At 42.4% G+C, this 545,895-nt stretch overlaps 13 protein-coding genes and 1 long non-coding RNA gene across 23 annotated transcripts in view; 9 read left to right on the plus strand and 5 right to left on the minus strand.

Annotated features, from left to right (window-relative positions):
• The first annotated feature begins 759 nt into the window (after positions 1-759).
• serpine2 (serpin peptidase inhibitor, clade E (nexin, plasminogen activator inhibitor type 1), member 2) lies at positions 760-5,787 on the plus strand. The gene is made up of 9 exons (XM_079556798.1): positions 760-939; positions 2,044-2,311; positions 2,708-2,935; positions 3,183-3,380; positions 3,942-4,140; positions 4,336-4,433; positions 5,078-5,164; positions 5,254-5,337; positions 5,594-5,787. The coding sequence occupies exons 2-9, from the start codon at positions 2,050-2,052 to the stop codon at positions 5,629-5,631; spliced, it is 1,194 nt and encodes a 397-aa protein (XP_079412924.1). The 5' UTR covers positions 760-939; positions 2,044-2,049; the 3' UTR covers positions 5,632-5,787.
• A 186-nt stretch (positions 5,788-5,973) lies between these two features.
• On the minus strand, positions 5,974-8,306 carry LOC306963287. Its single transcript, XR_013792899.1, has 5 exons — positions 7,623-8,306; positions 7,257-7,559; positions 6,785-7,113; positions 6,400-6,705; positions 5,974-6,309 (listed from the first exon to the last, which is right to left on the minus strand). It is a non-coding gene; the product is annotated as an uncharacterized lncRNA (long non-coding RNA).
• Positions 8,307-13,646: 5,340 nt separating this feature from the next.
• Positions 13,647-34,723, minus strand: ngef (neuronal guanine nucleotide exchange factor). Its single transcript, XM_079564205.1, has 15 exons — positions 34,492-34,723; positions 30,739-30,823; positions 27,206-27,499; positions 26,125-26,180; positions 23,466-23,713; positions 23,098-23,258; positions 22,128-22,280; positions 16,568-16,697; positions 16,334-16,408; positions 16,176-16,265; positions 15,854-16,017; positions 15,599-15,757; positions 15,375-15,454; positions 15,188-15,292; positions 13,647-14,361 (listed from the first exon to the last, which is right to left on the minus strand). The coding sequence occupies exons 1-15, from the start codon at positions 34,706-34,708 to the stop codon at positions 14,102-14,104; spliced, it is 2,277 nt and encodes a 758-aa protein (XP_079420331.1). The 5' UTR covers positions 34,709-34,723; the 3' UTR covers positions 13,647-14,101.
• A 6,042-nt stretch (positions 34,724-40,765) lies between these two features.
• Positions 40,766-42,939, plus strand: mrps23 (mitochondrial ribosomal protein S23). Of its 2 annotated transcripts, none has more exons than XM_079564451.1 (5): positions 40,766-40,844; positions 41,294-41,473; positions 41,625-41,702; positions 42,166-42,289; positions 42,442-42,939. In XM_079564451.1, the coding sequence occupies exons 1-5, from the start codon at positions 40,801-40,803 to the stop codon at positions 42,568-42,570; spliced, it is 555 nt and encodes a 184-aa protein (XP_079420577.1). In that variant the 5' UTR covers positions 40,766-40,800; the 3' UTR covers positions 42,571-42,939. The 2 variants fall into 2 exon arrangements, with proteins under 2 accessions (XP_079420577.1, XP_079420576.1); XM_079564450.1 differs by having other exon boundaries at positions 42,439-42,937.
• A 182-nt stretch (positions 42,940-43,121) lies between these two features.
• On the minus strand, positions 43,122-45,124 carry LOC306970241 (gap junction delta-2 protein; the record flags this gene model as incomplete). Its single annotated transcript, XM_079566128.1, has 2 exons — positions 44,603-45,124; positions 43,122-43,682 (listed from the first exon to the last, which is right to left on the minus strand). The coding sequence occupies exons 1-2, from the start codon at positions 45,110-45,112 to the stop codon at positions 43,122-43,124; spliced, it is 1,071 nt and encodes a 356-aa protein (XP_079422254.1). The 5' UTR covers positions 45,113-45,124.
• A 22,486-nt stretch (positions 45,125-67,610) lies between these two features.
• Positions 67,611-83,568, plus strand: gal3st2 (galactose-3-O-sulfotransferase 2). Its single transcript, XM_079558366.1, has 4 exons — positions 67,611-68,233; positions 79,125-79,229; positions 80,803-81,334; positions 82,584-83,568. The coding sequence occupies exons 1-4, from the start codon at positions 68,178-68,180 to the stop codon at positions 83,511-83,513; spliced, it is 1,623 nt and encodes a 540-aa protein (XP_079414492.1). The 5' UTR covers positions 67,611-68,177; the 3' UTR covers positions 83,514-83,568.
• Positions 83,569-242,711: 159,143 nt separating this feature from the next.
• fat3a (FAT atypical cadherin 3a) lies at positions 242,712-430,294 on the plus strand. 7 transcript variants are annotated; one of them, XM_079558052.1, is made up of 35 exons: positions 242,712-242,887; positions 308,357-308,467; positions 343,367-346,681; positions 361,343-361,666; positions 373,887-373,948; positions 380,330-380,644; positions 381,325-381,535; positions 385,078-385,146; positions 387,496-387,635; positions 389,202-389,477; positions 389,877-390,087; positions 391,271-393,999; positions 394,403-395,768; positions 397,278-397,474; positions 397,778-397,931; positions 398,274-398,507; positions 398,593-398,985; positions 400,457-400,671; positions 401,678-401,815; positions 409,907-410,050; positions 410,144-410,341; positions 411,168-411,617; positions 412,728-413,079; positions 413,347-413,481; positions 413,565-413,719; positions 414,342-414,575; positions 414,675-414,921; positions 415,024-415,177; positions 417,125-417,465; positions 418,437-418,595; positions 418,676-418,888; positions 418,985-419,098; positions 421,545-421,688; positions 424,368-424,403; positions 429,690-430,294. In XM_079558052.1, exons 3-35 carry the CDS (start codon positions 343,384-343,386, stop codon positions 430,268-430,270), a joined length of 13,989 nt encoding a protein of 4,662 aa, XP_079414178.1. In that variant the 5' UTR covers positions 242,712-242,887; positions 308,357-308,467; positions 343,367-343,383; the 3' UTR covers positions 430,271-430,294. The 7 variants fall into 7 exon arrangements, with proteins under 7 accessions (XP_079414178.1, XP_079414180.1, XP_079414181.1 ...); XM_079558054.1 differs by having other exon boundaries at positions 421,545-421,604; positions 424,365-424,403; XM_079558055.1 differs by having other exon boundaries at positions 421,545-421,604.
• Positions 430,295-445,217: 14,923 nt separating this feature from the next.
• LOC306964444 (melatonin receptor type 1B-like) lies at positions 445,218-485,774 on the plus strand. Its single transcript, XM_079558434.1, has 3 exons — positions 445,218-446,832; positions 483,606-483,724; positions 483,960-485,774. Exons 1-3 carry the CDS (start codon positions 446,643-446,645, stop codon positions 484,704-484,706), a joined length of 1,056 nt encoding a protein of 351 aa, XP_079414560.1. The 5' UTR covers positions 445,218-446,642; the 3' UTR covers positions 484,707-485,774.
• LOC306964515 (uncharacterized protein) lies at positions 456,238-456,540 on the plus strand (the record flags this gene model as incomplete). The annotated part of the gene is given in 3 exon segments (XM_079558539.1): positions 456,238-456,417; positions 456,421-456,522; positions 456,526-456,540. Coding segments are annotated over 3 exon segments (297 nt in total).
• Positions 485,775-497,377: 11,603 nt separating the features above from the next.
• Positions 497,378-505,907, minus strand: vezf1b (vascular endothelial zinc finger 1b). Of its 3 annotated transcripts, XM_079558377.1 has the most exons (8): positions 505,767-505,907; positions 503,016-503,442; positions 502,394-502,766; positions 502,093-502,162; positions 501,802-501,985; positions 500,951-500,992; positions 500,383-500,448; positions 497,378-500,269 (listed from the first exon to the last, which is right to left on the minus strand). In XM_079558377.1, exons 1-8 carry the CDS (start codon positions 505,797-505,799, stop codon positions 499,899-499,901), a joined length of 1,566 nt encoding a protein of 521 aa, XP_079414503.1. In that variant the 5' UTR covers positions 505,800-505,907; the 3' UTR covers positions 497,378-499,898. The 3 variants fall into 3 exon arrangements, with proteins under 3 accessions (XP_079414503.1, XP_079414504.1, XP_079414505.1); XM_079558378.1 differs by lacking the exon at positions 500,383-500,448; XM_079558379.1 differs by lacking the exons at positions 500,383-500,448; positions 500,951-500,992.
• On the plus strand, positions 505,802-513,825 carry kcnj13 (potassium inwardly rectifying channel subfamily J member 13). Its single transcript, XM_079558425.1, has 4 exons — positions 505,802-505,917; positions 507,177-507,463; positions 511,608-512,128; positions 513,081-513,825. Exons 3-4 carry the CDS (start codon positions 511,639-511,641, stop codon positions 513,647-513,649), a joined length of 1,059 nt encoding a protein of 352 aa, XP_079414551.1. The 5' UTR covers positions 505,802-505,917; positions 507,177-507,463; positions 511,608-511,638; the 3' UTR covers positions 513,650-513,825.
• A 3,556-nt stretch (positions 513,826-517,381) lies between these two features.
• efhd1 (EF-hand domain family, member D1) lies at positions 517,382-530,384 on the minus strand. The gene is made up of 4 exons (XM_079558470.1): positions 529,913-530,384; positions 519,392-519,539; positions 519,071-519,205; positions 517,382-517,541 (listed from the first exon to the last, which is right to left on the minus strand). Exons 1-4 carry the CDS (start codon positions 530,296-530,298, stop codon positions 517,407-517,409), a joined length of 804 nt encoding a protein of 267 aa, XP_079414596.1. The 5' UTR covers positions 530,299-530,384; the 3' UTR covers positions 517,382-517,406.
• A 982-nt stretch (positions 530,385-531,366) lies between these two features.
• On the plus strand, positions 531,367-540,679 carry nlrx1 (NLR family member X1). Its single transcript, XM_079558881.1, has 13 exons — positions 531,367-531,557; positions 532,362-532,404; positions 533,560-533,675; positions 535,222-535,618; positions 535,822-536,053; positions 536,889-537,631; positions 537,698-538,122; positions 538,195-538,378; positions 539,077-539,172; positions 539,428-539,514; positions 539,688-539,939; positions 540,198-540,399; positions 540,490-540,679. The coding sequence occupies exons 2-13, from the start codon at positions 532,388-532,390 to the stop codon at positions 540,652-540,654; spliced, it is 2,916 nt and encodes a 971-aa protein (XP_079415007.1). The 5' UTR covers positions 531,367-531,557; positions 532,362-532,387; the 3' UTR covers positions 540,655-540,679.
• A 3,288-nt stretch (positions 540,680-543,967) lies between these two features.
• Positions 543,968-545,895, plus strand: part of LOC306964892 (Na(+)/H(+) exchange regulatory cofactor NHE-RF3-like) — a gene marked incomplete at its 3' end in the record, with an annotated part of 11,289 nt that continues 9,361 nt past the window's right edge. The window contains exons 1-4 of the mRNA XM_079559059.1: positions 543,968-544,067; positions 544,857-544,884; positions 545,256-545,317; positions 545,412-545,626. Of these exons, the coding sequence (XP_079415185.1) occupies positions 544,052-544,067; positions 544,857-544,884; positions 545,256-545,317; positions 545,412-545,626 (321 nt within the window). The 5' untranslated portion in view covers positions 543,968-544,051. The remainder of the gene's footprint in view (positions 544,068-544,856; positions 544,885-545,255; positions 545,318-545,411; positions 545,627-545,895) is intronic.

Consider the following 545,895-nt stretch of genomic DNA (forward strand, 5'->3'; position numbering starts at 1 on the left):
AAGTGGTTGTAATGTGCAGTACACAGTTGTTGTGAGATCAAGTACTGCTCTGTCTGGATTTGTCTCTGCCCCTTCACCCCTGTTCAGATAGATAGATAGATAGATAGAAATAGCTTATACTGTCCAGTCCAATAAAGCCAACTAGCCAAAAAAGACAAAGAAAAGAAAGAAAATAGATACAAATGCCGGTCAAATTAATTCGACAAATATTTGTTCACTTAGAACACATAAGTTTAAGCCTCTGTCAACAGGAGGCTACTGTGTGAATGCTGTGGTCTGTGCATGTGTCTGATTTGTAGATGATCATATCACGCTGTTGTGTAATTGACACTTACAACTTCTCAACTCACAACTGTGTTTTTGGTTCAGCTGCTAAATGATGTTTGTGGTGAAAAGGATCCATATTAAACATTTCTTTGGTCAGGCTCAGAGCTTGGGAATTTGTCGACTATTCTATTGCCTAATTTGAAATAAATAAGGGTTACTTCTTGGAGCTGTTGTGCTTTGACAAATGAACATACAATACATCCAGACATGTCCACAGAGTCAAGTAGGCAGACTGGAAATAATGTGTACAAAATTAATTTATTTTAAGATCCCTGTCTGTAATGATTTCAACATTTTTCAGTTTGCTGATTTATTCAGAAATTATATTATATAGAAGAAGAAAAGGAAGACAACACATGTTTTTGAACTTTTATTTTCTTAGTGAAAGCCTTTATTTTGAAGGCTAGTCGGAAGTGTTGCTTCCCCAACGACAGCGCTAGAGAGGCGGAGTTCAAATGAATAAAGTCCTGGCTAAGACCACAGCTGGGTCAGTGGTGTTTGCAACAAGTTGAGAGCTGTGTGGCTTCCTATGTGGAAGATTTATGAACTGCGCTTTTGGGCAAAACTGATCAAACGACATTGATAACCATTTCACCTGTGGAAGAACCGACGGTAAGTGACAGCCTGTTATCCGCTAACTAGCTTTAATAATGTAAACATCACGCAGGCGTGAGTCTTACTCATATCCACCGAGTAAACATTTACTGTAAGTCCAACAAACAGAGACAAAGGCAGCGTTTCTATTTTTTTATGTATTTTTTTCTCAGCGCATTTTGCCGGATTCCTTTCCCCCCATAATGAAAATAAAAATAAATCTTTGCGCAGAGCATGTGGGCAGGGCGGATCTAGATGGGTGGCACGGGGTGGCAGCTGCCACCCCCAGTAAAGGTCTTGCCACCCCAGCTGCCACCCCATTGATGTCAGCCAGGTTTTGTCCTAAATTGTAGTGTAATCATCAACCTGGCACTTAATACATGCATCGTTTCAAGGACTAGTTGCAATCCAGATCTTCAAAGCCTGATTCAGTTAATAGTTTTTTTGGTCTGTATTAATGTGATGTGAATTAAAAATGGCCTTGCAATCAAGCAAAACTTGCGTACCCCCTTATAAACATTCGATATTGTAAAATGTGTTGCCACCCCAGAAAGTATCCCTGACCCTGCTTGCCACCCCGTGATTGTTTTTCTAGATCCGCCCCTGCATGTGGCCTCTTTGTTTTTCACAAAGTTTTATCAATAAACACATAGGGTTTAAAATTATTGAGTACTGTGGGGAATTGCTTCAAAACATCTTGTTATTTTGAAGTCAATGAAATATGACATTTACTACTGTACTACTGATGATTTAGCCAATGATCAATTTACTGCATACAAAAGGATATTGACTCATCTTTACAGTTCACTGGAGGGTGATATTGACATGGTGAATCACTGTAATCGTCAGCCTGTGTAATAAGTTATCATCATGCAGGCTTTTTTTAATTTACAGTAAACTGAGATGAATCTCTTGACTGCATAGATGTACCTCTTTATTTTGAAACACTCTAGACAAACTCAAATTCAAAAGGAGAACTCTACTGCTTTTGTAAATTTATGTTTACTTTTGTCTATCCTGTCTAGTTAATCTTGTACTGCCTCAGTGCATTCTGTTTCATTACATTTTATCACTAGATTAATCTTTAACTCACCCATTCTCTTTCTCTTTGTGTCTCTCCAGGTTGAAATGAGGCAGATATCGCTATTGTTCCTCTCTGCCGCAGTGGCCTTGTGTGGCCTGAACATTGTGCTGTGCCAGGCCCCTTCATACGGAGAGCGCGGGTCTGATTTGGGCATTCAGGTTTTCCAGGAGGTTGCCAGCTCTAAGCCCGAAGACAACGTGGTGCTCTCTCCCCATGGAGTGGCCTCGATCCTGGGCATGCTGCTGAGCGGCGCCCACGGCAACACACGAAAACAAATGATTACTGCTCTGCGCTACAAGAAAAATGGTGACAACTTATTTTATGCATTGTACTACTATTGTCATTGATTGAGCCCAAAATGGTGAAAATATACAGTTTCTATTTAATGTGAAATATAAAGATTGGAAGAGAAGTGTGTCATTTCATTTCAATCTGTTTATTGATTTCATTATAACTTTTTGAAGGTCGGAGATGAATTGTAAGTTTATGTCTCTTTCCTAAACACTTCTTTTTAAAGCTTCAGCAACCTGCACATTTTGAATTGATCAGGAGAAAAAGTATTAAGAATACATTGGTTAATATAGAACTGAGTACAGGAGTTTTGTTGTAAATTGCAGCCAAAGATTTGAATAAAAGGATAAGTGTCTCCAATTGAAATCTTTAATTACCTAAATTCAGCGCTTATAATGCTTTCCCTTTCAGGTCCTTATAAGATGTTGAAGAAGCTCCACAAATCCTTGACAGCAAAGTCAAACCAGGATGCTGTGATCATTGCCAATGCCATGTTCACTCAGGAGGGGTTTCCACTGGAGGAGGACTTTGTGGAGACCAACAGAATCAACTTTCAGTGTCTGACCAGCAGCCTGGACTTCAATGACCCCCAGGGGGCAGCAGAGAAAATAAATGAGTGGGTCAGCAATAGCACACAAGGTAAGTTACCACACACAATAATGCAAAATTGAGACGATGAAACAAAGTCCCCAGTGTTTACCATAAGCTTTACCTTACATTGTGATGTAATTTAGTTTTTTGATGCTGACTTTGACTTTGACATTGTTTCTGCCAAACTTAACTTCTCGTTTTATTGAGCATGTATCTCATGGTCCAACCTCTCCACCTTCCTGTTGTGAAACCGTGTGACATGGTGGTTTTGATCTCCCTTTTGATTTTTGTCCAGGTCACATCCCCAGTCTGATCAAAGCAGACATGTTGAACTCTGCTCTGACTCGGCTCGTAGTGGTCAACTCCATCTACTTCAAAGGAATGTGGAAATCCCGCTTCCAGCCCGAGAACACCAAGATGAGGCCATTCAACGCGGGCAACGGCAATATCTATAAAGTGCCAATGATGTCCCAACTTTCTGTCTTCAACATGGGTGAGAACGCACGGCAAGTCATGGCACAAGCAATTGACCAAATTTTGTGTAGGTCAGGTAGCATTGTTTCATAAAAGTGTGCAACAAACGGTAAAACACAGTACATTATTTTATTGTTTGGTTGATTTCTGTGGATCATAACATTACCATACCATGCCACAATTTATGAAACACTGTATACAACTCGAACTTGCGGTCAATAAAAGTGCTGCACACAACAATGGACTAGGATAGTTATAATTTGATTGGGCGACAGTGGCGCAGATGGTAGAGTGGGTCGTCTCATGATCGGAAGGTCGGGGGTTCGAATCCCACCTCCTGAAGGTGCACACTGTCCTTGTGTCCTTGGGCAAGACACGTCACCCACATTGCCCCCAGTGTCTGCGTACATTGGTGTATGAATGGGTGAGTGGGTGAGTGGAATTGCTTTGAGTGCCTAATGTAGGTGGAAAAGCGCTATATAAGTTGAGACCATTTACCATTGCTGTGGCACACACTGATATGGAATTGGATGGAAAAACAAGTTAAGAGTTGTCTAATATTTTTTAAACCGATCTCCAGCCACAGCCAGCACACCTCAGGGGCTGAAGTATAAGGTGATTGAGCTGCCGTACCATGGGAACACTGTGAGCATGTCCATCATCCTGCCCAGCGAAGAGGACACGCCCCTTTCCCGAATCCTGCCCCACATCAGCACAACCACGGTCCACAGCTGGGACAAACTCCTCCATCCCAGGAAGTTTCGCCTCCTCATTCCCAAGTAAGACATACTCAACACTTTGTGGTTCTCAATTTGAGGTACATGTATGATCCGTTGCTTCCTGTTTTTTTTTGGTTATAGTTAAAGGCTTTGATTTAGTTTAAATAATCTTGGCATTTGGCCATTTTAAACAAAAATCCTATATATAGAAACATGTCACAGATGACTGGAATGTGTGATTTTCTATTATTGTAGGTTTACAGCTGATGCAGAGGTGGACCTGGAAGCTTCTCTGATGGCACTCGGGGTTAGAGATATGTTTAGTCAGGAAAAAGCTGACTTCCGTCACATCAGTAAGTAAGAACATGCATTTATTTGTATGAGACACATCCAACATGTAGTGCTCTAGCACCATCATGTGGCAGGATTAAAAAAGTCCTACTCAGATGACACTGAACACATGTGAGCTCAGGTCGGTCTGGCTGAAACAATGACTATATGTGTGTGTATCAGTCTAATTTGATTGGGGCCGAGCATGTTGATGTCATAGACTGTAAAATTAAGAATGGACTGAGGGAGCGAGGCTTCCCCCATAGCGTTCAGCACAGGCTAGCTGAAGCTCATTCATGCTAGCAATTTCACCGTTTTTTTGGAGCCGACTCCATTATTTAGAAAAGGGCAAAAATAAAAATAGTGTAAGAATAAACTTAGGCCGATGTTGCGTATGTTAAGACATACGTGGAGGTAAGAATCACGAGCCTGTTTTCAATACTGACTTACAAAAGGGTTTAAAAGTTTCAAAGGAAAGTCCGTAGGAGCCAGGAACATTCAGAGCCACCATTTCCTTCTGGTTGCAGGAAGATGTAGGCTACAATAAGTCCATTCTTAATTGTACAGTCTATAGTTGATGTACATGACAATTACAAAGACTAATTTACATCAGCCTTCTGTTCAGCCATAAGTATTTTATCAAACTATTCTTCTTGGTTTTTTTCAGGTTCTGAACCAGTGTATGTGTCTAAAGCTCTGCAGAAAGCTAAAGTCATTGTGAATGAAGACGGCACAAAAGCATCAGCAGCAACGAGTGAGTCTCTTCTGCTGCTCAATTAAAAACAAATCCTCATCTACACCGGGTGAAGTGTTTATTTCTTGTGTTTTGATTTGTTTCTGTAGCGGCCATATTGATGGCTCGATCCTCTCCTCCATGGGTCACTGTTGACCGACCTTTCCTCTTCCTCATTCGACATAAACCTACAGGTAACCTTTCTCTATAATTGGATTAAATATAATATCAGGATTTATGTAATATTTTAAACCGTTTTGGCATCTCTCACTTGTTTCCTCGAGTATAAAAACAATCATTGCATATCACTTAAATATCATGTCAGAGTGGCCAAATTGATAAGACAATTATAAATGTAGGACTCTTTAGACTAACACTGTCAAGTATTTTACTCCCAAGCTTTCTGTTTAATACATCATTTTGTTTTTGTTTGTTTGTTTTTCCTCACAGGTACAATACTCTTCATGGGTCAGATCAACCAGCCTTGAGCTCCACCGCTAAAACGTTGGTACAGCACAGAAATGCTTGCGCACACCACAGGGACGTTCTTTCTTCTGTGCAATAAGTAATCTTTGTTTGAAATACTGCTTTATGTGGTCTTTTTTTTATTTTTATGCATGACAAGCCTTGTGAAATGTAGCGCTGGCTAAACAGGCAATCTATTGTTTTTGTTTCTATTTTGTATATGAACAGCTTTTTTCATTTTTACATAAATTGAATGTGTTGTGTATTTTTGGAACCTGTGGTAGTAAAATAATCCGATTATTTATAGTTTTTTGGGGGGCTGAAAATGACTCATGCCATGTCACTCTTGTCCCTTGAGTTTCCTCTGTCAGTCGTCTTGTCTGGGGGATATTCTGTTTTCACACTCTTTTTCTCAAATAAATACACATATTTGTAAATTGCGGATTTGTTTAGATTAACGATTTAATTTAGAAAGTTCCTGAAAAACATTTATTGAAAGGAGAAGATGCAGAATATGACCATGCTTTCATCCACAGTGAGGCTATGCTGCAGTTGACCACCAGAGGGCGCTGTCATATAGGGTCCTGCTATTGTGGCGGACATAGCTCTTCATAGACGGGGTCCATTGTTTCAGGACAGAGGCTTTGGTAAATGGATTCCACAGGCACTTGCTCCAGACCCACGTTCTCATACAGCGCCACCTGAAAACAAATGATGATAAAAAATATTAAGAATATTATTTATGATATGTATGTGTATGGATTTTGCCAGAGACCTACATTTACCCCTACATTTGCTCCTAAATTCTTGCCTCTTTTTTGAGATGAGAAACAGAAACATAAGAATATTTCACATAAGAATCTGTGCGAAACCAAAGAGTTGAACACATAATTGCCAACGCAAAATGTGGTTAATTCCTATTTCACAAGGTCATTGTTTTGTAACATGGGGCTGACTGGCACTACCTTCTCATGTCAAAAGTGTGTGTGTTTTCTCACCGTTTTTCCTCTTTCTACAGAGGATCAGTACAAACAGAACTACAACAGTGAGCACGCCAGAGGGGATTAGCAACAGGATATAACTGTGACCTTTTTCTTCTATAAAATAAAAGACAAAAAATTGATTTGGTAGTTTAAGACATTTAACTGTTAACATTAGAAATCTAAATAGTCTTACCCCAGAGACTGATCTGGAGAGTGTGGCTCTGAGACGAGAACTTATGGGAGAACACCTGCAGGTGGTAAACACAGGTGTAGCCTCCTTTGTGAGCAGGACCAGCATCAGAGAACAGAAACAGGGCCGAGTGATTGACAGCTGGCAGGATGTGGCTCTGTACAGTGTCCACAGAGGGAGAGAGGAGCTGGAAGAAGCCTCCTGATATTGAGGATCAATGGAGCATCTGACGGTGAAGGGTGAGACCAGCAGCACATAAAGCCCCTGCAGCGTTGCCTGGAAGACTCCACCAGCAGAATCTGACACGGAAATATCTGGCTGGAGCAGTAAATCTGAAAAGACAAAATGGATTTGATGATGCACCCAGCTCAAAATGTTGAGCACAAGATGATACAGCAGCAAATTAGCTGTAATGTATTTAATTTGAAGTTATTTACTTTGAAGATCTTTTGGCATATACTTAAACATTTTTCACCTGAGCACACAATATCCCAGACTCGAGTGCTTCGAATGTTGATTCCCATTTCCATACACTCTCTGAGTGCGTAGGCAGACTCCATGCACCGAGAGGACACAGGCCACACAAGGGAATCATGTTTGTCTTGTAATTTTTCAGAAACAGCTGAGCCACAGTTCAGTTGCTGACAGACTGTAGCTGTAGTGTTTTCTGTAAAAGGTTCAAACTCAGTATCCTCATTTACTGGTCTCCACTTTCCCAGATGTCTCACTTCCACAGTCCCAGCACATTGGCTGGGCTGTCCCACCAACCGGACTGGCTCTGGACAAAGAAAGAAATATGTTTATGATTTTTACCTGAAGAGGTGAATTTTGTCCCTTTTACCTGAACAGGTGAGCTGTACAGCTGTTCCAGATGTGCAGGTGTCCGTGCTAGACCTGGAACAGTTCATCAGAGCAGACTCGCGGCCCTCACAATGGAAGGTCTGCCCCAGAGGAACCCACCCCTCTCCAGAGAGCACCCCCTGGAGGAGATGAGGAGTGCCACAGCCCAGCTCGCTACAGACCACCTCAGCATCACGCAGGTCGAGGCCTCCTTCACACACTGACGTCCAGGACTGGTTCCATTGGAGCTGCAATGTTCCTGAGCACAGACTGGGCCCCTGTACCAGCCTCACTGACTCTGGGACAGGGAGGGTTCATAAAAAATGAGTAGGCCTACACTCATTTATTAACTCTGGAGCAGAGAGAAAAATGTCTGATGATTTTGCTCCTACCAGAACAGGTCAGCTTCAGACCAGATGAAATAAACAGCGATACATCAAAACACCTGCACTCCTCAGACTCCTCACACTCGGTCCTGACGGCCCATAACTGTCTCTGTGAGCCTATCCTTTTACTCAGAGAAAGAGCCGAACCACAGTCGAGCTGCAAACACACCACTGCTGCTATCTGCAGATTGAAGTCATGTCCAGCCACTGGAGCCCAGCCCAGATCAGGGATTTGCACATCCAGGTGTCCCTCACATCGCCCGGCGCCTTCCACCAAACGAAATTCATACGTCTCTACAAAAGGGTACAGACTTTCAAGCTGAGATGCTATTATAGACCTGAAACATGTCCAGTCCACAACTGTGACTTTAACGGAACATTTGTGTGATATGGCCTACAACTAACAAAGTCCAATGTGAAAATACACAACAAACCAACTTAATGCGAAGTTGACCTTTTTTGACCCAATGGCTTTATGGGTGGTGAGCAATGTCACCTTTACCTTCCATCAGTGGCCTATGATGCTTCAGGATCAATTGTTCTTTTTTGGTTTTCTTGTGTCAGTCGTGAAAACCTGAATCAGAGTCAAAGTCAGGCCAATGATGTAAAGTAAAGGCGCCATGCTAATCATCCATACAGCATCATCCCAATCACATAATGCACCTTTAAAACCCTTTAGTTACATGAATGCAAAATGGTGCAATTTTCAAATAGGAGGAAACTTGTTATCAGCAACCTTGGTTGCACATCCGGCTCGCTTGTCTGATCTGATCTTTCTACTTCAACATGTTTCTCTATTTCGGCTCATTATGCCTGCATATTTCATTATCTATTTCGTTTTTTTAATTTATGTATAAATTAAAACAGTCCCTCCACTGGTGAGCCTGGATTTAGAAACGCACACAGGACCCAATGTTGTTTAATAACTAGATGTTATTAGAAATGTGTTTTGGCTTTTGGTAAGTTAGTATTGGAATCTCGAGTATTTATCGAGGTAATTATGCACTGAAAAGTAAACACACCTCTGGATACAAATTAAAATCAAATGAATATTTGACCTACCGCAGCTGTGGAGGGACAAAAAGAGCAGTAGGAGCAGCTCTCTGTGGGTCATGTTGATGTGCGCAGTAAAGGAACAGGAAGATACTTCAGAAAGTCTGTTGTCGGTTCATCAATGAAATGCAGCCTTTATTCACGTGACCTTCTCAAGAGCAAGAGGAGGGCAGCTAAGAATGCTATGGCAGAATTCATCTCGTATAAACCATCAACATGTAGCCTACTTTATGATTTTAGATACTAGACCTATCTACATGAGCTAAAAACTGAAAGAAAAACATCATCCCAATTCACACAAATAAAATGGTCTGTTTAGGTTTTCACTTCAGGAGAAAAGCAGATGGCAAGATTCAATCAAACAGGCGTGACTGTCCATTGAAGATTAGGGAATTCAAAACCGTGAACACCTTTACCACAACTTCTGTAGACAAACCATTTTAGTCCCCTTACACTAAACATAATACTAATTCCTCTAGCCTCCTGGTGTTTTGCTGTTTTTACACAAACTCGAAAAACGATTCCAACCCACCATCAAAATGACTCAATCTGAAGGTGTTTTTTAGATCGCAACAATCAAATCTACAATTCTAATCTGCTGAAAGCACAGCATAGACCAGCAAGGAAATCTGGTTGTTTTAGCAGGTCTGTATTAAAATGATGCACCAGCAGTGTTAAGAGAGCAAAATAACACTGCCACATTTAAATGTCAGTGTTAAATATTTTACATTATTTACAATCATTTTACATATATAGTACATATTATACATAATAGACATTTCATTTTGATTTTGAATTATGATTTACCAACGAGAAAAGGATAGGCAAAGACAAACAAAACAAAACAAAACAGTACACAGACGACACCAAAGCCAAAAATAGGTTGCATCCACGTGACATCACAATACTCCTTAGATCTTTGATCATTATCTCAGTCATTACTGGGATTACCCACACGAGGCAAAAGCTGTCCCAACGTCCATTGTTCCCTCTGCCAGCACACACAGACCAGTGTCCAAAGGATTTTCTCTGACAGGCGTCCAGAAGTGAAGACCCTACTCCAAAACATACATTCGGTGATGTGTCATACTTCACCCTGGAGATTTCTTACAAAAGCTGCAACGTTAGAGCCGCATTAGCCTCCCCTTTATTACCCCACACCACAACATTCTATGAACACAACCTAAGACATTAGTTCTTCGTATATGTTACAGAGGTGTATTGCTTTTTTGTCTTTAATTGAGTCCATGTAGATCTTTATTTCGATCAAAAGTACTTTGTAAATTTTGCTTTGTGGATTTGATATTTTCCATATAAAATGAAAAGGTTAACATCTTTTTCTATTTTTCAAACAGATGATATATTTTGGTTGAAAAGTACTGTGGTGGATAGTTTTTGTGATGAGTAAGTTGCAACTTCTTTCGTTGTTAGTTATGGAGCATGTAAAGAATAGGTTACTCGGATAATATTTATGGAGAATTGCGTTTCTCTTATTTTGTTATTTATACAGTTTTGGAATGATAAAGTTTTTTATTTTTTTTCAGTTTATATTATAGCAAACTGCATTCCAGTAAGCTTTGCATCTTGGTTTAGTAAGTTTAGGATTTTGAATTGATCTCTTTTTATTTTATTATTACATTTGTGATCCAGATATTGAACACTGTTAATACAGAACTTGTCGATGGTTCGATTAGGTCCTATGTGGTGACCTTTCATTAGGTGCAACAAACCTGTTGGAATACATCGAACGACTAACCTGAACTCCTTGTAAGTGATGAGAAATTGGTATTTACGTGAAAAGATTTCATATTTCATAATTTCGCCATTATTATCCACCAGATTTTTCAAGGAACAGGTCAAATGACCCGCAAAATAACCAAAGATGTTGTTAGCATTTGGCCTCTCCCAATGTATTCCTATAGCTCCAAACGGGGGTGAAGTTGGAAGCGACCACGCTCTTCCACGGGCACACACAAAGACAAGACAGGTACGTATGGAAAAATGGTGGCCTATTCCTTTATCCAATTCTGTAAAAATAATGATTGATTTCTTCTTAAAATGCAGCAAGTGATACATTTATGTGGAGAAAAGTTGTGTTGTAGCAGAGTTTCCATGCATTGAGAGCTTGTTTGTAGAAATTGGATAAATGAACTGATAGTTTCGAAACATTATAGTTACATTTCATTAAGAAATTCAAACCTCCTATTTTTTCTAAAATGTTGGTTGGGATAAAATACCACAGTGACTTTGTTTTTTTGTAAACATTCCTGAAGCCATTTTACTTTAAAGGTATTGTTCAGATCAAAAAAAGTCCAGCATTTCGATTCCTCCTTCAAACTTCGGTCCAATAAGAACGTTCTTCTTCAGTTGATGCGGCTTATTTTTCCAAACAAAGTTGATAAGTCGATTATGTCTTTGGCTGCAGAATCCTTGACAAAAAGAGACAGAGCTGGGAACACAAGGCGTGAAAGGAGTGAAATATCTTGTTGTAACCACCAAAAATTTGTTGAGTTTGGGTTCACATTTTTGTTGGTGACGTTTACATAAATGGATACCAAGATATTTCACCTTTTTTTTTTTTTTTTTTTTACAGTTATGTCACATGTCTGGCGTTTAATGAAGGCATAATATTTCACATTTTGATTGATTTAAACTTAATCCAGAAGCGTTGGAGAATTGATCAACCAAGGAAATTGCAGCATTGACTTGGCTTTCATCCCTTAGGAAGAGAGCCATATCGTCTGCCAACTGAGTAATTCGATTTTCTTTCTGAAATATACAAATTCCCTCGGCAGGACTATATGTAATGCTAATGTTTCTACCGAGAACAAGAACACGAATGGTGCTAGGGGGGGCACCGTTGCATGGGGAACACAAGTGTAGCCTCCTCTTTGAGCAGGGCCAGCACCAGAGAACAGGGAGAGGGTGGAGTGATAGACAAAATTTTAGCCCAACAACACACTGATTCCCTGTGGCTGGGCCTGGAACACATCACCAGCCTTTGTTAACAGGGGGAGACGTTTAGCTAAAAAAAAAAGTAAACCTGTGTCGACCTCCACGCCATGTTTAGCAATAAAAAAACAAATGACCATAGTTTACATGAGGAAGCTCTGATTGTTTATTTTATTACTAATAATTTATATCTTACAAAATTAACTTCAACATCATCGTTTGACACAGATTTGCGAGACCGTTCACATGCAGTATTTGGAGACAATGAACTTCATGCTGCGCTTCATATAAGGTTTACATCTGAGTATATGTATGAGTCAGTCAGGTTTGTTAGTTAGTCAGGTCAGTAAAACGCATCTTGAAAGATATTTTTCTACAAAAAAGTACATTCACTGCAGTACATTGAAGGCTGAAGGCGAATAAAAGCTGTACAGTGTAAAACCTTGTGTGTCGACCTGAGTTGAAGTTCCAAGTTTATTTTTGTTCGTAAAGGTTAAGTCTGTGTCCGATTTGGTCTGGCTTTAGTCCCGTTGTCCTCTTTTGGTCAAAGATAAGTTCAGGGAGCAGGATTGTTTCTAGTTCAGTGGTGGCCCTTTGCAAAAACACTTTAACTTTATCGTAATTGTACAACTGAACTCGCTTTCTTTTGGCTTTTGTGGACAAAGTAGGACAAGTGACTCTCGATTGTCCACAACAACCACAAAATGTGGGAAAAATACATAAATAAGTGCAAACCTGTTCCTGACAAAGCCAAAATTGAAGGGTTCAGTTCTCAAATTGATTTGGGTCGAGGTATTGTTTGGTTTGGCCTGCTGGTCCAACACCTATGTGCCGTGTATGTGTATATTCATCTGTCATGCTCTCAACCAAAATGAACAATTTGTTTGCACACACCAAGTAAAAGACGGCATGTATTTTTGCCCCTCCAGATTCAACACCAGAGAACAAAATGACTATAACTGTTTACAAGTACCTCAGAGGCCAATCTATTAGTGCAAGCTATAATTTCAGCATTCATTCAAGATAACATTTTAAAGAATCACTTGCTTCCAAGAAGTGGTTATATTATTTCACGTCAACTTGAACAGAGATGTTTCCATGCAGCAGATGTTTACAGTACATTAAAAAAAGCTTCGGTCAATCCTCGTTTCGCAAATGTTCAGAGCCAAACCGAGTCTCACAAATATTACATCCATGTGCAAAGCCTTCGGAAAAAACAAGTCTCACTAGTCACATTATTAGGAAGTTGTGAAGTGAGGGCATATGTGGTCTTTCTATTATCTTGAAGCATTTTGCCTATATACATTTAGGAAGACATTTTTGCCAACAGCGACTCTCTGGAATTTATGTTTTATACAAACCCAAAGACATAATGGCAGCATACAATGGAGAGTGGGGATTCAAGCAGTTAAAGCAGTACTAAGTAACTTGTTTACCTTAATAAATCCTTTTCGTAGTCCCTCAAGTCCCTCAAGTGTTATTGGGATGGTGTCTCCGGCCAGAAAACCACAATTACAACTTCGCTGCCACTGGGTCGGAGGCCCCAATACACGCTAATAGAATCACAAAGAAGAAGCTAACAGGCTATCTGCGGGCTAGCACCACTTAAACAGTATTTATAGCCATGTTCTCCCTTTGTCTTTTCTGTCAGCGTAGTATTTACTCTCACGGACAATTAATGAGTAAAAAACCATAGCATGCTCCGACACCTGCAGTGGCGCTTATGGCCTCTAGGGTCATGAGTTACTTAGTACTGCTTTAACTCATTAGTTACACTGTTGTATGGCAATTATACTTTGCTCCAAAAGTTCAGTGCATTAGCACATCTACGTACGTGCCAAACCATTAGACCAGTTGTACCTAATAATGTGGCCGGTGACTATTTGCTTTATTCCATGTAAAACCAAGTTTGCTTCAAAGAAAACAATATGAAAAAAACAACAACAAAATAAGTGAAACTTACCAAATTATTTTTGGTCTGTTCAACCGCAAAGCTCAATGTAAAGTATTCATTCATTTTCATTTTACAAACGGAAATATATTAACGGCTGGATCATAATTACAAGTCCATGTTTGACGTCTTTGACTTTTATGGCTTCTCGTCTCGACTTTGGCCCATCTGATCGCTCCACGTGTTGGAGAAGTTCTTGTTTGGGGGGCGGCGTGTGGCTCGTGGCCCAGTCCTGGCTCCTCCTGTCTGGGGGCAGCCCACTCCCTCCTGGGCCTGGTGGATCCGTAAGGCCTCGCGCAGGTTCTGGATCCGCACCTCTTTGCTTTGGATCTCCTCCACAACTCGACTGGGGAACCAGCCCCGCTCGCTGTCATGAAGCCGCTCACCCATCATCCAGCCTGCAAGACAACGCTCAGGGTTTAGCGTCGAGACGAATCAAGGCTAACCAAGGCCAGCAAAATAACAGTATTAAACCCCTAAAGTGCATATGACAGTTTTTAAGGCTTTTTAAAATATGACTTATCTAGATGGATAACACGTGTTGTAAGTAATACTTATCATATTATTTCAGTAAAGCAGCGGTTTTAATGAACAAATTTGGGCAGAAAAGTTTCACATAAATAGATGTACATTTCCAGAGCAGTTTGACTAATTTCCCATTGACATAACATGGTCGGCATGGCAACAGTTTAAAATTGTTTTCCTCTATCTATGTCACTTCCTGTCAGTGTCCAAAAAGGAAATTAAACTATAAACATAAAAAGAAATGGTCAAACTAAAGAAAGCTGGGTAAAATGTTAAAGCTGAACTAAGTAACTCATGCCCCTAGAGGCCATAAGTGTAACTGCAGGTGTTGTGGCATGTTGCATTCTTTTACTCATGAATTGTCCGTAAAAGTAAATACAGAGTAAATAAAAGACAAAAGGAGTACATTTTTGTCAATCAAACTTGGCTGTAAATACTGCTAAAGTGGCGCTAGCCCACATTTAGCTTTGCCCATTAGCCTGTTAGCTTCTTGTGATTGTGAATCCATTAGTGTGTATTGGGGCTGCAACATCTTGTACATTTTGATAAAACAGATTTTTTTTTTATGTTGTCAAAACGTAAAACTCAGCTGTGACATCTCAAAGTTGTAAAACATGCAAACTCATGAAGAATCTCGATGTGCGAAAACATTTGTTGAGGCGACCCCTGACTACTTAAATTAAACTTTTTTAAACTTACCATCGTCTGTCCGCTCTAGCAGATTCAACACATCGGCCATTTCTATGGACAACTCGTCAGGTTCTTGCGAGGAGTACGATTGAATGCACTGGACCTGAGGGGAGTCTGCAACACAACAGCACGCTCCAGTTTTTAAACAGTTTGATAACTCAATCGATCATATTTTGTTTTTATGTCCGCATGTTACCTGATTGATGAGTAGTCGTTGACATGAAACGTGTGCGCCGGCTTGGGGTCAGAGTGCACATCCACCGAAGTTTTTCGCTCCTGTAAAGGGAGGGAAAAATATGGATAAATATGTATTGCAAATAGTATAGCATCAGACCATTCAAAAATATTTGAAAATCTGTACTACAATGGACGGCTGGATGACTGAGAGCCTACACACATATGCCAGATGTTGATACTCACATGCTGCCGGTCTTGAGCATGTAGTTTGCGGTCCGCTCCTCTTGGTTCTCCAGTAGTTTCAGATTGAAGACATTGGCCAAGAGCTGTCCCTGGTCTTCGAGATCGTCGGTCCTCAACATGGCTCTGGTGCAAGAATCAAGCACCTGGAACTTATCTCCACTGAAAACACACAGCAGGCGTTAAAGTTGGAACATGAATCACACAAAAAAATGGTACATTCTGATGAAAATGATGGCTTTCTATTGTATCTTTTACCTGGAGCTGCGTTTAGTGATGAGCAGCAGGTTGTTGAACAGGAACAGGTAAACCGGCTGGTACAGTTTCTTGCCCTTTGAGGTTCTGGTGCTCTTGGGCCCCGACATGAGCAGAACTTCTCCTTTCTTCAGGAGCCATCGCGAGTGAGAAATGATGGGGATGGACTGGGCAAAGGAGGAAGAGATTAACATGTGTGTTTCTGGGGGCAAATCATCACAGTGCTTCCCATTTACAGAGAAGAGAACATGAATGTGGTAGCAAAAAGCCTGCTCTTTCTTATAAGGAACACTACTACTATATATGTATTTGCAATTCGACTAACCTTTGATTTGAATTCCAGTGTTTTCTCAATGCTGATGAGCTCTTCAGTGCGGCCCATTTTACGCACGCCTTCATTGCAGTCTTTTACAATCTGCAAAACACAATGTTAGTCTATGCTAGATAAACATTATTTGTAAGTGTAACCTTGGATGACCTCACCTGTTCAAGTCGCTGATGTGCTTTTATGGCGTTGGCTTCTCGTTCAGAGCCTTCTTCAGCTTTTTTCAGGATATTCTGTGGGAACAAGCGTGAGTCAGCAGCACATCACGTGGTGAGTCAGTGGTTTACTGTCTGTTTATATGGTTTGCTAAAAAGATTTAGAGTGTTTCAGTTCAGTGTAACTATGAAAGACAGGTCTACTGCTGTGGTTAGTCAGTTAGGTTAAATTCAGACCTGCACGAGGAGTTTGAGCCTGGTGATCCTCTGAAATGGCAGGATCAGAAACGAGGTGAACGTAAGGCCTCGGACTCTGGGATGTTTCTCTAGAGTCTCCATCACGTCTCGAAACGCCTGGTTCCCCTCTCTGCACATAAACATAGACACAGAAACATTAGTTACTGTGGCTCAGCAGCAGCAACTGCAATTAGCAAAATGACAAAATCAAAAAAGCATCAACATGAAAAAGATACTTTAAGATACATTAGGCTATTGGTTAAATCTTATATGTGGTTTAACTACTCTGATATCCACATTTTACTTTGTATATTCTGCAGAGGGAGACGTCACATCAAATATCTTAAGGCAGGTGCATAGGACGAGGGAGCAGCCCATGGTTCATAGATTGGGATCCTGCACACTGCCAAAATATATTATATGTTATATGAAGATCTTAATGTCATCTTAATGTTCTTATAAAATAAAATATATTTTTGCAGGTTTTAGCAGTGTGCAGGATTTTTCCTGACTTTTTTTAATTCTAAAATACTTAGAAAAAGAGTTTATGATCAAAATAAAATGTCATGTTGTCACAACAAATAATAGCATAATTTGCTTTGACTTGAGGATTTTTTTACATTTCCGACCATAATGACAAAGTGGATCTTTGCAGTTGGTATCATTAAAAGCAGTGATGGTAGTTGGAGGGGTTTAGTTTAGTTCATTTGTTTATTTGAGCAGTACACATTCTGCTCAAAAGGAGTGGGCAGAAGCAAGAAGCTTATCGGCACACCCCCCCAAATTCAGTGAAATAAAAAAGTACATTTCACAATGGTACAAAAGGAACAAAACATCAACAAGGAAACAAAAGGACACAACAGCAAAAACATGGATTATACGCACTCTGATCTGATCATAATAGAATGACCAATTACAAGTTTCACTACAGCAGCAGTAAAACTTCTGCATAAAGTGCATTAAAATAAACAAAGGTTACTGATGACATTGTCGTCACAGACAATACTGCATCAGCAAACAAAACTAAAAACTGTGACGACTTTGTAACCTTAAATAGCCATTACATTTTCACCTCAGTAACTCGATACAGCACTTACTGTCATTACTGTCGGTGGCCGCTTTTTAATGAAATACTCCAACCAGTTTGCTTTGTTGGCATTTCCACAGTAATCCGAAACCAAACCAAAGACTCACAACTAAACAAGACCAAACTGAACCAGGAACAAACTTAGTTCAACCAAAGCTGAGAGGCACATCATGAGCTGGTATGGTGTTTGCCAGAGAGAAACAGAAATACAATTTTGGTGCTAAAATCCATGCTCCTGTATAGATCCCCAAACTGCTATGGAGTCATCACAAATGGAGAACTGATCATTAAATACTTTCAAAAACACTTCTCATAAGGCTATGCAAATAGAGACTGTAAAATTTGAATAAATTGCTTTTTCTGTGGTTTGCGTTTCTAAAAAGTGGGCCGCACTAAATTCCAATGACGTCAGTGGAAGCGTAATTAGACTGAAGAAAGCGTCTGGAGGCTTACTGTCGGAGCCCTGATCCGAACAAAACCGTGTGAATGTGCCTTTGTCAAGAGAGGACCAATTACTGGATGATGAGTTTAGAGGAGATTGCATCACAAAAAGTAGGTTATGGCATGCTTTTATTTACAGCATACCAATAAGCTGTTTTTGAATTTGGATTTTAAAACAGATATTACAAATCTAATCACAATACTTGCAACTAGATATTGTCCAGAAATTGAGTAAGTATCACAAAAGGATAACCGTGAACCCTTAAATTTGATATTGTGGCTTTTGATAACACTGCATAATAATGTAGCAAATCTGGGGTGTGTGTTATACTGTTTAGTCGGTCACAACGGCATATACAGTAGGTTAGTTAAATCATAGTCGTAGCTAATGGCCTGAATCTCATGAAAGAAATCTGTATATGTAAGACAGCAGACTAACTGTATACAATAGGGCCTCAGTAAAACCAACAGTGTTCAGTGAATGTAAGAAAGAATGTCAAACTGGAGCAGCTAATCGTCTTTTCTTTACAATTCTCAAAGTAATCCTTCCTGGAATGAACCGCTCTCAAAGGCTTTTTTTTTTCACCACTTAGGGCACACTGCCCTCGACTGTAAATGTTTAGAAAGAGTTTTAACAAATCTACATGGCCGACTTTTGTTCTCCTAACATTGCCCCTGGACAAGACACGTCACATAAGATTACTGCTTATGAATGTGCTGTGTTTTTTCCACTGATAAGACCAGGAACATCTCAATCTGCCCGCAAGAATAATAGGCCTACGCGACATATTGAAATAACTTGTCAGAGATTTGCGCAGTGAAATGAGAGTAAATGAGGTCCTTGAAAGTGCCGACACAATCATCGGGGTGTGGCCTGAGCCATGTTAAACAGGCTGGCAGACGGCGTGTCTATTGTTTAGCTGTCAATCAAAACTCACAAAACACGCAATTACACTCAATAAAAGCAGTGCGACGCGGCCTCCTGTTGAACTCAACCGATAACCTCTTCATTTTTGTGCTTTAAATGCTTCAATATGTTATAAATTAACGCTGTGTATCGGATAAAGCAAAGACTAAGACAGGATTTATTCTTGAACATTGTCTATAGCATAACGGCTGCTGGACACTGCTTCTAAACCAGAGCTTATTCACTCTACATAGGGGAAAAAGTGATTTAAAAATGGCGGCTGCTGGTGTGTGTGCGTGTGTGTGTGTGTGTGTGTGTGTGTGTTTGGTCTGGTGCATTTCAGTCATGTGTCCAAACTTGAAACACTCTCTGACAGACAGCTGAACAGGTTCTGAATGAAGAGGAGAGCTCCAAAAACCAAAACAAAGGCAGAACCTGACTGCAAAGAACACAAAGAACAGAGTACGCAGAGTCCTGTAAGCCTTGTTCAACACCGACAACAGCAGAGACAGGACTCATAGTGGGGACACAAGTCTAATTAAAAGAAGTACAACAAACAAACAAACAATAAAAAGGCAGGCATTGTCCATGCTAGTAGAACAAAAAGTCAAATAAAAGAGCAGTGGATAACCCTGTTCACTGCTGATGCATAAATCTCACACAGTTGTGGTGTCAGAAAACTCACTTGTGTGAACGCTAACACCTTAAAATGTGTTTAGGTTTGACTATTACATTAACATGAAATTCTTCAAATTGTCTCTCTGGGCAGCATCAGAGGACACGCATCTTGGGCCTCATGCCGGTCAGGGTTGATGGGGTTAACTGGAGGTTTCTGACTGTATTGGTGACCCTTATCATTTCCCTGTGAACTCTGTCATTTCCTATTTCAGTTGTTGTCGTGTCGTCCTTCCATTAGAATGTGACAATTCTGAAAGGCGCCCGTAAATAAAATGCACAACACAAGAACAACTCCTTTTCTAAGGTTTTAATGTAAACCATATATCAATCGTGCTGCCCAAAATATATGCGGCCAAGCAAATTTCATAATTGTATTAAAATAGGCAAGACAAAGACCACCATTAGTCTAAAAAAAAGCTTTTAAGTATTTTTTTCAGGCCGCTATTACTGTCATTATCACGCCGAGAAAATTATTTTCTAGCTATTAATAAATACAGACAACCAACGCGTGAAAATTACTGTGCGACACAAAAATAGCTCCTGCTTATGTCAAAAAGGGACAAGCACAGATTTTTTTTTTTTGCATTAGATAACACTACATGACTAATATGACACTGTATATGGATATGCTGTCGCAAACCGGAAACTACATGAAGATTATACATTTCCAAAAAGTGAAAATGATGTGGCCATACACACTGTAGAAATAATTATATAAATCTCTTGAAGAAAGCTAAAATAGGGGCAAGACAACTTAAAGGGACTATACGGAGTTTAAAAATGTAAAAATGATGTATTTTCCTTTCCTACACGTTCCAGCAATGTCCTAATGTGCAGCATGAGCTCAGACCTGTTCACCACAACTGCTTCTAAAATCCTGCACTGTCACTCAAAAAAGGTGTTAATTCGGGTCTGAAGTGCCGTCATGCTTAACATAAAAGGTGCAGTTACAAATATGACCAGTGGTGGCAGTAGTGAGAATAAAATGGCCAACTTGCATCTAGCCCCTTTAAAGAAGAGGCTTTTTTGTTTTCAGTGGTGTTTCTTCCTTATCAGTTCTAATGTTTGTGCATGTTGTATATTGCCTGTAGTTATAACTGTTCCCCACGAAACCCTTTCCTTTTTAAGATTTGTGTTGCCAACTTGCCATATAGTGTATGTTTCGAAAAAAACTGTAATCCGCCGTTATAGTCTCAGACCATCGTGCTCTGGCATTACATAACGCTTTATCCAGGTAAAAACATTATAGTCGTAATGGCACACATGACTCAGTAATTTATGTCTCTTTGTTCAGACATGGGCTGTTTCTGACAGGCTTTGTCCTCTGCACCCCCTCTGCTGTCAAGCCACGCCTTCTGCAAACACCATTTGAATTTCAAGAGAATTAAACGCAGACATTTCAGCCTTGCGCCACTGTGTCTGCATCTGTCTATGATGTTCAAACAACCAAATCAATAAACACCTCTTCCTCTTCCACATGTGGATTTATTTTTTACAGTTTAATTTGCTTGAATAAATATGCTTGATGGCCAGATCCTCTGATAATCCATGAACATGAATAGCATTTCTCACATTTCTTGCCTCCAATAATGTCTTTACTAATTGCCCTGTAGGTTTTGACAGCGTGTTGGTTTTGAAAGCTCGTGGGAACTACTGCGAGGTATGCACCGAGCATCCAAAAAGCAACAATATGAGGCAGCCACTCCCTGAACATCACTTTTGTCATGGATTCAACCAAACCTGTTTCGAATTCAATAGACTCCAATCACACACACGAACCAGGAAGTGGAGACAAACCCCATTCTTCCAAGAGCTGTGATCGGCGCCATTATCAAAAGGAATGACATTGTAATAGAGCCATGGCCGGATATTCCTCTGTATCTCTGTAAGTGTCAAGCTAAAATGATTCATGGATTAAGATGATCTTTGACTGACTGACACAATTCCCCCAAATCTTCCCTTCAGTCTCAGACGATCAGAAATCCAATAAAATCAGCGAAATAACATTTACCATTCACACAAATGAACAAATGTTGCTGATAAATACGCTCATTTAATTTCATGCCACCAGTGCAACCAGTACACAAAAAAAGCTGATTTATCTCAAAAGATGAACCGCTTAATTACTAGTGAACCCTTTGATGATTGAAGTTTGTTTCAAGCTTTTTCAGCATTTCGGCAGTATTTTTGCAAACCTCTTTCTATAATTACCCACAAAAACAAACCACAACATCAAATAAATTAGTTGTGCGCGCTGTTTCCATGAAATTACTATAATTACTGTTAATGATACACTTTTATTTACAAGAAATTTTCCACCCTGTTACGTAAGGGATAAAGTAAAGTGCAGCCGACTAAACATTTGCGTCCAGAATATTTTCGATCATTTAAATTCAAAGCCAGTTTCGCCCTGTGCTCCAAGCATCTCCAGCCTTAGTTGTACTCACAGTATGCGCCGGTAGTTCTTCTCCTGGTAGTTCTGGTTGATGACGTAGGTGATGAAGACGTTGAAGTGATCCACAGCGTGATGGTACACGATGTCACACACGTCTGAGATCTGGATGTTCTCCTCGATGCGGTGCTCCAGGTCCATCAAGAACCTGCATGTCACCACATTCATGGTTAGGACTCTACTTCCAATGGTTGATAAATGAATTGGCATTAAAGGGATATTTCAGGATTTTTGACATAGGGCCTCATTTCCTAGTTATCCAGAGTGTTGCTTATTTCTGGAGAGATTTTTTTTTGTAATTCAAGCAGTTTTTAGATTTGAAGAGTCGAGTGGCGCTAGGGTACTGCAAGGCTAGCGCATTTCTACAATATCAGCTCGCCTGCATTAAAAACAGTCTGACCCGCTCCACAGTGCACCTGAGGCAAATCACTTATAACGCCAGACTAACCATGTAAATGTCTGTGTCGATATATAATAATTTGAACCATTTTGCATTTAAACGACCTTATATTTGAGCAGCATCAGCTTCGTGGTTGTATAAGCAACGCAGCAGCGGAGTGATCTGCTAGAAAATAGTTCCTCAAAATGCGATCATTCATGTGATGCAAGGTCAGTTATATTCCAAAAATTATTCTATCGACACAGACATTTATATGGTTAGTCTGGTGTTATAAGTGATTTGCCTCAGGTGCACTGTGGAGCGGACTGTCGTCACACTAATTTTAATGCAGGCTAGCTGATACCATAGAAATGTGCTAGCCTTGCACTAGCCTAGCGCCACGAAACTCTTCAAATATAAGAACTGCATGAATAACAAAGAAAATATCTCCAGAAATCAGCAACACTCTGGAAAACTAGGAAATGAGGCCCTATGTCAAAAATCCTGAAATATCCCTTTAAATGAAAACGGAGACGCAGACAACACTACACTTTTTTTTTTTACATCTTTTAAAACAGTTCCGTACCGTTCGCTCGCCTTCATGACGCCCTCAATGTTGGAGAACAGGAAGTGCATGTCTGATTGGCTGAGTGTGTTGATAAGGGTGGGGTTTCGCAGGAAGTGGGTCTCTAAAATCTCTAGACTCTTGTAGTAGGAGGCTTCAGAGGTCACCAACTCAAACATGGCCTGAAGAAAGCAACATACATAATGAATATGTTTATTTACAACAGGTTTTTTACACCTGTATAATATGTGACAATATGATAAAGGACTAGATGATCATGGCTGAATCTGCATTATTCAGAAACTGAAAAATAGAGAACTTAAACTGGCATAATCACAGCAAAAGATGATATGTAGTTTGTCAGTATGAACACGCGACTCATGACCCACCTCCTGCATGATAACCTCCCTCTGGGTCAGCTCTTCCAGGAGTCCACTGTTTTGCACCACCTCCAGGGTCTGCCACAGACTGAGGGAGTGTGTGGTGTTTCGGAGCTGCAGCTGGAGGGAAGGGGGGGGCACGGCGCTGGAGTCTGACCCACTGCGCCTCACCTCACACGGGGACAGAGACTCGGCCTGCCGCCTCTGCTCAATCTCTTGCTGTTTCGAGCTGTCCCGGTACTCCTGGTACAAGAACGCTAAACGGGGGAGAGACAATGTAGAGATTCAGGACTCAAGTATCAAAAGTGTCTTTGTAAAAGATGTTTAAACTCAAAGCTGAGGAGGCAACACGTGGCTGCGAATTCAAAGTTTTCCTATTTCTTTATTTCTTTGTCAGGAATCTGAAGTGGATAGGGCTTCTTTGGCTTCAATGTCAACACCTCAACATCTCCGCAGTTTTTAACAGATAGCCAATTGTTTTCATAACGGCGCTCGAAGTTATCGATGCATTCGTAGGCACCGAAGTTTGCGCGAGGGGGGCGGAGGTGGGTTGAAAGTTTTCCCGTTAAAGCGCTTTTTGAAGGAAGCCTGCTTTGAGTGGCGAGGAAGGTGACTTTGAAGAGAGAGAGAGGCGGTTGTGTAACACACCTCGATCCGACACGAGAGGCAGATTGGTTTGTGGGCGTCTGCTGAAGCGCGAGTTACATAAGGAAGACAGGAGCAGCACACTGCGTCCAAGAAGCACAGTGATACCCGATATAACTGCATCTAACAGCATATCTCTGCAGCTGTAGGCAGGAGGCAAAGTCCATGTTACTGGCATAGACCAGGTTTTGACCTGGGATAGCACTCAGATTTGCTTGGTAAAGCAAAGATGAAGTTTAGATGCTCTTCGACTGCTGTATGTATACATTTGGTTAAAAGACAGCAAATAAAATGTCTGTGTAGGCTCTCAGTCGCACAGGAGTTGTCCATCTTCAATGAAGGTAGTTGAAGTGTTGAATGTTTGGCCTCTCATCCAAAAGGCTTTGTCAGCTCAGCCCGCAGCCCAGATAAATACCACAGGGAGATGTTTAGCTTGCCTCAGTCCATCCTCTCTATTAACAGCCACTCTCACCTGTAGGCAAACACCTTTGTAGTAATAAGTCTTTGTAATTATAAGTCCTAATGTTCTAACTCACACCTGAGTTTCAGTCTCAACGGCCCTTCTCTTAGCTGATCACCGCTAATTACCTGCCTATTTATCTGTCCTAGGCTGAGTTTCAGCCTCATTAGCATGACAGAGCTCCCCAAGCCTGGGGCGCAGGAGAGTCTTTTGGATGAGAGGTGAAACATTCCATACTTCTACAAACTAATGAACTACGGAGTCCAAAAGATGTCTCAAGAACCTTCATTGAAGACTGCAAATAAAAGTAATTATCTGCGGCTATAGGCAAGCGGCAAAGTTCACAGTAGTGTTTTAATCCTGGTTAAGACAGGCTTGATCTTTAGAAGAATAAGTATGAAATGGTTAAAAAAAATCCATAGTATCCATAGAACTATGTCCAAGTATCTCTAAACTCATTTTTTTTCACCGGCATCAACATTGCTTTTAAGTATTTTGTTTTTCCCTCTCTCAGTCGAGTTTGAAATGTGAGCATTGTAGCAATAACACTATCCCTGGTTTGAATCTGGTTTAGACTAGAACTAAGCAAGATTTCATCAGGGTACATGTTCAGATTTTGGTTATCATCTTAGTTCTTGGATGAGGCAGAATCCACAAAACAAGTTTACAAGTCATTTAGAGCTGGTTTAGACTTGTCAAGGCCCTGCACCGTGGTGGCACCGTAAGAAGGTTATGGCTTTGATCCCGGGCCGAACGGGGCCTTTCAGTGTGTTCACCCCATGTCTGGGTTTCCTTCGGGTGCTCTGGTTTCCCCTACCACTATAAACATGCTGTTCAGGTTGGTCCAATGAAAATCTTCACAGTATCTTTAATCAGGTTCAGTAATAATCTTATTTTAGGTATTTTTATTTATCTATTTATTCATTTATGGGAACAGTGCATGTTAATGAACACACATGAATTACATGCATGTAAACATGCCGGATTGTAGCCAATGGAAAATTTCCATTTATGGGCTAGGGTCACACAAGGGTCACAATACACTGCAGCATAAAATTAATTACTTCCATTTCAAGTAGGCCTGGTTTAGTCTTATTAATTATGTTTATTGCTAAATCCTGCTTTACTCTTCTGCAACTTGGGATCGAACATGATACTTTGTTTAGTTATTTCTCTATGTCTTGTTTTTATCCGTTATGTAAATGCTTTAGGCCTGTTTCATTTTATGGTTGAGTTTGAACATGATGCATTTGGCAGAGGTTAGTCTCGGAAAAGACATGTTCAGACTTTTTCAGCTCTCCTCTAAGTTGTTACAATATTTATTGCATGAACCCATGTCTACTTTTAGAGGCAGTTATCGTAGTAGCAGCAGAACTGATGAAAACAATTCATTTAAATAATGGAATATAATACAGTATATCAGTTTAAAGCAGAGGAGCAGGAATGACGAAGAATGCATACAAACAAAAAACTGTAAGTATGCAAATCATTTATGGGAAATGGACACATGTGTTACTCTACTTTATTTCATGGCCAAGTCCTCATGTCGTATTATTTACTCACCAATGTTTTTGATAATGTTGAGACCCACTGTGTTGCTCTCTCCATTGCTCTGCCGCCTGGGAACACAAACAAAGACAAACTCAGTCGGGCTCAGACTCGGACGCAGACCCTGGTGCGCAACTATTTCCTCATCACAGTCACAGCTTGGCGACAGACGCAACACCTCCCTGTGTTACCGACTAATAATAGTTCTTAAATACCATATGACCCTCCTCAGTGGTTCCCAAATGTCTTTTCACTGGCGATATAAGCAACAACCAGTTCGGTGGTAAGGTGTTTCTTCTGCAAAAACATGTCACACACACACACAAAAAATCTTCTCACCATTACTGTTGCTGTTTATTTTTTTGCCACAGCAGATGTACAGTAACATAATGTGTACGCTTTAGAGAAATAACCGTAGCTGAGAATGTTGAAGTGCCGGAACCAGCGCCTTGCACAATGACCTGTTACTAGTTAGATATTAACAAGTAGGACTGACACCTAGAGACTCATTATTATTCATGGGACATTTGTTATTAAGACACACATTTCCTCTCACTTGTTTTTTGATTGTAGGAGGAGGCGGGAGAGAAGCAACATCATCAACAACAACAAAACACCACAACAATGATGGAAGGACAAGCGTGCATCGATTTACACCTACCTATCTTTACAAGTTCAATATTCATTAGGGGGCTTTGATTACGCAATCGCTTATTAGTGTTTTTTTTGTTTTTCAATACCCTTGAAATCAGAACTGGATGGATCCGCTGTTGATGATCATTTCACTGTTGCATAATTAAGGCACAGGTGTTGCACATTCAGTTTGAGAGTTAATATGAGGATCAAAAGCTTGTTTTTTTTTCCTAGAATAAGAAAAACAATACATTTAAATACAAATAGAGTTAAATACAACAGCAGGTTTACTCCTGATCGTTTCCTCCGATAATTCTATTGTTACATGTTAAGCACATTTGATTTGTGTTTATATGTTTTGTCAAGAATTCAAGTATTTAATTAAATAGATTTAATGAAAATGTACATATTATTCTTGGGCATTAAAAAACACCCACACACACACACTCAAATTTGCACTGACCTGTTGTTATTGTAGCTGCCCCTCATGTTTTCTAATCTCTGGGACACCTGGATGGTCTGAATGGGGCTGATGGTATTTTGGGGGGTGGTCCGGGTGCCGCTGGGGGGGTCGTGGCTCCTCCAGTGGGTTGTCGGCGACGGCTGCTCCTGCTGTTGCTGCTGCGGCTGGCTGGTGTTGGGGCTGACGAGGCAGTGAGTGCGGTAGGCGATCATGTTCTGGTGGTCTGGGCTCGGGAGCTGCTCTCTTCCACCCACTCTGTGTCTGCTGTCACCAGGCAACGAAGGAGGCTGCATGCTGACAGCACTGGGGGAGAAAAAAGAAAAATACATTTAAGATTCATGGGCTGCAGAGAAACGGGACATTTAAGACTAAAAGCAGGTAGAAAAACAAAGGGACGAGATGCGGAAATGGAGCAATGAATCAACTGAGCGCGATAGAGTTTAAATCACAGCCAAACTAGAGCTAAGCCAGGTTCAAACAAGGACAATCTTGAGCTAACATAAAGTAGTTTAGGATTCAGTGCGCCTCAGAAAGGACAAATAAGACAAATATATTGGAGTAAGCAGGAATTAAATTAAATGTTGGAAGCAACCCAAAAGCAAGGACCGGACCAATCTCAAACAAGGACAGTCTTTATTGACAAACGGAGATGAACGGTTTCAAGTTTCCTGGAAGATACATCTAAACTAAACAAGTGGTTCAACGAATAGAGACCATTTCCCAGAGTTTGGTGGTTCAGTTCCTGCTCCTGGTATCCGTGCTGCCATTATGTCCTTGAGCAAGATGCTGGTGTGTGGATGTGTGGGGGCATACTAAGTGTAATCGGCTCCTGCAGTGTATGTTTAGTTCTTGCAGTGCCCAATGGAAGTAGAAAAGTACTGTATGCACAACGATTTGAAAAAAATAAACCAATTGCAAACAAGCCGGGATCACAGTTAATACTCTTATGATTAAATACACTGCAGAAAGACATCGCAGGGATATAACTGGGATGAACATGGGATTAAGGTACAGGGACTGGAGTAGGGCTAATTTAGGGTTAAACTGGGGTTGGACTCTGTGACTTCAAAATGCTATAGTACCCAAGCCACGACACACACAAAAGTAAAATAATAATAATAAACAAAGCTAACGCAGGGTTTTCAGAGCATGACGAAGACCATGTGGTATAGGCTTTATACTGTACATTAACAGATATGAACAATGCTATTTTAGGCCTTCAACTGTCCAACACAGTTTGGCAAGATATAGTAGTTGGAAAATATGCATTGATTCTGGACAATCTGCCCTAATGCCTAAGTGTTTTATGAGTAGCTACTGGGGTGGGCCCTGTCATATCGCATATCGTTATTGTGATATAATTTTTTGATATCGCTGTAATTTTTTATATCATTGTGGACACGATATAATTTATGTTATGCTCAGTTCCATCAGAGCAGCATAAACACTTTCTGTAGAACACGGGGGGCTTGAGTAGATCATATTTGCGAGGAAATTTGTATGCCGTTAAAAAATGAAAATAAAAAATATCACTGAATTAATCTTCCCAATAGGCTGGGATTTTGAAGTAATTTGTCCACTTTCAATTATATGTGATATATGTGATATAGATTTTAGGCCGTATCGCCCTGCCCTTGTAGCTACAGTAGATCAATGAAAGCTGCTTGTCCAATGCTAACTGGACGAACAGTGACAAACGCTGTGATCACTTAAGTTCAACATTAAAAACAAAAACTCGTACACTACCTTCCCGCAGATATGGCCAAAAGTAAATGATTAATCCGAAAACACCAAAGAAGAGAGCTAAAGTTACATGTTCAGAACTAATCCCTCACTGTAGCCTTACGTTCCCAGAGAGAGATCGAGAACACAGCTCTCGCCTGCCTCCAATGACCTTTGTCACATGAACGATAAGTAACAATGTGCTGACCAAGGACCAAAGTTTCTCTTTCTCAACAACTACAATCATAATAGTTTATAATTCTCTCTCAATAACTACAATCATAATAGTTTATAATTAAATAGAAAAAGGTAATATACATTATCAGAACTTAACTAAATCCAACTCAACGTTTACCTGGGGGGTAAACCAGTAACTGCAGTGGAAACAACAACAACAACTACAACAGCAGCAGCAGCAGCTGTGTTCACTTCTGTTCCCTCCCTGGACCTTTTATGATCATTGTAATAGCTGCAAGCAATTAGCAAGACATGCTTTGTTGGGTGCTGAAATTTTCAGACCAATTTAAATATTTTAAAAATATAGGGGAATATTTCCCAGAAGGGAACCACCTCATGACATCAACAAAGCGTCGAGACGGAACTGGAAGGTTAGATAAATATGCAGGATTACTCAGACATGTTTAAAAGATTTTAAGGAAGGAAGATGAGCATAATACAGGCAGTTAAATGCTTCAAACACATTGGTTTGAGGACAGGATGCTCCCTCGCTGACTAATACAGGTGCTATGATGACTGAGAGCTAGTTTAACTCCCTTCCCCTTCAGCTATCATAGGCTCTGCTTGATCAGTGCACTTTTTAGATACAAGGAGATGGCAATCTGACTTTCACTTGGCCGTGGCATTGAGTTTAAGTGTTTATACACCAGGGCGTGTCCACATTGGCTGAAGGCAGAAAGGTGGAGACCTGAACACTCCTGTTTCATACAAAGATGAATGCACGTCTCAGTGTCACAGCGTTCACAAGTGCACCTTGGACAGGCTTGGCACTGTTTTGAATACTTAGTTTTAATTCAACCGTAGCTGCTTCATCTATACATATATAAATATGAAAAAAAAAAACACATTAAAAACACATTATATTCATGCTATGTGACCAAATCATTTAACCATCATTAGGGTTAAGTCACCAGTCGCCATGACAAAATAACATAAACAGAAGTTCAATAGCTCAGATCAAGCCGCCCTACAATTATACTTGCCTAATAAAAAGTCTGGGAAATTGTCATTATTATGAACCAGTTTTATCTGACGCCAACCAGCAGCCAATGGCAGCCTGCCATTTAACTTCTTAACCCCCGCCTTCACCCAGTGAATTTTCTCCAGTTCAGCTTTACCCAAATCTTAAGGTTACAGGCTCTAGGCCAGTGTTCTAAGACCGACCTGCGTTTTTGTCACACGTTTTTGTCATGTTATCATTACTTTTTTGGCATGTTATTTTTGCTATTTGTTGCATTTTCATCCTTGTTTTTGTCTCATTTCTGTTGCTGTTTTGATGCTTTTTTCAAGGAGCTTTTAGATTTAGGTAAAGTCAAACTGGAGAAAATGTGCGACAAACTGTTAATTTTTTATTTACCACAAACTATTTTCAAAATGACTAATTACTGGTTAAAAAGTTGCATATGTGCAGTCTTTCTAACGTTTTTGTATTATTCTACCTGTTAAATACATAAAGTCTATTTGCAAATATTAGCATACAATGTTAGCATTCACTTGTAATATCAGAGAAAAACTTATGATGGAGCTCATTTGCTTGAATACAGTAGAATTCGACACAATGGAGATAGACTCACCGACGAGGCCGCAGAGGGGATTTCGAGGGTAACCCATTGCTTGTGGAGGAGCCTGGTCTGGTCGGGCTGTGATCCAACCGCTGAACTAGTGAACGAAGCAAGAAAAACAACAGGATACATTAACACACATATAACCTTCCACAAGTTAGAAATGCAGACCTCACATAATTATTGCTTCCTGTCATGCTTGATTGTTTATTGTTTAAACCATCAACATTTTTGTATATATATTTTCAATATTCTTATAATCTATGCTGTCTGTTTTTGAGTATGTTAATTGAACTTAACGTACCCAGTAAGAGAGACCATGAGAAACCCATTATTATTATGATAGTCATTGTTATCATGATTATTGTTTTTAGTAGTAATAGTAAAAATGTATCTAAGCTGCATTAGGCCGACCATGATGCATTGTGAGGTAAAAGTCAACATGAACATGGACATAATATCTCACACTTGTAATGCACTTTACAAATCTGACAAGCTTAGGAAGTTAAGTTAAGTGTCTTGCCTAAAGACAAAATGGCAGTCTTAATTTGTGGGAGTGTAATTAAATGTGTAGGCTGAAAACAAAATCATATTGTCCGGCAGAAATATAAATTCGGTGTGATCATTAAAACGCAGGTGGGATGTCTTTGTAAAAATGTATTATTCAAGTGTGGTGCGTAGAGTTGAAGTCAATTTCAAAGGTCGTACATATGGTAAATGGTCTTCATTTTATATAGCACTTTTCCACCTATAGGCACTCTAAAAAGCTCTACACCTCATGGATGGTCAATTACTGCAGTTCTACAGTTCCAGAGAGTGCACGCTGCACATACCGTATACTATTAAGATCTTCGTGCTAGAATTGCATATTGAGGTTATGACCCTGACCACACGGCCTCGCCTTCACTTTTGCTATCTTGTTCCAGTCACTTTTATGGTTTTATTCATGAATACTTGCCTTGTGTAAATATAACTTGCTAATACCCGGACGCTGTTGGAGATTGTGAACTTTCTCACTGTTATTGCTGCTTTACACACTGTAAGTAATAAAAAACACATGGCAATAAGTCTTAAATGATAGTTTAAACACCCGCCTTTGTTAAACTTCCTTTTTTAGGAAATAGCCGAGTGAAGAATAATTGAACTTCTGTGTGGAGGTTTCCCCATCATCCCAAAACATGCACAATAGACTAATTTCTCCTAGGACGGTACAACTTACCAGGATCCTACTACTACTAAAAAAACAACAACAAGATCTTAAGATGCAATCGACAAAACATGAAATAGTTTTTAAAGCTTGAATTATATGTTATATGTGTATAGAAAAATGAATGGTTTAACAAGTGTGGAAATTACTTAAAATTATGTTGTTTCTGGCAGCGGTCGAGTGTAATAGTAGGAATCAATAGTAGGAATCTACAGGACAAGAATAAATACCAGTCATCGTATCTAAACAAAACAATACTGTAACACATTATGTCTCAATAAGTGGAGCATTTATAAACAAATACAGTATGTGAGTGTCCTCTGATCTGATACCACAGACTGAAGCTGATATTAGATAAGTCAAAGACCGTCTGCAGTTTCTCTGTTGAAATCAATGATAAATTAGGAAAAACGAGGAAGTACCTCATAAAATACTCTATCATTCATACAACAAGGAAATAAATGGCCTGTCGCATTGAGGCCAGTAATGTTGCTCCAATTACAGGAAAAGCTCCAACAATGCCAACGGTTAAAATAAATTCAAGATTTTACTTTTACTGATCGGAAAAAGCCATGTGAATGCACCAGATCATTAAAAGAACAATAATGTCCCATGATTATGATCACTGATGCTTCTCAGTATATTTGCTGTATTCATCCTTTATTCTCAGAAATATCTCACCTGATCTCACTATTACTGCCCAGGCCAAACAAACCTGCATCTATGTCACAAACCACGTTTTGGTTTGTGTGGTGAATTCCCGATAGTGACAGAGCTACAGAAACAATTTTCTATTTCTGTATTGACAAACTGTATCAGGTAGATTACTCTAATTCCAAATGATTATAGTGATATTTGAGACAAACAAACAAAAAAAGCCACAGCTTGGAAAGGGCTGTGTGGAAAAAAACAAACATCAATAAAATAATTTTGATTTCATTATGACTTTTAAAAGGGAACTGCTCTGTCTGCTCTGATCCAAACAGCTGCCACTCAGAGCAATGACTGAGGCTGGAAAGTAGTGTGGAAGTTTGAGCCCTGAATCCTTCTATATTGATCTCTAGAAGCGCCTCATGATTTGATAAATGCTAATAACACTTTGAAATGCCAATAGAAACATTCCTTATTCTGAAATACACCATGTCTGAGCACATGGGATTCTAAATAATTCTTGATGGGTTGTAATATTACATTTGTAGCCCTTGTTCACAGTTACGCACAAGTACACCATGTGCACTGCTCCTATAAAAAGCCACTCCAAAGGCCACAAAGCGCTGGACCTTTACACTGGGGCTGGCCTCGACAGCGGTAAAAACAGAGTAATAAATGATGAGGCGACTGATAAGAAGACGTCTGAGCAGGATTTAGTCATTAGACCAGAGGTTCAGGAGAGGCAGGGTGTGAGGGAGGGAGGAGCAACGACGCAGACTTCTGAATAACAAGAATATAAAACAAGACTAAAAAGATAGCGGTGGTCTCCCCTTTGAGCCTCGACTAAAAATAGCCCTGTCTAATCTTGACGACGTTGAAACCGGAGCGAGTGTGACGTGCTGTGGTTGTTTTGTTGACGTTGTATCATGATGCAGACACTGATGATGACGTGAAACAGGCAGCTCTTACTCACAAACCCAGTGGACTGAACCAGTTGATCAGGTTCAAATCAGTTGTGTTTTCGCTCCACACCTTGGTTCTGCGCGCAGTCATATTTTATAACCTACATTTACCAAAAGCCAACGCAATACTGACACATTGACGATAAATGTGGAATAAACACATATTATTGAAGTGTAGACACGGGCTAGCAACTGTGTGAAAGTTAGTGGAGATAAAAAGTTGACAAGTTCTATTTCAATATGTAAACCGTACATTTTTAAGAAGCAAATGAAATGCTCTATTGTAAATTATGGAAATTTGATTGCTTCTTTCATTCATTTCTGGATAGACTGCCAGATGTTACGTTTTCGTTAGAGTGCTTAATGATATTCAAAACCAGGCCTGGACTAGACCTGGATTTCCCCACAACTCACCGCAAAACTATGCATTATTGTTTTCACTTGAGACAAAAACAAAGCTACAAACTGTCTATGGTTTGAATGAACTCAGGTAATAAATTCATGACCGTACTAGTCCCACATGACCTCACATTTACCCCGATCACATGTATTTATACTCAGCTATAAATATGAAATATCCAGCGAACAGAAAAACGTCAAGAAAGACACAACCTCATCCTCCTCGTAATTGCATCTTATTTGACATCCATGTTGACCTTTTTTTCTTACCATAAAGAGCCAAATTTAAAAGCTTTCATTTATTATTTTGCCCATAACTAATGGTTTGTGGGATTATTCTTGTTCAATAAAGGAAAAATCAAAGTCTCTCTATACCAAGTAAAATATAGTCTTCATGAGTACTTTAAACAGTCTCTAAAGTCTATAAACGTGTTGAAGCAGGTCCAAACTGAAGATTTGAATTGCAGAGGAGGCTAAGTATGTACCATGAGAAGGAGCCCACCATTTAACTTTAGGTTAAATTTGAATGTTCAGTTTCACACTTACTGTCTGTCCGCTGCTGTAGCTCGGACAGAGGCTGCTTCTTCTTCCTCATGGATTTTCGGACCCAGGACTTGCGGAGGTTGGCGTCACGGGTGAACTCGGCCCGGGACTCGTTGTCATCCTCATCGTAGTCGTTCACAGGCGGGATGGGGGTAGTGTGCTTCTCAGGGTGACTGTCCTGGGACCTCAGCCCCCGGAAGAACAGCGTGATCAAAGACATCCAGCTCTGGTGACGTTCACTTCGAAAAGAGATGAAAAGCTGTGGACAGAAAGAATCATTAGAGGGTTTTTCACAGGGTCCTGGGGAAATAAACAAGCACATGGTAATGCTGAATGTTGGATCCAAAAATGCGGGCCCTCATTTTACAATCATCACAGGGCTTGACATTATAGTAATGCTCCAACAATTACTCTGATGATACTAAGAATCAATGACAATTTAGTAATTAATAAATATTTTTGTATATATATATATGTATATAATATTTCCACAAAAGGAAAAAAACACTTTGTGATTTTAATTATACATAATGCTAGTCTGGTGGTTGTCAGTCTGGACAATTCTTGCACTAATAAGGATAAGATGAGACAAAAAACCTTAAACACGCACAATAATGGCTTGGATAAGTGATTTGCTTCGGCAACTGTCAAATATGCTACATTATTTTAATTATTTTATAATAGGCTTACACACCTTTGCTTTGTTTTTAACACTTTATATTATGATTTCAAATAAACCTAGTGTAAAATTAGGATAAAGTAACACAGCATCCATTTCTGAACATGCAATACGCCTGATCCTCAATGTACAAAAAGGGAGTTCAATCTGTTTACAAAAGACATGCTTTGTCTTGGCTTGTGGTTCTGTAATTATTATCAATGATAAGTTAAACGCCAGAAACAAACAAGAGCACAAGGTTCAAAAATGATAATTTTTCTATTGATTTTTTTGGTCGCGACAGTACATGTTAATGAACATACATGGGTCTCATGCAAGTAAACAAGCCACACCGGATTGTAGCCATAGGCGAATTTCCATCCGTCGTCCCCCAGGCGCACTCTCAAACTCTGGTCTATTGTACATGTTTTTAGTGGTAGAGGAAACCGGAGTACCCAGAGGAAACCTACGCAGACACGGGGAGAACATGCAACCTCCACACAGAAAGGCCCCGTCCAGGTGGAAATCTAACCCGGGACCTTCTAGCTGTGAAATATGAGCTCTAACTTCTGTGCCACCGTGCCGTCCGAATCTTAAGTGAAACATTTTTCTCCGATTTTTATGTGGTTATTCAGTTGCAGTGACATGAATAAAAAGTACAGAATTAATAATAGTTCTTTGTCGTGTTTGAGACGATCGCTCCAAACCAGCACGTATGGGGAATGACCTCATTGTCATCAGTCGTACGTACTGGTTTGGGGAGATAGTCTCTCCACTCAGAGAACCAGGGTTACAACGTAACCAGAGCGCTTTGTTGTGTATGTTTTACAAAGACTTCTGCACCATTGTAAGAAAAGGACCAAAGATGACCACAATGTGACACAATGTGAACAAATATCAGTATAAGGAGGAGTTTTATTGGATTCTTTTATTGGCGTCACAATCTGGGCTGTATATCTCACCAACTGTTAGATTGTGAAACTGCCTTGGCGGGCTGGAAAAACATATAATACATTACATATAATACATTCATTTGACAATCAATGAGTGAATGGGAAAAAAAGCAAAATAGTTATGGGAATCTATATATGGCCCAAATGAAAAGAGTAATATATCTATAAATCTGTAAAGTCAGTGTTTTTGGTTTACTTGGCTCATGGTATCTGTCACTCTACGGTTTGGGATTTAGATGTTGGTAATAAGTCTAGTTTATACAAGTGTTTGAAGTTGAGATACCAAACAGGATCAAAGCAAGACCAGGTCAGTATCTATGTAAGTGAGCGCCACAGGAGCAGTTATCTAAGTTAGCTGACACGGTTTAAACATTAATCACCCGAGGCTGCTACTTTTGGGTATGGTATAGAAACGCTTACATTTCAGAACAATCGTTTAGTTGAAAATTAGTTGAAAAAGAAAGCGCGAGGCTCTAAAATTTGCAGACACACAGTTTGCCAGTTTTGCAACGTTTGGTGGCTGATGCTAATTCCTTGGTAGTGCAGTAGAAACACTGTGGTCATGATTAGCTCAGACAAAGGCTAATGCATTGTTGCAAACACAAAGCAGTTTAAAAGGACGATCTGTGGACACAATGTCAAGGCAAAGCAAACAGCCTCTGTACACGACAAAAGGTTACGTACAAAGAAAGCTGCCAGTAAGATATGAAGCGCCTCAAACTAAATTGTTTTTTGTTTCGGTTTTTTATTCGTCATATATTTTGCATCTGTACCAAAGCGCCACAAAACTAGGAGAGCGACAAAGAACAGAAAGTGGACACAAAATAAAATTACTATCTTGACGGATCTTCAAATACACCCTGTGCATAATTTGATCTAGAGTTTGGGGGAAGGCATTTTAACATCTTTCTGTTTTTCAGAGTAAAGGATCTGGAAACTATTTTGGAGGATCCGGCAAAGATTTGAGGTGATGTAATGGTGTTTAATGAGAGTGTTCCGGTTACTGTTTTGGCCTGTTCCTAAATCATCACATCAATCCCAAAGTGTTCCTGAAATTACTGCAGTATTTAACAAATGAAGCACTGAAAACAACTAATAATTTATACATTTGCGCACTCACAAACTTCCTTGAGAGCCGAGTAGATTCTGTCCAAAGTTTCTCATAATTAACTAATAACTATAATAACAAATCAGGCAGGCTCACATCAAGTAATATTATTTACATTTTGCTTGTATTTAATGGTTATACTGTATGTGACAAATTATTGTGAAGTGCGTCCTAACCATTTAGAAATCTTATCCAAATGCAATATACCACACACTGTAGCAAGACTGTTAAGTCTTAGTCATACCTCTTTTCCAATACAACTTCAGGGCTTTGAGTTACCGGACGACAGTGTTATTATTCCAAATATTGTGACTCATGTATTCTATTCTGTTATATTACAAATTAATTTGAAAACAGTTTTTCTACTTTCTCAGTTTTCTTATCACCTGACACACAGCACATTACTTTTATGTAGCGCTTTTCATGATGCTCAAAGATGCTTAATCTATTGGATGTTATTGGATAAGCAGTAATAAAATTACTTGGAGATGAATTAAAAACACAACATATAGCATTGGAATATTTCTTTAGAAAGGTGAGGAAAATTTGCTAAAGCTTTAGTTTATCCCAAATTAGGGTGGTTTTAGTCCGCGTTACTTAGTTTGAGGTTGCCATTTTATAAAAAAGTTTTTTTTTTTAATTCGATTTTAAGTTTAAACCAAATATGTAATCCAACATTATGAATACATGCTCATGTATTTCATTAACATAGTTCTCTTATTCTTATAACTTGTGTAGCCCTATTTAGTCCCACTTCAGCACATGTTTATAACGCAAAGATTTTTGCACCAATAGTTTTTCAAAGTTGTGTAAATGTCCCCAGTCCCACTCACCTTAAATCACTGTGCAATATAATCCACTTTAGCCAGAATCCAACAGCAAATCCATTGTTAGAAATGATCCGTCAAATCCAAAATGAAAACGGAAAGTTTCCCAAAAATATATCAATAAATACTTGCAGGAATCACGGCTGGGATCCTTGTGTTGTTAGCGACCAGATAGTAGTAGCTACAGAAGTGTAATAGAAGCAGAGCTAGCAAGCAGGAGTGCCTTGTGACTGCCTAAGCCCTAATTATGTTCTGTTTATGACTCTCCCTCTCAGAGCGCTCTGCACTTTGGCCCTACCTCCTCGGTACATACCTCAATAGAGCTGGACTTACCAGACCAAAACTCACCTGGGGAGCAGGGGAACCGGAAAGTTCACTTCAACAGCGGCTAAATCTCTGCTTCTACAAGACAAAGCAGTGAGAAATACTGTCAGCAAAGGGCTTATCTGAGATGTAATATTATGATTCTGAAAGTATGATGGCAAAGCAGGTGCATGGACCTGGACTGAAGATGCTTTATTCTACAGTAAAATGTATTACAAATTAAGACTTCTGTTGTTTCAGCTTTTCTCCTCTTAGTTCTGGTTCTGTCCCGGTTTAGTGGTATTCTTGCATTTCAGTGCTAGATGGTACAGCAGGAGCATGACCTTGCATAAACAGTGGAGTAGTTCTCAGTGTGTTATGGTTTAGTACACCTCAGCACAAATTTACTGCTAGAATCCTGGTTTATCCTTGTTGTTTTCACATGACGGTGCCAGAAAATGGTAATTTGCTCAAGAACGAATTTTGTTTTTCATAGTAATAGTAGTAGTAGTGGTAAAAGTTAGTGAAATAAATGAGGCACTACTGAGGTTAACTCTTTATAGAGTAATTTTTGTAATTTCCGCACACTTTACAAATGGCCTCCCTGCTGCACATCAGTAAGGTAAAGAAGCATGTGGTCCTCACTTTGCCAATCAGAAGAGATCACCCTACATCACAGATCCAAGACTGGTCGCGCTCTCAACTTCCTGTTTTCTGTCTGAAAAAGACCCAAGTCTGGCTGAATTCATGGTACATTTCTTTACATAACATAAAAACTAACCATGGTTTATGAAACTCACACATTTCATTGGTGAATAATTGTGCTAAGTGATGATATATTGCATGTGTTGGTTTTGAAGGACGTACTGAAATAAGTGAAAGTACAGCATAAAAAAGGCAGGCACCATATTTGACTATGCTGTTCACTTAACCCTAAAGTTTATTCGTTTTGTCCAGATTTGGACATGCCTGTTGCACCTTCCAGCATTTTCTTGACAAAAGAACCAATATACCTTAGGACTATGTTTTTGCCAAAGGTTATTTTTAGTAAATCTTTCAATCAAATTATACCAGTGGTGCCTGACCAGACCACTCCCACTGCACATAAAGCAGGTAAATCACAATCACATTACAAAAGCTCTTGCCTATGACAGGTGTGATCGCTCAAACATCAATATCACAAAACACAATGCCTCCTGAATACCAGCAGCCCTGACCAGACCAGCAAGTAGTTTTTGCATATTTTATTTATAAACCTTCTGTATTTTTTTACCACTTAAGGGCAATGAACTAAATATGGTAACTTCACTCACATTCATTTTCTGTATGATATTGGAAAATATGTGCATTTTTTATGATTTGCTGCTTGCAACAATCAAAATTACAGAGTATAACTCTGCCTCAGGACACATAACATTACATTATAGGGCAAAAGCAGTTTCATTGCGAACACACATGTACCTCTTTTCAGCAGCTGATGCTTTTACTCATAAAATCTCCCTTGTACCTGTGGGTTAATCTACTTATACTTTTACCTCCTGGTAAAATTCCGTCTTATTCCAAGGCTTTCTGTGTTTGCCCATACCCTCTATATATTACATATTTTTACTATAGTATACTATAGTTTTACTATCTCTGCTTGCACCTTTCTGTCCATAAATAGTGATGTACTTCATGTTAGTTCCTGTCAGCTGATTCAGGTAAAAGTTCACTTTCTCTCTAGTAAAACATGTCTACAGTGCAGACAGTGTGTGGTGCAATACTTAACTGCCTTCGTTTTACAACCTCTCATACAGCGAACCACTGCTATAAAGTTTGTTCTTTATAGCAGTGGTTCTCAACCTTAAGTCGACTCGAGGATGCCAAAGAGCATTATTTTCCCATTGAAACTTCATTTTGATGCGGCATATCCCAACTGTGGTACACGGCCATCTTCAATTTTAAACTAAAATATATCTACATATTTTTTTTAACATATTTATTTTATTATTTACACATTCACAATTTAGATCGATTTTGTACCAGGTTAAAACCTGATTTGATCTAATTCCAGGCCATACTGACAGTAAGTTAATGTCAAATGCATTTTACAAGGTTTGATGTGAGAGAGCAGTCAAGACAGCTGTTGCCTTTTAATAAATTCCACCTGCCTTCAAAACAATGGAACTTTTGGACGTGATGATCTGCCTTACAGTCAGTGTATGCTGAATTAGTAGCTAACTTTTTCTTACCTTTACCTTGCCCTATATTTTGCATGGATGTTTTTTCCAATGGACGCTTTTGTTTTTCCACAAAGCGCCACGTTTCCCTCCACGTTTTAGCGAATCATTTGACTTTTGACAGTGTGACACGTGCGACTCCGCTGCACGAGGTGGCGCACTTTGCACCTTGAACAGTACAAGTTGAACCCGGAAGTAAATTTCTTTTATTTATTTTTTTCCTATTTACCCTTCGTTAGGAAACATGGCAGGCAGCAGGTTAGAGAAAGTCGGGACTGTGTTTACCAGGTAACATCTCTCTTTTGTACATATTTCCTCATATTTTGTCCTGTTTAGAGGATTGTAAAAGTGACCATTGTCTCATTTCTGTAGCGCGGCGTTAACTTAGTCCGCATTGGCTGTAAATGAGTGTCTGTGTCTGCATGGACATAGGCACTGTAACGCTAGCTTCTGAAACAGGACTATGCACGATTAAAAACATATATATATATATATATTTTAAAAAATGCGTTTGATAATAAGACTATAAATCCATCGCATGAGTGTGAGCAAAGATGTTACAGACACCAAAATGGAGCTCCACGCATTCCTCACCGTGACTATATTTCTGTCAGTTATCCCCTGTTTATTGCTTTAAGGATACAATAAACCTTGTTCCTCGTAAGTTTTATGACGAAATATACTTGTTAGTTATTGTTATGAGTGGATTGTGATTTATTCGTCACATTTTGTTGCAGAGTCCGTGACCTGATGCACTCCGGTGTGATAAAGCCTCATAAAAAGCCCGTTTGGTATGATGTTTATGCAGCATTTCCTCCCAAAAGAAACCCTCTGTATGTGAAACCTCACACACGAGCCGTACCAAAAAGACCAGAAACTGTGCCTGACATCTACTACGCTGAAGACCTCATCAGAGCGTGAGTGCAGCTGAATCTGTTCAATATCTGCAGTTTTTAGGAATTATATTGACAGTGATAGTTTCCTGTCCTAGGTTGACCGTGATTTGAAGGTATGAAACATCGACAAGAATGAAATAATGTGTCTTTGTTTTGTCATTGTGCTTTGCAGAAAGTTTTACAAAGTCTATGGGGTTGGACCTCGAGCTCTGGATCTGTCCAAGTCTACCTTTGTATCCGTCTGTCAAAGGTACATATTGAAAAGACTATGCTTGGATTTGTAAATGAGTCAATAATTTGCTAGATTAATGTATGACAAGCTTTATTAAACTGACGTTAGAATAAATATGAAGTTGCGCACATTGTGATTGTGGTTAGATTTGCTTTATGTTTTAAAATCAAGATTGAGTTCACGGTGCACATTCACACACATTCAAGAGCATTAACGTCTGTTAGATAACTGAATATGAACTGTAACAATAATTGCATATATTTCAGAATGTTTGTAGAGGCAGGTTGTATATAAAACAACCCATTGGCGACAGGATATTCTGTTGTTTGCAAAAGAATATTGCACTGGCTCAATAGTTGCAGTCATTATGATGTGCTAAATCCGACCATTCAAATAGATTTTTATTCAATTATTTTTCATCTTGTGCAAACTGATGTAGTACTTAAAAAGACTAAACCTGACATGTGCTTGCAAATTGCAGGTTTGTTGAGCAATATGAGGAGCTACAGAAGAGCACAGACCTGGACGAAGACGCCATATTTGAAGAAACTGGAAAAAGATTACTGGCCAATGGCATCACCCTGAGACGGAGAGGACCCTCAGCTGTAAGAAACTTCGTGCCAGCTTTAATCCTAATAGACAAGTCCTTTTCTCAAATGGATTTACTATATTATTATAGTAATGTGTAATGTGTATGTGCTTTGACTTTCGAGAGAGAAAATTCTCACCATCTTTTGTGTTTGGTTTTGTCCAGCAGGTGGCACCAGAGAACAGTGAGTCAGTAATGGACCTGAAGTTGAAGGACATGTTGGCTGAGCAGCAACCAATTATCACAGAAGAAGAAGAAGCTACGTCGGCAAATCCACCTCTACAAACCACAGTATGACTTCAACAATAGACTTTCATGAACTGTTCAACCAAGTATTTAAAATGATTGCGTTGTAATTGTCATAAATACAATAAAATCAAGAAAATTACATCAGCTAATATATGGTTATCCCTACATCATGATCAAAGCTCTCACAAATGATCAAAACAACACATTGACACTAGATTAGATCAGATTAGTTATTTTACAGAAATGTTACCTATGTTGTAAGCGCTTGGCCATCTTTCTCCAACATAATAGTGCTACATTAATTCTAGGTGTAGTTTCAAAGTGTCACATTGTAAACTACAGAGAATATTTCAGTGCATTTATATCATTGATGAATGCCCCTACTGGACAATGTTAAACTTTTTATGGACCTGTGTGAAATAAAGGAGATGTATATTTGAAACAATGGGATTTCATGTAAAGTACATTTTCTAATAGTAGTTTAACAACACAGACACTGTTGAATACTGGACTGCAGAGCTGTGAGACCAGCATCACCTTCTGTATTAGGCCAATAGCAATATTAGAGAGAACACATTATTTCGTATTGTTTGTTAATTCTAAAGCCATGATTTCTTTGTCCGTCCCATGCGGGCTACATTTGACAGCTTCATTTTAACCCTATCGCGCCTCTCTGGGCTCCTTTTGGAAGTGCACTCCACTGTCGAGTCCGTCTGGAAGGAGATGGCCGGGGCGTGGGTGAGCAAGCTCTTATCTGGGACCAGCGCTGGCGTTTGGAGCACTAGCTGACCTCTTAGCGAATGCTTTAGCTGCAGCGTGAGCGGGTTGTGTCGGGCGTAAATGTGCACTTCATCCCGTTCTTGGCAGCAGCAGGTGGAGCAGGCGGAACAAAGCACCCTAAAAATGTAAACCCATCCTAAGTAGTGCAACTCTGCTACATTTAGAACAAAGCAGCCGAGGCTGATGCTGAACATGAAGTTGAGGAAGATGGTTTTCTCGGTGGCGCGGGACACAAAGCAGTCGGTTCGAGTGGGACAGGGGTAAGTCTCACAGCGGAAGAGATGGGGCACCTCAAAACCAAAGAGAAAGTACTGTCCGATTAGGAACGTGATCTCCATAACCGAGCGCAGGAGGACGTGGAGGATGTAGATGAGTAGGACCTGCAAAGAAAAAGAGGTGGTCTCAAAATAGTTCCTTTTTTTCCTTTTGTAAATGTGGTATTAAAATAAGTTAAAGGTCATTTGGTTTCGTATTTTTCTACAATTTTTAGCCACCATCAGCAACTGTCTCAAATTCACAAGTGCGATGCCATAGCCAATGTATTCAGATATATTTTCAAAACTCTCAGTGGCCACTTCCCACATTTCTTAAAACAGTTCAGTAAATTGTACATGTTTTAATCCTTGAACATATTTTATTCTTTCAGTAAGTTAAAACTTTACTCTGGCTTTGAATTTTACAAAGTGTGAGACGGAGGCAACGTGGTCTAAAAGTTTAAAAATCTCTAAACCAGGGTTCTCCAACTGGGGCCAAATCCCGCCTGCGAGATGTTTCCATCCGGCCCCTGACTTGTAAGAGACTTTAGCCCATTCCTGTATGGAGTTATGATTTTTTCAGAATGCTCACACCAGCCACTAGGGGGCATTTCACATAAAGAAAGAAGGAATTTGAGCAGAGGGCACTGACATAATAAATCAGGATATAAACAACACATTATAGCCACGTGGTAAATGGAAAGTCTGCCTCTGGGCAGCTGTGGCTACAATAGTGGCTTATCACTACCAAGTGCTGAGAGAATGAATAATGAAATACAGTAGAGCAGAGACTTGTGACACAGGCTTGTTAAGTGCAATATAAGTGTCAGCTGTTTTTATGAGGCTACAGTCCTCTCAGGCCCATTATTATTCAATTATTGAAAAACGTTTCCTCAATAGTATATTTTCCCAATCAAAACATATTTATGGACCCTGGCAATACACTCCCGATATATTTTGCCCCCCAGCGAAATTTCCTTGGAGACCCCTGCTCTAGACAAATATAATAACAAGTTTCAGGATGTCCTATGCTAATTTTGCCTGACCTGGTTGGACTGCTGCGTGGGGTCCTCTCCCAGTTCCCCATAATCCTCTTCTGCATACTTCTGCTCCTCTCTCTCTCTTGCCTCCCAGTCTTCATTAAAACCCGGATAATACGGCGGTAACCCCACTCTCTCCACCTGCCCGCACCCCTGAGCCTCCACCCTCTGCGCTGGAACATGCGCCCTGCGCCCATTCAGCTTCTCATCTTTGGCGATCTTATGCAGCACGTAAACAATGTAGAAAATGGACGGAGTGGACACCAAGACGATTTGGAAAACCCAGAACCTCAGATGGGACACGGGGGCGAAGGTGTCGTAGCAGACGTTGTTGCAGCCCGGCTGTTGCGTGTTGCAGGTGAACTTGGACTGCTCGTCGCTGTAAACGGCGTCGCCCACTAGCGCCACCAGCAGGATGCGAAAGATCAGCAGCATGGTGAGCCAGATTTTACCGATGACCGTGGAGTGGTTCTGGACCTCGGACAGAAAGCGGCCCAAGATCGACCAATCGCCCATTGCACCACCTGAGATAAGCAACACATGTTCAGAGGCTTTGCCCAGGCTGGAGACTGTTAGGGGTCAGTAATGACTGTAGTTAAATCTTGGCCTAGCTCTTAACCCCCGCCTGAACCAAGTGCATTTTCTCCAGTTTGGCTTTACCCAAATCTAAAAGGTTACTGCCTATAGGCCAGTGTAATGCTTTATTTGAAAGCTAAGACCCACAAAACTCATCTAAATGGATCTTTTTCCTTGCATTGCTGTCGTCAGTGTTTTTCCGTCGCTTTCTTGTTGCGTTTTCATCACGTTTTTGCCACATTTTTATGGCTTTTTGTCACTTTGTAATTTTTCCTCTCTGTGATACCATGTATAGAATAATATTAGATTTAGAAGCAGACTCTAAAGCTCTAATAAAGTCATAACCAAGACTTAAGCTCTTAAACCAGTTGTGTGGTCCATACATTTCTAGTTATTGCAATTGAATATTAGGGCTGGAATAATGTGTTTGAAATACATTGAAATATGTTATTGCTGTAATACCAAGTAATACTTTCCATTCCTTTAAAATAAACTTAACAATTCAATACATTTTTTCTTCTGAAAAAAAAAATAAAAAAATCCTAATGTAAATTCAGTACACAATACTTACTGCATCGCAACACTTATCAGTTTAGTATTGTACTGAATCATGACAAAAGCGTCTCATCCCAGCCCAGCTTAATAAATAAATAACATTGCCACTAGACATTTCTTATGCCTTATCATAAACTTGCCCGTGTGTGTTCTGTACCGTTCTCTATATCCATCTGTCTCTTTAATCACATCTCATGTCGTCATCTAAAAGACTACTCTACCTTGTTCAAGTTTTGTGGTAACTGCTGCAGAAATAAGCAGTATTTGGCTGATATAGTAAAGTTTTTAGCAGTTGTATGACAGAAGTATTACTCTAGTGAACATTACACCAATTACAATTCCCTGACTACGTTCACTTCACTATTGACTGTGTACAACAGTGATTATTACATAACGAGCCTTACCTTGTTATAACCTTGATCTTGCTGGAGAACTGCTCAGAACTCGGCCATAGTTTTTGCATTTCAACCTAGTCTCACTTAAACTTTCACATCAGCCACAAGCTACATTTGATCTAAATCCAAGGTTTATCCCGTGGTGTTTGAGGTGAGAACCGGCTGGCAGCTCGTATCAGCAGCTCTGAGTGGGCCACAAGGGCAGTGAATGTACAGTCAGAAAAGACACAAGCACAAAGGACTCTTCCCTGTTCTGAACGAGCGCGAACAATCACACAAAAACATTAGAACGAGCTGGAAACCAACACAATACAGGCCCATACACTCGCTGGTCCACTGACTCTGTAGGATAAGTGAAGCCACGCTTACAGTGAGCTGCAAGTTGAACTAATATCAGTGTAAATACGGTTTATACAGTATATATACTATGACAATATGAAGTTCTGGGTTACACACAACTTTCAGTGGAACTCATTTTGATCTATATTGATCTAGTGACTAAATAATAACAATTTCCCGTAGGGTGCACCATTTTTCCAAATCAAATTCTCATGAACTTGTGCTGAGCTTAAAAAATCAAATGTCCCACAAAACTCAAAATATGAAATACAGAAAATACTGATAAAATACATATTTAGTTACTTGGATGCTCTGACAGGGGTCTTTGAACCTTTCAGGCAGCGACCCCCAAAACATCGACGCAAACATGTGGGGAGCCCCAGAGTGAAATGTTATCAGCACTTGAGGGCTTCTATAATCGTTTTTAATCATATTTAGTTTATATTACGACATGATTCAATGTACATTGGAAACCCCTTTGGCTCAAGAGTTTAGGCTGCAGCACATATGCCGGTTACTTTGTCTTCATCCATGTCTTATACAGAAAATTAAGTTTCTCTACCTGCTGTTTACCCGCATTCACACCAAACCTCCTCGTCTAATAAAACCTACAGTGCAAAACAATGTCGTGTTTTTACTGTTTTTTGTTTGTTTCATTTTGTTGTTTGTCGTCGTTTTTTTATTTTACCACATAACCTGCCAAACCTCAAACTATACATTTTTCCGCAGATACAAAAAAACGTGTTGATACTGGCGCTCATGAAGGAATGTCTGGCCGGTGTTTCCCACTGCTGCGTTCGAGATCAGCTTTATTAAAGTCAGGAGGGGTCACCGGGGTCACGGCTCTGGACCAAACCAACCTCAAATCCAGCCTTAAGCCCCAGCTCTGCTCCCAAAGCCAAGAATGCACCTCATATGGACTCCACACGTAAGAGGCTCTCACGTCGACACACGCAACGACACACTCGCAGCATCAAACCAGCTGAAACCACTTTGATATCGCACGCCTTACAATCGTTACGTTTTAAAACATAGGGTGTTGAACATACTGCACAGTATTGAGGAAAAAGAACAACAGAATCATAATGGTAAATGTTTCGATACGATACGCGATACATGGCTCACGATAATGATAATCTCACGATACGCCGATGCTGTGATAATCGATATATTGCATAAAAATAATAAACCATACATCCTGATTTTTTGAAACATGCAATTATTAGCCTTTATTTTAACAGACTACATATAATTCATCATATACATTTGTTTCCATGTGCTTTGTACCCCTTTTTCTTAAAAAATTAAATGAATAAATGATCCGTGACTTACTTACTGGGTCTATTGATCGCGTCATTTACATTTAAATGTAGAAGAAATCACAGTCCTATTTCAAAAGGAATAAATCAAACCGAAATTAATCCCATTTACAATAATAAAATCATTAGATCATTAAAAGTAATATATTTGTGTGACAGAGTTTGGTCAAAGTGCTTAAAAGTGTAGCGCTGCCCTCTACTGCTCTGACTGAATTCTTTATCATTGTTGACCTCTATTGACTGAAATTAGTAGAGCCCTGCTACCTCATTAATATGCATGAGGTCCTTCATTAATATACATGACGTCATCAAAAGTATCGATATCGGAATATCAAGTATCGGTATCGTATCGTCCTGCAAAATATCGCGACGTATATTGGAAAATCAATATATTGTCACACTCCTGTTCTCAACACCCACATAAGCATCATTATTTTACGCTCCCTGTGAATTACTGCGATTTGTAATAGTTGATTTAATAGTTATTAGATTTTGATTGCGGCCGAAAAGAAGTGTCTGAATGGCCTTGCTGAAAGTTTTCAAAATTGCACTATCCTTCTAAAATGTTATTACTGGTGTAGAATAAAGTGCGACTGCCTCATTAACCTAAGTGGCCCCATCAGATTGTATTGCGTTGGAACAGGTCTAGACTGTGGTCAGCACTGGCAGCTCTCATCAGCAAATCAATACAACTTTTTTTTTTTAAACTCGCTTTTCCACCAATCAATGCAGCAGCTCCGGAGAGAGACAGTGGTCCGGAGCACATCAAACTGTTTTATAATGAATCGAGCCACTGCTGGGAATAAGTGGGGAGTTAGCGCGTTTGACTTGCAGCGTTAACTTGTGTGACTTCTGACCTGAATGTGCTAAAAGCTGTAAAAAAAAAAAGAAAAAAAGAAAAAAGCAGATATTCTCTGTGCTGGGAATGGGATACTATTGAAGGTAAGCTAGACACATATTTCAAACAATTCATTCAATTTATTCAAATCAAAAAGTTATCTATCAAAGGTTTTCTTTCCTCCAGATGTGTTGTCTGGAGACGTAGTACTCGGCGTCCTTCTTCAGATACAATCGCTCCCTGTTCTCAGAAAAAAAAAAAAAAAACATCTCAGTCTGGCCCCTGTGACTTTTCTTCAAAACGTTCTGTAGGAGCTGTCCTCTTGTCACTTAACATCTCCTGCTCTGCAACCTCCAGCTCCGTCTGAAAGGGTCAAAGCGAATCTATAGAGGCTTCAGAGGGTCAGGAAAATACCTTGCGGCAACCAGAGAAGCTTCAAAGTCAAAATCCAGCAAAGTATAGCCGCCTCAAAAGGCTCCGGTGTCACTGTCTTTGTAGTGACACTTTTGCTTGGTCAGCCGGATTTCCTCTTTTTAAGAAGTAGTTTCTATCTTTACAAAGGGCGTGATTGACAGACGGATTCATCAGGCACAGAAACAAATGGCCTAGAAGACTGAGAAACAGTGCTATGTTAACACGAAACAATTGTCCCTTCTCAGTTCCTCATTAGGGAAGAGTAACTAAATATTCTACTCAACAAGGGTGCTTCAAAAGTAATGTTACTCAAGTATTGGTAAAAAGTACTGTTTAGTGGTAGTTTAGTGGAAGTACAGTTTATTCATAAAACTTGCTCAAGTACATGTTGAGTCAATATATTAACTGTTCCGCTCACCTCTGGTCAAAACCCAGTTCTGCTCATGGTTGATTGACATGTTTTGAATTCAGACTCCAATACCCACAATGCCTTAGGCCGTTCCAAGAAGTTGGCATTTGCGTCAGAGCTGTGTCCTCAGTGAAGCCCGCGGCATCAACAATAACTGCCAGAGTCTTTTGGTCACTGTTGTTATTACAAAGAGAAGCTTTGTAGGGCTCTACTTCAGTGTGGTGCTTCTTCAGGTTTTGCATGCAGTGCCAACATCACTATAGGAAACATTTAGTATAATCCAGTGTTCCACAATCAGGAGACGGGGACCCCTGTGGGTAGGCAGGGGGGTACTTTATTTAGATATGCATACAGTAAAAGAATCTTTTAGAATATAAAGTGTGAGTTTTTTAACTGTATTTTAAACACAACACATTGTCTTTTACTTATAAGCATTAAAAAATATATTATATAGCATGTAACATATAATTTATTTTCAATATGATTTTTATTATAAAGGCAGGCCTGTGTTATTTACCTGCCCAGCTGGTTTCCCCGTCAGCTTATTATATATCACAATGCACGTAAGTGCATGCGCCCTCCCCATGTTTTTTGTTTAAAATTAAACCTATGTGATTTGTGCAACTAAGAAAAACTGTCTATGTCCTATTTTTGTTTCTGTTTTGCCTGATTAAGTGCTGGTTTAAGCACCAACTTGATAATAACATTGTAAAATAATCACAGCATCCCTAAATATTTGGTTTGCTAACTACTTACACTGAGTGAGAGTATTACAAGTATATGTGTCTTTAAGTAAATATGGAAAGTATTAAATAGTCTTAATAAAAAGTGACCGAACATAAACTGCCCTATTGATTATATTATTCTAGTTTCTACTAGTGAAGTTGTCGAGCAATTTAATTAAAGTACTTTGTAAATATAGGCCCCAAGCTCGCAGAGAAAATCATCTCTGAACAAAATGCTGCCAATACAAATAAAAACTCATTCAGAAGAGAAAAGAATTATTAAACACTGTGTCTTACTAATGTGATCGTATGCATATAGACATTATTGTAGTCATGCTCTACTAATGAATTGTATCAATGAAATGAATGTCAACAGCTATGGTTTGTTAATGTATAAGGGGGTAGGCATTTATAAGTTGTCTTTTGCCTTCTCCCTTTGGGGATATTGTTGATACAAATATAATGACTCCATCTGTGACTTTGCAGCCCAAATAAACCAAATAATGATACTAAGTGGATGTGCTGCCATAGTCTCTCTGCTCTGTGCGCGCTCCACACTCGCCCCACCTGCCACACCCCAAAAATAGAATCAAAACAAAAACTGTTGGAAACCACTAATCCATTATTTCAATACATTGTTTTACTTTAGTGCTTTAAAGCTTGGGACGACAGTGATGCAATGGCTCAGTGGCCAAAGGTTTGAGGTTGTCATCCGGACATTGTCAAGATTCACAGCACACGACGTAAAACAAATGCAAATTAGCCCATTTAATCTCGCATCAAGCCTCATGCCCTGTCCCAAACAAATAAGGAAACAAACAATATAAACAAATAACACTTATAAACCTCGTGGGCTCATTTCCATTCCTTTCAATTATCTTTCTTGTTATAGTTTTTGTCTCCACAAAGTCCTTGGTAGTCATTGTGTATAAGATGTCACTATTTACTATTTAATTGTTTTTTCGTCACATTTCCTGCCTATTTACACACCCTGAGTGTTTCTAAATTTCTCCATTGTGAGATCAATAAAGGCTATCTTATCTGATCTGATCTTATCTTTCCTCCAGCTTGACCTTCTTTTAGCACAATTTAAAACAAACCTCCCTACAGTGCATGTGTTTGAAATTGATTTTTTCATTTATAAAGAGTAGTAGAATTGGAGGAGTAGTTCAGGCAGACTATTTACAGTTCCTACACACTGTCCCATAAGCCACAGTCTACGCTATTGCATTAGCTCCAGGTTTTACATCCTGCCCTCGCTGGTCTCTTAAGCTCACAGAGGTCAGGTGAGGACACGCTTGCTCCCTAGCCTAAAACCGTCTTGTCCCGCACTAAAAGTTTTATAAAGGAGCTTCTGAAATGTATTCGTGGCCAGTGAGTCACCCTCTTTTCATGTGGTTACTAAAAAAGCAAATGTATGTTTCCCCGAGAAGGTTTTTCAGCACTTTCTGGGTCCGCAGCAAAGGCCACAGGGAGGAGAGAGTGCGCGTTTAAAATGAAAGGGATGATGAAAAATGTAGCAACCATATCCCTTCTGCTGCATGGGTCTTAGTGAACACACACATGCACCGACTGCAAAAATATTGTCCGATTTGTACTGGGTTCAGGCTGAGTGCCGATATCAAACTGCTGAATTATGAATGTGTTGAAAACGACAAAACCGTAATGTGGGTGCTTTTTTGATTTTATTTAACAGCATAGTACTGATAAAAAAAAGTGGCAATGGTATCTAAAAGTCTGACAAGAGCAATGCATTATTTAAGATTCCACTGACGGGAGCTGAACCAATAATCATCTATTTAAGAATCCTGTTTTCTTACTCCACTACTTGGACATTTCTGTATTCAAGTAGCATTGATTTGAGCATGAAGAACAGAATGTGACTCTACACAAAACTCGGCCCACAGTCGCGGTCCAAAACGATGAGCTCGCCTGGAGCAGAGGGGAGGAACAGGGGGTGCTCTGTCTTTGCCACGAGGACCAGCGAGTACAGCATCACAGATAAATACATGAACGTTTCAAGCCATGGTTGTGGCGCGGCTAGACTGGTATTGTTTGGATTCATTGCTCCCACTTCCGACTCCTCCCGGTGTGTGGTCAGAGCCTGGGTATGAAGGAGCCAGTGTGGAGTCGCTGTGGAGTCATGGCAGAGTTATTACTGTATGTGTAACTATGATGCATGTGTAGAAACTGTTGATATGGATTGACTTGTAGCAAATGATGGTCACAATAAAAGACAGAAAAAAATAATTAAAGAGAGAAAGAATGAATAAATGAATAATTAAGTAGCAAGCGCCTCCTGGGTTTGTCCCTGTTTCAGAGCGTGGTGTCCTGCACTGGTCAGCTCCTCCACTTCCACCACATTGGAACAGATTGGCGAGCTCTGACGGCCACATTGTGATTGGCCTTTCGAACTCAGTGCAATGTGAACCAATAGGCATTAGAACTGACACATTCCCAGTGCATGTCACCATCCACTGTCCAAACTGCTCAGACGCCGCGAACGGGACGACAGTTTTAACCGATCTGCACAGACGTCTTCACCGGTTAAAAAGCTGAAACACAAACAGCTGTGAAGATACTGCAATACATTATCAAACCATTGTTCAGGGGCACCTGCTGGCTCATTTTCACAAATTCAACATTAACACAAACTAAACGCAGTACTTGCTTTTCCCTCCATGTTCACAATGCTAACTTGCTAAGGACGCCACTTGGAATCAGACCCCACTCTCCCATGTGCTGGTGCGTCACGTTACCTATGCACCAGCCTGTATCTGACTGACATTAGGTGTGTTTGAGATGAGCCAGACGGACGCAGTTTTGACAGCCGACTGCAGACGCACGGTGCATGCCGGTTAGATTTCTGTCCGACTTGCTCCAGACGGGCTCTGATGTCATGGGCACGTGGGGCACTGAAAGATCGTGAGACCCCAACGAGAGCAGCCGACTTGATCAGCCGCTGCATCTCTCCAGAGGCAACTGCAGCGGCTCCACGGCGCCGTGCATGATGGGAAAACGCCCACCTGTCCGCGGCTCACGCTCAGGTGATTGGATACGAGTCTGCTGTGATCAGAAACGTGCTCCTCGCCCCCTCCCCTCTCCTCTTTAGATCTGAACAAATAAACTATGACTGAAACTATTAAAGTTATGCATCACCCCCTAAAATAGAGCTCATGTTTGATGCTCTTACAGAACAAACTAATGATTTAAAAGGACGTGTTTTATCGCCGATCATCCAGGCGAGCCGCATGGCATCTTAAACACACCTTATGTTTAACCTCATTGTTGCACCTGACTTCTACTCCCTTTTCTAAATATTGCAGTTACTGTATATGTCCACTAGAGGGGGCTAGAGACCATAGATACCATTGCTGGAACGATCAATCATCTCCACCTGTAGCACCAGGTGGAATTGATTGTTGGTGATTGCTCCTCCATATGTGGATTTGGAGTCAAAGGGCTGTGGCGCTTTTCGTCATGAGCTCAATACGAGCAATCGCGATGTTGTCACATCCATTGGCCGTGGTAGGCATTTTACATTTTCGTTTTTGATTTAAAAAAAAATTAAATCCTATGATCGGCAAAAGCAATGTCCATAAACAGGGCATTGCTTCTCTTGTGCTGTAACAGATCGATCATTTTATAAAACCGAGTTAGAGGCCTGGATGATTCAGCTGTTGCCGACCATTCATCAAAACATCCGGCGAAAATTGCAGAAGTAAACAATAACAGCGATCACTCGTATGGCTTAGTAAGAAATAGCACATGACAAAAAACTAAAAGGCCCAGAGTTCAATCCAACATGACAGCAGCAGACACGATGCCATCTTTCGATCAAGCTTTAGACTGTGTTCTAAATAGTTTCGCTTGAAGGTTAACAGTGGGTCATACGTCATCTGATACAATGATACCATTGGCTATGGCTATTGGCCTATATATTATGTCTGCACATGGCTATGTGCAGACATAATATGTCTCATATTATGTTGTAACTAACCCTTGTATTGTAGCGCCCAATAAACGGCTATGGACAATCGTAAACCACACCTCTACTACGAGAAAATGAATTGGTCGTCCCCAGACTAAATATCACTTGTGATTTTAGTCCAGCGTTAGCCAGTCTATTAATTTGCTATTGCTATGTTATTATCTAAAACTTTCCATACATACTACTCAATCACCAACTAATTCACCAACTCAATCACGAAATCATTGCATAAGTTCTTTAAGAATACTTTAAGATCTTGTTTTATCCTTAGGCTACTAACATTGGATCTCTAACTCCAATCCCCTGGATGAGTTGAAGAGAAACCACATTAAATCAAATCCATACTAAGTTTGCATAATGCTTTTTGTTTCAGATAGAAAAGTGAAATCATCCCTACATTTGGCAAACAGAACGTCCTTCATCTCTGCATACTTCAAACAGATGAGCTCAAGATCGATGGCTGTTTCCTGGCACTGATTGAGATACTTCACACAAACAAATCTTTGCTCCAAGAGAGGAAAACAATCTAAAAAATTTCACCAGACCGAAGCCAATTGGACTCAGCACCAGGCACTGAGAGAAACCAGGGTTATTATATCTGTAGATGAGCAAAAAAACAAAAAGGCACTTTGGATTTCATCTGCAACTTTCTGAAAACATGAAAGGAGAATTTAATAATGGGTGTTTTTATTGGTGACACATTTCTCTCATAACTCACATAAAAATAAACATCGTGTTTGGATAATGAAACATTAGGGGCAGTTTAGTTTAAATATCCATGTGACGTTGTGACCTACAACCTGGAATGTTCTGCAGTGTGGCTTTAGGTAAAAGTACTGGGAGTCACGGGAGAGGAAGGGTTTGTTTCAGCTCAGAGTACTGTGTCTATGCTGGAAAAAATAGGAAAATTAAACAATAATGATCTTAATATTGAGCTGACTTTTCATTATGAAGTGAAGAGAAACTCAATTCCTGGTGCACATTATGATGAGTTTAATGTGGTCTGTGGATTTGGAACTTCTAAATGCGACTTGGATTACTTTCTGCAGATATATAACAAAGTCATTTGTGATAGGTGGATGCCAAATTGGTCTTTTATTGTATTGTGGTCACGCCCAAACAAGCATCATATTGTCTGTAAAAGTGTGTGGCGCATATGCGGTCGCACCATTTGTCTGGACTTCACCACAAGTGGCAACACCAAACAATGACGTCTACATTTAACATTTGTTGGTCTATAGACTCTTGGTTTTGAGGCGAGGTCCTGCTATAAATATAACCGTGTTCAGCGGTTCCTGGTTCATGTGCCGTTTGTTCACAGCTGTCATCGGTATTTCAGACCGAGGTGACAGAATGCATTTGCAGCCGTCAGAGTGGTCCTAAAGGTACAGAAGAAAAACATGTCACAGTGCTCTCGTGAGATCTTAGTTTGCATGTGGACTTGTGGTTTGGAACAACTCATTCTCGTGTTACTGTGGGGACTCTGGTGGACTTACATTGTACAAAAGTCATGTATTTTCTTTGGTGCAAAGCAACTAAGTAAAAGTCCAAATTCAAGGTAGTGTAACTTTACTTAAAGGGACTGTACGGAGTTTAAAAATGTTAAAATTATGTATTTTCCTCCCCCTACATGTTCCAGACATGTCCTAGTGTGTAGAATGAGCTTAATATAGAAGGTGCGGTTACACGTATGACCTGAGGTGTCAGTAGTGAGTTTAAAATGGCCAACTTGCATCTAACCTCTTTAAGTACATTTTTACAATGGATTTTTTTTTTTTACTTCACTTACTGATCAGAAACATCCCAATATAAAAAAAAAGTCTGAAAACAGCAGACACATTCAGTTCATTCTGTTTCACAAGAGCACAATTCTTCATAAAAATAACGCATGTTTACCCTTTCAACAGTTTTCAAAATCTGTGTTGATTACTTGGACTATTTTACTTTAAGTGCATTGACATTTTTACAGTAGAACTTAAATCTGATTCCTCTGCTTTTTATGCTAATTCTTTGCTCCTGTATCTGTACTTTCATTTATAAACAAATTGTATTTGCATTTTTTGCTTGATACAGGGTTATAGGAGCTAAACAACTATAAAATGTATTGAAAGATCTTATGTTTCATTTGATATGAAATAAATGCTCCTCTTTGAATGAGTTGTGATAAGTGTTCTTTTCACACACAAACAACTATGTGCCTTATTATGGTGCTGATTGCATTGATAATATCAAGCCTACAACCTGGCGGTTACTCCATCCCTTACCAAATGCCCAAAGTTACAGGAAACATACAAGGAGTCGGAGTAAGTAAGATCATGAGTTTTGCATACCAGAACATAAGCTCTTAAGCCATTACAGTTTTTAAATGATGTGAAAACATTGACTTTTTGCTTACAGAGAACATCTTTTGAATCCAGACGTCTCTAAGTTACAAGAATGAACAATATATTGAGGATAAAAACAATAAGTGGCAGCTGAGATATGTGGTCAAAGTGTTGGTTTCTGCTCTAAACTCAGCTCTCTCTGTCTGTCTGTCTGTCTCTCTCTCTCTCTGTCTCTCTCTCTCTGTCTCTGTGTGAGTGTTGTGTGCATACAGTGGGCTAAGGTTTCCAGCTCTATAAAACCCTGATTGTTTGGGGGAAAGCGGAGAGGGCAGTGACAGTGCAGCTTGACCTCTTCCTGGCCCCATGTAAACCTGGAAACCCCACTCACTTCACACTCACTCACACAGACACACACACACACTCTCAGATGTTTTGCTGAAGGCCTGCTGAAGATTCACTTTTACCAGGGACTTTTACAGGAGACTTCCCCTTTTTCCCCACATACATCCATGACTTTCACAAACTGAAAATCTGCAATAAGGCAAAACACCATACAGATCTTGAGGCAGCGTCTTGCAAAGTTGTTGTACTTTTTATTTGCAAATCGACTTCTATACTCCTTCACAAATTTTAATCTTACAGAATTTTCCCACCTGCCTGAACTTGCGGCCATAGCTACACCGGGGGCCACGCCAGTGAACAGGGATGAATTTAGCGAGAGTTCAAACACAGAGGAGACAGCTGTGTTGTAAAAGGTATTTATGACCTCTCATTTGGAAGTAAGTGACAGGACTTAAGCCTGTGAGGGGGAAAGAAAACCCCAACAGGTGAATGACGAAACGCTTGCTTTTACACTACCTCACGTTACTTCAGGTGTTTTCTGGCCTCCCACATAGCCGACCCGAACACCCTGGCACGGACTTTACTGTAGTGTAGCGTCGCTTGTATTCATTTCAAACATTTAAAGTTTGATTGAATAATTGCTTGGATAGTTTATTTTACTTAGGGCTTGACCTAGTTGATGACCTTCAACAAACAAATAGAAAAGAGTGAGTTTGAGCTGAGGCACATCGGCCCAAAAGTCCCCCCTCGACCCATGGGATAAAATCACAGTACGCTCTCAGCTCTGGTTTGGAGACTGTTGAGTTTTGGTGCCATTAGCGCGCTCAGGAAACACTGCATCATAATGAGTCTGAATCCTGTTTTCACACAAACTTCCCGCAGCTGCACCGGAGTTCAACGCGCACATGTCAGACACAGCTCATTAGGACGCCACATCCCTCCACCGTTCAGCCGCAATAATTGTCCTCAGTCCAGTTACCAAAGACGGAAACATGGACAAAATGCTTTATTCAGCACCTTCCAGTACATTTCAGCTCATCAATACTTTCCTTCATTATTATTAATTCTTATTATTTATTTATTCACCAGTTTGTTCAGCGAGGTGCATAGTAGTGCCACTCACTCAGTCACTCAGTCAGTCAGCCACTCGACCCAAAACTCTTGAAGCACTTAAGAGGCAGGACGGATGTCAAGGCTCACTCCTTTTAAACGCTGTCCGACAGGTGGTGTTGGCAGCGACTCTCAGCGGTGCATTCAGGGACCCGGATTTTTACCGCGTACACAGGAGAGCGCGGCTGGTAAAGGTCAGGGTTTTTCAGTGGGAGAACATGACACGGCTGGCTTTGTGCGTAAAGGCCTGTAACGCAGACACAAGAGAAAGCCTCATCCCGGACAATGACCCCACTGTTTCGGCCCCCATTCACTCAGACTGGACTCACCTTTTCTCCAGCGGGACCTTGCCTACACCCAATTTTTCAATCCGGACTAAATTTAGACCGTGCCTTTTCATTCATTACTTTTTTTGAAGTGTCGAATGTCCTTAAGCACTCTTCTCTGCTTTTCTCTTTATTTCACAAAGCTCGCTCCCACGTCAACCCCCTCCTGTCCTTCCCCAGCTCTGAGCAAGGAGACATCTTCTTTTCTTTTATTAAAGCACATCATTATATTACAGTATAGTGTATTAACTCAACAAGATACAGTGTGAATGAACGGACAAATCCAGTTCCTGCACCTTGTAAACTGTGTGCTTATATTTGGGTTTAAAACGTTCACGCTTTATAGAGATACACATGTTTAAGTTATATCCACTCTCTCCCACACAGCAAGAAGGTCCAAGGTTGTATTCTTGTGCCGAGTGGAGCCTTCCTGTGTGTTTACCTGTAAATGATCAAATAAATGGAGAACTACAGACCAAGCGCTGTTGTTGTATGTAGTGCCTGTGCATATGGGCTTCGAAAACCAAATCCCAGCCACTGACTTTTGGCTACTTCTGCTTTGCCGTATTTCTGTTAGTTCCAAATCCCTCTGTCCTGACAGGAGCTGATCCATTTTCCACAGCGCTGTATTTTCCTGTGGTTTGTCAAACGCTCACCACTTTCGAATGGAAACTCATCACATGTGCAGAGGGCGCTTCAGCCACAAAGAGCTTTCGCCAACTCGCACTGGGAAAAATAACTGTGGCCAATAAAATGATGATACACATCAATGTTATTGAAGGGCTCTGGCAAAAAATCTTTATGCAGGGATATTTCCCTCGAGGACCAGTTTTGAACCAGAAAAGGTGTCACAGTGGCGCAGTTGGTTGAGCGGGTCGTCTCATGATCTGAGGGTGTTCAAATTGCACCTTCTAAATTTGCACTGTTGTTGTGTCCTTGGGCAAGACACTTCACCTATCTTGCGTCCTGAGAGTGTGAGTGGTTCCTTGCTGTAAAGTGCTTTGGGCCTAATGAAGGTTAAAAAAAGCGCTTTACACAGTGGGAGGAAAATGCATGTGAACGCTTTAGAATTTTTCATATTTCTGCCTAAATTGGTCATAAATGTGGTCTGATCTTCATCGAAATCATAAGAATGAATAAACAGTGTCTGCTTAAACTAATTCCACCCACACATTTGATCATATTTTCAATTGCCATAACATGTAAACATTCACAGGAAAAAGTAAGTTTTGTGAATGTTTTTCTGCAAAATATCTTGATAAACTTTTTCTATTGATTATAGCACGTTGTCAAGGCCCTGAGGCAAAAACAAAACAGCCCCACACCATGATTCTCCTGCACCGTACTTCACAGTGGGGATAGGGTTTTGTTTTTCATTCATTCATTCATTTCATTTATTTAACATCAGCTCAACACTCACAAAACACACTGGTGTCTGTCACTGGTGGTCACAAACGATAGCCGTCAGCCAGATGTTTCACCGCAGTCTTTTAAAAGGTCCAGGTGACTGTATGGTTCTATGGTCAGAAGGATCCTGTTCCAGGCCTGGTGAGCTCATAGAAAAAATAATTGTGTTGGGTTATTCAGTATATTTTGCCAGTAGTGCAGTGGAGCATCCAAGTGCTCTTTCGCAAACCAAAGTTGAATTGTGTACCAGTGATATATCAATAAACCCAATATTCTGCAGCATCTCCAAATCCTCCACATCTCTTCAGGACAGCGTCTTGGATCACGTTGCGCGGCCCCCAGCCGAGTGCAGACAAGGCCAGGCCCATTGTGGGGCACAGACACTGGCCCTCGCCCACCCCCTGTCAGACCCCCGCTGATACATATTCATCATGAACCCGGTGCTGCTCCTCTGAGGAGTCTCCAAACTCCGACTCAGTCCATTAGAGACATAGAAACCAGAGCGTAATGACAGGAATAGACCCTAAAGTGGAGCATTTATCTAAAGGACAAATGGCCACAGGGACATAAGGGAGAAATCTCAGGCCTAATTCATTCTGTAGCCACTTAAAGATGCCGGTATTCTGTGTTACTTGGTCATAATACAGTCATTTTAACCCATTACGTTGGTCCCAAATGAGAGCACGGCGCCCACGGAGTAAAAGTGGCTTTGTATTCTGATAAAACAAGACTCCATTAGGGTAAAACGCTCAACGACCCAAACGACCCAAACGACCTAAACGACATTGCATTTTTCCAGTGCCTTTTCAAATGTCATAAAAAGCTGCCTGGTTTTTCGGAGTCAAGAAAGTTGCCCTGAACTGGAGAAGACGGCCGAGGAACCAGCAGATTTGACAACTTTTTGAAAAAAGCTTTGCAAGTACAGAAAACCCCTGGGTGACTTTGTTGATGTTGCTTGTTTAGGTTTTGTTTAGTCCTAATCTTGGTCTCCCTCAGTGCTTGTGGGGTGGACTCCGCTGCGTTCATTCCGTGATGATGATTAACCTCTTAAAGGAATAGGCCACCGTTTTTACATACTAAGATATGTTCTTAGCTCACTTTAGTCGAGTTAATATATCCCCGTCTGGTCTTTGTCCGTGCGCTCTGCCAGGCAAACGGAGCACATACGCAGCCTCTCCCAAATGTCACATAGCTCCGAAAAAGCTCACGATAGAAGCTACCAAGCTCTTCCACGTGTTCCCTATTTAAATAAAGTTACGTGAAGTGTTTTCATGCGAAGTATATTTACCCAGAAATGTAGCATGTCGATTTTATAAGCAAATAAAAAGGGGGACTATATTGTGAGGCGTAATGATACGAGGAGCACAGCGTCCGCGTAGTAACTCCTAAAGACTTCCCCCGCTCACTTCCGTCAATAACCTTTAGGAGTTACTGCGCGGACGTTTTACTCCTCGTATCATTACGCCTCACAATATAGTCCCCCTTTTTATTTGCTTATAAAATCGACATGCTACATTTCTGGGTAAATATACTTTGCATGAAAACACTTCACGTAACTTTATTTAAATAGGGAACACGTGGAAGAGCTTGGTAGCTTCTATCGTGAGCTTTTTTGGAGCTATGTGACATGTGGGAGAGGCTGCGTATGTGCTCCGTTTGCCTGGCAGAGCGCACGGACAAAGACCAGACGGGGACATATTAACACGTCTAAAGTGAGGTAAGAACATATCTTAGTATGTAAAAACGGTGGCCTATTCCTTTAAACCTTAACGGAGCACATTTTCCCTAGTTCGACTTCACCCAAACAGGGGACAAAAAAATAATGAAAAAGCACCAAAAATTTGACTACAAAGTGATAACAACACGAGGAAGATGCTAGATCAGTTTTGTAGGTCTCAGCTTTCAAATTGGGCATCACACTGACCTACACTGAGCTCCAATCGAGAAGATTTTAGATTTGGAAAAAGCGAAAGAGCAGAAAATGTGCTTGATTAAGACGGGGGTTACAGAGGTTAAGCCTGTGTGGGCCAAAACAAAAACAAGGAATTCTTAATGACTTGTTTTCACCTCCATCTTCAAAGCTTTACATTCCCTGAAACAGTATGATCCAGTTTCCACACAGTGTCGATCTGTGATCTCCCTCCTACACGGTGCCCTGGTGTCGGCGGCTTTTGTGTCGGTCACTGAACACCGCACAGGCCTCCTCAAACCCGGGCCGCTCCACAATGCCATGTTCACTGCCTCCCGCGTCTCTCTTTACCTCTGTTTAAAGCGGACAAAGGGGCTCATTGTGAGAACCAGCGCACCCCCACAGTCTCTCCACCTCCGGCCCTTCAATCAACACCAGCCGCTGGACTCAGAAAACCCCCCAACCAGGCTCCAACCTGCTCTGAAGTCTGGACAGGAGAGGAAGCAAGTCAGGATAATGAAATATACTTCTCTGCCGGGCTGCTGGGAGGAAGCCTTGGTGTTGCACTGTTTCAGGCCTATTTTAATTCAAGATCAAGTTTATTTAATCGGGGTTTAGATTAGGGCTGCACAATATAGCGCAGAAAATATCTATTCGCGGTATTAGGTGATGCAATGTCCATATCGCGAGAAGCCACAATATATTGCAACATCACTTTTTGTTTTGTTTTTGCAAACTCAGCCAAAAACAAACTTATAAATGTGTGGAAGTTCAATTTTCGTGGAGATGAAAGACCCCCCAATCATCCCATCAACACTTGTATTACTCCCAGAGGGACTACAAAAAGGACTTATTAAGGTAAAACAAGTTACTTAGTACTGCTTTTATTAGAATGGAACATATCGTGTAGAAAAGGTTTTAGTGATATATCGCAATAATATCGTTATCGCGATATTGCACAGCGGTATCGCATATCGAAAGTTGCTTCAATATCATTCAGCCTAACTTTGGATGAATATATGAATATGAATATATTATACACAAATTCCCATTGATTACATTCGAATTCCTAGGCCCATTTTCTGCAGACTCGTAATTGAGAGTTTGCATAAAAGGGTCATTTTGCGAAAGTCAAACAAGTATCTTCACGTCACACAGGCGTCACACTGATCCCGGAAACCCCGTTCACTCCGCAGCTGTCCAATTATAAAAATTATACACCGAGCTGAGCACAATCAGCGTGTCAACAGCCTGCGCAGCTAAATGACTTCTGAAACCACAACGAATCTTGTAAAAGTGATGGATATCAAACCAAAATAGACATCTTTTTCAAAGTTCAAGCCGCTTAGAAAACAGCCCGAGGGTTCCAGCACAATCAATACTTAATCGTCATTTTCATAATAAATGAACGGGGGATTTTGTTTTGAGCAATGGCGTAATGTGCAATATATAAAATGAATTGATTTCTCTTTCTCCACATCCTCAGTTGCTCTTCCGTGGCCTGATATCACCTGTTTACATCTGTTTGCCCATGGCCTGATCTGCTCGGAAGCTTCTCCACCAGCTTGATTCGATATATTTTTCTTAAGCCTTTGTTGATGAAAAACAGCATACGTTGAGTCTCAGCGTTGGGAAGGTCGATGACAGACCTCACTTCACCGCGGATCTGTCTGGTCCAGATTTTTATAAATGAAACATCTCAATGCGGATGTCCCAAAGGCTACAATAAAGCCGTTGCACGCGCTTCCTGTTAAAAATAAAAGAGGGTCAGGCCATATGCGCGAGGAGAGAGCCCCGTGTCTGATTCCAGTTATTAGTCACCACCACCAAACAAATAAAAGGCTATTTCAGGAGAATGAGCCCTGGGGGAGAGGGCTATTTGCTGAATGAGTTCAGCAGAGCAGCTTGTCTGAAAAATCCATCCTGGCGGCGCAGTCTGGCTCGACATTTTCAGTTTGACAATTTTACAGGGTCTGGGTTTCCTGGTTTAGACAGGCTTTACTGCGTTAGACTGTTGTTTTGTGATTTAATAGGTGCAACAGTTTGGCCCGTGGCAAGTTCACAGCGTGCGGAGAGACAGAGCAAAAGGCATCAACAGAACACTTTGCTCTTATAGTTGACACGTTAGAAGCAGAAGGGGGACAAAAAAAGACTGCAGCTCATGTGTGTTAAAAGTTATTCAAAGGCGTAACAATGAACCAGCAACAGGTAATGCATGCTGAGAGTGAAGTTAGTTCAGGATGGGAGGTTATAATTATAATCCGATCAAATGGTCCTAGATGTGCCCAGTGCAAACAGTGGGGCGATCGTTCGTTTACGTCTACGTTCTTTCTTTTCACCCGTGCATACGACAACTGAACGTATTTTATCTGCACTCTTGCTTTTTACTGTAATCAATTCATGTTATGTTGATGTTTTAATGGTTTGATTTGATCTGCTTTCTTGGAATTGTATGCAACTGTGAAGCACTTTGAATTGCCTTGTGTATGAATTGTGCTCCACAAATAAACTTAAACCTAAAGATTAGAGACTTATCTTTACTGGCTCTTAAAGCTGCCTTAAGTGATGACTTTTTAAAAAAAAAATTTCGCCAGTAGGTGGAGTATAGAACCCTACTCTGCTCCACCACCACAACCACGCCCCTCCCCTCACCTGGCTTTCCCCCGTCGCCCCTCACTCCCCTCCACATAATTAGCCTTATTCCGGAAGTTTGCGAATTGTGCCCGCCCCTTTTTGTCTGATCAGTTAACATAGGACTGGAGAAGTCAAGATAAAATCAGTTACTACAAAAAAAAAAAGCCGATTTCAGGCCGTGCAGAGAAACGGTGCAGTGTTGACATGTTGGTGCAAATGAACATCGGACATTTTACACAAATCAATCTACTAAGCATCAGATGTTAGCGGCAATGACAGCTCCCTGTAGATATTGGATTAATAAACAAACGGACATTTCATGAGGATTTCAGCTGCATCAGAGCAGGTCGGTCTTCTGCTTCAAACATTTGCTATCTCTTGTTTATGTGTTTGCTTTTACATGGTGCGGGGGGGGGCGTCCGTCTCCTTCTGCTGTCAACGAGTGTGGCGCACATGGTGGCGCATCTAGCGGCCCTTGATGGGAATGCAACGGTGCCGGACTGGCAGAACGGGATTGCTTAGAGTGGCTTTTATCATTAAAAATTGCTATTTTAGGGGTTACTAGCAAACAAAGTAGACTAACATTGCTAAAAGTAAGAGAAAAGTACTGAGGAACAGCTCCACTATAGCTGCAGTCACTAGTAGTAAATGGATCTAACACACTGTAGTGTCCAAATGCTTTTATGTAAACAAAGTGGCCTGCTTTACTGAACGGTTTTCTGTTTAGTAAGTAGTAAACTTATACACATGACGGGTTCAAATCACAGTACTGTCTTGATATCAAATTGAATACCAAATTATCGGCCAGTAGACAGGACAAGGTGAAACGTGAGACAGGAGCAAGGAAAAGACATCCAGAAAATTGGATGGACAGGACAGTGTTCTCCTATACTTTAGACCTGGTTTACTCCACTTTCCCCCCCCTCTCCCTGCAAAACTCATTACAGTGTTATATTCCCGGCCCCAGTTGTTGTTAATGGGCCCATAAATGCCATATGCCTAATATCCAGCACATACACACGTCTCTCTTTACCGTATAGCCCCGTACGTAGAACGAGCAGCAGTCGGACTCGGAGGTAGTTAAACTCACTCGGAGCAGCTGTAAATCCACTCAGACGTCCAGACCACAGTCCAGATGAAAGAGCCTGACACTTTTATGAATGAAATATGAGGCAAAATATAGCTACGACTTCAAAGTACTGCTGGTTATTATGGTCATGTTAAAAGAATTGGGCTGAAACAGAAGAAGGAAACGACTGTATTATCATCCCAACCTCAAAGGATCACAGGCGCGCGAGTAAATGATCTCTTTAGGCTGCTCCCAAGCCTGGTTAATGGCACATGGTTGCATCCAGAAGGGAGCTTTGAGCGGAAAAGGATATTGTTAGAGCTCTATTCGCATTTATTCGCAGTTATATGCAAATAAGCTTTTTTTTTTTTATCCACTTTGTAACGTCCTGCTTTTTACTTTGCAAGCTAGAAACGCATGCCAAGCTGTCTCTTTGTCTAAACGGTGGATTTCACAAGTTTGAGTGAGATTTTGCACGGCGCGAAAACCATTTCAGTCCAGCAAAACTATCCTCGCTTTGCAGCAAAGTTAGATTTCGAACCGTAGTCGCGGTTTCGTGATGGGAAGCGACTCCAGCGTAAACATCTGCCAAATCACCAGCGGAGCGATTTAACGCTGCAAAGTCTTGATGGAGATGGGGGCGAGGAATTAAGGAGAGAAAAAAAAAAATACCTCAAATCTTCTTGCATCTATGACCTCGGAAAGATAGTCTCTACTCAAATAACTCCCATCTCTAAGAATCTATTTGCCCCCCCCTCCCCAACACTAAAAATAAATGAGCGCTTGGAGGGAGATGGGAGTTTTGGGGGAAAATGTGACAGAGCTGCAGCTGAATGTGTCGAAGCATGTTGTGGTTTCGGGGAAATGAGACAGAATGCTCCGAAGGCTCTGCTGCTGTTTGCGATAGACTCACAGTAAATGATGATCCAATCAAAATAATTTACTCAGATAATGTGGTCGGTGAAATGATCAATGTCAATACATTGGAGATAGAAGATAGGACGTTTATTGCTGTTGTTCCTATAGTTACAAAGAAGTCTTTATAACTAGCTGACTTCTGAGAGAGAGAAGAAGAAGCAAAGTCCCAACCTCCTTTGGCAGTTCTTTTTTGCGCTCCTCTGCACAGAGAGGGTGACTGCCGACCAATGAGTCAGTTGTTTGTGGCTATGTGTTTGTACTTTTATTTGCATGTCACGTTATGTGCATAGTGGGTTAGTAGCGGTTAGTGCTCTCGCTTCACAGCTAGAAGGTCCGGGTTCGGTTCCCACGAGAACGGGGCCTTTCTGTGTGGAGTTTGCATGTTCTCCCCGTCTGCGTAGGTTTCCTCTGGTTTCCCCTACCACTAAAAACATGTACAATAGGCCAGGATGAATGATGTGTGTGAGTGAATGTATGGTGGGACCGTTGTCGCGACAGTGCTTCTGTCAGTCTCCCCCAGGGGAAACTGAAGCTACAAACATAGTTTACCACCACCGAGTATGGAGTGAATGTACAACTGTCTCATGTAAAGCGCGTTGTGACTATGTCTGTGAAAGGCGCTATATAAGTAAAGATCTTCTTCTTCTTCTTCTAGTGACTATGGTGTTGACCATCGTCTTTCAGCTGATCTCTCACTGACACGGTCTTCATGTTCTGTAGTGTGCAAAGCTTTGAGACAGAAACTTGTTCACATTTAGTCCAATCCGGCTATGGATGTCGTTTTGATGACAATGGAAAGACTTGCAAAAAGTCAATGTAAATAGCGGAGTTCAGTTTGTACATATTGTTTGCATCTGTGGCCATACTTTCCAAAATGATGGTTCCAGCTATTGCAAGGCGGACATGCAGATATAATGTACTTTGTTACGAATAAAGTAACCGAACCTAACTTTTGAAGGTTTTACACAGCCATGCTTTTACACAATGTGCCACTAACTGTTTGAACTCACCTCAAAAACTGGACTCTTTTGGCAAAACCTTGAGCACAATTCATGGTTTGCCCCTAGACTACTCTGCAAATGCGTTTTTGACCTCGTGAATTTGCTCCTAATAAAGAACATAGTGTGCTGTATCCAACATGATAGATATCGGGTCAATGATTGGCCTAATTAACTGGTTTGTTTATGGAAAACCTTTGGGCTCATTGTAGTGTCTCCTAGGTCATGTTGTTGCTGTCCGCTGCAGCAGCATCTAGAACTGGCGTCCTAATTGAACCCTGCAGTGACCCACCTGTGGCCCGTGCGCCAGAGTTTGGAATGAGTGACCCGAGGCATGTGCGCCCAGCCCAGCCCTGCCCACGGAGGCAGCTGCGGAGCGCGTAACAAACCCCCTCCAGTGACTTTAGCGTTGCTCCAACCACACGCTAACTGCGCTCCTGCTGGCTCCAGTGATGGTCCAACAGCGGGCCAGGGCAGAGAGGCACACATATCTCTACCCGGGGAGAGCGATACGAGACGGGACGAGACGGACGGCTCTCTGGGCATGACATCGGAGGGAGTTTTCTTCACGCTGGGGGGTTCAGGTTGTTGTGGAGAAGAGCGCGCAGACAAGCCGTAACTTGTAGGGGGACGCAGCTGAGGTTGTACCCCGCGGAGACGCACCGCGAGCCGGGTAGAGTGAGGCAGTCTCGTCGGCACCAGCCAGCGGGAACAAGCTCCGAGCGAAAGGACACCGAGACACGGACTGAACCACTTCAAACGAAGGGAAATTAGGTTTTTCTTCCCCCCCTCTATCTCCAAGAGCTCGCGGAGAAAGACTCTTAACTTTCCTAGAAGGAGCGACTGAACGCGGTGCAAAGACGCGCAGAGTGTTGAGGCTGGGCACAAAAGCAGTCGCTCCAAGGACCGGGAGAGGAGAGGAACTCATTCTCTCTCAGTTGTTCTGAAGCGCTGACCGTGGAAGCGACTTTTCGTCGGGGGAGATGCTGTCCCCTTCGAAGAGATGGAGAAAGGAGCAGCCTCTCAACTCTTTCACGTCGTGAGTAATATTTGAGCATTTTCTTCTCTTGGATTTGAGTCAGAGCAAGAAACAAAGAAGCGCAGCCTTTTTTTTGACTCGATGTGGTCGATAGTTGATTGACGGGTTAGTTTTACGCACGCACTCAGCGAAATGAACCTATTGGACACACTTATTAGCATACTGAGGAAGATTGAGCCTCTCTTTCACTGACCTGTATTGAATTTGTCATCATTAAGTCATTTACAGCCTGACTGGACACAACTGGCTCATGGACAATCAGGGTATATCACTAGGATGTACCATGTCAATGTACAAATCACTCTTGTGTTAAGCTTATTTCAAATCTTTCTGCATTCCTGCGGATGATGAGTTTCTTATCAAAGTAAAGTATTCACATTAGGGAGGAGTGCATGCCCTCACTCTGCCCAGTGCTGTTTTACACTGAAGGACTTTTCCTGATGCTTTTATCACTGGTGTGCTGTGTCTTTGAGAAAAGTGTGGTCTGTACCATCTGGTGTGAACTAGGTTTTGTTTAAAAAGAAAAGGCCACACTTTAGTTGGCGTTATCGTACAGTCGCCTATCGCTCACCACGACAGTCAGATAGAGGGCCTGTGAAACTTTTGTGTTTACAGTTTTGGGAAGCAAACAGAAGCAAAACCATGCAGGGATGAGCCTTAGTAGCTACTATAAAAGGACTTCCCTTCCCACTTGGTTCTGTTTTGACTACTTTAAATAGGACGCCTGCATATTGAGAAGTTGTTGCTTCTTTTGTTTTTCAAGGCACCACAAGTGCACCAGCCTGGCTTGCTTTGGTTTGTTTTGGCAGCAGCGAAAAGATGATGGATGTGATCATTGTCTGCAATGTCTGGGGATACAAATCTAGCTTTCTGACAGATGAATGCGGCTTTCAAATGGGCAGAGTGCGTTGAAGAAAGATGTACAGGGTTCCAATCTATGGCTATGGAAATGATGAACTCTGTCCATTCGTTGCTTCACTTTTTTTCTGTTGACTTATTTATTTTTAGTAGAGGTTTAATCATTACTTCTCTTTTTTAACATGTCTGGTCTGCTGACTGCATGGGACACATTCACACCGGCCTCCTTTGGCCCCTTAAAGCCTGGTGCAAGCCTGGGAAAGACGACTTTGTTTTGTGCAGCTCGACGGAAGGTTTGAGTCCTTGAAACCAACAAGTGTGAACGCTGCCATGGTTGTGTAACAGTGTCCTTCCACTGGCTCCAACTAAATGGGTTTGTTTCGGACTTGGATCCCAGTCCGCTTCAAACACGGTACCTTCACCTCACACAGCCAGAAAGGACCTGGGTTCAATTCCCGGAACCGTGTGAGGGTAAGATCTGGAGAGAGTCGATGGGTGATGGGGTCAAAAATCTTAACTAGGGCAATCCTGACCCCAAAATGACCTTCTCACTCTGGAAAATACTCAAGGGTTGCCCCGTGAATTCACTTTTCTTTTTTTTTTTCCTTTTTAAAGAATCACACCAACAGGGTCAGACATGTTCAGAGCGGCCTAATCTGAGGAGATGAATAATGTGACCTCCAGCTCAATGTGAAAAAAAAAAACACGAGAGAGCTATGATGAGTTGTGAAACGGCGCCTCATAACATTTAGGCAACACGGGCTGATTATTTTAATTGGGTCACGTCACGTTGAAAGATGACAGAATGTGCAAAAATCTCGCCTTTTCCGGACAACATTTTTTTGAAACATGATTTATTCATCGCAGACCGAGCCGAAATCCCATAGTTAATGCATGCCAACTGGAAGATGTGACCTTGGGCGGTGATGGGCCCCGAGGCTAGTTTTGGACACATCCTTAAACAGCGCTTTTGATAATGTTAACACCAAATCTTAAGCTCGGTTATGATCAAATCATACTTATTTGGTGACCGTCTGTACTGGAGCATTTTGTTTTTGCCTTTGGATCTCAGCAGACAGTGTGAATTTGTCATGTTAAGTGACAGCAGGCAGCAGCATATTAGGGATTACGCCATAAAACAGAGAGGAGTGGTGAAACAAGTCTTGTTCAGGTCAGTTTTTTTTATGATACAGTTGTTTTATTTTATGGGAATGCCACAACTCCAGAATATGCAACATAACTTCTCCCTTGTTTTACTGGCTGCTCTCCTGCAAACAAGTCATAGAATTCTTTGAGGTATGACGACACGTTTCCGATCTTTATAATCGTCTTGAATTGCCTTCAGGCACTTGAGGAAACTGTCAGAGGTGGAACGTATGCTTCAGTGCTTCAAAGCCCGGTTTGCCCCACACTGTATAGGCCCACAGTGTAAAGCAAAGCATGGTTTACTGCTCTTGTAACGCCACCTAATGTAAGAAGACGTATTTAACAGGGGCATACTCGTAACAGCACCAATCACAGGTTGAATTTGTACTATAAAGCTTGATCCTCGATCCTTTTTATATTGACCAGAGCATCCCAGAAGGAGAGCTATACTGTATGCAACACGGTTCGTTTGCACATTCACAGTTTATTCATCGACATGTGAGCTCCTTGTGATTCAACAACAGACAGGCATCAGCTGAGTCAAACTCCCCCCCCAGGCCCTGAAACAAAAATGACATACTAATAATCAGGTCACTGCTGGATGTCATGGACAAGGATGCCTTTAATAGAAGAGATGACCATGACAAAGAAGTGACTGTAAAACAATGTCTGAGATGCACAGAAAAGCCTCGAGTTTATTGATCTGAATATCAACAGATCATTCCTCATAATGTTGATGTTTTCATGCCTGGTTTTTTGCCTTGGTTGAGCCAGAGTGACCTTGGTTCGAATCTAAACCACGGCGGATTTTGGTTACAGACCTCAGCTCCAATCAGCTCGGTGTAAAGTAACGCTGAGACTCTCCTGTTTCACTGGCCTTCTCCATTCCTGTCCTCTCACATCCCGCTCTGGACGCCACACGCAGATTTGGGCTCAGATTTCTGCTCTCCTACAGTGGTTCTGTTTTTAGAAAGTAATACCTGGCAAAGGTCAGTTTGACCAAAATATTGCTGCAGAAACATATTAATAAGAAGGGACAGTGTGTGACAGTTTCTTTTATTTCATGACTCAAGTAGACGCACAAGGTAGTGACCCAAGTAAGCCCTTGGAAAAGAATGCTTCTTAAGCACACTGAGTAACTGAGTGTAAACGTTTGATTTAAAGAATCTGCAATTTCTAGATTTATTCACGGTGAGGAGAGGCTATTCTTGTATTAAAGCTCACAGTACGTTGTACGTCTCATGAGCCGGAGAGCATGTATCTGTGTGCTAAACGCTGCGCAGAAACAGCGTGTTAAATCCAACCTAAAACACATGAAGTCAGCGACATTGTGCAGTAAGCAAATCTGATCCAATTTAACATAACATTGCCAAAGGAAGAGTCCCAAAAGAACCATTTGCAGCTGTGTTTGTTATGTCGCGGTTAAAAACAAGTCAAACTGTGCGAGTGCATGAAAATCAGCTGACAGGTTCATTCTATTCTATTCGTTCTTTTGTAATTATAATGAATACATGAGGAAACAGATCAGAGGAAGATCTTCTTATAGAAGAGTTTTTTTTTAAACATTAGCTTCATTTAGATATGGTTCATAATAATATTCTGTTGCCGATTGGTTACTAAGTTTTCAATTAAAACAGCCCTTAAATAATTATCAAAATGTACATGCCTTGTTTCTTTCTTTTAACAGTACTGTAATGGTTTGGGGAAATTCACAGTATTTTGTTCCCTAATTTTGACGTGAATAATCATAAATTGCAGCATTTTTCTTCAGAATAATTGTGGCTCTAAAATTTGGAATCGTGACATCCCCTGGTGGCAATGACATTTTACAAGGCTGATTCATGATTTTGATTTACTCTGAACACACAGAAATAATTAGGTCTCCATGGGGTTTTATCAAGTGTAAAAACCTGCAAACCCTGTAGTTTTAGACATTACAGTCTTGTTCTAAAATGTATGTGTCTCTTCTATTGGTTTACCTGTGTTTGCCAAGTACAAATACACCTGAATACAATTCTGGCTATAAGACTCTTTAATATAAATACAATTAGAAGACCTGTTGAACCAGATCTGTTGAAACTTTGCATGCTACTTTAAAACTATACAAGGACAAGTAAAGGAAGAAACATTGTCCATCTGTTACCCAGTGAATGTGGCAATTATTAGACTCGGGGCTGGGTGGTTTTCAGCTCCACATGATGCCAGATACTGGCACTAAAAATATCTCCAGCAGAAAGCGGTTTAGATAAGAACTGTGATAAGAAACGGCAAATATCCCTTAAGGCAACACACAGGACGCACGGTGTGAAGGGATTTGGCCCCAAAAGAATCCAATAGTCTGCCTGTAAATGGAAAATGCTACTGGTACAGTATGTCACATTTCTTATCGTTTGGAAAAATAAATGAGTCCATGCACTGCGTCTGTGTCGCCCAGGTCATTGTCATCAGTCTAGAGCCCTAAGAAACAAACCATACAAGGCTATACATTTTCTTTTGCCATGCAAACCGATGAAGTGTATCCTACAAAAAACCAAAAGCCTCTAATGTGTCTGAATTGTGTACTTTTGACCACACACATGACCTGAAAGACTAAACATTTGTATTAACTACAGGGGTCTCCAACCGTTTACGTGATGAGCTACTTTTATGTAAAAGCAACAGAGAGCTACTTAGCTTCAGAGACACTTGTCCAATTATGCTACTTGAACATGTGTACCCAAAATGTTGAGCCCTCAAAGAAAATATATCTCTCTGTGACTTATGAAGCGCGTGTAGAAATGTTGAAAGCCTTGGGCGAGTGACCAAAAAAGGGCTGTAGAGCGACTGGGTGGAGATCCCTGTTATGAGCTGTTGGGCTTTTCCCATAGAATTATGAAATTGTGAATATTTGGGTAATGAAATGTGAGTAAATGTGTTATATTTGAGTTTTTTTTATGTTGGCAAAGGATTGATAATGAATATAATTATTAAAGAAAAATTAACAGCGATTAATTGAATTTCTCAGGTTTGATTAATGTGATTAAAAAAAAAATAATTGACAGCATTTGTTCTATTGTTTTATTGAAGATCTGGCTAAAGTGCACTGTCTGCATTGATCTTGGCCAATATGAAGTGCATCAGTCCGCCACAGAACAATGAGCTTCCTTGGTTTGAAACGTGTTCTGGGAATGGAGAAACTACTTTGATTGTGGCGTTGTTGCGGGTCTGGCAGTGGCTCAGGTGGTACAGTGGTTGTCCTATAACTGGAAGGTAAACAGCTCCAACCTCGCCCCAACCAATGCTGACTGAAGATGTGTCCTTGAATAAGCTCCAACATGGCCAAGTCTGAATGTGGTGTGTGTACATTGAGCGATTGGTGGTGGGCAGGGAGTCCATTGTGTGTCCAAAAAAAAAAAAAGCCAACAATATAATACAATAGCTGTCTGACAAGGATACGGGCGTCATTCAGGAAATCCTATGGAAGAAAACAGCGGCCGGATAAGATGTGTAATATTATGTTGGATGAACATAATATTACACATCCCTCGTTTCTCTTTTGCAGATACAACATAAAATAATAAACAACAGCGTTCCGGGATGAACAATGATTATTACAACCAAACAATTGTATTTTTTCAACACAGTCTTCCAACTTTAGAAGGGAAATTTCGACAAGTCTGATCTTGTTTTTTTTTGTGTTTTTTTTTTAAAGGAACAGGCCACCATTTTTCCATACTGAGATATGTTCTTACCTGAGCTTAGACGAGTTGATGCGTGGCTGTCTGGTCTTTGTGCGTGCCCTCAGTCTCGCAAAAAGACCAAAGACGTTGCTAGCATTTAGCCTCTCCCAGCATATTCCTATGGACCCAAACGGGGATGAAGTTAGAAGCGACCAAGCTCTTCCTCGTTTTCCCTATTTAAATATGGCTACGCTTGTAGTCACATGATCCAAGTATAGTTACACAAAATGTAAAGGACTGTGGCCTTATGAATAATAACATCTTACACTTATAGCGCTTTATCAGCCTGTGTCACATGTTTCTCAAAGTGCTACATAAAGTCATTTTTCATCCACTCCACATTCGATGGCAGTAAGTTACTATTGTAGCCACAGCCGCCCAGGGGCAGACTGACCATTTACCACGTGGCTATAATATGCTGTTTATATCCTGATCTCTTATTATGTCAGTGCCCTCTGCTGGACACGTGTGGAATTATTTCCTTTTTTAAATTTAAGCTGCCCCCTAGTGGCTGGAGTGAGCAAATTGGTTATTTCTTTAAAGTAATTGGCCACCGTTTTTACATACTGAGATATGTTCTTACCTTAGCTTTGAGGAAATCCGCGCAGTAATCTTCACTTTACTGCGCGGATGCCAAACTACTCCTGGTATTATTACACCTTACAATATAGTCCCCCTTTTATCCGCTTAGAAAATCCACATTGTTTAATTTTGTGTAATTATACTTTGTAGTGGAACACTTCACGTAACCATATTTAAATAGGGAAAACGTGGAAGAGCTTGGTAGCTTCTATCTTGACCTGTTTTGGAGCTATAGAGGAGAGAGGGAGAGGCTAAATGCTAACGCCGTCTGCGCTGTGCTTACGTGATTGAAGGCACGGGGGAAGACCAGACAGGTCCTAAAGAACTCCTCAAAGCTAAGGTAAGAACATATCTCAGTATGTAAAAACGGTGGCCTATTCCTTGAAAAATCCATAACTCCGCACAGGAATGGGCTAGAGACTTACTTTTTTTTCTTTTCTTTTTTGACATGCTCGACCTTGACACATGTGTTCTAAGCGGATTAAAAGGGGCACTATAATGTAAGGCGTAATAGCACCTTAGGAGCACTTCGACGTCCGTGCAGTAACATCTTCACCATATTTAAATTTGCAAAACGTGCAAGAGTTTGGTCGCTTCTAACTTCTAACACTCCCATTTGGCCCCATACAGGAGAGGCAGAGAGGCCAAATGCTAACAACACCTTTGGTCTTTTTTGCGTGACAGAGGGCACGCACAAAGATCAGACAGGTACACATCAACTTGTCTAAGCTCAGGTAAGAACATGTCTCAGTATGGAAAAACGGTGGCCTATTCCTTTAAACTATAGAAATGTTCACTATTTTCCTTATATGTTACTCAACTGCTCACTAAATACGCTCCACAGTTGTCTCTACTTCGTTGACTGCGAACAGATGGCCATGAAATTACACTGTAGTTTTATGCATTGCCTGTTGTTGTAGACTCAGTCCTGCCTGTTTGTCACTGAACTACTCCTTCTGCATTGTGCATCCATGCATTACTCAGAGCCCCCATTGTTTAGCATGTTTAAATCCGGCTTCCTCCTCCACTTCCTTCGTTGATATTTACAGCGGCAGCTCTTGAGACAGTGAGAGACGCGCGTTCGACAAGTCCCGGCAAAGTGTTAACATGAAGCAGTGCGTAAAGGTGTTAGGCAGGTGTAAAAACGCTGCTAAATTAAGATGATTTAATGAGTGCAGAATTTTGTTCTGTAAGAGGAGGTATTCAGCTCACCTTATTGCGTTTTACTTGATTTGATGGATTCAGGCATATTAGTTCAGGCATATTTTCTCCACCCAAGACAAAAGGTTATCTGTATGTTTAATAAATAGACATAGTGGTACATTTTTTCATCATCCTGGGAGATATTCCTACACAGCAAACACTGAAAATGCCCTGTATCCATTGCTGACTGTTTGACTTCAACCAACAACTTTTAAAATTTAAACAAGCTATGTTCAATTTTAAATCAACTCTGCAGCGAGCGCCTGGCGGAAAACGTTCGTCTATTTGCTGAGTTAAGGATCCAGGAGACTCCGAGGCAAGTAACAGTATCGCTTTCTTATCCAACTCTTAGCATATCTTTGCAGAATAGAACAAAATTACGCAGGAGGTTTGGGACAATTTTCCTGAAAACCGATCCAGAAATCGCAGCGAGTGAGGTTGGAGTCCAGCGCTCTGTGTACTTACTGTCCAGTGCGTGATAAATATGAATGAGAGAGACACAAAGGCATAGTCTCGGGACATGAGAGAGCGTATTATCCCCCACAGAGCAGACCATTTATCAAAACAAGGTCCACAGTGTTGGCCCGTGATGACGCAGAGAGCACCATTAAAGCACACTCACTTCCACATCAAATAAGGATATACAGGAGTAGTTCAACAGCTACATTCTTTTCAGTTTTTCTTTTTTCTAAATATTTTTTTGGGGTAAAAAAGGTGATTGTTTTCTTTTCAGGAACCTCTGTGCTCAGACGCTGTCGCGATCTCTGTTTACAACATTAGAAAGTGTTGTTATCTTAGTCTTCGTATTCTGTGGAAAAGAACTGTATATGCTCTACATTATTGATGATATCTCGCGTTACTAGACGTTGTTGCACTAATGGACAATTGTCCCTGGGGGTGACACTGTTGGAAGGTGTTCCAGTGGAGCGGATCAGATATAATTTTACTACAGGAGTGGCTACAGCGCTGCAAACTCGAGTCTTTGTGTTCACTATTGACTAACAGTTATTATATACTTTTCTTGATGTTGATAGAACCATTTGTCCACTTTTGTCATGGCTGGGTTTTAAGTTGGTGGCAAAGTAGTTAGTGTTGCCCATAGACATAGAAACAACAGTATTATCCTCACTCGTCCCCCTTTACATTTATTGCAGACATTCGAGAGACAATCCATGATGGCTGCTCTATCTCCTCCTAAAGAGCAAGGCGCCCCCTTGAGGCGGACTGAGCAGCAACGAGCCTCTACAGCGGTCCAGAGCCTTTCAATCAAAGCTTCAGGCGTTTTTTTAGAAAAAAAGAAAGTCTTTTGAGCCAGGCTTTTAATCAGTGTTTGTTAGGTGAAAAGTGTCCATTGGAAAATATTTCATTAAGTGTCTTATGGAGTCGCCCCTGGCCACCAGGGCAGCAATATCAGCCCCCCACCACGAGGACCAAAGAGAAGCGCTTTCCTCGCCCATTGGTGTTGCCAGCCCATTTACTGCACATTGCTTTTGCACAACATTTTCTTTTTATTATTAGTGTTTGGACATGGTTCACTGTACATAGCACTGCCTTTTATGAAAGTATTTTATTCAAGTGACCTGTCGCAGCTGCCACAGCTTTAGAGAGGCTTTTGGCCTCATTATACAAAATGTGGTGCAGTTGTCAGGCTGTGGCCTAAGCTTCACCTGCACAACCTGTCATTTTTATCTGTTTGTGCATTTGTAGTCTTAATCCTAAAACCACTAAATCAAACTTAGCCTATTTGTTCACAGGGGACCTCTTTGTAGAGCTCTGATCAACTTTGAAAAGACATCTGACTCTCACTGGTCATTTCAAGAGGGCAACATTAGCCTCTTATCTCACAGCAAGACGATACCTGCAATTTCTTTCTTTCCTTGGCAGCATTTTCTCATATCCTGCTTCCTTAGTTCAAATTAGTTCAAACATGTGTGGAGTGTGTTGTTTTTTTTTCTTTACACATCCCGTGAGCCAAATATTTTCTGCAATAAAAACATTTGAGTCATACGGTGCCACGTAGGCTATTGCTGTATATTTTATGCACCCTTGGTCCAAACTCGAATGCAGACTGTGATTTAGAAGGTTTTGTTTGCATACACTTACGTAATAAAAGCAAAGTCAAATATCGTCCACACTAGCACTTTTGGAACACATTAAGACCTCGAATTGCAAGCCCCTCCCGAGGACTTTTGAGCAACAGCAGGTCCCGGCGCGAAGATGCCTGGGATTCCTTTAGGCAGAGCAAATACCTGGGTCGGCCCCGTACCTCTTAGTGAGAGAGAGAACGCGCCGCTGCGGGTGAAGAGTTCATGTTTGCGGAGAGGAGCAGAACCATGTGTCAGGACTCCTCCACTGTTATAAACTACAGCCCACTCTGAACGAAGGATAATAACAGAGCACCGCAGGCATTACACGTGGACGGGCTTTGAAGAGGGGGGCGAAGACGTCGGCGCTTGTTTTTGAAGTGTGTCATGATAATTGCTCCAGGCCTGGGTCATACATGTGTTTGTTGACGGGAAGTTGTTTGTATCAGAGCAGTAAAAAAGATACAAGGCCTGGAAACACTTTATAATGGTGGAATTCATCTTTATCTTCCCATTGATTCAGAAAAGAAGTCAATATCTTTCTGTTATATGTTAATTCGTCTTCTGTGGGTGTGCGAGATGTAATAAGAGCATTATTTGGCGCAGACAGTGGAGTATTTTGAATGAGTTTTCCATCGGAGTTTGCGGCGCAGACGGGCCCCGCGTACATTTGCCTCTCTGCCACATGCTCAGATTAGATTACCTGTAACGGCAGCTCTGAACCAGGATTTACTCACTGGGTTTCGCAGATTTATGGTAGAGGATTTAGAGAGACTTCAGGACCAAGAGAGACATTTTTGAACTGACACACAGTAATCGGATACTGATTTCAGTATCTGTACAGATTTAGGAATGGGAAACTGTTTGTTCGTTGTAGTTGGGATTTAAAGACATCATGTTGACCTGACTGATATTTGCGTAGGCTTTCAGTCGTCCAAGAATTTGGTTAAATAAGAAGCATGTTTTCACTGATCCCCACACGTCCATAAAAAAAACATCAAGACTTATGTGATGACGGCTTCAGTCGGCTGCTCCAAACTGGGAGTGTGCTGACAATGCTGAAGTTACCTACTCCCAAATATCTCTGAGATGAAATCATGCTTTTTCACATTTGGTTTAAGCAGAGAACATGGCTGATCCTATAGAAGGATAACTTTCGCCTGGGTCCTGCATGATTGATTCAAAAGCACAATGCTTCAGTTGCCTTTTGTTTCTCTTTTATTTGTTGGTTATTCAGTGTCTCTATGCTCACATGAATGCATCACAATGACAGTGTTGTTGTTTGTGTGCTTGTTGCAGATGTGTGCGCAGGGTTCTGTGCAGCAGACGACACTCCCTCGGGATCCTCCTGGTCCTGGTCCTGGTCTGCATCGCCTTCCAGACTTTTGTCGCTCGTCAGGCCAGGTACTTTCACTCATTGTACTGCTATCTCATTTCCATGTGGTCCTCAAATCGATGAAACCAGCTAACCCTGCAGTTTGACTTCTACAATTGTGCTCTGAAATGTATGTCATTCTTGATATTTCAGTGTTCTCTCAAGGGTGAATGCAGTACATGCTGCTACCTTACAACGTAAAACTAGTTGCAATGCCATACAAAACGTAGGCATCGATACTAGTTTCAAGTGTTTATTTGAGAACACATTTTATGTCTTTATTTAAATGGGAAAGATGAGTGCTTCAGTGAAGAAGTATGCTATAATATGGTGCTCTACAGGATTGAAAGTGTCCATGAAATAAAGAGAAAAGAGATTAGATTCCCTCCAAAATATAATTAAAAGCCCTTTATCAAATGGGACATGCTGTAAAGCAGAGGTGTGCTGCTTAATATGTAAAGATCCAGTCTCATGATGCAGTCACGCTGCCTCTCGGCAGTGACAGCCCCAGGCTATGACAAACAATACACCAATAGGTATATTGTTTATCATAGCGCAGCTGTTATGCTCCTGTGAAGGTCGCATGCGACCGAAACGGTAGCATGTCCTGTTAAATTAAAGACTTTTAAAGCTGCATTATGGTACTTTTTATATGGAAAACAAAACTTTTTATGATTGCGTATTTGACCTAACCCAGCGGCTGTATGGGTGTTAGCACTGCGCCTTTACTTTCTATCACGGTGGCTTCAGGATCAGTTGTTTTTAAATTTTTGATTTCTGACTCTCACCACAAAACCTACAAAACAATTGATCCTGGGGGCGTTGTAGAGGCCATCGTGATTGAAAGAAAAGGTGCAATGGGTCACAAAAAGGTCAATTACTCACAAATTACTCACAAATATCAAGGTTTTTTCCCCCGCATAAAAAGTTCCATAATGCACCTTTAAGTATATTTTGAAGTGCCTGTATATGTATTTGTATTATACTTATATGAACAACAATTGACTTTAAACTGAGCTAGAGATCAATGAAGTAAGTAAGTATGAATGAAGTTAGTCAACAAAAGATAAAGTTTTGCTGTTGTGTGTGTGATACTGGCTTGTTCTTGTGTGCCTCACGCCGCCTCGGTGTAAACACGTATCACATTGCGTCTCTCAGATCCATAGTTTTTCTATGAAATATTGATCCGGGCGGCTCATATTTCTGGGTCAGGACCGTGTCTAGACAAAGGCTGATTAAAACAAAGGCCAGGGCTTGAACACACGTCTGCAGAGTGCGGATGGGACACATGAAGGAAATGACCAGTGGGAGGGCTCTGTAATTGCTATGAAAATTCATTTTTAGTAAATGGGTCAGTGACGATACTAACTCCATGTAGGATTGGGTGATATGGACATTTTTTTACCTCGAGATCATTATCTTAGTCATATTTTATGGCTTGGTGGAATCAGGAAGTGCATAGTAGGATAGAATATTCATGTTCCTAATACAAAGCATAGTTTCTCCTGTTCATCAGCTTTTCTTAAGATGCAACATACTGACTTACTTAACGTTAATATTCATGTGAAGAGTTGAAACGGTTTTCTTGTCTCTCTTTTTCAGAAATGACAAAGGGAACGGAGTGCCTCAGCTCCACTTCACCGTGAACAAGCCGCAGTCTTTTTCTCTGGACTCAATATTGGGAAACTTTTGGTCCAACTCTGCACTAACCGTTAGTCCTGGACTTTCATCATCTCTGCACAGTGAGGAGGAAGCAGACTCGCATCTTCAAAATGAGGACTTTGCAAAAACATCTAACCGTTTCTCCACCAAACGGAGCTCTAAAACTACAGTCGCAAAGTTCAGACACTTTTCATCCAGCAAGTTCCGACCATCTTCATCCGTTCCTGGGAAATGCAAGGAAAAGACTCACATTGTTTTCCTGAAGACGCACAAAACGGCGAGCAGCACCATCTTGAATATTTTGTACCGATTCGGAGAGAGCAGAAACTTGACTTTTGCGCTGCCGTTGAATAAAAACAGTCAGTTGTTTTATCCATTTTACTTCGCGCCTCATTTTGTGGAAGGAGTGACCAGCCACCGCATCAGCGAGTTTCACATTATGTGCAACCACATGAGGTTCAAGAAGTCTGAGGTGAGTCTTGGATTGTGTCGCTGAATGAGGTCTAAACCAGAACTAAATCTTTGTTTTTAAGGAGTAACCTTTTTATTTTCATGTAAGCAAAAAAAAATCTAAGAAAGAAGAGCTATAGATATGAGAACTGGCAATAGAAGAGTGAAACAAATACATAGAAGAAACCATAGCAAAAGTATAATACAGAGTTGTCGATTTGTTGTTTTTGTTTTTTTAAGCCGAGCGATGTGTCTTGCTGATACAAAGACTGCTGTTTCTCATGCATATAACACTGGGGGACATGTGTGGTCCATATGCTGTGCTTATTAAGATCACTAACAGATGGGAGGGACTGGACGAGATAAATGAGCTCGATAAACTGTATTTATGGAGTGTAAACACAAGCCCACAGCGCTGCAGACTGGGCGGAGGCGGTCCCAGAGCCCCAGAGGTAGTGAGGCAAAAGAAAAGACTGAGAGCTGAAGTGGTGTCAAGCTGTTTTTTTGTTATTGTAAGACTTCCAATGGTAAAGGACATTTTTTGATCTCACTGAATTTCTGATAGTGAGTTTTGATGCGCCAACTGGAAGGCCACTGTAGTGGGGTGGATCTGTTTAAAGGAACAGGCCACCGTTTTTCCATACTGTGATATGGTCTTACCTGAGCTTAGACGAGTTCATACGTACCTGTCTGGTCTTTGTGCGTGCCTGTGGAAGAGCGTGGTAGCTTCCAACTTTACCCCCGTTTGGAGCTATCGGAATATGCTGGGAGAGGCCAAATGCTAACGACATCTTTGGTCATTTTGCACAACTAAGGGGAACAAAGACCGGACAGGTACGTATCAACTCGTCTAAGCTCATAAGAACATATCTCAGTATTGATATCGCCTGTTCATTTGAGAAAAGAACATCGCATTCAAGGTCTTTGAGCAATCTATTGTAGGATAAGGGCTGCTGCTATCTATCATATTTGCCATTGCTTATGAACTGACATAACTTCGAAACCCAATTCATCATGACAAGTTGCTGTTTTTACGCTCAGATTTCCGTTGATTCAACCAAACACAACAGAGACTTTCAAAAACTATGAAGTCTATTATTTGATCAGTTTTGTACAAAGCCTGTGACCCCACTTTGGGCCCCAACCTTAGTTTTCAAGTTCATGTAAAGTCGCACTAAACTCAATCGATCAGTCACTTCCTCTGTGTGATTTGGTCACTTTCTGTAAAACAATTATCTGAGCTCATGATGTCATTTCCTGTCTGTGCACAGGTCGCCAAGGTGATGCCCCGAGACACCTTCTACTTCTCCATTTTGCGAAACCCCGTCTCGATGATGGAGTCCATATTCATCTACTACAAAAGCATCCCGGCTTTCCACGGCAAGCGCACGCTGGACGACTTCTTCAACTCCAGCAAAACGCACTACAACGGCTCGATTGTCAACAACCACTACGCGCACAACATCCTCGCCTTCGACTTCGGCTTGAACAACAACGCCACTTTCGACTCCCCGGACCTCGAGAAGCAAGTTTCCGACGCCGTCCTTGCCATTGAGCGTGACTTCGGACTCGTTCTCATTTCCGAATATTTCGAGGAATCCATGGTTTTGCTTAGGCGCTCCCTCTGCTGGTCGCTAGAGGATGTGGCGTCCTTCAAACTGAACAGCCGCAGTGACCGCACTCGCCATAAACTTTCCCCAGAGACGGCCGACAAAATCAAAAAGTGGAACGCTCTGGACTGGCGGATCTACTTGCATTTCAACGCTACCTTTTGGCACAAGTTGGACACTGTGATCGGACGGGAGCAGCTTGAAAAAGAGGTTTCTGAACTGAGAGTGCTGCAGGCTGAACTCGCGGGCGTTTGTCTCAAAGACGGTGGCGCCGTGGAGCCTTCCAAAATAAAAGACGCTGGTCTGAAGCCTTTCCAATACGGAGCGGCTGTGATACAAGGGTACAACTTGAACGCCGACATGGACAACCGGACCAGAGAAAGGTGTGAGCGGTTGATCTTACCCGAGCTGCAGTACACGGAGAGGGTGTACGTGCAGCAGTTTCCCGAGAAGGCCCAGTGGCACAAGCAGGCCCTGAACACGGGACAGGCCTGGCCCAGGGACCACAGACACTTTGTAAAACGCAGGTTCACACATTTCAAAATGCCACAAAGTGCTCTTAGTCCACACAACAAATCCACTGCACCCTGAGCAAAGGCGACAAAATACCGTACTGGGAGCAGCCAAAACATTATGACCACGACTATGAATCTACAGTGGTGGACCAGTAAAATCAGTCCATTCAGTTTTGTTGAGGAAGACCACTACTTGAACATCCTCACCGAGTGTTTGTTTCACCACTCCCACTTGCACATGTACAACCTTTTGCCATTCCCGTTCAGTAAAAAAAACACAAGGCGGTCATAATGTATTGGCTGATCAATGCAAAACTGCTGTGTAAAGTGTCTGTTCAAAGACATGTGCTGAGTGAAAACATTGTGTAGTCTTTTGTCAAGACGCTGGATATGTTCTTTTTTTTTGGGAGGAGGGGGGGGGGTTCTATTCTACATGGCACTTGAAGGAAAAAAGCTCTGACTTTTCATGGCAGCTCTGAGCTAAACTCTTTGTTTTGTTGTTGTTGTCATAAATTACTGTCACCAAAAGAAGGACGAGAGACCAAGCTAACTGTAACTCATCGCTTCAAACCCAAAGATCACCCACCGTCTCTTCTGCTCCACATTACCTCTCGTGGCTTAAACCTGTCTGAGTGTCCATCTGACCGCTTTGGGATTTTCCTTGTTTGTTGTCTACCAACTTAACCTAGAGTATACAGCATTTTATTTTGTGGCGTTTGATCAAATCCAAGCTACTGTTCAGTGAATAAATTATTTTGACAATTTCGTATTTTTTATTTTTTTAGATTCATGTATAATCATCAACTGCAACATTTAGATCGCACTATAGAAACACATTGTGCATGAGGTGAAGGTGGCTGAACGAACAGTGACATCTTGTGTTGTAAAGATGGAAGTGCAAAGTCTAACAGTCCATAGTGAAATGAAGAGAGACAGAAGATGGACAAAAAGGAAAAAGATGAACGAAAAACGTTAAAAACCATGAACCTGGTCAAAAAATCTGCTTGATAAGTGACCGCTACGTGGCACGGCCTGTCCGCCAGCTCAGTGTCAGGAGGACAGGCCGTAAAATGGGCTTTACAGAGTCATTTTAACTACTGTCAGAATTCAGATCACAGCAATGTCGGGGGTCTTTAAATCTAACTACAGTTTGAACAACTCGCACTTTTCCAATCTCCGCCAATTATAGCTGTAGCGCCGCAGATGATTTCCTGAAAGCTATAAAAGACGGGATGGGGGAAACCGAGGCTCCTGTTGGGAGGATAACCACCCCCTGCTGGGCCCATGCCGTCTGTTTCGGCTGGTTACAGAGACAGAAAGACACAAACATTCACTGTGGAGAATCTGAAAAGGCAACGTTTGTGCAAAGTCGCCAATGGCTCCCATAAAAGCAGCGATTGTACATGCATTTTAAATTGTTACTTTGATTAGAATATGATCAAACTGAGCGCTGTCATTTCAGTTTGTGCAATTTAAAGTGATGTATTAAAGAAATGCAACAAACATCTCCAAAAAAATCTAAAATAGTCAAAATCAGAAGGGGAAGACTTATAAAAGACATATAAAAAGTCCTCAGATATGAAACACATAATAAACTGCATTGTAATAACCAACTGCTGTGCTTTGAGGTCGACACAAACACAGCATGAAAGTAAAAACAGAGAAAACACTTATAAATGTAAGAACTTAAACAGATGCTTGACAATGTCGTCCACACTTCAGGCCAAGTGAAAGTATTAGGTCACTTTATATCATCATTCCACCGCTACATAACAGAATGTTTCAAAACAACTGAGAAAACCTATCAGGAGCAGTATGCCATCCGCTGTGCCGCTAAACTGGAGACCCGTTTGTTCAGGGGTAAATGCATCTGCTTTTTGCTTTTTCCTGCAGAAGCTGAGTCCGCATACCTCCACCTCTGCCCGTCGCTGAGTTTGTAAAGGTCTGTTTGTATGATATGGATGGGCAAGTGGAGGGGGCAGTGAACTGAAGAGTTTTATCTGGGCACAGAGTAAACAGAGTTGTATCTCACTGCGGCAGGACACGGCTCAGACCACTGGACCATCACTGGATACCACACACAAAAATATAATACGCACACGACACAGATATACTATAAGTAACATACTGGAGCGGTATCTTTTTGGTTCACTCTTTGGTCCTCTGTATAAACTTACTTGCAGCAACTTCCAACACTGAGATATGCAGTACATTTGGGGATATGCTTTTGACGGGTGTATAGCGTGTTTTTGAGTTTGAGTTATTTTTTTGTACTCATTTATTGCATCTCAAAGCCGTTTTGGCAATTTAAGCCAACACATGGTTACTTTCTCCATGTTGTTTTTTCAAACTTGTTAGGGCGGTAATCAGTCAACACCATCGACTGTATTATATCAATGGACTAAGTAAGAGTTCAATAGAGTTCAGCTAACTGAAGCCTGCTCATGCTAGCAATATGGTTGGGTTTTTGGAGCCAGATCCTATATGGATAATAAGGGCAAAAATAAGAAATAACAAAAGGAAAAAAATAGGATGATGTTGTGTGTGTGAAGCAGTGATAATTTCGTAAATATTTAGTCTTAATTTTAGTCAGTTATATTTTTGATGACAAAAATTGGACTAAATTAAAAGTTCTTCATGAGACTAAAACGATGACTAAAATGTCCAGATATTTTAGTCGACTAAATAAAAATGAAAAGGAGAGACTAAAATCATCCAAACTTCTATTGACAGTCTGAAAGAGCCTCAGATCATGTAAATTCTCTGCCAAATGAACAGCTCTGAGCTTTGTTCATGTGGGAGAATCTCCATGAAGCAGAGGACCAAGATTAAATATGATTATAATGAATTATATGACATTTTAGTCAAAAGACTAAGACTTAAAACTAAATTAAAATATGTTGTCAAAATTAACACTGGTGTTAAGATACGTGGAGGTCAAATAGTATTTAGATGGAAAGTCCACTAAGCTTGCAACTTCCGGAGCCTTACCCCATTTCTTATGAGCAGCTAGTGATGTTACGTCCATGTTTTACAGTCTATGATCAAGACAATGAAAATCAATCAATCAATCAATAGTTTTGTATAGCCCAATATCACAACAGGAGTTGCCTCACAGGGCTGCACCGAACAAAATCACTGGCAGAAAAGCCCATATGCTTTAAAGTGATATCTTTTAATGTCTCTTAAAGGTCCCAGTTAAAGTAGTTTTGTATATTTGTTTGGATATAGCAATCTTTTGACATTGGTCAATGCTCACAACAAGGCAAGGCAACTTTATTTGTATCGCACATTTGATTCATAACACATTTCCCAAACTCTTTATGGACTGACTGCTGTCCACGTATGACCTCTCCAAAGTTTGCCTGCTTGGACAGGCAGGCTCATAAACCGAGGCAGAGGCAATGCTTAATTGAATGTTGCACCCCAAGCATTTTTGCTTTGATTACATCTACAACAAAAATAACAGAGGAACTGAACCAATTCTCATTCACAGCCTCCTCCGCTGCTCCCTGTGCGTTGGGAGTTATTCCTGCGCTCAAATTAGAGTGAGCTTCAGCTGTTTGTGTAACCGCTACTTGTGATGCTGGAAGTGTTTTGGAAGGGAGATGAAGAAAAATAACAAAAATAGAGTTGGTGCTTTAGTTGAATGAAAGGGAGAAGGAGGATAATAAAGCCACCACACAGGGCCAAGAATACAAAATGAGAAAAAAATGGTAAAAAAATAAATAAAAAAATCCACCGCATTCTAACTCGAAGCACTGGCAAAGTCTCCATATATCAGGGTGGATTTTTATCTTTGCTGTGAGAAAATATTTCTGCTTCCAATAGTGGCAACCAAGGAGCTTTTGAACAGACTGCGGCGCCCAGACACTCCTATTGCATGTATATTGATGAGGTCGTAAACCAACATGTAGACCCCCAGACAGAATCCCACTGACAGATCCAAGTATGTGATCCTTCTTACGCTGTGAGGTTAGATTTCCAACCACTATGCCACCAGGGCTCCCAAGATTGTTCTGGGATTTCAACAGGAGGGGCCGCCGATAGGAAATGCTCTCTGCTATAAGAGCAAAATTATTATAAACAATAAACATATGACATTTCAGCCTAAGAGAGTTCTTTGTCTTTTGGGCCAACCCTTTGTGTTTTAATTTTATGGTAATATACTTTCATCTAATATCAGGACAATGGAACAGATGGATTCACACACATCACACTTAAAATTCCTGTTTTACTAATGCGTGAATAAATTAATTGATAATTGAAATGGCTGATAACTATTTTTCATAATTGGTTCATCCTTTTCTGGACTCAAAAAGAGCAATTTAGTATCTTTATTGCCTATTACTTGCCGCCCCCACTGATCAGGAGGCTAGGGTTAGGTTTGGGGTTAAGGTCAGGGATTAAGGTTACAGCAAATGTGATGTACTGTTGTGTTTTACTCACACAGATCTCACACACATATATATATATTTTTTTAAACTAGAAGGTCTTAGCTTTCAAATGAGGCATCACACTGGCATATAGGCTGTAAGATCTCCTGTCAATACGCATTGAGATTTGCATATGCATAATTGCTAACCCTAAACCTAAACCCAACCCTCAGATGGCGAGTAAGATCAATTTCATCATCTATCGTCTCGGGACAATTATCCAATCACAGAGCAGAATTAGCTCCACTCTCATTGTTGCCGGATCTAATAGTTTAAACCAGTTTGGAAATAAACCTAAAGTTCCTCAATTCCAACTCCTGTCCCTGATAAAGTCCCAATCAGAGCCAGTGCTGCCATTCGTTAAAGCGTAGGTGGCTGAAGTAGGGAGGTTCTTAGCTTTCAAATGAGGAAAAACCTGTTACAGAAACTTGTGCTTGTGTTTATGTGCAGCTAAGAGCCTCAAATACCTTTCACAGCCAAGCGATTAATCTATTATAAGAATATATACAAATTTGAAGATAAATCGATTACCAAAATAATTGTTAGTTGCAGCCCTAGAACCAAAAACTCATAAAAATTGCTTTCAGAATCACCCATCCATGAGCTATCCTATTCTCAACACTCCCACTGCAGTTCCCCCAGTCTCCATCAGGGGGCACTGTGTCCCTTTGTGGCGGTGCAGGACTTTGCGGTGTAATTTCTCTCCCTTGTAGATTTATAGCAGTATGTTTGGGGGCGAGGACCAAGAGCAGATCTGAATATCAAACAGGGAACAGCAGCCAAAATATGCTGGATGGCCCGGCACGACCCAGTGACATCACTACAGTCCGGTGTGGTCCTGTCGTCCAAGGCTCCTCTCCTCCATTAGGTCTCTCTGGTATACGTTTTGTATAAGGCTGTTCTGATTTTGTCATTTGTAGCGTGTGTTCTTCTTCAGTGGTGGGCCAGCTGTACTAAATCTGGCACACACATTTGCATCTAAACAAATCCATTTATTTAATCAACGGATTCTTCTAATTGAGAAATAGGGGAAACAAACATCTTGATAAATACAGCCGCAGCTCTACAGCAGGCATTTCTAAAGCGGGGGTCGGGACCCAGTGGAGGGCGCAAGGCACTCAGTGAGGGTTTCAAGTTAATAATTGACACTATTTTGAATAGCTTTTTATTTAAAAGGACTAGATGCAAGTTGTCATTTTAATACTCACTACTGCCACCCCAGGTCTTACGTGTAATTGCAGTTTCTATATTTAGCGCATGCATGACGGTACTTGAGTGACAGTGCAGGATTTTAGCGGCAGTTGTGGTCTGGGCTCATTCTACAAATTAGGACATTGCTGGAACATGTGTGGGGAGGAAAATAAATAATTTTAAAGAGGGGGTATTATGCTTTTTTTCAGTCACATAGCACCAGTCTATATCACACTACAATGATGACAAAACTTTCTGTTGGTCTGTAAATGCAGTAAATTAGAATAACTGCCTTGTATAAAATTGCTCTCTCAAAATGGCTGTAGCAAATGTCTTGAAATAGGCCTCTGTCTCTTTAAGAACCTCTGACCCTTTCAGACACGCTGTCTGTGGCATCAGTGGGGAGGGGGCTCTGCTGAGGAGCAGTGGTTGGTTACTCGGCTGGTGACGAAAGCTCGGAGGCGTCTCCAGGAGGTGGGGGCGTTCCTAGGAGGACTCAGGCAAACATATCCCTAAAATGGCTGCCTCCAGAGTTTTTACAGATTACTCAAAAATACGTGAATGTGCCAAGGCAACACTTCAGGCATGTTTTTAATGAGGGAGTGACATAATAACATGATGTAAAGCTTGAAAAAGTCGATTTTGCACAATACAACTACACTATAACATTTTTAAACTCCGTCTAGCCCCTACAGACATTTCACCCTCCTTGCCTCCAGTGTCTGCGTACATTTGTGTGTGAATGAGAGCGTGAAAGGGTGACTGGTTCCTTGCTGTAAAGTGCTTTGAGTGCCCAATGTAGGTGGAAAAGCGCTATATAAGTTGTGGTAACCAATGGCCGCTTGTAGCAGAGATTCACAACGTCGACGCTAGGGGCCGACATTGGCCACCATTGCTGCAGTAGCTAGTTTTACATTGCATAGCATTGGACTTTAGACACGTTCTACACAACTGTAAAGCCTGGTGCCTATTTTTTAACGCTGGGTTAGGCACAATTAAAGGGACCAGGCTGGTTTTCATGAGAAAACATTTAGAAATCTTGTATACTAATGAGGGCCAGACTGTTGGCATTGGGGTTTCGCGGCTATGACTGAACTACACGTCACACAAAGGAGTTTACAGTGAAGATCCCGACCTTATGCTCTTTTTAGGAAAAGGCTTCATCAGAGCTAAGGAGGAGTCTGTAAAGCCGCCATGATTTCACCCGTAGTTATTTTGGGGGGGAGTGAGTAATGATGGTCTATTAATAATATGTCTATGGTATGAACCCCATAGGCCCATGAGATACGCTGGCTCAGATCTGATGTTAGCCCCACAGTATATGGTCTAAATATGGTGCCGCTTAATATGCCCTCTAGGCTTCCTAATTAAAGAACTCGCAACCTGAAAATCTTCATCTTGAGACCTTTGTTGTTGTTTGCTTTTTTAAAAGTCCAAATGAAAGACTCTTTCTTAAAATATTCAGAGGTCAGTATCAAACGAAAAATGGTTAAAGAACAACTAACACCCAAATCAACCTTTTTTTGGTTGATAAACTGTAGAAATGGGTGGGTAATTTTGAGCCTAAAACAGTCTGTGTAGCGCCTTCTACTGGTTACAAAATATACCTTGTTTGAATTTTGAATTATTGCCTCCCCCTTAGCTCCTTCGGGAGCTAAGGGTTCAATATTGAATGTGGGCGGAGTCAAGCTCTAGTACGGGAGAGTTGTTCTTCTAAGGGACTAGATGTAAGTTGTCATTTTTATACTCGCTACTGCCACCTCAGGACTTGCGCAAAACTGCAGTTTCCAACTTTTTGAGTGACAGTGCAGGATTTCAGAGGCAGTTGTAGTGAATAGGTCTGGGCTCATTCTACACATTAGGACATGGCTGGAGCAAGTAGGGGGGAGAAAATACATAAATGTAACATTTATAAACCACGCCTAGTCCCTTTAAAGCAACAGGTGATGTGCATGGAGTGAGGATTATGATTAGATCCTTGTTGTTGATCTAATCCTCCTACTACCATGACCTGAGCTCAAGATCTGCCAAGTTTTACTGCATCTTTTTGCAATTTTTAGGAGCTCAGTAATGTTTGTTTATAGTTATTTGCACATGGGGCTCAATTTTATTAGTATTAATGTTTTGCCTCAACCAAATCCATCTGCTGAGTTTTCGTTTGTAAGACTTTGGGACATCCTTACACCATCCCTAACCCATGGCCTTTTTCTGTACCCCCCCCCCCCCCACACACACACACACCCACCCCGCCTGTTCCTATTTACTCCCAAAGTAATCCGAGCTTGTCCGCCTTTAGTCCCATCTTGTCATGACAAATCGATGTTCGCTGATACAATCCTGGCAAAAGTGTCTGAAAATGATCTCTCCAAAAGCCGCTGTTTACGCACCGGCGGTGTCCATTCAGGAGCTCAATCAACCCCGAGGTCCGTTTCAAATCCAATCGACCTCCGCGCGGGACACAAAGGCCCGGGACAGGGAGCAGATAAGTGCGGCGCGAGGTGACAGCTTTCTGAGAGATGGGTGTCACGGCGACGGTCACAGCCAACAGAGAAACCATATCTTAAAAACTCCGATAAAAAAAAAAGAGCAGAGACAGACCGAGCGGAGGATATGAAAGAGCAGGACACATGGAGATAACACGCAGTGAATAATGGCGGTCTTATCGCAGTTAAGGACATGCAGAAAATACAGAAATATGAGGAAAAAGAATGGACATGGGTCGGAGAAGTGCTTAAGTGAAGATAACTGTCGGGTCTGAATGTTCCAGACTGATAGTGCATTGTAAATATAGCACTTAAAAATGTGACCCGTTTGTTTTACTAATGAACAGTTTTCCTGACTCTTAAATCTTTCGACACCAGTTGCTGATACTGATGGGGTTACTTGATAAAGTGTTTTAATTGTCCTCCTTATGACCAATGCTTGGAACAACAGTGAGGAAACAATGTATTTGGATATCAATGGGGCAAACCTGCAAATAGTTTTTAATATAAGTTGAATTTAATATTTTTATGCTGTCATGGTGCTAAAATATCCATCCATCCATTTTCTTCCACTTTATTCCAGTTGCTTCACACTCAGCTGCAAACCGCCCCAGTGCACGCTCAAGGTCCTGATTTGATGGAGCCAACAGAACATCATCTGCAAACAGCAGAGATGAGATCCTGAGGTTTCCAAACCGGGAACCCTCCGGCCCATGGCTGCCCCTAGAAATTCTGCCCATAAAAGTGATACACAGAGCCGGTGACAATGGGCACCCCTGGCGTACACCAACATGCACCGGGAACAGGTCTGACCTACTGCCAGCAATGGAACCGAGCTCCTGCTGCGGTCATACAGGGAACGGACAGCCCTCCAGATCCACAAAGCACATGCGACTGGTTGGGTCCCATGAACCCTCAAGCACCCGATGGAGGGACAAAAACCGGGACGAAAACCACGGTGTTCCTCCTGAATCCGAGTTTCGACCATCGGTCAGATTCTCCATGTTGTAATAACTTAATAATAAAATGCTCACAGCTGATGCCTGCTCTGATTCCTGGACCTTTCTGTGTTCAGTTTGCAACCACAGATTAAATCACCTTCTTACAGTTTAGGCATGGATAAACTCCTCATTTACAATAATGATAAATATTTATTTTGACCCAACCCATACATCCTTTGCAATGTTTACACTTCACAACTTTGCTCATCATAAGTTCGTTAGGCTTTAATGTCCGGCGGTGTCACCTATAAAAATGTTTCCACAGGTTTTAATAAAGTCAGTGGGTTGGTTTGCGGTCGCGGAGGAGAGGAGTGCGGTTCATTAATGCTGTGAGTAGTATCCCGTGAGCTCTCAGTGTCATTAAAGAAAATCACTCGGCAGAATGTGGGTCTCACTGGGCCAGATACTGGTCTTTAATAAACACTGACAGCGCTTTTTACACGGCTCTGAGGACAGTGTGGGATTATGGGTATTGTCCAACAAGTAACCATTAAAGACAATGACTAATAAAGCTGGAATGATCAACCTGTGGGAAGCCTACATTACCATGTGCATGTGCCCCTTGTCCAGAGCGTTCCTCCGAAGCATTAACTAAGCACTAAAGAAATAAAATGCACTCTCTCTCCACTTCTTAATTGCAAACACCAGTTTATTTGTTAAATTTTAAACTGTACCTAACTTTGTTATTAACATGTGTGAGATGAAATTATTATTAGGTCTTTTTAAGTCTGATGAAGGGTGAGCATATACAGTTGTGCGGATCTCCTTTCCATTTTTTCCACTGTATTGTTTTTTGGATCCAGCACACAGGTTGAGAACTGTGGATGTGTGTGTCTATCCTCCAAAACTCTTCAAATTATGAATCCAATGGAGATACACTGGTTACGTTTCACTGAGTCCTCTATGAAAGTAGTTCTCAAACTTTTCACTTACACACCACCTCATAAAACACTTCCAAGTAGGCACCAAGCCTAGGTCAAGATCAAATAAGGACTAAACAGGGTCTAAATAGATCTACACTGGACTAAATCATGTCTAAACTGCCCAACAAATGACCCCTCCTTGAACCGCCGCATGATCCAAGGAGCTATGTTGTCATGGGCCCCGTGTCCCTGGCAGGGTCTCCCATGGTTAACAGACAAAGAGCGATTCAAAAGGCCCGCATGATGAGAGACCAACAAGGTGGATTATGTGACCCGGGGGCCACGCCTGGTGCTTAGCCTGAAGCAGCGTCTTGAGGCTGCCCTCTCATGGACCCAACACCTTAAAGGACGGGTACACTGTGATCTGGACAGCTTGGACCGCTGCCCCCCACAATGGATAAGCAGAAGATGATAAATGACCCTGAGTAGCACAAGACGCCCTTGTACCGTCAGTTTGAGAAACACTGCCCTGTGGATTTAAACATGGAAATGTTTTGTCCACATTTAAAGGCAACCAGATTGATTTCTTTCTTACTATAAAGTGGAAAATAGAATGAAATAGTGTGAGAAGCTTGCCTGCAGGTTTGTGTACATGCTCATTTGATCACAATTGCTTTAGTTTGTCCATATAATAAGAAGGCAAATGGAATTGTGAGTGAGGAGGCGCATGAGTTTTTGTTTCTTGGTCCCGACTGGCAGAGTTCCCCTGTGGCCGTACCTTGACATTTGATGAGGTACAGTCATTACAGAACTGACAGAGCGGAGGGGGTCCCAACAGTGTTTCCGACCGCGACCTAATTCTTCTAACAACGCCGATCAAATGCTGTACTTGCTTTCATAATTAAAGCCTTTCTGCATCGTAATTGGAAAAAAGAAATGGCAGTTTTCATGTAGCGATTAGCGTAGCTTTTAACACGGAATCAGATCTCCGAGCCTGGGGATAATTATGGGGAGGTTGTAAATAAACAGCTACAGCTAGTTTCTGGGTGATGCGTTGGACGAGCGATCAATCCAAAGGTATCACATCAGCCAATATTAGCACTTTTTTATGCACGGTTGTACAAATGATGTTCAAATAATCAGTTTTGAGACCAGATGATGTTCTGTACACTCATAACTTATCCTATTCCTATCACTTCTATGTTCTCGGTTGTACTGCAGGAGAAAGAGAAACAGGTCAAGTTCAAGTTCTCCTCACGGCCCTGAACGCCAAAGGGGCACAGCTGGAGCAACATCTGGAGCAGGAAAGCAAGTAGTCGCACTCAGCTTGACCAACATCACTTTGGCCCTGGGGAGGAAGGAAGTTGCAGTATGTAGGATTTTGTGTTGTTGTTGCTGGTGCCTAACTACACATTCAAGTATTGGTTCCAAATATGCGGCCCCATGTCCCCAATCAAATCTTGGTGCTCTAGTGCAAGACTCAGCAGTTAAAGTTCAGTGCACATACAGTACATACCCACTGAGTCATATTCAAGAAGATTTTGAATTTGATGAGTTCATTTGCAAAAACAGATAAGTGCCATTGAAAAAACTGAATGTATGCTTGCGATTTTCTGGCAGAATCTGTGATTTTTTTGACTACTTTTCAGAGATAATGAATGATAACACAACACCTTTTTTCACTCATAGTGGTTGTGTGAAGCCATTTATGGTCAAACAACTGAGTTTTTAAACCATAATGACCCTGATCAAAAGTTTACATACCCTGGTGATCTTGGCCTGATAATATACATGTAAGGTGACACAAACGGGTTTGAATGGCTACTAAAGGTCAGCATCCTCACCTGTGACCTGTGTTTGTAATTATTGTGTGTGTATAAACGGTCAGTGAGTTTTTGGGCTCCTGACTGACCGTTGCATCTGTCATCCAGTGCTGCACTGATGTTTCTGCTTTGTGAGTCATGAGAAAAGCAACAGAATGGTCAGAAGATCTGCAAGAAAGGGTTGTTGAACTTTATAAAATGGGAAAGGGTTATAGAAAAGATATGCTGTGTAAGTACTGAGAGTGTTAATCATCATTTGTTGAAACCAAGTTCTGGTCAGGTCGACCAGCAAGAATTTCAGCAACAACTGGCAGGAAAGAAAGTGGATGCAAAGAAAAACCTAGCCTGGGAATGCCCATGCTGCTTTGCGCGCTTGAATCATTTCAAACTGCTCAGCAGTCTGGAGACCAAGGCTGAAATCTTCGCATGAATTTGGGGACCAATCATAGAACGGGGAGGGACGGCAAGACGATGATGCACGATTCGACAGACAGACGCTTGTTTGTTTACGGATCCAACATGAGAGCAGCAGATGCCAAGCCATCGAGCTTTAATCGTTTAGCTCGACCGTTTATTTTAAAAGAAGAGCAATGGGTACGTCATACGTCATCTTGTAGTTGATACGACTGGCTATGGCTACGTGCAGACGCATGATAGACATTCGTAGCGCCCAATAAACGGCCATGGACAATCGTAAAGCACACCCTCCTACGAGAAAATGAACGGGTGGTTCCCAGACTAAATATCACAAACTGAAAAACAGGACTCCCTGATGAAAGTGCTGTATCAGTTTCGAGATGCACAATAAGGAGGCACTTGGTGAAAAATGGGCTGCTTGGCCAAGTCGCCATGGAAGAAAGCCATTTCTTCACAAATGCCACAAAGTATCCGCTTACAATATGCCAAACAGCACAATTTTCACATTCTGATTATTTCTGAGCTGAAAATGTCTCCACTGCAAATCTTTTTCTGCTAACAACCAGGAATTTTATGTATTTAGTTTTCTAAGTCATGAATAAATCTGTAGGAAACGTCAGAACCTTTTCAGATAGAAAGTATGGTCCTAAAGCAACAGAAAGTTAATTCCTTCTATCTCATTTTTGCTGTACGTGCACATCTTTAGACCCAGAAATATTTTTCAAATAGATGAACTGAAGCTTCTGTGTGTTCCGGTTCTTTTCCTCATAAACAAACTAGACCTCTGAGTTTCACTTGACTTTGAAGCCCCTTTAATACTGCGCGTTTGCTTGACGTTTATAGTTGCGAGCAGCGGACCCAGAGGCCGGCCCCGCCTCAGCGCGGGCGCTTTACCATTTCAAAGACCGACCGGACAGAGGTGGAATTAGTGCTGATTAGATTTCTGATCCAATTAACACTGCAATAAAGCAATTACCCACTGAACCGCGCTGCCCAGGCTTCCACCACAATCCCTGGGGGCGGAGCACGGGCCACACCCCCCCATAGCACCCCGTCTGAGAAGTGATGAAAACAAGAGCCCACACGCAAACGATAAACCTCTGCATTCATTAAGGCGGGCAGTATTTAGAAGAAAGGTTATGCTAATAGATTTTTTATCCTGGAGGGCTTGGATATTCTCTCACGTTAAGATTCTATGTGCTAGGGCTGCAAACGAATCAGAACTATTTCATGACAGACCTGGAGAAACTTTCAAAAATAGAATCAATCTGGAAAGCCAATTCATCCAACATTCAAATTCATTCCATTCCAGTCTCGGCCTCCTGCTTGTTTCCCAGTCTGCGGTTGCCTCAGAACACAGGAAATAATCAATGTTTCCTCAGGTTTAAGGAGATGAACGCGTGCCGTAATGGATCCCCGGGTGAAACGGTTGCCGTAGTGCAAAACTAGGACGAACAACCGCAGGAGCTCTCGAAAAGGAGGAGCGCGGTGAAAATGTGGGACGTCTCGGAACCGGAGAGGCTTTGAATCTCGGTTCGTGCTTGAATTTTCATCCACGTTTTGCCCTCTTAACGCCGGCCCAAGTCGATCCCAGACCATTGCCGAATCCCAATCTCCAATCGCTCTCTAATTCCTCTCATGTGTCTATTATTACATCCACATCTGTTGCAAGTTTACCAGTAGCTGAGTCAGGCTTTTTCTTGGACTCAACTGCTTCAATCCAAATGTTTGTTTCTTGGCTACGCTTTCGCACTTTCTTTAACTAGCAGCTTGTTTGTTAGCTGGGCAATGGAGATGACTGGTTGCGTGGCCAATGATTGTTTTTTTGTAATTAAAAGCCACTGTGTTGAATTTGCCAGGTCATATATCTAGCTAAAAACAGACAAAAGCAACTCCCGCGCCAGTCTTTTCTAACTGGTCTAAGCGGAAAGGAGCACTGGTGTGTTACTAAAATGTACCCTCTTCCTCCAGGTGAAAGCTGAAGCTGAACGCGGAGCTGAGGGTAATGTTGAAGTGTGGCGCTGCAGAGAGATGTGACAGCTTCAGAGCAGTTTTCTCACAGAAGCAAATAAAACCAAGTCATTGAGGAGCAGAGTGTGCCGAAGTTAAAAGAAAAAGCACACACGCAGCAAAACCTCCACTTCACGGCACGAACCCGGCCAAACTTTTGCCGCTGGCTCCTCACTCACACTATATGTTTATTCACTTCTCCAAACAATCACTCTGCTTTGCTGTATATTTGCACTTTCTTTATCGGCAGCGATCTTTGAGAAAGATTATGATCAGGACACAACCAGCTTAGAGTTGGGTTTACAGAGACAGGATCCTGAAGTCCAAGGCTAGGGATCTACAGTGTTATGCAGAAATATGGGCCCCCCTTTAACTTTTTGACATTTTGCCATTCTATGGACTATAAACATCAATATATTTTATTGAAATTTTATGTGAAAGACAAACACTAAGTGACACACAATCGGGAAGTGAAAGGAAATGTATACATGATTTAGATTTTTTTTAAAATAAATATAAAGTGAAAAGTGTGATGTGCAAAAGTATAGGCCCCCTTTCATTTTAGTGCAACCAAATGCCTTCAGAAGTTGCTGATCACATGTTGCCCCCATGACTAAAAAGAGTCGACCTGTGTGTAATCTAATGTCAGTTCAAATACAGCTGCTCTGTGATGGTCTCAGGGGTCTGCATCATGAAGTCTAAAAACACACCAGACAGGTTCGGGATAAAGTTGTTGAAAAGTATAAAGCTGGGTTAGGTTATATAAAGATTTCCAAAGCTTTGAACGTCTCTCAAAGTACAGTTAAATTCACCATTCAGAAATGAAAAGAGTATGGCGTCACTGCAAACCTACCAAGACCCGACCGTCCTCCTAAACTTACTTTTGCACATCCCACTTTCCAGTTTTTTATTTATTAAAAAAAATCGAAATCATGTATAAATTTTATATCACATCATGATTGTGTGCCACTTAGTGTGTGTCTTTCACATAAAATTCTAATTAAATATATTTATGTTTATGGTCCATAGTATAGCTAAATGTCAAAAAGTTAAAGGGGGGCTCATACTTATGCATGTAAATGTGACAGTTATTCAGCTGGAAGTGTTTTTTCCCTGAAGTTGACCCCTGCGGTTGATCGCTGCTGTGACCAATGTATATACAGTATATAGCTGTTGCTTAAAGGGAAGCACATCCAGATTATGGTTATGCAAATGTGAAAAATGTGGTACTGACTGATTTACTCAGTTACTAGTGTTGGATGGTTTATACCTTATGGGCTGCAGGCACATAATTACTTCTACTGATATAGGGTTACAATCATGGAGATTTCTACAAATTCTGCCTATTTTACTACTACTTCTACAATCCACTACCACATGATCTCCCTTTGCTCTGCCCCTGTTTGTGCTTCCAGGTCGCAGGTTGTCTCTGGTTAAGTACTGTTTCTGTGTCATTGTCCCACACTTGGCCCTGAACTCTGCCTCCGTGAGTGAACAGATGGAGCGCAGCTGCCTGGGACGGCTCACGGCGGGACAGAGCACACCTGCAGCAGGTAGCACTACTCTGCCACATCATCCATTTCAACACAGTTGAACTAATGAGGCCACATGTGCAACAATCCAGGTTGGTCCTTTGTTTTCATCAGCCACAAGTAATAATTCCACCTAATGCCCCAATTATACATCATTTATGAATCAGGGTCATCCATCCATCGATTGTTGATTCATTATTGTGATAGTTTTTAGCAGTCTGCTTGATGATCAATGCTTGAATCAACAGATCTCTCCTCTGGTTTTGCCGATGCTCTTCTGTGCTGTGCTCATGTATCGATCCATGTACTTTGCTCTTATCTTAGCCGCTGACATGAGCTTCCACGTTGTTTTGGAGAGACAGGTTATTGGCCGATAGTTGGTTCGGATCGTTCCCTTTGAGGCATCCGTCAGGTTTTAATTGTTGTTTTTGTTGTTGAATGTTATAATGAATTTGTAAAACTTTTCAAACAGGTCTCTCTTGCAAATAAGACATTGCATCTCAAGAGAACACCTGTATAAACAAAGGATGAGAATAATAATTGTACACTCTTTGGTTAGCCAAAGACTTTTGTCCTATCCCAAAAAGGTTTTGAGTAGTTCTGAGATATTTAGGTTTAAAGCTTTGATCGATCATAGAACAAAATGAATATGGGCAATGTGTTTTTGCTCATAAAACTAAAAAATGCGTAAAAATTCTACAAAACGTCCATATCGTATATGAATATCTCAAATTCAACAAAAATGTCAGATAGAACCTTAGAATTCACCACAGGTTACTTGTATTTGTAAATGACTTTGCATCTCTGAACTCAGAAGTCTGGAAAACTGTTTGTTTTACATTGATCTGTTTTGGTCTAGTTTGTATACTTTTCTTATAGCATCTCTGAGAAGACCCAATTTCAAGTAGTAGTGAATGCAATACATAGTAATTCGGGAAACAGGAAAGATAGTACTGTTGGATGACATGAAAAACAAACAAATTGCAGTACAACTTTTTAAAATTAATTATACATTAAATAACATGAAAATGATGCCAAAAAGTAGACAAGAAACTTAAATGATTATTTTCACAGGTTGACAAGAATAAATGGGGGATAGTGTTGTCAGCTGTGCGGTGTGAAGCATTGCAGTAAATCCAGAGACCTTTTTGTGGCGCTAATAATGACGTGTTTCTGAGCTGTCAGCGTTTCTCCCTCTGGAGCCGTGAGCTCCTATGGAATAATGAAAAGAAAAGCTGCTGCCTCATTCACATTAATTATCCCCAAACCTTATCAGGGTCAAATTACAGTTCATGGGTCAAGCTGCAGAAACTGCCTCCATTTCACTAAAACTCACTCACTGTTTACCTGCATAAACTGCCTGTCTATACAAAATTCAAACTTGTACAGAAAGCATTTTCTTTTTAATAATTTTGTCCCTATTTGATTGCTGTCTTAGGATTTTTTGCTCAAATGAATTGACACCTGCCAGTTGGACAGCCTAGAATAGACACAGTCGTGATGCTGTATCGTGGAGACAGCAGTCAAAGTTGAATATGCTCATTTAAAGTATATCGAGTGCTTTTCTTTTGGGAGACAATTTCAAACTCCTAAGCTTAATTTATAATGAATCTGTACAAACTCTGCAAGTTGGCTCTCTCTCTCTCTCTCTTTCTCTCTCCAGTTAGATAGCTTAACCTCTCAACCCTCGCCTTAACCAAGTGTGTTTCACCCAAATGTAAAAGACCAGGGTAACACCTCATTTGAAAGCTCAGACCTACAATACCAGGGCTGGCCCTAGCAAATTTGGCGTCGCCCCACCCCCCCCCCCCCCAAAAAAAAAAAAAATCATTAATAATATTAATTATTAATTTCCATTTGTATTTATGTGTGTATCTCAAAAAGCCACAAAGCCTTTTTTTTTACTCGACCCAAATAACATTCTGTAGTTTTTATTTATTTATTTTTTTAATGTGTTTTTCTATCCCTTATCTTTTGGACACACTTTGGATATGGAAAATTGTATTCTGATTATCTATTAATTTAAAAAAAATCATTAAAGATTGCGGATACAAGCAGCCGAAACGAGCTTCCTTTGCAGGGTGGCCCTTCGAGATCGGGTGAGGAGCTCAGTTACCCGGGAGGAGCTCGGAGTAGAGTCGCTGCTCCTTCACGTCGAAAGGAGCCAGCTGAGGTGGCTCGGGCATCTGTTCCGGATGCCTCCTGGTCGCCTCCCTCGGGAGGTGCTTCAGGCATGTCCTATTGGGAGGAGGCCCAGGACACGCTGGTGGGACTATGTCTCGAGCTGGCCTAGTGTCGCCTCAGGGTCCCCTCAGAACAGCTGGAGGAGGTGTGTGTTGATCGGGAAGTCTGGGCATCTCTGCTCAGACTGCTGCCCCCGCGACCCGGCCCCGGATAAAGTGGAAGAAAATGGATGGATGGATGGATGGATGGATGGATGGATAGAACATTAAAAATCAGAACATGGGCATTCATGAAACGTGCACAACAGTTTTATTGGAGGAACCTGTACTTCTGAAGTAAAGCTACAAATATTCCCTGCATTGTTACACTTCTCACCAGAGGCGTAGCAGGACTGGGAGGGGTCGTTTGAAAGCTTGAAATGTCTAGTTTAATGACACATAAGACCACAAGTCTCTGTCACTTTCTGTTCCAAAGTTATGTCCGAAAATCGTAATTGTAATTGCCAGGAGCATGGACCTCATGGGGTTCAAAAATTAAAGCGCAATTCAACGCCCCCTCCAGCAGATGGTGCCCTAGGCGGCTGCCTGGGTTGCCTATGCCCCTGTACAAAACTCATCTAAACTGATCTTTTTCCTTGCGTTGTTCACTTTTTTGCTTAAAGGGGCTAGATGCAAGTTGGCCATTTTATACTCACTACTACACATTAGGACATGGCTGGAACATGTAGGGGGAGGAAAATACTTAATTTTAACATTTTTAAACTCCCTATAGTCCCTTTAAAGGTTAGGGTCATGTCATGGTTGCTTTTTATTGTTGTGTTTTAATCACATTTTCCCCCCACATTTTCATCGCTTTGTGTCACTTTCCTGTTGCTGTTTTGTGTTGTTTTTTCTTCACACATTTTTGTCAGTTTTTGTTACATTTTTGTTACTTTTTTGGTCCGGGTCTGAAGTGCAGTCGTGCACAAGCTAATATAGAGACTGCAGTTACACGTACGACCTGAGGTGGCAGTAGTGAGTATAAACATGACCAACTTGCATCTAGTCCCTTTAATTGCCTCTGTCGGTTGGTAGTGGTAGGTTTGGCACTATCTCTTAATGGTGTGGTATGAATCCTTTGAAAAAGCAAAACACCAGCACATGAACAATGCTACAATATCGCATTGTATGGTCTGATATCCAGGTGTGCATTGTGTTGTAACTATCTTTAAACCTCATTTGAAGGTATAACAATAGAAAAGAAAAATAATGATTGTTGCTGTAATATCTTGAAACAGCGGCTCAGCTAAACTCCAGGAGAAAATCTTTCATTAGTAGAAGACGCCGCTGGAGGCTGCACTGCTCAGCTGAATACGAGTCTCATTTAAAAAATAGCCCTGGCGCTGGTGCCATAATGAAAGGTAATTGGTTAAAGGGGGGTTAGAGGAGAAGGGGGGGTCTGGCACTTTGTGTGTTTGTAATAACTCAATGCAAAATAATGGGACTTTTCACATATTAAAGGCCCTATAGGCTGTAACAGTGATGAATATGGATGTGTCTGAGGCCTGGTACAGTGGGCAGGGAGGCGCACCTTCTGTCACCGCGCAGTAACAGAGCTTTTGTGTGGAGAGACATTAGACACAGACAAGAAAGGGTAATGGGTCCGAAGGAACCCCCACTGAGCTTTAAGTGTCAGTTTGTGGCAATTACACAAGCCTTTGTTCATTTGATTAGCTTTGTGACGGTAAATACTTTTCAGGACAGTGTCCATCTTGGTGTATGGACAGGATTCATCCCAACTTCTTTCTTACAGAACTAGATTTTAATTGTTCGGTGCCTGGGCCGGGACATGTTCAGTTCAACAGGGTCTCCCCTGAAAAAAACATTCTGAATCTCACTAGGATTATCCTGCTTCAATAAATGCAAAAAAAAAAGTAAACAAAAAAACTCACTTACCTACCTGTTGCAGAATTATTTTTTGGGTCATTTCAGATACCGACCATTGTTGGTCAGAAACTCCCCATAAGAGTTGCAGTTTTGGATATTTTTCCTTTTTTTTTAAAATTTAACAAGGTAAACCGATGAGAACCAATTCTCATTTACAATGGCAACCTGGCAAAGAAGCGGCGCCAGGAACAACAGGTGTGTTTGAGATGACGTGCGCCTCGCCTGGATAGCCGGTGAGACCAGGCGGTGGCAGCTTTGCTAAAGAGTTGGTGAATAAATGTATTTTAAAAGATGGTGATCGCATATCTGTTTCTCCCAAACACCACAGACACACCTCATCACCAGAGCAAGGAACTGACTACTGCTCTTCTTCACTTCATTTCCCATCATCCCTTTGGCCTTTGTAGTTTGGCAGTGAGATGCAACTTCGGGGCACGACTGGGCCCGCCTGGCTCATCTTAAACTTACCTAACATTAGAAGCTGACACTCAAACGAACAAACAAATCCCACTAAGCCATTAGCGGTGCTGCTGGAAGCCGCCATATTGAGTGCAAGTCATGTGACGCCTATCGACACCCCATCAACACAGTGAAACAGCATGGCACGGTTACTCCCACATACAAGGCCGGGGTGGTTTGTGCTTTGCAGGCAATATTATTAAATAGGTAATAAGCACAGAAAAAGCATTTTTAGTGGAAATCTTCCCTCTGCACGGTGCTTCTTGGACACACCTGTGTTCTCCAATCAGCATCAATCAGATTCATCTGCTGCTGGTGTTACAGGTGGAACTGATCAATCGTTACGGCGAAGACTCTGGCTCCCTCTCCTGGACACACACCGTGACTGCAATGTTTAGGGGCAGGAGAGAGTGACACTGGGAACGGAGTAAAGTGAGTTTGATTCCCCGAAGGTTTATCATTGTCAGAGACACTGAAGTCGTTGGAGAAATGTAATTGTTTAACAGTGAAACAGTGGGACTAAATAAGGTGGAATCATTGGTAATCATGAAATAACAGGCGGTTCGAGAATTTCTTTTTACTTCCGTAACAACTTCCAGTAATTGGAAGTAGACCAACAAACAACCTCCTATATTAGAGGCTAAATGTTTCCTTACTACGCTATTTTGTCTCAATTAATATTGATTTAATTAAAGCTGGACATGTAAGGAGAACAAAGAACAGTTGTATTTCAATTCAAGTCTATATCATTTTTAGATGCCATAAGCAATACAACTAAGCTACATTATTAAGCACAACTCTCTTTTCCTCGTCAGCCAAAAAAAAACTGCATTTACAGTGTTTGTCCACTAGATGGCGCCAGAGACCACCATATATCCTCAATCAGTCAGTTGCAGCACCAGGTGGAACTGATCAATGGATCTGGAGTCAAAGGCGCTACTTCTCGTGTGCTCAGTGGGAAGGGGTAATCAATGTTATACTTGACCAATTGCTGGACAAAGCTCCTTTCAATCACTCCACTGAACGTTCCCAACTAACAAATGTGGAAAGTCATTTTTGAGGTCCTGCCCTGAAGTGACCCACAGTGACCTGCAGGAGTCTGAGAGAGCATTGTTGTGTGCTGTCCTGTGAGAGTGGATCAGCCTGTCCTGTTCTTGTCCCGTCATCTGAGTCCTGAGTGGTGTCTTTGAGTGCAGAGCGTTGGGAGAACAGAGTCAGTCCATCTGCCGCTGCCACAAACCATCACACTCAGACAACTTCAAACACAACGGAGCCTCTCGTCCAACTTAGCTACTTGTGTGCAAAATATTTCTATACAGTAGCATGAGTTCAAAGGTAACAATATAGAGGAGATATAAAGGTTTGGTAATAGTAACATCCAAATATGTTATTCTTTTTCAAATATGTTATTCTTCACAAGCATTTATTAGGGCTTGATCTGGAAAAAGACACTGGAATTGTGGTTGTTTTTCTATTTCGTGTTTTCATGGAAAGCACTTTGGTCTGCCAAGGTTTAGTTGTAAAGTGCTTGGAAAATTCGACCAGGATCAAACGTTTTGTCCGAGTTGAAACGTTCCAGTTGTCCAGGTCGGAAACATTGGACATAACTTGAAGGTTACTTTTTAATATGCAATATTCAGGCTGTATGAACTGCTTTTCAGGCGTCTTATAATTGGCATTTCAGCCATTTCAACCTAAACTTCATTAGCTGAGGAACAAGTGTTGAGAGCTTTGAAAAGAAGTACGACTGAATATGTGAACTCCTGATAACTTTAAAGTCGATTAGATTTTTTAAGCAATTACTATTACGTAAAGCTTTAAAAAAGGTATCATTCCTGCACTTCTCATGGGTTCTCTTTCTAAAGCCCCTGCTGCCCTGACCAGACAGACTTGGCCACACTTGGATACACACAATCTCTTCAACCATCGCCAAACCAGCGAAGTGTTGCCGGAGACACTGGAGACTGGAGTTGGGTGAAGTCGTCTCATCATAATCCACAATGGACGAAGTAACTGAATGAAAAATACATTGAATTGACATAGTCTATAAACAGTCTTGTTTTCTAAAACATATGTGCAGCAGCTTTGACAACTACACTATCCGGCTGCACTTTAAGGAACTATTAAAAAAAAAATATATATATTATTTAACCTTTTTTTAACCATGCAGGTTAGTCCCATTTTACAGGAGAGACCTAGCCAAGATGGGCAGAAACACACGGTTTCCATATATTTAATAAACATACACAGACTTAGTTAAAACATTCACACACAGATGATCTGGACTGGATTGACATCACAAGAGACTTGAAACTATTTAAAGAAATGAGGTCTATGGTTTTTAAGTCCTTTTGCAGTAAGTTCCATGAAAATGGAGCCGAATAACTGAAAGAAGTCTTTCCCAATTCAGTCCGCACCTTATCAACGTACTACGAGGAGTCATAAAAACGAAGACTACGCTGATTCTGCTTCACTTTTAAAAGACAAGACAAATAAGGCAGCCTTCCAAGAAGCACCTTCTATAAAAACATACCAATGAAAGAGTCGACGAGCCTGAGGCCCAACCCAATTTACTTTAGAGTGTAACAAAGAGAGATGAGTAAGAGGCCGACTGTTGGTTATGAATTGCAGAGCCCCATGATACACAATGTCCAACAACACAAGTCACTGTACAGGAGCATTCATATACAACACATCTCCATAGTCAACAACAGGCAGGAATGTAGATTCCACCAACCTCTTCTTTACAGAAAAAAAATTGTAAAATCCTAGTAAAACTCTCAATATTTTGATTAAACTTGCAATTTACAATTTATCATCAATTATAAAACTGAAATACTTAAAACTCGATACAAATTCAATTTTCTGGCCAGATTTAGTGTAGATTGACTCAGACAAACTCTTTCAAACTTTCTCTTTCAACAAGTAGAAAAACATCAGTTTTGTTTTTTCTGCATTCAAAATAAGTGGTGGGTGGCACAACTGATCCTGCACTTGATCAAAAGTTGATTGAAGATACTCAAAGGCCTTTGCAGGGCCGGGATATTAGACAGGTCATTTTTGAACCATTCAACTGCCCGGTCTGAAAAACCACACGCTGACCGTCTTTGAGCCAAAACAATGTGGTCAACAGTATCAAACGCTTTTGTAAAATCAATAAAAAGTGCTGCCCTGCATTGTTTATTATCAAGAGCTTCAGTTATATCATTGAAAACCTTCATACTAGCTGTAGTTGTACTGTGCTTTTTACAAAATCCTGATTGAAACTCTGACAAAGTAAAGGAAGAAGCAACATGATTATTATCAAGGATTCAGAAATGTTTGAAATAATATAATTATTACAGCTGCTTGCATCTCCGCCTTTTTGAAAGTGGCAACACATTTCCCGATTTCCAATCTTCGGGAACTCGATTTGTTTCCAAAGTGCCTTGTCCCCATCCATTCACCCGGTGAGCAGTGCAGTAGTAGAGTTTAAGTATTATGTGCAGAGACAGTACCTCGGTGTGAGCGAGTGTATAGGAAGTGCAGGGAAGGAGAGGAGCTGCAGTGACTCAGGCCTGGGCTCAGACTGAGATCAAACTGCATCATTTATCTCCAAAAAAACCCACGCTCTCTCTCGCCTTCCCCATTGCTCTCTCTCACTGCACCTTACATACTCTTCAGACTCGCCCGAGTGGAGCAAGCGAGCAACTAGGAGCAGACCACCAACTCACAGGGAGGAAACTTTTGGCTTCGAGAAACTGACAGTAAGGCAGCCCAAAAATAATCCTACACAGGTCTTTGATTCATGAATGATTATGAAAATTGGATCAGCACCCAACTCAAACTTACTGATGATTTAACTTTTTGAAGAACTGCAATGGATGATTTTTTTTTTTTCTTTTTTTTTTCCCACAGGCAGATCCGTTTTTTGGTAATGCGACTTCATCCCTTATCCAAAGACACTAATTATTCACTAATTATTTTTTGATAATGGCAGCTGTTCATTTCTGGATCACTTCCCTCTGTGCCGTGCAAAGGATGAGTCCAAGCGTTTTGTATGCACAGAAATGAGAGATGAGATTAGGATGGGCTCCAGGAAAACTAGTCGTGCTCACAGCTAATCTACATGAATTCAAATTAATTCCTTTACCGTAATTTTACCCAAATACCTCAAAGTGATGGCGGCCAAGAAAACACTGAAATACCTGAATTGTCTGTTTAACATAAAATTCAACATTTCTTCACAGATCTCTATGTTGTCGCACCACAGAGCGACGGCCAAATTTTTTTAAGCGTTTTTTTTTTTTTTTTTTTTTTTGTCTCGACTAAAGCTTGTCTTGTTCTCGGGCAAGCGCATAATAAATGTTTGACTTATCTGAAAAGCAAGCATTGTGTTTTGTAACAGCGGCGGCTTTCTGTTTCAGATTCCGTTGTCATTGCGCTGGTGGTGTTTCATAAATTATGCATGTGGCGTCTACGCTGCATGAAACGCTGGGATAATGTGACAATAAAGAGAAAGAATCAAAAAACAAAGCAAACTGGGATGTGCTCTCTCTCTTTTTTTGTTGTTAGTGTTGTTGTGTGCAAAACATTCGGTTAGAAAACAGCAATGCAGCCACTTCGGCCCTGGGTCTCTATAGCCTGTCCGTCCATGGGAGTGGATCTCTCCTTCTGTGGTTCTCCCCAAGGTTTCTCTTTTGTCCTGCCGGGTTTTTGAGTTTTTCCTTGCCGTACTGGAGAGTCTAAGGACGGGGGACGCCCACGCCGCTCATCGCTACCTTTGGACATTATATTTGCCTGGATTCACCTGAACTTTTAATTGTCATATTTATTGCTGTGTTTTATTGCCTTGATGTTTGTTGCAGCCCTTTGAGGCGACTTCTGTTGTGATATTGGGCTATACAAAACCATTAAACTTGAAACTTGAAACTAAGATGAAATATTATGACCACCGACAAGTGAAGTAAATGCCTGTTATGCCTCTTTTGTGAACGGGATACACAAGGTTGACAAGATAAAAGCTAAGTTTAATTAGCATGTTAGCATGAAGGGGCAAATCATGGTTAAATACCATTATTATTGACGTAGCTTGTCCCATTTTAGAAAGCTAGCATTGACACTCATTACGTTGCTAGGCTGTTGCCATGCTGTGACGTGATCTGCATAATCTTTACAAAGCCTGTAGCGGGTGCAGAGTGCAATGTCCTCAAAATTGAAGATAAAAGAAAGGAGTAAGATCAAAAAACGAAATATTAGACATCTTCTTTTTCATGACCATTACTCCTAGATCTTTGCATAAGTCAAGAGTTCTCCAATTATCCCTCACACAGTCTCCACTCCGCCGTGCGTTACATGTCTCTGGGTTAAGGCGGGTTTGACTGTGAAATGCAGCGAATAATTGAAGGTCAGGCCTGGAAACATGAGGTGACGCGCCGCCATCTTTTTCATATGTTTCATCAAACAAGGGGGGGGGGGGGGGGGGGTGGAATCAAACGGATGAATATGTGAGTGAAGTGGATCCGCGTACGGAGAAGGGAGCTGTGCGCAAATGTTAAGAGAGTGATGGAAATGTAGCTTCACTGATGATTTATTCTGTTGAAATGGTACCTTTTTTGTTTGCCGAAGCAGCCGTGTCACCATAGAGAAGACTGGCTACTTATTTCACGATGTTCTATATTTGGATAAGGGTGATGTTGCTCTGGTGCCATATTGAGTCATGTTAACCATACAAAAACATGCATAATATGTGAATATAAATGTGCAGTTGTTAGATTTAAAGAAGTTTTCATCTCTTGCTAGTTCCACTGAGAAAAAAAGATTATTAAAAGAATTATGTTAATGTTTAATTATAACAGCGCAGAAGGTCACTGATTCACTCTTTGCATGAAGCACATGCACTATTAACAACAACATATCTTATTCATAGTAAGCTCACTTCATAAGTATAGTTCAGGCAAACTGTGTTCAATAATGGAGCTGAGCAATCCCACGAAAGTTGACTCCGCTCTGACGTTAAGCCCAGTATAGAAAATAAATAATAAATAACGGGGGATGACAGTGGCTATACAGCTATGCGGCGTATCACCGTAATGTGAAATGAAAAAAGAAAGAAATAAATGCTTGAAATGACAGTAAAACGGTTTCACAAATGTTAGTGGGTGTTTTATACACACAAGTGATCTCATCAGATTTGCTTCCATTGTTCTTTCAAACTCATTAGAATAAAGTATTTTCTGGAAGTTTGGGAACACAGAGAATTTTACTTTTGGAAAGATTGGATTGTTGATCGGCATAGTAACAGTACATGGAATAAAGACAGACACAGATTAAAGGTGCACTATGCAACTTTGTATGCAAAAACAAGTTGATATGTGTGTGTGATTGACCTTGTAGTGACCTATCGGCTGCATGAGTGGTCAGCATGGCACCTTTGCTTTCCACCACAGCGGTCTCTACAACGGGTCTGTCCTAGAAACAACTGTGACTGGGAAGCAACACGCCACGCTGACCTCACCGCCGGGCCAAATACGCACAAGTATTAACTTTTTCTTTGCATAAAAAGTTGCATGATGCACCTTTAAAGGAAAAGATTTGGTGAATACAGACGAAGGATATCTGACTGAAAACTCTACCAAAAAAACAATGCAACTGGCGTGAATACATGCCGACACGTTATCTGTTGAATAAATATATCATCAGCTACCTGAGTGTGCAATGCTTTTTTGAATTGCAAAAACATCAACAAAACATATCGAGGTGTATGACTTTACAATGATGCGAATACAGATGAGGAAATGGTCCAATCCAACGATGAATCAACTGGATGTGCTTTTCTTACTCACACCACAATGTCGTGCGGCGAAGTTTTCCTGCGTTATCATTATCTCAGCCACACAGACTCGCGCACGCATAACTCTCTCGCTGTCTATTGTCCAATCTGTGTAAATGTGATTAAATGCGTATTCTTGTCTAATACGGGGCCGTCTTTAATGAACACATAAATTGCAGATCCCCGGCGTTTTCACCCAACATTAAACTTGATGGTGTTCGGTGGTGACCTCTGCGGTGGGGAATGACAAACCAATTACACAGCAATCAGCCCGCACCGCTAAAGACCAGTGCACTGTCTCTAATAAAGCAAAGAGGAGCACTGCCTAAAGTACTCTCTGTCCTGCACTCCGCTGTCTGAAGTCAAAGTAGAAAGACATCCAGAGGTCAGAACAGGACAGACACGTAAAGGGTCTAAGCTCTGGTGTTGATATTTGGGGCAGCATTGTAGAATGTGCCATATTATCTTTGTCACTGGGAGGAAGACGAGGCCTACAATGACGTGCATTCTGCAGCAACACAAACATACTCATGCTCATTACGAATGCTCATCATGTTTGCAGCTTTATGACCCCAAAGCTAACATTATTCCATTGTAATTCTCTCTCTCCGTCCTCCATATTGGCCAGTATATAGAATCAGTATTCCGCTCACTGTGGTTTGGTTACTGCCTGGTGCCAGACATTCCCCAGAACAGGAGCGGGGACGGGCAGAGCGGAGCTGCCAGGAACAAGGCTCACTTTCACGCCTCGTAAACCCAGACCAACTGCACCTTTTTAATGGGAACAGGTTACACACTCAACCATGGAGATGTGCTGGGGCTGGAGATAGCGAGCCCAAATCACCCATATGTTTACATGTGCAGATCAGCTGTAGTCACTGACAGAGTTAAGCCGTCTAACTGGAGTTCTAACATGTCACGTTCGAGAAACCGCTTCGCTCGAACCAACGCCGTCCACATGTTGCGCTTCCTTTTAATCTTTATTCATGTGATCATGTTTTAATTATGGAATAGAGTGTGTGTTTTTGGAGCATGTTTAGAACACCTCTGTAACTACATTTAAACAGCTACTTAAAGCTGCATTATGCAACTTTGTATGTGGATATTTTTAATTTTTGATATTTCTGCATATTTTACCTCGTTGTGACCCAGCGGCTGCAGGAGTCAGTGTGGCACATTTACTTTCGATCATGGTGGTCTCTACAACCTCCAGGATGAACTGTTTTGTGGGTTTCTGGTGGGAGGCTCCGTCAGCAGTGAAAACCTTTCGAACAGTTGATCCTGGAGCGACTAGAGACCACTGTGATGGGAAGAAAAAGGCGCCACACTAACTGCTCATACAGCCGCTGGGTCACTGCGAGGTCAAACATGCACAAATATCAACTTTCTTTTCCACATAAAAAGTTGCGTAATGCACCTTTAATTTAAGGTTCAGTATAGATACAGACGGCATCTCTGGAATCGCCCGCATATGTCATGTTTGAAAACAGTTGTGGGGGAAAACAAATTTGAGAAAAATATAAGCTTTCTCTAATTATTAAAAAACTACTTTAAAGAGACAAGATGCAAGTTGGTCATTTTTATACTCACTACTGCCACCTCAGGTATTGTGCGTGGCTGCAGCTTCTATATTAAGCGATTAAGTGACAGTGCAGGATTTTAGAGGCAGCACATTCTACACATTAGGACATGGCTGGAACATGTAGGGGGAGGAAAATACTTAATTTTAACATTTTTTAAACCATTTAACAAATGCTGAATTATGAATAGCCTATAGTTTTCTACTAAATAAAGATACAAAGACATGGAGAGGAGCAAAGTGGTTCAACAGCCCATAAATACTATCAAGCTCAGCACAGAAGACCCAAATGCGTTGCTCACAGAAAAGAACTTAACCAACACCAGACATGACAAAATACATAAATAACAGAGAATGCTATATGATGCTACATGTTAGCGTCGTGCTAATGCTAACGCTAGGTACGACTGCCGTTTTTTCGCTTCTACTGAACAATCTACACTTCCGGTTTGAACAAAATCTGTACCGATTGTAGCGCTTCAGCAGTAGAAGAAATGAGCAAAGTCAACATAATTACCTCAGCCGCTGTGAATGAGGCAAAATACTCGTCTTGATGTTTTTTGTAAGTAGTTAAAAAAAAAAGCTAAAAATCCTTAGCCAGCTATAACCTATTTTGATATGAAATGTACAAAAACAGGTTCAAACCACAAGTTGCTTTTGTTAAACTGAAATTAACATATTTGATTTGGGTCACGGCTTGTGGTATATTAAAGGCGGCCGTGAAGTCGCATCAGCTGAGGATCACTGCTTTAAACCACATTGTCATCTATTAGCAAAACAATGCTTTATTTATAGAACCTGCATCGTGCTCTTCTTGTAACCTGCAGAGATCGTCTCGCTCCTCCGTCTTGCACCTCGGAGGAAAACACTCCTCTTCTATAAAACATAATTCTCGACTTTTGCTGTCACTTGCGTCATTGTGATGTTCCCGGCACACAAATCCCTCCTCCGCTTGCGCTTCAGTCTGATGAGGTCAAAGCTCACTCTCCCAGTGTTAGTCTGTCGCCGTGTCACAGGTTTCCCTTATGAAACCTGTCAGCGCTCAGAAAAATGACAGGAACATTCCTGGCACAAAGGCACGGAGGAGGAAAGAGGCTGCGACTGCACGGGCTTGTGTTTGACAGAAACCAATCAAGCCTCATATGAAAATAACAACAGAAAAAAAAATACTACACACTTTATTTTCACAATGACCCATGGTGAGAATAAACCTCATCCCACCAGTCTTTTTCTTATCATGGATTATTGCAACAGCATCCAGTTTTCCACATAGCCTCAGTCTATTAACTCGAGCCGCACAAGATGGACTGAAACTCCGAGTTGTTTCAAACATTTGGTCTCTCCTCGGGACATTGTCGAGCGGTTGTCGTACGACTGTGGGAAGCAGCCTGCAGCTCGGTACGTTTGGAGGGGGAGCGATGGAGCAGATCTGTGAGGTTTTATGGCCCATCTGTGGTGGTGTAGGAGGCAGGTGGCAGCGGGAGCTCTGGGGACACGTACCTCCACATCCCAGCCTCTCCGTCTGGGCCGCTCCGACGCCGCGGACACGAGACACCCATCAATTTAACGCTGTCTGCTCCGGGGGTGGATACAGCTGACTGCAAAAGACTGACACGCTGGGATCACTCGTGGACCTGCTAAATGACCCAGTGTGATGCCAGTGCGTTAATTTATGTATGTTGATGTTGTCATAGAAGTCACATCAATCAAATCTCGGTATTTACAGAATCGAGCAGATGAGAAAAAACAAAATAATAATACCACCTTGCGCAAGCACAGTGTCATGTCTGTCAGAATGCAGTTGGGCGACACCTGCTCTTGCTATAGACCTTTTTTTTCAGGCTTACAAGATTGACAATCAATTATTCATTCACTCCATACACTCGGTGGAGGTAAAGCTACTACTGAAACCACAACTGCCCTGACTGCTGTCAATCTGTGCCATTTGCCCATCTGATCACCGCTTTCAACCCAAAGACACACCAATACGCACCCTTTGAAACCCGGATTTAAAGTGCTGACATTGGATCTGTGAACAAATGTGTCATCCAACCTATTCACTGTTGCCTGAGTGACTTTTAAAACCACTAAAGACAAGGTGACTCCATAAAGAGACTCAATGAAGAGGCACCTGTCAGTGGTCATAATGTTCTGCACGATGATGGATTCCATGAGTCAGACTATTTCTGTCACGTTAAAACAATCAGGTTCAAGCTTCCACTACGACAAAACCAACAGTTTCTTCAAGGACAGTAACATGACAGCTAGGCTAGCAAGACTTGGGGCTAATGATTCTCTGAGAAACTGAAGGCTTGCATTCAGAGCTGTGTATTAGTATTGTCAGGCACAGCCAGCTGTCCTCACGCAGAGGGCAAGAATGAATAGCTATTCTTTTCGCCTTTATTCGGTCAGAAGTCTCCTCTATCATTGCTTGACTATTCCATCCACCACTTTGGGAAGTTTCCTCCTTGTTGACAGGCAATTACCAAAATGGATCCATATTATTGAAAATGAGAAATGTATGCAGAGTACGTTTCCACACAGTTTGCACAAGATTGGTGTTCAGCATATTGACTTTCTCTCTCAGGTGATCATAGAAGAACCCAATATTTCCAAGCTACTGCATGTGCATTGTACCACTGCCCACAAACCCCGATATCATCCATAAGAGGAAATGCATATGCAGCATTAGTATTCAGCCAGAGCCTCCATCCCTGCCTCTGCACATCTCCATGGGCACACTGTGCAGGAAAAACACAGCGCACACTGAGATATGGGAATACATATGAGGAAGCACAGAATCCATGGGTTGCAAAAATCTATGCAAATGTTAGTAGTTTAGTGTGAATTATGCATGTTATCAGTTCATATAATTCAAAGCGCTCTTTGGTAAGTAATGTGATTTTGAAGTTGTCTCGTGCCACAGTCATTAAAACGTATCTTTTGTATCTTTAGATTACGATGCATGTCTTTACAAGTTGGCAAAATCTTAATTACAGATCTATTTGACACATGCCGCCTGCTTCCTTGACCCGCCTACTCTGAGTGAGGGACAGCTGCATCTAACCAATCAGAGTGAAGCCTTTGAAGAAGCAGATAGTTTTAGTTACAGCTATAAAATAAAGCCAGGGAAGGCTGCGAGGTGAGCACTGTATTGAGTTTATAAAATTAATCAAAAGAACAGAAGCAGAGAACTGTAGCGGACAGGAGGAGCTAAAAGACACACTATGAAGGTATATACCAGCTTTGGCAGATGTCATCAGACTGTAAAACTCACCTCTTATGAGTGCCCTTCACGGTGTAATATTGAATAGTTTGGACTAGGATTCAAATGGCTCTTCCTTGGCAGATCAAAGGCCAGCAGTCTGTTCATGTTACGTTAGGAAGCAATGGGCTCAGGCACCAGGCTGGCAGCAAAACCAAAATGCTACAAACAGGGAGTAGATGTGCACCGTTCCGTGAAAAATAAGTGAACCTTGAGAAAAGCAAGATATTCGTATTTTTTCCTTGCAATCTCACTCACCCAAAAGCACTGAAGTACCCCAAAACAATCCCTCAACGTGGCGGGTCTGGATACCAAACCTCATTAACCCCAACTTGGCTTGTAGGCGTTACTTCCCAACTCTTCTTTTTTTTCTTCTTCTTCTTGTTATTAAAACGCTGTGTCTTGGGTGTGAATGTGTCGTTATGTAACTGACACGGATCCGGCAGCAGCCCCTCTTCTCCTCCTCTTCACTGCGCTGCATAATTAACCAGAGCTTCTGAAATGTGCCACTTCACAGCTCTCTCCAAACGCACAAAAGACACTGCCATCGCTTCATGTGACGCCAACTCTCGCTCTATCCATCCACCGCTGTCTGAGGTGAGGCTCAAATGCAGCGGCTGACGGCGAATGCGAGATTTTTCACACGGAAGTTGTAGTGATGGGGGGGGGGGGGGAGAAAAAGGAAATCTCGTCAAGAGAGACCGGACCTGGACAAATCTGTTATGGTTCGATGATGGAAGAGAGAGGTGTTGGATTTGATCATGAAATTGTCGGCTACAAGAGCTGAGGAGGCCGACTGTTCTGCTGCTGCCATGATCGGGAGGAAGGGCCTTTCTACACCTGCATTCTCCAGTGTTTCCCTGAATGCGTGAACTTTTATTCGGGTTGTCGAGTTAGTAAGTGCAAGAAGTAGGTCAGAAATGAAAATGACAACAGTCTTTGATGAAAAGAATGCTCCACAGGCTCTTCAGTGTCAACGTTCAAACACCCTCAGTCTTGTTCTCTTCCTCTCCCGCTCACTCGTCTTTCTCTGCGCTCGGAAGTCGACGCTCCCGATTACAAACGCGATTAGACACCGCCCCGCGATGACAAATTAAAAACCTAACAAGCCGCGTCCGTTGCGCCGCGACTGTAAACGCCAGACGTTTTCAAAAAAAGAAAAAAAGAAGTGCCTCCTCCTCGTCATCAACGCCACCAGCAGCATCCCGTTCTGCAAAAGGAATAATAATAATAATGAAAAAAAACAGCACTGTGCAATCAGCCACAAACTAGACACACATCGCAATATGCTTTTCTTCACACCGACCCGCTTCAAATTATAGACGCAACGGAGCAAATCTCTCCATTAGAGTCCCCAATTTTCCCCGGGATGTCGGCGCTCGCCTGACCTGCAATCATGTCTTCAGCTCCGCGCGATGTAATTGGCCCTTTTCTAAATGTGGGAATGCATGGGGCCGACTGCTGAGAGCCGACTGCCTCACGCCTCGCCCTGCGATTGTCAAGAGTTTATTATATTATGAGCCAGTGTGTTATTCCTTTACCGCCGAAATGGACTGAGCTTTAAGGGAAAGGTATAGTGTGGAGTGGTATCTACTTTCTTTTCATTTAGTGACAGACGACACTGGGGGTTGTCGTCAGACTTCCGTTCAGTTTCCAATATGTGGTTCATGCATGTCCAATATTGGGATTATTAACCTGTTCAGTCCTAGGTTTCATTGTTTTAGTCTTAGAGCTTGGATCTTGGCGATGGTCACATTTGAGCCCAACCCACTCTGAGTCAGTATTTATTGGTTGCAGAGTTACACAGTGAGTGACAGTAACATTACGCTAAATAGTGAGCCGTTTATTTTCTGTACAAAGGCTGAGGCCGCATTGCTGTTCATTCACAGACTGAGAAGTGAGGATTTTAGAATGTGATAAAAAATAATAGCTTAATACTAATATTTTAATTATATACAGGATTTTCACATTGTTTTCTTTTTGTACCTGTAAACATGATTTTCCATATATTATTCCATATATTATATATTATATATATATGTTTTTACTAGATATTTGAGTTTCAGAATATGATATAACTCTTATATCCAGCAGAAGTCTGCAGTTCTGTCTAAAGCAGAATCTCCATGACTTCCTTCTTCACTTCTCAGTTTGACTGAAGAGCAATGAGGCCTCAGCCTTTTTTCTGGAAACAAATAGCACACTGTATTTAGCGTCATGTTACTGTCACTCATTGTGTGGGAACTAAAGTCATACTCTGAAGAAAGTAAATTCACATTTACATTGAGACGGTTGGAAGGGCGCCCCCTTTGTGTCCAAGTGCGTCCAACTGCCTGGACCAAAACTGCCCCCTGATCAGGGGCCTCTAGGGTTTAAGAAGTGAACTATTAACCCAAAATAAAGTTTGTCCTCCTCTGTACAAGTAAATGTTCACTGCCTCTACTGTTTGTAGGGAAAGGACTCTGTAAAAATAAATCAATTGGGCAGCCACTAAAACACAGTATTAAAAGAATCAAAAGAAGACGCTATCGTTATCTGATTCCTGCACCTCGCTAATTGCCTCTCTGAAGGTAATTCAATATGACGCCATGATAAGTGAGTGAAAAAGCATTTTGTTGACTACACTGTCATTGCATTAGTCTTGATTCTTGTCGCTTCAGGCTTTGTTACAACGGTGGTCTCAGCAGTTTCTTCCTCCAGAAACACGCACTGTAAACCGAAGTCTATATGTGATCTACAGTCTATCCATCAGGAGACAGTAGCTTTAGAGTAGAGCTTGGTCGCTTCTAACTAAGCTCAGGTAAGCACATATCTCAGTATGGAAAAACGGTGGCTTGTTCCTTCAAAAAAGCCTATACATGATTTTAACATGATTCTTAAAACGCCCTCAATAGTGGGAATGACATGTTATACCACATATTACATTTGTTATATGTGTTATATAACACATATAACCATGTTATATGTTATATGTGCTATATAACACAATATGTGTAAACATGTGTAATATAATATAAGCTTTCACTTTCAGCCAACAGCATGAGAGCAAATTCATGGCGACCTGATAAACACACTTTGATCATGACATGATGAGAACTTTTTTGTGCACGCTGATGAAGAAAAATACTGCTTCAGGTGTGTTTTTAAGCACGGCTAAAAAGTTTATGTGTTTCCTTTAGTGTCGGTCTTATTTCATACAGCACAGGACAATACTAACTGCCCATGTTTATCAGCGGAGAATGATGATAGTAGAAAGATCTGATACTTAACCCAGCTGATGTTCCCTGTGTCCTCTCACTGTCATTATGCCTCTGATCCCGTCCCCAATCCTAACCCTCATCCCAAACCTCAGCCCTCGCTCTAAATCCGAAGAGAGGAGAGAAGTGCAATGCAGATAGTGCAAACAAAACAAACATACCCCGATGCTTTCAGTTGTGCTTTTTTTTGACAGCCTATAGCCTCGAGTTTGAAATAATTCTTGTGTAATTGATGTGTTTACATTTCTTCCTGCCCAAGCGCACCACGTTAAGCCCCCGTACCATGACGTACACAGCAGCAACGTCCCCTTCGGCGCATGTTGTGATGTGCAGACCCGGTATAAAGTCAACTCGTGTCTGTCTTAGTGTGATTCCCATTAGGTTAATTGAAGCTGGCTGCAGTAGCACATGCGGCAGAGGTGAGTTATGGGGCTTTTGCTGAATAAACATTGTGAAATCACCTCTCGGATCAGCACTCGTCGAAATATAAAATATCTAATCATGCCATTTACAAGGGCAGCTCGGACGGTGGCTGAAATTATGGCGGGAAAGTGCTAATTTGTTCATTTGTGTAAAAAAACAAAAAAATAACGAGGCGAGACGTCCAGCAATGGTTTCAAAAGCTGTTTTCTTTCTGGTTTGTGATCATGATTTATTTGAACTGCAAATATGCATGAAATGCGCCATTTTGTTTGAATTGCAAGGTTTTGATTCCTGCAGCTTCTAAAGATGTGTCCATTTATGAACCATAAACGAACAGCAAATCACTTTCCACTGTTTGTTTATAGAAAATAGCATGTCCCCGCTGGGCCAATCACTTTTCTCCACAAAAACAAAAACCTACCAACTCATTCCTTTCTGTTCCTTTTTCAAATGTAAAAGAAAATCAATTTATATGTGAGAAAGCTCGGGTTTGGGCTCGACTCCGCTCTCGTTTCTGCACTTGTCACTATTTTCATCTAATTGGAGGAGCAGCCAGTGGCGTCACTTCCACAGAAATGCACTGTTTTTCCCCCCTCTTCAATGTTTTCAGTTTGTCAGGAGCTATTAGCATCCAGGCCTCCGTTCTCTGAGCACTTCCTGGGCTTTGAAGGCTGCTTTATCACCACATCCCACAGTTTTTTCGCTGCGTTTTTTCGCTCCTGGATGTTGTTTTTCTTTTCCCTCAGAAAGCAGCGGATCGGAGGAACAGGAAGTTAATGCGGACTGACTGGAGTGGGTCAGGTAGCTCCAGCGCTCAGCTCTCAGCATTATTACACCGTGTAATTAAAGTCAGAAATGAAAGAGTTTCCAGAAGTATCATTTTCAGTACATTACATTTAAGAGGGCCTGATTTACTAAGCCAGGTAAGCGTGTGTTGCACCTGATTTACCATTAGAGAAAGTGTATATCGTGAGTTCCAAAAATATATATGTAAATGAGTTTACTGTGTAGGAAGAGGATGTGCACATCTGCTGCTGCTGCTCTTAAGCTCAGGTATCTTTGAGAGAACAACCACATATTAAAGTCAACATGGAGAAATGACAGCGGACAGACTTTATAACACCGAACAGCATCAAAACAACATGATCATTATTTTATCTTCGGGAATGATTCAAATGCGTTCACTCAAGCATTTTCAAGGACGCATTGGTGCATTATTCTGACATGCACAAATGTTTATACCTTTTTACCTGCTGCTCAAACGTGCACATTTTTGGCGCAGCTTTACTTCTCGTCATAAACACATCAGCATCCACACCAGACCTGGGCAAAAAGTATGTAAAAAAAGAAAAGAAAAGTAAGTCTCTGTCTAGCCCATTCCTTTTTTTTTTTTTTTTTTTTTTAAGAAATTACCAGAATGCTCTCTCCAGCCACTAGGGGGCAGTTTAAATAAAAATAAAAAGAAAGAATTCCACAGGTGTCCAGCAGAGGGCACTGACATGAATAACATTATAGTCAAGTGGCAATATTGACTACAATGTAGAAGAGACTTGTGACGCAGGCTTGTAAAGTGCAACAAGTGTAAGCCGTTTTTATGAGGCTACAGTCCTGTACAGTCCTACAGTCATTATTATTCATTTATTGAAAAAAAGGTTTCCTCAAAAGTATTTTCCCAATCAAAACAATTCAATTATTTTGGAGCTTGTGTTTAGGACCCGCCGTTACACTCCCGATATATTTTGGACTCCATTTCACGTCTGCAAACGCTTAGCAATGTGCAGTCAGTTAGTTCTGTCTTGCTGGAACAAATACTTCCCATAGCGCAATAGCCCAATATTTTGAAAGTAATGCGAATGACTGAGTGATAGCCATGTTGGCTATTGTATAGTTATTTGAGTATGCCTGGAGGATATATGACTCAAAATAAAAAAAAAATGCCGTTGCAGGCAGCTGGGCGGGACATCTCCAGCTTGTACCCCTGAAGATGCGGCTTTGATTCGACGATAGGTGACCATCCATACAGTTTGATTGAAAATATAGCATTTTGAATTAAATTGTCTTACGAGCAAAGCTGTACGTTTTTGAATACATGTGGTCTGAGACGTTATCTTTGCGAGTTCTGAATCAGAGAGCAATACACAACAACATTGTCCAATATCATTCCAGTACTTCCGGGACTTTCTGTCCTATATATAAACCTATACTGTGCCGTGTTTGATTAGCTTCCAGCCGAGACACCAGATCCTGCTGTGTGCCTTTGTCAGGCACAATAAGTCCATTTCCTCCATGTTCTTTCTATTAGTCTCCTCTCAGACGGCTCATGTGAAGATGAAAAGCCTCTAAAACCACTATCACTGAAGGTTCAGTTCATGTCAGAGAAGCCACAGTCCAAAACAAGACCCTTCTACTCCCAATGACTCTCTAATCATGTTTAATGAGGCCAAGGCAGTCGTCATAGAGGAAATATTTTGTGGAGGATGCTCGGGTTGTGCTGCAGAGGTTTGCAGAAAAGAAAATAGGATGTTGTAGTCAAGCCTTTCGTGTCTTTAAGTGGGTCATCTTATTTTGGCTCATGTTTTCTGACATAATCAATGTTTGGGAATCCCTTTTGAATCACTTTACATGTGAATGCATTTATTTAAAAGTGTGGTGCACTTCTCTATAGCAATCAATAATCACTGTTGATGGAACCTAAACCAGTATCAGACACAGAATCTCTCTTCCCCGCTGTACAAGTATCTCCTCATAGGCTCTCTATATTTCTAGAAGCTTGAAGAGTCAAATTTGATTAATATCCTGGAAAAAACAATTCATGTAACAAGTTGCATTTGTAGACGCATGCAACCTCGGAGCACAGAATGATTCAGTTATGAACAGAAAGTGCACAGTTCAATGTAGTAACGGTTAGAGCATAAAACACACCAGCCAAAATATGCCTAATGAAGAATAAAACAACAGACTGAATAGGCGTACGGTTTGCTAACGTAACACATTGATGGCTAGCTACATGAAGCATAAACAATGAACATAAATGGGTGTCTGGTATGTTAACATCACATAAACAGTTCAGATAGCTATAGCATAAAGAACAAACCAATCTCTCACTCTCATCACTAAATCACTCTCATCATCAAATCACTAAATCCATTGAACTCTTCATCCTCTGTGTCACTTCTGCACAATCGCCTTGGCAACAACCTGGGCATGGAGGCATAACTGCACCATTGACAAGCCTATCCCGGCAGCACGTTTTTCAAGCTCTCATTTGCGAAAACTCGTTCCTCTAGCTGTGGCCATCGAGCTTAAAGCCCGTGATTAGCTTGGTTTTGTAACCTCCACGGTAGCACAGCGGTTAGTGCTCGTGCTTCACAGCTAGAAGGGTTCGATTCCCACCAAGGACGGGGCCTTTCTGTGTGGAGTTTGCATGTTCTCCCCATGTCTGCGTAGGTTTCCTCCGGGTACTCCGGTTTCCCCTACCACTAAAAACATGTACAATAGGCCAGGATGTATGAGAGTGTGTTTGAGAGTGCGCATGGGGGACGACGGATGAAAATTAGCCTAAGGCTACAATCCGGTGTGGCTTATTCATTAACTTGCACTGTCCCTACCAAATAAACCATAAACCACTTCTTGCTCACTCCCCACTTTCTATCTGCTCCTCGATTAGCCCGCAGTGACCTCTAGCGGCATGTGGAATTATATATTTGAATTAAAAAAAGAAAAAAAAAATCCCATATTAGTCGCTCCTGCCAAACTATGAAAAACAGTGCGACTTATAGTAGGAATATAGAAAAATATGGTACTTACTCACTCATGTGCTCAGTGGCTCAATGGGTAATGGACTTGACTAAGAACCTTTTTGGTCAAATTAAACTCGTTCCTCAAATGGAACCTATGTGTCGTCCGAGGAGTACAGTATCAGTTTTCGCATTTGTTAGTAATTGCAGCCTCTTTTTCTAGTTTGTAGATTGCATTGCTTTGTACAAGTGATTTCCCCATTTAGCCATTCTTGATACGGTGTAATGGTGGATGGAGATTTTAGTCCATGCCTCAGAATTGAACCGCCGACCTTCAAAGACTGAGGAGCCATTGACTTAAAACTGTCATTAAGTCCATGCGCCCCTTCACAGTTTCTGCGCAGATTCCACATTTGTTGAAAACAGCAGCCCATCCATCATTAGCGACTTTCTACAGTTCTGTTCGCCTCTCTAAGTGAAGCCAAGAAAATCCATTCATTACAGAAATCCATGTGTGAGAGAAAAATATATTTGGATGTGGCCAGCAGGAATAAGTGCCTCTGGACATTCAGAGCCCAGAAATGTGAAGAAAATAAAAATCAATGTGCAAATGAAGATCTTCCTCTGACTCTTTACAATGACAACATACTATTCCAAACATATATGCATGTTCTGAGGAATAAGGTTAATCACTTTTTTAGTAAACTTTAAAAAAAGATAAGGAAGGGAATCTTTACTAACGCTTATTAGTCTGCATTAGAAAATGTCTGTTTAAAAATGCAGTGTATCTATCATTAGTGACATTCTGGCTAGTTATTGCAGTTCTGCTCTGCTTCCCTCATCAAACGAAGCCAAGAAAATTGCCGATATCTGGTGCAGGGAGAAACTATCCTGGAGCAAAATATCTTCGAATGCAGCCCACAGACGGATTGTGCCCATGGACTGGGGACTAAGCGTGCTTTTGGACGAGACTCAGAGCGAGGCGTGTGAATGGTGATGGAATGGTGGCTCTCTTTGAACTGGGTATAATCAGAACAAATGACGGCGGATCCACAAAGTTCAGTTCTGCCATTCACTTAGTTTTAGGCTCACATGCACAGGCAAAACTTAGACTGCCACAGGATCTGGCAAGCCATCATGGATTTGTGAGTAAATCCAAGATTTGATGTGTTTATGCAACACTCTTCACTCTCTCTTCGCCGTCTTGCTTAAAAGGACATGATTTGTTTTATGGCTCTTTCCTTGGAGCCTTTGTTTAGATGCTGACCACTGCAGACCGGGAACACTCCACAAGAGCTGTGGTTTTGGAGATGCTCTGGCACAACTGATGGGATCAAATGCCAAAACAAAAAAAATACACACTATGGGCAAAAAGAAAGTTTAAAGAAAGCATGTAGTATTCTCCATAGATAGATAAATAGATAATTGAATGTCAGATCTGAAATGTGTTTTACAAAACTCAGCAGCTACAGATACAACGGAATTATAAAGATTTCACAAAGACATGAAAAACAATTGTCCGCCACTACTCACTTTGATTTAATGAGTTCAGCTCATCATTTAATTTCAAGATAGACTAAGGAAACAACAATCTTGACTATAGTGACTATGCTACAGAAAATGCATCTAACACTCAAACAGTCTTTTGTTCACACATATCAGATTCAAAAGGAAGTGAAACTGAAGACTATAATATAAAATAAAACAGCATTTTCCATTGTAAAATCTTCATTGACTTACAATTACACTGCGAGTTTGCTGCAGCTTGATGATACTGTCCCATTCTCTATCATTCTGTTATCCACAATTGTGTCCTTGAACTTGCACAAATTGCTCGCTCATTTTTTAAAGTAGGTTTAAACGCATTAGTCTCGCAAAGCATTTCCAGACAATCCAATGATGGACAGTGGTGAAATTACGACAGCCAATCTGCGCCACTCCGACCACTACCAGTCTCACAGTGTTCGATCCTTCACTCAGAGGGTGGAGTGTCTCACCTAAGAAAACAACAACAGCTAAACCTTACATCCTGCATTTTTAGTCAAGGATAACTTGCCCCACAGCTAACAGGGCTCATCTCACTCGCCGACGCCTGATTAAAAATGTCTTTGGAGCGGAGAGCGTTGGAGCAGAGCACGTCCTTTGCCTGACTGCCTTCATCTGAATAACAAAGAACTGCGTCACTCTCATCTCCAAACCTGGCAGCTCCTCCACAGCCCCATCCGCCACACACCGAGAGAACAGGCCAATTAACAGCGGACACTGGTGAAAATGAGGACCCCGAGGCTAGCACGTCTTTAAAGGCTTGGCTGGGAATCAGTGTGTTCCTTTGGTGAAACAGGCTGTCCAATAGTGAGGCCAGAGAGAGACCAGCAGTCATCAAAGGTGGGTGTGCAATTACCCAAATTGTCTTGATATAGAATATGGAGTTTTCGGCTCCCATTGGCGTAGACATAAATCAGGGCAGGATATGATGAACACCATTTTGTGGTAATGTCTGCTATCACTCGGTATGCCCACCCTTTAACTTTGCGTTTATATCATGCAGTAGTGTACAGTGGGTTACGTGTCGCGATTATTTGCTCAAGACAAACTTACAAACTGCATGGGGATCAACCGGTCACAGATTGTACACACGTTCATTTGTCATGTGTTTGTCATTGTGCAACCGTGCAACAAAATAGTGTTCAGGTGCTAGTCCTGAGCCACTGCGACTGAGCTGCGCCACCACTGTGGGCCAACCTGACCAGCATGTATATGAAGGTCGGGGAAACCGTAGCACCCGGAGGAAACCTGGCCAGCCTCCTTCAGTCCTCCGCTGATCCTCTGAAACGATGCACCACCTCCTGGGTTTGTCCCCGTTTCAGAGCGTGGTGTCCTGCACTGGGGGTCAGCCCTCTGTTCCCCGGTATCTATGTTCCCCCATCAATAAAGATGGAGGAACATAGACGTATTAGGCAGCAGCCCACTATCCTTAAGGTTAGTGGCTAGGGTAGCGTCAGGGTTCAGCTGATTGATATATGTATGACGTTTCACTCTCTCTCATGCGATCGGCTCATGTACCAACTCACCTAGGAGAAAAATATCGCACCCAGGGAACATAGGTACGCACCCCCTGTACTGGTCAGCTTCACCTCCTCTTGTGCAGCTCCCTCCGAGCGTAGCAGTTAATTTGTTTTATTATCCAGTGAACGTTCCCTAGCCAGAACACTTGTAGGGCTAGAAGACATGTGTGGCTGAGCTGTGAGTCTTGCCCGGATACCTCCTTGTAGAAGAAATTTGTAGATCTCAAATGCTTTAGCTCCTACGCTAGCCATTTGTTTACTTTTAAACAGCTGTTTTCTTCAGGACCATAATGGACCCTCTGCAGTAACAAAAAAAATCCATGAACCTCCACAAAAAAAAACGTACAAAAGCGTCCAGTAAAACAGTGTGGAACACAGAAACAACAAATGCAGTTTGTCAGAAAAAGACAAAAAATGCAGCTGTACCAAGAGAGAGGGAGTTTGCTGCTTGTTTACACGCCACCATGAGACAATGTAATATCACAGTGGACTTGAAAGTCAGCAAAGTTTGGGGCAGAGAAGAAAGAGAATATTATTGGAATAGAATACACTCAACTAAAGCACTTCACGAGAGACAGTTATTCATTTACTTCATACTTGATGGTGAGCTACAGTGAGGAAAAAAGTATTTGGCCAAAATCCAATAGAATGTCTATGTGAAACTGACCAAATACTTTTTTTCCCCACTGTATGTGTGCAGTTATAGCTACTCTTATAAGTAGACATGGATCAACAGACGGGCCTGAACCTACTGACTCTGCGACCATCACCAAGCACTTTCTCACCGACCGCTCACCATTCACCAGCAACAGGTTGGTTGGAATTGGCTCTAAATCAAAGAAAGAAAATTCTCTTTTGTTGCTAGTGTAAGCCCTGCCAACTGTTTACCGAATGTTTGGGTGATAAAATATTTTGGAGCAAACAGTGGCCCACAACAAACACTTGACAGACTTGAACCAAACTGTACTTGCATATAAACGGCCCTTTTTCGGCTTTGTGCCTCTGCACCCCGTCCTGCCGAGTGGATCTGTTACTCCGAGTTTGAGAGAGGATGACCTTGTATTTATTCCGTTTGAAGTCTGCAGCCTTTCGCGCTAACATTAAATCTACAGGCAGCTTTCTCACATCAAACGCACCCTCGGCCCATAAACGACCAAATTTATTCATATAGCTCCCACATCCAGCAGCAGCAGTGGAGAGGAATATTAAAGACTGCAGTTTGAGCCGAAATCTGCGGAAAATACACACAGGGCGAGGTTAGGATAGTTTGCTTTTCATTATTGAACGTTAGCTTTAGAGCACAAGAGCGGCTGATGGGAGTTTTCTAAAGCATAAAGTTTACATTTTCATATCGGAGTTTTGCGATCTGTTTACTGCTTTCGTTCTCGACCAAGCAGCAGCAAGGGTCCATTAGTCCAACTTTGTAACTTTTTTTTTCTTTTGACAGCTCACAAACATGGCATAAAATAAAGTAAGTACATAAATTAAGTTGGTCCGAAGATACGAGCTAGAAGAATGACATAACATGCTCTGTGCCAGGTTAAAGAAGCAAACTAGCATTTTCCTAATTAAAGGCACACTGCGGAGCATTCTAGGCTATGTGTTGCTAAACTGTCTGCTTGATAATGCTATTTCTGAAGCCGACTATCAAAAAAGAAAAAATGCTTTAGCAACAGTGGTTCATGTGGTGGAGTGGGTTGTGGTTCGAATCCCAGGTCCAGCAGGTGTAGACTGTTGTTGTTTCCTTGAGCAAGACACTTCACTCCCCAAGGAAGTGAAGTGCAGTGGGCAAAGGTGGCATGGATCGGGCGATACAGAAGCAAAGCAGGTAGGGCCTGGTTGGTACTTGGACGCAGCGTTAAATTAATCATATGTATTTTTTTTTTTTTTTTTGCGGACTGTTAGACTAAAACAATTCAAGTTGACTAAAATGCCCAGATATTTTAGTCAACTAAAATCTGACCAAATAAAAATGAAAAGAAGAGACTCAAATCATGCAAACTTTCAATGGCAGTTTGAAAGAGCCTCATATTAAGAACAGCTCTGTGCTTTGTCCATGTGGGAGAAGAAACGTGGAACAGAAAACCTTGATTAAAAATTATTATAATAAGTTTTATAAATAAAGGTTCATTAAATGAGTCGACTAAATTTACCTGCAATTTTAAAACTAGACTAAAATTGAAGAGAATTCTTTGACTAAATCTGGACTAAAACTAAATGACATTATAGTCAAAAGACGGAGACTAAAAATAAATCCAAATATGTTGTCAAAATGAATACTGCTTGGATGGGAGACTGGGTGAATGTAGTGAGTGGTGATGGTTAGGGGGGCCGATGGCGCGTACTCATTTCAGTCAGTCTACTCCAGGGCAGATAGCCATAACTAAAACCAAAAAGGACTGAATGAATAATGCAAAGTTAAGTGTCTTTGAGTGTCCACAAAAGCGCTATATACAGGTGCTCGTCATATAATTAGAATATCATGAAAAAGTGCACATACTTCTAGCCTGGCCTTAGCCAGCCGTAAACTCCGGTCAATTATAATTTCCCTATATGTACATCTGGGTTTGATCTCAGTGGCCGTGTTGCATCTGTGGAATTTCAACTTGCCATATTCAGCGAGCGGGGGAGGCGGGTGTTGTAGGTGAAGTCAAGCATTTGCGCCGCATTTGTTGGTTGTAGTTTGGCAATGGCAGCGGATACGAAAGTAAAGGAAGCTCTTCAATCCGTCCTGGCTCGGGTCCCTAATATACAGAAATAAAAAATGAAGCCTTGGAATGCTCAAGGAATGCCCCCAAGAGTTATGATAGAGTTATGATAGAGTGTTGATAGCTGCTTCACTCACTCGGGCGCATTACATACGTCTCTACCAAACGCTAGCGAAAATCAGATCCAATCGTTTCAAAGGAGCTGATAACGGAGCTCAATTGTGAAGGCCCAGACCCTTGTACACAATGCAATGAGTTCGAGGGTATGGTAAAACCAGGCTAACATACTTCTGTTAATGAACTTAAAATGTGAAACTAATATATGATATAGACTCATTACACATTTTCTCAAAAGCACTTTTATATAGAGCTATGAAAGGATGGAGCGTCTTGCCACTAAACCTGGTTCAATAGACACAAATCTGTTTTTAAAGATCAATTGAAGAACTATATTGGTGTTGATTATCTTTGAGGATGCAGACTGATGTCAAGATTACATTGTACTTGTTGTATTTCCTTTTTATAATGTATTTTCTGTCTGTTGTCTGTCATATTGACAATATTTTTGTATATGTATGCTTTTAACAAGGACCCCAGGAAGACTAGCTGGATCTAAAGCACAGCTAATGGGGATCCTAATAATAACTAAACTAAACTAAACATGCAAAGTGACATATGTCAAGCCAAATTTGTTTTAATTTTGATGATTATGGCTTAGTCTATTTTTAAAATCTAATTTCATGAGATTTTTATTTTGGGGTTTGTACAAGCTGAACCATATAATCAAAATGATAACAAATAAAGACTGCAATATCTCACTTTGCATGTAACGAGTCTCTCATATATTAGTTTCACAGTTTAAGTTGAATAACAGAAGTAAACGCACTTTTTCATGATATTCTATTATATGATGAACACCAGTAAAACAAATGAAAACCTTTCATTCCTTACGGCTTCGTAGATTGACCGTAAACACTACACATGACAGATAAAACCAGCGCTGATAAGAAGTCCAACTGTGTTTCTATTGTGCGCATACTCTAGCCATGCAACACATTAGCATGATCATGAGGACGCCAAACTGAACATGAAGCCAGGAAAACAGATTACCATCGAGAAATTATTTTGCAACAATTTCCATAACAATAGGCGGGTCATGTTGCCCCACCGCCGTCTTTCACTCACCAGAACACCCCGATCTAAAGTGACAGTTTCTGCAGTCGCTTGTGCTTGAAGCTTCCCTGTATGACATGAATAATAAAAAAGCTCTTAGCCCGAATCAGATCATTAGCTTGATCCTGATTAACTCTTTTCCTGCAGAGTTTTCATTTAAATCCAATTAACGCAGCTTGAGTACAGTCATAATACTCCTCTACTGTATCCGCTCACATCTCCACAACTGCCTGTCTCGCTTATTTTTATGGACTATTTACTTTTAATTTGTTATGATTAGGCCCTAATGGATTTATTTGACTGTTACGGAGTGATTTCTGAAAATGATATTTGGTTTTATACGAAGGCAGTTAGATGATGATTGTGCCCTTCTGAAATGTCAGTAAAAAAACAAAACATTAATTTCTGTTGCGCTCGTGAGTTTGCAAAAACCTCCTCTCAAAATGTCTCGATAAGCAACAATTAAAAGAAGTATAGACAATGAAATGTTTTCGCTTAATTATTCCAACGCTGAGGCCACTTGCAAAAGCCTGTCACGTTTAGCAAAAAAAGAATAATCTAAAAAGAACTGATGGTACCCAAGACTTTGTTGGACTCTTCTAAAGGAATCTCGGAAAAGGGCTTTCCGATAGATGTCACAATACAAATAAATGAGCTCTGTGAACCTGGAATACAGTAGCTCTCACTAGAAGCATTCATGAGGAGGATACATGTGTTACTGCTGATTGGCTGGAAACCTTGATCAACAAAAAGCACAAAAACTGTACAATAACAACAATTATAGAGTTTTGTGAATGTGTTGCAGCTTACCTTTGTTTTTTCTGTTTTTTTGTTGTCGATATCAAGTTGTTGTGAAAACCTGGTTCAAACCACCAGGGGTACGAGCTGTGAACAAATCCACCATGAAGCGCAAGGATGTTTTTATAAACTTGATTTTACATTTATAAAAAAAAACTGCTTTGGTTACAATGGTTACAGCACTCATTTTGATTTTGTATTTTAAAGCAGAACTAAGTAACTTTTTTTTATCTGAATAAATCCTTTTTGTAGTCCCTCTGAGGGTAATACACTTTCCCTGCCTCCAAGCCGGCAGCCCCAATACACACTAATGGAAAACATCTCCCTCGCTGTTGTCAGTTGTTTACAAAATCCCTTTTGGCTCACCTTTCTGAGGTTTATTACATAGTGGACAGGTCAGTCCTGACTGTATTCTGTCTACAGCTTTTGGCTTGTTGATGAACATTTTGCAAATAGTTATTTGGTTTATCACGATCAGAAGAAGCTAACAGGCTAACGGGCAAAGTAAACTGGGGCTAACGCCACTTTAGCTGTATTTACAGCCAGGTTTGAGCAGAAAAAATATCTCCAATGTACAGTATAATTGGGTTCTGGCACAATATACAATATCCCTCTTTCCCTTTGTCTTTTCTCAGCGTAGAATTTACTCTTAGGGTCAATTAATGAGTAAGAAGAAAAAAAACACAACATGCCACTGTTAGAGAAGTAAAAATGGTGTTCGAGAGGATAGATGAATGACAGGCAGCAGTCTGGATGTCTTATGCAGGAGAAGTTTATTTACCATCGGTGCGGGACCCGGAGACATGAACTCGAGACATTGCGCTAGTCCTACCATTCAAGTCTGTCTGTGCTTCCACAGAAGAGGGATAAATACCCTCTCAGAGCGTCATACTGATACGCAAGCATTCAGTGGCAGAGAGTGGGCGCCTGAGCAGCACAGTCAAGGCTATGACAGAGATAGTACGACTGTACAGCCTGACCCAGTATGATAAATAGCGATTTAATGTTATCCTCTAACACTCCTCCCTTTCAAAACTACAGCCTTCTAGTGGTTTTGACTAAGTGAAAAAAATCAAAATTAAACGGCAGCATAAAAATAAACCTGAATCAACTTCCTAAGTTTCAATTTAATCCAAAACCAAGATTTTAGAATAAAATCAAAATTCAAATGGTTTATCTATGCCCTAAGTGGAAGCATGCACAGAATTGACATTTCAAAACAACATTCAACACTTCATGTAAAGTACCACAGTACATAGTTATACGGGTCATTGTGATGGAATTAAATGACCCCCCTCCCAGTGACCCCAAAGTACTGAGACATGTGCATCATTAGATTCACTAATCACCCAATCGGGGCAAATACTGCTACCAATAAAAACACATGCATCAAGTACTAAAGGCGTGTAAAAGGGGGTACCATGACCAAACCTCAAATCCCCGACCTGATCGCCAATTATCAGGGATAAGTAAAAGATCATGGCCGCCAATCAGTTTCTCCTGCAAATGATATATTATTGGTCCAAGTCAGGAAATGTACATACAATAAAATACAAACTCAACACAATATTCAAAGATATGAATCAATCAATTCTCATGAAAATCATATTCACATATTAAGAGAATGCTCATAGCAAACTATTAATCATGAAACAATCTTCATACCGGATGGTTAATTTCAACACAACACTTGTGGGGCCCGTCAAAACACCTCCAGGTGCTCCAGATCTATACGGATCACCTCTTGGTGTGTCTTTGGGATTATTCTGCCCACACACACCAAGAGTTCCCTATTGTCTTCCAAGTCTTCAGGTTGAAATAGAATGGCGTGGAGAATTGGCAGCGTCCATTGAGAAGGGTGCAAGCTCATTCACTCGTGCACAATGAATTTTCCTTAAAATTCAAATCTAACGAGATCGTAAGTCTTATTATTTGTTATCCCTTGCTTCCAATGTTTTAATCAAGATTAAAAATAATGTTACTGAAAACTGCTAAGCAAGAAACCATCATTCAGGACAAAATATATTAAATCCTCTTATACTTCAGGCGTAATGGCCTCTGAAATAGAGCTTAAAACCCTTCCTTTTTGACCTAAACATACCTGCAATGAGTAACACACACAAAACATAACATGAAAGAACCTCACCACAAGATAACCAAGTATTGAATACCTGCCCTTTTATCTTGTGAATCTGTACCTGCAAAGTTATGAATTGAAATAAAATGAAATTGGTAAGTTGAATAACTAAGCCATAAAGAATAAGCACCAAAGATTAAAAAATATAAATGCAAAATCAAAATATAAGCTGAAAACTGACTGGACCAAAATGAGTAATAATATATAGAAAGAATAAACTAGAAAAATAAAAAATGTAAATATAAAATGAAAGCACTTATAAATATATAAATGAAAATAATAATGAAATGTGAAGTAAATGTAAAAACAATGGGAGTGTGTAAGATGAATCTTTCCATTTAAACTTTATTCAAACTCCAATGGATGTGTGTTTGCCTTCCTGCCAGATCCAACCTGTCTCTCAGGTTGCCTGTGGAAAGAATGTTATACCTTGCAAACATCAACACATCAGTATAATTTCTACAAACTTACCGATTAAGTATGACCTTTCACCAGAGTCAGCTTCAGCCATCATGACATGAATATTAATCATTACTATCATTTGCAAGTTAAAATATTTGATGATGTTAATTTCCCACAGAGACAGGGAATTTACAGGAGGAATTCTGATGCAGGAGGGTCTGATTCAGGACGGGAGCTGATGAGCCGAGAACAATAATACCAATGGCATGATAAAATATGGCCTTATGCAGGCCGGAGTGTGCTTCTTTATTGTTGCAGGAGGCAACGTGGAAGAAGAAAATGTCGGTTTGTTCTGGATGTCTGGAGGTCGTGCCTGAGCATCAGTATCCTTTGTGTATCTATTTTGTGATTCCAAGCAAGAGAAAGAAACACTTATTAACTCATCAAATATTTTAACTTGCAAATGATAGTAATGATTAATATTCATGTCATGATGGCTGAAGCTGACTCTGGTGAAAGGTCATACTTAATCGGTAAGTTTGCTTATTCTTTATGGCTTAGTTATTCAACTTACCAATTTCATTTTATTTCAATTCATAACTTTGCAGGTACAGATTCACAAGATAAAAGGGCAGGTATTCAATACTTGGTTATCTTGTGGTGAGGTTCTTTCATGTTATGTTTTGTGTGTGTTACTCATTGCAGGTATGTTTAGGTCAAAAAGGAAGGGTTTTAAGCTCTATTTCAGAGGCCATTACGCCTGAAGTATAAGAGGATTTAATATATTTTGTCCTGAATGATGGTTTCTTGCTTAGCAGTTTTCAGTAACATTATTTTTAATCTTGATTAAAACATTGGAAGCAAGGGATAACAAATAATAAGACTTACGATCTCGTTAGATTTGAATTTTAAGGAAAATTCATTGTGCACGAGTGAATGAGCTTGCACCCTTCTCAATGGACGCTGCCAATTCTCCACGCCATTCTATTTCAACCTGAAGACTTGGAAGACAATAGGGAACTCTTGGTGTGTGTGGGCAGAATAATCCCAAAGACACACCAAGAGGTGTTACGGCACGATAGTCTACTCGTGATCCGTATAGATCTGGAGCACCTGGAGGTGTTTTGACGGGCCTCACAAGTGTTGTGTTGAAATTAACCATCCGGTATGAAGATTGTTTCATGATTAATAGTTTGCTATGAGCATTCTCTTAATATGTGAATATGATTTTCATGAGAATTGATTGATTCATATCTTTGAATATTGTGTTGAGTTTGTATTTTATTGTATGTACATTTCCTGACTTGGACCAATAATATATCATTTGCAGGAGAAACTGATTGGCGGCCATGATCTTTTACTTATCCCTGATAATTGGCGATCAGGTCGGGGATTTGAGGTTTGGTCATGGTACCCCCTTTTACACGCCTTTAGTACTTGATGCATGTGTTTTTATTGGTAGCAGTATTTGCCCCGATTGGGTGATTAGTGAATCTAATGATGCACATGTCTCAGTACTTTGGGGTCACTGGGAGGGGGGTCATTTAATTCCATCACAATGACCCGTATAACTATGTAATGTGGTACTTTACATGAAGTGTTGAATGTTGTTTTGAAATGTCAATTCTGTGTATGCTTCCACTTAGGGCATAGATAAACCATTTGAATTTTGATTTTACTCTAAAATCTTGGTTTTGGATTAAATTGAAACTTAGGTAGTTGATTCAGGTTTATTTTACGCTGGCGTTTAATTTTGATTTTTTTCACTTAGTCAAAACCACTAGAAAACTGTAGTTTTGAAAGGGAGGAGTGTTAGAGGATAACATTAAATCGCTATTTATCATACTGGGTCAGGCTGTACAGTCGTACTATCTCTGTCATAGCCTTGACTGTGGTGCTCAGGCGCCCACTCTCTGCCACTGAATGCTTGCGTATCAGTATGACGCTCTGAGAGGGTATTTATCCCTCTTCTGTGGAAGCACAGACAGACTTGAATGGTAGGACTAGCGCAATGTCTCGAGTTCATGTCTCCGGGTCCCGCACCGATGGTAAATAAACTTCTCCTGCATAAGACATCCAGACTGCTGCCTGTCATTCATCTATCCTCTCGAACACCATTGTTATTTCTCTAACAGCCACTGCAGTGTTGCTTGTGGCCTCTAGGGGCGAAAGTTACTTAGTTCTGCTTTAAACATGCATTATTACCTTGAGTGCGAGTGTGCGATTAGACCTTGGCCGTTTGGTGCAGACAGGGGTGGTAATGGGCGCTGGCTGAGGGCTAGAACAGTTTTCATTGACTCTAATTAAACAGCATTGATCCGATGCTCAGATGAGACATGAATGGATTCAATTAAAACTCAAGTTCACCTCAGTGATCATCAGCAACAAGCAACAGGACACACAATCCAGAAGTAACACTGTACACACTCAATGAGGCTTTACGGCGTTTGCCTGTTCAACTGACTTGCTCCAAAAAGGTATTTTTATCAATCAAAATATGTTGCAACATGTTTTTCTTTGAATGTCTTTGGGTGTCACATTCGCTGAATCGTTAGAGTTTACCCTACACTTCAACATATAACAACTCCACTGCTCACAGAAGAAACGGCCCTAATTCATCTCCAGCCATTCTTACGCTTTCCATTAATACCAGTGTTTATTTCCCACTGTAATCCAGTTAAAGGTCGTACTCCGTGAGGTCAGACAGGACGTCCCGCTGCAGCCGGGGGAGTATCCTGTGAAGGAGGGGGATTAAGTTGCCCAAGTCCGAGTGAATATTCATGAGTTTCTATCGACTGGTGTCTGGATACAGGCTGCTCCAATCTAAAAGGATCTGAACGTGTTCCTGAAGCCGCTCGAAGACAAGGGCAAACAGGACTCGCTCTGAACCTCCACCACGATGACGTCTGAGAAGGTTTCAATGGATTTCAGAGGGCGCCAGAAGTCATGACCTCCTCTTACTGCTATGCATGCGCTACAATTCCTACAAACCAAGGAATTCATTAAACACCATTTGCGAGAAACTACCAAGTCTGCTGCCATACGAGACTACAGCACGACTACCGCTCCTGCTAAACCCATTTGTCGGTAAGTCCTCCCATATCGAATGTCCCAGAGACGTTGGTAGCTCCTCGACCCCATGATCTCTCTGTTCTGTTTCGTCCCGTTCCTGAAATAAGCACACGTTCGGTGATAGCGCATTGTGATAAATGGAGGGTAGGTTTTCGGGCTGCGGCTCACAGTCCGTCCCAAGTCACGATCACGTTTCCCGTCGAGGTCTCTGGTCAATGATTTCACTCTGTAGTGAGTCAGCGGATGCCTTCTTTTTCTTTTTGACTCATTCTGCAAAAATCTGTGCCGTAGATACAGTAGAAGGTGACTAATAAAGATATATTAGGTATGATGAAGCTACAGATTGAATTACCGCGTGTGGGAGTTGCAGGGTCCTAACATGCATCGCTGTCGATCTTCGGCCGGACAATTGCTTTCCCAGTTTTTCTTGAGGCAGGGCTTCCAAGGAGAGAAGTTTACAAAGCAGAAAGGATCCGTACGGCCAATGGAATCAAACCCAAAACCATCCTGTTTAATTTCACAACAACCAATTCAGATCATACTAAATCTAAACCAAGTCTGAAGGCCAAGTCGTGACTAAACCGACACCTAGATCTCTCCACATCTTTACATAAAAATCACACATTTCTGATCTCTCCGTCTAGTACATTTTCTGCTCCAGTCACTCTCTTTCACCCCTATTCCCCATTTATTCTTCTTCGCTGTTCGCACCAAACTGTCAGGCAAATCTCCTCACGTCTCACTGACATCCCTCGCACTTCAGAGCAGTGACCGAGACAAAGAAACCCAGAGTCCTGCCTTTGGGCTCCCGACGTTCTTTTAAAGAATCGGATTTTGTCCTCTCAACAGCAGTGGGGAGCTCACGATGACGGGCTTCAAGGAGAAATTTCATGATAAATACTGGTTTTAATATTTGTCGTAGCATGACGACAGCAGTTGTAGTACTAGCAGCGTATATGTATATCGTTCCTTTTGTATATTTATTCATATAAGGCCCGTGAAATTTTCCTCCCTTTGGTATGATTGCGTTTCTATCGGCGGTCGCTAATTTCCGCCCGAGCAGAAACAAACAAACTGTAATGGTTTTGTTGAGCGCTGACATAAATTACGCTCAGAGACGAAAGTACGAATTGGATGAAAGAGTGGCCTAAATTACTTGAAGAAAGGCAGCCAACAGACAGCATGTATTGAAGTTTGCCATAAGTGTTTGTGGAAAGTATAGACCGTCTGATGCCTTGGAACATAAAAGAGAATTAAACACGACGGGATAATGTGGCAGATGCAGCAGCTGGATCAGAAAATGTGTGTAGTCAATAAATCATTATTATACGGCGCTGTTGTATAAGTTCTAACGCACTTTGAAGTAACTCCGGGAAGAAAAGAGGGGGAGCACGAAACTATGTGGAAGACAACGGTATGGCCTTTGCAGAGTCCGTCCTCAATATGAACTAACTCAACAAATATCTAATTCACTCACTGTTTGGCAGCATTATTGACTAAAACAAGATAGACCCATGATGTCAAAGGGAAAAAAAGATGCTTATACTTGCAAATGTGTATTTTCAACCACTCTGTCATATGTCACAGACTTCAAACGTTGTAAGATAAGAACGAAAATGGAGCTTAAGGAAGAGATCAGATGAGATCGCCCTGTAAGATTCGGGTTCATTCCATCGACTCAAGTGTTTCATTGTAATTTTTGTCAAAGTACTGTTTTTGCCGTCTAAAATGAGACTAAAATTTTATTCAAAATAGTGAATGACACTATGGACCTGTCCACAAGAAGTCAAGCTCAGGACTTAAATGCACAAAATAATTTATCAATCCAGCGTATCATCCATATGAAACCGGCGTTTTAGAAGTCTGTAAACATTTTCCAAACTTGGTCCCAGAGTGGAACATTTTGAAAATGGCATTTATCTTTTTACGGCGCCTCCGCAACTCTTCCCAAAACAATGACTTAATCCACTGACCTTATAATGAGTTTTGCTGGACAGGCCTCTGCTACTCTGCTCCACGTGGGTCACAAGTGACACGGAAAGTCTGGGCCAGATCTTCAGTGTCATACCTTGTGCAAAAAGTGGGCAGGACAGGAGGAGGGGACAGACTCGCCCTGGGGGCGGCACCACACGTAACATGCATGATGCAGCGCGCAATGTTTAATAAAGATTAAAGAAATCAAACTGTCCCTCCGCTTCTGCAGCCACTCGCTGCAGATAAAGATGAGAGGGTGAGAAAAGAGAGGCAGCAGCCTCGCGTTGGACACCGTTCGAATGCGCAAAGTTATAAAACTGAAAAGGATTTAATTGATCAGAAACTGTCATATTGGCTGTAGAGGAGTTGCAGAGTTATGCAGTAGTTGCAAGAAAACTGTAGCTTATTGGAACATTTGCGCCACAGCTGCAGGATTCTTCGAGTGGCTGAATTGAAAAAAAAAAAAAAGTTGCTATGTGTCCTGTAAAATGCGCTTCTTTCTTTTGGACTGAGCTGTGGCTACACAAGGAGCATCATCAGGAGGTAAAGACTGACCCACGATGTAAATGTCACCTTAAAACGCAGATTATAATGCCCTCTTCCTAGTGACGCAGCCTTGAGCGCAAAACCTGCGCCACATGCAAGATCGCACGTGTACCACGTTGCGTTTAGAGTTTAGAGTGGCCCTCTGTGTTTTTGGACTGACAGTGAAAGTCCTCTTACTGACAGTTTTTCTGCTTTAGTCCCGTCACGTCTGATGAATAAATTCACCTCCTCGTCTCTTCTGTAGACCGTAAATCCATTGGCGGATGTATCGTGGCGTTTTCACAGACCTGAGTCAGTCCATGTGGACCCACATATTTACTGAGCTGCCTCCGTTTTTACAGATTAAGTTTCTGAAATTATAAGTGTCTTGTCTTCGCGTATAGCCTAAAACTTTTATTAAAATCTCCAGATGTTTTTGCTGGTTAATGGAAAATAAATAAAAATGAAGAGAAGGGACTAAAACATTTGAACTTCCAGTGACAAAGTTTGAAAAAAAGCCTCATATCCTTTAGATTGTATCCCCAAGGAGGTCTGAGCTTTGTTTGAGTGCGAGAAGCTCCGAGAAACAGTGCAATAGGACTGAATTTGATTGAATACAACAATGAATGTAAAGTTGAGTAAATTATTTTTCAATTTAACTTTCCAGTCAACTAAATTTATATTGAATTTCCATCGACTTAGACTGAAACTAAAACAAATCGTATAAATGACATTTTTGACAAAAGACAGTGACTAAAACAAAAAAAATGAAAATGACGTTGTAACAGTGCTATAAAGCCATTGACAATGTATCATTTGTTTGTATTTGGATCTTTTGTCTTTAGATAGTTTCCATGACAGGAAATTGGAAACTGACTGATGTGCTCGGTTTTGTGTCTGCTACTCCCTGCGTGTTTAAGTCATTCATATTCTTTCTACGGCCCTGCGTGTGATTGTAGGTTAGGACAAACGAGAGCTGAATTATAAAGAAGTGTCTGTGTCAGTTCAAAGCTCGTCTTGTAACAGTTTTCTTTCTTGTGCAAGTTAGAACAAAGTGTTCCGGGGGCGTGTGGTTTTTGACCTCGAATATAACTGTAACCGCGCGGAGCATGAGACTGGCTTCATCTCTCTTCGCTTCAACACTAAACCCTCACTCAGACAGAAGACAGAGACGGAGGGATGAAGACAGGCAGCAGTTACCGACGAAGAGAACTCGCAGAAGTGGAAAAGTGCTCAAAATCCATCATGACGTGAAGTTAAGTACAGAGGCTGTGCTATCAAGATCTTCAGGAACAGACTTTGGACCTTGGGTGAGACAGATTGTTGAAATTTGTTTGTTTATTTGGAAGGGACAGTGCATGTTAATGAACATACATGGAAATATGCATGTAATAATAATACTAGCTGCGGTAATAAGTCTACCACAGATGCCCTGGGGTAGACTGACGGAAGTGAGGCAACCAGTCTGCACCATGGGCCCCTCCAACCATCACCAACCACTCACTCACAACATTCACCCAGGCTTCCTGGTGTGTCCTAAACGGTCTCCCATCCCAGCTTCCGAGGTCTGACGGGATCGAGCAGAGCAAAGGGGGTATGGCCATATAAACACACCTCGCTAGATTGTAGCATGTAGGCTAATTTGCATCCATTGACCTTACGGCTGGAATGGAATAGGTCACCGTTTTTCCATACTGTGATATGTTCTTACCTGAGCTTAGACGAGCTGATGCGTACCTGTCTGGTCTTTGTGCCCGTGGAAGAGCTTGATCGCTTCTAACTTCAAAAACCGTTTGGAGCTATAGGAATATACTGGGAGAGGCCAAATGCTAACAACATCTTTGGTCTTTTGCGTGACTGAGGGCTCACAGTTCTTCCATACTGTGATATGTTCTTACCTGAGCTCAGACGAGTTGATACATACCTGTCTGGTCTTTGTGCGTGCCCGTGGAAGAGCGTGGTAGCTTCCTACTTCACCCCCATTTGGAGCTATAGGAAAACATTGGGAGAGGCCAAATGCTAACAACATCTTTGGTCAAGTATATCTTCATCATGGATCATGGAGTGCATGCGATATTGAACACTTCATATGGCTTCTTGTGTGCATGAACCAGCATTTGGCTCATCAGCAGGAGCACGTTTTCTGTTCGTCTGATGGATTTGAAGTCCAGAGCACATTTGGACGGATTGGGTTTCACTGGAGTCCGCTTATGCTGGGTTTGATGGCAATGTTGCCTTTGAGAGATGTAGGTCTCAACACGTTCTTTCTATCAGTGAAAAATAAAATCATTAGTGTGTCCAATATCCATTCCTTTCCACCACAGTCTCTCCAGCTTGGTTTTCCTTTCGGCATTTTCCTAATGTCACACACATCAATTCCAAACACTACATGATGTCTATACTGCATATGTTTACTTTATTCTGTGCAGGAGGCTATGGTAGAGCTATACTTTCTAACCATCCATTCCATACTCTGCTCTTGTTAGCGTCTCCTGAATACGCTCTTGAGATCAGATGCACTTTGATCGCCGCGTTACGTGATAAGCATCGTACTTCACTCTTAGACCTGGGTAACGATCCCGGGCTAATTGGACCGCGTGTCTCAAAATGCGTCGCTGAAGTCAATTAGAGCATTTTCGCCACAGTCCTCTTCAGATCCTTTTCATAGAGTGGGCTGACATGACCTGTACCTCCAAAAACCTGTTCCAGAAGACACTACGCTGTCAAAAATGTACGACTTGTTTCGTTCCTTTTTGGAGTCCGGTTTGTGCGTGGACTTTGCCTGTTCGCCGGATGTTCCGTTCCTAAAATAACTCCTGTGATGTAAATGCGTCGTGTCCTTCTGTCCTCACAGAGACAGTAAAACAAGTGTGTGTCAGAGAAAGGCCACCGCAGTAGAATAACATGTACCTTTACCCTTCAGACTTAATACTCAGGGAACAAGTCTCTCGGACACATCTTATATAAAAGGGCTTCCAAAGTGCATTTCGGTTCAGTTCAGATAAGCTTTACTATTAATTTCCGACAGAGTAAAGCACCTTCAGATCATCACACATTACTCTTCAGATAATCACACATTACTCTCAAATAACAATGTTTTTTTTTTTAAATCCACTGAGAAAGAGCCTAGTTCATCTAGGATCTGGCTAATGGACTATGAACGTCCATTAGCCAGAACAATAGAAGAATTAAAGATTTGTGCGGCTTATCAGATACCTCCTTATTTGTCCCTTTATGTTTCCTATAGCACCTTTTGTGACGCTTCCACTGTGCTGCAGGTGGCTCTACAGTGTTTCAGAAGAAGACATTTCTAGGTCTCAAATGTCAGTGAGACCTACTAATGTGTATGTGCAGCAGAGCAAACTTGCAGGGCCTACATGGCGGAGCCTACCACTCAATTATTTTACTTCTTATTACCAACAACGGCATTATGCATGTAAAGTTAGATTTAACCTGCTGTGAAAAAGGCAGACAAGGGGTGGTTGCTCTGACAGGACCCTAACAATGGGAAATCTACATTAGCACAAGTTTGCAGAAGATACGTTGGTCGGTTGTAGCAACGAGACCGTTGGCATACCAGGGTGACGATGCATGGCACTCCCCAAATGACCCGTACCAAGACCCCAAACACGTTACTTGTCCAGCCTTTGGCCAACGCGCCATTATGCTAAAAACACAATAGCATTGTAGCATAAGGGCTAGTGAGCCTATTGTCAGCTGCATGAATTTACAACTGGTCAACACTCTTACCAGCGATACGGTCGTGCGTACATCTAGTTGCTGGCTTGATGTCTTGAGCTGCTGGCTTGACATGATTCCTCCTGAAAGACAATAATAACTCACAACTTCACAAACTTTCACACTGTGCCCCGCTACAACAGCAGCGTGTGACGTCAGAGGGAGGAGAGGTCAGGCGAGGTGCATCAGATTGGCTCAATATAAGGGCTACCCCATCACATACTGTATGGCTAGTCTTGTTTTCACTAATGGTCTCTGCAGTAACTCTGCCTGTCGTCCCACTGCCCCTCAGCAACTAACATTTTGGACAAACCTTCACTTCAATCAAAGGCAGGAAGAAACTGTCGATGCTGGATTTGGCAGCATAGCAACATAGACTCTCGCTGAACTGCCCGGTGGAGTAACAGCAGATACTGTACACGCTTCAGGTACAGGGTGTCTTTGCATGGGTAATTTTAACTCTTTATGACACAACTTAATGACTTGCCTGTTTGGCCTCATTCATCCTTTCATTGTTAGTCTCTTTCTGTGCTGAGTGTCCTCTCCAGACAGCTGCCTTTGTTCTCTAGATGAGATCATAGACTCTCAAGGGCACGATTCCGACGAGGGAGGAGAGAGAGCGAGAGTAAGAAAGAAAGAAAGAACGAGAGAAAGAAAGGGGGGGGATGGGGGTTTGAGAGGGAGGAAAAGAAATAGAAGTGACAGTGATAGTTATGATAAGGGTCTGAAGTGAGCCGAACAGACAGGTACAGAGCAACAGCCGGCACTAAAGGTGGCACACATCAAGACGGGGATAAAAATAGACGCGACGCACTGACACAGAAAGAACAAAATCAAAGAGACATTGCATCTGAGAGGGAGGGAGGGAGGAGTCTGACTGGACAAAGGAGATAAGGCACAGCTAATTATGAAAATACTGCTCAACAGGACGGCAAGGATCACTCCAGTGTGTTCTCACTCTTTTCATTCAAAATCACTAGTTTAACTCGCCCTTTCAGGGAGCAATAACAACTCCTACACGCTTGTTCACAATCAAATGAAAGGCTTTATATTTGATGGCCGGCGCACAAAGGTCTTTCCTCACAATAGTCTGCTGATGGTGAAGGACAAGATAAACGTCCTTCCACCATATTGCCCTCTTAATGCTGCGGAGCTGAGGAGAGTCGAACACTTATGAAGCCGCTCGATGGAAAGAGAAGGTCCCTAATGTAGCCATCTGTTTCCCTCGTCTGTTGAAATTAGCCCTTGTTGTTGGTATCTCTTATATTAAACTGTTAATGACTCCGGCCCAAACAGAGACACTGCACAAATCACTTCATTAAAACGTCCTGCTGCAGATCGATATAACATTCATTAAAGATTTACCATTAGCCGAAGTTGGGGCGCATAAGTTTCCCATTGTGAGTCCTATACTTTTTTTGGCAAGTGTATTCAACATTGTTCACTGTAACGTCGTACTACTGTTGATCGGTGAAACAGTTTTCTGCCAGGCCTTGTTTACAGATTGACCAAAATATCACATCACAATAGCCTATATATTGCCTACAGTTAGCCAGTGTAGCAATTAGTCTATTTTTTTTACACTATACAAGAGATGAAAGGCTTGTTAGAGAAACACACACAAGGAAAACACGTACTGTACAAAAAGGTGGCCTGAAGATGTAGCGTCTGACTTCACAAGGTATCGTTAATACATGAACATAAGACGAATTTGGATTGCGGCTAGTGTTTGGTTTTAAAAGCGCAGATTCGACGTCGAGATGTTGCCCAAGCAGAAGACGTGATGTTATCAGCGCCTGTTGGGTGTTATCAGTCATCAGTTCATTTAATGCTCGGATCGATCGGAGCGGGACTCACACTGTGGTCAATAAAGGAGACGCCGCCAAAGAAACACGGAGTCCACAACAAGGATCAGCTCTTAATGATATAGATATGCAAAGTCTATTAAACATCATATATGTTTTAAGTGATGGAACTAGATCATTTGCGTCTATATTTGGTGGCTAGCCGGGTTTGTGTTTTTGTTCTGTGAAAGCTCTGCGCTGAGCCGGTTGTTGTGTCCGATGCTCAGGGCTAATTTATGAAGCAAGAAAAGATGAATATTTAATGCGAAGTTATTGCTGACTGGAGGAGCAGCAGACAGTATCAGTCACAGCTCTTATTAGATTGAGACAAACCGCTCTGTTATAACCACTGACAAACTGCTTCGTAAAGGTCAGTGGAAGACAGACAACAAAGTTCCAAATGGTCAACGGTGTGGCGACAGTAAAAATCTGAAATGATGTGCTTATCTCTCTCGGAGGGTGACCGGGCGGGGGAGCCAGTGGTCCAAACAAAAACTGAATTTGACCTAAATCAAAAGGCAATTACCGCATCGCCATCGTCTGAACAATGGCCTACGAGACGGTCAGTTTACATGTAGTTTAAATAACTATGATTTGCTAAATAATCCCAAACAGTACGTGACAGCGACTCTTTAATATGGCATGGGCCAAGATTAGTTCATTTTTTGTTAAAGGGATATTTCAGGATTTTTGACATAGGGCCTCATTTCCTAATTATCCAGAGTGTTGTTGATTTTGTTGGCAGATTGTCGGCGTGTTCGTTTATTGGAGAAAAGAGGACAATATTCAATCAATTAATCAAGAAAGGTTTATTCCCTATACAATTACAATTCTAATACAAAATTACCTGAGCGCTTGTCTTTCCCTGTCAACAATACGTGCACGGGACTTCGTCGTCCGCATTTCCCTGCGCTCATATATTTATACAATGATAATATTGAATATGCATGAAGAGGCGGTGCAGGGGGTCCTTCCTCCTTGGTACTCTTCCATCACGTATATCTGACTCCTTGACCTCGCACACTTGATTTTGCTTTGTTCACACCTTGCAGGCTTTCTCTGAATGGCAGGAAGTTCACCGTCTACATTGGTTCCTGTTTTTCTTCAACATGGTTACAAGAAAAGGCATAGAGCAAGTGTTTGCAGGTTGTTGCATGTGTGTGCAGTTTCTAAACCTCCCAAGTGTCTGCAATATTAAGCATAATCATTAATGCATTTAAAACATTGGTTAAGCACATTTTATGGTTACATTTCTCAACAATTTCTGGAGATATATATATATATATTTAATTCATGCAATTCAGTTTATTGGTGCTAGGCTAGTGCTAGGGTAGTGCATGTCTATGGTAACTTGTAAGCAAGCAGATCACTCTGCCGCTGTGTAGCTTACAACCAGGAAGCTGATGCTGCTCAAATACAAGTTCTTTTATATGCAAAATGGTTATATTTCAAATATTATTCAGTCAACACAGACATGTATATCGGTAGTTTGGTGTTATAAGTGATTTGCCTCAGGTGCACTGTGCTTGGGTCTGTTTTTAATGCTACTAAGGCTACTAGTTACCATAGACATGCACTAGCCTAGCAATACTAAACTCTTAAAATATAAGGACTGCATGGGTTTAAAAAATCTCCAGAAATCAAAAACACTCTGGATAGGAAATTAGGTCCTATGTCAAATATCCTGAAATATTCCTTTAACCTAAGCACTCTCACTTGAGTACCAAGACTCTGAAGGAGAAGTCCCCAGAGTCATTTTTATTTAATTCTTTTCAAAACGATAACCCCAACATTATCAACCCTGGGTCAGGGCTTGATGCCTTCAGGTTTTAGTGCACCGAATCGTATTGTTAATCCAAAGTGACCTGTGCTACTTTAGAGGTGAGGGGATGAAGAAGAGGACGAGCATGTGAAAGTGGCCAGTCCACACCACTATATTCTGCTTGAATCAGCTGTGTAAGATACTGTACAGGTATATGCTTTCTCTTATGAATTTGAAATGTGCACAACATGTCCTACAGACTCTCTGTCGACAGGTGCTCAAGCACTGTAGTCACCTTCTCTTCCTTACCTAACTCAAGGGCTGGATACCGTTACATTCTTTTCGATACCGGCACTTTAACGATACTTGGTAACAATACCTATCTGAACGATACTTTTTCGATACCTATCCTTTAAGGTTTGTCATCTAGAACCAGAAAACAGTCGAATAATGTTTATCTATTCCATAAAAGTTTATTATTTATTTGAGCTGAAATAAGAAAGTAACTTCTTTAATGCCTGCCCTGGACCCAATAGGCATAAAAACTTGGTCTCTAAATTAGATATAATATTTATTTTTGGTACCTGCATTTGATACTTTTATTTTTTCAATACCAGTACAACCTAAACATGTTTTATTATACCATACTGGTTTAACAGTACCGAGCCCTACGTACCTCAAACGTACAAAGTCATGTTTTAGATCTCAAATTCAAATACGTTTTTAAAATGGATCACAAAAAAACAACAACATCACAGCAATTGCGGATGGCAGAGTGCACTATTTGAATCAATCATCATAAGGTATGATATCATTTTCCACACAGCGGGGCACGTTGTAGATGTTGATCCCTGCTGTTTTTTATTAGTTGCTCTTTTAGTTTGAAGTTATAGTGAACTCCAGAGCTTTGCAAAGTCAGCAGTGAGACCTGTCAGCCCCGAAACAAAGAAAATAAATAAGCTTTGAAGTGACAATCACCTTCTGAAGAAACCGCTTCAGGAAGACACCCTTTAATGTGCAGAGTGCGCGCCCTAAACAAACAAACTCTGAACTTTAGATGTGAACTCATCTAAACTTCGAAACGGATCCTTTCCTCCTAAAGAGTCCCATTCTCTCAATAACATAACCTGCAGACAAATCCACAATGAAGATGCGTTTTAATAAAGTGCGCTCTGATGAAACCATAACTCACATAATCTAGGGTAATCTTTTGTCTTCCACTGTAGTTCCCATTTCAGCAAAACCTCACTCTGGACTGAAGAGTAAAATGGCGGACATATTAACGACATGACTTCAGCGTAATGACTAAACCCATTTGGAGCTTAAAATTCCCAGCCCACACCCCTTCATTCCCTGCTGGTCTCTTTGTCTCAGTGATATTCAATCAGCCCCATCACGCGGCGCCTCATACATGGCCAGAATATTACGCTGCAACCAGAGTGGAGCTTCATAATGGACTTCATTTGTCATTGAAGAAGGTGAAGCATCGCAGCAGTTTGTCCGGGCTAAAAGCATGTCATGTACTGTATATTTCATTGCATTACAAGTACCATAAAAAGTCCATAGTTAAATTCATTTATTATCATATTTTCACCAGGGGTCGTGTGTCCTATATATGATTACATTCAGAATATTCAGCCAATCTTTAATTCAAGCAAGAACACTGAGCACTTGACTGGATATTTTGCCAAACACACTTGCCTTCTGTTCTCTTTGTGGCACAGAGCAATAGAAATCCATCAAGTGTATTTCCACATCTCTGTCCTATGACCCTTGAACTTTGACCCTGTGTAATCTGCGGGTCGATAAATGGTGGATAGCAGCGCAGGGACAGGAGACTGGAGAGGAGGCAGCAAGATTCAGTGTAGATAAGTTACCAGGCTGCAGTGGGGGATTGTAAATGTGCACTTTACCAAATCATTTAAATGTTGTGTGTCCCTCGATTGTGAATATAAATAATTCAGATTCAGAAAGTGAGATTGCATAAAGCGGGGTAGGCAGGATTGCGTCGTGGAGGGACAATTTTCTTCATTGCCCAAACACTGAGGGCCAAACGTGAAGCACCTTTTTCTAAGAATATCAGTTTTGTACATCACATTTTCCAAATTTTTAGAATACTTTATCGCATACTTGGTCTCTGATTTGTGTAAGAATATTTCAAAAAATCATCTTGGGGGCTAGAGGTTTCCATTTTAATGCTTGTAACCCGCAAGTTCCATGTGTAGGAGTAGGTAACAAGATGTACAGATATTACATATTAAAGAGCAAGATTTAACAAAGGTGTATTAAGCGTAATAAAGGTGTACAACATGTAGGTGTACGTGTAACAAAGGGGTTACAAAGTGTAATACAGAGGTAGGGTCTCTCTTTAGATTTTGATGGCTCGCACATCCCTTGAGTCGTTCATTTATACTACGAGTACTCCCTTCCTCAATATTATATTGCCAATATTATTACATAGTGACCGACTAAACTAATATTATTCATTTTTTCTTTTTTAATCTGAAATAACTCCAAGTATGCTCTGTGCTCAAGTACTCCCGTACCCCTGGTTGGGAAACACTGCTTTAGATTACAGCTTGAGCTCATTAGTTACACATTAGTTTTGCAGTAATTTTCACCAATTTATGAAACTATAATGGTATTTATTAAAGTTGGCACATGTGTGCCTGCAACTAACACATACACCTTTGTACACCTTTGTTACATGTTGTACATTTTGTTACACTTCGTGCACTTTTGTTACATGTTGTACATTTTGTTACACTTCGTGCACTTTTGTTACATGTTGTACATTTTGTTACACGTTGTACACATTGTTACACTTTGTACACCTTTGTTACACGTTGTACATTTTGTTACACGTTGTACACATTGTTACACTTTGTACACCTTTGTTACACGTTGTACATTTTGTTACACGTTGTACACATTGTTACACGTTGTACACCTTTGTTACATGTTGTACATTTTGTTACACTTTGTACATTTTCTTACATGTTGTACACCTTTGTTACACTTTGTACATTTTCTTACATTTTGTACACCTTTGTTACATGCTATGTGCGGCACGGTAGCGCAGCAGGTAGCACCTCCGCTTCACAGCGAGAAGGTCCCGGGTTTGATTCCCACCAGGACGGGGCCTTTCTGTTTGCATGTTCTCCCCGTGTCTCCGGGTACTCCGGTTTCCCCTACCACTAAAAACATGTGCAATAGGTGAATCCTCCAGCCAGGTGATTCTGACCATCAGCCTGGCTCCACATCATGGCGATGGGTCCCCGGGCGCAGCACTGCCGTCGACCACTGCTCCTTACGGGTTGCCCCAGTGGCATCGAAGGATGGGTTAAATGCAGAGGACAAATTTCCCTACGGGGACAATAAAGTATACAAACATCTTTGTAACACTTTGTACACCTTTGTTACATGTTGTACATTTTGTTACACTTTGTACACCTTTATTAAATCTTGCACTGTAATGTGAAATTACCTGTACTTACATAATTACTTTTGTTCCGTGTACTTACATGGAACTTGCGAGCTGTAATCTATTAGAACGGATGCAATAAGCAAATTCAAAGGCTGATATTTTAAGGTCATGTGATATCCTTTGTAAAGAAAACTAAATATTCGAATTGCATCTTCAACACTGTAAGTCAGTCACTCCATGCTTTCTGCACGTGTCAGAGCCATCCGTTTCCTCCACAGCCAGCTCCAGCGAGGCCTTGTATTTTCCTCATTAATTGCGAGGGGGACATGCCTCTTCCATGTATTTCATAAATGCCAATGAGATGTGCCCGAGATTGTGTGCGGGAGGCGGGCGACGGAGCATGCAGCACGTTCCCCTGAATGTAATCTGGAGCTGATCTGGATTCAGGACCGTCCCGTGATGGATTATTTCTTGTGGGGCGGCGCAGAGGGTCGCCCCGTTCCTGTGATCATGACTCCAATGCTGCAGGTACACATGGGATAATAATGCATTCATCAAAAGGCAATGAGAAACACCCCCGGGACACAAGAAACCAATGTGTGCAGGGGTCGTGAGGTTCACACTGCAATATACTATGTAAAGGATGCATTATCTTTGGAATCAACTCATGGTATTACTGTTTGATATTTTGATCATGATTTTAATAAGAAGCCACACAAAACACTCAAAATAAATTATTAAAAGCCAATGCAATAATATATGAAACAACTTCAAATAAAGACAGTTTATTTATTAACTCTTTATAAAAACCCCACTTGATTATTGTAAAGAAAATTGATTCTAGATCCTTAAACATGCACAGGTTTTATATCTTACAAATCAGTATGTAAATGACAATACCTTTTTGACGACTGCCATTAGCTGGTGGTTCAGAGTGCTACATTTGAAAATACAAGAATAAGAATGAAACTTTGAAATTAAAATCTTTGGGAATCTGTCACAGTGAGTGGCGGGGTTCAGAGAGGCAAATTGGTAGTCACTTCGCTCAGCTACTAAAGTGCTGAGTATGACTAAGGAGTGGATGAGACAAAGAAATGGCACAATGTGTTATGAATCCAAAGCATCACTATTATTTCTAAGAGGCAGGTGATAGCTGCGCTGAATCTGGGAGTCAAGGGTCAAATAAAGCTAAAGGTGAATTCAAAGGAAAGAATAAGAATTCCACCCAGTCTATACTATCTGTGATTTAATAGTATGCATGTGTGCATGTGCTGTTCACACATGCACATGAGATGAAAACCAGTCTTGGGTTTCAATGGCTTTATAGCATGACATGCCGTTGAAAACACACATGTACAGTAAATATATATGAACACTCCTGCTTTAGTTTTGGCTTCAGAAACACAGTGGAAAAAAAAAAGAATGCTCATTTGTCTTTGTTGTAATAACCTCATGCAGAGTATTCCATCACATAGTACTTCAAACAGTCTGCTATCTAAAGGGTGTATCTCACCGGCCTGGAGACTAATTGGAGACTAGGGTTGCTGCTGGTTACGGAGCTACGTGATACTGAAGATGCTAATTAAATAAATATATAACTAGGGAGCTGATTATTTGCCCATGGGTTGACGAGGGATTGCAGAGATGTCTCTGTAACTTCTCTGCGACGTCACCTTTACGTCTCTCCTTGGTATCCGACAGGCCCCGGAGATATTTCAGGGATGCAACAGAAGCATCTCACATGTTAAGAACAACAAATAGTATTCGCAACATTGCCACAACTGCTTGAAACTGCATAGACCCCTCGGAGATCATGCAGAGACCACACACAGACTTGAAACTTGAAAAGGTCTCTGTGTAGTCTCTGCTGAAATCGAACCTGTTCATTTTTACCGAGACTACATGGAGACTGGCCTCATCTCCAGGGCATGTCTCTGAGACGTTTCTGCGGAAACTCGAGTCTCCAGCTAGTCTCCAACTACGGTTGGGCGATGTTCCCTTAATTGGCCGTTGACGATGTTTACAGTAAACCATCGTGATGGACGATGATATCGTCCATTTCTCATTATAAGCATTTTTAAAGACATTTACATAGCCTATATATATGCTGCATATTACTATGTATGTTAGGAAAATGTGAGATTGCAGGATAAATGGATCTAAACTTAACATGATTTGAACAGAGTCACGTGTAACGCTTTATGACTAGAACGGTTGACTGTGCCAGAAGAAGATTCGGCCACGGAGCCAGAGTGTGTGAATAAAACACATATACTATTTTACATAGAATACAACTATTTAACAGCTAAATAGTTTTACAATTTAGGTTTCATTACATTAGAAAACCATTTCACAAATCAAGTGCACTTCAAGGTTTCAACATACTCAAGATATCCAAGAATAAAGTATATTACTTGAGTAGGGATTAAAATACTCAAGCAGATTCTCATAAAGTTGCGCAACAATAGGAAAAAAACACGTAGCTACGTCAAAAGTCAAAAAGTAAATAAAGCGGAAACTCATAGCCGCTTTAATGCCATAATTAGAAATCTCAAGCGCGCACAAAACCGGTGCAAAAGCGCAAAACCAAGGGTCGCTTCTAGTAAAAGAAACTGTTCCGTGCCATTCGGCTTAAATATTAAGTTAAATAATGTCACGGATTAAGCGCTAGAAGCGGTGCTTTGCGCGCTAGCACAGCACATAAACAAACGTAAACAATCAAAGAGGCTCAAAGGAGCTTGGAACGGGAGCGGTAGCGAGGCTTGGATCACGTAATCAAAACCGCAAAATGTAACTTAAAATCACTCGCTATAAACGTAAATAATAAACCGAGTTTGTGCCGGAAACTCACCGTTGAAGACTATCTAAGATACTCGGGTAGAAGTGGTCCCAGCCCGAGAGGTTTGAAGGTGTGGGGCTCGAACGGTCATCACAAGCGTGATGCTGTTAAACAATGTATTTGTAAACATCACGCCATCATTCATAAACCGCTTCGAACTTTAAAACTCACCCATTATAGGAGTGTCAATCTGAGCGTATTGAGCGTATGAGCGTAGATCAGGGTGGAATCGGCGCTAGTAGTAGCCTTAGCTCCCAAAACCACACGCCACCAGCCACAGTCACAGGGAGTAGTGGGGAGGAGGAAGTGACCTGGGATTAACCCCACAGGTATAAGGAAACGGGGCTGTGGCTGTACGGGAAGCAGACCCGCAAAATTAAAACTGCTTCAGGAAATGCGGGTTACACGTTCCCCCCCTGAACTCATGTACGGCCCTGTACATGCAGCTGGCTGACAGCAGACGGTTTGGTCACTGGCAAGGACACGTGGGGCCTCGTCGAGCTCAAAGGCGTAATTGAAAGCTGTACTTAGTCCATGGAACAGAGACTGGATGCTGTGCAGCAGAGGATGACCGAGTTTGGAATATTGTAAGCGGTCAGGAGCACGGCGTGTTCGGGTTGGACGACGGATTGGTGGGTCAGTGTCTGGACTGGACAGGTCAGGATCAGTAGACGAGTCAGAGTCAGGGTTGAAAGGCTCTGGAGATTCCGGATCAGAGAAAGTATTTTCCACAGGCTCGAGGTTTTCGGCAGGTTCAGGACCAAGGTGAGTATTTACAGGTTCTGGCTCAGGTAGGTCTTGTTCAGGCAAGTCATCGCGGTCCGAAGATCCACGTGATTCAGTTTCAGGTTCCACTGCTATTGGAACGTCCTCATCCGGAACAAACTGTGGTTGCTGGCCAGGCTGGACCACAGGTGATTCGGCTAAACGAGCAGGAGAAGCTGGAAGTGAAGGAGTGGGTATCTCGACCACGGATGTGAATCTTGCTGGTTCCAAGATGGAGTGAGGCACATCAGGACACAATTCGTCTTCTGACAGGCCGTCATCACCATCTTCAGGGGGTTCTGGAGGTACTTGAATTCCCGAAGGCAAGGAGTGGTTCGCTTTTGGCTGTAATTGCTTTGCTGGAGCTGAGAGATAGCCACAAGGCAATAGAAGGTCCCGGTGTAGTGTCCGGACAGGACGGTCTTTGTTCTCCGGCTTCACAGTGTAGACTGGAAATGGACCGGCTTTCTCAATGACAGTGTACACCTCCTGCTCCCACCGATCAGCAATCTTGTGCTTTCCTCTTATCCGCACATTCTTCACCAGCACTCGATCGCCCAGAGACAGCTCCGAAGCAAGGATATTCTTGTCAAAACGTGTTTTGTTTCTGAGCATCAGCTTCTCTGAGTTCTCAACAGCGATTTTGTAGCTCTCCTCAAGGTGGCTTTTGAGCTGGTCGACGTACTGGGAGTGAGAGGTGTGTGCTTTCTTCCCCACTGGCAATCCAAAGGCAAGGTCTATTGGAAGACGAGGCTGGCGCCCGAACATAAGCTGACATCACTCCGGGTACAGTTGTATGCATGTACCAATGGTTTCACAAAGTCTTTCCAGTGTGTCTTGTGATGATTGTCCAAAGTTCCCAGCATGTTCAGAAGGGTGCGATTAAACCGCTCTACTGGGTTACCCCTAGGGTGGTATGGGGTGGTTCGAATCTTGCTGATTTCAGCCATCGCACAAAGTTCTTTGATGGTACGGCTCTCGAAATCAGGTCCCTGGTCACTATGGAGCTTTTCAGGAATCCCATAATGCACCAGGAAGTTGTCCCACAAGCACTTAGCCACGGTCTTAGCTTTTTGGTTAGGCGTGGGAACAGCGACCGCATACTTGGTGAAGTGGTCGGTTATCACAAGTATGTCTTTTGTCTTGCTTCGATCAGGTTCCAGCGACAGAAAATCCATGCATACGAGTTCCAAAGGCCTTGAAGTCTTAATGTTGACCAGTGGCGCTGCTTTGTCAGGTTGCGCTTTCCGTTTGACGCATGTTACAACCTCTTTGGTCTAGGGAACAAAAGGACGGAACACAATAGATTTAAAACTAAAACTGCGTATTTTATTCTTACAGAAATAAAGGAAAAAGGGAACAAAAGGAGACCCAACGGGTAAAACAAAAATAGCTCAAACGAAAACCAAAAGATGAAAACGAACAAAACAAAAACTACTTAGAAAATGTACCAAACAAAGATTCTAACGAATATGCAAATTAGTTACCAACACAAACAACACAACTGAAGGAACTAATACTAACAAAGCGTCTGAATGAAAACAAACATGTCACTAAATGTCAGCTAGCCATAGTGACCGAACAGAATGACGCTAGGGCGAACTGAGTTTCTCAACCCCCAGCCGCCTCGAACAAGGCAAAAGTCCATGGCTTTATTGGGGAGTGGCCTTCCAGGTGCTGCTTCTGATTGGCGAGCCTGATCCGTGGATTGGTCCGCCGTGGTGTCGGTTGTCCAATCCTCGGCCAGCCGGCGGAACAGGTGCGGACCAATTATACTGCGGGCCTCGCCAAGCGGTTTCGCATATTAAACAAAACAGAAATTATAAGCAGAAATAACGGGAGTGCACAGGAAAATCCCCATCCGTAACACTCTCCCCCTTGAGTGGAAACTACCAGTTTTCTAAACAATTCAAAAATGTCAAAAATAATTTGATACGGGGGAACGCTAGAGAGAAAAAAAAAAAAAAAAAACTCACATCCTGGACAGTGCATCAGCCATGACATTGTCGGACCCTTTCTTATGGCGAATCTGGATATTAAAATCCTGCACCATCAGAGCCCAGCGCATTAACCGCTGATTGTGGTTGTACATACGGGACAGAAAAACAATCGGGTTATGGTCAGTAAAGACAACGACAGGCAGAGAGCTGGACCCAAGATACACTTCGAAGTGCTGGAGTGCGAGCAACAGCGACAATGTCTCCTTTTCAATTGTGGAGTAGGCCAATTGGTGTTTATTGAACTTACGGGAGAAATAGCTGACTGGGTGGTCAACCCCACTGACATCCTCCTGCAAAAGAACCGCACCCGCACCGACGGCACTCGCATCAACTTCCAATTTAAAAGGACGAGAGCAGTCTGGAGCGGCTAAAACAGGTGCGTGGCTCAACAATGATTTTACGCACTCGAATGCATGTTGACACACAGCGGCCCACTCAAAATCGACCTTTGGGCTCAACAAATTAGTCAAGGGCAAAGCGATGGACGAGAAGTTGCGACAAAAGCTACGGTAATAACCTGCCATACCTAGAAAACGACGAAGTGCGCGCCGCGTTGCTGGAGGCGGACACGCAGTTATGGCAGCGACCTTCGCTTCTACAGGGCGCACCTGACCCTGTCCCACCTCTCTACCAAGGTAAACCACGGTGGCCTTTCCGAATTCACATTTGGCCAAATTTAAAGTGAGGGAAGCCTGAGCAAGACGAGCGAAAACTTGAGTCAACGCAGCGATGTGTTCCTCCCAAGTGGACGAATACACAATTAAATCATCTAAATAGGCATTGCAGCGTGGCACCCCTTTCAAAACAGAATTAACGAGACGCTGGAAAGTAGCAGGGGCATTACACATGCCAAATGCCATCACAGTATATTGTAGGAAATAGTCAGGGGTGACAAACGCGGAAATTTCAGATGCCCGCTCAGTGAGCGGCACCTGCCAGTACCCCTTAAGCAAGTCAAGTTTCGAGACAAATTTAGCAGTACCGAGGTTGTCCACGCAATCCTCCATACGCGGCATAGGGTAGGCATCGAGAACTGTTACAGCATTCACTTTGCGATAGTCAGTGATAAACCGAGGGGAACCATCAGGTTTACCTTCCACTAAACATGGGGAGCTCCAGGCACTCGAGCTGTGCTTTGCCAAACCATGTTCTAACAAATATTCCGCTTCCTGCTTCATAAGCGCACGCTTTACTGGATTTACCCGATATGGATGTTGACGCACAGGCTTTGAGTCTTTAACATCTATGTCATGAACCAACACGGATGTTCTGGTAGGGACGTCATTAAATAAACTCGCGGATCAATTTAATCAAATCGTCGCGTTGAGCCTTAGGCAAATGGACAAGATGCGTGTGTAACGCTTTCAACATTTGGGAATTTGGTAAACGCACGCCATGTGGTTGGGGCAACACGACATCACTCTCGCCTGCAGGAGAAATATCCGAATCCACCACAATAAGCGCAGAGGCGCGCGGGGGCTTGTCACCCTCTAGCGACGGTTCGGCCGCGCGCACATGATACGCTTTTATCATATTTACGTGGCAAACCCGAGATTTACGTTTTCGGTCAGGAGTACTTATGATATAGTTCGTGTCATTCAGCCGCTCTTTGACGTCGTAAGGGCCTGTGAATTTAGCAGAGAGCGCGGTGCCCGAAAGAGGTAGCAAAACCAAAACTTTATCCCCAGCAGAGAAACTACGGTTAACGGCTTTTTTGTCAAAATGTCGCTTCATATTTCGTTGCGCATTACTGAGGGAAGCTTTTGCAAGTTTATTGGCCGTTAAAAGTCGCTCTCGAAAATTAGAAACATAATCCAAGACATTAGTAGGAGACGTTGAAGACGCGAGAAACTTCTCCTTCAGTGCCTTTAACGGACCACGAGGAGAATGTGCAAAAACAAGATCTGCGGGACTAAAACCGAGAGATTCTTGAACCGCATCTCTGGCAGCAAATAAGACAAAAGGAACACCTTCGTCCCAACCTTTTCCTGTTTCCAAGCAATATTTGCGCAGCATGGATTTTAACGTCTGATGCCAGCGTTCGAGTGCGCCCTGGGATTCTGGATGATACGCACTCGAAACAACATGTTGTGCACCCAGAGTCTGGATCACTTGGTTGAACAATTTTGATTGAAAATTCGTACCCTGATCAGTCTGGATCACACGTGGAAGACCGAAGACTGAAAAGAAATGTGTCAGCGCTTTAATCACCGAACGTGAAGTTATTTTTCTCAACGGAATAGCTTCGGGAAACCGGGTAGCAGCGCACATAATAGTAAGCAAATACTCGTGCCCGCTTTGAGTTCTGGGTAGCGGCCCCACGCAATCAACAAGCACCCGATCGAAAGGTTGGTCTAGTGCAGGTATAGGATGCAGCGGAGCTTGTGGAATCGCCTGATTTGGTTTCCCAACAATTTGACAAGTGTGACAGGTTCGGCAGAACGCAGCCACGTCCTTCTTCAAGCCTGGCCAGAAGAATTGTTTTAGAATATGTTGGTACGTTTTGGTAACCCCCAAATGTCCAGACCACTGGCTCTCGTGCGCCACCGCCAAAATAGGATTACGGTAGCAGGTGGGCACTACAATTTGGTAGACAGCGTCAAGATTACAGTCAGTTGAGGCGTAAGGAGACCATTTACGTATGAGTAAATCATTATCAAGGAAATAGCATGTATGTGCATTGTCGCGCTGCTCGTCACTCACCACACTGGAAAACAAGGAGCGCAGCGTTGGGTCCGCCCTCTGCTCTGCGTTCATTCGGTCGCGCGTGCAGGGCAACGGCACGCCCTCCACCTTTGGAGAGGCAGCCTGCTTCACGATATATTTAACATCAGCCTGGGTCTCAGACTTAGGCTCAGGCACCTCTGAAAAAGTAGAAGCAAAAATGCTGTCAGACAAGTCTATATCGGGGGTTTTTCGTAATTGCGCGCGCGTAATGGCGCACACGGGGTACAGCTCAGTAGAGCACCCACCTGGGTCGCTGTGCTGCGGGGAATCAACTACTTCTAAAGCAGGAGTAACTTTGCCTCCCGCTATGTCGTTCCCTAGTAACATGTCTACCCCTTGAATAGGAAGTTCTGGGCAAACAGCGACAGGAAAAATGCCTGTGATAAGTTTAGACTGAACATGTACAAAATGAACTGGCCTAGGGCTGTAACCCATTTCAATTCCCCGTAGTACAGATCCATACCCACACGAAGACTGACAAGAAAAGGGAAGAGCACTGGCTAAAATTACCGACTGAGACCCGCCAGTGTCTCTTAAAATGCGGACTGGGCGCTGATCGGTGGATTCGCCAGATAAAGAGACCAAGCCTTCAAATATGAACGGCTCCGTAACAACGCATCTTTCACAGTTTTTGATTTTATTGTGAATGTCTGCAGACATGCGAGGCCAGTAGAACCGGGATCTTGCAAGGTCGAGTGTTCTCTCAATGCCTAAATGGCCCATTTGGTCATGCAGCTGGTAAAGGGCTTCAGACCGGCATTCTTCAGGCAACACGAGCTGGTAGGAGATCTCTCTGCCGATTTGCCTCCTCCTCACAAGAACGTTGTTGTGGAGCTCCAATTTTGTAAGTTCTCGCAGGAGTAAAGGTAAATCTGGGAGTTCTTCTCTCACAGAAGGGGGTGGACTTTCCCCTCTTGCCAGCTGTGCAACAACATGCTGCAGCATGGGATCAGCGTGTTGTTTGGCTGAGAGTTCATCAGAAGTGAAGGCAGGTATGACAGGCGAGGCGAACTGAGAGTCATCGACGAAACTATCTGGCAGACTGTTTGGGTCTGTGGAAAGAGTCTGGACAAGAGCAACAACATGGTTTTCATCAGTGGAACTGTACACAAGCTGTCGATCACAGATAGCATGGACTGTGTGCTGGTCGATGGAGACTGAGGAGGGGTCTTCAAGGTGTTGGTGGGTGAACCTTAAGATCCTCTCACGCTCCTTTTGTGTCAAGTGGTCATCAGGCAACATGTCATGTGGTCGACGCGAGAGACCATCCGCATCAGTATTTTGTTTCCCTGCTCTGTAAACGATCTTGAAGGAGTAGGTGGAAAGGGCAGAGAGCCACCGGTAGCTCGTCGCGTCAAGTCTTGCAGAGGTCAGGAGGTAGGTTAAAGGGTTGCTGTCTGTGACCACAGTAAAATGAGTGCCATATAGATAATCGTTGAGCTTCTCAGTTACTGCCCACTTGAGTGCCAGGAATTCCAGTTTGTGTGCAGAGTATCTGGCTTCGCTCCGGGATAAGCCCCTGCTGGCATAGGCGACCACTCTGTTCCTGCCCTCGTACTCTTGATACAAAACTGCTCCAAGACCTGTACAGCTAGCGTCTGTATGTAGTGTGTACGGCTTTCTGGGGTCAGCAAAGGCAAGAACAGGAGCAGAAGTTAGCTTCTGGATAATCGTCTCAAAGGCGGTTTGGCACGCAGCAGACCAACGGCCACCGAATGGCTCTTTTGGATTTAGGTAGGTCTGGAGTTTTACCGACTGTCTCAGCTTTTTCTGGCTTGGTGGATAACCCGAGGTCAGCTCATTCAATGGCCTGACGATCGACGAATAGTCCTTCACGAACCGTCGGTAGTACCCAGCGAATCCGAGGAATGAGCGAAGTTCTTTCAGGTTCAGCGGTACTGGCCAAGATGTCAGAGTGGCGATCTTAGCTGGGTCTGTCTCAACTCCATCCCGTGACACCACATGCCCCAGATACCGCACTGATGGCTGGAAAAAGATGCATTTCTCCACAGACAACTTCAGGCCGAACTCCTTTAGCCGCTGCAGGACTTTCATCAGCCTCTCTTCGTGCTCTTCGAGAGTAGGAGCAAACACGATGACGTCGTCGATGAAGACGAGTGCCTCTTTAAGGTTCAGGTCACCCATGCACTTCTCCATCAATCGCTGGAAGGTTGAGGGCGCATTTGTGACCCCTTGCGGCATGCGGTTCAACTCCCAGAACCCCACCGGACATACGAAGGCAGTCTTGGATTTGTCTGATTCCTCCATCTCAATTTGATAGTAGCCAGACTTCAAATCTAGGACTGAAAACCATTTCGATCCGGACAGTGCTGTGAAGGTGTCCTCAAGCTTCGGCAGGGGGTATGCGTCTTTGATGGTTTGTGTGTTCAGTTTCCGATAGTCGATACAGAGTCTCACGCTTCCGTTCTTTTTACGCACCACTACAATGGGCGAAGCAAATGGAGAGTCCGATTCACGTATTACGCCCGAGTCCAGCAGCTCTTGCAGGTGTTGTTTGACAGCATCCAAATCTTGCGGGTGGATGGGCCTGGGTCTTTGCTTGAAAGGTGTTGGGTCAGCAAGCTTGATCTGGTGCTTAACTTTGTCGGTGCAGCCAAAATCAAGGTCGTGCTTGGCAAAGACTTCAGGGATACTGTCGAGCTTGCCGACGATACGTTCCTTCCACTCGGGTGATATGGGTGAATCGGTGAAGTTGTAGTTCAGTGTAGACTCTGTTGACTCGGGTATCTGCTCCGGTAAACGCACACTGTGCTCTTAATGGAGGATTGTCCCAAAAGCACACAGCTCTGCAATTGCGGCACGGGCTGGAAGGATGACATCATGGTCGGATTCATTTGTGATGATTACAGGTAGGTGGCACGGATGTTGTGGAGGTAGATCAATCAGGCACGATTTGACCATGAGACCACCAGGCAAGGAGAAGGAAGTCGGGTGTTGGATAATGACAGCCTTTTCACCTTGCAGGGCTGGAGCAATGGCTAATGCGTCCAGGACAACAGTTTCCCCAGCTGTGATGGTCTGTGGACTGCTGGTCTGCATCTTCAAGATGCCATGGTGGTCGTCAGTTGTTAGCTTGTGTCTGAGCTCCAGGATCTTCATCACTGCTCTGTACCCATACGGCACTGGATGGAATTCTGAGTCTTTGGTGCCAAAATGCTTTGCATACACCACATCCAGCGTGTTGGTTCTGATGAGAACAGATGGCTGTGAGGATCGGAGGTCCGGTACCACCAGCGCCAGAGTGTCCACATCCACTGACTGTCCCAGGAACGCAGCAGGAAACGTGACATCCAACTCCACATATCCCACGTAGGGCACTGCTTGTCCGTTAGCGCCTTCCACCTCCAGAAGGTTGTGCAGCGGTTTGATTTCATGGTTGGACAAATATGTGTTGTAAAAGGAGTGGGTGACAGTGGTAACCTGAGATCCGGTATCAAACAAGCAGTGAAAATCCGATCCTTTAATCCTGACCTGTCCTGTACTTTTTGTTCCGATGAGTCCTTTGGGAATCGGAAGTTGTGGTTTCGAATGTCTATTTTGGGGACACAGATGTGAAGCAGCTTCCGCTTGTCCCTCCGAAGAAGCTGCATTTAGTTTGACTGGTTGGCATTCTTGGCGTCCCATGCCTGCTGTTTTTTCCTCAGTTGTTGGCGTTTCTGTTCCACCAGGCTGGAGTTAGCAGAGTTTGTGCAAGAAGGTACGATGTGCCCATCTTCGCCACACCTGAAGCAAAACCAAGGCTTTGGCTTGTTTGAGCCATTGGCTTTTGACTTTGGCTTGGTCTGCTGATGATCTGAGGTGGAGGCAGCCGTTTTCTTGGCCAACAGGGCAGACATCTGACTCTGCAGTTTTTGCATTTGCTGCTTCAGTTCATCAATGGCGCTTGTATCTGTATGACCACAGGAACATGAGGATGCATCGTGAGACTGTAGACTGGCACGTTGTTTTGAGGATGTGATATGCTTCTTCATCAAAGAGTCTTTGGCCAACTGCCTATCCTCTTCCGTCCGGAGCAGGAACAATAGCTCAGAGAAGGTATGTGGATTGTCCCTTCTCTGCTCTAGCTGTAGCTTAGCAATAACAGCATTGTCCCAACATCCTCTGCAAAACTGCTTTAATAGATGTTTGTCAGTGTCCCTTGCCGCGATCCCACCGCGCTTCACTACTGTGTTCAATGTCAACTGCAGCCTTTGCAGGTAAGAGGACGGTCGCTCTCCGTGATCCTGGAGGGTATTCAGGAATTGTGCAAAGAGCTCTTCTCCATCCTGGACAGTGGCAAACGCTGAGTCGAGCACTTGGACGAACATGGTGGGCAGCGAGTTAGGTCCCAAGCCTTTAACGAGATCAGCAGCAGGAGGGAGCAGACTGTCCATGATGCGTCTTGCAACGTGCAGCTGCGACAAGCTGGGATCAGTGCGCAAAAGTTCAATATGGGCTCGCCATGAGTCGTAATCCGCTTCATTGTTCGGTTTAGGTACCTTCCCAGAAAACGTACGGAGGCGTAGTGGAGACATGGATTGAACACTCAGGTCGTCCTTCCTCACAATGTGTTCCACGACTACTCTCTGTATTTCTGGGGGGTTCAAATCGTGTCCAGAGAGAGAGAACCTCTGTCCCCCGCTGATTGAAGCGTTGGGTTGTTGAGAAGAAGCTGCCGGCTGGCCAGTGGAGGAACGACCTGGCAGTTGGGTGGATGCTGTGGAGGCCGCCATCGACTGTCCAGTAACGAGCGCGTCCACTGTGGTCTCCTCTTCTTCCAGCCCTACGTCTTCAACATCGTCACCATCACCTCCTCCAACTTCGTCCAGATGTAAACTTAGCTGGTTCATAACTCCCTTCATGACTTCTTCGAGAGGTATTCCACTTCGCTGAGCTATGTGTTTGAGCTCGTGCAGGTAGTCGATGGAAGTGGTAATGGGAGGATCGGGGAAGGCGATTGCGCCACCCCCTGTGACTGTGGCCTGAAATTCTTCCGCAAGTGGCTTAATTTTACATACGTAATCTGCGTTCTTTTTGGATTTGTATGTATATGGCAGAAGTGGCTTTAATTTCTTTAAAGCTACGAGGTTTCTATATTCAACAATCAGGTTTTTATAAAAAGAACTTTCGGGTTCGGTAACCGTAAACGCCATTTTTATGTCGCCAAAGCTACGCAAATAATCAACCAATTCATCATCTGCTTGAGTGTTCGTTACACCCGCAACATAAACACAATGGGCAACATCCGCTCCCATTTCCTCAAGAAAATCCATTGCAATACCTTTCCAACTCACTTTCAGGTGAAAAAAAAAAATGTGTTAGAATTTTTTTTTTTTTTTCTTTTTCAGTTACGTATTGAAAACTAATAACAAATATTCACACAATTAGGCTCCTGGCTAGCTCGCCAAATGTAACGCTTTATGACTAGAACGGTTGACTGTGCCAGAAGAAGATTCGGCCACGGAGCCAGAGTGTGTGAATAAAACACATATACAGGAGGAACGTTTCAAAAAAAATGTATTGAATATGTATAGTTTTCAATATAAAAGTGTATTCAATATATATATATATGTATACGGTATATAATAATAAATATAGGTTATGAAAGTGTATATATATATTATTGATAGGTCAGATATGATTACAAAACAATACACACAGATACAAAACAAAACAATGTGGTGCAGAAAGCACTTCAAAGAGTTTGTTTTTCTTTGAGTTTTCAGTTCAGTTCGGTTCGATTATTCCTACCACTTTGGCAGGTCAATAGCTCGCCAAATGTAACGCTTTGTGACTAGAAGGGTTGACTGTGCCAGAAGAAGATTCGGCCACGGAGCCAGAGTGTGTGAATAAAACACATATACAGGAGGAACGTTTCAAAAAAATGTATTGAATATGTATAGCTTTCAATATAATAGTGTATTCAATATATATATGTATACGGTATATAATAATAAATATAGGAGGTTATGAAAGTGTATATATATATTATTGATAGGTCAGATATGATTACAAAACAATACACACAAATACAAAACAAAAACAATGTGGTGCAGAATGCACTTCAAAGAGGTTGTTTTTCTTTGAGTTTTCAGTTCAGGTTCGATTATTCCTACCACTTTGGTAGGTCAATAGCTCGCCATCAAGAGGAGAAAGTTGAAAGGTTGCGATTCGAAAAGGGTGGATTGGTTGGTTCAGTCCTTTACAAAAAACCCGACCTGGAAAGGTCGAAATGAAACAAATAAGCATATGTATCATTAAGCTAAATTATCTACATTTACCTCTGTAGATTTCACAGATATTTTACATAGAATACAACTATTTAACAGCTAAATAGTTTTACAATTTAGGTTTCATTACATTAGAAAACCATTTCACAAATCAAGTGCACTTCAAAGTTTCAACATACTCAAGATATCCAAGAATAAAGTATATTACTTGAGTAGGGATTAAAATACTCAAGCAGATTCTCATAAAGTTGCGCAACAATAGGAAAAAAACACGTAGCTACGTCAAAAGTCAAAAAGTAAATAAAGCGGAAACTCATAGCCGCTTTAATGCTATAATTAGAAATCTCAAGCGCGCACAAAACCGGTGCAAAAGCGCAAAACCAAGGGTCGCTTCTAGTAAAAGAAACGGATTAAGCGCTAGAAGCGGTGCTTTGCGCGCTAGCACAGCACATAAACAAACGTAAACAATCAAAGAGGCTCAAAGGAGCTTGGAACGGGAGCGGTAGCGAGGCTTGGATCACGTAATCAAAACCGCAAAATGTAACTTAAAATCACTCGCTATAAACGTAAATAATAAACCGAGTTTGTGTCGGAAACTCACCGTTGAAGACTATCTAAGATACTCGGGTAGAAGTGGTCCCAGCCCGAGAGGTTTGAAGGTGTGGGGCTCGAACGGTCATCACAAGCGTGATGCTGTTAAACAATGTATTTGTAAACATCACGCCATCATTCATAAACCGCTTCGAACTTTAAAACTCACCCATTATAGGAGTGTCAATCTGAGCGTATTGAGCGTATGAGCGTAGATCAGGGTGGAATCGGCGCTAGTAGTAGCCTTAGCTCCCAAAACCACACGCCACCAGCCACAGTCACAGGGAGTAGTGGGGAGGAGGAAGTGACCTGGGATTAACCCCACAGGTATAAGGAAACGGGGCTGTGGCTGTACGGGAAGCAGACCCGCAAAATTAAAACTGCTTCAGGAAATGCGGGTTACACACGGAACATGAATTTTGCAACAGAAATGTGTTAAAACTCGTGCGTAAAGTCTGAGAGGAGAATGACTTATTCAGAGCGTCTGCTCCTCAATACCAAGACTCTTATCACACTAATACAAATGTAAATCGGAGCTTATTGTTTGCATTTGCTCAAACAGTGGGTGAATATTTAGACGTTTGCGTTGTAGCTTACGTTTTTGAAGCTGCTCCACGCGCCGCCCGGTCCGTGAGCTCGTAACCTCGTACCTCCTGCACCGCCTCTTCCTCTCCTCTCTCTTTCGTAAGAATGATCCAAACCCATGCGCGCTCAGCTAGCTCCGATGTGAGAGCCATATCGTCATTTTAAAACGGTTTAAGTTTCCGTACGTAGCAAAGCAAAACAAAACCACGCGCTGTTAAACTCTGAGCTGCAGAGAGAGAGAGCTCCGTGCGTCAGAAACAGCAGCGCTGCGTCTTTACTTTAATAATTACGGCTAACATATCATGGCTTCTGGCAGGCTACTGACACTAGCACGCATATTAGTTACATCCGTGATTGAATTTACAGTGCAATCCGTGCAAAGTTTGTAGGTTTGCAAGGCCTACAGAAGACCAGTGCGTATTTCTGACAGGAGGGAGCGTGGCATCACGATGGTGGCTCTCCATCGTGAGACAATGGATGATGATATCGTCCATATATGTTCTTATATGTTCTTACCTGAGCATAGACGAGTTGATACGTACCTGTCTGGTCTTTGCGCGTGCCCGTGGAAGAGCGTGGTAGCTTCCTACTTCACCCCGTTTGGTGCTATAGGAATACATTGGGAGAGGCCAAATGCTAATAACTTCTTTGGTCTTTTTGTGTGACTGAGGGCACGTACAAAGACCAGACAGGTACGCATCAACTCGTCTAAGCTCAGGTAAGAACATATCTCAATATGAAAAAACGGTGGCCTGTTCCCTTGAGATCTGAAGAAGCCTGCACTGCGGTCATCCCTTGCTCCTGCGAGGTTTTGAAAGATGGGTCAAATGCATTTGTTGTGTTTACGTTCAGCAAACACAACAAATGCTGCGCTGACGGGAGGACAGACCTCGCCATGTGCGGCTTCAAATGCTGGCTATGCGCTGAACAGCGGGTGGGAAAATGAAAGTGGTCTCTAAACTCGGGCGTAAATGAGTTTGTGTTTTTGAGAGGAAGCACAGATGGAAAGTGTCAAAGCAGCAAATCACAGGCTTAAAATAATCACACATGAGTCATGCACAGCAAACAGCCAGACGTCAGGAAACTCTCTCACTCCCCCCGCGATAAATGCGCCCGTCCAAAGCGCGGCGGCGGCTGCTGCTTGTTTGAAAAGGAAATTGAGTGGAATCAAATGAACAGAGCCACAGCTGGAGCATACATTTAGATTCACAGAGATAAGTTGCCTTTCACGCCAATCATGCAGCTCTCTTTAACACAGTCCTGCCTCAGCTTCGGCTTTCGAGCAACTGTTGTCCTCAAGCGAAGTCTATTCAGCGCTGTTCAAAGGTGAGGTTCGCAGGGAAAAGGCGCCGCATCTACTACTGAACATGGAGCTTGTTTCATCAATCGTCTTATTATACTGTACATACCCTCCCTGGAACTTGAGATGACTTGACATTTTGGCAATTTCTTTCCACTGATGGGAGCTAACCACTTCACCACTACGCCCATTTCCAAACATAAGCATGATTGTTTGCATGGATTCATAAACACTCGATTATCCTTTACAGCTTTTCTATGTGCCGGGTAATATCAATAAAACCCCGCTCTTCGCTCCCAGTTTTGCGCCGTTTGTCTTTCCCATTTTCATTTTTTTTTTTTTTTGCAGAGAGCTACTCATGTATCTCGCATTTCCATATCGCATCCGAAACGCATGGCCCGGTGATCGTACAAGTGCTGATAATTAGATTTGAGGGTAGCCTCCGTTACAGACTGTGGAGTGCATCTAATCGCGGCCAACGCTTCCACACTCTCCCCAGACTCCCTCCTCTCTCTACTTCCCCCCCACACTTTTTTTTTTTTTTTTTTTTGGGTTTAGTTTATTTCTCTTGTGTTCTGCAGCCCGCTCCATTTTTCGGACTCTTTTGAAGGCCACGGCGCAACTGGAGCTGAAGAGGTCCGCAGCTCAACATTTCCCTCGGCGAAAATAGCCCAGACTTCAGAGAAATGGGAGGAAAAAAAGGAAAGAAGAAAAAAAAAAAAGCACATAAAATGCAGCCGTGCCTCCCACACCGAGGGAGCCGGCGACAGAGCGGAGGGACGGATGGCTTTGTGAATAGGAGAACGAAGGGCTTTGGAGAGAAGAAGAAGTCAATCACATGTCTGTGGAAAAGGCCGGAGTTGTTTACATGTGCTGAAAAAGAGGGGACGGAGACGGCGGCGAGAAATATGGTTCAATAGAGGGCGCGTTTATGCAGAGCTGAGGGAGCAGCCGCTGGAGGCTATGAGAGTTACTGGATGAATAGGGCTTTGCTGGGCCTACAACATGAAGGAACCATCACTTATTGACATGTTTACGTGAGACAGTCAGTCCCGAACCAGGGCATTTCTTTCAAAATCTTCCACAAAGGTTAAATGTTGGGATCTCGATAAAAAAAAAAGAAGAAAGAAAAAAAAAACATGCACAACCCTATCCATGCAGTGTGCTGGATCAAAAACTGCCAATAGATGCAATAAAAAAGAGGCAGCACAACATACAGGTGAAACTCGGAAAATCACATTCATTTCTGTTATTCAACTTAAACTGTGAGGCTGATATATGATCAACTCAGTACATGCAAAGTGACATATGTATAGCCTTTATTTGTTATCATTTTGGTTATTGTGGCTCAGCTTGTAAAAAAAAAACCTAAACTAAAAACCTCATAAAAGGAAAATATTTTGAACAGTGAGCCACAATCATCAAAATTATAACAAACAAATGCTTGACATTGATCACTTTGCATGTAATGAGTCTATATCATATTAGTTTCACATTTTGCGTTGTATTTGGTGAGATAAGAGTGAGATAATCTTGCATCTGAAACTGAAGCCTCGAGTGTCATATCGTAATCACATGAAGGATTGCATTACGAACGGGTTAAGGCGACACGCTGCTGGTGAATAGGGAACATTTTCAAATTCAGAGGCATCATTTTGAAACCTCTGCTGTAGATTGCTGACATGAATATGAGGAAAAAATGTATTGCAAGTTTTTTGTCATGTTCTGTTTTCATGTAAAAATTGCACACTTCAAAATGACAAAATCTAAATATTGCATCGAGCCAAGTTTGAATTTGTGGTTTGATTTCGTTGACATATTCACTAAAAAGACTCTTTCTTAGAGGAGTTTGGATATCTTAGTTTAGTTTTAATATAAGCTGTTTTATAACAACAATCTGTAAGAAGTTAAATTTCGACTTGTTTTTTTAATTAAAAAGTCAATAAATCAGGCTAGGAATAAGATATTAAAAAGTCCCTCTGGGAAAAAAAAAAAAAAAACTTCAAAATATTGATATAATATATGTGGGTCTGTAGGAGGGACTGACGTGGAGATACTGTCGCCACAATGTGAGAAAAATGTATTTTGAGAAAATGGCCCTTGAAATTTTCCCATAAAAATCAATGGAGGAACACTGAGTCAGTGCAATAATTAAACATGTTATTGTAAAGATTGAGACTGTCCTCCAATAGAAAATGACACAAGTGGTCGTTCTGACCATCAGCCTGGCTCCACATCTGGAGATGGGTCCCCAGATGCTACACGTTCCTGCCCACTGCTCCTGGCGGGTCGCCCCAGTCGAAGGAGGGACCAAATGCAGAGGACACATTTTGTAATGACACATAAATGATCTTAACCTTTAATCTGCACTCATGTGTTTAGCCCATTATGTCATGCATAGAAACACATATGGGTAGAATGACTATTATGACCAAGACATTTATTTTGAATAGAAAAATAATAAAATGTGTAACATTGTCCCTATAAATCACAGGAATCAGAAGAAATGCTCTACAGCAGTTTATTTCAGTTTATTTATGATATAATGATGATTAGACAAACTACTGGATATGACATTATGACGTAGCTGACCTTTCAGCCAATCAGAGGCGCAGGCTCACCTTCCCAAACGCCCTCGAGCTGATTCACGTGTTTTCATTGGACGGAGCGAGTGTTCGTCAAATCTAGTTCAAAAACCCTCGAGCTAAACACAGCTGTAATGTTTTATATTTTTATCCTTAAATGACGAAACTGCGGAGAAATGAACGATCATGATACTGAATGAATCAGTTTCATCAGGACATTTGGCAGCACGTTCTCCAGAGGAACTCTGACAGAGACGCAGGACTTTGTGGAGAACAGCAGCGGAGCCGAGGCCCGACTTTGCCGGGATGAAGAGAGGAGTTTACCCGCATCATGTGCACTGGAACCCGGCGCGGATCCGAGTCTCGCCGCGGTCACCGGACAACCGGACGTACGGGAGACACGGAGTTTGAGACACGAGGTATCATCTTATCTTATCTTATCTTGAGGACAGAGATAGAAGCGGACAGGAGAGCTTATGGAGTTGGCAGTGACGCATATGGAGGAAGGACTCACAAAGACATCAATGGTAAGTAATGCTTTGGTGTCGCTGTTGTTGTTAGTAAAATGGCGATAACCTACCCATATAATATAATATAACATGAGAGCGGTAAATTGTGGCTGCTGCTGTGGTTGGGGAGGTGTGATGCGTAATGGCGCAGAGCGCACTTGGAGAGCCTTTGGCACAGCTGGACGTTCAGTTCCTCCACAGGTGTGGCAGGGCTGAAGACCGGGGACTGCTATTTGCCCTAACATATATTGCAATTGGGGCTCATTTTGCAAGTTTGTGATTCATTTCTTTGCGTTTGAGTTTTGGAATCGTCGTCAACGTTGGTCAGATACACTACGTAAAATGAAGTCGTTTCTGAATTGGCTGAATTGAACTTGCCTCAGTGTAATCAGTCCCCATGTGGACTGAGTGAGGAAAACGTACAGTTCTATTGCATTATTAAACAAATTGAATGTGTATTCATTTTGTGTGGAAACATTTTCATTTGGGAGCACTGAGGCTGCCTCTCTCCTCCCTCTCAGCCCGTAGACTTCATCAAATACTGGAGACGCACCGACTGAGAAATCGATGGAGCCGCACACTGTTCCAGAGCCGGCTCACACTTGAGTTCAATTCAAGTCAATACCATTTATTCAAAAATACAATGCTAACTTTCTTAGGATTGGCAACTAAGGAGTCCACAAGCAAATCTGCAATGTCGCGCTTCGCCAAGCCCACTCAGTGTTTTTTACAGGACACATTATTGAGTTTTCCTTTTAAAGCGCGTGTAGACCCTGAGTTAGCCGGTCGACATGGCAAACCGTGTTACTGGACAGGCTGGAGCTCAGTACCTCACACATTTGGTAGTTTGGGACAGTCATTGTGTTCTTGGTCACGATCATCAAATGTGAGAATGAATTCAAATAGATTTAGCCTGCCTTCATTATGCTGCGTTTCGAATGCCATTTTTCCATCAATATGCCAGTCAACGGCAGCTGGAGATGGCCAGCACCAGAAATGAAAGCACGTAGGTTTGTTGTTGATTTAATAGATTACAGAGGCAGGCAAGATTTATACTAAAGTCTTCCATTTATTTCACATTCTTTAGTTGAATCATGTGTTGACCGTAGCTCAAGTCACAGTTCTCTAGTCATTTGTTTGTTTTGTGAGCACCAGTTACCACAGTTTATCCTTAGTTATGTTGCGCACACGCAGGCGAGGCTCCATGACAGGGAAATAATTACAAAAACAGGGTGAAATAAAAGTGTCACTACCAAGGGTACTGCTTACTATTATTATTAATGAATGGGCAACCAACCTGGGCTCGGGGCTTTGACAGCGAGGTCCGAGTCAACACAGCCGAACCGCTGAGTGACTAGCATGGCCATATACAGGAGAACGCCGGCCCATGGCTGCACCGCGGCAAACTAAACATTAACAGGAACTATTTAAAAGAGCAACAACCACCAAACAGAAGACCGGGTGTACAGGAAGCCAGAGGACAAATGATACACAGGACAGGAAGTACTATTTAACAGGTGACGGCTGTGCAGGCATACTGCCACAATGACATCCGTAACATTACTTGTGCATCTTAATAGGGTTCTTCAAAGAGCGCATTGGTTTTTGACATTAGTAAAAAATGTTTTTGGCAGCCAAAAAATCTTTCACGAATGTCACGAGTCACTCTCCTTCGCATGGTCACTCAGGTCAGCAGGAGGCCAACAAGGGTTAGCAGCAGGTCTCATGACTTTGTAAACGATAACTATTTTTTCATTTTAAGGTTATCAAACTGCATGAACAAGAAGACATATATTTGCACAAGCGTGCAGCAGCTGTGTAGTGTGGAACCAAACCAAAAGGCTGATTAGTCAGTCACTTTTAAAGAATTTGGTTTGCATTGAGAAAAAAGGCGGCAGTTACCTTTAGGAGAAGTGACACTCTGAGAGCTTAAAAGGCACAGAAGCTCTGGAGCAGACGGTGCTTGGCTCACTTCCTGCCAGCGGCACTGGAAGCATTTAGAAATGCCTATTTATGTTTGGAAATGTTAATTTATGAAGATTGACATAGCCTAAAATACAATATACCTGGAGGACAAAGTAGCCTCCACAAAGGACCAAAGCGACTTTGCCATGAGGAGTCAATGAGAATGGGAGCACTTTTATTGGTATTTATAGGTACCACATTCTTAACAGATTCCTGACAGAACAAGATGGTCCTGGAGCAGCAGCGCGGACCTGCGATCAATCGTAACACGTGGTAACAAGTCGCAACAGTTTGTGACCGCACGTCTGTGTTATGGACGTTAGATATGGCAACTTTGTGTCTCGGAAAGCACCATAATGGATTACTATGTTTATTATTGAATGTGAATCTTAGGTTTCATTGCAGCTGAAAGGAAATGGCACAATGCAGCCATAATGGCAGGTTCATTTGTCTATAAAGCTTTAACTTCGAGGCACAATCTCGAAGCTTGATATACGTACTTGAAGGGAACGGGTGAATAAAAGCACTCAATCCCTGCCGTTGTTGTTGTAACAAACGCGGGTCAAGAGCATGAGGAGGCGTGCTGCATCTTTAAGCAACGGCCTCGTAAACGCATACACTCCAGAACATCCTTGACTCTTGATGGTCTCTTTCTCCACGACGTGTGTGCACATAGAACCTGCCTCCAGGCGTGTCCCGCTGCTGTATAGGTCGACCGAATACCAGCTCCTTACAGTGCGGGATATAAACTGTGTTTGGATTGGAGCTGAGCATATGGGGCGCAGTAGCATCCATGCACAGAGGCCTGCTGGTGTCATCTCCTCCATAAATCATCATTACTCTGTGTGTGCACGCATATCGTTTGTCCACATTAGAACAAAGAGCCTGACAACTGTCTCCGGAGTTTACTGTGCCGAGGCTGCACACAATCAACACGCAATTCCCACGTATAGAAGCGTGTGCCGTGTTTGATGTGACCGCAGTGGACTGATGACATGACGAAGATTCTTGCCTTTCAAAGTACTTTATTCTTTGTCACTTTTATTTATGGAGATGTTCCTAGTAAATGTTTATAACTAACAAATGAACTCCTAACTGATGCTTTATAGAGTGTGGTCATTACAAAGTATCACCATCCTCTTTTTAGTCACATTTCCAGAGCACGACATGTCTGAAAGTCTATCCCGTCTTTCATACCAAACACTTGTACTGTATGTTTTTTCTTCTGTGAAGTGTCTGGTGTGAGTGAGACAGATGGGGGCTGCAGCGGCTCATGTGCAGAGCCTGTGGAGACGCTCTCAGAGAGAGATGAAGATGAAGTGAGCGCTCTCCGTCAGCACAAAGAGCAAAACTAAAACACACGTCTGCTCAGCGCGACGTTCAACATGTCTCCGGCAGACAGCACGGACAGGCCTGGGCCGCCGCTGTCTGTAAAGGCCTTTCTGGGATTTGTCTACAGGGAAATAGATGTCCAGGCACAGGGTAAGATGAGAGAAGGTGCAAAAGTGACAGAGTAGAGAATATTGCCAGGACTAATAGGATGTCAAGGCCAAAAAGAAAAGAGAAAACCCTGCGGAACCAAAACCAGAATGAGCAAGTCTAGACTAAACCTAACAATACAACAAATGAGGGAAACATTGCAGACTCTGTATTTATTAGAAGTGAGAGAAAATATGCTGGGAGAAAGCCAGAGGTTTTGTATTTGTCCACAGCATTTCTAAAAGCTAGAAGTTCAAGTGTGTGCCATTGGAGACGCTATTCACTTCAAGGATAGTTGGAGAAGCAGAACAAATGTGAACTTATTACGTTGACCATTGATGTTGTGATTTCTCTGTTGTTGGCCTCATAGCATAATTGCAGGTATGATGTCATTTTTCAGGTTTCAGGAAACAGAAGCCTCATAAAGATACTAAAGGTGCATTCAGAGCTAACGCAGCTCCCGCGGGTGATTTTTGTGCATTGTTAATGTCAAAAGTCTGCTTTATTAACACACTGAGTGCCGCACTGTTTTGGGGATTTAGCTGCTGAGTGTCAACAATCCAGTCCATTTTTCATGATATTTGTAGCACCACAGCGTATTCTGTGTTATAGCCATGGACACATGCTATGGCTCGTTTTAAAGACAAGAATCTAAGCTCTCTGTAGGTGACTTTAATTCTACGTCCCTGAGAATTCTCAGCTAAACAGAGGCTAATTTTGATCATAATCACAGATTTTTTTCTAGATTCTGAGATAATTATTGTTGTATGCAACTTTCCTTTCTGATTTAACTCATCTCCTCCTCTCCTCTTCTCCTCCTCCTCTCCTCCTCTCTGGACAGACACTAACGTTATGGGAAGAGGCAAATGCCTAAATATATTTGTCGTCCTTCCTTCCGATTTTGACCATTTAAAAACTCAGAGAAATGTTAAATCTCAACTGTTCCGATCTTTCCAAGGGAAAACGCTCTGCTTTGTCAAATGTGCTCCAGAGAGCGAGAGAGAAGTTTACACCACGCCCCCTCGGACAAAAAAAAAGAAAAGAAGCAAAGAATGTTTTACAACGTTTATAACAGGAAATGTGCAAACAATTCAATTGTAAATAGAGGTATCTTATGTACAATGGCTACAAAAGCATCAGGGGGCAAAAAGTGTAGACAATAAATAAAAAATAAAATAATTAAATGATAAAAAATGTCAGTGTTAGCAATGCAGGTTTACAGTCATAGTGCAAGTGGTTGATAAAGTGACACAGATACAGAGATTATTGCACGGAGGTTATTGCACATGTTACTTTACAGTAGTGTTGTGCAGTCCGACAGCAGTGGGGATGAAGGATGATGGTTCATTACTGCGTGTGGCGGCCGGGGCGGCGTGGACAGTGCACTGTGCACGTCAGCTGTTTAGAGCGGGTGAACGTGGTGTTAGGAGGAAGTGAGGGAGTCCAACACACACATTCAGGAAAAAGGACACAGAAGGTCATCTGGCATCACCTCTGCATCATCATAGCGACTGACTGCAAACGTTTCAAGCGACTAAATAGAAGCGGTAACATGATTCATCCGGTTAGGACGATAGATTATTATATTTTTTTTTTTAAATACTATGCCCTTTAAATTGAGAGAGTGCAGCGAAACAAAAATCTCAATCTGGCCAAAATGTAATGTATCATCCCCCAAACAAACACATTGATCCAGACACACTAAGTCAGTCATTTGTCTATTTTAATCCTGCGCAGCAACATTGCTTTGTGGGGCTTTAATATCGGCACATTTGTTTCAAGCTTTTTATCTTTTTTCCGTTCCAAGCTGGAGCCCGTCGTCAGATTTCAAAGTGCCAGCGAGCCGTGAGTCCAACAGTTAATCAGAGTTTCTGCTTAAAAAAAGATTTCCAAGGTCCGGGCTGTTTGTCGAAGCCCCCGGCAGTGTTTACCCAAACAAATCACCATGAGTCAGATGGTTAGCTTGACGGAATACAAAACAACTCTGACCCAGAAATAAATACGGGGCAAAACCAGCTGCACCAAAACAAATTATACCAAGTCCACCAGCAACTAACAGGAAAAAACAAAACAGCAGGAAACCATGAATCTCCTTGTGATAGTCCAAACGATAGCACTCGGCTAACATGATTACTGCTGGTGAAACGGGAGATGTGAAGCAATGCTGATGGAGAGCACAGAGTTAAAAGCCGCTCTCATGTAACATACAGAGACATACAGCGGCACACACTGCTGAAGGGAATGTGCGTCTGTCCACTTCCTGTGAGTTGGACTTGATCAGATCATAGACAACATGAGGTCTGGACTTGGGACTCTGGCTATGGTCAATCCAACCCACAGGCGCATGAAATGTAAGGAATTGATAGATGGATTTGGTGCCATTGGACATTTATTATGATGTACGGGTGACCGCCGTGATCACCGCCAGGCCTGTTTCGGATGTACAGTCCAACCACGCAGGCCCACTGTCTGTCACAATCACTTATGTCCTCCTCAATTGTGACCGGTGAATAGGATAGGAATGTGAAATGTACATGAAAGATGATGTAATTGTGGGAAGCCTGGTTCACACAGGAAGGTTTTGAAATTGACGGCAGATTTGACCAAATGTGAGACAATCCTGAGAGATTAAAACAAAAAACTAAATATAATATTTTTGGTTGTAGCGTTTGCGGTGCAGCCACAAGATCAACACGTCACACACGAACCAATTTCACTCACAAAAATTCCCAGGTCAGACGGGAAATCTCGCAAAACCTGTCGAGATCAAACGTGACCTCAGGGTAAACAAACATTTCGGACAAAGAAGAGGCAGTGGTGATCGTTTGTTGTTAAAGGTGCATTACGCAACTTTTTTTCTGGTGAGAGGCTCCGTCAGCAGAGAAAACCTTCTAAACAAGTGATCCTGGAGTGACTAGAGACCAATGTGACCATGCAGACCACTCATACAGCCGCTGGGTCACCCGGCGCTTCCTCGCTGCCTCATCACCTCGCTTTCTGATTGGCTACACGTCACAGTCGACAGGCTGTAGCTTGTTTGTCCTCGGGGCTCACCACACACCATGAGATATCGGGCCAGCCCAACATGTTGAATATCCCAGATTTCACATCCTTCCAAGCAGACGAGCGCCGCCTTAACACACTGCACACAGCAGGAATATCTGATAAGATCACCCTGCGATAATCAGAGCGTCCTTATGACTGTCGAAAGGGGAGAATCGGGGCTATTATTGGCATAATTATCCTGCTGGGTGAACCAGGCTTTAGTTGGGGATAAACAGCAAATTAAAAGGATGATGAAAGAGATAAAGCTAAAGACACATAAGCTACACATTTGAAACTTTCTTAAGTTCATTCCTCTATGATCGCTGAGTTGGTCACACTTTGACTATTTTAGTAATCACCCGCTGTTGGTTTGAATGGGAATGACTTGAAAGAATTGTTGAAAAGTTACAAGCATACGCAGTAGTGATGCACGGGTCGACCCGATATCTGCGGTAAAGCCAGCGGAGTCGGTCTGGTACCCCAAATACATGGCAAACTTCGGGTGTGGGTGGGTCGGGTTAGAAAGTGCACTTTTTTTTTCCCATTACATTGTTGGATTGCACCATACAGTGTATTCTCATCCATGAATGCCACACAAAGTAGGCTGTGTTTTGTTGATTTTCCAGTTTTATGGGGTAAACGCATCATTAGCATGTTTTGTTTTCTCATAGCGCCGAGTTTAGATGTCGCCTGTAGCTCTTGTATGACTTTGAACTCTGCTCCACAAATGAGCACAACGGCAGTGCTCAGTAACATGCACGACAGGCACATGTGATGAAAGAAGCACGGTAAAACTGAAATAACAATTACTGACCTGAGGAGAGAAACTTCTTACAGCGTCAGTTAAACTGCTCCACTTCAGTCCAAACTAGTTTGACAGAAAGAGTTGTCCATGACGTGGTAAAGCGTCATGATAGCCTCTGCTGCTCGTTTCCTGATAAGTCTAAAAGCGATTTCAAAGGTGTCCTCAGTGGCGAAGTAGCAAAACAAAACAACAAGCACCATTTCTTCACTGTAAACTTGTCTTTCACTCCGGTTTGAGTGAAAGACAACATGAAGAGCGGCTCCTGCAGCAACTTTTGAATGTGTGTGGGTTCGGGTCAGGTTGGCAAATTAAGACTCACGTTTTTCAAGTCGGGTGGGTCGGGTATGATCGGGTTGGGTTGGGGCGGGTCAGAAAAGAAGCCGACCCGCGCATCCCTACACAGTATAATAGTAGCATGTTTGTATGTTTCCCTACAACCACAATAAAAGCTTTCCTCATGTCATGCTGAAGGTTCTAGAAGTATGAACTTCTCCCGCAGAAGAATAGACGTCACCAGATTATGTTCCCATTGAATTCCTTTTGCATTCCAGCTAATTACCTTACTCCGAACAAGAGCAAATCCCCTCCTTTCTGTTTGAATGGAAATGAATGGTCTCTGTTTATGTGTCTGCACTAAAGACTTGAATGGATGCAGACATCATCATTTGCGCTGCGAAGGTTTGATGAAGAGGGACTGTCGGCGTTCGGCAACTGCCAAGTCAACCCAGCGCTCCTCAGACAACCGGCCAAAGCAGGATTGATTACTCCACGTACTGTTCTCTGTAACAGGCTGCTTTCATGCAATATATGCTTCACTGTCGGCAAAACGCAAGACGGATTGTGTTCAGTTGAATGACAGTAAGGATGCAAATGACGCAAGAGAGAAGTGAGCTATAGCCTCAGCGTCACTCAGACAGGCTGCTGAATGTCTCTCCTCTTCAGTCCTTTTCCCCATCCCAAACTGTCCTGAACGAATAAAGTGTTGGAGTATATTGTCATGCATGCCTGAGACCGTTGAGTGTGTACTGTATACACTGCGTTCCAAATTATTATGCAAATGACATTTTTCTAAGATTTTCTAAACTGTCAACTCAAATGAGAGTCAGCATAATTTTCAAGTCTTTAACTGGTAGAGGATCATTTGAATGTGGTTGAAAAAATCTCCCAGTGATAATATAGTAAAAACCTCAAAATCTACTGTTCCGAATTGTTATGCAACTCATCGTTTCAATACATTTTAAAGCTTGTAATTAACTGAAAATGGTCATTTGTTGAATATTCAGCATTAGGAGGATATTTACTGAAATCAAAAGCTATTTCAATAAAAAAAAATCTTAACAGGTCAAGTTATATTTTACCATAGGAGCCCTTGTGTGATAGCAGCTTCAAAATTCTTAAATCCATTAAACTTGTGAGTTTTTGGAGAGTTTTTGCTTGGATTTCTTTGCAGGATGTAAGAATAGCCTCCCAGAGCTGCCGTTTGGATGAAAACTGCCTCCCACCCTCATAGAAGTTGTTTTTGTTGTGGCTTCAAAGGTTCTCAATAGGGTTGAGGTCAGGGGAGGTGGGGGTCCACATCATGAGTTTCTCTCCTTTTCTGCCCATAGCAGCCAGTGATGCAGACGTATTCTTTACAGCAGGACATGGTGCGTTGTCATGATGAAGATGATTTTGTTAGGGAAAGCACGGCTCTTCTTTTTGTACCATAGAAGAAAGTGGTCAGTCAGAAACTCCACATATTATTCAGTAGTTTTTCCCTTAACTGGGCTTAACCTGAAAACTAATCATCCCAAATCTCTGAGATTAATGTCAGTGATTCAAAGAGCCCTGAGACACAATACCATCCATGAGTTTCATTGAAAAAAAAGTTTTACCTTTTTGACACAATAATACAATTTGCATAATAATTTGGAGTGTAGAAGGTAACAAGTCAGCACTTTATTAGGAAGCTGGAAATGAGCCAGTTGAAGGGGTCATATTGGTTACAGCCAACTGCGCCAGAGCCTTTCCAAAACTGCTGCTCATGTGTGATGTGCCCTCTCTGCAGTGGGCAGTATCTATAAAAAAACTGGATGGGATTAGGACTGAGTGCATCACTGGGGCTGCTCGTTTCAGATGTTTCGGAGATAAAGCCGGAGTGGCCAGACTGAGATAGCTTGGAGGAGGGATAGTGAAGATATGGATTGAACGATTCTGAGGTGAGCTGCCAGATTGGACACCCGGAGGAAGATCTAAGAAGAAACGTATATTATGCGGTATGAGGCAAGCGCAGAAAGCAGGCATTTGGCTTTCAGAGCCATGCAGGCAATACTTGAATGAACTTTCTCCCTTAGTGCAGTGGACGTATATGCAGAATTATTTGATTGATATATTTTACATTTGAAAGGTTGAAAGATGTCAAAAAGGAGTGAGAAACTAGGCTGTTCAAGATTTTGAATTGGTTTGGAGCATCCTCTGCATGCAGTAATGAGTGTTATAAAACAGCTAACTGCATGCTAGAAAATCAATGTAGGGAAAATGTAGGGAACAGGTTTCTATTACCTTTGTAATGCAATAACAATAGGAAAAATACAGATCAGAGTGCTTCAGTGGTTGAAGAAGAACTATAATAAACAGGAAAACATTTTGCCAATGAAGCAATAATATGTTTTTAAAAGGGAAAATACATAATGAAATGGTTAAAAGCTTGAAAAATAACTCCCGGATCATATTGATTTCAAATCCATTCATCCCCTAATCATTTCCCACCATCACCCATACCATTCAGGTCAGACTCAACCGCCGTGAGCGAAAATCTCATGCGCTCAATTGTTTTTCACTGGTTATAGCGGCAGTTTAACCAGAGGCAGATAAAATTGACAGAATTGACTGCGACTATGACACATTTGCATGGCCATTTATTGCAGTACATTTGGTTTCGGAGCTGTACTGTGCGCTTGAAGAGAGGCGTCATGCTGGGAGGGAAATCACTGCTGTGCTCCGTGTCTGAAGCGTTTAGCGGAGGTTTAATAGGTCCGTATTGATCCAGTGGAAGTGTGCGGCTCTCACGCGGAGCAGCTCTGCACTGGAGACTGCAGAGAGAGGCTATGAGGGTGCATTAGGAGTAAATAACACAGGAAGGAGGAAAAAAGCAGAGTTTCTGTAGAGATATGATATGAGGTCTGGCCTTTTCAGCAAGATTGACAGGAGGGGTTTAAGGTGCTGGTTTTTGCTTGTTTGGGAAGCTAAAGATGCACTTAAAAGAAAAAGGGACCTCCTTTGGTGCTGTTATTCTAGATATATATGTGTTCAGAAGCAATGGCAACCTACAGTGACAGTAAAAGAGTTGCAAAAAAGGATATTTTACATTAGTATTTCTGTTTTAGGCTTAAACATTATTGTGTGAATAGTACAACAGCCTGTGTATTGAATTACGCAGTTTAAATGGCCATTTAAAAAACAAGAGGGAACAACCCTTGACTGCACAGGCCTCATCAGTGAAATGAAGCAGACATATGCCTTCTGTTAGCCTAAACGCCGTAGCCGTCCTGTGCGTGAGGTCGACATGGCAACTGGTATGACCTACGCCCCCCACAACACCACCCATCTGACCCCAACAGGTGAGCCGCTGATCCCGACACCTGCCGCAGACCTGGGTCAGACCTGACGGGGGCGGCGTGGTGTGTCGCGCCGTGTGTTCCTCATTGGATTGCGTTGATTTTGTCGAACTGTGCCTCTGACAAGGTTCACTTGTATGTTCCTGTGCAGGACTTTCAAAGCACAGTACATCCTGTTTTCCCTGACTCTCTTTGTAAACACACTTTTTATTCGGCCTAACTTTTGCAGCAAACACAGCCACAGTGAGCACACAACTAATCCACTTCTATAAAATTGTAATGGTTTCTTTTGACTTGATCCAGCAATTATTTTATTTTCCGGACTATAAGTCGCTCCGGAGTATAAGTTGCACCAGCCAAATAATGCATAATGAAGAAGAAAAAAACATATATAAATCGCTCCGGAGTATAAGTCGCACCAACCATGGCAACTATCTGGGCATGGAGGCGCAACTGCACCATTTACAAGCCTCTCCCGGCAGCATGTTGTTCAAGCTCTCATTTGTAACTCGTTCTCTCTTGCTGTGCCCATCCCGCGATCAGCTTTTTTTGTTTTCTTCATCGCAGTAAGAGTGGTAGCTACAGTAAGTAAGTAAATGTCATTATACAACCGGATACTGATGCGCAAACCACAAGCGGCTGTCAGTGTGAAAATAAAAATGTTGACATATAAGTTGCACCTGAGTATAAGTGGCACCCCCAGCCAAACTATGAAAAAAGTGCGACTTAGAGTCCAGAAAATATGGTGTTTGACATTGTTTCCGCTGGGATTAAATGACTTACCTCCTCCTCTAACTTTCATATTTTCCTCTTTGTTTACCCACATCACGTATAGTACAAACGCTACAAAAAGAGAAAAATCCTTTTCCCACTATTTTATTGGCAATAACACCACAGACATGGCTGTTTTTTTCTTCCATATGTTCTTCGGGCAATTTTCTCCGCATTGGTTTTGTTAAAGGGGCCATTTTAAAACCGTTACCAATTACAGCCTCATGTATAACCCTTACACACGGTTCACAGCCTCGTCGTTATCAGCGGTTATTGCTATCTCCATTATCGAGTGTCATTATGTTCTGACGAGGAGATGATCACTGACTCTGCCTCATTAAAAATGTATGGCGTTTCTGTCTCATCGCTCTCCCTTTTCCTCCATTATCACTGCTTTCATACGAAAACTCATATGGATAAACCACATCGAGAACACTAACTAAAGGCCGTTTTTGTGCCGTTCTGATTTCCTTTATCAATGTATTTTTTGTGATGTTCACACAGAGAGATCCAAGAATCAAACCCACGAAGACCTTTGTGCTGTGAGGCAAGAGGCACTGCTCACATCTACACTGAGTTTATGCAAAGAAACACTGACAAATATTTCATTGGACTGCACAGGTTGAAAGGGGGTGACGGTGGCACATATGGTAGAGCGGGTCGTCTCGTGATCGGAAAGTCGGGGGTTTGAATTCCTCCTCCTGAAAGTGCACACTGTCGTTGTGTCCTTGGGCAAGACACTTCACCCACATTGCCCCCAGTGTCTGCGTGCATTGGTGTATGAATGAGAGTATGAATGGGTGAGTGGATCCTTGCTGTAAAGTGCTTTGAGTGAGTTGAGACCATTTACCATTAGTAATGACTTCAACCCCTTAACCCCCACCTTCACCAAGCACATTTTCTTCAGTTTTACCCAAAAATAAATATCCAAAAAGCTTCTCAGCTGGAGCTGACAGGCTGGATCCAAATTTGCTGAGGTACACACTGTACGAGCATTTTCTCCTGGGAGTTTACCTGGGTGCGGTGGCGTATAAGTGCACCATTGACAAGCCTCTCCCGGCAGCATGTTGTTCAAGCTCTCATTTGTGAACTCGTTCCTCTCGCTGTGCACATCTAGCTTTCAGCCCGCGATTCGCTTTTTTGTTTTCTTCATTGCAGTTTACCGCTTTTATACGTAAACTTTCTTCAACTTATCATTTTCACATGTGCTGTTCTATATGTTTTTGTGCTGTTCTGATGACCTTTATAGGCCAGTGTAACACCTCTTTTGAAAGCTAAGACCTAGAAAACTCATCTAAGTTTCTTCCTTGTCTTTTTTATCACATTATAGTAGTTTTTGTTGCATTTTTAATCATTTTGTTGCTTTTTGGTCGTATTTTTGTCCGATTTTCATTGTTTTTTGTCACATATTTGTCACGTTTTCATTGCTTTTTTGTGTAGCATTTAGGCCGCATTTTGTTTGTTAATGTAACTGGTTAAGCCACATAAATGTGAAGAAAACATGTCAAAGAAGCAACAAAAACATGACACAACCAAAAAGGACGAAAGCTTGACAATCATAACGCGGAAGAAACTTAGATGGGTTTTGTAGGTCTTAGCTTTCAAATGAGACGTCACGCTGGCCTATAGTCTGTAAGCTCCAGTTGAGAAGCTTTTGCATTCGGGAGAAGCCGAACGCGAGAAAATGCACTCAGTTAAGGCGGGGGTTAAGAAAGTGAAAACTACCAATGGCTTTCACTGGCACTGATTATTAAGTGAGTATTTCTTTAGGCGTCGGCACTTTAAGATTCTTTGGCCAAGTCCTCACAATCAGGCCACCCCCTCCTTGGGCTATACCGATCTAGAAGCCTGTGCCCACATGTCCACCATCTATAACACAGGGAAAGCAACAGCAGCCTGGAGTCAGCCACAAGGCAGAGCTTTTATCCCCCTCATCAGAATACTCTCGGGCTGTTCCTTGGCTGCATTCAAATACAATCTCAGGCGACGCACGAATTTACATTTCACAAATAAGGCCAGGGCAAAAATAACAAGGTGTTTCTTCCTCCAAAATAAATGTGTCTCTGTGGAGGGATGACTGAAGTGTGAGTAACTGTAAGACGAGATGAGGAGGTGACAATAGAAACGACAGTGAGTCAGTCAGTCAATGTGTTTTTATGAGCTCATGTCTAAAGGCTGTAATGATCCACAGGAAAAGAGTATGGCAAAATGACGGTAATGCTGAAATTTGATACTTTGAAAAGAGTTGGTGGGAAGGGATTATTAATCTTGCAATTTTACGACAAAATACAAAAAAACCAACTCAGCCCTTCCCCCTGTAGGGGCTGGTTCGGAGTTTGTGACCAACGTTGTTATGTTGAGTTTTTGTCAGCGGGGCCTCTTGTGCAGGACACAGTGAGAGGAGGCTGTAATGGTGACTGCAGCGGGTCAGCCTCAGGTGAAAAAGTTCCTCTGGTGTTGCATAACTTTTGTGTGCACAAACTGTATGCACACAGTGTACACAATCAACATTAGTTTTATATGCGGTGTGCATCATCTAAATAATGGCCAAAATATCATCCAGCAAAACCCAAAATGGTCAACTAATCAAATAAAGTGCTATGTTATGTTAAGTTTCAATTCCTCACTTCCGAAATACGGGCTAAGTGCTGGAAGTTGGGTCATAAACATCAGTGTAAATGTGCCTGAACTGGAGAAATATATTTGTGGGACGGGGAAATCACAGTCGAAGAGCATTGTAAAGTCGAATGGAAAAACCTAGTAGGAAAAGAGAAAAACTGGGCTTGAGCATTCGGAACACTCCCTCAAAACGGAGAAGAAAAAGCGATGGCTTTGACTGGCTGTATCACTCAGTCACCTGGTCACTAATTTGATTCACTTTTTCTCACACTGAATCAAAATCAGAATAGTTTTTATTGCAATTGTTGGTGAACATGTTCACAAAGTAGGATTTTTTTTTCTCTCGGTACAATAGTGCAACATAAAACATATAACACATAGACTTAGATAAATAATAAACTATATAAAACACTTTAAAACTACAAGACTATGAGGGCATGCATAAGAAGATTAAATAAACTATGATAAACAACGATTTGACGTAGTGCAACAGTGTGAGCGTATTGACAGATGTGCAGGTGCATTAAGTGTTAGCAGCAGATATGAGTGTGGCCATACCACATAGTGCAGGGGTCTCCAAGTAAATTTCCCTGGGGGCCAAAATATACCAGAAGTACATTGCTGGGGTCCATAAACAAAAGCTCCAGTAAAACATGTTTTAATTGGGAATATACTATGGAGGAAACTTTGAATGAATGAATAAAAATGAGCCAGGACTGTAACCTTGGGTTACACTTGTGTTGCAGTTAACAAGTCTGTGTCACAAGTCTCTGCTACACTGTTGTTATAATTCATTCAATCAGCACTGGTGGTAAGCTACTATTGTAGCCACAGCCGCCCAGGGGCAGACTGTCCATTTACCACATGATTATAATGTGTTTTTTATATCCTGATCTCTTCTTATGTCAGTTCCCTCTGCTGGAGTGTTATTCTTTCCTTTCTTTTTTTAAGCTGCCCCCTAGTGGCTCATTTACTTTTTTTTTTAATATACTCGGGGCTTTGTTCTCTACAAGTCAGGGGCTGGATTGAATCATCCCGTGGGCCGGATTTGGCCCGCGGGCCGCCTGTTGGAGACCCATGACATAGTGCAATAGAGCAGTGCAAATGGCTGGAACAGGTTATTCCATTCATGAGTCTGATGCAGAGTTATTGGGTCTTGTACGGCCAGACCATCTCTCAGTACAGCCACAAGTTAAGATTGTTTCCATAACAACTAATTAAGCTAATGCTAATGCTAATGCGGCGAGTGCTAATGTCCACAGCAACATATACTGAGGAGGCACTGCAAACAACACATGACTGTCACAGTGAGAGCTCTAGGCATCTGCGGTCGCTTACTGTGCTGTTTGAAGGGACTTCAAATGTTGGGAAATACTTCCATGTTTTTGTCCCAACTTCCTGTCCTGCGTGGGAAGCACATCTTTCGGACGTGGGTAATGCCAAACTGCATCTAAACCATAGCATTATTTATACATTTTATTCATCCAGTTGGAGTACATACATGATTGAGTGCCATGTATCATGACTTTCAAAAGGTCCTATATTGTGCAGAGCTATGGTAAAAAAAAAAGTGCCCTCCACCAGCCTGGATAAACTGCATGCAAAGGGTTGCATCAGAACGAGCACCTGGCCCCAAAACCTCCAACAAATGATACAAAGTAGGAAAGAGTTCTTTTGAGTAAATCTATGCATAAGCAATGATCTCGGGATGACTTTGGATTCGAATACCACTGACTTTGGTGCATGTTTTTGTGACCTGAGCTTCATTAGGCAGTCTGTGTATAATGAGCCGGTTTGGGGCAGTGCCAAACATGAACACACAGAAGGTTAGGCACCAAGGGCATCGAGGCATCACTCAACATCAGCCGCTGCTATAGCAAAGGCAAATCCATTCATGAATTCATCAAACCTGGCAACCCGCTGCGCGCTTTCCTCAGAGGCGTATTTACGGTGCGACTGTGGGGTCTGAACAGCGGGAGGTGGAGGTGAGAGAAAAGTGAAAATTATACCAAAAGTGTGTGCGACAAAAATAACAAATCTCAATGTGGGATCACTCACGGGTTCCTGATTATTGTTATCAAAGTTTCAACATTTTTAAAGGTTGTTATGATTAGGTCTATACTTAAATCAACCTCTTGTTAAACATCATGTTGCATCAGAGTGGGTGAGAGGTTGGGTCAGAGATGGTCTTTGCATGACGTGAAGATAGAAGCCCATGAACATGTTTAAATAAAGTAAGTTAAGTTAGGCTTTCTGTTGTATTTTGCGGTAGCATTCTTGTAAAACGCTTACAGTCTTCAACATAAATAAAAAAATACTACATGAATTGTCCAGGCTGTAACAGTGTTGAACCAAAGCCTCTATTTATGGGATCAATCTTTTTTCTCACCTCCACCTCCCGCTGTTCAGAAGCCACAGTCACACAGTAAATACGCCTCTGCGGAAAGCGCACAGTGGGTTGCCAGGTTTGATGAATTCATGAATGGTTTTGCCTTTGCTATAGCAGCAGATAAGAGAGGCTGATGTTGAGTGATGCCTTTATGCCCTTGGTGCATAACCCTCTGTGTGTTCACGTATGGCACTGCCCCAAACCGGCTCATTATACACAGACTGCCTAATGAAGCTCGGGTCACAAGCACAAAAACATGGACCAAAGTCAAAGCAGCATTTTAGCAATGTCATTCTCTTTAAATCAATTATTCAGTGCTGGAGAGGTGGGCAGTAGCACTTTGACTTTTCAAGTGATGACTGAAAATTGAATGCGGTGAATGGATATGAATATGTTTATATCAGTGGGTTTCTAAGGGGAATAACAAAGTGTAAGCATTTAGCCTCTCCAGAAAGTGTTTTCTGGAGGTATTCAAACCCGGAAGACACAACGCTTCGATTCAGTTGACTCCGCCCCCTCTCTCCGCACATACTTTACCGTTATATAAATAAACAGCAATAAGTGAAGTTACTTCACAATGCAGTTATAAGGAGTTGACATCTGCAACACAGCTTCATAAATGGCTAACACACACAAGCTAATACACGTTTGGATTGACTCACCACTCTGGTCCATCGATGTTTACATTATGGGACTCGCGTTGGTTATAAAAGTTAATCCACTATGATTCTGGCGAAGGTTCACCAAACATCCATCAGTGACAGTCACAGAAAAACAATATTTTGGTGATAGTTGCTGAATCCCGGAGAAAAAAACAACTTCTGACGGGAGTGGCCTCTTCTTTAGGAAGGTTGAATCATAGACTGTATATACTCCTGTCCACGTAGCCAAACGCGCTTCTTTTTCTCCGTGACATTATTGTTAGGTAGGATGAAGAACAGGTGTGTCCAGAGTAGGTTATAATGAGCTCCATCTTCACAGCTGCAGCGCAAACATGACGTCTGTTCAGACACTCAGGGTGTGTGTTTGTTTTGGCCACAGCTGACCTGGAAGCACCTAGGGCACATCCTTTCTTTTTCTTTTTTTCCTTTTCCTTTATTTATTTATTTCTTACAACAGAAATAATGAAAAGGGTGGTTTACAAATTAAAATCAGGCCGTAAGCATAGAATTAAGACATTACATTACAGACGTCGAGCACTTCCGTTCCGCTGTTACGACACAACTGAACACTCAGTCGTTCACCAGGAGAGGGAGGAGCAGCTGCTCAGAGAGCAGGATTCAGGAGGATTGCTGAGAGCTGCGTGAATGAAGCCACAAACCACTCTGGGGGTGTTTTTGATAAGGAAATAGCATAACAACATGGCTAAAAGCTCCAAAAAGTCGATTTTGCATGATATAGGACCTTTAACAAGAGGCATTAGTCCCCTAATGTGTCCTCTTTGACCCAGTCCACAATCCCACTGGGGCAGCCTGTTAAGGGTAGTGGGCAGCCACAGTGCACTGTCCGAGGCCGGGGCCCATCTCATAATCCAGTATTAATTGGATCATGAGCCCATTCTGCATGTTACAGGTGTGAAAGGAGGAAAGTCACTCAGACACAGGAAGAACATGAAAACTCCACACAAGAAGGCCCACATGGTCCAGGAATGGTGCCTGGGACATTCTTAGCGTAAGTCAAGTGCACTAACCACCAAACTGTGCAGTTTGCCGAACCTCTTGTTTCCGGTTTTCAGGGTTGGGGAAAAATGTTGTCACTCATGTCTTCAGTGATTGACTAAAATGAGGTTAGAGTGGGTTGTCTGAAAGGTCCCATGCCACTGATCCAGAAGGGGATGGTTCCTCCTGGCAGTTCAGTAGAAAGTAGTTCTATATTGACTTCTTGTCCCTGTAGGAAAATCTTAGATTCAAGGTCTCCAAAACAAAATCACAAAGTTACGAGAGTAGATGATCACTCATATAAGAGGGGCCAATATCTGTGGAGGGCACAGCTCCCTCCCCTGCCCACTTCATCATAATCCCTCGCCCACCCGACCAAAGAAAGACAGATGATTTGCTGCATTTATATGACAGTCAGTATCCCAAAGAGCAGAGCCTTTGACTCATCACAGCTTATAGTGAAAGATTCTTTTAATCTCATAGACTTCAAAACACGTTTAATAATCCTTTTATGAGTGAGACAAGCCCTTTTCATCTAAATAAGTGCACTGTGATACTTGTGGGTGAGAGGTTAAACCAACGACACACTTCATTCATACAGTTTCCACTGAAGCCTGTCTTTGAAATGAGACAGCTATGGACTCTGATGAGGTGCCACTAAAACCAAGATGGAAGGCACAAAACACTCAGAAAGAGGAACCATGAGTCAGTTTTTAATACCAATGTTGTATAGTTGGTGGTTGAAGTTGGTACAGTGTTTTGGATGAACAGAAGGTGAAAATGGAAAATTTGTGCCGGTAAGTGGTGTGCTGTTTGGATTTTTTGTCAATGGTAAAAGTAAAAACAACACCTTCTCATTCAGTACATCAGAGGAACACGGTTTTGAGGGTATGGAAAGTGTCATAAACAGAATACAACACCTGTGCACCGCCAGATTCAGAGTCAACAGTGCCCAGGCATGACTGGGACTGCATTTACTTCAGTCTACAGATGCATCCAAGACGCAGATAGGCACATGCCTTCATCCGACGGCTGTGCGGATCTTTTATTCACTTTCATTTGTAAAATACTTTCCTTGCACTTTTCCCTGAAAATAAACAATGCTAGCAAGCAGTGCTAGCCTCCTCCCCAGAGCTTGGAACTTCGTCTGACACACTTTGATCGCAGCTACGATTCAATCTCCATCGCACAGCGGAGACGGTTGCAGATGAATAAATGTCGTGCAGTGTACACCAAGCTCAAGGCATGGTCTAAACTTTAAAAATTTTACACACCACGCCATAACTTTTGGAGGAGACGGGCGGGAAGGGAGAGGGAGACGGATTTGTGCTCATGATTGACAAGAAACTACAACCGAGGAAAAAGCTTGGAAAGAAGCCAGGGCTCTGATCCAACAAAAATTCAAGAGAAAACCAGTCCGATCAATGAATATTTAAGCCTTGTAGCAATGAGCGACCGGTGCAGAGCGGTGGAGGCAGTCGGAGGAGGAGGCGTGTGGACGGAGGAGGCTGAGGGAGCAGACATGTCTGCTGTGTGCTGGAGATGTGTGAACGAGAGGTGGGCGTTGCACTGTGGCAGGTGGTAATGGACACCAGAAGGACTCTCCGTGCTCGGCTCAAGGACAAAGCACAGATGACGCTACGCACGTACAGTACTGCAGTGCACATGTGTCCGTAAAGAAATCTTAAAATGGAACATGGATCTGTCCCCACAATTTCTTTCCTTTTTACATGGCAAAACCTAACTCCGGGTTGCCTCGGCTGATTCAGCTAAACTCCGCTCTACGGCTGTAATTAAATTGCGCGACTTAGTTTCAGACAGTGATTTTAATGGAAACGTCTACAGTACGTTTAATGAGTGTCACACAGTCGATTAGAGCCGAGTGTTAGTGATTTTTGAACCAAAAAAACCCCAACAAAAAACCCCACAATGCGCTCAAAGGCAGCGTTGGCAGTAAACATCTGTGGCCCTGCAGGGAACAGGCAGGTCTGTGGACGTAAGCTACAGTCAGCCGAGTGAGGAAACAGATGCCACCAGGAAAACAAGCTGTACGTCCAATCACGGCGAGCGCTAAGTGGATCGTGTCTCAGCATACATTTGCAGAGGTAGTAAGTTTGTGATACAGATGTGTGGAAAAGAACGCCGATATCTCGAGCTCAGGTATAGTTCTGGTACGGATACGATGCAAAACCCATCCAAAGCCAGGCAACAACATCCCAAAAAGCTTCATGGAGGTTTGTTTTCAAAGGGAGGAAGGACAAACCTGGAAGATACAGGTTGAGGAACTTTCAATCATCCGATCAAAAATGTGTTTTCTGACCAACGAAAGTGATCGAGATGTTTTGGAAGTTGTTACAGCCACTTGGAATGCAGGTTGCTCTACCTTTTTTCTGGCCCTGATTAATTCTTAAGGGATATTAGCCGAGTTTCTCTTCAATAAAAACGTGTTAAACGATTTGAGCAGCTGGATATGATAACAAATTTTAAAACGTAGGATACTACTTCCTCAAGGCATGTGTTTGCTTTAAAGCCAGTCGCTCATGTATTCTGAGTGGACAAATGCGTAGTAAAAAAGGTTAAAAGTAATGGTAATTGGTTGATTGTCTAAAGCCGTGGGCTGACGTGTAAGAGGATGAGTCTCACCTGAGCGGCTGCAATAATTGGAGTTATTACGTGGAAGTCCACCGAGTCCAGACCGAGCACAGAAGCACAGCCTGCTTTTGAAGACTGTGACACACTCGGCCCCTCGCGCATTTACCAAACACTTCCTCCAGTCGCCCAGATCAGTACCGCCTGTTCTACATCTAATGCGGTCACGTCTTTTACCCCTTTTACTTCAACCAGTCAGGGACCCGGACAGACGAAATGACATCATCCTGCTTTTAAAACCCACATACCAACACCAAAAATAATCAAAATTCAAGAAGTGAATCCTAGATAAAGAAGGCATGTAGAGCCGCATTTTTGCATTAAAGGAACAGACCAGTGTTTCTTCATACTGAGATATGTTCTTCCTTGAGCTTAGACGAGCTGATACATACCTGTCTGGTCTTTTTGTGTGCCCGTGGAAGACCTTGGTCGCTTCTACCTTCACCCCGTTTGGAGCTGTAGGAATAGACTGGGAGAGGCCAAATGCTAATAACATCTTTGGTCTTTTTGCATGACTGAGGGCACACAGTTCTTCCATACTGAGATATGTTCTTACCTGAGCTTAGACGAGTTGATACATACCTGTCTGGTCTTTGTGCGTGCCCGTGAAAGAGGGTGGTAGCTTCCAACTTCACCCCCGTTTGGAGCTATAGGAATATGCTGGGGGAGGCCAAATGCTAACAATATCTTTGGTCGTTGTACGTGACTGAGGGCACACTCAAAGACCAGACAGGTACGTATCAACTCGTCTAAGCTCAGGTAAGAACATATCTCTGTATGTAAAAACAGTGGCCTGTTCCTTTAACATTGGATTATAACAGTTCAAAATGTGATACGATTTTCTCTACGAACTGGTTTATAGTGCGTGGTGACCAAAGTCATCACAGAATGGATTGACAGTTCATAACACAGCAACGCGGCACAACATGGCAGCACTACAGTACATTACGTTCGGAGATCTCCGCTGAGGCATGAGTGACTGTTTTTGAACTAGCTTCGGCAGTGGAGCAGCGTTTTTACGCCAACGCCACTTGACTGAAAACACGGCCCGTGTTTTTGAAACGTCGGACAGCTCGGGGTGCGGCGCCACACAAACTCTGAGTGGCGTCTCCCTGAAGTAAGTGATTCAATTTCAGCTGCGTGTCAGGCTCAAGCAGGAACATCCATCACTGACAACCAAACTCACCGCTTTTAATGTCAAGGCGGGTTCACGAGACACTGGGAACAGAGGGAGGGAGAGAGGGAGACGGTTAATCCAAGCATGAATATGGACACCTGTTATCACCGCTCACGAAACAGGGAAATAGAACTGGGGGGGGAAAAGCACTGTCAGATGTTAAGACCTTGATAGGGGTAAATATTGTTAAATCCTTTTTTTCCCCCATGATCCCATAAAACAAGTGCACTCATCCTACACATTGTTTGCCATTCTCTGACGACATGTGAAAGGAACACCTCTGGCGATGTGTCTAGCGTCTTCATAGATATAATAAAACCCATCAGGGAGCGGGTGAGACGGCACTTGGGTCGGTCCGTCAGAGAAGCCCAGTATCGATTATCTTTCACGGGCAGAATAAACTCCAGCCTCCCACTGTTTCTCGGGAGCTGCTGTCAGTCGTCACGTCTACATTTTCCGCCCGGGGCATCTCTTTCTCTTTCTCTCTTCTTTCCTCTTCCTCCTACAAAGGGTTGGTGAAAAGTCCAGGTATAGCAGGTATAGGCCAGTATGTTGATAACAAGCCCACAGCAACACAAGCAGACGGATCACTCCTGTACTGATGCATAAACATGGAAGAGAAAACTGTAAACCAAGAATTAGTCAGTACCTATTTTGAGACCCAACCATTATTGGATTAGTTCACAAATATCTACTGGCACATGACGCCATAGATTAAAGATATACAAAGAAAACCAAGCAAACGGGGAGAACTTCTTCAAAGGCATCTGGCAGCTAAACATTCACAAAGAAAAAAAGTTAGACAGAAACTTTGTACCACTTACCACTACTTTACTGCTACTGCTGAACCTGTGTAGTTCCAAAGATCTCCCAAAGCACTCCACTTTGGCACTGGTTTTCAGCTCCGGGTCTGGCTCTGTTAAGTGCGTTGCTCCCTCAGCTTTCTGAATTCGATCGGGTCTGCGTGCGCGCGTGCATCGGCATTCCTCTGGTATTTTGACATGTCACACTGATGTGCTCCGGGGAGTACAGACTGAGGCGAGCCGAGAGTGTCTGCGGAGGGGCCGTTTGAATGTAAATGCCCCCATACTTTCATCATTCAGATTCATCACTGGACACACGGCTCACGCCAGACCAGACGGGCCCCAGAGACGGGACATAGACATGACCGGGATACTGAGTCAGGGGAGAATCACATGCATTGTGTTCAAATTTTCACTGAGGAGGCGACTTTTGGATTCTATTTTAAATTCCTGAAAACATTTCCGTATTTACACCGAATCCGTCATGCATCTGCTTTGACTTCCATCTTGAATTAGTCATGTATTGCCTTAGGCTTTCATTCACATTCAAGGAGGTAATGCCAGCTAACTTTCTTAGTTAAAGCTTAATCCCATTTCCAAGATTTCTGTGACATGAGCACACATACATTAGGCCCTCTTCCAAATGCTGCATTATGATGACTCTCTACAAAAATAACATTGCCTGTAGTCGCTGAGTATTAGCTGCAGTTTTGGTTTCACCGGTACGTTAAATTCTCTTTTGAAGCAGCAACATATTACCTGGAAAGTTCCGCAGTTTGGCAACTTTCCTGCCTCCGGGTCGGAGCCACCAATACACACTAATGGAGTCACGAAGAAGAAACTAACAGGAAAAGCTAACTGCCGGCTAGCACCACTTAAACAGTATTTACAGCCAAGTTCGAGTAAAAAAAAAGATCTCCATTGTGTAATTGGATGTACAATATCCCTCTCTCCCTTTGTCTTTTCTGTCAGCGTAGTATTTACTCTCACGGGCAATTAATGAGTAAAAAGACGCAACATGCTACGACACCTGCAGTGGCGCTTATGGCCTCCAGGGGCATGAGTTACTTAGTTCTGCTTTAATGAACTGGTCCTATCATTTCAGTGAACCACTTTACATATGAAAGAGCCCCGTGGCCGAGGCTCAGGGCTGACGTAACTCATTCAGAGTTTTCTCTAAAACCGGAATAGAGAAGCAGGAAGTGGTCCGTGAGCGGGTGAAAGCAGGAGCTCAACTGTAGAGCTTAATTGGGGCGTGAGTGTCGTTTTGTTCATTGAAACTTGTCCTGTGGCTGCGCTCCTGCTGGGCCTGTGTGCCTCTCCCCTCTCCAGCATATGTTACAGCAATGACTCATGGAAAAAAGGCTTTAGATATGAAGTGATTAGACAAGGATAAAACCAAGGATATGCTCAGCTTCTCAATGGGTGGGTTAAGGCAAAAAAGGAATGATCTAAGTGTTCAACTTTTAAAACCCCAATCAGTTTAGTGTCTGAGGTGGGAAAAACGGAAAATGCAATCTACCGCAGCCGGTGACTTGTGCAACGTACTCCACAACAATTGCTGGGCGAGCCAGGTGCTCCCAGTTTCTGTTAAAAGCAGTGCTGTTTGGGGGTCTGCTCACAGCCAATCATTACCCGTTATGTTGTTGTTATCGCTGTTTAGTCCACTGTCAACTCTATATATGTCAAAGTTAGTTTACTTAGTTTGACATGCTCTTACTCCAAAAAGACATATCATCAGCTACAACGATCAGCTGTTAGCTGAACTCATTCCCAAAACAATGGACATCCAGCATCAGCCCTGTCAATTCGGTGACACGCACATGCACCTTGATGTTACACCGTGGTCATTTCTCTCTCTCTCTCATGGTTGAATACAGTGAGACTCATACTTGAGACCGAGGAGGAATGTGCTTTACACAAAGCTTTACTATGCAGCAGCAGAGAAGACACATACAGTTTTTTAAGTTTATACATTTTAAATGAAATGTTTCTTGGTAAAGGCTTGCGAAACACTTTTGGATCCCGACCCACCGGTTGGTAACCGCTGGTCTAGTGGATGAGGCTGATGCCATGAACACAGGTCTGTTCTGCCAGTGAAGTCTATGGGCCAAAATGTTTACAGGTATAAACCTGCTTCTGGCACCTCAGCATTGATATTCTATGTTTTATAATTTCTCTAAAAACAAGTCCTTGATAGCAAAGGATACTTTTTTTTGGTTTTCGCACACCTCTCAAGGCAGCTGTGAGGATTGTCCAGTTAAATCTGAGAATCCAAGCTTTGATTTTTAGCTAATGGCATGTCACAAATGGACAGACGGTGCCGGAATACATGCAGTTTGGGAGTTTGAGCGCAGAACTATGCACTCAAACCTACTGTATAATAATGCAAACAATATGAATGATACTTATCCAGTTGCCATGTGGTGACTTCTGAGTGTTTAGGAACAATGAAAGGAAAACACTAGAACAAACCAACACATACTTTTACAAAAGCAAAGAATGTATTCTAATACCTTTCACAAATCCATATGAAAGATTTCTCGCTTGCTCGGGTCAAACTCCCAGTGCCCCAGTCCGTGAAGTCATTTATATTCCGTGCAACAGGCATTTGCGTCACTTCGCTAACTCCAGTTCTGTCGACTGGTGTGAGGGGAATTGACATGTCTATACCATAAGAGACATCAGACAAAGGCGACGTGGCAGTAAAATGTGTTTGAGCTGCCTTTGTAAAAGACACACTGTGGCCTCAGGGAGGGAGTGTATGGATTAATAAAGTCTGTAAGTATGTACGTGTAAAGTGTTTAAGACAGGGACATTGGGTTTGAACGCGGATCGGAGCTGGCAGTTTCCCCCCGGTGTGTTTCTTATTTATGAGCGCAGTTATTCATTTATGAGGAAGGCGGAAGGTGAGGCGTGGGACGGAGCTGTTCGGGACAGGGTAAAGGCCGAGAACTGTTGACATGGCTGGATCCAAGTCTAAAGTTTGCTGAGGTACAAGAGTCAAACGTAGTGATTGACCAAGGGATATTACCAGTTTGTGTATTTTCCCTTATTTAATCAGGATCAGAATCTCTCTTTCAGCCGTGTCCAGGCTCCAGAAATTAACCAATTGTTCATGTTTTTGGTGGTGGGGAAACAGTGCTTAATGTGTTTCAGGAACCCCTTTGGATTGATGTGATGAATTCGAGGAAATGAACAGGTCCCAAAGACTCGGCTCCCAGTAAAGAGCCGTAAATCCCAGCACTATAGAATCTAGAGACTCTGTTGCCCCAGTGAAGGCTTTACACCAATGACACCGCCTCTCTGCCCTTTTCAACTCGCTCATCCATCATGGAATGTCTCTCAACTCCTAGTTATGTAAATGGGGAGGAATGATGAATAGCGGTCTATCTTTAATATGAGTGCGAGACGTTGTAGCGCACCAGTAGTGGGTCGCATCAAGACGGTTCAACTCCTGAACCGAATGGGGCTTTTCTCATGTTCTCCCTGCGTCTGCATAAGTTTCCTTCCTGCATGAACACTCTTGATCGTAAGTACTTTTCCCCCAAGTCTGGACAATTTATAAAACCAGTATATGCAGTTAAACGTCCTCTTCTCAACATGGAACAATACATTTGCCACTTTTATGAATAAATCGATGTTGGAGAAAGCCAATGAAAATATTAAGTCTCAAATCCCTATTAAAATACTTATTACTTACCCTTTAATGCGCTGTAATGCTGTTGTCTTTGGCGCTGCGACTGCAAATGATGTACTGCCTTTATAGTGCCTGCTCTTGGTTCATTTGAGAAGAAAGGCTTATTGTACAGTGAGACAGTGGCATCAATAACGCTAACTTTAATGGCTGCAGCAGATGTTGAAGGTAATTCTTGGAGGATGAAGTCAATGTTTCAGAAGTGACCGGCAGAACAAAAAGAGGTGACTCCGCTCTGGCCTGATCCCCGTGCTGCATTTGGGTTACACGTCTTTCGGAGTCATAAAAATGTCACTGCAAGGTCATCTTTTCAAGTTTTGCCTGAGAGCGACTCGACGTATAGTTAAGATAAACTCTGTGGTACATATTATATACTTTTGTAACATCTAAGCATGATGAAAAATGATCAATGCCAATCTTTTCTTTGGTTCGGCTGCTTTTATTTTGTAAAAGCAGCTCAGGGGGGGGAAAGGTTTGAGGCCTTTTGGCCAGGCACCAGAAAACTCTAACCCAGGGTCTTGAATTCAATTTCACTGTGGTCCAACTTGAAAAAAAAAGATCATGCCAAGGTCCAGAAGATACCGGGCTAATTCATGGTTATAAGGAGATTTTAAAGCCTTTATTGCTTCGAAAATACAGCAATTCATTGAGTCCTGTTATTGTTTGATTGTTTTTACTTGAAAAATCCATTTTGGCTCCTAAATGTCAGAATGCATATAGCCTGTGTATTATGTGCCAATGCAGTGCTGCGATTCTGCTCTTTGTTCAACACACGGGAGCCCTTTTTAGACCTGGCTTAGTCCGGGTTTAGTCCAGGTTTAGTCCAGGTTTAGTCCTAGTTTGTTCCGGGTTTAGTACAGGTTTAGTCCAGGTTTAGTCCTGGTTTGTTCCGGGTTTAGTCCAGGTTTAGTCCAGGTTTAGTACTGGTTTAGTCCGGGTTTAGTCCTGGCTTAGTCCGGGTTAGTCCAGGTTTAGTCCAGGTTTAGTCCTGGTTTGTTCCGGGTTTAGTACAGGTTTAGTCCAGGTTTAGTCCTGGTTTGTTCCGGGTTTAGTACAGGTTTAGTCCAGGTTTAGTCCAGGTTTAGTACTGGTTTAGTCCGGGTTTAGTCCTGGCTTAGTCCGGGTTAGTCCAGGTTTAGTCCAGGTTTAGTCCTGGTTTGTTCCGGGTTTAGTACAGGTTTAGTCCAGGTTTAGTACTGGTTTTGTCCTGGTTTATTCCGGGTTTAGTCTTGGTTTATTCTGGGTTTAGTACAGGTTTAGTCCAGGTTTAGTACTGGTTTTGTCCTGGTTTATTCCGGGTTTAGTCTTGGTTTATTCCGGGTTTAGTATGGGTTTAGTCCTCGTTTAGTCCAGGCTTAGTCCTGGTTTAGTCCAAGTTCAGACCTGCTTTTTTCCTCCTTATCAGCCGTGCTCAGTACATTAACTTGTACATACAGTATGTAATGAGGGTGTTCTCAGTTTTAAAACTTTAGCTGTAGTTCGGTCATTCCACGGCTGTTCTTAAAAAAATGTCATCTGAGGACACTCACGACTGGGTCCAAAGTTCAGGTCCAGATCCGGACCGAGGTCCGCCATTTATTGACCTCTGATCTAACCCAAGTATCCTTTGATTTTGATTTTTCAGTGTATTGCAGTTGATTGTGAATAACACGCTTATGAGACAACACGCCTTTTCCCCCGTATTTTATTCAACCAGGAAAGTCCCACCGAGGTTTGGAATCTCTTTTTCAGGTGAGTCCTGGTCCCTATTGTGCACGTTTTTAGTGGTTGGGATTGCAGTATGTGACTATAATTAGAAATGCTGACGTCTTAGATTGCTCTTTTTCTTGTTGGGTTTGAAACATTGAAAAGTCAATTAAATCTCCTCTGCATTAGACTCAATCCAGGTGTGTCCCGGCTAATTGCGGCCATTAAGCCCGCCTCTGTTCCCCGTGTAAACCATAATTGTGTAAAACCAGCTACAGTAAGTTCTGACATTACCGCCAACCAACCGTGAAGACGCTGCTCCCTGTGATTTTAGCGTCTCAGAAGGGAAGGCCGGCAGCTGTGGCAGTGATTCCAGATTCTGGTGCGGCAGCGGCGCGGGCCGACCCTCAACGCTGCGTGGTAATTAGCACCTCTAGCTAACATCACACGCTATGTTTTAATAACTCCGCAATTACAGGCAGAGAAAGGAGCCCCCGCCGCCGGGCCGTGGGTAAAGTGTTCCCATAAAACAGCGCAGTGCCCACCTCGGGGGCTTTGACAATATAGAGCGCACGTATGAAGAGAGCTGGGCTTCGACTCTGGAGGATCGTTTCAAGTGCCTTTGATTTAGAAGGGTTTTCTCAAACACCATGTTGATACCTGAAGGTTACATCTCACATGAATCATCATATTGCAATTGTTTAGCTGCAGCACAGTCTTTCTTTATACCAACTGTTCTTTCTTTTGGTGTTTAGCAAAGTATCAAGCACCTTTTTAACTGTATAATATTTTAAATTTGTTTCATAATATAGTGTCTACGATGCCGTCGGACGGTTTCTGGCTGTTTCGTCCTCACATGTGTTGAATGGGCCACTGAGATCTGTTCTTACCTGAGCTTAGACAAGTTGATGCGTAACTGTCTGGTCTTTGTGCGTGCGCTCAGTCACGCTAATAGACCAAAGACGTTGTTAGCATTTAGCCTCTCCCAGCATATTCCTATAGCTCCAAAGTGGGGGGAAGTTAGAAGCAACCACGCTCTTCCACGTTTTCCCTATTTAGATGCAGTTACAGCGGATAAAAAGGGGTACTATATTGTAAGGCGTAATAATACCTTAGGAGCACTTCGACGTCCGCGCAGTAAAGTCGAAGTGAATGAGGGCAGGTGTAAAGACCAGACAGGTACGCATCAACTCGTCTAAGCTCAGGTAAGAGCATATCTCAGTATGTAAAAACGGTGGCCTGCTCCTTTAAGTTCAGAAACAGGAAAACAATGACGGTTAGTTGTGAAGAAAGATTTCCATTTATTTTGTATTTATATGAACATTTGTGATAATTCTGTTAAGAAGTTCTGAACATACATCCCATTCTATTCTATTCTACGCAGTTCGGAACTGAATGTCATGAATTGAACATAGAAACCCACCATTTTAGGAGGAACTAGCAAACATTTTCCATAGACTCATAAAATCCCCACTGGCTTATTATCATGGAATGTGCCAGTAATAGCTGTTTTGACGACACTATCCCCTGTTGGGTGGTGGTAAGTCAGGCACAGCTGTCCTGGGTCAAATTGAGGGATGACAGCCGGTCTTACTGCGTCGCAAACAACAACTCCAGCCTGCAATCCTCAAAATATTTGTTCGTGCTGTTGTGTACTTACAATTCACCCAAACTGCCATAGGTTCCTGCCTCTAGTAAAACAAATCACTGCCTATAGTCATGTAGAGGAAGAAGCAAAATGAAAAGTGTCATGTGTTTTATTAACGTGCCCCGTCTAAGCTATGCCTTGCGTCCTCATCCCTGATCACATTTACCTGTCCCCTCTGCATCTGTCCGCTCCATGAAACCTTAGCTGTTACACTGAAGGCTGCCGTGTCAGTGCAGGCCTCCGACCTCGAGCTGCGACGCTGTTTATTTCCCCCGGCGGCTAATAAAGCAGCCTGGAAAGGGCCATAAAACGGACACTTTGTTGTTATATGAGGCTTGGAGGTGGCGCTCTGTCACGGCCTCCCGGGGGGCCCTTCCGATTGTGTCGCCGCGGTGACTCTTACCCACAAATCCGCGGGCTAGCGGTTTTGGGGATATACCTCTGTTTCCGTGGATTTATTTGTTAAGGCGGGCGGGTGATGGGCATGTGCGCTGTTTATAGGAGCAGATTTATGCTCCTGCCTGCAGATGTTGTCGTGAGCTGCCAAAAGCGTAGCCGGAGGAGAGCGCTACACAGTCAGCTACCTGGATTCAGAAAACACACGTGAACAGGAGGTGAGATGATAAGAATGCTCAGGCAGGGAAAATGTTCGATTCACAGAACAAGTCCACAAAGTCAAATTCTAAAATGGGCAGAGTGCGGTTTAATGTTTTTTCCCACATTGTGAAAGTCGTTGTTCAGTTATTCAGGAAGGTTTTTAGACCCAGGACACATGGAGGGACCATGTCTCCGAACTGGCCTGGTGTCACCTCTGGACATCTCTGCTCAGACTGCTGCCTATAGTGGAGAAATAAAAGATAAAAGAAAATGGATGGATGGATGGATGGATGGATGGATGGATCCCCTTCTTTTAAACCAAATTCCCAAAGCACCAAACTCACGGCTTTGACAGCAGAGTCATGATTTTCCGAAGCACGGTAACTTCAATAAGTTGGTGGTGCAGTCCACGACTTGTCAATCAAGAAAAACAGCCCTTTTGAGTTTCTTTTCTCCCCTGTCTTTTCATGTCAAGATCTTAGACTTGCTCTGTTATGAAAAAAAAATAAAAAATGTCTCGCTCCCCCACAGGATCACAGCAAAGCACCGGTTTCGTAATCTTTTTTAAACTTCAAATTGATCCAATTCAGAGTAATAACTACTTCTTATGCGCTGAGCGTTAAGAAAAAGACAAGATACCGCTGCAGTCTTTTGAAGCCAAAGGTTCTTTTCTTCATGCAGGGTTTGTCTTCATTGGTTACTGGTCTTAACAGGAATATCCTTAATCAATTTTGAATGTTGGAAACAGCCTTGCAAATAAATCAATGTGTAAAAATTGGTTTATATGAGCCTTTTCCATGCATGAATCTGTTCAGCTATTTATAGTATTTTCTTTCATACGATATATGTCTAAGGTTTCATAGGAGTTTGGCGAAAGAAACCTTATCCTTTGTCAAACTTGACAAGGATACCGGCCTCAGGAGACCGGGCCAATAGCAAAACAACAGAAATCTTCCCCTTTGGACAAATGTAATGTTATTATACACTTTAACCACTTTCTAATAACCATTAAGCTTTGTTTCACTCATTGCTTTTGCTCTAATTTGATCCCCTCGGCTGTCTGTGTCTTTTCATTTCTTTCAGACAAACCTCCTCTCGCCTCAAGTCCTATATAAAAAACAGCAATAAAACAAAAGCCGGGAGTCGAATTTAATGAGCGCCCAGTCGAGAGAGGCTCCCGATCTCATAACACGTCCCCACGGCGGGTAAATAACGGACGGCTTTAGCTCCGCAACAGCCCCCGAAGTGGCCCCTGGATGTGGCCTATATCACTCCTGAATAATGATGATGTGTTTAAGCTCGGTAGGAAATCCAGACAGCGTTCAATGAGGCGTGCAGACTTGGAGGACTGTTTTGGGGGCGCGTACAAAAGGGCCGCGCGTTTCCCAGCATGCTTCGGTGTTTCAGCTGGGAGATGGAGTTGATGGAAGGTGTGAGTAATCGCCGCGGGCTCAGACGCACCATCGATCCAAGAGTCTGAACCTGGAGCAGTGTCTGACCTTGGACATGAGTTTATCCCGGAAGCTGCAGCCAGTGAAGACCACTGTCCGCCACAGACAAACAGTACATATGCTGCAGATACAGAAGACAAAGAAACGTAGGCTGTTCGGTGATGGTCAATCTGCTTGTCCAGGGAGTGGATTCTTCAAAAACATTTTCTGTGGGTTTTGAGCAAAGGCTTGTCTCAGATCTCGGATCTCTGCCAGGCGAAACAAAGCATAACATCAGCACACACTGCATTGCCAGAATCACAACACAACAGGACCAACCCTGCACTTTTCCGTGCTAGTATGCGGATCCTGGGCAGGAGTTATTTCACTTTTACGCTGTTTAACCTGAAGGTAGCTAGCTAGCTACCTGAAGCTCAACTGTTTATAAAAGCAGCTGCAGTGGAGTCGCTTATACCTGGGTCCACGAACTGAAACTTTTATGTTTGACTTTACTAATCCAGCCAAATATGCTTAAGTGCAGGGATCATTTTATATAGGTCTGAAAATAATGAATAGTGCCTTAACCGTTTAAGAGAAATGTAAAGCTCATATTTTATCAACAGTAGGGTACAAACACACAAAACATTTAAATAAATTACAAACAAAAAAGCAATTGAAATATGGAAAGTATTATAGCAAATATGGCAGACATAGGCGAACCATTGAATAAACCATGAATAGACGTCTCCTGCTCACTCCTCCCCGTTTACCACAATGACTACGCTCGAGGAGGAAATCATGGCAGGTTTACAGACTCCCCCTCCCCAGCTCTGATGAAGCATGTGCCTAAAAAGGGCACAAGGGCGGGATCTTCACTGTAGACTCAGCCCTTGCGTGACGCTCACGCTGCTCCAATGCTAACAGTCCGGCCCTCATTAGTACGAGATTTTAAATTTTTTCTTATGAAAACCAGCCTGGTCTCCTTATTTGTAACTAACCCAGCGTTTTCATTGGAGGAATATCTAACTGTAGAAAGTTTTAAAAAATTAGGGACCAGGCTCTAAAGTTGTTTTTCACGTGTCGAAAGTCCAATGCATTTCAATGGGGGACTAGTGGCTATATGGAGGTACTACAGCAATGGTGGCCCCTAGTGTTGAGGCTAAAAAATTATCAGCCTATTTGATGATCTAATTAAGCCTATTCAAAAACAGCCTGCTCATTCTCCATTTCATCATCCAAAGTTTTGTTTTGAGCAAAAATGTTGAAATTAACAACAAAATCCACCTCATTGGTTCCTGTCAGTCACTCGTCGAGTCAGCCGAATGTGTCGCCTAACACTAGCTAATTAAGCGTTTATCTTATTCAGCTGTGTAATGCGTTGCTTGGCAACACCCGCACCGGAGTGATGTCCCGGTGATTTAACTACCGGACTGCGGTTATACGAATATAATGCACACTTGTTAGCCTTGTAATTCTCACTGACCGTGGTGTAAATCCACTTCATTTTGCCTTGTTCGGACATTTCTCCATTTTGTTTATCCAGTTCAGTTGAGCCTGCACTTCTGACTGGCTGCCCATGCGCCGTGAGCAGTTTTTATAAGTGAGGAAATTGTCATGTACGTCCAATTTTGATTGGCTGATAATTCTGTCCGTCATGCCAGCTGCCACTCATGTGTGTGGGTCATGGGTGTGGCTTTACAGCGAGTACCTGGATCTGTAGAGCAGGCGCAAAAGAGGAGCGGTTCACCTGGAGGCACTTCAGTCACATTTTAAATTTTACGCCTCAACAACACCAACTCAACTGTACATTATGCAAATAAATTACAAACAAAATTTACTATTAAGACATTTTGGAAGCAGAGAAAGCCCATTCGAAAACATTACCCTCAAGCAACTCTCCCAATTTACTAAGACGTTAACAAAGTTCTACATTCAGTGCCAACTTATCTTTGGACCAGTTTTAGATTTTAGTTTCCTCATTCCTCAGTCCAAAAAAAAAAACATTCCTCCAGGTTATCTTTATTCCGGGTTCAGAATAGTTTTTTCGAGTTTCCTCAAATCCCTAAAATATGACTTAACCGGTTACATGGGGTTTGGGTTAGGGTTATGATTGGGTTCAGGGACGGCCAGTGTGATGCAAGCTGTGTTTCACTCACACAGATCTTACACACAGATTTAGAAACTGGAAGGTCATGACTTTCAAATGAGGCATCACACTGGATATGCATAATTGCTTACCCTAACTTCAACCCTAAGATGGCAGGTACCAGGTTAAGCAGTGGATTCTTACATTTTGTGAACAGATTGTTTCTTTTTTAAAGTGTGGCAGGGATAGTAATTAGCCTCTTTCCAGTCCACCACAAAAATAATCTATATTTCATGAGTGCATGTATCAATGTCGCCTGTTTAACATGAACATATAAAAGTGAATCCCTGACTGATTCCCTTTACACCCTTCCTATTTTCATCCATGGTAATGCACCGGTTGCTCTTGAGACCTTCATTTTCAGATTGCTAGATTATGCTAATAGCTAATTACAATTCCACTTGAATACAAAACCAATATAATTAAGCCATTTCCTGCTAACCGCTACAAAGAGCGCGCATTCCTCATAGGCATGCTCCACCACTGTGATATTAAAGGCTGCGTTGAAACAAAGGGATGGAGCTCGGACACAAATCCTGGCGGGAAGAGGCAGAGGTGGATTTACGAGGAACAGCGGACCAAGGTCAATGTGAACCCCTCCCTGGAGACAGTGCTGCTGCTGCTGCTGCTGGTTAGAGGGGCCAACAGGCTGAGCTACGACTCCCACGAGGCTAACGCGCGCAGGCTAACACGTGCACGCCAACCAGCGCAGGCCAATCGAGGGGGGGGGGGTGCTGCGCGTTGTCAGCTCAAAGGAAGCGCGACCAGCGTGGATTTCAGGGCCAGTTAACCCCTTCAAATCTGCTTTATGGAGACGACTGGAGATGAAATGTTGCACCTGCAAGACTGAAGGCTTGAACGGTGAGTTTGTGGTTGAGTAGAAAATGATGAGGGCTATAGCGACTGACTTTGTTTGTATCGGTCTTCTGAACAGTGGAATGGAAGTATAGCCTATCGAATTACAATGAAAGGGTTCTCAAGGAGGCAGTAGAAAAAGTGTGTAAGCCCTCAGTCAACCAGACATTTTCTTTCACGATTCTCCAGTCACTCCAGTAACAAAAAAAAACCCTTGATTGAACCTTGAAGAAATCTTGACTGAGTTGAGGATGCTTCGCTTCTCAGGAGTGGGCCCACGAATCTTACTTTTGACTACAAGAGCCTAGCGTAGTTGTCTGTCGGTTACTGAACTGGCTGTAGCTGGGAAGTGGAGTTGCTGCAGCTCAACGCAGACAAATATGAGCTGCCGCGAAAGGCTAGCCAACCTCCATTGTTTAACAACGCCTTCTATGCTTCACAAACACTCACCCCATCCATATTTGATGTACGGTTGGCGCTGTTATTTGACATTTCTATCCATTCTATGTTTTCACCACTCCACCCCCATGGCATTTCCACACCACCTCGATTTGGCCTCTCTGAATTGACCTTGAGCACATTTGATACACTCCTCAACATCGTAATTACCCCTAAAGAGAACCTCAGCTTCTCCCGCTCTGTCTTTCCCCGAGCATGCCTCCGTCTCTCAAAAGCATTCACTACATTCATAGGAGCCACTGAACCAATGAGAATACCACTTCACACTGGAGCTGCAAAAGGTCATAGAGCGTCAAGTGAGCATTTCCATCAGAGAATAGCTGTCATGTCTCTGAGTGCCTTTTGAAAAACGGATTCTTTTTTACGCGCACGTGTCACAGAGCTGTAGAGGATGGGAGCGTCCTGCCCGCGGCTGCAAACATGACTCACACAAGTCAATAAATATTAATGACGTTGAATGAATTCCGCTCATCGAGTCCATTGTCAGAGAGTTTGGACGGTTTAGAGCGCAGAGCCTCACGAACCACAAAGAAAACGACCAAACAAACAAAAACACATGTGAAAGTTGAAAAATGACTTGCTGTGGAGATGTGTAGAAGCAGCCAAAGAAAAAGTCAAAGAAAAAGTCAAAGAAAAATCCGAGGCACTTCCGGGTACAAAAATTAAAAGTCCTTTATCTGGACAGCCGAAGAGCACCCGTGGATCACAGTCTCGAACCTGCTTAGTGGATCTGATGCGCTCACACGTTGGCTGGGACGTTGGGTGCTGTACTGTCAGCAGGGGGTCGGTCCAAAAGCAATTTCTCCAGTTCAGCTTTACCGAAATCTTAAAGGTTAAAGGGCAGAGAAACGCCTCATTGGAAAGCTACTGATGGTAACTTTTTTGTTGTGTTGTCACAGAATTGAACAATTTTGAAGCATTTTGTCCTGGTTGTCTCTTTTTTCTTCTCTCTTTTTTTGTCTCCTTTTTTGTCGTGTTATGGTAATTTTTTTTTGTTGCTTTTTATCTTTTTTGGGGGGCTTTTTTAGCGCTTTTTTGTCAGGTTTATGTTTGTTGTGTTTTTGTCGCTTATTTTAATTGTTTAATTTAATTGCTTTTCCGGCACGTTTTTGAGGCTCTTCTGTTGTGTTTTCATCCTCAGATTTGTTTCCATTTTGACACTTTTTTCAAGAAGCTTTTAGATTTGGGTAAAGCCAACATACAGAGTTTAAAAATTTAGTTTAAAGTATTTTCCTCCTCCGACATGTTCCAGCCATGTCCTAACGTGTAGAATGAGCTCAGACCTGTTCACCACAACTGCCTCTAAAATCCTGCACAGTCACTCAAAAAGGTGTCACTTCGGGTCCGAACTGCCGTCATATAGAGACTGCAGTTACGAGTAAGACCTGAGGTGGCAGTAGTGAGCATAAAATGACCAACTTGCATCTACTCTCTTTAACAACATTTTTTTTATAACATTGTACATGTTATGGATGGATGGATGGATGGATACATGTTTCCTGTGAATTTGTTGGTGTTTACATGACATTTCCAGTAACAGTGGCTTAACCCCGCCTTACCCCGGGCACATTTTCTCTATCTAAATCTTATCTAAAAGCTTCTTGATGACAAAAACGCAACAAAACAGGCGATGAAAATTCAGCAAAACTGGTGGCAAGTAAGTGATAAAAAAGCAACAAAGACGTGACAAAAACGCAGCAAAAAAGGCAACAAAACAGTTACAGAAACATGACCAAAAAAAAGCACAAAAAATACAAAGCTAGTCCTTAGCTTTCGAATGAGGCCTTAAACTGGTCTAGAGGCTGTAAGCTCCAGTCGAGAAGCTTTTAGATTTGTTGAAAGCCGAATTGGAGAAAATGTGCTCGGTTAAAGTGGGGGTTAATGGATCACCCTTTGTATATGGTTGTGTCCTTGGGCAAGACACTTCACCCACATTGATGACACAATACATACGGCATGGAAAAACTTCAATTCATCTGCAAGTGCAAAAAGCATTCATTCATTCATTCATTCATCGCCACTCAAGACCTCCACGCTCAATGTTGATCGGCTTCTTTGGCTTCTTCTTCATTGGTTCAATCCTCACTTCAGGATTGGATTGTCGGAGCGTCCTCCTGTATCCCTCCACCCGAATCATTCCAAACCAGTAAAGCTCCAATACACCAGTTACCTCGTCTCCCGCTCAGCCCCGTCTGTGCAGTCGTGGCATTTCTGACGCTGTGTTGAAACGCGTTGCCAGGCGCTGATGACGGATCGAGCGTAGGATTTTAATTAGTGCGACAATTAGCTTCCTTTTACACAAGCAGCGTGTGGCTAATCCCAGCGCGCGCCGAGCATCCATATTGTTTTGGTGAGGAGACAGAGCCGTGCTGAGCTGTTCCCGGCGAGCACTTCCTCCATCAGAACTACCCAGAGCTTTAATAATAGATCTGGTTAATGAAGCGTGGGATGGCTCAGGTGCCACTGTGGCTTCTGACGGCTGGGAGCTGGGTAAACAGGTGGCCAGGTCAAAGGCACAAAATAACATTGGTTGCAACGTGTTAATGAAACCTTAACGTGAGGTCCTATGCATCCATTACTGTGAATGCTGTCGGATGCTTACCCTCATTGTTAAGGCTAAAAACAGAACATGCACAGTGTTGATCCTCCTCATTATTCACGGAAATGTCACAGATTCACAGATCATTCAGTTGCTTCATGATATTTGCAGACTATTCCATTAACTTTAGTTTGACACAGTTTAAGAATCAAAATAGACTTGCGGAAAAAACATTTATGTCTTAATTGTGACTTGAAATAAAACAAAATGTTTTGATTAGGGCTGAACAATATTGAAGTAACTTTCGCTGAACCCTTTCAACACGATGTTCCATTCTAATTAAACACAAATTGTAGGTTGCTAGTTTTCCAAAGAATTGTGTCAGAACAAAACAAACACTACATCATCGGAACCAAAACAAGACTAAAACTGAACTAAAAGGACATTTTTTTAACTAAAGCTGAACTTCCACACATTTATAAGTTCAATGTGCTGTTTGTTTTTGGCTGACTTTGGAAAACAATGTGTCGATCTCAGTCAGATGAAGAGTTTAGTGATGTATTGTGCCTGGGGATAACACAATGTATTCAAACCAAAATGAATAAAGACATGTAATCTGATTGGTCAGTGTAAAGAACAGGAGCTGAAACTGTTTCCAGCAAAGTAATATTAACGTTGTTTTGATCAAATTAAGTCACTATGAAAATGATTCACAATAGAATTATGGGCTGGATAAGGGGCACTTCCCAACACAGTAAAAATGAATAGCACACACATAAGCTATTCTACATGAAGTGAGCAGTATCATAATAGTAAAATATGACATTTAATCTGCAGTGGGAGCTGAATGCACTCTCCGCAGGTCCCCATGTTGTAGCCCTAAATCTCCATAGAAAGTCGGAGTGGTTCGCAAAGCCGTATTTTTTAGCTTTAATAGAATACAGGCACGGCTGTAAATCCCTGATGTGTGGGAGTGCTATTGACAGAGCATTAAGGCGGCATCTCCACAGCCCTAAGTGAAAGTGAATGAGAGGGGGGAGGAGAGGAGGGGGAGCATCCAGAGGAGAGCCCAAGGTAAAGCCGCTCACAGCCCTGGAAGAAGAGCTCGTTTTTGGGATGCGAAGGCCCACAGGCCGCCCGCATGGGGGAACCTCGGTGTTCACTGGCTCCTGATTGGATGAGAGGAAGAGAGGGCGGGGTAATTGAGCACGCCGCACAGTGAGGAGCGGGCATACATTAAAGCCAAACAAAGCAAGGTCATTTTTAAGACAGTCTGTAATGTCTGGGCTATTGCGCCAGACTGATATCCTCTAAACACACGTTTCACTTTAACTGCATGCTGAAAAGTCTTTGTCTTTCTCCTTCTCAAGATTTCAAAATACCTGCCCTTGTCGCAGCCGAGGCTTTACTTAGATCAATATTTGGTTCATCTAATAATTAATAAAAAAACACCTTGGATTCTGGACCCAAGGAACTACAAATATTTGTTTCTCCTACGATTTAAAAGGTCACAGGTTCGATAGGATTATGAAAGTGGACTGACAAAGCAAAAAGATGGTATATAAAGTTTGAATTTATTTAGTCTTAACAAATGTACTTATTCTATGTTAAAATCTCCCCTCCTAGAACCGCCACCTTAGCGTGGTGGAGGGGTTTGAGCACCCAAATGATCCTGGGAGCTCTGTTGTCGGGGGCGTCGTGCCCCTGGTAGGGTCTTCCATGGCAAACAGGTCCTGGGTGACGGGTCAGACAAAGAGTGGTTCAGAAACCCCTTATGAGAGACCAACAGGCCCGGTTAGAACCATGAGGCCGTCCTTCTGTGGACCCACCACCTGCAGGAGGAGCCATAAGGGGCTGGTGCAATGTGATTTGGGCATCTCCAACAGCTGCCCCCACGACCCGGCAACGGAAAAGTGGAAGAAAATGGATGGATGGATGGATGGATGGATGGATGGATGTAAAAATCTAGGTTCACACTCTCCTACAGGATAAACTGTGCAATATAAAGCTTGTAGGGGCAAAGCTCCACTAAATGATCACAAATGCTTACAGCGGCCGTTGCGTATATAGGGCCACGCTGAGGGCCGACAGTCTTGTTACCTTGTCTGTGGAGGGTTTCGTTTGTGAGACCAGCGAGGATGCAGAAACCCTCGAGCCCTGGTCAGTTTAGTTCAGTTCACTTCAGTTCGTACGAGCTTTAAACCTGTGTGCCGGGTTCTCGCTTGCTTTTAGCCAAACGACCAGCAGATTGAAGCAACCACAAACGTAGATGGAAAGAAGAGGAGGTACGAACAGGACCTGTCGATTGAAGCACTCGCACACGAATCACCAGGTCCGCTGCTTGGCACAGCTTTACGCACAGCGAGGAAAACCCCCACGCCACATCCCACGGGGACGGAAGGTAGAGCACGCGCACGGCAGAGGCGGGAACTCGAGGAGGACGCATTCGGAGAGGCGGATCTGGTGGTGATTGGTTAACCAGCGGAAGTGCGTCCCACCACACCCTCACCTGCTGATGTCACGTGATATGAGGATGTTTCTAACATTCTCATCATTAAAGTAAACCTCTTCATCCCGTCTGTGCCAGCAGATGGGCTGTGTTACTTTTCCCCACGCACACACACGTTATTTTAAGTCATAAATGTGAAGCATTGGTGTCGAGTCTAAAACTAGTTTCAAAAGGCTGAACAAAGCATAGTCTTTTTAATGCTCACCCTTTTCTATTCTGGAATGTAATTTAACACCAACAGGAGGTTCTTTCAAATCACATTTCCAAAGAGCCTCAGGGGTTTGCTTTCATTCTTTTTTTTTTTTTTTGCCACATGAAATTTCAAGTAAAAATTCCTCAAGGGTGATATGAAATCTCATGTTGTATTATCTACAGTAGCACATGAAAACACTCCCTTCTGAAGACGCCCGGATATGATGTGAAGAGGGTTCAAAGTGCATCCCTTGAAGGAGACAGACTCAAGTTGAAAACGCTTCGTTGATATAACAAAGCCTCATCACACTCTCGACGGCTCGAAAAGGCAACTTCATGAGGTGAAATGATTGGTCTGTGCTGACTTTGGACATCACAAACAGCAACATAGCAGATTGCTACACAGCGGGATGAAGTCGCATATAGTCTTCCCATAGACATCAGCCGTGTACAGCTCTTTCTCCGTTTTTTTCGCGCTCAGACACTCTTGGCTTCGCCCGCGTTTCATTCATTTGCGGAGCCCGCCACAAAGCCGGCACCTGTTCACATTGTTGCCTGCATTGTGCCTCCATTGTTGCGGCCATGTTCAGGTGCTGCCAGCTCTGCCGATGCGCCGTCCTTCCACCCCGTCTGCGAGGAATGAATGGGGAGATAGAGACTGGAGGAGACCCATTTTGATTCCGTGCCACTGATGTGTGCGTTCGCGGGCGCTTTTGTTGTGGCCGTGCAGCTGTTTGTTGGTTTTTTTGTGGGTGGGGCGGGGGTGGGTGGTAGTGTCTCAGAGCCAAAATGGGACATAATGAGGAGTAAATCTCAGCGGAGGAGTCATAGAAGGGAGACTTTTGTGCGGCAGAAGAAAGGAAGAACATGCTTTTTTTCCCTCCTTTTTTTTGTTGTATTCTGCGGGACAGTGGCGGCCATTTTCCCTTCCGTTGTTTCCCTTTTCAGAACTCGCTCGCCGCGTCTCAAATTGCAGCGCCGTCGTGGCATTCTTTTCTTTTTTTCGCCGAGCCCCGTCGCACCGCCCACGACGGGTGTGTGAAATTGAAGCTACCTGTACACAAAAGGAAAAATGGCACTGACTGACAGGGGAGAAAGTGCATCGATTTTCCTTTTTTTTTTTTTTTTTTATTCGGGGAGAAATGTCCACCGGATAGCGCTGTGATGTTGGGACGGGAATTGTTTTTTCGGTCTTGTTGGTCATTCATGTTCTCAAGTAAGACTATGCAAAAGAATGAGGAAAATGAGCGAGGATTTATCAGGCGCTTTGGTTGTCATGTGAGAAGATTCCTTTTCTTATTTCGAGAAATGTGTTGAAAGTCGACACACAGTCTGAAACTGTAATACAAGATACTTTTTTTTTTAATCCCCTCTTTAAAGCATTTGTCCTGTTTATCCATTCATTATAACTGCAAAGATAGCATTGTCCTTTGTCCTTCGCCGCATCTTCATTTACAGATAATGCCTCCACTATAGCTCTTTCTTTCTTTCTTTCCTTCTTTTCTTTTTTTTTTTTAAAGATTCATTTTGCCGCTTATCTCCCGGCGCCCCTCTCCGCTCATTACCGGGTTCACATAAAAACGACCGTCTTTTTGCCAACCCAGCTTTTTTTTTTTTTGCGAAACCTCCCCCACGCTGCAGCATAGACAACTGGAATTACGACCAAATATTAATTAAAAAAACACAGTCTGCAATTACAGATTTGAATGGCGGTAATGGCTTCACCCATCACTTGCCAGCCCAGTCTCGGCCATAAATCTCCTCCTGCAGGGGATGAAATCTTTATTACAGTGTGAGTACAACCCAACCCGGGGCTAATAGCTGAAGTGTTTGAAATGAGAACAGTAGCTAGCACGTGGCTAATCTTTTTCTCCCACAAAATGGTGCTAGAAAGGAGAAGAGATAGATTTGATTGACATGAGGAAGTTCTGTTGTTGTTTTTTAAGGGTCTGAAGTGTACATGTGTCGTTCTGTTGTCATTGTGCTTAGAGTTGTGGAGTTTTTGTGTAAGAGGCTTCACTGCTGGAGGCAATGCCGGCCTTCGTTTTTGTTCACTCTCCTTTGTGCCTCGGATGTCATTATTTTTGAGGTTTGTTTGAAGTTTGATTCAAGACTGTGATGTACGATTGATGTCCACAGAAATGTGCTTTGTACCAGCCGGCTTCTCATGGGGTTTTTGATGATGTCGGTGTTTGTCACGCATTTACATTGTTCATGCGCAATGTATGTGTCGGTGTAAGGACGTTGGTGTTTTGTTCTTTGTGTATTTCTAGTGCAGGTAGCACATTAAGGCATCCTCTTTAGGACTTGTGAAAGGCCTCATGAAGTTTGGAGGTCACAGTGTTTGACTCTGCAGAAAGGTGATCAACCCTGCACAATATGGATGCACAAATAAGTTACTTTGTCAAACAAGTGTGAAAGTACTGTCATTTCTGGACTATAAACCGCTATTTTATTCCCACGCTTTGAACCTTGTGGCTTATAGAACAGTGTGCCTAATTTATAGATTTTTATGGTAATATTGAATATTGTGTAATGTTATCAATATCAATGCACCTGCATTTAATACGAGTGGGTCCAAAAACACTTTGGAAAAATGCTATTTCTCGTAAAAGACGTGAGAAATCCAATCATAAAGTTGTGGAGACAATGGAGACTCTCACACGGTTCCTTTCGGACACGCCCCACTCGTCTGCACAATAACTTGGACAGGTGCAAACCCTATAGATACAGGCAGCCCATATATGGTCATGTTTGAAAAACAATTTGGAAAAAAATCTTAACTTTCTCTAATTATTCAAAAACGACTTTAACAAATGCTAAATTATGAATATAGTTTTCTACTAAATAAAGATTCAAAGGCATGGAGAGGAACAAAGTGGTTCAACAGTCCATAAATACATAAATAACGGAGAATGATGATGGAGAACATGATGCTTCATGTTAGCATCGGGCTAATGCAAATGCTAGCTAGCTCCAGCTACGACTGCCGTTTTTTGGGTTTTTTTTTCCGCTTCTGCTGAACAATCTGCTGTGTTTAAACATCCATATGGACCCGATTTAGACTTGACTTTATTTGTGTTTGATAAAGAAGTTATATCTGGCCAGAAAATGGCTAAAAGCAGTGATCATTTGTGTTTTCTAGGGATGGGCGGATCGATACCAAAGTATCGATATATCGATATCAAACGGCTATTTTTAAAGTATCGATATTGGGTAAAAAGTATTGATACTAATTTGCATATGTAAAAAGAAGGCGGGGCAGCAATTGTCAACTCAAAAAGATGATTTATTTCTTTGTTCTGAGTCAAAACAGTCCACAACAGGAAAGGATTGAACTGAGCCAGTCATATCATTCTGGTTTAGGTTCTGTTTGTCATTTAAGTATAATTTAAAATTGTGTTTATGTATTCAATTTCACATTAGTATTGTTTAATTAACCAGTTAAAGTAATACAATTTTAATTGACCAGTTAATTATATGAAATAACCAATTTTAGAAATGAATATTGATTGAAATACATTCACCCATATGAAATGACCAGTACCGGTATCGGTATCGGTATCGGTATCGGTATCGACTAAATGACCCTAAAAGTATCGGTATCGTACCGATTCCAAAAAATGTGGTATCGCCCATCCCTAGTGTTTTCCCCCTCGGCAAGACCACGCCCCCTTCTATGACGCGATGCTGTCTGTGTCCATCACGGTCTTCCTCTACCTCTGTCCGCGTCGTTTACAGCACACTGGTGCAGGAACAGCAGAGACTTCGGCTGCAAAATAAATGCGATTAATTCTCTCACCGCTGAAACAATATCAAGCGAATGGCAGGTTGCATTCACGATGAACACCAGGAAACTCCCGGGGGCCGGGACCATGTGCACATGCATCCTGAGGAGGGCGGCTCTAAACAAGGACACTCTCCCAAGGAGGAGTCGCTGTGTCGGCAGAGCGTTGGTTTGACTAAACATACGGGTTTAAAATATAATATAATCAAGCTTGTACACTTAACATACTTTTATAAAAGTAAATGTACCTGCTGTTCTCTTGAAATATTTGACCACGCATAAAGTCCACTCTGAACAGCCCGGACACCTGCGGGTTATAGATTTATATATTATATTGAGGTGCGCTCAATAGTCTGGAATTTACGGTATCAATTATTTTTGTTACATTAAAAAAGCTCACACAAAAGGTTATTTTTTAAATCTTTTTTTATGGATCTGATTCTTTGTATTGGCACATTCCTAATTTCACATAGTTAAGTACATTTGTGCTTGTGGTCATATGAGTTTGAAGCTGACGGTTGAACAAATTGATGTAGAATCTTTAAATAGGAAAGCAATAAGAGAGATAAGGAGAGAGCGAGAGAGATTCAAGAGTAGAAACAAAGCATTGCAGTCTATGGCTGGTATAGATGGTTTGAGGGAGGGGAGGATTGTGATCATTTCATTTCATTCAGATTATCCAAAGAGCTTAAAATTATAGTACTTGCATTATTTATTACTGCCAATCTTCTAATGTTTGCCAACATTACCATTTCAGACCCGGTGCATGGATTTCCTCAAATCCTAAGGTCATACCCGTTTGTACTTAACATGTAGTGTGCTAGAATGTGATATTTCGTTGCTGTCTGAATAAATTATGGACTAAAATGAATCAATAAACGCAATATCCTTTCATACATTTCCGCACTAACCATTAAATCTTGCTCATTACGTCCCCACACTCCCCCGTTGGCACTGCTCGTATGTAAATGCATGTAAAATGGCGACAGATTGTGGAGATTTGCTCGGGGCAGCATTTTTTTTTGGCGTGTATCCGATTCATATCAGTGTTCATTTAGACCGCGCGACCGTCTCATAAATCTTAGACACACCTCGTCGTGCGGTGATGAATCCGAGCCGTAAATCAAAACAACCATCTCTCGACAAGACCCGGGTTCAACGGATTCGAATACGGCTGATTCGTGAAAACAAGGCGACGCTAATTCGTTTAAACTGTAAAGTATGAAAATATGGAGGTGAGATTGTTTTCTATGATACGTCGTCGTGGATGTAGTGAAATAGAAGTGCTCCGTCCTACAAATGTGTCCACCCATCCATCCAGATCTCGCTGCATTGTCTTCACAAAAATGTTTATTGAGCGATGGAAAATTTGAAAAAGAAAACATCAGCTTTGAAATGTAACCTTTTCATGGAATTCTGTCCTGGTTTCAACCGCCGTATAGATACAGACGGCATCGCGTCATAGAAGGGGGCGTGGCCTTGCCAAGGAGGAAAAAACACAATCTTTCACTCTTTTTAGCCATTTCCTGATGATATATAAACCCATTTATCACACACTAATAAAGTCAAGTATAAATCGGGTCCATATCCATACAATCCAGCAGATTGTTCAGTAGAAGCTGGAAGCTAGCGTTAGCACTAACATTCATGGTAAATGGTAAATGGTCTCAACTTATATAGCGCTTTTCCACCTACATTAGGCACTCAAAGCGCTTTACAGCAAGGATCCACTCACCCATTCGTACTCTCATTCACACACCAATGTACGCAGACACTGGGGGCAATGTGGGTGAAGTGTCTTGCCCAAGGACACAACGACAATGTGCACTTTCAGGAGGTGGGATTCGAACCCCCGACCTTCCGATCATGGGACGACCCGCTCTACCATCTGTGCCACTGTCGCCCAGTGACACACAGTTAGCCTGCCCGCGCCAGGGCCCCCCTCCCTCTCGTCGCCTTACTGTCTCCTTAGTTCTGATAAAACAGTCTCATGCTAACATTCTCCGTTATTTATGTATTTATGGGCTGTTGAACCACTTTTCTCCTCTCCATGTCTTTGCATCTTTATTTAGTTAAAAACTATATCAATAATTTAGCATTTGTTAAAGGGACTATACAGAGTTTAAAAATGTTAAAATTAAGTATTTTCCTCCCCCTACATGTTCTAGCAATGTCCTAATGTGTAGAATGAGCCCAGACCTATTCACCAACTGCCTCTAAAATCCTGCACTGTCTCTCAAAAAGTTGTTACTTTGAGTCCGAAGTGCCGTCATGCACGAGCTTAATATAGAACCTGCAGTCCTATTGGCCTATTCCCCCTTAAAGGAATAGGCCACTGTTTTTTACATACTGAGATATGTTCTTACCTTAGCTTAGACGAGTTAATTTGTACCTGTCTGGTCTTCACACGTGCAAACACAGCGCAGATGGCGTTAGCACTTAGCCTCTCCTCCTCTCCTTTATAGCTCCAAACGAGGTGAAGATAGAAGCTACCAAGCTCTATCCATTAAAGCGTGTTTTTCAACCACTGGGCCGTGGCACACTAGTGTGCCGTGAGATATTGTCTGGTGTGCCTTGGGAAGTTATGCAATTTCACATAGTTTTTTTTTGTAATAAATTCATTATTATCCGCAAATAATGTACAGTTTTCAAATGTCTGTGCCCTCTAGTGTTTCGGCAGAGTAACCATGTAATACTCTTCCATATCAGTAAGTGGCCGCAGGTAGCTCATTTGTGATGATCAATGGCATTGTGTCTAGCGAGACTATACGGTGTTCCTACTGAATATAGGCTACAGAGTTCCTTTTTTTTTTTTTTTTTCTGCTGGGAGTGTGCCTCGTGATTTTTTCAATGAAAAATATGTGCCTTGGCTCAAAAAAGGTTGAAAAACACTGCATTAAAGTATAGTTACACAAAATTAAAAACAAAGTGGATTTTCTAAGCGGATAAAAAGGGGAACTATATTGTAAGGCGTAATAATACTAGGAGTAGTTCGGTAGTAATGACTGCGCGAATGCCGAACTACTCCTGGTATTATTACGCCTTACAACATAGATTCATTTTGTGTAATTATACATTTGTCTTGTAGCACTTCACGTAACCATAAATAAATAGTGAAAACGTGGAAGAGCTTGGTAGCTTCTTGACCTCGTTTGGAGCTATAGAAGAGAGAGGGAGACGCTAAATGCTAACGCCGTCTGCGCTGTGTTTACGTGACTGAAGGCTCGCATGAAGACCAGACAGGTACAAAAGAACCCGTCTAAGCTAAGGTAAGAACATATCTCAGTATGTAAAAATGGTGGCCTGTTCCTTTAGCTGTTTTCAAAGATGACCATACTGTATATGGGCGATTCCAGAGATGCCGTCTGTATCTATCTATGCCTTTATTTTATTTCCTGGTAAAAGCTAAGGCAAAAGAGTAAACACTATCATTTTAGTGTTTTCCTCAGCTTTGAAATAGTGAAACCTTGGGGAAAACAAAGGCCTCTACTCTACTCAATCAACCGAGGCCAGTTGATATTTGACAATTCACTCAGAAAGCGGTGTGTCTTGTCAAAACAAACCCTTCCCCAGAATTCGCTGACACAATTAATCATTTTATTTCAATAAACTTTCATCAGAAACCAGTGTACTAGCATAAACTATTTGAGCCCATTTGTTTTCTGCAGTTTGTTGATAAAACACATGCAAATGAGGCTGATGGTAAATGTAATGCAGGGGCACTTTCTACATTACAGGAAGTATTCGATAATACAGTATAGCGGTGAATAAAACATCAATCCTCTGTACCACCTGGGAGTTTGCACCGGTGAGAAAGCTGTCTGTCAAACACAAATGAATGTGTTTCATCTGCATATGCTAATGCTAACGAGCCGCGCAGATAATTAGCCCCGTGTTAGCTGTCAGCAAACATCACCGCGACTCAACGCCCAGATTTCCAAGCAATGAACAAGTACACGGAACAGACATGTGTCAAAGTGTCTTAGGTGAACTGTAGAAGGAGTTCAAGGCAGCTTTTCATGTTGTAACGGGAAAATCTCTTCTTTTCTTTTACATTCATGAATATATAGCTAGCGACCTTCCCCTGCAGTACAAACAACATGAGCAATAGTTTCCCGATGGGGTCTGAACTCTGCAGGAAATGAGACTGTTCATCTCAGTGGTTAAATAAAGGTCAACTTTGAAATGATTTGGCTCCCTGGCTTGTTTTACTGAGGTATAAACCTTTTTCATTCTGGATTTACATTTCAAATTTACATTGCGCTTGATATATTATTTGTGATTTGTTATGTCCAAAAGGAAAATAATGTTGCAAAGACCAAAACCACATCAGTGACCTATAATATATTGTTTTTCTCGATTGATACGCCAATTAGCAACCAATTGCTTGACAGTTTTCATGTCGTAGTCATTTGTTTACATCAGACAAATGAGGAATCGCACATTCCTCACCAATTCGTCTAGTATTAAAGAAGGCAAAACAGTAACAAGCCATCAAGTGATCTCTTGTTTGCAAATGCAGTTTCATGTGCGTCTCCTCCGTGTATGCAGGTTTGATGTAAATGTTCATGTGCATTTTTGATGCTCTTGGTAGATTTGGTCCCATAATAAGGAAAATAATGTGACGTGTTCAGGGAAATACATAGGGGTTCAAAAGTTTAGAATAGCAAAATTATATCCAAAACACATGATGTTGCAGATGAGACGATCCCATTTCAACCTGGATAGACTCAGAGACAAAAGCTACAATTAGAAAGATTTACTGACATAAATATGTTGGCGCTCAGACCCCAGCAGTAGACATCAATATACTGATTATATTTAGTATAGATGGGTGGTTTGAGTTACGGATGTCTTCCCCCAGAGCCTGGACACTGGGAGATCAGTGAAGGATGTAGCAGGCCACGGACAGAAGAGGTGGAGGTAGGTCGCAGCACAGCTGGGAAGCTGACTAGTCATGAACAGAACTTAAACGTAGGACTGCGACAAAGGTGTGGCTCTGCGCTGATAGGCTGAGGTGAAGGTGTGAGCCTTGCAGACGCAACTGGAGGTAAGTGATATTGAACTTAGTCTTTTAGGCTGAATTTACGCCTTGACTTCACAACATTTCCCCCCAAAAAATAAGGTTTATCTCCATCTTTTTACATTTTCATCATAACTGTAATGTTAAAAAAAAAGCAAACGTTTGGGCTCCCTGCAAAGTTAATGCCTGGTAGATCCTCAAATATGGCAACTATCACATCTTTAAAGGCTTCTCTCGGCAGCCAAGAGCCGTTTGATTCAAGCTTGAGGGATTTTTACCCTTTCTTCCTCACAAAAGACTTCCTGAACTAGGATATTTCTGGGCAGTCTTGCATACACAGCTCTTTGGAGGTCAATCCACAGATCTTCAATCATGTTCAGGTCAGTAGACAGTGAGGACCATGGAGATCGTTACAGACATTTTAATCTGGGGTGCCTAAACTTTTGCACCACACTGGAGGCGCTATGTGTCGCAAGTGTCCCATCAATTGAGAAAAACTGCATGTGTGTCAAACAAAGTCGAATTTAAAGCCTAGTGGAAGCCTCCGGACTGGTTCATTTCATACATTATTAAAACCGCTATTATCTTTTATTATTCTAAGATGTACAAACTGCATTCACTGCACATATCAATCCTGAGTGTTTATGGCAACCGTGCAATCAGGCCTCAATAGGAAGCCTTCCAGGCCTATGTAAATATAAGCAGCCACTTTGTCACTTTGCCCATATTGAAGCGTGTTTTATTGCAGGGAGAGAGGAAACAAACTGATTGAGTTCGATCATTGTAAACTTCTATCCAGATGTTGAAGAGGTCAAGCAGCAAACAGCCCCATTACGCGGCGGGGCCTCAGATAAAAGAGAAGACAATTTATGCTGCAATTATTTAACCAAGGCAGCAATGTGAACTAATTGTTGTTTTGCTTTTTGTGAGATTTAGTTAGAGACGGAATTCTAATTTGTCATCTGTTCAAAAATGAACCCTTTTCAGCTCATTATTTTCTTTTTCTTTTTTTCTTTTTTTACAGAGTTCTATCTCCCAGAGGCGTTTTTGAGTCTTTCTATTTCCTCTCAATTGTGTCTGAAAGTTTTGGAGGTGTTTTTGTAGATCTGTCTTACTAAACGACATCTTTAAGTAAATGAGGTGGCCGACGAAAGGTTATGAGGATACTACAATCCATATAGCAGAACAGTAGAGACTCTTCCCAGACTCCACTAAACCACACAAATGGCCTGTCCCTGTACTTGCAGAGACCATCGTATGCTCTTTGGAGATCAAGCTGGATTGTGGCCTCAAGAGCTCAACAATGATCTGGACAGGGCCCGCTCAGGCAGCTTTCTTGAGGGTTCTCTGAGAGGTCGATATCGCGTTTGTGCCCGAACTAAACTGAACTGTTTCCGTCGAGATCTCGCCCTCAATCAACAATTTTTCTTTACTCCTCAACCTGTTGAATTAGTTGTTATGTGTCCGTGTTTTACGCTTGCCTTCACACTGTCCTCACACATGACAATACATGTGCCTGCTTGCTTCTGGAAGGGCATATGTCATAAAAAAATCTGCCCCATTCCCCCCAGTCAACTATGGGATAAGAATCTATGGAGGATGAAGGAACACAGTTGTCCAAATAGTTAAAAAAAAATCTATAGTGTGTGCAGAAAACATATGGACGTGTTGTGGGGCGACGGGGAGTAAACTATAAACACGAGTCCAGATGCGAAGGGGTCACACTCGAAACAAGTCCCTCACTGACTGCGGATCAACAAACAACAGAGACGCTTTGTAAAAACATTAACTATTTAGCCCTTACAGGAATCACAACGGAAATAAACACAGCAAGCACGCGACACGAGCTTCAGCTAAAGACACGTCAAGAACCTGCTTGATGTGCTCTGGCAGGCTTTGTTTTTAAGCTTCAATTCATGTGGAAGAGGGCTAGCTTAGCATTGTACATTCCCCACACACCATTCAAGAATTAATCGGGTCCAAACTGAGTCAGGTATCGCCAATGAAGCTCGAACAGAGAGAAAGAGAGAGCAAATTCCACTTGTTCTTCAACTCCTTATACAATGGCACCCCGTGATTTTATACCGCTATTCGGTCTATTTGCTCGGACAAAAGCTCTTGACATATTTCATTGAAGCACTTCCCTCAGTGTTTGAGAAGACCTGGAGTGAGCATCTGCCTTTTGACCAAGGCTGTGAATAAACGTAGAAGTAATGACTTGTTAAGAGTATCTCACTGACGGTGCTTCACAGAGGAGGCAGAGTATTCAACAAAAAAAAAGTCAAGGACGCACATTCAGAGACTATTCTTTACTCACTTTCCCACAGAGAGAGAAATGCGCAAATCATGGATAAGTACAGCAATAATGTGAGATGATTACGTTTGCCACTGCTCTTATTGGTGCTTTTTAAAGACATGGCTCTTAAGTTCTTCGAGTGGTCCGCGGGCTTTTTCTGGATCGATGAAATAGTGCGTTTAATCTATTGGAGAAAAAAGCTCTAAACATCAGCTTCACAAACACAAACTGAATGTCTTAGTGTGAAGTGTCGATGGGGCGATAAGAGCGACAAAAGCTGGAGTCCCACGTCCCCAGAAACTCTCTTGACGGTGTAGCTCTGAACCGGTCCTGAGCGTGGAGGAGGGGCAGATAACAGCGGAGTCAATGGGAGCGTAGCCTACAGAGATAACCGTCGTCGTACCGAACAAAAGCCCCAACCGTTAGCATCAGGGGCTAACCGCGTCCGCCCACTGCGCTCTCCTGGGCACGAACACAACACCGCGGGTTACAATGGGACGACACCTGAGACACGCCGAGGTTATAGGGACATAATGGAAATGTGACGTCAGGACGAGGGGAGAGCAGGTGCAATTCACTAGAGGTCTAAGCTTTACTCTTTACGCTTATGGAATAAAATGTATATAGATATAAATAAGCACTTTCATACAAACTTATCAGAAACACTGGGGAAAAAGTATCCTGGTAAGAATGATATCCCTCTGTGCTTTCTATTCACTGGGGCATCAGTCTGGCCACCACGTTCCTCGTTCACTGCTCAAGCCTAACTCAAACAGACTCACGCAATGGGATTTATTTATCCGCGCTCACCTGTTGTTTGCGAGTAATGTCAGTCTTGGTGCGCGGAAGTCGTCTCAATAACAATCCACAGATGCTGCATGGGACGTCGTTTTTTTTTTTCAATCCAATTCAGGTTTTATGTGACCAGAAATACATCGACAGTGGGTGAGCTTAGTGATTTATAACCCCCTTGGCCCGCCCTTGGCTTATTCTGCTTCCTGTTGCTCGCATATGCTCTGCCCTAGAAATTTTGTTGACCAGACACAATTGCTGGTACAGCGGTGGATTTTTCCAGCCAAGGGAAAACACATGAGCTGTGCGGCTTCACATTGCAGTGCTTGACAAACGCATTGCAAATTCTTGATAATGTGTTTGGCCAGAGACGGCAATGGTTATTTCGTCATATTGTGAAGTTGTGTTATGAAGTATGAGTATGAATTCAACATTTGTTAACCCCTAAACCCTCACCTTAAAGGGACTAGAAGGAATTTAAAAATGTTAAAGTTATGTATTTTCCTTCTCCAGCATTCTCCAGCAATAGTGAATTCGGGTCTGAAGTGCCGTAATGCATGAGCTTAATATAAAAGCTGCAGTTACACGTAAGACATGAGGTGGCAGTAGTGAGAAAAAAGTCCCTTTAACTGAGCACATTTTCTACAGCTTTATCTAAAAGCTTCTCGACTGGAGCTTATAGCTTAAAGGCCTCAATTGAAAGCTAAGACCTACAAAACTCATCTTAGCTCCTTTTGATTTGTTTTTTGTCACATTTTTTTGTCATGTTTTTATTGCTATTTTGCCACATTTTTGTTGCATTTTCGTAGCTTTTTTAGTCCTGTTGTTTGTCCCATTTTATACATTTTTTGGTCACGTTTTTTTTTTTACTGTAATGCAACTGCGATCAAGCCACAAAAATATGACCAAAACATGTCAAAAAACGAACAAAAATGTGACGTAAACACAAGCAAAAACTACAAAAACGTGACAATCATAATGAGGAAGAAGCTTAGATGAGTTTTGTAGTTCTTAGCTTTCAAATGAGACTTTTAGATTCAAGCTTTTAGATTTGGGTAAAGTCGAACTGGAAAAAAATGTGCTCTGTTAAGGAGTTTAAAAATGTTAAAACTATGTATTTTCCTCCCCCAACATGTTTCAGCAATGTCCTAATGTGTAGAATGAGCCCAGACCTGTTCACCACAACTGCCTCTAAAATCCTGCACTGTCACTCAGAAAGGTGCTACTTTGGGTCCGCATTTTTCCGTCATGCACAAGCTTAAAGGGATATTTCAGGATTTTTGACATAGGGCCTCATTTCCTAGTGATCCAGAGTGTTGCTGGTACCTGGAGATATTTTTTTTGTGATTCATGCAGTTCTTATGTTTCGTGGCGCTAGGCTAATGCAAGGCTAGCGCATTTCTACAGTATCAGCTAGCCTGCATTAATAACAGTCTGACCCGCTCCACAGAGCACCGGAGGCAAATCACTTTTAACGCCAGACTAACCATGTAAATGTCTGTGTCGGTATATAATAATTTTAACCATTTTGCATTGAAAATACCTTGTATTTGAGCAGCATCAGTTTCGTGGTTGTAAGCTATGCAGCGGCGGAGTGATCTGCTAGAAAATAGTTCCTCAAAATGCGATCATTCATGTGATGCAAGGTCAGTTATATTCCAAAAATTATTCTATCGACACAGACATTTATATGGTTAGTCTGGCGTTATGAGTGATTTGCCTCAGGTGCTCTGTGGAGCGGACTGTCTGTTTTTAATGCAGTGTGGCTGATACCGTAGAAATGCGCTAGTCTTGCATTAGCCTAGCGCCACAAAACTCTTCAAACATAAGAACTGCATAAATTACAAAAAAAATATCCCCAGAAATCAGCAACACTCTGGATAAGTAGGAAATGAGGCCTATGTCAAAAATCCTGAAATATCCCTTTAATATAGAAGCTGCAGTTACACGTTTGACCTGAAGTGGCAGTAGTGAGTATAAAATGGCCAACTTGCATCTAGCCCCTTTAATTGACAATGAAAAATAAGTTGGAATCCATAGTTAAGTGAAAAGATACACTTTGGTGACCAGCAGGTACAGTAGACAATGATGCAAAAATATATATATATTTTTTTAATCTACTGCCAATGCCTTTATGGATAAGAGTCAACAAGGTGTGATGCGGCTGATAGCAACCGAGGTAACAAGAGGTAGAATAAACTCAAGAGACGGCTGAAAAACAGGGGGTTTGTTGCTGTATCTTATGGCTGTCATCATGCCGACTGTGTGGACAGCTCCCCAGACGCGGCGCTCATCTCAGGTGGGAGTTAAAGTCTCCTCAGTGTGGCTGGGTGCCCCCTTGACGTCTCGACTCGGCTCTGCGTTTGTGCCGCCTCTGACACTCCCCTCACATTCTGCCTCCGTGACTCGCCTCGACATATGTCCGCTGCTCTCCAAGTCTTTAGGGGGGCGATGTCCTGTGATGCATCGCAGACGAGGAGTATTAAAACCTGGTGTTGGGGCCGGCGCCTGGGGCCACGTTCACCTCTGACAGCCCGGACCACTGCCACGAATGTTGGGCCGACTGTATGAACGTATTGGACAACATCTGAGGCTGTTTGAACGCGTTCAACTGTATATTTACATTGTAAACTCAACTTCCCGTTGATGGATGGCCCATGAATGCTCTTTTGTTATAGAACCAGCCTTTTGAAGCATCTGTTATTGTTTGTGACATGCATACACTGAGACCGGATTAGGGAATGTGTTTTGCTTACGGACACAACACCAAACAAACACACTAGATCAATCAGAAGTGGCCAACCATCGGAACCTCCTGCCACATGGTCGCTCCTACTGCTACGTTTCCTCAAAGGACGCATGGTGGAAATGACTGTAATACGTCTACAAGCCCGGCTAATGGAGCTGTGCTGTATTTTTCATCAAACATCGCATTGGTGAATCCACAGACCCTTTGAGATTTTTCTTTACCCTTCCTTTACCTCTTAATCCCCTCCTGGCTTTACCCAAATCTAAAAGCTTCTTGAAAGAAAGTCAAAATAGCGGCGAAAACGTGACAAGGATGAAAACGCAACCTAGGGCGGCATAGTAGTACAGCAGTTAGTGCTCGTACTCCTACCACTAAAGACATATACAATAGGCTAGGATGAATGAGAGTGTGTTTGAGAGTGCACATGGGGGATGACAAATGCTAATTAGCCCAGTGGGTTGTTCTTTAAAGGAATAGGCCACCATTTTTCCATTGTGAGATATGTTCTTACCTGAGCTTAGAAGTTGATACAAACCTGTCTGGTCTTCGAACTTCACCTCGTTTGAAGATATTGGAATATACTGGGAGAGACCAAATGCTAACAACATCTTTGGTCTTTTTGCGTGACTGAGAGCACACAATTCTTCCATACTGAGATATGTTCTTACCTGAGCTTAGACGAGTTGATGCGTACCTGTCTGGTCTTTGTGCGTGCCCGTGGGAGAGCGTGGTGGCTTCCAACTTCATCCCTGTTTGGAGCTATAGGAATACAATGGGAGAGGCTAAATGCTAAAAACATCTTTGGTCGTTTTGCGTGACTGAGGGCACGCACAAAGACCAGACATGTGCACATCAACCCGTCTAAGCTCAGGTAAGAACAAAACGGTGGCCTGTTCCTTTAACATGCACTGTCCCTACCAAATAAACCAGCAAACAAACAAAAACATGACACAAAAGCGACAAAAAAGTTATAAACACACAACAAAAACGTGACAAAAATGCAACAGAGAAGCTTAAAAAATTGCAAAAATGCAACAAAAAAGCGACAAAAAAAGTAATGCCAACATGGCAACAACGCAAGGAAAAAAACCTAGTTATTTAGGACTTTGCTTTTAAATGAAGCGTTACCCTGGCCTTTACGCTGTGAGCTCTCCAATCGAGAAGTTTTTGGATAGATGGGTAGAGCAGAACTGAAGAAAATGTGTTAAAGCCGGATGGAACCAATCCAAGATCTGGATACTTTTCGCACAACTTTTGCTTTGTCCTTTTGTTTCCTATAGTCTAAAAGCCTCAAGTGTAAAACGCTACATATACTCTGGGTAACATTAGTATGCTAGTGTAGCAGCAGGCCATGACTTTCCAAACACGGTGCACAGGCATCACAAACCCTGCTCCCGGTTGTGGTATAACCAGCCCTGCTTACTCCTTCTGTGGGTGTGAGTGTCTGATGGAAAGATGGTCACAGCACGCCATGAAGGACAGGGAGGAAAAATGAATAGACAGGCGTCTCATGAATTTGCATTTCTGTCTGACTGTTCTGCAAAAACCTGTCAGTGTACCATTCTGCAGGGAGCGGGGAAAATCATCAAGAAATATACGTGAAGGTAGTTGACATTGAAAACAGATCTTCAGAAGACAACGAACAAACAATTGTATGCAATCTTAAGACAATGAGCCGATGAAAAGTGAATAAATCTGGAAATCTGGAAGGGAAAGTCTTCTCTGGCTTTGTTGACAGGATGGGTCATGACAGAAATGATGAGGAGAGTGGGAAGAGACATCTTTCAAACTAGGCTAGACCTCAAATTCACCATGTCAAGGATAGAAATAAAAAGGAGAGGCAGTCTTGGCTGGCTGCACCCACTGCAACAAATGTGCACACATGGGATATGTCAACTATTTGTGTCATTAAACGTTCCATCCAGATTCTCTCCACTTACAAGTGATGAACCAAACACCTGATTTACATTATATCTCTGTATTCAACATGTTAAAAGAGCATCAAACTTGACCTCATGCTATGCCACTTCTACACGCTAATTATGCTACAAAACAATAAAAACAAAGTTGAACAGCAGCTTGCAATGTGCTCTCCCACCGGTTTAAATTAACAGGTCTAGAATCACTTCGTGGCTTTGTTTTCTCCAGCTTCACCAACTCCCCCCAGTGCAGACCTGTTACCGACATAAACACAACATAGGGCTCAGAAATCACTTAAATATTGATCATTGTAGCTCGTGCTTCACTTTCCGACCCGTTTCCATGGCAATGAGGCATCTCCCAGTGCATAGGCTGCCTCGACCCAACACTTTTTAGTCGCTCTCACATTATAACCATTTTAATATATGTGTGGAGTACCAGTGGCGGTTTACGAGGAAAAACATTTTGACCACTTTATAAAAAAACAGAGGCGAATCCTCCAAGAAAAGCCTAAACTGCAGTGTTGTGCGGTGCCTTAGTCTACACCGGTCAGTATGATGTTTGCACCTCCTGCATCACAGGAAAAGGGTCCTGAGTTCAAAGCTTTGTTACAAGTACAGATGATATTTAGAAACCTAACGGGGAATAAACACAGTTCCAATTGAAATAGATTTTTTTGCATTTGTTGTATTATGCAGGTAGTGGATGTTTTCCTTTCAGTTGTACAGTACTTGTTGAGTGTGGTGGGAGATTTTGTGCGACGTGAGGTCAGACGGTCCTGGTCTGATCCAAAAGTGAGTCAGTGACCCTGGACCCTGTTTGGTCTGCAGTCAGACACGGCTGGTTTAACACAAAAGACTCTGAGCTGCTGCAGTTCAGTTAGTGGACTGGATACTGGGAAACGACTGAGCTGCAGTATAGAGAGACTTTGTACAGTTCCAAATGCCACGATTTTGATATAATTACGCAAACAGTTACGGTAATATTTTCAAAAGAATGGGTGAAGCGTCTCAAATTAAGTACCAAGTTGGACAAAGCTTGAACAGAACCGGGGCTTGCACCATTATAGTTCCCAATTTTGATTCAATTACTTCATGGCTGTGAATGTTTTGATCAAGGATAGTATATAGCCCAATGTGACTTCAAAAACAAATCTCATACAAAAGCTTCACATGTGACAAAATAACATACTTCCTAATAACAGCCTGTCAGTGTCAGTGAAACTTGAAAAGAAAATTGATGTAATTTCGAACGCGCCTTCATTGTATGCGCTGAACGCTCTCTCTACACTGTGTCTCGCCCATAGGTTTAGTGAACGGTGCTGAGATAAGGTCCGACACGGTTCCCCACGCAGGGCTTGGAGGTGGATCCTGATTTATTAGCCACAGCCGACTCCTGTCATGCACACGAGCCCTTAGTCAAATTCAACCTAATTAATTGCACTTTCAGGGTGCATAATCTTCAATTAATTTGAGGGTAATCAAATTAGCGCTCTGCAAACCTGCGCCCGACACTGTACGCACTCACAGCACTGTTCACTTCATGCTATGGAGGGCAAAATGGATTCAGGCGTAAAAACAATAGTCAACATGTTGTATTTGGATAACGTCTACTTGTATAATTTGCCCTTCTTTGTTTTGCGATTTCTAATGCACTACTTTAACTAAATACATCACTGCAGTGGCCATGTTGTCACATTTTACAAACTCCATTCAACTGTTGTTAAAGAACTCGGCGTGAATCCCAAACGTCTCTTGGTTTTGAGGACACAATCCCCCGCGGACATCGCCGTGAGCAGTAAAGGATGTCCTCAGGGGACGGTCCTCCCTCCCATCTTATTCACTCTGTTAACAACTGACTTCAGACACAGCTCGCAGTCCTGCCACCGACAAAAGTTCTCTGACAACTGTGCCATTGTCGGATGTACCAGCAGAGGAAGGGGAGGTGGTGGATGATTTTGTTGGAGTTGTGTGGACTAAACTACAACTGACTGTCTCAAAGACAAATGGCGAGGAAGATGGCATCTCATCTCTTCCATTTAAACAAGAAATTAACATGTTTCACGTGGATAGACCCAATAATTACAGTGATATTGACCATTAACCAGGTCAACACATCTGCATTTTTAACTCTTAAAGGGCAATTTCCTTCCTCCATCTCAGTGTTAAACGATAGGCTCTTGAGAATGTAATGAAGAACAACTTATTTGGCGACACATTGTTAATGGCATTTTTATACTATATTTTATTGTTATAGCAAACTAGAAATGACCACAAAACCTGACGCGTATACAAGTGTATGCTGAATAAGCTGTTTCTGTGTATGGAAATGACAAAGCTTGGTCAGCAGTAGGAGTATAATTTTAAACCATGCTTGTGTGTCATTTTAAATTAGAGCTGCTGCCTCGAATCCAAGGCAACTAAACACACAATTCAAGCTGTCAATAGACTAATGTGGAACTGAATTTGTTTCTCTGTTGATAGTGAGTGAAGCCATGTCTACCCACAATGTATTTGTACTTCCTCACAATTGAATGATCCTAATACAAAGTGGTTTTGATTGGTAATTCCATTTCATTTTCCAATCCGATTTGGCCACAGTTACACAATAAATACGGTCTCGCTATGCGCAACACTGTGTCTGCCCCGCTCCTGGTCGCCCATCACTATTGATGGATGGGTCCAAAGCAAATTTCTTAACAGGGACAATATGCACAGTTTCCCCACATAACGTCTCCCTGGACAAAAAGCCAGACACTGTACTTCCTGTCGCCGATCGTTTACATTCACAATCAGCAGGGTCCCACACAAATAAAAAGATAGCTCAGGATTTGGTTAGCTGAGTTACTGATGGACAGTCACTGCAGGTGACTGTCCATCAGTAACTCGTTGGTTTTGCTGTCCAGCCGGAAATCTTGTGGGGTCACGGTGCATATAGCCCCTAAGTATAAAAGGGACATAAAATGCAAAATACATTTACTGAGCATTTAACCACATCATAATATTGTTCCCTACCAGAAATATACCTGAATCATGCCGGTTTGAATAATCCAGTTTGGAATAGTCTTCTGCTGCAGATGCATGACAATGATTTTGTTGTGTAATACAGGGGAAAGTGACGGTTCAATCAATTTTCAATTTTAAAACAACAATGAAATTACCCAGAAATGTCTGCTTCGAGCATTTTTCATTTCATAAAATGAAACAAAATCATTGAAGGTCAGAATGACACGTATTTTAAAATTTCAATATGATACTAAAACGGAAAAATGAAAATTGAAATCACAGGCTCAGTATCACATTGAAATTTGAAAAAAAAAAAAAGGGCCGTTCTGAGTGATTTTGTTTCATTTTATGAAATTAAAAATGCTCAAATCAGACGTTTCTGGGCAATTTCATTGTTGTTTTCAAATTGAAAATTGATTGAACGAACGATACACGGACCGTCATTTTCCACTGTATTACACAACACACTGCAGGAAATCATTGTCATGCATCTGCAGCAGAAGAAGAAAATTCCAATCTGGATTATTCAGACCGGCATAATTCAGGTATATTTCTGACAGACGTTTCTGGGTAATTTCATTGTTTTCAAATTGAAAATTGATTGAACGAAGGATGCACGGACCAATGACCTCAGCATTTTAAAAATTTTTTTTTTTTTTTTTTAAGAGTTCCTTGCTCAAAATGCTTTACAGTGCCATTTATTTGTGAGCGTGGCATTGGCTTAAAAAGGTTGCTTGAATGATTCATTCCCTCGTTTCGACAGATCGTGCTACAAGCCTCATAGGAGATGCTTAAAAGAGCTGCAGTCCTTACTCATCAGTTTCCTTTACCAGACACACGCACACCATGCTTAAATGATAAAGTGTAAAATATTAATGCTGAGGTGCCAAAAGCAGGTTTATAAGCCACAATTATGTATGATACTCGCTTTTGAAAACCTGTTGTTATATTACTGTGGACTGCAGTGGATTTTTGCTGCCATACTCTCTTCCTCTTGCTTCACTGCTGGACCTCCTGTTGAGAGTAGCAGTAGCAGCTGCATATACTAGTGGTTAGTGCTCATAGTTGCTGCAAGAAATGAATGTTTAAAAGCCATTGTTCTCCACTCATACATCAAACACATTAGTTGATAAAACCGTACAGCGGTGCGATGTTGTATGGTTAACCCAGCATCTCTCTCTATTTTGCTCTCTCTTGCCGTGGAAACTGTTCATCAGGACGTCCCCGCTCTCCCACCGCGTCGCCATGGAAACGGGCTCACACCGATCACATGTACGATTGGCTTCTTGGCAGTCGGCGGCAGACAATGCTTTTAACGGCTTAGCTTTTCAATTTACAACTTATTCTTCCTCTTTTTCCAGCGCCAGTGCCTTTCCCTGGCAGACACACAGCCAACGGCAAGAGGCTGCTTTCAGTGTAAACAAGTAAAGAGGGGTGTAACAGAAACTGCTGCTGTTCTTAGATGTAAAACAGTGGTGGGAATGAACGGCGGGTGAAGAATCCAATCCCGTTGTGTTGTGCTTTGGCTCTTCAATGACCTGGGCAGGACCTGTTCGTTATTGCTCTGTCTCTAAGCGCAGATTTTAAGGCATAAACTAACTGAAACCTACAAAATAAGACCTCTCTTCAGTTTTGTTTAAATAAAATAGAGAAAAAAATATATATTTCCACATTATTGTCTGAAAGCCTGCCTGCAATTGATGCAGTATCTCATGTCATTCCTCGCAGAGAATGGGCAGACTTCAGACAGAGGGTATAAATCTCCTCTTACATACGATATAATGGAGCCCACTTTATTTGATTCAGCCTCTCAGGTTGCTTTAATATCCCACTTTCTGCACTTTAATAAAGACTGTAGTGTTGGTTTGGTTTGGTCAGGTGGAAATGCCCTGGACATATGATATATTAATGCCAATAAAAGATGGTGGGTGCACTGGACTGAAAAATGCAGAATTAGAAACATATTGCACATGTTAAGGTTTTGCCAGTATCAAGGATTTTAAACTGAGGTATCGTTACAATATCTTAATAATGAGAGCCAGGAACAAACTAAGGCCAGAAATATCATAATTTCAATGCGGTTCGTAGTGGATAGTGGTGCGAGAAATGCAATTTTTATGCCGTGAATGTTATCAGAAAGAGCAATAGAGACGTAGACGGCAAAGACTTGTATTGGAGCCAAACTACAGCAGTCAAAATCGGCAATAATATGGGTGACTATGTTGAAATTAAAAAAGGAGTACCTCAAGGATGTGCCTTCTCGCCAGACCTTTTCAACCTACGAGGATGAGCAATTTACTTTGCAATCTCAAAATTACAATGAAGACAAGACTCCTTGAGCGTTTCGTCACGCCAGTGTTAAAACACGGATGTGTGTGGACCGACGACAAGCAACAGAAATGTGGTTCCGACGGCGCATGATGAGAATCCACTGGACAGGCCACACAACCATTGATACAGTATTACAGGGAGACAGATTCTGAAACAACTAGACTTTCTGCGACACTTTAAACTTGATGTGTTGGTGGTCAGAGAGAGACGATTGAGCGAACACTGGTCCCTTGTGGAGCGCATTGTGACAGTCTGTGAAATGCGGCATACAAACAAATCCCCCTCCTTCCCCTTTCAAGCTTGACAAGCTTCTCAAAGCGCCACAGCATCATAATTACTTTCCATGGCTGCCCTGGGGCTGGCTCATGGAAATGTGGCTGCTATTATGCGGCAATCACCTTTTCCGCTGCCCATTAGCCTACTTGCAATGTTAGGTGAAATGTCATCAGTAATGGAATTCTTCAGTCTTGATCCCTACATCAGGAAGAAGGTTTGCATCCACTGCCAGTGTACGACTTGCTAAATCAATATCTTAATCACTGCACTCCGTGATGCAGATGATTTTTGATTTGCAGTTACTAGAAGGGGAGAAGCTAAAGTAAGATTATGCAAGACTGGTGCAATAGTCATTCTGTATTAGAAGTTCACAGTTCTTGCTCCAAACTTTTGTTCTCTGTACAAAGAGCTTTCACGCTGACACGAATGAGCATGCTGTTGGTCTGTCTACATCGGTGTTTTATTTATGTGTCTCCTTTAAAATGCCCAACAACAAAAGCTTATGGTTATCTAAGTCAGGCCTGGATTCCCTCAGATGATTATTATCCCAATCTCTTTTTCCCAACATGGATTTATGCATCAGCGTCACAAGCATAGACAGTGGCAGTCTGGGTCTTAAAATAGCCACCGGAAGGAAGAAAGAAAAAAAACAAACAAAGAGTGCAGAATGAAGTGACCTCTGAATCATATTTGGCCCGGTGCTATGTCATTATTTTGGGTAAATGGTGCAGAAAGCCGTGCGTTTCTTAGCGGAGTTTGTCATAGCTGGTTGTGCGCTCGCGGAGCCGAGGCAACGGGGGCAAGCGCTTCACAAGATGATACGGCTCGCTTCCATTTTTAACTCCCGACATGACAAGCACTGACGCCTCTCACTCCAAACGCTGTCTTCATTCAACCACATTTTTTTATTTCACATTTTTTCCTTTTTTCTTTTTTTTTTTTCTGCCACTGCCGCCTGACCTCATTTTTCTACAATCCTGCTGACACTCCAAGAACATTGAGTCAATGGAGTTGTGTTGAAGCGTGTTACTGATCCTACGAGGGATTTTACAGCCTAGTGGTTCCTAAAGTGGGATGTTGGATGTCAGTGCTACTTTATGCACATTTTGAGTTTAAGGGGCTAACGAACGTTGAACATTGAATTTAACATTGAGATGGTTTGCTGCTTTGGGGTGTCTAAGCATTATTATAGTAACATAAGAGCAACCAAAAAGCTAATACTCATGCTGCTGTGTGCGCTCGAATCATTTTGAAGCCTGGGCCATGGCCGAAATCTTTGCACGGATTTGGGGACCAATCACAGAACGAAGAGGGACGGCAAGACGATGATGCACTAGTATATTTGACATACGGAAGCTTATACTTTGTTTTTCGGATATATAAAACGTTTATTTACGGATCCAACATGACAGCAGCAGACACGACGCCATCTTTCGATCAAGCTTTAGACCGTGTTCTAAATAGTTTAGTTAGCAGTGACCTCCCTCTCTCCTGATGCAGCTGAATTGTTTGCCGTTTTCAGTGAATTGTTTGCCTTTTTCAGTGAACCACGTTGTTTTTCTGGATACTTTTGTACGTCTTTACCGTGTTTTTGTGGAGGTTTGGTGGATTTGTTTACTTTGAGAGTCCAAAATGGTCCTGAAGAAAGCAGCTTTTTGAAGGTAAACAAACTGCTAGCTTATCAGCTAAATCCATTTGAGATCTACAAACATCTTCTTCTGAGACACTGAACAGTGAAGAGGCACCAAGAGCCCCCACACCTGCAGCACGGAGGAGGCGTCACAAGAGGAGCTACAGGAAACAACAAAAGGGACCAACGAGGAGATGGTGATAGACTGTGGAGGGAGCTGTGCAGGAGGAAGAGGAAGGACGAGGTGGAGCTGACCAGTGCAGGACACCACGCTCTGAGACGGGGACAAGCCCAGGAGGCGGTGCACCGTTTCAGATGATCAGAGGAGACAGAGGGCAGCTACAGTTTCTCCATCCTCCAAGGTCATGCGGGTGGAGTGGCTGAAGGACAACGAGATCATCGACCCGGCCGAGGACAGGAACTTCTACATCACCGTGGACACAACCTGATCATCAAGCAGGCGCGTCTGTCCGACACGGCCAACTACACCTGTGTGGCCAAGAACATCGTGGCCAAGCGCAAGAGCTCCACCGCCGTGGTCATCGTCTACGGATTTCCCATCAACCAGTGCTCCTCCTGTGACCAAAACAGTGAAGATGGCGGCCGCGACACAACGATCTTTCACCAAAGAAAAAAAAAGAGTGGTGCGCACTGAATGGGTGCTGCTGCCGGATGCTCTCTCATCGAATGCAATTTCTCCATCTGTGAGATCAATAAAGTATCATCTTATCTTATCTTATCTTTAGTTCGAAAAGTTTACAGTAGGTACATCAACGGATGCAATATGATTGGCTATCGCTAAAAAAAGCAGCAAACATGTGACAAAAAGCCACAAAAGAGCAGCAACAAAGTAAAATAAAAAGCAATGAAAGTGCAGCAAAAAAGTGGCAAAAACCTCAACAAAAAAGATGAAAAAGAACTGCAAAAAAGTGACGACAACATAGCAAGGAGGAAGATTCCTTAAAGGAACAGGCCACCTTTTTTCCATTCTGAGATATGTTCATCCCTGAGCTTAGACGAGTTGATACGTACCCGTCTGGTCTGGTGCCTGTGGAAGAGCGTGGTAGCTTTCAATTTCATCCCCGTTTGGAGCTATAGGAAGAGGCTAAATGCAAACAACATCTTTAGTCGTTTTACGTGACTGAGGGCACACACAAAGACCAGGCAGGTACTCATCTAAGCTCAAGTAACAACATATCTCAGTATGTAAAAATGGTGGCCTGTTCCTTTAAGATCAGTTTTGTGGGTCTTTCAAATGTTACACCAGCCTATAGCCTGTAAGCTGCAGTCCAGAAGCTTATAGATTTGGGTAAAGCCAAAATGGAGAAAATGCACTTGGGGGCGGATGGTAAATGTCTGTGTAAGGAGATGACTGAGACACAAGGACCAGGGCTCGTCAGGATTTCGCCTGGAACTCCCTCTGCAGTTCTCAGTGGGAATGACACAAGGAAAACAGTTTCAGAACGCCATGTGATAATAACTCCAGGGTGCAAAATGAACACTCTTTGAACACAGAACAGCTCAGGGCGGGTCTGGTGATGAATAGCGGACTTTAAATACCACTCCAGGTATGTTTTGACGAGGGAATGGCGTTATGATATGGTTGTTTTCCTCCTTTAAGATAACAGACAAAAGCATTCATCGCAAAACTTCACACCACATTCACAGATTCTAGACGGGCTTAAATGTTTGTGGCAATCCTTGACCAAACACCAACCAAAAGCCTGAAATGGACAGGTGTTAACAGTTTTGAAAACTCTTAGAAAATGTCCCAGTGACACCCAAATGTAGCCTAAAATGGCCAAATCTATAATTTAATGGCCTGACTCATGTAAACCAAGAGCGTCGGTGTCTTGTCCCTCCGATTTCCACAGTTGACGGAGCTGATGCTAAGTGCCAAATGATTACTGCTTTTGAGCGGTTACATAACATTAAGCTCCCGTTTTAATAAATCTATCGTAAATGATGGAGAAGGCTGTTTATTCCCATTGGACTGAGGGATGAATGGGCTGAATCCGGAGCCCGCCTGCCCACTGTAATGACTTGGTTCATATTAATGCACCTGGATGATAAGAGAAGTCATTTCCCTGCACTATTTCATTGGTCGGAGGCTCTCTCTCACACCGGGGCCGGGCTGAGGAGGGCTCCAGTGAAGATAAGCTGAAAGGCAGTCTCATTACTGACAGTGTAATAATACAAGCCTATTGTGCAGCGCTTCTGTGGGGTCAAAGGCAACTGGCAGTGTTGTCGTTATTGTCATATAAACATAACGGAATAAAGAAAGGCGTGAGGTTTCATAAAGTGGGGGGTATTATGCTTTTTACAGGTATTTGGTAATAATCTCAAACATGTCTTTATCACTACCCCGTACACTTTGTTGGTTAGATAGAAAATACAGTATTGGTCTAAAACAGCCGTAGTTTCACCCGCTCCCCTTCGCAAAAGAGGAAAAAAGAAAAAAGAAATCAGTGCGGCTCGTGTTGCTGTAGTAAACTGTAGCTGTTGGAGAAAAAGAGGAAGATTTTGAAGAGAGGATTCAAAGATTATACTCAAAGTAAAAGCTCTAAAAAAAAGTCGATTTAGAATATTAGCCCCCTTTTGAACACGCTTTCTTGTCTTTTCTGTCCTGATACCAATTCTTGAGTTAAGCACCGCTCAACCGATACACTTAAAATGAAGTTAACGTATCACGGAAACCAGTGTTAATTTCATTGCCTAAAATATTTCGCCATCATTTTAGTCAAAGCGATTTTTTTGTGCTGACCAAATTGGACTCAAACTAAAAGTTGTTTATGAGACTAAAACTAGTAAAATGTCCAGATATTTTTGTCGACTAAAAAATGACGAAATGAAAATGAAAAGAAGAGACTAAATTCATCCAAAACTTCCAATGACAGTTTGATAGAGGACAGAGGAAGAGCTCTGAGATGAAACATGAAGCAGAGGACCTTGTTTAAAGCCACACTGCGTAGAATTTTACCCACTTAATGAAATTGAAATACATGCATTTATTATATGACAGATATTTTCATCATTGAAAAATATCTCATAAGTGTAAATGTTCTTTTGCTGTGAGCGGCTCAGCTCTCCTAAGACATGACTGAAACTCGTCTCCATGGAGATTTGACTAAAGTCAGTAGAATTTGAACTTTACAGGTTAGATCCTCATCCAAATCCATTCGTTGATTACCCACTGCAGTGAGAGCATGTTCTGTGTCGAGTTGGTCATTAGGAACATGTTTTTACTGATGGCAACAGTACAGTATAGTCCAAAATGGTACACAGCGTGCCTTTAAATATGATCATAACAAATATTATAAATTCAAAGTTGATACAATTTTTGTCGACTAAAACTAGACTAAAATTAAAGAGAATTATTTGACTAAATCTCAACTAAAATTAAATGTATTTTTTGTTACAAGACTAAAACTAAATTCAAATATGTTGTCAAAATTCACACTCCACAGACGAAGTCGAAACTTGCTATGATTTTTAATGCTAATTATTGAGATGATTTAATGTGGCCCTTTGAGGAGCATGAATTCTTGAGCATGAAAAAAAAAAAAAGTCTGTCTCTAGCCCATTCCTGTGCGGAATTATGGATTTTTAAAGAAATAACCCGCTTGCTCCAGCCACAAGGGGGCAGCTTAAATTAAAAAAAGGAAAGAATTCCACACGTGTCCAGCAGGGGACGCTGACATAATAAGAGATCAGGATATAAACAGCATATTATAGCCACGTGGTAAATGGTCAGTCTCATACATTGATTGGCAAAAATGTGGAGAAAAGACAAATGGACAAAAAGTACATGTCACAGCTCATCAAGCCAGTTGTAAGTTTGAATCTCACCAAGTCATGGCAAGACACTGTGAGATGGATCATGACGTTGAACGGATCACGCTCCATTGGGCACTCAAAGCACTTAACATCCGAGAGTCAGTAATCCAACTGCCCCATAAAGCAGCACACATATCGGAAAGGGATTTCATTTCACTTAGCAAAGCAGCAGAGAACTAAACTGAAAGCATCCAATGTGTTTTGTCTGTGAAACGGAGGCCTGTAGTTCACCTCCAGTCTGTTTCCCCATCGATGAGTCGGTCGTGTCACTCAAGAGGCCCCCCGGCCCGATCCGTTTCAGAGACATGGGCCCCGGAGCCCTCGCCGGTCAATGCAGGGCGCCATAATTAAACACGACTGGACTCAATTATTAATTTGACAATATTTGAGGCTGAGTGTCCACTTTCAGTCAATAACCATTAGGCCGTAATGGACGCCGGTGCTCACCTCCCCATACTGCAGGGGAAAGTGTGCGTATTGAGCTGTTATGGCCTGTTAAGTGTCTAAGTGGACACATCTGCTTGTTTATAACGTGTGTGATAACGTCTTGTCTGTTTATTGGGAATCTTGCAAGCTTTTGGCATTATTAGCTTAATGCTTGGGTTGCATTTCACCTGTCAATCTACTTTTCTAATCCCACCATATTTTACCAACGTCCCGGTATAATCTTACCTTGTCAGATCCCTTATCTCCTCTGTGTGTTGTATTCCAGTTGTTGGCACAGCTTTCAGTCAGCCTCCTCTGGTTCAAAGCCAATTCCAACCTGACACCCCCCCCCCACACCACACCACACCACCAACCAACCGACCCGCCGCTGCCCCGTTTAATGAGTTTACCGTGGAAAACACAAGCACTTTTTCTCCAGTCGCAACGGCACAGGCACCAGTGGATTCCTGGCAGTCGGTGGGCGCCTGTCTGCACCTCTTTGGCAGCAGCGCCGTGTTCTCTCAGAGTTCAGTGACGGTGAATGGGACTGTGGGGAGATACAGGGCTGTCTGATGCCGGCGCCGCTCACAGTTTCAGCGGCAAAAATCAAATCGAAATCAGAAAAGGTGTAACGCAATCGCAACAAAAACATTACAAAAAAAGTATCGGATACGGAATAATACAAGGCAGCTTTAAAGGTGCTTTGCAAAACTGGCATGGTTGAGTTTTGAACCAAGTATCTATAGTTTCTTACGATAAGATTTAAGGTATGTCCAATTTAGCATTTGATTGGTTGGTCTGAATTAAACAAAAACAATCAATGGATTTTTTTGTTTGTGCGTTTTGTTTTTATTAAAGAAAATCGAGAGGCTGGCAGAGCGTTTGTGGCTAAAGGTGAGTCAGCATGCTAAATGAAATTCCTACAAATAATACATCAAAGATCACCTAAACTCACAGAATAAACAGGCTTGGATCTGTAACTCATTGCACTTTGAGTTGCTCTGAAATCATTTAATCTCAGATTTGTTAAAAAGGTCAGAGTGAGGTCAGTGAGCTCGGTCTGGTTCATATTGTCTCATGTACAGGTGACATTGCTAAACTCACAGGCTAGTGCATACAGAAGTGAAAAGGCTTTTTGAATGCTGACTGTTCAAACAAAGCCCATACAGGAGAAATAGAGCGTATTCTCTAATCGTGTCTGTTGGCTTTCCCTTCAAAAAGGTAATTGTTTTCTTTGGTCAATGTGTTCCACCCACTCAAAATCATCGGCTAAAATATTGTGCAAACGCTTTCATGAAATGCACATTATCTGTTTTATTATGCACTATTTTTGAATGGATAATTTGAAGCAGTGTTTTCTTATTGCTTGTTTATTCAAAGGAACTGTATCGGCCTTCATGACTTTGTTGCGTTGGCTGTCGTCTTGCATTTGTGCCAGAGTATTCAAATCGTAATCGACGCATTTCAAATTTGAGAATAAAAACAAGAAACTTGCGATCAGAATACATTAAAAATTATGAAATAAATAAAAAGAGTTGATCTTGGAAAAACATCCCAACCTTGAAGTACAATAGTGTGTATCATTCCGCATGGAGAGAAAACTTTTCTTTTACATCTGGTAATGTGTTATGTGTCCTTCCCAATATTCATGTTTTATTCATTCCTTAACAACAAACAAATACAAGTGGATTGGTAAAAAGCCTGAGAAATAGGACAATACATGCAGTTTAGACAACATTAATATTCAGTATGTGGGGCTATACAGAGGTGGTAAAAACTGAGTGAAGTAAGTCCAAGTTTATTGCAGAAAAGGTTTTCCACCTGCTGAATGCTTTCTGAATACAGCAAGTGTAATAAGACGAGGCCAGTCTCCTCAAATCAAATGGGGCTCAGGCTCAAGTCCAATTAAGTTTGGAGCCATGGGTGCTCCAGTCCAAATCCAGTCCCAAATCTTAGCTCATTTGATACAGAGAAGTCAAAGCTGTGGAGGCAGCAGGTTCAGTCCCTGCCAACACTTTTTTCTTTGGATTTTACCAGTGTGTGGTGTTGTACATAGCTCACTTTGCATCTCTTGCTGTCGCTGTTAACTTAATCTTTTGATCTGGTATCAGTGGCCAGTCGTGCCCACAGGACCAAGGCCTTCAGTCACTGACACATTTACTGCAAAACGACCTTGGACACACCTGCCAACTGTTACTCTGCTCGTACTGACAATCTCAGCGCACAAATGCACTTACAAACTGGTTTGTAAGTGCACAAATGCACTTACAAACTGGTTTGTGCATAACCTGGCTAACACCAGACTGCTGTGTGCGCTCGAATCATTGCGAACTGCACAGCAGCCTGGGGACCATGGCCGAAATTTTCACATGGATTTGGGATCCAATCATAGAACGAGGAGGGACGGCAAGATGATGACGAGTTATTCGATATATGGAAGCTTGTAGTTTATTCACGGATAAAAAAAATAAAAAAGTTTATTTATGGATCAAACATGACAGCAGCAGACACAACGCTATTTTTCGATCAAGGTTTAGGCCGTGTTCTAAATAGTTTAGCTCGAATGTTTACAGCGCGTACGTCATACGTCACCAGATGAGATGATACGATTGGCTGTGGCTACGTGCAGGTGTAAACCACACCTCTCCTATGAGAAAATGAATTGGTGGTCCCCAGATTAAATATCACTTGTGATTTTAGTCTGGCGTTAGCCAGGCTAGTTTGTGCATTGGATTCAAGTGAAAAGCATCACTCCAAACTAGCCTGGGAAGGGTTAGGGTTAGGGTTAGGGTTAGGGTTAGGGTTAGGCTACCCAGGCTGCTGAGAAGCTCAAATCATTTTGAGCTTCTCAGAAGCCTGGGGACCATAGCCATAATTTTCACATGGATTTGGGGACCAATCACAGAACGAGGAGGGACGGCAAGACGATGACGCGCTATTTGACATACGGAAGCTTGTAGTTTGTTTACGGATAAAAAGAAAAGTTTATTTACGGCTCCAACATGACGGCAGCAGACGCAACGCCATATTTCGATCAAGCTTTAGATCAAGCCGTGTTCTAATAGTTTAGCTCGAAAGTTTACAGCAGGTACGTCATATATCATCTGATACGATTGGCTATGGCTACGTCCAGACACATGATAGACATTTGTAGCGCCCAATAAATGGCTATGGACGATCGTAAACCACACCTCTCTTACGAGAAAATGAATTGGTGGCTAACTCCAAACCACATGTAATGGACTTTCCAGACTGGCTCCTAGTGCCCTTTAGTACAGTAGGCATATGTTGTGATGTTCCTGCTTTAGCAAACCTGGCTTTGGTGTCTCACTAAACAGAGAAATTCTCCAGAAATATTTTGTCTCCTCAGTATGGTGTGGCTGTACAGGAGCTGCTAGCATGGAGTTGTGGAGAACCATGTGGACTGCTTGTGGGGATGGACTAGACCTTTCTGTTGGAGGAGCAGACCATGTGCAGCCGAGGGTCGCTGATATTCCGCAGCGCCAGACCCGGACTCTACATGTGCCGGGGCACCCGCTTCCAGCAGAGACCCAGATCCTCATGCAACGGGGTGCCCACTGTTGAAGCTGTGTGGTGGCATGCCGCGCACTGCCTGGGACAATCCTCGAACTCCTTTGCTTTATCATTCTATAATGTTTCTGTTTTATTCATCGTTATTGTTTTGCTTTTCTCATTGACACTGTTGGTTGTTATATCCGTATGAAGAAATGAGGACATTTCTTATATGAAACGGTAAGGGACTTTCCAGACAGGGCACAGGTTTTAGTGTTCTCGCTTTAGCAAACCTGGCTTTTCATTAAATGGAGAGATTCTCTAAAGATATTTTGTATCCTCACTTACCTGCTCGGTCTCCTACACATGCAGGCCTTTTCACATTGCACTGGGCTCTTCAACATCAGTCCCACTGAGTCAGAAAGCCCACAACAAAAAGCGCTTCATCACCCTCATCATTGTGCTTATATTGGTTACTGAACAGTAAGCTCAATATGTGTCTGAACGTTACAGCAATAAGGGAATAAGGTGAGGGGGGGAAAGTTCTCACAAATGAGCATCTCTCTCTGAAATAAAGACCATAGGCCGACAGCACATGTTCACCGAATACAAGTGAGCCCTTGTGCGCAGTTTGAACCGTCAGTGACTTTAATAACCCGCCGCAAACGACTGGTTCCCAATATCGTATGGCCAAACTGTCTCCTCTCCAAACGAAACAAATCGCATCCAAGTCTTTACGCAGCGCCCTGTAGGCTGCGCTGTGCCCGCGCATTTCTGCACGCTCCCCGCCGTCGTGAGCGCGCTCCGGCAGCAGTAGCAGCGGCGGCGGCGAGGAGAGGGGAGAGAAAGCGAGGGAGAGAGTGTGTGCGAGCTGAGGAGCCCTGCACACAGCCACCGAGAGCCACGTTCAGTCTCCGCGCTTTGCTTTCTCCGCGCTGTGTGGATGTTACACCGGACTAGCACGCACTTTCTCCCCGGGAATCGGAGCCTCGTGGACGGGTGAGTTCGCGCGCGGCGAGTCGAGTTTTTTCCAGTTCAAACTTTGAAGATGTGCGGCGGTGCAACGGGGCTTGAAAAGGCGAACCGATGCGGGGGTTTTTCGGGGGCACAGCTGTTCACGTGCATGGGGAATGTATACCGCTCCTGTTTGAATGGCCAATGTGGGGGTCTGGTTTTAAATTGTGCGTGTTGCGCGTAAAAAAAAAAAAAAAGCAAAGCAAAAGGAAAGCCGATTGAATGGCCGTGCTTGGGGGTCTATCGGCTGCACGGGACATCTCAGGGTCCGGTCTCTTGGTGCAATCTCTGCGTGCACCCCCGCTCCCACTTGTCATTGCGCTCTCCTTGGTTTCCAAACGGGACTTGGGACGCTGCTTTCTCCCCCCTCTCCTGCACAACTCCGCATTGTACCCCTATTTTACGCATGCATTTTTTTTTGCAGCCTGCGCACATTGGAGCTCGAAAACGCCGCTGACACGGGCCTATACCCTGCTAGTTTATGTTAATTACCCCCCCCCCCCTCCCCGTGCACCACCACCACCACACACCAACACGCTGGAGTCTGGAGGCTGTCACATGCGCTACACTGGCACGGAAAGCGAAGGCGAGCGTAATTGGGTGCGCGGGAGCAAGTGTCCCGTTGGGAAAGATTTTTTTTTTTTTTTTTTTTTTTTTTTTGAAGACGCACGGGGGTTGCGTCTTGAAGGTGAGGGTGTAGCCGCTGTCATCGTAAAGGGAGGTGTCTGCGAAAAGGCGATCGGGATGCAGGAGAGGCGTCCGGATCGGAAGAGGGGGGAGTGGGGGGGACGTGATTGGGTAGTGGAGAGATGGATAGCCTCGCTTCATATATTACATTACTGTCCTGCGAGGAGGCTTTTCATTACAGTGGTTTTTTGCATAATGCGTTGAAAAATGGATTGATGGATTGAGCCACTTGTAATTTCATTTTTTTTTTGGGATATTCCACATTGCTTCGTCTAATGGCTTTGTGCTAATAGATTTACGGCTGTTAAAGAAGGAAGTGTCCCAGGGTGTACGAGCTGGTTTCATCTGGTTTGTTATTGGAATTGTGTGGAAAAAATGTGTCTGTCCTCAACATTTCAGAAGATGTCAAGCCATTTTGATGTTTTCTCGATGATGTCAATGTTTTATTTGTTGTTGTTTTGAAGGGTCTTTTTGAAAGACAGGCCGCACTATTTGAGCTAGACCGGGAGGGAGGAAAATCTGGAAGTAGCCGAGCAGAGAATACTGAGATTTCATATCATTTTTAGAAGATGTTGAGCCATTTCATGTTCTCTATCCGCAGGTTGGGGCCCAAAAGTGGGTTTCGCCGCCATTTTCAGAGGGTCGCTGGCCTTCGCTATGACTGTCTGTCTTTAAATAATCAGCCTCAGTGATGGAATAAACAGAACTCTTTGAGAAAATAGTCATTAATTTGAGTCATTTTAGACATTGTTTGCGCCCAATACACGTCAAGTTTGGACCCAGTTTAGTCCTGTTTGGTCTCGGGTCTGGACCCCGTGGTGCTTGGAAGGTCAAATAAAATATCTCATGAGGTGGTGCTTGGTGTGAAAAGTTTGAGGACCACTCTCCAATGCTGAAGTTTTTTTGTATGCCTGGACTTTTTTGAGGTTCTCTTTGGGAGCAACAAGGAGGGACAGGATTATTTGAGACTGAATTCAGAGGCGCGAATCGTGTCAGATGTTTTTGGAGAGAGAGTCCCATCAGAGATATTTTGGAGGAAAAGCCTTGAGGATTTATGATGGTAGCTTTTAAAGAGAACATGTTAGCTTTTATGGGTGGAGTGGATACAGACTTCTGGTTGTTTGATTGTCTTGCAGCAGTGCACATTGATGCTCTTTTTAGTTACACTATTTCATGTTATCTTATAGAGCTTTTAACGCACAAGCCAGAGCTATAGCACAGTCAGGTATAGCTCATTTTATCTGTCTCCCTCAAATACTTGCCTGTTTTTTGTTTTCTTTTGCAATGTATGTTTGGTCTAAGCATTATTTATGGCTGTGGAGTGACCCCACACTGAGGGATTGCACCCGTGACCTCCTGGACTAAAACCAGCAGCCGACCACCATGAGGGGAGCTGACCACAGGGACAGACTAACCGACTGACTGGAGCTTATTGATGGGGTTTCAAATGACATCTCTACATGATATAGGCCCATGCTGTTATCTGAGAGGGCGACGGGCCACTATTCTATCCTGCCAGTAAAAGCGGTGTGGTTTGGTAAATCCTCTAATAAAAATGATCTGTTTCAACTCCTCATTATACCATCCATGAGTTTATAGTGGGAACACAAGAAGGCAATAAACAGCTCATTGTTAGTTCTTTTCAATGGCCAAAACTCTTTAAAATAGCATCTATAACAGTGGAAAATGTGACTTAGGCTGCAACTAATTCTTCTTTTAGTATTCACTGATTACTTTTATTGCACAAATGACCTTTTCTAAGTACAATTTGACCACATCTTAAATAGGCTGACTGAGGAGATCTCAGCATCTGTATACAGAACAAATGAGCATAAATGAGTTAAATATTTGTACATGACTTTTAGCCTCTTAACCGCCAAGTGCACTGCATTTTCTCCAGTTCGGCATTACCCAAATCTAAAAGCTCATTTGAAAGCTAGGACGCACAAAACTGATCTAAACTTTTTATCACGTTGTCACCTTGTTTATTGTGTTATTGCTGCTTCTTTTGTCGAATATCTTTGACCAGGTTTCTGTTGCATATGAATTGTTTTTTTTTGCCACCTTCTCATTATGTTTCGTCCCGTTTTTGTTTACAGTGCAGCGCCTCATTTCAACCTGAAGAGACTCACTGAGACAGACTGCATTAGAAAGTTTTATTGAACGCAAATCATGATTGGGGCTCAGACCCCGGTGGAAGATTGCAGTAGTGATATGGAATGCATGGCGTTGATAGATTATGGCCAGAATCTTCCCCCGGAGCCTGGACACTGTTGGTGGTAGGACGAGCCCCGCACGGCCGGTTGATGCGATGAGCAGAGCCTGAGGAGAGGCCATGTGGAGGACGGGCGGAGGAGGGTCGCATCACAGCTGGGAAAGCTTAAGCAGGGGATCCTGGGCGATGGATGGCTGAAGCGGAATAAGCGCCTGCGATGATTGGCTGACGTGAAGGTGCGGTTTGCGCTGGGGCCGTGATTGGGTGATTAGAGAAGGCTGCCGTTGTTGAGGTGATGAATGAAGGCCACAGGTACGTCTTCCAGGTTGAATTTGCGCTGAAGGCTTCATTTGAAAGCTAAGACCTTGCTGTGTCTGAAAATATGCGAGTAAAAGCCAACTCACAGGTTACTAGTCTAGCAATGATTATGTAGCCTTGCATGCGACTGGTGGCTGGTGTATTCGAGAGGAAAGCCTTCCCACCGTCATCCGTGCATCCCCCGCTCCACGGCTCCATAAGAGCAACAGTACAGACCGACCCGCCGTGTCCCGCGCCTGCTTTTTCACTGACTGCACTCCATCACAGAGCTGTTGGTGTGAGAGGTGTAGCCGTATTTCTTGTGTTGTGTGTGTGTCTTCGGGTTTCAGCGGCAGGCAGGAGTCCAGCGCCACACAGCTGTCTCTCACTGCTCAATGTTCACTGCACACCTCCTCAGCTTACACCTATACTGCAACACCCCCTCGCCCCCCCCCTCTCCCTCCTTTTCTGTCTTCTCTCCTCTCCTCTCTGCCAGCCTCAGGACAAAACCAGTGCTGAGGTTACACACTCGCGCAGAGGAGAGGAGGGCCGGACACGCCGGGGCCTGACACTCTCATTATGACTGCCACACGGACACATCGTTTGGCTCGGGTGATGAATCCTCCCGCTTTAGTCGCGTCTAAGCTGCGCGTTGTGTGGGGAAGATGTAGGGGGGAATGTGTCTGTCACCAATATGATGCCCCAAATAAATGCTCATGCACTAAAAAGTGGCTGATGATGATTTAGCAGTGTGATGGTGGACAAAAAAAACCCACACTATATCACTCACTGTGTCAGAATGTTCCGATTATTCCTTGTTGTACGGTGGTTATAGTGTCTGAATGACCAGCACTCACAATTTCTGCAAATGCACCTTGAAAAGCAGTGAGCGTCGATGCTCACTTTAACGGGTCGATATAAATCACGGCGCATCGCGTGAGTCCGAGAAGAGCGTTTGACAGTGACAGGTTTTTGAACCGAACACAACAGGACTGAATGGAGCTTGGCAGAAATGCTAGTTTTATGGGTTTTTGCTTTGTGAGTATAAATAAACCACTGTTTATGAGCTGTTACAGTGAGAGCTATCGATAGCGAAAAGCTTGCTAGCCAAAGAGTTGTAATGATGCAGTCTGCTTTCTTCGTTTACGTAGACGTGTTACATTTCTGAGAAGTATTTATCTATACGTGTACTGAATCCTTGCTTGGTCTTTATCGCAGAAATCCATTTTGCTCTTATGCGGCTTCGTAATTATGGTAAATGCCACTTACCGAGTAGAAAATTGCACATGAATGCCACATCATGTCATATTTTCCACTGGGAAACTGGGAGATAATGTTGATGCCCGAGTTCCCGAGATGAGGTAACCTTTCACCTTTCATCACAACAGAGGGCGTTGGTAATGCCTTTTCATGTCTGTTAGCTGATTGCAGCGGTGGATGATGGCAGGGTGGCGACCGGTCATGTGATGGTTGTGGCTGGTCCTACCATTAAATTGATACGTTGCCATGTGAAGGAAAACTGAAGGAACATTAAAATGATTGGCACACTTGGTTGGAAGATGCAAATTCAAGTATTGTACCTGTAATTGGGTGAATACTACAAGCCAATGTGCATTACGGGAATAATGTTACAAAGAAAGAACTTGGCAAATTGTATTTGTGGTCGCACTGACTGAACGTGGTGTCCTGTCGCTTGTTTGAGGGAGATTTGTGCTTCACTGCCTGCTGCTGCTGAGATTGGCTGGGATCATTGTGCTCTATTTAAGTTAACTTCCTCCCACTCCTTTTCGAGTTTATGTACAGTATTATGTATATATGAAAGCATTTTAACATCGTCATGTGTATAATGTTGAACTCGGAATAAACAATCAATTGTTTTGAAGCCGACACTAGTATGCACTTAGCTACTCAATTTTATCATCGTCTCTTTTTCCACTTATCGATACATATACATTTGTTTACTGTTTTACTTCACAGCTACGGCACTCAAGCACTCGTAATTTCCACTTCACAAATGGAAAGGATCATCTTTGCCAGAGTACTTGAAGGCAGCATTAGACAAACTTCTCTTTTTTACCAGTCATGTGATCTGCAGTGAAGGGAAAGTGGTGTGCCACAGTTGTCTGAATCACCAACAGAATGAGTGCACTTTATCGCCCGCACTTTGTAGTAATTGAGGGGTGAACCTTGCGGACACAGCCGTATATTTGTGCAGGGATCTAATGTGATTAAAAGAAGGACCATTGCCATAGATCGTTGCAAATTCAAACTAAATATGTAGCTTTCTTTTGAATGTTTTGTTGTGTAATTGGTGTCCATAATAGGCAAAAGTGATGTGATTGAAAGCCTGCTGCTCTAAGTGTTGATTGTCAAGGAAAAATATGTCTTGATGATGAGTTGCCGCTGGCGCTTGTCTTTCCAGACGCTACTCCTCATACAGAATGCAACTGCCTCGAGTCATGTTTGAGAGTGAAGTGCACACACTTGCAACTAACACCCGTCCCTGGTGTGGACTCTCTGGTAATACAAATGAACAAATGCAAATAGATGCAGTAAATTAAAAAAAAAACATATATAAAAGTGATGTGGGAAGTTAAAATATATTATTATTATCTACTACTTTTGGGTTGAACTTGGACAGGAGGTATTTTTTCCCCAAACCCCTCTGTAATAAACCTCCATGTCTCCCGCACAGGTATAAGTGTGTGTAGACCGTGACAGTAGGAGCCCTGTTGGAGCTGCAGTAATTCTCTGGTTGCAGTTTGCGGCTGACTCCTGGTTGCATCACTCTCAAACCAAAGAAGCGTCTGCCCCAGTGACAGACCTGAGGCTGTCCTCTCAGAACATGGATGTGTCTGATCTCTGCAGCAGCGAGCAGGGAGGCTGTAAAAGTAGACTTTTTTTTTTCTCTAATGCTTTCAAGAATGGGGAAAAACACTTTTATTTGTACTTTGGTAGAGTTGCTAGCTCTATTTTCTCGCACATTACTGTTTCGTAGCCTTCCTGAGTCAAAATTAAACATTACCTAATTTCAGAAATACAATACAATACAATTCAACAGAGACAAAAGCAGCGACTAGAAAAATGTATTGACATATTTATTTTTGCCGATCAGATCCCGGCAGGCAGTAGACATCGATGTATGGCTTAAAGTTAGTATGAATGGGTAGGTTGGCGTCAAGGATGCCTTCCCCCGGAGCCTGGACAATGGTATGGGAGAACGGTGAAGGATGTAGTAGGGTGAAGCCGTGGATAGAAGAGGAAGGGAAGGGGTGGAGGTGGGTCACAGCACATCTGGGAAGCGGATGAGCTATGCCGCTGGAGGCTTTAAACACGAGACCGAGGGCGATGATTGGCTGCGACGAAGGTGTACCTCTGCGCTGAGGGGTTGACCAATCAGAAATCGCATTGTCTGTCCAACTAAATATAACCAGAAAAACTGCACTGACAAATATCGCACACCTGATCAAGACTCAGTTGAGATGAGTGATTTTGGTTAAATTTCGATTATTTGCACAGCCCTAATACACAGTAAAGAAGCAGTAAAGAAAACCTACAGAAAATACTCATATCGTGCCAGGAACACTAACCACTCTGCCACGCTTCACCAGCCTTTTCAAGTGAATCTCTATTCCTGCCACAAACCACTGTACAGCTCACATAACAGGGCACGATAAATGTATGAAAGGCCGGGTATTTTCTTAACACAATATTGCACAGTGATTTAGCATGGCTCCCCGGCACCGTCCCGATCTAATCTCTCCAGTACATTTGAATGGTAAAAAGCAGAAAATGAGCATCAATTCACACTTGCCTCTGAAGAGATACTCGCATCAAACAGTGTTCAGCCGAGCAGTGCTTATCATTGCATTAAAGAGGCCACATTTTCACCAATGACCTTATACGCGGCTCATTTTTTCCCCTGAATCAAGCGCTCTTTCAGTTTCAATATAAAAGACCACGGACACTCACTCGCATTAGTTTGAGCCTCCATCTAAGAATAATGGCCAATGGATCATGCAACAGAGTTGAGGAGAGGTGAGAGAGTGACAGCCCTGTAATCAGCCATGCTGGTGTTATTGTAATTTGTCATTGGCTGATTAGAATAAGCAGGCATTTGTGTTGTCGTGTTTGACTTGTTGTCTTACGAAGAAAAAAGCCTAGGTTATGACTGTATTATTATCTGGGGTTGTCATATACGTACGCTGCCTTTTGAATACACTTGACATTCTAGAAATCACATGTTAGCACTTGATTTACAGCGATGAGTAGCCCCATGTTAAAAAGGTTTTTACATAAACTGAACCACTTGACCAGCTTAGAGCTTACATTCACAGCCATCTTTCAGCATTGTTCTATCTGAAATGTCTTGCATCCATTGGTTCCTACATAATCCCATCATCATAGTTTAATGTCTTTGATGAGAACCATACAATGCAAAGAGTGTTGAAAAAAAGAAAAGCCAATAAATAAAAACTGTTTCCAAACTTTTGACCGATACAGATAGACAAACTTTCATTCCAAGATTTACCTGCGATCCATAGTTTAATGCATTGTGTCCATAGCAACAAAGGGGGAACATGCAACGCCCTATCCACTCTGCCACTGCCACATATACTGTGTGCTGTATCAATGTGCAGTCCTATTACTCCAATCGACTTTGCCACTGAATTAACTGAGATGTCTTCCTCCGTATTGCTGTCTTTATCGAAATTGAAAAACTATGTTCCCTAATATTTCTATATTATCCATTGATGTATGGCTCTGCGGGACGTCTCCAAACCGCTCGTGCGTTAGCTACCGATCTATCTCCCCATGTCAAACCCCTCCATTCCACCACTCTCACCCCAGTGGTTCTGACATCTGTGGGAAGACTTTCGCTATTAAACTCTGCTGTCTGCGGCTTGGACCAGCGCTCCAAATCGCAGCGTGAGTGGCCACTTGAATCATCGGACCGTTCCCACTGCACTCTTCCAGGGTGCTTGGAGTGGTCCGAGATTCCCGCGGTTTTCCGGACTGCGGAGCTAAAACCACAAGCTACTGCTGCCATTGTCTTGATTGTAAAGAGCTGGACAAGATACGGGAAATTGAGCTCTCAAAAGTGCCACTGCCTCTGACCAAATGTTATTTTGGGCTGAGTGATACTTTCTGGGCAGGGAGACAGTTGTAGTAGACAGCAAGATGAATGCCTTTCTTTTTTTATTTAATGTGGTCGTTGTGTTGCTTGTGTAACTTGTAATCTTGTTTGTTGTGGTTGATTGATAGAATGGAAATAACAATTGTCTTGGAAAACTGTATTGCAAAGGCGGGCTTTGAGGAAATGGCTAGTTCCACAGATCTTATTGTTGTAGGAGGCAAAGAGTTTCACAGTTTGTTTTGGTCTGGTTATACCAAAAGAATCATGTAAGGAAGGGCACCTGTTTGAAACGTACAGAATGATAGACTAAGGCAGGTGTTCCAGTGAGCTGTTGCAACTTTGGTTCGCGCCTTCCAACACTCAAGTTTGTTCTCCCAGCAGAAGTGCTTGTTGCTGTAGTTTCTCGATTATTTCCACTTCCAAACCAAGACTACCGAAGTACCATTCCACCTTTTCTTTGGCCGTTGCCTTCAACATTTAAATCAAGACACACTGCACTAGATCACACCAGTCCAACAGTCTATCTGCTCAATCTCCTCCTCTGCCCTTCACCCTTCACCGATCCAGCAGCTCCTCAGATCTCCCCCCCCTCTGCAGTCCCCCCTGACCTCTCCGTGGCTCGGAGCAGGTCCTGGACTTTCTTTTTGGGTGTTTTTTGGGGGGGGTTCTCTTGTCGGGATAGAGGGGAGGGGGTTGACTGGGTTTTGTTCTTGTATAGCTCCACAGTTTGCTTCTGGAAATGCCATCTCTGTCCCATCCCCCCACACCTCCCCATCTCTCTCTCTCTGTGTCTACCCCTTCATGTGCCGGTCCCAGGGGCTTTGTGAGCGGCTGTTCATGCCAAATGCCAGCACTCTTCCCCCCCACCTCTTGCGCCTCTGTGCTCTCCCCTCTCGCTATCTGTAGCCCCCCCAGTGGACCGTATAGACCCGGCTTGGACCGGTTTGCAAAAAGATGGGGGTTTGCGCTGGTGGTGCTGGTGTTTTGCGAAGTTGGTGGATGGATTGTGTCATCTTGATTGGGATGTTTTTCAAAGCGCTTTCTTGACGACTTGTGGCCTGGGATTCTCGGAGTTAAATGGAGCTGACTGGAGGTTAATGAGAAGTGCTCCCGTCGCTGCTCATTATGGATTAATATTAGCGCTTTGGCCCCTGCTGCAAGTGGGTTGCACAGTTTGATGTTGACAAAAGCACACTCGGACAACAGACATGAATGTTAAAATACTTCCAAAAATCTCTACAACGGCAATATACAGTTAAAGAAACACAAAACTGTTGATCGGAATGTTTAACACCGCTCAATCCAGACATTTTCCCCACACACTCAAATACGATATAAAGATAAAAAACTCAACTCATGACCCTCTGATTTTTTTTGTCACCCACCCCTAATAGATTGTAGATAAATATATGGTATAAAAAGCCAATAGAAATATTTCAAAACTGGGTCATCGACACAGTGGATAATCTTACAGACTGTATACAATGCGACGACACTGCTTCCAACTTTTAAGACATTTGTCAAACCTGTTTCAGAGTGAGCTGTCCAATCCAGTTGCTTGACCAATGAACTCTCAGGAATCTTAATGATCTTCCTCTCATTCTTTAAACCCGACTCAAGCAGCACGGTTTTGTCCTGGGCCATTTTGCACTTTATTAAAACAGTGAGCAACCTGCCAATCATCATCATTTCACTCTCAAAAGTAAAGCCTGCAAGTCTCAGTACAGGGCAAACGCAAGTCAGAGTAAAATCTGGTGTAACTGGGCCAATGACCTTCCGGTTTCAGCATGTGTCTGTCCAAAAACTGCAGGTGGCTTGCAATTTTAAGGCACTCATTAGCGTAAAATGAGGGCACTGTTTTATCAGGTATACAGGTGTTAAAGTAGTTCAAAATGGAAAGCACAGAACTGTGGAACGCCGACAATTAACGATTATGCATTTACGCATTTCTAACGAGTTCCTTGTCTTCGCCGTGGCGGGACTTTGCGAATCCATTATGTCCTCTCTTGTGCGAGAGTGGAACAGTTATTGCTGCGTGTTGTGGAGGAACAGAGCCTTTGTTCCGCAGCCACATCGATGCCCCCAGTATTGTCTGTCTTTGTCATTTTCGTCAGAGTACAGCGTGTTTTGTGCCTCTTCCCACGAGTTTGACAGGCCACATTCACTGTTTCACTGTCACTGCGGCATACGTCGGCAGAGGGGAAAAGAGAGGGGAGGGGACAGAGAGGGAGAGGAGAGTGGGCGGCATCTGGAAGACTAATAAAGTGAATTAATAATGTATGGGTACAAGCGGGCACAAGACACCTGGAGATAGTTACAGAGTCGCCAAGTTAAAAAAAAAGTTCAGTAAGTTCATAAATTAATGCTTGGGCCAAAATCAAAAAATTTGCTGGGTGATTTATGAAGAGGAGGATTGATTATGTGAAAAAACTTCATAGTCAAGATAGTTTTTTTTAATTTTGTTCAGATGATTAGTTTGAGATCTAATGGGAAGGCAGCCGCCCCAACAGATGCAGTGGTAGGATGATAAGTACGTCAACTTTGAACAAACTAGGATAAAACAGTGCTAGGACTACAACATTGCTTGCTTGTGCTTGTTTTGCTTCATTCACACTGGTTTGGATAATAATACTTACTTTTGTCTGTTTTGTTTTTTCATGACACTATAGATGGTATCCAAAAAGAGTCCATTTTCAAAGCCAACCAACATCGGAGCCGTCCTGCGCTCCAAACTCCATTTGGACAGCGCCATCGATTGTTTAGCTTGCCGTTGACTAACAAACCAACACGGCCTTTCTGATTTCAAATGTATTCTTAAAATCATCAACTGTTTCAATGTTGTGATGTGTAACGCAATCAGAATCCAGTTTTGCCATCAACAAGTCTATCAAACATGTAAATCTTCAACGTAATGCTTAACAAACATCCAAAGCCTTTGTGTTTCCCCGACTTTGTTATTTAGCATCTGGCAACGTGAGCGATTGTCAAACGGTGCTGAACTTTCCCTGAGATTGTGTTGCCTGTTTTGCACTTCCATGTTTTGCAGCCTCTCTCTGATCTGCCATCTTGACGATCTGTCTTGGAGTAAGTGGGCCGCCGCCGCTGCTGTAACAGACGCTGGCAACATTATTAAAACAATGATCTCATCCAATGGTTCAGAAAGAGCCGACATGATTTAGTGACGGAAAACTGATACGCAGACTTGAATTGTCTCACCGAGCGGCCGGGGTTCATGCTATGGCTTTCCCAGATGCTTCCCACACGTCTTCAACAGGATGTGTGTGTGTGTGTGTGTCTGCGAGTGTGTGGTTCCCGAGCAGTGACGGGATGTGTGGCTCTCAGATTGGGAGCCGAATCTTTAGATTTACATTTGAAAACTAATCTCTTAGAGGCACAAGTCCTAAAGGTGGCCACCTGTGTTGCCAGGTTTCTGCGTTACCCTGGTACTCCTGTTGGTTCGGTTCTATCTTTGTAAGATTGCAGATTACAGTTTGGTTCAAACAATTCACGTAAAACGGTCCTTTATTGTGCTGTATTCACTACTACTACTTTAGACACTTTGGTGTTTTTTGTACTATTTGTAGTGATTTGAAATAATGTGTCTAGAAAATACCCATGTTTCAAGACGTTGTACAACAAGCCAGATCCAAGAATCTTCCTCTTGTGTCCAGGATGATTAGTGCACTGACGAATCATCCTGGAAAATGTGGTGAAGGCATGGAAATCTGTATGTGATGTATCCCGGAGTGTGGGCAGGCATTTTACTGAAAGGAAACAACACCTTAGGAATGTTTCTTCCCTTTAAACAGTTGTTTCAATTCATATCACTATTCCCACGTCTGTTTTGCACACCATTTTCAAGACCATTGACCAGATATGATCTGAAACCTAATGAAAACGACATTATCTTGAACATTTGAACATTAAAGTAAAGTACAGATGAATAGAAACATTGCCCACTTAGATTTTCCTACTGACGTGAAGAGGGTCATGCTCCCTTTCAAGCCATCTTCCGGTAAGATCAATCCTTCCTTCCAATCATAGCTGTTTATTTGAAATGGGGCGGGTTCATTGGTGTCCTTTGATTCCCCTGATTGGTACATTTACGTCCCGAGCGGCTTTGATGTAGAGGCAGCTTATTATTTTCGCCCTATGAGGCGACGGTTTGCTGTTTTAGACACACAGACGGTATACAGTAAGTCAAAAAGCTAGATGGTCAGACACAGATGACATTTTCAAGGATAGTTAGTAACTTGAATCGAGGAAAGGTTCAAGCGTTGCTCAGCCGGCCAACACTTGTCGAAAATGTTACGTGCAAAAAGTGATGGACCATTTATCTTGACAGTTTTTCGAACAGAGCCAGCGTTGTTTCCTGACAGTCTGGTGGGACTGGACCACACATGATAGCTTAGACTCTTAGAGGTGTCGCCGGGTCAGCAGCGTTCATTCCTCGGACCGCTTTATGACAGCTACAGACACACCCACCGTAAGTGCTGGGCTCAACCCGGACTAAACCATGCCTAAAGGCAACTCCGGGATCACAGCGGCTTCAATATTGGAGACGCTCTGACCCAGTTATCTTGCCAACTCAATTTGGTGTTTGATGGCATCAGTGAAAGCCTCGGACTTGCCATTTTTCATATCACATCTACTTGATCATCTCAACAGGAAAGAAGCCAGCATTTTATACCTCTCATTTGGATCACATGACATCAATAGTTTGCATATTGACGGCACAAGTAAAGATATTCATCCTAGTGGGATTTTTCTGATTGCGATTAATTCTGCAAGTGATGATTTCAAGTAAAGAGTCAGCTGACAATGTTAAGAGAAGAAAGAAGGCTTTTTATGATCCTACCTAAGTCTTAGCAGTCTTGCGATTTCCTTTTTGTTCCCATTTTAACTTACAACGTTACGAGTAATCACTAATCGTGGGCAAAAGTTCTGAAGCTATCATCTGATCTGGAGGTTTTGTCAGCTTTTGGGTAGCAGGGTAAATATACAAATCTACTTAGGAGGGGTTTACCTTGTTTTCAGTACACCCAATACCCACCCCATTAACAGTCTAGTTATCTATACCGATACTCTACAGCGAGTTGAGATGAACTTTAAAGAACAAAGGTGGGTGGAACCAAGGACCTTCTGACTAAAGATCATTAGTTGCTATGGATAGAGGCGATACGTCCTCCGTGATGACTAACTCCAGCACGACTGAGACCCTGCACAAACAATCTCTGTAATCACACATTTGGATCAAATTGCTCGTCTAAAAGCCGTCACACCTTCCTTTGTCCATCACGGCAAACACACGACAAGCGGCTCCTTTGAGACATGACTCCCCTCGGTCTCACTCCGTCTGACAGGCGACATTTAGAGACTCGCATTTAAATTTCAATGGTGGCATTTGCTTTGCTTTGTGAGAAATTGCCGCTTCAACCTTTTACGATCCGATCCTATGTGGACCATTCACCAGTCGCGCCCCGGGCCTCGCAAAGGTCTGACACGCAACCGGTGACAAATGATTACAAAATGGGCTCTTGTCAAACAAAACCCGACAAGTAAACACCGCTGTTTATGCAGGCCGTCAGGAAACCGGCATTGTGTATGTCACGAAGGACTTTTGGACTTGAGGAATTTGATTGTTTATCTATGGACTGTTGGCGCGCCGATGTTCTTCCCTTGGACCACTCTTGACTGATTCTGACCACTCAATGACTCGTCACTCCGCACTAGAACTCTCAATTCTCAGTTCCCATCCCTGATTATCCCTTAACATGGAGTTCAGTGCATCTTCATGGCCGCTCCTGTTTATGATCCTGTGGCGGTTCACTTTGCAGAGTCCTCTTCTGCAGCACGCAGCCCCCCCAGCTCCTCTCCTTCGTTATTTATGGAGCGACGCTTGGCTTGTTTTTACTTAATTTGTTTAGCTCTCCCTAATGTCAGCGGTGAGAATGAGTAAAGAGCTTGTCCCAACACATCATTGACCGAAATGTAATTACTTTTTTCATAACTCTTTGCTGTTGTTTAGTGTCAGATTGTGTTAATTACATATAGAATTACGACTGTATTTTCTCTCGATTTGAAAAACATGATGCAGTGTGTCAAATTAATTGCCAATCTTTACTTTTTACTTACTTAAAAGCAGTTAGTCAAGTATGGATTCTTACCGCTACGATCATTCCGGCTGCTCCTGACAGCCTCAAGCTTCTGGATGTACTATGGAAGAAAACAATAGAGCTGAACCATTTTGCAAAGTCTAATTGTAAATATGGTTGCAATTCATTGTGTGTTTATGCTGTTGTTTGAGCAATAAGCATTAAGTTCACAGTGCAGCCTTTGTAGATGTCTCAATTATATGGGGTTGGCAGAGGATACTCAATAAAACAGTATCCCTGAAATAATTTCCGCTGGTACGATTTGATAACTGTGACCATTGAAAGTGCACTTTTCATTTAATTTTCAATCATTTTACAGCAATGTTTAAAAAACATGCTGGATTGAGCTGAACACCCATGGCCATGAAAATTCATCGTAGCTAATGAAGGATCATAGGGATATTGGATTTCTTGAAATAGTGCTACTCCGATGTCATTCGAAAGTGCAAATGTAGAAATTGCACGTTCCCAAACCATCATGAAATCAATGGCTATGGTTTGTTCTGGAGGGGGAGTTAAAAATGCAAAGCAAAAGCAACTCAGAAGAATCGACAGTAATGGAACAGCATCAGGCATTGCACTTTGAAACAAAGAAAAGTGACAGAACCGAATGTGTTAGAATGTTCCCTCTGCTGTAGCTATAAGTGCGGCTATATTTAAACCACATATATAACACCGGGTTGTCTTGTTCTTGAAGCATTAACGGTGCGGTACAGCTGCTGAGGAGGTGTAATTTGACACGACGTTCAATATGGCTCAAATGAAGGAACAGGCTCGCATAACAGCACAACAAAAGCAAGTCTCTGTACGGCAGAGACGAGTGAACGGAGCATGTCAACGCCACGGAAACCTATGACAATAATTGCCATGAAGCGCGCTCACATGTTACGACATACTTTGACTTCTTTGACAGCAAACAGGCACATTTCATAACTGTCGCCGTGCAACCATACTGTACCGAAAGGCCTTTAGTTCTTTGCTGTACATGAAGGTGCAAAGATTTGACTAAACCTGCAAATGTTTTTGAATTCTATCGATCTCAATTTCCAACAAAAGTCAATCCTTCTGCTTAGGCCCTTCGCCTTCGGTGCCTTTTCTTTTCTATGTCCCCACTCCTCATCCAACAGACCGTTTCCCCAATGTCCTCCGTGCCAGATGAATCACTGCAGCTTAGCCGTCGGTGCCAGTCTATAAGCGTTCATAATCCATACGACGTCCATAGCTCCAAATATCTTTGCTAATAAAGTTATGGGGATCTGATGAGATAATCCGTGTAAATCATTTTCATCTGAGCTGGAATTCGTTTTGGGAGGAAAAAGAGAAAACTAATTATGTTCTTCCAAATCCAGAGATGTGTTTCCTTTCACAGCCATTTCATTTGATTTAATCTCTCTGGGATAAACACAGTGCTAATCTAATTACAGCTGTTGTTCATGGAGCTTTTGAGACTGGGTGAAGTGGCCTCGCATTGGTGATCGCTGGGAATCTAGGAGTCGATTTTTCTCTATTTAGAAGTTGAGATTTTAAGGTTTGTGTACCGTGTCATTGTAAATATGAATACGTTTTCATAGTAAGAGTATACATCGGTTGATAAGTGCGTAATGTTTCTTCCGTTGGAGACTTTCTTGCTCCTGTTGGGAACTTTGTCCTTTGCATTTCCTTCACCCAGTGCCTCAGAGCGATCCGTCGGGAGCTGTGCAGGGACCCATCTTCAGATCTGACTAAACAAATAAATAAGGAAAAAGGCTCTCAATAGAAAATAATTTAGCCCGCTTGCGTGCCCGACTATTGTGAAATTGGAATAACACGGCATTGTATCGCGCCACTCGACTTGAAGAGCTCGTAGCGCGCTCGAGTCCGTCCTGAAAACGGTTGAACGCGGTGTTTAATGCGAGCCCTGCCATAAAGGACCAATTAGAAGCGGGATTTTCGCCACTTCACACCCAAAGCAGTGGGAGAGGCTCCACGGAGCAAGTGGTGGAAAATAATGAGCGCCTGCCAACAGAACGTGTGAACCACTGAGAGCGCGAGTTTGGAAACAGACGCAGAGAAAACAACTTGTTTTTAGAATAACATTATATTCACAGAGGGATGGAAAAAAATAATAATTATACATCCTGGATATAGCAGCGGATTTATGCCAAACATACTTATTTCTGAATCGGTGAAGATAAGTGAGGGATATACTGTATTGTGTGAATTGAGAATGTTAAAGTCATGAACTGCTTCAGAATGAGATGCGTTGTATGACTTAAACTTTGGGCTTTTGTCAAGATTTTGTCATGGATTCTTACATATCTTTCCCCTAAAATTGTTCAGAACAAAATGTGAAGGTTCTACGGGGTAAAACCTCTCTGCAAACAAACCATCGAATGTGCATGAAAAAAGCGCGTTCGGGCTCAGTCTTGTCGGAGGCTCATTCTCGGTGTTCGCGTTCTCCAACAGGAAGCGATTGCCCTGACGACGGGAGTGATAAAACCGACCGTGATTCGAAATTCACACCACGACGCGTTCAGGTGCGACCTCGGAAAGGGGGTGGGGGGGGGAGGAAAGGCGATGTTTTCTCGCGTGTTCTGACGAATACGGCGCCAATTACCGAGGCAGCCAATTTCACAGCTCCGTATGCGAGGCGACGAAAGCGTATCTGGCAACGAGTCAAGACGAGCTGATGCACCGACTGCTGTTGCAAAGTAGGCTTTAACAGTGCGTGAAACCCAAAAAAAAAAAAAAAAAACGTTTGGGACTTGACAGTTATCATCAGAAACCATAGCTTTGGGATTCTCCAGATATCAAGGCTCGGCAGGTGGACCTGGCTTTGTGTTTGTCGATTGGTGGAACCAATCCAAGTTTGAAAACTGTCCCGGAAACCAATCTGTAGACCGTCTTACTACTGTTTCCTCTTTAAGGTCCTGTATCGTGCAAAGTTGACTTTTTGGAGCTTTTAACCATGTAGTTATGCTATTTCCTTATCAAAACACCCCCAGTTCTCAGCAGTGACACTCTGATGTTTTTTACGTCATAGTGTCAAACAGGAAGAGCCCGACGTCTGTAATGTAATGCCTTACGGCCTGAACAAGCCTCTGAGCGTCCGAACGTAAATTATTTCTGCCCCGAAGTTGTGAAGAAGGGACTCCTTTCTAACCTACTCTGGACACGCCTTTTTTCTTACCTAACAATAATGTTATTCAACCTTCCTAAAGAAGAGTCCACTCGCCACAAGTCGGAACTTCTCTCCGGGATTAAGCGACTCTCAAATATCATATGTTTGTCACTTTACCGATGGATGCTTGGTGAACCGCGGCCAGAATCGAAGTGGATTAACCGGCGCGAGTCCCACAGTAAAACCCCCGATGGAGAGGCCAGAGGCAGAGCAGTGAGCCAATCAAAATGTGTGTTAGCCATTTATGAAGCTGTGTTGCAGATGTCAACGCCATATAACTGCATTGGGAAATAACTTCACTTATGGCTGCGATATTAATATTTCCACTACATGAGCATCAACTCGGATAACTGATTCGAAGAGTCTTGTCTTCCAGGTTGGAAAAATACCCCCAGAAAATACTGATATTTCTCACATAAAGGAGTACTCCATAGTGGTAGAGGTACAACATATCACATAAATGCCTATACTTTACTTATGAATGGCTAAAATAGCATGATACAGATCCTTTAAGTTTATCTTTCAAAATGTACCACAGGATCAATTTCGCGTAGCATGCCAGCAACATCACGTTTGCCTAAGGCTTGACGGGACTGTCACTGTATCTTATCAAAATGAACCCCTCCCCAGTCCATTGGTCCATGATCTCTCTCGTGCCCACTTCCACCTTTTCGCATTACGGCCCTTTTGATGTTCTTTTGCCCCGGACTCCTTCGCTTTTCCCGCTTCTGCTCCGCACATTCCTCCGAGTGGTGCCAGCAACTACCGTCTAATTATGAGCGGCGAGGCACAATTACTCACTCTTAATGATTTGTGTCGGCGCTCGCGGTAGCTTTGGGGCCGAAAACGCCGAGCTAATTGATGTTTTTTGTGCGAACGGTGGCAGGAGTTCACGTCTCTTCCCTGTGAGTTACGGACACACGCACACACACAAAAAATAAATAAATAGGAAAACACAAAGTCGGCAGCGGTCATCTTGGTCTCAGCGCAGTGCCGGGCATGGAAATGAATAGTGCCGGACGTGATTTAACATGACAAAAAGGGCCCACGGTGGAGTATTGTGTCGCTCGATTTCGACGGGGAGAGAGGGTGAAGGCGGAATTAATTTCAACCTGCTGGATTTATGCGCTCATTTCCGGGGTCTGAGCTGCAGCTGAGAGTCGGTGGTGGTGCTACACGGTCGCGGTCGGGTCCGAGCCAAAGCAGGGTCCAGCCCCGTGTGCGCATGCAGCTGCAGACAGGGAAAGCAATAAACTCAGCTAAAGGCCATTTTAACACCTCCACTGTTATTGCCGGGGAGACGAAAATATGAAGTGCGACACGACGGAGCTTTGATAATAATGTACAGCGCGATGTATCCAGAGCGGCGGGGCGGAGAGAGACTTTAAAAATGTATTTGGCAGACGCAGCTGGCCTAATTATTTCTCTGTTAAATATAATGGATCATCGGGTCCGTGTGGATTTAAATTATAGAGGGCTGTACCAACTTACGCGGAGCAATGGAATCATGTAAGCACTGACGAGAGGTGCAGTTATTGAATTGTGAAAGCGATTACAATTCTGGCGCCAAATGATTATGAAAAGTGTATAATTAATAAGCCAAAAAAAAAAAAGAAGAAAGAAAAAGACTAAGCTGGGTTAATGTTCTCTTGCCGTCATTTGTACTGGAATTTCCACTTCACGCCCACAGGCTTTGTCAGCAACTAACGATGTTTGGGAAGCAGACTGTATTCATACTGATCTAGTGAGGGGGGTTTACAAAAAACACAGCGGTAAAAAGACGACAACGCGACAAAAAAGTTAGAATCAGGATACTTTCAAATGACGCTGTTGCTCTGTTACACTGTTGCTCTCTAGTCTGGGTTAAGGCGGGGGGTAAGAGGTCAACTTGTAAATGTGCGTACTTACAGAAGCAACTGAAACAACTCATCGGTTATTGAAATAGTTGACAACTTTTTTAGTAATTGATATATCGTTTTCTGGTAAACACGGACTCAAATAGAGTAAAAATTATATGAACATTTAGGTATTTTTAAATGGTACACATTGTAATTTCCATAAATCAAATCAAATCAAAAAGCAGAATAAGCACTCCTGCAAACATACAAACATTGGGGGCGGGGCAGTGGTTAGCGCTCGGGCTTCACAGCAAGAAGATCCTGGGTTCGATTCCCATCCTGGACGGCGCCTTTCTGTGTGTCTGTTTACACCATCAACATGTCCGTAAGGTGCGTTTCACTCTATGTGGTAAAAGGTTTGAAAGAATACAGTTTTCATACACCTTTCACAGCCAAGCGATTAAAGCAGTACTACGTAACTTGTATACTTTAATAAATCCTTTCCGTAGTCCCTGTGGGGGTAATAGAAGTGTTAATGGGATGATTGGGGGGTCTTTCATCCCCCCCGGTGTCTCTGGCCAGAAAACCGCAATTTCAACTTGACTGCCACCGGACCGGAGCACCAATACACACTAATAGAATCACAAAGAAGAAGCCAACAGGCTAACGGACAAAGCTAACTGTGGACTAGTGCCACTTTTAACAGTATTTACTGCCAAGTTTGAGTGAAAAAAAAAAACTCCATTGTGTAGTAATTGTATGTACAATATCCCTCTGTCCCTTCGCCTTTTCTGTCAGCGTAGTATTTACTGTCATGGACAATTAATAAGTTAAAAAATTGCAACATGCTACGACACCTGCAGTTGCGCTTGTGGCCTCTAGGGGCAAGAGTTACTTAGTACTGCTTTAATCTAAAAATAATCTTTAGATTAATCAACTACCAAAAATCGTACCTAAACTCTGTACTTGATAGATACAGCCTGCTGTTAAAAAGACTGTTAGTTGTTGACGAAGCCACTGGTGCGAGTTGAAGCATCCTAGATATGGATAAGTGTTTGCAAGTGTAACAGACCCAGGTTTTGGGCCTGTTGAGCAGATTATATTTGTTCCTGGAAAACAGGAAAATTAATGAGACAGGAGACGAGTGAAGTTTCTCAATGCCTCGCTTCTGCCATTTTTTATTAATACATTCACATGTATAATAAACTGTTTCACAACAACTGTATGCACAAAAAATATGCAATAAAACTGTCTTTCATGTACAGTACTTTTAAATTACTTTCAACACAATGACATTTTTACCTTTTTACTGTTCACAATATATGAATTACTGTTTTTACCTTTTAGCTATTTATCTGTCTTATCTATTCCTTTTTTTTAACCAAAATAGTTTTAATATTCGCAGCTGGACTGCTTTTTAACATATTGTTAGCTTTGCTATCTTCTAGCTGAACTCCGTCTAGCACGGCTCATGAATTACATGGTAGGCATGTATGCCGGCAGGCTTAGCTTTAACTTCGAACTTTCAATATGCTTTTTCAACTAACATCTATCTGCCAACGGCATTACAACACATTACACATTGTCAGGATACCAACAGGAGCTTATTTGATCCAAATAGAGAGCTTTAAAATAAAATAAAATAAAATGTACGCACACAAAATGGCGCCGGCGGCATCGCCTTGACTTAGCTTTTTCACGTCTTTTCACATACGCAAAACTTAACAAAAATGCAGTGTTTACCGACTGATTTATAAAGTTACATTTAGCTATTTTCCTTATAATTACTTTCCGACCCATTCGATGTGGTTTATACTGTTACTAACCTGGAAAACAGGAAAATTAATGAGACAGGAGACGAGTGAAGTTTCTCAATGCCTCGCTTCTGCCATTTTGACGAAGGAGGGCCTATGACCTCTCAATACCGTCTCACGAAGTAATGCGCCACCTTCTGGCGTGGATGTGTAACTACAACTAAAACAAAGTTATTACACAAAATCAGCGTCCTAAAACTAAACAAATAATAATGTGTATACACATTAGTGTGTCACACGCTCCCTGACAATTAAAAATGGCTCCTGACATTCAAAAATACCAAAGTTCACAAACTTTACCAAAAAATGAAATATTCAACAAGGCATATGTGTAGGGTAACTGTATGGCATAACAGGGTAAGGCATATAAGGCGCAAACCCTGGACCATATGGGATGAAAGGTGTGTGTACCCATGGCGGATATTGCATATATGGTGTGGCTAGTGTGGATACCATAGCCAGTGGCTGTAGCGAAGGTTCACCTAGTGACTCATAGGTTAACATTTGTCTAGGTCTCCTTTCTCGGTTTGACCTTCTCAACTCAGTCCCTGGGTCAACTACTGGTATCTGAGGAGGCGGGTCAAGTCCTTGAGGAGTGAGCACTTCACCCCTTTCACTTTCTTCTTCAGAATGGGTAGGCGATGCCTGTACCACAGGAGTAGGAGGCATCTGTGGCACAGGATGATTGTCTCTGTCAGTCTGGTTATGTCGACTCTGCACATTAACCCTTGCATTGTCTCTAGCAGGCAACAGGAAGTGGTCACTTGTATCCCCAGGGACCTGGCTTGTCTGGGGTATGTCAGGTTGACTATAGTCAGTGTCCCTCCCCACTTGTCCAGTCTCTCTGGGGAACCTAAACCAGTACCCTCCTGTATTTTCATCAGAGTCTGAGTCACTTGAGTCACTTTTCTGTCTGTTTTGATCACTTAACCGAGCCCTTCTCAGTCTCTTGGGTGCTTGCTCAGGTCTGGGAGGTGGAGCTTCAACTGGGAGATCATTAACCAGTAGTAAGAGATTACGGTGTAAAACCCTAGTCTTACTCCCGTCACTGTTCTCTGGGTAAACTGCATAAACTGGATTACCGCCTACTTGCTCTTTAACCAGATAGATGTTTTTTTCCCAGTAAGAACGTAGCTTCCCTGGTCCCCCACGTTCACTCAAGTTTCTTACGAGGACCCTATCTCCGGGCTGCAAAACTACACCCTTAAGCTTTCTGTCATAGTAGGACTTGCCTCTTGCACTGGACAACCTACTTTTCTCACTTGCTATCTTGTACGCTTCTGTCATCCTTTTTGCCCACTTGTCTGCATAGCTTTTGTGTGACACTGTCTGTTTCTCCCCAACTAAACCAAATAAGATGTCTACAGGAAGTCGCGGGTGGTGTCCAAACAGTAAAAAGTAGGGGGAATACCCTGTGGACTCATGACGCGTACAATTGTAAGCATGAATTATGTGCGGCAAGTAATCTTTCCAGTGTTCTTTTTCTTTCTCCCCTAGCGTTCTTAGCATCTGCAAAAGTGTCCTATTGAACCTCTCAGCGGGATTACCTTGAGGATGATACGGCGACGTTCTCGAATGTCCCGTACCTGACTTCTCTCTCAAGGTCTTGAAAAGCTCATTTTCAAATTCGCGACCTTGATCGTGATGAAGTCGTGCTGGGTATCCGAAGCGTGGGATGAACTCTCCGTAGATCCGGTCAGCTGCAGTCTTTCCAGATTTGTTTTTGGTCGGATACGCCTGGGCAAACCTGGTGAAGTGGTCTACGACGACGAGGATGTACTCATATCCCCCTCTGCTGGGCTCCAGATGAAGGTAGTCGATGCAGACCAGGTCCAACGGCGAACTGGATGTGATGGCGCCCATAGGAGCACGTACATGGGTTGTCGGTTTCTTGTTGATTATGCATGGGCATTTTCTGGTAACATAGTCCTCTACGTCCTTTTTCATGTACGGCCAGTAAAACCTCTCCCTCACCAGCGCAAGTACTCTCTCTGTGCCAACATGTCCCATGTTGTCATGTAGATGTTTTAACACAGTCTCTTTGTATTTGGCCGGGAGGACAAGCTGTTTTCTGTCATTTGTTTGCCTGTACATGAGTCCATTTTCAAAATGCAGTTTGTTCCATTCCTGCAACATCTTTCTTGTCGTCTTACTCACTGTGTTTCTGATGTCATTTGTTAAGACAGTCGTTTTCTCTTTTAGTCTTATTATTTCACCCACAGTTTTGTCCTCTTTTTGTGCTTTCGCGAGCTCATCTTGGTTTATCGCAGGAACAAGGGACGGTGGTTCTTGAGTTGCATTTGCGGCAAGGGCTAGGGCAGCAACCCATGCAACATCACCTTCTTGGGCTGCTCTAGCACCATTCCATGTCGCTTGAATCACTTCAGGTGATAGTTCCTCAGTGCACTCGTTGACATACTTGTCGATATTGAGGGGCAGCCGTGAAAGTGTATCGGCGTCAACATTTGTCTTGCCGGGCCGGTACTTGATCTCAAAGCGAAAGTCTGACAGTTCCCCGACCCAGCGATGCCCCACAGCATTGAGCTTGGCGGTACTCATTACATAAGTTAACGGGTTGTTGTCAGTATAGATGGTGAAGTATGGTGCGTAATACAGGTAGTCTCTAAAACGCTCGCACACTGCCCATTTGAGTGCAAGAAATTCCAACTTGCCACTGTGGAGACGATAATTCCTTTCGGCTGGTGACAGTGTCCTTGAGCCATACCCCAGCACCCTTAGCTTCCCGTCCTGGCGCTGATAAAGAACAGCACCAAGGCCTTGCTCTGAGGCGTCTGTGTGGAGGCAGAATGGTGAGTTGAAATCCGGGTAGGCCAAAATAGGAGGGCTTGTGAGCTTGTCAATAAGCTGTTCTAGTACTTGCTGGTGTTCATTAGTCCACTCGACAGGGGCCCTGGAAGACAACTGGGGACCTTTGTTCTTTTGCTGCCGGGACGGCTGGATTGACATGCCTGGTTTGACTTTCAACAGTTCATAAACAGGCTTTGCAATACGCGAAAAGTCCTGTATGTAGCTCCTATAATAACTCAAGAAGCCAAGTAGACGCCTTACATCGCCGACTGTCTGGGGTGTCTTTGCCTTTAGAGATTGCACCGCGTCCAAGTCTTTTGGGTCGATTCTCACACCCTCAGCAGATACAAGGCGGCCTACATACCTTACTTCGCTGCGAAACAGTTCACATTTTTCAGGCCTCAGTTTAACACCATGTCTTTTTAGTGCTCTCAAAACTTGTCTAACACCTTCAACGTGCTCTTCAAATGTTGGAGCGTAGCACAAAATGTCGTCTAAATATGGGATACAGCAATTGTCTCTGAGTGAACTTAACATCTCCTCCATACTTCTTTGAAAGGCAGCAGGCGCGTTTGAAAGGCCAAAGGGTATCCGTACCCACTCGTAGAGCCCCCAGGGAGTGACGAAGGCTGTGAGGTGACGTGAGCCTTCAGCCATGAATCCCTGGTGGTACGCCTTGCCCTGATCGAGAATACTGAACCATGAGTGCCCCCCCAGAGTGTCGGTCAGGTCTTGGATCCGAGGGAGAGGGTGCTTATCTGGGACAGTCTTTTGATTCAGCAGACGGTAGTCTATACAAAGGCGTAACGAGCCGTCCTTTTTGCGGACGCAGACAACAGGAGCAGCATACGGTGATTTTGATTTAACAATCCACCCTTTTGCAAAGAGGTCTTGTATGTACTCTTTCACTTCAGAAAACAACGGCTTTGGGACAGAGGAGTAAGCTTTCTGTACAGGGATGTCATCTTTGAGGTTAAGTGACATTTGCAAGCTAGGAATGCAGCCAATATCATTAGCGTCCTTTGCAAAAGCTGCTGACTCCTCATACAGCATTTTCTCCACAGTCTCTTGTTGCTGTTTCTCCAGATGGCTTAGGTCTACGGGTGGCAGCCACAAGTTTTGTGTAGGGTCTGCCTCAGCCTGAGCAACAGTAACAGCCTCTGTTTTAGTGTCTATTTCAAAGGATGAATCCGTCTCTATCACTTTCTTAATTGCCTGTATGCTACCAATAGCAGTCTTTCTGGTCAAAACAATGTCATGTTTAGTGTGGTTTTCTAGTGGCACAGTTACGTAAGGCACTTTACCGGGCTGGATTTCGAGGAGTCCTTCCCCAAGTCCTAGCTGTTTTACTGTGTCAACTTTTGTTTTTTGATCTACAGTCTCTTTCTTTGTCGGTTTTGCTTTTCCCTCGTCTGCTTGGGCGACATGGACACTGGCTTGTTTTCCTCGTTGTGTTGAGCCTAGTCTACGATGTCGCTCAGATTCTTCACTGGTCACTTTCATTACATGTTTCAAGATTGTTTCATCTGTAACTGACTGATCTGCAAGCAAAGGCTTAAGTTCTCTTCTAATGTCATTGTCCTTGTGTCCTATCCCCTGATAAACTGTATGCAGGAAGACACCTTGAACTGTTTCTGGTGTATACTTAATCTCAGATTCAGACCTTTTGGACTCGAAAAGGATTCTTTGTTTCAAGCCAATCACACGGTAGAGGAACTTTTGTGTTGTCTCATTGTCTTTCTGTTTTGCGCAGATCAATTCCTGGAACAACTCGGTGCTATTTCTCTCTCCCAGATGTGACTGTAAGAGTCCCTTTAATTCTGAAACTGTCATGTCATCTTTGTTAACTAACATATCCTTGAAATCTCCCGGTTTGATAATCTTCAGCACACCCCGAACAATCTCAGTCTCTGTGAAATTGTCCTTTATGCCTTCCTCTATCTGTCTGCACACACTGTTGTAACTGATATCAGATGAGTGATCCCCCACTTGGCCTCCCTGAACCTTAAACTCACGTCTTGGGAGGTAAGGCAGGTCTTTGAGGGAAACAACAGGGCTAGGAGGAGTTCTGCGATCATTGTGTGGTATTTGGAGTACTTGAGCTTGTTGCATTGTGGAAGTTTTCAAAAAATCTTGCAATGTCTTACTAACCCTCTCGTAGTCTGAAATCATTTTGCGAACTTCTTCTTGCGAAATGTTCGGGCTAGTGTTACTAATGTCCATAGGCGTTTTAACTGCATTGGACAGGCTTGTCTCTGAGGAAGGAGGTTGGGCATAGGCTAGTGTCGACATTTCCACATTCATTTCCCCAACATCTGTCGGCTTGTTGACGGAGGGTAGCAACTCATCTACTATGTCCTTTAGTGCCAACAACTCTCCCATCCCACTGTCCTCAGCTTCCAACATCGCTTCACTGTACATGAAGGAGTTGATGTACTCGAAGCTTCCTTCTGCGTCCCCACTTGACAGCATTGAAGGATCCTTGCTTGGTACTGGACCCACATTTGAAGCAACCTCGAAGAGTTGATCATGCGTCAAGGCAAGCAGGCTCTTCCTGATGTCCCACACCAGGCTCTTCCTCTCGCTGTCGGCCATGATGCTCTCTTGGTTGTTCTGCGATGGGTGATTCTCAGCTAGATCTCTTCCGGCGGTGGGTGGCAACTGCTCCGTTTTACATCATCTCTCCTTGGACAATCAGCTCCGCAGCAGGTTTTAAAGATGAGTGAGGATCAGCTCCATTGGCGATGTGGAACCAATCCCCGTACGGGCCACCAAGAATCTGTAACAGACCCAGGTTTTGGGCCTGTTGAGCAGATTATATTTGTTCCTGGAAAACAGGAAAATTAATGAGACAGGAGACGAGTGAAGTTTCTCAATGCCTCGCTTCTGCCATTTTTTATTAATACATTCACATGTATAATAAACTGTTTCACAACAACTGTATGCACAAAAAATATGCAATAAAACTGTCTTTCATGTACAGTACTTTTAAATTACTTTCAACACAATGACATTTTTACCTTTTTACTGTTCACAATATATGAATTACTGTTTTTACCTTTTAGCTATTTATCTGTCTTATCTATTCCTTTTTTTTAACCAAAATAGTTTTAATATTCGCAGCTGGACTGCTTTTTAACATATTGTTAGCTTTGCTATCTTCTAGCTGAACTCCGTCTAGCACGGCTCATGAATTACATGGTAGGCATGTATGCCGGCAGGCTTAGCTTTAACTTCGAACTTTCAATATGCTTTTTCAACTAACATCTATCTGCCAACGGCATTACAACACATTACACATTGTCAGGATACCAACAGGAGCTTATTTGATCCAAATAGAGAGCTTTAAAATAAAATAAAATAAAATGTACGCACACAAAATGGCGCCGGCGGCATCGCCTTGACTTAGCTTTTTCACGTCTTTTCACATACGCAAAACTTAACAAAAATGCAGTGTTTACCGACTGATTTATAAAGTTACATTTAGCTATTTTCCTTATAATTACTTTCCGACCCATTCGATGTGGTTTATACTGTTACTAACCTGGAAAACAGGAAAATTAATGAGACAGGAGACGAGTGAAGTTTCTCAATGCCTCGCTTCTGCCATTTTGACGAAGGAGGGCCTATGACCTCTCAATACCGTCTCACGAAGTAATGCGCCACCTTCTGGCGTGGATGTGTAACTACAACTAAAACAAAGTTATTACACAAAATCAGCGTCCTAAAACTAAACAAATAATAATGTGTATACACATTAGTGTGTCACACAAGCAAGTAATAGGTCAAAACTAGCTGCTGTACTTCCTCAACTACAGCCGAAATGAATCTAATGTCCTGAGATCCCCTTCCTGCTGTACACTATTAAGCGCTTAAACGCAGAGGTCTTCCCACAAGTATTTTTCTTTTCCTGCCCATTTAAAAAAAGCGAGTGGGAGGAGTAAATGAAGTCTTTCAGATGAGTGCGCAGTGCCGGTCATTACGAGCCCTGTGCCCGCGCATACAAAGCAAGAGTGAAGCTAAGCGATCATGTAACACGGCCCGGAGCTGTGTGTAATAGGGCTGAAAATCTCGCTCCCAGTCAAGACCAGTGAGAACCGCTACAACCGCGCTAACAACCGCTAACAGTCGCTAACGCGCACCACCCGCACAGGCAAGCGGGGGTCAACTGTCAAGTGCCCCATATGTTTACACACTTATCCGCTGTCTTTTTTTTTTTTTTTTTGTGGACTTCCCGGCCATTAAACAACACTTAGCCACTTATGTCTCACTTCCAGTCAGTGCGCGACGCTCGGATCGCTCCATTTGACGGTGTTTTTCTTCCAAATCCTCGGGCCCATTATTGGAGCTCATCTGTGGTAACGTTAGACGATGCGGGAGTGCTTGCAGATGGAGGGGCGAGGGCGTGCTGCTTCTTGTCTCGCTTGTTTCATGTCAAAATGCGCTGAGAGGTGGGGTGGGAAAATGTGTAGAGTGTGAAGTAGCCATAATTATTCTATTATTTTGATAGGTGTCCATTTTTTGGGGAATCTACAAATGTCAACAGCGTTTAAAGGTTTTAGCGTTGGCCAGTCATCACATAGGCCTATTAAACATTTTCTTTTCTTCATGGCGCCTGCATTGTATATTGAGTATCTAGGCCACCAACGTTTGCAGCATTTGCTCAGGTGCCACTACAGGGAAGGTTGTTAGTTCAACTCCCGCTCCCACCGTTGAAAGACACTCAAAGCTGCCCTTGGGGTACGTTAATGAACGAGCGTGTTTGTGATAGGCAAATAAACCCCCGGATGTAAAGTGCTTTGATGCCTATTGAAGCAGGACACCGACCGTTTACCATTCACTGTTTCGACCTCTCAATGAAAGCATTTCAAGCACTAGACCCACATGATCTAACGGATTAATGCTGCGTGCCATGGAATCGCCTATTGGTCCATTGGTAAAGTCGGAACAGCATCGCCCGGAGGGAACACCGCGACTCGATATTATATGAATCAATCCTCTTAGTTGCGAGCAGTTCTAAACCATTACCAATGTCCTGGAGTGACCCGAGTGTAGCCGAGGTGTAGCAGAGGGGGCAGATACCTGATAAGCCGCGCGCTCACTGTTTGGACTTGTCACTGGAACTCGGCTTCACCTAATGTTATTCATGAAACAAGGATCTCTTTGTTCAAAACGGCCCTGAGAATGTTTACATATTATCGCGTGCCCGACGCTGATTGGGAAGTACCACGGATGGAAAGTGCAATTGGAACAATGATACTGCATGAATTTGCTCATGGTATGTTATTGTAATGTAATCAAAAGATAATAAGTGTCAATGCCTCGCAGGTTCTCTAATGAAAGTCTAAGTGACAGACACAAACCGTGATTAGGTAAAGGAAGATAATTTTATTCAAAATATTACCACCCAGGTCTGATGCCATAGTGAAGGTAGTTCACTGTCGATGCGCCTTTGGGCATATTATTAGTATGATACAAGCTTATTATTCAGGGATGCAAAGACGTTTTTGTTTTTTTCCTTGATTGTAGTGAGGTCACGTTTTGATGCTGCTGGTTCAAGGAACTATACGGAGCTTAAAAATGTTTCAATTATGTATCTTACTCCCCCTACATGTTCCAGTCATGTCCTGAGGTGTAGAATGAGCTCAGACCTGTTCACCACAACTGCCTCTTAAATCCTGCACTGTCACTCAAAAAGCTGTTCATTCGGGTCTTAAGTGCCGTCATGCACGAGCTTAATATAGAACCTGCAGTTACGTGTAAGACCTGAGGTGGCAGAAGTGAGTATAAAATGACCAACTTGAATCTAGCCCCTTTAAGGGAAGTAGCTTGGTTCAGCTCAAATAAGGGTCAAATGAACATTATTGTTCAGTTTTATGGTTCTATATGACAAATTGTTTTAGTACAGGTATTCGTTCAGGTGTCAGTATCGGAAACCAAGTATCGTTAAAGTTCATGTGAATAAAACTGAGAGTTATCCAGCCCTATACAAGGGGAAACCCAATTTTTGGAAAAAATATTTGTAATTTGCTAACAGTGTGCAATAAAATGACACCTCCAGTTTGTTTACAAAATGCCGCTCTGTTATTATTCAGGATTTACTTACTGTGCTTTATTCTGCATGGAAGTACATGTTCAAATCGCATCCACCCCAGTTTTTAAAGGTGCATTACAAAAATATTAATATTTGCGTGCATTAAACCTTTTAATGACTCGGTGGCGTTATGGGTGCAGCATGGCACCTTTTTCTCCCCTCACAGTGGCCTCTTTGACGCTCCAGGATCAATTGTTGTAGGTATTCGTACCAGAAACGGGCCAGAAACACAAAAACAATTGATTCTGGAGCATGATAAAGGCCACTGTGAGGGAACGCAAAGATGCCATGCTTTTTAGTTAATTCTAAGTATTCCTCTGCCAAATACCTCCAGAGGTCCCCGTACCCAGTTAGTTAGTTAGTTAGTTTTTTCACAGTAGTATACAGGCAGGAAAGCACCAGGACACACACAACTATATAACATATACTGGACGTATTGATAGAGCACGCCTCAGCATCACCTCAGCATCACCTCTCCAGGTCTTTAGGTCTTTTATTTTTTTATGTAGAGCTTTGTACGCTCACCAAAAGGTGTAATTTTAGCCTTTTTCTTTTTTTAAACTGCTGACCGATCCATTGCAGTGTGTGGCCGCCGTGTGATGTACCGCATTCCAAACTGCTTGTGACTTTCCTCCTTTTCTCCAGCTCAGGGCCGTTTGTCAGCAACACACCTCTCAATCAATGCGTCCGCTCTGTAAAAGGTGCCGAGTTTGGGCTTTGATAGATGTGTAAAGCGCAGCGGGATCACTCCAGCAGGAAACGGGGAGAGAGCGCCGGTTTGAAAGCGGTGAACAGAGGCCATTTGCAGATCGATAGCTCATTAGGACCGGAGTCTGACGAGGTTTAAAGGAAGAGGATCACACTGGAGGATGTTGACGACTGGGCTTATGAATTAGACAAATACAAGGAGCACGAGCATACAGTGTGTTCTGAAAACGTTCCACTGAGGGAAATTTGACACTCATTAGCCAACAGTAAAGCATGAAAAATAGAAATTCTTGAAGAAAAACAGAGATTTCATGTTGAGTAAGTATTCAGAGCTAATTCAACTTCATTCATAATTACGACTGCCTATGACAAAGAAAGCCTTTTTACAAGCCTGTCTAGAGTTTCACTTACATGAATAAGGAGAATACTTCCAGAACCCATTTCTGTGGTATACCATAGCATTTCAGGTCATACTACTGACCTTTGGGTGCAACCTTCCCCACCGGGCTGGGATTAAGATGATGCACAATGAAGCTATGAAGTTATTGAGCAAACAGAGAGAGAGACTTATCCATGTGTTTGTCTCCAGCAGGTTAGACTACTGCTCACTTGCCTCTCTAAACGAGCTGAGTGTGTCCAAAACGCTGCTGCTTGAGTCCTGACCCGAACCAGGAAATACGACCATATTAGTCCAGTACTTCGGTCTCTGCACTGGCTTCCTGTCGCTCAGAGAATAGAGTTTAAAACAGCCTTGCTTGTGTACAAGTCTTTTCACGGTTTAGAACCGAAGTACATCTCTGACATGTTAAAGTGAACCATCTCGGACCCTGAGAACCTCAGGGAGGGGTCTCCTGGTGATTCCCAGACTCAGGACTAAACACGGCGAGGCTGTGTTTCAGTTTTATGCAGCTAAAATCTAGAACAGTCTTCATGAGGATGTGAGACAGGCCTCAACTCTGATAATGTTCAAATCCAGCCTGAAAACACTTTACACCCGTGCATTTGACAACTGGAAGTATTTTTTCTGCACTCTTGGTTTTAACTGTAAGTAATACATTTTTATGTTGATGTTTTATGGATTGATTTGATCTTCTTTCTTGTAATTTTATGCAACTGTGAAGCACTTTGAATTGCAAAATTGGATTATCCTCCAATTTTATTCTTGTCTATGAATCTACTTCTGCCGTTTGCCCGTTTATGAATGTAAGGGTTGGTCAAACCTGTAGTGGACAAGCTGACATCCTCTGCCATTTGGCTGTTCCGGCAACAATGGGGAGAGTGCTGGTCAGTTGGTGGTTAGTGGCATTACAACATGCTTCTGAATATGTTGATCTTATTTTCATATTGTGGGATTAAGAAAAGTTTGTAATCACATTGTAGCCTTCAGCCAATCAACAGAATATAATTTATACAAAGCTGCCTGCTTTTGTTTTGTTTGAACTCACGCCAAGGTTTAGCATAGCTTTAAGTGATCGTCTACCGACATTGAAAAACGATAGTATCACAGAGTTGGACGCCTTAGTTGCCAACTCTGCCAAAAAAACAGCCTTAACCCCGAGACAAACTGAAGCATTACGTGACTTGTTGGTCTTGATCCGTTACAAATTGACAGAAATCTCACAGAAAAGACAATCCGCATCGATCTGTGCGAAGCGTGGCGTTCGCAGACAGCGGCAGTGATAATTGGAGGGACTCGGTGCAGCAGTAGTGGAGTGTAATAGTGTTTGTGTGTGGAGCTGAGAGGGTCCCCGAAGGCACCGCGGAGGACAAACAGCTGAGTAAGGCCCTCTCAGCCCGGAGTGGAGTTAACTAGGCCCTGATAGAGCGCAGCACACAGCCGCCTCCGGGTCACCTCCCAACGCTCCGTGTCTGTGAGCCCGGCTGTGTTCAAGCGAATCAATATCACCATTAACTTCAACATCGCAAAACAACAACATGAAATGCACAAGCTTTTGGGGGTCTAACAGTGAAATCCGCTGATTTCTTTTTTTTTGGTATGTTCTTTTTCAAAGTTGCCAATCACACCAAGTTTTAAAAGGCGGTGTATAAAGTGAAATCAACCATGCTATAACTTTGTCATCATAAACATACCTGGAGTAGTTTTTCATTTCATTCAAGTGGCTTTGGTCAAACCTTCTACATTTGGGACATCCCGATCTGCTTTTTTGACACAGCATGCTGGCCGATACCGATATGATACAGTCTTTTTGTATTATTAAATCCGATAATACACATCATTATATTATATTAAGAATATATTTTATATATTTGTCTATTACAGGCCTTTATATCCATCCATCCATCCATCCATCCATCCATCCATTTTCTTCCACTTGTCCATTGCCGGGTCGTGGGATCACATTGCACCAGCCCCTATGGCTCCTCCTGCAGTAGTGGAGGAGCCATAGGGTGGTGGTTTCACAGAAGGACGGCCTCACGATTCTAACTGGGCCTGTTGGTCTCTCATAAGAGGCTTCTCAACCGCTCTCTGTCTGACCCGTCACCTAGGACCTGTTTGCCATGGGAGACCCTACAAGGGACACGAAGCACCCGGCAACAGAGCCCTCAGGATCATTTGGGTGCTCAAACTCCTCCACCACGTTAAGGTGGTGGTTCCAGGAGGGGAGGCCTTTATATAAATATGCAAAAGGCTAAAATGGGCATTTTACATAAAACAAACACCCCTTTCACAAACCCCTTCACAAAACAACAGCAGAACAGACAGTAGATAATATTGTTTCAGCTCTATCTGCTTCAAAAGGCCATTCAAGTCTATTGCTTTATGTTTTAGACCTCTTAAAGACATAAACACTAGTAGGACCACATGGCTAATTATTATGCATAGAACTTCGGGTGTTAGTGGCTGTTAGCAATAGTAGCCTAGCTTAGCGATAGATTTGTGGCTAAGGTCTTGAAACTGAGGCAGCTCTGGCCTGCAGGTTCACCGCAGCGCTGTGGTGCTACTGCAGATTCAAGACTGCAGATTCCCTGCCTTGTTTTTGATTAATGGACCCGATACAGTCGTAATTTACTGATTGGGACGTCCCTAAATTTCATCACCAAACACATTTTAAGCCTTTCAGCACTTGGTGTATTCATCGGGGTGCCATTTGTTAGCATGCTGTTGACAAAAGTAAAGTAAGCTTGTAATAATTACTCCCACTCTTCCCTGATGAGGTTGCTCCAGGCCAATTCCAATTGTGTTTCAGGCTTAAATATCTATTTGAGAGAAGACTGAAATATGAAAAACTAGAATCGCATGCTTTGGTTGTCCAGAATTATTCATAATGAAGACCTACAGGAGACAGGACACAACACAATTACAGTATATCGTGACAGCATTTTCCATAATGTTACTACTGTTTTGCCAGTGCATTTTTGAAACTCACACTGACCAACTTAGTCACTTTTACGCTCCAAAAAATCAACCACATTCAGTTTCCATGTGACTGACATGGCAGTTAACAAGGAGCTCCACGCAGTTTGAACGTTTTTCTCAGACCGCAGGCGGCAAACCACTTATTTTTCTTTGATGTAACAAAAGGCCGGTCTAAATTTAGCTGTCATTATAAGCCCAAGAAGTAAATGTGAGCCCTTGACTCATTGTTACCCAGGGTTTAGTCATGGGCAGTGTATTTTTCATTCAGTTTTATGGTCCAATCCTTTGAGCGCGACCCTTTAAGATGAGCATGTTGGTGGCACAGCCCTAAAACAGCCACTGAACTCAGCACTTTTCTGAATTTCATTACTGGAGACCTGCACGTACTGTACTGTACGCCGCGCTGTTCTATAGGGGTTCCCATTTTTCTTGCGTCTATAAAAAATGGCACGGACGGTGACACGGGCAGTCAATATCAAAGACAGGCGGAGAAATCGAAATACAATCAGAAAACTCGGAACAATAACCGAGATACAAGTCCGCTGATAAAATGTCACAAGATTTTTCTTTTTATTTCTGTGCCATAAAACGGTAGATGGAAAGCGAGTTTATGTTGTTGTCTTATATTAATAAACCAACCAGCGAGATTGGATTGTGTGGGGTTATGGCTTCTGATATAAAATATATATTCAAGAAAATGATGGAGTATACAGAAATCATATTAAAATGAGGAATTGTTGAGGTGGCAGCTGGTTTGTGTTGTCTGGCCAATCCATCCATTTAATGCCACACTAGTACATATTAAAAATAAACAACAACAACTTTCCTATCAAACATTGGCACTATTGTTAGCGTTGTAGTTCCTAATTCAGGAGACACATTTCTTCTCTGTTTCTTGTTTGTTTTGTTCTCCCCCAGTAGGCTGCATTATAAACTCAGACATCTGTTTCAAACTGTGCATCTAATTATAAAGCATTTGTATTCCTTTCCTGATCTTGGAGGTGAGTTTTAAGTAAGTAAGTGCTTTATTTGTCATTGTACAACCGCACAACGAAATTGTGTTCAGGTGTTAGTCCTGAGCCGCGCTGTGGGTCAACCTGACCAGCATGTTTATGGAGGAAGAGAAAACCGTATCACCTGCTGGCTGGCTGCCTTCAGTGCTCCTCTGATCCTCTGAAACGGCGCAGCGCCTCTTGGGTTTGTCACTGTTTCAGAGCGTGGCGTCCTGCACTGATCAGCTCCACCTTCTCTGTCCTCTTCCTTCTGTGCAGCTCCCTCCGCTCCACAACAGTCTTTCACCATCTTCTGGAAGGATCCTAGCAGTTAAAGTGTTTTATTCTCTAGTGGACGTCCATTAGACAGAACACTAGTATGGATAGAAGACATGTGTGGCAGGGCTGTGAATCTTGCCCGGATACCTCCTCGTTTGTGGTGGGCAGCTCTTAGTGCCTCTTCAGCGTTTCAGGAGAAGAAATTTGTAGGTCTCAAATGTCTTTAGCTCCTAAGCTAGCTGTTTGTTTACTTTTAAAAAGCTGCTTTCTTCAGGATCATTAGGGACTCTCTGCAGTAAAAACAAATCCACCGAAAGCATTAGTAAAACAATGTGAAACACAGAAACAAAAACAACTCAGCTGTGCCAAGAGAGAGGGAAGTTGCTGCTTGTTTACAAGTCGCCATATATGGCAAGCATTTATGTGACAGTGACCCAGAAAAGTGACCCTGCAAGTTGTGAAAAGTGCCTATATGAACTCTTCCCTATGAAGAATTGGGATGCTACAAATATGTTAGGAAAGTTAGGAATGAGTTTAGACCACAGCCAGCTTTTTAATATGGTGGCTTCTTCTTTCAGTGTTTGTAATAAAAAATAAATAATTAAATAAATTAGGTATAAGGCCTTTAATCATACCGTAGTTTTTTGTTTTTCATCTTTGAGTCGACTAACAGAATAGTTAGTTACACTGAAAAACGATGGTGTCACGGGCTCAGCTCTGAGACAAATTGAAGCATTATGTGACTTGTTGGTCTTGATGCGTTACAAATTGACAGAAATCTCACAGAAAACATAAACAAAACTTCCTGGTTGGGTCCACTTGTTTCTTCCTCTCATTGAAATGAGCAAAGACAAAAGAAGTGCTGTGTTTCCTTGAATGACTTACTGCCAATTATCTCAACCGTCGAATTGTTAGGAATAAAGCAGTTTGTTGACAAAGATTATAAAGGGATATTTCTGATAACACACAGAATCTGTCAACAATACCATATTCAATTGTAGAGACAACAAGCACACCCAATTAAACTGATGCTCCACACTTGTTATTTTTAGCAAATGCCCTATAGCCATGTTTAAATTTGCCGTATAATATTACCCACTCCTTCCCTGTACCATCTCCTTCTCCTCTCCCCTCACACTTTCTAAAGGTTAATTGTAATCTCAAGTTTCTGTCGCTCCCGGACACGTCTTTCTCTTTGACCTGCGCCGACTTGAAAATCCTGGGATGTTTTTTTTTTTTTTTTGCTGGAAGTCACGTGACCGGCTGGGAGGACTGTTTCGGCATGATTGAAGGGAAGACCGCGTCGCTTGCGGACACTGGTGTGATAAGGTTTTTGAAGGACTTGATGTGCGCCCACATGACCTGATGGAGTGGTTATTGAGGCCGAGCGGGGAGTTTGTAGGGAGACTTGTGGAGCAGAGTAGTGTATAGCCCCCGGAGCCTGGAGTGTCCTTTCCCCCGCGATGGGACGTGATCGGTTGGGACAGCAGCTGCTCCAGACCCAGAGGTTGTTGGTTACATTCCCAAGGTCTGCCATTCTCGCTCTCTTTCCCTCTCTCTCTCAGCATTCAAATAGACGCCTGGCCCCGAAATAGGTACAGTGTTATTTAGGAAGAATAGAACAGTCTAGACGTGTGGCTATTTTAATTCAAGCCCCATCTCAGAATTAATGGAAAAAAGTCATAGAGCTCTACTCAACTACTAAATCACTGCTAATCTTTGGAGAGTGATGATGCTTTAGAATGAAGCAGATGGACTGAATTTCTTTTAACTTTGTATTATTATTCCCAAACTATCTTTTATCTATTTGTCTGCTTTCTTCTTCAAATAAAATAAATTAGATAGAGTATGGTGCGCTTATTATGCGAACCCCACATTTTTCAAAACAAGATGAGGGACATTTTTGTTACTTCCACCCCCCTTGTGTTTTAGTCACACAAATCTTAGATGTATTTATTAAAAAAACTACAAAGTCTTAGCTTTCAAATGAGGCATTGCACTGGCTGACAAAAACATGATTAAAAAGGGACAAAAAAACATGAACATGTTGAAAAATTCAACAAAAATGTGACAAAAATGACAACGAAAACATGAAACAAAAAAGCAACAAAAACGTGTCAAAAATGCGACAAAAACGTGACAACGCAACTAAAGAGTTTAGGTCAGTTTTAGGCTGTAAGCTCACCAGTCAAGATGTTTGGGTAATGCCGAATTGGGGAAAATGCGCTCGGTTAATGGAACAGACCACTGTTTTTACATACTGAGAAATATTCTTACCTGAGCTTAGACGAGTTGATGCGTACCTGTCTGGTCTTTGTGCGTGCCCTCAGTCACGCAAAACGACCAAAGATGTTGTTAGCATTTGGCCTCTCCCAATGTATTCCTATAGCTCCAAACGGGGTGAAGTTAGATGCGATCAAGCTCTTCCACGGACACAAAGATCAGACAGGTACGTATCAACACGTCTAGTCCAGTGGTTCTCAACCTGGGGGTCGGGACCCCCAAGGGGGTCGCGAGACAAATATGGGGGGTCGCCAGATCATATAGATAAAATATACATATTTTCATTTTCATAATCTACTGTTTTATTGTAGCATGTGTTTGCTATATTACCAGATTGCCATTATTTGTTCATAGTTTGATGAATTTTATTTCCGCCATTTGTTTGTGAATTATGTAGGCTAATGTTCCTATTTCTCACAATGTGACCCGGGCGGGGGGTCACGAACCCCATTACCTGTTATATTGGGGGTCGCGGCTCCAAAAGGTTGAGAACCACTGGTCTAAGCTCAGGTAAGAACATATCTCAGTATGGAAAAATGGTGGCCTATTCCTTTAAGGTGGGGGTCAAGAGGCTAACTGAGAAAATTGAGGTCATGACTGATGACCTATCTATTTTCTGAATGATCAAAGCTCTTCTGGTCAAGAAAACATCATGTGACTGAAATCCATGACTATTAGTCTGCATTGCCACTTCCACGTCTCTGTAGCGCCATATACCAGTGCGCATCCTGTATACAGGGTAAATTTGTTAGTAAAGCCGTAAATTGCCCGGCCGAGAACAGCCCAACACAGTGCGGCTGGTGTCAGTAGTTTTAAATCCGTTCAAATTACAAATTCATTGCTGTGACAGTCGGTGTGAAGCAATTACAGCTCTTTCATATGAAAGTGTGCGAGACTGCGTTTGAGGTGAAAAATGAAATACGGCCCGGCAGAAGCGATCCAGAGGCAGCCATGAGAGAGCCGAGCGTCGCAGGAAGAGAGTCCATCCACAAAAGGTAATTACTGTTATCAAGTAGAGGCCAGAGTTGGAGGCATAGCCAGGGACCCTATAGTGATTTAAACAGTCCATGGAACCAACAGACTTCTGACACATACACTAGACATTAAGCACAGGAGGTACAAAGAACCACAGGAGAGAGTTATTTAATCCATCTGGATTGCAAGATAAGTCACAAATCATCAAATCACATTGAATAGCAGCTCTGAAACTTTAAAGGAATAGGCCATCGTTTTTCCATACTGAGATATGTTCTTACCTGAGCTTAGACGACTTGATTACGTACCTGTCTGGTCTTTGTGCGTGCCCGTGGAAGAGCGTGGTAGCTTCCAACTTCACCCCCGTTTGGAGCTATGGGAATACATTGGGAGAGGCTAAATGCTAACAACATCTTTGGTCGTTTTGCGTGACTGAGCGCACGTACAACTAATCTAAGCTCAGGTAAGAACCTATTGAGATATGTTCTTACCTGAGCTTAGATTAGTTGTATGGAAAAACGGTGGTCTGTTCCTTTTAATGACACCACAAACCCTTGTGTTTATCGTTGCTTAGGTTTTCAAATACCATCTACTGGACTGAGTTGATTGAATTGAGGACGTGTCTGTCTTCAGAAGCTTCTAATCGGTCGACAACCAAGGATTTATCTTTTCTTATCTTATCATCTCAGGGAGTCTCATTGACCGTAGCAATTGCAAGAATCAGAAAAGGTAGAACACACTAATCTTAGAATTCCTCCAGCGAAAGGAGCCAGCGTGTCCTGAGCTTTAAAACTTCCTGACTGTGGGACAAAAGAACAAAAACTGAACTTTTCGGGGGACATGCCGCATACAGAGTGGTCCATCCGGTGTCTTTGAAGCGCACTAATAACCCGGTGTCCCTGTGGTCTCCAGCGACCGACGCTGATCGATGTCTGTAAATGTAGCTGTCAAACTCGGATCGATCAGAACTGTGCCGCGACATCGACAGGTCGGTCTCTGTGGGCTCTTTGTGCTCACTCATTAGCACAGACATGCATATTACTTTTATCTTTAGATACTCATACCATTTTTAGAATGAAGTAGAAGTATGACAAACTGGGTTTTAAGTGTTTACATTCTAACAAAGTCGACCTAAGAGCATGTAGATATATTGTACTATTCTATTTAAGCCCACTGAGACTCTGAATGTGGGGACTCCGGAAGGGACCCTATTATGCATGTTTTTAGTCGTAGGGGAAACCAGAACAGCTGGAGGAAACCATGCCAGCATAATATGGGGAAACATTTGAAGTTCTCCCCACTTTAATTTTGCATTTCATACTTGGCTATGGAATACGACACATTGCTTAAAGATGAGTATGTTACTTTGTATGGAAGTCTACCAAACATTCTGCCCAAAATGATTGCACCCTTATGTTAATCAGACCACCAGCTGCATTAAGGATTTGACTCTGCCGTTCGCCCGCGGGCTGTTGTTCTCAGAGCGGGCCATGTTACAGTCATTTTTACCCCTCGCCACGCACGCTTTACTGGGGCCCAAACCCACCTGATTTCCCCTGTGTCTGCGGCGGGACAGGAGGAGGGGGTGCGCAGCAGCTCAATAAAAAGCGCAGGGGAGTGGACTGATCAAATGTCAAGCGGAGACGCTGAAATGATTGGGGAAACCACAGGGAAAATGAACATTTAATGACGTGGATTTGTCTTATTCTCGGTGGAGGGACAGTGTTCTGTTTTTTTCAGATTGGTTATCGCACTCCGTCCTGGGGCTGTGGATGCCTGTATTAAAACTGGGAACATCGGTCAAATCAGAGCTACTTGATTTTGGATACAGCCTGACCGAGGCCTGTGGGACCAACAGAAAGAGTAAAGGTTTAGGTCATGCAGTATTAGGGCTGGGTACTGTTAAACAATACCAGTCTGGTATCGGAAAAAAGCTTAGGTTCTGCAAGTATCCAAAAAAATGAAAGTATCAAAAGCAGGTACCAAAAAAAAAGATCTTGCATCTTTATATCCAAGTTTTGATGCTGTTGGTCCAAGGACAGCATTAAAGGATGTGACTTGGTAGTTTCAGCTAGTTTTTCCCATTTTTTCCCTGTCATTTGTGTTACTTTTTATTCACTAATATTTTCCCCCCATTTTTTCCATTTTTTCCCAACTTTTCCGCAATTTATTTCCCATTTTTTCCCCCTATTATTGCTGTCCTTTTTCGAAAATTATTTTTATACACAAGTTTCACTTATTTTTGCCACAATGTCTCCCAATTTCCCCCCATTTTTCCCAAATGATTCCCCATTTTCTTACATAATTCTTGACCTTGGAGATGAACAGATGAATATTGTAAATTTGCAGACCTTCCACACATTATTGTTCTTTTCTGGTTCTATTTTTCATTAAGGTATCGAAGACCACGTATCGTTCAACCAAGTATTGTTCAGGTATCAGTATCGAAAACCAAGTATCGTTCAGGTATCGGCATCAGAAACCAAGTATGGTTCAGGTATCAGTATTAAAAAACAAGTATCGTTCAGGTATCAGTATTAAAAAACAAGTATCGTTCAGGTATCAGTATTAAAAAACAAGTATCGTTCAGGTATCAGTATTAAGAAACAAGTATCGTTCAGGTATCAGTATTAAGAAACCAAGTATCGTTCAGGTATCAGTATTAAAAAACAAGTATCGTTCAGGTATCAGTATTAAAAAACAAGTATCGTTCAGGTATCAGTATTAAAAAACAAGTATCGTTCAGGTATCAGTATTAAAAAACAAGTATCGTTCAGGTATCAGTATTAAGAAACAAAGTATCGTTCGGGTATCAGTATTAAAAAACAAGTATCGTTCAGGTATCAGTATTAAAAAACAAGTATCGTTCAGGTATCAGTAATAAGAAACAAGTATCGTTCAGGTATCAGTATTAAGAAACAAGTATCGTTCGGGTATCAGTATTAAAAAACAAGTATTGTTCGGGTATCGGTATCAGAAACCAAGTACTGTTCAGGTATCGGTATCGAAAACCAAGTATCGTTCAAGTATCATTTTGACAACCAAGTAGCTTTCAGGTATCGGTATCGAAAACCAAGTATCGTTCAGGTATCTGTGTTGAACACCAAGTATCATCCAGGTATCGGTATCGTAAACCAAGTATCGTTCAGGTATCGGTGTTGAACACCAAGTATCGGTATCGTAAATCAAGTATCGTTCAGGTATCGGTGTTGTAAATAAAGTATCATCCAAGTATCGGTATCGTAAATCAAGTATCATCCAGGTATCGGTATCGTAAATCAAGTATCGTTCGGGTATCGGTATTGAAAACCAAGTGTCATTAAAGTACCGGTATAGAAAAGAATGTAAGGGTACCCAGCCCTAATTTATGTAGTATCGAAAGGATCGTTGGCCAATGGAAAGACGGTCTCCCATTTCCTTAGAATAATTCACTAAAATCTCTCTACTATCTCTGCTATCTAATTTTACTGCAGCGGTGGATTGTTTCACAAGATTTTGCGGCTGAAGAATATTCCCCCTGTCACATTCTTCTAGTTTGGACAATGCACTCTCTTCACACTGACATGTGTATTCTTGCTTGTTAGTTGGTAAGTTGATAAAGTTTTTCGCGGGCTATCTCTACTGTCCAATTTCAGAACTTTGATCCCCCCCCCCACTCTTATGCTTGAAAATGTGGTTGATTTCATAGATACGACCCCCAGACACGGCGCCGCAGGTTTTTGACTTCAATCTGGAAGTCGCAAATGGACAGTAAGTTGTTGACATCCGAAACCAGGCCGCGCTGCGAGATACTTTTCACCAAACAGCTTATCACGCCGTTTTTCAGCCTGTGTTTTCAGCCATGGCCCGGCGACTGAGGTATTAAACTGTGTGCAGAGAGCGAAGACTATGTTATCTTTAAGAGAGAGAGAGAAGAGGGGAGCGGTGAATCTGTAAAACGCGGCTAAACCCTGACAGGTCTAAAAGCAGTGGGTGCGCGGTTCGAAGTTACCCAAAAAAAAAAACTCTTATCGCGCGGTATTTACTTTCATTTTTCTTTTAGCGCCGAAGTGATAATGCCTTCCTTGGGAAGCTTTGTTGTCGCAATCCGGGGCAAAACACAAAAAAATACCAGTAAAAAGAGGCAGTGTGGAGAAATTCAAAAGTCACACAGCTAAAGGGGAGACGTAGGATGCAAGTGAACTGAGGAGAATAGTTTTGTTAATGCGGTTATGGTTGCGTAATGGAGATTATGAGCAAGTTGTTACACCAGGATATGTGCTTGAATTCAGATAGGCCTTGACCTTTACTCTGTGTTGTTAAGGTTGACCCAGCAGACAAGGTTGTCCAAAAGTCTCAAAACCTGTGGACGTACGACACAGCAGTGACGTCCAATGTCTTAGTGCCTCCTCCCTCTGAAGATTGTTTTATGTTCTTACCAGATTGTGGTTATAATCAGGCCGTGCAACGGAACGATCTGATGACTGGTACAAAGTACAATCTCCAGTCATATTTTGGACATAGCGAGTGGCAAAGTTGACACAATAACTGCTGTAATGTTCACATCCGGAATCAACCATGCCTCCCGTCTGTTGGAATCAACCGATCATTTCGTGAAACCGTTAACCCAAACATCCCGATGGTTTCCCGGAACGAGCGCCGTCCCCCCCCCCCCCCCCCCCCGTGACTGGATATCTGGGTCACACGGCGCTCCTTTTGTGATGGCTTGAACCCGGTTTGCGAAGTTGTGTCAACAGCTGATTAGTCCGCGCCGTCACCGCAAGCAAATGAGGACTCGGCGTGAACCCCCTCTCGGCCCGAGCCTTCAAAGCAGGAGAGTTCCAGTAAAAAAAAAAAGAAAAAAAAAAAAAGAGTGAAAGTGGCCTATTGTCCGAAGGGGCCCTAAACGCATCCACCCACTCACTCTATTCTGGACCCTTCGCGGTGACTCATCAACGGGCATTTGTTCACTGCTAACAACTGGCTGGGAATTGTCTCGACTTATCGGTAATTCAAAGAAAGCCTGCTGACTGTATGTGGAGTCAAGTTAATTGCAAGCAAAGGAACGTGACATTTTTTACAAATTGTGGTCTTCTGAAGATCAGCACCTTCTTGCCCAAGGTTTCTGACAATCCCTCGTATCACCCATTTGAGAAGCACCGACTGGGAGCTCTTCATTGTCCTTTTCAGTCGCTTTACCGCTTACTGTATTGTATCTTGGCGGTATTTGTTATGTAAATTTCCTATTTGTGTTCCCACTGGGAGACCGCTGCTGAGCATTGATTCGACTTTAAATGTTGTATGTCTTTCTTCGCCACTCCATCTTCAGTTGCGTTTCAAACTGCACCGTTAAGGCTAGAGAGTCTACTGAGATGGTTATTGTAAACAGCTTGTTGGACACTGCGACGACGATGCTTCATACTGTTGGTGTGGACTGTAGAGTATGTCTTTCTTCCTTACGCATTCCTTTTTTCACCCCCCCCTGCCAAAGGATTAGTGACTGTGTTGAAATAGTTAATGTAAAGTGCAGGGGCGTCCGTTACCCCCTCGGTCACACTGTCCCGTTTCGTGTGAGCGATGTCGGGGCAAGGGAGCAGAGGAAAGGGGGGGGTCCAGGACGTTTTTTTTTTTTTTTTTTTTTTTTTAGGGGGGTGTGAGCTGAGATGTTAATGAGGTGAGCGGAGGAGCACAAGCGGCCCGCAGTCTGATGGATCGCTTCAGACAAAGAGCCAGTCTCCGCTCAGCTCCGGGGGTCAAACCGTCCCATCTGAATATGAAAGAGGAGCCGAGCAGCGCTAATTCAAACCGCAGCTTCCATCACAGCGGCGCGGGCTGCGGACACTTGAGGAACGGATGTGCTTTGTCATCACAAACCGCTCTCAGTGAAAACCGACGCGGCGGTATACAGGGCTTTGTTGGGGAATAACAAGGGAAAGTGAATAGGAAAGTGGGTAAACTGCAGAACAGAGCAGACTGTAAATACATGGAGATTTTGATTAAGAAACAAAACTGAACTGCTGGCGACCATTGTTTGACTGGTATAAAATGTCATAGTAATGCAGTGGAGTGTAATGGGTAGAGTGTAGAAACCTTATAATAATGGCTTACACTTGTATTGCGCTTTACAAGCCTGCGCCGTCGTCATTATTCATTCACTCCGAGTAAGCTGCCTCGGGGGGGTAGACTGACAGAAGCGAGGCGACCAGTCTGTGCCATCGGCCCCTCCGACCACCACCAACCACTCACTCACTCACTGCATTCACTCAGTCTTCCTGGTGTTCCCAAACGGTCTCCCATCCAAGTACCGACCAGGCCCTTCCCTGCTTAGCTTCCAAAATGTGACGGGATCGGGCAGAGCAATGGCGGTATGGTAAGGAAACCATTGCACGGAAGTTCTCCAGAATCCAGCTGAAAAGGATGAGCTCAGCAACAGTTTGGGATAGAATATTATAAACTGAATGACACCACGGAAACCCAACATTTTAGAGGATTTACGCAAACCTTGTCCATAAAATAACTTTAGCCATAAACACTATGATTACGTAAGTAGAGAAAAGACCCGATTGTAGTCACTAGATGCTTTTAGCTGAACTCCAACTCTAGTATTTTACATTTTAATTTATTATAATGGAATTCAAGACATCTTAGTGGTTTTGACAATATAATTCCAAGGTCTATTCTCAATTTGAATATAGCTTAAGGCTGTAGAGATATGTGCAGGAAGTGGTGCATAACAGAGTTCCCCCACTAGGCCACCCTGGAGAAGAATATCTGAACATGCCCCTACTTATTGGCAACCAACCACAACAGTCAGTGCACACAACACAACATATTGTCAGATAGGGAGTGTTTATTGTTAATGTCCTCGCTTTTACTTACTTTGGGAGTGAGCTGAGGGTGATTCAAGCAATAAGCCTATTCTTACAAACATGTATCTCGAGAAGCACATAGGTCATGAGAAGCTGTCTAAACTAAATGCATCTGTTCATGTGCATCTCTCCCTTTTCAGGCTTTAAACATAAACATTTCGTCCTGTTTTCCCCATTTCGACTTCATTTTATAAATCATTTCCCCAAAGTGGACTTCAAAGTGTGCGTGAGTAAGTCGTCCTCTTGTTCCGCTCCCGGTTCGGCTCCCCCCGCTTCCCCGCCGTATCCATCATTTTGCCGAGAAGCGACAGCCTAAATCTGAAAATCCAATTCTCCCCCCAAAAAACGGCGCCTCCTCTTGAGACGCCTCGCGCTCCGCTCGCATCGCCTCTCCATTATCCCCACATGTTACTCCCTCTCATCTGTGAACCATTTTGAATCCCGACCAAGAAATTGCCAATTTGGCCAATTCATAAAGTCCAGACTCGACTTTGACCTGCTCCTGTTACCTCACCCCCCCCTCCCCTCCCTCTCTCTCCAAAGTCTCAATCACTTCTGGTCCCGGAGCTCACACAGCAGCGGCTCTTAACAAGGTTGTCCAAATGAAATCAGTCATATATTCCGCCGCTGGACCTGTCAGAAGTGTTTAGCAATGATGTTATCGAACTGGAATACACCTGCTGCAGCTAAACGAGGCTCAGGGCGCAGCAGGAGGTGGGCCAGTCCCGATGGTTTCCTTCAAACTGTGAGGAAGCCGGGTACACTTGAACTTTCGGCGTGTTTCTGGTCAATTTGAAGCTGCAATGAATCCTTCAAGAGTTGCAAGCTCAATCACAATGGGTTTTCAACAGCAAGTCTGATCGCAAAAGTTGTAATTATGTAGGTTCAGGGTTTTCCACACTTTTCAGACCCCCCGAAATCACCATGGAAACAATCGACCTCCACAGTAAAGCGGTAATTGGTTCTTTTGACAATACCAAGGAGAAACACATTCAAAAAGTGGTTTAATAATATGCGTTTATTAAAATACTCAGTAATCAATGAGCTAGAATGAACTCTACAGCTTTAGTTTTCACCAATTCCACAGATTTTCACCAGGATGTGCTCAACCGTACTCAATCTTTTGCCGTTGCCCAGTGGCGTGTGTCGCGCAGTAATGCATGAACCAAATGCACAAAGAATTCCGCCCTCCTGTTGAGATTTACTGGTGGGTCCCGGTAGTTTCTTATCTCGATGAAATATAGAAGCGTTTTCAGGTTTTTTGGCACAGTTCGGGACATTTTGCTGTACGTGTTGACATCTGAAGTAATGGCTTAAAGCTGCACTGCGGTATGTCGGGGGGGAAAAGTCACCAAAACGTCTCCCAGGCGTTGTATAAATATCTGTCTTTCCCCTACCTAAGGCATTATTGATCACTGACCTTCAGCATAGCCTTAACACGAGCCTTGAGTCCCTCATACTGACCCCCCACACAGTACATTTTTACATAATTGCTCTTTATGCGATGCTAACTTATTGTCGTTTGCACCAGTGGGTTGAGAGTAATGCGATTGCTTTCTTTATGTTAACCCCCGCCTTAACCCAGCACATTTTCTCCAGTTCGGTTAGGGTTAGGGGGTGGGGTTTTCGTCTCTTTTTTGTCGTGTTTTGGTTTAGGGCGGGGTTGAGGGTTAGGGTAGCTGGATAAAATGTGCTTGAACCTGTTAAAGACCACCTATTTTGATGTACTCTCGCCTGGTTAAACTAAACAGTAACCTCTCCATATTAAAATTACTGTAAAAACAACATACTTTGTCCAAATTGCTTATGTGAACCATCATAGGAATCAGGACAAAAAGTAGCTTCTTTGTAAATTTAGAAGGACATTGTGACAAAAACATCCAAAAAGGTTCTGCTGTTGAAAAATGTATAAAAATATAGCTTTTTTATATATCGAAAATTACACATAAACTGAAATATCTTTCCTGAAAATATACTTCATAGCACACACTCCAAATTTCGTACAGTTGTAACCTTACTGGTGCTCAGAATGTGTGCAAAATTTCAGAAGTCTAGGTCCAAGTATGTTGGATTTGTAAACTTTTTAGTGTTTTGGTGCTATATCTCATTAGCATTGTGCACAAACCGCTCCAAAGTGCCAAATGTTATAAAAGCAAAAATATTTTCACAAATTTGTCAAACAAAGTGCAGCAGTAACAACAAACCTCCGAAAAAATGACTAAATCAAAGCAAAATGAAGTGGGTAATTTCTTTTCCATATTTATCTCAGTGCACAAAGGTGCGTCAGTCACACCCTTCCCCCAAAACAAAATGGCCACCAGAAAAGAGCCTTTACACGTCTTCATTCACTGTTGATATGGACTGTGGCATATTGTTGGACAGAGACAATGGACCTCTACACAGATGTACCACTGTCCACTGTGAAATCAATGGCCCTGTGGACATTTTAGACAAGTTTGTGCCTAAATGCTAATGTGGCTAACATGTGGCTAACATGTGCTTCTGGCACCCACTGAGCACTGCCAGCACAAATATCAATGGATTTCTTTGGGAAATGGCTCATTTTGAAGAGACTAGTCATAAGGAATAAGGGAACAGAACTGGAATTGCCTAAAAGTTTGTTTACAAGAAGATTTTCTCATTTGTGGAGTAATTTTAGGTAATTTCTGACCATGAAAATTGAAAATAATGAGCCAATTTTTTTTTTTTACTTAAGTATTTTGGACCCAAAAAATCCAGTCAACCTATGTTTGGACCACAAATAATTTAATATGGATAAGAAATGCTTAATTTTAATTTCAATTTTTTTCATTTTTCATTTTCATATTTATTTTATTTTTTTGTCCTTAATTAATGTTTTGATTTATGTGATGGTGTTCCATGACTGGAATAGATGTTTTGGGGAGAATTACCTGTTTAAAAATCTGTGCCACATGTCTATATTGGTCGAAATATAATTTGCCTAAATACTGTACGCAAGTAAATGGAACTGGAATCAGTCCCTGAGCAGGGACGGCGGTCTTGAACAGGTTAAGGTGAGGGTTAAGAGATTAAAATTGCATATATTGGTGCTAATGTTCTACACCGCTCACATAGCTTATTGTTGCCATATACAAATGTGCTAATACATACATACATACTGTACCTCTGAAAATATACAGAAAACCCCAAACTCCAAACTAAGTGACAGAGGTAATGTTTTTTGTAATTTCCCGTCGGCCCAATGTTTGCCCCTGTCAGTGAGTCCGCTGGAGGCTGCAGTCCCAGTAAACACACTGTGCCGTACATTAGCGTGGTGTTTGTTATCATTAGTAGAGGCCTCTTCGGTCACAATAAGCCCCTGTCCAGCCATAATGTATATAAGCACTGTGCTTTCAGACACTGTTTACCATTTACACATGTACAGCCTTTTAAAACGTCGTTCGGAAAGTAAGTGTTAACAAACAGAGAGCACCTCAACTGACCCTGAGCTGAGTTTAAACAGAGGATTGAACCAAAGCTGGGGAGAAAAAAATAGTGGAGTTTGTTTGAATTTGTATGTTTTATTAGTGTTGGACATTTCGGTTTCATAACAGCATGACTCAAAATGTAAATATGACATTTCTGGGACCGCAAGTGGATGCTGCTGTTGATTTATTGAATTCTGAGCGGATTGAGAAGGTTAAACCGAGAAAAGAGTGTAGAATGCAATCCTTGGTAATGGACTAACCTTTATTTAATGTACGGAAAAGTGACCCTAAAAGAGACAAATCGTACAAAAGCGGCTTTTTTTTTTACCTTCATAAATCCTTTTTGTAGTCCCTCTGGGGGTAATGCAAGTGTTAATGGGTCAGAGCCACCAATACAAACTAATAGAATCACGAAGGAGAAGCTAACAGGCTAACGGGCAAAGCTATCTGCGGGCTAGCGCCACTTAAACAGTATTTACAGCCAAGTTGAGGGGGGAAAAATGATCTCCATTGTGTAATTGGATGTACAATATCCCTCTCTCCCTTTGTCTTTTCTGTCAGAGTAGTATTTACTCTCATGGACAATTAATGAGTAAAAAACCGCAACATGATATGAGTTACTTAGAACTGCTTTAACCATGTTGTGATATTTTTTCTTCGTCAAAAACATCTCTGGATGTGCAGAAGTAGTATAGTTAAAGCTGCGGCTCTCGGACAGGATTTATTACAGCGCCATTTATTTGTTAGCATGCAGTTAGGTAAAAAGGACTGCTTGTGTTACAATTACCAAATTCTCAGTGAGATAAAGACGAAGGCTGTCTTTGCTGATGAATTGTCTTTTCCACACGTTCTAATTTAGCAAATATATTTCCACTTTCAAATACTGCTTTTGGACACATCTATAGATACAAACCGCTTAAAAATATACAAACCTTTGTTATTTATCAAAGACGTATCAGTGCAACTTTAATTCACAGCCAAACTGGAGAATATCTGCGTTGCTGACAAGGATTTCTGCTTTCATTGCCAACCCTCAGTAGACTCGGTGTCCATTTTAACCTCGCTTGGTTTGGACACCTGCGTGTTGCTTTCAGGCAACCGCAGCAGACTTTATGGACTTTCTCGGCTCCTCCACGGCTCGGTGTGGGGCATCGGTTTTCCTTGTGGCGGAATCACTCAGCTATAATCAAACATGAACTCATTCTAAAAACAGTATCCAGCTCCTTCTAGCGACAGACTCAGCGGATTAATGATATTTAGATAAGGCCAACGGCGCAGGACCACACACTTTTGAAACCACACACAACTCGCAAAAACTCACTGCAAAATAAACAGTGAGGTTGATCTCCAGTCGATATTAATGCGACCAGAGGTTAACATAAGAAAAAGTAGAGAGTGGAAATGATTTATGACATTTTAGGCATTCTTTTATCCAAAAAGGTTAACCAGAAACACCATTGAAATCCCCCATTAGAACAGATACTCAGTTTATCCACATAGCAAAACATGAATGCACCACAATTTAACAAGTTATGAATTCAGAATCTTCTCGTTGATGCTAACTTATCCATTCAAAGGGGCTTGCAGGGTTAAATGTGTGCAGCAAATTAGACCATAGCCTAGAATTGTCTTTAAACTGTGATTCAGAGTCTGACCTTGGTTTGAACTTTCAGTGGGAGAAGTGCCTCAAGCCGAGTCCAAATCAGACAGCAACAAGTCCAGGTCAGAGAGTCAGGTGCCCTCAGGACAGAGGGGGAAGTGGAAAGAAAGCAAAACAATATTTAGATTTACAACTACATCCTGCTCCAGTGTCTGTGTGGGCAGGATTTGGTTTATTTTTGGAGTGGCACAGGTCAAGTTTCAAGGATTACTCCAATATAGACCTTGTTTATGTTGAGTTTTTTTTATATAGTTCACTCTTCTAAGTCAACTTGTGGGATACGTCCTTGTTAGTTGGTTATTTGCTCTCTTTATTCCAGGAGTTGCCTCAATTGGTCATTTGTGGGGATTTGATGTAAGAGACACGACAGTAACTGAGTGGCAAGAAGAATGTCCAAAGCACAGTTAGGGTAATCCTCCACCAAGGGTAATCCAGACGAATCTTTACTCAAAATCTGGAATTAGATTTCGACGACTTGGAAACCCCTTCCTTTGTGTTTATGTCTTATCATATGCTGTTTACGTGCAGTGGTCTGTCTTCCTCCCACCGCCCTGCTGTCTCCCGTCTCTCAGCGGTTTATTAGACAAACTAAGCACGCTGCTCTCGTATCTGCCAGACTCCACTTCATTATTGTGTCCATGCTTCTCTATCACACTTTATTCTCACCGCGCACTCCGAGGGCGAGAAACACCAAAACTTCTGCCCGGACTTGACTTGAACGCCGGGGCCACGTACAGCGGGGCTGTCACTCAATTATAACACCACATGCTGGATGACAGGAGTTGTAGGATGCTTGTGCTGACCTGCCACAGCAAGAGTATTTCTGAAATCAGACTATTACTATTACTGTATATACTGCAGAAAGATATCCCCCCTTTAGAGGCATAATGGGAAATTAAACCACACCATCACTGCTATTGTTTGACTTACACCTACAACTTTCACAATGGTCGGATTTTGCGTCGGATATTGTGCATTTTTGCGTTTCCTACATTCGGAATCCTTTAGGTGTGTAAAAGGAGACTTTGTTGGAGTTTATCACAGCTCCAGCCCTGCAGTAGCCAAGCTGATCGGTAGTAATCGATCACGCTCTAATGGTCGAATTAGGTCTGCAGTGCACATGCTCCCTAGGTTGCAAACAAGAAAGTAACGCAGGAGAAACAAATGTATACGGTGTAGGTGGGATATTTTCTATGCAGTCTGAATGTAAAATGTGTTAAATGGGTTCCGATTGCCTGTGGTTTCAATTCAAGTCTCCTGAAGGTTCTAAAACCCAGGAGGACCTGTCCTTTCAGGCTGTTGCCCTCAGACTCTGAAACGGGCTACCCCTGGCCTCGTTCAAAACGCAGCTCAAAACACTGTATGTTAGGAAAGCTTTTTAGTGTCGGAGTTCTTGTTTGGATTCAGGTCACTTTATTCGTTTGGCATTTGCTATTCGTATCTGCCGTATAAAAAAAGCCGACTTACTCCTGTGCCTGTACTTACTTCTCATGAGTGCTAGATGTCTGACCCGTATGAATATAGTATCTCATAGTATCCACCGGGTTGGGTCTTTGCTGTCACCTGCCCAGCCTGGCTCCGTTGAGCTCTGATCCGTTTCTACAGCCGCAGTGCATTTGAGTGTGAGCTAAAGGGTTTAAACGAGAGGTGGCCTCCCTGTTATCTACGGCCTCTCAGCACGGCGCCCCGTACTGCGCTCACAGCCGTTCGCTCCAAATGACTTCCTTAAGAAACATGGAAAATCGTAAACCAATGGTTGACAAACAGCCGGCGGTGGGCCCTGGATTCACTTCAGAGGGTCGGGAGAGAGAAAGGGAGAGGCAGGGAGAGAGTCTGCAGACCGGGAGATAAGGCACACTTTGACCCCAGCTGCTTCTCTGATGTGGACCGAGCTAATGAGATTTTACTGTTTGTGTGAAGCCGGTGCCGTTTTTTGTGCCGTCGCATGAAAGAAGTGGAGGCAGGAGTCACTCAAGTGTAACAGAGACGCCCGAAAGAAGGAAATGTGACCAGGTTATGAGCCACACCGAACGTACAAAGTGCCTTTTTTTTGTCTGTAATCTGCAGCATTTAAAGTGATGTCCAGGTTTCTTTACATTTTGACTCCCTCCTCTTGCCAAAGATGCATGTATCGGGTGATTCAGATGTGCTCCGTATGGATAAACGGGAGGGCAGATACTTGGCTGACAGTGTGTCTTTGTGTTGAAATGCAATGAGGTTGTGGGTTCAATTCAGTTCTTTTATCGGGGGCCGGGGTGCCAGGTCTCAGCGGCCAAACCAACCCAAAAGTATCCGAAAAACCGTCCAAAGCTCACGGACATTTGGTAAGGCTGGAATTTCCAATGTTTTTTTTTTACTCGTTTACAGAGCCATTGTGCTCCTCCGATGATTACGATCCGCTCCTTTTCTCCCTCTCCCATTGAAAGAGCAGCTCTGAAAGCCTTGGATTGGAGATTTTGTCTCCCGAAATAGTGTTTTTTATCAACAAAAATCAGCTAAATATAACCTGTTTTACATAGAAAACAGAACGGCCAAAAAAAAAGACACAGACAGCTTTTTTCCACCCACAGAAAGAATTTAAAGCCGTCCAATTCTGCAAACCTGGCAGCCCTGATCGGGGGGCATACATTAAGCCTTGGTCTTTCTGTGTTTCTTTGAAGTTCCACTATAGCTGGCCACTGAAGGCTCTAAGTCACAGGGACAGGTTTAGATCGACCCGGTTTCGATTAGCCTTGAATCATCATCATCATCATCACTACCAGGACAGTCACATCACGACTTGACTAACCGGTTAGTGGAAGTGGGTGGCTGTTCCTCCAGATCTTTTCCCACGATCTTGGTCATCATCAGGAGCTCCGGCTGGGTGGATTGGCCTTTCACAAGAAGCCACAATATCACCACATCACTCAGCTCTTCCATTTGACTAAGATTTACAGTTGTTACACATGGTTTTTTCTTATTGCGTTTTGGTCCTGATTTAGTCTTTTTTTTAAAGTCTTGTTTGAACACAATTCCATGAACATGTCTGATTGCATTTGTGTTGAAATGGTTTCGTAAAATATCGCAGTCACATCGATGCGGCAACATTTCAAGATGATCGCAAACCGCACTATTTGAGAGATAAAAAACGGTGCATCATTGCAAGCCTTTTGTGTTGAGTGTTTGGCGGATGGTGTCCGTGAGCGTGCCTCTCTGCCCTCTCCTCTCCAGGCCCTCTCTGTTTACCCACTGTGTAAAATGTCAGCTTACTCAGTGCGGCGTGAATATTGACACGGAGGATGTTAAAACAGACACTTAGCGACCGCGGCTAACGACAGCGGACAACTGACAGACAGAGCCCCCTTCGCTTTCGATCTCAAACCCCCCCCCCCACCCCGGCCCCGGTCCCTCCTCACGCTTTTCACACTGGCATATAAGTCACAAACGGGGGGCCGTAATGCGAGTCCAAACACTTAGCGATAGTCTCTTCTCTCCTGGAGTGCAAACAGAAAGGCTTTTATGAAAATAGGTCAGTTTCCATTGTCAAAACAGGGCCTAAAGAGTAGCCATTAGAGTCATCTTAAGCTCTCTTTTCGGGTTTTTTTTTGCTCCCATCACGGAGACATGGTTTTAAAAAAAAAGTTGGGGCGAAACACGGCAGCGGGCCAAAAATAGGAAGCTAAACGAAAATCCCAAAGCGTTTTAGCATGAACAGATTTGTGAGTGGATAGAACGGGTCCCTAAATAGTGCATTATGTTTCAGGGCTATTGCAAAAACAGACATGGGGTTATATGGCTGCTTTGTTACAGCTGTCTGCGGAGCGACTGGAAATCGCGACAGATGGTAAAGATCTCTGACATGTTTATAGCCACAAGTGACTCATTTGGCTTTGGACATTTACGGCTTGATTAAGACATCAAACTGGATTTCTATGTTTTGCGTTGCATCCTGGAAAAAGCAAAAAAAATCGGATTAAATTCAGTTAGACCTTTTCTGTGTGGTGTTCATGAGGAATATTCATGTTAGCGCCATAGGGATGCACCGATCCGGATATCGGAGCTGATATCGGGTATCGGCTACAAATATCCGATACTGGACCGATACCTGTTTTAGCTCTCACCGCTTTAAACTTTCACCAGCTAAATCTGAGTGAATATGGACATGCTGTACCTCATTTTGAAGCTCAGGACCTGGGGAATTCAATCGCAATCTGCAAATGTATTTTTGATTGCCGGACAAAATGCCGTAGCTAGCAACAGCATGCTAAAGCTAGCAACTAATCAGAAACTACTGGCTAGTTATAGTAATAGAACTATTTTAGGTCATGAAATGCTGTTAAAGAAAAACAGATCTGACATTTTTTTAATGATCAGATCATTTTATATGTGTTGCTTTTATGGATGTAAACTAAATAGCATGTAGGCTAACCAAGAATATTGTCGAAAATCCAGTGATCCATTCGTTTATTAATAGATATAATCGATAACTGATCGGCAACATCATGACAAGAAAATATAAGACTTTATTGATCTTAAAATGGCGATAAGTGGACCATTCACTTTTTCACTCAGAAAGTCTCTTGGCATCGGTTAATATTGGATATTGTCAGATACTCAAACCCCTTGTGTCGGTATCTGAAGCAGATAACGGCCCTGGATGTGTTTGAATAGTCATCTGCAGTTTGATTTGAGGATGTAAATTGCAAATGTAGTCGCAACATGTTTTAGGAAAATCATCCCACCATCTTTCCGAAATCCCCTTGCATCATCGCCGTGCGGGTCGCGAGTGTCGAGGCAGAGAGCAGACACATGTGTCCAAGATGGCGGTCGTGCTAACAATGGCCTGCAGCTGGAGGAAGGTGACCCACGGTTCATGAGCTCGGAGTCAATGGACACATCCAGAGCGGGGGCATTAGTATTCAGAGCCAGGCCCGAGCATCAGCAGCACACAGCTCCACAGCACAGAGAGAGGAGCCACTTCAAAGGCTGCTGCATCAACACGCTCCCCTCGGCGCGGACACTGCAGCCACCAGCACCGGGTATAGAGGCTCTGCCCATGGAGAGACCTACAGTTTGGACTTTGGATCTTATATCCACTTGCTGAATGCACTCCAGCCTAAAAACATGCACAATGGGCTGAATCCCCCTGCAAGTTAGTCCTGAACAAACTGCTACATAGAGTATACGACACGTACGAGGAAGTCTCCCTACATTTGACAGTTAAATTATATTGCGTTTTTGATGAGCTGAAGACATGAGCCCACACACCTGCAGCGCAGTGGAGGCGTCACAAGAGGCGCTACAGGAAACAAAAAAGGGACAAACGAGGAGGTATCCGGGCAAGACTTGCAGCTAAGCCACAGAAATCTTCTATCCCAACTATTGTTCTGGCTAATGTTCGTTCACTGGAGAATTAAATGGATTATTTTTGGCTGCTACGCTCTTCCCAGAAGATGCTGAAAGACTGTTGTGGAGCGGAGGGAGCTGCGCAGGAGGAAGAGGAAGGAGGTGGTGGAGGGGCTGACCAGTGCAGGACACCACGCTCTGAAACAGGGACAAACCTAGGAGGTGCTGCACCGCTTCAGAGGATCACTGAAGGCAGTACTCCAGTTTCCCCTACCTCCAAAAACATGCTGGTCAGGTCGACCCACAATGGCGCTGCGGCTCAGTTGCAGTGGCTCAGGACTAACACCTGCAATGTACGATGACAAATAAAGCACTACACAAAAAATGAGTAAAAATGAGTAAATCCCAGTCCAAAGAAAGACCTCCGTGCGATAGATACGATATTCACCGGATAATCTGATAAAAATTTAGCTGTATATTGTGCAGCCGTGTTCATAACAACCAAGACCAGACAAGCTGTGTTGTCATGAGGAGGATTATATTCTCTTTACCCTGGGGCGTTTTTAATCATAAGAACATATCAATGTAGTAATATGATATCAACTCCAAGCTACTGCATAGCGACTAAAACTCACATTTTCAGCAACATGGCAACCAATCTAATTTTAATTAGGGGAAAAACAGGGAAAATAAAACAATTTGTTTGGTTTGAGGAGTTTCACCCCGTAATGAGCCATCACCAGTGCTGCAAAACAATTCTGCTGTGGACACTAGCCATGCAGAAAAGTAATGAGAGCGCCCGTCCAACGCTCACCAAGGAACTAATGCTAGTATATCACCATATTATTGTTATTTTCATATTAGTCGACGCGACACCCATATTGGAAGATGCCACAATGTATCGTTAAATCAGTGCGGTCTTCCATCTGACTGAGATTTAGACATTTTTGCCAACACAGTCTGGATAATGGCTTAGTTTTAGTCACGATTTTCCATTTTCACTTCCATTTTAGCCTGGTTTTTGGTTCTGATTTGGTGTTTTTCAAGTCTTTGTTTTGACACGGTTTGATTTAAAAACGCACGTTGCCGAAATGGTGGAGTAATACATCGTAACAATGTCAGAACATGACTATGGCGACACTATTTTGCCCAACAAAAGTTTTAAAAAGATTATTTGTCCATTGCGCCCAGAGATCTTATGCCTTTTTTTCTATTAGCCCAGCAAGATTCTTTGTGACTTCGTGAAGAAAAATACGTGTAAAAGTTGACAGTGTTCTGCTCGCTGTAGCGCTGGCTAAAAACTTTGTGTGGACAGTGTGCAGACTTCAGAGAGTAACGCTTACCCCATCCCGCGGTCCCCTGTGGTGAGTCCCAGTCTCTCCTCGTTCTGACAGTAGAGCTGCTCCATGTTATCTGCACACTCAGGCCGACGCCGGCTCGTTTGATGTGTTTCCCAGACGTTTCGGGGGTCCGCGGAGAGCCACGGCAGCACATTCGAACGCGTCCCATCAGAGACTCCTGCGCCGCTAAAAAACCCTGTGTCTACAATACCCGCTGTGTGTGAAGTCAGCTCTTTGTGTCCAAGGCCGTTCGCTGAGCATAACTCATACTGCGCAAACCTAGCACGAACAGGAGCAAGTTTGGAGACGAAAACCCCCTGTTTTACCCCTTTGCAGCACTATTTCACATTGTGTAACTAAATAATGTATGAAATGTGTGGGAATATCTTTTGGGATTTCACGGAAAGAGCACTTGGGCGTTGTAGGACGTGGTAGGGCTTGGGATTGGTGGTTGTCAAAACCGCTAACATTTGTGGAATTCTTGGCGGATTCCATAATAATAAACGATTGGGAAGTTTAAAGAGTATGTCGTTCTGAAGCATTTCAACACTACAGTTTGTAAGACGTTAAAGGTTTGTTCCAAGGCTCTTGTGTCTTGTCGTAGGTGCCGATTTATGTTCATCCCATTGGGTGCTCGGTCAAACCAGCCGGACCAAACTCCTGCTTATAAATTGCGAGGTGTCTCATAAGGAAATGAAAATGCATTGAGGGCGTGATGAGTGGAACATCGTGCTGTCGGCGGGCCTATATTAACATAATGAAGTGACCAGTACTCGCATGTGAGAAGTGATTTACTTATTTACTTATAATATTTCACAGCACTGTAACAAAAGATAATATAATGCCATGCTCAGAATAAGACCAGGGTTGCTATTTGAGTTTCATAAGAACGCAAGGAGCACTTCCTGGTCAAAGTACATCCGTGTTCAAAAGGTGAAAAATTCAAAGCTACATAGTAACACTCATTAATATTTGCCTTTTGCTTTTCTTTTCAAGTCTTACATCGTACGTTGTGCTGTGTGGCCAAGGCCATTCACAGCTCAAATGCCGACAAATGCGCGCACAAACGCCCACATACTGAGCATAGCCGAGTCCCTAGTCGGCATTCATCCTGTAGTATCACATGACCAAACACAAACGTACGTACAGTCAATGAGTCTTGTTGGAGCGGCTGTTAAGAGCCGGTGTCAAAAGCTAATGTATGACTAATGAAGTACTCTATACAGTACAATAAGACAGCTTAATGCACACTGTAATCGCTGCCCATTCATTATCATGGGGAATGAATGCAAAGCAAGTCACTCGGGGAAATCGTTTAAGCTTTTAATTACGTGTTTTTAATAATATTAGTCTGTGAAAAGGAAGATAAACAAAGGCAAGACAGGGGAGCTTCCTACTCGCTGACATCGCAGTGATGTCACATAGCAACAGCCCGGCAACAGAAGCCAAATGAGTGTCAAGTGCGCATTGTTGTAATGTGTTTTGATAGAGCGTTTCGGCCTTCAATGGGCACTTGAAGCACTTTTCCCATGATCATAAACTGGAGTGCGCTGACACTGGAGTAAAGGCGGGTTAAGTGTCTTGCCCAAGGACACAATGAGAATGAATGTTTGAGTTTGTGATCCAATGGCTCTACCAGCTTGTTTTACTGGATGCTTTTGTCGTGCTTTTGTGAGGTTCAGCTGATTGTGCACCTACCTTATGAACCCACACCTGCAGCACAGTGGACGTGTCACTAGAGGAGCTACAGGAATAAAAGTAGAAGGGGCAAATGAGTAGGTATAGGCTGGAGAGTTCACTGGCGAATAAAACAGATTAGCTGCTCCACTCTCCAGAAGATGATGAAAGACTGTTGTGGAGTAGAGGGAGCGGCACAGGAGGAAGAGGAAGGAGGTGGAAGAGATGACCAGTGCAGGACACCACGCTTTGAAACAGGGACAAACCCTGGAGGCGCTGCACTCTTTCACAGGAGCAATGAAGGCAGCCAGCCAGGTTGCCTCCGGGTGCCGCGGTTTCCCCGACCTCCAAAAACATGCTGGTCAGGTTGACCCACCGTGGCGGCGTGGCTCAGTCGAAGCGGCTCAGGACTAACACCTGAACACAATTTCGTTGTACACTTATACGAGGACAAATGACGCACTTACTTCATTATGTTTGTGATCAAAATGGCTCTACTGACTGAGCTACTTCTGATCTTTAAATGTCTTTTTTCTTTTCTCTGCTTAAGGCGCCTCCGACAGAACAGGTGACATTTACAACAAAGTGTTTTAGTCAAATGTAAAGTAAACAACAATGAGACAGATTTCAAACAGACTGGATTTTTCGGTCTGTGCCTCATCCTCACAGAAAATGATTGGCTTTTAAAGTATTTCTGCTGCAGCAAAATCAGTGCTACAAGCTCCGCACGAAAGTACAGGACTGTGCGATGGTGAGAGGGGCATCTGAGGTAACCATGCGGGTACTGGATCGGCTCTGGAGAGGAATAAAAGCACTTTGGCCGTGTTTCCTTCAGTAACTCTACCAAAGTGAATTCACCTCAGCGACACTCGCCGCAGACGTGTGTTTTGACGTCCCGTCCCGCACACCTCGGGCGGCCCGCGGGGGTGTGTGTGCGTTTGAAGTGAAAGTGTCGCGTCCCGGTGTGGTCGACCTGCGCCGGCCCCTCACGTCACTCCATAAACACCGCGTCCAGACCAGTGCCAGACACAAACCAGGTCCGGGAGGTCCTGCCTGACACATGACAGACAGGTGCTGCTGCGGATCAACTCGCTGCCTTCAAACACGCTCGGGGTAATGGAGAAAACAGGTCCGTGCCATCGCCTCTCACTTTACAGGACGTACTTCACCGGAGAAACATCGCAATTAAGAGTGGAATGTGAAGCTGCAATTATCAAATCGCTTTTTTTTTTTTTACCCCTTAGGTAAAAAGCCATCTGTTAGTTTGAATGTTTCTCTGTGAATTAATATTCCAGTGCTTTTTATCTCTAGTTTTTTTTGTATAGTTTTTGTAAATTTTATATTCGAGAAAATTAGCAGCAGAAACATAAGCGCTAGATGTCATTCACCAAACCCTCCCCTCTCACATATACAGAACAGTGGTCTGGAGGAAGTGAGTGGACAAGTCCAGCAGTTGTGTCCCAGACAGACTCGTGTTTGGACACCTGCTTTAGTCACTCACTCCCACAAATCGAAGCAGAGAAACACAATACAGGGACTTTAAAAGGGATTAGGCTGACTGCAGAATTAGCCTCGGATATCTGTCCACGTAATGACAAAACAACAGTGGGACAATAACTCTGCTGGTTTTCTCCGAGCGCAATGGATTGGAGTCTGGTGGCTGGATTTTTAACCCATCCGTCAATAGTTCACTTAAGAGGTCATTTGCAAAACTGGGCGAACAAAATGATAGCGTGCAAGACGGAACGCAAGAACCATAGCGGTTTCTCATGTTGTTAATCTCTTCACCCCCCGCCTGAACCGAGCACATTTTCTGCAGTGTGGCATTACCCAAATCTAAAAGGCTTCTTGAGAAATACAACAAAAGAGCGACAAAAGCACGAGTAATGGGTGATGAAAAAGCACGCAAAAGAGCAACAAAAACGTGCCGGAGAAGCAGCAATAACACAATAAACAAGTGACAAAAACGCAATAAACAAGTGACCAAAAAAACGACAAAAAAGCAGCAAAACAAAGCGCTACCAGAGGGAAAAAAAATATAAATATAAATAAATAGCCATTTAATGTTATCACAAATTAACACAAATGAGGCGTTGCATTGGCCTATAGGCAGTGAGCGTTCCAGTCGAGACGTTTTTAGATTTGGGTAAAGCCGAACTGGAGAAAATGCGGTCGGCAAGAGGTTTACAGTTTGAAATGTAGACTTTAAAGGCACTATACCTCTTTTTTTTTTTCTAGTGGTGGAATGACGTTTGTTTTGTCCTCCTTTAGTATTTTATAAACTCACATTTGTGGGAAAGACAATGTGCTAATGTTTAATTATAAAGCATTTGTATATAGAGAGTGACTGTGAAAAGTGACCCTGCAAGTTGTGAATTGTGCCTTACTGTATAAAATGTTCCCTGTGAAGAATTCGGATGCTACAGGTTAGAAAAGTTATTGATGAGTTCGGGAAAAAAGTAGGTATAGGACCTTTAACTCAACTAAACTGCGGCTGAGACAATGAAGAGCAACGTTTGATTGTTTGAAGTGGAAATGTGGTAAATATATTAGTCAGAATCCTTTCACGAAACCAAAATAATTACGGCTAAACTATCCCTCCGTGATGAAACCAGGCCCATCATACGTTGGTGCTTTTGTCGGCTGCTAATTGGTTCTATCTCAGCCTGGAGTCAGTGGAAGCGAGAGAGACGGAGAGACGCGGCGGTGATGTCATGGCGTAACGGTTAGCTTGGTGAAAACGCGCTCAGGTCCTTTTGTCCGGTGCGTCTCTAAGTGCCGCCGGTGGAAGTGTTGGTTGCAGTTGGCAGGGTCCAGGAATGCCCCGCCCCCCCCCTTTCCTCTCTCTCCAATCCCCTCCCTACGTGCCCCGCAGTTTTAACCGTCACACCTCATTTATATACAGTAGACTGAAGGCAGCAGAGTTACTGTCCTGGGAAAGTCAGGCCCAGGTTGAGAGAATTCGGGGACATCCAGGAGCAAAACAAAGTTTGGGTAAAGTCATTAGTCACTTTTGCAGCATTTATGGCACTGCCTTATTAGTTTCTGTTATTGCAAATGTTTCATTTCCTTCAAGAGGCAGAAGGTTGCCTCTCCTTCAGGTGCTTGAGTCGTATTCTTGAATTAATGAGTGCTTGAATTATATCGCCTGCATAATGTTTTTGCCTCCCATTTTAATAATAAAACATCAGTCACTTAAAAAATAGCTTTTGGTGGTGGCCGCTGCTGCCGGGAAGCAAATTCAGAGACACCGCTGATATAGTGCCAGTTTGCAGTTTAGTACTAGTAACTTTTTGTACACACTAACTTGTTTGTTCTGTAACTTGTCAGTGTAAATACACAAACAACTTCTCGGCTTGTGAAATGGACAATGACATGGACATGACAGGCAGATAAAGACTATACGAAGATTATTGGTGATGCAGGAGTACTCAAACCCTTTACTTTCATATCAAAGTTGGGCAGTAACATAACTTTCCCCGAAGTGCAACGACGTAACAAGTAACTTAAAAGCAGGGTTTATGCAGGCAGAAGCAAGTCAAATGTAAGGCTTTTTGATGCCATTGTTAATGCCCAAATACTATATTTTACTGCCCAACGCGCAGAAATAAATCGCTGCATATTACATGTCTTACGTTTCATAAAACAGAAGAAAGAAACTGGACAGAACGGGATACTTTTGAGCAAAAAAGAAAAATACATTTCAGCCCAAACTGAAATTGACTACAATCATTTTTGAATTTAGTTATACAGTTAAAATTGTTGAGCGATGTCATCATTTTCTCATGCATTTAGATGTAATGCCAGTTTGAAACCCCAATTTAACACTTTTGATGGCATTTAAGGCCCAGATTTTGGCAACGGAAACCCTGAATAGTATCGCATATTATAGAAACAAAGTCATTGGGAATGAGGAGATGAAGAATCCAACCGACACCCACACAATTAAAGCTGATTTTGCTTGATTTTGGACTGAATTACATTTTTTTCATAATAAAAATGAATACATGTAGCTGATTCATGAACTTAGACAAACTCCAAGACTCGGTGCTCCGACGATAAACTTGTAATCTCATAATGGAAACGTCTTCATCCACTCTGACGGTGCCCTGTGCAAAGCGTGGGAACTCCTGACTAAGGCTGAGGGACAGGCTGAGCGACCGATGGCGACAGTGAGGTGAATTAAGGCCTGTGTCTTGGCCCGAGTGGGATCTGTGTGTGTGTGTGTCCAGCCTTAAATCTCGCCGCGCTCCTTTTTCCCCCACTCTCTCAACTGCTATTAATCCTGGATGTTTGCCTGTTTGTCTATAACGGATTATAAGGCGCTGGAACTAATGAGGTTTGGGCCTGAACCGGGAGCCAAGACCAGACAAAGGCTGCAGGCCCAAAGAGGAGAGGGTGTCTCCGGTGCATCCCCGAGTACGACATAGACAGATCAGGCAACAAAAAGAAACATAGTGCAGTGGGTTGCTTTAGTGCTGAGGACGCTCTCACCGGACAGACTTTATAGATAAATATGCGCAACTCGACTCAACATTGACCTTGTACGTATTTCGGAAGTGAAGAAGTAGATGTGCTGAAGCAAGGCATGTTTAAATTGTGACTAACCTGGGGTCAACAGTAGACTGGCAAATGAATACAGGAATCACACGCATTTCAGAACATGTTTAAAGAGAGTCTGTGACTCATGGACACAATACTGCATGGAGTCCGGGCGTTTTGTTGCTTGCAAACAAAACAGCACTGCTAAAATAACGGCATCTCGGTTCAGTTGAGCGATTCATTGTGCAGTAGCGTTCTCATCGGCTATACTCTCGTTACTCTCATCTCATTCAAGCCCTCTCTGATAGATCAATGTACCGTAAATTCTGGACTATTGAGCGCACCTGAATATAAGCTTCACCAACTGAATTTGAAAAGAGGACGGAAAAAGTACATACGGTATAAAGGCCACACATGAAGCCTAGGCGTTAATTCAACCTGGGAGACTAATTTCAGCATCCCGAGAGGGCCACACCTCCACCTCAGCCATCAGCGTAAGAGCCACACCTCTGCAGCAGCCAATCATTGCCCTCGGTCCCGCTTTTAAGCCCCAGCAATCATGGTTTGTTCGCTTCCCAGCTGCACTGCGACCCGCCTCCACCCCATCTCCACCTCTTCCGTCCACGGCTTCTGCCTGCTGCATCTTCATGGGTCTTCCATACCACCACCAGTGTCCAGGCTCCGGGGAAGACATCCCTAACTACAAGCTGTTTATCTATACTGACTTTCATACATCGATGTCTTCCTAAACTTCCTGCTTTTGTCTGTTTGAGTCTATCCAGGTTGAATTGTCTATAAGCCGCAGGTGTCTGCCCCATGTCTTCCATACTTTCATAAAGAGCCTAAAGCAATGGTCTTGGTGAAGCACTGGTAACAAAGCGCTCGCCTCGCCATGCTTTAGAAACGTGACCTACACTCAGCACGTGTACTCCCCCCTCTCCCGCCGCAGTCTGGTAGCGGTCCGAAGTAGGAGAAATGGCTGAACTGCAGGACAAATCCTCCATATGGTATCTTGGCCCGAATTTCTGGTATTGCTCAGGCATAAGATCTAAACGCAGCGCTGTTAGCGCGTCACCATGTGTAAATTAGCCACATCGTGTTTTATAGGCCACATGGTTTGGAGCGTGTGAAAGAAGTAGCGGCTTATAATGCGGAAATTACGGCATATTGTTCGCCTGCTGCCAAAAGAACGTTACTGTTGACGAAGCCTGTTGAGGTGAGAAATGTATGTCTCTGATGGAAGACTTCTCAAACCCTACACAAACATAATCTGCCATAGATATTCAACTGCTGAGTTGCAGACTTCAAAAATCACCCACCGACCGGGAAGTAGCTCAAATTTTCGAGTGCCTTTGTCCAAGTGCTGCTTTTCACTGTAGTTGTTATAATTCTTTGCCAAAGCATTCTCTTTTTTGCTCGCCACAAAAGTCTGTCCCATAGTGAGTTGTTCCTACGAATGTAATATTCGCAAAACTGTCACCTCGTCACAAATCTGAAATTTCTTATCAAAATGTCCTGGTTTTCTGGTCTTGAAATGTTATCCTAATGAAATAACCTTTGCATATGGCCTTGTATAGCTAGCATTGTGTAACGATTATTGAGTATATGTTTTTATTCTATTCTCCAACTAAATCCAGGTCCAAGAGTCTGATTCATTTATGATTTGGATGCTCGACTCTCCTCTTTTGTGACTGAGCTAAAATGTCATACTGCTCCGACCTCGGACACATGAGTGCTCTTGAAAAAGTCCTCTAAGTTCCCCTAAACTTTGCGTTCTGTTTACTTCTTGCAGAGAGGAGGCGAGCTGAGGCGGGGGATGGGACTAAAACCCAGCATTTGGCCACTGGAGATCGGCGGTCCCAAAGTCAAGTTCACGCTTGATCCTGAAGTGGTTAAGGCTGAGGTAAGGACTATAGTGTTGTCCGTTGCGGTTTCCCGGTTCATTCATTTTGACAAGGGAGAAAACTGATTGAATCTAGACCACAAATCTGACTGATTTTTGTGGACATTGTGGGACAAATAGACTTACGAATAACAACAAACAGATATGGTGGTCAGCGCCTTTCGTGACGTTAATTGAATGAAAAATGGTTTGATGTTTTTTGATGGATGGACTACCCACTATGTAGGAGTGAAGAGCTATCCTGGTCCTTAGAAAATGTTTTTGAAGTGTAAACAATGCATTCGCGGCCTTGTTTCCAGAGCTGGTGTTTGCAAATTGAATTCAACAATAAATATTGGATCCTCACTGCTGGCTCGTCCGCTTGTCCGATATTAAGATTCAGATTAATGTCATGAGTCACGGCTGAGCGGCTGCGCACTGATTGTGGCTGGAGGCTGTTTTGGACGAAGCAAAGGTCAGATTTGAGAGGAGCCTCTTTCTGTGATGACTTATTACGGAGCCGCCGTGAAGGGTTTGGGCACAAGCAGACAGTGCGGTTCGCTTTAGGCTTCTCGAAACAAAGGGGCCGCTAAAGAAAGACCAGCTGAAAGGAGAGCGTGGAGTGAATTCAATGCATGCTGAATGAGTCTTTTCTTTTTTCTTCTTTCGACTAACTCTCATCTGAGGTACAGCTACAGTGAAACAGCTCCTGATGTTCTTCCTGTTGTAATCTGCCATGTTACTGTAACTGGAGCGGGTTATGGGGTAGAAGAGCCATGTCGATATATCAAGCCGATATTTGGGGTTCATATAATATTTTTAAAAATCTAGCGTCGATAAAAGCCAATATCTTGAAAGTGATAGAGACCTCCCGGAAAGAGTTAAGTCGGAGCTTTAAAATGAGTCCCCCCAAAACTTCCTAGGCCGCCGGGGAACTGAGAAGCATCGCAATGAAAATGTATTAGCTACGTCTGTCATACACAAGTTTCACCAGCTAAATCTAAGTGAATATGGACATGCTGAGTTAGTTTTAAAGGAATAGTTCACCATTTTTCCAGACTGAGATATGTTCTTACCTGAGCTTAGACGAGTTGTGCCCGTGGAAGAGCGTGGTAGCTTCCACCTTCACCCCCGTTTGAAGCTATAGGAATACATTGGGAGAGGCCAAATGCTATCAACTTCTTTGGTCGTTTTGCGTGACTGAGGGCACGCACAAAGACCAGACAGGTACGCATCAACTCGTCTAAGCTCAGGTAAGAACATATCTCAGTATGGAAAAACGGTGAACTATTCCTTTAAACTCTGAAATTGTATTTTTGATTGGCGTGCAAAATTAGCAAAAACTAGCAACAGTATGCTAATGCTAACGGCAGCTAATCAAAGCTGGGACAGAAACTATGATTGTTTCACCTAAAGTAATTAAAGACTAAACATTTAGAAAAATCGGCTAAAAGTATCGGCCAATAGAAATCCGCAAAAATTGGCATCTGCCTTAGAAGAACCCATATTGGTCGACCTGTAAGAGACTCGATTTGCTTTGTCATTGTAGATTGACATTATTGCCCATTGATTTAAAACCCGAAAGTTGCATTGTTAGCAGGCTGTAGCTGTTGTTGTCATTACCGTGCCGGTGCAGCTCTGCTTTGCTCCCTGAAAATTGCGAGACGTGCTTAGAAAGATGATGTTGGGAAAGTGACAGGAAAGTTATAGGAAGTAGTTTGAACCATCGCAAACAGTGTAAACTTAAGTCAACGTTTCAAAACAGGGACAAATTGCACGTAGGGCCTTGAGATGCTTCATTCCTTAATCCTTAATTCTTGAGCATTTTCTTACGCCCTTTTACTGGACACTGTTTGGGAAAGAGTCATGTTGGAACCAAAAACTCTCTTAATGTCTTCCTAATACGATGCCTTCTGATGCCAAGAACCACAGTTGTTGGACATTTTCAAATTTTCAATTGTTTAGTTTCATTTGACGTTTAAATAAATACAATGCTGCCTTTCCTCCCCCCAGAAAGACCCGCATCGGACGCTGCCAGGGAGACCTCATAATCGTGGCTGTCAATGTTGCACTGTGCATGTGTTTAAAGCTAAAGCCTGACAGAGCGTAGCCCGAGGAGTCTGTGGCCTGAGTCTTGAATTAGGCCTAACACATTAACCCCCTTAGCATTGAAGTGCGCCGTTGATTGGCGTTTAACCTCTGCTTCAGCCCGTGCCAGGTTTTAGTCTGTTCTCAGCTCAAGGCGAGGACTCGTAACGCTCCAATGAAAGCAAATACATCGGTAGCGGACGGTAAGCGTTGTATATATATGCACAAAGACGCCCGGGCCATTTCCATTCGTGACACATTGAGTTGAAGGCTGTAACAGACTTTAGCATATGGGCTGCTGTTTAATTACATTGGGGAGAAAGGGGATTGGCGGACGAGGGTGAAAAGGACAGCGCAGAATGTTTATGGCCCTGTGTTTAAATTGAGGGTGTGATATAGATTCTCTGGCATGAAGTCGCTGTCTGTCGGAAAGATAGGGGTGCCATATGGTCACTTTTTTTTTTTTTTTTTTACCGCAAACTGACTTGTCATCTTAATGAGGCTGCTGATCCACGCGAGACAAAAGCAACGGTCTGGTTCTTGTTGACGTGAGATTTGTAACTTAAAAATTAGGCCACGGATTTTCTTGAACGGCCTATACCATGCTATCTTTCCCCCGAATCTTTGAAGTTTCTCTGAATTTGTAGTCTAGACACCTTCAGCAAACTTGTTCTGAAACAGGACATGATCAAAATGTCAATTCCCCTGTGGAGATTAGCACGTTTTCCGCTTTCTTTCATTGCAAATTCAGTTTGAATGCTTTCTGTTTCACTCATAGATATAAGAGATAACCGGTTCTCCATTCAGCCCCATTCATAGTAATAATCCCCAGTGGTCTGTGAAATTAACATGGCTCCACAATCTCCTCCTACGAAGCCTGTCCCTTAAAAGGCTCGTAGCCGGTCCACCTGGGACGTCCCGCCTTTTTGCCTCCACAGTGCTCCAGAGCCTGTCAATCATAGACTTAGGCTTCAGCTTTATATTTCTAATATACAAAATCCAGAGTGGTTAAAAATATGACTCCTAGCCCAGCGTTGTCACATGGGTCATAGCAATTTTTAGAAAAAGAAAAAACTCTTTGGAGCCAGGCTTTTAAACTGTGTGAGCGAGGTCAAAGTCTTCATAGGAACCCTGTTTACCAGGTGTCTTTTGGAGTCGCCCCTGACCACAAGAGGGTGGTATTACAGCAATGTCAGCTCCCCGCCATGAGGACCAAAGGGAAGGGCGTTCCAATGGGTGACATTGGTTTCACTGCAGGAGTGGAATGGGCGGCCTCGGGTGGCGCTATGTATAAGTACATTTGATAACAGCAGAATAATTGTGGTATTTATGTTCAACCCTAAGGACATTTTCTAAAATAAAAGCCAGGATCCCAAACCAAAGAAATAGGCTATTCCTTATTGTCTTCAAATATAGTATAACAGATTAATACCATATTATTAGTGACATATTATCCCAGTGGCTCGCTCAGATGGCCCGGGCCTATGATCTGGAGTCGGTTAAAGGCCTTGTTGCAGATTGGAACATGAAAAAGGTGGGGAGAAACCTGGGGCACTTTAGAGTTTTCGATGCCGTCCAGATGCTGCGCTCAGAAGTCCACATCTGTGCGGAGCCAAAACATCTGCGGAGTTAAGAAGTGTGAACAGCTCCGGGCTCCAGCGTTAGCCTACTGTTAGCGGCACCCCGGGTCACCCCGCATTGCACAGACGTTTTCCATAAACACGGCAGATCCGAGAGTTTAATCAAGAATAACGCTCATTAGTCCAGCAGTGTTTCATGATTAGAGGTGTGATGCATAGTTACCTTATGGCTGCCGCGGGTAATAGTCAGCGAGGCTATTTGGAGTTGCAGACAGGAGCGGGGAGACTCTGTAATCTATGGCTGCTAATGAGATCTTTACATCTACTCTTTCTTTCAGGATCAGTCAAGTGTCTAATCTCATCTACACTTGGTGAGAAATTAACACGAATAAAGCAGGTTTTTCCCTGACTGAAGCAGAAGCTACTGAAGCTACGAGTCCAACTTGACCACAGTTTTTTCAACAGTTTCACCCACATAAGTGACTATATTAAGTATTGAATTCCAGGGAGGCAGTGAAAAATGAAACTTACAATAAAGATACTGTCATCAGGCAAATCAATGTGGGAACGAGAGCTTGGCCATGGACTGGATTTGACGGAAAAACCTTAAACATCCTCGAGCTTCTGGTGTGCATCTAACTGTGTGACGTACTCCAGAGCATGGGCAGGCATTTTGGGTGCGGAAGAAGGAGACGGACTGAATGACTGTCCTCATAAATGTCTCCAGCATTTTGTAATCCTCAATGCTGGATTACTGAAACATGCGTACTGAGCTGGGCACTGTTACATTTTTAACAATACAGGTACTTCAACGATACTTGGTTTACGATACTGATACCCTAACGATACTTTTTATTGATACCTAAATATTTGTCATCTAGAACCAGAAAACAGAACAATAATAGAAGACGAATTGACAATATCGGGTTCATCTCCAATGTCAAGAAACTGTGTGGTAAATGGGGAAGAACACTGAAAAAAAAAAACGGGGGAAAAAAAAGGAAGAATTACTGCAAAAATAAGGAAACAAATAATAAAAATTGGGGCAAAAATAAGGAAAAGATCTGTAAAAGAAAAATGTGAAAAACAAACATTAAGGAGAAAAAAAAAAGGGCTGATAAATAGTCATTTATTTCAGCTGAACCAACAAAGTCACTTCTTCTAATGCTGTCCCATGGACCTACGGCATCAAAACTGTATTTTCCTTTTCCTGGTACTTTTTCGATACCAGTCGTACCTAAAATTTTCTTTCAATACCACACCAGTATTGTTTAATGGCATCAAGCCCTAAACATGCCTGAGTGAAACAAAACACTACAAAACAAAACACCACTCTAGGTATGTTTTTGATGAGGACTGATCATTACAGCATGGTTAAACGCTCGAAAAAATAGTATGAATGGGCAACTAATTCCAGAATTGTAACCATTAATCAATCATTTCCCAAACACCAAAGCAGATATAGATATTTAATATATGGCATAGTACATGTCAATCACATGGGAATAACAACACATTTCAGATAAACATACACTTATGGAGCACTGGTGACATGTGGCAGGATGATGGAGTGTCTTTAGTGGATTAGCAGTTGTTTTCCTGGTTAATATTGACCACATCAGAGCGCAGGAGAAACTTCATAGGCCCATTATGGTTTGAGGCTGCTGTTGTTCATTGATTAGAAGCAGGCTGAGCAGGATCTGGTTCCAGCGCAGGTCTCTGTGGCCCCTACCGCTCCATCCATCTCCTGCCTGCAGCTGTCAGGAAGCCCCTCTCTCGATGCATTCGTCCAGTCACACGTCCACGCTCTCCGGGCCACAGGCCAGCCATGTTTGGGCCGAGCATTAAGCACATAAATAAGCAAATACTAAGGAGGCGCATGCGATGTGTGTGGCTAAGATTTCAATCGCGTCTGTGCTCCGAGCTCTGTTGTTTGAATTTTGACCATGGGTTTTGAGTTACTGACGGTTGGGAAGTGTTTGTGCTTGCGATGAAGTGCTAGCTATGGGGACGTCTCAAGGGAGTAATACGGTAAGATATTTGTTTTAGTCACACGCACACAGAACAAAGTGGTTGTTGTTAATGTTTGATTAGCTAAATCTGCAATCTCACTTCCAGGAAAGTGCAGTCATCCATCCTGAGCTGAGGCGAGACCCTGGGTTTTAGCTCAGTTCAGGGCAATAGACAGTTAAATGAGCCAAAGCAACAGTTTGGAGTAGCTCTAACTCCTTCACTCGAGGGTAGTGCATAAATCAAGTTTCCAAGCCAGGGGTTGATCACTGGTTCCAGGTTCTAGGACGAGAGGCAGAGCGTCTTCAAAATTCCAGCTTCAGATTAAACTACTTTTTGAAGAGCTTTTGCCACAAAACTCATTGCATTTGGCACCGGGAATGAATAAAGTACTTTGCAGGGGCTTTGAGACAATGGGATCAGAGTGGTTGGCCATATTATGCAGTGGAACAGACAAAAGCCCTGACTGCGCTTTAAATCCAAAGTAAAACTATTGATCAATCTTGACAACAATACAAGATTGATCCTAAACATTTTTACTGGGAATTTTGGCCTGTAGGGGAGAGCGGGTATGGTTGTCACATGGGGAGAGTTGTAACACCACCAGTTCCACCACTCAGGGATAAGATAGGAGTCAAATGAACATGTCAGTGTTTACCCACTTCATCCCTGATCCCATATGGTGATTGTCAAGGTTATAAACAGGTTCATTCAGATTCTATAGAGGAAAAAAAAGGATTTTGTGGTAAGAAAGTACATTTTTTGACCAAGATTATTGTTTAGTGCCTTATACTATTGCACCTGAAACCATATGACTTAGATAAGATTAAATTGTTGTGTCTCAGGAAAAATGTGATGCCCATTTCCTCTGCTAATTTCAAACCATTATGCTAATACAGCTTGCTAAAAATGGCTGACATACATCCTCTTACATACAACTAATGACGCTTTCTTGATTTTAATACTTTTACAGAATACATAGGCAGTGGGAAAGAAAGACTAACAGAGGTGCTTTCAAATGTTTGTAACACTTTATAATAATGGTACATGAGTTCATGCATGATTTTCATGAACTTCTGCATGAATTAATGTATGATTTCATGATACATTCATGCATTACTAAATCATGACTTCTCTGAAACAAACATGATCACATGTTGGTTCATGGTTGACTTCATCCCTGAATTAAACGTCTAACTACTCTAATGAATGTACATGAAAATCTTAATGATTCATCATGATCATGAGGTTCACAAAAGAATACCATGAATTCACTAAAACAGCAATGAAATGACAATAAAATAATCAACAAATCATCCATCCATCCATCCATCCATTTTCTTCCGCTTTATCCGGGGCCGGGTCGCGGGGGCAGCAGTCTCAGCAGAGATGCCCAAACTTCCCGATCCACACACACCTCCTCCAGCTGTTCTGGGGGGACCCCGAGGCGACACCAGGCCAGCTCGGAGACATAGTCCCACCACCGTGTCCTGGGTCTTCCACGAGGCCTTGTCCCACTAGGACATGCCTGGAACACCTCCCGCAGGAGGCGACCAGGAGGCATCCGAAACAGATGCCCGAGCCACCTCAGCTGCTCCTTTCGACGTGAAGGAGCAGCGACTCTACTCCGAGCTCCTCCCGGGTAACTGAGCTCCTCACCCGATCTCGAAAGGTGCGCCCAGCCACCCTGCGATGGAAACTCATTTCGGCCGCTTGTATTCGCGATCTTGTCCTTTCAACAAATCATGATCATGAAAATCATGCATGAACTCATGTACCATTATAATACAGTGTTACCAAATGTTTTTAAAAAAAAGCATCTGATGAGGTCAGACAGAAGGGCAAATCAATCAGATCAGTTGAGAAATCATATGGGATCTGCCACATAACACTGGGCAAATAGCCTACTACAAAACACTGCAGAAGATGAGAGACCAGGGTCCACTGATCTTCCCAGTGGAGGTTACTGGAGCAGCAACAGAGTTTTCTCTGAGGTGCAGGAGGAAGTGTTGGCGGACTATTTGTCTCAGATTTTAGAGCTGTATTATGGACTGACTCTAACATGAGGCAAGCATATGACATTCTGCATTGTTCTTTTATTTAAATCATTTAAAACATCTCTTTTGCTACAACTTACCCCATCATGTGTTAGTAATGGGGTTGGTTGTAACAAAGGACCACCATGCATTTGACATCAACTTACGAGGTCTGTGATATTCTTGCAGTGCCATCTGTAGTTAATAAATGTGGGTACTTTGTATGAAAGTTTGAGAACTCTAGCTCAAAAGTTCCGTAAGTTACAGGTACTGAAGTGTAAAAGTGTTACAACCATACCCGGCCTCCCCTACTTGTAATTCCATGTGTGAAAATGATCTCCCACGCCCCACCTTTAATCCAAGTAAGAACTCAGTGAAATCTAAATCGTGATTTCTCTTGTCCTTCTTTGTATCGGACAGCGATCTCAAACAGAGAAAATAGTCATGGACAGTAGAGCCTCTCTGTTTCCTGCCGCATGCCCATCACCTCCCCCATAGCTCTCCTGTATTACCCCTTACCCATGATTCGATTTGACGACTCCGATCTTCGCCTGCTGCGAGTTTACTGCCGCTGTGAACTTTATGGCGCCCCATTTGAGTTCCTGGTTTTCCGTCACTTTGACAGGCCCACGCTTCGGGCAACACACCACCGGCTTATAAATAAATCAACTTGGCCAGTGTTCACGCCGCAATCACGGTCCCAACGTAGCTGTTAGCATGCTAATCTGCCTCCACTCCCCATTTATATTCATGCTCTCTTCATTCCCACGCCTGAGTGAGAGCCAGAGCGAGACATGGATCTATTTTAAGATTAAATAATAAAATAAAAAAAACATGCCGCGGCGTGCTCCCCCCTTTGTGGCGGGCGTTGTTTGGAGCGTGGAGCCTCTGTTGCCTAAATTGATATCCCCACTATTAGCGCTTGTGTGTGCTAACAGTAGAGAGCCGATGCATTATTCATGGCATTAGATAAACATGCAAATCAGAGTCAGTGTGCAAATGAATGCGAGGCGGTGCTTGTCTTAGTTACATTAGTCACTGTTGCATTATCTGAGTCCAAACTCGGACAGAAGTTTTGAAGACACAAGTGAAATATGTGTGTGCGTGCAGAGTTTGAAAAGCCTTCATTTTGGCTTCTGGAAGTTGATGAGTCGACCGAGCTGGTTCAAAAGTATATTGCTATACAGCAGAGTGAACCTATTCAGATTTACTCCATTTATATCATTAGTCAGCCCTTCAAAAAGTCCACTGGACTCAAGATTAGGTTTGTGTTCCACGAAATAGCCACTATAGTTGCCCCTGTGGACTCCAAACTTCCCAGTCTTGGACTTAACAACAATTTGAAAGATTTTTTCAGAGAGATTTTTTTTCTAGTTCCCAGCCTGATTTATTGAGCTTTGAAACCAGAAAAACAAGGCACACATTTGAGTTTTTACAGATTTTTTCACTTATGATATACCTCATTAAAAAACTAAACAAGATCCAAATTCTAAGGCCTATCCATTATTTACATTTTGTCGCTGAAAATATAGGCAGTTTTTAGGCACAAAATATTTTTATTTTATTTTGAGCGGGACAAAGCTTGGGAAAGTGTAGTCTCCAAAGTTTCCAACAATGTGTAACACATGATGATATTTGGAGAAGATGTGGCAAGTTGAATTTAGGAACTGGAAATATGTCAAAGAGAGGAATCGGCTTCTCTGTTGCTGCTTTGCTATCGAGGCTCTTCATGAGGAAGCGGCGCCACATAATCCGTGATTAATAAATCCACTTTGCAGAAGTACTTCCAACATGTTTGTTGTAACGTCCACGGTTCAGCTCGTCTGATACAATCTTTGTGGCGTCCATCCAACAGTATGTAAAGTCACGCCCCTACTGCATGCTCTGAAATCTCCCCAAACAAGCCGGTTTGAACCTAAAAGTTTATGCTTTTACATATACCAATACTGCTATGCATGGAGAGGCTTCTTCGTGGCTTCAACTGAACGATTCTGCAAACAAGCAAAAATCACCAACTAAAAAAACTTCTCGAAACTTGGGCTGCCCACTCGTGTCCCTGGTTCTAGTGACTTACATCAGTAATGTTCAGCAAAAGTTGACATTTTTTCCCCTCTTCACCTGCAGCGTCTCACCTCTTGTTGCTTTTGCCAATGCCTATTGTTTCCTGTGAGACGTTGTTATATTTATCCAGCCGAACAACGTACAAGATCAAAGATTGCAATCTGTAGTGCTAATTGTTCCTATATAAAACTGTTGTAATATCAAGGAGGTTGTTGTTGTTGTTGCACAAAGCCCTGTTGTTATTTTTTTCCCTTTACACTCATTATGCCATGTATCTAATAGGTTTTCCGCTTGCAACTAAAGTCAATACTGTTCTAGGCCCGAGAAAGTCTTATGTGTGCCATTAATTAAAAGTGTGAGACCCACTCATTTATATTGTAAGAACCGACTGTAATTAATCTAAATAGCTTCCAGTTTTGTTGCATGGACAATGTCACCCTCCGTATTAGCCAGACCTCCTGCTTCGAGCCCCGCAGTGATCGTCAAGGTTGAGAGTGTTTTTTTCCCACTCTCCCCTTATTATACCCCACTCCCTGTTATTGCTAATACTTCTGATTGTTGCGTTGATGTATAGATCCATTGATTGGCGACGCAGCGCTGGAAGCCGTGCGCGTGGGCTCCGATCCGGGCCCATGCATCACCCGGCAGATGTTTTTAATCACAATCAGCTCGTGATTACTATTACAATCTGTCTCCCGCTCTTTTCCGAAGCCGACGAGAAACAGACGACGGCTTTTAAATGAATGCCGTACATTATATTAGAATACATTAAGTCTCCCTCAACGCATCAATATTAATGGATTATATCAGTGACTCAGACCAGCTCTGTGGGATTATTCTTTTTCTGAGTTCACTGCGAGTTTAGAGATCATCAAATACCCAGGTATGAATCGATACAAAACAAAGGAGTTCACCTGATCTCAATGAGCTTTATTGGGAGAAAGTCGATGAAATTAGTCAAAGAGACAGGAGTTTTTTTTCTTTCACAAAGGAGCTTTCCCATAGAGTTTAAAAGGTGATATATTACAGTAGTGAAAGCAATTATAGTCAGTCTGAGAAGTGCTTAATAATATGAGCTTTTTTGGTGAGTAGCATATTCTCACATCGTGGCACAAAAAGGTCCTGGGTTTGAATCCCAGATGTTTCGCAGTTCTCCCGGTTTTATAGCTGGGCGCTGGACAAGCAGTGGACAAATGTGTCTCTGGCATTCCCAAAGTCCAGCCCGTTGTGGCCCCTCGAATAGTTCCAAAGCTCCTACGAAGCCCTACAATAATACAAATTCCAATGTTTATATAAGTGTTCCTCATATGTTTTCATCATTTACAAAAAATAGCAATTACACTCAGTACTGATTATAATTGAACAGATACGCATAAAGTCAAATTCAAATCCAGCTTATTTTTATGTGAATGATGTATGGACTTGAATTGGGTCTACAATCATTTCTATTCAAGGGTTTCTACATGAAGGCGGACCGCTTTAAAGTGATGGTCTGTAAGTTTGCAAAGTGAGGAGAAAAATTTGAAAGTAAACAATCAAATTCCTCCCGCTCTTTAACCAGAAAGCCCTTCTTAGTTTACAAAATGAGGAGAGCAGGAACAGAATTTTCAAAAGTAAACCATCAAGCTCCTCCCCCCCCCGCCTGATTGGACCTGACAAGCCGGTTCACAGGATAAGCTCATCTCATTGGTCGACGCAGGAGGATGTGAGACTCTGATTAGTTGCAGAGATCCGGGAATGAGGAACTTTACACAAAATATATTACTTACTCTACATAAAAGTGGAGGAACTGGCACATTTTTAAAAATTTGTAAAACATTAAGACTTCCAGCCTATCACTTTAAAGGTCGTATAGGTCAGATTATTATCAACAGACTACACAGTTTACTATTAAAGCCCTGTTTATGGCTTGTGACAAACAAAACAACTTGGAGCCCTTACACCGGCGCACTCTGAATATAAACCCATTATGTCTGAATAGCACTTACTTTGAAATTCACATGACTAACCAGCCTCTAATATCAGCCGCTAACAACATGCTTTCTTCTCTCCCGCTGAGAAAACCCAACAGTGGCCATCTTGGGACAACAAACCATAAAAGCATTAGCGTGTAGTGTAATCATAAAATTTGAATGTTCAATTTTGTAGTAAACGAACCCTGGGAGTTTCCTACTGATTGTGAATAAAAGACACCACTTTGTGTTTCGGGCTTTTTGTCCCGAGACTGGGAAAAAAGCAATGTGAAAACACCACTTTGACTTTGATGTTTCTAAAGCTGAAATCTCTAAAAAATGGGGTTTTGTTTTGTAGATAAGGACGTCTCTCTGTTGGTAAGCACAACATGCTCACTGGCATCAAAAGGGAAAATCCATTACCTCGTTTTGTTGACACCACAAATTTGAAGCAGGAAAAATGAGCAAGAGTACGGATTTGACAAAGTTTGACTAGAATCATTTTGATTGCAGGACTGCTAGTGAGAGCTTCTCCAAAATCGCAGCTCTTGCATGTTGCTCCTGGTCTTTACGAGTCCGTAGAGCTCTCCAAAGTGGTCCAAGGAGGGTACTGTTGTGAAGCAAAAGCAAAAGCTGGTAACAATGTGTCACTTGTCGATGATCAAGTATCTGCATTTCTAGTACTTGGTTTTGGTAACTCTGTGTTGTTGTCAAGTGTTTTCTACATGCACTGATTGTTTAACTGAAAGAAGAAAGAGATGAAAGATGACACACATTGTTGAAACCCCAAAGGATTAGGTCAATGTTAGTTCTCACATGGACATCGCAGTATGTTGCATGGCACCCAGGGCTGGACTGGCAGAAAACAATCGGCAGAAAACAATTATAAAAAAACAGAGAGGCCTGAGGTTCTGTGTGTCCTGCAGGGTGTTACAATAACCTCTTATAATGGCAAATATGATGTGAGGGGCAGGAGTAATGTTATATCCGACGAAGCCCATTGCTCATGTACATACGAGATTATCTGGGAACCATAACATAAAGAAAGCATGCCAACGCCGGGGTATAAAAAGCGTCAGATACCCCTAGTGGATATATCATGAAATTGGGACCTCTCATCAGGTCAGACCGGCCCAAAGTACGTTGGCCCACCAGGAAAACTCCCAGTACTCCCGATGGCCAGTCCAGCCCTGATGGCGCCTGAAAAGTTAGTTTGCCCCAAAGAAAGAATGTCCAGGGTTCGATGCCTAAAGCGCGTGAGCCTTTCAGTGCAGAGCTTGCATGTTCTCCCCATATCGTGTTTGGATTGCTCCGGGTGCTCCGTCTTCCCCTATCAACCAAAAACATGCTTAGTATCCTCCAGTTTAAAGCTCCACATGAAACTGCTAAGATCTGGGACTGCACTCATTGTTGCCAGGTGGTCATCACGTTATGCTGACCTGTTTTACTTCACCGTTTCCCCTCTTTCTGTAAATACCGAGTGTAAGGAGGCGCGGCATTGCTCTGAACCATATTGAATGTAGTTGGTGGTGCGCTGGTCTCTGGTTTTGACAGATTACAGATTAAAAGTGGGCTACACGTCGCTCCCTTGCGCTTTTTCCCCAGGCCAATAAACAAGAGCTGATCCATTATTCATGCGTTCTGCTGCTACGTCTCATTCTGTCACCACGAGCGAGTGCTGCTGCACTGTGGACTTAACATGGCTATTATCCACTGGAAAAGATATGGATTTATGCTCAATGTTAGTTTATTAGTATTAGATGACGGCAAACGCATTCAGTTCCATACGTTCTGTTGGAATGTAAAGGAAAATGTACTATAAAAACAGGGCTGCACATTGGCGTTGCTGTTGGCACTCAAGCCTTATAGTAACAAGGTCCCGGGTTCAACTCCTCAACCGGCTTTGTCAGAAAAGAAAAGCCCCGTTGCTGTTTTTTGTTAATAGAATTTTAATGATTGCATTTGCTGCAATTATGGTAATTTTAACCAATCTGTTCCTGATTTTTCTATATACGCAGTTGTCTGCCAATGGGAAAATTACAGTAGCCAGCGCATTCACAGTTTAAGCTCATCATTATAATAATATAAGAAATAAGAAGAAAATATGTACTGTTGAAACGATTAGCATGACTACATAAGAATCAGTCACACCTTGAATTTAAGCCATTTCTTCATCATAAAAAGTAGGGATGCATCTGATACTGGTATTGGATATCGGAGCCAATACCAGAAAAAATACAATATCGGGTATCGGCACTGAACCGATACTAGTTTTGGCTCTCACCGCTTTAAAAACACAACTTTCACCAACTAAATCTAAGTGAATGTGGGCATGCTGTAAGTCATTTTGAAGCTAAGGACCTGGAGTGTTCTGAGTTAGATTTAACCTTTGCAAATGTGTTTTTGATCGCTGCGCAAAATGCGAACAACAGCACGTTAAAGCATGCGCCAGTATGCTAATGCTAGCCTCAACTAATCAAGGCTGAGACAGAAATCCATCACCGAAAGTAGTCCAATAAAATAAAATCGGCCGCTGCAGTCAGTGGCCATGTGTCTGTATTTAGTTTGTGAAAAGCTGTTAAAGAATAACTGATCGGACATATTAGTTATGCACAATTTGTAGTGATCAGATCACTTTAGGTGAGTTGTTCATGTTAATGTATCCTTAAGAGCAGGTCATATATTTGGAGTAGAAAGTCCAGTTATTCACTCACAGCAACTACTTTTAAGAAACTCTCTTAGTATCGGTTAATATCGGATATCGGCAGACACTCAAACCTGCACCGGCATCGAAAGCAAAAAATGTTGGATCAGTGCATCTCTAATAAAAAGTACAATATCGTCATACAAATTTCCATCGTATATCATTGGAGACTCCACTGCAGCACCATATTGCTCTGTTCCGTCTAATCTCATATTTGCGTATCTATTTAGAGCTCGTACATGTGGTAAAGCTTTGGCTTTCAGTAATGCGCATGATTAGGTCGTTTATCTTACCACTGACCGTCAGTATCACGGCATCAGAGCTGGGATTTTCAGCCCTAAACTTTAATCACAGGACGGAGAATCAAAGCGCTCTATTTACTCAAACGACCAGTCTGCCTGTCCATTAGTTTTGAGCTTTGAAGATGGAAGATCGGTGATTGCCTGGTCTGACGTCTTGGCTCTGAAAACAACTTAGAGCAGGGTTATAGTGTCCAATACTACAGTACATTAGAACAAAGCGGTCTCATTTTTCCTCTGCTGTCGTGACGCTTCGAGCCATTGCCAGGGTTTTATCCTCTTAAGTTCATCTGAGGTAGCATCTTTCCTTTCATGCGGTGTTGCCTGCACACAGTTTTTTGTTAAGCTACTTTGGGGCTTTTTTTCTGACAAACAAATGCACAATACCGGCTTTGTTTGAGCCTTAATGTCTCCGCAGGGAAAAACCTGTTGGGAGCTTGTTTTAAAATTGTGACTAGTGAGAAAAGAAACTGCCTATTTCTTTTTTTTTTTTTTTTGGCGCTTGCTACCATTTAATAATGTGGTTCCATCGTCAAGAGTTGTGCTTTGAGTCATTCATAGGCCTGATGCAATAACAAAACAAAAAGGTTTGATAGATTGAGGCTGCGATAAATGATATTATTGAAAACCTTCTAATTTATTGAGTAATTATTACTAAACAACATACTCCGTTTTAGTCACAAAACCTCTGTACCTCAATATGATAATGAGTCCACTGGGGGGAACTAAGGCTATATCCACACAAAGACAAAACCCTTATATTTTCAGAAACTTTCTTTGTACGCTCGAAGCCAGCTTAGTAAAGGTGTGCATCCACATTGGTCGACTCAGGTCTGTGAAAGCGGCGCAATTCATCTGCCAGGCCTGTGTGAGGCGCTGTGACGCTAACACAGATAATAGAACAAGATGTAAAGGGGGGAGGAACTGTAATATTTTTGTGGAATGTAAACAGTGAAAATGAAACTGATTCAAGAATTTACGATCTACAGAACAGATGAGGGCACGAGTTTATTCTTCAGACTTAACGGGACTAAAGCAGAAAAACCTGTCAGTGACTTTTACTGTCAGTCCAAAAACACAGACTGACTGGCCATGTTTTTCTACTTGTGTTTTTCTACCCGTGGCTTGTGGACTGCAGTGAATAAAACTCATTATAAGGTCAGTAGATTATGGATAACAGACACCAGTCTGGTGCTGTGATGTCATCGTTTTAGTAAAAACTGCGGAGACGTAACAACTCTGCCACGTAAACGGCCTTTTGAGATCTTTCCACTCTGGGAGCTATTCGGAAAATGTTCGTTTACAGACCCTCAAACCGTCGGGCTCGTATGGACGATACACTGGACTGATAAAATATCTTTGCGTTTGGTCCTCAGCTTGACTTCGTATGGACAGGGCCTAAGCGAACCATTTTTCTTAGACTCACTTTAACATCTCAACATTGATCGGGACCCATTTCAGGACTAAATGATTGAACAGATTTTTTTGTCATTTGCCTTCAACAGACCTACGTCTTTGCTTTTCTTTACCCAACACAATCCCACCATTGTCTTCTTCAGCCCTTGAAACATCAGCTGCTGCTCATCTAACTGTTGCTCCTCCCTCTGTCCACTTTGTTTGTGCAAAAGCCCTCATTGACTCCTCTGCCATTTTGCTTCCAAGCCTTTCTAAATTACCCACCGCCGCCAATGATTTCCCTGCTATCAAACAAACATAATGACATTTCAAAGCTTCCACCGTGTTTAGAAACTTCGCTGTTACGTCAGCTTCTACCGGTGGCTCGTCGGGGGCCGCGGCGGTAATTTAATAAGTTTGCTGCCATTTTGGAATGTCAGCAGGAAGAATTTACTGCTAATTAGTTTGGAGAGGAACTTGCGACCTCTTGCATTTGTGCGGTGGGTTTGTGTGTGTGTGTGTGTGTGTGTGTGTGTGTGTGTGTGTGTGTGTGTGTGTGGGTAGTCCAAATGTCAGCGATAATGTTGAGGAGAGCAGGGGAAGAGTCTGTTTGCGGGAGAAAAGGCACGGCTCACTGGCTCTCACTGTGGTGGTGGCGGATGCTGCTGTGGAGTGGTGCCTCCAGCCCGAGCTGAGGAGAGAGACGACTGGATCTGTTACACTTGACACAACACACAGACTGACACCGGGAGCGGTCTCTGACTGATGCCAAAGAGTTAAAAGAGTTGAGACCCCGTAAACTGGCACAGTGCATCTGTGGTAGTTTGTTGGTACAGGCGTGATAGCTTCCATTTCGACACACTGACCCTCGCTACATTGTGTTCTTTGGCAAGACACTGAATGGAGCCGTCCTGTGTATATGTGAATGGAGGGATTTTGTGATTGGCAGAGGTTGGGAAAAGCCTGGCAAGCCATTCAAGTCCACTCTCTTCCCCCGAAATATCTGGAGTCCTCCTTTGAGCAAATCATTTATATCGTCCCATTTTACGATCCAATCACAGTTGTTTATTTGTGGCGCATCCCTCAAACGCGGAAGACATTTCCTCTCAAATAACCTCATATCATTCAAAGCGAACTTTATAGCTTCTCTCTTTTGCTGTTCCAAGTCTACTGTGGTTTTTTTTATTGGTTATTTTTCACTCGTGTAAGTCATCATTTTTCGACATGAGTGGACCATTCGATGTTCTGATTGGTAAACCTGCAGGTCAAACCCAACCATGAGGACTCTTTGCGTAGAATAATAAACGAGTGAAATCTGGTTTGGCTTGTTCGGAAAGGCTGTTGTTTCCAGTCGTGTCTCCATTCGTCTGCTCCAGGGCAACAGTGTCACACAATGACCGGTGTCTGAGAAATGAATAAGTTATGAAAAAGGAGACCTAGATGCAGCTTTGTCCAATTCTAGATGATAGCTCAGAAGAAAGAGCAGTGCTGGCCTGTGATCCACTCAGCTTGAGACAAAGAAGCAAAACAAAAACAACACATACTTCTTTGGCAACATTCTAGACCTGCGTATCAAGCAAAAGTTCAATAAAGTAATAAGAAAACCAGAGCTGTAGCGGACAAACGACCTTTGTGTAATATTCTATCTCCAGCACTAATATTGAATAAAGCCTCATTCATAGTTTGTTAAAGCACAGAATTTCATTTTGTTGCATCAGCTTGAAGGAGAATCTGGTTTGCAATTTCTCTTGTCCGAAGCGATTTAACGCTTGCTTTTTTCAAATAGGTAAAAAAAAGAAAGAAAGAGATTTGACTAAATGCAACGGTTTCTAACAAAAGCAAATGATGCAACTTTGTAGAAATTCAGCAGGAAACAATATGAACATTTTCGACTATTAGTCAGCGTGTCAGAGGGAGAAGAGATGGACATTATGAGCACCATTGTGTTCTGGCCAATACCCATCCAAGGAACTGAGAGGAACTATTGTCAAGTAATGCACGTCATTGATAGTGTGAGGTATGGGCAGGGTCTTCAATTAGTAGCCCAGGAACACTCTATCTTTGAAGCATAAGTAGCTGTCGGCCATTTTTGTTATGGGTAAAAAGGTTGCATTGTGGTGTGTCTCTTTCGGCACAACCCACCTTAACCCACTTTGCGTGTTAAATTAAAAGCATGATTGCGAGACTGGTGGAGATCAGGGAGTGTGTTATAGCAGATTGGAAATTACATTTCTATCAGATAGTAATAAATAAATGTGATTTAAGCGCCTGGTTTACAATGCACAGTCATGAAATACTGTTTTATTTCATTTGTGGAGGAAATATTGGGAAACAGATGTTCAGTATGAAGTCACAAATAACTTAACTCTTTGAACTGCACTTAGTTTGTACTTTATATTTTATTGTCAGGTATCTAAAGCTTCTTCAGAGAGCTCACACTTTGCTGTGATTGGTTAAATCCGCCTGTCACACACTCTGACCAATCAGAGGAGCGGATGTCTAAGAGTAGCTCGGTCTTCCTTTTTACACTTTGAAAAGGTTAGAAAACATGTCGTCGAGAGCGTCCCGTGTGGCTCCACTCTTTTATATCCTGTTTTTCTCATCTCCTCCCTTCACATTTTGGCTCCGCTCCTCAGTTCTTGTTACACTTGTCTCGGGGGAAGCCTCCGGGACACAGGGGCAGATAGCGTTACACAGCAGGCTTCGAAAAAAAACCAAAAACGGACGGCGAAATAACACAAACTGAACTCTCCTCCTACGCCTGAATGTACGTGCGCGAAGGGATCACAGCTCGCGGCAGAACAAATGAGGCCCAGAGCGATGGGCCGCCGAGGCGAGGGGTGGTCTGGACACACGAGCCAGACCCCAAAATCACACTCAAGGACATACAGAACATTACAGAGGCTATGGATAATCCAGATACTTCTGTGTGAAAATTGTATTTGAGGGTAAGACTTTCCATCCCTATCACAAAGAGCCCTATAAATAGAATGGTGGACAACATTTTGAACTGGCTTAATTCCAGGTTTGGTGCAAAATCTTGGAAAATTGCACACAATGAGGCGTACTATTGTATTTGGCAGGAGCTGTTGAGCGCACTGTATTTTCAAATAATAACCATCTATCATTTCAAGCTGTTTGGAGGCGCGTTGGAAATTTGTGTTTACAATTCTGTTGAGACCTTAAACACAGAGCGCAAGCCTTGAGTACTCGCACAATGTCGCGGTTACAATGAGGCGAACGGTTAAAATGAGTTTTTGTGCAAAAGGAGAACAGACTGTGGCCTTGCAGTCTTTCTCAGCCTCTGGAGTGTTAAAGTCTGTCTTATGCAATTATTTCTGCTTCTCTGCAATGCACCCACTGGGTTCCTTTATTCGCTGCACTGTACGGCAACTTCTTTTTCTCCTGACAAAAGACAGGCATTCGGAAAGCGTGGAGTAAGGGATCAATGGCCCACCGGGAAACTTTGGATTTGTCCCCAAAAGAAGTCTACCTCTTGATGTTTTTTTTATGTGTCAGCAGCCAAAGACACCTCCTTTGCGCCTACACCAAATACTTTCAATTTCAGTTGTCAATCTTCTCTTTAGTTTCCCTCTGTTTGGTTGCTCTCTCTTTTTGCTGCTCAGAGTCCATAATGGTCCTGCAGAAAGCAGCTTGCTTAAAGCTAGCTTCTGAGCTAAAGGCAATTGAGACCTACACATTTTGTCACAAGGCGTCGCAAGGGGTGCTGCAGGAAACAACAAAGGGACAAACGAGGAGGTATCCGGGCAAGACTCACAGCTAAGCCACACATGCCTTCTATTTTTGCGGCTAATGGATGTTCACTGGAGAATAAAACAGACTAACTGCTACGCTAGACAGTTGTGGAGCGGAGGGAGCTGCGCAAGAGGAAGGAAGAGGTGGAGCGGACCAGTGCAGGACACCATGCTCTGAAACAGGGACAAACCCAGGAGGCGCTGCACCGTTTCAGGATCAGGGGAAACTGAAGGCGATTTTCTCTACCTCCAAAATCATTAGGTTGGCCCACAGTGGCGGGGCTCAGTCGCTGTGGCTCAGGACTAACACCTGAACACGATTTTGACAAATAAAGCACTTATTTACTTTCTTTATAGGAGATGACCTTGTGCTTGCTTGCTGTGAGCTTGTATTAAAGTTAAATAAGCCAATTGTTTTTGAGTGTCAGTATTTTAACTTTGTCATTGAATTTATTCTTTAGCTTTAGGAGGGAAAAAACACAGAAGTCTTCTCCAGTGAAAGTGATCATTTGTGGGCTGTGTGTTGTGGTGTTATATTTATTTCAGCAATAAATAGCTCGCATAGGAATAAGGGCAGGAAATAGTTATGAGCACAGGAAGCTGGACATAACTGGCATGATGTTGCCGTGCAGGATTCTATTGATAGATACTGACCACTGCATGCCTCAAATACCCCACATGAGCTACGAAGATGGTCTTAAGTCTAAACTAGTCTTCCATTGATCACAATCTGTACTTCCCAGTCTTAACCTGCTTTTCATTTAAGGAGAAATGTTCACTTGCTTCTTGTATCAGAAATCTGACAAAGTGCTGCATGTCCAGTGTGGCAAATGCAAGACAAAGCCAGGGTCAATATAAGACTGACACAAACCTTATTTAAATTAAACTTTAGTAATCCACCAGGGAAATTACTTTTTATCTCAATTGTAGCCTTCGAAATGAACTTTTTTTTCTCCATTTTTTGCAAAAAGTTACCTTCTCTTACCCCCTGAGATCCAACATTGATGGGTAAAGTTTAATTAGAAATATGCATGGGTTTGTCTCAGTATGAAGAGATGATTGTGAGGGGACAAATCAAAACCACACTCAGACATGGAAAACAGAATCTACAGGTTGATGGGTTGGAAAAATGAGGTGACGATTCATCCACGATTGGACCATTCAAAAACAGCTTGACAAGATTTGTTGCGAGGAGGGTTCCAGAACGTTTCCAGACGCTCCTGCAGTCGAAGTTAGAACAACTAAACTAGACACATAATGAGAATATGACCTCGCCAATATTCAAACACACAACCACATGTTATGGTTTGATAAAAGGCTACAGTATCTCCCGCATCGCACTTTGTTCCTTTTGGTGAAATTAGCGCTCAGAGAACACCGCCGCGCCGTGTGCATTAAAATGTATGAGTGTTGGGATCAGAAGCCTGCAGACGGGCGCAGATAGGGCTTCCTCCGGCGTCTTCAAGGTCGAGCGGTGAGTATTTTATCCCTGAGCGCAGAGAGCAGAGGAGAGAGATAGGAGCACCCTCTCTAATGTTGAAGTGGTTCGTAAGAGACTAGGTGTGTGAGCATAAACAGGGCCAAGGGAAAGCCCTTTACCGCTTTGGAATGAAGACAGAGGTGAGGAGAGGAAGTCATTAAGAAGCGCAGAATGTTGGAAACAGTTTAGCAGCTTTTAGTGCAGATAACAGTCAAATATAGGGAATATATATATTGCAAAATCAACTTACATCATTACATCTGCATCGAAAACATACCTGAGTGGTGTTTTGATTCATTCATCATATCAGATGTGGCTTATTTAGTCTGTCTCCCTCTTATGCACATATTAATAATGGAATTTGTTTCCTTTCTTTGAGTTTTAAAGTCATCACCAAACTTGCTCTGATCCGGTTTAACAATGTCCAAAGTGTAATATTCTGCTCTTCTGCTCTGGTAACTGGAGCAACAGAGGAAGAAGTGTAACCCTTGCTCGTGTTATACTATATGTCTGTATAACTAGTGGTATTTTATGTTAACTTATACAGAAAAGCACAGATGCTAAGATGTGTAGCAAGCTAAATCCTGAATTAAGCATAAGTTAGGAGCTTGTGGCATTGTAAATACTGTGACACAGCAAAAATAACACATTTGAAGTGTATTTTAACTGGGTTGTTCAGAAGTTGATCGTCTGGTCTGAGGAAGCTCCCCGGACCGGATGGATACTTTTTCAAACCTTAGCTTCGATGTAAAACTACAGGGCACTTCAGAATGTTCATAGAAAGTGTGGCAAAGTGTTTTATTACACAGAAGATAAATGTATTGCACAGAAAAAATTGTATTTTCTCTAATAAATATCGTTGGAACACATCTAGCTTCATCATTCGCTATGGCATCGTCTCAATAAGTTTCTACAATATCAAAAGAGGGATTTCCATCCAGTGTTGCATTTATTATTCCCCAAAATCCAGCACTGAAGATGGGAGAGTGTGAAAAGCCTTCTCCTGGGGTCAAGATCTGGACTATTTTGCCAATCCGTGTGTGGAACCGATGTCTCACGCTCCCTGAACCACTCTTTCACAATGCCGGGATTCTTCGGGCTCACATTCACTTTCACAAATGCGTCTAGGAATATGCCTGCGCCATCAGGGAAGAAGACACTTGAAGAAGACCATTGATGGAATAACCTGGTCTTTCAGGATGTTCAGGTCATCAGCTGATCTTATTCTTTGGGCACAGAGTGTTTCTGATCCTCGACCTCACCAACTCAGCGACCCAGATCAGAACAGATAGTTAAATCCTGGTGACAGTGTCGGCTCTGCAGTGTATAAACTAATACAGTATTCCAACAGTGCACTACTAGTACTCTTGCTTTCACTACTAGTACTCTTGCTTTCCCTACTAGTACTCTTGCTTTCACTACTAGTACTCTTGCTTTCAAACCAATGCACTTCTGAAGTTTGTCTTGATCAAGACCAGAGAGATCTCAGTTGAAAGACCTATTTTACCTATTTTAATTTTAATTGAGAAGCAAGCTGAGCTATTCCCTGTAGAGAACCACACCCTTTTGCGAAGTTGCTCTTGTCTAACTGTTCAGATTGTTTTTAAAGATGAAGCAGTTGCGATTTTCCCACATGCATGTCATGTACGGTGATAGAAAACTGGAGAGACCACTTGGGATACGCATATTCCTCTCAGAGAAACAAGGATCAATCCCACTCCTCCTCCGCTCTGCCACCTTGCACAACCTTGGACTATTGCGCAGATATCAATGAACAAGACAAAAGACAAAGCCCGAACATTGCGTTTTCCGATGGACCAACTGGCTGTATCGTGAACACTTCACCCCCTGATGTTCGTGCGCAAAGCTCTATTCCCCACTTCCCTGTAACCACTTAGACATTTGTTAACTCGCTCTTTCTAAATAATTCAAAGCCAAAAACCTGCAAAAGTCATCATCGCTGCCGTACCATTCACTCACTTCTCCTGTAATTGTTTGCAGCTGCTGCTCTGCCATGTCTTTATTACAAAATCAGACTCTCACCCCCCCCATTCCCAACACTGGATCTGGGCCTAGGAACATGAGCTCGGTATCCGACTTGCATTTAGCTCGTTACAAACCCAATTTTAACAATGGCACAAACAGCTGCTTAACAAGACTTTAGCGCGATGGGTTAAAAAGCATGAAAGCTTCGGAGGGCATTGCGGCTTCTACGTAAATTCGATAAACGTCACTCAAAAGGGTCTTAAATTGCGGGACGTACCGAGCGAACCGTGTCACGGGGTCGCGGGGCTCAAACCGGAGCGACCACATCAAGGCGGACGGTAATAGTTGGCGAAGTAGCTGCCAGGTTGGATAATGATTTGGGGGCTTAATAAAGTCCTTGTGGGCGCAGCAAACGGTAGAAATACGACCTAAAGTAGTCGACCAAGGTGTGTAGGAAGTAATTGTCTTAATTTAAAAATGCCATGCTATAAATTTGCGGGATGTGGCATTGAATTTTATGGCAACTTCTGGTGGGAAAAGTGCAAAGTCTGGAACCAAACTTCTTACAGCCCGGGAGAGCTAGCTTTGAGAGGGTATTGGGGTATTTAGATGAGACTGGTCATCTTTGTCTGAAGAGATACGACTAAAATTGTGACTGGAAGAGCAAGTCAATCAATCAAAACTTTATTTATAAAGTGCTTTTCATACAAGGTTGAAACACAAACTGCTTTACAGATTAAAAGCAGTTCCCCCACCCAACCACCCACTCTTCCAAGGGATGCAGGACTGAAATGACTGCACACTAGAAGACGCAATGTGTGGACTTCTGAGATGAAGAAGTTTTACAAATTAAAAAAAAAACTATCTTGTCTCCATACAGGACAATTTCGTTTGTCCAATATCGATTTGTGTCGCCTAAGCTCAACTGTAGCTTTTTCTTCATGTTTAAGGTGAGCTCTAAAGTTTGACCCCGTGTTGAGTCCATCCAGTTTTCTTAAAGGAAATATCAGGAAGCGTGCGGGCTACAGGAGGGGGCGCAGGAACATTCTTGTCGGGGCACCTATAATCAACTCTGCATTATTCTATATTTTACCGCAAGTGCAGAACACGACCACAAGTCCCCCGGTGCGTCGGAGATTAGAAAGTCCACTGCCGGGCGTTGCATGTTCCTCCATTAACAACGCCGCGAAGAGATCTGTTTGCTTTCTCCCGGCGCGAGATGAATAGTCGCTCCCGGTCACAAATCATTCCCATTCGGAGTAAAAACACAGGAGTTGAATTCGTTGGTAACTGTATCCCGCCGCACCCTCTCAACCCCCCCCCCCCCCCCCCCCCCCTCTGCCCTCCTGCCCCCCCACCTCCTCCTTCCCCCTGCTCCGAGAGGCAGGTAAGTGCTTTAGCAGATGTAGGGAAACTAAGCACCGCTATTGTCTGTTTAAAGACCAGATTCACACACGGGCTTGGATACATGGAAAAACAGAGTGGAAGGTGGGAGACGTGTAAAAGATGTGGTGGTGTTGCGGAAAATGTGGGGCGATAAGAAAGGAATTTCTGTGCTTTCTGGTGTTGCGCTGATTTATCTAGAGCTAGTGTTTCGTTTTTCTTTGCATTTAAGTCACAAGCACTGCTGCCTATAGGTTGCTGGTTTCATCCCCAAAATGTGTTGTTTGAAGTGCTAGCTGAACAAGGTCTATCCACACTGTGCTGCGACCAAGGTCTATTTAGTGTGGAACATGGCACTTTGGCTCCTGTGCTCCTGATGGGTTGCTCCAAGGCCTGGAATGAAGTATTGGTCAAAGGACAAGTTTCTCTATATGGACAAAATAAAAGTCTCCAATAATGGCTTGCACACATTTGGGATAAAGCGGCAGAAAATGGATGGATGGCGATTTGAACCAAGACGAGTGAAGGTGTTGTGACCAGTGAAAAGACCATTTCTATGATTTTCTAAGTTCCATGGCTAAATGTTGAAATGCTGTCAGTGACAAAGAGCCAATTGAAGGTAATGTCACAGGATGGCAACTAGAGGTCGACATTTGAGTATTGAACAATATCGGCTATCAGCTGATGTAACGTCGATAAAAGCCGATATCTCCTGGACTGAAGACGATAGAGACTTCCTGCATAAGAAAGAGCTAAGTCACCATTTCCTAGGCCCTCGGGGGAACAGAGAAACAAGTTTCACCAACTAAACCTCAATCATTATGGACATTTTAAGTCACAGAACCTGGAGAATTCAATCGCTGAGCTAGTTTTAACCTCACTTGTATTTTGATCGCTGCGCAAAACAGTATGCTAATGCTAGCAACAGTGTGCTAATGGTAACGGCCGCTAATCTAAGCTTGGACAGAAACTATGATTGAATCCCGTAAAGTAATAAAATAAAATAGTCTACTGCTGGACTGGCCAAGTATTTGTGTCCTCACAGGATTATAGACTTTGGAAACAGACATTTGGAAAAATCGTCCAAAAGTATTGGCCGTGTTTATCGGCATCGGTCAATAAAAATCCCACAAAATTGGCGTCGGCCTTAGAAAAACCCAGATCGGTCGACCTCTGGCAACAGAAGCCAGAGTGTGTCTATATGTTTAGATAGGTTGGTTTTCTTTGTTAGAAATGTCAGATTCTGCCAGGTTAGCATACAGAAGCAACATGATGAAGTAACTGATCACAATCTTTGCAAGTGAATGGCCCACAGAAAGGTGAAAGCGCCCCTTTGTTTGTGCCCATTCTGTAGCTGTGTGTAAGGCTTTCAGTCGTCCATGCGTGTTCCATAGTGTTCCATAGCAACAAAGGTTTCAAATCCATTTAAGTTCACTGCTTTCTGGTCTTCCTCACGCCCTCGACCCGGCCTGGTTTGGTTCTCTGATAGTGTGTCTCTATTTTAAACTCCTCCACTTTGTTCCTTTTATGCTGAGTCCATCTCCATGACCCTCCCTTCTTCTTCACACTCCGCTGCAGTCTCTGTCTTGTCTCAGCAGTTTCTTTTTTTTTTTTTTTTTTGGGAATCCCCATTTGCCGCACTAAAGTGGTCAGGCCTTAGTGCTGCCTCAGCCCGAAAGCGAATTTAAAAATGGCCATCGGTTCTGGGCTACTCTTCCTGTTTGGTTTGGCTGATGCGGTCTAAGGATGATGATACGTGTTGAATATAGAAAACGGCGGCCTGGGCAGTGGACTGTAGCGGGATTTGAATCACGTTTGAGTGGACCATCCCAGAAGTCCTGCCCCGCTATGGCTTTCGTGCTAAACCTGTCAGACCTCACTACGGCGTCCGTCAATCTGCAGGGCTCTACAATGATGTTGAGTGTACACACAGGAAAACAATAAAGAGAGGACAAGGAAATACCAGCAGTGTGTTTGAGGTGGCTTTATATCAGGGGTCTGATAGTTTCCTCTTCATTCTTCATTTTATTTACCTAAATGTCTGCTGATTGTGCAGTTTCAAACCGAAAGTCATGGGTTTTGATCCACAGCGATGCAGAAACAAGTGTGTCGTGTTAATGGGCTGGGTCAATATTGCATTTTCAAAAGCGTCTGAAGTGGTTCAGCCTCTTGCCCTGTTCCCTGTTGGTGGTTTGCTTTGACTGAGTGAATGGGACGGTGAATAGAAGGCGGCTCCGGTTTCTCTATGCCTTTCAAACCAACCCTTCCTGGTCGCTTTTACTATTCGCCTGACAGTAAAAGTCCGATTTAGCATTTTGCACTTTGCTCATATTGAATTCAGTCTTTGTTCATGATTTATTAGGACTATATAAGGTGTAGTTATTGTAAAGAGTTACTGAATATAGATTTTTACTGTTCTGTCATTATGTTTTTAACCTCTTAACCCCTAACTGAGCACATTTGATCCAGTTTGGCTTTACCCAAATCTATAACCTTCTTGAAAAAACAAGTGACAAAAATGAGATGAAAACGAGGATGAAAACTCTTACATTATATCCAGAAGAATATTGTTTTTTATGCTTGGTCTGAAAAGGGCCACTGATAATTAAAAATGATTAGCTCCTTTCACAAGACTGGACTTCCACTGTAACTACCTTGAGGACAATTCCTTCCATTATTAAAATTATATCTCACGCTATTAGAAACCCTGAATAGACCCACCACATAGAGATTAAAAAAAAAAAAAAGAAGGAATTGACCTGGTTCTGCAGATGAGAAAAGGCATTGTCGCTGCAAATGGAGGTGGGAGTGAGAGCACAAAGGCCCCTGAACAAAGATGACAATACACCAATGAGTCCACTTCAGTCTGAGCGGAGGCCGATGGCGGCCTCGGATTGGTCAAGAGGAGCTCCGGGTTGACACGCTGAGCCCCGATTGGTCGGGAGTCCGGCCTCTTGTTGCTCTCACTTTTCAAATGGTTTCAGACAGACCTCTGTGATGATCGGGGTCAAATGTGACAGGTGGACGGGGCAGTAAGTCAGTCTTCTTGTTTAGTCCTTGTTTAGTTCTGTCGCAGTCCTTGTTTTCATCTAGTTTTTCGTTAAAGTCTTGATAGAATGGGCTTAACTTGTCATACTAGTTCAGACACTTGGGTTTCACTGTATCAAGTGTTCCAATTTGGACAGATTTGTTCAGATTTGATCAGTGTTTAATGACAGAGTCAGTGGTGGTACTGCAATGCGACTTCTGTCTGAATGCCCAGGTTGCATTTATCCAAGCGTCAAATCATCGATGCGCTACAAATACCATCATTTTGGGCTAAAGTGGATGGGAGCCGATTGGAAAAGCATGAGTGAAGCCACTACTGTGCACCGTTCAGACAGGAGATCACATACTGGCTGCATTTAAAAGTAATATGAACAACCTTGCGAAAGAGTCGGATTATTTCAACCATCTGAATTGAGCATTAGCACCGGCAGTCTGAACGTAGCCTAAAAAGAAGCTCATATTGTCGGCCACCTGATAATGGCGATACAATTTTTAAAGCCCATAATCCATTGCCAGACGGTTCCTGGCGCAGCCGATTTGCTAACTTGCTGTTTATTTATTGTTATTCCAGTTACTGCCTGCAGAGGGCACCAATTCAAAATCCTAACCAGCCCAGTCTCTCACTTCTTAATGTTTGCTTTCTATTTAAACACTTTGTTTAAATCCCTAAAGTCCTCCTTGATTGCAGATGTATTTGTCCTGATGGACTCGTGATTTAGCATGCACCTCCTTTTCTCACATGTTGCCCTGTTCCTTGGCCCGTGTCATCAGTGGGCTCTCCTCTTGAGTCCAAATGGTGTTTTGTCAGTCCACGAGGCTCTTGTGCCAAAATCCCACTGAGCGGCACAGGAGACCGACTCTGTTTAGAGTCCTGCTGAGATAATCACAGGCTGAGAGCTGGGGGAGAAAAGTGTAGGAGAGAGAGGAGGAGGAGCTGGGCTGAAGAGGTGCTCAAACAACACTTTGAGAACACAGTGAGAGGAGAGATACAGGCAACCAAAACACAACACGATTTCTTATGTTCTAAGTTTGAACGGGTTGAGCAAATGTTTTTTGAGATGCTTTGATCCTAAACCACACATGGATAGTCTTTTATAAAGCGTCAGATTGAATACAGTCAAATTGATTGGGAAGATGTAAAGAATACCACTCAAGCCCGGAGTAGCTTACTGAACATCAATGCAAAACTGTGCCTCATAAAGCTCACATACGTTTCAAAACTTCAAACGTCTGTGTGTGGAAAGAGATCCCCAAGGAATTGGTGGGATCTGTGTCTGAATGTAGTTTGAGTACAGAAATACTCAGACTAGGTGAAGGACACCTCTGTAGGTGTGTCTATTATGCATAAATCCACAGGATACAGATTGGAGCAAGAAAAGGAACTAATAACTCAATGGCAGAGGGTTATTTGGAAGCAGTACTTTGCTGATTTGAACATGTGTTGCTTGATCATGATCTACTATTGGTTATTACAAGAGAAGTAAAACATTTACTTCCATTTCAATGCAAATCAAATGTTCACAAATCAAAAAGGTTCCTGATTTAATGTCCACTTCCAGTTCCGTGGTTCTGATCTAAACCAACCCTGCTCATGGTCATAGGATGTATGTCCAGGCTGCTGTGTGCTCCACAACTCAAGGCCAATTAGGGCTTAATGAAAAGCTAATGAGACACAGTTTAGGGCTGACAGTGAGCGGAGCTGCTCACAGCAAAATGATAGTGTTTCTTTTACTCAGTGTCCCTGTGTGTGTGGATGAATGAAAAGAGAAAGCAAGAGACAGAATAGGGAATGAGAGAGCACGAGATAGAGGGGCGTGTGTTTTCCTTCAAGATACAACATGGTAATTATGCAATTGAAGGAGAGTAGAGTCACGTTCTGTTGCTTCACTAAGTGTTGGCTGCGTTTAGTCGCACCATTTAACAATCTGTGTTTGCACAAACAGACATGTTTTTGGTGAAGCATGCACTCACAATCTAAATGCTTTCATGTTGCGGCTCACTCGGAAATAGTGTTCCCTAGTGCTACGGAAAGTAACTTTAAAATGCTTTATCCTGTTAGATGTTCTTTATAATCCAGAGCCACATTTACTCCTAGATTTAGAAATGAGAAATAGCTATAACTGTAGAAATATAATATTAAGTGCAATATTTAAACAAATACATACATTTAATTTAAAAATCCATTTCTTTTCATGTGTTGGATGTACAGACGAACACTGGAAGTCCTGTGTAGTGACCATTAGGGCCCCTAGTGGGCTCTAAATCATTTGTAAACCTTTGGCTGTATTGACTTGCAATTAAAGGAACATATTACATTTTACTGTTTAAAGATTGTGTAATCAATTCATGCTAATTTCTATAGATGGACTTTGTAAATTCAGTATTTGTGAGGGAATAAAACAAACTGGATGCGTTGGAAGTTTCAAATTTGGACTGTCATCTGGAAGTGCCACAAATAACAATACTAATGTGTGAGCCAACTGCACCAAAGCTGTGGAGGGAAAAAACTGCTTTCAAAGTGCTATTGAACAACACTGTTTCCCGTGGAGCACGTTGAGTCTGGGGAGTTGTTAACATATGAGCACTAAGTAGCTGAAACTTCCTCGGCTTTCAGTGGCTGTTTTTCTAAAGCCAGACAAATACAAAGCACTGTATGGCACTATGTTTTACAGCACACAGCTTGAAGGCGTCCTCCCAGACGGCTCTGAATGTGGGTCAGTCCTACGCTCGATATTCTCCAAAGCACAGATTGCGTTGCTCGAGCAGCAGCTGTTTTAGCAAATGACTGCTCTAAGGGAATCAAAGGGGAGTTTGGTGGAGCTTGTGCGCGGGGTTATTTTCAGTGGGACGCAGTGGGCAGGACTCGGAACCACAAACCAAAGGGAAGTCTTGGAGTTAGCACATAGAAAAAAAACTATCATCATCGAATATGTCGGCTCTAAACGGCTTTGGCCACGGACCCTAAGGTCAATGGTTCAAATCCTGTCCTTATAGATGTTGTGTCCTCGGGCAAGACACTTTACCTGCCCAGCCTATGAATCTGTGCGGTGCATGATGGAGTGAGTGCTTGATGGAGGTCGAAGGGGTCAGAGGCACAAATTGACAGACAATACTTTAACAAGCCGTTATTATAATCATCGAGCAACTTTCTTTCCAGGCAAACGCTTTTGATTTCCTAAAGTGATCAAACTCATGTAAACATCTCATCATCTAATTAAAAAGACTGTGATTGAATCTGCGCCTAATCACAATAACACATTTAGATAATTGGATTAGTAATTGTTTGATTGTGGCTTGTGGGTATTCAGCTCTCTCTCAAATAAGTAAGTAGGTAAGTGCCTTATTTGTCATTGTGCAACCGTACACTGAAATTGTGTTCAAGTGTTAGTCCTGAGTCACTGTGGGCCAACCTGACCTGAAACCGGGCTGCCTGGCTGCCTTCAGTGCTCTTCTGATCCTCTGAAACGGTGCACTGTTTCAAAGCGTGGTGTCCCGCACTGGTCAGCTCCTTAACCTCCTTCTTCCTCTCCTGCGCAGCTCCCTCTGCTCCACCACAGTCTTTCACCATCTTCTCCTTTGTCCCTTCCTTGTTTCCTGTAGGGCCTCTTGTGACGCCCCACTGCTGCAGGTGCCTCTTCAGTGTTTCAGAAGAAGACATTTGTAGGTCTCAGATGTCTTTAGCTCACAAGCTAGCGTTGTTTTACTAGCTAGTTTGCTTACTTTTAAGAAGCTGCTTTCTTCAGGACCATTATTGGTGCATTCATGTGCTCGTTTTCCCGAGATGTCATGTCATTGTCCTCAGTTGGTTTGTGTCTACGTGGTTTTGATGTGGGAAAGTGGGGATTTTGATCTCATCAAATAAAAACGGTCTTTTATCATTGATTAGCGTTTAGCTGAGGTTATCATTCCAATGTGTTAGCATCTCAAAAGCTAAACGTTTAAAAAAATCACGTATATGTACTTTTTGCAAACATTGATGTCAGGCATTTCATTCGCAATTTTGTTACTACGAGGATGACGACAACTAACTCTAAACTCAAAAAAGCTGCAGTATTTAACTAAAAAGTTCACATCAGACGATAAAAGAACAAATCCGCTGATTTCCGCAGTCAGGTGTGGAAGTCGGGCGTTCATGTGGTCCAAATGAACACCACACAAAACATGGCAAACAGGTACAAAAATATCCAGCAAAATAGTGCAGCTGTACTGAGACAGAGGGAGGTTGCTGCTTGTTTACGTGTCGTCATGACAGAAGTTTGATTTTATTATTACATATCGGCCAATGTAACTCTCTTACCACTAATGTTTCTTCCTAAATTTGCCACTTTTTTGGAGTAAAAAAACATGCTTAGTAATTGGCACAAGTATTATCCCATTGAACAAAAGTAAGAAAAAAAAACATGCACAGAGGGACAAACCCTTTGAAGAGTCCTCTAACCACTGACTGAATAAAAATCTGGCCATCTGAAGGAGAATTCATGCGCAGACAGTACCACAGTCCCCGTGCGGTCCGCCGATCAGATAGAGCTCAAACGAGTGTGTTCTTTAATAAAACATGATTTGGAGCATGTTTGGCCCCGGGGCGGGACACGGCGCCGCAGATGGAGGTCGTCCCGTGAACACTCGGATTTGTGCAGCGTCATGTGAACATTTGCAAAAATCTGCTCAACATCAGAACCCACTACTCAAAGCCGGCCCCAGGCAAAACCCACCGAAACCACAAGAATAATGTCAAAAATACAAGCCACAGTTTTTCCTCGCATCCATCCAGGCATGTCTTAGATTCACTTTTGGTTGTCAAAATTCAGCGGTTATTTTTCAGTAGCCAAACCATCCATGCATATTCTTTTTCTGCTTGGTTAAACGCCTCGGGTTTCTACAGTGCCCTCTTGTACAGACACTTGGGAATAAAATTGTGCTACGGTAAACAGGTAGCTGTCAAAGTCTGAAATCAGTTCAAATAGCGAATGAGAACTTTTCTTATTTGCAAAGATTATTGTACAGCTTATGTAACTGCAGTTTTAATCACAATCACTCAAAGTGCAATTTCAATTTGATTGGGATTACTTGCACTGGATACCTGAAGTATTCAATAGTTCCATTACTTGTTTTTCCAAAGCCTGCAAGTGAAAAGTGGTAGTAGTTAAGTGTGTGAACCTGATTTTATGCCTGTCACTCTTTCAAGGACAAACTGCATCTCTATTACACTCCATGTGTATTTATATACATAATTTCAGCGTGCATTCCCATAGTGTACATCTGCCACTGGCCTCAAACCAACCCTCGGGGCTAAACTGCGCATGAGACGCACCAACAACGCCACAGAAATGCGAGTGAGCCGACATGCCGCACCACAAATACTGAGTGTATCAGGGAGCAAGGCTCTCCACGAGGGGCTGCCTGGGGCTATTGTGGCTTTCGGCCTGTGTTACTACCGCGGTGACAGGAGCACGGCCTAATGAGCTCCTAAGCCCAGCATTTGTCCAGCCAGCGATACAACTATAAACACTATTAGGGACTACACGCGCTGACAGGCAGAGGTTTGGTGTTGTGGTTCGAAATGGACTTTTTGTATCTATTTCTAGAACTGGCAAGTAGCATTAGATTGTGTCTCAACTAAAGGGAAGGGCACCGGATGAAAAACAAATATCTTCAGAACGATGCTAAATCATTGCAAAGGAAGTATTACCAAATATTGGTGCTTGTACTTTCCCTATTTACTGAACTCTCGGACTGCTGAGACAAATCCATGCTCAACACCCTGTCACAGCGCACCCCTTCCTTGGTCAGAGGATTTCTCTAAATTGCATTGACTGCACTTAACGTATCGCAGCATTTGGCCTTCCTCTTTTGTACACGCAGTCTTCAGATTAGTCCGCATTGTCTATGGCGGTTTGTCAAGGCCGCGCCGTTGCCTCCAACTTCTCCACGACACTGTGCACTTTTCAATATACGCGAATGTAACAGAGCACCGTGTTATTACCGCTGACTTTAGGCCGAGTTTTACCCCCGTCTCGGCGTCCGCTGTGGTCAAAAAGTGCCGAGTCACTTCAAAATTCAGCCTTCTGTGGCACGGTCCTCACCACAACATGGCATTTATCAGATCAGGCGCCGTCCCAAACCCAACAGCGGCAGCATTTTTGTGGCCGCCTGCTTTCAGAGCAACTCGGGGATGGGGGGGGGGGGGGAAGCCACCCCAATGCGAACGTAGCCGTTGCCGAGCCCATATCTGGTTAACATCCCGGAGTTCGGTGTATTTTAGGAATAGGGTTATGATAGGGTCAAAGCAGCGAGGCCAGTCATTTTCTCCAGCACAGTTATTTTCTTTGGGGATCTTACTCTTCGGCCGCTTCAGAGCTGTACAATTATTTTGTTCCTTCTCTAACCATCCTCGGTTTTTCTAAGACTGGCAATAGTCAGTGTCCCGAGACCGCACTGGGATGATGTAAGCCCATGTTTAATCTGCCATAAACTGCTGATTTGTCAGTTTGTTTTGTCACTAATTATGTTGAATTCAATGGTTTAGTGGTGTGTAAAATCCAATCACATACAATATCTTGAGGAGGCAATGGGAGGCCCTAAGGCACCCATGTCCAAAGTGCGGTCCAAGGGCCAATGTTGGTACATGAAATGGATTTCAATAGTCATCACCTATTGAAACACAACATTGCTAAGATTTTCCCTATTTATTCCTGTATTTTACACAATGAGCATGTAAATGTGTATCTTTCTCAAGTGTGGTGCTTTTCTTCAATGGATTCAATTCAAAGAAGTCCTTTTTTTCTTTGTATTTTATTTTATTTTGTCCTTTGTTTCAATATTGGGAACAAGCATGGATGTCCAAATCTGTACTGACCATTAAAAATGGCAAATTAGGGGCCACGTGTGTTTAATGTCAGAATCCATGAGCAGAGAAGGAAACATGCCAAAAATCACTGAATTCCGGTGCAATAGGAAAATGTTATAATGACCATGGCAAACCACAACATTGACTTTCACAGACTGTGCACTATTATTTGAAAGGCAATTTGGAAAAACCTCATCCACGAACTGGTCATACAACAATTTATTTGACTTGAACAGAAAAAGAAGTGGAAAAAGTCTCAATCACTAACGTTTCTTTTGTCGCTCTTCTTGTTGCAGGATGGAGTGACGATGTGATGGAGGTGACTATGGGCCAGTGGGCAGGATTTCGAGCCCCTCTTCTGCACCAGGCCCTGACACTTTTGCTGCTGCTGCTTTTGGAGTCCTGCCTCGGCCAAACCACGCCTCAGGATGGACCTCGTTTCTCCTTCACGCAGCCCGTCTACCACGCCACGGTCTACGAAAACTCCGCAGCACGCACCTACGCCAACAGTAAAGTTAAAATGGGCATCCACCTGGCTCAGCGCTCCTGGGACATCCGCTATAGGATTACTTCCGGAGACGATGAGGGGTTTTTCAAAGCGGAGGAGTACGTTTTGGGGGACTTCTGCTTTTTGCGGATAAGGACTAAAGGCGGGAACGCGGCCATTTTGAATCGGGAGATCCAGGATAACTACGTACTGACGGTGAAAGCTTCGGTAAAAGGCGAGGCTTTGCTGGAAACGTGGACAAAAGTTAGCATCCAAGTTTTGGATATGAACGATTTGCGTCCGCTGTTCTCGCCAACAACTTACTCAGTCACGATATCGGAAAGCACTCCTCTCAGGACTAGCATAGCACAAGTTACAGCCACAGATGCAGATATCGGCTCCAATGGTGAATTTTATTATTTTTTCAAAGATAAAATGGAGCTGTTTGCAGTTCACCCGACTAGCGGTGTAGTGTCACTTAGCGGAAAACTCAACATCGACGAACAAAGCCGTTATGACTTAGAAATCTTAGCTGTAGATCGCGGTATGAAACTATACGGAAACAACGGAGTTAGCAGCACAGCTAAGCTTTTTGTCCATGTAGAAAGAGTCAACGAACATGCACCAACTTTGAATGTCGTCACTCATACACCGTCATTGCTGGAGAAAAACCCTGTTTACGCAATTGTCACGGTGGAAGACTTGGATGAAGCTTTGAATGGAGAAATAGACACATTAGCTATTGTAGGAGGGGACCCATCTGAGCATTTCTTTGTGGAGCAAACCGATGATCACGAGTTTGCAATAAAGGGATCTGAGCCAGTCAACTGGGAGACTTACCCTTTTGGTTGCAATCTAACGTTGCAAGCGCGAGACCGGGGAACTCCAATAAAATTCTCAGATGCCAAACTTGTCCACCTTACAATCCGGAAAAAAGAACCAAAGGATGTCAAATTTGAGAAAGAGGTTTACGAAGCCAGCTTAAATGAAATCTCCCCACCTGGCACCATTGTTGTAGCTGTGAAAATTAATCCGGAGCCCGATGATGCTGAATATATTCTCACCCCGTCTGCCGACTCAGCATTTTTTAGGATCAACACAATGACAGGTGTGATCTCCACTTCTCGCTGGTTCACGAAAGTCTCCCAAGATGTCTTCAATCTGGAGGTGTTAGAGGTAGACAGCGAGCTAAAGGTCAAAATCCGTGTTAGCATCGATGACGCTAACGACAACACGCCGACATTCGCACAATCCTCATATGAGGTTTTTGTCAATGAAAGCGTTCCTGTTGGGACCAACGTGCTCACCGTATCGGCCGTAGACCACGACAAAGGTGAAAATGGCTATATAACCTACAGCATTTCAAGCCTGCAGCCTGTGCCGTTCAAAATCAATCAGTTTTCGGGAATAATTAACACAATTAAAGAGTTAGACTTTGAATCCTCATCTGAGAGTTTTGTCTTTGTGGTTAGAGCGTCCGATTGGGGTTCCCCTTATAGACGAGAGAGCGAAGTGAACGTAACAATTCATGTGGAAAATGTGAACGATAATCAGCCACTGTTTGAAAAAGTCGCCTGCCAGGGAGCAATTTCAAAGGACTTTCCTGTTGACGAAATTATCACCACAATGTCCGCCATCGATGTTGACGAATTAGAGCTGGTCAAATACAAAATTATTTCCGGCAATGAATTTGGCTACTTCGACCTAAATCCAGATTCAGGGGTGCTCACTTTGCGACGTTCCCTTACCACAGCTACTCCTAAAAATGGCGTTTTCACCCTCAAGATCACCGCCACAGACGGGGAGAACTATTCCGATCCAATTTTTGTCAACATCACGATCGTACAGGGCAAAACGTCCCCCAAAAGTTTCAACTGCAAAGAGACCAGAGTGGCACAAAAGTTAGCAGAGAAGCTACTCAAGAAATCCAAAGCCGGCTCAAAACCCAAAATAGAAGAAGGCTTTATTGACCTATTTTCTGTCAATCGTCAAATTCCACAGTTCGATAAAGCATTTCCAACAGATATCAAAATTCGAGAAGACCTCAAAATCGGCACTGGTGTTTTACAAGTAAATGCCTATGATGGCGACACTGGCTTCAATGGCCAAATTGTCTATGCCATTTCGGATGGGAACACCGATAGTTGCTTTACAATTGACATGCACACAGGACTCATTAGCGTTTTTCTTCCAATGGACCGGGAAAAGAGAGATCGCTACCTGCTAAATCTAACAATATATGATCTTGGACAGCCGCAGAAAAGCTCTTGGAGACTTCTCACTGTTTTCATTGACGATGCCAACGATAACGCCCCACAGTTTTTGCAAGAAGCTGGCTACAAAATCGTCATTCCTGAAAACACGGCAATTGGAACGGACGTCATCCAAGTTGAAGCCACAGATAAAGACCTTGGTTCCAATGGAGAGATCGCCTATTCTATTCTTACCAGCGCTACACAATTCGCCATCAACTCATCTACTGGAATTGTTTACGTGGCCGGACAACTTGACCGCGAGTTCGTTCCGAGTTTTAACCTGAAAATCGAAGCCAGGGACAAAGCGGAGAAGGGCAGCCAAAAGTTTTCCGTCACAACTTTGAAAATCAGCTTGGAAGACGTCAACGACTGCCCGCCGCTGTTCATACCTAGCGTTTACAAAGCCAGAGCGTTGGAGGACCTTCCTGTTGGGACCGTCGTGGCTTGGCTGGAGACTCAAGACCCAGATTTAGGATTAGGAGGCCAGGTACGATATTCCCTGGCCAACGACTACCACGGATGGTTTGATGTGGACAAAGCGAGCGGGGCTATCCGGTTGACCAAGGAGCTGGACTACGAAACGCAGCAATTCTACAACCTCACCGTTCGAGCCAAAGATAAGGGGCGCCCCGTTTCTCTTTTATCCGTGACTTTCGTGGAGATTGAAGTGGTCGACGTGAACGAAAACCTCTATGCACCGTATTTCAACCAATTTGCTTTAACTGGATTAATTAAAGAAAACTCGCGCATTGGAACTACGCTTCTTCAAGTCACGGCCAACGACGAGGATGACGGTCGCGATGGGGAGATACAGTACTCCATTCGAGACGGCAGTGGCCTGGGACGCTTCGCCATCGATGAGGAGTCAGGTTAGTTACTTTCTTTTTTGCTTTTCATCATATTTTCTGAACTGCAGCACTGTTTTTTTTGTTTTTTTTCAAATGTTTGTCTGTAAAACTGAAAATCCAAATGTACTTGCTGTTGGTGATTGAAGAGACGTTTTAGGGTTGCTTTCTCTTTTGAATTATGGACCCTGCAAATCATCTATCCCTTGTTTAATATTTTTTGTTGCATTTCCATAATGATTTGTTGCAGTTTGTAATGAATGCCTCTTTGATCTGGGCTTGAGTTTGACATAAAGAGCCTGTCATGATTTATATTTGTTTTCAATGATTTCTATTCTGCTATACAATGCAGGATTATCATTTAGTATCATGATCATCAACAATGTTCATCCAAGGTACACATCTGTGGGAACCTCCTCGCTTAATCCATCCCCACTTGGACGAAATGCCAAGAATTTAGACCACCAAAATGGAAAATGAATGCCTAAAACGTTGCCACTACCAGACTATATTTTCTCACTCTAGCTTCCACTCCCCACAGTATCTCTTCACCTGTCCAGGTTATTAATCCCCTCAGTTGTCCTGCCCTCCCATCTTTCCCAACCTGACGCTATTTGGGTGAATTTACCGCGGGCTCTGGGTGCAGAGATGGCTGCTCTGACGCGCTGTTTGTGTCCGTATTGGCCGCTGTAATTCTCTTTAACTTGTAATTGTGTTTGTAGTGTTTCTTGCGGCTCGGGGCTGATTTATGGAGCTTGCCAAGGCTTCGCTAACAAGGGTCATAAATCCTGCTGCGCCCGCTGCTGTTAATCACTAAGGGACCTGCACTGGGCTCAGCTCAGACCAGGAGCAGCAGGAGCATGGATGGGCACATATTTGATGGTCTAAGGACTTTTCTAGTTTAAGTTTGGGCTGAGACATGTGGAGAGCTCAAAGTATTTTTCTCTTTTTTATTCATTTATTTAGCACTAGGCTTTCTCTTGGTCCTGTTCTTTTAGAGCTAAACTGGTTGTGCCTGTGCTTCTGTAACTTCAAGAGACTTAATGAATCAATATGAGCAATGTCCAAGAGCATGCATTTATTAAATCCACTTCAAGGCATTCGTACTTCTCGTGGCTTGGATTTAAATTGTGCTTTACAAGCTTGAGAAGTGTGACACTAGGCCATCATTCCTTTACTCTCCACACTTAGTGGTGGTAAACTACTTCTTTTTTTCTCTCTCAAGGATTTTTGGCCAGTAGGCTTTATTAGACAGAACAGCACAGGGTGAAATGGGATTGAGAAATAGCAAATCAGTAAATTGTGCAAACTGGGACTCAAACCCAAGACATCAGGCACACACACTCACCACATTCACACAAATTCAGTGTATGAATTAGAGAAGACATTTCCTTTCAATATACATTTCCCCATGTATCATTACAAAACATGTGTTCAAATATAGAAAATATGTATTAGCTCTTAACAATGATGCTTCATATAATCCGGGATAATCCATGTTCTTTCCTGTGATTTCGAAACCCATATGAATCTCCCGTATGTCAAAAGCACTGGCACCAGAGCGTGGGCGTCTTTTTTTTCTGTTTCCGCAGCTAATGAAGTGGTAGGCGTTTGGTTAAAGCAGAGAGGGATCTGTAGAGCTGCTGTAGTGTGCTTTACCTGCACTGTCTGGGCCTCAGCGTTAGACCTCATTTGACCCTTAAATCATAGACATGTGCTACGGATTGAAACCACCCATTATTCAGAATGTACTACAATAGAGCTTTATCCTGCCTAGTAAATGGTGTCAATTCCGTAACATGACACATCACTTTTTTTTAAGTAACTGCTGTACCTTCAAAGTGTTGAAATTTACCAAATCATATCAAGTAATACCTGCAAAAAGCATAAAACCTCTATAAAATCATGATATTTTTAACCCTGCATCTCATTCCATGTGATCTCTGACAAAACCCCTGTGTCAAAACAGTAAAGAAGCAGGTCAAAACTAGCAGCTGGTCGAGAGCACATTTTGACAGTAGCCACATTTTGTCCATTTATGAAAACACGACTAATTCCCCCGTCATATGCTCCCCACTGTTTCTCTCATTTGTCAGTGCAGCGTATAGCCGTCTGAGCTGCAGCTGTGACTGAGCTTTCCCACTCGGTCGGCTCCTGGACACACACTGCCGTCCCCCGACACAAAGCTGGTTTTGTGGGGGGACACAATGGCCCTCCTCCCCGGCCCCTTCAGATCCATCAGCGCAGAGTTCAGTGGTTCCCAGGCACAAGTGACAGTCTGATTAAGAGCCTACTCACTGTGGGCAAGCTGCGCCGTGCCATGGACCTCCACTGCCTCCACTGTGGCTCGGCGAGGCGCCCTGTGCTGCGCAGGTTAAAAAGGGTTGGAAAAGTCAAACATCAAAGGTTTATCTAAAGTAATTGTTTGAATTGCCAAACAAATACAAGAATCATGTCCATTACAGAACATGTTGACAGTGTCATAACATACAGATGATAATTGCAACAATTGAAATTAGGGCTGAATGATATTGAAGTAACTTGCGATATGGGATACGGCTGTGCACTAAACCATTTGTACTCAATGGGCCCGATCTTGTGTTTCTAAACGCACACTGAACTATAGCATAACTTTTTGTGCTTAGTAGGAGCACACGTTGCGATCTTGCAGCTCCTAGACTTAGCACATTTAACACCCAGGGCCAATGGCGATGTTATGTACAACAGCCTTTTTCTTCCAACCAGACTCTGCGGCGAGGGGGAGGGAGTGGAGTTATGCGGGAGTCGGTGAACATGTGCTTTTGTTTTGGTCTCGTTAACACAGTTACAGCCAAGCGAGTGCCGACCCGCACCACAGCGGGACCGGCTGTAGGCGACATCTCTTTCTCTCGGGACACAAGCATTGTTTAGCTCACGATGGGGTTAATGAAGTTTTTAGTTTGACCTGTGAGAGCCAATAATGCTTAAAGGAATAGGCCCCCGTTTTTGCATACTAAGATATGTTCTGACCTGAGCTTAGACGAGTTGATGTGTACCTGTTTGGTCTTTGTGCGCGCGCTCAGTCTCACAAAAACACCGAACACGTTGTTAGCATTTAGCCCCTCCTCCTCTCCTCATGGACCCAAGCGAGGGTGAAGTTAGAAGTGATCAAGCTCTTCCACGTTTTCCCTATTTAAAGGATCTATATCATGCTATTTTAGCCATTCCAAAGTTAAGTATTGGCATTTATATGATATATTGTACCTCTACCATTATGGAGCACTTTTTTTTGTGATAAATATAAGTGTTTTCTGGAGGTATTTTTCAAACCCGGAAGACAAAACGCTTCGATTCAGTTAACTCCGCCCCCTCTCTCCGCACATACTTTACCGTAATATAAATAAACAACAATAAGTGAAGTTACTTCACGATGCAGTTATACGGAATTGACATCTGCAACACAGTTTCATAAATGGCTAACACACATGCTAATATGCTAACACACAAGCTAACCCGCGTTTGGACTGACTCACCGCTCTGCTCCATCGCTGTTTACATTATGGGACTCGCGTTGGTTATAAAAGTTAATCCACTTTGATTCTGGCAAAGGTTCACCAAACATCCATCAGAGACAGTCACAGAAAAACACCATTTTGGTGATAGTCGCTGAATCCCAGAGAAAAAAACAACTTCTGAGAGAGTGGCCTCTTCTTGAAAAAGGTTGAATAAACTCCTCGTAGCCAAACGCACTTCTTTTTCTCAGTCCGTGTCATTATCGTTAGGTAAGAATAAAGAACAGGTGTGTCCAGAATAAATAGCAACGAGCTCCATCTTCACAGCTGCAGCGCAAACATGACTGATCTGTTCAGACGCGATGTGTTTGTTTTGGCCTCAGCTGACCTGGAAGCACCTCGGGCACATCCTTTTTTATTTTTATTTTTCCTTCACTTTTTTTTCTCTTTGTTTCTCTCTTACAACAGAAATAATTAAAAAGCTGTTTTACAAATTAAAATCCGTCCGTAAGCATAGAATTAAGACATTACATTACAGACGTCGAGCACTTCCGTTCCGCTGTTACGACACAACTGAACACTCAGTCGTTCACCAGGAGAGGGAGGAGCAGCTGCTCAGAGAGCACGATTCAGGAGGATTACTGAGAGCTGCGTGAATGAAGCCACAAACCACTCTGGGGGTGTTTTTGATAAGGAAATAGCATAACAACATGGCTAAAAGCTCCAAAAAGTTGATTTTGCATGATATAGGACCTTTAAATACGGTTATGTGAGTGTTTGCACGATCCAAGTATAGTCACACAAAATTAAACATGTACATTTTCTAAGTGGATAAAAAGGGGTCCTATATTATATTGTGAGGCGTAATAATCCCTTAGGAGCACTTCGACGTCCCCGCAGTAAAGTCGAAGTGCTCCTAAGGTATCCTTAAAGGCCTATTCATTTAAGGAAAAACACAAGGCAGTGGAAATGAATGTGAGGCTGCTATCAGAGCACCGTTCTCAGTGCTGCTTGTAATAAACCACGACTCAGTCGACCTCCTCTCTTTGTATGAGCGACGCCGTCTCACCAGTGGCGCAATACTAGATCAGGAAAGTAAATGTAGTAAATGTTTAACCAAAATTAAGCTTTTTCACATTTATAAGTTCAATGCATTGTTTGTTTGTTTTTGGCTGAATTGGCCAAAAAATGTGTCAATCTCAGTCCGACGGAAACTTTAGTGATGTTGTGATATACTGGCGTCTTGCGATATATGGATATAGCATCACCTAATATCACGATGCAATTTTTTTAGCGATATATTGTGTTTCCCTAATTGAAATTTCTATTATGTTAAGAGTTAGTGACACATTTGGCTTTTTCTTGCTCATGATGGTAATTGCCGATGATGAGGATGTGCCCTGAAACATTATAATGTGGGCTTTTATGCTTTATTTTAATACTGTTGATGCGAATTCAGATGGAAATGAGTCAAACTTGCATCTTCCATCCATTTTTTTAACAGCCTCCCTTGGCTTGTAAAGCCTAAAACGTTTGGATCACACCAAGAACACATTGCTTTTGACTTCAAGTGCATAAGTTACTGGCTGTATATTTATCTAAACGGTTGATGGCTGGCTTTGTCGTCTAATTAAAAACAACTTCTTTTCCTGTCTGTCCTGGCCTTATTCTCTAACCATTTAGAGAATTTGCTTCTCCTGAAAGCATTCACTCCAGTACTCCTCCACCTCTCTTCTTCATAATGAACTCTTTGTAATTAAGTGTCATGTTTTGAAGGCGTTTCAGGCATTATCTAACCGTGTTTACCCTCTCAGTTTGTAAACCTCGTCTACCCTTAACCTGCGAAGCCTGTGACCGTCAGCTCCGGCTAATAACACCCCACAGTGCTTTTATCCTGGGCATTAGTAAATTAATGAGCGCATTTATCATAATTACACTGCGCTGTAGCCGCGTGGAGACTGGATCAGGCATAACCCACCGTGTCGCCCAGTGTCATCTCCAAAAAGACACAGGACGGTTCAGATAATTATAGCTCCAGCGCTCATTTTTACTTTTAAGGATAGCCTGTATAAAAGTACCGCCATGTTGAATGGGTGTTGCTGTGTTAAAAGGATGCTTAATTTGAGTCATTGAGACGTCTTCTTGTGAAACTAACTGGATTTTTCCATTGTGATTCTGCCCTTGTTTCATTCCGTGTATCCGGCTGCACGTCATGCCCATTCCCCTGTTTCCTGTCAGGGCACTTCCAACTTTTTTTATTCGGAAAATGTCAAAAATAAGTGTCATATTTTGTAGTCCTTTTAAACCTGGGAGCGAGTGGTGCATTAAAAATGAATGGGGAGCAGCCGTCACTGTCTGAATGCTGCCGTCCTGGTTTGACACCGCCTTTCTCCGAGCTCTCATTAGCAGCAGATCAGATTGTGTTCAGTTTTGACAATGACATCCAAGCGATTTCCCAAATAATAATAAAGAAAAGGCGATAATAAAATACAAAAATGAAGGACAGCCAACAAGCCAAAACTTGATTTTTCCAGCTCCTTTACTCTCTCTACCGTCATTGCTGTTTTTTACTTTATTACTAGCATATATAGAACACAAATAAAGTTCTGCGAAGACCTCGGTATTTGTACCTGCCCCAAAAAACGTGTAAATAGGGTGTCATACCCCTGGCCGTGATCTTTTTGTTTCCCTTTGTCAGTCTTATAGTTACAGTTTGTAATATTGTTATTTAAACACCCACATTATTAAAGCAGCACTAGGTAACTTGTTTACCTTAATAAGTCCTTTCCGTAGTCCCTCTGGGGGTAATACAAGTGTTGATGGCATGACTGGAGGGTCTTTCATCTCCCCCTGGTGTCTCTGGCCAGAAAACCACACTTGTAACTTGACTGCCACCGGACCGGAGCAACCAATACACACTAATAGAATCATGAAGAAGAAGCTAACAGGCTATTGGGCAAAGCTAACTGTGGGCTAGCTCCACTTAAACAGAATTTACAAGTTTGAGTGAAAAAAATAATAATTCCATTCTGTAATTGGATGTACAATATCCCTCTCTCCCATCACCTTTTCTGTCAGCGTAGTATTTACTCTCACGGACAATTAAATTTAAAAATTGCAACTTGCTACGACACCTGCAGTTGCGCTTATGGCCTCTAGGAGCACGAGTTACTTGGTTCTGCTTTAATACTAAAAAAAAGAAATCTTAATGTAAATTGATTTGACTTACCAACTCGATTTTCACTTAAAATCAATCTTTTTGCCCAGCCCACTTTATACCACATGTGAATTATGAGATTTGAATTGAAATATCTTAGATCTGAGATGTTGAGGATGAGAATTAGATTGCATTATTGCATGTGGTGTTTTTATATTTTCATACATTAAACATTCTATGGGCAAAAAAAGGGGAAAACATTACCACTGGAAAAGAGTATTTGTGCCGATGATGTCACTTATATCTATATATCACCAACAAAAAAACTAGAACAACCTAACATTTGGGGGGGTCATTATCTTTATTTCAGCTTGTGTGCTACTTTGCCAAAGTGTCATTATGTGTTCTTAATTAGTTTTTTTCCTTTATTTTTCACAGAATCATGTAGGCTAATGTCCTTGTTTCCCACCGTGGGAATAAATAAGCTACATGCATACAGACGGGGGTCATGAGCCCCATGGATTGTTATAATGGGGGTCGCGGCTCCAAAAGGTTGAGGACCCCTGCGATAGAGGATGAGGAGGGGATGTCCTGTTCCCAGCAAAGTAACAATTCAGCTCTGAAGAGAGGCGAGCTTTCTCACTGTAAAGATTTTTGATGTTTTTTTTCCACCAAAGAAAACACCTCCAGTGATGACAAAACTGCACTTTATTATATTAGATACAATGTTACACAGTATGGCTTTAAATGCAGCTAATAAAAACACTAAAAGTGTCCGTTAAACTTTGAAAAAGACTAGTGTCCAGTGAGAAACCATCTTCACCCCATTGTGGTTCGACGTTATGAGCAGCGCGAGTGGTCTGGCACAAAAACAACATGGCGGCTGTGTTGCATGACGGACAGCTCGCGCGGTTGTCATGGAAACCTTATCATCGGCCGCTGTAGGCTGGGGGGGTTTGTGTATGCATGGGCTTTGGGCCAAATCTGTGCGGCTGGTTCGAGTGAATTGAGGCCAGAGATAGTGATGGACGTTAGATTGTGTGGGGATTTTTTTTATGATGCGTCGGGCTATACAGGAAACGTGGTTAGGGTAGCAAGTACCGGAGTGCAGACCTTACCCGCGGTGTGGAAGGATTCAAGCCCAAAGCATCTACCACCAAAACAATGAGGTCATGTTTGTAGGAGTGGCTTTTAGTGGTCTAAAAAAGGCACTAAAACTGTACTTGTATGTAGGTTGCCTTAAGTCACTGATGCACATGTCATTTCTCATTTGAAAACTAAGAACCTCCAGAGTTCAGTGTCTGAGCTTTAACTACTGGAGGCCTGCGCTAGCACTAATTAGGACTTCATTAGGGACGCGTGCTCATTTCAGGCGGGTTTTAGCCATAGGACTTGGCAACCCTATTGGGCTTGTTCTGCTTTCTGCTTAGATTATAGAATGACAATCGTTATGAGTCAGTTGATTTCAACGTTAGCCTGTTATTTGCCATGCTAGGGTCAGGTTTAGGGTTAGCAATTATGTATATCCAAATGTCAACAGCCTATGCCAGTCTGATACCCCATTTCAAAGCCAAGACCTTCTAGTTTTTAAATATATGTGCAAGATCTGTGAGAGTGAAACACAACTTACATCATGTTTGCCGATCATAACCCTAATCACAACCCTGACTTCTGAAAATCCTGGAATTGCACATCTATGGTCATGTTTGAAGCAGATGAGGGGGAAAACAAAGAGGAGAAAATCGAAACTTTCTATAATTACTCCACAACTACTTTAACGAATGCTGAATTATCAATATAGTTTTCTACTCTATAAAGATACAAAGACATGGGGAAGAGCAAAGTGGTTCAACAGCCCATAATTACATAAATAACGGAGAATGCTACATGCTAACGCTAGCTATGACTGCCGTTTTTCGCTTCTACTGAAAAATCTGCTGTGAAAAAACATCCATGTGAGCCCGATTTAGACTTGTGTTTATTTGTGTGTGATAAATAAGGTCGTAGTCCGCTCAAAAACGGCAAAAAAAAAAAAGGGGAAAATGGTGTTTCCCAAAAGACACCTCGGCGAAGCCACGCCCCCTAGTATGGGGCGATGCCGTCAGTATCTATGTGTTGTACTGCATAGACCGAAAGAAATCGAACTTTATTTGTGTGCCCTGTTGAAACCGTGCATATTTTCCTTAAACCACTGGGCCATATTTTCGCTGGTAGACACATTCTGCGCCATGTCCGGCATCTTTCGCTGCTTCGCAAATGTTAAAAATAATGCATTTTTGTTAAGTCTGGGCCAGAAGTAGGTCGGCGCAGACATAACAGTGGTTTCACCGTCGCGGCCTGTTGTTTGTTTGTGTCTTTTATGAAGAAAACATGTCAGTCTCCAAACGCCCCAGTGGGTTTGGAATAATAACCCTGACCTCCATTTACTGCCAAACGCACCAAACCAGGACCAAAAGTCTGGGGCTGGACGGTCGGGCACAAAACTCCCCCCCCAGAAAGAACCAAAGAGGAAAAAATATTCTTTTTTTTTAATTCATTTTGTATATTAAAGGGACTAGACGCAAGTTTGTGATTTTGTACTCCCTACTGCCATCTCAGGCCTTATGCGTAACTGCAGCTTCTATATTAGGCTCGTGCATGACGGCACTTCAGACCCGAATTAACACCTTTTTGAGTGACAGTGCAGGATTTTAGAGGCAGTAGTAGTGAACAGGTCTGGGCTCATTCTACACATTAGGACATGGCTGGAACATGTAGGGGGAGGAAAATACATCATTTTAAACATTTTTAAACACATTAACATTTTTAATTTTAACATAGTCCCTTTAAAATAAAGGTTTTTAAGTTGTCCGCCTCTTGGTCAAATTGAGATTTTTGTTTTATTCTTTCCAAACACTGCTTTAAAACACTCCTCAGCCGTCGCAAATGATGTTCTCTCTTCTTTTTTTCAAACATAGCGATAGAGGCATTAACACACCATAATGCACGAATACAAACAAGCGCTAAAAATAGTCGCAGGCAATTTATTCCAATCGCACTTTTATCTTAGCTGTGTGTTTGTCCTGACCCTATTTCCCACGCTGCTGACGGCTGATTGGAGGCTGCGGCGTTAATTAGGCGTTTCCATGGCGATCACTCGGAGGGGGTGATTTAACTTCACAATACATTTTAATTGAATCCGTTTTCCACATTCTAAGATTGCATGTGGTGTGCATGTGTTATTCTATGAAGGACTGTTTTCCTGCAGCAATTTCTGAGCTTCTTTCCAGAGAAACTATTACGATCAAGTCGGACAAAAGATGTGTTTTTTTTTTTTTGGGGGGGGGGGAGTTTGTTTGCAATTTTATGTTAATTTGTACAGACCTGCCATCTCTAAAGCCCCGGTGCAAACAGCCGCCGTAGGTTTTAGTGTGTGCTCTTGTTAGCGCCTTATTTTTGGCCGGTGGTCGCTGTGCGTCTCCCACTCGCTCTGACCTCTCACTCCTCTACAGTCCTTCACTCTGGGGAGAGCTTTTTTTCGCTGACAAGGGCACTGCGCTGAAAAGTTGAAATATTCTCGCCAAGAGCGGGCCGCTGCGGCACAAGTGCAAACAATAACAGGGACTTGGTTAGTATAAGGTTTAAACCTCATCCAAAACATACCTTTAGTAATCCTGCGTCTGGAATCACATTTATACAACTCGTTTTTTTTAGGCAGGTGCATTGTATGTTAAAGTGCATATGACACGTTTTATACTTTTGAAATGTTGACTTATTTAGATGTTGTAAGTAATTATTATCATTTTATTTCAGTGAAGAAGCAATGTTAATGACGAAATGATGGCCAGAAAAGTTATTTTTATTTTTAAGCTGCTGACAGGAAGTGACATAGACAAAGGTTGAATTAACATGGTTGGCATGACAACAGTTAAATTGTTTGCCTCTATCTGCAGTATGTCACTTCCTGTTAGTGTCCAATAAGGAAGTGAAACTAAAAATCACTAAAATGGTCAAACTAAAGCAAGCTGGGTACATCTTTTAGCAAAATCTTTAATGTAATTGTGTTAACCATGTGTCCAATGTGTCATGAGCACTTTAAGTTCTGCCACAAAAACACCAAGGAGAAGATGTTGAGAAAGCCTAAATAATGCATAATATAGAAACATTAAATATTTCATACAATATTCCGACATTCATGTATCCTATAGGTTGTGGGTGGAGCCTATCCCAGTTACTATGGACCTTAAGCAGTACTAAGTACCTTAATAAATGATTTTCGTAGTCCATCTGGGGGTAATACAAGTGTTAATGGGATGATTGGAGGGTCCTTCATCTCCCCCTGGTGTCTCTGGCCAGAAAACCACAATTGCAGCTTGGCCTGCCTCTGGGTCCGAGGCACAATACACACCAATGGAATCACGAAGGAGAAGCTAACAGGCTAACGGGCAAAGCTAGCTGCGGGCTAGCATCACTTAAGCAGTATTTAAGCAGGATTCAGAAACCAAAAGGACGCCATTTCATATCTCTGACCATAACCAATCATCCACACACCTCATTTGCACAGGCTAGCTGAGTGTCTTGCTAGTATGGGCAAAAGTGGGATTGGAACCAACTCCTGGGTAGCAAATTTTGACTTCAAAATCAATAGGACTTCAGGAGTAAATAATCATCCATAAAAAAAAACAATATAATTTGTGATTTCTTTATTCAAATGCCCTGTAGGTGATTTCCTTTCCTGCTGGAATACTATTTGGTTTGTCCTTCAGCATACTGCCAAACAGGGCATTTGCAAAAGCAGACCTTTGTTCACTGGCCCCCCCCATTTTTGATTGTGACACAATTGCTCCCTGAAAGTTGCGAAACATCCTTGTAAACTGATTCCTACGAAGAATCGGGATGTTAAAAAATCTGAAATAACAATAACATGGCGCCTCCTTCACTGTTTATAAACAAAGAAACGTCAGGTATAGGGGGCCTTTAAGTGTGTCAAAGTCATTAAAGTCGCAGAGGACAACTATCCAGGCCACAGGCAGAGCCCCTCATTTATCACCATAGAGGAAAAGATGAGAAAGTGTGCTGCTTCTGTGGAGTATAACGCCGATAGAGACTGGGGGGGGATTGGGTTGGGGGTGGAGGTCGGCTCGTCTCACCGTGAGCGGAATATTAGCCGCAAAAAAAAAAACCCGGCACGGTAACAAGAAAGAACCCCGAGCCCTGCGGATTAGCACAGGAGACCCCGCAGGTAAAGCCTCATTAGCCGTTAGCATTAGCGCGATAACGCTACGGGGCACGGTCCATCCGCAGTAATGGCCTGTATCAGTGCGAGTGTGGGAGAGGTTAACACATCAGAAAGAACAGAGGGGCCGCTAAAGCTCTGCTAAACTGCACCCGAGGAGGCCAAGACAAATAGCAGAGACAGACAGGGGGAGTGAGAAACGGTTCCACTCGTTTTTCTTTTTCTTGGTGAAAAATGTGAGGATAACGGCTAGATTTTATAACCGGGCTAATGGAAACTGGACATTGTAGTTCTCTGAAGAGGACTTTGCATGAATTAAAGTTGCAATTTTGACCTGATTAGAATTTTACGGCCTCCCCGTGCATACTACAAACACACATTACATCGCTCACATTCGAGGCAGCAGTTGTTGGAAATGAAGTTGTTTTTTTTTGGTCGGGCACTGAGAGAACATATGAAAACTTAATTAAATAAACAAAACCGCAATTTTTCCTCACACGTTTCCCACAGCTTCGATTTGCATCCGTCATATTCGAATGTTGTGCAGGTTTAGCCAATCACAGTGATGCATCAATAACAGAAGACAGTTTTAGCTACGTGATATTTTTGTCTTATCTCCCATATAGCCCACCCCTGCTTTCGAAAGACGGAAATGCACCATCCATTTCGCTCTCTCTGCCTCCCGAAGCCTCTGTTTACACGCTGCCCTCGCTGCAGCTGGAGCAGCAGTAACTCGGCGATACAAAGGCCTTCCACTCTTTTGGATTAGAGCTAATTCTAATCAGCGCCTTCATTAATCTCCCCCTAATTCCCAATTACAGCACAGACAGAGCCGGTGCTGGAGAGCTCTCCCCTCAGGCCGCTCTGTATTTCAGCACACACCACATTACAAACATCGATTTAACGCAGGGGGCTCAACACTGCAACACCGAAGGCACTGGAAAACTGTGAGGGTTCATCTCTGGGCAGGTTATACCTTGGACAATACAGTAGTCACACAGCCTGTCTGGAGACAATCAGACATCAGTTATATGTTTTGTACAAGGCGAGGAACCCTGTGGTCATAAAATTGCTGAAAAATTACCTCAGAAAACAAAGAAAAACAACCTCCATTTGCTCTACGTTTGTTTCCTTTCTGCGAGATTGTTCCACTCGCTTCCTAATTCCACCCCGGTCTTGTGATGCGGCGCGGTGCTATTAAAAACACTGCGGAGTGGGGGAGATATTAATTGCAGTGCAGCCCAGAGGCCAGAAGGAGGCAGTGACAAATGAACAGGAGCAGGGCACAGCTGATTTAATTACGGCTCACCTTGAACTGCCGCTCGTCCCCATAGGAGGCGTTGTGACGCAACTCTGGGTTTGTTTGTGAAGCTCTGTCTGGAGTCAAGTGAGGAGAGGAGAACACGGAGAACTTCGCAAACTCGGATTGTCATTGATCATGAAAGGACTGGTGAGGTTATAGGAGAAGTTGGAAATAGATGTGACCAGATGTAGGGAACACATGTTTAATTTGATTTATGAAAGAACACTTAAAAAATTATGTAAATCATTCAATAGAGTAAAAACTTCCCTGAAACACACGCACAAGACATTATATAGTCTTGTTAATGACTTAGCATTAGCATAAGAAGCATAGAGTCCAGCCTCTTTTTTAAAGATTGAGTAGATGTGTTTCCTAAATGCACTCAGGTCTGTGCAGACTCGCCGCAGTGGGAGCTATCGCTAACATGTTGCTATAAAGCCTTAACCCTCTCGATGTGCTGCTGCATTTTAGTGAAACTGCTCATGACATATTCAGGAGCTGAGGGAGCGGCTCTCAGGACGCCAACACTGCACGGGACAAGCGCTTAAAGTAGTGTTGGTAATGCGTCGGTTTAGGATGACTTCACTGATGTTTGGGAGTGAATCGTGAAACTGGCAGCGTCATCAAGGGAGTTGAAATTTGGAGATTAATATTTCATGCTTTGAAAATGAAAAATTACTGCTTGTTTCTGTTAATATTTATTAGGGAGCTGTGCGTTTTGGGGAAGAAAAAATAAGATTCTGAACTTACATGCAAGTTGGCCATTTTGTACTCACTGCTGCCACCTCAGGTCATACATCTAACTGCAGCTTCTATATTAAACCTGTGCATGACGGCAATTCGGACCCGAAGTAAAAACTTTTTGAGCGACAGTGCAGGATTTTAGAGGCCGTTGTGGTGAACAGGTCTGGGCTCATTCTACACCATAGGACATTGCTGGAACATGTAGGGGGAGGAAAATACATAATAACATAACATTTTTAAATGTTTCTTATAAAATAAAAATGCAGATTTCTTGCTTGGACATCAATCAGAGTGTAACAACCTTACCTGTATTGCCTGTGCTAGCTTTTAATATTATGTCAGTAATGAGAACTGTATCTAGTGTATTATCTTCAATAGCTACAAGACAAGGGTGTGCAGACTCACCACACTTGTTTTTCTTATCATTTACAATGTGAATTTAAAGTACAAAAATAACAAAAGACAGTAATTTGCAAAAGTTTGGCGTATCACTGCATATTCTTTTGGAAAACGTAAACAATGTGACTAAACATCATACCACCATCAAGAAAGGGACATTTTTCATTTTGTTCCATGTCAACTATGCATTCATTTATTTTTCCATTGTCTTGTGTTTGCTTTATGTGCTGCTTGTTAGTTTGTTTTTTTGATGGGGAAAGGGGCGAGTGGGGAAAGTGGAGCAACGTGTCAGCTCCAAATAGAAAGTGCTGGGCTTGTTCACATCAGTGAAATCCTATAATAGATCTAACTTCTTCCTCTCGATGTGTTTCTATAGGAACGATCTACACCACAGACATGTTGGACCGTGAGACCAAAGACTCGTACTGGCTGACGGTTTATGCCAGTGACCACGGTGTTGTGCCTCAGTTCGCGTCCATAGAGGTTTACATCCAGGTGGAGGACGTGAATGACAACGCGCCCCTGACCTCTGAGCCCCTGTACCGCCCCTCCATCAGCGAGAACGCGCCTCGGGACGTCTCTGTCATCCAGATTCAGGCGCAGGACCCGGACACAGCGCCCCCAGGAGGACAGGATCGACTCAGCTACAGGATCGTCAGCGGCAACCCGCAGAACTTCTTTGCCATCAACTCCCGGACAGGTCAGTGCAAAAGTCTCAACCATTTCATTTAAAAGCAGAAGTACACTGCACAGACAAACAAACAAACAAACAAACAAACAAACAAACAAACAAACAAACAAACAAACAAACACTAAACACTTCAATCAGTGTGTTGTATATGAATCTGCAAAGACAGAAACATCTGTGCAGTACATTACTTTAAACTGAAGCACTGCATTAATGTCATTTATGTTTGCAATAGAGAAAAAACATACCACACTCATGTCACATCGGTTTATTTGATTCATGTAAGATCAACATTATCAGGCTTTAAGTAAGAGTTTTGTGTGGTTGTGTGTTTTCTTAGATGAAGGCTCTTGAGTCATCTTCTCCATGACTCAAGAGCCTTCATAAGATGGACAACTCCTGTACAACTGAGAGCTTACACAGACTGGTTCTGTGCTAGTTTTGATTTTGTGACCTGTGTCCTACTTCTGTTCGCAATGTTCACGTTTTGAATCATGTGTGCTACAAGTGAAAAGTGTGTTCAAATGAAGAAAGAATATGCACTGGAGTTTTGGGAACTGATGTAAACCATGAGTTCAATGTTTTGACGACTGACTCCTGTTTTTGAGAAATATGTGCATCAGCTGGTGGCTTTGTGCAGCACATGAAGTTAAGCGTCAGTTGAGAAAAACTGAACAGTAGTAAAATGAACAGTCTTTCATAAATATAGAGTAGAGCCTGTGTTTAAAAGCAAAAGATTGACCCACACTGAAAAATGAGCAAACTTTTATTTACCCAAATTATTTAAGTAAAACCTCGATAATAATTGTTTACTTTCACATAATGTAAGTGTTAAGAGTTTTCTTTGCTCCACAAATATAACCAAACACTTAATTATAATGAACAACGTTTTGCTTCTCTGTATTTAGAGTTGCTGTTACATAATATATTTTGTACAACTTATATACCAACTACCATTATCAACTTACCATTTTACCAACTTCCTCCATAATGACATTTTAAACGCTTGTAAAAAAAGTGCTTCTTATCTCTTTCACAAAACAGCACTGGTCCATTGCATCACTTCTCAAAACCCTTGGAAAATATTGAATTAATGTGAAAATAACTGGAGGAAGAATTGAGAATGAACTGTCCAGCAGCTTTGGCTTTGTTTTTCGCTCTTATTTTCTCAGATAAGGCTTGAGATCAGCCCAGAAATAATTGGCCATTTCTATATTTATCCTCGCCGATGCTCGTACTTTAAAGGAATCTGATAACTCCACCAGGGCGCCTCGTTTGTGGATTTGTTGTCTCCTTTTGTAGCGTTATTAAAGCCATTCTTCCACTTTGCCTTTTTCCTATTGTCATCTCTCATCTTCGTGTCGCCTCGTCCTGCTTCATTCAGCTGCAGTTCACGCCCAATCTCGGCTTTATTCTCTGTCGGGGCCGTTTCTTCCCTTGTCTGTCTCCATCACTGTGGCATGTCCTGAATATTTTATCGACAATGAAACATTAATGAGGCGTGGGCTCATCCATAACCGTATGGATTTTCACATTAATAATGTGTCTATTGTGTGTGGGCTTTCCAGTTGTTGTTGTTGTTTCGACCTTTCAGCTGTCCTCTGTCCGGGTGTCGATTGCACACGGTCATGTGAAATTCAACTGTTTGCCTTGACAGCAGCCATATAATATTAGTAATAATGCATCAATCTTGTTTTGCAAAGTTCTCAGTACCCAAAGTTGCTTTACATTGCATCATTCAATCACTTTTCACACACTGATGGTGGTAAGCTGCAATTTACAGGAACAGTTGCCCTTTGGTTGGCTGACGATAACATGGCTGCCAGTCTGTGCCAAGAGCCCTTCCTACCAATTACTTTTTGGCTCGCTCACCGGGTTTTATATATTTTTGATCTTTCTATACAGTCAAGTTTTGATCTTTGCCCAGTGTGAGACAATCGCGGGGTTGGGGGTGAAATGCATTAAAAACAGAGCATCCTATGATGAGCTCTCATCTTTTGATACATGGCCAGAAAAGCCTCCACTACTGATGTAAATTTGCAACATTTCATGGCGATGTTGCACAGCTCCCTGTAGGAGGACCAGGAATGCTGGAAATCTCAAGTTTCTGTCACAAAAGACCACAAGTCTCTTTCTCTTGCATTCATAAGTTATGTTCAAAAATGGTTGATGTTGTAGATGGTGGGACAAGGACCTCAGGGTTAAGCAATTAAAGGGCAATTAGGCACCCACGCCCTGCAGATGGTGACCTAGGTGGCCGTCTAGGTCACCTATGCCCAGGGCTAGCCCTGGGTGGGGGTGGGTTATGGGCTTTTTCTGGTGGTACTCTATCTTAGTATCTTTTGAAGACAGACTAAACAACTACTACTACTTACTTTTAAGTCAGGGCTTATTTTGAAGATTCGACAATCGCCTGACAATTAATAGTAATTCAATCAATATTGCAATTTGAATTGCTTTTAGCAAATTGCATTGACTCCAATTATTTAGGCTGTACCATGTCCTCATATACAAGCAACAAAATATCCAGACTCCATGTGTCTTATATACAGTGGGGCAAAAAAGTTTTTGGTCAGTTCCCCATGTACTTCCTATTGTATTTCAGCCAAATACTTTTTTGCCCCACTGTATATCTATAAAACCATGTGTAAAATAATTAAAATCTTGGTTAGTTGATGTTTTAGACTTAGCAGTAGTTTCTTCATGTTTGCTGCACTGAAAAGGGTCAAAGGATCATGGTCTAACATTATGTGGTTGTTTCTGCATTATCGTGCACAACTATAGGTCAGCAGATCAGCTGCAGCTTGTGGTCCCAAAAACTAAAAGGAAGCTTCCTGGGGACCGTGTTGTTTCTGTTGCTGCCCCGAAGCTGTGGTACTCGTTCCTACAGAGATTAGACAGGCTCAGTCTCTGCCTGTGTTTCAAACCCGCTTGAAAACGCACCTTTTCTCGCAGGCTTTCAATACCTGAGTGAGATGTGTTTCTGTCTTCTTACTGTATGTTGTTTGCACTACTCAATTTGTCTTTGTCCTTTATTGTTGGCTGTAGTTTGATGTATTTACCATATATTTCTATCAGACGGTTATCAATCCTTCCATTGTTTTAAGATGCGTGTACGACACTTTGGCCAACTGTAAAGTTTTTAAAGTGCGTTGGTGTGATATGGTATACTAAATTTGTCTCGGTCTCAAGAAGACTTATATTACTAAATTGGAATTTAAAAAACCCTCCAACCTATATTTATTTGCTACATGATGTAATGAAACACATTCAGTTGGAAAAAAATTAGTTAAAGGGAAGATATGGGATCTGTTTCTGGGGTTCTTCAACCAGTTCAAGCAAGCAAGTGTGTGAATTTGAATGTGAATGAATGAAGTTGATACAATTTAAAGTGGTTAATCAATATTACTGGACAACAATACGTTTGCATAAACTTGGCCTGAAGAATATACCAAAATGTTGGAATTGCCAAAGCTTAGAAGGCACACTGCTCCATGCATTGTGGCAATGCTCCAAAATGAAGTACTGGAATAAAATGAATCATTGTAATAAGGACATTACAGGTGACATCTTTGAGTTATTTCCGAGATTATACGTGCTCGGAGGTCCAGCTGTAGTGCAGCCTTGCCAAAATGCACAGGTCATCCAGACAGCAATAATGATAGGTAGACAATATTATTAAGGGAATGGAAGAATCCCAAAACTGCACTCTTTATAGTTGTGCAAATTAGGGCGAGTGGCTTCATATGAACTCTTTTACAGGATGACTGATAGATGGAAGGAATATGAAGAGAAATGGAAAACATAGAGCATTTGACTATGGCTAGTCAAATGCTATATTCAGTGTTGGCAGAAGACTGTTATTGAACTGCTTAAAATAATTAAATAATAGATTCATGGTAAGTTATTATTGAACTATTATGAATTAATGGTTTAATGGTAAGGAAATAAGAGTCTACTCTTTGTTCCGTGATTAAGTAAACTACTGGAGGCATTAACAGTTTATGTATCCATACGTTGGTTGCAATGTGTACATTCATGAGGACAATGTTCATATGGGTGTACTGTATGTGTATGTGTGTGGGTGTATGTGATGTATGTATGTATATTTCTATTTGTATACATTGATGTGCATTTGTGTTCTTGTTTTTTCCCCTTTCTGTAACAAATGAAAAAGAAGATTTATTTTATTTTATTTTTAATTCAATAAGTAATCTATGTTTGTGGAGTCAATGGTAAAACATTTTTGACTTTTTGAACCCCCTCTTCTCCAGTTCTTGGTCCAAAGCGCTGACCATCTCATGCAGCTGCTTGGTCTCATCGCCATTCTCTCTTCAACTCTGTTTTGAGCTCCTGCGTCTCCTTCAGCATACTCACCTTTATTTATTTATTTATTTATTTATTTATTTGAGCATACATTTTGCTCAAAAGGAGTAGGCTGAAGCAAAAGCTTATGAGCGCCTACCCCCAACTCTGGCACCTTCTCTTCATAAAATTAAGACATGAAATGTTTTTGGGAGGCCTTTTGTTGTTCCTGCTCCACTTGTACGATTTTCTTCATCAAGGTTTGTTTTTCAGATTCTTCTTCACAAAGTTTGTTCACAAAGTTTTTCAAGAAGAGGGAGGTTTTCTCCTCCTCCCAGTATGTGGATGCCTGGACGGCCTCCTCTTTCATTTCTTATATCTGTTTCTTCAACAGCTGAATCTGCTCGACCGTTTGGGCTTTCTGCTCAGCCTCTTTTTTCAAGTGACAGCCAAGCACGATGGTTTTGTTTCTTACCTCGGCCAATTCCACTCGAGTTTTGCAGATTTCTCCCTCAAGGCTTCATTGTCTGCCTCATCCTTTTGCAGCATACCTTTGAGTTCATCTATGTCCTTCACAAGTGTCTGTTTCTCCAACTTACATTCTGCGTCATCCTTTTGCAGCTTATTTCTTAGCCGCTCATTCTCCTTCAAGAGTGTCTGTTTCTCCATGTCCCACACCCGTAGCTTCAGTCACCTTTTCTAACCTTTTCTGTCCTTTGAGAAACTTCATTCTTCAAGGCCTCTATTTCTGCAACCTTGTCCATATTCAGTTTTTTACGCTTAAAAGTGTCTTTTGTGAATGACGCCTTCTCCTTTTCTGAGGTTTTGAGCGCCTCCTTGGTTTCCTCCATTTCTTCTTGCAGCTCTGTCATTTTTCTGCTCTGTTGGTTCATTTCATTGGTGTGCACTTCTTTTAAAGTAGCAATTTCACCCTGGAGACCGCTTTTCAAAGTGCCATGCTACTGGAGAAGCTGGTTTAGTTGTGTATTGTACAATTTGGATTGAAACTCCTGACGACTCTTGAGATCCTCCATTTCTTTCAGCAGAGCAACTTCTCTTGCTTCAGCCACGGAGGCTTGGGATGCCGTTTCAAGCTTCAGCGCCACCAACGTCATGCCCCTTTCTTCCTCTGCTCTCTGTCTTAACTTGGCTTCATTGGCGACTTCTTCTTTTAGATGGCAAATCTCTTCCTCCATTGTCTTTCTCTCCCCCTCAAACATTTCTTGGATGTTAGCAGTGAGACTGATTTGAGACTTGGTGAAGATGTCGCTCTCAACTTCTCTCAGTTTCTTGAGGTCATCATATTGTTTTTGTAGACACTCTTCCCATGTTTTTGCTGCTGCAGCTTGAAAAACAGTTCAAGTTTCAAGTTCACTAACGTCATGTCCTTCTCATCATCGGCTTTCTGTGGTAAGTTGGCTTCTGTGGAGACCTCTTCTTTAAGGCGAGCTATCTCCACAAGCAAAATCGTTTCCCTCTGCTGAGATTCATTAAGGAGGTCGTTTCTCAGCCTATATTCAGAATTGGCTGAGTTGTCAAACTGCTGCTTTTCATATTCCATTTCTTTTTGCCGAGTCTCGTCCCCAGCTAACGAGAACAGCAGCTTGGGAGCCTTTTTCCTCCAGCCTTGGTCTTTCTTTATGCTGCAACTGATTTGGGAGGGCAGCTCAACGTCATTTGAGTTTTCAGGGCCTCGTTGGTCTCATCAGAAGATGAAGCCTTCCTGGAAACAGCTGGTGAAGTCCTCTCATGCTGGTCCAGAACTATGGACATGTCCTTCTCAGCTTCAGCTCTCATTAGAGTTTGGAGGGCCTCGTTGCTCTTCATCTCGTAAGAAGATGAATCCTTCTTGGAAGCAGCTAGTGAAGCCCTCTCAGCTTCAGCTCTCTAGAGTACATCACCTCACCCTCATAGGAAGAGTAATCACACCAATCTAGCAACATTTTTGGCAAAAGTGTGTGTGCTTCTTTACCAAGGTTCAGGGTGAAATTACATCTCACTACGTGTGGAGTTAGGAGACAGGAATGAAATGGAATTTTATAACGATCGAAGGTCATCAATAAAATGTATGTCATAGAATTATGCAAATGTGGAAGTTGATGGGCCCCTCCTGGAACCGCCATCTTAACGGCAACGTGCCTCTGGTAGGGTCTCCCATGGCAAACAGGTCCTAGGTGACGGGTCAGACAAAGAGCAGTTCAGAAGCCCCTTATGAGAGACCAACAGGTCTTGTTTAGAACCATGAGGCCGTCCTTCCATGGACCCACCACCTACAAGAAGAGCCATATGAGCAGGTGCAATGTGATTTCACGACCCAGTAACGGAAGAATGGAAGAAGATGGATTGATTGATTGAAGTTGATGGGTTGCTATGCCAACACAATAGAGCTCAACAGCCCCACCAAGTCCTGGTCACGTGTCTGGATCTGACGCAAAATGTCCCATATATTCTCAGCATACATTTTTGGAAAAATGTAAATATTAAGAGTTTAAAAGCACAACGCCAGCTCATCAGCTTTGTCAACTCATGGCCATAAAACACACAAGGTTAAGGTTTGTCTAAAACGTTATAAACTGGAAAGTTGTAAAATCATGTTACTGTATTTTAACTCTTAAAAGAATTGTATTGCAATTGTTGATGTTTCACTAACACAGTTGCTGTGATTTGTAACACTCCTCTTGCTGCTTTTCCAATGGGCCATATCTTATCAGACAAACCGCTTTATAACAGCCTGCATTGTCATCAGATTTGGACACATTTCTACATCAGTACAGGACCAGTGCCTAAATAAATTATCTCCCGGGACGCCCTGGTTTTCCCGATGAGAAGGGCGTGCAGAGGAATTGGCCCGCTGAATCCAAGAAAACAATGGGTCCACAAATCTGGGCGATGGCGACAGCAGCAGTTGCGTTGATTTCCATATAGAGAGGTTTACTGAAGCCGCAGATGAATGGGGCTTAAAGCTGCCACAGTGAAGAGGCGCAGGAGCAAAACGGCCACTGTCCCAGAGCTATAGGCAATCCCATCAGCCCCCCAATGATCCACGCTCGCCTGCAAATGTTGTATTCATAAACACATGTAATCCTAAAGAGAGGAGAGCACTCTTTGGCAAGAAATCTTTCAAAGGGCTGTCAATCCCTACCTTTTTTTTTTTTTTTTTTTTTACCCTATTTTCCCTCCTCTGTTTACTTGGTGTCCACTGCCTTCTAACCTGGTCAGGTAAAACTCCAAACTTTTTCAATTCTTTAGAAGGTTATAGTCTGAAAACCAAATAAAAATGAATTGTGACACAGAGGAAACCATGAAAACGTGTGTCAAGTCAACGGGCGAAGCACTAAAAACGGAAACTCCATCTACACTGCGTTCCAAATTATTATGCAAATTGGATTTTTGTGTCAAAAAGGTAAAAAAAAATAAAATAATAATGAAACTCATGGATGGTATCGTGTCTTGGGGCTCTATGAATCACTGACATTAATCTCAGAGACCTGGGATGAGTAGTTGTCGGGTTAAGCCCAGTTAAGGGAAAAACTGCTGAAAAGGGTGTTCCACTTTATTATGCAGATCATCATTTTCAAGCAATATGGGAACGAAAATGGGTCTTTCTGCTGATGAAAAGCGTGAAATAGTTGAATGCCTTGGTCTAGGTATGAAAACCTTCGATATTTCATGAAAGATTAAGTGTAATCATCGAACTGATAAGAGATTTGTGGATGATTCTGAGCACACTCCGTTTTGTGCCGATAAAGGCACAATATGGACGGTTTCTGCCAGACAAACACATCAGATTAAGAGAACAGATGCCACAAAGCAGCATACAGGTATTTGAAGCTGCTGGTGCCTCTGGAGTCCCCCAAACATCAAGGTGTAGGACCCTCCAGAGGCTGCAGTTGTGCATAAACCTTCTATCCGGGCCTCCCCTAAACTGTTAATTGAATGCTGATGAACAGAAACGGCTGCAGTGGCTCAGAAATACATGAGGACTCATTTTCAAACAGTCTTGTTCACTGGTGAGGCCGTGTAGCCCTGGATGGTCAAATCAATGGAGTAGTGAATGGTTGGTGAATGACCACAATGTCCCAACATGGCTGTAATGTCAGTAAAGAGGTGGCGGAGTCATGTTTTGGGCCAGAGTCATGGTGAGAGAGCTGGTCGGCCCCTTTAGGCCCTTTTAGGCTCCCTGAAGGTGTGAAAATGACCTTTGAAAAATATGTGGAGTTTCTGACTGACCACTGTCTTCTATGCTACAAAAAGAGCTGTGCTTTCCCTAACAAAATCCTCTTCATGCCTGACAACGCACCATGTCCTGCTGTAAAGAATACCTCTGCATCACTGGCTGCTATGGGCATAAAAGGAGAGAAACTCATGATGTGGACCCCCTCCTCCCCTGACCTCAACCCTATTGAGAACCTTTGGAGCCTCAACAAAAAAAACTTCTATGAGGGTGGGAGGCAGTTTTCATCCAAACAGCAGCTCTGGGAGGTTATTCTAACATCCTGCAAAGAAATCCAAGCAGAAACTGTCCAAAAACTTACAATTTTAATGGATTTAAGAATTTTGAAGCCGCTATCACACAAGGGCTCCTATGTCAAAATATAACTTGACCTGTTAATATTTTTTTGATTGAAATAGCTTTTGATTTCAGTAAATATGACCTCCTAATGCTACAAATACAACAATTGACCATTTTCAGTTAATTACAAGCTTTAAAATGTATTGAAACGATGAGTTGCATAATAACTTGGAACAGTGGATTTTGAGGTTTTTACTATATTTATTTTTGAAAAAAATACTGTTATCACTAGGAAATTTTTTCCACCACATTTAAATGATCCTCTACCAGTTAAAGACTTAAAAATTATGCTGACTCTCATTTGAGTTGACAATTTAGAAAATCTTAGAAAAATGTCATTTGCATAATAATTTGGAACGCAGTGTATTACGTTGCAAACTCTGCAATAAACTGTAGGGCAGATATTAAACTGAAAATTTGAAAGTCTAAATGTTTTACAAATTTTATGAAATGGGCAAAATTGATCACCTGGCCTTGCATTTTATAGTAGTAACTCGTAGTATATAGATTAATTTTTGTAAAATCCCTTCTTCCCGGATCTCGGCAACTAATCAGAGTCTAGTATCCTCCTGCGTCGACCAATGAGACGAGCTTTTCCTGCGAACCAGCCAGTCAGGTCCAATCAAGAGGGGAGGGGGAGGGAGCGTTTGAAAATAAAGTATTTGAATATAAACGTTACGGCGATAAGTGGCTAACTTTAGCTGTTTACCTTTAGCTGGAGCTGTGAAATGACCAATATCTTCCTCTCTCGGACAAAAAGGCAATAATCCAAGCCATTCATGTAAAATCCATGTGAAATAATAAGAAACTTACATACTATCACTTTAATGGAAAATACTGCATGTCGCTCGTACCCCCATACTTTTCTTACAAACAACAACAGTCTTGGAAAGGCACCGTCAGTGAAAGCAAGGCAAGATGAAATTTTTTTTATCTTTTTCGACTTCAGTTTCTTTCTGCGGTAATTGCCCGTTACCACTTTCGTCCTAAAGCGAATCTGCCCGTTTTGAAAGAATGTGTAGCATAAAGGGCGCTGTTTAAAAATAGCAGTGAAGCAGAAGTGGAACAGCTCTCTTCGTGATTAGCCGACATCCTGAGACATTTTGGCCCGGAGCGCCGAGTTTCTTAAAGACAAACCTAACCCACTTACCTCCATGTCTCCCCGCGCTAATTACACGTGCATAATCCCAGAGCAGCGTGGCGGTGTGCGGTCCTCCTCCTCCTCCGAGCCCTCGTTAGCACGCTTCTAAATGGAGACGGGTCAGAGGAGCCACGCTTTGATTCAATGGCCAGAATATTGGCTCAAAAAAAAAAACTAAAAAAAAAAACTCTTGAAATTGAAATGGACAGGTTTACCACGTGCGTCCTCGGGAACCTGGAAACGTTTTTCTCATTTGGGATAACGAAGGAAACTTTATGATGTTTCAAAAACGATACACTCTGCTGCTATTGCCGCGGTTTCAGCTTTTTTGGCAGTTGGAATTGAGGTTTACGCTGCAATAATCATGACATTTATACAATTTTGACGCGCTTCATTGCCGTCCGGACCTTTTATCATCCCTATATTGACTCAGAGGTTTATATTTTGGATTTCAATCAAACTTTTGGCTGCTCTCTGGGATAGAGGTGCATTGTTTGTGCGGGTCGTACGCGATCGGAGCTGTCACCGCGCTCCTTGTTAGTGTGAACGCTACAGAAGTGGAGCGCTGTACTCGGGGCTTGTTAGCGTGTCAGTCGGAGAGGCTAATGTAGCATAAAGCCCAGCAGTCGTGTTCTCATTAATAAACAGTAGCCGCGGGCGTCGCAGCTCCGACATGTCGACGCTCCTCGCCAAGCGCAGGAGGAGACGGGCGAGCGGCGTCTTCTCACGTCCGCTCAGGAGTGAAACGAGATGACTTTCAACACGTCCGCGAGAGACTAGATTCCGTCTCTGGTTTGCGTTGCTTTGTGATAGAAGTTGCTGTTGTTCCTTTTTGTTTATTTGGTTTTCATAATAGCACTGTGCTTCATTTATGTCTGTGCGCTGTTGTTTGGCTGAGTTGAGACGATACAAAGAACATTTTGGTCTCACAATTTTGATGTGGTACAGTGACTTCTCTCACTTCGCCTCACATCTCAGTTCTGGGAGGAATGTTTTGAGTGAATTGAAATCAGTACATACAACTTCTCTTGGTAATTTCAGCACTCAAATTGCCTTCAGTGAAAAGGGTTAGGGTTAGGCGGTGCAGCGGTTAGCAGTCCCTGGCCAGAGGGGGCCTTTAGTTCAGTTTATTTGTCTATTTGAGCAGTATGCACATTCTGCTCAAAAGCAGTGGGCTGAAGCAACAAGCTTATTACCCCCAAAATCAAAATAATATCTGCATTTCACAATAGTACAATGTAAAAGAAAACGTTCTGCATGTTCTCCCCGTGACTCCGTAGGTTTCCTCTGGGTACTCCAGTTTCCCCTACCACAAAAAACATGTACAATAGGCCAGGATAAATGTATTGTGTGAGTGAGTGGTTGGTGGAGACCGATGGGACAGATTGATAGTCTACCCCTGGGCAGCTGTGGCTACAATAGAAGCTTACCACCACAAGTGCAATGTGAATGAAGAGAAACTTGGTAATGAGGGGATCGCCGTGTCGTCACGTCCGAGGCACTGATGAGCAAATGTATTAAATGTATTAAATAGATATCAATAGTTCTATGGTGGTGAAAACATCGTTCACAAACAGCGCATCGCATCTGTGAAAAGATCGGTGCTGTAAAAGATCGGTGAATTAAATAAACAGCTCTTCAAGCTCGGAAAAATCAGCTGTTTGCCCACCAGTCACCAAAACACCCGGTGAAAATCGCGGAAATAAACAATAACAGCGATCCTCCCAATACAGGCTTTTGAAGCGCAATACAAGTGTAAGCCATTATTATTATTAAAGCACAATTTATGTAGCTTTCACTTGGAAACAATCTGCAAAGTACGCTGTTGTAATATTTCACTGAAGCCACGTTAGGCCAATCGTATTAGATAGAATTAGATTCCTTTTCTTTTACATACATAGCACATGCTACAATGCACTAATAGTTATTGTGCTGCTTTGCCTTCACACCTCCTTATATTCATCCCCTTCTGCCTCATGGTTTATGTGACCGCTCACCTCCCTTTACAGTGCGCGGCTCATAATCTCTATGCAAGTTCTCTAATGACTTCATCTCCTCCTGCTTTAACTCTCTCTATAACAGCACCCAGTCAGGCCCGGGGTCTGACAAGCGCCCGCTAATTACCGCCACCCCCCCACTCGACCGCCGCCGTGGACGCTGAAGGAGACAGCAGCAGCACGTTTTAATTGTTTTCTCCTGTTTCTCTGCTACAGGTCTCATTACGACCACCTCCCGCAAGCTGGACCGAGAGCAGCAAAACGAGCACGTTCTGGAGGTAAGTCAAAAGCTCGCACTTGTAGTTCAAGACAAGAGGCAGGACTGAAGGGATAATAAACAAAAGGGTAAACGTCACTGTGAAACATTTTTACCGGCCGATTACGCAGGAAAGTTACAGAAAGCTGCAGGTTTTGTGGAGAAACGCCAACATAAAGTTAATTAAGTTCAAATAAAAGTGATGAGAGGTGAGACATTTGACACTTTAACTACAGAAGATGACTCAAGAACCTTCACTGAAATTAAAATAATCTTTCATTTTACTACTATTTCATGTTGCATACATTGTAACTGTTTTTACACATGCATTGCACTGTATAATGTTTGTTGTACAGCACTTTGCTCAGTTGTAGCTGTTTTGAAATGTGACTTTGAGAAAAAAAAGTGGTGGCTGAGGTCAGCGTCGCTTTTAATGACGGGCAAATTATTCTGATGGACAGAACCAGTTCTCAAGTCCCAGTCCTAACATGGACTAATGCCCAGTGTGTGATCCACGCAAACAGCCCATACACATAAAGAACACATCTGTAAAACGAATACCGTTTTAATTGTAATTAATGAATTAATTGCATATGGTTAAGTGCGATCAAGATATGAACCAAAATTAATCACACTTTACTTTAGCAGCACAAACGCTTTTTCAGTTTCCTTTTTCCTGCAGACAAACACAGCGTAAAGCCAGAAACTGTTGAAAGTGTTTATTCACACAGTTAAGCCGACATAAACTTATTTAAAAAGATCATTCTCCAAAAAAAGTCAAACCGCTATTGTGTTTTTTTTTGTCATACAACAATTGCACAACAAAATTTGTCCTCTCCATCCTGACGACCCGTAAGGAGCAATGGGGGGACCCATCTCCAGATATGGAGCCAGACTGATGGTCAGAAACACCAGCCTGGAGGATTGTACATGTTTTTAGTGGTAGGGGAAACCAGAGTACCTGGAGGAAAACTACACAGACACAGGGAGAACATATAAATTCCACACAGAAATGCTCCGTCCAGGTGGGAATCGAACCTGGGACCTTCCAGCTTCCACTTTAAATAAGTTCAAATGTAGGAAAATACAACGAAGCATCTAAAATATATAACAACCCCTAAATATATTATGCTTAAATGTGATTAATTGCGATTAATGAATTGCACTGAATGGAATGCAATGAATCAACAAGTAAATGCCATTGACCAATGAATTAAAGGGTGACGGTGGCGCAGATGGTCGGAAGGTTGTGGGTTCGAATCTCAGCTCCCCATAATGCACACTCGTTCAGTCCTTGGGCCAGACACTTCACCCTACTTGGGCCTGATAAAGTTAGAAAGCACTATATAAGTAATATGAGTACCATAAAGATTCAAAGAGGTTTTTTTTTAACTCTAATAAAAAAATGTTAGCGAATCCCACCACTACTATAAAAAACGTGTTCATTTTCATTTTAAAATCATACTCTAAGCTCTCCACAGAAGGCTCCGTCTCCCTTCCAGTACGTGTGGACTCAACCCCAGAGTCGTGCATGTAGAAATAAGCCGTCAAACCCTCTGCTTTGTAAGGCCGCTCTTTGAACGGGAGCTTCTGACAGTACTGCCTCCTTACGCGCTACACCCCTGGACTGGCTCCACTCCAGCAGCTGCCAGGGCTGGAGATGGGAACAAATTGGCTCGCTGCCGTGTGCTCCTCCGGGCTGCTCGGGCCTCGGCGCCGTAATAGAGGCAGCGTGTGAAGACGTGGCTGTCTATTAGAAGATAATAGGAGCTGTCTGCACATGGCCGGACCCTCGCCGCTCTGAGATGATGGGGTCTGATTGGCCGAGGAGTGGAGTGTGGGCATGGGTCTGTGCAGGACCCGTGTTTGTTTGCAGCTAAAAGGTCTTACAAATCAAATATCGCGGCAGACCCGGCTTCCAATAAGCAATTCACTTTGGCGGACCGCTTTTAGATCAGTGAACCACGGTGGGGTTCCTCCTGACTTCAAGGAGTGACAGGACCTAACGAGTTTATATTAGGAGATTCAAATGTGAGTTAGATAAGCCTATCGAAGTAGCGGTATGTTTACATTTTGGCAGTCATCAATGTATTTAACCATGCGTGTGTTAAAGCAATACTAAGTAACTTGTTTACCTAAATAAATCCTCTCTGTACTCCCTTTGGGGGTACCGTATTTTCCGGACTATAAGTCACACTTTTTTTCATAGTTTGGCAGGGTCTTATTCTCCGGAGCAACTAATGTTTTTTTTTTTTTTTTTTTTCTTAAATTCCAATATGCAATTTCACATACCACTAGAGGGCACTGCAGGCTAATCGAGCAGCAGAAAGAAAGTTTGGAGTGAGCGAGAAGCGGAGGTTACTCTTAGAAGAAACAGCTAGAGGGACGACTTTGCAAATGAAAGTTTGAAAAACATGCTGTTGGGAGAGGTTTGTCAGTGGTGCAGTGGTATGTTCCTTATGCTTTAGTTATTTGAACTGTTTATGTGATGTCAACATTTATTTTGCTATTTAGTTTGTTGTGTAATGTGTCACAAATCGTATGCCTATTAAGCCTGTTTTTTTTTTTTCTCATTACGCATTATAATGATGCTAGTGCATCTTATACTCCGGAGCGACTTATAGTCCGGAAAATACGGTAATACAAGTGTTGATGGGGTGACTGGTGGCCAGAAAACCACACTTGCAACTGGACTGCCGCCGGACCGGAGCAACCAATACACACTAACAGAATCAGGACGAAGAAGCTAACAGGCTAACGGGCAAAGCTAACTGTGGGCTAGCACCACTTAAACAGGATTTACAGCCAGTATGGGGGAGGAAAATTATCTCCATTGTGTAATTGTATGTACAATATCCCTCTCTCCCTTTGTCTTTTCTGTCAGCGTAGTATTTGCTCTCACAGACAATTAATGAGTAAAAAAACATAGCATGCTACAACACCTGCAGTGGCTCTTATGGCCTGTAGGGGCACAAGTTACTTAGTACTGCTTTAAAGGATTTATTTAAAGTATTATACTTTTTTGCAGGTATTTGGTACTAATGACACATTATGACACATATTTTTATGAGGATATAACTTTAAGACATGTCAAGAAAGTGCATGAAATAGACCATTAGTAACATCTTGGAGGGAAAAACGTACAAAATTCAACCCTGCAGTTGTGAAGGGGAAAACAATCACTACTCACTACATGGCTCGCACTAAACCCATAAAGTTATCTGTAATAGTTTGGTTTGGTCATGCTGCTCTTGTGTGAAAGTCATTTGCAGCGTGGGATGAACTTACTATCACACTACATCACTGTTTAAGCGTGTCCCTTTGCCTTTGACCAGAGAAGGCCACTGTCTAACAATAAAACATAGATTTTTCCTCGGGAGTTGATGACATTTTATCGTAATGACTTTTCTCGCATACACTTCTATAGGCTCCAACACGTTATATATATTCAGACTATCTTTAGACTCTGGGAGACTGGCCTGGATGTAATTTCACGAGCGGCTGCACTAAAACTTTAGAGGAAATGCAACAATAACTTACAGTAGTCTATTCTTCTGATGACCTCTTCCCCATGAGCCTGTAACACTGCGAGATTAAGACCGTCTGTTAATGCGAGAGTAACATTTAGGGGTTTGCATCAAATGTATTTCAAAGTGCTCTGATCAACAGGGCAAGGACATTTCTAATCTAATCCTCAATTTCCGGCTTTAATATTTGCCGGAGACAGAAAATACCCCTCTATTTATGCATTATGTTAAAGTTTGATAGTGGAAAAGTCGATTTTATCTTAGTTTAAATTTAGAGGCTCATGTTGCTTTACACGCCGGAGGTGTACTGGCATTCTAGGAATAAGAGCAATGCAGACTGCAAATAATTAGCACAAATTATATGTTTTCAGTTTTTCAGTAGTAACAAGTAACAAGGACTTATTTTCATTCATAGAAGAGAAATGTATATAAGTTTATATCAGCTACCCTGTATATTTTCATCAGATATTCCAAAATGATGGTCTAAAACAGGGATTCCCTACGTGCACCCCCGGGTGTATGCAGGACACCCCAGGGGGTACAAAAAGAAATTTTGGGAAAAAATATGTTTATCACAATCTAATTGATATTGAGGCGCTAAAACCGCCACACAAGAAACACGCGTATGCAGGCGGAAGATCTAATTCAGATGTGGATGAGGAGAACTGGACCTAAATGCCATTCACTCCAGAACCAAACCTCAAACTTTTGAGGTCAAAAGATATCTGTTGCCTCCACTTCTTAAATATCCAATTTTTTCTGCATTCCTCTGTTTGATGGAATTGTTCCAAATTGTTGGAGATGATACTTGAACAGTTGCGTTGCATTTTTTGCGTTTGTGGCATTAGAAATGTTGCATCTTATGATTAAAAGGGCATTAAGAAGCGTTAACGTTGCCTTACTGCCACCTGCTTATTTCCTGCACAAGGTCAAAACTCTCATAATGCCATGCCAGGGGATTTTGGCAAGGAGCACATCTGTTATTATTTGCAGAGCTGCCAATAGCGGTTAGTTACATTGAGTGAGAGTCCGTCCGGAAGCAAAACAAAACGGGGTAATTGATTTGCTTTTTCTTGTTTGGTCCTGGTTGTGCCTTCTGTCCGTGGCAGTGAATCATGAATATCACAAACATAAAGACACATGGAGGCGGGGAACAGATGGCAACAGGGGACGCACAGCAGTGATTAACACCTGCTTTGGTCTGGACTCACCTCACAAACACCCCCCGAACATCTCTCTAACATCTGGACTCAGCGTGGAAGGTTCCAACCAGCTCCAGGCTGCGATCACTAATCACTGCAGCCGATACTACGGGCAGCGTACACCAGTGGGAGACTGTGTTATTGATGCATATACAGCCATTACATTGCAGAGATAAATCGTCGATTGGGGCGACTCCTAAAAAGTTGTGTCTCTCCAAGCACTTGAAGGCACCAGCGTTAATGTTGATACAACTTTAGTTTAACCTTTACCTTTTAGCCATTGTTTTTTGTTTGTCTTTTTCTGCTCTATTTTTTTTTGGGGGGGGGGGGGGGGGGGGTTGGCGCCTGAGCTGCCACCATTGTGGGCCAACTTGACCAGCATGATTTTGGAGGTAGTGGAAACTGGAGTACCCTCAGTGCTCCTCTGATCCTCTGAAACGGTGCACCGCCTCCTGGGTGTGTCCCTGTTTCAGAGCGTGGTGTCCCGCACTGGTCAGCTCCAACTCCTCCTTCCTCTTCCTCCTGCGCAGCTCCCTCGCTCCACGACCGTCTTCTGAAGAGAGTAGTGGTTCAGCCAGAACATCAGAAGGAGTGAAGGGATGTGTGGCTTAGCTGCTAGTCTTGCCCGGATACCTCCTTGTTTGTCTCTTTTTTTTTGTTTCCTGTAGTGCCTTATTCTGCAGATGTGGGGGGCTCTTGGTGCCTCTTCAGTGTTTCAGAGGAAGAAATGTGTCGGCCTCAAATATCTTTAGGTCATAATATAGCTGCAGTCTTTATAAATTACTTTTTTAATTTAGCTTTTGGAAAGTTCTACTGTGTAAAAAGACATTTGTCAGCAAAATGAGTCAGTGCTCATTTAATCAAAATGAGCACTAACTATTACCCACAAAGATCCTTTTGCCTTTCTCAGGATCACCACTGTGCCTTTGTGCTTTTGATAGACACTGCAGACCTGGAGCAGCTCAGAGAGCTCATGTAGCATTACAAATTGATTCAACAAGCCCGCTTATTGTGCGTCTAGCATCACTGATATGACCTAATTTTCTTTTAAATCCTACCACCATAATTAGCCTCTCTTGACATCAGGTAAAATGTTGGTAGATTAATGGCAGTTCGACTCATAATATACGGCCAAAATATTGGACCTGATATTAATAGCCAACATTGCTATGGACCACATGCCCATAAAGAAAACCCAGCATGTTTTAATGGCTTAGGGGAACACGGATACAAGTTAATGCATTTGGTTTTTAGAATGTGATAATTGAAAACTGCAGGAGAGGAGCACTGTGCGAACCGTGGAAGAGCCTAATGAATGAGCTGTCAGTGAGGAACAAGACATTTTCCTCTCATTTAGAGACTCTGACAATGACTTGAATAGAATTAGGAGAGACACTCCGCTACTGCGGACAGGGCTGACAATGGAATTACACCTACGGTTTATTCATTATTAACCACAATGGACGCCAAAAGTCTTGTCCAGACCAGAGTTTCTGAATTGAATTAGGGCCTTTTGTATTTCTGAACAAAAGCTTATCCTTAAAATTTACAACAGATGCATAAAAAAACATATTTCTCTTTTGTAATCCTGCTTACGTAGTGCCACACTGTAAATATATAATAATACAATTACTACATGTGGCATAACACAGTTGTCTTCATTTCCGTCCCCAGGTGGTGGTATCAGACGGAGGCCCTAATCCGAGACAGAGCACAGTTTGGGTGATGGTCCAAGTGATCGACGAGAACGACAACAAGCCCTCCTTTTCGGACAAGATGTACCAGGTGAAGCTTCCGGAGCGGGACAGGAAGAAGAAAGGGGAGCCCATCTACCGAGTGTTCGCCCACGATCGAGACGAGGGCCCGAACGCCGATCTGTCCTACAGCATCGTCGACGGCAACGAGGACGGGAAGTTTTTCATCGACCCCAAAACGGCGGTGGTGTCGTCCAGGAAGGCTTTTGCTGCAGGGAGCTACGATATTCTTACGGTATGATCAGTGACGGAAACATAGAACTGGGTACAGTCTTGGTCCTGGTTCATACCCACACAAGCCCTATATTTTTAGTAGGTATACATTCACCCTAGAAGCGATTGAAATACTCTGCCTCAATACTCAAGTCGTAACCTATGTACATTGTACGCTGCTTACTGTCATGATCTAAATTTAAACTGATGAACCAGTTTGACAATTGCCACGGTTATTACAGCTCACGGGAGGTTAATTGTAATGTAAAAGAATTTTAGGACCCACAGTAAACCGCTGTCTTGTCTCATGAGCCGTAGCGCATGTTGTGCCAGCAGTGCACACTCACAAGTAAAGTCTGAAGAAACAGCATCCAGTGTTAAATCCACCCCAACACATAAGAAATCAGCAGTACGTTCAATAATCCAAGTGCAGAGAGAAAATCGGATAATTTTTTATGATGATTCCATAATGTTGCCAAAGGAAGAGTCCCAAAAGAACCAGGTGCAGCACTGTTTTGTCAATGTAAAAACTGAAGTGAACCGGGAAATCAGCTGATTCAGATGAAGTCTTGCTTTGATGATCGTGAATTATCGTAAAATCGTAATATTTCCCACGATAATTGTGACCTGTTGCTGGTTTAACATTCTCTGACTTTGCCCTGGCTCTAACTTCAACTTCTCTCCCACCTCGTCTCCCCTCAGATCAAAGCCACAGACAACGGCCGCCCTCAGAAGTCGTCCACGGCGCGCCTTCACATCGAGTGGATCCGCCGCCCGGCCGCTCTCTCCTCCCCTCTGATTTTCGACGAAGCCTTCTACAACTTCACCGTCATGGAGAACGATAAGGTTTCCGAGATAGTGGGCGTGGTCTCTCTGCAGCACAGCTCTCCCCCTCTGTGGTTCGACATCACAGGTAAGGCCCGCGCCCCTCCTTCGCTGTCTGTGGTTTAACGTCAGTGGCCTGTGGGTGGCGCTACTGTGTTGGTTTCACTGCACATGGCCGTGTGTTTTCTGAGCTTTTTTTGGGGGGGGGGGGGTGGCTCAAGATGGAGGCCTGGAAGCAGCAGCTTTACGGTCGTCGTTGGCCGCGCCGCATGGTTTGCTATGCTCCATCACTGTTACCATGTCAACGACTTCTCGAACGGAGAGGAAACAAACTGTAATTTCTGAATGACTATCTTATTTTGAGATTTGATGAAAAATGTGTCAAAAAGGATACTTCACACTAAGACATCGATGTAAGATGGACTAGGAGCTTGAAAGACGACGACGCAATCTTTCTAATCTCCATCAGTGTGGGAAACACATCCAAGGGGAAATTAACCCTAAGGATGAGGAGTGCATGCAAGGGAAGGCCACAGGGGCTTCCTGCAAGATGGATCAGAATATAGATGGATTGGTTTGGGCAGGTAGGTTGGTAGTAAGGTATCTGATGTTGTTGCAACAAAACCCTACATTACTATATACCTAATAATATACTTAGGGCATAATACAAAGCTTATGAAGCTTATGAAGCCTGTGCAAATGGCAAAAATACTACACTGATAGAAAAGACAAAGATAGAGAGGGATATTGTGCATCCAATTACACAATGGAGATCATTTTTTTCACTTAAACTTGGCTGTAAATACTGTTTAAGTGGTGCTAGCCCGCAGTTAGCTTTGCCCGTTCTTCTTCGTGATTCCATTAGTGTGTATTGTGCCCTCTACCCGGATGCAGGGAAGTTGCAATTGTGGTATTCTGGCCAGAGACACCGGGGGAGATCCCATTAACACTTGTATTAACCCCAGAGGGATTACGAAAAGGATTTATTAAGGTAAACAAGTACTGCTTTAACCGAGTGCATTTTCTCCAGTTGAGCTTTACCCAAATCCATGAGGTCACAGCCTATAGGCCAGTGTAACACCTCATTTGAAAGCTAAGACCTACATAATTACATGCATGAGACCCATGTATGTTCATTAACATGCACTGTCCCAACCAAATAAACCGATAAAAAATAAACTGAGCTTTCTCCTCACGTTGCCGTCACTGTATTGACATTTCTTTTCCATTACTTTTTGGTCGGGTTTCCGTCACTTTTTTGTCACATTATTATCGCGTTTTGTCACTCTTTTGTTGCATTTTCATCCTCCTTTTTTGTCTAATTTTTGTTGCTATTTTGACACTTTTTTCAAGAAGCTTTTCGAATTGGGGTAAAGCCAAACTGGAGAGAATGTGCTCGGTTCAGGTGGGGGTTAAGAGGTTAAGTTGATCAAAAGTGAAAATGCCTTTGCAATTAATATTTTTACATGAATATTTATTTATGCTTTAGAACTTTTGGAGACTCCACTATGTCTCCACAAGTCCTTCAGCCTAAGTATGGAAATTCCTTTTAGAAACACATACTGTATATGCATTGTGATGTGAGAGAAGTCTATTATCCCTTTCCCAGTAGACGGATTGACATGTACCTGCAGTAGTTAGCGCGGGGTTACAAGGTGATGTGACAGTATGCCGTCTCCCTATACTCTCCTGCTGTTTGAGATGTCACTGCCGCAGGTTCTGACGCTCGAAACTTTGCATAATAACGGCGTGACAAGCATCAGGTTTGAGGCAGCAGCTGATTCCCAGTGGCACAGTGTGACACATGATAATTTTATACAATTGTAAAAACATTTCTTTGACAGAGACGGCAGTGTTCTTCATATCAAGTTGTTTTCCCTGCTGGCAAAAGAACTATACTATGCCACGACACTCCAAATCTCACGAGTGTCTTTACAAATGCAATCAAATGCAGTTTTCGGCTGACGACTGTCAACCTTTGTGAAAGTAGCCTATAAAACAATGTCGAAAGGCCTTTAGCTTTCCTTAACCTCTTAACCCCCTCCTTAACTGAGTGCATTTTCTCCAGTTCAGCTTTACCCAAACCCATGAGGTCACAGCGACGCCACATTTGAAAGCTAAGACCCACAGAACTCATCTAAATGGGTCTTTTTCCTTGCGTTGTCATCCACTTTAAAAAAACAAAAATTCCCATCACTTTTTTGACGTTCTTGTCAAAAAAGTGCAACCTTTTCGTCTCATTTTTGTGGCTACTTTGACACTTTTTTCAAGAAGCTTTTCGATTTGGGTAAAGCCAAACTGGAGAAAATGCGCTCGGTTCAGGTGGGGGTTAAGAGGTTCAATTACCATGATATTCAAAAGGCTCTCAAACATTTACATTTGAGAAACTGAGCGATTGGCTTGTTCCTAAACCAGTATTATGTTGCCAGAATGAAGTGAAGGAACTACTACTCTTGCCAGGAATATGGAGTTGTAATAGTTTTGTTGCAATGACTGAGTGTTCTCCAATTATATTCAACAGCGCCTCAAATCCTTTTAGCGTTTAGTCATAACTCTTATTAGTTGAGAGCGGTGGCTGCTCTTTACACCGGCACATTCAAAGGCAGTGTGGCGTTTTTTTTCTGAGTGAAATCCCTTTTGATCCGTCAAACTCACAGCCACTGAAAGGCTTAACCAGATTAGGCCATGCCCAATGCACTAAGCTGCGTCTGAATGTGCTAAAACGCTGACGATTGTGATGCGCTCAGACTGATTTAATAAAAACGAACGTAGTCTGGGCATCGGTGATTTGCTTTTGTGTCCCTCGTGTCCCCCCCCCCCCTTGGCTTGTTTATCAAACTCAAACTGTGTAAAGTTATGGGGAAATACGAAAAAAACTGGACTCTTGCCAGTTCGGGTTTGAAAATGGTCGACTTATGAAAAGACTGCGATTCCCACAATGCACCATTCGTCTTTCGCTGCAGCCGAGCCTTGGCAGTGAACTGGAGATACTTTTTTAGCTTTGGCTCTGCTTCGATCCACTTTCCTTTTCTCTACCTTGTCTTCCACAGTATTTTGAAAAGTCTGTCCCCTCTCTTTGCGTCACAGTGAAGACGATATTGAAAGTGTTAGTCATTTACGCAGAAGTTAACTCAATTCAACTGGACATTTTCGTACATCGTTGCCCGACGTTTCGAGAATCATCCAATTCTATTCTTCAAAGGGCCAACGATGTAAAGTCCCATCAGATGGCAGATTGGGTGGCAAATACACAGAAGGTAACTCAATTCAAATAGACAACTGGACCATCCAATCTACCATCTGATGGGACTTAAGATCGTTGGCCTTTTGAAGAAGAGAATTGGATGTTTCTCAACATGTCGGGCAACTAAATCTATGTACGAAAATGTCCAGTTCAATTAACTTCTGTCTATTTACCACCCTGGATGATATCAATCTTTGTTGGAATGTTAGTCATTTCTATCTAGCCTTTGATACCTCTGGAGTAAGTCTTACGGATAATGAGTCTAAATCTACGATGGGGCCTCAGCCTTCTGTCTCCTCTCTCCCACTGTCCCACTTGAATCCTGTCCTCGCTCCTCTGTCCTCTCTCACTCGTGTATTTTGTCTCCTAACGCCGCGCTCCTGAAGGGCCTCGATTTTTCCGTGAGATGTTCTGTGTTCTGCACAGCGCTTGTGGCAAGAACTGCTCCTCAGAAGGTATCTCGCTTCCTACTTCCTTTCCTTCTTTCCGACCTCCTTCTCTGTCCCTCAATCCTCCTCTTTTTTTTTTATCTGATGCTTTCTTCCCCCTCACATTTTGGTATGTTCACTTCATGCTCGTGTCAGATGTGCTTCTCGCTTTTGTTTGTGCTGTTCTTGTGTTTTACATGTGGTTTATGTATGTGTTTATCCAGGTTAAGACTGCCTTCATCTTGGATTTGTTGGTGTCGTCTTGTTTAGTCTTTCTAGTTGTGGGGGTCATCACTTTGTTTTGTTTCACAGTTTGTTTAGACCTGGGTTTGGACCTCATGACAAGTTTTCCATTGCAGAGTAAAGCCCTTAAGCTGTCATCTGTATTGTTTTTGTGTTGCAGATGAGCAGATTCCTGGTCAGTGGCATCTTGGTATTGATGCCATTATACAGCACAATAGAGGCTGTTGAACTAGTTAAGAGGTTTTTTTTGGAGAATAAACATGGGTGGTACCTAGAACAAGGTAAACCCCCTCCAAGAAAACCGCTAAACTGTATATTGAGCCTACTGCTAAAAAGTCATTAGTTGCTGACAAAGCATCTTAAATGAGAGGAAGAACGTCCGCGACACTAAAACTATCCAGCACAGATGACGCTTTAAGGAGTTTAAGAACCCTGTGATTATTGTTATGTAAGTCTGCATATCATTTTTAACAGGAGACACTACAGGCAAGAACACAAAAAACAAATCTTCACAATAACATGCACAATTTCACTGATTAAATGTTTCGCCATAGATTTTTAGAAATGGTCATTTCAAGAGCAATTTTCTCATATTGATGCGACATCAATGGGCCGTGCTGAAAGACACATTTCTGCTCTCTGGAACAGACAATAAAGTTCTATTCTATTCTATGCTATTCCAGTCTTTGACTTAACAATATTGTAAAGTTTTTTTCAGAGGGATTTTTTAATACCTAATTCCAAGCCGGATTTTTTGTCAAAAAACAAGGCAATATTTACATTTTTAGATTATTATTTAACATTTTTCCACAAAAAAATCTGCTTCTTTTAAAACTAAACAAGATCCCAAATCCCCTCTGAAAAAGTATTTGTAGCAAATGTGTCAACGAAATAAAACCATACATTTAAGCCTGGCTCAATCCATTATTCAGATTTCGTCGCCTAAAATATAGGAAATTTGGGGGATTTTTTTGAAAACATAAAATGAAAAAAACTTGCAATACATTTTTTCCTCATATTTAAGCCAGTCATCGACAGCAAAAGTTTCAAACTAATTAATATCTCTAAATTTTCTAAATTCACCTGTAGTGTCTCGCCTTATTTCATTTGGATATTTTCTTTTATGAGTTTTGCCAGTAAACATTTAAAAATATCCCCACACTGTTGGAACTTGGCTTGTAGGCAACGTTTCTCCACAGATATGGCAAAATAAAAGCAGTTTACAAAGAATTAGCTGATCAATCCAAATGTTAATTAACGTTAGTTACTGAATGTCAAGTAGGACTTCACCTCTAGATGCAACACATCAAAATCCAACTAATATTGTGATAGACTTTTGCCTCAACGTTTCATAAATACTGCATATGAAACCTCTCCTCACCCTGGTTCTGTCTTTATCAGTCCGGGTTGTAGTCCTTATTTAGATTTACTTTTCCCTGACAAATCCCTATAGTGTTGGCCCGAGTCTTAGCCCTGACGGAGCCCCAGTCTAGCCCTGGTTCAGCCCATGTTTTAGTGGTTAATTCCTGTAATGGATGAGATTGAGGCTGAGGTTAATTGAAACAAATGGTGAAGCACTTCCCTGTCATTGGTTTGAATGGGCCCCCACCTGAACACACAGCACATTCCTGAGGGGTTAATGGCTGCTGCGTCTAACCCATTAGTGAAAAAAGGCTAATGGTGCACTTAAAGGGAACGGCTAACAACGCAGTCACCCATGTCTCGAACCCGCCCCAGTCACAACTACACAACTCCCAAGACGCAATATTCAGATCGAGATTAACACACACACACATGCCAAGGTTATTCCTTCGAAAGCTTTTGTGGAAGAGAAAACCTATTGTAAATCTTAATGCACTTAATACTATAGGAAAAACATGTCATTATGTTAGCTGCAGCTCCACATTTATTTTGCTGTGTTCACGTTGGTTTCCTTTTACTCATTGTCCGCCTTTATTTCAACCCGAACAAACTCACCATTCTATTAATAATTTTTCCCGTCATGCGCTATGAAACATGTCATTGGTTCTTTTGTGTAAAGCCCAAAATCACCTGAGAGGACTCCTTGATCGCTCGATGCTTTGACTGTGATAAATGTCTGACCGTCTTTGCCGTGTCCCGTGTGGCGTATAGGGGGGAACACTGACAGCGCGTTTGACGTGGACAAAGCCGTGGGGACCGTCGTGATCGCCCGGCCCCTCGACGCGGAGCAGCGGTCCTTCTACAACCTCACAGTCACAGCCACCGACGGGACCAACACCGCGGCGACACAGGTGCGGACGCTGCTTCTTCGTCTCTGCTTCGGCTTCCGCCTGATTGCATTCCGGGTTGGGTTTATCTTTGTTTTAATGGAAAGATAAATGGTTGGCCTGCTCCATTTTCCACTCACCTGTGTTGAGCGGAGACGGACACACCTGTGAGACTGGTGGTGGGCAGATGGAGGAGCAGCGGGGGGTCTCTTTGGCCCAAATTTAGACTCCTGTCCTGGCCGTGGTTACGAGTGTTTTATTTGGACGATTCCCAGTTCATGTCCCAGAGCCGGCGTCTCTGTCTGTGGCTTCTGCTACACACAGCTGCTTTGGACAGGTGTTCAGAAGAGACACAAGTCTAAACAGTCATATTACTAATTTTATATCCTAATAAAGAACTACCGAAAGAAGCTAGTCATTTGTTCAACATCTCTGTTTATGTGGCTGGCTAATGGGCTTCTAGAGCTTGTGTATTAGCACATGAGTCTATTATAGATGGGACAATGCCCAATTTGTTACAGAGACCACGCACTATCCAATTGTTAAACTCACTCAAATCCATTCACTATGGACAAGCATGTTTTAACACAGCCCGTCTTTAACCTTTCTCATTACAGTAAGTTTTCATAATCCTCTTATTAGTCTCAAATTTGCAAAATGAAAATTCTGTTCACATTCTGTTCAATTTCTTTATCACCTAATTGGTCGCCTTACCGATTAACTGTTATCCATTGGCTGTGGGTAAAGCTGTTTTCCAGAAATAATAGCCATAATTGAAAAAGTAGAATGCATATTTTAGGACAAAGTTGCTGGATGTTATGTTTATTTGCCCTTAAAGCAGAACTATGTAACTTCAGCCTCTAGAGGCCACAAGCGCCACTGCAGCAGTCGTGGCATGTTGTGTTTTGTTTACTCTTTAATTGTCCGTGAGTATAAATACTACGCTGGTAAAAGACAAAGGTAGAGAGGGATATTGTACATTTTATCACAACCCAATTATGCAATGGAGATTTTTTTTTTCCCGCTCAAACTTGGCTGTAAATGTTGCTAAAGTGGCGCTAGCCCACAGTTAGCTTTGCCCGTTAGCCTGTTAGCTTCTTCTGATCGTAATGAAAATATTGTATTGTAAAATGTTCATCAACAAACCGAAAGCTGTAGACAGAATATAGTCAGGACTTACCTGTACCATGTCATAAACCTCAGAAATGCGGGGCCAACAGTGATTTTGTAGACAACTAAGTGCAGCGAGGGAGATGTTTTCCATTAGTGTCCATTTATATTACCCTCAGAGGGACTACAAAAAGGATTTATTAAGGTAAAAAAAGTTACTTAGTTCTGCTTTAATGCGGTTAGACCCCAGATGGTGCTTTATCTTCTTTGTTCAATGCAGCTTAAAGATTAATTGTTAATATTGGTTTCAATCGATTAAGCCGATGATAGTGATTAATTGAAAAAACATCACAAACTATATAGTGTAATGTATGCTGTTAGTGAAATTTGTCATTGGATTAGGAGGAATAGCACATGCAGTTACCAGTAAAAATGTACTGTCAAACAAAGTTATGAACTCGCAAAATTGTCTTTCCTCAGGTGCACATCACTGTCATGGACAACAACGACAACGCTCCGGTCTTCTCCCAGCCGACCTACGACATCACCATCTCGGAGGACACGCCCCCTGACTCGGAGGTGGTCCAGGTTCTGGCCTCGGATCGAGACGAGCACCATAAACTCACCTACTCCCTGCAGAGCGCCATCGACCCGAACAGCCTGCGCCTGTTCAGGATACACCCCACCCAGGGCACCATCTACACCACGCAGAGGCTGGACCACGAGGCCTGCGCTCAGCATGTGCTCACCGTCATGGTAAAGGAAACTCAGCAGATTGTGTTCCTCATGGTTTAGGCTTTGAAGTCATAACTTTGGGTGGAGGGCAGGAGCCTATACAACTCATTCATTTATTTTAATACGTACAATGTGGCATTTGGCAAATATAATGGAAGCATCATCATTGTCTTAGGTTCCTGTGTGACCAAAGTTTGACTCCACCTGTTGACAGTTGCTGATTCAGTGAATTTGTTAGTATAATGACAAGGGGGGAGACTAGTGCTCAAAACAGTGGCATTTTAAAATCTACTCTTTTTCTTTTCTGACAACACCTGAAAAATGAGCTAGAATTGGAATCTTTAAAATTGAGGGGGAAAAATAGGTTTCTTAGGCAGTATTGCTTGTGCTGTTGAATAAAAAAATGTTGCCTCACCTCAGGTTAAGGACCAGGAGTTCCCGTACAGGAAGAATCTGGCTCGTGTGCTGGTGGAGGTGGAAGACATCAATGATCACGTGCCCATCTTCACCAGCGCTCTGTACGAGGGCTCCGTGTACGAGTCTGCTGCAGTGGGGTCCGCTGTGGTTCAGGTCACCGCCCTAGACAAGGACAAGGGCCAGAACGCAGAGCTGCACTACTCCATCGAAGCAGGTAATCCAGTAATAGTCCAGTAATCGATTTGTGAGATCCTACTGATATCATAGCATTTTTAATAACCTAAAAATGCGTGACCATAATCTATTATAGAAAACGCTATCTCAATGGCCGCCGCCTGGGCGCCGCCATGTTTCTTTCCCATACCGACTTTGAAGCTAAGCAGGGAAGTGCCTGGTTACAACTGGGATGGGAGACCGTTCCTCCGATGCTAAGCAGGGAAGTGCCTGGTTAGAACTGGGATGGGAGACCGTTCCTCCGATGCTAAGCAGGGAAGTGCCTGGTTAGAACTGGGATGGGAGACCGTTCCTCCGATGCTAAGCAGGGAAGGGCCTGGTTAGGACTGGGATGGGAGACCGTTTGGGAACACCAGGAAGCCTGGCGACAGTACTGAGTGTGTGCGTGGACATCCGCGGCCGATTTTGCTTTCACGTATTGTGAGCCCAGAGGTACATTTGATTGTAAAGCAGCTTTGAACGCATTGCCAATTTTATTGTAAGGTTATAAATACTGTCTAATAACGATCATTAGGCTATTTCAGTCCAAAACCTACTCATTCTTTTTTTTTATTGTACACTACCGTGATGCACCAAACCACTGGTCCTGCACCGTCACCCAAACCTTTACAGCTGAACCCCTAATATTTATCCATAATTATTCCACTGTCTCTTGAATCCTGTTCCCCAAGTTTAGCGAAAATATTGTCGTACTTTATAAGAGAGGAGCACGGGTGCATCAAACACTCCAATTGCAGTTTGTTTGAAAATTTTTTGAGCCTTCATTCTTTTACTCATTTGTAGTGGCCATAGTTTTTGGAATGGGTTGGGAACCACTGGCCTACAGCTGAACTGTGTGACGGGTTGGACATTTCTTTGTAGTCACTCACAATCTCTGAATATCAAATGTGGAGACTAGCGAGGCCCGGCCGAAGGCCGGGTCTCAGCTAGTTAATGCCCTATAATTTTATTGTTCAAAGCTTGTTATCACTGTCTCTAGATCACATAATTATTGCAACACAGTGCACAAATTTTGGCACCAATTCTAACCCATTCTTTATTTAATTTAACAAATTTGAATTCTTACAATCCTAGACAATGTTTTGCTAGCTTGTTATGCTCTTTTGGGAATAGAATTAGTTCCATGAAGCCAATAATCAGTAAATTGTATCTTTATTTTACAGGAAACACTGGGAATGCCTTCCACATCGAGCCAGTTTTGGGAATCATCTCAGTTGCTCGGGATTTGGATTTATCAAGTATTGGGCATTATGTCCTCACGGTCAGAGTCACGGATAATGGCTCGCCACCTCTCTCCACCACCACTGTAGTCCGGATCGCTGTCACCCTTTCGGACAATGCTGGACCCAAATTCCCCCAACCGGAATACCAAGCTGAACTCACAGAAAACGCCGCCATCGGGACATCGGTTATTACTATCAATGCAGTTAGCCAGTCGACACTGACATACAACATCAAACTTGGCAATGCCAATCACGTTTTTCAAATCAACCAATACAGTGGAGTGATAACTACGCAAAAGCCGCTAGACTATGAGACCAAGCCATCGTATACGCTAATCGTCCAAGCTTCTAACATGGCTGGTATGGCCACAAATGTAACCGTAATAATTCAAGTAGTGGACGAAAATGACAACCAACCTGTTTTCCAGCAACTGCACTATCGGGGTAGCATTAGCGAGGCCGCTCCTGTCAATAGCGTAGTGCTAAATTCAGATAACTCTCCCTTGGTAATTAAAGCGACAGATGCTGATCGTAACCAGAATGCTGTTCTGATTTACCAGATTGTTGAAGATACAGCCAAGATGTTTTTCACAGTGGACTCAGGAACAGGATCGATAAGGACGATTGCTAACCTAGACCATGAAACAATATCGAGCTTCCATTTTCATGTTCATGTAAGAGACAACGGCAAACCACAATTGACTGCTGATAGTCCCACAGAAGTTTCTATACAAGTTATAGACACCAATGATTCGCCGCCACGCTTTAGTCAAAATGCCTACGAAGCAGTTTTGCTCTTACCAACTTATGTAGGAGTTGAAGCACTGCAAGTTTCAGCTGTCGACCCAGATAAAGACGTGCCAACCGAGCTAACATACACGCTAACGGATGGAGTTTTGGAGCATTTTACAATAAAACCATCAAGCGGCGTCATTGTTGTCAAAAATAACAACTTCTCAAAAGAGCGTTTCCGATTTAGCGTCAAAGTTTCAGACGGTAAATTCTCCAGTACTGCTTTGGTGACTCTCCTTGTCCGAGAGGCACTGGATTCTGGTCTTAGCTTCTCCCAAAGTATCTACACATCAGCAATTCAAGAAAACATTTCTAATATCACCAAAGTTGCTGTCGTGAACGCCATTGGAAACCGCTTAAATGAGCCGCTGAAATATACGCTACTAAATGCTGGCACAAAATTCCGAATCCGTCCAACTTCTGGCGTGATCCAAACAACGGGAATACCGTTTGATCGGGAAGAGCAAGAGTTTTACGAGCTGGTTGTTGAAGCTAAGCGTGAACATGACCGTTTGCATGTAGCCCGAGTATTGGTAAGAGTCCAGGTGGAAGATATCAATGATAATGCTCCCGTGTTTGTTGGACTACCTTATTACGCAGCAGTTCAAGTAGAAGCTGAACCGGGATCTCATATTTTTAAAGTCATGGCCATAGACGGAGATAAAGGCATCAACGGAGAGGTGTCGTATTACCTAAAAGACGATCACGGGCATTTTGATATCAACCGCCACACTGGGACTCTTAGCCTTAAACGTGCATTTGAATCTGACTTGTCCAACGTAGAGTACCAAATGGTGATATTTGCAAGAGATGGAGGGTATCCGCCTTTATCTACAAGTGTTGAGTTCCCAATAACTGTTGTCAACAAAGCAATGCCTGTTTTCGACAAATCTTTCTACACCGTTTCTGTGAATGAGGACATTTCAATCCACACACCAATTCTCGGCATCAACGCTACGAGTCCAGAAGGCCAAAACATCATCTATACTATTGTGGATGGTGACCCATCTCTTCAATTTGACATCGGTTTTGATACTGGCGTGATTAGCGTCATTCATTCTTTGGACTACGAAGAAGCCTCATCTTACCGGTTAACTGTAAGAGCTACCGACTATCTGACCAGTGCGAGAGCCGAGGTTGACGTGGATATCATTGTTCTCGATGTAAACGACAATACTCCTACTTTCCAAAAGATGTTTTACAAAGTTGTTTTATCAGAATCGGCCATGATTGGAACTCCAGCTCTCCAAGTTATTGCAACGGACAAAGATTCAGAGAAAAACAACATTGTACGCTATCAGATTTTTTCCAATGAGCACAATAGTACTGATTATTTCCACATTGATAGCAGCAGCGGACTGATATTAACTGCACGTATGCTCGATCATGAACTTGTCCAGCAGTATAACTTCATCGTAAGGGCTACAGATAATGGTTTCCCGCCTTTAAGCAGCGAAGTCTCTGTCATACTAGTGGTTAACGATTTAAATGACAACCCCCCTGTTTTCCACCAGCTTCTATATGAGGCATATGTGAACGAACTGGCTCCAAGAGGACACTTTGTAACCTGCGTCCAAGCTTCGGATGCAGACAGCTCGGATTTTGACAAACTGGAGTACAGCATTTTGTCTGGGAATGAGAAAATGAACTTTGTGATGGACAAACGGACAGGAATTATCACACTATCCAGTCATCGTAAGCAAAGGATGGACCCGGTCTATAGTTTGAACGTGTCTGTTTCTGATGGAGTTTTTACCAGCACAGCCCAAGTTCATGTAAAAGTTTTAGGGGCAAACCTGTTCAGTCCAGTGTTTGAGCAGAACCTTTATGAAGCCGAGATCAGAGAGAACTCTCCTTCAGGAACCAAAGTTATTCAGGTAAGAATAAGTGACATTTCTATTCATTGTTATTAGGTGAGGAGTGTTTAGAAATGTTCTGCAAATTACATACAGGGTAGGATTTGGTATCGCTGCACACTGAGTTCTTCTAGATTGATTATGCAAGCACAGAGTGTATTGTGTTTGCTTTTCAAAGGTTTCATTGTCATTTTCAATGTCAATTTATACTTTGATTTGTTGAATAAGCTGTATATGTTTTTAATGTCAACTGTTTGAGATCAAGCACTTTACTTTAGCTTTTTTTCTTATTTACATGCTGAGTACAGTAGTAGCTAAGTCCATTATGCATTTACTTATAACACACAGATTAGAACATGCTATCCATTGAAAAGTTGTACTCAAGCACCATTTTAAGTCTTACTAAAGATATTTATCTTCCTAGGTAAAAGCGACTGATGCTGACCCTGGTATATATGGTCAAGTCTCTTACTCCTTTGTGAACGACGTTGGAAAGGACCAGTTCAGTATCGATGCCAACGGACAAATCACCACTTTGGAAAAACTAGACCGCGAAGACCCTTCAAACAAGAACATTATTTTAACCATAGCGGGCAGAGACTCTGGTGGTCGCGCTTCTTACTGCACAGTCCAAGTCACTCTTTTGGATGAAAATGACTGCGTACCACGTTTCCAGGCCACCGAATACAGGGCATCGGTCAAATCGGATGTTGCCAAAGGACATTTAGTGACACAAATTCAAGCTTTTGATCAGGACACCGGTTTGAATGCCAAAGTTACATATTCTCTTTACAGTGAAGCTCACGTCCCAGTGGTGGATATTTTGGAAATCGATCCAGACAATGGATGGATGGTGACGAAAGGCAGTTTCAGCCATTTGCGAAATTCGGTTTTGTCTTTTTTCGTCAAGGCAGTGGATGGTGGCAATCCGATACGCCACTCCTTAGTCTCGGTTTACATCCATGTCCTGTCCCCGGATGCATTTATACCATCTTTTAACCAACAACAATACCAATACAGCACACCGGAAGACATGCCTATTGGTTCAATCATCGGAAAAGTCCACCTCAACATGCCGCCTGCACACGCTCTGCTCCCTGTTACTTTTGCCTTGGTCAATGGTGAGATGGGAGAAAACAACCAAGATGGCGTATTTGTGGTGGAGAAAGGTACAGGGTTGATTAAATTGGACAAACCATTGGATCATGAAGTTATCAAGGGATACCATTTCAAAGTTTCAGCAACTGTCCAACAGGCGAAACTAGATTCGGTGACGTCAGTTGATGTTGAAATCAAAGTTTTGGATCTGAATGATAACAAACCCGCTTTTGACGCGTACAACTATGAAGCCACAGTTATGGAAGGCATGTCAATTGGGACAAAAATTATTCAAGTTAACGCCATAGATCTTGATTCAGGCGCCAATGGACAAGTTACATACAGTCTGGGAAGCTTACTCCAATCCGATATGGACTCCTTGCATGAAACCTTCAGCATTGACACGAACACGGGCTGGATCTCCACTCGGAAGGATCTGGATCACGAAACCAGTCCGTCCTATACTTTCACAGTAGTAGCAGCGGATTTGGGTGAAACAGTGTCTTTGTCTAGCACTACAACTGTGACCGTAGCAGTGTCGGATGTCAACGATAACCCGCCACGATTCATGGAGCAGCATTATTTCGGGACGGTCCAAGAGAGCGATCCTCCGGGACAAGTGGTGGCTGTCCTCAACACCAGAGACGATGATAGTTCTGCCGTGAACCGACAAGTCAGCTACCACATCATTGGTGAGTGCAAGCATTCGTTTCACTCATTGTAGTAATTGGTAGAATTAGTCTGCATATACAGTATTATAAAAGTCGGAGATTTAAGTTCATAAGCGTTCCCACATAGGGTTGACCAAAATAAACATAGAATATCATGACAAAGCTTATCTTCATAAACTGTTGAAATTCCTGGTTTACTGTAGTGACGTATTCTGTGCTTTCCCGATGGCGGAGTGTGATTGATGTGACCTTATCACTGAATGAGGAATGACTCTTGAAACACTGCAAGGCGACGGCAATCAAACGTATGGAAAATATCATGACAGATCTGACCTTTTCCCAGCTGCGCCATGGAACCAAGGCATGTTTAATAAAGATGAGGGAGACCGAATTAGCCCCAGTGGATTTATATAGATCACATAATGGCACTGGGAGATAGAGTCGGATCATCTTTGTTTTGTCTACCGCAAAGCTATTTCTACTTTGTAAGAAGTTAGATAACCTTCCAAGGTAAAAGCCACTGTAACCTTTGCGCCTATCCCAAGCCTGGTTAAATGGAAAGCAGTCAATGTAAATCTGAATACAAGTAAAGAGAAGCCGTTAACATTTTCCTTTGAGGATAGATTTTCATAATGACAGAACCAAAGACATTGAAAATATTGTAGGTGAGTCATGTATTTTACATTGAACATTGAGCTATAACACTTAGACACTTTTTCTACAATGTTCTATCTAGCTACAGCTCATCAAAAGACATGCTTTTATGCCTATCCCTATAGCCTGGGTAAACCCAAAGTGGCGCAGTGGGAAAGGCATATGACGTTCGATTCTCATCGTGCATTGGCAAATTACAATTTCATTTGAATAAGTCATTTTATTGGTTGAATATTGAGTTGTCATTTATGTCAGTTGAATTTACATTTTAGATTAGCCACTGTGGTTTTGTTACTGTCTTTTTAGACAACAGTCTATTCTTTCCTAAGAGTTTCCAAATGCCCTTGAGTCTAAAGGCTTTCTAAAATCCTGTGCCACACTCACACATCCGCGTTAATGCATTTTCTCAACTTTTGCAGCTTATCTTCGTAAAGAAACAGCTCTAGAGTTTAGTTTTGTGAAATAACACTTGGTTTCATCATGCGAGAGATAAGTGTTTTCTCCTCATAACAAAACAATAATCACCACGTACCATTTTTGCGAGTTTATCTGCATATAGTGGACCCTTAGTGTTGATAAAGTCCTGCTGAAAGTGTCTACAATAACAACTCCCAGATACTAATCTAATAAATAAAGTGGTACAATTGGATATGGTTATTTATTTCAGCACATACATACTATGTAAAAAATGAAGTTTAAATGTTCATTAGTTTACGTTTTTTCTTAAATATTATTCATTCTGCTTTCGTGATAAATGATGCTATACATGGTTTAGACTTGGGCCTCTTTATAGAGCTTGTACTGGGGACCAACCAATGAAAAGAAGTGCAACTTTACTTAAACCCTGCAAACCCCTTTATTCATAAATCTCTGTAGGTGGGAACTATCGCGGTGTGTTTGCCCTGGGTCTGGTTCAGGGCGAGTGGAAGATGTACGTGAAAGGTCCACTGGATCGAGAGGAGAGAAACCTGTATGTCATCAACGTCACCGCGAGTGACGGTTTCTTCGTCTCCCAGGCAACGGTAGAGGTGTCAGTGACGGATACCAACGACAACAGCCCCATCTGTGACCAGGTCAGGAACACAGAAACCGTCCAGTACAAGCATTCTGCATATGTTCTTTAATATTCTCACACATACATACAATATAGCAGCAGTTTATTTCAGATTAGGGTCAATGGGGTAATGTTTTTTTTTTTATTGAATATGGAATATCAAACCATTTGTCTGACTGTCTCCTAAGCTTGAATGTCTACACAAATAAGCATTAGTTTGCTATAACCCTTAGAGAACTACCAACATTTTGTCATTTGTCTTACATTTGAGGAAAATTTCAGGATGACAAAGTGAATGTTTATCTTACCATGTTCCTTGTAGGCGGTGTACACTGCATCAGTGTCTGAGGACGTCCCAGTGAACAGTGTGATTCTGCGGGTCGTAGCCTCGGACGCCGACGTAGGGCTAAGTGCCTGGATTCAGTACAGTCTGCATGGACCAGGATCCCAGGACTTCGCCATTGATCCTGACAGTGGTAAGAGACGTAATGAGAAACTCTGGTTCTTCAACTTTTCTCTCCAAATCTCTAAAGATCAGTGGACATCTGGCTTTTTATTTTGAGTGCATGACTAAATGAGCTGTGACTAAAGTTCTTGACAAGGACCCTTGGCTAAACCTAAACTAGAGGACTGTAGCGAGTTTAATGTGCAGCTAAATGACGAGGAATAACTCAGAAATAAGTTCATGAATTTTTGTATTTAATCACATTTGCGAGGCTACAGTTGATATAAATATTTCTCAATGACAATCAGTGCCAGTACCATGAAAAACAGGGAGGTTTTTGCAGTAGCTTATGAACACTTCTTCATTTCAACAGGTGACATCAAACTCATGGTGAACCTGGATCGAGAGGTGACCCCTGCCTACAGACTGGTTGCGAAGGCGACAGACGGTGGCGGACATTTCTGTAGTTCCGACGTGCTGCTGACCGTGAGCGACGTGAATGACAACCCACCTCTCTTCACTCTGCCTCACTACACGGCCAGTGCTTACGAAGACACCGCCCCCAGAGCCCTGCTGACCCGCATCCAGGCCATAGACCCCGACCAGGGTAAGACAATTTGGACACCCAGTCCTGGCTTGTTTATTTAACATATCACTCGCATGTTTAACCTCTCGCTGTGTCTTACCCACAGCCGGTCCGGGCCGCACAGTCGTCTACTCTTTGGCTGACTCCGCCGAGGGCTCCTTCTCCATAGAAAAGTCCTCAGGGATTGTAGTTTTGGAGCGAGTGTTGGATCGCGAGGTGCAGCCGTCCTATCAGATCACAGTGCGGGCCTCGGACCAGGGCACCCCTCGGCCTCTCTCCTCTCTGGTCAACGTCACCATCACGGTGCTGGACATAAACGATAACCCGCCCGTGTTCGAGCGGCGGGACCAGCTGGCCACTGTCCCGGAGGACGTGGGGGTGGGGACCGAGGTGCTGCGGGTTTACGCAGCCAGTAAAGACATAGGCACCAATGCGGAGATCACCTACAGTATCCGGTCTGGCAACGAGCATGGCAAGTTCCACGTGCATCCTCTCACAGGTGAGTTTGCAGATATTACCTTTTAGCCCCTTGTAGTACATTTCTTTTTCTCTGGAAACAGCAGCACCAAACTATGTTTTTTTGTGATCGCAAAGCTGGTAGTTGCAGAGATGCTAAAAACGAATGGCTTGTTGCAAGCCAGCACCGTAGTTGTAAACATTTCTGTGCTGTTTGGAACATTGATTGCAATTTGCTACCCATCCTATAATTAAGATGCTAAGAATCCATTTGCAATGAATATGTGTCAACACTATTTACAATTTAAACTTTACCATTTCCCAATGACAATGGACTCATGATGTGATATTTATTAAGATATTCAGGAAGATCCCTTATAAAAATGATTCTTTCTCTTAAACATGCTTCACTTTACTTACTGCAGATTAAAAGCATTTGTTTATTAAAGAGTGATTTGTCAGATGCATGGAAACATAAAAACCTTATTTTTGATTGTATTTTACATTTTATATTTGAAAATATGTCTCTGCAAGATAAAATAGTAACAATGAAATGCAGGTGAAAGTGCTGGTGGAAAATCTTGACTGGGGCTCCTCCCGCTGGCAGCTAAAGGAACAGTTTTCTGAAAAAATAACTTAATGGTTGGTCATACAACATGGTTAGCAGCTCCAGCAGTGCATGATAAACATACTTTGAGCATAGAGCGGCTCAAAATCGATAATGTTGGATTATGCGGTTTGAACAACATTGTAATCAGGAAGTACAGAACGAGGAGCTGACACCGTAGAAGAAGAAACAGCTAAATTTAACAGCTTTGTTTGAGGATTAACTCAAAACTGTGTGAAAGATGTGAATCTCTACTCCAGGTTTATCTTTGACTAGGGAACAACGTTAAAACATGGTTCAAACCTCAAAGTCGATTTTGCGTGATATGTCCACTCAAAACAGATTTATATGTGGCAACAAACTACTGTATATAAAACCCTTGCAAAGGTGGAGTAAAGTTTACATAGAATATAATATTTAACAAGCATAAAAAATGTTGCATCTCTTTTGACTGTATATCCAAGACCATGAAAAATGCTGCTTCACCCATTTCATTAGATTTAGCAAGATGAGGCCAATCCAGAGGGTATTGGGATTTCTACCTAATTGTTTCTGTTTACACTTGAAAATCCAATGGTTTAAGAATAGATTTGATTTTGAACAAGTGTACTGTGCAAATAAAGCCAGGACCGTTTTTCAAAAAGTGAACAAATCCTTCTCATTTGCAAAAATGATTCAAGAATGTGAATGTTTTATCACCGTATTACCATTTGTTTTTTCAAGTGAGATTTTCTGTACTCCATATTCTCAATAGTGGCAATTACATTAAATTATGTACCGTATATTTTTTTTAATTCTTAATGAATGGGATTATTTGTTAAATAAATCTCGAAACCATGACAAAAACATCACAATGACATAAATACACTATAAACCCATTAATCTAAACTCACGCTTCCTTTTCCAGGTGCCATCCTGGTTGCCCAGCCATTGGACTACGAGACGTGCCGGGACTACTTCCTGACAGTGGAGGCTCGGGACGGAGGGACCCCGCCCCTGAGCGCCATCACCACGGTCAACATCAACCTGACTGACGTGAATGACAACGCGCCCATCTTCAGCCGGGACCTGTACTCCGCCGTGGTGTCCGAGGACGCCACTATCGGAGAGGCAGTGGTGCAGGTGAGAGGCCACCGACAATGGTTTGGTGAAGATCCTGTGTGAAGCTATAGCAGGGGTGGGCCTGGGTATTATCACGATAGGAGAACATGTGGACATAGGGGGCAGCTTGAAAAAGTGGATGGTCGGAGATGTAGATGTGTCCACCCCAAGGGCATCTGTGGCTACATACGTAAGCATCGAATGAATGACAAAACAGTCTCTTCTGACCTGCTTAGGGTGCCTTGTACCTCTGATAAGGGCTATACAAAAACCCAATGCATTTCCCCAGTCGCGTCACAGTTTCCATCACCCGCTATATCACTACAATAAAGTGCCGAGTTCATTTGGGCACCGGTACAGAAATCTGTTCAGTCACTAAAGTTCAGATGCCTGAGTCTCACTTGTAAAAAACGCCCAGGTGTCTGTTACCGTGGAAACACAGGTGGGCAGCAGCGCTGACTGGAACAGAGTGTGATCTGTTTTACAGCTTATTAAGAAACAAAAGGAGCGGAGGAGCTTTTGTCACAGGTGGATCTGGCATTAGGGTTCAGGAGAAGAGGCGCCGCGGGGAAATGGGAAATGGAGGGACATGTCTGATTTTTAATGTGCTCTGGAGATGGAAGTGCTTTAACCTGAGCCGCAAATAGTTCATGTGAGACGCTCTGAAACAAAAGCAAAACAACCTTTTTGCTAAAGTGGAAAATGGATCAGAATTTGGACTGATGTTAAAGGGCTGACACTTGGAAATTCACTGCTAAAAAATAAATAAAGATGAAGGTTTTATTTAACTGAGGTATTATCACATCTGGGTATTAATTATACCGCAAGTCCTATGAATGTAGCTTCTTCAAAAGGCTGGGTCTGTTTCTCACAAAATCTAACAGTGGCCGGTTACACATCGTGAAAGGGCTCAGGTGTTCGAAATGTTCAATCTCTGCCCACTATTCTCAGCGTGTTTGGGCCGATCGCAGCCTGTTGGGTTTCAGTGTAAGTGGTGTAACCTTGTGTTTTTTTTGCGCGTTCGTAGCTGGTAGCTGAAGATGTGGACAGTCAGATGAATGGGGCAGTGCTGTACTCCATTGTGAGCGGCGACAGGGAGAACCAGTTCTTCATCGACCTGCTCAGCGGAGTCATCAAAGTCAACAAGCAGCTGGATCGAGAGAGCGTAAGCAAACACTTTTCATTGTAGCTGTGGTGCGCGTGACACGAGGGGGTTCGGAAAGGGCAGTTCATTTTCACATTGAAGAGCTATTAAGTCTTCTGAGTGTAAACAAAGCATTTCTATCTACCACTGACTGTGATGATTGAGATGGCTGGTTTCATAACAAGATCCTTTCGCCACTTGAATACAATCATGCCTAGTATACTACAACTCTGAACTTTCAATACAGCCATTTCATCTTGATAAACTTTCATTTGTTCACGGCTAAAACTAATAAGACTTATAAACCAACAATTAGAAAGAGCAGTTGTTTTCCAAATGGTGATTATACTTTTCAGCTTGTTTTTCAGGTCACTTAATTTGATTGGATAAAGGAGAATTTAGGGCTCATTAGTGGAGACGAGATGGATTTTTTTTTAATCCATTTTTTTCTTTTTTTTTCTTCCCGAGGCCTGTTCGCAGACAGCCAAGTCGCGTCTTGCCTTTGGACACAGTTCCCTTAGCGCTAATGCTAATGAGCTTCAGCTGCTATAATCTGCAGTTACATTTGTCGTTTGGCAAAGACACGGCTGCGACCTGGCTCGAATTAGCCGGCTTCACCTGGAGGCTCCGCGCACATTTACATTTCAGAGAGAGCGAGCGGCGCTTTGAACTGCAGGAGACAAACAGAGACACTTTTAGCCATGAAATATCCAGACAAACAATGCCTAATGCAGTTATGTGTGCATTTATTTCAAAAGAGCGTGGGTTAACACTTGGCTATAGGTCGGTACTAACGGTACAAGTGCTACATACGCATTATTTATCCTCGTCCAGCTTCTGGACGGTTTGGACGGCACACCAGTCCTTTACAGAGGATGTTACAGAGCATCCTAAACACACTAAGCACCCGTGGTACTTGCCTTCTTCTTGGAAATTGGTTTGAATGCAGATACCGCAGATTTAAAGTGCATATGACAAGTTTCATGGCTATTGAAAATATGACTTAGATGGATAACATTCTGTTTTAAGTAATAGTTATAATTTTAATTCAGTGACAAAGCCATTTTAATAAAGAAAATGTTGGGCAGAAAAAAGTTTTTATTTGAATTTTTAAGCTGCTGACAGGAAGTGAGATAGATGTAAAGTCACAGCAGACTCATTTCCCATTGACAAAAAATGGTTGGCACGGCAACAGTTTAAAATTGTTTGCCTCTATCTATGTCACTTCCTGTCAGTGTCCAATGAGGAAGTGAAACTATAAACGTCACAAAAATGGCCAAACTAAATAAAGCTGGGTACAATCTTAAATATAGTTGTATTAAGAATGTTTTAGCAAAACGTGTGTCTAATGTGTCATATGCACTTTAAAGGCACACTGTGCAACATTTTGGACTCTACTGTTGCCATTAGTACAAAACATGTTCCTAATTACCAACTCAACACAGAACATGCTCTTACTGCCGTGGATAATCAAAGCATGGATTTGGATGAGGATCTAACTGGTTTGAATCTCAAATTCTGTTGATTTTTGTCACGTTGGAGACGTATCCACTCCCAGTTACAGCCATGTCTTAGGAGAGCTGATTTACATTTATGAGGTATTTTTCGATATAAATAGATAAATATCTGTCATAAAATAAATGTTTGTATTTCAATGTTATTTGTTGGGTAAAATTCTACACTTAAATGTGTTTAAGGTGTGGAAATAAATTCCCAAAGGTGTGGAAATATATTCCTAACACTTTAGTCGTTGATTTAGTCTACTCTAAAATGTAAAGTGCAGGATTGCCTAAAGGGAAAGATTTACTCTCTGTTAAACTGTTTAACTCTATGACTTAATGAGTGTTTTATAAATTAGTCCACAGTATCACTTCAGGAATAGTTTCGTTTCAGTCTTTGGATTATTACTATTTACGTATTAGAAAACAAATATCTCAGAGGTCTAATTGAACATCAGATGCATCTGCATTTACTGACTGTGCGAGTCTTATTGCTCTGAGGTGCTTGAGTTGTCAGAAGGTCCTGGGTTCAAGTGTTTGCCCACACGAAAGGCTAAATCCTCTGATGTTCTTTTTGAGTTCTTCAGTTTAGTATCTTCCCTAGTTCAACACGTTTTAATTATCTTTAAAAGTCAGAATCTAGACCCAATGTTTACATTGATTCAACTTCTACTCCAGTCAAATGGGTCATTGGAAAACCGCAGCCTTACACGATCATTACCCCTTAACAAATACTATCTGCTGTACGTGCTAGCTCCACTGCACATATATGAAGTCTGTGCAGTAAAGCGCAGCTGATCAGAGAGCGCTCCTTCATCTTTGCCGTGTTCAGCCGAGCCTCATATCTTCAGAGAGGTTCGATGGAGATGATGAAGTATTCATGAGAGAGCAGGGATCAAAGCCTTGGAGTGCGGTGGTGCTGTGCCTGGTTGTATGAGCTCCCCTCACTCACAGAGACAACTGCATTCACTGTACTGTACTGTATTGTACTGTATTGTACGGCACTAATGACGCAGACATCACCGGGGTGGCAATAATTGTTAATGTCGAAGGGTTGGCTTTGGTTGGGTGGTATACCTACATCAAATCAGATTCTGATAAGGATGGAGAGAGAAAAAATCTTTAGTTACCAGATAAGATAATCCATTATTGCTCTCACAATGGAGAAATTCACTTGTTACATTCAGCACTTAATAAGATCACTCGGGATGTGCAAAAAATATGGGGCGACGGTGGCGCAGATGGTAGAGCAGGTCGTCTCATGATCGGAAGATCAGGGGTTCGATTCCCACCTCCTGAAAGTGTACACTGTCGTTGTGTCCTTGGGCAAGACACTTCACCCACATTGCCCCCAGTGTCTGCGTACATTGGTGTATGAATGAGAGTATGAATGGGTGAGTGGATCCTTGCTGTAAAGCGCTTTGAGTGCCTAATGTAGGTGGAAAAGCGCTATATAAGTTGAGACCATTTACCATTTACAAAAGAGACAGGAAATGTGTGAACCAATGTTTGATGCCAGGTGGGTCAGTTACATTTACTCAAGTACATGTTTTAGAGCAACTGAAGAAATTGTACTTCTTTGTAGTTTTATCATATAGTACTTTTTACTTGTACTTGAGTAAAATTATAATGAAGTGCCTGTACTCTTACTCAAGTGAAAATAATTGCTACATTTTCCTCTGTGAGTAATTATCTAAGCGGCAAATCTTTGATTTCTCTGTAACTCAGTTACTCACATTACAAGTACTTTTTTACTTGTATTAACATTACTCTTAAATAGTAAATAGAGTAAATATATTGGCTACTCTGTTGCTGGGTCAACACTATAGAACAGGAGTGCCCAAAGTGGGGCCCGCGGAACCATTCTGTTTGCCCGCCAGAGAGTGACCTGCTTTTGTGCCGCATCTGGTTAATTCTCCCATTGATTCTCAATGGTAAATATGAATGCAGTACACTGTTTGACCACCAGGTCAAATTGGGGGCGCTGTTTCACTCCTTTCGCAAAGTTAAGGAAACACTGTTGTGGTGTTTCGGTGTTTATCACAGAGCGTTGTAGCATCAACTATCTCAGTCTTCCTACTTTTATTTCAAAGGTTGTTGACATCAACAAAGGAATTTATGCTGAACTGACGCTTTGACAAAATGATCACATGTAGCATTTACTTTGAGCTAACAAATATGAATGAGATGAAGTCACTGTTGGTAGGCTACAGAAAACTGTTGTTGATTATTAACATTGGTTTTAATGTAGCATGTTATTTGCGTAGATAGAATCAAATGCACATATACTGAAAAATAGTAACTTAAAAAGTAACTTATTATTTGCAGTTATATGTGTTTCATGCTTGATATCACCGCGTTTGGCCCGCGACCCACAGGCACTTTTTCATTTTGCCCCTCGGAGAAAAAAAGTTTGGGCACCCCTGCTATAGAAAGATATTGTCCCAGCTCAAATGAATAATAAGAATGCTAAAATAAATGATATTTTAAGAAATGCATTATCTTTTTGTTCCATAGTTCTGAATAATTAATAATGTGCTATGGATAACGGCAAAAGGATTGTTGTAAAGGTATTGTAAACCAAGTACTGTTAAGGTTTTGGAGTGATGATGAGTTGCTTTTTTAAGGGAAGTAACAAATGAAATGTTACAGGAACAGACTCTCCAGATCCCCTTATTGTGTCTTCTAACATAAGTACCTGTAGGCTAATATCATTTCACTGATATTTCATTGAAGTCATATACCTGTCATCATTTTATCAACAACAACAAAAATGTTGCCTGTAGCTCTGTACAACGTTCGGGTTGAGGCAGGGCAAAGTACAGTAGCTCTTTTGATGTTGAAGGTTACACAAACCTAGCCCAGAGGAAGCTGTAGTGGCCCCCTGGTAGCATCAAGCATTAGTACTGTGATCATGTAGTTCAAGAGGTTAAGAACTGGAAATAAAGTCTGCATTAACTTGAAATAAACTCCTGAAATCGTCTCTTTGTTAGCTGACGCATATAGTACACAGGCCACATATATTTTGGCAGCGACTCAGCAGTTGAGCGAGCCAGCCCCCATTTTGCCATAAGCCTCTTGTGCCGCTCCGATATGGATGCTAATAAATAACGATTCTCGCGTCTTCTGAAGGCTTGAGCTCCGCGCGGGAACAAACAGATACGCGCGCGGAGCTGCAGCCGTGTTTAGGTTCGCACCGACGCCCACGCGCACACGCCCCACGAGCACGCCTCTCGCTGCAGGATGTTTTCTGTCGGAGCTTATTGCCTTTATGAAACAGAGAGTTAATGAAGCTCGCCAGGAAAAACAGAAAAAAAAAAAAAGGGGGAAAAAGCACAAACAACCACCACAACAACAGAATAAAACAAGAGAGGCGCGAGTGGAGGAGACGGGGTGCGGCGCAGAGTAAACAAGGGTGACCTGGAAATAGGGGGAAGGAAAAGAGCGAGGTATTGGTTAAGTGTGATTCCAAACAGAAGGTAGCAGAACTTTATGGGAGATGAGTTCAAACCCACATACAGTGCCTCTCGAAAGTATTCATACACCTTGGACTTTTGCACATTTTGTCATGTTTACATCCCTAAACATGAAGATTTTATTTTGATTTTTTTCCTGAACGTTCACACACAAGTAACAGACAACTGTGAAGTGAAAGCGAAATGATACATGATTCTGTTATTTTTCAAAAAATAGAAAAGTGAAAAGTGGGGCGTGCATAAGTATTCATACAGCATTTTCTGAGTGCATTAAATTGCCTTTATAACATTCCTAATGACTCAAGAATGCTCACACCTTGGCCTAACCATTAAATAGAGGCCAATTGTGTGTAATCTGCTCTCAGTTTAATTTCAGCTGTTCTTTTAGGCTCTCAGAGCTGTGGTTGGAGTGTATTGGTCACTAAACAACATCATGAAGGCCAAGGAGCACCAGAGAGGTCAGAGATAAAGCTGTGGAGAAGTGTAAAGCAGTGTTAAGTTATACAAAGATTCCCCAAGATTTAAACATCTCCCGGAGCACTGTTCAATCCATCATTTAGAAATGGAAGAGTAAAGCACCACTGCCAACTTACCAAGACACGGTCGCCCATCTAAAATATTAGATCGAACAAGGAGAGCACTGGTCAGAAATACAACCAAGTGCCCCAAGATAACTCTGGAGGAGCTGTGAAGTCCTGCCGCTGAGCTGGGGGAATCTGTACATGGGACAACTATAAGTCGTATCTACACAAATCTGGCCTTCATGGACGAGTGGCAAGAAGAAAGCCATTATTGAAAGGAGGCCATAAGAAATCCCGTTTGAAGTTTGCTAGAAGTCATATGGAGGACACAGCTCCATGTGGCAGAAGGAGCTTTGGTCAGATGAGACAAAAATGTAACTTTTTGGCCCAAATGCAAAACGTTTTGTATGGAGCAAACCTGACACTGCCCATCGTCCTGAGTGCACCATCCCCAGTGTCAAATGACCAGCAGGACAATGACCCGAAGCACAAAGCTAAATCTACAATGGAATGGTTCAATAAAAACATATTAATGTGTTAGAATGGCCCAGTCAAAGTCCTGACCTAAATCCTATTGAAAATCTGTGGAATAATGTGAAAAAAATAATACTATAATAAAAAATAAAAAACAGAATCATGTATCATTTTGCTTTCACTTCACAGTTGTCAGTTACTTGTGTGTGAACGTTCAGTAAAAAAAATAAAAATAAAATCTTTGTGTTAAGGGTTGTAAACATGACAAAATGTGCAAAAGTTCAAGGTGTATGAATACTTTCAAGAGGCACTGTATGAACCTCTAGAATTTTGATCCATCTCTCTGTGAAAAGATGCACTTTTATATTGTTTTTGTAGTTGGACATGCCCCTTGCTTTTGACCCGTGCTTCAGTACCTTTGAGGCACTGCCTGACCAAAACAAAAGTCGCCACAATGAAAAGGTCACACAGCCTAACGTTTTGTTGTAGCGCCTTTCGCTTTGCTTACTGCGCGCTTTTACTGTGGCATTGTTTCAAAAATGCAATGTCAAAAGATCCAGTGATGCGGTCATTTTTTCCCACCAAGATCTTGTATTGATGATGGGAGAGTGTGACCACTGTGGCAAGCCTTCTGCAGGACGTTCCAAGGATTCTCAATGGGGTTCAGATTTAGACTCTGTGGTGTCTCGTCCTCTCTGAATCACTCTTTCACAACGTGAGCCCGATGAATCCCGGCTTTGTCATCTTGGAATATGAAGTGAAATCCATTGGCTTAATAAACCGGTCATTCAGGATGTTCGGGTCGTCAGCTGGTCTCATTCTTTGACCGCAGAGTGTTTCTGAACCTGGACCTGACCAACTGCAGCTGCCCCAGATCAAAACAGTTAGTTCACCTCTTAACGGCCACTTTAACTAAGGTCATTTTCTCCAGTTCGGATATACCCAAATGTAAAAGTTTCTTGACTGGAGCTTATAGCCTATAGGCCAGTGTAATGCCTCATTTGAAAGCTAAGACCTTCAAAACGTCACTTTTTTATTGTATTTTTGATGCTTTTTCAACACTTTTTTGTCATGTTTTTGTAGCTTTTTGGTTGTGTTTTTGACTCTTTTTTTGTTGCTTTGTCATCGCTTTTTTTGTCACCTTTTTGTTGCTTTCTTGTCGTTTTCATTCTTGTTTATGTCTTGTTTCTTTCAAGAAACTTTTAGATTTGGGTAATGCCTAACTGGTTAAAATGAGCATGGTTTAGGTGGGGGTTAAGAGGTTAAATGAGTTTAATCCAGATTTTTAAGAAACAGTCAATTATGTTATCCATTTCAGTGTTAAATTGATATTTTTGACGACTAAAATTGGACTAAAACTAAATTAAGAGACTAAAACTATGACTAAAATGTCCAGATATTTTAGTCGACTAAAATAAGACTATATAAAAATGAAAAGGAGAGACTAAAATCATCCAAACTTCTATTGACCGTCTGAAAGAGCCTCAGATCATTTAAATTCTCTGCCAAATTAACAGCTCTGAGCTTTGTTCATGTGGAAGCAGCTCCATGAAGTCGAGGATCACGATTAAATATGATTATAATGAATATTATAAATATAAGTCGACTAAATTAGTCTTCATTTTAGTCGACTAAATTGACATGCAATTTTAGTCGACTAAAACTAGACTAAAATTGAAAAGTTTTTTTTGACTAAATCTTGACTAAAATTAAATGACATTTTAGTCAAAAGACTAAGACTAAAACTAAAATAAAATATGTTGTCAAAATTAACACTGATCCATTTATTATGGAAGTAACAAGATGCTGTATAGTATCCATAATTAAGTCACATAATTATTTAAAGGTAATTTTGTTTTGTTTTGTATCTCAAACAAAAAATGTATGCAGTCCACAAATATACCAAGATGTTATCCTTTACTGCCCCCTTCAGGACAATCACCGAACATCTACAATATTCAATCATGAACGACTGTATCTTTCCTGTCATTAATTTGAGTGCTCACTTGACTCAACCTTTATAGTGCTTGACATTTTATTGTTTATCTACTTTTCTAATTTGCCGGAAAATAATAACAACTCTCTTGTTAGTGTTGCTCCCAAGTGCCGAGTTTTCATATCGTGTGTTATTTCCCTCCTCAGGTTCCCAGTTACTCCCTGGCTGTGCGGGCTCTGGACAGTGGAGCTCCTCCCCTGTCGTCCACGGTAACGGTCAACATCGACATCTCCGACATCAACGACAACGCCCCGGCCTTCTCTCCGGCCAATGTCACCGCTGTCATACAAGTAACTAAAGAGCAAACCATCACCAACTATTGACAGAAATCTTGTGAAAAGCCGTTTCTCTAATTCCGTTTCATCTCTTGTCCCGTCGACCAGGAGAACAAGCCTATCGGCACCAGCATCATTCAGCTCTCTGTGATGGACCTGGACTCCTCCCACAACGGGCCGCCCTTTGACTTCCGCATCCTGACGGGGAACGAGGGGGGCGAGTTCGTCCTGGAGCGAGACGGGACGCTCACGGCCAATCAGGTTTTTAGGAGAGACCTGGCAACGGAGTATGTGCTGCAGATCAAGGTAAACAGTCCTTCCACATTATAGACGGTTTTTCATTGTTTTGATGGACGTGGCAAAGATTGTATGAGCACAGTGGAGAGCAATCATTGTCTACATTTATGGGCAATTTCATGGCAATTTTTCTGTTCTATACCTATAAGAGTCAAAAAGTAAAGGTCCTGAACCTTATTTCTTTCTAGTAATGGAAGGACATTTGTTTTGTCCTGCCTCAGTATTTTGCAAAAACAGACAAATTGTAGTGGGGGGAGCACATATCGATAGTGAATAGCAGGGTTGTTGTTGTTTACATTTAGCTCCCTGAAAGTTTCAGAATATGCATTAACTCATCCCTGTGAAGAATTGGGATGTTAGAAAGGTGTTAGGAAGAGTAATTAATAGTTTAAACTTATTTTTTTACCCTCTTTTATTGTTTATAACAAAAATAATAATAATGAAAAAAAAAATTAAGTACATGGCAGGTAAAAAACATTTTCATGCTGTGGTCGCTGACATTTTTAGCTATTTTGGCCCTAAACATCTTAGTTTTAAAGCAGAACTAACTCATGCCCCTAGAGGCCATAAGCGCCACTGCAGGTGTCGTAGCATGTTACGTTTTTTTACTCATTAATTGTCCGTGAGACTAAATACTACGCTGACAGAAAAGACAAAGGGAGACAGGGATATTGTACATCCAATTACACAATGGAGATAATATTTTTCACTCAAACTTGGCTGTAAATACTGTTTAAGTGGTGCTAGCCGGCAGTTAGCTTTGCCTGTTAGCCTGCTAGCTTCTTCTTCGTGATTCCATTAGTGTGTATTGGTGACTCGTCACTGTTTCCTGCAGGTGACAGACTCGGGGAAGCCGCGCCTCTCCTCCACCTCCCCCCTCACGGTGCGGGTGATCGAGGAGAGCCTGCACCGCCCCGTGGCCCTGCCCTTAGAGGTGCACATCGTCACCATGGAGGACGAGTTTCCCGGCGGGGTGATCGGTCAGCTCCACGCCACCGATGCCGACCCGTACGACGCGTTGACCTTCGGCCACGCCCCCCCGGCCCAGCGCAGCCTGTTCAAGATCAGCCCCCGTGACGGAAAGATCATCGCGCTGGGAGGGCTGGACGCTGGCAGGTACTCCCTGAACGCCAGCGTGAGCGACGGACGCTTTGCCGTGCCTGTGCCCGTGAGCGTGCACGTGGAGCAGGCCACGCCGGACATGCTGCGGGAGGCGGTCACCGTGAGGTTCGAGAGTGTGCAGCCCCGCGACTTTGTGGCGTCGTATTTGAAGAGTATTTTAAAGGTAAGCAGTCAAACCAGGAAGATGTTGGCATTAAAGGAATTATCTGGTTTATAGTCAAATCTCTTAACTGTTGACATGAGTTCATTAGATTTCAGTCCAAAAAAAAAACGTACTTCCGCATTTCAAATCAGTTAAAACAAACAGCTCGCGGGTCTGTTTTGCTTTCATAAATGCTTCACTTTCATATAGACAATTCTCAGTCATGTGACTTTGGGTTGGCCATCAGCTGTTTGGAACTGTGCTTATTTAAATTTATATTAAAATGGAACCACATATCAATGGACACATCAAATTATAACAACTCTGTAGTGGGCAGAGTTTGAAACGGCTGATTTGCCGATCAAAATGACAGAGACTGAGAATGGCCAATATGGTGAAAATGTATTAATTACCACTACTTTAATATTACAGATTCTTACAGACAGACCTGCGTTTAAGACGTGCCTCTAAAAATACGAGGAGACATCCAGTAAACAGTAAATGTGAAGGTATTTTTTAACTAGCTGCAATTCTGCACAAGCCATTCTATATTTCAGAGTGCTGCAACCTGAGTTCTTCTCCCGAGACCCCCCCAGCAATATGTGTTCCCTCGATTCAAATCAGTATGTTTTGTTTTTACGGCTGGATAATAACTGCTGGCAAAAGCCAGATTCATAGCGATATACAAACAAATTAGATTTGCTGTTCATTTGCTGCTGGCAATTTACATCCGGCCCAGGGACTACAGCTGAACACTAGCTTTAGAGCTAGATTCATGTTGATTAATGTGCATTGTCCCTGTTCAAATCAATGAATAAAATAAATTAAAAACAATTGACACTGAATTTCTTGCTTGATGTGTTGACAATCTGATCTTCACCAATGAGATTCTGCAGTTATTTCTCTTTGTTAAAAGTTCTGCTCATGGATGTCATTTTTGAGATTTTTTTTTTTTTATTGTAAGTGTTGGAATATTATAAATAAGTTCTATGGATACAAACTCCCATCAGTGAATTAAAATGTGGACAAGTGAGTCACATTTATTATTTCACTCACTGCATCATTGATGAAATTCACTTGGTTCAAATCTTGGAATGAGTCTGAAAGCCAATACCTGTTGTTGTGTTTCAGGTCCTACAGAAAGCGGCCGCCTCTCAGCCGCGGGACGTGGTGCATGTCCTCAGTCTGCAGCCCGTCGGTGGGACCCCTCAGCTGGACATGCTGCTGGCCGTGGAGACCGGGGCCGGCGGCTTTTACAAGGCCGCCTTCCTCACCCAGAAGCTGAGCGCGTCCCGCCGGAGGCTGGAGGAGGTGCTGAGAGTGTCGGCCATCTTGGACAAGAACTGTTCGGGCCTGGACTGTCGAGGGGCGCAGTGTGAGCAGAGCATCACCCTGGACTCCCATAATCTGGCCACTTACAGCACGCCCCGGGTCAGCTTCGTGTCACCCAGGTTTCACCGGACGTCCCGCTGCACGTGCACTGGTGAGAAGTTGGAAAGTTTAGGGGAATTTGGGTCAATTCACCAACCACCTCCACAAGTTCCATGCACAAATTCCCATTTCACACGTGATGCCTTTGAATCTTCAATGTTATTTGGTACAAACAAAATACAAAACAAGTACTCAAGGGCTCGAGTGTGATCTGTATAGTTTCTTTTGAATATTTTCCCCACAAACTATGGCAGTGAACACAGTGAGAAGAATGACCCTATTTGTACAACACGCTCATTTTTCTCAACTGCGCTTTCAGACGCCAGCTGTGCCGTATTGTCTGAGCAGTGTGAGGAGCAGCACTGCCCCGCCGACATGCAGTGCATCTCTATTGAGGCCAGCAGAGGGCGCTATGCCTGTCAATGTCCTCCGGGTAAACTGGGAGAATGTTCAGGTGCGTAGAAATTGAACACTACTCTGCGAAAATGAATGAACAGAATAAATTATATATGTTTTTTCTGTTACCTCCTTCCGCAGGCCAGTCATCGCTAAGTTTCTCTGGCAACAGCTACATCAAATACAGAGTGATGGACCGGATGCAGACTGAGCTGAAACTGAGTCTGAGGATCAGGACGCTACAGAACAAAGGCATCATCATGTACACGCACACCGAGCCCTGCACTGTGCTCAAGGTAAAGTAGCTCTCATTGTATAATGCTTCTCAATTATGCTTTTGTGTTGCACCACCAGATGGCAGTATGAGGTTAGTTTACTGATAACGATGAGATCCTTTGGGGAGGTCAGTGTGTAAAGGACAAGACATGCTTATTGAAAGAGCTTTATCAGTCGTGACCTCCTAAACTGACTTCACTCTCTATGCAAACTTAAAGGAGACAGATGCTTTTAACAATGTCCAAAACCTACATGAAGCAGTATTTCACTCTACGTATGGAGTTTTGCTTACTTTGATTGCTTCTTCTTCCACTGTCCACTGTGCTGAAGTAATCTGTACTTTCTGTGTTATATTACCGGCAGTTTTTTTTTACTGTGTCATTCCCACCGCTGCCTGCAGATGGAGCTCCTGGCAAAATCCTGACCAGTCCCCTGCATCCTAGTGTCACTGTCTTGTCCTTACAGTAACGCAACAACAATAGAAAAGGCAATGATATAAAGATGAATACTGAGATAAAACTATAAACTCAAGTTTGTCACAACTATAAAGACAAATCCTTTCCACTACATCTGAATCAAGTTGTTCTAGAATAAAACTTATCTTGTTTCTATGTTTGTTCTACTCTCTGTGTGTCTCCGTAGTTGGAAGAGGGTAAGCTGTGGTTCCAGTTGGCCTGTGCGTCCGGATCCGGGGAAACTCCGGACTTACTGGGGATCTCGGGACGACCCATCAACGACGGCAGCTGGCACACGGTGGCGCTGGAGCTCAGCCGGAACGTCAGCAGTTTAGCCATAGACGACAGTTACGTGGAGCAGCGGCGCGGGCCTCTCTATGCCCCCCTCGGACCGGACAAAACCATCTACTTTGGAGCCTTGGTAAAGATAACTCAGAGATATAGTGTAACCTGGTCCTCAAAGAATCCTATTGTATTAGTTCTTATGTCTGAGTATATATAAATGTCTCTCTCTCCTCAGGTGCAGCACCCGTCGTCCCGTGGCCTGGTGGTGTCTCAGAAGGACCCTCGGGTGCTGGAGGGTTTCCAGGGCTGCCTGGACTCAGTCATGCTCAACAATAACGAGCTCCCTCTGCAGAACAAGCGCTCCCGATACGCCGAGGTGGTGGGTCTGACCGAACTCAAGCTGGGCTGTATCCTGTACCCCGACCCCTGCGGGAGCCAGCCCTGCCGCAACGGGGGCTCCTGCACCACGCTGCCCTCCGGAGGTGAGTCACAGCACTGCACTGTCACCGCTCATAACTATTGTGATGTGTTATGTTCTTTGAGAGCAATTGCAAACGAGTGAACTGGTGTCTCTTTTGCCCCAGGATTCTCGTGCACCTGCAGCCCTCAGTACACCGGGGGGCGCTGCGAGCTGGAGATCACAGCGTGTGTGCCCAACCCTTGCCAGAACGGAGGAGTGTGCAAAACCATCGGCAACGCTTTCCTGTGCAGCTGCAGGCGGGGCTTCAAGGGCCTCACGTGAGTTTCATTTAAAAAAATATGACCACAGACATTCACCTGCCACTGTGTCAAGGCCGATAGCAGGGTGTGTTGTAATACATCCACATACATAATATTAATTTAAGAATATTTTAAAAGAATAAGATACAAGAAGCATAAGGGCACTGTGTTGTGCAGTTTCGCAAATTTCAACAAAACAAAAAGGTGCCATGATGTGTCTTTATGATTTATTTGTGTCTTATACACCAGAGCAGCACAAAATGTCTCGTAGCACTAACCAAAAACTAATAGTCTGTATAATGCAGCAGCGTTTATCATAAAATACTTACACCTACAACTTAAAAGTATCTTCTCGGTTTTTATAAAAACAAGATCTTACTCTTCTTCCCCAGAGGATCCTCATGTCAGGTTTTTTTGACACTCTCTGGAGCAGCAGCACACAGCGTGCAGCACACATAGCACACATAATGGCACTTTCAGTTCTAGCAGTTGGTGCACTATGCATTGGTCGTAAAACATAATTTATAAATTGAGAATTGCCTCAGGGGCCAGATCAAAACAGATGTGCTGCATCTGTCACATCCTTGGCCTACAGAGTTTTTACCAATAACTTATTCATATATTCAAAACAGACATGCCACAGTAATAGTAGTTTATTCTTCGATCATTATATACGCTACAATATGCGACATATTTCAGTATTATGGTACATTATGCGATTATATTACATTGTCCCATGTAATTTTTGTATTTTTGTGCTTTGCTATTCTGCTATGTTTATTATTGTAGTTGTGATGGTCGACTATTATATGTTAAAAGCATGCAGAATAGTATTCCCTCTGGGCACAGGACTCCCCTAAAGACAAATGCAGACATGTCTGTAGGAATTATTTTTGGTTGTTTTAAAGGGACACTGCGTAACATTTTGGACTATGGTGTTGAAATCAATACAAAACATGTTCCTAATGACCAGCTCTACACAGAAAACTTTATTACCACAGTGGGTAATCAAAGGATGGATTTGGATGAGGACCTAACCTGTTCAAATCTTATATTATGCTGACTTTAGTCGACATCGCCATGGAGACGAGCTTGAGACGTACCCACTCCCAGTAAAGCTACAGTCAAGTCTGAGCCGCTCACGACAAAAGCTCATGTTTGTTTGTACATTTATGAGGTATTTTTCAATGATGAAAATATCTGTCATGAAATTAAATGTTTGTATTTCTATTTTATTTATTGGGTAAAATTCTACGCAGTGTGGCTTTAATATTCAGGGCAGTGTCGTGATGGGTTGGTCAAGTTGAGGCTTTGCATTTACAAATAAGATTTAAATGTCATATTGTTGTTTTAATCTGTCAATGATTTAGAAACTGTGATGTTTTTATGCTTTGGTTTTGTTTGGTTTAGCTCTAGTTTACAATCCAAGTTGCAGTTCTCGTTCTCAACCACTTAGGGGCATTGTTGAACTCTGCTTCCCCGCTCTGTCTGCCTCACTCCCCTCTGTCCTCATTAGTATTCAGACACAGTAAGTCTGAGTGCTGTATATAAATAAATAAGGTCTAAAGCCTTCGGTGGCGTCAGTCCAGAGCTGCTGCTCAACGTGCCCAGACCCATTTCACAGGGTTTATCAGGTTGATCATCTCTTATCGCGCTGAGGCATAATGCATGGCTAAAGGTGAGCCTGCTGCCTTTGGGAAGCACAAAACTCGGGCCTGTGAAATCACACGGGATTCAGGCTGTTTGGGGATTGTTTCCCTCTGCGATAACGGCATCTGTCAAATGTTTAGACACATTTCGTTATTATGAATAAAAGGTTTGGTCATTTGCATCCTGACAGATTGTTTTGACATGGCAAGTTAACTTTGTGAGACGGTCTATGAAGCCATTACTTTGTGATTGAGTGAATCCGAGGGACAATTTTTTCACAATATTTTTGAAGTATTTGAATGACTGTTTCCGTAGGTGCCAGGAGGACGTGAACGAGTGCGACCGCAGTAACCCGGAGGGCGAGTGCGAGAACGGGGGCGTGTGCGTCAACACCCACGGCTCGTTCTACTGTAACTGCACGGCGGGCTTCGTGGGACAGAGGTGCTCCCTGCGTCCCGTGGTGGTCCCGGACATGCAGGCGGGACACGCCATGGTCGGCAAGGAGGAGCTGATTGGCATCGCCGTGGTCCTGTTCGTCATAGTCACCCTCATCATCCTCTTCATTGCTTTCCGCAAGAAGGTTTTCCAGAAGAACTACTCCCGGAATAACCTCTCGCTGGTGCAGGATCCGGCTACGGCCGCGCTGCTCAATAAAGGTAAGTGTGGGCGGAGCGTTTCTATTTCCAAAACTTGTATAACATTAAAAGTTCGATATTATGCAGTATTCTGGATTTATAAAATACTCTCCAACGCCTTATTTTGGGGTTTATGGTTTAAATGCATTAACAGGAGTGAAGCAGAAAATTAAATAACCGAGGAAAAAAAAAAAAAATTTGAAGGCAAGCTTCATAGTGGAGGCAATTTGTTGAGCACTGAAATTGTAAGAAAAAGCTCAGTCAAAGTGGCTGAACTTCAAAACAAAGAGAAGGACTTCCTCTCGACATCAGCAGATGGGGAGGCAAGCGTTTTGAACCTGTGAGACAAAGAGACTGAATAAATATGTCAAATTATTCAACTGGAATTATGTTTGTTTTTTTCACGATGGAAAAAAGGACCTTTTAGAATTCACTTTGAACTCGTCAGAGCCTAAGTTTTGCTGTTGTGATGTCAAAACCAACAAATAAGAAGGTTTGTTTTGGTGGTTTGTCTGGGAACAAGCACACAGACTGATGGTAAGTGCTATTAATGACTGTATGAGTGATCAGCATGGTGCCTCTACTTCCTGTCAAGGTGGCCTCTTGGACGCTCCAGGATCAATTGTTTGGAAGGTTTTCACAGCTGAAGGAGCCTCTCACCAGAAAACCTTCAAAACAAGTGATCCTGGAGCGTGTAAGGGGCCACCGTGAAAGTAAAGGCACCATGCTGATCACTCATACAGCCACCGGGTCACAACATGGCCAAATACACACAAATGTCAACTTTTTTTTTTCCACATAAAAAAGTTGCATAATGCACCTTTAAGGATGAAGTGAAACAAAAATCACGCGGTTATCAGGAACTTAAGTGGCAGCACTGCGTTCGGTTTGGCAACAAGCTAAACATTTGAGGTTATTGAATTTGAGCGTGTTTACTACCACAGCTGGTGGCCCGGCACTCAAGATGTTTTCTTTCTCTTTCTCCTCCGAAGCCAATGGAGTCCAGTTTAAGACCCTGCACTGTGGCATGGGAGACCCGTTGAACCTGTACGCAGAGCCCACGGTGGTCGGAGTCGGGGGAATGATCGGACCGCCGCAGGTCCCAGTCAGACCCATGGCCTACACACCCTGCTCCAGGTTCAAAGTACAAGGTAGGGGTTTGGTTTATTTTATATATTTTTTTTTTTAATGAACAACTCCATGGAAACTAGATGATTGTATGTTCCTCCAGACGACCCTCGCTCGACTCTGGAGAAGATGGTAGACGGCCGCACGGTGGAGCAGACCGAGATGAGCACCTTCCACCCGGAGTCTCCGCGGTTCCTGTCTGGGACGACCCGCAGGGGGGTGGTGGTGTGCAGCGTGGCACCCAACCTGCCCCCCGTGTCCCCGTGCAGGTCCGACTGTGACTCCCTACGGAAGAGCCCCTGGGACAGTGACGAGGGTGAGCCATAACTGCATTCTCACCTGCCCCCCTGGCGATTTGGAACGTCGTATATAAATACCCCTGACCGTTGCTTCTCCTTGATGCCTCTGACAGGTAAAATGGTGGACCTGGGCGAGGAGGTCACATGCTTCTCAGGCAGCAACAAAGGCAGTAACTCGGAGGTGCAGTCGCTCAGCTCGTTCCAGTCCGACTCCTGCGATGACAACGGTAAAACAAGTTTCCAAATCTGAGCGTAACGACAAGAAATGGCGTTCGACAATCATCACTGTACATTACATTTTGGTCATTAGTTTGTGGCTTCTTTTTCAATGTATTTTGATGTGAAAGGGTTGGTGAACTGTGCGACATTTTATCCATATCAACACTGACGGTCAAAGATTGGCAACATCTCAGACAAAACTGGTTACGTTTGAACCTTTGACTATAAAATACAATTCCACTAGCCGCCCAAACTGTTATTGATAGATGATTATAACATAACACACACTTAACTTGTGCTAAGTAGGTGAAAGACAAAAATATACTTCTCCAACCCTTCTTCCTGGTCCTGAGTATTGTCCTCATTGTGTCTGAGGAGGCTGTAGTCTGCTGTTGGTGGTTTGTGCCGATGCGTCTGTGTCATTGTCTGTGTTTAATTTGATTCGCTGACTCATCCCTTTGCTCCCGCAGCGGCTCATTGTAATTGCATTGTCTCCAGTTTATCATCGGACGAGATAATTTATGAAACAATGATGTTATTGTGTTCCCATTCACCGCTTTGGCTCCTCCAGTGTTGTTCGGTGTATGCTGTTATGTTTTTATTTGAGGTGTGTTTATTAATGGCTGTAGTTTTTATCAGCGTGACAAGGCTGTACGCATTAGACACGTGCAGGATATTCGCCGAGGCAAAACGATGAACGACAGGACGGGCGAAAGCAGCATTCAACAAAGAACCTAAGAAATGATAGCGTAACTTTCCTTACGCTATCAAGATACAAGGCAAGGCTGTTTCTACTTCCAAAACAAACCCATCTGCCTTTTAGTGTACCATTCTCAACTGTGTGCACAACTTAAAGCCACACTGCGGATCGTTTCAGATTACATGTGTGTATACTATATCACAGGGTCTACTATGCTTGCAAGTCACAAAGAAAAAACAAGCATGCAAGCTGTACCAAACATTCTCCAAATGAATCATCACAGAACTAGACCTAATGTAGTGTAATTAATGTTTGTGCTTTGTTTTATTTTATTTGGTATCGCTTTAGATTAAGGTGTGCTCATTAATTAATAAGCATTAGTAATCATTTTAGGGTTAGGTTATGGGTTTGCTCTTTATAAGCGTATTATTAATGGCCTATTAGTATGTTAAGAGATAAAAGTATAATAAGCAGTGTGTTAATACTTTGCAAGCATATTATTGTTATTATTATTATTATTATTATTATAAGCCTTATTATTACCTTATTAATACTTAACAAGCACACCTAAAGTAAGTAAAGTTTATTTATATAGTGCCTTTCACAGATCAGGGTCACAAAGCGCTTCCCATAAAAACATACAGTAAATACAATGTTATGCAGTATGGCTTTAAAAGGACTATACGGAGTTTAAACATGTTATATAACTAGTATTTTCCTCCCCCTACATGTTCCAGCCATGACCTAATGTGTAGAATGAGCTCAGAACAATTCACCACAACTGCCTCTAAAATCCTGCACTGTCACTCAAAACGTTGTTACTTCGGGTCCGAAGTGCCGTCATGCACGAGCTTAATATAGAAGGTGCAGTTACGCGTAAGACCTGAGGTGGCAGTAGTGAGTATAAAATGACCAACTTGCATCTAGTCCCTTTAAGTTACGACTCAAATTCAGGATAACTGACTTAAAGGCATGGCAACTTATTCACCCACAAGGCAGTTCCAAGTGCTTCACAGTTAAAATTACAAAAAAGACAACACAAACTTTCAGTGTGATGAGTTGAGCTAATATACCTGTGAACATTGTCACACTTCTGGCCTAAACATGGCCTTAACCTACAAACTTTTTAACATCTACTCAATACAGAGGCAAGTTATAAGTATCATTGCATCATCCTCTGGTCTGCAAACTGGTTTTAGATCTGGGTTTGTTAAGTGATGATGTCATCACTCTACTTCCGGGTCCAATGGAACATAAGCCCAATTCACTTTAGCTTATTTTAACCTGCAAAAGAGCCGACTACAATGCTCTTTATAAACCTCTTGTCACACAGAAATATCACATTTACTAAGGATTTTCTTTAGTTATGCTTTTCCATACACAATGAAGGCTTTATTTAGATAGAAAATATATTTATTTTGCCTGGAGCAATGGTGAGATGTATTATTCTAATTAGGTATAAAACAGTTTTTTAACTTCAATTCAACTCAAGACATTTTCTAAGCCAGGACTTTCTCGGCTTGAGTCCTGGAACGTACCTCAAAGTGATCTAATGCCTACAGCCTTGAAATCATCTCCATTCTCTTGCTTTACAATTATGATTTGCTAAACTCCTTGTTTTTTTTTGTCCCCTGACACCACACCCATACAACACACAGGATTCAGTCGTGGGTCACATTATTGGATTCTTTTTTTTATCCCTCTTATTTATTTTGTGAATCTGACTGGTGCTGTATGTATCTTTCCTCCACAAGCCTCCATAGTGACCGTCATACGATTGGTCAATGACGCGGTGGACACAATCGAGAGCGAAGGTACCATGTCTAACCACGCCTTTGTGTCCTGCTCCCATCTCTCCTGCTCCTCCCTCCTGCAGCGGTGCACAGGGTTCCCACCAGGTCGGCAACGTCACCTGGACAAATGTAGACCAGATAGGAATGTAGTAAATGTGTTTGTTTGGGGGTTTTTTTCTTTTAAGAGGAGGATGGTTAAAAAATGTGTAATAAGCACAGACCCTACGACTTAGGTGAAAGTATTTCCTGTAGTAAGTATTTCCTGTACTAATCATGCTACTAGTACTAGTATCCATTGTAGAAAGTTCAATTCTGTTCAGGCAGCAATGACATGAAAATGGGCGTTTTCATCACCCGGACGGCAACACGACGGGAACAAACCTTCTTCTATGTCTAGTCTGTGGCATTTGATGGTACATCTGCACAGCGCCACCTAATGTTCATAGAGTGTGCTTCATTTGGCCTTTAAATGAGCATGGTCAAAAACATTTTTTTACTTTAGAGCCTTTGTGAAAGTGTTATATTTCTCTGGAAGTCCTCAACCTAAATACTACTTTAGGGTTAAGTTAGGGACAGGGAGAGCTCTTGCAAAAAAAAAAATTGAGTTATAGTAATTGTTGTTATTCACATTAGAATTGCAATGCATTTGGAAATGTCTCATTTGCCTAAAGGAAGGATCATGGCGAGTCATGGATATATATTTTTATTTGAATTGTGATCGCTTTTTAACTGTATTTTGTAATGATAGCCTAAGGCCTATCTCACTGGCCTGGAGACTAGTTGGAGACTCGAGTTTCCACTTGTCACGGAGATGTCTCCGAGACGTCCCCTGGAGATGAAGCGAGTCTCCAGGTAGTCTCAGTGAAAACAAACAGGCTCAGTTTCAGCGGAAGTGGTCTACTTGGTCTCAAGCAGTTGTGTTGTGAACGCTATTGATTGTCCTCAACCTGTGAGACGTTTCTGTGACGTCCCTGCAATGTCTCCGAGACCAGGGAGATCTCAAAGAGACTCCATACAACTCTTGGAGATCTCCTTGGTTTCTGACGGGTCTCGGAGACATTGCAGGGACGTCACAGAAACGTCTCACAGGACATTGCCACAACTGCTTCAGACTGCGTAGACCTCTCGGAGACCATGCAGAGACTCAGCTTATCTGGAACCTGTTTGTTTTCACTGAGACTAGACGACCTGGAGACTCGCCTTATTGTCCGGGGACGTATCGGAGACCTCTCCGTGACCAGCGGCGTGACCAGACTAGTCTCCCAGTCTCCGGGCTACAGTACATTACATAACTTCTCTGACTGGCTATAACAGGGACGGCATCAGCTTAAAAAAAGAAGCATCACTATTATTTCAAATTGACAGTGGAATGAGCAATGCTTTAACAACTGGAGGGTGAGATGAGTCGTTCCAGATATTGCTAAAACTGGCAGGGCATCTGGGGTGAAAAAAAAAAGCTTGCCAGATTTCTTCGAGGGTAATCATTTAGTTAGTGGGAATTAGTGGGGCTTGAGTGTAAATGTGTGTAAGTCCATTGTCCGTGCACTATTTCATTACATCTTGGGGTATGGCCCTAATAGAGTCTTAATTTCAGCCCGTTGTAACTGTGTTGTAAAAGTAATTAGCCTGTCAAAGGAACTGATGTCCAGAAACACTGGGAACCCTGCTGCACTCGTCTCCATCTCTCACTCCGTCTCCCTGGGCCTCGCCTGATTATAGACACATTTCTGGGATGGGGGGTGGGGGGGGGATTTTGTTCGGCGTCACGTTCACAAGAGTTCAGACAAAGCTTGTTATTCCACAGCAGTTTCACTCGGGCTAAAAATACCTCCTCTGAGCTATTTATAACCGGCATGCTCCTGTGGCACGTGCAGCGCCGCTCAGATGGACAGGAAGCCAGGCCCCGCTGCAGTAAGAGACTCTCATTTTAAGAAAAAGGAGAGAGAAGCTCAGGAAGGCTGGGAACAGCTCAGGATATGACTGTTTCGACAGCAGAAATGAGACACTACTTCTGCTGTGCTACTCAAAAAAATGTCCAGTCATTATTGCATACATACATTAAAGTCTGGGCACTAACAGTGGCCGCGGTTTGTTAGTAATTCACCCGCATGTGTGAGCGACATGCACAGAGGCGACACATGACTCCTTCCTGGACAGATACAATAAATAATTCAGGACTGTGCGGCGGACAGCGAGTTACTGATGGACAATATTTTGGAGGTAGAGACACAGGAGCAAACGAAAGACAGGCATGGTATTTGTTATGCTGGCTCTGTCAAACCATGGCACGATATCATTTGTTTTTTGGGGGGAGGGGTTTGTGTGGGAATCCTCCATCAAAGTCATGGCATTTAAGCTAACATAAAGTTTTAGCATCTTGCCAGTAATTGTCCATAAGTAACTCGCTGTCCACCACATAGTCTTCAAGTGTTTCATATTTTTGTGTGAGACGGCGCTAATCCCTGATCGAAATAAATGGGCCGTGGAAAGTGAGTGGCTTCAGGAAAGTGCAGTGGGAAGTCACTTGTCGATAGGAATAGACACATTTAATATAAGAACAATGTTGTTTAAAGCTGTAGTTTCCAAATCAATCAAAGCAGCAGGTATTACTTTTTTTCTTTTTTAAAACATTGGCAAAAGGTGGAGCCAGACCTTTCCTCTGCATGAACCTCTACACAGTCTTTTCTTTTCAGCTCTTTCTTTCAGTTCATTTTACTTTAGCCTGAGGGTAGCAGAAAGCAAGTTAGCTAACTTGTTTTTTGTATTGTTTCTTCACTGGAGCAGTGTCCGTCATGGACCAGGGTCAAAACTACAACAGAGGTGACTACAACTCCCAAACCATCCCCACCTCACTCTGTGTCCTGTGAATGTCTGCTGTCCCGACTCAACCCCGCCCACCACGTTCTCCCTAATTCTCCCTCTCTCTCTCTCTCCCTCTCTTCCCCTCTCTTTCTCTCTCTCTCTCTCATTTTGAGCTGTCTTTCTGCAGGGTGGAGACAAAATGAACTCCACAAAAGTCCATTTCTGAACTGGAATGCTTGGTTCAAAACTAAAAACAAAACAAAGCTTGTAATTCAATTGTAGCAGCACGGTTCTATCAGTCTCAGTACCAAATTCTACGTTTGCAGATGCCTGTTCACCTTTATTTAACCAGGACAGTCCCACGCAGTGTCAAAATCTCCAATTCAGTGGACCCCATTGTATATGTTTTCACCAGAGCATCTGGAGAAAATTTGCCAGGCACAGCCGGACCATGAAACTCCACATAGAAAGGCCGCTGACCCAGGAATTGAACCCTTCTTCAAAGAATTCCATTAGCAATAAGGACTTGAGAGTCAAACACACTATTTCCATTACTGCCTAACAAGACAACATAAGAAATAATTGTCCGGAAATCCGTGTGGGTGCAACCTAAAAACACACAAAAAAGTGAAAACAATATTTCTATTGAGGTCTGACGAAAGGCCACACCGAGCATCGCATCAGAAGTCTACATCCTGGATGAACTCCAAGTTTTAACATAAAATTACTTTTTATACTATTCCAAGGACATATCATGACATTATTCATATTTACAGATTACAGTTTGTTCATTCATTGGTCCAAGTTTGCTGCAGTCGGGCTGTCTATAGCTTTCCCCAGCCATATTTAGTAAAAATAATGCTTACACAATCTGGACATATGCATGGACACGTTTAACAGCAGCAGACAAAAGTTATCGTGCCCTGTGCAGATGACCCTCGATACATTCCTACTTGGTCAGTCTCTCTGGAGCTGTGTTTATATAGAGAGAGCAGATTCTCAACAATGTCCTTGTAAAAAAATACAGACAGACATTTTAAGCTGCTATTTAATCTGACTGCCATCTGATTACAGTGTTTGACAAGACAAGAGCATTTACACTTTCCCATAGAGATGAAAACAGACCGTTTTTGGGGGGTATTTGGGGAACGAGGGGTTTTATTTGAAATTTTAATTATAATTAAGTGTAACGTTATTTTTGTCTCTATAAAGTAGCAGCAGAGGTAAATGATTGTGCCACTTCTGAAGGCTTCCATACTGGGTTAAAGCCTTAGTCACAGCTGTCGGCCTAATACAACAGCTGAGTAAATTATACTCATAAAAAATCTGCTCTAACTTGTGTTTATTTGATCTTTTTTACAGGGTTTCACAAAAGGCTTGGTTGTTTTTTATAGACGTCTATCGCATCTCATTACGAATAGGCCAGTCTTTATGATTTATTATTGCGGTCAAAATCCAATAGCAAGAGGGTTTAATTCATTCGGTTTAGTCGTTACGGCGAACACAGGCTCTGGGCAATGATTTTCACGTCTGAACAAAGATATTAGGCCTCTGCTGTGATAAATGTTTTCATTAGAATCACAGAGAAGACAAATTAAACAAAGGGAGGAGAGTTGCCCTCAGTGCAATAAAGAAATCAAAAGGACCATCCACGTGGTCTGAAACATGGGATGTACCGTTTCATGTCAATAAATATTTATCTTTTTGAGGAGCTTTAGATATATTACAAAAATACAGGGATCATGAACATTTCCAATAAAGTTATGACAATGAATGAACCCATAGGATCACCTTAAACATGTAACTGGAGTATTAGTGAAACTGGAGTATTACTGAATGTGCCAATAGTCATATAATACTTCATATTTAGGCCCTTGGACAAATGGGATGAATTAAAATTGTGTCCGGAAAAAGTTAAAATTCCCATCATTTACGACAAGTCTAACTGTGATTAAAAAATAAATAAATAATAATAGTAAATGTCAATGATCTGAGCAAAATAAGTCGTGACCATCCAAAAATGAAAGTTACTCATCAAGTTATGATGTTGACGGTTCTGCTTCTGCCAGTGTAAGGGTTCTGTAAACCACAATAGTTTTGGGCAATTTTTAAACAATGACAAAACACTTTACTTTTGCTATAAAACTACTTTCTCTTCAGACACTTGGTGCTCTGCCTGGTGCGAATCAAGTGTCTGGAGAACCGGCTGGACGAGCATCCATTCTCTGAGCTTCTGTCCATCTGCATCTTCATTGGTCTGAGGGTGTGTCTGACTGAGATTTGAACTCCGCTTCACCCCGAGCTAAGGCCACCTCCAACCTGAAGCTTGTGGAATAATTTTAACCCTGAAGTGCACCTCACTTACTTTTATAATTTATATGAGCAAACAAATGGTTCACATCAATAAATAAAACTAACTCTCACCCCTCGATGTGCTCATGTGGTAGAGTGGTTCAGTCACAGTGCATCCTGAGTGTGTTTTACATTGTGGGTTCAAGTCCCACTTTGTCCTGCTCAATGACACTTGTCTCTGTGAGCTTCAGTACTAAAGTTTATTACAATATAGTGTCAAATGAGAAACAGTACTTTAAAACTACATTCTGTACAGTGCATGTATTGAACTTACAGCCCTTGAATAACAGACCACACATGTATCCAAAGGTATCCAAGATACATTTCCAACAAGTAAGTGATAAATGTCATTGCCGTGACCATCCAAAAAGTGAAGTAAAAAACACTCATGACGTTGATGTTCAGTGTGCTGATGTGGCTGAGTGGTGATGTCACAGGGCAGTAAAATATCTCTCCTGCGCTTTGACTCTGGGTTCAAGTCCCACTTGTGTCATAGTTCTGAAACACTCACTGCAGCCTGAGTGAGGTTTCTGTGAACAGCAGCAGTTTTGTGCAATTTTTAAACACTTTACTATAAATGCTCTGCCTGGTGCAAGCATCAAGTGTCTGAGATACTGGCCAGTGTTTGAGCTACTGTCATCTTTATTGGTCTGAGTGAGATTTGAACTCAGAAACTCAGGCCACCTCCAACCAGACACCAGAACCTTGTAGAACAAATTCAGCCCCGAAGGGAACCTCATTCACAAATGCTTCAGTAAACTTCAGTTTAAATTTTCTGTCAGTTTTGTGTCTTAAGAGAGCAGGATTTGTACTCACAACCTTTGGCTTAAAAATGGTGCGCTTTTAACCGAAAGCTCCATTCACTGAGCTACAGGCAATGGCATTTTAGTTCATGTTAATCTCATGAACTCTCAGTCACAGCCCATTCGAAAGTGTTTCCTACCCATAAATCGTGGGTTCAAATCCCACTTAATCCTGCTAATTTAGTGTGAATGAGAAACACTACTTTAAAACCACTTGATCTGCTGTGTCTATAAGAAACCTTTGGATGACAGACCAATCCAAACAGCTGTGTCAGTGTTCAGTGTAAGGGAACTGCATTCAAACCCACAACCTTTGGATTAAAGACTTGTGTTCTTGAAACTGAAAGCTCTAGACACTGAGCTACTGCTAGTGCAGTGTCCACCTGTGTCACAGCTACTGTCCATCTGTATCTTCACTGGCCTTGGTGAGTGCATCTGTTTGAGATTCAAACTCACATGCTTTGGACTGTTGAGCAGCTGAGCCCTTTCACGGTAGAGCACAGTATGCTGATTTACTAAGCACTTTTCTTCAGTATAAATCAGGTTCTGATTTCATACACACACTGGGTTTTAGACATTGTAAGAGAGTGGGCATCATACTCAAGCTTTGGATTACAGATGGCACGCTTTTAACCAAAAGCTCGACTCACCACTGCCAATTTCAACCAACAGTCAATGCATGTCTTTAATCTGAGCAAAATGCACTGTGACCAGTCATAGTTAATAGAAAATAACTTGTGGCAGCCAGCGTGAGCTTCCATGGTCCTTTTGTGATTATACTGCAGGGCAATGAAAAGTCTGCAACCTTAACATTGTCGACTAACCATCACGTGTGTGATTGGACTGTGGATTGCAGTGTTTCTGTGATATTAAGGCCCACAGCTCATTTGATTCCAATGAACATTCAAAGTACATTTTACACACCTATTCTTGAGGAAACTTTGGTGTGTAGCAAGTAGGGTCCAAGTTTGATTTCCAATCACTGAACTTAGAACTCTCTTAAAAAAAAAATTATGAAATTTCAAGCTTTCCTGGTTAAAAAAAAAAAAAAAAAAGATTGACAGTTCTCTTTTGTCTATCCCTCTCATCTCTCTCTCTGTCATCCTCATTGTATCTCTCTCTCTCTCTCTGTGTCTCTCTTGTGTACTCAAAGATGCCCCACAGCTCAATGGGCTGTCCTCCCCGTCCTGTGCCCAGTGTCCACCTCTGCATTTTGGATTGCCTATGTACCATGTGTGACCCCCAGCCTCTCCATCGCCCTCTCGTGTTGTTGCAATGCATGGACTTCCTTGCGTTGTTGGCTTGTTTTGCATTTGTTTTGCTCACCATTTGCTTCTTTTTTGTGATGTTAACATGATGTGCAAAGACTTAAGTCGGGCCAAGTAAACTGGACAATCCTTCATGTTTGTTCAATGGGAGACACAGCCCTTAACATGATCTCAGGATCACTGGACAACAGCTCCTGTCAATCACAGCCAGTCATCCCAGGACAGTGCTTGGATATTCAGAAAACAGAACACCCATCCATGCACCAACTGGAGCTCACCACAAAACAAACAGTGACACACTGGGAATGACTTGAGCACACATGGAGGATTGTCCGTATCAGGCCTCAGTGTCTATAATAACTGTGATTTTCTGTGAACTAGGGCTGCACAACAAAACCTGATATTCAATAGTCTCAGATCTTTATAATTGGACTCAGTATACTAAATTTAGACCAAAATTAAATTTAAACATTAAAAGATTCTGTCAGGACAAGGTCACATGAAAGACCCCAGTGACATTGTATTTGTTTTTACCATATTGACATATTGCGCAGCCCTACTGTGAATGATGAATATTGTTAAGTTCATGTGTTGTTCTGAATTGCGCATGCTCCTCCTCCACAGGCTCCGGCTGCATGTGTCAGACCTAACCCTCTCACTGCAGGTCACACGCCTGTATGAGCTTTCAACGCAACAACCACTTTTACCCCCCTCTCCACAGTTTTTGTTTGAATCCAGTTTGTCTGTTTTTTGTATCCTAACACATTTTAACTGTTTGCCATGTGCATGCACGACCAAGTTAAACGTTGCAGTGCACTTTCAAGCACCGCGTAACCAAAAAAAAAATCATTTCCGAAAGTAATTCTTGTCTCTTATGTCAGCTTACCATTGGGACACCTCGGACTGGATGCCGAACACGCGACTCTCCGACATCGAAGAGGCGCCGGGATACGAGGCCGTCCCGACCAACAACGCATCAAACTCCTCCCGCGGGAACCCAAGCCCCGCCCCCGGTCTCACAAACTCCTCCTCCCAGCTCACGGGAAGCGTCCGAGAACTCGAGTCGGACTATTACCTGGGCGGATACGACATTGACAGTGACTACCCGCCGCCCCACGACGACGAACTGTTCAGCGGGGACCAGCTCCCCGTCCCGCTGCCCAACCAGGCGGCGGAGGACTTCCCCGAAACCTACACGCAAATATCCAACAACCAACAAGCGGGGTCGAAGGAAAACACTTTGGGCTTTCATCCGAGCCAGTACCTGCCGCCTCACCAGTTACCGCTCGGGGACGGGACGCCGAGCCAAAACGAGGACCTTTCGATCGGGGCGTCGTCCACCTCCGACGTCTCCAATCCGTGCGCCGCGGACTCGGAGACAAACTCTGAACGGGGCAGTATGGAGGAGCTGATGAGAGGGGTGACGATAACCACAGAATCCCAACAACAGACAGAGGTGTGATAGAATGGACTCTTTTGGAACGGTGTGTGAGCAAACGCGCAAATTTGACGAGGAAAGAAGGAGCTTACAAAGGGAAATGAGAGAGAATTTGAAAAGCATGAAGCGGCAAATATGATGATTATAATGATGATGATTATTAGAGGGATGTTTACCATTCGGGCAAAGCGTTGGGACCGCTCTTAAGTGATTTGGATTCCTATTGCACTGCTGTATGACAGAAGCGGATAAGCAGTTTGACTTTTCAATGTCAATTGGTCCTGTGAGTGAGTAGCTGGGTCTTACACAAATAAAGATTACGTGACGGTGGGTTCTAGTCAAAATCTAGTCAATATCACCGAAACAAAAGCCTGTTCTACTGGAATGGTCTGTTGAATTTGGTCGAAAGATGAGGAAATACAACATCAAAACGGTGTAATTTCACCCATTATGGATTATGGACATTTGAAAGTTTGAACCTAAAAGTGAAATGGAAAGTTTTGGATAATTAAAAACATTGTGTATTCAAACAGCCGTAAAAACAGCGTCCTTGAAAATGTTTGGATAAATTAAGCAGTCGGGAGCTACTCTGAAGGCTTATTTACTCGTCCCCCTGAGTGTACAAGCCAAGTTAAAAAAAATGTTGCTTTGCTTAGTGTTATTGTAAGGTCAACGAAGATTGAAAAGAGAATGTGTTAATGAAAGACAAATTCAGATTAAAATGAGGATTTTAGTGAAGGACAATCAGCGTAAGTTAGAGAAAGCGTCCCGTGAGCTCCTTCGGTGAATCCAGTCGAACCACTCTCAAATGACACAAGTCCACCTCCCCTTTCCCCTGGGTTTGTACACTTTATAGCACTCAGACCTTGTACAGAATGTAAAATAGTTATTGTTGAAAAATATCTCAAGCAATGGCCTCTTATTTTTGTTTTTTTTTCTATGTGGAATGTGCTTGCCAAAAAAAAAGAGAAGAAAAATCAAAAATGAAAAATACAGAAATTTCAAGGCCAGATGTCAAGCCATGAATTGTCCGAAAATGAGCCCAAAGTGTTAAGGGAAATTAACGTTCCATCTAAAAAAAAAAATCACCGTTTTCATAATTTTCACTTGAAAGTCGGAAGGTTCGTCTTTCGGAAAACGTCCTTCGAGACTGTAGCAAAAGGTTTGAAATGGCAATAAAGTGACGTGCGTTTGCGTTGGCCAAAATTTCGTTTGAGAAATCAGCCTTTTGTGGTACAAAAGTGTATATAGATCGAGGATGCGGAGTCCTGGGTAAAACTCAGCAACTGAAGATTATATTTTCTTTTTTGTTTAAATGCATTTCTTCAACTTGATGGGACTGAAACAAATATTCGGCCACGTCCAGACTGAGAAGGTTTGATAGACTATGAAATGCTAAAGGTGGCGTTTTGGTGCGGGGTTTATGAGCTTTGCATCTTACTTCTGTCTGGTAATTAACCAAATGAGCAACAATCAGAAACCAGCCAATACAGTTTTAAATACACAACAAAACTATGAACATTTAGCACACGGGCAATTACTTCACAGAGCTTGTTGTGAATGTCTTCTGCACAGACACAATAACTTGGCTAATTTGATGTCGTAAACACATAAACACACACACAAAAATCAAGAAATGAAGATAACGTGACGTGAACAAGTTATGGTAATAGATACAGACGGCATCTCGTCATAGAAGGGGGCGTGGCTTCGCTGAGGGGGAAAATAGAATCTTTAGAGAAACACAATTTTCCACTCTTTTTAGCCATTTTCTGGTGGAATATCAACTTATTTATCACACATACATAAAGTCAAGTGTAAATCAGGCCCATATGGGTAGTTTGTCGCAACAGATTGTTCAGTAGAAGTGAAAAAACGGCAGTTGTAGCAAGCGCTAGCTAACCGTTAGCATTAGCCCGATGCTAACATGTAGCATCAAGTTAGCATTCTCCGTTATTCATGTATTTATGGGCTGTTGTTGAACAACTTTGCTCCTCTCCATGTCTTTGTATCTTTATTTAGTAGAAAACTATATTCATAATTCAGCATTTGTTACAGTAGTTTTTGAATAATTAGAGAAAATTTACATTTTTTCAAAATTGTTTTCCCCCTTAACTGGTTTCAAAAATGACCATATATGGAATTGCCCATATATGGTCATGTTTAAAACAGTTGCGGGGAAAACAAAGGCGAGAAAAAACTTCCTATAATTACTCCAAAACTACTTTAACAAATGCTGAATTATGAATATAGTTTTTTACCCAACTTGCATACAAAGACATGGAAAGGAGCAAAAGGGTTAAACATCCCGTAAATACTTAAAAAATGGAGGATGCTAACACTATGCTACATGCTAGCACTAGCTACGACTGCCGTCTTTTCGCTTCTACTGAACATTCTGCTTTGAAAAATAATCCATATGGACCCAATTTAGACTTGACTTTATTTGTGTGTGATAAATAAGTTTATATTTCGCCAAAACACGGCTAAAAAGAGTGAACAATTGTGGTTTCCAAAACATACTTCCTTCCCTCTTGGCGAGGCCACACCCCCTTGTGTATCTTTAGGATTTATTCGGAGAAAAAGGATGGGAACCACTGGACAATGGTCAATCAACCAGAGTGAGTAAAATTCAGACAAAAGTAGCTGAAAATGAAATGAAAGTTGCGCTAGAACTGCAGAAGTATGACACACTTTGGAGGTGGTTTACTGAACTCTTTTGAGTGTGGACGTGGCCACACATGAACAGCACATTTCCGGGGCGTTCCTCCTCTGCTCTTTGTAAAGTTGTACGTTTGCCTCGAGCCTGTACAGTGTAAATATTTAGGTTGTTCAAATGCAGATTTTGTAGATATACTGATCCTGAACTGCCTTCGAGGTTTTGTTGGACTTGATGTGAATGTGGACTAAACCATTCCTCTCTCTCTCTCACACACCGACTTTCGTTTCACCAAAAATAATGCCATCCAGATACAATAGACATTACTCTGCACAGTGTTGAGTCCAGCTATAGTTTTATGTTGACAAAACCTATGTTTACAACTGGAATGTTTTGATAAATTTCTAATGTTTTTATTTTGTATTATTTTAGGCATAATTTCTCTTCGGCAAATGAGTGTAAAATGGTGTCTTTTTTACTTTTTATTTTATTTTTTAATTCAGTGATGAAAATAAACAGATCTTGCTCACTTTGTCGATATGAACTCTTTGAAATGCTTGTTCTTAACTGCTTTGATAACACCGAGAGATGAAACCAAGTGGTATAACTATCCAGACTAGAGCCCGACCGATATGGGTTATTCTAAGGCTGATGCCGGTGTGCTCGGCCGATATCTTTGACCGATATTTTGGGCAGCTTTTTCCAATAAAATCCTATAATCCTGTAAAAACAAGTACTTGGACACTCCAGCAGAGGCCGATTTTATTTTATTACTTTAGGCGATCCAATCATAGTTTCTGTCCCAGCTTTGATTAGTTGTCATTGTCATTAGCATATTTTTACTAGCCGCTGCATGTTGCGCGGCGATCAAAATTACAGTAGTGGAGGTTAAAACTAACTCAGCGATTGAATTCTCCAGATTCTGCACTTTAAAATGACACGCATTTAACAAACATGAAGCTAACCAATTTGCTTTGCGATGTTTCTCACCTCCCCTGAGGCCTTGGGAGTTGTGCGAGGACTCGTTTTAAAGCCCTGACCTTGCCCTTTGCAATGCAAAAAAAACGCTCTATCATTTTCGGTCCCGGAAATATCGGCTTGATATTGTAAAATCCCCAAATATCGACCTCTAATCCAAACATGATTGAGTTTGAATTATCGAGGGGGTACCTGAACGTTTTAGGGTCGAAAGAATCATTAAAATTGCAATTTAAAAATAGAAATGGCAAAGCCGACATTTATTCATCTGACTGGGACAATGCATGCAAGCCTGTTTTTGCTTTGAACAGTTTGAGTAAAAATGTTATTGTACTTACTTTGTCAATCAATCAATCAATCAATCAATCAATCAATCAATCAATCAATCAATCAATCAATCAATCAATCAATCAATCAATCAATCAATCAATCAATCAATCAATCAATCAATCAATCAATCAATCAAACTTTATTTATAAAGTGCTTTTCATACCGAAATGTATCCAAAGTGCTTTACAGATTACAATATTTAAAACAATACACCTGGCACAACCTCCCATACATATATTGTATATATTAGGATTAAATAAATAGATGTCAGTTAAAAGCTAAGCTAAAAAGGTGGGTCTTGAGCTGCTCTTAAAAACATGAATGTTCTCTGCAGCCCTGAGCTCCTCCTCAGGTCGTTCCAGAGGCGAGGGCCGTAATATTGGAAAGACGCCTCACCATGAGCCCCCTGCCAGAGGAGCGAAGGGGCCGTGGAGGTTCATGAAGTAGAAGCAGTTCTGAAAGATAAGAAGGACCAAGACCATTAAGACGTTTAAAAAACAATAAAAGAACTTTAAAGTTGATCCTGAAACACACGGGGAACCAATGCAGCGATTCTAAAACCGGTGTAATGTGGTCCCGTCTCCTGGTCTTCGCCAGGACACGAGCTGCTGAATTTTGTAAAAGTTGTAAACCTGAGATACTCTTTTTGGGAAGACCAGAAAGCAGGGCATTACAGTAGTCGATACGACTGGTGATGAAAGCATGCATTAGCGTTTCCGTGTTGGCCCGAGAGAGAATGGGGCGGACTCTGGCTATGTTCTTTAGATGGTAAAATCCTATCTTTGTGATATTCTTAATGTGTGGAATAAACGTCAGCTCAGAGTCATCAACCTGAAGCGTCAAATCCCCTCACCACAGACTCGTTGTAGTCTCAGTCGTCTCATGCTCCTCTTCAGTCTCAACACTGGTCTCCTGTATTGCGGCACTTTCTCTCCTCAGTGTCGCTGCTGGCGTGAGTCCGATGTAATTGTGGGCTTTGCTTTTCACCTTTGTGTTTGAGGGAGCGCGGACGAGGCCACTCCTCCTGCAGAGCCACAGAAGAGGCTGTTGAACCAGTGGACAACATTTTTTCTCAGGAGTAACGCTATTTTGAAAACAAGTTAGAACAGTTGTGACAAAAAATATGAGAAACTGGTTAAATTGCGAAAAGAAAATACCGTAAAAAGATGTAAGAAAGATATAACTACTCTAATAATTTCCGTTTCACCCCATAGTCATGCTGTGAGTGTGAAGCAGAGAGCATTCACGTCCACGACACCTGCCTGCAATGGATTTGTGCACCGAACCATCTACCTGCAGACGAGCGGTCCCTCAAAAACACAGGGCAAAGGCACGCGAGAGGAGCAGATGGTGTTTGTTGAGTTCTACCATAGCAGGGGCAGGTGTTCTGAGATACAGTATGTGCTTTAACTTCAGCCCGGTGCCAGGATGATTCACACGCAATCGCACACATAATATTTGAAAATAAATACACAAGCTGCATCTCCCCAACATACGGACACAGAGGAGATAGTGAATGTTGCAGCAGCAGGACCGACATGAGGAGCTTGCTGTAAACTGAAAATTGAGGTGAAACTGGGATGCTGGTAACTATGGCAACTGCAGATTTTTCACCTGGTTTATGGTTATGGTTAATATCTCCATTTCCCCCCCACATTTAACAGTTTACTTGGGTTTGATCTGTTGAAAAGACTCTCAGCTACAAGATTCTTATGGCAGCTTTAAGGACCAAATCTATTACAAAAAAAAAACACGCTTTAAATTCTACAGAGTGGTGGCTCCTGTCTTGTTTATCGCTCAGTTTATTATAAGGACTACACCTGAAAGGTTCATAATAGAAGAGTAAAGTCCCTGGTTCCACTCGAGTGAATGGACAAATGTCACCGAGAAGTCTGTGTTGAAGTATAAAGTCAAAGTTAAAAGGGAAAGGAGAGAGAGAGAAGAGAAGTCGGGGGAGAGAGAGACATTGGAGTGTGGACAAAGCCTCAAACGCTCATTGATGTGCTGTAATTCAATTATAGCAGCCAGTCACACGCAGAAAAGCACAGCCTTGATCATTCAGCCGCAGTCAGGAGAGAGAGAGCGGCTGTTTGAGATTATAAAGGTGCACTTCAGGTACAGCGACCAAAATCAATCACTGCATTGTGAGGACAAGTCAACATGAGGGTGCACACCGGTATTTGTGTAAGATTAATAAAAATATAATTCATTTTATTTTATGCCGTCTTTCACCCAAGGACACCTCACAATTAAGAACACACAAAAAAATAAAATAATTAGAACTAGATAAGAAGTTTTTTTTTTTTTTTTTACTTCATTCAGACCAGAATATTAATCCTATTCATTTGATTTTAATTGCTATTATCAAGGACAGCTTTTTCCAGTTGTCATCTGCACTGCACCAGTGACTTCACCACCTAAAATCTGCTTTCAACTCTATTAAATAGGATAATTGTTCTGAATGGTTCTATAAATTACTTTTGTATTACACATTTAAAATGTTCTTATGTTCTTATGTTTAGAATGTATGTAAAAAAAGCGGAATTTCCCAATAGGAGTTTGGCACCACTGTAACAGGACCTCTTTTATAGGAGACCAAAGTAAGTTTTTAAATTGCTTGAAGAATTAGTTTTTTTCTCTTTTGTTTGCTTTCAGTGTGATGATTAAATATCCCCTTCTCGCTTGCAATAAAAACATCACCAACTCAGCAACAAGAAATCTTGGGTGAGAGAAAGTAAATGTCGAAAGGAAACTGTGAAGCAACTTAACTGGACTTTTATTTACAGTAGGAAATGAAAAAGACTGTGTATTGGTTAGCGAGACGTCCGTTGGAACTCTGGCTTGTTGGAATCAACTTTATTCAATATTTCTCAAGACGGTTCTGGATCACAATTATCTGGTTCTGTTCTGCAATAGCTCATTAAAAGTTGCACGAACAGACCCGTTTTCTCAGAGGAGGGATGAAGAGTTTCCATATCTGATATCGACTGGCTTTACCTGCCCCCAGAGCATGACAGCTGTTGGCAAAAGTGCTGACTTTGCATAAACTCTTGGTTCACACCTCCAAATGAAGACTTCTGTTATTGATCCACTTTCCCACTGGACCCTATCCATATGTGCTCTTGACTGTTATTCAGCCAAAGATGAAGCAAAGTCCTGCATCAGCAATAACTATACTGTGCACTTATCACACAGCCACGAGGACCAAATTTCTCTGCAAAGATCACCGTGCAAGAGATTAATTGTATCCATTCTTCATGCTGTCAAACAAGAAGCATCGAAGTGAGGTGTGATCAGAATAAATTAAGATTCTCGGTAGATACGATTTTTGAGGGTCAGAGTGAGATTTCAAGAAGAAGTTTGGAGCATATGCAGGTAGAGGTGGACCGTATTAAAGTAATCTTACTTTTATGTACTGTACTTTGAGTTTGTGTCAGTGCTGATGGTATTTGGTAGCCTGGGAATACCTTTGCTGCTATGTGCCCTCGAATCATTTCGAACTGCACAACAGTCGGGGGACCATGGCCGAAATTTTCGCATGGATTTGGGGCCCAATCACAGAATGAGGAGCGACGGCAGGACGTTGACGCTATTTGACATACGGAACCAAACGCTTGTAGTTTGTTTACGATAAAACATAAAAAAATATATATATTTACAGATCCAACATGACAGCAGCGACGACATATTTTGATCAAGCTTTAGACCGTGTTCTAAATAGTTTATCTCGAAAGTTTACAGCGGGTATGTCATACGTCATCTGATACAACGATACGATTGGCTTTGGCTATGTGCAGATGCATGATAGACATTCGTAGCGCCCAATAAACGGCTATGGACAATCGTAAACCACACCTCTCCTACGAGAAAATGGATTGGTGGTCCCCAGACTAAATATAGCTTGTGATATTTTGTCTGGCGAGGTATTTGGTGCAATGAAAGAGTCCAGTACAAGACCCATATTTTCCCCTTAATGAGAAGGTTCCAAGATTTGGAACCAACAAGGGGAAAAGAATGTCGATGACGAATAATAGTGGACCTAAATCACAACCTCGGGGAACTCCATGGTGTGCTGATTAGGAATATTTGAAGCTCTTTATCTGTACCTTAATAACTTGCTGCTCGACATGAGTAACATTGTATTCCTTGGACTATTGATCACCCTCCACACTCTCTCATCCAAACATAAGTCTAACTGGATTGCATTAGTTCTTTTTGTGAGCAGCAGCTGATAATAACGACTTGCTCCTCTCTGTTATGGCTCGTGTCACTGAGCAGGACTTGAATATGTGCCAATAAGAGCGCAATCAGAGGGCTGATTTGAGAGTGCACTCACGTCCCGTTTTAATGCTACTCTCTAAACATTATCGCAGCCAAAACTCCATCGATACATCTATGCTGCAGACAAGCAGAGTATTGGCTAAATTTCTGCAAATGAAAGTGTCCTTTTTGGCATTGGTTTTCAAAGCAAAAAAAAGATGAATAATGAAATAAGTTTTCAGTGGTAATGAAAAGAAATGCTTCCAAATTTGTTTTCCCCGCTTGTTGTTAGAGATCGGGTCCACAGACTTAAACTCCTTTCAGTTGAGTGGCATTATTCAACCCCAGTGGGATTGAATAAAGCTCACCATTTTAGAGCACATGGAGAGAAAATAGTTTATTTTTTCTGACAGGCCAAATGACAGCAACATTTTACTAAGAGCCTGTGAATATTAAATATATAATAATTTTGTGTTTCTTTCCTTTCGGCCAATATGAAACATAAGGCTTATAATACATGTTACAATTATGAAGGCGCTCAATCTAAGGAACCCCAAGAGCAAAAAGGGCTTTAGCATATGACTATAGTTAACCATTTTAGAACAAATAATTGAAAAATGTTAAAAGATTTTAATCGTCAATTCATTTGACAATAAATTGAAACAGTTCAATAATAATACATAGTTCTTTCTCTGGGGAATAAAAAAGAAATCCTTAAGGACCAGAGTTGGCTCCGAGGCCGTAGTTTGGGCACCCTTTCATTGCCATTACCTCTTCTTTTCAACACAACGGTAACACAGTTTCACCTTTATGTGACCTTCACAGAGGAACATGCCTGCACACAAGGACGCTGCCAGGTTAAACACATGTAAATCTGCCCTGAGCCCCTCACGCACTCGGCCCGATGTGGCTCCATTGATTTATGAGGCTGACACAGCCCCTGCCTCAGATTAATGCCATGTAAACAGCCACATCTGGGATGCGCTTTATTGAGATTGCAGTTTTCCAAATGAGCAACTGACAGAAGGGCATTAGGAGGGGAACAGTTCAGATGACAAGCTGGGATGAAGAGTGGATAAAAAGTAACTATACACGTTGCACAAAATTTGATCTCTTACGTACATTGGAAGGCAATGATCAATCACAAAGGAAAAGTTTGAAATAATTTACAAAAGGAACAAAGCCGTTTATGTTAATAATGACACTGTTTAGTGCATCCAGATCACACAGTACAGCCATTTTAGGACACTGCACTCATTAGATTTACACATTTTCACACACAAAATATCTACTGAAATAGTTGTAGTTGTTGTTTTTACCTTGGCTGTTCTGTTGCGAGTGGGTTCATACAAGTTTTAGGAATAACAGGACCTCCATTATTTGGACCTCCAGTTCAATTAAACAAACAATTAAAATAAATAATTAAAAAGGTAAAATTATAAGTGTACTGTTAATAAAGTACGAAAAGTAATTAATATATCATAGCATATATATATATATATAACATTTCAAAAATCCTCCAACTCCTGCAATTGATTGTGAATTCCACTATTCACAGTCCCCTCACACTGAACTGACAGGCCCACCATCAGTTTGGAACAGTGTCCAGAAGCACTTAACCCGGGCCTATAGGTGTCCGGATACAGACATGTAGAGTCAGGTTGAGGAGGCTGGAGCAGAGCCAGTTTAATTCACTTCGGTGGGATTGTGTGCTGAGGCGGCACAGTCGACCTGCTGCTCTCATCACACACACAGATAAAGGTCTGCCACATCCAAGGGTCATGCACTTCATATAGGACGCACTTACTGTACTATATTTAACCTGTGCCTGTGCTAGAACAGACTGCACCAATATGACAACAATGTGATCTGCTTAATATCAGTCATCAATCTTCCAGCACAAATAGCGGAGCAATATTTTTGGGATAAATTGAAATTTTTTTGGGCTACATTCTACTCAACACGCTGCTGCATCTCAATCATTTGAAATGTCCTTAGCCATTAAAACCAAAACCAAGATAAAATATAATTCACCTGACAGTGGAACCTACTCTGAAATGATTTTGAAGGGCAAACTAGAAGGGATGTGAAATGATGTCTTTAAATGATTGTGGAAGTTGTCGAGTTGGACTTGTAACATTGACATCCTTTTGCTTTACCAGGCTCCTCTTGTTTCTTGTCTGTTTTATTGATCAGAGAGCTCCTGGTGAGAGCTGTGTTCAGGTTAAAAATACCTCACCTGCTCCCTCTGCCTCCTCCTCGTGACCGGAGCAGGCATTCGCTTTTGTTTTTTTGCTCTTTGACCAATTTGTGACGTAATTTATTTATATATAAAAGTTACATTCAAATTCATTATTCCATCCCAAAACAAAAGCATGCAAACATGTCAACTCGACTTACATTTTTTTAACCATTGTCATCACCGTAGATTAGCAATTTCCAACAGTGAAATTCTTTTAAATATTTAAACTTGTTTGGACCTGTTTCACCATAGGACAAGCGGGTTGTGCGCCCTCTGCTGGCACTTTGTATAACAAGATTGTATGTCATCTTAACAAGTAGGGTATTGTTTGAGATACATTATTTGAAGTTCTTCTACAAAAATGTAAAAGCTTACATACCCATCATTAATTTGAACCATCTTATAAACACTGCTGAAAATACCAGCTAATTCACCATCTAGGGCCATATTCAAAGAGACAGGAGCAGAAATAGAAGATAAAGGAATGATTGATAGGAAAGACAGATGTCTGTATAGATCTGTAGCAATAGAATGTGTCCAACCATAAATAGTTTTTTTTTTTTATTGGCCTGTCACACATTTGAACATTGGAATTTTTACTGTCCAGTCCAACACAGAGCCTGAGCCTGAGGTCCAAACCTCAGAGACCCCAGAACAAGAAGCTGAGTTCCAAACCTCAGAGACCCCAGAACAAGAAGCTGAGTTCCAAACCTTGGAGACCCCAGAACAAGAAGCTGAGTTCCAAACCTCAGAGACCCCAGAACAAGAAGCTGAGTTCCAAACCTCAAAGACCCCAGAACAAGAAGCTGAGTTCCAAACCTCAGAGACCCCAGAACAAGAAGCTGAGTTCCAAACCTCAGAGACCCCAGAACAAGAAGCTGAGTTCCAAACCGTAGATACCCCAGAACAAGAAGCTGTTCTAAACCTCAGAGACTCCAAAACAAGAAGCTGAGTTCCAAGCCTCAGAGACTCCAGAACAAGAAGCTGAGTTCCAAACCTCAGAGACTCCAGAACAAGAAGCTGAGGTCCAAACCTTAGAGACCCCAGAACAAGAAGCTGTTCCAAACCTCAGAGACTCCAAAACAAGAAGCTGCGTTCTAAACCTCAGAGACCCCAGAACAAGAAGCTGTTCCAAACCTCAGAGACTCCAAAACAAGAAGCTGAGTTCTAAACCTCAGAGACCCCAGAACAAGGAGCTGAGTTCCAAACCTCGGAGACCCCAGAACAAGAAGCTGAGTTCCAAACCTCAGAGACTCCAGAACAAGAAGCTGAGTTCTAAACCTCAGAGACCCCAGAACAAGGAGCTGAGTTCCAAACCTCGGAGACCCCAGAACAAGAAGCTGAGTTCCAAACCTCAGAGACTCCAGGACGAGAAGCTGAGTTCCAAACCTCGGAGACCCCAGAGCAAGAAGCTGAGTTCCAAACCTCAGAGACCCCAGAACAAGGAGCTGAGTTCCAAACCTCGGAGACCCCAGAACAAGAAGCTGAGTTCCAAACCTCAGAGACTCCAGGACGAGAAGCTGAGTTCCAAACCTCAGAGACCCCAGAACAAGGAGCTGAGTTCTAAACCTCAGAGACCCCAGAACAAGGAGCTGAGTTCCAAACCTCGGAGACCCCAGAACAAGAAGCTGAGTTCCAAACCTCAGAGACCCCAGGACAAGAAGCTGAGTTCCAAACCTTGGAGACCCCAGGACAAGAAGCTGAGTTCCAAACCTCAGAGACCCCAGAACAAGGAGCTGAGTTCCAAACCTCGGAGACCCCAGAACAAGAAGCTGAGTTCCAAACCTCAGAGACCCCAGGACAAGAAGCTGAGTTCCAAACCTCAGAGACTCCAGAACAAGAAGCTGAGTTCCAAACCTCAGAGACTCCAGAACAAGAAGCTGAGTTCCAAACCTTGGAGACCCCAGCGGCTGAGGTCCAAACTCACATCATAGAAAAAATTATGTCTAATATAATTTTTTGTTCGGTTTCTTGTTAACTTAAGTTAAGCTAAGTTAGAGTACATCTGTGCAGAATATACCTGCAAAGTGTGAAATAAATCATCCAAATTGCAATTTTCAAGGTATGGATAGATGTTGTCAAAAGTACTAAAAAACATGTTTTTTGTTGGGGCACTATGTGAAAACCGTAGATTATCCCAAAAAGCTGGCTTGTTTTTGTAGCCTCATGCCTCTAGATGCCATTGACCAAGTATGAGCTTGTTCTGCCAAAAAAACAAGAACTAGTTCATTAAAACCAAAATCTTCTCCAGTTTTTCAATCCAATATGGCTGACTTTCTGTTGGTGGACGGTGGAGCTACACTTATGTTTCATGACTGTCTCCATGTGCTCTATCACTGTGCCAAATTGCGTTGGCCTACACCCAAAATAGCATGTCCCAAATCCCATGGGGTCAACTTCCAGGGGGCGCTGGCGAGCCATTCTGTTTGGGTCGTGTGCATGTTGCTGACTGGCACAGAGTTTTGGCTGACCCTGACCATTGTGCCAATTTCTGTGAGTTTTGTTCACGGGAAGGCACTCAAAAATGTGATTTAAATTGCGGAAGAATAAGAAGAAACCAGGAGAGTTCTCGAGCCTAATTCCCAGGACTTCGTCCAGGCCCGAGCCTAAAAGACGATGTATGGAGAGGTGAGGTTAGAAGTGCAGATGGAGTCTGTGGACTTGCGCCAGGCCGAGGCAGATCCATCAGTCCAGAGTGGGGTCTGGGGAGTGCTGCTGTTTTATTGAAGAGTCCCACAACTACACTGAGAAAACCATTCATTTAGGCAGGACCCACCTCTGTTATGAGAAATATACCACTTTGATATTACTGATACTCTTACTGACACCGCGATCACTGATACTTAGTACAGCCAGAGCTTCGACAAAACGGCTGCTGTTGTTGCTTCTAAAATACCTCAACTACTACTATTTCCTCACCTTATAGAGCCAATTACATCCTGAAAGTTAGCCAAAAATATGAGCTTCTTTCCTATTTAATGAGCTGTTATATTGAATTTTCTTTCTCTTGTTTTGCTCCTGTCTGCTGTTCACATTTTGGCTGGCCCCTCTGTGTAGAAACCTCCTGCGTCAACATTTATCCTCTCACACAGTTTTTGGCCTAACCTCTTGTTGACCCTCGTTTACAAGTCTAATCAGGCTGTATTTTCCAAGTGCTTTTAAAACTGTCCTCTCCACTGTCCCGCAAACGCTGATGGGCCAAGGCAGTGGCAGCCAGGAAGTTCAATACAATCATAAAACTAGGCATGGCAATATGGCAAAAAATGGAAAGGACCAAAAGATGATTTATTTTCAATAAAATGTTATATTTTCATATTAAAAACGTGGATACATCATGAACATGGACAAGGCAGACCTTATAGTCTGCTTTCCAGTTCTGCCTCATTTAAAGTGAGGGTCTATAATTTCGAACCCATAACACTTTTCTTAATCACTGTCTTACGCTTTGTTTATTAGAACAGTGGTTCCCAAACCTTTTTCCTTAAAGCCCTCCTTCCATGTTCTGCAGACAGACTCCAAAACAATAACCCCCACAATGTATCGATACAAAATAATCCCTACAGGGACAATAATCAATCATAAATAAAAATAGATCAGGCCCCTGTCCTCCAGGTTGAGAACCACAGGGTCAATGCTGGATTGATCTCAAATGTTGAATTCAGTGTTACATCAGTCTTTCTTCCGGTTTAACATACAATGCAAATGGCAGAACTGTCTCTTTTAAGACCCTCCTCTCAGCTCCCCATCAAAACAAACCTCCACTTCTTCTCCGAATCAGTCGGTCGCAAGTGTCAGAAGGTGCTCTAGTATCTTGTTTGGTAGTAACAAAGCTTCTGTGGTCATTTTGCCTCATGGTGCTCTGCGAAAGGGGAGCAGGGAAGCTATGGGCGACGGGAGGTGCTCAAGGGGAAAAGCTGCAACAGAAAGAGTCCCGAAACATACGTGAATGGCTCTAACCACAACTCAAAGTCTGTGGTTTTGATGATAAAAGATTGTAATATGGTAAAAGGCCAATTATGTAAAAAAAAATCCCATCTCTGGGTTTGATAGTGTGGGTGCTATGAGCTATGGGTTTCACTTTTGCAGCACCCACGGGAATCCTCCTCCATCATATCGAGTCTGGAAGAGAGTCAACTGTGCATGTTTTTGGTTCATGCATGAGTAAGACTGGCGCACGAGAGAGAACTCACCTACATGTTTCTTATTTCCTCGACGTCAAGTGTAAAAAATGTGACAAATGAAAGCAAAACACAATAAAAAATACTTCCCCCCCCCCCCCCCCCTTTAACGCTTCAGTACTTAACAGGATTGACTCACTCCTCCGGTATGTTCCCGTTTATGATGTTGATATGATCCACTTTGCTCAATTGCACACTGGCACCAACCGAATAAAAACCCGTGTTTATGTTGCCCCACTTGCAGTAGCGGCATTGTCGGCGCAGTCCTCTCTGTGAATGAATGAGCTGCATGCATCGCAGCGCGGCGCACGTGGGGCAGTGGGCGGGACCTGCCTTTGCATTGCCTTGGTCCCTCTGTCAGAGAATCAGACAGAAAGAGAGCGCAGAGGGGAGAGTGGAGAGGAGAGAATCCGCGGAGATCGGGAGAGGAGCATGCGGGGACAGAGTCTATGGGCGTGCGCTCGAGAGAATGCCTTGGTCGCTTGGAAAGCTTGAGCCAGGATACCCAAACCAAACTGACAACAAGACAAGACAGGTCCGGTCTGAAGATGGAGAGGCGAGGTGAAGATGAAGCAGCACTGAAACCACAACGAGGAACGGGGAAAGGTCCGAAAGAAGCTGTGGAGATTTCGCGGATGTCTTAGAAAGAGTACGAATTACATGGAATATGTGGACTAATCTGTGAAGGCAACGCATGGGAGAGCACATGCGAGAGATCCAAGAGGCACGCCAATGGGAAAAGTCTGAGACATGACTGGGTTATTTGAGGCTGACTTGCGAAGACTGGGTTGGCAATAGAGTGCAAGAAGTAGGTTATGCAAGTTTAAAATGGTCCAAGGAGACTGTATGGTGATCCCATAGGTACTCAAGTAGAAGGGGTGTGGTGAAAAATGTATGGGGGAAATACGATTATGAATGAACAAAGGTCTTGTGAGAGGACGGTGTTGGAGAGGAAAATAATTTAGTGGGAGATAAAAAAAAAAAAAAAACGATGTACAGAGAGGAGAGGACTTCGATACAATTTGAGTGAAGGGTGGTTTGGCGTGGACGAATCAAAAGAGACAATTTAAGCCCAGAGATCTCGCAGTGACATTTCTTGACTATTGAGGGAGAAGTGAAATCTGGAGGCTTCAAATGGCTGTGGAAGGAGAAAGAGAATGTCAAACGGGAATTTCATTTTGGACTTCATCTCGGCAAGACATAGGCGGCTGAAACATGAAACTAGTTTCTATTTCACAGAAATGCACATTGGGGAAAAGCATTGAAGTTTGCCTGGCTAGTGGAGATTATATTTTCTCCCGAGGATAAAAACATCAGAGAAATGTACCGCTTGGGTCCTTCATAAACTTGTTTTTTTTCTTTCTTTTAAGAAAAGTAAGACTGGTTGCACAGAATCATCGAGAGAAAAGCTGAATTGCAAATTTACCAGCATTTTGATTCAAACAAACCATTTTATAGCCTTGTGGGAGACGATTTCTTGGCAAAGACTTTGGCCAAATGAGAAAAATCGAAACGATATCTAAGCTTACAAAACTGCAATCCCATCAATGTGAACTTGAGACTTCTGTAGTACATTATAACTCATCATAACCCAAGGCATTTCTTGTGAATGTTTGGTGATCCATCTCACCTCATGGCCTTTGCGGGAAGGAGAAATACAAACATGGTGGACAAAGCCATTCACTAAAGAGCAAAATATAACAAGTCTCTAATGTGCTAAAGTAAGGAAGAAATCACCATTTAGTTGCTATGGGGAGCGCAACAGATGAAGATATGGACTCGCTGGACGATGAGCCGGAGGCCACGCAGGCCATGGGACGTCCCGCCTGGGCAGTGTCCACTCTGGCCGCTGTCCTAATCTTCACCACTGTGGTCGATGTGCTGGGGAACCTGCTGGTGATCGTGGCCGTGCTGCGAAACCGGAAACTCCGCAACGCAGGTAAAAACCCAAGCTGGTCACGAGAGAGTTTTTAAAGTTTGAAGACAGGCCTTTGAAACTGTTGTCATCGAGATCAAAGTGGAGGTTTGAGATAGGAGGAGAGGAGGCCATCTTTGTGGAAAAGCACAAACCTACCCTGAACCAAGGGGGAGGGGTGAGTAGTGTAAATGTAAATGTTAGTGAACTACTCTGAGTTTTGCCCTAGCACAAAACAATGTTAATTTATGTTAATCAGTGAAACAGTTATCGTGAAGAAAAATCTTCGGCAGAGTTTAAGTAGGCCTCTTGCCAGTGTTTTACTAATCTTGCTTAAATCTCAACACCAGAAAAAGAAGAACACCAGAAAACGAAATATCAAGCATGGGCTTAAATCTTGTTTTGAGCGGTTTTCACTCGTGATCGGTCCAAGAATACTTTGTTTGACGAAATGTCAGACTGGTATAAAGGTGATCTTGCTTGAAATAAGAAAGTAAATGGTAAATGATTGTATAGCGCTTTTCCAGCTACAGCAGGCACCGCTCACCCATTCACACTTTCATTCACACACCAATGTACACTGACACTGGAGGCGAGGTGTGTGAAGTGTCTTGCACAAGGACACAACAACAGTGTGGACATTCAGAAGGGATTTTAACCCCCCGACCTTCACGAAACAAACTGCTCTATCGCCACTGCCCCCAAACTGCACAAACGCCAGAAATAATCTAGGTCAAATGTCAAACACAAATCTTAACTAGTCAACACAACAAGTTTAAAATATTATGCTTGATTTGAGACATTTCAACTCATCTACATATTGTTTTTTTTTGGGTGAAGCTTCAAAAGATAGAATCAAAACGTCCCCTAGTCAAGCAACCCAGTCCAGTTGACAACATTTGAAAAGGTCTACTGGACGACTGAGAGAATACGCACATAGGCCTGTGTAAGTGTTAACCTACTGGCATCCTAAGTTGCAGGGAAAGGGATGCATAATTCTTCGACATTCTTAGCAGAAGTCCAATGTCCATTTTTGGCCCAACTTCAAACCAGATTTTCTCTGCACTGCTCAAAGCTCAAGTTATGTAATATCCATATTAATTGGAGCTTCTGATGTGAGCTGTTGGTAAACACAAAGGAGGTTTCCTGTAATAAAATCTCCCTCCATTCATCGCAGTCGTTGTTTTCTCATTCCCACCGCGCTTGCACAGGCAGGTTTGTTTAACTTTAGTGAGCAGCACTGGTTAATTATGCACAACATCAACATTGTTTGATTTCTTGCGACATTTTAAAATCCCTGGTTTGCCTCATGTCTGCCTTGGCTGGATTCCCCTAAACTAAAAAAAAACCCACCTAAACATGAATAATAAGGTAAGAAAGTAAGTGCTTTATTTGTCATTGTAAAATTGTACAATGAAATAGTGTTAGTCCTGAGCCGCTGCAACTGAGCCGCGCTGCCACTGTGGACCAACCGGAGCGGCGTGTTTTTGGAAGTAGAGGAAATCGTAGCACCCGGAGGAAACCTGGCTGGCTGCCTTCAGGCTCCTCTGATCCTCTGAAACGGTGCAGCACTTCCTGAGTTCGTCCCCGCGTCAGAGTGGTGTCCCACCCTGGTCAGTCCTTCCACCACCTCCTTCCTCCTCCTCCTGCACAGCTCCCTCCACTCCACAACAGTCTTTTACCATCTTCTGAGGAGCATATCAGTTAATCTGTTTTATTCTCCAGTGAATATCCATTTGCCAGAACACTTGTAGGGATAGAAGGCATGTGTGGCCTAGCTGTGAGTCTCGCCTGGATACCTCCTTGTCCCTTTTTTGTTTCCTGTAGCTACGTTTGTGACGCCTCCACTGTGCTGCAGGTGTGGGGCTCTTGAAAAGGCATTTCAGTGTTTCAGAAGAAGAAATGTGTAGGTCTCAAATGTCTTTAGCTCATAAGCTAGCAGTTTGTTTACTTTTAAAAAGCTGCTTTCTTCAGGACCATTATGGACTCTCTGCAGTGAAAAAAAAATCAGCCGAGCCCCACAAAAAAAAACGGCAAAGACAGACAAAAGTGTCCAGAAAAAAAATGTGGAACACAGAAACCACAAGTGCAGTTTGCAGAAAAAGCCAAAAAACGCATCTGTGCCAGGAGAGAGGGAGGTTGCTGCATGTTTATGCGCTGCGTCTCTCCCTTTGGGGTGAATTTGAGCATCCCTCTTGGGCAAAATAATAATGTGACTTTGTTGTTTTTTCTCAAGTGATACAAGTGTTTTAAGTCAAGGTACATGAAGACGGGGTGCTATGCAAAATCTGTTTTTTTAGAGCTTTGTTTCCTCGTCGAAACTAATTTTCCGTTTAAGATGAATTAAGAAAACCAGGTTACAAACCGAAATGCATTGCACTGTGCTTAATGATATTTTGTCACTTACTTTTAAATACAAGAACCTATTTAAAGTCCTGGTATATTTTCAAAGTCATCTTTTCTGTGTCTTTCCAACAATACGGACTTTTTGGCATCAATTACATAGAACGCAGTGAGGATCGCAGACTCCTCTCAGGACAAACAGTGTGCCTGTGTCTCTGTGTTGACCTTGAGGCTCTCACTGTCCCTTCCTCCTCCTCCTCCTGCTGCTGCTGCCGCCTCACTCTGAGCTGCCAGTGTGAGGTTTCAGCCCAAAATCTTCAAACAGTAAAAAAAAAAAATGGGTCACTTAAACAAGTTCAGGTTTAGCTTATTCTGTAGCGGTGTGACAAATGTCGTTTCATTTGGGTAAAAGCAAAGCAGACATTCACAGCGTCGTTTTTTCCCCCTCCTGTAATAATTCAAATGGATTCTCTAATGGTGAAGTCACAGAGTGGTGGATTTTTAGCCCATACAAATGTTGAAATGATATAAAGAAATGCAAGGTAAAAATGTCCCATTTTGATTCCACACTTTTGGAGGCTGGAAACTAACTTTGGTAACTTTGTTTGTATCATTATGATTGTGTAAGCTCTCAGTGGTCGTGATGAAGCCTTTTGGATAAGAGGAGTACGCCTTTCAAACAGATAATAACTTGGAGACCTTCTTCTACTTTGTCATTATGGTGATGCCTTTGAGGGTTGTTGATGTGATTAAGCTTTATCAGTTTGCCTCAGGAAACGCCTGGCAAGACGACAACCCCGTCTTTATCAGCAGTCTTTTCCTTAAGTCTTCCCTGTTTATCATTAACCTCTGCGGAACCGCCCACATTTTCTCCAGTTTGGCATTACCCAAATCTAAAAGCTTCTTGACAAAAAAAAAAGCATCAAAAATGAGACGTAAATGTGATGAAAACGTGACAGAAGATCCCGATCTCAGGTGTAGACTCCAACTGCAGAATATTAAGTGAGAGCAATTAGACTTTAGCACAACTCTCTACGTTGTTGAAATATTTGCCATTAAGTATGTACAGTATCTGGATGTTATTTGACAGGAAGGGCATCAGATGATCAAATCAACCAAATGACAAGCAGGGAGCAGTCACATGACCCCAAAAACTACTATTGATCTGCTCAGAGAGTGTATTTTTCACACCTTTAACACTGACTGTCTCCAGAGCTTCACGTCACATATATCTTCCATCTTGTGTTACTTTAAATTTTAATACCTGCATTTGTCGCCGTGAGGGGAGCTAATATATCTCAGGCCGATAATATGAATGGATGTGACAGGCCGCTGCAACAGTAGACGCGGCTCTTATTGCATCAGCGCTTCATAAAATCGCTCTCTCTGAATCACTAAAGGCCACCTGAATGTCACTTCACCGACAGAGCACATTCAGCACACCTCCGCCGGCTGACAGGGTTCTGTTCAATCTATAGCACACTATACCTCTGCCTTTAACCTCACTTTGTGGGATTTAGCGGGCTCGTATACGCAGATCGAACACATCGTTGTTATTACTATCGGCTTGTCGCTTTGTTAACTGCCAAGGCCGGCTAATGTGCAACAACTAACTGCTTCAGGCTGTGTATTGGCACATTTTTATCAGCATGACGGCATAAATCGTGCAAAAGCGCTGTTTTTAATATCTTGTAAAAATATATTTTTAAAAATGTCATGCAACAAAATAACAGAGCAGACCTATAAATTCATGCACAGAGTATACTTAACTCCTCTACGACTGAGTAGAATGTTCCCAAATCTATCTTCAAAATGTAATCGATGTAAAACACAAACAGGGTCCTTTCTTCATATGTTTTGGGAATGCAAACGCCTAACTGAGTTTTGGAACTCTGTGCATGACTTTATGGTTAAAATAATTAAAAGACCCCCAGATAAATCAACAATAAGGTGCCTGTTTGGTATAGAACCGGATAGACAAATTAGCTCAGTAACACAGAATCAACTGGGAATTATTGCATATATAGCAAGGAAATGTATTTTTATATATTTTTCTTTGTTGGAATCAAGATGGACCACCAACATTTTTTATGTTCGAACAAATTTTGCAAGATACTCGGCATTTAGAGTTCCAAACGTACTCTTTAAAAAACAGACTGGATCTTTTTGATGATCTCTGGGGACCTTTCACTTAACTCCGACTCTGTGACCGCCATATGTGACCATAGCTGACCTGAAGACTACGACAATGTACTAAGCACCAAAAACCTTGTTTATTATTATTATTATTACTATTTTTTGTTTTTTTATTTTTATTTATTTGTATTTATTTTTTATTATTACTCTCCAAACCGAGCACACTTTCTCCTCATTTTTCCCATCAAGTTTTTTGCCACTTTTTATTTTTATTTATTTATTATTATTTTTTTATTAATTAAATTTTTTTTTTCTCTCGTCGTTGTTACATTTATCAACGATTTTCATTAAGTGTTTGGCCGAACTTTTGTTGTGTTTTCGACATGTTTACCGGTCTTTTGTGGCCTTTTTATCATTCTTTAGCCACCCTATTATTATGTTTTTGCCATTTATTTATTTATTTATCTATTTTTATTATTATTATTTTTTGATATAGCTTTCTAGATTTATACATTTTCTGTCACTTTTTATTCATATTTTTGCCACTTCTTTTTCTTGTAGCTTGTTACTTTTATGTTGTTGTTTTTTTCTTGTGTGGCATTTTTATCATATATATATATATATATATATATATATATATATATATATATTACCACATTTTTGTCTGTTTATTATTATTATTATTATTATTATTATTATTACTATTATTTACTTATTTACTTAATTTTTGGGTTTATTTTATCTATTTATTTTTCTTGCTGTTTTGATGTTTGTTTGCTTTTTGGATAACTTATATCATATATATTACAGTCTGCTAGTCCGGTACCTAAATGTAATTACTTTTACTTCCTGTCGTAGGATCTTATTATTATTACTGTTATTATTACTATTATGTGTGTATGTATGTGTGTATGTATGTATGTGTATATGTATGTGTGTATGTATGTATGTGTATATGTATGTATATATATATATATATACATATATATATATATATATGTATGTATATATATATGTATGTATGTGTATGTATATATATATATATATATATATATATATACACTCATTATTTATTTATTTATTTATTTATTTATTTATTTTTATTTTTTATTATTATTATTATTTTTTTTAATTATTATTATTATATTAGGGGATCATACTATAAAAGCATTAAAAAATAAAACAAACAAAAAAGCGCTGTTTTTTTTTTTTTTAGAACTCCTGACCACACTCCGGACAGCCCGAACAAACATGTCCACAGCCAATCTCTCTTCCTTAATTGCGCAGATTTGCACGTTTGCTGGTAGCTCACAGTTTCTTAAGCTGCTGGCATTTTAGGGAGAGCTTATTTTTCGTTATAAATTAGTTGGATGTTTTGTCCGTGACTGGATGTAAATTCGTGGCATTATTTGTTAATACTGGTCATTACGGCACAGCTTGCTTCTCCCTCACAGCAAGAAGGTTGTGATTGTGTGACTTTTACGTGTCTGGGTGGGTTTCTAGACATTCCAAAATAAATAAATAAAACATGCAAAGAAGGCACATTCCTCCATAGAACCTGGGTCAATTGCAGGCGACATTTCCGATGGGTTCGGTAAAGTGTACCTGAGTTTTAGCTCAATGTTTTATTAACGCAGTACTAAGTAGCTCGTGCCCCTAGAGGCCACAAGCGCCACTGCAAGTGTCACAGCAAGTTGACATTTTTTCATTTAAAGGGGCTAGATTAGGCAAGGCAAGTTAGCCATTTTATACTCACTACTGCCACCTGTAACTGCACCTTCTATATTAAGCTCGTGCATGACAGCAATTCGGACCCGAAGTAACAACTTTTTGAGTGACAGTGCAGGATTTTAGAAGTAGTTGTGGTGAACAGGTCAGGTCATTGTTGAAACATGTAGGGGGAGGAAAATACTTCATTCTAACATTTTTAAACTCTGTATAGTCCCTTTAAGAGTAAATACTACGCTGACTGAAAAGGCGAAGGGAGAGAGGGATATTGTACATCCAATTACGCAATGGAAATTTTTTTTTTTACTCAAACTTGGCTGTAAATACTGTTTAAGCGGCGCTAGCCCGCAGTTAGCTTTGTCCGTTGGCCTGTTAGCTTCTTTGGACATTATATTTGACTGGATTCACCTGAACTTTTAATGTTTTATTGCCTTGATGTTTGTTGCAGCCCTTTGAGGCGACTACTGTTGTGATATTGGGCTATACAAAACCATTAAACTTGAAACTTGAAACTTCTTCGTGAAGAAGTGTATATTGGCTGCTCCGGTCCGGTGGCAGACAAGTTGCAAATGTGGTTTTCTGACCAGAGACACCAGGGAGAGATGAAAGACGCCCCAATCATCCCATTCACACTTGTATTACCCTCAGAGGGACTACGGAAAGGATTTATTCAAGTATTGCTTTAAGTACAGAGAACAATTCAGCACCAGCTTTCAGAGAGTGAAGCAGGTGTCAGTTCGGACAATAGCCATGCTGCTAATTTGTCATTACAAAATACTTTACTCTTGCGTGTTGCCACTAGAGGGTGCTATAAAATGTTAAATAATAATGCATGTGCCTAAAAGCATTTCAACGGCGAGAATTACCGCTATACGAGCGATCTGGATCGTCACATCCGGGGGCCGTGGTAGGCATTTTACGTTTTAAACAAATGACAGGAATTCTATGATCAGCAAAAACAATGTTCATAAACAGGGCATTGCTTGTCTTGCACTGTAACAGATCGATCATTTTATAAAACCGTGTTAAAGCCCTGGATGCATCAGCTGTTCACCAAAACATCCGTCGAAAATTGCGGGAGTAAACAATAACAGCGATTGCTCGTATTGGAATAGCAAAAACGCTCCACATGTGGGCCTCATGACTCCACTCTACGGAGCAGGGGGAGAGCGCGACTCCACCGAAAGAAAACCACATCCCATGTAGCCCCAGAGCAGACCCCAAGCGAAGACCCGATTAGTCAGAATTAGAGTCAGATCAGATGTACGACCTGGACGATAATGAAACACCGGTATGTTTCTAAAAGGGGCTGCCTACACAGACACGAGTGTCAGCGATGTGTGCCCCATTACACATGGGGAAATGGAACAAAACGCACCAACAAAAAGTCAGTGAAATCAGGCTGAGAAATGCCTGAAAACAAAATTCAAAGAGACAAGCATAATGAAAAATGGGTGTCAAAAAATTATGCTGTTTTTACTGTTGTTAGATAGCCTGGCTAACACCAGACTAAAATCCCAAGTGATATTTAGTCTGGGGACCACCAATTCATTTTCTCGTAGGAGAGGTGTGGTCTACGATCGTCCATAGTCATTTATTGGGCGATACGAAAGAAAAAAAAAAAGTCTATCATGCGTCTGCACGTAGCCATAGCATATCATCGTATCAGCGATGACGTATGACGTACCCGCTGTAAACTTTTGAGCTAAATTACGTAGAACAGGGTCTAAAGCATGATGGAAAAATATCATCGTGTCTGTCATGTTGGATCCGTAAATAAACTTTTTTTTTAAACCGTAAATAAACTACAAGCTTCCGTATGACGAATAGCGCGTCATCGTCTTGCCGTCCTCCTCGCTCTGTGATTGGTTCCCAAATCCATGCGAAAATTTCGGCCATGGTCCCCAGGCTGCTGTGCAGTTCGAAATGATTCGAGCGCACACAGCAGCATGGCGTCAGCCAGGTTAGTTGTTAGATGTATTTCACAGTTTAATGGAAAGTCGCAATTTTCAACAAAAGTGCGATTTTCTTCACTTTTTGTCTGAAAAGTACTGTTTTGATGAAAACCACTGTTCTTCATTTGCCAATTAAACCCCCGCCCCCTATAAACCTAAAATAAAATACTTTCTAATGAAAGAAGAAACATAGATCTTGATTTGGTTCTTGATTTTCTGTGGGACAGTGACGATTGTTGAAAATGAGCAGAGATCCTGGCTGACAGAGGTGACTTCTGAGGAAAGTCATTGAACATAATGATAACGGCCAATAGTTAATGTCTCTAAGCCCATCCGGTCCACATCCTCAAGCCGATCCATTCATCCTGACTCTATCACTTGACCTTGAGGGCATAAAGTTGTCAGATGTATCGCACCCACAAACAGACACTGCGTAGATAGCCTATGTTATCCCCTCCTGTCAGTGCCCTTAATGTTATGCTTGATAAAACCTTCACATATCATTCCTGATCTAAAATGGCAGGCTGGGTGCTGGATGTACCTCAGGTGTCGTACGCTGGGCTGAATTTGCATCATTTAAGCCCATCGTTGTGAATGAGCCGTGACTGCGCTTCTCACTCCAAAAGGTCATTGATGTATTTTGGGAAGGAGACGCCAAAACCAATATGGCTGCTGCTTTTCTGAGTTGCTCATTAAGTCAAAACTTTCTTCTGCTTTTTTTCCTTTGTTGTTCCCTTCAGGAAGGGGCCTCTCTCTGTATACTCTCACTCTCTCTCTCCCAACATGCACACAGCCCTAATCCAATAAGGTTAATTAGGTCTTTTAATGTTAAAGTTTGAAGAACTATGCTGACTTTTATTCCTTACAAAGCAATAACAAACACCAGTTAAACCATGCAGAAAATGGAGACAAATACTAGGCCACCCAAAAGACAAAAAATGCTATGTCATGTATGAAATCCAACGTAGGTCAAGCAAAAATACATCGAGGAAACAGGGAGAGCTTTCAGTGCTTAGAAAAAGGAACAGAGAACAGAATGCAAAAAAGAAACTAAAAGGGCAAAAAATCTGCTATCTCTGATTATTCAAATAGGAAAACCATATGGACAGGGGTGGGGCTAAAATCCTCGGGACAGAGGAATATGAATACCGTCGCTGGGTAAAGGAGGAGAACGTTCCCCCAGGACAGTAAATCGGGATGATGTGTTATGAAATCTTGACTTTTCAGATCTCGGATCATGTTGATCAGTCAACACTGAACAGTCATTATGAGCATAAGAGGCAAAGGCGGGAAAGGACTCGAAAAAGGAGGCGACAAGTGTCACCGTACAGTTCTTCGTGATAACGGCCAAGGCATCACCAAGCCCGCTATTTGCCGTCTGGCTCGCTGCGGTAGCGTGAAGCGTATCTCCAGTCTGATGATCTACGAGGAGACCCGCAGTGTGCTCTAGGTTTTCCTGGTGAACATGATCCTAGCATGCACCGAGAATGCCAAGAGGAAGAACGTGACCGCCATGGACGTGGTGTACGCCCTCAAGAGACACCGCACCCTGTAGGGATTCGGAGGATAAACCTACAATCTAGATCTTGAGAATTTCTGACAAGAGGAATGGTCTTCAATTCCTTCTCCTGTTGTCTACACCTCCTCATGTTCTCCTGTAGAGAACATGCGGAGTACCATCTCAGTGATGTCATCAAAAAAGCTCAGCACAGCGCTCTATCCCACTTTTCCAGCTTGTGGAACCAACTTTCTCAAAGCGCCATCCCCATCCTATAGTCCTTATACATTCACGGCAAACTCAGTGGTGGTAAGCTACGTGTGTAGTAGCCACAGCTGACCATTGTGATAGACTGACGGAAGTGAGGCTACCAGTCTGTGCCATTGGCCCCTCCATCCTCTCACTCACACTCATTTATTCTGGCCTATTGTATATGTTTTTAGTGGTAGAGAAAACCTACGCAGACACGGGGAGAACATGCATACTTCACACAGGCCCCGTTCAGGAATCGAACCAGGGACCTTTTAGCTGTGAAGCACAAACATCACGATTTTATCCTGACATTGTCCTGCTGTAGGTGTGAATTTGACAATAGAAACGATCCTCCATGCCTATTTCAGGCTAAGCGTGTTAATCTTTCAAACACGGCCTCCTTCTCTCCTTTTTCAAACCAATGCAGCTCTTGATCCAGCAGGAACATGTCCCTGTCATGTCCATGCCACGTGAGAACATTGAGCCATGTTATTACACCTTTAGATTTCCATACCATTTCCATCATATTAGTACTTTGTAGTAACATCTTTCCTCTAGCTTCGTGGTACTAGAGGTATGAAAAAGTGAATTCCACTAGAGCATTTTTTAAAGAGACAAATATTAGCCTTTTCTTTCTTTTTTAACATTAAGGTGAGTCTCTAATAAAGCCCCTAAGTAGATATTATGAGATTTGAATATAATAGCATCTCCATTTATGAACAATAGCTTACACTTTCCTCCACCTCCTCAGATGACAGGTGCGACAGGGGTATAATTTTCGCCTGCTCCGTCTAATCACATAAAAGTAGCACTTCACTCTTCCCTCTTCAAACTTCTGAAGTTTGTTTGTGGTTTGACGTCAGAGGAAGGCCCTGAAAGCAGAAGCACTTGCCCGCCCGCCCACCCACATGATAACAGGTAGAGCAAACGCCACGGTCAGATCTCAACAGTCTGAGTGGTCTGACACGCCGAGTAATGCTAAGTGGGTCTAAAAGCTAATGCTGTTATTCCAAAAGTCCTGCGCTTTCACGTCACGGGAGCTAGAGAGTGCCGGAGCGACCCAAATCTGTCATTGGACGTTTAGCGAAAGCGTAACAATTGCATATCAAATAAGACTCGAGAAACTACTGCTTCTGCAAGTACTGCGCAGTAGGCCTTCACACAAATACAATAAAACTAGTTTGAGTACAGTTCTCCCCACAACAGTAAACTAGTTCATCTAACGTGATCAAAAGGTATCATGAATATGGAATACACATGAATATTTCAAACGGTTAAAGGCTAAAATGGAACTGAATTCGGAAAATCGGGACTGAAACCTAACTTTCGCACATGTTTAAGTTACCGTGCGTTTGTATTTTTAGATTGTGTTGTGTGTGCGCAAATCTCAGAGGGGGTTTGTGATAAGAATAATGGTGGTGGTATACTGTGCAGCCCGACAGACGAAATAAACCGTGGAAATCAACACTACCTCCAGGAGCCACAACAAAGTTGGCGGCGCGTGCTTGTCAGTTCAGCCCCATAGCGCTGCTGTGTGTTATTTATGTCTGCGGTCTCCCTCTCTCACCCCCCCCCCCCCCCACTCACGTATGGGACGGCCCGCTGCAGCCGGGGATTACCACCGGCCTTATTTATTTATCAGGAGGTTTTACTGAAGCAGGCTCCATCTATCACGAGCCGACTGCGGGGATGGCACTGCCTGGGACCACACGTTCACTGATACTGAAGTGGTCTCTGCTCTAATGGGCTGCAGCAGAACTCAATTTGGGGAAAGCTACAAGGCAATTAAAAGCCTCTGACACTGAAAATTTCATTATGGCAAATAGACTTCAGGCTAATTGTAGCAGCGCTTTTTTGCCGCTTCTTCTCTTCGGGGGTCGCTCAGTGGGTGAGGCACATTCCATTACACATTTACTGCTCACTTACACGAGGTGATGGCCACGGCTACAGCGTTGCTTGGCATTCTGTGCCGATACACCAAGACATTTATAAAGAGGACCTTCTGCGAGGATATACACACATTTATGCAGAATTGAACTTTTTCTGTGTAAAAGGCAAGCAGCTGCCCTCATTTGAAATATCACAGTGATCCCAGATCCGACTGGGGTGTTCCGTCAGTGCGTCCTTGGGCGAGACTCTTCACCCACCTTGCTTGTGTGAATGTGCGGGATATTAGTTCGGGGAGACAGTTATTGAAGGAAATCTCCAAACAGAAAATCAACAAATGCTTCACCTGATTATTATTACTTGGTGGTGAATGGATCCACACACCTGCCACATTCATCTTTTGGCTGAGAGTCCTTTGTACTGACGAACATCAGGCACATGCTTTTGAATATTATCGCCCCTTTTGGACACATTATGAGAAAATTTTCTTCAGTTCCAATGTGTTGACAAAGAAGACATTGGACTTTGTGACCGTTTTGTTTCATGCAAATAGGAAATGACATATTAGCCATAAACCAAGACTCCAGGACCAAAAAACAACATTTCGACTAGTATGTTGCGATGCCACGTGAACGCAACCTATAAGCCCTATAAGTAAGGCGAGCGCATGACTAATGACTACACCCAACTTACTTGTACACATACCGACATTCTGAAGCAGGCTTTAGTCAAACTGCAGGCATGAGTGTAAAAGCGTCTTCAGATATCTTAAATTCTACGAAATCCACTTCAAGCGACCACCCTTTGAAATCTCTTGCTACAAAGACTTTTCACAGAGGTTCGTTGAATCCATAAACGATGTGGAAACCGCCAACGCGAAGCTCTTTCTCCATCTGAGTGAGGTGTCAGAGGTTTATGAGAGGTGAGCGAGAGGCGCACAGTGCTTTGGGACGTCCAGTTCAGATCTGCGCTCGTGTCTAATTGGCTCGTTCTTTATGAGCTGAGGGGTTCAGGGCAGTCTGAGAGTGAACTACAGACTGGAGAGAAGTCATTACACGCTGCGCTCACTCACTTTACTGCCCCGCCGAGAAACACCTGGGTCAGAGGGGAGCGCCGGGCAGACTGTTTTAAAGATTCATACAGTGACAACACCGTCACGGGCATTTAGGGACCTGTAAGTACAATAGCTTAATATTCTGGTGGTGATTTTAAGCAAGAACTCAAATTCAGGACCTGAGCTGACTATTCATTGGAACTTTGATTACAGTTGCACAGTTAGCTGCTTGTGCAAAAAGTGTCATTATCTGCTTATGGCCTGAAACAGTTATTAAGATCTGTGGGAAGAGGTCCAAACGACCAAAAGAGAGATAAAGTGTATTGCAGTTTTCCACTTGTAAAGCACATACAGTGACTTGTGTTGCTCTCAAACTCATTGCAAAAGGACAATGGTTGAAAAACAGAGCAAGATCAACTGTGTATATACAATAGAGGGCGGCAGAGAGGAGGAAGTGCAGAGTTTAGCTTTGGTTAGTGCTAGATCGTATGCTCCGGAGGGACGGTCTGCTGTGATTTTGTATAGATCTATGAGTTGGTTTGTCTAAAAATACAAATAATCCTAATCCTAACCCTAATCCTTAAAGTTAACCCCTTAACTCCCACCTGAACCGAGCACAGTTTCTCCAGTTTGGCTTTACCCCAATCCAAAAGCTTCTGGAAAAAAGCTGTGAAAATAGCGACAAAACTGAGACGAAAACAATGATGGAAATGTGATAAAAAAGTGACGAAAAATTGATGAAAAGGTGGCAAAAATGTCACAAAAAATTGATAAATAATTGACAAAAAAATGACAAAAAAAATTGATGAAAAAAATTCAAAAATGTGACAAAAAATGACAAAAAATTGATACAAAAAAATGACAAAAAAATGACAAAAATGGATTTAAAATTGACGAAAAAATTGACGAAAAAATGACAAAAATGTGACAAAAAAATGACAAAAATGAGTTGAACACCCAACAAAAAAATGTTGGAAAAAAAATCTGATGACGTGAGGAAAAAGCTCCTCTCGGTTCAGGCGGGAGTTAAGAAGTTAACCATTTCCCTGGCCCTAACCTTAATTTGTGTCATGATATCTCACGTTTTCACAGCAGACTGTCCCTCCGGAGCATACGATCTAGCACTAACCTTTAGCTTTCTGACAGTCTGGTGGATGAAGCTCACTGGGAAAATGCCATCTGGTCTTAGATTCATTGCTTAAAAAGTGCTTGAATTACGACAATATATGCTGATTTTGTGCAGGTTTGGACGGTCAGAACAAATCCCAATATTTCAAGCACTTTTAAGTTATTTTCATCCAAGACAAGATGGCACTGTCTTTCAGTCAGTTGAGGCTGCGAGATGTGTACGTGGTATCTCTTTTTGAGCTAATCCCGTTCCACTCTGGACAAACAGGCCCTGTCCCGATCATTGTTGAGCTAAAACACAACAGTCTGAGGATAGTCAAAATGCCAGTCTGAGAAGCAGTGCTTTAAGCAAAGTACAGTCCTGTTTCTGATCATGTCCCCCTGGTGTCATTACTTTTGTGTCCCTGCGAGTTGTGGAAAGTGGTTTAGTGAAGTGTAAATATGACAGTAAGTCGATGAGACAGTGCTCAACTTTACGGCACGAAGCCAATTTCACCCTGAACCAGTCGATCCTCTTTGGCTGAATATTTATTGTTTGGAAACAACTTCATCGGCACTTAGTGTAGTGTCAGTTACAGGGCAGTACATCAATGAATAATAGATTCCTGTCTGTATGGACGGGGGTCTTGGGTGCAATGCTTTTAAAGGCAACAGCATGCAAAGCTTAAAATCTTTTTTTATGTTGTGTAATTATTCAGCAATTCTATTCCAGGATTGAAATGTAAGTCATTGCATTACACTGCGTTCCAAATTATTATGCAAATGACATTTTTCTAAGATTTTCTAAATTGTCAACTCAAATGAGAGTCAGCATAATTTTCAAGTCTTTAACTGGTAGAGGATCATTTAAATGTGGTGGAAAAAATTTCCTAGTGATAACAGTATTTTTTTCAAAAATAAATATAGTAAAAACCTCAAAATCCACTGTTCCAAGTTATTATGCAACTCATCGTTTCAATACATTTTAAAGCTTGTAATTAACTGAAAATGGTCATTTGTTGTATTTGTAGCATTAGGAGGTCATATTTACTGAAATCAAAAGCTATTTCAATCAAAAAAATATTAACAGGTCAAGTTATATTTTACCATAGGAGCCCTTGTGTGATAGCAGCTTCAAAATTCTTAAAACCATTAAACTTGTGAGTTTTTGGACAGTTTCTGCTTCGATTTTTTTGCAGGATGTTAGAATAACCTCCCAGAGCTGCCGTTTGGATGAAAACTGCCTCCCACCCTCATACAAGTTTTTTTTGTTGAGGCTCCAAAGGTTCTCAATAGGGTTGAGGTCAGGGGAGGATGGGGTCCACATCATGAGTTTCTCTCCTTTTCTGCTCATAGCAGCCAGTGATGCAGAGGTTTTCTTTACAGCATGACATGGTGCGTTGTCATGCATGAAGAGGATTTTGTTAGGGAAAGCACGGCTCTTCTTTTTGTAGCATAAAAGACAGTTGTCAGTCAAAAACTCCACATATTTTTCAAAGGTCATTTTCACACCTTCAGGGAGCCTAAAAGGGCCTAAAGGGGCCGACCAGCTCTCTCACCATGATTCTGGCCCAAAATCTGACTCCCCCCCTCCTTACTGACGTCACAGCCTTGTTGGGACATTGTGGTCATTCACCAACCATCCACTACTCCATTGATTTGACCATCCAGGGTTACACGGCGCTCATCAGTGAACAAGACTGTTTGAAAATGAGTCCTCATGTATTTCTGAGCCACTGCAGCCGTTTCTGTTCATCAGCTTCAATAAACGATTTAGGGGAGGCCCGTATAGAAGGATTATGCACAACTGCAGCCTCTGGAGGGTCCTACACCTTGATGTTCGGGGGACTCCAGAGGCACCAGCAGCTTCAAATATCTGTATGCTGCTTTGTGGCATCTGTTCTCATAATCTGATGTGTTTGTCTGGCAGAAACCGTCCATATTGTGCCTTTATCGGCACAAAACGGAGTGTGCTCTGAATCATCCACAAATCTCTTATCTGTATGATGATTACACTTAATCTTTCATGAAATATCGAAGGTTTTCATATCTAGACCAAGGCATTCAACTATTTCACGCTTTTCATCAGCAGAAAGTCCCTTTTTCTTTCCCATATTGCTTGAAAATGATGATCTGCATAATAAAGTGGAACACCCTTTTTCAGCAGTTTTTCCCTTAACTGGGCTTAACCCGACAACTAATTATCCCAGGTCTCTGAGATTAATGTCAGTGATTCATAGAGCCCCAAGACACGATACCATCCATGAGTTTCATTATTATTGTTGTTTTTTTTACCTTTTTGACACAAAAATCCAATTTGCATAATAATTTGGAACGCAGTGTATAGCCTATATGCTGATTGATATTACAATACATTACACTGACTGGGCTAAGCCACCAAACCATTTAACTCATTTCTCAGAAACTTGACTCTTTAAAGGGACTATACGGAGTTTAAGTTTTTAAAATGTTAAAACTAAGTATATTCATCCCCCTACATGTTCCTGCCTCTAAAATCTTGCTCTGTCACTCAAAAAGGTGTTAATTCGGGTCCGAAGTGCCGTCATGCACGAGTTTAATATAGAAGCTGCAGTTACGCGTAATACCTGAGGAGGCAGTAGTGTGCATATAATGACTAACTTGCATCTAGCCCCCAATAATTCTGGCTTACACTTTGAACTTTACAAGCTTGACGAGTTTCTCACAGCACTATACTGTTGACTTTCTTCAATCACTCCGTACCCGGTGGTGGTAAGCTACTAATGTAGCCACAGATGCCCTGGGGTATCTGTGGCTACATTAGAGCCAAAGATACCCTAGGGCGTCTGGGGTCTCTGTGGCTCAGATACCTCTGATGCCCTGGGTATCTGAGTCAGATATTCAAGATAGTGGGGCTGCCACACTCACACACGAAAACATTCACATAGGCAAGGTGTGAAAAGTGAACACACTGAACAGTGTTTAGTGATATCTGTGCTGTGTGTTTGTATCGGCTTTTTGTGAGAAGGTTTGACGACAGTAATTCACATTTTTACAGCAAAGCAAATTTGACACAAGAGCGCCTTGTGAAAATAGTGTTTAGGGAAATGTGTGTTGTGTGTCAGGAACCTACAGTAGTTTATCAATTTAAACTATTACATGGAAAATAAAATGTCCAAGAACAAAGATTCCATTAAACTTTTTGAAATACTGATGACCGTTTCCACCCTACTCCATACTTTTTCAGTGCCCATACGAAATGACTGAAGCTCCTTCTAGCAGTGGTTAATTCTGCCTGTCCTCTGGCAGAGCATACAAGCCCTAGCTGTTTGTACCTTTTGAGGCCACAGTGTACATTACCTTCATATGATTATCTTTGACAGAGCACATTGGAGCACAATGTCCTTGACTCCTAAGTCCATAAAACCAATGAGGCTGAGAAACAGAAAGAGAAACCCCATTAGAGACCAGACAGGCAGTGTTTCCGAATCACAAATAACTCTGTGAAGCTATGCCCATTACTCAAAACGTCAAGTATCGGAGCAGGAAGAGCAGGAGATGAGAAGACAGCAGAAAACGGTGTCAAAAACAATTACTCAAACACAGAAAATAAAGTGGTGTGTGGATGCCATAATGTACAACACTTTTAAGGGACTGTTTTAAAAGGTTTCTAATCATAATAATAGAAACATTTAAAGGTTGTGTTCTCAAAGAGCAACAGAAAATGTGTCAATCTCAGTTAGATGAAGACTTCAGTGATGTTGCGATAATGCTCGAACCATCTCCTATGTCCGATGGTGCTGCTCTCACTGAGATCAAGAGAAAACCAAGACAGAAAGTCATTTACTTTACTACAATACCGTGATTTGCATTTGAAACTCCATCCTGACACAATAGCCAGAGTCCCAAGACCAATCAACATGCAAATTCTATATGCTTGTATTTTTTCTATTTACTGCTTAACTGATTTTAGATTAAGTGAGATCGATTTTTTTCTTCTTTACTACAGTGAAATATACTTCAAAAAAGGATGTCCTTTTTCTGTTTGAATAATAACCCACTTTGAAGTAGTGTTTGAAGTATTTTCCCCCGATTTAATATTGAAGGTACTTTGGAGTTAGGAGGAGAGGGAAGCAGCATGCTCCCTTCATAACCAGAAGGCACCTCGGAGCCATGAATAATTGGAGAACCGTGCGGTCGCAGTGGTGGCTGAGCAAAGCCAGTGGTGGCAGCAGTAATTACAGAAATAGTAGAGAAAAATATTGACGGTACGGCGAGCAGTACGTATATCTCTTTTTGTTATAGAGTAATTGCACAGAAGCATCACATTATTGACTGCAGGCTTACCTCTCCCGCAAAAAACAGAAACCCTTTTCAAGACACTGAAAGCTCTTTTTTTCCCTCTGTTTTCCCACACTCCCGTAGTTGTTGAATATTTTAAGAGCCACGTTCAGGTTTTATTGCTGTGAGGTTGATCGATACTTACCTGAATGTGGGAGAAGGTTGTTCAAAAGCAGCTTCATAAAAATTCAATATGCCCGGCTTCTCTGCTACGTGTCGCTCGAGGAGTCTACAAAACAAACGGAGTGTTGCGGCGTTTTGGACAGTCTCCTGCCTCCAGAGCCCACGCTGGGGTTGCGAGGGATTCCGAACTCGAAGTATGAATATCGTGGAATATATGGTGGAACGACTTCAGCTTTTCAAAGTCAAAGCAAAATTCATGGGTTTTGAAGAGTTATTTTCAAGTAGTTAAAGTGGAAATCGCAGAATCTGAAATACCGAGGTTTTATTTGATACGTCCTTTATTTGACCCTGTCTCCTCTGTGTCCCGTTCAGCTCAAACACGGGCAGAGTAACAGGCACCGTTTTTTTATTGCTTTTGTGGCTCTGGACTCATTCGCTTCATCCTCCTTTCATTAAAGTTTAAAGTTCCCGTCGCTGCAGGTGAAACCAATCCAACCACTTACAGACCGGCGCGAGTGACAGCGACGGTAAAAAGAACTATGGACAAAGGGCAACCTTGAAGTATATTTGCATGTAAGAAGCTGTCGAACAAATAAATGGAGTTGATTTGAACATATTCCCTGAAATAACTAATACTTTATTGATAAGATAAAGATAATTGACTGTGAGATTGTCATTTCTTGTCAATGTTGACCCTTCGGTGGTAGAGATTGCTATTATCCCAGGACAATCTAGTTTAGCCCGAAGCAACCTCAAATAAATCATTTGAATCATCCTTTTTTCAAGGGCAGTGCGGGGAGGACAATGAAGGCTGAGAGTCTATTTTGGATTATTAGGCAGCAGCAAGGATTAGTGATCCAAAAGGAACATAAGAGAAACTGATTGGATCAAACTGAAATGATAGCTAACTGAGAGTTGTTCTCCAATGGTGTTTATTGATCGAAGATGTATTGCTTCTTATACAAAAACCCTTCCTCAGGCATAGATAGGGCTGTACGAGTTTGAAAAAATCTAATTGCGATTTTTCTGACAGATTGAATATTCTACGTGTAGCCTATGTTTTATTTTTCATGTGATTGAGCATCAAGCTGCCTAGATACTTCTAAAACTACTTTCAAACATCCTGGAACTCAGTCATTACAAGATGCAAATCTGCGAGAGGCAATTTTCATGGAGCTGTCAGAAAAAAAACATCCTTAGTTTTTATAAATGTGTCGCTCTTACGCTTTTTCTCCCCATTCAGCTGCATGAATACTTTCTCCCAATCACACGCTGCTCATTTCATCCAAATCAGCCTCATATTTACATCAAAAACCTGCTGTAAAGATGTTGCATAGGCGGAGGCGATCGACGTTTTTCGACCCGCTCCACGGACAAATGATGATTCTGTGACACAACTCGCCCTGCTGGTCGCGAAAACCTCGTCGTTTGTTGCGAGCGTTGAGAATAGTTTGAAGTTCGGACTGTGCGAGACGTACGTTGGAGTTTGTTTTCCGCGACTGCAGGTCAGACAAACGTGATTCTCCTGAAGCCACTTCCGAGGCTCGATCATTCTGTCTACCACTCAACCAGCGGAGGCGCAAAGCAGGGGCAAAAACAAACCTCAGTGCCTTGAGGTTTGGTAATCGGAGTAGCTGAAACCTCAAATTAGATTCGATAAACGTTAATCGTGCAGCCCTGGCCATAGATGTGCTGCTCCTCCTACAGAGCATGTTCCGAAAAAGGGCCCGAACTCTAACAATAACCCAAGGCCTGTTAATCAAAGCGAAGACTTTAATAATCTAGAGAGCAAAATCCAGGGTGGTTAAAAATATGCTACCCCCCTGAGAGATGTCACAGAAGGAAACTCTATCTTTAGAAATAATAATAGGCTTTTAAGTTGTTTCTGGGAGATGTTAAGTCTGCATAGGATCCCATAATACAGAGTACCTTCTGGAGTTGTTAGAGAGTTGTGCTAGAGTTAATGTCAACACCCCCTCCACGAGGACCAAAGAGAAGTGCGAGCCTCCACCTTATTTCTTTTTTTTTACTGCTCTCACCTTGATATACAACAGTAGGTATCGGCTCTGCTCTAGTTTACTCTGGGGTGGTGTCATTAACTGGCTTTACTGCCCTGAAGAGTATCTCAGTCTCATTAGTATAACTACACCCAGGCCATTGTGACTTTTGGGCCAGAGAAGACGAACGTAGAGGGTAGATAGAGGGCTGTCTTTGTTTCCCCTCTTTCACTCTTCTTACACACCACACTTTGGGTCTCATTAAGCAAACTTTTTTTTGCATGTAATGTTGAATGTTATTTCCTCAAAACATACTTACTGAGGTATTTTTCTATAGTCCTGCCGACGCTCGATCTTTTCCCCCCACATGCTGTTTTTAAAGTTCAAACTGCTTAATTTGACAAGCGCTCTCATTCTAGCCAAAGCCTTTCTTGCTAATGGCTCTCATCAGATATTGTTTTTGTGTGTGTGTTTTTAGCCTTTTCAAAGTGCCTGTCTCTGTGAAAGCAAAGGATGAGTCGAGGTGTTGCGTACGCTCGGCAATTCCAGCTAATTACTTTGACCAGTTTTTTGTGAAATGTTTAATATTGCCAATGGTAAGGTGCACAGAAAGGTAGGTTTGTGCATAATACAAGACGTTTCATGCGCCCAGTTGTATAATTAAACATTTGCATTGATTGTACGTCATGTGTCTCTCACCTCTCCATGTTCTTTGTCCCATAATATTTTTATCTTTCTTCTGCCCACTCACCCACTCGTGCAGACTGGCCTTTTCAGTTGCGTGCGAACTGTATGTTGTTGCATTATCACAGTGAGGGGGAGTTTTAATGAGATGGACTGAAGCCAGCAGTGTCTCCTCTGTGACTCACCGTGGCTTTCCCCCAAATAAACAAACAAACGCAGAGTGTTAAATGAACTCTGTGACTGCATTCATTCAGATATGTAAACCATAGCATTATGATATATCTTCACATTATAGCTTTTCCTCAATGCACAAGACACCGTTTCTATAAAATATCATTTACTTGACACACTGCACACTGCAGTATTTCTTATAAAGTCTCAACTCACAAAGCACTGCACTTTCTGGTGTCAAAAGAACACTTTGTTGCCAAAATGTCAACTTTGTTCTCAGAACTTGTCTTGCACATACAGAGCTGAGGTAAAACACTGCACAGCAAAACACTAATGAAGCTCTAAAAATAGAAGTCCTCAACATAATTATTTGTGCATTTGATTTGAGAGAACTTTCCCCACTGAGAAGAATCTGAATCTACTGTGCTGTACAGTACAGTATACACTGAATTAAACAGAAACACTCACTATAAAAGATTTACACATCAGCCGCTTGTAGGGGTGTGTATTGCCTTTCTCAGGCAATACGATACGTATCCCGATACACAGGTCATGATACGATACGATATATACCGATATTGAAGTACAGTGTTCCCTCCTTTATTGCGAGGGTTACGTTCTAAACTATTATATATGTTTTAAGGCTGTAAAACCCCTCACCACAAACTGTATACACTTCTCTCACTAGTTCATGGGTTTTCCCTTATACCTGGTGAACATTGTGTGATTTTATTTTGTCTTATAAGATTTTTAGATGTCACATTACCGACGTGGGGATGGTAACATTGTGAGCTGCACTCGTCTTCGCTGTGTGGTTGTTCAAACCAAGAGACAATCGTAGCTACGACCAAGTTTTATCGTAGCAGTTTCAGGCTTCAGAAGGCGAGTGTTTAGCTGAGGCGAGCTCCACCTGCTAGCGGTGTTTATTTAAGTAAACGCGGAGTCGGACCCACTCATGCCCGGCCTGTGCTGCTGTGACTCTGTGTGTGCGCTGATGTGTTGACAGGACAAACAAAGATCCTCTCTGGAGGCTCACTCTGCGACTAGCCAATCAGGATGCAGAACACAATGCGTGTATGGCATTCATACACTGTAAACAAGCATGCACAATTGTGCTAACAATTCATCCGCAAAAGAGCAAGACCACAAAAGGTGACCCACATTAAAGCGAGGGACCACTGTATTAGACTATTATTGTGACCTCTAGTTGGAGTACTTAGCGATCAGTAATAACAGAAATATACGATCGCTCCCACAATAAAATGCTACGAAGATAAATCCATTTTGCTGTGTTGAGTGGTAAAAACAGGACGCCAAAACACGACGAAAGGCTAAGCAGAGAAAGTGAACAACATAGCCAAATATGCATGTGACTCTCCTAATAATCCAGGTTTCTATCTTCGCTTGGCTAGATGTAGAGTTCTAAAAGTGTCCCAGAGCGTCTCATAACTCCTTCTCCTCCATAGTGAAAACTTTGCTGGGTTTCTCTAAAGCTCACGTTATTCTATTGGAACCCAAGCGGGCTGCGCTGTGCGCTGCCACATAGTGGGCGGGAGTAAAAGTGCAGGACCAAAGAGATGCCGCAATGAACATTTCCCCCCCAAATAAATATTTAAATATGGATATGAGAATCGTGCGACGTAATATTGCGATATAACGGCGGATCAATATTTTTCAATTGTTTTACAAATGTGTTTGTATTTGCCATATGCTTCTAAAGAGTCCTCAGAATTAGAGAAACAAGTATAGCATGCAGGAATGTCAAAGGTCCGCCTGGCCGGGCAGCCATTCCTGCTTTTTGTTTCTGTTCAAAACCAGCACCATCTGTAACTCTGCCAACAGCCAATATCTCAGAAAGTGTTGTATCGTTCCAATCACAGACCTCTTTGATACAACAGGAAGACAGAATTAGCTGCTAGGAAAACATCTTCTTAAATGTAACGTCACTTGACAAGAATGCACCTGCCTAATGCTTTTCCATGAAAACAACTGAACTAAGAGGCCAAGTGGCGACGACAACTCTTCACTGTCCTATTGATTCTTCATCTTCTGTAAGAGGATTTTCTTCTTGCTGTTGCCAACTATTGAAAGTATTTTTGTCCCGTTCCAAACGTGCAAGGACACTTAAACAGCCCAGTTGCCAATGACTCCTTGTATCCTTTTCGTGGCAGAAACGACAAAGATGCCTCTACTGGCCAATGGAAAATGGTCTCCACTTATATAGCGCTTTCCCACCTACATTAGGCACTCAAAGCGCTTTACAGCAAGGATCCACTCACCCATTCATACTCTCATTCATACACCAATAGACAAAAGTAGGGAGTGTTGTCCTAACTTGGGCCCTCATGAGGTTTGATTTGGACCACGTGGCAGAGCTTTAGAGTTCTAGAGATTTTTTATTTGATCAATTTCAAGATTTAAAATGTGGCTTTATTTTAATGTCAAAAAAATAATCCATTAAATGTGCTTGGTGTTTTCAGCGATCGCGTTTAAGTTGTGACAATAAGAACAGTGTCCTAATTCATGCGTTCGATTTTTACATTATGCCTCCTTGAAATTCATCATCTCCATACCAAATTAGGAATGACGAGGAATGGAAAGTAAAAGATCAGAACCACCAGTGATGCTGCCAACACAAACAGAAAGCCCATAAGCCGAGATGACGTATTGGGGCCTCTTTACGCAATCACCGTACTGTTTGGCGTGGATAACCAGTATTTAGCATTTAGCATCCGTACGATACAGCAAATCCCTTTTCTCCTGGTATTTCTCATGCATTTTAAAGCCTGAAGTCTATTCTCCCTCGGCATCGCGGAGTGGGGTAGTGGTACAGAGGCACGTCCTCACAGCACTCCTCGATCAAAGAACGCTCAACACGGCACTTATTAAACTTTCAGCTCGAATTGTGTAACATTTTACGTAACGATATCTGACGTCAGGGCAGAATCCGCTCTCATTTATTTAGCATTTAGCAGGCCCAGGGAAAGTGTCTCTTTTCAAAGGGGGGGGAAAGCCTCGTCCAGTGGTCCTCCGTAGAGATGGCGAGTGGAGAGAGGGATTGAAACTAAAAATGATACTGGCAGTGGTTCTCAAACGGTGGTTCTGGGGCTTCTTCAGTCTCTTCAGTTCAGTCAGGTGACTTGTCAATTCTGTTACTCTCAAGCATTTGGCCCGATCAATGACAATATTGTTGAATATAGAGCAGAGTCAATACATGTACAATATGGGGCAACAGAGGGATGGAAGGGGAGAGTTCAGCATCCTGGTGTATGGAAAAGTTCAGTCGATTTGACCTGGAACGAAACGAGACCCTGCTGTCTTTTTCCAATAAGCAATTTGTATTGTATACATAAATACCGTTCCTTTTATGCTGTCATTACAGTTTGGTGCTTTCTTGGTTTACCTTAAATCAATCACAAGGTCATTTTTGACTGCAATAACTCACTAAATGAGATAGAAACGTTCTTGTTGCACTTCTGCTCTTCATTTTGTAGTCCTCCGGGTAGCAAAACGGCTTTTACACACATGCTTTCTTGTCCCGCATATCTTCCAAACAAAGATTTTGTGGTTTATAAAGTCTTGCCCTGAAGAGCTTCACTCTGCTGTATAGGTGGCAGCCATTTACTGTCAAAGGCCTGATTGGCTGTGCCAGTGTGTCATTACATGGCACATGGCAACAAAGTGGAGTTCAATTCTTAATGCAAATATTCATATTTTTACTCATTTACCAAGTTAGAGTAAGTTTCTATCATTTTCAGCATTAGTTCTTCTGAGAATGTCTTCCATATCCAAGTGAAATTGGTTCTGCGTGACATCCTTAACTCAATCGTCAAAAATCACTCAAATTGAATCGTGAATCGGATCGGGTCCTTGTGAAGTGAATCGAGTCAAATCGATTTGGGAAATCTCTACTCTTCCTCTACTGCTGTTCTGCTGTCACACAATATGAGCTACTCTGTTGCTAAAGCTGCCCTGGGACAGAGGGCCACAGACATGGCAGGCATACCACACCAATGGCCTCTCCATCAATCATGTAAAGACAGGCATGAATGTGGTGGAAATGTCTTGCCCAAGGATCCGATGGGACTGGCATTACTGGTTTGGAAAGGTTAAGATTAAGGTTAAATGCTAATTATCCTTATGGCCGTTAATGCAAATGTGTATGAGACTTCCTGTTGTGTGCGTATACCTCCACCTTTGAGGTGGTTTGGGGTTCTATTCCCTCGACATGAATCTGAACTGAACTGAATCCACTGATTCATGTCGATAGCAACAGCGGGTAATTAAAATTCTACAGCATACGGTACACAAAACAGTAAAGTGAAACAGTGCAGCACCGGAGTCTTTTAAGGTGAAGAAGAGAGGACTGTTTTAAGTTTGTCCTTTCACAGCTAACGTCCACAGGGAATATAGACATGAGAATTCATCACATTTTACAGAAGGAACTGCCGAGTTGAAACAGGCACAGAGCATTTGAGGTGAAGAGCACGAGCAAGGAAAACACACCTAAACGCGCATCTTGACAGGTCCTGTGCATTATTACGGCTACTTTTGGACACGTTTTCTAACTTTGTTCAGTTTCTGTTTGGTTCAACTTCAGAAATAATGAGTGATATTGCATTTTGCACATCTGTTTACAAACATTAATATTACCATGTTTCCTGGTCATTTACAGTCTTTATGTTAGAGTGAGGGAAAAGGCAATAGGGCTGAATCCGAATCCCTGCAATAATAGCTCCTAATGTCCTGATCCTAGCTCCTATCCCCTCGTCACGTGATAAGTTCAACTGTTAGATCCTTTTGCAGTTAGGAACTAGAGCTTCAGCTGCGTTTTCCCAATATGACCGTCCTCACCCAGTGGTGGAAACAACAGGGGAAGTGACATCACCAACTGCTGGTTCACAAAAACTTGGGATGCACCGATCCGATACTGGCATCAGATATCGGAGCCGATACTGAAAAAATAAATAAATCGGGTATCGACTAATATCCGATACTGAACCGATAATAGCTTAAAAACATGTCTTAAAAACATAATTTTACACAACAAATCACAAACGCATTTTTGATCGCCGTGCAAAATGAAAAACGACGTGCGGTTAGCATCAGTATGCTAAAGCTAGCATGCAAACAAAAAATAATCAAGGCTGGGAAGCCATGTGCTTGTGTTTTAGTTTAAGAAATAACTGATCTAACATATTTGTAATGATCAGATCACTTCATGTGAGTTGTCTATATTAAAGGGGCTCTATGCAAGTTGGTCATTTCATACTCATTACAGCCACCACACGTCTTATGCATAACTGCAGCTTCTGCAAACCTATGTGGTGAATAGGTCTGGGGTCAACATGTAGGGGGAGGAAAATACATAGTTTTAACATTTTTAAACTCTGTATAGTCCCTTTAATGCAACCTAAAGCCTGTCATATACCCTAGGATATTTAGGGTAGAAAAGTCCAGTGATCTTTGTTAAATGTTTATCAAACAGTTTATCAATAGATATAATTGATAATTGATCCGTAATATCTTGACAATAAAATGGTAAAACGGTTTTAACTTATATAGCGCTTTTCCACCTACAAGGCACTCAAAACGCTTTACAGTAAGGAACCACTCACCCATTCCCACACCAATGTACGCAGACACTGGCGGCAAGGTGGGTGAAGCAAGGACACAACGACCACCTTCAGGAGGCTGGATTCGAACCCCTGACCTTCCAATCATGAGGCGACCTGCTCTACCATCTGTCCCACTGTAAATATCGGGTTACTCAAAACCCAGTATCAGTATCGGTAGCAGAAAAGCTGGATCGGTGCATCTCTAATGCCAACTATATACCCCATATAGTATTGGACTACAAAAAACAGCCGATGATAAAAAGCTGTTTCAGATTTACCCTCCACAGCTACAGCTTCATCACAGAAATAAAAAATGCTGTGGTTAAATATTCCTCCAAATCCTGTCCTTTGGTTCATCCTCAGAGAAAGATGCCGCATTAACACACAGTGAGGTCTGCTCCTGCACAATGTCTGCAAATGATCCATGTGGCTTAAGTTAGCCCATTTACTGAGGCGGATTTTTAACACAGTGAGATGTGACTGTGCTGTAGTGACTCTTACATTTATTTTGTCACTTTCCTAAAGTTTGGCTGTGCAGTTTTTTTTCTTGCTGAATTAAATGTGCGCCTGTCAAATCAACAGTGAATCACTCCAGGGCGGGGGCTGTGGAAGGTGGCGGCGCAGTGGCTTATGGGATGGCACAAAACTCCTAATCGCTATGCATAAAGCACACAGGCTCCTTTGCCTACCTCCTTCCTCACTGACAGCCCTCGGACACTTCTTATCATGGCAGACAATGATGCATATCCGGTTTTGGCTTATAGATCTCTTACCAATTTGCTCAATGCAGATCCAGCCCGGAATCAGTCACATTGTTGCTGAAAAGAAAAAGAAAAAAAACTTTGTTCCTCTGTTCAACTGAAAATCAATTTGAAAATGGGCCAGAGTGAACCGGCTCTTATTTCTATCCTCTACTATCTTCTAGCAAAATAGCTGACATGGCGAGCAAAAACATGCTTTGTGGTGGAGGGAATTTGACAATCTGAAATAGCTGAGAGGAGCACCACTTCATGAGGTCAGCAGGTAGGAGAGCAAACGTAAGGTTATTAACAAAAGATTGCATTGAGTGAAATTGCTTGTTCATTTCACAGTGAGCATTTTCCAACCGTAATTCGATGCATCGGCTCGGTTCATGCACACTTCCAAAAGTCGCGGTCTTTCACTTTGCAAAATACTTGTTTACATGAAAGCTCTTTGCCAACTCAGCCACGGCAATGTTTCCTGGCTTGTTGCGCAGTCTGCTAATGTCAACGTGAACCAGGGAAGTATTTTGGGAGCATCATAAATCCGAGGAGCATCTTGTTGCCGGAGCCCTGCTTCTCCAAAAACCCCAGAACTGTACAAAAGCAGTCCCTGAAGTGGTGAGTTATTTCAGGCGTGAGCTGAAATGACAGACAGTGCCCCTGACCTCCAGTTGAACCTGACTTTCCTCTGCGGATTTGAGATGGGTTTTGGGGCTCAATCGCGGTTCCTGAACTTATATCCCTTTGCTCCACAGACACTGCGGTTTTCAAACTTGTCTGCCCTAGGATATAAGCTTCATTGAGAAAAATGCACCTACGGGGAAGGATTTGCATGGTTTTCTAGCTGAGCGTTCAGTACAAAACGGTGGATAAACTCGTAAACTGCGTTGACCCATCCTTCATCTAATGCCTCGGGAGGACGACCACAGTGCAGGAGCCAACTCCACATCTTTAGCCAAGGAACAAACAAACTCCACACAGTGAAGCTCTGGACCAGAAAGCCATCTCTCAGGCAACCCAGAATGGCTCGTTCAAAAAACAACAACATACAGTTACAGGCAGTTTTACAAGGGAAAATTAAATGTTTTTTGAGTGGGGAATTTGCAAAAACAAATCCACTACGAATTCATTGCTAACTTTCAAAGCACAATTTGTAATCAACAGAATTAACTTTCTTCTTAGAAAATACAAAGTGAAAAGTCATTTTCTTCATTTTATGGGGTGGGTGGGGATCTGGGGGCGCTGTTATCCAAAAAGCAATAAGTCTTTTAATAACACCTTCTGGATTGATGCAAGAGAAATAAATGATCCACTTCACTCTGCTTTATACATGTCTAATGTATATTATCTATTTATTAAAGTGATAGTCTGTAAGAAATGAGGATACAGAGTGTGAAATATGTAAATAAGTAAACAGTTAAATTCCTCCTTCTTTAACCACAAAGCCCTGGTTAGTTTGCAAAATGAGAGCAGGAACAGAATTTTCAAAAGAAAATGATCAAGCTCCATCAACCTCAGCACCCTCCTCAAACCTTTGCCAAACAGTTCAAATGCACCAATAAGTCAACGGACTAACTGTACTTTTAAAAGAACATGAAATGGAGAGAACACTCACGAGTAGGTGCCCGGTCAACCCATACCAGCCCCGACACTAACAAACTCACGAGCGTGCACTCCTTTCTGAAATCACACAATCAAAGAGAGTGCTACGAACGGAGACTGACTTCACAGGCGGGGCGGTACAAATTTTGAAACCATAGAAATAAAAGACCCCAAAACATTGTTTAACCACCTGGTTACATGTAATGCCTCATTTGAAAGCTAAGACTTACAAAAGTGAGCATAACTTTTTTGTCACGTTGTTGCCACGTTTTGTCACATTTTGACCATTTATGCTTCTTTTCCATTGCTTTTTTTTGGGTTCTTTTTTGTCGCATTTTCACCACACTTTTGTCACTTTTTTTTTTTCCTTTTCGTTTTTATGTTACTTTTTTGTCATGTTTTCGTTGCCTTTTCATTGCTTTTTTAGATAAGATAAGATAAGATAAGATAATCCTTTATTGATCTCACAATGGAGAAATTCACTTACAGTCGGCGTTCAAGAAGATCACTCAGAGTGTGCAAAAACAGACAGGAAAATGTGCAACCAGTTATATAGTAGAAAACGAGGTATCTTATGTACAATAGGTAAAAAAAATCTTAGGGGGCAGAGTTATAACAATAGGGGAATAATAATAAATTAAAATAGGATAAAACATAAGTAGAATATCTGGGTGTAAAGTTACAGTCCTAGTGCAGGTTGTCAATAAAGTGCAGCTGATACAGAGATTATTGCACATGTTACTTTACAGTCTTATTGCACAGTCTGACAGCAGTGGGGATGAAGGCTTTGCGGTAGCGCTCCGTCCTGCACTGAGGGTGTCTCAGTCTGCCACTGAAAGAGCTGCTCAGCTCCTCTACAGTCCCGTGCAGTGGGTGGGAGGTGTTGTCCATGATGGAGGTGAGCTTGGCTAACACCCTCCTGTCCCTCACCTCCTCCACTGAGTCCAAGGGGGCAGCCCAGGACGGAGCAGGCCCTCCTGACCAGCTTGTTCAGTCTGTTCTTGTCCCGCTCTGTGCTGCCCGGGGCCCAGCACACGGCAGAGGCTCTCCACTAGGTCACTTTTTGTCACGTTTTGGTCAGCTTTTAGATTTGGATAAAGCCAAATTGGGGATAATGCGCTTGGTTAAGGCGGGGAGTAAGAGGTTACTCTATTCAATTGGGAAAGTCCCACTGAGTTCCCCCTGTTCCAGCAACAGAAGTGTCCCTATATGTTTTTGGTGGCATGGGAAACTGTCGCACCTGGAGGAAACCTAAGAGAGCACACCGACCTCATCAGCGCTTTAGGAATCATCTCTGGTGTCCCTTTGCTCTATAGTAAGACACACCGCAATAGGGACTCTTGAGGTCTAAACGTTTGCACATCCACTTTAGCTCTCCGAGTGAGCGTTGGAGTCTGCAGTGCACCATTCACTCTCACTTGCCGTAGTTCTTGCAATGTTCGCCCCTTTCTTTTTTCCATTGTGTGTGTGCACATGTATGGGCCGCAGTGCTGACTCAGGGCCCGGTGACTGACGCATTAAAAGCCATTACGAGGAGGGGGCTTGTATTTCACATCCGCTGCTCTGTTTCATGTGTCACCCGCGGACACGGCAGTGTATTTACAACCGCACCTCATATACAGGATGCTTTCTCCATGCACTGTATAGATACGATCGAACCACGAAGGGGAAATAATCAAATATACCCACTGATAGAGAGCAGGGGGGACATCTGCTTATTGGATTGCTTTTCTATAAACCAACTTTAACCGTGGCTCGATTTTGGTGGGTTGGATGCCCTTTGTTGATAGTAAGGTGGTAGCAAATTGCACGGTGCACTCTCACCTTACTGCCAGAAAGGACGCTGGCCAACATTTATCGAAGTGGAGAAAAAAACAGTTTGATTTAAAACACATTTACTTGACTGATTCGGAGCAGGCCACAATCACATACTTTTGAATAGGGTTTCCAAAGTTTCTAAATGACTTTTATTATTTTCCGGGCTTGTGCCAGCCAGGATTGTTATGCTGGAGTTTCTATGAGCACAATGCCAAAAATAAAACAAAGGCGGTTCAAATAAAGAAGTGTTGTTGTGTGGTGGGACGTGAAAATAAAGCTGTTATCTGAGGGAAGAAGAACTCGCTATACTTGGCAGCACCGGTTTTGTTTCAGGCTACATAACATCAACACTCGTTCATTCATAGATGGTGTGACGGGCCTTGCACAAGGAGACATGGGCCTAACGCAGGGAGTCCAGGAACTGAACCTGACACCTCCTTGTTGCGAGGAAATTGAGATAACAACTTGGACAGCTTGCTGCCAGGGGTAGAAGCCAAAAGAAAGATCAAAGACAACAACTACATGAAGAACATTTTGCTTTGTAGCTCTCAAAACTAATCATGTATCTATTCTTCTTTATCTGGCATTCAAACCTAAAACAGAAACTTTAGGATTATCGTTTCACACATTCCTGATGTACGTCCTGGCTACTGCCCTGCTGTCTAATATATGCTGAAAGGTCGCGCCAGTGGCATTGAATGATGGTTTAAATCCAGAAACAGAATTTTCCCCAGGGCGACCTGAAGTAAAGCCTTTAAAATTACACTGTTACAATCATTCTGTGCCAAATGAGCTGCTCTATCGGGCACAAAGGAGATAAAAAGCTCTGAGTTGGCAGGTCTGGGCGCGGTGCAGAGGTACAGTGTAGAGGTCAGGGCTGGACCGGCTGCTGCAAGTGAAGTGGCAGCAAACGGACGTCAGCACAACCATAAGTTATGTGTCACAGTGCGGCTGCGTCGGCAAGGTCACTCCGCAAACATAATGGAGCGTTTAGCGTGCGATACAGGCACCGCATGTTGCCGACGGCGACGGGCAGCACAATAAGGCTTCGCTTAGATGGATCGTGAGGAAATTACCACAGGGTGTTTTTTAGCCTGACTCCACACTATGTTACAAATGTGTTTACAGTGTTGAGCCATGTGTGCACTTTTAGTTTCGAACCATTGACCTTTGGACATTTGGGTGATCATTCACCAACCACTGCCAGCCCAGTAGTGAAATTTGAGTTCACTCTGGATGTTTTGGAAAATGAGTTGATGCCAAGGAGGAACACATGCCAACAGGGGCAATAGTTGAAAGCTGCAGGGCGGAGGCGCAGCAGATCCACGGTGGTGCAGCGGATTCACCGTGATAGTGCGCCCTCTGCTGGTAGATCTACAACGGTATTATTTGTTAGAGTCGCTAGGGTTAGGTTTAGGTCAGTGTCGTAAGGTTTGGGTCAGTGTCGTTAGGTTTAGGTCAGTGTCGTTAGGTTTAGGTCAGGGTTGTTAGGTTTGGGTCAGTGTCGTTAGGTTTAGGTCAGTGTCGTTAGGTTTAGGTCAGTGTCGTTAGGGTTAGGTCAGTGTCGTTAGGGTTAGGTCAGTGTCGTTAGGGTTAGGTCAGTGTCGTTAGGTTTAGGTCAGTGTCGTTAGGTTTAGGTCAGGGTTGTTAGGTTTGGGTCAGTGTCGTTAGGTTTAGGTCAGTGTCGTTAGGGTTAGGTCAGTGTCGTTAGGTTTAGGTCAGTATCGTTAGGTTACGGTCAGAGTCGTTAGGGTTAGGTCAGTGTCGTTAGGTTTAGGTCAGTATCGTTAGGTTACGGTCAGAGTCGTTAGGGTTAGGTCAGTGTCGTAAGGATTAGGTCAGAGTCGTTAGGTTTAGGTCAGTATCGTTAGGTTACGGTCAGAGTCGTTAGGGTTAGGTCAGTGTCGTTAGGGTTAGGTCAGTGTCGTTAGGTTTAGGTCAGTATCGTTAGGTTACGGTCAGAGTCGTTAGGGTTAGGTCAGTGTCGTTAGGGTTAGGTCAGTGTCGTTAGGTTTAGGTCAGTATCGTTAGGTTACGGTCAGAGTCGTTAGGGTTAGGTCAGTGTCGTTAGGGTTAGGTCAGTGTCGTTAGGTTTAGGTCAGTATCGTTAGGTTACGGTCAGAGTCGTTAGGGTTAGGTCAGTGTCGTTAGGGTTAGGTCAGTGTCGTTAGGGTTAGGTCAGTGTCGTTAGGTTAAGGTCAGAGTCGTTAGGGTTAGGTCAGTGTTGTTAGGTTTGGGTCAGTGTCGTTAGGTTTAGGTCAGTGTCGTTAGGTTTAGGTCAGTGTCGTAAGGATTAGGTCAGAGTCGTTAGGTTTAGGTCAGTATCGTTAGGTTACGGTCAGAGTCGTTAGGGTTAGGTCAGGGTTGTTAGGTTTGGGTCAGTGTCGTTAGGTTTAGGTCAGTGTCGTTAGGTTTAGGTCAGTGTCGTAAGGATTAGGTCAGAGTCGTTAGGTTTAGGTCAGTATCGTTAGGTTACGGTCAGAGTCGTTAGGGTTAGGTCAGTGTCGTTAGGGTTAGGTCAGTGTCGTTAGGTTTAGGTCAGTATCGTTAGGTTTAGGTCAGTGTCGTAAGGATTAGGTCAGAGTCGTTAGGTTTAGGTCAGTATCGTTAGGTTACGGTCAGAGTCGTTAGGGTTAGGTCAGTGTCGTTAGGGTTAGGTCAGTGTCGTTAGGTTAAGGTCAGAGTCGTTAGGTTTAGGTCAGGGTTGTTAGGTTTGGGTCAGTGTCGTTAGGTTTAGGTCAGTGTCGTTAGGTTTAGGTCAGTGTCGTAAGGATTAGGTCAGAGTCGTTAGGTTTAGGTCAGTATCGTTAGGTTACGGTCAGAGTCGTTAGGGTTAGGTCAGTGTCGTTAGGGTTAGGTCAGTGTCGTTAGGTTTAGGTCAGTATCGTTAGGTTACGGTCAGAGTCGTTAGGGTTAGGTCAGTGTCGTTAGGGTTAGGTCAGTGTCGTTAGGGTTAGGTCAGTGTTGTTAGGTTAAGGTCAGAGTCGTTAGGGTTAGGTCAGTGTTGTTAGGGTTAGGTCAGTGTCGTTAGGTTAAGGTCAGAGTCGTTAGGGTTAGGTCAGTGTTGTTAGGGTTAGGGTTAGGTCAGTGTCGTTAGGTTAAGGTCAGAGTCGTTAGGGTTAGGTCAGTGTTGTTAGGGTTAGGGTTAGGTCAGTGTCGTTAGGTTTAGGTCAGTGTTGTTAGGGTTAGGTCAGTGTTGTTAGGGTTAGGGTTAGGTCAGTGTTGTTAGGGTTAGGTCAGTGTCGTTAGGTTTAGGTCAGTGTCGTTAGGGTTGAGTCAGGGGTGTTAGGGTTAGTACAGGGTAGTAAGGGTTAGGATTAGTTCAGGGGTGTTAGGGTTGGGTCAGGGGTGTTAGGTTTAGGTCAGGGTTGTTAGGGTTAGGTCAGGGTTGTTAGGGTTAGGTCAGGGTTGTTAGGGTTAGGTCAGGGTTGTTAGGGTTAGGTCAGGGTTGTTAGGATTAGGTCAGGGTTGTTAGGATTAGGTCAGGGCTGTTAGGGCTAGCAATACCAATGCTGTTCAAAGTTATGCTATCTTGACCAATCAACAGAAACATCTACATTTTCCAAATTTGTTAATAGGAAATTAAAAATCGAGATAACTTGGTTACTGACTATTCACGTGCGTTGAGCAGATCCACATCAGTCTTCGCTATAGCCTGCAGCTTTCCCCTAATCAACAGAGGCCAAAGTGATGAAAAAGTTAAAATAAATAAATAAGAATGCAGTTGGACGCTCTCCAGGACTCCGAAACAAGCAGGACAAAATCGATATAAGGGTGACACTCAACTACAATGTGTATTCGTGTCCTTCTCGAGTTATTTGAGTTGCATCCAATTCTCATGATAGTTTTCTGTAGTTTATTCATTCGTACAGCCCCAGCCATAACAGTGTATGCAAACAAACCCAAACCAGCCACAGGGGATCACACGCTATACTTTTGGTGTCTGTGTTCGAACAACGGATAGGATTGCACCATCAAGGGCATCCAACAAGAAACCTAATCCAAATCAATATGGAAATCAAATCATTGCGTGCTGAGACAAAACCATAACCTACCCACATGCTGTTTGCATTTTCCCTACGACAAAGCAATTTTTATGAAACAACGGAACTCGCATAAAAGACTGATTTTTGTACATAAAGGTACTTTTAAACAATTGCACACTCGGCCAGGGGCTTAAAGTTGTATTAATGTTACTCCTAATTTCGTTCCAGCAAACTGTTTGTTTGCATGCAATACTAAGATCAAAGGTTAACTACACTGCAGTTTCTGATAATGTGTTTGGCTTAAATCACAAAGCAAATGCTAAAGTCTGTCAAATACTCCTTTCCACTTTTGCTGAGACAAGGGTGACCGGATGTCCCCAGTGGATGGGATTGTCCTGCTTTGAAGCTTCTTGGCCAAAGTCCCACACAATTAATTCTGAAATATGTCCCTGGGTTTGAAGTGTCTTTGTCTACAATGCCCCAGTTAAACTAATCTTAATAAGGCAATGCAGAGGCATGTGTTAATAGCTTTGGGACATCAATATGATGCTAACCAAAGTCATTGGTGGTGACTTTATATTCTCCTCTATGGTAGTCTAAGTTAGTGACTCAGTACCACAAGCTCGAAGGTTGGTTAAACTCTACCGTTGTGTCTTTGGACAATGCATTTCACTCACGTATGTTGTGTGTGAGTAAATCATTGTTGCTATTCATTTGTTAACATTTAAGAGCCAGTGAGATCTAGTTCTCTTTTCCAAATGTGACCTGGTTGAGAGGCAGCAGCATGTCATTTTTTATCTATCAAGTACAGGGCAACAGAGGTATTGTTTTTTTTCTTACAGAGGAAATTGTTTCTTTTTACCAAGCTGCGAAACAATTAAAAATCACAAGCACAGTTCGTCTGACCCTGCTGTTCATCTATGCAGTGAGTGAACCTTGGAGGAATCAGTTCACACCATGTTTGTTCTGTCAGTTTGCAGTTTCAATCTGTTGGGCTAAGAGCACAGATTTAGGGAAGTGTGTGGGAAAAAAACTCAAGTATAGAGCCTATATAATTCAGGGTAAAAGGAAAATGTGTGAGCACTCGCTCTGTTGGCCGTCTCCCCAAACTGGCTGCTTTCATACAGTATCAAAATATGATTAAAATTTGACTATAAAAGGAAAATTTACTTACACATGTGTTGTAAAATATCGCATCAATTTCAAAAAGAGAAATCTGAGAGCAATGCCGAGTCTAAAGGTAGATCCAAGCAATTGCGCAACAGCCGTAAGCACATCCAAATATAAACCCCAGACCAGATGACATTAGCATCACTTCCTTCGCCACAACAATAATCAAGTCCACCAACATCACATCTTTCAAAGTCCTATTATGTAAATGAAATTATTATTAAGCCTGTGTCAATGTCATAATGTTTTGTCCTCATCAAACACATTCCAGAAGGGTTTTCATTCTTGCATGTCTGTATGTCTCCCTATTTTCTCTGACACCCTGTGAAATCATGAAGCGAGAGTCCAGCAAGTGCTCCTATTTGAAGCGAAATATATAGGAATCCTTGGAATCCTATCGGTCAGATCCATCAGAAGTCCGCACTATGTCTTTTGCAGTGACAGAAGGTGGAAGCGTAAAAACGTTGCTGTGAAAGACAATAAACAATCTCTATTTCTAGCTCGGCCTGATAAACCACTCTTACTTTGATCGATGCTTTGCCTCAACTGTCCCCGGCCCGTAACTCTCTGCCTTCCTCGCAATCATTTCTCTCTGTTCTTTCCAGGAAACGTGTTCGTGGTGAGCCTGGCCTTCGCGGACCTGGTGGTGGCCCTGTACCCCTATCCCTTAGTCCTGTATGCCATCTTCCACGATGGATGGTCACTGGGAGAGACGCAGTGCAAGGTGAGCGTTTTCGACATAGTTTAGTTCCATTTACGACCTTTTTTAGACCTGATTTGATCTCAATCCAGGCGTGGTGGTACTTGGAAGGTCATGTATTTTAGGAGGTGTACTTGGCGTGGAAACTTTGAGAACTGCTAACCTAGAAAAAGGGATGACTGAGAGGATGTGAAAGAGCAGAACAGTTGTGTAACCTAAACAAAGCTTTACCGTTCTCCTCTTCTTGCTCTGTTTCCAGGTGAGCGGATTTCTGATGGGCTTGAGCGTCATCGGCTCCATCTTCAACATCACGGCCATCGCCATCAACCGCTACTGCTACATCTGCCACACTTTCAGCTACGACAAAGTCTTCAGTTTCCGCAAAACGCTGCTCCTGGTCGCTCTCGTCTGGCTCCTCACCATAGTCGCCATAGTACCGAACTTTTTCGTGGGCTCGCTCCAATACGACCCGCGCGTTTACTCCTGCACCTTCGCCCAAACCGTCAGCACTTCCTACACCATCGCTGTGGTGGTGGTGCATTTTTTCGTTCCAATCACCATTGTGACGTTCTGCTACTTGCGAATATGGATTTTGGTCATCCAAGTAAGGAGGAAAGTCAAGACTGAAGTTCGTCCCAGGCTAAAACCGAGCGACGTGAGAAACTTTATAATGATGTTTGTGGTTTTTGTGCTTTTTGCCATCTGCTGGGCGCCGCTGAATTTGATCGGACTGGCTGTGGCGATCGACCCGGCACTGGTAGCTCCGCAAATACCTGAATGGTTGTTTGTCGTGAGCTACTTCATGGCTTATTTCAACAGTTGCCTTAACGCTATTATTTACGGCTTGTTGAATCAGAACTTTCGGAGGGAGTACAAAAGGATTGTCATGTCTGTTTGGAACCCGCAATTGTTTTTTCAAGAAACATCGCGTGGCGGGACCGAAGGCATGAAGAGCAAACCATCTCCGGGACTTAACAATAACGAACAACAAGGAGAAACGCAATAGTCAACCAACAGTGAACCAACAGTGAACCTCTGTAAGGTTTTGACAGTATGAAGTAGGAATTGTGGAAAAATGCATGATTAAAAAGTTGACTTGAACTTACTGGAACTGATGAATTATGGGATAGCGTAACACAATTTGAAGACATTTTTCAGACAAGATCCAAAAAGCTGTAAAAATGAAATGAAAAACACAATATTTGGTTAGAAGAAAAACATGAGAGTAAATGAGAGTTGGTTTTTGGTTGGCACGTCAACTCTGAAAGCTTCTTGAATGTCTTTCAATCAAATGTGGACATTTGTCGAGAAGTGGCTGAAAAGCATGCTCTACTACATGTTGTTTTGCAACCAAGACAGTGATGTACTGCACCAGTTGCATCAAGTTTAAAAGAAAGTTCTATGCAACTTGCATAGGCTTAGAGTTAAGCAAACAGAAAAGCATTTGAAGATACAAGAATTGCCTATATTAAGATTGTTTGCACATTGTTGTATGACAATTGAAAGAAGTTACTTTGACCAAAGTATGAATAGAAAGGTGATGCTACTGTTTTAATGGACTAAAGAAAAAGACTGGAACATGTCAAAACTGTATGATAAATCTACATTTTTTGGATAAGCTTTTGAAAAGATCGGAGTTTATATGAAATTTGGAAAACTCCATGAACAGCAACAGGGTTATTTGTGCCATCTATGTGTTGTACTTTTGTGCCAAAGAGTCTATAATATGATCTACTGTGAAACTAAGATAAAGGAGACATGCTGATGGAAGATGTATGCCAGTAGTTTAATCCGTTTTGGTTTGACCTTGGCACGAGATCCAGGTCATCAGCATTTCAGCAATTGGCCTTTGTCAAACACTTAACCAGCGGATGCTGCTGAAGGCCATATCAGCGGCCTGTCATGTCATATCGGTCAACCACTGAGTTTATTATTGGCAGGCACTTACCAGACACTAATAACACCACTACTCTGCTCAAAATTTGGCAGCATGGAGACCTTTGATCTTTTATCATTTCCTCTGGCCTCAGTATGGCCATTGGACATTATGTGAAGATACCCCCATTTCTATTTGGCCGTCAAATGCCCCCCAAAAAAATGTCAATACCAAAGCCTCATTAACAAAGATATGGCTGTGACACAGAAGGCACTATTGGGTTCAGGAAATATTCAGAGCCCTGTAATTATTCAAATAAAGAAATTTTAATACATTCAGGCAGATTGATTATGAATCGGATCAATCAAAAACAGAATGATTTACAAGTAGAACGCACTTCACAAATCACACTGCAAACCCTGCCAATTCAATCAAGTGATGAAAACTTAAATCAATCATGAGGAAGCTACAGTACTGAAAAAAGCTGCATGGTGTGTGGAAAAACAAACAAAAGTTGGCTTTAAATCAAGTAAATGCTCTAAGGCCCTGATGACAAAAGTGAGGACAAAACTTCAAACCAAAACTGATTAATACTATTGATACTATTTGTTGCATATAATTTCTTTGAGACTTCCTGCCTCCTGTCTACGCCACGGCAACAGAGCTTAGTAACACATTCTCTTCAATGTGAAATCCACTCGACTGGGTTTCCATCATGTATTAGTAATGTACTGCTGTAATACTGCTGTGATTTAGTGCACTGAATGTTTGTACTGCTCCATTGTATTTGTGGAAACTGGTTTAACACACTGTGATGAAATCTACAACGCTCATCCTGAAAATGATCTCATTTAGATATAGGACTTTGAATTATGCATCAAGACCAGCCAAGAACCTTTTTTTAATCAATACCATAATGAATCAAGGCAACATCTTACAATGGACCGGCCATATTCTTCAGTGATTTATCAGTGAAGTTGGTCCAACAATATTTCAAAAGTAGTAGGATAACATAATGTGTTGACATAGGTGGATGTTATATTAAAATAAACACAAAACAGCCTATGTTGATTTGTCTGGTTTGGTGTTATATTCAAAGTCCTCCAGTCATCCAAGCACTACTTAGTAATTCTGTCTTAGTAACTACAGTATATACAATACTTCGAATGACCATGTGCGTTATCATGTAAACAAATGTTGATGAGACTGTATCCGATATTTGTTTGCTCTTTTTTTTGGTAGTTCAGTTAAACGTGCTCTGCCACACTTTCTGAACAATCATCCTTGTGCCTGTAAAGAATCAGGATGTTCAGAATTCTGGACCTCAAACAGAAATCGGGCACAGAACCTTTCATTTGTTGTTCTAATGGCAGCCAGTGTGAATGCAGCACTTGCTGAACAGATGTATATCTTCTATCTTGTGAAGCCTCAAATCTTTACCAGACATTATGTTTGTCTGTGGTGCCTGATTTAAAGCTTTTAGCCTAAAAGTAGAATAAGTAACCAAATCATATCGAATATCTGCAGCTATGGTGCGATTACAGGGAAATATGTTTATTTTTATGTCTGTACTAGTGACAAAAAACAAAACAAAAAAACAATTCATATCCAATAGCAGAAAAAAGCCTGCTAAACGCAGTCTTTTAACACAATATTATGGAGGACCGTGGCTGCCAAAACTATAAATATATACATAAATAAATAAATAAATAAATAAATTTAAAAAAGATAAAATTTGCAAAGAAATGCGTGCAATTATGAGAATAAGTGCATTTATTTCTGTATTTATTTATTTATATATTTATTTATTTCTGTATTTATTTATTTATTTACATATTTATTTATTTTTGTATTTATTTATACATTTATTTCTGTATTTCTCTATTTATTTCTCTATTTCTGTATTTATTTTTGTATTTATTTATTTATTTATATATTTATTTATTTCTCTATTTATTTATTTATTTCTCTATTTATTTATTTATTTTTGTATGTATTTATTTATTTCTCTATTTATTTATTTATTTCTCTATTTATTTTTTAATTTATGCATTTATTTATTTATTTCTCTATTTATTTATTTATTTCTGTATTTATTTATTTATTTCTGTATTTATTTATTTATTTCTGTATTTATTTATTTATTTCTGTATTTATTTCTGTATTTATTTCTGTATTTCTCTTAATGAGATGCAAATCATGGGGTGGGTCGGGATGCCTCTGCTGTCAGCTCATTGGTCAATCTTTTTCCTTGCTCCAGAGCTTGTCCAGCATAGACGGCCATGTTGAGATCACTGTGTTCTCGCTATAGCCATGTCAGAACGAGAAAAAAAAAAAAAGCATTCTTCCATATGCAGCAATTGCATTGTGTGTGTGTTTTTTAAACAAATAAGTAAATTATCCTTTGCTCTGGGTCGCTGAACAGCCTCCATTTTGGAGTGGTGAACGGTTGCATGTTGGACCTCAAGCATATCTAGTTGGGGACTGCTGTGCTATGTTCTAATGAGCTGAGAAGACTGGCGGACAGGAGAATCTGTAGTGCTGACTATATTATTTTCCATTTGGATCAGTTACGTAAAGTCCCGTCGCCAGACGTCAGTCTTAAGGCGTCATTAGTACTACTATAAAGAACATATTTTTCGGTATTCGCGTAGCCCTGGCGCACACTGATCATTACATTAAACATAATCAACAGCAAATATGACCAGACCAACTACAGCTGTAACATCAGTCCTCGTGGCGGAAACGTCAGTAGGCCTACATGCATTAAATGCCGCCGGTCCTCTCTCTCCGTGAGGAGGAAATAGTTAGGTTACTTGTGGAGTTTGGGCTGGTCTAATCGGGCAGAAAGCGCGAAAGTAACACTGTGCAAATGAGTGATCTTTGCCCAATTTATAGTGGTTGTACAGCAGTTCTGCAGGCCTTCTCGTGGTTATACGGCGTATGTCTGCGTATCACGTAGTCTACTACACCACATCTGTGTCGGGGGGGCGGGCATGGCCCCGTATGGCCAGCCCATAGCGACGGGTATAACCACTAGAAAACATGCAGGATGGCCGGATAACCACGACAAACCGGGCCAAGATACGTATCACTCATGTGCGAAACTGTTACTTTGCGCTTTCAATCGGTTTAATACACCGCACGCGACGAGCTCTCGCGCAAAGTGCGTACATGTACATTACAGGCGTGCGCTGAGAAGCGCCATGCTGTCAAGATGCGTGTGCCCACTACAAACCACTACAAATTGGGCAAAGATCACTCAATTGTACAGTGTTACTTTCGCGCTTTCTGCCCGATTAGACCAGCCCAAACTCCACAACAAGTAGCCTAACTATTTCCTCCTCTAGCACGGAGGCGGCATTTCATCCCTCTCTCTCTTTCTCTGGCACGGTTCCTTCCAAGCTGCGCTCGTGCGCAATTGCGCACGGCTCCCGTGTTGTCTGGGCACAAAATAAAATATAGGTGATATGATAGAGGGGCATCAACGATCATCCTCCGCCCTGAGAGTCCACGATGCTCGTGAGAGGCAAAGGCAGTGACAGGTGCTCGTGTGTGTTTTACTACAAAGCGCTGAAGTCCGCCGAAAAGTCCCCGCGTTCGAAGTGTGCGTTTTACACTCAGACACTGGAGCTTTAGTGAAGCTGAGAGAGACTGAAAAGTGGACGCGGCCACAGCACTGACCGAGCCATATTCATGGTACAAACGGTGGCGCGAGTGTGGGGGTGTGTGTGGGGGGAGTGTGGGGGTGCAGGCGCTCGTTCTACAGCCCCAGAGTCCGGTCGTTTTCCACGCTCGGAAACGTGTTTTCGTTGCATCGGCGCAGTATTCTGCACAGACGCAAGGCCCAGCTCATTCAGCTGCTTTTGAAAAGGACCTCACTCATAAGTTCAAGTTTGAGTAGAAGGATGTGTTGATGAGGAGGCTCAGCTCGGAGAAACGCATGTGGGCCTACTGACGTTTCCGCCACGAGGACTGATGTTACAGCTGTAGTTGGTCTGGTCATATTTGCTGTTGATTATGTTTAATGTAATGATCAGTGTGCGCCAGGGCTTCGTGAATACCGAAAAATATGTTCTTTATAGTAGTACTAATGACGCCTTAAGACTGACGTCTGGCGACGGGACTTTACGTAACTGATCCAAATGGAAAATAATATAGTCAGCACTACAGATTCTCCTGTCCGCCAGTCTTCTCAGCTCATTAGAACATAGCACAGCAGTCCCCAACTAGATATGCTTGAGGTCCAACATGCAACCGTTCACCACTCCAAAATGGAGGCTGTTCAGCGACACAGAGCAAAGGATAATTTACTTATTTGTTTAAAAAACACACACACAATGCAATTGCTGCATATGGAAGAATGCTTTTTTTTTCTTTTCGTTCTGACATGGCTATAGCGAGAACACAGTGATCTCAACATGGCCGTCTATGCTGGACAAGCTCTGGAGCAAGGAAAAAGATTGACCAATGAGCTGACAGCAGAGGCATCCCGACCCACCCCATGATTTGCATCTCATTAAGAGAAATACAGAAATAAATAAATAAATAAATACAGAAATAAATAAATAAATACAGAAATAAATAAATAAATACAGAAATAAATAAATAAATACAGAAATAAATAAATAAATACAGAAATAAATAAATAAATACAGAAATAAATAAATAAATGCATAAATTAAAAAATAAATAGAGAAATAAATAAATAAATAGAGAAATAAATAAATACATACAAAAATAAATAAATAAATAGAGAAATAAATAAATAAATAGAGAAATAAATAAATATATAAATAAATAAATAAATACAAAAATAAATACAGAAATAGAGAAATAAATAGAGAAATACAGAAATAAATGTATAAATAAATACAAAAATAAATAAATATGTAAATAAATAAATAAATACAGAAATAAATAAATATATAAATAAATAAATACAGAAATAAATGCACTTATTCTCATAATTGCACGCATTTCTTTGCAAATTTTATCTTTTTTAAATTTATTTATTTATTTATTTATTTATGTATATATTTATAGTTTTGGCAGCCACGGTCCTCCATACAATATGAAGGATTACAACTGCAGTCAATCCAAATCCAGTACCCAAAGAGAGTTCACCTATGTTAAAATGTAAGAGATTCTACTTGTATTAATCAATGTGCAGAAACATTGTCAAGCAACAAAATGTAATACGTATTTGAGAGATCACTTTGAGATCACCAAATTAGAGATATAGATAGATAGATTGTGTTGTTGAATCTAACTGACCAGATCAGACAGTGTAGGGTCACTGAACATACAGCGGAGGTACAATGAAGAAAAACAAAACAAGTAAACAGTTCTTTTTATGCAGTTTGTAGTCCTCGACTTTAATTCCATCTCCTGAAAAGCACAACAACCCTTAGAGATGTATGCCGTTTACAGACAGTAGGATTCTTAGTAAACGTCAGATATTCATATCACTCAATGGGAAATATTTCATAATGCTTTTTGAATTAACTACAGTCAATCTTAGTACAAGGGGAATACATGCTCGAAAAAATAAAGAATAAACTGCATGAATACTGTCATGTTTGTAAAGTTAACATCAGAGGAAGCCAGAGCTTGTTTTTCCCCGTTATGTAGTGACAGGCTATTGATTTATTTCTAAATACTTTATTCTTCAAAAATGTTAATTGTGTGTAAAAAAAAAAAAAAAGAAGAAAAAAAGACCCGGCCTTCGATGTTTAAGCTTAGGCTACCTCAAGGTTTCACTTTTGTTTGATAAACATTTTATGTAAAATCGCTTTAGGGCAATTGTGTCTTTATCTAAAGCAAAAGGGGGACATGCTGTAATAAAAAAAAAACTGTGAATTGTGTAAAACCGATCATTTGCCACTGTACAAAGCTATAAATCGTCAATAAATATTTTCAAAAACTTTGAGGGTTTTTCGCGCAATTCTCATCCATCAATTACAGAGTCACAAGGAAAAGGTTTTCCCTGCATTCAAAGAGCTGACACCACAACCAAAACCAGCAGTATTTTACCAAACGCACATTGATGCAACATGGGAGCATGAGAAGTTCAATCCAGAATATGTGAACCACTGAGTAAACATTTAACCAATGAACTCACCCGGTGCCAGTATCTCTCGCGCCCAGGCGTCTCCAGGCGCTCTTTGAAGCGCCACAAACTCATGACAGCTTTTCGGCTTTATCTTGTGTCGCAAATTTTACATCCCGTTGTAATCATGGATCTATGCGTTGTCCATATATTGTTTTCCTTATACTCCACTGGTGTTGCAAGTTTCTCAGTGTTTCAGACCATGTGAATGCAAACCGAGTAAGGAAAGGCCTCATATGCTGCTCTGTCATTGGCTGCTGTGTTTTCTGCAAATCACCATAAAAAAACTACAACGATTATAGTTATGATAGAAAATTACATATCTAATACACCTTATAGTTTTTGGCTCTATAAACCACCACAATGGAGTTCAAATGAAACGGTGTAGGAATTACAACCGTTTTTTATGTGTGCCATGGCGTAGCAAGGGTATCGGGCCCCAAAAAAGGAATGGCAGTAGGGGGGCCCCTGGCGGCCGTTTTGCCACTGCTGCTGCAGTGACTGATCAAGGTTGCCAGGTCTCAGCAGCCAAACCCGCCCAAGAGCATCTGAAAAACCGCCCAAAAAACGCGTAATACATTGTGGTGCGCAGTAGCCTACCCATGTTTTTTCCTCTTAGTCCCAGAACGACTGTAAGCCTAATAGGTTGTCCTGTATGCCTGTATTTGCCCTGATATCACGCCTGAAGTGGAGAATAATGCTGTCATTCACCTTGTATTCATATATATAATATATATATATATATATATATATATATATATATATATATATATATATATATATATATATTCATATATACAATTTGACGTAAATCTTTCTTGAACTATATCACCCACGGAAAGACTGCGCACCTGGCAACTCTTGGTCGCTTTCTGTCAAAACTGTTGGCCCTCTGGGAGCCCCTGTCGTAGCTGCCGGCCTTGCCCCATGGCTAGCTATGCCTCTGTGCCTACCACTTTTTAAGGGGCCAAAAGTAATGGGACAAGTGGCTGCTCAGCCGATCCATGGCCTGGTGTCTGCTCTTCCCTCATTATCCCAGAGACGTCCAGAGTTCCATCCATCCATCCATTTTCTTCCGCTTTATCCGGGGCCGGGTCGCGGGGGCAGCAGTCTCAGCAGAGATGCCCAAACTTCCCGGTCCACGCACACCTCCTCCAGCTGTTCTGGGGGGACCCCGAGGCGACACCAGGCCAGCTCGGAGACATAGTCCCACCACCGTGTCCTGGGTCTTCCACGAGGCCTTGTCCCACTAGGACATGCCTGGAACACCTCCCGCGGGAGGCGACCAGGAGGCATCCGAAACAGATGCCCGAGCCACCTCAGCTGGCTCCTTTCGACGTGAAGGAGCAGCAACTCTACTCCGAGCTCCTCCCGGGTAACTGAGCTCCTCACCCGATCTCGAAGGGTGCGCCCAGCCACCCTGCGAAGGAAACTCATTTCGGCCGCTTGTATTTGCGATCTTGTCCTTTCGGTCATGACCCAAATCTCATGACCATAGGTGAGGGTGGGAACGTAGATCGATCGGTAAATCGAGAGCTTTGCCCCCCGACTCAGCTCCCTCTTCACCACGACAGACCGATACAGCGGCCGCATCACTGCTGACACCGCACCGATCCGTCCATCCGTCCCTCACTCGTGAACAAGACCGCGAGATACTTGAACTCCTCCACTTGAGGTAAGGACTCCCCACCGACCTGTAGAGGGGAAGCCACCTTTTTCCGGTGGAGAACCATGGCCTCAGATTTGGAGGTGCTGATCCTCATCCCGGCCGCTACACACTCGGCTGCAAACCGCCCCAGAGCGTGCTGAAGGTCCCGGCCTGTTGAAGCCATCAGAACAACATCATCCGCAAACAGCAGAGATGAGATCCTGAGGCTCCCAAACCGGACACCCTCCGGCCCCTGGCTGCGCCTAGAAATTCTGTCCATAAAAGTAATGAACAGAACCGGTGACAAAGGGCAGCCCTGGCGGAGACCAACACGTACCGGGAACAGGTCTGACTTACTGCCGGCAATGCGAACCAAGCTCCTGCTGCGGTCATACAGGGAACGGACAGCCCTTAACAGAGGGCCCCGGACCCCATACTCCCGGAGCACCCCCCACAGGGCACCACGAGGGACGTGGTCGAACGCTTTCTCCAGATCCACAAAACACATGTGGACTGGTTGGGCGAACTCCCACGAACCCTCAAGCACCCGACGGAGGGTATAGAGCTGGTCCAGTGTGCCACGACCAGGACGAAAACCGCATTGTTCCTCCTGGATCCAAGGTTCAACTATCGGCCGGATCCTCCTCTCCAGCACCCTGGAGTAGACCTTACCGGGGAGGCTAAGGAGGGTGATTCCTCTGTAATTGGAACACACCCTCCGATCCCCCTTTTTAAAGAGAGGGACCACCACCCCGGTCTGCCAATCCAGGGGCACTGTCCCCGACCGCCACGCGATGTTGCAGAGACGTGTCAGCCAAGACAGTCCTACAACATCCAGAGACTTAAGGTACTCAGGACGAATCTCATCCACCCCCGGAGCCCCGCCACCGAGGAGCTTTCTCACCGGTGACTTCAGCCCCGGTGATGGGTGAGCCCACCTCCGAGTCCCCAGCCTCTGCTTCCTCATTGGAAGACGTGACGATGGGATTGAGGAGGTCCTCGAAGTACTCCTTCCACCGCCCGACGACATCCCCAGTCGAGGTCAGCAGCTCCCCACCCGCACTGTAAACAGTGTTGGTGAAGCACCGCTTCCGCCTCCTGAGGCGCCGGATGGTTTGCCAGAATCTCCTCGAGGCCGACCGACAGTCCTCCTCCATGGCTTCTCTGAACTCCTCCCAGACCCGAGTTTTAGCCTCCGCGACCGCACGAGCTGCAGCACACTTGGCCTGCCGGTACCTCTCAGCTGCCTCCAGAGTCCCACAAGCCAACAAGGCCAGGTAGGACTCCTTCTTCAGCTTGGCGGCATCCCTTACTTCCGGGCGCCACCACCGGGTTCGGGGATTGCCGCCGCGACAGGCACCAGAGACCTTACGGCCACAACTACGAGCAGCCGCATCGACAATGGAGGAGGAGAACAGGGTCCACTCGGACTCCATGTCCCCAGCCTCCCTCGGAATCTGGGTGAAGCTCTTCCGGAGGTGGGAGTTGAAGACCCCACTGACAGAGGGATCCGCCAGACGTTCCCAGCAGACCCTCACAACACGCTTGGGCCTGCCAGGTCTGACCGGCTTCCTCCCCTGCCAGCGGATCCAGCTCACCACCAGGTGGTGATCAGTTGACAGCTCAGCCCCTCTCTTCACCCGAGTGTCCGAGACACGCAGCGGGAGATCAGATGACACAACTACAAAGTCGATCATCGACCTCCTGCCTAGGGTGTCCTGGTGCCACCTGCACTTATGGACACCCTTGTGCTTGAACATGGTGTTCGTTATGGACAAACTGCGACTAGCACAGAAGTCCAATAACAGAACACCACTCGGGTTCAGATCGGGGAGGCCGTTCTTCCCAATCACTCCCTCCCAGGTCTCACTGTCGTTACCCACGTGGGCGTTGAAGTCCCCCAGCAGAACAATGGAGTCCCCAGTCGGAGCACTATCTAGTACCCCTCCCAGGGACTCCAAGAAGGCCGGGTACTCTGCACCGATGTTGGGCCCGTAGGCCGAGACAACGGTGAGAGATCTGTCCCCAACCCGAAGGCGACCCTCTCGTCCACCGGGGTGAACTCCAACACGTGACGGCTGAGCTGAGGGGATATGAGCAAACCGACCCCAGCCCGCCGCCTCTCCCCGCGGGCAACTCCAGAAAAATGGAGAGTCCAGCCTCTCCCCAGGAGTTGGGATCCGGAACCCAAGCTGTGCGTGGAGGTGAGCCCGACTATATCTAGCCGGTATCTCTCAACCTCCCGCACAAGCTCAGGCTCCTTCCCCCCCAGCGAAGTGACATTCCATGTCCCGAACGCCAGAAGCTGTGCATGTGGACCAGGTCGTCGAGGCACCTGCCTCTGACTGCTACCCAGTCCTCTCCACACCCGACCCCTACGGATCCCTCTGCGGGTGGTGGGTCTACAGGAGGGCGGGCCCACGTCGTCCCTTCGGGCTGTGCCCGGCCGGGCCCCGTGGGCAGAGACCCGGCCACCAGACGCTCGCGTTCGGCTGCCGGCTGCGCCATGCCGGGCGACGTCTCGGTCCTTGTATATTGAGAGTTAAGTGTCAGATTTGCATTTTGGATACAGTTTCTGTTTATCATAAATATGATCCAAAGAGCTATTTCTATCACTGAAGCAAGTCATTATTAGGCTGAAAAATCAAAACAAACCCATTAGAGAGATAGTATTAGGCGTGGCTAACTCAACAGCTTGGAACATTATTAAAAAGAAAGAACACACCGTTAAGCTGAAAAACACCAAAAGACCCAGACGACCACGGATGACAACTGTGATGGATGGCCAAAGAATTCTTTCCTTGGTGAAGACACAGGTCAGATCAAAAACCCTCTCCAGGAGGTGGGTGTATGTGTGTCAAAGTCAACAATCAAGAGAAGACTTCACCACCAAACATCTATAAAAAAAATAAAAAAAAGCCTTACAGTTCTGAAACAACCTCCTAGGACAGACGAGACAAAGATCAACTTGTACCAGAGTGATGGGAAGAGAAAAATATGGAGAAAAAAAGCAACTGCTCGTGATTCAAGACATCCCACCTCATCAGTGAAGCATGGTGGTGCAGCATCATGGCCTGGGCTTTTATGGGCCAATGGAACTGGTTCTCTTGTATTTATTGATGATGTGACTGTTGACAACAGCAGCAGGATGAATTCTGAAGTGTTTTGGGCAATATTATGAGCTCATATTCAGCCAAATGCTAAGACAGCGCGTCACAGTGCAGATGGACAATGACCCAAAGCTACTGCAAGACACTGATGAGCTTTTTAAGGCAAAGGATTTGCAACCAAATATTAAAAAGGAAAAGTTTGACAATTGCGACTTTATCCCATTACTTTTGGTCCCTTGAAGGGTTGGAGGCTCACAAACAGTGAGACAGTTCTCATTCCTACAGCGTTCATCTGATCTGGATGTAAAAAAACTTGGTTGTGGCGGGGGTTAAGAGTAAACTTGAAGAAATAAACAAAGACAGTTTGTGATCATGTTTTATTGTTTTCTTTTATTTAGACAAACCCAAATAAAAGGCACATAAAACATTGCGCATGTTTTTACATAATTATTTTCAATGAACATACATTTAAAAAAAATGTAGGAATGTTTAACCTTTCTGCTAATCAGAAAGCCTAACCTTCGTATATACAAAACTTACCATTGATAATGTTCTAATACAAAAAGATGTATAAAAGGTTACTTATTTCTCCTGTTTGTCATAACTAACTTCCTCTAACAGTTTGTACAAAGATATTACATTCATCTGCCTTCACGTTTTCTGCCAAATTCATGGTGAAAACTTCACAGAAAAAAAAACCTCAAATTATTTGGCCAAATGTATGCATGTCTTTTTTTTCTTCTTCTTCACATTAGACTTGGAAACAATAAAAACGGTTGTTATTGTCAAGGATACAAAAATAAAATTCATTCATTCAAGGCAGATAACAAAAAGTCAATATGTTTTAAAAAATAAAGTTGGTGATGAAGGCTGTCTTTGCGAACGGTTCCCTCACAGCACTCACACGTTTATTTGAGGAAGCATTTGTCTGGTAAAGTTTTCTTTCAGGCACACTGTTAAACAAAATGGGAAGCGCCACAGACTGAATACAAGTGGATGAATCGGGATAGCAAATTCACCAGATGGGACAACTATTGGAAGGAGCTTTGAATTTTTTCAGTCATCAAAAATGTGTTTGAGACCGAATTTAAAATGTGTAAAGGCTCACATGATTGCACTTAAGTTTGTTGTTGTTATATGAAGCCAATAGGAACAGCACTTCTGACTTGTATCGCATTGATCCACAGTATTCACAGTCTAAGTGCAGGACAACACCATTCTCTTCTGACCTATTTTTAGTGTTTTAATAGACTATAGCAGTTCATCTCATCTTCCACATGCAACACTCACATTTAAAATCATGATAATGCCATTTTAGAGCTACTACTCCCCCTACAGGACACTGCCGGCATGCATTCGACGTCAGCGAGAGGCACAAAATTTGACTGAAATGTAAAAAGAAAAATACAATGTAATACTAACCGTCCCAAATCAAAATGCCCTTTAAGTACCGCTTGTGTAGTGTGCACAATGTTACAGGTAGCTGCAAGTGCCAAAATTATTCCTAAAGTAAAATCAAAGGTTAATATTGGAAGAAAACAAAATCGGGAGTTCAAAATTCAAAATACTGTAATCTGTCTCTATGGGGTCTTATGCATCAAAACCTCAAACCCTGTAGTTTATTCTTCAACAAACATCTTCTGAAATGCATGGTATTCTTGTATTAGTTTAGCAGTTATTTGGTTATGCACCAATGCAAAAAAAAAAAAAAAAAAATCACACAGAGTTGAAAACTTAATACTGCCGTTACATTTTTTCATCCCCTGGTCAAAGGATAAAATTTGGATGAGCAACTTGTATAATGCTGATGTTTAGTTCTGTTTTTAGTTTGCTTTACAAACTTGACAGGTTACGATTGGATAGACAGCCTTTAGATTGCATGGGGTCAAAACTGTTTGAAAAAAGGAGCTTTTGTTAACATGTGAATGGACGGTCATTATAGTAAAACCCACATTCCCAACATCACCGACTATGTGATCATAATGAAAGTTTATAGTGTTCACTTAGTGAAATTATATAAAACTGTTCTCAGTAACTGCTCCCGAGTTTGACCAGTGATAAAATGTGTTACAGTAAGTTGTTTGTTTTTAAACATACATATCTCATACCAATTTGCTCTTGATAATACTGCCACCTACAGGGCATATGTAATTTGCCATGATAGCCAAGGCAATAGAAATGAATGAACACATCGTTTTTCATCAAGTTTAGACCTCAAATATCTCAAATTTAAACCTTTAAATACACTATGACACACAGTATTTTTTAGTTTAAAAAGGATTTCCTATAAGTCTTTCTCTAAGATTCAAATCTGCACATCGTCCTGTCAGCGTTGGAAAGACATTCTCAGTGGTTGGTTTTGAAGAAAATTTAAAGAAAGGTCAGTAACAGACAAAGATAAGTTAAGATGCCCATTCACTTCAATTTGACAGATTATCCTATATTCACTGGGAACAAAGACAAAGAGCAGGATTTAAAACGTCTTAACCATCCACTGTCCAATATCACCTACTGCCCGATTTCCTATTGGGAAAAAAAATAAACACTACATAATCAGAGAAAGTGAAACATTTGTGAATGAGCATCAGTGATGATCCACTTTCTAACAAAATATACAGTAAGAAGAATCAGGTTCAAAGCAAACTAATCCTAAAAGGCGTTTGAACCAAACGATGAGGGAAATCATCTAAACAATGTCTCTCACCTTCCCCATAATGGAAGCTTTGTTTTTGATTTAATACAAAATACAAACTATTAAATACTGATAAAGTCCACTAAAATAATATAAAGAGAAATTAAAACAAAAACCCGCATCAAAAAGCAAGTTTTTAAGACTCCAGCAATACATTTCATTGGATTTTGTTAGCAACGTCTAGTTTTGAAGTCAGAGCACTGTCTTTCAAAAGCTAAAAATAAAAGCTATCGATTAGGAGAAAGAACACTAAAAGGAAAATGAACTGGCTCTCTCTCAGCTATGTGTAGTAATAATAAAAATCTATGCAAATTTCAGAATCAATGGGAAATGAAGGTGACTATAAGAGACTAAGGACTGTCCAATGGGTCAAATGCAAGCTAAAATTGTCCTCTAAGTGGGTATGAAGAGGGTGTTTTGGAGCAACTCTGTAAATTCAGTACCTCCTCAAACAGTACTAGTTAATTCATAAGGCCAAACATGCTAAAATACACTTTTCTTGTTCCGCTCACTAGAATTTTTGATCACATTGACAGGTGCAAGAAGCAAGCCGTACGAAATATCCGAGTGCATCACTGTGCAGCCAGATTTCCTCCATAACTTGTAAACTACTTCAACAACGAACCAATCCCAATAGGAACTACAGTATATTGGCAAAACACGGTCGCCTCTTCCGTTAAGCGTTTGACGGTTTGTGCCACGAAACCCACTTATAGGACAATTTCACTGTCGCACCAGCCAAACCCAAACTCATTCCTTTCTACCAGGGCGGGGACGAGGGCAGGACTTGGGACAGGAAGGGCATGCTCTCCATTGGTCTCATTGCTATATTGAGCGGACCGGTTATATTCATTGGCATGGGCGTAGTGATGGCGACGGGATGCGCGATGTTCATGTGGGCTGTGGTGGGGATGTTCACCGACGCCAGGTTAACGGGGCCGGTTATGGTGACCGCGGAGGGGTGTTGCAAATTGACCGGCGCTGCGATGTTGACCGTATTCGTAGTGATGTTCATTTGCGCCGCAATGGTGACCGGGTTGTTGGCGTTTCGGTGCACGGCCACTGAAGTAATGGCCACGGAGTTGGAGACCGGTGTTGTACTGGCTGAGTTGTTGTGGACGTTGTTGGCATCTGTTGGGGAAAGAAAGCAAAACGGTTTTGAGTTTGAAGGAGTTGATGCAGGACGGAACTATAGCGGTCCAAAGCTCTCTGCGCCACTGTGCTGTTGTGTTGGAGTAACCTACCTTTTTGAGGGTTGTCAATAAGGAGTTGGAAGGAGTTATTTAAAACTTCTCCTACCGTCAACTCACCTGAGGGGTAAATTCAAAAAGCAGGATCAGTAGACTCACTCCAAGGCTAAACCAGCCTTCGCTAAAAATGCTAATTTAACAAATTTAACAATTGCGAAATTTAACAAAAACTATCTATTGACACCTAACGTACGTCTAGATGCACACTACAAACAAGTCCACAAGTGCTCAAGCAAAACACTTATCTGCCATGTCTGAGTCACATCGCCCCAGGGCACCTGAGGCTACTCAAGTGGCTGTGAGGGTAAACAACATGTCTATGTGAATATTGTAAGCTTGGACAATAGAAAAGTAAGTTGTTTTTTAATGATTCTGTGGAGTGCATCGAGCCTTAGGTCGTTCTACTGATCCGGCTTTCTGACATTTATCCTTTATTCCACAAACATTTTTTCCCTCCCTACGGCTGGTCTTCAGTGCTAAGGAAATGCAGCGACAACATTCAAGGAATAAAATGGCCACTTTGTGTTTGTCATGAGTGGGGTTTCTACTTGCTACATTTTACCTTTTCGTGGCCCTGAGTGGTTCCACTGCCAGTCACTTTGGCCTATTCAGAAATACAGACACAGGGGTTATACAGCAGCGTGGCACATAGGGAGGCAACTACTTCTACTGCTACTACTACTGCTAGTGCTACCACTGGTGGCATGGGCTTCAGTTTTGTGACGTGGGTAAAATGCGCGCAGAGTGGGAAGGTCTCACGAATCGCAGATCTGTAGCAGTGGAGATACAATGTGTAGTTTGTTTTGACAATCAAAGCAGAACGTAGAGGATTCTATTTCACGCTGTCAGTGCATTCCCTCCATAGGATGCATCCAAGACGTTCTGCAATTTGATATCATGACCTCAGGAGATGAGGGAATGTAGGAACCGATAATGCAATAACGGACAATAATACAATACATTTGGCCAGTTTCAAAATGTTAAGCTAATAATGACTTATAACAGGCCAAAATCATTATAACGATTTGTTGGCCAATAACGTCATGAGTTGAAAATCGTCCACATGTGTAATAAATTCATAATGTAATAATACATAAATCTGACTTTATCTTCTAACATATCAATTCATTCATTTGTGCCATTTTCTCCAAAATGTCAGATGACCTGCGTTTTTCCTCATAATTGTCCCTCGTCTAATCATTGCATAGCCGCACACTGCGTCCCTTCCAAGGGCCAAAGAAGCCTGGCTTTGGAGTGGTTTTGGACCCTCTTTGGGCGCGGTACAATACAATTTTGGTTATCAAAACACCCACAAGATGCGTCGACCCGTCTCATTCTAATCCAGAGAAGAATAAGGTTGAAATATAGGCCAGTTTTGGTTGTGTATGGACAGCCCCAGTCTCATTCCCTCACCTTTGTTGTTGCACTGTTGGTTGTTGCTGCTGCTGTTGAAGTTGGCCTGGCTGTGGGTCTTGAGGTGGCTGGTGATGTAAGCGGCGCTCAGCATCTTCCCGCACACGTTACAGGTCACCTTCCCCTCGTGTCGGATCATGTGGGAGCGCAGCCGGTCTTTGGTCGCAAAGGCAGAGGTGCACGCCTGAGGGTTGGATGTTGAGAGAGAAATTAATGTACTGCAAATGTATGAATGCACGGTGCTTCAGTGGACACACACGCACACAACACTCGAGGTTAGCCATGCCTTACCGTTACTTGGCACTTGAAGGGCCTTTCTGACGAGTGGACGTGTTTGACATGGCAACTGAGATGATCAGGTCTATAAGAGGAGAGAGGCATGCAGTGAACACATTTTTACAGATAAGGCACAACAAGGTGTTTGAAATACAGTGTTATGAGGTGGTATAAAAACTTCATTATGTTATAAAATCAAACCAAACGTCTGTGTTAAGATCTGCCTTGTTTGATTCAGATTTGTTTGAAAAGCATTGATGTCAGTGTTATTGCCTGGATGACGACGAAAGTATTTTTAACTAGAGAATGATCCCACCTGGAGAAGCCCTTGCCGCAGACGGAGCAGATGTAGGGCTTGTGCACGCCCCCGTCGTGTGACCTCACGTGGTAGGTCATGCGGTCCTTCCTCTTGAAGCGCTGCTGGCAGATGGGGCATTCGAAAGGCTTCTCGTCCGAGTGGGACAGTTTATGGCGGTTCAGGTGGTACACGTCCCGAAAGGCCTTGCCGCACATGTCGCAGCCGTGGTTCTTCTTCACGGGTTTGGGGGACTTTTTGGGGATGTTCTGCTGCTGCTGCTGCTGTTGTTGATGCTGCTGCTGCTGCTGCTGCTGGTGGTGGTGGTGGTGCTGCTGGTGCATTGGAGTCATAATACTGGCCCCTGTGGAGGTCGTGGCCGTCGTCATTATACCTTCAGATGAGGGAGAAATGAACATTATACAACACATTGATCACTAACCTGCAGTTTATTACTCATTATTTTTACTTAGACATGCAGACAAAGGACATCTTGGCAGAACAAATTCACAGACCTAGTGTGTCATTAGTTGTTGCATGAAATGAATGAGCCTCACGGTCTGTATGCCCAGGTTTATCAGACATGTTTTTGCCTTTATGCCCAGTACAACAATAAACAAGACAATAAAAAAAGCATACATACCAGCCACTGTAGTGACGTAGGACTGGTTTGCATTGTTTTCTCGGGGAACGGTGGATATTAGCGGGACCATGGTGGGCGCTGTCTGGATCTTCTTGGGTCTAGAGACCATCTTTATTCCCGTGTGACAGGATTCATGTCTTCTCAGGTGGTAACTGTCTCGAAACGCCTTGTTGCAGTAGACACAGACAAATGGAGTTTTGGATTTGGGCTCTTTTTTGATCACCACAGGGGCGCCCCCCACTGTGTTCGCGCCTGTCCCGCTGGCTACATTGTCTTTGAGAAGCTCAGCCGCACTAACCGGCGGTTTCTGATCCAGAGGGATTGGTAATATCGGCTTCTGGTCTGGAGGGTCGGTGCCAGAGTTCAGCAGTGGGAGCAGGCTGTTACCGGAGACCGAGTGCTGGTGATGGAGAGCCTCGTTCGCCTGCTGCAAAACAAAGTTTAAATCAGACTTCTGACTGAAAAATGTCATTGTTTTTTATTATTTTTATTTGACAGCACGGCAGCAAAACATGACGTTACAATTGGATTGTGACATTTCATTATGATTTATTGAAAACGCAGATCTTTTCAGACCTCAACAGCTGTGGGATCATTTATAAAGCTCAATACATAAGATGCTCCATCAGTCTGAGAAAGTTTTAAATTTGGTGGGGGGAGGGGGTAACCTCAAGTAAGCCCTTGAGATTGTTTGTTGTACCAACATTTTATTCACAAAATGTCCTTTTACACAAAGCTAAAACCTGCATTATAAAGAAATCTAAAATAAAAAGTCCAAACCTTTTGAAAAATGAATGAAAACCATCTCTAAAATTAAACTTGAGTGTTGAAAATCTCAATCAGTGAGTTGTGTCCAGTTGAAATATTCATAAATGCCCTGAGCCTGTCCCACTGGGGCGGGCCGTGACCAATGGGACAATGGCGGTAGCAGCTGCAGACTAAAGACGTCCTGTTTCATCCTCTGCGCCGCTGCTCACTCTTTATTTACGACTCGTACGTTTGCTCTGGTCATTGTCCCAAGATTTAAGGACATTCAATGCACCATTGTCTCAGTTTATGTTCCCTTCTGCTAAACACCTGCTCCAAGAGAAAATCCCCAAAACATACAGACATTTCAAGTTCAACTGTACTCTTTGGAAATCTATCTAATTGGTGTTGCTTTAGCCAAAGCCCCAGTGTCTGCTGGGCCATATGAGTCCAGGCCTAATCCAAAACAGACCCGGGGTTAAGGCTCAAACTTTCAAGTTCAACTGAACAAAACTTGGTTGATTTATCTTCTAACCATGTTAAGTTGTTGTTGTCTCAGGTTTTATCCACTTTGTGATTCATTTCCTATAAACCTATGTCAATTGAGTAAAAGTATCACATCACATGCTAACAACTCTAGAAAAGTAAGAAGCACAATATCAGTAAGCATAAGAATATCGACTACAAGAACACATAGGCTTTGACGTTTGTTTACACATTACACCACTGCATTTACACACGTGAAACCTTCATAGTACAGCGACTTTATTATTACTGCTACAAAAAGAGCAAAACAATCCAAGTAAGAAAAAAGTTAAACTTTTGCTGTGTTTTTCTCTTTTAGATACTTTCCACATCCACAAGCCCGGCATTACCACAGTGACTAAACAGAATCACTCAGGCTGAATAATGAGCGTCTGCCACAATTAGAACAAATCACCATCTGAGAGCAGCTCTGAGCGTCATTCTGAACAAAAAACAGCTGCAACAGTTGAGGACAGAGCCAGAGTCCCGTTACTATTTTATAGGGCACAAAATACTGCTCTAATGTAGACAACAGACCAGCAAATAAACAAATAACAATGTTTTATCTAATACATGTACAAGTTTGCAGTAAACTCATGTGAATAATATGTGTAGTAAAACATAATTTAGAGATAAAGTTGCAGATTGTGATTTAATGCAGAGCTAATTAAATAGTTGTTAGGCATTTAGGCGCATCTTTATTTAACACAGAGGATTCATGCTGAAACTTTCTTTTAACGCTCGAAGCAGGTACTTCCACAAAAGTAAAAGGCATCCGCACTTCTCGGAAATGCAGTAGCTTTCAAATGGTTGGAATACTTCGAATACTACACTGAAACTCTTATCCAGTTGTATTCTCCAACGCAGAGTATCGTTTACAGCTCGCAAGGAAGTCCGCGTGTGAGCAACTCTCTCAGGAGTTAGCATCGCTGCCATTTCCATCGAACTTCTTAGCACAGCCAAGTTTCATGTAATGTTGCAAATCTGATAGAGCCATTCGCTTCGCTGCACAACAACACCGAGCTACGATTAAACGAACACCCGTAGAGAGAAATAGGTCACAGAAGTATGGTTACCCAACAAGATACTTAGCCAAGCATGAGCACTTTATGCGTTCAATAGACTAGCATTAGCCTCCAGAACCAAAATGGCTAACGCGCGCATCAAATTTATTAGCAGTAAAAAGCCTTTTTCCGGGTCATTTGAGAAGCTTAAACGAAGGCATACGAGCATGCTGTACACCGTTGCATGCACAATATTTGTAGCTATTGGTTCGTGTGAGATTATGGCTAATACTTTCCAATTAAAGACAGGTTTAGGGTTTGCGCTCAGCTAACTGCCAAGCTAATGCTAACACCATTGTTTTGCTCGGCTAAGCACCCCTCTCCAGAAAGTAAAAGAAAACAATTTTGTGGTGATTTTTAGGACACACCACAAACCCGGTTGTAGGTTTCAATCGCACATCACTGCACCACTTACTTGAAACAAATATGTACTCCAGCTCGGCTCCATTGCGAGTGTTAAAGGCTAAAATCTGCAGGAAACCAACAAGGACCTAAAACAAAGCAGCTAAACATGGCAGTTACGACTTCCGGTGACGCTTATGGCGCAACTACAGCGCGTACTCCGGGTGATTCACTTCATTAGGATATTTCTCTCATGTGTATGTGTGTCATTTTGTGTTTTTGTGTGTTTTTGTTTTTGTTTTTATCGTCTTTTTATATATTCATAATCTCTTTCTCATTTTCTAGTTAGTTAAGTTCAAGAAGCTTATATCTATTTCAACCTTACAGTTTATTGTATAACTTATAATTAGCATAAACATTATTATTGTATCCAATTTATTGCTTGGAATCCGCAAACATTTCTCTCTATTATTTTTATTTTTTTAATCAACAGATGGCGTTGTTTCTACAGTTTCCTAAAGACTACTTTTGCTCATTCATTCAGTTTATTTGATTTGCACTTATTTAGAAGCTCAACATGTAATTTAAAGGTAAACCACATGTTATTAAGGTTATCATGTTTTTGATAGGCTAGTTTGTGAACCTGTCACTTATATAGTGGCAGGTTCACAATCCTTTTGACTGCTCAAAACTTCTATTGAAACACTTTTGTTGTTTCTATTAGCCTAAGTGATTAAGAGGTGCATTTATGATGAAGACCTTCTCATACACAGACACAATTTGGAGACATTTCAGCTCTCTTTTCCATCTTTAAAGTGGAATACGGTAGACTGCTGTTGTTGTTGTTGTTGTTGTCTGAAGGTGAAAAAGGCTTGACCTTGCAGTCCACTGCAAGTTTATCTTTTACTCCAGCTAGGCTTAACAGTCTTTTGTGTTGTTTATCTTTGGCTTGTAAAAAGACAGGCTTCTCGGTGCTTTTGTTAATTTTTAATTAACTGTGTGCATCAAAATTTCCACCAGCCTGAGCAAAAGTCAACTTGAATTGTTTAAAGAGATGCCTTATTACAGACTATGCTGGAACATGATGATTTACTCATTCATAGATTATGTGTTATCTGTTATAGATTTTGGGCATGTTTTATGCAAGTTTCAAATTGTATTTCAACACGGCTCATGCAAGAAGATTATGTGTTTGTCACATGAAAATTTACCATGTATTTGTCTTTATTGTTGCACAGCCTTGTTGTAATATTTGTTTAAAATTGTTAAGACCCCAGGAAGAATAGCTGCTTAATTGAGTAGCTAATGGGGATCTAAATAAATAAACCACAGAATATAAGCTGCTCTGACCAGTGCAAAATGGGTCATTCTTCAATGTGGAAAGGAAGACAGTGGCACTAAAAACACACTAGATTTTGTGAAGTTGACCAACATGAATTGTACCTTTCCGTTTCAGCCCAAATTGACATTAATTTTCCTATAGGGGCAGCAGTGGGAATCCAACCCACAACAAGCGACTGTGTGAAGATGCCCCGAGATGCCCCTCCCTCCTCGCACCCTGCTCAGCTCTAATAGGCCTCACGCAGTGAAATGTGACCGAGTGAATCATCCCAAGGCCGGCCAGAGAGACCGAGGAGCACTGCAGCACTCCACCACCAGTACCTCCACCATTTAAAACAACTGGATTAAAACATTTTCGACCAAAGAACTACCAAAGAGACTGCTGGTTCACCCCAGGTCAAAAAGGTGAACAGGTCACGGTTGACTTTGGTGAGTACAAAACACACTTTGGGGACACTATGAGAGTAATGGGTGGGTCTCGAGTTTTTAAGTCCAAATTGTTCCAACCATTGTCTGTGCATAATGTTCATGTAACGAAAAAAAGAAGATTCTTCCACACATTCTTGCAAAAGTGAGATTTATTTCCAGGTAGGTAGCATTTTTTCAGCAGCAAGGCCTTCATTAGGCATAATCAAGAGTTGCTATTTCTAAAAACAGTTAGCCCTTGTTTTCAGCATGAATGAATAGTATTATATACAATAAATCTAGGCAGTCGTTGCTGTAATACCACCACTGTTACTATCGCAGTGAAAATATGTGATGTAGAAAAAACTTTCAAAAAAATGATGGTCTCATGCTGCTGATTACTAAGTGTTTAATTTTGTTTAGGCTTCATCAAAGAAATTGGGGCAATGAAACAGAATGTACAGAATAGATACAGCAGTTGAGTAATACAATAAATGATCATTATAAGAAGAAGGAAAAAGGAAAAATAAATAAGTATTTTATAGCTGACTGTATTGTATTGCAATTTCAGTAATTCATTGAAAAATGCGTGCTCTGTTTGATCTCGCTTGGGAGATTTGGGCTGAGAAAGGTGATGAGTGAAGTTGCTGTATAAGTTGATGAATGCTGACATAGGAATCATTCATCAACTTACACAGCAACTGTTCACCCGAGTCACTGAAGTTTTGTCCAATGTCCAAACAAAATGAAGCAGTGTTAAATAATCTCCATTTTGGTCTCTACGCAAACCTGCCAGTGGGGAGACACACCACAGGTTGACAATCCCTGATATACTGTAAAAGTTAAATCAATATTTGGAAGTGCTGGTTAGTGGCTGCTGATAGAAAAACAAAGGCACTGTGATCTCATCAATATGTATCAATCACATGTAGTTAACGTCTAATGTAGTACATGTAGTCAAGTCCATTGTTTTATTGTTTTTGTTTGCTTTTTTGTGCTACATTTATCTGTTATAAAGTTAAATAAGTTAAATTATTTTTTTCTATTCTTTGAACCTTTCAGAAAGTTTAGTCAAATCCTCAGATTGCACCTGCACCTTTGCTTCCAGCTTCCTGCATTGTGAATTTAAGTATTTGATATGAACATTTTGTTTGAATTTACCTTGTACACAAGGTATAGTTTGTTATATAGCCTGCATGAGTCAAATTCTCTTTTAGCTAAGGCTCTGTTTCTCAAGGTGGTGAATTGTATGTGGTGCAGTCGGTGTCAAACATCTGTGTCCAAGTGTGAAAGTGACAGAACTTTCCACAGCTGCAGCGGCTCTTATTAAAACATAGGCCTTAAAGGGACAGACAGTCTTTATGATGAGGCACACGGATAGCAGGCTACAGGCAGACCAAGGCTCGCTGTTAGTGGACGAAAACTCATGCAGCATTGGAGAAAGTATTTGACCCGCGAAGCTGTGTCGATATCATAGAGAGAGGGCCAAGTCATTAACTCCTAAAATTCAGGAGAAACTGATTCTGACAAAGGGTTCTGTGGTGTGGCGAGTGGTTCATAAACACAGTGTTTTCCATCTGTTTAGAAGTTTGGTGATGACTGTGGTGTATGTGGACATGGCAGTTCACATGTTTTGCCTTCAGTGTTCATGTGCACTGGTGCATGAATGAGTGTGTTTTTTGGAGAGTGAGTGAACTGGTCAACAGTTTTAGGAAATTTGGCCATATTGACTTGCCTCTTGAAGGTTCAATTTAGGCTTTTGTGAAGAAGGAAGATCTGGGTGATACCTGTTTCTGAGTAGGCCTGGTGGAGGATTGGTTTAACTGTTGTGAAGCTTCAGCACACGGCTCTCATGTGACAAAGCCACAAAGACCTGTGTCTGAGAGCAGCAGGTCCACAATGGACCTATAGAGCTTCCATTACACTGTTATCTCTGCTATGGGCTGAGCTTGTGTCTTTATTTAGCCTTGCTCACACTGACCACCAACTCACATGATCAAATCTCAAAATATTGTTTTAAGTTATGTATGTTTGGAAGTTGAAACTTAATTGCTTACTGGTTGTTGCGTCTGACTGTTTAAGACAGCAGTCCAAAGCCCTAAGTTAAGTGACATCAACAACTGATTAGATGTCTGACAATATACTAAAATACTGAGGACTGACCAATAGGTATTTGTCATTATTCTGATATTAAAATGAAGTTTGTCTTCTCTGTTAACACACAAACCATCAAATGTACACGATTCAATTTGAGCCGATACGAGCTGGTCTGGGTTTGCCTGAAATCTGGAAGAAACAGTTAAAAGTTTATCAAAACAATTTCAGAATTGTGCACAGGTGACAGTAACTTGACGCCACAACAATGTAAAGGCAAATCTGAACAGCTCATGGTGGTGAGTGTTAAACATGAGTTAATTTGACTGACCTCTTCAGGACAGCACTGTTTTCTGAGGGAGGGTCTCACTCTCCCGGGAACAGCCTCAGGCCAAACTGCAGCAGTGCACTCATGTGCTGTTCTCGCATAACTAAGGTGCTTTTAGTGCCACGAGGAGGTAATTAAAGAAACAATACCTGATTTTCTTTTTTTTAGTAATGGAACAAAATTAGTTTTGACCTCATTTAGTATAATGTCAACTCAGACATTTTTTTATGCTGAACACTGTCGATATAATTATTAAGCATTTATTTGTATCAATTTCATGAATTCGCAGGCTCGTTGTGCCTATAATAAACCCTGTCCCTGTGAATAATGGGAGTGCTACAAATGTTGGAAACATTAGGAATGAATTTGGACCATAATGTGTTAATATATTAATATTATATATATATATATAGTTATATAGTTATTTAAACGTTAAAACTTTTTTTTAAATGATAAAATATGACAATTGTATGGTGCCTGCGAGAAGTTCTGGTCAATCACACAGCCTCATACTGTCTTAGACTTATTGATTCTTCAGCTGAGTGTGCTTCAGTTGAATTGTCAGAGGTATAGTATAGTATGTTGCACCTGACTTTTTCACGAGTGATGTAACTAGTATAGTATATGCCTAGATCAAACAATTACATGAGCACTGTTGTCTTTAGGCCCTATATCTTTCTGCTCCTGCTGGTTCTACAGCTGTGTCCATGTGAAAACAAAAGCACATATAATGTCTGCACATGTCACTGTCTTGTCAGGAGCGCAGTGGATTGTAATTGGTGCAGATTTGGGCCCAGAGCCGCACAGTGTCCCACATGAGGGGCACATTCCTGCTCGGACACCGCTGTTTTCAGACCTGTTCCCAGCTGGGACAGTCTCTAATCTCTTGGCAACAATATTGACATAGAAATACAAACTCAGGGGACAGGGCAGCGCTGGTCACCTAGCTCCATCCTTCAAACAAGCCATGAGCCATGCTGATGTTGGAAGTAGATGTGGTGCAGTGGGAACAGGTTGTGACAATAGTGAAAGGAACAGTAGCAAAGATACGATAGAGCAAAATATTTGGAAAGTTGGAGTTTTTCCTCCACCCATAAAAAGAACTGTGAGACGTGAGAGCAGTGACCGGCAGATAAAGTGGTTGAATTAGAACCTTCTTTTTCCCTATAACATATGAGCGCATTGAAAAAAACAATAACCCCGGTCCCTCTCAATAACCTTTGTAAAAATTAGGACCATGACAGGCGATCTGCATGTTGTGCCTCTCTGCTCCATCCCATGACTGTAAAGTGATGGAAGTGTTATTTTTGTTGCCCCAGTCTTCACAGATGTGTCTCAGAAAACAGAAGAGGCCCTCAGGCTGTATGTGTCTCTGCAGGAACCACAGAAAGAACTCTCTCCATCAAACGGCCAGCAGCAACTCCCCGCCTCAGGCTCCAAGCAGCATTCACACTTAGACCTGACCTGGGGGCCCAAATATGACCCTCTGCAAGTGCTTTTCCAGGATAATGACATCTAAATGACAAATTGACAGGAGTGAGTAGTTGCGGATGCAGATAAAAAAAAAAAAAGATAAAAACAAAGCTTTGGAATTTGTCCAGACTTTGTCATGGTCAGCAGTGAAATATAAACTGCAGATGCAACAATGAGATGGATGGATTTTGTCGGACACAAGGTTGAGTGGATGAGTAACATCATTGGGTTTGAACTCTGTGTTGATCTACCTCTCTGTTTTTTACATTTCAGAATCACCGTCACCATTGCACCTCACGCCATCATGAGCACTAAGTCGTACAGCCTGAGCCTCTTGGGGGGTAAGCAGTCGCTGCTGTCGCGCCCGTCCTGCCAGCGACTGGTCAGTAAAGACGGACGCTGCTCGCTGGGCTCCGGGGCGGCTCTGGGGCAGGGGCGCTGGCTGTTGGCTCTTCAGGACATGTGGGGGCTCATGTTGGCTCTGCGCTGGCGGTGGGTGGTCCTGGCCTTCTGCCTGTCCTTCCTCTTCCACTGGCTTCTGTTCGCCTGCCTCTGGTACCTCCTGGCTCATTTCAATGGAGATCTGGACGTACCGGACCATGACGCTCCTCCAGAGGGGCATATAGTGTGTGTAAAGTACATCAACAGCTTCACGGCAGCCTTCTCCTTCTCTCTGGAGACACAGCTGACCATAGGATACGGCACCATGTACCCAAGTGGAGATTGCCCCAGTGCCATCGCGCTGCTGGCTGTGCAGATGCTGCTGGGGCTGATGCTGGAGGCCTTTATCACAGGTAACCCACAGACAACGATGTTATAGACAGAAGTGTACAGGCGGTAGTGTATACAAATCACTTTTGATCTACTACATGCTTGCCACATGCCTCTATGTGTAACTTTCTGTCATTAGTTACAACCTGCAGGTGGACAACAACAGGATCAGCACTGAACTGAACTGTAATGCAGTGCTAATTCATTTCATCCATATTCAATTTCAGTCCTGAGCTAAATATGTGACATGCATGTAGCCTCTGTGCTTTTTCTGTGCACCTGAGAGCTTCATGATGAACACATTGTTTGGTTTAAGAGACTTCAGTATGAAGTCTGCATTGTCATCTGTTAAAATTAAAACACTTACAGTTTTACCATCCCCAAGACACTGTGCAAACATACAGTTGTTGTCTCCTTGGGAGTGCTTTTGCCGATCCTGCCTGTAGTCATGTTTTATTGTGACTGATTGGTGGTCGTAGAGGCTGTTGTTGCAGAAAGGTGATCATACCTCTTTCAGTCAGGCAGTTGTTGCTAAGTAACATACCACTTCTGTGTGACTGCAAGATTAATTTCTGCAAGGGGTCTCCAACCTTTTTTACCCGGCGAGCTACTTTTACTCAATAAGAACGTCAGAGGGCTACTCATGCTTCAGACACTTGTGTAAAATGCGACTTTCACCCGTGTAAATGAGTGGCCAAGATGGTATTTCACAGAAAATTATGTGAATTTAGTCCTTATACTTGACCAAACTTTTCTTAGATTGTGATCAGCATGTTCAGAACAAACAGAAAATGCATCTAAAATGTGAGTCTTTGGTGAGCTATCTAGAAAGGGCTACTTGGAGATCTCTGATTTATGCATGACTATGAAGACCTTGGGGAAGTTTGTTGTGCTTTTACTAAACGTGTGTCATTCTAAAACTCATAATACAGTCTAATTATGCATCCATGAATTGACAATGATATTGTCCCATAGGTGCATTTGTTGCAAAAATTGCTCGTCCACAGAAGCGCGCGGGGTCCATTCAGTTCAGTCCAGAGGCAGTCGTGGGACAGCACCAAGGCCAGACCTGCCTCATGATCCGGGCCACCAACCTGCTGTGGCGTCCCCTTGTGGATGTCAGGCTCAGTGCAGTCCTGTACCAGGAGTGTGAGGGGCAGGCCTTACACCAAACCTCGGTGGACTTCTATCTGGACCAGTTGGGAGGTCAGCCATGCCCCCTGTTCTTCTTCCCCCTCACGTGGTACCATCCTCTGGACAGGAGGAGCCCGCTGTACCCTGTCCTGTGTGAGAGCTCCACAGCCCACTTTGAGCTGGTGGCGTTCCTCTCGGCGCAGGAGGGCAGTGGGGACAGCTGCCAGAAGAGGACGTCCTATCTGCGGCAGGAGGTGCAGTTCGACCGGAGGTTTGTGCCTGCGCTGGGGATGGACAGCCGCGGTCAGTTCAAAGTCAGCCCTCAGTATTTCAGCACGGCTCACTCCAAACCCCTGGACAAGGACTGTGTGGTGCAGATCAACGGAGACGGCAGCGAGCGCATGGAGTAAGCGGAACTCAAAGGGACCTTTCACTTATCGTAGCCGTCAATAATTAGATCTTATGAAAGTTTTAGGCTCAAAGCTGAAGATTGACTTACAGCAGGACTTCACCTGAAAAGGAAATGCTCTCCAACCAATGATTCGACTGTAGAATAGGATCATGTGCATCCTGTGCGTCCTATGCAGTCACTATCACTTTAATATTGACCTAAAATAATGTAGGAAATATTTTTTCACCACTTTCATTTCACTTTGCATTTACAAACCGTAGAATATTTCAAGCAATTAATCAGAAATACAAGTTAACAGTGTCCACTGTGAAAAACATCATACAAATAAAAGCACACATCTAGTTTACTGTGTGTAATACAGTAACTTTAAATGGAGCTACGAAAATAAATGTTTGGGTGATCCCCAGAGAGTCATGACCAACACAATATACATATTGTATACTGAACTTACTTTCCATGCAAGACTATTTACGGCATTATACTTAGAAGTGTCCTCTTCATACAGTTATAGTGAACAATTCTTCACACAACATGGTTTCCCTGCAGCTCAAAGGGAGCTCCTCTCCTCTCATGGGCATTTCTCTTGCTTAAGGCAAATTTCCTTTGTCAGTTCTTGGACTCACATTGAACTGCAGTTTATCTCTGGGCCACCGTCACATGGAAACATGGAAAGGCTGTAAATCCACTACAAAGCACAATACACAGCCTCAGACTCCGATCTGCTAAAGTGAGTAAACAAACATCAACCCATTTGTGATCAAAGCTGTGAGTATTCTGTCTGTGAATGACTGTATCATGATTATACCAACCAATGTTCATTCTGTTGTACAAAAAGCTGCTGCAGTCTTTTAATGAATGTAAATTGAAATTGTTGAGACACTTGGATGATTAGTAGTTATTTTACTTTGAAAAATCATTTCACAATTAATTTAACTTGCGTTAAAAGATGTGAAAGAAGTAGTTAATGTATTGTCTTTGGTGTATATTTTTTTAAACAAATATTAAAATCATTTAGGGATGTTAGTGATGAGAGCTGTGATTGTGAATTTGACTTTGTACAGCCTATGAATAAATATTTTCTAAGCAAATCTCAAATTGAAATATCCCCATTTTCTTCCTGTAATTAAATTCATGTAGATCGCCGCCATAAAATCAGTTTATGCGGAAACTCCGAGCAACAAGGCAAAAGCTTAAGGTCAATTATGAAAACATTACAATAAAAAACACACGCCGCAATCAAAATCGTCTTAACATGTTTATTTTTTTATTGCAGTCAGTAACAGACTCCATTTAAACTGGGAAAATAACACCACACATCTTTACAAGTGCCCAAAAATAGATATATTTCACTCATGTATTTCCACGTTTTTATAGATTTGGCAACTCATTCTGCAAATCTCTGCTCAAACAAAAACAACAAAACAAAAATGACATGTCACATAGGAATGAACGGCGTATATTTGGACATGCTTGAAATATAGGACGGTGGCCATTATATGAACCGCACAGAACATCCAAGATAAAGAACCTATATCTCTCAAATCAAAAATGTGTCTATGAGGTTTTTGTTTGCGGTACAATGATACATGGAAATAAAGTGGGCGTGATACTGTGACACAGATTAGCCTATGAGAGAGTGTGGATGTCCCTTAAAAGAGTCAGTGAATGCAAATATGGTTTCATGGAAGAAGTCTGGGGAAGCAGAGGCAATGGTGTGCCCAGATTGTAGGTGGGTTTTCATGCTGTGATGTGTAAACACGCAATACTGGTGATTGTAATTCAAGTAAATATATTCGCACGGATAATATTGGTCCTTGGAAAAGAACACATGTATTTATGCATGGGTCTAAAGCTCAACCGCTAGTTACTACTTCTGTTTCCATGTATCTTGTAAAAGCAGAGACATTCATAGAGCGATATCTACTTAAGAGATTATACAAAAGGAATAAAATACAAGAATTACATTAAAAAAAAAGTCAACTGCATATACTGTTAAAACCTCACAGTGAGTAAGCGTTTAAAGTGAACCTCAGAATTAGACAATAAGAAGCACTCGACGAGAGGACCCACGAAACAAACACAATGAAAATGGTCCTTCATAAAAACATAGAAAATGTCACGAGTACGAGCTGCTTTGGGGTCAGTTTCACGGTGGGTATAGTATCGAATCAGCCAAATCATTATGACCACCTACCGTGAAAGTAACAGGAGGACAGCAAATGAAAGTCAGGTGGTCTTAACGTTAAACCTGATTGGCCTATACTTGAGGAAAACCAACCAACAGAATGAATGTATCTTTTGTGGCATGCATGTTGTGCTGTTTTTAACACCGGATATGAATCTAACACACACACAAACACAAACGCACGCAGGTCACATGACGATTTGATCTCGCTCTTCAGGGTCACGCGAAACGGCTCAGACAAAAACACACGCCGGCGTCAACACCGACTCATTGGTGGATGGAGGTTTACCATTGTGACAAGTGTGAACCAGAAACACATCGGAAACATTTAGGAGTTCATGAACCCCCGGCTGACATTTAATCGCATTGGTCGTAATAGGATTTTTACCAGTCAATTAGAGATCAGCATATTTGGATTGTGCAAGGTTTACCTCTAATGTCCTGCCTGACAAAATCCTCCAGTGTTTATCCTGACTTAGGACTAGCGCTCTGTAAGTATAATTCTTCTTAAAGGATATTGTTTCAGGGTAAGTTTCTGTTGCGCTATGACTATCATATCGGAAACTCTACCAGAAGAGAACAGGGGATGGATGATTTTGGGAGTAAAATGCCACTCAAATACAGAATTAGTTCCAAAGCCAACTTTAGAACTTCTCTCACCTCTGATTTACAACTTTGGTGCTTCGCCTGATGATTTGTGCAGAAGATGGCGCTGTTTCTCCTCTGTTTGACTTTTAAGTGTTCATAACTTGCCATGTTTGAGTGACACTGTGACTTTCACCGATTGGTCAGGTTCATCGGAATTTGGGTCGAGAAGACGACATTTTAGACTACGCTTTGTATGGAATAGAAAGAAAAAAAGACTGTAGTCCGGTTGGCCTGGCTACAACGGTCAGTTATGCATTCATTATTAAAGGGTCAAAAAAGCCAGTCCCAAGCCTTCATAAATAAAAAGGATCGTGTCAGTAAAGCAAATGTAAAAGCTGATTCTTTGTTGGAAATGTTTGTAGCCACAGCCTTTGTCATAACACGATAGATGACATAGCCTTTATTTAAAGTGTCACTCTCTGATTATGGTCCAACTTCAAATAAAAAAACATTTAGCAGACAAATAGTAAATGAACAGACAAAATTTTAGTGTTTAAAAACGGTAATCCTTACAGAGAACATACATTTACTTAAAATCCTTAACAGTAAAAGTGGTTTGCATAAGGCTCGGTTAACCACAGAGATATAGAAACATTAAATTCATCTGCATATCTAATCACCGTTCGCAGCTCAAGTCTATATCAACGCTATCGTAACATAAAAATACTTACAAACTTAACAACGACCTTCTCAAAACATCAAAATGCTCAGACTAACTCAACTTCATTATAGGCGCTTCAAACCTTCCCGCACGTCCTCTACTATTTGCTGTTGCGTTTTGTGGCACTGTGAACTAAATGAGGTATTGAGGCGAGTCGTATTTTGAAAGTAAAGTGCCAAATTGTGCCAGATTTAACCTACGTCGATGTGAAGCTCCTGTGTAGAGCTTTTATATTCTCTTTTCTTTACTTTGACGTGGCGATCACGAGCAGAAAGCCGACTGCAGCTGTTTGAACGCCGCGCGCCTCTGCTTCCTGTCCTCCTCTTGCCTCTTCTTCTCCTCTTTCTCTTCTCGGATCTCGGCTTCAAACTTGCTGCCCTGAGAAAGAGCCTGCGCCTGGAAAGACAGCATGGACAGAAATCTCAATCTATACTCAATATACACCTTCAAAAAAGCAGAGACGGGGACACTAAACTCTGTTGATAATCGCATATTACAGTGCACTAGGGTTGACGTGACACCAGGCGAACACAAGAGGGCAGCACTATCAAGCACAAAACTGATTCAAGGTGAAAGGCAGAGTTATGAACTTGCAATATAAGGTGAACAACTTGGAACAACTAGAACCTTGATTTAGGTTTATTTTCTTTTGTTTTATTCGGTTGAAATTTCCATTAATGTAAACAATGAAGCAAGGGGGAAATGAAACGATCGCCAAAAGGCATGAAGTTGCAGATGAGACATTCCTTTAACACTAAAAAAACCTCTGGTTTTATTTTTTATCTTCGACATTTCCAATATAACATAAAAGTGAAAAAGGCCAGAGCAATAGTTTGGGCACTGTGCAGAGTGAATATGTTGTAGTCCTGCATTATGGGAAATATCACAGTTTTAAGGGCTTTTCTAGGCAGCCAAGAGTCTTCTGATTCTTAATTAGTTTTGTCTTACACACACTGCTCTTTGGTGGTTTATCCACCGATCTTCATTGATGTTTAGGTCAGGAGGCTGTCAAGGCCACGGCAAAACCTTCAGACAGCACCTCCTAAAGGTCACCCATTGTTGATTTGGAGCTGTGTTTCCAGGCTAAACAGTAGGACAGATGTTCTTTTCATTAAATTCTCTGTCCCAAAACGTTCTATATTAACCTAACTTAACTTAAAAAGCTTCCTGATATTTCATATGAATAAAACTGATCAGAGTTTATATTTGGATTCATAATATAGCCTACAAGGCCCATTCATTTATTTTAATTCCGTCTATTCCTTGTCTGCGCTTCAAAGTTAAACTTCTTAATAAGCCATGGAGTTTTCAAAAACTTTTATCATCCTCCAGCCTTGAGAACTGCAGTGATTGACAACCGTCTCCATGGAGACTCGAGGGTAAAGGGGTGGAGTTAAGCTGTGTGTCTCTGCTCAGAGGGATAGAAGAGCTGAGAATCAGACCGGTGGAAACTGTTTTAGCGGAAAAAAATCATTCTCATTCTCCACTACAAAAACACAACACGTAGCCATTGTAAAGCAGCAGAGATCGTCAGAAAGCCTCTCCACTGATGTAGTTTCCAAAAACTGTTGCTACGGAGAAGTCTAAAATGCTGTGATGGACGTGATTTTACGATTTAGCCATTTTTCACATCGTCCGTTTTTAATGAATGAATCAAATTCATTCGATTTATCACCGAGCCCTAGGCCTAGCCTGAACCTTTGCAAATCACTGTAGAACTTGTTCTTTAAATGTTATGTGAATGTCTCATCTGTTACCTCATGCCTTTTGGAGATCATTTCATCTTCCCCTTTCTTCATTGTTCACACTAATGAAAATTTCAGCGGTGCTGAAACTTTGCACTGCATATCTTATCACTATTTGTGTTGTACCGTACACACTATGAATACACACAATTGCAAACTGTGTGTGAAGAGTGCCGTTACCTTGGCCTCAAAGAAGTCCTTGGCTCCCATCACTCCCTCTGTGGAGACGTCTATCTCCGAGAGCCGAGCCAGAGCCATGAGGCCGCTCTCCTCTTGCAGCTCCCCGGCCGCCGCACGACGGAAGATCAACAGGAACTGAGAGAGGACAGCAGACATTTATAAAGACTTGTTATAAAAATCTTATCTTACTTATTCTTTTGAACTTAAAAGTCAAAATGATCCTTTGATGTCTGCTATACCTAACTAATAGTGCCATGAGAAAAACAAGAGTCCGTGCTGTGGTCATGTCGTTTTCAGTCGTAAACATATCATTGCAGTGACCTCTCTGAAGCTGAGTTTCCCGTCGAAGTCCTCGTCCACTTCTTTGATCATGTTTTTGAGGCCGAGGTGAGTCTGAGGAGCGCCCAGCTTCTCCATCATCAACTTCAGCTCCATCAGGTCAATGAAGCCGTCTCTGCCTGTGTCATACCTGCAGCACACAAACCATGCAACAACTCCTTCAATACACTGCAGTACATCAGACATTGTGGTGGAATACAGTGCCAGTCAACAGTTAAGCCTTAACAATAACAAACTCGTGTTCATTCTGGTAACCAAGCTTACAACCACACTTTCTGCGTTAGTCATGTGCAGTGTATGGGGGCAGAGAGAAGCTTCTGACTCAAAGCTTATGAAAGGCTTTTCTGTGTGGGGTTAGCATGTCCACCTCCGTACAAAGACACACATGGCTCAATGGGCTCTGATTACCCCCTGTGTGGAATGTTGTCCGTCTGTGTCTTGTGAGTAACTTGTGATTGTCCAGTCCATAAGTCCATCCCGACCAGAACAGCTCCCCTTAAAGGCACACTGTGTAACATTTTGGATTATACTGTTACATATTATACTGTAGGCAGTTATACAAAATATGCTCCTAATGACCAGCTGGATATATATAATGCTATTTTTGCAGTGGGTGATTAAAGAGTTGATTGGATAAGGACATGATCTATGTCCCCGCTCTCAGTAAAGTTGTCCCCGCTGATGTCCCCGCTCTCAGTAAAGTTACAGTCAGGTTAGGAGAGGTTGCTCACAGCAAAGAGATCACTTTGTTACTGTTAAGATATTATTTCAATGAAACAAATATTTGTAATAAAATAAATGCTAGTATTTTATTCATTGGGTGAAATGATACGTGGTGCGGCTTTAAAGTTGAACTGTGTAGAAAAATCATGAAAATAACAAAAGCTTTAAGCAGAACTAAGCAACTCATGCCCCTAGAGGCCATAAGCGCCACTGCATTATTTTTTCTCATTAATTGTCCGTGAAAGTGAATACTATGCTGAGAAAAGACAAAGGAAGAGAGGGATGTTGTACACTGTGCCACAGCCCAATTACACAATGGAGATCATTTTTGGCAACTCGGCTGTAAATACTGCTAAAGTGGCGCTAGCCCACAGCTAGCTTTGCACGTTAGCCTGTTAGCTTCTTCATCGTGAATCTATTAGTGTGTATTGCGCCTCCAGGGAAAGTTGCAAGCATGGTTTTCTGGCCAGTGACACCGGGGGAGATGAAAGACCCCCCAATCATCCCATTAACACTTGTATTACCCCCAGAGCGACTACGAAAAGGCTTTATTAAGGAAAACAAGTTACTTAGTTCTGCTTTAAAGCCATGCTGTGCTTTTTTGTTTTGGCTGTTATTTACCCAGGAAAGTCCCACTGAGATTAAGAATCTCTTTTTCAGGGGAGTCCTGGCCCCAGAGGGGAACGTATTGTACATGTTTTTAGTGGTAGGGAAACCGGAGTGCCCGGAGGAAATCTACGCAGACACGGGGAGAACATGCAAACTCCACACAGAAAGGCCCCATTCAGGTGGGAATTGAACCCTCGACCTTCAAGTTGTGAAGCATGAGCGACTGGTAACTTTGCAGGGAGTGGGGCTTATGCTGCGTTCCATTTGTCCTACGAGATCGGTACTCGGATCAAGGAAAGTTGTTTTTTCTGAGTTTCAGAGGTCATTTCATTTTCATTTATTTATTCATTTGAGCAGAAAAGTATTTCAAACATTTCCACAGAAGAGAAGAAAAACAAAAACAAGACTTTGTGCTCAAAAGGAGTTTGAAGAAGTTCAAAGAACTTATAATAAACCTACCCCTTATCTCTCATTCAAGGAATCATCACATAAACTTCCAGCTACACTCATGCAAGAACCGATGCATGAGTCTGTGCTTATGTATCAACATAAAATCGTTTATGATCGTACACAATGTCATAGAGGATTTTATCATATACAGTCTACCAAAAACAATAAAATAAAGGATTTTATCATTTACGGTCATACAAATAAATAGAGAACTAATGAACTATATATAATATGTAAGGCTCTATATTTTAGCAAATCCAGTCAAGTCAGTCACTTTCCCAGTGGGAAATCCGATATAAGGGGGCTTTCCAGTTGAAATTACCCACTGGGAAGTGGGGAATTCCGACTTAAAAGTAAAATTGAACACAACAATAGCTCATCTTCATGGAAATGTTGCTGCTTTGCTTCAACTACGATTAGCCACATAAAGTGCATATACATTAGTTCCTCTTCCTATATTTTTGATAACCCACTGTGTGATTACTACAAGCACTTTTGGTATTGCTGGCATTGTTAGTTTCCTTTTCAGTGTGTTGCGTTGACATATAACCAGAAATGTTCCGAAGTGTGGCTTTAAAGTTTTGATCTTTTTTAACATGTTTTTACTTTAGAACAAGATATAAACAATTAATGCAATATATTGTGAGGTTGTGTTGCAATGTCCCTACTGGGAGCACAAAGACCTGAATTGAAATATGTATTTAAAATTATTGGGGCAATTCCTAGCAGTATTTGTTAACTATTCTCCTCTGCTTGTTAGATTTACAGTAAACCTTTAGGAAACCTCGTTACCAAGTGTCTTGCCTCACAGTTGGTATCAGCAGCTGTCCAGGCCCTGATAGAGCCAGTATTTATATCCTCCTTCACAGCAGCTGCCAGCCCACTCTTGCCACTCTCTAATCTGCTCCACTCAGAAAACCAGAGTCTTTGTTTCACGCCGCTCAGGGTCAGAGGAGATTTGAGCACACGACATAACGTCATCTCCAAAACGCGTCCAAATCTCAGGAGTAAAACTCGGTAATCCAGCTTTAGGAAAACACCCTCGACAGTTTCCGCAAACTTGTGAGATTAATATGACCAACTGACCCACTTTTAAACAAAAGGTCTGGGAAATGTGAGGAAATCGCTCACGCGCACAGGTCAAAGGGACTGGACGGGGTCATTCCAGCTGCATACGGAAAATAAATGGCCTGGGAACGGTGCTGCGGACCTTCTAAAGAGCAACAAAAAACAATAAAAAAGTAATGCAACAGTCACAGATCTAGACTTTAAACTCCACCGTGGCTGGAATTTAATGAGCACATTCCCTTGTTGTTAATTACAGTATATTGGGAAAAACCGGCACTATCCAGACCTCCTCCTCCCTGAATTCCTGCCTGTTGTTGCGCTCCTCATTGGTATGTGCATGGGCATCTCACACGGGCCTCACTCTGTGGCACCAAACTGGGTCGAGCACAAAGCAGACGGATCCATGCTCTCAGGAAACAGTTCCCACAGACGCAAACCTGCAAGAAGCCGCTCAGTTGACTAAAAAAAGGTCCGGCTATGGCCCGCTTTAAAGACCTGCTTCAGTTTAGTCCCGTCGCAAGGTCGCAAATATTCACAGGTTTGCTTTATCGTTTACTTGTTTTTTTTAACGATACAGTGTTTTGCTCTTCATTTACTTCTGCTTCTCTTGGACAAACAATGGCAGTAAACAGAGAAACAGATTTAAAGGGAAGCTGGTCTCGGTGGCGGTTGAGCGTGAATTAAACATGACTCAGCTGCAGGCTCCATCTCTCTCCTCTTTCTGCTGTTGAGAGTCAAGTAGGTCACTCCCTCTCCCCGGCTCAAAGACCTGATTGAGAGAATCAGCTTGCTATAGTCTTTGTAAAAATGTCCAGGTTTAGGCTTGGCACGGAAGGATCGAACTGCCAACCTCTCATCACCCCAGTTTTACAAAAGTCCACACACAGTCAGTCTTTTCCTCCAAGCCAATCATAAATTAATTAAGACTTTGGTAGTTTTGTCACAAATCTCTCAGGTAAACACCATCTATTTTTGTTATTCATGAGATCAAAACAGGCACTGATGTTGCCTAACGGTGCAGGGAGAGAGTTCCATCTTCTACTAAATTCTATTAACCTTATAAGCATTTTCTCCAGTTCGGCTTTACCCAAATCTAAAAGCTTCTCGACTGGAGCTTACAGCATCTAGGCCAGGGTAACACCTCATTTGAAAGCTAAGACTTACAAAACTGATAGTAACTTTTTTGTTGCGTTGTTGCATCGTTAACTTTTTTTGACGTTTTTGTCATGTTTTAGAATTTTTTTTATTGTATTATTTTTTCCCCCCCTCCTGGAACCGCCACCTCAACGTAGTGGAGTGGTTTGAGCACCTGAATGATCCTGGGAACTCTGTTGACGGGGGCTTCGCGCCTCTGGTAGGGTGTCCCATGGCAAACAGGTGATGGATCAGACAAAGAGCAGTTCATAAGCCACTTAGGTGGATCCACCACCTGCAGGAGGAGCCATAGGTTCTGGTGCAATGTGATTTGGGCAGCTCGGGCAGCTGCCCCCACGATCCGGCAACGGACAAGTGGAGGAAAATGGATGGATGTTCTTCTTCCGGCACATTTTTGTTGCTCTCTTAGCGGCTCACTTACCGGCTCTCTTGGCGGCTCTCGCGCCTTGTGGAGTATGAATAGGTTTTAAGACTTACAAAACTGAACGTAACTTTTTGTCGCATTGTCGACGCGTTTGCCACATTTTTTGCCACTTTTTTTAATCTTTTTTTTGGTCGCGTTATTGTTCTTGTTCCGGCACATTTTTGTTGCTCCCTTGCGGCTCCTCCATAGCTTTTTTGTTGTGTTTTTGTCACTTATTTATTGTTGCTTTTCCAGCACATTTTTGTCTCCCTTTATTTGCGTTTTCATCCTTGTTTTCGTTGCTTTTTATTTACACTTTTTTCAAGAAACTTTTACATTAGGGTAATGCCAAACTGCATTTTTTTTTTTGACTTTCCAAGTACCATCTCATTTAACATTGACCTTCCAAGAACCACCAGGCGTAGATCATGATCAAACCAAGACTAACCAGGCCTACAGAAAATGCTCTAAAAGAGAGATGTATTTGACTGAATATTGCCCACATTAGGCGTCTAAACCAGGGAAAGTTGTTGATGCCAGAGACCGCAACATAATTGCATACAAGTTAACGGGAATGTGTTTACTGTTGTTATTGTTACAAAAACACCGCCCCTTCTAACCTTTAAAAGTGAATGTGTTTTATTGCTGTGTATTGTATGGTTTGACATTTTCTAAAGAGCACGTATAATCTCGGCCTACAGCGCACTTCCTGTGGCTCTGGCCCTCTATATTTGGGCTGAGTCGGATCAAAGTCTTGCTACTGAGACTGGCCCATTGTTTGGTTTTCCACTGCTTTTCCCTCGAGCCTTATCCACAGATGGGACCTCGATAATAAGACCCCATTCAGATCCAAGTTACTCTCTCCTCTGAGGTCTGAAAACGGCGGGTCCAGCCTGGATTATGTTTCAGATTTCAGTCCTGTTGATCCGGTTTATAAAAGACCCTTTGGGGCATCCACCGAATCTGACCCACTTTGGAGCAGCACAAGAGTGGGGCAATCAAGTGGATATATCGAGCTATAAAAGAAGCAGCGCAACAAGGGGTAAAGGCGGGTAATATGTGGAGTAAACCAAGAGTAAACCAAGACCAAAATCTAGGCGCACTAAGACTAAATACTAAGCGCTAAATTAGGCCCACAAACTAAACTTAAAGCAGTACTAAGTAACTCATACCCCTAGAGGCCATAAGCGCTGCAGGTGTCATAGCATGTTTTTTACTCATTAATTGTCCGTGAGAGTAAATACACTGACAGAAAAGACAAAGGGAGAGAGGGATATTGTACATCCAATTACACGATGGAGATCATTTTTTTCACTCAAACTTGACTGTAAATACTGTTTAAGTGGTACTAGCCCACAGTTGGCTTTGCCCGTTAGCCTGTTAGCTTCTTCTTCGTGATTCCATTAGTGTGTATTGGTGCTCCGGGTTGGAGCAGGGAAAGTTGCAAGAGTGGTTCTATTTCATCCCTCCTGACCGCCAGAGTTGGTGCTGAAAGCACTGAATGTTCCCTTTGCGCATGCGCAGGGAATTCATCCGCAGTTACATACGTAACTCTCGTTTTCTGGCCAGAGACACCAGGGGGAAGATGAAAGACCCCACAATCATCCCGTTAACACTTGTATTACTCCTTTAACGAAGACTAAGCCAGTGCCAGACATAAAAAGACACAAGCCTAATAAGACAAAGCATGGACTAGCCCAAAAATTATGACTGTTTGATCATATATAAACATAAAAGTCAAAATAAATGTATTGTTCATGCAATGATTCACCTTTTTCAAGAACTAGCCAATGATTATTTTTAAAGGGGGGGTATTATGCAAAATCAACTTTTTCAAGCTTTACATCATGTTAAGTCATTCCCTCATTAAAAACATGCCTGAAGTGTTGCCTTGGCACATTCACGTATTTTTGAGTAATCTGTAAAAACTCTGATGGCAGCCATTTTAGGGCTAGGTTTGCCCGAGTCCTCCTAGGAACGCCCCCACCTCCTGGAGACGCCTCCGAGCTTTGGTCACCAGCCGAGTAACCAACCACCGCTCCTCAGCAGAACCCCCTCCCCACTGATGCCACAGACAGCGTGTGGGGGGGGGGCGTGTCGGAAAGGGTCAGAGGTTCTTAAAGAGACAGAGGCCTATTTCAAGACATTCCAGGCATTTTGAGAGAGCAATTTTATACAAGATAGTTATTTTAATTTACTGCATTTACAGACCAACAGAAAGTTTCGTCATCATTGTAGTGTGCTATAGTCTGGTGCTATGTGATTGAAAAAAGCATAATACCCCCTCTTTAAAAGGAAATTACATCAAGTCCGCAAGTAAACAAAGGCACTAACCTGACATTTTACCATCAGAGCCTGCGCTAGCCTGCATTAAAAATATTGCAAAATTGCGTCAAACTATTGCGACAGCGATATAGCAATGTTTTTATATAATTAATGATTTGGCGATGTATTGTCTAGATAAGATTTTGGACAAAACCAGGGAAAAAAACCATGACGACACTTTGGTCAAGATTTTCTCGAGTCCTTCTAAATCTGATAAGAAATATTTGACACCAGAGTTTCAGCTACTCGCCATTCATCCATCTTCACATGCATTACCTTTGGGAGTTGTAAGAAAGCGGAGCCTATACCATCATTCAACTAGGGGCCTTGGGTGGGAACACAGTGGACAATAGCCAATAAGTAATTTGAGCACTCATTGACAAGGCAACTATTCAGTCACATTCTTTCCTTTAGCCTGTCCAAACCATATCTACATTTTTGTGGTGAAAGTCAGAGATATGACTGAAAGGAAAACTTTGGAACAGTCAACAGGCTTTATTGCTGTTGCATTGTTGCAGTTCTTAAGAGTCTTGTCTACGATTTCTGGGTCGGGAGTTGGAAAGAGAGCAGAGAGCTGTGCGCTTTCAAAATTACGGAGTGTAGAGATTTTGCACTAAAACTGTCCGCCGTGACTTCCTGTTTGCATTGGGATCCGCGGGCTATTTTCTGAGACGGGACGAGTCTTGAGTGCTGGAGGTGAGATAAGCAGCAGTGTTCAGCTCGGTGTCAGCCACAAGCCACTCCGGGGCTGCATTTGGAAATTCCTGCGGGACGCGCAACTTCACAGTCCCATCACAAAACCAGAGCGAGAGGCTGCGAGAGGATCGGAGGAGCAGTCTCTACGGAGAAAATCAGCATGACATCACTAGTGCTCATAGCTTTGGATGACATGATGAGCTTGAGTCACAACTTTAGAAAACTATCTTAGATTTAGATTGGTCTTCACTTAGAAAACACTGTATTTTAAAAGCAATACAAATAAAACGTGCAGATGTTTTGCTGCGTACCATTAAATATGCACAGCTCTTTTTTTATATCCTTTTTATCCTTCTAATGCAGGCCTGACGACGTCACTCACATTGTTTGTTTGTTGCATCATCTGCACAAAGCTGTCTCTTGTCCCGAACAGGCCGAGGGTTCGTTCATGAGAAAACACACAGATACAATAGAGGCCCTTATCCTCAGCGCAGGACTGAGAACGACAGACCACAACCGCAATATAAAATAAACAACAACACACATCATCCCGTTGGACAAGGAAACAATGCGTTTTATATTGGACTCTCAATAGTGCACAATGCATCTACTTTTGTGCATTAGAATACCAGGCAGCCATTGTCATTGACTAATTCGGTCTGTGGTGGCTGAAGGCTATCCCAGCATCTATGGGCCTGAGGTGGAGTACCCTGGATTATAGCCAGAAATACACCAACAATTAGGCTTTGCTGTGATGTGTGTCATATCAGAGAACCTGTATCGCATTCGCAATACTTAATATACTCAATATGCATGCTGTATGTGAGGCTGCAGAGCGCCACTGCTTTTACACTCAATAATGGACAAGAATTCTGCCAGAACAGGAGAGTGCAGCACTATTACAACTATGCACTTGAGCTGCCAAACACGATGTCACAATTAGAAAAGTTCAAAAATGTTTTTTCAGACTATTTTATGTCACAGGCGCACCCTGTGTTCGGTGACTCAATCGAACGCGGATCCAGACAAAATAAATTAAAAAATTATAAAAAAAGGCTGGGTGGGTTCAGGGTTGTTTAAACCAGCTTTGGTGCGGATAATCAAAAAGGAATGTGCCTTTGCACTTTTCAATACACTCTCTCACTGTCAGACTGATTAACGTTTGACTTATAATTATTAGAAATTCTTATAGAATATTTACTGTATCAGCCTATCGTGATACACATTGTATCATGACAATACAGCTAACCTGTCACTTTGACTAACATGCAGAGTTCCTTGGGATGCACAATTATTTTAAGTTTATAATTAGCAGATTGTATAGACAGCTATCCTTTACAAACAACAAAAGTATCTGCATAGAACCGTATTATGTATAGCCTCCCAACCCAGTAGTTTAGACCTTCACAGAAATGTTCTGGAATGAGACAAAACCAAAGTCATACCAGGGTAAAACTCTGGATACTGGATATCACAACGCGTCTGCTTCTCCAACCTGAGGGACAATTGAGCCACTGTTTGTTTCCGCCCATAAGATTCCAAAGGCTCTTTTTGCTTGCAAGTCATTTACTGCACAGTATGCAAGTGTGCCCCACACAGTTTTTATAACCAAACACTTCATCCGGGTCTGGATCGATCTTAAACCAAATCGTTTCAGATGATTAGTAACAGCTGCCAATGCTCTTCCACACGGCAGCGCTGCCCTAAACACTTCACTCTGGTCCCAAAGAAGAGCGAGAGGAGAGACTGGACATAATGACCTGTCAATCACAGCCTCACTCGTACTACACTACAGTCCAGTCACATATGACCCTCTATGACTTGAATGTATCAGCACAGCAGGGAGTACTCAGTATACAGCATTGTTTGTTTATTTCCCCTTTTTTATAGCTTTCAGATTTGTGGTTTCTACAAGTCTGGTTTCATAACATTTAAGCACTGTGTCAACCAAAGATTTACCCATTGACACACTTTGGTTACCACAGGCTAATTAAATTCTTTACAGCCAACAAGATGTGGTTCTGAACAGCTACAGCGGTTTATTATAATTAATCTCACCCAAAGAGTGAAATGAAAGATCCACCCATTGTTTCTGATGTTTATAATGACTGCTTTGTTGACCATAATTCCATTATAACATGAATTTGTTCAATATTATGACTGGGAATCATCACGTTATCATTATTAGCCAACAATAATCACAAAACCACTGACATTAACATTCTTTTTTTGCACAAACATAAAAAAAAGCAATAAAAATATAGCTTAAAATATATAGCCTTATTATGTATTTTGTCTTGTTTAAAACACAAACATACAAATTACTTTGTTTTTTTTAGGTTAAATGTTTCAATAGTCGCAAAATGTACGTCAGCCAACAAACATCACAAGAAAATGCCCAAAAGAATGACAGTGGAATCATCTCCAGAGGTCATATTGAAGGCAACCTCTCGTGTCGTGATGGCAGGCGCAGGCAGGGGACAGTATGCAGTACTTTACTACGCAGCATGCGCCCAATATGCTGCCCAAGGAGTCAAGTACACGCGTCACACAAAGGAACAGAGCCAAGCGCATTTCATCTCATTTATTCTTTCTATTGAAACATCTAAACTATATTGCACCTTCAATTTAGAACTGACTGTGAGCCTATTAAAACATATCTGGTCTTTAAAGCTATAGATTTAATCACATTACTGGGTGCTATTTAATCCAATTTGGCAAGGCTATACCTCAAAGTGAGTTGGTGTCCACTATGTTGTCCATAAAATGTGCGTCATACGGTCGTGACTGTATCCTACCACTTGAACAGTACGGATTGACGTTCTCCTTACGCCACAGGCACCACATCGTCACGTTTCTGGCCCTAAAATCGTGCCCACGTCCAGACGACACCAAAGTAAACCCTGTAATCAATGAATGAATGGCCTGGGTCGGATCATCAGCACAGCGTGCGCGCAGCGTGCATGCTTCACCTGCGCGCACTCTGCAGCCTCTATAATCCCCGTCAGCCCCACTCACACGTACGAAGCAGCAGACACGAAATAAACACATAAATGCTGAATAAACCATCCTACCGCTTGAACATGGCCTCCATGTCTTTGATCTGTTTGCGGGAGAACTCCTTGAACTCGGTGTAGGGGTTGAAGACGCGGCTGAGACGGGGGGCCGCATTGCCGTCGTTGATGTCCAGCCTTCGGTTCAGTTTGGCGGTCAGTTCGCTGGGAGATTCCTCGCCGCCGCCGCCGCCGCCGCTGGCCCCCGGCTGGTTGTTGTCGTTCGGGTGATGGTTTGGCGAGTCCATGGGCGTTCTGGGTCGGACCGGGCTCTGTGGTGCTGCAGGGAGAGGCTGCTGCTGCTGCTGCTGCTGGTGCTGAGGGGATTCCGGCCCAGGTTCGCCCGTGGCGGCGGAGGTCGCGGCCAGACGCGACTGCAGTTTGCGGGCCAGCTCGTCGGAGGCCATGGTGCTGCTGTGGCTGTGATGAGGAGATTGGAGAGCGCTGGCACTGACACCGTGCACAGCAGAGTATCACTGTCAAGTGCACGGAGCGGTGCGCACGAGGGTTTAGTGAGCGATTTCCGATTAGGATCAGGCTTCACAATAAAAGGACGGTCATGTGATCGATCATGAAATATATGATCATACAAAACTGCAACAACAAAAGAAAGTGTTTAACCTGGCGCGCAGTGAATTAATCTCAACTTGATCCAAGCTTTAAAGAGCAGTGTTTTCTTGAAATACAAGTAAGACATTTGTTGAGAGGTCACAGTAACTCAAATATCCAGCAGATGGCGCCATTGCTCAATTATTGCACCTGCCATTTTCAGCAAACAACCGAAACAACCGACCTGTATTATTTTAGTGCAGGGCCACATTTCTTGAAGTTTTTCGACATAGCCCATATATAATTTTAAGCACACCCTACAAACAAAACAACATTATTTACTATCCTATAATTAAAACAACTTTTTTTTTAAATCATTTTTACATTTACTTAACATTTTTGTAAATAGAGTAATATTGTTATAACTGCCCACATAACTAGTCATGACAAACCTGTATTTTACTTTAGGATATTTTTTGGGGTAGGCTATGTGTACATGAGTAAAGTAAAATCTAAATAGCCTAATAATCGGCATGGCTACATTTCAATATTTACATGAGAACACAGTATTTTAACCTTTAACAATGAAGTCCTCTGTCTGTGTAGGCTCTCTGTCGTACAGGAGTTGCCCATCTTCAATGAAGGTTCTTGAGTCATCTTCTCCTTTACTCTCTAGTTGATGTGTTGATCGTTTTGCTACTCCTCCCTGTCTACCCAGTCTGCGGGCTGAGCTGAAACATGTTGCCGACAAAGCCTTTTGGCCGAGAGGCGAATTGTCAGACATTTCGACTGCAGAGTACAGAAGATGACAGAACCTTGATTGAATGAAGTCCTCTGTCAAGTTAGAGCTTTTTATCTCAAATGCAACTGGTTCTTTTGTTTAACTTATTGTGAAGGAGGTTGACCGGAAGCGCTCCTCTGTCTGCTCTAGCGGAGTGAGCGGAACACGTCGTGTCGTGGGAACTCACCATGTAATATTTAACAGTGCACATTTGTCAGCGACACCCCGGCTTTTACGTTCAACAGATGGAGGACTGAGAGTGCGAATCGATCGATGGACATGCTCTGAGTTAGCGCCGGGGTCAGGACGCACAGACGCAACAAGGACGCGCCTTTGGTATTTCACACTTTATTTTCAATGACATGGCTTTTCCACCTCTGTGCTAGAACAGCTGGGATACAGTACGTGGCTAGTATAGCATTTTTTGCTCATATTTCAGCTATGGGTTATTGTTTGATGATGCATACACAAATGAACGGAAAGAGAAAGGTGAACAGCTTTACGCGCAGAGATTTGCAAAGCGGAACACTGAGCACTTAGAGGAAGGGATGCAGCTGAAATGCTTATTGATTTCATGCCTTTTACTGTAGATGTAGCAATAACTCCAAAACTATGATTGAGTACTATGATATTTATTTACCTGAACTTTTAATTGTCATACTTATTGCTCTGTTTTATTGCCTTGATGTTTGGTGCAGCCCTGTGAGGCGACTTCTGTTGTGATATTGGGCAATACAAAACCATTAAACTTGAAACTTGAAACTTGGGTTTGTTCTCGTTTTAACATAGCTTGGCTTTAATGTGCCCTAAATTCAGTTTGCAACAAGTATAGTTTATGTAGTATTGGTGGGAACAAAGAGGTGCATAATTAAGAATAGACAGAGTTAACGCTTTTGCACAAGCCTAGATTTTTGCATGAAAATAATTGGAGAGTGGAGACAGCTCACGATGACATAATAAGAGAACTGGATCATTGAGTTATGTAACAATAATTGTCAGCTCAACTCCATCAAAAGGGATGTTGAGAAAGTGAACACACCCATGTTTGACACATTAATAAAGTCCCCTTTTCTTTCTTCTCACTTGGTAGTTAGTATTAAAGTATTTTTTTATTGTTTGTCTGTTTATTTTTCTTCACAGAGCGCCCCTTGATTGAGGGGGCCATCATGGGTCCAGTGCAAAGGTTGGTTTCAGTCTTTCTCTTTTGCAGCCAGACTTTTAGGGACAACCCATCAACAAGTCCCTCACTCCTCATAATAACTGCAGACCGTATTCTCTTACCAGTGTTTTATCACACGAATGAAGTAACATATTCGACCTTTGAACCATTTTATCACTATATCTTTCTTTTTTTAATTTTTTTTTTATCATGGCACGTCTACACTGTACTTCCCCCTCAGCGCTCCTACACTAAAAATGGTTGAGCTTGAACATAGGCAATCTAAATGTGACCTGTTTGTGGTTGCCTTTACTCAGAAGACCCTTACCAATCTGTATTCTGTGACGTATTTGTGCCAAGTAGTAAAAAAACAAAACAAAGAAAAGAAAAAAAACCTTTACCCACGCGTTCGTTTGATACCTTCAGTTTGCTTTTGACTCAGAGGAACTAAATGTAATGACTAATAATAATAGACCTAAACACACAACTTAAACGCACAACAGAAACTATGTTGAAATGCAAGACAGAGAGCCACACTAGTTCCTAAAATTAACTTTCAAAGAGACTTACAGTAGATCTGTGTTAACTTGTCGCACTGCCCTGGAGGAGGCTACGAACAACCTGCCGTCACATGTGCAAAGCTAACCAGGGGGTAATAAGCAAACTTACATGTATGCAGCAGCAATTTTATCACATGTGTACATACAACATTTATCAATACACCATTTCTATTCTTGTATACTTATGTCATTGTCCATCATATCATATTTGAGTTTCCAAGCACGACCTGGGCCTATAAATCAAGGTCAAATCCAGGGTCAATCTAAATAGGACTAAGCTATATCTAAACTAGGGGCAAAAGCGGCTAAAGTTTACAACTGTAGATGAGTAGCACCTGAAGAAGCCCAAGTAGTTCCAGTCGTTCCACAGTTTAGATAGCACTGATCTATTCAACTATGATAATCACTGCCTGGGGGGCGTTTACATGTCAAACCTGCTTCAACACGTATGCAGCTTTTAACCTAGTCCTCAACAGATCCCGGATGAATTCAGTTGAGTCATGTTGACTCTGGGATTGGAGTGACCTTTAGGGCTTGTCTCAGCAGATTAGTGTTTTATAAAGGGGTGAACAATTGTTGCATGATGGCGTGTGTGTTGTTGTGTGTGTGTGTTCTGCAGAAGGCTGAGTCAGCTGCTGGGCGGATGCAGGAGGAAGCCATGGGCGCAGATTTGTTTTTGTGCAACAAGTGGCACTCGCTTCAGGACATACAGCACCTCCAATGTCACTGAAGCAGGTACGGCCGACAAATTGATGACTGCAAAGAATTGTGGGAGCTGTTACTAAACGGGGAATTACAAAATATGGGCTAAATGGGATAGAGCAAGGACTAAACACTTTTCCTAGACCATAAAGAATACAGACAGTACCAAGGGCATGGTTAGTGTATAAACATTGTTGGTTGTGGCCGGTTTCTTGTTACACCCAGATCTGTATCTGACTCAGAACACACTGATTGTCCAGTATAGTATTACAGGTCGTACCAAATAGGAGTGTGAGACGAGACTGGGTTTATGATATTTTGTTAGTACACTTTTTAAACTCTTATCTCCCCGGGCCTTTACCAAGCGCATTTTCTCCAGTTCAGCATTACCCAAATGTTAAAGCTTCTGGATTAGAGCCTATGGGCCAGTGTGACGCCTCATTTGAAAGCTAAGACCTACAAAACGGATCTAAACAGATCTTTGCCCTTACGGGGTTGCCGTATTGTCTTTCCTTTTTTTTTCTCCATTGCTTTTTTTTGTGGCTTTTTTTGTGGCTTATTTGTGGCTTATTTGTCCCATTTTTGTGGCTTATTTTTGTCTTGTTTTTGTCGCTATTTAGACGCTTTTTAAAAAAAAGTTTTAAAATTTGGGTAATAGTAAACTGGAGAAAATATGTTCGGTTCAAGTGGGGGTTAAGAGGTTAAATAATTGACTCTGTGCATGACTTCAAATCATGACTTCAAATCATAACAACACCGGTCAAGAAGTGACTTTCTGTTTCGATCAAGCACACCAAAATAAAAGCACCATCTTATTCATTAGTTCAACTTTCTTTCTGCCTAACTATTAAAGCAGTACTAAGTAACTTGTCCCTAGAGGCCATAAGTGCAACTGCAGGTGTCGTAGCAAGTTATGTTTTTTTAACTTATTAATTGTTCGTGAGAGGAAACACTACGCTGACAGAAAAGGCGAAGGGAGAGAGAGATATTGTACATCCAATTACGCAATGGAAATAATTTTTTTCACTCAAACCTGGCTGTAAATACTGTTTGAAATGGCGCTAGCCTGCAGTTAGCTTTGCCTGTTCGCTACTTGTTCGTGATTCTATTAGTGTGTATTGGTTGCACCGGTCCGGTGGCAGTCAAGTTGCAATTTTGGTTTTCTGGCCAGAGACACCAGGGGGAGAAGAAAGACCCTCCAATCATCCCATCAACACTTGTATTACCCCCAGAGGGACTACGGAAAGTTTTTATTAAGGTAAACAAGTTACGTAGTCCTGCTTTAATAGACAAAACACTTGTGTGTGTATTTAATTATATTCTTGTAATGTTGCAAGTACCTGCTGAACTAATCAATTAGACGAGCTGGGTGCTTGTATTTTGGCGTGCTGGATCGAAACAGGAAGTCACTTCTTGGGTGGCGTTGTTTTGATTTGAAGTCATGCACAAGTTAATTTTAACAAAACTAAATACATTTAAATAAGTGGTCTTTCCTCATTGTTGACTAGAAAGTCATGTAAGAAGTCATTAAACACATAAGAAGTCTGCCATTTCCCCCTATTTTCTTATCGTCCCATAGCTGACCCAGACCCTCTGGACATCCACCGACAGCGGCTTCTGATGTGGTTCAGTCACCTGCCCCAGGAGGAGAAGCAGTTCGGGGGATACTTCAGCCCGGAGACAATGCACGTGGACCCCCTGATCCTGGAGAGAGAGCCTGAGGAGCAGTCGGGCCTGCTCTCCTCTGCCCTTACCCCAAACGCCCAGTACCTCTCCAAAACCGTGGAGCAGCTGTTCGACTCCACCCCGTCCTGGGACTCCTCGCGGGGGCTAAATGTGCTCTTGTACGGGGCTGTGGGCACCGGGAAGAGCACTGTGGTCCGAAAACTGGTGCAGGACTGGTGCAGGGGCAGGACACTGGGACAGTTCAAGTTACTCATCCCCTTCTCCTGTGACGACCTCAGCCAGCTCTCCAAGTGAGTCACTGATGCTCTGTCAGTAAGAGCTTCATTTTTTATCTTTGTGTGTGCATGTATAATGTTAAATCGATGCTTAATTTTTAGATCAACCTTAGGACCGGTGGACCTCTGTTTGAGAATCACTGTGTACTCTATACTGTTGAGAATTTGTAGTGAGAGTTTCTGGCGATATGTATTTCACATTTCCCTGCCTATTTCAGAACGTCTTCTCTGCGGGACCTGGTGAGCCGTAAGTACCTGCACCTGCGCAGACACCCCTTGCTGAGTGGAGAGGGGGTCCAGGCGCGGGACGTCCTGTTCCTGTTTAACGGGCTGGAGAAGATGAAGCTGGATTTTAGGATTGGCTCCACTGAGCTATGCAGCGATCCGAATGAACCGCTGGCCCCTGGAGTTGTGGTGGTCAACCTGCTCCGGAAATACCTCCTGCCTGAGGTGAGCTTCGATTCAACATTCACTCACCACTATCAAACCACACGGGTTTTCGTGTAGCCCTTTCCATTTTGAGTCAGATCCTTTGCAAACAGACAATCCGTCCAAAATCCTTTTTAAGTCTAGGAATGTGGTTTTGCAACTTCTGTCTCAAAGTTCAAGTACAACTACTCAAACTAACAAGATACTACTTGTCATGATGACATGTTGGGGAGCTGTTGTTCTCAACCATTTGCACCCTGATCAAACAAAGCTTGGACTCTTCTGTCTTCTTAGACTCTTGATCCATCCTTTGTTAAAGGAATAGGCCACCATTTTTACACACTGAGATATTTTCTTACCTTAGCTTAGACAAGTTGATGTGCACCTTTCTGGTCTTTGTGCGTGCGCTCAGTCACGTAAATGTTGTTAGCATTTAGCAGCTAGCAGCAAAGGTATAGCCCCAAATTACAGTGAAGTGAGAAGCTACCAAGCTGTTCCACGTTTTCCCTATTTAAATACAGTTACGTGAAACATTACACAATCCAAGTTTAGTTTCACAAAATTAAACGTGACGATTGTCGTAGCGGATAAAAAGGGGTGCTATATTGTGAGGCGTAATAACACCTGGAGTACTTTTTTCTGCTCCACTTCCCCCGAGTTTGGGTCAGTATGTAAAAACGGTGGCCTATTCCTTTAAAAGGCATTGTTCACCTACTGTAGAGGTCTCCAATCTTTTTTTTGACCCCATGAGCTACTCTTGTGAAACAAAAATGGGACTTTAACAAAAAGAATAGGATTATAGAATCTTTCTTCTCTACTTAACGTGCATTTCACTTAAAACTCCTGTCCACTCTAGGCCAGTATCCTGGTCACCACCCGTCTATCAGCGCTGGACCGCGTGCCTACCAAATACGTCGGTCGTTACGCTCAGATCTGTGGCTTCATCGACCCCGATCGTCAGAGAGCCTACTTCGCCGGCCGCCTTCTCCAGCAGACCGGCGACACTCCCCCAAAGGAGGAGGCCCAAGCTCTCGTCGAACTCCTCTACCTCAACCTCCAGAGGGAAAGCCAGTTAGCCGCAGCCTGCTTCCTGCCTTCCTACTGCTGGCTCACCTGCGCCACACTCCACTTTCTCCATTTTACCAACGCCAACGCGCCTATACGGACTCTCACAGGGATCTACACCAGTTTCTTGAGGTTAAACTTTGGCGGGGAAGTTTTGGGAATGGGCACAGGGGCGGGTATGCCCATCCAAGAGCACCACAACTCGCTGATGCTGTTTGTCGTCCGGACTTTGGGGAAGCTTGCCTTCGATGGCATCACAAACAAGCGCACTTCGTTTTCAGAGAAGGAGTTGGAGCAATGGATTGGAGGAGAGACAAAGACTGACGAGGAGTTGAGGAAGCTGGCCATGTTCAGGACGGACGTGTTGGACTTTTTCTTGGCGCCGTGCGTTGAAAGTAATAAGAATTTACCTCCAGAGGTTGATGATCAGGAAGAGCAGAGATACGTGTTCGCAGCCCCAGCCATGCAGGAGTACCTCGCTGCCCTTTACGTGGTCCTGGGAGAAAATAAGTCGGTGTTGGAGAAACTGTCCAAGTAAGTGAGGATTGAAAGTTTCACAAATGGCTGCTAAAACTAACATTGCACTTTCTTTTCCTTCAGGCAGGTGTCCACAGTCATCGGTCAAACCAGTGAGGACCTGAGCGCATTCATCGTCATCCTCTCGAAGTTCATCCCACTGCGGATTTTCACCATCTTCAACCTCCTCAAACTCTTCCCCAAGCTGTTCGAGAAGTTCAGCCTTCAAAACAAGGGCCGGATCGCGCGGACTCTGGCCACGGAGATGTTTCGGACGGAGGACAGTGAGAACGAGGACGTCCTGGACCAGGTGGAGCAGAACCTGTTGGGGGTGCACGGTCCGCACCAGCCACAGAGCAGCCAAGAGCAGCCCTTTGAGCTCTATCCCATTTTCATGGGCGGTTTGTTAAATTATGGGAACAGAGTCTTACTGCAGCAACTGGGCTGCACCATCCACAACAGCACTGTGGCACAGATCACCAAGGCCCTGCGCAATTATCTGGTCAGAGGTGAGGGTCAGAGGTATTTTTTTCAGTAAAATAATGAAACAAATCCACTTACTGTCCATGCCTTTACCCCAGAGCTGAGCAAACCACAGCCGCCCGAGGAGCTGGTGGACTTGCTGTTCCTGCTGTATGAGTTCCAGAACCCCAGACTCACTGCTGATGTGCTGTCCTCCATCCGCTCCATCAGACTCTCCGACATCAGGATGACGTCCCTCAAGTGCTACGTGCTCAGCTCAGTGCTCTCCTGCACTCCCCCCAGGTAATCTATGCACACTTCACCTGACCACAGTAAAAGCACCGGGATTGGATGGAATTAGCATGGTGAACATGGATTGGTGTTATGCATTTTGTTACCTTACCTTGTCCCCTTTAATTAATCTTAATACTGGGTAATGGTTATGATTTATAAAAACATTAACATGAAATTAATTATTATATACTTACACTACAGTGTGTCAGACACTACAGTCTAACACACTGTAGTCCAAATGCTTTTATATGAATGATAACTCATTATTTTTACATTTACACTTACAATCTACATTGGCTTATTATATGGAGTCTGACAGGAATCACACACATTCTGAGCTCTACACATGCAAAGGAACACTTTTATTATAAACTTGTATTTTAAAGGTACACACACCCATACATGCCTATGAATAAATAAGAAAATAAATTATAATATATAAAATTATAATGATAGACCAAAGAGATCATTGGGCTCCATTCAGTAGTCAATATTAGGTGCTGCAGAGTCAATGATGGAAAATGTTGATGTACACAAAACTTCCTTCTTTAGCTAATCCCTAAACTCGCCCTCCTTCCCTCCCTCCCTCCCTCCCTCTGATCAGCTTCAGTGAATGTGTCTTAACCTGTTTTGTGCAGTGATTCCATGTCATGTGTGTTGTTGACAGCCATTGGCCTCACACTAAATTTAGCTCCTGTCTGTTGCAGTTACCATCTTGAAGTACTGGACCTGTCTTCATGTTTGCTGACTCACGACATGCTGCAAATTCTGTTACCTGCCTTTAGACACACGCACCACCTCAAGTAAGAGCTGCCTCTACAACTGCTACGACTGCAGTGGGTTGGAGTGAGGATCTAGAAGCTTTCATTTATAATTGAATTTAATTTAACTTGAGTTTCATGTTGTATGTAAAAGGAATTCTCGAAGGTCTGTTTATAGACCTTGTATACGTTATATTGTATGAAATCGTTTTAATTTGAGTGTTTTTTGTATTGCTACTAACTTAGACTAATGCCAAATGACAGTGCATGTTGTGATGCTGTGTGCTGTGTTTGAAGCCTGCAGTTTAACAGCCTGGGCCCAGAGTCCTGTCTGCTGCTGAGAGACCTGCTTCTCGACCCCACGAGCTGCATTAAATCGCTGGAGTAAGAACCACATATTACTTTTTAAACTGAGGTTTGTTGTGATCATGGATACTTTTAAAATGAGATTCGATATACAGTACAGAGAGTGAGAAGAGACGAGAACGAAGATCAACAAACATGACAAAAAACATTTTTCTCCACGGTCTGACTTTTTTTTTAATCGTTTTCTCCAGATTGTGTGACAACCCCATCCTGGACTCCGGAGTGTCCTCTCTTCTGGAGGCGTTGCCCCATAACGATTCTCTGTGTCACCTGTCCCTGATGCACACGGGTCTGGCAGACGGGGGCGCCATAGAGCTGGCTCAATCCCTGCAGGCGCAAAGCTGTCTGGAGGAGCTGAACGTGGCCTACAACAACATCGGGGACAACGCGGCGCTCAGCCTGGTGGACGCCTGCCGGGAGCACCCCACCATCCACACGCTGCAGTGAGCGCCATGTTCAATATCAGTCCAGTCCAGGAGTTGGGGAGAGTTCACAAACTTTACATGCAGATTTTTTTTGTTTTAGGGGGCTCTTATTTAACCTCTTACCACCCACGTTAACCAAGTGCCTTTTTTCCAGTTCATCTTTCACAAACCTTTCAGTAACAGAATCAAATATAACAATGTTTTTATTCTATGTTTATTTATATAGTTTTTCTTCCCACCCTCACTAACTGCTCCCCTGTCTCCTCCCGTGTGCAGCCTGTACCTGAACGCTCTGAGTGACGTGGGGAAGCAGTCCTTGTACGTGCGCGGAGACCGGAGCAAAAGCGGTCGCAAAGTCCGGGTTCTGGCCTCGGTCACTGAGGGGTCCGACCTGTCTGAGAACTGGCACCCCATCCTCAGCGTGATCACTGAAAACGCCAAGTCCTGGGACAGAGAGAGGGTCAAGCAGCAGCTCAGGGTGAGTCGCAGTCACTGGTAATGACAACATTCTGTCTTGAAGAAAACCAAATCCTTACCAATGTTTGTTTACCTCCCCTGTAAACTGTAGGTTTTTCTGCGGGACCTGGAGTGGGGCCGGCAGCAGCAGCCATATTTCTGGAAGAGGCTTCACTTCCGGCGCGTGGAGAAGGGAGTCAAACAGACTCTGAAAATGTTGGAGAAAGACGACGTGGCTCATGTGTGCAACGTGTGCAACAAACCACCGCAAAAATAACTGTGCATGGAGGAAGTGATAATCCGTGCATGGTTAAGTCAGGTTTTTTTTCTATGGCAATGGTGGCTTTTAGGAAGAGCTACTCTACACTAGAACATGAATTGTGCAATATTTAGTTTCAACCATGGTTAAATACTGTAACGTTTTACTGGGGTCTAAAAGCTTGAAGAAAACGGGTACTGTAACTCCACAGCAATCACAGTCTTCCAATACTTTCTGAATAGAGGTTAATGGACACAGTCTGAGTTTGAAGAGGACTAAGAGATGATTTAGGGAAATATAGGAGTAGCTGATACTTGGAAAGAGCATAGACTTTTGTCATACGGAAATGAAATGTTATGAGTGAGGCATAATTTAGGTAGTAGTGAGTTCAGACCACTTAAACATGTGGTCAAACTAATGCAATTTGTGAAGTAGCTGTAAACTTGTGTATTACTAAAACTTTCAAAAGTATTTTAAAAATATGTGCAGACTAATTACAATGTGTCTTGAAATGCCTACTGCGCATCAGAGCGAAACTTGCTAAAAGCATGAAGTGCAATTTTGATGGTAAAGGATCTACACTATATACACTATCTTAACACTAGAGGGCAAAATATGAAATTGATTTTTCAATTGTCCAGCAGCACATAAAAGTAATGTTTTGTTTTTTTCCAAAATTGCAAATACTTCATAACGCAATGAGTAATTTATTATATAATAACGCATTTAATCTATCTGTAGTGCAATGAAATTCAAACTACTTGAGCTGCATTGGATTTGTGGCCAAAGTCCGTAGACATTTCAAAACTGTAAATGTTTGTCAATGCACCTTAATGCTTTGAAGACTTTGTGTTGTGCAAAGGACACTCAGAGATTTGGAGCCACTTTATTCCTTGCAATTAGTTGTGTGAGCTCTCAGTCTGGAGTTCAAAAAGGAGTCGTTGGGACCATCTACTAAAACTTTGTCAGCAGATTGGAGAAGCAGACAGGGCAATGACACCTGCTTTATTTTGCAGTAAACAGCATGACTAATTCATGGCCAGTAATATTACACCAGACACCTGTACTTATGTTTTCCTAGTTTGTGTAAAGTTTTATAATCTGTTTACCTTATAGGGGCTCAGAAGCAAAACGTGTCACATAGCTAATAATGCAGAAAGTATTAATATATAATATACATTTACTGATGCTGCTTCTCCAAACTAATTTCAGGAAGAAAGGTTACTTTTCAAGCTGAATGATATGAAATGTGCTCAGCGCATGTTAAACGTGTGGATGGTGTAAAATAATGTGCCTTGTTGTTTAAAAGTTATGAATTAAACGTAATTAAATCAAAAGGCCTCAATGTAACTATGTGAATGAGATGTATCTATGATTTGGTGCCACCTAGTGGAAGTTTAGCAGTAGACATTCACATCAGGGCTGACGTAGACGTCACGTGACCTGCCAATCAACTTTATCTGATCCAGCTGTGCTACGCGTTGCTATGGTGATGCCGGCAGCGGAGTGATACGATAGTGATTTAACTTACCGGACTACGTGTGCGGTTAATATAATGCGTAACAGAGGCATTAGAGTTCTCACACATCTTTGTCAACGCACCTTAATGGTTTAAAGACTGTGTGTGGTGCAAAGGACACTCCGAGATTTGGAGCTGAAATCCCTGCAGTAAGTTGTGGTGTGAGCTGTCAGTTGTCGGGAGTTTTCTGGACCATGGTATCTAGTCCGTCTTTGTCAGCAGATCGGAGACGCACACAGGAGCAGACGAGATGCACTCATTTTGGCCCAGTGTATGTAAATGTATTTCATCCGTTTAGTGGCTCAGAAACTAAATGTGTCGCATAAAAATACTGAAATTATACATTAAATAAGTGATATTGTAGCCTATTATTGATGCTCTGCTTCTCCAAACGAGTCTCAGGAAGCCAATTCAGATAGGAAAGGTAACTTGTCGAGCTAAGTTGTAGTTATTAAACGTTAAAAATCTAACTCAAAATAAATGTGCGCCTCTCGTGTGACGTCGCTGTGATTTTGGTGCCACCTGGTGGAAGTTCAGCATTAGGCATTTCCATCGGTGATTTAATTACTTTACTGACCGTGGCTAGTCTTACAGGTGTTACTTCAAATGTGTAGTAGGCAAACATTCTGTACCATTTTAATACAAGCCTTAAGTCATAAGGTCATGTCAAAGGATTCAGCAAAATTAGTTGTAGATTTTGTGACGCACCACCTTGAATCAGAATAGCCCATGTATTGGCCTAGTGAGAGTGAATGAGTTAAAGCAGGCAGTGTTGTATTTGTTGGCTACTCAAGGCCTGACCACAACACGTCTGCCTTGGAAACTGTTTAAACCAGGTTGACCTTCACCAGTGCTAGAATGTTTCACTTTGGGGTTTTGTTGTTTCTCTCGCTTTCCACATTTCCTTTGTCCAAATAGTCAAGCCATTGCTTACATTTTTCCCAGTAAAAACTGTTTAGTCCTTCATTGGCTTCTTCTCCCGGGGTCACGAGAGAAATGTGGGGGGTCGCCAGATCATTTAGATAAAATACACATATTTTCATTAGCATATAATCTAATGTAACCAGAAAGCCATTATTTGTTCGTAATTTGATGCATTTTATTTCAGCCATTTGTTTTTTTCTTTTTTTAAGAATTATGTAGGCTAGTGTTCCTATTTCTCACGGTGTGATCCAGGCGGGGTGTCACGAACCCCTTTACCTGTTAAAATGATGGCTCCAAAAGGTTGAGAACCACTGGCCTAACTCATCAAACAGACGTGCGTTTGAACAATTAGGCCTTTGTTGCTACAACATTAAAGGTGCACAGTGCAACTTTTTATGTAGAGTTTATATTAATATGTGTTTGACCTTTCAGTGACCCAGCGGATTTGGGTGGTCAGCTTGATGGCCTGTAGGACACTCCAGGATCAATTGTTTTTCAAGTTTTTACTCACGATTGCACCATATCTGTTTGGTTATGGTCACACATACTATTCTGAAAACCTACCAGAAATTGAAAACAGGCATTTTTATGAGTTTCTGGTGTTTCTTTATGACTCTACTGCCTTGTAATATTACCAAATATACCAAAGATTGATTGGAAATAGTTCAAATGTGTATCAGTTACACGTTTCAAACTGTGTGCAGAATATTCGAGGCTATGACTATGTTTAGCAAGAAAAGGTCTCGTATTTCCCATTTCTAGTGAGTGTAGATTGAATTAACCCTCAAAATCTGCCCATGTTAAAGAGGATCTTCCTAAACAAACAGGTGGTGCAGGGGAGGTGGTGCTTCCAGTTCAGCCTCGTGTGTGTCTGGACGGCCGGGGACACTTTTATTAACCGCTGTCAATGTTTAACTGTGTCTTTTATTGTTGCTGAGAGCACTGGACCTTGTGCTGCTTCAAGACGCCAACATGAAGACACACACAGGTAAAAACACTTCCACAGTTCCAACTCCACTTTTTCTTTTTCACCTACTGTTATTGATTTGCTTTGAATTACTTGGAAAAAATGGTGTGTATTTGTTGCTGAACCATTTCATTTTGGATACAAGCTTCAGGGGCAATGTTACAAAGCTATTCAATCTGAGAAAAAGTATCCAGACAGTAGTAGTCTGTACACATTAGGTATGCCATACTGTTGTCCTCGCACTTGCAAAGAGGGTCTGCAGATGGCATTCCATTGTGGAAACCGCGGAGCAGCCGAGCCAAATGAGTGGCAAGTTGTTTGTTTGATTTAACGCTCATTTCGCAAGGTCGAGTGTTCTGTTTAGAATGAAAAGAGCTGTCAGGAGCAAAAGGGTATCCATCTCCAGATCATGAGCGAGCGCCCTGGTCAGGAGCACCAAGCTCAATCGGTTGTGTTATTTTAAGGCAAACACTTTCCCCTTAAACCTTATTTCATTTACATTTTTTAGTTTGTTGTTTTTAAATGATCCTAAACCCAACCTCATATGCTCCAGAATGCCAAACAAAAACAATGTGACTTCACCTGCGTAACCTGAATGAATTACCAGGAAACAAGACAGTTTTTCATGGTATCGAAGAAGAAAGGCTGCAAAATGAGCATAAGTTGATCCTTAATGTGTTTTGGAGTCATATTATTATGCTATTCTCATTCTATTGCTATGTTTCTGCTGTGCTAAGAAGGGGATGAACAAAAAAAAAATCATTGCGTTTTACTTGAGTTTTGTTCATAAGTTTCTTCTTTTGTCTTTAGGATACCAGCACGCTGTGGACTTTACACGGTACTTTCACACATTTTCTCAAATAGATGCATCCTAGTCACGTGTTATTACTTCTTACATATTACATCTGATACTGTGTTTTCGTCCCCATTCTTATGGCATTGCCTTTTTTCATGAGGGCGCCTTGACATGTACAGACAGCAATACATTTTATCATTGCAGATAAGAGTTAAAACAACACAATCTTTTATAAGTGGCTGTTCCACTATCATAAAAGTGAGGCCATAACGGTGTATAATGGTTTAATAATCGCATTCCTCCGTTCCTCTTAAGTAATTGTGGGTTTTTTGTTTTGTTTATTGCTTTGGTCATCATGTTATTTTATTCATTTGAGATAATTGTTGAAACTGAGACTTCATATGTTTCCCTAGTTTCACTTTTAATCCAAAAGAAGGCATCGACAACCCAGCTCTGAACATTAATGATGATGACGGTGAGTATGCTGAACAATGTTAGAATATGACCTATTGTGACCAGCCATCAGGTCCATACCCACAGTGAATGTTCTCTGTGTCACTGCTCCTCAGACCCGGACGAGGACGTCCTACCCCGACTGCTGCACCTGCGCCGTGTGGAGGCGCAGAGTTTTGGCTTCTCCCTCCAATGGGACCGTGGTGGGGAGGGGGCCATGGAGGTGAGCGTGGTGCAGCCCTGGGGTCCGGCCGAACAGAGCGGGCTGAGGATTGGTGATAGGGTTCTGGAGGTCAACGAAGAGGACGTCACAAAGTTAAACTTCAGCAGGGTCAGCATTTTGGCATTTTCTTGCATTCCTAACTTCCTGTTTCATAGAAAAGCGCACACAGGCAGGAGCTGACACGGTAACTTTCTGTTTGAATGTAGAGTTGACACCAAAAGTTTTAGTATTAACATTTTTTCTTATTTTTGGCAATTACCTGCATTTGCTAGCATTTGGTGGTACTGAGTTGAAATCAGGTGGCACATGGAATGACCAATCAGATCACGCCCTGGCCACCGTGTTTTAAACAATGAGTGTACAAAACCATTGACTGT

This window comes from Gobius niger, assembly GCF_951799975.1.
Source record: "Gobius niger genome assembly, chromosome: 1".
Taxonomy (NCBI): Eukaryota; Metazoa; Chordata; class Actinopteri; order Gobiiformes; family Gobiidae; genus Gobius; species Gobius niger.

Bases quoted from the DNA above. Each gene is read 5' to 3' on its own strand.
- vezf1b (XM_079558377.1), bottom strand. From the start codon at position 505,799: ATGGAGCCGAGCTGGAGTACATATTTGTTTCAA. The intron at 500,993-501,801 runs GTGAGGGAATGA...ATTTCTGAATAG, and splicing joins CCAACAGTGCAACAACAAAG to GCCAAAGTGACTGGCAGTGG. The intron at 500,449-500,950 runs GTAAAATGTAGC...TTTACCCCTCAG, and splicing joins CCACTCAGGGCCACGAAAAG to GTGAGTTGACGGTAGGAGAA.
- mrps23 (XM_079564450.1), top strand. From the start codon at position 40,801: ATGGCAGGCAGCAGGTTAGAGAAAGTCGGGACTGTGTTTACCAG. The intron at 40,845-41,293 runs GTAACATCTCTC...ATTTTGTTGCAG, and splicing joins GTCGGGACTGTGTTTACCAG to AGTCCGTGACCTGATGCACT. The intron at 41,474-41,624 runs GTGAGTGCAGCT...TGTGCTTTGCAG, and splicing joins GCTGAAGACCTCATCAGAGC to AAAGTTTTACAAAGTCTATG.
- efhd1 (XM_079558470.1), bottom strand. From the start codon at position 530,298: ATGGCCTCCGACGAGCTGGCCCGCAAACTGCAGTCGCGTCTGGCCGCG. The intron at 519,540-529,912 runs GTAGGATGGTTT...TGTGTGCTGCAG, and splicing joins ATGGAGGCCATGTTCAAGCG to GTATGACACAGGCAGAGACG. The intron at 517,542-519,070 runs GTAACGGCACTC...CTGTCTTTCCAG, and splicing joins AGGACTTCTTTGAGGCCAAG to GCGCAGGCTCTTTCTCAGGG.
- ngef (XM_079564205.1), bottom strand. From the start codon at position 34,708: ATGTCTTTGATCACGCTGTTCTTCCGGGGGCTGAGGTCCCAGGACAGT. The intron at 16,018-16,175 runs GTTAGTCGAATT...TCCTTTGCCCAG, and splicing joins CACTGGAATTCAAATCAAAG to TCCATCCCCATCATTTCTCA. The intron at 15,455-15,598 runs GTGAGTATCAAC...CTCCCTTTACAG, and splicing joins ATGCTCAAGACCGGCAGCAT to GAGCGAAAAACTTCGGTGGA.
- serpine2 (XM_079556798.1), top strand. From the start codon at position 2,050: ATGAGGCAGATATCGCTATTGTTCCTCTCTGCCGCAGTGGCCTTGTGT. The intron at 4,141-4,335 runs GTAAGACATACT...CTATTATTGTAG, and splicing joins TTTCGCCTCCTCATTCCCAA to GTTTACAGCTGATGCAGAGG. The intron at 5,165-5,253 runs GTGAGTCTCTTC...TTGTTTCTGTAG, and splicing joins AAAAGCATCAGCAGCAACGA to CGGCCATATTGATGGCTCGA.
- gal3st2 (XM_079558366.1), top strand. From the start codon at position 68,178: ATGCTGTCCCCTTCGAAGAGATGGAGAAAGGAGCAGCCTCTCAACTCT. The intron at 68,234-79,124 runs GTGAGTAATATT...TGCTTGTTGCAG, and splicing joins CCTCTCAACTCTTTCACGTC to ATGTGTGCGCAGGGTTCTGT. The intron at 79,230-80,802 runs GTACTTTCACTC...TCTCTTTTTCAG, and splicing joins TTTGTCGCTCGTCAGGCCAG to AAATGACAAAGGGAACGGAG.
- kcnj13 (XM_079558425.1), top strand. From the start codon at position 511,639: ATGAGCACTAAGTCGTACAGCCTGAGCCTCTTGGGGGGTAAGCAGTCG. The intron at 512,129-513,080 runs GTAACCCACAGA...ATTGTCCCATAG, and splicing joins GCTGGAGGCCTTTATCACAG to GTGCATTTGTTGCAAAAATT.
- fat3a (XM_079558052.1), top strand. From the start codon at position 343,384: ATGGAGGTGACTATGGGCCAGTGGGCAGGATTTCGAGCCCCTCTTCTG. The intron at 381,536-385,077 runs GTAAGGCCCGCG...GCGCTCCTGAAG, and splicing joins TCTGTGGTTCGACATCACAG to GGCCTCGATTTTTCCGTGAG. The intron at 390,088-391,270 runs GTAATCCAGTAA...TTTATTTTACAG, and splicing joins GCACTACTCCATCGAAGCAG to GAAACACTGGGAATGCCTTC.
- nlrx1 (XM_079558881.1), top strand. The intron at 538,379-539,076 runs GTAATCTATGCA...TGTCTGTTGCAG, and splicing joins CTCTCCTGCACTCCCCCCAG to TTACCATCTTGAAGTACTGG. The intron at 539,515-539,687 runs GTAAGAACCACA...CGTTTTCTCCAG, and splicing joins AGCTGCATTAAATCGCTGGA to ATTGTGTGACAACCCCATCC.
- LOC306964444 (XM_079558434.1), top strand. From the start codon at position 446,643: ATGGGGAGCGCAACAGATGAAGATATGGACTCGCTGGACGATGAGCCG. The intron at 446,833-483,605 runs GTAAAAACCCAA...TGTTCTTTCCAG, and splicing joins CCGGAAACTCCGCAACGCAG to GAAACGTGTTCGTGGTGAGC. The intron at 483,725-483,959 runs GTGAGCGTTTTC...CTCTGTTTCCAG, and splicing joins TGGGAGAGACGCAGTGCAAG to GTGAGCGGATTTCTGATGGG.